The 576,716-nt window shown below is 38.4% G+C and overlaps 5 protein-coding genes across 6 annotated transcripts; 2 read left to right on the top strand and 3 right to left on the bottom strand.

Annotated features, from left to right (window-relative positions):
• Positions 1 to 12,077: 12,077 nt before the first annotated feature.
• NKX2-1 (NK2 homeobox 1) lies at positions 12,078 to 13,957 on the bottom strand. Its single transcript, XM_021542903.2, has 2 exons — positions 13,548 to 13,957; positions 12,078 to 12,777 (listed from the first exon to the last, which is right to left on the bottom strand). The coding sequence occupies exons 1-2, from the start codon at positions 13,912 to 13,914 to the stop codon at positions 12,107 to 12,109; spliced, it is 1,038 nt and encodes a 345-aa protein (XP_021398578.1). The 5' UTR covers positions 13,915 to 13,957; the 3' UTR covers positions 12,078 to 12,106.
• A 47,104-nt stretch (positions 13,958 to 61,061) lies between these two features.
• NKX2-8 (NK2 homeobox 8) lies at positions 61,062 to 62,850 on the bottom strand. The gene is made up of 2 exons (XM_021542904.2): positions 62,669 to 62,850; positions 61,062 to 61,606 (listed from the first exon to the last, which is right to left on the bottom strand). Exons 1-2 carry the CDS (start codon positions 62,832 to 62,834, stop codon positions 61,062 to 61,064), a joined length of 711 nt encoding a protein of 236 aa, XP_021398579.1. The 5' UTR covers positions 62,835 to 62,850.
• A 50,111-nt stretch (positions 62,851 to 112,961) lies between these two features.
• On the top strand, positions 112,962 to 132,041 carry PAX9 (paired box 9). Its single transcript, XM_077784410.1, has 6 exons — positions 112,962 to 113,483; positions 113,653 to 113,800; positions 114,710 to 115,336; positions 117,589 to 117,731; positions 122,557 to 122,709; positions 131,787 to 132,041. Exons 1-6 carry the CDS (start codon positions 112,962 to 112,964, stop codon positions 132,039 to 132,041), a joined length of 1,848 nt encoding a protein of 615 aa, XP_077640536.1.
• A 5,103-nt stretch (positions 132,042 to 137,144) lies between these two features.
• On the bottom strand, positions 137,145 to 368,629 carry SLC25A21 (solute carrier family 25 member 21). Its single transcript, XM_021542713.3, has 10 exons — positions 368,489 to 368,629; positions 237,007 to 237,055; positions 193,026 to 193,109; positions 158,817 to 158,883; positions 152,544 to 152,603; positions 149,982 to 150,089; positions 145,780 to 145,944; positions 140,575 to 140,756; positions 139,704 to 139,756; positions 137,145 to 137,289 (listed from the first exon to the last, which is right to left on the bottom strand). Exons 1-10 carry the CDS (start codon positions 368,553 to 368,555, stop codon positions 137,219 to 137,221), a joined length of 906 nt encoding a protein of 301 aa, XP_021398388.1. The 5' UTR covers positions 368,556 to 368,629; the 3' UTR covers positions 137,145 to 137,218.
• Positions 368,630 to 370,717: 2,088 nt separating this feature from the next.
• Positions 370,718 to 556,412, top strand: MIPOL1 (mirror-image polydactyly 1). Of its 2 annotated transcripts, XM_021542717.3 has the most exons (13): positions 370,718 to 370,755; positions 399,765 to 399,899; positions 401,156 to 401,235; positions 417,981 to 418,167; positions 420,507 to 420,642; positions 421,576 to 421,681; positions 432,826 to 432,955; positions 436,739 to 436,772; positions 437,032 to 437,202; positions 458,873 to 458,980; positions 504,549 to 504,643; positions 531,658 to 531,888; positions 550,776 to 556,412. In XM_021542717.3, exons 2-13 carry the CDS (start codon positions 399,895 to 399,897, stop codon positions 550,840 to 550,842), a joined length of 1,350 nt encoding a protein of 449 aa, XP_021398392.1. In that variant the 5' UTR covers positions 370,718 to 370,755; positions 399,765 to 399,894; the 3' UTR covers positions 550,843 to 556,412. The 2 variants fall into 2 exon arrangements, with proteins under 2 accessions (XP_021398392.1, XP_021398390.1); XM_021542715.2 differs by lacking the exons at positions 370,718 to 370,755; positions 399,765 to 399,899 and adding an exon at positions 370,967 to 371,234.
• Positions 556,413 to 576,716: the final 20,304 nt, after the last annotated feature.

Raw genomic sequence — 576,716 nt, 5'->3', positions numbered from 1 at the left:
TTCTGTAGCTATTTAATTGAAGTAAACAAAGTGCAATAAATTCTAACTCAAATATGATTGCACTGAGATTAAGCTCTAATTGCTTAAGGCTCAGGTGGAATCTGCAGGCTAAAGCCTATAAGAACAATCTGAATTTCACAATCATTCTGTCAAAAGCAAAGAGATGAGAGCCCACACGCTTCCTAACAAGTCATTTTTAACAGTTACAAGCTCCTTACAAAGACCACACAGGGAGTCTAAGAGATGCAAATCTAATCCCTGGTCATTCTGCAGGCCTTCAACAAAGATGTACTAAAGCCTAATAGAAAAGAAATCAGTTCTCTGTCACCAGCTCCTACTAAAATCTATTAGAGAAAGTACGGATCGTGTATTTACAGCAGTTCCTTTTAAAGGTTAAGGACAAGTACATATAAAAGGTATAATTTTTTAAATGTGAAATATTTAATGAAATCCATCATCTGCTCTCTTTTATTCCTGAAGATGCTTTGGTATTTAGTTCGTATTCATTGACCATAAGAATTATCCATCCCTTTGTTCTTTGAAATATTAGCAACAGATTTTTTTCTTTTAATGTTAGTCATTTGGACGAGTGCCGTTTTGCTTTCTTGCTTTTTTTTTTTTTTTTTTTTTTTTTTTTTTTTTTTTTTTCCCGGTTCCCTCATTTATAAACCCGTCCAGGGACATTAAAACAACGTTGGTAACTTTTCAAAATACCTTGGAATACCTCCATACCATCGATAGTTCGACCACTGTCCAGGAGAGAATATTTAAATCAAACGAATATGTAAATAAAGAAGAATAAAGAGTCCGTCTGTTCTTTGGCAAGTGATACACAGAAATACACAGCCTTTTCTATGACACTCTGATAAGTTTTGGGTTTAATGACCTTTTAGTCCCCTCATAGCTCTCTGTATACTGAATCCTATCTCCCGGCAAATCTCACCCTGATTTAGTGAGGCTGTCTATTGTACGTTTGAATAACTCAACACGAAAATAAACGCTTTTCTACACGAATGTACTCTCGCGAAAACGCATCTACACACACCTCAGTGTATATGCATACACCATGATTTTGCAGAAGGTCTTCATTAACACGGGACGCACACATACACTTGTAGCATGACTAATTTTTAGGTCACTTCTGTTCCTAAAACGTTCGCCTATTCCTTTTGCCGAAGCACAGTGGACATGAGGAGTAGTTCTTAAATTACAACTGGAATCAGAGACTGTGAAAACACGCGATGTTTCTGAGGGTAACATGTCTTTCTAGTTCGGGACAGTTACCGATGTGGATGAAATTTTGACCCCCAGATATATCCCTGTATCTTGGTCACATACACACACGCATACATACACGCACAAGGAACTGGAGTGATCTTTAGGAGTTATGTAAAAAAGGAAATCGAATCGGAGACGTTTCCCTGCTCTGCTGAGAGCCCTAGAATGTTTTTCCCAGGTGACGAGAAATTCGGTGCGATTCAACTGGGTGTCTTGAGGAGAGCAGAAAAACACATGGGGCCAAAATCTACTCCTGTCTCCCCCTGATTATCACATTTATTTTGGTGGGACAAGTCGCATGAATGAAACCATCGGTGTTTGTGCTGGGAAGTAACTTTTCCTAAGACGAGTTGGTCCTTTTTTTCTTTCTCACTTTTTGCACCCTATACCCACTTCCCCACATCGTGGTCTTCGTGAGTGAATCAGCTCCAGCCGCTGGGCAGGGGGAAAGCATCTGTCCCTTTGAAACAGCGGCGACCGCGAAGCCCTGCTTGGGCACAGCAAGCGGCATTCCCCGCTGAGCGGCGCGGAGCGCTGCGGCTCGGAGCCCCGCGGCGCCTCTCGCTCACCGGCTCCGAGGGCCCCTTCCTTCTAGAAACTGGCCAGCAGCTTCCCCCCACGACCAAATTTCTATCATGAATGTGAAGGCAGCCCGGAGGAGCTCCCTGTCCCCGTTGCTCGGCTGGTCATGGGAAGGGTCCCACGAGTGATCAGTGCCCAACCTTTTTTTTGGAAGAGGGACATGACAGAGGAGGTTTCTCACTGTGAAACCTCAGGCCGGGGAGGACGCTCTTCAAAGCACCGAGCTCGGCCGTTCGGGGCCTCCAGCACCCGGCCCCTCGCTGGGCTGTCTGGCCCGAGTCCTAATTAGGGCTTAGACCTAAAGAGCTGGCGCAGAGGGAGGAATGTGGGTCTTCCTTGGCGGGCTGGGGTAAGCAAAGTAAAAATCCGGTGGAGAAGAGTTTCCCGGCTCTCTATCGCACGGGAGAAGGAGGGGCTGCAGGTGGCGGGGAACGGAGTGAGAAGGGACTGGGTGAGCAGCGGGTCCCGGAGCTCTGTCCGGAGCTGCCCCTACCGCGGATCCAGCGAGCGGGAGAGAGTGCCGGGCCCGCCGCGCCCCCGAACGAGCCTCGGTGCTCTGCACAAATCCACCTGTCATCCCCCTCAGTGTGTGTGTGGCTTGCAAGTCAGTAATAACAGTTTGCGCCTCTTGTAGGGCTAATTCATATTTCTACGACATTGCCTTATTTATTCAAATATTTATTTATTTACCATATCCGCCCCCCCCCCCCCCCCCCCCCCGCCTTTCCCGGCAGCTGATTTGGTCTTTTAAAGTGGAAGAGAATAAAACACTGTGGCAGAGGGTGGGAGCCCGGAAAGCAGGACTGCTGTGACTGGGACGGGAACGCTATTTAACTATAAGAAACAAGTGCCTGCCTTCAAAATCCAAACAGGGCGAAGGGTCGGGCCGGGCCGGGCCGCTGCCTTGTAACCGCGGCGCGCTGTCTGCGATGCGCACCGCCGCAAAAACACGTAAATGAGAGAAATGGGAAATGCCAATTAATTCACTGTGCGCGGGGCTATTCCGCCTTTGGGTACCCACAGGCGAGCCTGGGCTTCCTTGCCTGTTTCTATCGGCGGGATAATTATGGTGGAGGGCGCGCAGGCCTCCTGGCTTTCTCCTGGCTGCGGGTACTTGAGGAATAAGAAAAAATGCCCTAGAGCAAGAAGAGGCGGGGAAGTGCGGTGCCTGCTTGGAGTAGGGATGGCTGCGGGAGGGGTGGGGGGGATGAGGCGAGAGAGGAGATCTGCCCTCCCTGATGCCATATCACCCCCAAAGCTTTGCGGTCTGACTTTTGCGCGTCCTTTTCCCCACTCTCTCAACAGGACGGGTCGCGGCTTTCGAGGGCCGCGGCCGCGGGGAGTCTCGGTTTGCTTCGGCACCCGCGGGTGGGTGCGTGTGCTGCCCTGGTCCTGGCCCCGGCGGGTGGGGCTCCTCCAGAGCAGAGCCGGCTTCGGTGCCAGGCTCTGGGCGCGGCGGGTAGTAACTCCCCTTAAGGCCCCTGCGCCTGTCCCTCCTTAGGGTCTTATTTAAAAAAATAAATTACCATTTCCTAGGGTTCATTTACCCGGTGAATTTTTGATTAAGTGATTGTTAACCCTAAGCTGATAGGACAATCAACAGGCTTTTCCAATCACCGTTTTTACTTGGTGGGCTTTTGTTTTGTGTGTGTGTGTATGTGTGTGTTTTCCACCGGGGCTCTCTCTTTAGGTCAAAACCTTGCTTTCTAAAGCAATTAAGAGATATATTAAAAAAAATACGTCGTGATTAATACCATAGTGTAAAAAAATGGTCTGCAGCAGGAAGAAAATATTTGGTGCTTGTCTGTAGATTCTCTCACCTACCACCTACTCTGAATGCGTCCTGTATCTTATAGCGTGTCCGGCCCTCATGATTGCAAATAGGCCTGTTTTCAAATGGAAATAGGACTTCCAAACTGATTATGTGTATTGAATCGGAATCACTCGCTAGATCCTCTTGTATAAAATGTATTGAAAAAACCATGATAGTTGCACAGCTCTGAAACTGGCTCCTTCTCATCTCAGGGAGGTCGATCTATTTTGCAACTTTTTGCCATTTGTGAATGTTTCAGCTAGATAATTACGCTACCATTGTGGAAAGGCGATGCATTGACACAAACACACAAACACACACACACACACACACACACACACACATACACTCCCATGCGCGCACACACACACAGAGCCACCACCGCGGAGCCTACTCTGCGCAGCCCACGCCGTGACCAGACTCCCACGACAAGAACACGCCCGGCCTCCCCACGGCAACGCAGCTCCAGCGCGTCGCCACTGCCACACAAGCACGACGTGTCTCAGCGCTCCGCCACCGCCACGCACAGCCTCCCCGTGACACCGAGCAGAAAATACACGATCCACCAGCACCCTCCCGAGCCCCACAGGACAGCACGGTTTCCCGGTCTGGGGTCCGCCTCGTGAGCCGTTGTTTAAAGACGAGCAGACTGTGTATGTGTGTGTGTCCATGGAAAAGTCAGAGGCAGGGCGCAACAACTATTGCTCACACACTGTAGAATGGGAACAACCTCCATGCAAAGGTTTCGCTTATTGATATGAATGAGAGCTTTAAACCCTGTCATATTTCCCAAAGAATATCCATTCGAATTCGAAAAAGTAATTGAAAAGCGATGAGAGAAAAGAGGCATCTGGACCGAGCAGAAAGCAGACAGCTTCCCTCACCCTGGGGAGAAAAATCGGTGGCAGGAAGAGGGGTTCCCCCGCCGCGCCTCCCGTGGGCGGAGGGGAACAGCCCTTTACGTCCGCGCTGCCCCGCTCCCAACCCACCATCGTCCCGCCTCTGCTCGCCCAAACTTTCTCAGGTGCTCCCTCGGGAGTTGCTTTGCCCCACCGAAACCAACCAAACGAAACCCGAGCTGGGATGGGGTGGGGGTACCCAGTCCTGCGTGCCTGGCGGAGCGCGGGGAGCCCCCGCGGCCGGGCTGGCCGGGCAGGCAGGGGTCGGGGCTGCCAATCCGTCGAGCACCGCGACGGCCCGGTACCACCCAGCAGAGTCCCTCGAAAGTGGCTGCCACAGGAAACTCTTGGCAGCGCAGAAGATGGCAGTGCTGGGACTATCCTCCGTCCTTGCCGCACTCGCACAGTACCTTTGCGAAGACGTAAATTCTTCCTCCGCATCCCGTCTTCGATCTTTTTTGGGTTAGCGTGGAGGTGCCACGCACTTCCCTGCCATTTACCCCGCTAGGCAAGTGTGGTGTGTGTTGCAGTGATGGGTCCCCGAGCCCCGTGCCACTCGCCCTAGCCACGGCAAGGCGCCATAGGCGGTCAACACCTTGTCAGGGCGTTTGGGAGCAGCGCTTGGACGGAAGTCAAAGGGGTTCCTGGCCCGACGTTTGCAGCTCTCCCGCCTGGGCATAGCCCCAGTGCCAAGGACGAGAGGGGCGGTGGGTGCGCACAGCTGGGTCTGCCCGACAGCACCTGCAGCCTGGCAGCCTGGCAGTGCAGGCAGAGCCTGCCATAGTCGGCATTAAGAGAATGCAGAGGGAGACAATCGCTGCTCTCGACTGGCTGTAGCCCCCGGGAGAGGAACCCCGCTGGGTTGCAGCCGACTCCCGAGGGCAGCAAAGCCTCGGGGCCGTGTGAGACCCTGTCCTCGGCACGCAAGGGACCCCGCGGCCGGGGTAGCAGAGCCCACCGGCAAAGGGCAGGATCGACCCCGTTCCCCTTGACGGGGAGCCGAGACCTGAGCACCGGTGGCAACTGTGACCGTGCTGGGCATTCCTGGCAGGCGGCGCGGCCGGGGAGGACCGCGGCGGGCGCCCCGCTGGGCTCCACGCGGGGTTCGGGGGAAGCCGGCCCGGCTCCGGCGCGGCGGCTCCGCTCCCACCGGCGGGGCAGCCCCGGTGGGCCGAGGCGGAAAGTTGCGGGTGGGTCTCCGCACTGTAAAATTAAGAGCGGAGGGCAGACACAGGCCGGCGGGCAGTGCTTCTTCAAAGTAAGAGTTTTCCTGTCTCTGCTCCCTAGATTCCAGTTATTGCCATGCACATCAGCTCCTAGATACGCTTATCAGACGCACACATCTACAGGTATATGCGTGTATACACGCACATCCGTAGACTAAGCTCTCCGCATCGGCCATCCATATGGTTTTTTTCCTCTCTAAAGTGAACTAATGCAGATAGACGTGCAGAGGACGAGCTCCGAGCACCCTATTTCGCAGTAACAGCAATACGTTTGTTAAGTAATGCTCAGTGTAAGAGCAAAAGCAAAGACAAGAAGGTGGTGAAGTTAAAGATAGTATTTTAGAGCTTCTCTGGGAAGCAGCAGCACCGAAAACAAAAAGTTTAACGAACAAATGCGGTGAAAGGAATTTGGAAAAAATTGTGTCCTAGATTCACATTATTAGGTCAGTAACACGCTGAAATTATTCAGCCACTTCAGTAACACCTTTGATGTGAAGCAAAAAAGTCTGCTCCCCTTATAATACCAGGTGTTTGTAAGTTGGTCTCCTTATAGCACAAATACGCTTGATCGAGAACTCCGGTGAAATCCACCAGAGCAAATGGAAGTGACGATCTCATACTTTGTTCAGTTTCCTAAGCAATGCATCCATCCTTTAATTTAAAAAGGAAAAAACAGAAAAACACCCAAAAGAAAGCCCCGAAAAAAAACCGCAATCACAAACCGAAACAAAAAAGTCCCTTTTCCTCCCCAAAACCCCGCAAACCAACCCACCTCGTGAACACGCACTTAATTCTTTTCCTTTACTCCTTACACTTTAAGGAGCCCCTGTATTGATGAAGCGCTGCTCAGAATGATATGGGGAGTTCTCATTGAATCAATTCAATAAGTCATGTACGTTCACTAAAACCTGCCATGTCAATTCACTTGCTGAAGAAGTACAACCTACAAAGTAATTTAAAATTACTCCAAAAGTCTTGCTGTGTTTAGTGAATAGGAATATTTTTGAGAAAAAGTTATAATCTTATTCAGATATAGTTGTTAGCATGAGATGTGGAGCCAGTCAGTCAAAACACACTAAAGTATCTTGGAAAATATTTTTAGAATATACGTTTTCAACCTTATTCCGTTTCTATATGCCAGCTCAGGACAATAGATATACACCGTCTTTCGAAAGTGATGCATTCGGCTATTTGCAAATGTTTTTCCTTCTCAATCTGTGTCATGGTAAAAAAAAAAAAAACCAAACAAAAAACCCAAAACAAAAACAAAAACAAAAACCATTTCCTCTTCGCCCTCCCTCTAACAAAAGCCTTTACATCGAAGATTAAATGTCATATTTTACATTTTCATTTATAGGTTTCCCAAGAATTTTTCTGTGTCATAAGTTGTTTTAAGCTTCAAAACGAATTTCAGTTCTTTTTACATCAATACATCTTATACACCATCTAATTTATAACGATGACCAGAAGCCTTTGAGAGAAAGACATAGGATATAGAAAACTTTGACCTTACCTGCTCCCTAATGTGCTTGCAGCCAGAAAAGAGTGGAGGAAAGGGGGGGGGGGGGGGGGGGGAAGAAAAGTAATTTCATATTATTCACCATTTTGCCAGGGACAGTCGTCTCTCTACCTCATAGGAGCAGCCGCACTGGGTCAGATGTCTGTACACATTTGATACATATAAACAGTATTTTCATTAACTTAGAGTTTTGAGGGGCTACCCCCCCGCGCCCCCCCCCCGATGGGGATCATGAGAGGAACAGCGGGTCAGACAGAAAAAAAAAATTCTCAGCTTTGCTCCCGACATGGCTATGAAAGGACTTAAATTCTTCAGAAGTCACTCAGTCTTTAACTCTAGATCCCCTTTGTAAAGGCTAAAGGCAGCGGTCACGAAAAGTTGAACAGGGGCTGCCTTCCCGGCGAGGACCCTTTACCTGCGCTGCGCTACAAAACTCCTAAAATACTTTTTTCCCCTCCCCTCCCAGCCGTAGCAACTTCTCTTGGTGTCATCTCAGGGCTGTCTCAGATTACATTGTTTGGGATCTGCACTTTCAACACCGTCTTAAGGCCCTGCACTGCCTTTTGAACCGAGATGCGGGCAATGTACTTTTGGATCAGCTCGTCGTCCCTTGCCGCTCCGTAGGTACAGTGACCCCGCAGCGCGCCCGTCCGCCGCTACCCGCACCACAGCAGAGCCCGGGGCAAGCCCTGCCGCCCCCGGCTCCCCTGAGCCCTTCCTCCCAAGCATCCCTTTTGCTAACAGACTGCAGTGAAACAAATAAAAAACTCAGTAACCCACAGCCCGTTTTGATATGGAGCAGCCCATATGAAAAAGACTTCTGCTATTGTTGCTGTTGCGGCCGTAGTAGCGATATGGTTTTGTTAGGGTTTGGGATTTTGTTTTGTTGTTGTTTTATTTGGGGTTTGTGTTTCGTTTGGGGTTTCGTTTGGGGTTGTTTTTGTTGTTTTTACTGCTGTTTTTTCTTTCTTTTTCTTTTTCTTTTTTTTTTTTTTTTTTCTCCCACAGCCTACTGTGCCACTTCACGCACACTTCATGGAACTTAAGAATGAATTCCTATTTACAGCAGGAAAAAATGCCCTCCGTGATTCTCCTACACTTACTAGCAGTGCCAGGCAGTGGGGGAGTGGGAGGGAATAGCCATTCTTCACTAGATCCTTTTATCTCTCAAAATACGGGGTGCCCATGGTCTAGCGTGGATAAAGCAGTTATATTGGGAAGCGTGAATCTCTTCCATCATTTCAGATTTGAATCATGTTGCCCCTCCCCTTTGCCATCCCATTATCCAAGTTCTGCATTGATTACCGGGAGACTGGAAACCAGCATATTGGAAGAAGCAGGAGTTTAGACGGAGGAACATATTTTAATTTCAATTTTAAAAAGCTATACAGTAACTGTGTTCTCACGAGTATTCTCAAGGGAGACTGGAGACTAAACCGTTTTTACACCCCTCCCTTCAAATATCTTCGTCCTAATCAAGGCATAACTAGTTTACTGAAAAAAATATATGATAAAAGGCAGTATCACAATGTCATAAAAAAACTCTATAAAATTGTTAAAGAGCAGTTTGTTTGCATTTCTCCTGATTGATATGTAAATACAGTTTGAACTGTGTTTGCTCGGTCTCTAGTGCTTAATAAAGAGATGAATTCACCTTTCTGTGGAACAAGTAAACAGACTTTAAACTAAGCCGACATCAGACAAAGTGGAAACGAGTTTATTTAATCGAAACTAAATCTAGTTTAAGAAAGATAAGTCAGTGTACATAATAATCCATTACAGTAATTACACCCACCACCAAATATGTGTTTATGAGGTTGTCGAGACACAATAAAATTACTTTATTTTCCCCGAAGTCTATAATGAAAAGTCACTGACTGGATCTCTATCAAACATGCTAACTCCAATATTCGGGGGCGGGGGCTGTAATATTTTTCGGCTGTATTAATGCCTTTCGGTGCTCCTCACTTTTGAACATTCCTAGGTTTGAAAGAACGCACATTAATTACGTATGAAGGGGAAATGTATACACTTTTCCCTCGTTCTTGCGTATAAACTCCGGGAGAAACTAACCCTAATTTTGAAAACTTCCTTAAAGTTAACCCTGCCCTCGCTTCCTCCGCGGAAGCTGGCAGTTCTGCACCACGGTCCAGGAGTCCCCAGCACTTTCTTCTTTTAGCAGAAATAACAGCACTAAGCTCCAGACACTGCCGCTCCCCCCACCCATCCCCCCGCCATGCTTAACACGATGCTATAGATCTGAAATGAATATTCTGAGCAGAAGAAGGACAAAAAAATTTTGAATAATCTTTGGGTTAGTTAAGAATATCGCTGTATAAATCAGGACATAACCTAAAGAATGAAAGGTCTCGAAATTCCTGTTGACACACGTGATGTCCTCCAGTTAGAAATAAGGGGGAGGGGGTCGGAAAGAATCCGATACATTTTTTTTTTTCTTCCGTGTACTTCCCTTTTTCTCCATCCAGACTAGCACTTGGTGTCCGACTAACATCGGCTATCTTGTATAAATAAAGAACCGGAGCTTTCAAAAGCTACTACTTAAATTGGAATTTGGGTTGTTTCCATCCCAGGCAACCTGTTTTCTTTCACTTCAAAAATATTATTATTTCGTAACCCCTCTGTAATTCAGAGTTGTTTCAATGACTGCGGTCGCTTTCTATGGAATTAGGATAAAAAACGAAACCGAGCAGCAGATGCAAAGGAAAACACGCTACGAGGTCTTTTAGAAGAAGAATACTTCTTAATTTGCTACACTCGCAAAAGGGATATTTGGGACCTGAAAATAGAGAATTACGGGGATTTCGGACTCGTCAGACACGAGCTGTTTGGCTTCATATGCTTTATATATTTACAGGAAAGTTACCGTCTAACCGCCTCGCATTGCCGATAGTTTTTACCTTCTGTGTCTAAGCCCGGCGCGCACCTATGCGGACCCACCCACGTGCGCGCACACACTTTCTCCTCATCTCCTTCTTTACAACTTGTCAAATAGCTCCGCAAAATAACCCCCCAACAAACAAACAAGCAAACTAACAATCCCCCCTTAGAAAAACAACGCGACGCGAAAAAGAGCACCCAATACCAACCAACCGCAGCCCGTCTGTGTTCCGCCGAGCCGCAGCCTGCGGCTGACCTCCGCCTGAGAAGTGGGGTGCCCGTGAGCGGCCGTGTGGGGTTGGATATGTAGAAAATTAAATATATGGAAATGTAGAAAATGAAACACAGCCTGATAAAGAAAGTTAATTCAAACTACATGTTGTACACAATAAACTATCTTTTTATTTTGATTATAAATAAGGTGACTGTACTTCCCTTAAAATACAAGTACATAGGAAAACCTGGTAGAAATTATCTTTCTTTTTTTTTTTTTTTTCTTACAAGGTATTAAAACTGGACACTTTAAATCGGACTCACGTTCTATACTGACAGCAGGTTCTTCGCTATTTTATTTTTTTTTCTAATGGCGTTAGACTTTTACCTTCTTTCTCCTCCGTGCCTTTGGCATTTGAATTTCTAGTCCCGGAATACTTTTCTTTCTCTAGCAAGAAATCGCTGAGGTGCCCCCCGCCCTCATCCCCCAAAAAATAATCGGGCTAATGAATTTGGACTTGATTCCTTCGGTTTCGAGTTCGTGAATCCCAAACGTTTGCTTGTCCTCTTTGCACGCTGAGGACTGATCCTGTAACCCGTTAACCCTTTGGCACAGCTCTCCTTTGGGAATAGGGTCTGGGCCCTGGGAGGGGCATGGGCCTTCCGGGGTCTGACAACATCCCGGGGTGTTTTTCCACCAAGAATAAAAAAAAGAGGGGGGCGGAGGGGGGAAAAGGGGGGGAAAAAAAGGAGGAAGATGTAAGGAAAGGAGCGTCGGGAGGGGAAACCAAAGGGGGAAATAAAAAAGAATATTCGTAATGTGTATAATTTATTAGAAGCTTCTTAGGAACTATATTTAAGCCAAATATCTACATAAGTTACAACAGGAAAAGGCGGCGTGCGCAAATAACAAACTGCCGGAGGATTTACGACGGGGTGATCAGTGTCCATAAAAAAGGTGGGGGGTTGTTTGGTTGATTGTATTTTTTTCCTTTTCTTTTTACAACAAAATATACAGGCTACTAAAAACTATGGGTTTAGTCCAACTTTTGACAGCATTATACAGCTACAGGTTCACATCAAACGTAAGGAGGAAAATAAAAGCCAAGCCTTTGATGACTCCACGTCTCCATCCGCTGGCCCTGGTGGCGGGCTGGGAGAGACCGGGGAGGGGGAAGCTGCTTCTTGTGTCTGGGTGACGCGAATGCGTATTTTTGGGGGGAAAACCACCCCATCCCCCAAAATCTCTGTATTTACATGCAAGTCCTAGACGCTGGCAAAGTGTACATCTGATATCCAAGTCTTCAAACCATGCCTTAAGATGGTCCCCTTTCTGCAGACTGCTCCATGGTTATTAGTCTGAATATTTTTATACACCCCACAGGACAAATCTGGGGGACAAAAAACATAAAGACCCAAAACCATCAACAGTAACAATAAAATGGAACAAAAAAAGTGTCTCTCTCTCTCTCTCTCTTAGAGGTCCGCAGAGACCACTCAGTAAAACGGGGGAAAGGGAGAACATTAAAAAAAAAAAAAAAAAAAAAAAAAAAAAAAAAAAAAAAAAGCACACAGTAGTTTGGAGAGGACAGAGATTTGTGTAACTGGGAAAATTTGTTGGTTTTCTTTTTCTTTTTTCTTTTTGCCTTTTTTTCCCCTTTTTATTTGTTTAATCCTTTTACCAGGTCCTACCGTATAGTAAGGTGGAGCAAGACATGGCAGTGCCATAGTCAGAAGTAGAAGAGTTTAGGTGAGACAAACTGGAGACTTGGCTCTGCAGAGAGGAAGGGCTGGCCGAGTGCTGTCCCATGTCTGGAGACTGCCCCGCACTGTTTGTCTGGTGGCTCTGATGCTGTCCGAGGCTGTTGCCATTGGTAGCCACTGTGATCGTTGTAGCTGCCTGCTGCTGATGGCTCTGGATAGCTGCTGTGGGTGTGTTGGAGCCTGCTTGGCAGGGCTTGCCATCCTTCACAAGCACTGGCACTGCCACCCTTCTGGGAGACTGCTGCTGCTGGCAGGAGCCGTTCTCCTGTTGCATCTGCTGCTGCGCAGCCTTGTCTTTGGCCTGGCGCTTCATCTTGTAGCGGTGATTCTGGAACCAGATTTTGACCTGAGTCGGGGTGAGATGTATCATGCTGGCTAAATGTTCCCTCTCCGGGGCGGAGAGGTATTTCTGTTGCTTGAAACGTCTCTCCAGCTCGTAAACCTGGGCCTGCGAAAAAAGGACCCTCCGTTTCCTCCGCGGCGTGCTCTGGAGCGGGGCCATGCTCTTGCTCACGTCTCCCAGGGAGCCGAGGCTGCCCATGCCTCCCATGTTCATGCCCGAGGACGGCGCCATGAAGCGGGAGACTGCAAGGGAGAAGGCGGCACGTTTTAGGCGGCTCGGCTTGGCCCGGCCCGGCCCGAGTGGGGCCCCGCGCTCCGGCAGCCCCCGCCGCCGCCTGCCCCAGCGGAGCTCCGCAGCCCCCCGGCAGCCCAGCCCCGGCCGCGGCCTCGGGGCACCCGCGCTTCCAAACAACGACTCCTCACGTCCCCGGGGCGAGCGGCGGCCCCCTTCTCGCACGGCCCAGCCCCGGTGAATAAGGGCGACCACTCACCCCTCGTCCTGCCCGGGGGCACAGCCGGGAAAGTACCTAATGTGACAGCCGCGGCGGCAGCGGCCGCGGACAGCGGCTCCGCCGGCGCCGGCCGAAGAGGACTCTGCCGCTCCCCTGCCGCTTCCCGGGACGCGGCCCCGGCGCCTCCGGCTTCCCCCCTCGCCCCCCCATGTGCCGGGCGGCGCGCAGGCGGACGGGCACCGCCGGCTCCCTTTGGGCCCCCGGGCCGCCAGGCTCCCGCCCCGCTGGACGGCGAGAGCCAGGCTCCCGCTCCCCGCCACAGCCGCCCTTCCAACCCCCTTGCCCCGTAAAAGCAGCCGCGGGAGGCTGACATGCAACCAGCCGTGGTGGAAAGACCGGGTACGATCCTAGGCAGGAGGGGGAATTTGGGGTTTGGGGGGCGCGGCTGGGTTTGAGACCGACTTTTGCCCTGTCGCGGACCCCCAGTGCCTTCTGACCGCGGCGTGTCGGGGCAGTTGCGCGGCAAGCCCCCTTCGGCCACCCAGCCCCGAGCTGACTTACTTGAGGAAAAGCGGGGATCCGGGTTGGTGCCGTACCATCCTGTCGCCGAAGCGCTGTTCCTCATGGTGTCCTGGTAAGGCGGCAGCTCGCTCATGTTGCCCAGGTTCCCATTGCAATAGCCCCCCATCGTAGCATGGGAGAGCTGGGGGACCCCTGCCGCTGTCATATGGTAGGCGGCAGTCACTGTTCCGTTGTGGCCCATGGGGTGCTGCTGCATGGCCGGCTGAGAAACCTGAGACTGTCTGTAGGCTGACAGGGGAGCCCCCAAGTTACTGGCCTCCATGCCCACTTTCTTGTAGCTTTCCTCCAAAGGACTCAAGATGTCAGACACTGAGAAAGGAGTCGTATGCTTTGGGCTCATCGACATGATTCGGCGGCTGGGGAAAAAAAAAAAAAAAAAGGAAGGGGAGGCAAATTTTTTTTTTTTTTTTTTTTTTTTTTTTTTGCCAGATATTCTGGTGTTGCCTTAACGCCGATCTTGTTGGATGTACACGTAACCGAGTGGACGAAGTCCGCCTTAATTGGATTGAGTGGAGGCTCAGGGCTGCCTTTCGTTTGTTTTAGCCAGACGCCAGGTTTTAGGCTGCCACCAGAGGCGGGGCATAGGCACTAAAGCAACAAGACAATAGAAGCCTACATCTTGCCCAAGATAATTAGCTTACATGCTGATGACAAGGTAAACACCTTTAAGTCTTACTTGTCAGAATTTTTTTATGTCTTTAGGAAAAAAAAAAAAAAAGAGACAGAGAGGACGGGAGAGAGAGGGAAAAAAAAAAAAAGACCCCGTGAGCACAACTCTTTTTTTTTTTTTTTTTTTTTTTTTTCCTCGGGGGTTACAATATCGTGGACGGGAAATGGAAGGCAAAGCAAAAAAGACCACCATTTGACTGGGTGAAAGGATTTAAAAACAGCTCCCGGGTGGCAAGGCTGTCAGACCAGCCTTTGTGAGAGCTGGGGAAACGGGGTGGAATGCCAGTAAGCCAGAGGACAGAATCTCCCTCTTCCCCCAGTAAGTTTGGTCCGGAAGGAGTCCTGCCGCCGGGAGGACAATTCTTCTGAGGGCAGATCTTTCTCTCGGGGCCACAGCTCCCCGCGCCCCGCATTCCCCGCACTGGCTTGTCAGATGTCCCGGCCGGCTGGGGCTGAACAAGCGCTTGGGGTTTCGCATCTCGGGAACACTCTCTATGTCTCCTAAGACACTCCGTGCAAGGATCGTTTGTCTCCCTAAACCCACAAATTCCTTTCAGCTAGGGATTTTTCTTTTTTTAATATCTCAGAGAGGGGTGGAAGCCACAAGTTTGCAAAATCAAGCAGTAATTTAATTGCCTGGGACGAGAGGCCGATGAAAAATAGGTTAGCGCAAAATGTCGCTTGTTATTCTCAAAGGCAAAGACTCACAGTCTTTCGTGGTCCCTCTGAAGCTGAAGCTGCTTTCTAAGGTTATTTATACAGCACGGCAGCTGGATGGAGAAGACCTCTCCGGTCATCTGCTACACGACCTTGCCAATGAATTCCCTGTAGTTTCTAATAAACTGCAATTTCTGGCACTTTCGGATCGTTCTCGGATCCGGTGTGAAAACAAAAGCGATCCATTCACAGCCACACGCACACGTACAGGCAGCCAGTAGCTAATGTCACTCGGGTCTTTGAAGAAATCTTCCAGCGTCTGGTGTCTCCAAAGCTTATATTTCGGGGTGATCCTAGCGGAGAGAGAAACCTCCCCCGAGTGTTTCACACCCCGGCCTACGGCCCTGGCAACCACAATTTAATACAGCGATTACCTGAATATTAAGAAAATTACAGCGAAGGTACAGTTAACCCTGGGACTTTGAAGTGTCAAGTAACTATTTAGTAATTGCACTTGTAAATATGTTTGTGCTCGGCTAGTTCGTGCTTAAAAATGCAAAAGTGCACTTGCTACCCGGGAATAACTAAATATCTTTGTCTAAAGTGGCAGCATAAATAGCCGGTCGCTTTGTGGCTGTGCTTGATATTAGTACATAAGGATCATTTTGCTTCAATTGGGAGGCTCTCATTCACTAGGCAAGAAACCGTTTAGGAGAAAGTAGGTTCCCGTATGAGAGTTAACATCCTTCAAGTGTAAGCCTCAGTCTTGATTACACTTTAGAGCTCTGCAAGAGGTGAGCTTTTCCACACAAATATAATCGGGGGAACTTTCCTTCAATCAGGCCTCCAGCTCTCTTACATCATCTCAGCTGCTTCTTTCGGCACTAGCTCCCTCAAGGCTGAATATCCCGAAGTGGGCTGGTTGTGAGTCTGCTGGGTCACCAAAGGCAGAGAAGGGCGATTTTGGGCTAGAAAGGCGATTGGTTTTTACCTCTTATTTTTCTTCTTTTCTTTTAAAACCTTTAAATCTTTCCTTTACAGATCTCTGGAACATTTCTTTACAACCCCCCCACCTCCCCGCACCCTCCTCCCTCGCCCCGGATTTTCCCTTTTCTGCGCATATTTTTGAGTATGGTCTTTGGTTTTGTTCCTACACAGAGAGAGAGACTCGACCTTGCCTTAGTGATTTGCTTGCTTGGGGTTTGCGGTTGTTTTTTTTCACCCCGAATTTCTCAGACACTCCATCCCCATGCCTCTTTCATGAACCTTTAAAAGAAGGGGATGGGTGGAAGCAAAAAAAACTTAAATACTGCAGGATCCACCAAAACGACGGCTTGGTCGGTTTTAATCAGAGGCGAAAGGCGGCAAGTGACCGCGCAACGTGTGGGGCAGGAGCAGACACCCCGTTCCCATCCACAAGAGAGCGAGGTGGGGCAGGCGGGCAGGCCCCAGCAGCAGCTCCGGCGGCGGCGGCGCGGAGCGGGGCTCGGGCCCCGCGGGCGGGCCAGGCTCCCCGCCGCCTGCCCCGGCCCGGAGCGCCGCCCGAGCGACCCTTTGGCCGCCGGCTGCGCCTGCCAGAGCTTATTTATCCTCTCACTCGAGTGAGCGCGGGTTAAATCGCCTCCGAAACATTGCTTGCTTAGGTTATCCCGAGCGAGTCGGGCCTTGGCTCTGCGCGCGGTCTGCTAGAGGGAAGCTAATGCGAGAGAGCTCCGTTCACCTTTGCTGGGAAGCGGGTGGAACTCTCTTGTGCACGCCTGACCGCTGAGTTAGGAGTACACCGGCGCGCGTACAGGCACAGCCACGTCCAGCTACTTTTTAGCCCGGCTAGATCGACGCGGTGTAAAGAGGTCAGCCTCTGCACCTGCTTTCCTGCCCCAAATGAGCTATAACAGGGCAAGTCAGACCATGGACAAGGGGCGAGAAAACTTCGCTGGTGTCGTCTCCCTTCAGTCTCTCTTTTCTTTCAAGGCCTCCACCGAAGTTTTGTCTACCAGAGATGGCTGCTCCCAGCTTCCAGGGAGGGTGGCCGTCCCGACGGAGTCCTGCCTAAGCTGCCTTTAAAGAAATGTTCGTTTACCTGGTGATGCTGCTTAGTAAAACACTCGAGTTAAAAAGAAATGCTAAGGAGGAGAGCAAGGAAGATGAGATGCGTTCTGCCTGGTGGAAGCATTTTCATGAGAAAGGCACGGTTTTCACCCCGTGTTTGCAGAAATGCGGCTACACGGACGTCCCTTCAATAGCTTCTGACCCCACACAATCCTTTTGATAACACTCGAGAGGTGGAAGAATGGGAGACTTTGTCAATCAAATGGTGCCAATCCCAATGGAAACGGTGCCACCAAGACCGCAGAGCGTTTCCTCATCAACTGGATTGCGGGGGCTGGGAACTCAAGAATCAGCTTTTGAAAGTGCGCACAGGGCTCTCCAAAGACAACAATGTCTTTTTTATACGAGCTGCTGTGCCTCCCCAAGGGGAATCAGATATGTTCGGCCAGGCAGAGCTCGGAGGGCTCGGAGGGCAGAGGGTAAGGGTCCCACGCAAACCGCACGCAAATTCTTTCTCAACAAGAAAGACGCTTTCTAGGTGTAACTTTTTGATACAAAGCCATGAGGTGCTCCGTGCTCCCTCTGGATCAGTTCACGGGTGCACGTCTAGCTGCACCCCCTGCCCAGCCCTGCCGCCCCAGCGCCCAGCGCCGAAAGGCGGCCCTGCCCGCGGCCGTACAGCCCGTCCTGCCGCGGGAGCAGCGCTCTGCGGCGGGGCCAGCCGCTCCTAGAGAGGTCCGAGTTGGAGGTGGCAAGAGTAGATCTGTGAGAGCTTTCTTCGCGTCTGGTCATCAGTATATATCAGTATATGTATATATTTACATCGAGAGATGTAAATGACCGCCTGGAAAAATGGCACCACCGAGGCAGCTTGCCGCAACTCGCCCCTCTCGACCCACTCTGAACGAGCTCATACACCCTCTGTTTCCCCACGCTCCCCAGAATGGAAGATGTGCCCAGCACACCTACGCCGGGAGCGGAGGTTTCCGTAGTGATAGTGTAGGGAGGACTTGTGTCTCTGCCGGCCGCGGGCAGGGCGCTGGGAGCCGCTCCCGCCTGGAAAGCACATGCTTGGGCGTGTAAGAAGGCAGGAGTCCTCCCAGAGACGCACCCTGCGAGCCCTACCTAGGCACGGAGCGCACTGGGTGTGTGTGTGGGGGGGGAAACGCCTTTTGTGGCTCATGGGGACAATTCCTCTCTGTGGGAAAGCCCCCCTGCCCTGGTTTTCTCGTTAGGGTGGGAGAAACCCCTCGGTATAGCGGGCGAAACCTCTCCCCCTGGCGTGGGAACCTAAGGCAACCAGCGAGACCACCAAAGGCTAAAACGAAAATCCTCACCCCTCCGCAGAGCACGCACAGTTGCTCCTCCAGCTACCCAGGGCGTGGAGCATCTCGCAGCTGGGGGTTCTCGGGGCCCCTTCGCCACCGGTGCCTGGCGGCCCCACTCGCAAAGCTCTGTGCGAGGGAGGGCAGCGTTGCCTCCGCTCTGCTCTTTTCCCTCTTTCCCCAGTTGCTGGAGGACGGCTGAGCCCTCCTGCCCTAGTCCTCGACACCCTCCCCGTCCTTTCCTTCGCCGGGCCGTTCCCGGCCAAGAGGGCCAGGGTGGGGCCAGGTACGGGGTGCCAGGGCAGGGCTCCCGGAGCCGCGGCGGCGGGCGGAGGGCCGCCGTGCCAGGGCGGGGGCGGCGGGGCCCCGGGGCACGCCTCGACCGGCCAGCCACACCGCGCCCCTCCGCGGCTGCACGGCGTGGGGACCCGCGGGAAAGGGCTCTTTGTAGACATGGGTGCCCCGGTAGTCTCGGGTGGATAGCAGCATCACTCGCCCCGATGTGTGAACTACTGTCTGATCGCCTCTCCCGAAATTATCAGCAGTTAATATAAGCCCTCCACATCTGGCATTCTTAGTGTCAGTAGACTGTCGCTGCCGCAACAGCGACATACAAGACTTATTGTTGCCCTGAAGCGTTTTTGATACACCCATGACAGCGGTGATTATGCAGTGGATTTCTTGAAGCTGGTTGTTGAGACAATTTGCTAAAAGTTAGCCTGTAGAGATAGTTAAAATTATAAGCACCTTTTATTTAGCTATAAAATACTTTTAATCGGTATATACCTACGAACAGAATCCCGCCGGGTTCTATCTATTTATCTGCTTTTAGGTATAACTATTAGTATATTACATTAGCTATCTTAGGAGTCATGTGCTTTTGTGTGTGTTCCCAGACATGCCTACACACACACATACAAGCGTGGGGGTGCATACCTCCGGCAGCGGGTATGCGTGAGTATATATTTACGCATACATTCACAGTCCTCAACCCTGTCGTCTCTTAAGTGTTTCAAAAAGGAACTCAGCTTTTAAGTGGGTCACCTCGCCGCCCTCCCTTCCCCTTCCCTCTCCCAGGCCTGTGGCCGCGCCGGCGCCGGGAAAGGGGCTCTCGGCTCCCGGGTGGGGTTGGACGCGGGGGAGACGGACATGGACGTGCCTGCGGGTGCAGAGTGGAGGGGCGGGCTGGGGGTCGGCCCCGGCAGTTTGATTTTCCTCAGACCTTTTTTGTTTCAGGTGGCTGGCGGCGGCGGGCGGCGCGGGGGCTCGTTGCTCACTGCCCCCCGGTTTGGTGCCGAAGCCCTCCCCGTGGCTCCGGGCCTCGGGGGGCTGCAGCCTGCCCTGTGCAGCCGCCCTCGGGGCTGCGCGGACGGCGCACGGGGCCGAGCCCGGGGCGCTCCCCGCGCCCGCCGGCAGTGTGCGCGCTGGTGGACAGGCGACCTTTCCGCCTCGACCTTACCCTGGGGGTAACCAAAGCTCTCTTTTATTTTCAATGTCACTTCGGAGTTTGCCTTTTGTTCCCCGATACCAGGGATACGGGTGGCTCCCCGCTGGCTCGGGGAAGGGCTAGCGGTTTCAAAGATACCTCATTTAAAAACGGCAATGGAGTCCTTTCGACCAGCCCGTGTGGTGCCCGAGCTTTATTTTCGTGCCGGGGAGAATGGAATTGTTTGTTTTGCTTTTGTTTTCACAGCAAAACTCGAGGGCAAGTTACAGGAGGGCTGATAGGAACCCCGGCTCTTCCTCGTTGCCCTTGGGTGCCCAGCAGAGCCACCCAGCCGAGGGCCGCCGCATCCGGTGCTCGACCACGGCAGTCCGGGATCCCGCGCAAACAGGCGCATCCGTCTGCGGATGCCCTGCTGACACTGATTTCGGAGCGACCGAGTGCTCTGATTATTGTCCCCAAATTCTTTTCTGCCTCTCCTCTACTCCCCCGTCTGCTGCTTGACCTGAGCTCCCCCGGTGCCTTTAATTCGGCAGGAAGCTGCCATCTGTCTCATTGTGCCCTTGGCTTTTTTATCTGGGCAAGGGCCACCAGGAGAAGGTGGGCGCTGCACGCGTTGCCAGCCGAGCGGCGGGACGCACCGGGGCCGGTGCGGCGGCCCGCCGGGGCGGAGGGACCTGCGGCGGCCTCCCTCCGCTGGCCGCCGGGGAAAGCGCAGCGCCGGCCCGGGCCGCCGGCGCTGGCGCTCACCTGGGCCTGTCGACTTGCTGCTATTGCTGCTGAAATTTCGCCCTAGCCAAGGCAAAATCATATCAATGAGGAAACAGAACAGGAATTTGCTCAGTTGCCCTTGGGAAGTAATTTCATGGATATTCGTCCATTTTCACTGTGCGTTTCTCCAAATCTAGGGGGAAGGATTAGCTTCTTTCCCTGTTGCTGCAGCTCCTTCTCAACAGCTTCCCACAGAGGTAGCTCTGCCTCTAAGGAAGATTCTTCCCCCTCCTGGGAAAGTGAAATTTGTCTGTTCCTGGATCAAGAGGCACTGTTTAACAGCTGTGCCTGTTCCTAAATCTTACTTTACAGCAGCACAGTCAAACAGTTTCAAATTGTGCTCTTGCTAGTTGATGGTCATATACACAAAAGATTCTCACTCAAAAACTGCCTTTTGGGAGTGACTTTGCCTCTTTCGCAGCTGCTTCCTACCTTCTGAGCTTGTAGCCCAGGAATTCATCTCATGAGGGCTGCTCTCAGTCCCTGCTCTGCAGGAGCAGCCCAATTGCTCTCCACTCTTCTCTGAGTGTGGGAACTGAAGATGCAAATGCCATCCGGGGCTGATGCCCTTGGAGGTAGAGCTGACATGAATCAATGAGCTGGCCTGATAGGGCCAGAGTGACCCAGCTGCCCACTCAGAGTGGTAGGTGGTTTGTTTATCTGTCATGTGAGCCTTAAACATCAACATTTCCCAAGTCTTAAAAAACCCAACAAGCCAACCAGACAACCAACCAACCAGACAACCAACCAACCAGACGACCAACCAAAAAAACAATCAATGCTCACTCTTCCTTGATTTTCTTCTGTTTGTTTCCTGCAAGAGAGCACACAGAAATCTCTCATAAGCAAAGAGGTCCATTTCAGAGGGACAAGGGCAAACATAGAATGTTTCAGAAGCCCGTTTTTCATTTCATGGGAACCAGTGTCTCTGGGAAGATCACGCCCTCAGTCTGGCTAGTACAACTGGTAGGTCTAGTTAAATGCTGATGTAAAAAGCTGCAGCACAAAGGATGCCATTTGTAGCTAAACTTAACAATGAACTTTATTGGTCCTGCTACCAAACCCATTAACAAAGCTCTGTACTCTGCAGCATTGTTTCTGGGGCTGGGTTTTGTTAAGCAGTTACTGATGTATATATATATGGTCCAGGGTGCTGATTTAACAGGTGCATTCCTCTTGCCAGGAAAGGATTCAGTTCAGTTACCAGTTTCAGCTAGTTCAGTTTCAAATACCAGTCTTTCAACTGTTTCTTGCTGTAAATAGGGTCTCAAAAGTTTATTGTACAGTGGGATGGATATATGCATGACATACATGTCAGGAAAGGTTCTTGGGCCATGAAACCCGGGCCAGGAATTTGACAACTCTGACAACAGCTCCCATCATCTCTAAGTCTACAGGTCAGGCATCTCAAACCAGGTCAGGTTCCATCAGCAGGACTACCCTGCAGTACTCCATCTGTCACAGAGTTTGCTCTAAAAGCAGTGTATGTGGCTTGCTCAGTCCAGCACAAGTGGCACCTGTATTGTCATACATAGCAGAGTTCCTGTATTTTATACAAGAAATAGAAATGGAGAATAGTGAGTTACAACTATTTGCAGGACCAAATTTTTTCTGGGATGAATGGGCATCTGTGTTTTTCTGTAACTACAAGCACCCCATATCTTTGCTCAAACATTGTAATTTTCACTCTGCCAAAGACGTTTGCTTATATGAGTTGCACAGTGTAAAATATAGGATGTTTTTCTTGCCAAGGAAGTTGAAGCAACATGTTCATAAAAATGTTTCACCTTTTCCTTGTCCCAAGAAGAACCAGTAATTCAGAAAAGAAACTACAAGATTGGAAAGAGATCTCTCACCCTTGCATCTATGTGAAGAACAAACTGCTCCTAAATGGCTCTCACTGTAACCAGCTGATGTCCATGTCTTCTTCTGTTGTGTCCTGGTAGCAACCTCTCTTCCCTTTGGCTATCCATTGGCAGGATTCTTTGGGTCCCATACTTCTAGGGGATGGGTAGCACAGTTCCATTGCAACTGAGGGTTTATTGAAAGGTTTCCCAGATTTAACAAAAAATGGACTCAGCCTTGCAGAACCTTTCTTCCTGGAGTTGATCATCAAGAAGGAAAGAAAGTAATTCAGCTTGAGGTTCAGTTGGGTTGAAGGACCAAGGGCTGGGAAGAAAAACCAAAGCTTTTTTGTATTGTAACCTAAAAAATACACCCAACAAATTTCTCAATGTCCAGAGGTATCTTATCTTTGAATAAGAACATCACTTTCTATCCAAATAGAAATCCTGAAACATATGCTAAAACAAGTCCTTGCTAGCAGCTCTATTTTCTGTTTTCCCAGACATTAGTAATTATTAGCATTGTAGTACAGAAGAGTCTCCATGTAGCGGGATTATCTTCTAAATTACTTTGGATGATAGACATAATGAAGTTAAAAATTTCACTCATCTTTGCCCTGTCATAAATGAAAGCACATATTATACTTACTCAAAAAATAGCTGACCATAGAATTAGGTTCAAGTTACATTTTCAGTGTAGAAATGTTTATGCTGAAAAAGCCTAGATACTTTCTTGAAAGTAGTTTAATCATGTGAAATAGTCCATTAATGGATTTTGACTACTATTCAGTTTTTAAAATAATGTCCCTTATAATTAGTTCTTCTATCATTCCTTTATGAGCCTTGCTTATTTTGAATTCCAGGGAAAGAAGACTGCTAAGCTGACATAATGAGATAATATCCTTCACTGGCATAAGTAAGGCTCCGAGATGGACTGCTACCCACACTGGTAATTATACATGCTCCATTTCCACAACTGGAACCAGAATGAATGCTCTACAGCATTTTACTCTCTCTGAATAACATTAACTGAAAAAAAACAAGTGAGTAACTTGTTTACGTATTAGTGCTGGAGGAAACAACCTGAGCTGCCTGTCCTTGAGTCTGTAGAGTCAAACTCATTCAGCAAGCACTTAGCACAGGACTAAGGCGGAAGTCATTTTACCACCTACATACAAAACTAGTGTTCCAGCTCTGCCATTCCACAGAGGTGCCAGCTTCAGGCTCTATATGGCCTGGGAAGGGACCAGACAACAGAGAGAGCATCATGGATTTGTCCAGTTGTGAGATGCAAGCTTCACAGGTGAACAAAAGTGACACTTCTGTCCCATCTTGTCTGTGTGAGCTCAAGACACTCTGTGAATATTAGAAGTTTTAGGGTGACAGCTTATTATGATTTATTAAAAGATGCAAAGACTTAGCCCATGGTCATATGGGCAATAGATGTGTCCAAATCATCTTTTAGAAAATTTTTCTGACTAATGAAGGGATGCAAATCCACACACTGCCTGTCTAGCCACACTGACCTTGCTGGCAGCACAACTAGCACAGTTTGTTGTTGAGGCAGAGAGGCAGAACTTCTGGTTAAAAGTACATGCAGTCAGAGCAGCTCAGTGCTGCAGACAAATGAAGCCCTCACTGATCCCTGTGCCTGCACTGGCTACAAAGCAGCTCAAAACATTTGGAGAGGAAAACCGCCATGGTAGCCCAGCAGTTCCACAGTCCCTCCATGTGTGACTGCAAGCAGGGCTGCCCATGGTGCCTCAGGAGCATTTACACTGCCATCATCTGCAGGCAGGCAGGGGTCCACCCTGCCATTTGGCCACCTGTGGCCTGGGACTCTGCTGGAGGGAGAAATAAGGATGCATTTAAAATCAGTGTGAAGAGTCTCTGGTACTTACAGCATTTAAAGCTTGCACTGCAAAACCTATCAAAGAGTACTTGCTTTTCATTATAGAATTTTGGTGCTTTTGTGGTGAAAATACTTGGTCCTGAATACAGCCTGCAAACATCAAATGGAAATACATATTACATGAAGCAGAGGTTTCCAAACAGATCTTTGGGTACTGCTTGCTGCAGCAGCCCTTGCTGATGGCAGGGATGGCAGCTGAGGCTCTTGGCATTAGCTGTGGCCAGGGCTCCTGACAGCAATATGTGGCTGCCAGCACTGACTCTGTACCAGACCTATGCCTCATTCCACCTCCTGCTCCTCAGCCACTCAGCAATGCTTTCCCAGCACCAAGGTGGCAATCATCAACTTCCTAATCTTTCCCCAGCCACACTGCATTTCTTCCTCTTCCTCCTATCCCCCTTCCACAGCTGACCAGCGGCAGCAGTGACCGGCAAGAGCTGGCTTTGGTGGCAGAGGCTGTGTGACAGCTTGCAAACAGGTGACAGCCTCACAGCTGAGCACCTTTCTTATGTGACAGAGCAGTGTGAGTTCCAGCAGTATTACACTGGCTGAAGACTTTTCATGCCCAGGAAAATGATGGATTAAAGCAACTAGCCACTTCAGAAAAAAATAAAATAAAGGTACCTGAAATGTTTGTACATTTGTAAAATCTTGGTTTCTGTAGAAACTTTTCAATGGATTTTGGATGCTCATCTCTCCATGGACTGTTCCTTGTAAGGCGTAATACTTTACTGAATGTGCAACCTTTTCAATTGCTGGGCTTCTCTAAATTTTCCTTTTCTGACTAAGTCATTATGTATCCTGCATTTATCAAAAATGGCTAGAAATACAGGATTTTGCCTTTCTCTCAATCTGCATTACATTCTTTTACAAAGCTTGAAAATATTTTTCCTCTGGTATTTATTCATTTTGCCATGCTGTATATCCAATTAGACTATTCTGTTGTATTCAGAAATGAGAACAGTTACACCTCCCTCACATCCAGTTCCATTTCTCTTCAGTCTCATTTCCCTCAGGGTCACTGTTAGGTGATGATATGCAGTAATGTCCCCAGTGAGGTGCTGTTTCCATTAGCTTTCCTCTTCAGAGGTGGTCAGAGGTCTGAATTCTTATATGATTTGTTTTCTTGGCTACTTAGAAGATAAGATTCAGTTCTGATACCTCTTCTAAATGGACATGCTTCATTTTCTGTATTTCTTCCTTTTCTAATAAGGCAGCATCTTTTATCTCTGATTTTAAAACAGGAAGCATGTTTTGTTCATGTTTTTTTAATCAGCATTCAATACTATTTATACAAAATGGCTATAAGAGGAAGAAGAAATCACATGTCAGAACATGACATCTGTACACACATACTAAGAAGATCACAGAAAATGCTCTCATACACATCTACATGAAATGCATTGAGAAAGCAAAAAATACCTCTTCCTGTGGAACACAAAGTGTCTTCTGTAGATGAATAAATGTGTAAGCTTCATAATAAATGATGCAGTCTGTTCGGTAGGTATAAACTTTGCTGCATTAAACATGATCCAACATCAAATGTGTTTTGGGGGAAGAAGGGGGATGGCAAGTCAAACATAGTTTTCCATTCTTCCCTCAATAAAGGGTCCTTTGAAAGCTCATATTTTCAAATGGCAATATTTTTCTCATCATGAAATTGTGACATGTGTAATGTCTTGTTGCACTTTACCTGGCAAGGGTGGCCATCTCCCTGAAGTTAGTATTAATTTTTTTTTTGTTTACACTTTACACCACTTGAGGCCCACAGTAGGGTTTTGTGAGAGAAGCTGGAGACAAATGGCTCTGTACTTCACCATTATGGACCTTGAATAAACTGTTGTGGAAGTCGTTTTGGAGACAAATTAGGACAAGCATCTCAGGGAATCTGTGGCCCAGAAATACGGAGAAGAAGGTTTGGACATGCAGTGACTGTTACTGACAAATCAGAATTATTGCCCATATAGTCAAACCTACAAATAAGCATCATATCTGGGGTAAATTTCAATTGCCAGTTGGATTTCTTTTGCCTAGTTTGATTGATCTTTCTAGGTTTTCATTGTAAATTTTATTTCTTACATTATGTGATGGGCTGACCCTGGTTGGATGTCAAGTGCCCACCAAAGCTGCTCCATCACACTCTTCCTCATTTAGACATGGATGAGAAAAAATATCACAAAAGTCTCTTGGGTCAAGATAAGAACTGCAGAACTCTTTCGAGCAGTATAGACTCTGATTGAGCCATATCGTGTCACTGCATTAGAAAGCCTTCAGATAATCATTACTCTGAGCTGACTACATGTTCATCACTGCTGAGGCAAGATTGAGGCATTGCCACAGGCAGGAATCCTGCTCCTCGTGTCTGAGCAGTAGCCCTTGATTCCCAGAAGGATGTTCCTGAGTCTTGTGAAGCCATCTCAGACACAACACCAGAGACTGTCATGGCATCCCAAAACTCAGCACAGAAAATCTAGAAGACACATGATGTGGGCCTTGGGACTTTTTAAACATATAATTCTCTCTCTTCTGATTAAAAACAAATAAAAAGTGGTATTTTTTTTCTTTTTAGCCATTGTTCCTCCACCTGTGTTTGTTTCCTTTTGTGTTTTTGACAGTATTGTTAACTTTTACTTTAAAAGATGCTCTTCTAAAATGTTTGGTCCTTAACAGGGGATCAGCATACTTTTAGCTTTTTAGTCTCTTTATTGAAAAACCAATATCCACTGTCTCCATATGAGATGCATGTTAGCCTTTTATTTGGTGAACCAGACCATTCTGTACAATCAGTTTTCAACAGAGAATTTTGTGGAGTGCTGTGGATAAAACAACACACCGGCCCAATACAAACCATCATAAAATGTCTGCAAGCTTGAATTTACTATTATAATATAGAATTAATTTGTTTCTTGTTTTCAAGTCAACAGCTCCAGAGATGCATAAGTAAATGTCTTGTCTTCTTTTTTCCACCGAAAATGTTTTCCATCAACTTTTATGATGAGCATTACTCTTTGTATTCTATAATGTCTCTCTTTGGATTAGTTATCTGAATGGATAACTAACAAGGACTTTCAAACCTTCCAGTCTTTATGTGCATACATAACTTCTACTGATCTCACAGGTTTGAGAATGGGTAGAGAACTGGAAGTGACCAGGAGATGACCTGGTAGTGACCAGTGAAATAGTCATTCTTTCAAATGCCACTTTAGGGCAAATGCCAGTTTAGGACAAATTTGGGGAAAACCCTCTGGAAGGAGCCCGCAGAAAACAAACCCCCACGGCCCCTCCCCACCCACCCGGTTTGGGAAAAAATTTTCTCTGAGAGGAGTGGAAAAGAACCTGTTTATTTAACAAACAAAGCACTCCCCAGCACCAAAAAGGAAAAAAAAAAAAAATTAACAACACCAGATGACAACAAAACTCTTTCACCACTCTGAAGAGATGAACAAATCCAGAAAGTCTTTCCTGGGAATGGTCGCCCAGGTCTGGACGCTGGGGATTGCTCTGGGCACTGGGGATGGCTGCTGCATATCACAAAATGCAGGCTCCTGGTGTTCCTTGGTGTTTCCCAGATCCCAGTCCGGAGCAGGTTGGATGGTATTCAGGAAGAGGAAAGGAAAAGAAACAGTCCAGGGAAAGAATTGGACTGCTTAGCTAAACTAACTAGGAAGCAAAGGCAGAAGCAGAAGCAAGCAAGCAAAAGCAAGCAAGCCAAGCAAGCCAGCACCAGCCTCTTCTAGACAGCAGACCATGGAGGGAGGTGAGCCGGCTGATAAGAAGGCAAAACAAACCTTCACTTTCAGAGTCAGTTCTGAAAGCACAGAACATAATATCAAACATACACAGAACACACGATTGGAGATACAAACACCATAATGACACCCTAGGACAGCCACTCAGTGAATCAAATTTCTTCCATCTCTGATTGTCCCTTCTTTTATCTGTTACTTTCTGCTCCTAAGCCTTGTCCTTCCCTTTTTCATCTCTTCTCTCTTTGTTTCTCCAGAGAGCTGAGGAGACCAAGTAATAGTCCAGGAGAAGACAATTTTATGACTATGAAAGACACATAGTTGTCAAGTATATTTTTATTCCAAATCCAGCTGCATGTCCACTTGTAACAAATGTGCAGAACTGATGAACTAGGGAGCAAAGGAATCAAGGAGAAAGTGGCATATATGAGTAGAAGCCATTTTAGAGGCACAGACTTGTTTAGGCTGCTCAATGAATGCATGAGTTGCTCAAAGGGTCTCTAAATGGTCTGGAAAGTAGCAAGCATGGAGATTTCTCTCCAGCCATTTGTGCAGGGGGAAGGGCATCTTAAGAGGTCTTTATGCCGATACATGCTGGTGAGAAAATGGAGCATTGCAGTGTGTTTCTCTGGCATCCACTCCTCCACAGGGTATTCCCCATGTATCCCCCACGTGTACATCTGATGTACAGCTTTTGGATTGACTACAGCTGAGGTAGCTGCTATTTGTGCCAGTTCACCTAAACTCCAGCTCAGCTCTCCTCAGACAGCCTGGAAAGCTGGTCATAAACAGCTCATTGCCCCTGTCACACTGGCCAGGAGGCACGGGATGAGGTCAGGAGATGGTATGGCTAACTCAGCCCGCAGGCTGATGAAATACAACTTGTAGCAAACAGAGGCTTCCAGAGAGACTTAGGGGACAATACTCCTTCTGGTTGTTGTTTGTCAAGACAAGATTTTCGCAGGGCACTAGGGGAAAATGTGCCTTTTCCATTGTCTAAGATGACTCAGTGTGGCTGAAGCTTTCCCTGAATGTTTGACTAAAAAAAAAAATCCCCTCCAGTATCCACCTACATGATGTCAAAGTGATTGTATGAGAGAGGAAGATGGAAGATTCTTATGTTTAAATAACCCATATTCATGTTTCTTTCAAGGTTAGTTCCTAAAGGGTAGGTGCCTGGAATATAACTATTGACTTCAGTAGTTACTCCAGGAATGCTTGAGAAAAAAGTAAAAAGTCAGGGACAAGCTATTTTTAACAAAGCAAAGCCTATTGTTATGATTCTGTAGAGATTTCTGACACAATATGTGATCTGTCAGGCAATGTTAATTTTTAGAGAGTAATGGTTTGTTGTTTGCAACCTTCTGCTAGCTGGGAACTGTGATATTTTGTGGGATTGCCCCTTCTCATCACCTAGTTTCGCAACTCTTTTCTTCACTAGCCCAGACTAGGAAATTTGCCTGAACAGCTGCTTCTGGTAGTTATTGTAGTCTCCTGTGGCTACCTAATTTATCTGTGTACTTATAGATGAATCATTAATAAGAGAAAACAAATCTGAACTCTAAAATTTCCACTTGCCCAAATATGTAATTTTAATGAGCAAGAAATATGCTGGAAAATACAGCATCAGTTTGCATTATATTATCCCTGTGTAAATTGCACAACATAGCAGAACTAGGTGGAAGACATAACTGGATTGTCTTCTTTTTAATTAAAATATAGGACTAAGATTCCTGTGTGAATCTAAATGAGACTACTAGTCCCAAAGGCTAGTGCCTTCACCTTGTTGTGCCTGTTAGACAGCAGCTCACTTCTTCCTTGGCCACTTCTCAAACTGAAGATGAAATCCTTGATTGAAGAGGAAATGCAGGCTGGAGCAGGGGCAATCAGAGCCCAGCACAGCAGACCCTTCATTGGACAACACAAGCATGGTCACCCAAATGTTTGGTTTGGTGGTGTGGTTTATACCCAGTAGCATAGCTTCAAGAGTGGAGGATTGATTACTCTTTCTCTTATGCTTTATCTTGTCTTGGATGGGTTTGTCATTGCTTTCCCTAAGGTTTTTCTCCCTGTTCTAATTTTGCTTTTTTTTTTTTCTTTCTATTACAAGATCCTGTTTTTATTCACACATTTTGTTATTCCGTCACTTTTAGCCATGCATGGTCTGTCGCTCACATTTATGCTACAGATGCCCTCGTTTGCCCTGTTATACAACCTACACTGTGAGGAGGTGACTCACCATAGAAAGACTTGCTTCCCTGTATAGACTGTGAAATGTGGTTTATGTAGTTGTCTCTGAGTAAAAACCTACACACAGATATTGCCCATTAGGTATGTTGAATCTAGTTCTTTTGGCCAGCACCAGCATCCTTACACAATGGCTGCCGAGGGGTGCAGCGGTGTTTTGCCATTCTCTTTCTCACAGTGGAACTGCCCAGGGACTTAAGTGCTAGCCCCTTGGTCCTTTCTTCTTGCTCATCACTACCTCTTTCCTCAAGAATGAATGTCACCATCTCTTTTCATATGCCTTTATTAAAAGTTTTTCCTTTTTTTTTTGTTTCCTCTTTTCCATCTAGTAGAAATGTAGCTTTTGAAATTACATTCATAAGCACTGTATATTGCTGTGAAAAATTCATATCCCTTCTCCCTGCCCTTTTCTTGCCCATTCTTTGAACAAAGTCACACACCTAACAAATAAGATTCCTTTCCTGAGTTTTTACTTAATTAGGATTTTTTTTCCACTTTAAATGGCTCTCCTGCTGTTCATAGAATCAGTAAGAAGACATAGTATTTCATTAGTCATAGCACAAGAAGTATTTGCTGGACAGCAAGTTTCAGTGAGTATTGTTATTTTATCATCAATATGCATCATCAATAGAGGGCAGTTGATCCTTGAGTAGCCTTGTCTGGGCTTTTTTCTGTTCCTTCCACCTTCTATTTTTTCCTAGATCAGTCTTATAGTTTTATTTTTGTCTCCCAAGACTCCTTTAAACCTTTCATATTATACCTTTTTCTAACATCATGCCTCCAGCAAGGGATGGAAATATTTCCTAGGGAAGAATCCTCTGCAAATGCCTCTAGCATGTTTCCAATATTTTTTCTCTAATCACACTACAGATATTATATAAAATCAGACCTGTCTTTGGCCTGTAGATACCTTTAGCAGCTTGTCACATTAGTGTTTATCACTACAGTCCAACAGCTAATTTATAACTCATGTGTTCGTGCTCTTGAACAAAATTAATGTACGAAGCAAAGTTCTAGGCCTTTTGAAAGCAAGGGTGATTATTTGCTTTAAAGAAAACTGACTTCTGTCCCTCATGTTCCTTCTTCTGCAGATTTCACTTGCTCATGTTCTCACACTTACATACTTAAAAAACCACAGTGCATATGTTCCCAGGCTCAATTGTGTGTGACTGGGAAGAGGGAAAAACCTCTTGAGTCCTCCCTATACATTATCTTCCCCTTTGTGGGTGAAAACAGGCAGAAATTTTAATCGATTTTTTTGCGTGTTGTAGAAGTCCAACTTATTGTGATATGATCCCTTGATGCCAAATCTTGCTTATTTAATCTTTCATGGGTCTAAAGTTGGTATCTGTTGTTTTGAGTATCTTTAAGGCTCAGGCCAGCTTCACCATGAGCTACAGGCAAAACGGAGAACCCATGTCAAGTACCATAGTTTTTTTACCCCACTGTCCTGCCAGCAGAGGTCTGTGCTGTAGCCTTACTGAAGCACAGGCATTGAAGTCTTTATGTAAAAATCCCATTCCTCAATGTTTACCAGTTTGACTGCAGCTGATAATGTCCTTGGTTATCAATACAAGGGATGCTTTCTTATTGGTCTGTAAGAGTGGCTACTCACAAGGAATTTTCTAAGTTGCCTCAAGAAGTAATTCAAAGAATTTCCATTGATTTGCCCATTGTGGACTTCTTTATAGGTTTTGGGTTATGTGTAATCCACTTCCTTTAACAGAGCTGATCAACAGACACTAAATATGATTTGCTTCTAAAAATCTCAGTCTCAATAACCAGTCATCTCAGACCCCAAGTTAATGTGTCACATTATCAAACCACTCAGACAGAAAAGGTCCTATCCTGTACAGTTTGACTTTGGTAGAGTAACTGAAGCATACTTTAAATATGGGACAAATAAGTTCTGTATCTTGATGGTTTGAGATTGCAGTCTGTTGAGCTGAATCAATTACAAATGAAGGGTCATTCAAAGACAGCAAAACATTTAAACCGTAATTTCTCATTTTGCAACAATGAGTCAAACAGCACTGCACAATCTCATCTTCTGCACGTTTTTGTTCAATGTCTATGGTTTTTAGCACTGGTGGTGTTAGCTATGAACACACAAACCCAATACCCATGTTACATATTTATTCTATTTCAAGGTCAAGATTTCCTGAGAGGATAGAGATATACAAATAACTTACATTTGATATGGCTGGGTATTCAAGCAGCAGCGCTATTGTAAGTGATAACAAAAGACAAAATGTAAGTCTGATGCTTAAGGCCAGAACATGTTGTTTTTCAAACCTTTTGTATTAATATGAAGGAAGAAAAATTTTATTTTCTTCAAAAAAAGAATCTTTATTTCTCTGTATGTTTAGTTCATGATATCAGCTTTACAAAGTGGTTCAAATAGGTTTTGCAATAAAAGAAAACACACTCTAATGTTCCTACAGTGTTAAATACTATTTCTTGATACACATTAGTATCCAGAGGTTGTCGCTTTCTTGTCAGAGAAAAATCTGAAGCACTGTTTTTTGTGTTTAATTACACAATCCTTACATTTCAGTAAATAAATCCTGACCTCACTTATGGATCTTTCTGTAAAAATGGCTGTTTGGGTTACTGTTGCCATTTTCTGTCATTCTGCGTGTGTGCATGCGTTGTCATCTCTAGTTTGGATTGTATAACTAAAAATCTGGTAATGAACATTAGTGTGCACACATATGTCTAATTTCTTTGTCTTCTACTAAGTTTAGAATATCATAGTCTAGGTAAGATAATCCATATGAGAAATACATTGTCTTATATAATTATTTTTTGGTTCTACCACATTATTATCAGCTTTATGTGAAATCATTAAATAAAATTATGAGTTTTATAGGATTTTTCCCATAATTTCCTCAGTTTAGGACTGCATTATGCCTGAACTAAAGCTCTTTGTAGGAGAGGTGATCACAATACATTCATGGGGCTGCAGTGCTCACAGAGCTGTGGTGGATGACATTATCTTGGCCTCATATTGTTCCCAAGTGTGCTGGGAAAAGCAGTCATAAGTCGAATTTTATATAGGTTCATGCTCAAAATGTAGCACAGGGCACTGGAAGCAAAGGCTCCCAAAACCTTGTAGCTCAATTCCTATCCTGTTCAGTGAGGAAGGATAGAAAAGGAGACAATTTTTCTCTTAATATTTTGTCTTTTCCTTAATCTGTGTTTCCAAGAAATGCAGTTTTTAAAAGTTCAAAGTAAAGCATTGTGCCAGATATTCTGTGCAGTATTTGGTAGCTTATATTGGTGCCTAGCTGCCTACAGGTTAAGCCATGACATAGATCACTTCAATGATTCCTAAAAAATGTGTCTAAACAAAGCTACTGCCTAAAGACAATAAATGCAAGCCTCTTACACAGCATAATGCTTAATTTAATGTCAAAGATTCAGCACTATGTCAGGGACAGGGTCTTGACTTTGGTCAGTTGGTGGTCTCATATCATATCCATTAGTCTTCAGTGGTGCATTGCTTTTCCCATTCCTACAGACAAAAAATACAGGAACGAACAAAATTACCTCCAGAGACCTCCAAAAAGGAAAAAGACCTAATCCCCTTACCTCGTTTTCCTCCAATCAGGAACTCCAGCTCCAATAGACCTATTCTCTTATTTCAACAAGCTGCCAATAAAGAGCAGATCTGCAGTGGAAGAATTAACATCTATTCCCAGAATAACTGACAAAGGAGACTTGCTGCCTTTGCAACTTTTCAATAGGTGATGTGTGTCCTTGGCATTTGCCAATCTCTGGCAAATCTTTCCCTTTGCTATTATCATGAAGCACTGTTGACGTGGCCACATCCTTTCTTCCATCCACCTTCTGACTCCAGGTCTAGGAATTTTGTATGGGGAGTAACGAAGGAAATTTGGAAGAGATGAAAGAAATACAAAATGTTACTTGGAGAATGATCCCTGGCTCATGCATGAACGAATCCCAAATCATACTTATATAATAAGTCGTAGCAGGGAATCAGAATGGGTTCAAGGTTACCATCTCTGAAAAACGGAATTGTATTTTCCAGTAGTATACCTGTATTGCAATTCTTGCTAACTTACATATTCAAAGAAAGAAACGACTACTGCCAGCTCTCTCAGACAGAGAATAGGTATTCAGGCACAGAAGTGTTCCCAGGGTGAAAATTCAGGGTCTTGAGAGATCAATATGAACAACCTATGAGTTTCAAGATCCTTTCCTTCTCCTTAAGAGAAATTCAAGAAAAACTAGTCCAAAAAATCAGAAATTTTTTCTTTACTTTTGAAAATGGTCATTCCTTAAAACCAGCACTTTTCATAAAGCTATTTTGCCTTCAGCCAGCTTTTGGCAGAAGCATTTCTCAGCCCTCTGTTCTCCCAAGAGCAGATATTATTAAAGAGACATGATGCTTGAAACCAACTACTTGGTTGTCTCTTTTTTTGCACAAAAGAGAGTCCAATTTGGAAGGGGTAATCTCCCTTTCCTCAGAGATTTCATGGGATACTCTGCCCCGGTGTCATCGTCTCCTGTGTGGAGTGTCAAGAGGCTGAGCAATTCTGCCATGTGCGGAAGAGCACGTGAGGCACTGGGCACATGCTCTTACATGCCAGGAAGGGACAGGCATCTTCTCACACTGTTTGTACCTCTGTGCTTTGTTCTCACCGTGTGGTACCTTAGCATCCCTGGAGGCAGCTGCTCCGAGACATTATCCTGGGTGTCACTGCCAGCCAACACCAACATCACCTTTTGCTGAAGTTAAACTGGGCTGCATACTGACAACCTCAATGCTCCTGGTGATTATCACATCCAGCAAACTGCTCAGCACCCCTGCTATTTGGTCCAGTTCAAGGCACAGCTAATGTAACATCTGCTCCTCAACCTGGCCTCACATTTTGAAACCCGCTTGTGTTATTCATAATAATGACAATGCAAGAAAAATCATGTTTTCCTCACTGAAAACTCAAAGTTAAAAGCCATCACAGCTGCTGCAGAGGCTTCATCAAAAGCCATATCAGCAATTTCTGTTTTAAAAACATTTTTTTTTTTACCCAGTCACAGTGATGCAGCTGCAATTTTCGGCAGAGCCTTCTCTGTGGCTGATTTGCTGTTTTCTCTCACTTTCCATTAAAGAATATTTAGGGCTTTCCACACCTCAAGACTTAGTTTTTGAAACACTGGAACTGAAGGTTAAATATATCACAGCATCTGGCAAAGCTCTGTTTGTGCCAAGGTCAAGTATGTTGCATTTTTAGATGGAGGAAAGTCTTTGTTCTCCTATTGCATTCTCAATGCCAGTTGAAATTACTGAAAGTTACCTGAAACTTGCTGTATCAGTTACACACTGTGAGTACCTCAGGGCTGATGGCTGCTCCCTGGTGTAGTTGAATTGGTCTCCAAAGCCAGTGACAGTGGTTCCAGACCTCTATGCCATGACCTCACGTTCATGAAGGCAAGCAGGACCTGGTTGGTTAAATAAAAAGGTATAAACAGTACATTTCCCAAACGCCAAACAGCATTCCATGAGAGGAAAAGTCTTGGAGTTATTGCAGCTTCCTCAAAAAACACTGCCCCAAAGTGCTTTCCCTCATGTAGAGATTCATCTCCACTACACTCAGGATCCACCTGATCCAATTCCTCTGGTCCAAGGCCCATGTTCCTTTAGAAATAGAAACAATTGTGCAATAAATGCTCAACATTTGGCGAAAGAAGAGAGCGAGCTCTCATGGGCACTGTGGTAAGAGTTTTCTGTGATGATTTGAGTCCTCCTTTGACAGCCTGGCCTGGGCCAGAGTGGGTGATCAGGCTGGCCCTGCTGGGCTTCACAAGGGGAGCCCAGAGCAGACAGGGTAGGTTGTTTCCATGCCCCAAGAATTGTGGCAGTCCCAGAGCAAGACATAGGGAAAACCTTGAAAAGGAAAGAAAATCTCCACTTAGGACTTCTAGTGATGTGACAGAAGAAAGGAAGGGACCATGTCATAAGCTTAAAAACATTGTTTTCACAATTTTATTTTTTGTGCAGTGTTCTTGGTTGTTATCTTCTGTAAGTGCTGTTCCCACATATCTCAGAAAGAAATGGATGGTTGAAAAAGATATTCTTCTCCAGCTGTGCTTAATATCAAGCCAGAGGTGAGTACTTTCTAAGGTAAAAGACAAAGGATGCAAAGACTGATTATCTAACACCTCTGCTTGACATCTAGCTTCTGTGCCCATATACATGACAATATACAGCCCCTTCCCCATTCATTTCAGTCTGTGTCTGTGCTAATGGAAGTGAAAGTAATTTTGTACTTTTTCTGAAATTCAGTGCATGAAATTTAATAACAAAAAATTGAAACAAAAATGTAATCAAAAAATCACCAATAGTGAGAACATATCAGTGACACTACTGTATGTCTTTGTCATTACAGCAGATATCTGAAGCAGTAACAAAAAATGATCTGAACAAAGAAAAACCAAAATGATTGAATGGCAGTTAGTGCAATTTCCTCTCTCTGGTGGCCCCATTTAATTTCTGTTAAGCTGGACAGATATAGTCATTTGTCTGAGGGCATGTCTGACAAAATTCTTACTTCAAGGGCTTTCCCAGAGCAGAATCTCATCTTATATAAGATTTTGAGACTATAGGAGCTTTAGTGCTAAGTCAGATCAAAGGTTCATCTAGACAATACCCTATAATGGTCACAGTAGATACATGAAGGGGAAAAAGGGGGGTAGGAAAAAAACCATGTAGTGATGCGTCTACAAAATAACTTTCTAGTCTCCAGAAACTTGTGGCTCAGAACTTTCCTGAGGTAGACACAGTATTTAATATTTTTTGAGTTTCTGATACTTGAATTTTTCCAGTCTTTTCATGAATTCATGCACAGTTTTAGCACACATTTTTATAAAAATGTTCTTTTGTTTAATGACATTCTGTGGAGAAACACCTCCTTTTTGTTTGTTTGGTTGGCTTTTTGTTTGTTTTTTCTTTTTTTTTTTTTTTTTTTTTTTTTTGTTTTGTTTTGTTTTGTTTATAATCTCATACCTGCCAAAGTCATGGGATGCTCACTTTCTTTTTTACTGGGAGTGGGATAGGCATCACTTTCTATCTGTCCTCTCCTTGGCACTCTGGACTTTATACACCTCCAGTATATTGCCCCTCGCCTTCTTCTTTTCAGGCTGAGTAGGGAACAAAAAATCATACCTATGCTGACCTTCTCTATGCCCTTTTTGAGAAGGATGACTAGAACTGTACATACTGTTCAGGGTACAGATGATTTTGTACGCTTTTGTGTTTGTTCTCTTTTCCTTTCCTTGGCATTTTTAACATTGTTTCCATTACTAAGCACTGAGATGTCATTTTCCTCTTATAACCATCTGTTTAAAACTCCCATTCCTGAGTAGTTATCTCTGAACCTGTAGTATTATATGTGAAGTTCCGAATTGTTTAATCTGCATAATTTAATGTTCATCTACACATTCCATTTATATTTAGAACCCAGCCAGGCCACCTTGCAAGATCTTCCTTAACAGTTCTGCCAACCTACTGCTTATACCTGAAGGATCCAGTAACTGTTATTTTAAAGAGTAAAACATGTATTTAATTAATATTTAGGCTTAAGAACATATTCAAATTAAATACATAAGAGAGTTATAGCTGCCTTATTTAGTTTATATATTCAGTAGTGCCAGGATATTTGTATATTGCAAATCTGTGAGAGAGGATGAGAAGAGAACCATTCCCTGGAAATGGCTGGTGATGTGATGGTGGGTGAGGGATGCATTCAGGGCATGAGCTGGAGCACTCTCATGTAAATAAATCATTCTCTCTTCCTTCACTATGAATAAGCTACTTCTTTTGGCTGTTGCTGCAGTGGCAACATATGCAACATTGCATGTGCAGCTCAGAGGTGTCTCAGCAAATGTGGCTGACATTTGAAGTCAGAAAAAATCTGGAATCAAACGCCTCATTCTTCAGCTTGAATAACAGTTCTTTTAATTTTTTTTTCTTTTGAAAAATATTGTTTGGAATTATTAACTGGTGATTAGGAGAAGGACAGAGAGCAATGATACTACTCTCAGTCTGTGGGTTTTGACACATTAATTTTTCTCCTCCACCTCTGAACTCTATATGGGTCACAAGTATGCCACAGAGGGAGTACACAAGGAATGATCTTACCCAAATTCCCTTGATCCCTATGATACTAGAGTAGCATGAGTCTGAAGAAGAAAATGAGCCCATCATTTCCCCTGTTCTGAAGTCCCATATTCACCATGAAGTGAGCTTTAATCTACAGCATTTCCAAAACAGAGTACAAGGAAATATGGAAGTTGATTTAGAATAGTAAGGATGCAACCTAAACTTCATCAAAGACACCTTGTAGAAGCATAAACTTTTCCCCTCTGGCTTCATAGAGAGGATTTAACTGCCAGGACGCTAAGGAAACAGAAGCTAATTATCAAATGAACATTGTCTTAATATGTTAATGAAGCGGTTTTGCTAATAGCGAGAGACCTGAATTTTAATACATTTTAAGAGCTCCTTGATTACGTGTTTGTTAGTTGTTATGATCATTTTAAATTATCTGTGCATGGCTTTATAATGGGTTAAAAACTGTATTAAGCACTGTATTCTAAACAGGCCTTGATGAGGCAGGTGAATAGTGCAAACATTGTCGCTAGGAAATTCACTTCAAAAGAAATGTAAACTAGTTAACCTAAAACGTGTCATCAAATCCAACAGTCACACTTAGCAATGTAAGTAATTTTTTATGTCAGCTACTTCTTCAGAAATGCTTTTTCACATGCAAAGGGTATTCCAGAAACCCTGTAGTTATTATATCAGTGTTTCTGTATGCAGTATAAGAGGACTGAAACCATGTTTTGCTGTTGGATTTTGAGGACCGAGAGAAGTAGTTCCAAATATACTGAGTTAATCTTGTCCTTGGTGGGAGGGTTTTATTCATTTGCCCACACATATTTATTTTGTTCTTCGTTATGCAAAGAATCTCTGTATTTGTCTTCAAGAATGTCTGGAACCAGTGTAAATAAAAAATACTTTCTGCAATGACACTAGCATAAAAATGTGCACACTTAGATAGCATCTTTTTGTTAGAAGGCATCTTCATCTTCTTTTCCATAAATTAAACTTCAACTCAAACCATCCTGGACCATTATCCTTCCTTCTCCAATTTGTTTTTCAGCTGCCTGGAAAAACTTCTGTGGAGCTGTTAACTGAGTGGCGTCTCCTGCTTAAAAAGTCATGACTGTTACTAGTCCTCTCGTGACACTTTCTGCAATTTTTTGAAACAGCCAAACAGAGGGGTCATCTCCAGAAGATCGCCTTCATACCTTGAAAACCCACTGTCAGCCAAAACACTGACCAAAAACATCATGGAGTCCATGTGAGCTGAGAGGCTGGTCACATACCTACTTCTGGCAGGATGATGGTGTTTTTTAAGGGCTGCTTACAACACTTATATCCTTTTGGATTTTTTCCCCTCCACTGTCCTGCTTATTGCACTTTATTTGCTTCTGTGAAAGAATAACCCACCTAGCTGATCTAGGAAAGTCAGTAGATGTATTTTTGGATTTCAGTAAAGCTGTCTACACTGTCTCTCACAAGATCCTTCAGGACAAAATGTGCAGCTCACAGCTGGATAAACACATCATGGGATGGGTGAGCAACTGGCTCATGGATCAGGCAAGAAGGGTGACAGTGAATGGAGTGACCTCACGCTGGTGACCTGTCACTAGTGGGGCTTCATAGGGCCCCATCCTCAGCCCTGTGCTGTTCAAAATGTGTTCTTCATAAATGGCTTGGACACAGGACTTGAAGGAATACTGCATTTGCCAACAACAATAAATTTGCCAACAACATGAAATTAACTTCCTCAGGGCCGAGAGACCTTGCAGAGAGACCTCAACAAATTAGAGGGCTGGGCAGTCACCAACTGGATGAAATTTAGCAAGGGTGAGTGCTGATTTCTGCACTTGGGATGGGGCAACCCTTATTTTTGTTATAGACTGGGGAAGGAGAGGCTGGAGAGCAGCACTGCAGAAAGGGACCTGGGGCTCCTGGTTGATGAAAAGGTGAATCTGAGTCAATGGCCTGGCAGCCAGAAGGGTCAAGGGTGTCCTGGGGTGCATCAGGCACAGCATCACCAGCCAGGCAAGTGAACTGTGTCCTGCTCTGCTCTGCACTGGAGCAGCCTTACCTAGAATCCTAAGTGCAGTTCAGGGTGTCACAATATAAAAAAGACATTCAGTTGTTAGAGAGCATCCAAAGAAGGGCCACAAAGATGTTGAAGGGCCTGGAGGGAGTTTGAGAAGTGGCTGAGGTCACTTGGTCTGTTCGGCCTGGAGAAGAGGAGACTGAAGGGAGATCTCGTTGCAGTCTTCAACATTCTCATGTGGGCATGAAGCTGAATCAGGGGACATTTAAGTTAGGTATCAGGAAAAGGTTTTTTTAATGTAAAAGGTCGTTGGCCACTAGAAGAGGATCCCCAGTAAAGTAGTCTCAGCACCAAGCCTGTCAGAGCTCACGAAGCTTTTGGACAACACTCTCCACCACATGCTGTGATTCTTGGAGTGTCTTTTGCAGGGTCAGGTATTAGACTCAATGATCCTGATGGGTCCCTTCTAGCTCAGTGTATTCTATGATTCTATGATTGTTGAATTAAATTATAGCTGAGCTGTGTGTACCAAAGTCATGTAATCCAAACATGCTCTGTCGGGGTGTGTGTGAATTCTCCCTGCTCAGAAAATTAAGGAAATAGAACCTTGGTGAACCAGTAAGTGGAGTTCTGGTTGGGAAGTGAATGAAACTAATGGGAGTTGTATTTATATTAGACAAACAGTCACTAAGTAACTAAACTTGCTCTTCATTATTTCCATTAATGTTGAACATGATGCTCATTCTCAGAAAACAAAGGTGTTCTGTGATTCTCATACACTGCCTAATACAAAGCAATGCTCACAGAATATAGACTTCCTCATTTTGATAAAGACACATATCCCTCCCTCATTTGGACAACAAAAGGAGCCTGGAGGACTGGGTGATTGTAGTAATGTAAAGAACATTTGGACTACCTTAGAGCACCAAATCCCAGAAATGCCTGATTAATTAGCCACTGCTCCCTACCTCCCTTGTGCTTCGGATCAAGCCTTTGGATCAATGGTAAAGACAGGTAAAATCTTAAGGCTAGTTCAGGGAAAAGAGACCTTCCAAAATCAAAGCCATAAAACCCTTCTTAGGAAACCACCTGAGAGGATGCTTAAGTACACCACACTTGACTTTGACAGCTGGCAAAATTAAATATATGCATTATGTGAGCTAAAGAAATTATGTAGGATTATATTGCCAACCTTATCATATTGGTTTTCTCATATAATTTGGAAACTCTAAGTATTTCCCTTCTATTTCTTGTACCTTTGTGGAAATTTGCCAGAAGAAAGAGGGAATGTAATCCTATTTAACATAACTAGCCTTTGGAAAATCCTAATTGCCGAGCTCAGTTTAATTTATTTTTAGGTCATACTGCCCTCTAGGGGATTAGGCAGATAGAGAGTGAGTTTTGCATAATACAAACCTTTAATTCACAGGAAAAAAAAAACATCTCTTCCTTTGTACTGCAGTAGAACATACTGATCCGTGTCTAGAGCTCGTAATTTAGCATTTTGGGTGTAATTTTCATTCCTTTTCTTGGAAGTATCTTTAAAAATTAACATTGAATTTCTGCTTTCTGGTTGTGGTGTTGACCTTCCATGCACAGGATATTCAACTTTTTACATAAGGAACTACAGCTAAATCAGGGAAACTTTCCCCTTGATTTCAGGTGGTACTACATAAAAATTATGAGAAACTTATGTACTTATATGTCCTGAACCTCTGTATTTGTACATCAAACATAAACTCTCATTCAATGTTTTTAGAAATAAATAAGCTTCACCTATTTAAAATAGAACACACAGTAGCAAACTCACCATATCAACAGTTGTGACTGCTTTTAGATGGAAAATAAAAGTAACAAGAAGGTAATTAACATTTTGGAAAAAAGAAAAAAAATTATTAACACAGTTGGCAGTTAGGTGGGCTAAGAACTGCAAAGACTTTTTCAGTAATGTCAACACTTGCTAAGCAAGGACAGTAGTCTTCTGCAAAAGGCTAAAAGGCCAGGCATTTAGATGCATAATCATCTCCATAATGCAAAATCTTGCTCCCTTCATTGTTCCTTGCTGATGTTCCTCTTTGCTTTTGACTTCTCTTCATTCCATCTTAATTCTAAAAGAGCAGCATAACCTTGGCTGGCCAGACTGAGCTAAGCAATAAGTCTCAGAACTGGGGCTGCTCCATCAGGTCATCATTGCAGTTTTTGCTTTGCTTTCTGGAGCCATATCTACTTTGCTGCTTGGATTTCTGGTTTGAAGAAGCCAGGTTATGTAGCAGCAGAGTTTTGAGGGTCTTTTGAAAGAGGATCTTGGTCTAGCAGCTCACAATTCACTGATCTGTGATGTTTTGAGAATGAGTCCTTTGTCCAGGTTTCACTTGGCTGTAGGAGGTTTGTCTGTCACTGCCCTCATCCTGCTCACCAGTATTTAAAGGCAGATATTGTGGGCAATTCTCATTTGATCCAGATTAATTTTGATTTTACTGTGAACTGAGTGGACCATCTGCTGTGATCACCTAAAATTACAAAAAAACCCTGAGTTTGTCCTGGCCTCTTCCCAGCATCACACTGGGGTTTTGTGAGATTTTAAAGCTGTCAGCTTCAAATGATTTGGCTTCTCATTTGAATGTTAGCATACTTAATCCTATTCCATGCTAATGGTTCATGAGAGATTTATCTACTCATCCTCTAGTTTCACTCAGCCATGTTCCTGCCTCCACAGACTTTAAATAAGTTTGTATCCACTTTATAAAATTTCTTCTAATACCTGAAAGGACAAATTGCTGAGACTTCCTAGGCAAAATCCCTCTTTAATGTTTCCTTGCATGGCCATAGGAATGTGGATTCATCTATGAAGCATTTTTTCAGTTGATCAGGTCAGGCCTATCATTTATGCAGACTTGTGCAACCTGTACTGTAGTCCATGGCATGCTGATGCTTTCTTTTTTCACTTCTAGTGGCCCAGCTGTGCTGGCTCCACAATAACTAGATTTTCTGAGGCTCTGCTGATTCTTACCTCATCATATCAAAATCTCAGAACAGTGTATAGCCTCATATTCAATTTTCCATTTAGGAGCAAGGATACCTCTATTAGCTTAAGTTTCTTGGTCCTCTTACAAATACTAGTAACCATGAATAGTAACTGATGGTACTTGTCCTGAGGTGGTACAGTGGCTTGATGACTTGTCTACCTGCTGATGTGCCAGAGCCTTTCTTAGGGTCACAAACTAAAGAAATGTTTGGTCTGGGTGGTTTGAGCAATAATAACCTGTATCATATGCTAGGCTGGAAATTCATTCCAATGCTCTGTTTGTTCTGGTGTAGATGTTACATCTGCTTGTTCTAGCAGGGTAGGATAAGGTCTTTCTGTGCTGACCTGACTCCAGCAAGGCAAACAGAAGTGTCCTCGCATATTAGTCATGCCCACACAAAGAGATTTCACAGAATCACACAATAGTTAGGGTTAGAAGAGACCTCTGCAGATTAGTTAGTCCAACCTCCCAACAAAAGCAGGGTCACCTATTGCATATTACACAGGGATGTGTCCAAGTGGGTTTTGAATGTCTCCAGCGAGGGAGATTCCATGACCTTCTATTGCTCTACCATCTTCAATGTAAAGTTGTTCCTTATGCTGAGGAGGAACTTCTTGTGGTTTAGTCTATGGCCATTGCTCCTCATCGTGTTTCTGGGCACAAGCAGAGGGTCTGGGACAATTCTCTTGGCACCTGCCTTTGAGGTATTTACATGCATTGGTGACATCCCTCCTCAGTCTTCTCTCCAGACTAAACAGTCTCAGTTCTGCAGTCTTTCCTCATAAGACAGAAGCTACAGACCCATTTTCATCTCTGTGGATCTCTGCTGGACCCTTTCCAATAGGTCCTTCTTTAAGGGTCTTTCTTTAACTGTGAAGACCAATGTTGAATCTAATACCCCAGAGGTGGCCTTACTAGGGCTGTGTGGATATAGGCATACAGGTAACCAGGGCAACCACCAAACCACCACTGAAATGCAAAGAGAGGATTTATTTCATTGCCTCCCTAAGTAAGCTGGGCAGCAAAGACACACAGGGACATAGGCTCTGTTAGGCTCAGCTTGTCCTAGAGAGAAGAGACACACGGGGATACAGGCTCCATTAAACTCAATTCATCCTAGTGGGCAGAGGCAGGGGAATATGTCAGAGGGCTTTACCATGTGCAGTTCATCAGAAGGCTCTGCTTTTATGATCTCTCTGTCTCCCAGTAGGAGACTCAAACCTGTCTGTGAGAGTGTGTTATCTCTATGCAGGAATTCTACTCAAAACAGGCAGAGGATGAACACAGCAGGCATAATAAATGGAGTTTTTCCACACCAACATTTTTACTATTCCCAGCGGCAAGGTCACTTTACAAAAAACTATTCCCTCCTCTCTGCCAAATCTTCTGGTTTTAACACTTTTCTCCCAACAAGGGTGGAGTAAAGAGGGAGGATCACCTCCAACAACCTGCAGGCCACACTCTTCTTTGTGCACCCCAGGATACCATTGTTCCTCCTGGCTGCAAGAGCACACAGTTGTCTGATGGTCAACTTGTCATCCACCATATTTCCCTTTCTATTATTAGTTTCTATTATTTCTCTATAGCTATAGCCATTGCTTTCACCCTCACACTTACCCCAGTGTAGAGTTTCCATACTTATGGGATATGTTCCTATATGTTCCTCTTTGCACATTACCAACAATTTGCTGTTCTCACTGGGATTATAGACTGAAAAATTCCATGATGTGGTAGGAATTGCATTGTCTGACTGCACAGTTCAACCCCTGCTAAAATGCCTGTCTTTTCCCCAGGCTGTGGGGCCATGCAGGTCTGGAGGTGCCAGCAGAAGTTGGCTCTCACAGGAAATACATGTGTTCTCCATCCTTGGCTGTGCCAGTCCCTGCATGGTGGAAAGGGCCAGGGTTTGCTCCTGCAGTTATTTGTTTAAGAGTAACATCTCTAGAGATGCTCTCAGGTTGTCTGTTTTTTCTGTCAACAAATCATGCCTTTTCATCCCTGTGGATCCCACAAGCAAACCTATTCCCACTGTGCTTTTCAGCCCGTGTGAGGTAAGAATGCAGCTGCACTGGCTTCCTAATACATTCTCAGCTAGTGTTCAAGATATGGGCAACCAGACTTGGACTACTCTTCCCTCAGACCTGTCTCTTGGTTTCCACATAGACAGCCTCTTTGCATGGAGGGATTGTGCTTGGGGATCCAAATTCTGTAAGGAAATCCAAAGCAACAACAAAATCTCTGCTCTAGTTAGGAAAGAGAGTTAAACAAGAAGAAATGTCCTGGGGATAAAAAGAAAAATAAATAAATTATGGGAATCCCACAACTGCAGTTTGAAACAAAAATGTAATTGCTTTGGCACCGGCATCTTAAAAAGAATTCAATGAGGTTGGGCAAGTGTCAGAGGAGCTTTCCACATTCTGTGCTGCTGACCACAATCTGCCGACCCCAGGCAGGAAGAAGGCATGAAGGATAAAAATGAAACTTCAGCATTCACATAACCAGTTAAGAACCTGTGTGGCTTAAAAAAAAAACTCCTTTAAATGTAATTTAAGACACATTCTACATAATATATTTTCTTATATCTTGTATGCTTGCATGAAGAACTTCTTGACTCTGTAAGTGATTCTCTGATGAAAACAAACAAGGGTTGATGGTGACTAAAGTGCTCCTCAACACAAGAGCACACTGCAGCCAGATTCTGCCACAGCCATTCTTGCATTAAGTAGTGACTTAGTCTACAAGTAGAATTTTTAGTCTCAGCCTGAGCACTGCTGGTGAAAGGTGCTACTCAGCCTGAAAAAAGAACCTGCTTTACAAGAAGACATACAAACCAAAACAACAGCTTCTCCAATCACAATGGTTGAGTGGGAAGGTTAAGATTTAAGATGCAATGCTTGAGTTAGAATTTACCTTGGAAAGTGGGGTTAGATCCTCTTTACTGCAGCTCTCCTCAAAGCCATCCTGCTTGCCTACTCTGAAGATCTAGTCTGCAAAACTGGGCTCAGAGTCCCACTGTTCAGCCCAGACCTATCAGTAGTATTGCTTGCACACTGATTTATACTGACCAGAATAAAATCAGAAAGCAATTAATTGTGTTGCCTGGCCTCCTGTATGTCACCAGTCATTCCATTCACTCACCTGGAGCCTTGAGTGTGATCTAAATGTGCATTGCACAGGGGCCTCTTCATTAAAAGAGTATTTACCTTGGTTAATAACTTGCACATTTCCAATGGCCTGAGCTGCTCCAAGATTGGGTTTGTCTGGCTTTCAGCCTCTATTTTTGTTCTGACCTTCTGCTTAGACTGAAGAGGGGTGTCCTCTAGGAAGACTAGAGTAAAACCAATCCTGTGGATCAGCCCTATTACTGCAAAGGGTTCAGGAACAGAATCCCATGTCTCTTACCATAATTATTAGCATAATAACCCTATGTGTCTCAGGGAAGAGATCTTTATGATACAATGAAATGATGTTTCAGTCTTTAGTTAAGCCAAGCAGAGATAACTTTTCAGGTATTTTAGCTTTTTATTTTGATCTTTCTTGGATTGGTTTGTGAATCTTGTTTGCATATTGTTTAGAAGATATGGATGCAGTCAGTAGTCATAGTGATCTAGTACTGATCTCATCAAAAACAAAGGTGAAGAGAAATCACTTCCTTCCTCTGACTTTCCAAATTGTCTTCAAAATCCAAGGATTACACTAACCTTTTTTACCCTCTATTTTTATGTCAGTTTCCACTGAACTGATTTACTAGATCTCTTTCAGACTCTGCTTCCCAGCTGTCTTTTCCCTGGTCCTTCTGTAGGACCAGTATTTTTCAATCTTTGATAAATTGCTTTCCTGTGGCAACATGGAAATGCATTTTTTAAAGAGTCATTTTCCAAAGGAATGTGGACTACATTTTATGGTTGCCATATGTCATGGTTTGACATGGAAAAATATTTTTTCTCAGAAGGAAGAGGTTGATTTGGATACTGACCAATTGAAGGTGGACACGCCTCTGAGAGCACAGAGGGGTTAAAAGCAGAATTCCCAGGGGAACTCGCTCTCTTTAGTTCCGGTCAGCCGCAGTGCAGCCTCTCCCCTGCCTGGCCGTGGCTGGGTGGGGAGGGGAAGGCCCGTGGCCTGACTGGGGTAGATCCAAGGGTGGAGGGGCTGGAACCGGGCTGGCCTCTGCAGATGGAAGGGTGCAGAAATCTGGGATGTCTCCATTCCCCCCCAGAGTCTCTCTCTTGAGAGAGAGACATCAGCAGTTTTTGTCAGCAGTTCACCACGGGGAAGGAGAAGAGCAGGGGGCTGCAAGGTGCCCAGCTGCCTGTGGGAGCTGGAGCCTGGGCATCGAGCCATCCCTGGGAGTCGGGACTTTTAACCCTTCCTGAGAAATGAAAGCTTTGTGAAATTTTTCTCCTCCTTGGTTTGAAAGAGAGGAAGACAGACAGCTTGGACCCTGTGATGTTAGAAGGAGGAATTCTAGGTGGGAGGAGATGATGGAGTGGCTTTGGCTGGACTTTTTCTTGGTAGCCGCAACCTGAACCAGTCTTCTTCTCCAAGAGAGACTGAATTTTAGGAGGATGCCAGTGAGCCAAGAGACCTACTTCAGCTGGGAAAAGACAGAAGTGGAGTGAACAGAGAAAAGTTAGGGGGTTTGTGGTGGTGCCTCCTGTCCTCAAAGAAGAAGAAGAAAAGAAGATCTCTGTTCTTGGACCTTCGGCCACAGGGGGAAATGGGGGGGACTGTGGTCCCAAAAATGAGAAACTGAACTGCTGGTTTTTTCCCCTCTTGGCAGGGCATCCTTGAAAGGAAAAATCCTAAAAGCAGTCTGTCCATCCATGCATTGGTGGTGAGAGCACTGTGCATGGAAAGGAGAAGGGTCACCATGGCAAACTTTTTCTCCGGGCAGTGCCATGAGTGACATGGAAGCACAGCATGTGGCATCTGTGTTTTTTGGGGGGTCTGTGGCACAGGAGAGACTCTGTCCCCTCAATGGACTGAGTATCAATTGTCTGGAGGGTGGAAACCTGATTGGGGTCCAGATTGTGTCTCGCTGTGGTTTGTTGGAGTTGGGTGGTGGGAGGAGGAATGCTTTGGAAAGTTTTCATTTCGAATTTTGTGTGGGTTTTTTCCTTCTCTTTCCTTTTATAGTAATATAGTAATATAGTAATAGTAGCTTAAAGTTTTTTTCCTTGTTATTAAGCTTGGGCCTGCTTTGCTCTGTTCTCAATCATATTTCACAGCATTCAATTGAGAGGTTACATTTTCATGGGGGCACTGGCATTGTGCCAGTATCAAACCATGACACCATATTTTACTCACATTCTCGCGTATACTTTGGGTGCCAGGGATGGGAAAGGAAATGGATGGCCCTTCTAGCTTCGACAAACTGATAGATTAGCTCAGCCATCTTGCCACTGAATCAGTGAATCATAGAATGGTTTAAGTTGGAAAGGACCTTAAAGACCCTCTGCCCATGCCATGGGCAAGAACCTCTTCCACTAGACTTGGTTGCTCAGGGCACCATCCAACCTAGTCCTGAATATTTCCAGGATTCAGGCATCCACAGCTTCTCTGGGAAACCTCTCCCAGTGTCTCACCATGTTATTGACAGGAGAGAGAAAAGATTTTCTGCCCCGTGTGTATTTCTTAACTTGGAAAAAATAATATGAAGAGCCGGAAATATACAAAACATTGTTCAATTTCTTTCTTAAGGAATTTCAGACACATTGTGTGCTGAGGCAGAGATTTCATTGGAGAAATTCAGTGTGATCAGATCCCTAAGTTTTTAACAGTGTAAATAAGCCCAGGGGCTGCCCAATTTCTAGAATGTCCTGGTGTTTGAAGAGTGAAATTTGCAAATAAAAGGACACTAAAATATATTTGTGTGTGCAACAGTTGTTATTTATTTCTCCCAGGAAATAGCATCTGGATAAGCATGAGGCAGATCATGAGGTTTTCATTGAAGTTAAGGAAGAGATTAAGTGTTTCCCTGAACAAGACAGGCCTTACCTATCACTATTACAGGTCAATGCAGGAGCTTTTAGACTGTATCCTTAGGCTTCTAAGTACACCCCTAACAGTGTTGAGTGCTAGTTCTCTGAAGTCTATAGTCTATAGTGTCCAGCAACACTGCACCCTTGATATATTTACTTGCTTACTGTAGTATTTTTCTTATCTTTTGGCCAGTGAGGGAGGTTCTGACTGTTTTTTACCATACAATGAGAAAGCTTCTACAGAAATGGGGAACCTTTCCCCTGCTGACAAGTTTAGAAGCTGTTCTGCTATAGATAAATACTGGTTCCACATCTAGACAGTAAACAAAACAAACAGACAAAACCCCCCCAAAAAGCCAAACAAATTTAAAAAATACCTCCAAAACCACAGATAAACTACAATACCAAATAATATTAAGATTTACTTATTTTTTTCATTATTTTTTCATTTGCATTTGTTTCTGATAGCAAAAGTTATTTTCATTGGAGTTAAGATCTGCTATTCTTTAATCCCCAGGAAAATGATTACTATCATTTAAGAAAATTATATTCTTCCTAATTAAGCTGTTTTCAGACAATTAAATTGCTTCCTGATTTTCATAATTGTCTCTTTGCTACGATCTACCTCTTTCCTGATTAGCAAGCCCTTTGCTTTTACTCTGTACAATATTTAGTAGTTAAGAAAGACGTTTCAGTAAATCTAATAAGTCAGACTCTTCTTCCACATGACTTACACTATATATGCTTCTGTGGCTTCACAAAGTCAAATCAGATAGCAAAGGCACCCAGAAGGGTGACCAGAAAAAATAGGAGGAAAGCTTTTTTGGATGGTCCTGTGATCAAGCAAGCATGGGAGGCACCATACCCTGACAGGCCAGGATTAATCTCTCCATCGCCCACAGCTTTCATGAGTAAAGACTGGCTTCCCAATCAGCCCTGGTTAGTCAGCTGTGGATGTGCTGTCCAGACTGCCCCTCTCTGCAGTGCAGCAGAGGAACAGGTCAACAGCATGTGTTTGAAAAATGCTAGCACCATGGCACTGCCTCACAGTTACAGAGTACACAGAAATCACACTCTCAGTGGCTGCATTCCTCATGGTGCTTCAGCCATTTCACCTGTACACTGTGTGTCCCTGTAGTGGTCACGTCTGAGACTCCAGATTTCCCAAGAGCTGCACATGGCTACTCCATGACAATGAAGTTTTGCTTCCACTCTTTCTGTATGCACGTTCTCTTCTTTCACTCTTTCATTTACTTTTTCTCTTACCTTGATTTCCTTCCTTTTTTTTACAGTAGGGCATTAGCTCTTAATGTAAAGACTCTAACACTTGTTATAATGTACAAGTGTCCTGGGGGACCAGGTGTTATGGGGCTTTGGGAATGCCATGTGGCTTCCGACCTGTGAAAGGGGCACAGTGAAATTACTGTGAATCTTTCCACGTCTGTGGCATGGCCGGGCCTGCAACTTCATGGATGCTGTTCCAATCAATCCAGAGGGTCAATACCCTTAAGCTGGGTTTTGAAGGGAAGTATGTGGATGGAGAATCACTGTTTCAAAGGATCTGATACTAATTTGGAATGCAGACAGTGGCAAATTACTGTTCTGAGAAATAAAGATAGCATATTAATCAAAGGCTGTGGACTAGAGCTGTGTACATTTGAAGGGGGGAAATGTATATTATGCATACATCAATGTCAGATGATTAAATTAATCAGGTCAAACCTTTATCTGGGGATGGATGGGTGGATGGGTGGATGGGTGGATGGATGGATGGATGGATGGATGGATGGATGGATGGATGGATGATGTTCCTGCTGCTTTGGTGATGAGCATCATCTGAATACCTGGCTTATGATGCTTTTAAAAGTAGAGATAAGGCTGAAGGGACCTTTCCCCTACAGCTAAATACATGAAGGGAAGATTATTTTATAGCAGGGCTTTGAAAATGCAAAATTCATCAACTCAGGATTTTCACAGGTCTGCCACTGTACTCTTTTCAGTGTCACAGTCCTTGAGGTCAAATGATGAAGTGACATACATGCAAACATAAACCATTTTAGTTCTCATGAGCTTGAAGAGCTCTTCTGAAAAGGCAAAATAGATCAAGCAACACTTAAAATGTAACAAAACTGTTCTTCAAACAAAAACTTTTTCTTTAAATCTCATTATTATTTACATTAGCCTCATGATTTTTGATATCTGATTCATAGATTTTTAATACTAGTGTAGAATGGTCTTGAACATGTGGTACAGGCACACAAACATAAACAAATGTAACCAGAAATATTCCTTTGTTAGTGTGGTGGGTTGACCTTGGCTGGACACCTGGTGCCCACCAAGCTGTTCTGCCAGTCCCCCTCCCAGCTGAACAGGGGAAACAAAATAAGACAGAAAACAACTCATAGGCTGAGATAAGGCAGTTTACTAAAGCAGAAGTTTGCACTGCTCTTACACAAAGAGAAAAGTTTATTCTATATTTCCCATCAGTAAGTAGTGTTCAACCAGCTGCTGAGAAAGAGGGCTTCAGCACTTGTAGTGGCTATTCCAGAAGACAACCACTCTACATAACAAATACCCTGCCCCCTCCCGCCCATTCCTCCTGATTTCCTTCACTCTTATATCTGAGCTGATGTCACATGGTATGGAATATCCTTTTGGTCAATTTGGATCACCTGGCCTGGCTGTGCCCCCTCCCACTCCCAGCCCCTTGGTGAGGGCGACAGTTGAGAGACATCATTGATGCTGTGCCAGCCCTGCCCAGCAGTAGCCAAAACACTGGTATGTTATCCACAGCCTTCTAGTTACCTGTGCAAAGCACAGCACTGTGAGGGCTGCTGTGGGAGACATTAACTCCAGCTCAGCCAGACCCAGCACAGTCAGAGATAGTCATGTGAATCTTCGATACCTCTTACAGTCTCATTCCTTTTACATTTCCAACCAAAAGAAAGAAGTCCTGGAAGCAAATTGTTTTTCCCTCCTGATGTGAGGAGCTGCTTTGTTGCTATGTAAAAGGTCATTGTTATTATTAACTGACTGTTTTGTCTTTCAAATTGTTCCATGAGTACTGATTTTATATGAGTTTAATTTCTCTGTTAATCATTGTATGAGAGGAAAAGTAACGGCAGTCAAAGGGAAGTTCTGGCACAGCCAGCAATGAAAGAAACACAGATGGCAGAGCAATAGTTATGATGCAGTAGTCCTGGGGGACTAAAGAGCAGGAAAATGAGGGAAAGACGAAGCCACTTAGTCCAGAGGTTTTTTTGGAGAGTCAAACCTCTGCTTTCAGCCTCATTTTGGTTGTTCTCAGGAATGCTGACACTCATTTTCATCAACTTTATGCCTTTTTTACCTTGTGCTTTAACAGCCAGTCTCAAAGGGTGTTAATGAAGTACAATTAAATTTGGTCTGTGGAAAAGAATCCTGCAGAAAATACCATGCGTGGGAAGCGATCCTTCCCAGCACCTGCATGTCCCCTCCAAACCAAAGGCTGAGCTAGCTGGAGTATGTTATGAGTGATACACAGATGATCAGTAAGCTCTTTGCTTGGCATCCCTTTTTCATTATGCTGCCATTTTAGAGAAATGTTTTTATAGCCTCTGCTTGATTTTTCATCAGATCCCTTCCTCCCTGTGATTCCTCCCTTCCTGCTTCCTACAGAATGTGGCCAGCTGGTTACTGCTAAATTTAAACAAAGATGAGCTACTTGTAACTCTCTTTGCTTCATGCACACAATATTACTAGCCTAACTCATCTAGAAAGAAGTACTTCTATTTTGATGTGCACAAAATCTGTAAGCCCAGATGAAGGTCAGTGAAGGCTGTTGCATAGATAGATCATGCTGACAGGGAGTGCTCTGTTTTTTTTGCAGCAAAGTGCTGATTCAGTGGAATTGGGAAATTTGAGGGGTACATATGAATAGTGTGCAATATGTAGGAGCTTGATGGGAATTCAAAATTGGGTGTCCAAGGGAAACCCACAGAGCAGCTCCAAGAGCAGCAGCAAAGCATGGCCCAGGTCTCGACCAGTGCTTTAATTCTGCCATGCTGATGCACAATGAAACACCCAGCATGACCTCTGAAATAGAAATTCTTTATTGTCAGCTCTAATTACAGCACCATACCATGTTTAAACAACCCATAAAATTGGGCATCAACAGAGAAGTGACTCCTTGTATCTCTGAGATTCATGCAGCATCCAAGAGCTCAAACATCAAGGAGAAAACAGCAGGTAGTTTAGCTCCCAAGATCTCTCCCCTGCTGTTGTTATCATTGACAATGAAGGCAGTGTTGTAAGTGCAGAGTGCAATGGACAATTCATGCACTTACCATATCTTGCGCTCTAGCTACAGGCGCGTGATTTTCTGAAGAAATGATGACAGGATCAAACATATTCTGGCAGATACTCACAAAATCAGAGCCCCTTTCACTCAGTAAATGACCGTAAAAATGCTTTGAAGATGACAATAAAAAGTTATTTAATCATGTTCAAAACAGAAGCACCTGCCAAGTCAATATGTAATTTTTTTTACATGATTGGCTGATACAGTGACAATAGTGAAAAAATGCAAAGTGAGGCTGTTAGGAGCAGCTACTGGCCTGATTCCATAGTAGGCATAGCCTGATGGTGGAGAGAGAGAGCAAGGAAAGAGGAAAAAAAAGCAAGACAGTCACACATACATTTCCTCAGCCTCCTGATTTCTCAACTCTTTTCCCAGCTGTTACAAGGTGCCCTTGGAAGTCTGAAGATGTCCTTAGCAGCCCCCATTTTCTGTGAAGTCAGTGCTAGAGGGAGAAAGGACAGTGACCAAAAGGAGACCTAAGACAGCGTGGGTGATTTTCATGCTGCCATAGCACAGGGGAAAAGGTGCTGGGGAGAAGGGTGAGGATCTGGCCTTCTGCTATCATCACTGCCTTAGGATAGCTGCACACTTGCAGGTGGGGGCTGCCAGAAATAGAGACACAGAGTGTTACGTGCAGCTGGGTACAGATTTTTCAAGCAGCCCAGGAGAGCCCCCACCTGCCATCAGCAATGTGGCTGTGGGGCCACGCCACGCAGCAAACAAGAGCCTGTCCTGTTACACAGCCTCAGCACTGCCCTTGCAGCTGCATCTACCCCAAATTCAGCAGCTCTTCTAGGCAAGTCATCTACCTGGTGGTTGGCATATGCAGCTGTAGCATTGAAGAGCTTTCTACCTATATCTGGTGCAAAATCCTCTTTTTAATACTGATTGATTGGGTTCTTTGATGATTATCTGAAACCAAAGTAGCCCAAGAGTGGTGATAATTTGCATACCTGAAGTCCACCAGGTAACAAATAGAAATGTATATACTTAAAGATCGGAAGGGTCAGTTCTGAACAAGCACTGTCATCTCCAATACACTATGAGCCATGGAGATTCATTTTCAGCACAAGACAAATATCTATGACTAAATAAGAACACTTTTGCTCAAATATCCCATGAAATTTTTTCAGAGTCAGGGATTTTGTCACCAAATCCTGGTAAAAAAAGGCCTTATTATTCTACTAGTTAGGAGATGTGACAAATTTCAGAGTAGATTTTGTCAATCTATTTGACCTCATTAAACATTGCTGCTGAACAGAAAGGTCTATGTTTGCTGTGTGAATGCTTTTACATCAGTTGCTTCACCAGCCTCTTTGGTAAGCTAGAATAGACAGGACACCTACCCCAACCTTCACTCCACAGGATGATGGCCAAGCCTTCATCTTTCCTGAAGTTCTTCCACGATGGCTCTTTAGTGCTTCAACATCTTTTTAAAAATGTAAATGCCAGAACAGTATTCCTGAAAGGTCTTGAAATTTCAGTGCACTCAAAACTCAACTCTCTGTTCCCCAAGGAGTATTTAAACTATAGTACTTAAAGCCAAAAACAATAAAGAAGTCTAGGTTTCTTTGAAGCATAAAGTTATTTTTCAGTAGTCGAATCTGAATACAAAAAATGTGGCAGTATTCACACATGTACACATTGGTACTGTGAAAACTGAGACTGAATTTTACATGGTAGTAAAATTATTTCCCCAAGATCATTATGTTAGACATGAGTGAAGAAAATAGTGTGCCAAATCACTGGTTCAAAAAGAAAATATGAGGGAGGAAAGAATATTAACACCATCTCAGCCACCACTAGAAGGCAGGTAAACCATGCACAGAGGTAATACTTGTGGTGATGAAGGCAGAACTTCAATATTGAAGATCCCAACAGTAGCATCCTGAGGCTAGCTTAGGAGAAGTAAAGGGAAAAGCTGAGTAAAAACAGTGACACCCTTTAACTGTGCATAGAAATAGCAAAGAAGGATATCTGATAACAGGAAGATCCCTGAAAACAACAGAGAAATGGAACATGAGGACTTCCCAAATGGTGCCCAGCAAGCAGCAGAAGAGGAGTTTTCTGAATTGTGATGGCAAAGCAATCCTCATGGATAACACTGAATTTTGCAGAAGGCAGATGTGTCCAATTAGGACCTCTACATGAATGCACACAAACAACAGAAAGATTTTTTTCTCTCCAGATCGATATTTTATTATATTTTTAAGTGGCTATATTTATGATTTAGTAAAATTGTGATTAGTGTTGAATATCATAAATGCATTACCTTAGTACCAAACCCCCCACAAACTCAAACAGAAAAATAAGGACATAAGGGGAAAACTGCATTCTCAGTGTAAAAAGTCAGATGTTTCCTGCCAAAAATTATTGCAAAGTCAAACACTGTGGGAATATCAAGAAATCATTTTTGTCCATACTATGAACTAATGAGCAGGGCTGTCTTGGAGACATGATCTTGGGAGATGCCCCTGAACTGTTCAAAAGCAGCAAGGACAGTCCCATGAAAACACATCCTGTGCACCAAAAGTGGTGAGGAGATTTAATCTTTTCACTGTTGTTACTGGTTTGCCTACGTCCTTTTGCTACGTCTCTCTGTCTCTCTCGTTTTTTTTCTCTTTTAAAGTATTACTCATCTGGAATCAAATTCTGTGAGATTCTGAAGAGGATATCTAACTCTGAAGTTTAAGACTTAGATTGAGCAAAGGCCTGTGAAGAAGTAAATGTTTGGCTCTCCTTTTATTTAGGAAGGTAGTCTGAAACCAGTGGATGTCAGAAATGGACTTTTCTCCATGTTGGTCCTGAATATTAAAAAAGCTGTAACTGTGTTCTGGAGAGATCTTTGCTTTTTCCAGAACACCTTATGACATCTTTTAAATAGGAAAGCAGTGGAGAAAACTGCCAACATCCTTGGTCTAGAGAGCTGATTTTCTTCATCATTTAGAAGGCAATTATGAGCCTGAATATGATAAAAAGCAACCTGATCTCATAGCTCAATAAATTTTGCTTAGTGGCAGATGGAGATCTCTTTGGGTTTGTTATACCCAGTAGCTGTGTGATTTTTTAGTCATTTTAATAGTGTTTCTGTTGATCTGAGCTCCTCTGCTCCTGAGTGTTACTTCAGCTCTATGCTTGAGGAGCATAAAGCAACTTTTCTGCTCTCATTCCATTGCCTCCTTTCCCACAGGAAGTTTGCTTTAAACTGGGAGCCATGGTTTAACTCCAGCCAGAAACTAAGCACCACACATTCTGCCACTGAGGGGATGGGGGAGAGAATTAAAAAGAAAAAGTGAGAAAATTCATGGGTTGAGATAAAGGCAGTTTAAGAGGGAAAACAAAGGTCACTCACACAAACAAAGCAAAACAATTCATTTTTCTCATGCGCAGGCAAGTGTTCATCAGACAACAGTTACTGGGGAAAACAAATTCCAGAGCTCTGAACAATCCCTCTTCCTCCTTCTTCTTCCTGTATCTTAGCTGTTCCCATTTCCCAAGAAGCAGCAGCTATCAAGGACTCAAGTCCAGTAAGACACTACCTTAAACAATGAACTGCAACTTCTGAGGGTCACTGAGGACAGGGAGAGCCAGAACTGGGCTTCTTCACAACTAGAGTTGGACACCACCAGTTGCTGAAAGTGAGCTCACTGTGCTGGGCTCTCAGCCAGGGTGGAAGGCCTATTCCCATCAAATGCTCCAAGGTACAAGGGGATGAAATTCCAAAAGTTTTGACAGACCTGACCCGCACTTAGATAACAGCACAGTTCAGATGGGTCATTAACCAAGACATACATACTGCAAGGCTGCCAGGAGCCTTTCCTAAGTCAGTGACAAGAGAATTTGGAGCATGGCAGAGCTCTGCTTCAGAGGTGATGTTTTTCATCTGTTGTAATTTTTAAAATGTATGGTGTGTGTATATACAAAGATGAATGATGGATGTGCATTGGCAGGGGTACACTCAACTTGTTCATGAAGTATAACAAAGAGGCTGGATCATATGCTCTTTCAGAACTCTTGTCCAAAAATAGAGGCAACCTGGTCGCTTGTCTTAATGTCTCAGTTCTGAGTTAACAAACATGTGCCCAGGGGCTCCCACTGAAACAGGACTGGGCCTTTGCAAAGTCAAAAGTTTATTTACTAGCTAAGAATGAAGCACACAGGAATATGTTTGTAGATGTTAGCAATGCTTTTCATTAGCTGAAGATGGCATTAGGTCTTGATCATGATATGCTTATTCATTAGTTTCAGTGAAATTCACAGGTCTGTTTGCAGGGTGAAAGTAAAAATGAGACCTGGTGGAGAAAAAGAAAGAGAAAAGGCAGAAACTGTGCATTCACCCCTTTGAGGAGGAGATGAAAAAATCTAAACCAATAACTGAGATGATTTCATGCCTTATCAAAAAACAAGTCAAATTAGCAGAAACTACACTGAAAGGTGCTAATTTTCTCTTGTCCTGAAGCTGTTATTAGTGGCACTTGTTAAGAAGTATCTCCTAGATACAGCTTAACTGTTGGTAAAGTTAACTATTTTCCTTGCTAAATGTGCTTAAAATTTGGACAGATTAATTTGTTTCTGTCAGGAAAAAAATAATATTTTCAGTCTCATCCTATCCTCTTCACAAGGCTTTTTCTTTTCTGTAAATCTCCATAGACTATTGAATTGCCTCAATATTTAATATTCTTCTTTCTACTTGAGTGAATTAAAATAGAGGGCTGATTTTTTTCATGTTTGAATATGTCTCTGCCATCTTCCCCCTACCCCTGTTGAGATGCCTTCACTTTCCCTGCCAGAGCACCTTGTTAGTCTTTGCTAGTGCCTGGGTACTGGACCTTTCTCATTCCCTGGACTTGGTAAAAGGCAACACTCACAAATTGTACATTTTTTGTGAAGAAACCCACATCAGGTGACATTGCAGCTGGTGATCAGAGAAAATCACTGCAGCGTGGGATTGGGAAGGGACATCCCCTGTCATTACCTGGATCTACAGTAGCTCATAAAAGCAGTAATTTAAGGAAGCCCTCCTATTTTGCAGAGCCTTCCTATGGCAGTGTGTGGACTCTTGGACAGGACAGCAGCTGCTGTCCTGCAGCGAGAAGCCAGGAAAGGATCCTTCCAGGTGAGATGCTGCAAACACTCTGCAAGCTGATGGAAGGTAGATTTGTGCTGAGGAGGAGCAGTCTTGTCCCGTTGTCTTTGTTTCCTTTTCTAATGACGTTATCACACTATTTTTCACAGATGATCCTGCTGCATAGCTGGGTTGCAAAGGGTTAAAATGGAGGGAAGCATCTGTACTTTTAAAACTACATGCGACAAAGTCCATTGCTTGAAGTCTGGGTCCTTTCTACCCCCGCCCCTCCCCAGCTTCCAGTAATCATTTATTATTAGAGGGGTTTTATGATACAAATTTGATAATCTCCCATACACATTGGCACTGTTCTAATTGGAGTTGTAAGCCCATAAAATTCAAGCCCTTTGTTTTCATGAAGGCCACAAGGTTTTAAAAGATGCTATTGTACCGCCTAAAACCCATAAAATTGTCACTAGGGACTGATTAAACAGTCCTGAATCGAAACAGTGCGGATTTTGTCTAGGTCCTTTTCATACACAACAATGCTCTTTTCAACCTCCAAGACAAAAGGAGGTTTAAGGAGCGATTCTCTGGGAGATTCTTCTAAGATAACCCCATCCATATGGGAGACAAGGTGGCCAGCAGCTGAGACGAAAAAAAAAAAAAAGATTTCGGATGGCAGGAGGGAAAATAAAGGGACAGGGGCGGGGGAAAGACAACAACAACAAAAAATCAAAACCCACCAATCAACCAACCAAACAATAAAACCAAACCCAGGTGACACAGAAGCTGTTTCCCCAGGTCCTTCCCGCACAGCCCAGAGGCCTGATCTGCTCTGTGCCTCCGTCTTGGCACACGGCCTCCTGTACAAGCGGGGAGGAGATGTAGGTGGGAGGACTGGCGTCCCTTCGTTCTCCCCGGCCTGTCCTGCGCTGTAGCTGGCTAGAGGCGACACCGAGCCGCTCAGGTGGAGGGTGCGAAGCCCTGGCTAAGGTAGGGGTGGGAGGAGAGCGGGGCCATTCTGCCCGAGGAGGCGGCCAAAATCACCCACGGAAACTGGTGTGCGCTTTTGGTCGCCTCCTCATCCGCGACGGCAGCACCTCCCATCTTCGCTCTCCGTGGGCTCCCCGGGATGTGTAGGCAGCACATCACATGCCAGGGACATACCGCGTTCAAAATTAACCCCTTCCAGGGAATTAAAAGCAAACAAATAAACAAAAACCCCACACACCCCATTTAAATATCTCCTACGGGTCCCTTTCCGTCGACACCTTTTCCTCGGCGGCCACGTTATCTGTACCAGTCCCCGTGGGATTTTTGCCCCAAATATTCCCTCAGCGTTCATGGTCTGCAGGTGCCGTCGGAGGGATGGAAGCAGCCCGTCTAGTCCGTGTTTCAGGGACCTGGGTTTAGCTTTGTAGGGAGTTTTAGGGTTTTTCCCCATTGGCGGTTGGCAGATAATATATAGTATTATTTTCACCCCAAGGCAATAAAATCGGTAGTTTATCAAATAGTTTCAAAACATAATTTTCTTAGCTATCCTTCCCCAGTAGAAATTTGGAACCGTTTCAGGCTAACGGAAAGATTAGCTTAATTCTGGATCCTGCCTTAGTGCCTCTGTGGAAGACATCGCCGCTTTAAACGCAAAGTCGTGGGAGAGGGGGTTGACAGAGCGAGAGACTCTGGGCTCACACTTCCTCTAGGAATTATGACCGCGTTTACAGTTATTTGCTTGCAGCAAAATTTATTTGCCATTTACCGGCTCATTTGGATAAAATAAAAGAAATTGAAAGTCAAATTCAACTGGAGATATTTAGGATTTTATAGCACAGGAGGCAATCCTACGAAACAGTCCAAATTGTCAAAACTACACTTCTCCGCCAGGAAAAATTTATTTGCCAAAAATCATTTTATTAGTCACTGGAAGAGTCAGCTATTTTAAAACACACTAGATTGCTAGGATGATCATTAATTTTTAACAAGGAATCTCTCGAACAGGAGAAGGAGGAGGAGCGGAGGTTTTACGAAATTCGCGCCTCACGCGGCACCCTCGCCCTCGGGTGAGGCCGGTGTAGGGGAGCGTGGCCCCGGCCAGCTTCGTCCCGGCCTGCCGCCGCCCCGGAGCCGCGCTCCGCCGCCCGGCCCGGCCCGCCCGAGCCCGGCCGCGCGGTGCCCCTGCCCCGCGGCGCCTTCCCCGCGCTACGGCCCGCGCCCGTGGGATGAGTCCGGCCCCGGAGGGCTGAGTGCCGCTGTCACCATCCCCAGGAGACGACGGCGGGGTGCGCTAAGTGCTGGTACGCGGGGAAGACGCCGAGGGCGGCGGCGGGCGGGCAGGCTCGGTAGCCCTGCAGGGCGAGGGCGGCCTGGGCGCTGCATCCCGCCAGGGCGCAGCCCAGCTTGGGGCGCGCTGTGGGAGCCGGTGGACTGGCGGGGCAGCCGCGGCAGGGCTCCCCGTCCCGCACCAGGACCGGCACCACCACCCGGCGCAGCAGGGCCGGCGGGCGCGGCTGGGGGCTGCCGGCGCCCTCGCTCCGCGCCCGCTTCATCTTGTAGCGGTGGTTCTGGAACCAGATCTTCACCTGTGTGGGGGTGAGGCTGAGCAGCCGGGCCAGCTGCTCCCGCTCGGGCGCCGAAAGGTATCGCTGCTGCCGGAACCTCCGCTCCAACTCCAGCGTCTGCGCCTTGGAGAAGAGCACCCGCCGCTTCTTCTTCTTCTCCTCGGCCTCCGAGCCGCGGGCGGGGAGCGACCTTTGGGTGGAGTCGGGCAAGCTCATCTCCGGGCCGCTCTCGTCGGAAGCTGGGGACAGCGAGTGAGTTAGAGAGAGGGAGCAGCCGGGGCCGGGGAGCGCGGCGGGCATCGAGGAGGCCGCCGAGAGCTGAAACGCCTCTCGCAGGGAGAGCCCCGTCTGCCTACCGGGCCGGATTAATCCCAACAGTCAACGATAAATGTGAGCAAACCCCACGAACACATTAAACCTAGCCCACGGAACCGAGCGGGCTGTCGTCCGGGCTGGGGCCCGCTTTTCCCCGCTGGTAATCCCAACAGGGGCACAGCCACTTCGCCGCGCACATCCTGGGGATTGCGGGCTGCCAGCCCTCGTGTTCCCTAAGTACTGAAACAGAATATGCGGCTCCCCGGTCCTTTCATAACTGCTTTTCACTCGCCACTCGATTACCTTAATATTTAACCTATCCCGGGGTGTTCTCGCACCCACTCAGATGACGATATCTCCCTGCGCACCCTGTGTACACAAGTATACAGTAAACGCCGTGTATCTGTGGCACAATTTATGTGCTATACAGCTGGGTTTGCGAGCTGCAGCCTGCCCGCCGCGGTGACAGGTTCTTGGATCTAGGCGGTGGCGCAGGGCGCTCCGCGGCGGCGCGGGGAGGCGAGGCACGGGAGCTTGCTCAGCTTTCCTCTGCGGAGCGTGGGCTGGCCTCAAACCCTTCAGCACAAAAAGACAGGATTTCTTGCAACAGTGAAACGGGGGTAAAAAAACTAACCCGGGAAGTAGGCTTAAATTATAAGCGCACAGAGAAAGGTGGACACAGCCTGAGATTTTGGTTTCTGCCATAGCTGGGAATATGCACTGATCTACCAAAAAAACCCCAAGAGCCTCCCAAAATAACCCACAACAAAAACCAAACCATCTTTTCTGTCTTAAGATCGTGCCCGGGATATTTCTGCTGATTCGTTGTTGAAATTTAGTAATATTTTATAAAACTCCCAGCCTGGATTCCCTCGATCCTGTAGGCTATGTACACTGTCAATTCGCTGCTTCGCATCGTCGTCAAAGAGAAACAAATAAAAGATAATTGTGCAGAGATAGCGAATTCCTGTCCGTTTTATACTCACAGGGATAGTGATTCCTGTCTGTTTCTATCCACCCTCGATACGGCGATCCGGTGTAGTTCTCCGCTGAGTGGCGATGGTCAGAAGCTTGCTTTATGCTATTAGCATCCTGCTCTGGTAAATCCAAAATGCTCCTCACTGTAAAACTGATCCTTCCAGATGTGGCCATGGTAGGTTATGCACACACACCCAAAAAATATCACCCCAAACCGAACCCCCTTCCTTAAAAGCTGCAGGGAAAGGATTGCGTCCAGTTACTGGGGAATCTCTCGGCTCAAGAGGACCTTCTTTTCCATCTCCACCTAACCCCAAATATTAGTGTCGTTTACAGAGGTGTCCTGTTTATATAAACAGTCCTCCCCACTGCAAACACTGCCTGCTTTCAAACCGTCCCTGTCTATAGGATGCTAAGTACCTGAATTAGTCAAGTGCTAAAGCCCTAATGGGAGTAGGTGTAACCCCCCCCTCCCGCCACCCCCATGAGAGAATAACCCGTTACCTCCCAAAGACAGCAGGAAACAGGCGTCATCATTACATATTCTGTCTGATTAGCCAAAAGTGGGGACAGATAATGGTAATTGTTAGCAGTGAATAACATCTTGGGTGGCATGTGGATGACCAACAACCACCCCCCTCCATCCGCCACCGAAGCCACCAGCGTCCCTTCTATCCGCAGACAAAGTGAATCCTCCCAGGACATCCGCAGAGCATGCCGAGAGCCCCCTCCCCACTTCTCCCTCTTTATTTTCCCCTCTCTCTTGCCTCTTTCTTTAAATCTGGATGGAATTTAAGTCGTTGTTTTATTTGCCGGGCTGTTTGCAGTGCTACCTCAAAATCTCTTCTTGTTGGCAGGTTTCCTACCCTCAACTGGGCATTTTTCACACCTCGACCGAGGTCTCGGCGGGGAAGGTTGGCGGCTGTGTGCGTTAAGGAATGGGATCTCTGGGATGGGGTTTTTTGCATCTCCTGGGCATGGTAGTGGAAGGTGCACCTTTTTCTCGAGAAAGATAATAGCGGGAGCTTGGCATACTCGGTCTACAAGGAAGAGTCAGAACGGGGGTAGGGGTGATTTTTTTTTTTTTTTTAACCACCAGTTTGTCTTGTAATAACCCAGGGAATATCTCTTAGGGCGGGGTGTGTGAGTGAGTGAAATGACTCCAGCTGGGGATGGGGAGAAAAGATCAAACACGGTGCGTCTATTTATCCGCGCCGTCCCTGCCGACCGCCGCTTCATCTGCCGAAAGAGGCAAGCGAGCGAAGCCGAGAACCGGCGCCCCCCGGGAGGAAGGCGCTGGCACGGTTCGGGGGCGCCCGGCGGCAGCTCCGCGGGACAAGCGCCTTCTCTCAGCCTCATCCTTTCACCGGGTGACCCTGTCCCCTCTCGAGGCTGCGGCCGGGCTTTACCCGGCCGCGGTGGCCGCCGAAGACTTAAGAAAATACGGTACAGAAACAAGCAGTCCAGCGTGCCGCTCAAATGCACACCCGCAGCGACAGGGCTCGGTGCCCAGCTGCAGGGCAGCGGAAGCAGTGACCGATGGGGGCGATGTTTCACGCGGGTCGCGCAGCGTGGCTCAAGCCGTGGGAGCACAGAGGGCGGGGGCGGGACACGCTCCCAGCCGCCCGCCGCAGCGCCCTTCCCCGTCGCTGCCCGCCGGTTTCGCGGGAGGGACGAGCGCACGCCTCGGAAAGCAGTGGGAGGCCAGTCCGGCTGGATGGAGCAAAAGCCTGGAGAGAAGGGGACACCCAGCCCCTCCCCAGCAGATCAGCTTTCCTTTGAACGCGGGCCGAGGCTCTCACAGCTCATCCCCAACGGGGGAACGTCGCGAAACCCTGCGGCGATGCGCTGCGGGCCTGCAAAGGGAAACTCAGATACACGCGGAGATACTCGTCTCTCCGGCCGCTTTGTCGGCTCTTATTTCCCTGTCCAAACAGGCATCTATAAGCTATTGTGTATAGATTATATCTATCCAGCCCCTCTCTCGTCCCCCAGACCTGCTGCCCGCTTGCCCTCGGCCGCGACCGCCCCTCCCCGCCCCGGTCTGGGTGTCGCCTCTGGGAGCAGTTACAATTCTCGGGGAAAATGTCAATTAGCAATAACGGCAAGGGAGAGGTGAGATTTATATCGGCGAGATTTGTAGGCGAGATGAACGGGGCACAAGGCTTCATTTGGCCACCTTCCCGCATATTTCTTCGGGACTGGACAGGCTCCATATAAACGATTCCCAGGCCGTGATTACTGCAGCCACCTATCAAGCGTGCCTGGTGACAGTAGTTATCTCCCAGCTCCGAGCACAGCCTCCCAGCCGTCCTGGGTGGTCGGAGCGAGGGGAGCACAAATACATGCCAACTGCTAGGCCGTGGACAAAAGGGAAATGTAGCCCTATGTCCCGGACCTGTTGGAAGCATTTGTTCCAGTCAAGATTTTGCATTTGTTCAGATCTGGAATAATAGGTGATTGACGCCTTCCCACAATGTGCTTTAACTCTCCGGGATAAATCGGAGCTTGTTCCTTGTTGTCATGGTTTTCAATAGGGTTCAATGGGATTGAACCACTATCGACTCTGCTTTACGTCTCCGGCAGCCCCGTCCATACAAATTTATTAGTTACGTCTTTTTAAATGAGATTAAATTGAAACGACGTGTCCGTCCTCGGCGGAGCGGCTACTCCCGCGGTCGCCCCTGTGTCCCCTTCGGCCCCGACTGCCCGTGTCACCGCCGGGGCAGCCCACGGCCGGCGGGGGGACTGGGGCCACGGCCCCCCGCTGCCAGGTACAGCCACGCTCACCTGCCCCGGCCCGGCCGGCAGCGCCGCCGCTGCCCCGCGCTCCCGAGCGCCCCGCGTATAAAAGGCGACCGAAAAGTGCTTATTAATATCTTGACCCCGCAGGCAAATATTTGCTGAATGCCTGCACAGAAGAGGAGCTTCGGGAGGGTCGACCAGAGGAGGGGAGGGGGCCGGGGTTCAGAGCGGCAAAAACTTATACAGTATCCGAGGTGGCTCTTAAGAGGAGTTTGCCAAGGACACTCGAAAGAAAGTGCAAAAACTTTGCAAGGAAAAAAAGTCAGGATGAGAGAAAGAGAGTCTACTTCAGTGACCTCTCTTAGCCTTTTAATCTATTTAACATCCTAAGCCCACACTGATGTGTAGAAATAAGTAAATGGTACTCTTCAAGCCTTAAGAGCTCTTCAGCGTCAAATATTTGCACTTACTCTTAGAGTTTTTTCTCAAATAGCGCAAGACACATTCCCCTTGGACGAGCCGTGCTATCTAAATATACCTACGCATTGTTATCTGCGGGAAACGGTTTGCTTCAAAGGCGGAACGTAATAACCTGAAATGTTTCATCTCTTGGTTTGCTTGAGACAGACTTGGACGCTTTTCAGCTGCCCGGCCTCATTTCGGGGTTTGCCGGTTCATATTTCACTCTCTCCCGCCAGACTCCCGCGTGTCTGCCCACGGGATCCGGACCTGCCGTTCCCGTGGGGAGGCATCCTTGGACCGAGAGGTGGGTTTGCCGCTCACCTCTCTGTACCGGCCGCTTCGGCGGGTATCCTCGGCGTCCCACCGAGAGCCGCCCTACGGTACGGACGGGAAAGAGATGCGACAATCATTTCTCTGGGGCTGTTAAAAGTACGCGGCAGGGCCCACGCGTGTGCTCCGCCCGCAGATGCGTGGGGTCTTATGGCAGGATCCGCCCCGCGATGAGCCTGTCTCTGTGGGCCCACGGGGTGAGACCTTGTTGGCCTCCGTGGGCCCGTAGGGGATGTCTGCGTGTGCCCGACCACCTGGTCCCTCCAGATAAATCCCCAGAAACCCTTCGCTCCCCCCAGGTCTTCGCCCATTTAAATGAATTTTCACCTTTTCCAGGAAGCTAAAAAAAAGAAAGAAAGAAAGAAAGAAAGAAAATAAATCTTTGCTTGTTTTCACACCGCTCGCAGCGCGCTTTCCAGCTCATTCGCCGACGGCCACCTGTGGCTGCGGCTCACTGAAACGGGGAAGGAGAGTGAGGAGCCCGGGACCCCGGCCGTGTCCCCGCAGCCGCTGCAGCAGACGAAGCGGGGGCGCGGTGGCCGTGGCACCCCGTGTGGCGGCTCCGCCACCCGCGGACACGGGTGGAGGCAACCCCGCAGCGGGGACCGGGCTGGTCCCGGCGAGCCGGACCCCAGAGGGACCGCGCGGCTTCCTGCCCGAGAGGCGGCCCGGCCTGCCGAGGGCATCCCCGGGCTGGCTCCGACTGTCCCGTCGGGGCTCTCGCCCTTGCCCGGCGCCCCTCCTTACCAGCCCCCGCTGCAAAAACACCTCCGACCACATCAGAAAACAGCGGCTTTTTCTATAATTCCTTTTTCTTTTTTTCCTTCCTACTTGAATGGGTTCATTTACTGTGCTCAGTGGAGGATTGCAAAGAAGATTGACCAAATCGATGTATGTGAGATGCAGAAATCAAGCATTTTCCTACAGCAGCTGATAGTCCCTACACTTCCACAGAGGAGAGAAAGGAGAAAAAAAAAAAAAAAAAAGGAAAATAAATATTATCAACATAGGGTATAGGGTTCGTGTAGATCTGATTGGTGTAGTCCCGGCTTTGAGGAGGAACTCTGCACAGTATTTCTAGGGGCGTTATGTGCAATACACTGAAGTGACTGAAATGAAAACCTGAGCTCACTGAATTTAATGTGAATTTTAGATTTTATTTTAAAACAGGCAAAATTCCACCTTTTATATAAAAACCAAAGAATTATTTGCTTAATTTTCCCCAGTAGTGAACTCTCCCATAACTTTACACCCTTTTCCTTCGTCATCTGAAAATAGTATTATTTATCTTTTCCTCTCAACTATAAACCAACTTTGGACTTTGAAAATTAATATAACCCCTTATTTGTGTTTTTGCTTTGCAGCTGGTACTGTTTTAATACATTTTCTAATTAGGGCAAGACTGTGGAAGACACGGAATATAGCCTGCAGGAAAACTGGTTTCTGTGTATTTCTGTATGTTAAATTTGTCTCTCTTTCCTTGTAGACTAATGAAATTTGCTGTGCATATTTCTTGATACATCTGAACAACCTGCACCATCCCCTTTATTTCTTTTTTTTTTTTTTTTAGTGACTGTTCTTAATTTTAAGTACTTAAATACATCGACTTTAACCTATTAAACACCTCGATAAACAAACTACTTTCTTTTGTAACCATTTTTGAAGATGCTTATTCTCTGGTGCACTAACTCTCATCCCATTGAAATCATGAACCCCTCTGCTATCAGTTTTATTTTGCTGGAATTTTTTGTTTTGCTTTGTTTTTTGTTTTGCTTTCTTTTTTCTTTTTTTTTTTCCCAGAGCTCATTAATTTAAACCAAATAATAATTATTAAATCTGATATGTACAAAGCACGCTATCCAAGACTTACACTTTTTATGAAGCTGTCCATTTTCCATTCTGCATTTAAACAAGAGACTTTGCCCATTGAAACAGGGATGCCCCACAGCAGTAGAGGATTCAGGACTGAGTTTTTCATTTGCTCTGTGTGATCATCCCAGAGAAAATAACTTGCAAGTTGATTGAAAACAAAGCAGCAAGAGAAAACCACCCCGTTACTCTGTAAGTTGGTTTGGGACTAGTTTGTGCTGAGCCAAACTGGAGTAGACAGCATGAGCAGGGCTAGCCAGCTGCTTGTGCTTGCTTTCCTTTGGGCTCCTTGAAGCTCAGCTCTTAGGAGAGACTGAGAGGATGGGGCTTTTGCTTCCCACTGGGGTTATTTGCCTCATGAAACTGCAGCATCTGCTCTGTTAAGAGCTGGGTGGAGTACAAGGGCTGTACCTACCACCTCTGCAATGCCATTTGTCCCTTTGCTCAGTTTTTGTCTCTCACTCTCAGCCTTCATGGGACATACAGAGAGGCAGGAGCAGGTCCCAGCAGAGGGGTAAAGCATGCCCAAGACAGGACATAATCTTGGGCCCAGATTCAGCTCATATCTGGAACATGTGGCCTCTTCTTCCTGTAACACACTTGTGCAAGATGCTCAGGTTCCCAGATGGAGATGGTTCATCTGGAGCTCCGGGGCAGCCAGTAGCTTCAATGACCTTGAAAGGGGCTGCTCTCAGGCAGAGGCAGAGACCCTGACCCAGATACACCTTGCATTTAGGCATCTAACAAATCTTTACTTCACAGGGAACAGGGTGCCTAAAGCCTCTTGAGAATCTGGCTCCAAAACTGAAGTGGGAGCTGCTAGGAAAACGGGGTGAGTGGTAAGACAGAAGGAAAGTCCATAAGCAGTTACTGAGAAGCTGCAATAGAGGACAAAAGTTTCCTTGGGAAAAGCTGTCCTGATGACCAATGCCATCACATTCAACAGACCTTCATAATGACAAAAGGCATTTTGTGTTTTGGATAGTAAAGAAGGATATATATTTGATTTCAGTGTGTAATTCCTTGTTCTGCACTATATTGTATCACTTACATTTTAAAGTAAACTTTATGTTCTGATAAATACTCTCTATTAGTTAAATTCTACTGAATTATCATAATAAAATTGGCAGCCAAAATGGCAGAATTCTAAAAAGTCCTTTTATATTTTTCACAAGGCTTTATTTTCTTCCTCTAGGACTTGTTATGTCACCAGAAGGCTGGGTACACACTGATGGACTGGCCATCACATGAGCAGGCTGCTGCAATGTCAAGGACAGGTTTCCTCTTAGTGAGCCAAAAAGATGTGATTTTTCTCAAGCCACATGCACAAACCTCCTGTGACCATAATCGGGTTTGAGGCATTTGACCATCTATCACATTTGGTTGAGGCTTTTTATTTTTTTCCCAGATTTCAGGCAGAAAATAAGATAAAATTGTGAAATTATGCTAAAAGGCACTTGTAGATCCCAACAGAAAATGTGTAAAAAGAGGTATCTCATGGCTGTTTCCAGAACTGAAAGATTTTTTTTCCTGATGCTGCAGGTAAAAAGATATGAATACAGAAAGCCAATTTTAAAATTGCAGTTTCTTATCACTCTTAGGCTGAATTTTTCCCTGTTGTTTACAGACTGTTAACTACAGCAGCCTTTAAAACACAGAGTAAAATAACTCTGCTGACTTTATATGCAGTTAGCTGAGTGAAGCTATGGTGGCTCAGGCATGCCACACAGTGAGTGACAGAGACGTTTTGGTTGTATAAATTACCATGAAGGAGTTTACAGGGGAGTCACATCCAGGGCATAGCAATAAAATCAGCTTTTATATTTGACTGTACGTGGGCCAAAGTCCAGATGTAAATGGCTTAATTTCCATGTAATTAAAAATCAGATTGTAATTTTTTTCAGGTTTTTTTATGACTTGCTATTCAACTGGGCTTTTGCTCCTGCAAATGTGTGTTGTAAAAAAAGATTGCTCCCACAGGTTTGTGCAGTGAGAAGCTACAGTTTATTTTCACTTACAACAAGCTCCACACCTATAATTTTTATATTTTATGTATGTACATGTATACATGTGGATTCTCTGCTTTTGATACTCAGTACTTAACATAATTTTGGTCTTTATATCTCACAGCTGATGATTCTTCTTCTTTTCTTCCTCAATGTTTGTCTCCAGAGCTATCTTGGTTTTCTTCTCTCAACCCATGATTTAGCTCTTTTTTCTCTTATTTTTTCCCTCTCCACAGTTTACATTCTAAAGCTTATTTGCAGTCATTTTCTGACCATAACATGAAGTACTGAACATCCTCTACCATCAGAGGTTGCATTAAGAAGCCGGGAGAACCTGTAGTAATTTGTCTATCCTGTCACACTTTTTAAAATGCCATTAATAATTCTCCTGGCTTGTACCAAAAACAGCGTGGTCAGCAGGAGTAGGGAAGCAATCCTCCCCCTATGCTTGGCACTGGTGAGGCCACACCTCAAATCCTGTGTTCAGTTTTGGGTCCCTCACTAAATAAGGACACTGAGGTGTTGGAATGCGTGCAGAGAAGGGCAACAAAGCTGGTGGAGGGTCTGGAGTGCAGATCTGATGAGGAGCAGCTGAGGGAATGCATAACCTTATCACTCTCTACAGCTACCTGAAAGGAGGTCACAGTGACCTGGGCATCTGTCTCTTCTCACAAGTAAAAGGTAACAGGACAAGAGGAAGTGGCCTCAAGTTGCACTAGAGGAGTTTTAGACTGGGTATTAGGAAAATTATTTCAATGAAAGGATTGTCAAGCAATGAAACAGTGTGCCCAGGGAAATGTTGGAGTCGCCATCCTTGGAGGTACTTAAAAGATGTGTAGATGCAGCACTTGGGGACCTGGTTTAATGGTGGACTTGGCAGTGCTGCAGTAATGGTTGGACCTGATCACCTTAGAGGTCTTTTCCAACCCAAATAATCGAAACTGAGCAGCCAAGCTTTAAAAGATCTGGTCCTCATTTTGCTGTCATGTTATATAAATGTAGCCTCAAAGGGCAATGAGGACCCCAGTGAGGCAGAAATGTAGTAATTTAATTGAAACAAGCAAATCAGTTTATGCAGCTACTTTACATGTAGTGAGATTTTGCATGTAGTATCCCCTCAAGTTCATTTGCACAGCAATTGTCAAAATCCAGCTTGAGTAATAAAGTAACATGATCTAAAGGGGATGTGCTAGATGAAGGTGGAGGAAATTCAAAGATGTAGTTTGGTTCTGCCACTTTTATCCCACATGGCTTTGTCCTTTCTCAATCTATTTCCTTGCTTTTAAAGTAGGGTCAGATTCTACTAAATCAGCTTTCTCTAACCACTGCTATAGTTGTATGTTGTGGGATGGTTGGGTATCCACATAGTGCATTAACTACATAAATTTCCTTTAAAAATTATAAATAATCACTCATATGAGTTTGTGGAAGCAGGTATTTAATAGAAGCATTTGTATTCCATTCTGGATTTGTGTGTGTCATGCTTTTGTTCTGAGAAGCAATTCAAATGGCTGCAGTTGTCAAGGCAGAGAAGTTATGATTCATATGTTGAAACAGCTGCTGCAAGAACATTTCAAAAGAAAAGTTATTTGGGTGTTTTACTCACCTGCAGAGCCAGTGACATCATTTTAAGTAACAGCTTCCAAAATATGACTGCTGGAGCTCCCATAAAACAAACCAGAAGCAATTGCTCATAAAGTTTTCAGCCAGGCACTAGTACTGTTAAAAAAGGAAAAGTTAATTTTTACTTATGGGCAGCAATTAACGATGTAGATAAATCCAATTTGCTTTCACACTACTTCACCCCCACTTGTCATCATGTTCCTCTCCCAGCACAACTTCATGGCAGTGCTCAACTTCTGAGCACACAACCTGCTGCCTTGTGAGAAATTAATCTTTATGAATACTCACAGATGTGCTTTTTGGGTTTTTTTGACCTTGAGTGGACTTGCATGATGTTTCAGAGTTATGTACTCCCCTTGAGGTTACTGTGGGCAGGGGCAGTGTGCACTGGAGAGCAATTTAATCCTTGTGGGTGTAGAGACAGGGCAGAATCTGCCTCTGCTTCATGCCCTACAAAAACAGCCAGCAAATCCTCTGGCAGGTTTGTCAAAGAAGATGCCAGCTGAGGCATCAGACAAATCCTGAACACACAGGCTCAGGAAACAGGGGGTACAAAAAGCCAAGGGGCTAAAAGAACACACAATAACTAATAGTGAATAAATGACTGCTGACCCTCCCTGTCTCTGCCCTCTTTTTCAAGCTGATCCCAGTGTAAGGTTGTACATCATTGTTGTTTTCTTTAGGAGTGTGCAGTCAGCTCCACACATACAATTTTAAACTCAGCTGAATAATCTGATAACTTCTCTGGTGACTGATTGTGTGCTTCCTAATTAATTCCTAATCCTTCCTAAATTAAGATACATGGAATTATTAATGCTGGAGCCCTTGTTTGTGGTAATATTTTTGCAGGTCAAATACTAACCAATTGAAATACCTAATGATCAATTCTATTTGAGTTAGAGCAGCTTACTTTTTGGGTACTGCAGCTAAGTGAGAGCTTTCACTGAATTTCTCAAAATTATGATATTCCCCAAATCAGGTTTGTGAATATCCCTTTCTAACTCCAAGCTTGGGCACTGGGTGAATATAAAAACATTTCCAAGATTTTCACCCTTATATTGCAGTGTTTAAGCCTAGTGACAAGAAGGAAGAACAGTGGATGATTAATTTTAAAACAAAACATTCCTGCCAGCCCTCTGCAGCTAAATGGAAGTTGTGGTGACTGTGGAATTTATGGAGAGTATTTCAAAGTGAGATATATTTATCCCATGACAACACTCTATTGCCATGACATTTTGTGGCATACCTTTAACAATGAGTAACCTTTGTATAATAGTTCACACTTTATAGAATTTCTTACATCAGTGAAAAAAAAATACAGTTTTTGGAGCAGACATATTCAATTTTTTTAAAATTTCTTTTTATTTTTCTTTTTTTCTTCCATAATGTGTTTCCTGTCCCTGTTTTTTTTTATCCAGTCAGCAAAAACATCTGTTGATTAACAATAAAACTGAAATTTCAGCTCACAAAATCATATGTATTATGGCCAACATCAAAGAGATTTACAGAACTTAAAGTAATGAGTAAAAATAATGACTTTAGAAGGATGACTTATTCTGTGAATTCAGATGTGTTGCAATGATTTAGTAGGCATTTAAGGTTAAACAGTCAACATAAGACTGCATGATCCATATTTAATCTGATAAATATTTTTTGTTTATTTACAGTAGTAGCTGGTTTATTTTATGTATTTAACCAAAGAAATAGTCTGTAAAGCTATTTTGTGCTTCGGTCCATAATAAATGTTTTCTTTAGAGTAGGGAAAAGTTCAGCTGTGCTCACATAGTTACATTATGCATGCTTTCCTGCTGTACCACAGGGGGGAATTACATTTGCAAACAGAAAATAAAAATGGAACGGCAGAGGTGGGGGTGAAAAGCAAACATTCTTTTTAGCGCCTGTCTCGCAGACACATCTCAAAACACTAAAGGGAAGAGACTGAAAAAGCAGCGTTAGCAGTGATTGCTCCGAATCACAGTGATTAGCAGCCAGCCGCGGAGGCTGAGCGCAGGGAAGGTGGCAGCGCGGTGCCGCCAGGAGCCGCGGGCACAAGGGCTCAAAGAGCGACCACCCAAAGCGGTGCGGCTCACGCTGGGCAGGCACAGAGACCTGCATCAGTTGACCTCAGCCTGTGACCAGCAGGGTAAAGAGTCACTAACTCAGAAAGGTAACTTGGGCTCTGCTCTTTGATGGCTTTGTAAATCAGGATAAGCACCTTATAATGAATGCGAAAACTTTCTTGGTAACTTTCTTTCATGGGATTGGGAGGCTGGGGCATTCCTAGGAGCAAGCATCTAGCAGCATGCGGAGCCCAGCTGCTCTTTTTGTACAGTACTGGCTGAAGGGCCATGCAGAAAACAAGCCAGGCTGCTAGGAAGTATTGCAGCACTCAGCTTAAAAGTGTACATCTGCACCCTCTCATTGCTTAGGTCACCAAAATCAGCAGGCTCAGAATATCCCATCTGGACTTTTGGAATGGAGATGGAAAACCATGTAATTCTTACAGTGGCAGCAAGATAGCAAAGAGATGTATTTTAACACCCACAAAATCAGTACTTAAGCTTTCCTGGACATAGAAGGGTATTTTGCGCCACTGGGTGCTGCCAGGACACATTTTTGCACCTTAAATAAGCATTTGGCTTGGGATGCAGATACAAGATACCGCTTCACTTAAATAATGTTACAGTTTATTGTGGTTTTCGGTCCTCAGATTTGTTTGGATGTGACAGCTGTGTTGCAGCTGCAAGCAAAATATTCTGTCTTTCTTTAGTGTCAACAGCAACATTTTTAGAAATTTCCTGTATTGCCTCGTTTGGTTCTTTTATTTTTTCAAGCTTTTATTTTATGTAATTAGTCTTTGTACACAGAGTGTTTAAGTTTGTGCTCTTCCTGCTCATTTCTGATCCTCATATGCTCTGTTTGGTGTTTCACTTGTGCAGTAACCACTACAGCAACATTTTCCCTTTTCCTCTTCCAGATCCAAAACCTCAGGCTACGAATTTGCCTATGACTAGCATGTGAAATACATGTTACATTTTGTGTATTACACTCGGTGACGGGAGGCCTGGCTCAGAACATCTTTAAATTATTCTTCTGCATCTCTCTAATCCTATAATTTGAGTTACCCTAACTATAAAACATATTACTGCAGTGCAGAATCAGAGCCTGGATTTTCAGTCCATTGTGAAGATGTAACATTCACTGACATGAGTCTTAGTCTGAGATATTATCATTTATTCAAGGCAGCTATGCCAACTCATGCACATTCAAATCAATATTGACAAATAAACTCTCAATCTTCCTTTAAACAAACACACTCAGCAAAACAATAAAAGAGAAACAAACTACAGATAGACTTATGAGAACTAGTGAGTACTGAGATTTCGTTTTACATAAAGCCAGATTTTCAGTGTATATTGCTCCTGGTTTTAGCTATTTTATTCCTTTCTTTATTGCCTTACCATTCCAGGCTTTCAGAACAGACAGGAGAAATGAAGGCTTATAACACTTGAAAATGAACTGAAATTTTACAGTGCTGGTTAAGTGTTTAACTGCTTGTCAAGGTTAACAATGTGTTTAGTGTGCACCCATGAGGGAAATCTTAAACAAGTGGATTTACAGAACTGAGTCTTTGCTAGACTGAGAGTAAAAAGGCCTATAGCTACAAGCTGGAAGATAACAGCTCGAAAATATTGCTAAAAAAATAAACCATAAATCTCCCCAGCCAGCTTCAGATAATGTCATGGGAACAGGCTGCATGCCAAGGAACAGCAGGGAAGGTAAGAGCTAATGCTTGCTCCTTTGCGTCCAGCAGCACTCCAGCACAGACTGGCCGCTCCCAGCCCAGCTGGGTGCCCAAGTCAGGCTTGTCTGGCCAGAAAATTGCACCACACAAATAGGAATAACAGAGAAGAGAATCAGGAAACACAGCTTCCAGACTCTACAGCATTTTAAGGAAAGGATTGCACTAAATAGAGATTTTATCCAGAGTGCAGAAAACTCCCTTCCTTTTTATATTTTTCTTTCCTTTCCTTTTTTTTTCCTTCTTACGTAAAGTGTCATATACCATGGAATGACAGCTGGCACAGCTTCTGTGTTATGCCATAATACAGGTCCATAAACTATTATTGAAAATGTACCTCCTTTGTCCATTTCTACACAGCTGTTTGAAAACGCACTTGTTATTAAACAGCTATGAATATACTTGGGATGGAAAAGGCAGAGTTTGTAACAACAGACTAAAGGCTGCAGACTGGCCACCACTGGTAGGAGTTTACTTCCAGGGAGTATTGGCCCTGGCCTGTGTCTCTTCAACCAGTGGAAAGAACAGCACCACAGCCTCTGGCAACAACTTTTTGGCCTTTTAAAATTACTTGCCATTCTTTTTCTGTTGGAAAGCTGTAAATAGCAAGTAAGCAGCATGGTTTCTCTGTCGCTGGGCTTGAAAATGTCTTCCTCTCCAGATTTTTTCCTGGGACATAATCTGAGATATACATTAGGCTATCAAAAAACGAATCATTATAATTAGCATTCAGCATCAATATTTTAGAGGAGTTATACAGTTCAAAATGTTATATTTGCATCAGAAAGAATGTATTAACCCCACTGTAATCTTTCTTAAGATCACTACAGAAGTAAACATTTTCAAGAATTTTCATCAGAGGGTTTTATTCAGATGTAATGTTGCCCCTAAAATGAGCTAATTATAATCATATTGTAATGGACAACCTGGTTCTAAGATCCTTTTGAAATATTATATCCTACACACACACAAGCTAGAAATTAACCTTCTTTGAAAGCTGTTTCTTTTAGGTTCATATGATGTCAGGACTTGGGGCTTTGAAGGAAAAAATCAAATTACTATAAATCTGTGAGACTCATTGGCTCTACAAAGGTCTCATCCCATTCCTCTGACAATACAAAATGCCTTTCCAGGGCATCTGCATTGTGTTTGTATCTACTTTAACATACTTTGAGAGTGAGGCCCTTTAAATAACAAGATGCATTTCTATTTTTTACAGTAATAATACTGTATCACATTGCAGTCTTGAAGAATTGACATTGTTCAGGGGACTCAAATTAAAAGGTAGTGGAGAATGAAAAATATTGATTAAGTCCTAAATGCCACGAGGGACAGTGATTTTTAGTAGGTATATATGGCTTTATGGAGGAAGAAGTTGGCAGAGGTTTTCCTGCAACATGTCTATTTGGTCCTGTTCAGAAGAATAGAAAGACAAACTGAGCTGGTGTTTTTAAGGACTTGAAAACCACGTATTGAGAAAAATAGCAACTGTTGCTAAGTCTGCAAGATTAAATGTACAGCAGCAGCATAAAATCCTTCAGGGAATGAAGCTTGCTGGCAATCTTCTGATACTCAACCCCATTGCAGGTGGGATGAAGGAGACCATGGGTTCTGACCATGATTCCAACTGAAACAGTACACTTCTTAGTTCTGCAGTAAAACGAGTGTATGGAAACAGCTTTTTTCCCCAGCAAGTGGAGTATTAATGGCCCAGTGCAAGCTGGAGCCAGTGGCTTGGATGCCACTGGCTAATATAGTAGAGGTCAGCAGAGGGCTTGGAGAACTGAAGCTTGTGGAAATGCACCAGGTTGTTGTGTACATGGTCTGTGTGTAGGTGTTATGCTGCTTTCTCTAGGGTAGGACAGCCAGCACAAACAGTAAAAAGTCACATAGATGTTAGAGGCTTGTGAGCAGGACAAGGAAGCTGCTGGGACCTGAACACGAGAAGAAAACAGTCTGTTTTTCTCCTTTATGCATTCCCCTTCTTTGTTACAACCTGAAATATTTCATGGCAGCATAAAGACAGCACAGAAAGGGAATCCTAGCATGCTTATTTTTAAAGTGTCTTTCTTTCCCAAACAAAGTCCTTTAAAACTGGTAAGTAAAAAGTTCTTGTCAACCTTCCACTCCATCTATTTCTCTGGCTCCACAATGTGATTGTTCTCTGTGCATCCTTCTGCAGCCTTCTCTTTGTTGCCTGAAGACTCACTAAGATAAACAACTTACCTAAGTTGCTCAGTGGAAAAATATCGGTATATTTCATTTTATCAGCTTGAAGTACTCTGCCTTTCTATGGCCAAAGCACTTCAATACAGCTGTAATATTTTGACTTTAGCAAAATAACAAAATAGCCTAAACTGTAAGCACTGAAGTCAATGCAAAAATATTTAAGTTTGTTGTGGGTGTCTTTTTGAAGTATTTCATGTCATGAGCAATTTTGATATTTTTATTCTGATTTTAAGCAAGAATTAATTTTTTTTGTTAGGGAAAAGAAATTTCTCCAAAAGTTTGAAACAGAAATTACAAATTTTGTTCTATTCTAATAAAAATAGGTATTGTCCAAGCATTGGTCACTCATATCAAAAATATGATTACTTCCTCTAGAATTTAGTCTTTTGATTATGACTGACCATAACATGGTACATAGATTGACAGGGTTCTGTGGAAGAGCTGTTCTTCATAGTCAATTTACCATGATTTTAAACATCATGGACTTTTCTCTCTGGAAAAAAATTAAATTGCTCAAGCAAGCAACTAGTAACTGAAGACAACCTATTTTCTGAAGCTGAGAGATTGACTGCAGCTTATTTAGGGGGTGAAAAGCCCTTTTGCAAGGGAGTGAAAAAAGGTGTATATTTTTTCTCAGCTGTTCGACCCTCTTCTAATTTCATTATGACTCAATCCAATGATCTAGATAAAGTAAAATACTTTAAAACCTTAGCTTCAGTTATAGGCTCCATGGAATCAGCAATAATTATAATAAATTGGAGTGCCTTTATTTGATTTCTGTTTACCTCAAATCACTTTTCACATCCATACAAGTGCATATTGTCAAAAAACAGCAATTTTAAAATAAACTGGGGAGTAGTTAGAAATGTTGTGATTATTTCACTTCTTTGGAAGAATTTTAGCAAGCCTAGGAATTTTTGCTGTTGAATACAATGTGTCTTCTTGGCCTTTCAAGATCACAAAAGCAAATATAAGGGGGATATTGTGAATTTTTGCAACTCAACAGCCCTCTCATCCTCAGTAACTGAGATTTTCAGCATAGCAGATCAGGATCAATGGAGTGAATGCAGCCAAAGGTCTGCTCTGTTTTCTGCAAGGTAACTCAATGGCTTTTGAAAGAGGAATCAGCTGAAGAGTCAGGTACAAAGATTAAGGAGGGAAATCTTTGTGTTGTGGATAAAAATAATTGCTTTGAAATGTTACTATGTCCAAAAGCAGCCGAAGTACTGCACAAGTCAGAGAACTGCTAAATATGAAACTCTCTCCAGAAAATAAGTGAATTCCTTGGTTCTGCTCATGTTTTAATGAAACTGGTGTGAAACTGTAAAACTGCCTCACTGATGCCATAAGATCCAGCAGAAAAAAAAACTGATTGGGAAGAGGATCAATAAAAGCACAAAGATACCCTGAAGAAGGAATTTTGAAATGTTAATTCCAAACGACATATGTATTATGTTAGCTTCACATTCTCAACAGGGGAGAAATCCCTGATTGCCAGCAAGTGGACTTTGCTCTGACCATGGAAAGGAAATAGGTTCATATTATCATTGAATAGCAATTTGGAAGGAGAACCCAAGCATCATCTGGTCCAACTTTTCTTGCCAAAAGCATGATCTAGACATGCCCAGCACCCTCTCCACACTGAGTATTAAAATTACCCAACATACAATAAGCATCAAAAATTAAAAAAAAAAAAAAAAAAAGGACTTTTTCTCACACGGATTTTGATCTTTTGAATTTAAAGTTAAGTTGATGGTATTTTGCTGCAATTCTGTTCTACAAAACAGTATTACACAACTGAATAATATTGTATTTATTTTTTAATATTGTATTTGTAAGATCACAAGGTTTAGAGATTGTGTCTATTTTGCAATGTAAGACTTTCCTTAATGTAAAAGTGTGTCAATATAAAAAAAGTGTTGTGCTTTCACATGCAGTCTTGCCATGGTACCATGATGTTTTACATTCTAAAATACTTATTTGAAAAATTTACCTTGCAGGAGTTTCTAAATTCTAATTAAATTATACCTAATCTACTTTCAGTGTTGAAGAGGCAAAAAACCTTCCAATTTAATTTTTTTGAAATGTTTTGGGGTTTTTTTTCTCAGTATTGTTAGGTTTTTTCCAGGACAGGAAAAAGGTGGAATTTTTTTTTCAGTATCTTGACTTCTGAAAATCTCTAGTTTTGGATATTGTCTTGTATGACCAGTTACCTGTGGTTCAGCTCGGATCTAAAGAAAGTACAAACAGGAAATGTTTCCAGAAGCCAAAACAGGCCTAAAAAAGATCTGCTAGTTCCACTACCTGCAAAGAAAAGACCACTTCTCCTTCTTCTGAGGAAATCCATGTTCAAAAAGTGGGTGCTCATGCTGTGCATCGGGGGCTCCTGACTCCTTCCAGGGTGGAGCAGCTCCAAGCAGAGCAGCTGGTGCATGCATGGCCAGCTACATCCAGCTGAATACATGTGCACGGAGCAAGGGCACAGCAGAGGTGCTCAGCATCTCCAGGCACCTTGTGCATGGGCTGTGCTGTGAATGTACACATCAGAGCTGTCAGGGGCTTCCAAACATCTGGAAACTCCAAGTAAGTGGTGGCATTCCTTTTCCATCTCGAGATAATTTATATACAACATCTGTGCTAGCTGTCATTCTCTTCCCTTATCTCTTAAATGACTGGCAGGAATGAGGAGGGCAAGAATGAATGAATTTATTAAAAAATATATTCATTATTTTGCTTATATTCTTCTTATGTACAGGATTTTGCATTACTGATGCTCAGGACTTTTGCAGAACAATGAGACAGACGTTTCCACAGGAGCAACATGTCCTCTGCTTACAATAAACCAAATTTCTGTCTCAAACCTTCACTCCCAGAGGGCCCATGAGGCAAGCAGGAACTTTTAGGTCTTAACTTGAGTAGGTCTTAATCTAATTAGGTCTTAACCTAAACTTTTTTGCCTCGTCCTTCAGGGTGTGACAGGAGAGAGCTAGATGTCTTCAGATCTCTGTAGTGTGGCAGGGGAGGAGGGCTCTGAAGACAGCAGAGGAGCAATTATGAGTGAGCATGGTTATGGGAGGTTGTGTGGAAAACTCCCAGCTCCTCTTTCAGCTCTGCCCAGCTCCGCAGCCTGAAGAACGCCAGGCGATGCCAGAGTCCCCACCTGGCATCAGAGCAAGGATTGCTGAAGGCTTCCCACAGGCCAGCGCCTCCAACCCCAGCAACAGGGATGCTTCCTCGGGGATTCCGCGGCGTTTAGCGGGGATCCTGGCAGGAGCACAGCGCAGGGGAGCTGCAGCCGGGCTGCGCTGCAGCATTCACGGGTATCTGCTCCCCTCTAGAGGCAGCGGCGCGGAGCATCGCTTCCGAGAGCGGAGCCGACGGCAAAGCGCTGCGGAGCGCCGGCGCTGCCGCTGCTGCAGCGGCCCGGGCTGCATCTCTCCCCGCAGAGCTTGAGTGCTCACATCTCCCGCCTTTCCATCCCAGCTCTGTCCAAAGCGGGCACAAACCCACCGCCGGTTCAGCGAGATTGTGAGTTACAGACCACTGCTCAGGTATAAAAACCATGAAAGGAAACAGAGAAATCAGTTTCCTGTCTCAGTGTTTCTGCACAGAAAAAAAAAAAAAAAAAAAAATCCAGAACATTATTGTGGTGAATTTAAATATTTCTTAATATTTTGCCTTCTTTGATTCAGTCTAATCAGCCATTGCCTGTGTCTCAAAGGAATAAATGCATTTGGGATTTTTGCATGCTAATCACAAGACTGAAAAGTTTTGTTAAGCCCTTAAGAAAGGTAGCACATGTATATATATATGTATATACATACATACACACACACACACGTGTTGTGTGTGTATATATACATATATACATATATACACATATGCATATATGCATATATACATATATACATATATACATATACACATATACACATATACACATACACATATACACATATACACATATATACATATATACATATATACATATATACATATATACATATATACACATACGTACATATATATATATAAGTCCTTTAGCTGATCATCTCTGAGCTCTACCCTTCCAAACACAACCAGCATCTCACAGAAACCTGGACTGGCACAGAAACCCACAGGTATCACAATCATTATGCACAGGCACATCAGATTTACCAGTATACATGTGGAAATATGTTGCATGACTTTTGCGAACCCATCTGGTTCACCTGAAGTTGGTGGCATGGAAAACATTACCAGGCACAAGAAACTGTAAATGTATCATCCCTTAAATTTGTGTAATTGGGCTATGCAAAAATTACACTTTTGTACCAAAACTGATATGGCAAAAAGATGCCATGGTCTTGAATTCAAGCTTTTGGGAGTATATTTTGTCTGAAGGTTCTGCTGATGCAGTCCTTAAACCCTTGAAAGTCCAGGTGAGCTTTGCTTTATGTCCAGAGCAGGAGAAGAAGTAAATAAGCACAGTTGTGATGTTGTGATGTTAAGGCATGCAATTATTTTGGTGGATACAGACAGGGATGTTCTGACTGGAAGGACAGAAAGCCTTTAAAAGAAGATATATGGGTTTGTAAATTTGATTCTTGAAGTACAAATATGCAATCACAAATGTACAAGGGCCCACTTTGTTTGAAAATACTCTAGAGCAAGTTTTCAGTTACATCATACATATTACCCTGATGATGCAGGAAATCTTTATGGATATGTAATCGAAATGTGTAGGTCTGTCAGCATGGGTCAGAGGGCTTTACCCTCCTGAGGGCCAGGAAGTTTGAAATGAACTGAGATAAGATAATAAACTTTCAATATGTGCCCCATGTTTTAGTTCTTTTGTCCTGCAAGGCCACAGAATTAGAGAGTAGTTGATGTTGGAAGGCACTTGTGGGGATCATCTAGTGCAAACCCAGGCCAACCCCACCTCTCAAAGCAGGGTCAGCTGCTGAGGGCAGTAGCTATCTGGGTTTGGATATCTCCATTATAAAGAAACAACACTCTCCACAGGCAACTTGTTCCCAATTTTCACTATACTCAGAGTAATTCCTTTTTCCTTACATTTAAATGGAATTTCCTGTTGCAGTGTAAAGATGAAGCAGAAGATGTTGATGTTGCTTTTACCTCTATAAGACATTTTTGAGACAAAATACTACAAGGAGAAAGGTATATCCAGAGAAAGAGGAGGATCGGACTTACCACATGTCAATCTCTTCTGTACTAACACTGTATATATCAGTTAGGAGTTCATTGTATATGTGAGGTGTTCATGCTGTTTCTGCACAAGTTGTCTCTAAAAATTCATGTCTGAATCTGTAAAATCCTTCTCATGTAGTAAAATATGGCCATTATAAATACAAGACATCACATTAGGCAAAAGAACTTTTCTGAGGGAGGTGCATTTTGATGCTTTGTTTCTGACTGGAATTTGATTCCTTGTTAATCTCTGGTTTAAACAGCAGGGAATTTATTATGGTTATTGATTATCATTATTATCAATGCTCTGCAGATCAGCTTCACCAGGTGAGCACTCTTGGGTTACTCCCTCCAACTTCCTGGTCTAAGATTTCCTAGCAGTCCAGGAAGAGCTGCTTTTTGGCTTTGAATCACAGTTTTTGTGGGAAAAATGTGAACACTGAGACAAACCCCAGAGAAAAGAGGAAAACATTTCATTAGACTTGGTGAGTTTTCTGAGATTACACATTCTGGCAAATGCTGTGCGTCTTCCTAGCAGATTTCTGTGCTTTGGTTTCAGAAAACCTCAGAACCCTGGGGTAACAAGAGTGACTGCTTTATCACCTATTAGAAGGAAATTCTCTGCTGCTCAAGGCTGAGACACATCTGTAACATTTATCTCATATTCACCATTCAGACAAATTTCAGCTAGACTCAGAGCCAAATAATCCAGTGACTTTATCAACATCTATTACTCTAGTTATGGAAGAGAAAACAAATTTGTTTTGGTAAGTAAATATGAAGGTATATTTCTATGCCTCATTAGTAGTGTATTTCTTCTGTAATGGAGAATAATTTGAATCTTTTCCTAGACCATTTTTTTCCAGAGAAGAGATTAAACTTGGTACAAGTTCATGGTCTGATTGTGTGTATGGAATGTCTGATTTGCCACAAAATTTGATTTTATATGCAGATGCTGGAGGGAACCTGTCTCCATAAAGAGAAGGAAAAGAAAAAAATATTTTCTGCAAATTACTTCAGAAAACATGTTACAAATACACCTGCAAGCCTTCATTAATATAAATTACATAGGAAAACATTCACACTTACACATACACCCACCATTAAGACTTTCACAAAAAAAGCTTGAGTGCTTGGTTCCAAAAGGAAAAACAAGAACTTTAATTGATTATGACTTGTGGTGCTAGTCTAGCCAAAGGCAAAATTGTTGTTGGGCAGGAAACAGATTGCACAAAACCACACTTTTTCCAAGCTGATTGCGTGTTCCAAGCAGGAAATTCACTTGGCTTTTGGTAAAACTGTTATGATTTCCAGGATCTATGAAAAGCAGTGATAGCCTGCTTGTGCAGAGTGTTCTCCATCACCAGTTTCTTCCTTGCACTCTTTTATAAACCATGTTCCACAAAAACCTAAATAAATTTATATGTGTGTCCATACTAAAAAAGAAAAATAAAACCATAACAACATAAAAAAGCCACACTTTGCAAAACAGGAATTAGAAAGGAAATTATTTTGTCTTATAATATAAAACTGGAAGTTACTTTTAAAAGGTCAGATAGTACTAAATAGGAAAATAAATATTTCTTACTAAATAATTATAATTTGAGTTTCTATCTGGATAAAAAGTGATTTGTAAAACCAAAGTTCTGTTGCTACAGGCCTGCCTTGTATTTTGGCCAGTCCTGTGCTTACAGGAAGGCAACTCTAGCTTCTTTTATTCCATTTCTCTGGAGCTCTGACCCCACTAGACTTGGGGGAATAAATAACAATTTACAGCTGTGTGAGTACAGATGACATTCACTGAAGCCAGTGGAAGCAGAGCAAGCTTAAACTTGCAGCACAGATTAGAACTTCAAAGTACAGTCCTCCTTGGTGTCCTTTTATGGTGGAATAGATCCTTGCTGTAATTCCCTTTGCTCTCTAGGACTGAGTCCATCACGGATGATCTGCCTGTAACTTCAAACCCAGTAAAATGCAGCTTAGAGCTGCCTCCAGCCATGTCTAACACATCTGCCTGGTTGAAAAGGAGAACAGAGTAGCAGGAACATAGCATTTTTATTTTACATGATGCATTCCTAGAGTGCATGGAGACTTAAGAGTTATCTGTGCAGAGACACAAGACTTTAATGAGTTTCAGAAGGAAGGTGAATTTATTTTAGGTGTATTAACACATTTTTGTGAATAAAGCAGTTAGAAAAGCCAATGCAAACATTGTGTGATGTTTCATAAATCTAGCTTGTAATTGTTAACATATGAAGCATGCTTATTTTACTGCAACTAGAATTGCACAGTAAAAACTTGATTCATGAAAGCATTATTCAATAATTAAGTGGGGTTTCTGTGAACTTAAGCAATAAAAAAGTGCAGAAAGGACATGTCTGGAAGTTTCACTGGTCACTAGAAGTTCACAAGCTGGCAACACACAGGTGTTCTTGAGGTATCAGCCTGAGTGCAGCAGGGAACTGTTTTAGTGTTAGAAGTGTTTCTGAAGAGGTGTTTTCTACATAACCTTACACACTGCTTCATGTAGTTATGGTGCTTCAGGAAAGTTAGGGCAAATATTTTGAGTATCAGGTTTGCCCTAAAATATTAATATGACAAAGGGAGTCTGTGGCATGAGCCCTTTTTGATAATTTTCTGTATATTTAAATATATTGTCTTCACCAAAAAGTTTATCTTGGTGTGTTGGACAAATACCTTACATAGGTGTAAGAAGCACGGAAATATGACAGAGTTAAGAGTGTCTGCATTGCCCCAAGCTTGGATATTTTTTTCTCAAGAAATAACAACCCAATATTACTAGTTCTGTAACTCTCTCAAGCCACTTAACCAAAGAGCCAATTACAGCTCTCTAACTAAAAAAAGCCCTTAAAATAATTTTACCTGTGGGTGAGGGGCAGGTGTGATATGTTATACCACCTTACTTTTCCCTGGCTCTGCACAGTGAAGTAAATCCCATTATAATTCAATTAGTGAATTGGTCATAATCATAATTGCAAATCTCTCTTCTCTACAGCAGGGAAGGAGGATGGAAGAATTTCTGTCTTTTGTTTGCTTCTGAAGCCCTGCTCATATCCATGAGAGTTCTTGAACACCTAATACACCAGCCCTTGCATCTGGAGTGTGCTAAGAGCACTCATGCACTCAGCTACAGCAGCTCGGGTGAGGGGATGTCACTTGTTACTCAGTACTTTAATCTGTGCAAATACCTGTATCCTAGACTGGTCATAAATCTGACTTACTGCCTATCCTGATTTGAAGAGACTGAAAAAAAAAAAAAAAAAAAGGAAGCAAAAGCCTCATTGTCCTGACAGTTACAGATGCAATCACATTCTGGATGTGAAATATGTTGGGCACAACTTGCACCAGTTCTCCACAGCCCTGCACATACCAGGCTCATCATGCCATAACATTTCCCTGGCTCTGGGCTGTACTGGATAGTGAAGGTCAGAGGGTTGGGGGCTGCAGGGCTGTGCTACCATACTGAGCCCCATGGCCAGAGAAGTGGGACCAGCTGTTGAGGAATGAAAGAAGTGTAATCCTTCTGAATGTCTCCGGAGAGGCAGCAGAAATCCAGAGCACTGATTCTCTTGGTCCTTTTGTGAAACTCTGCTGAATGCACTATAGCTGTGATGCATTCTTTTGCTAACTGGATGGCATTTATCACAACACATCACACATTGTAGGCCTGACCCTGGTCTGGTTATTCGGGGCATAACCTCAGCTATTGTCTGATTGCTGGTTAGGAAATGGATATAAGTTCCATAATTGCTGAGCAAAACCTGCTGTTGTGCCCCACACCCATTGCCCCTAGAGGAACTGATGCAGCTAGTTAAAAAAGAGTGTTTCCTGGGATATTGGAGGCATTAACACATATAAGGATGGCAGTGGCTTACGAGAAGTTGTCCCAGAACAGATTTACATTGAACATTACCAATGTGGAGCAGAACTTAGCAAAGGCTGAAATTGTGTAAGTGCATTTCAGCCTGTGTGAGTCCTGTGTCCAGCAGCCCATAGCGCTGACTTCCACAGCACCCTGCTCCATTCCTCACAGCTGGTACCTGACTTGAAGGCGCCCCTTTCCCTGCACACCCACACTTCTCTTGCTGGGCATGTGAGGAGAGCTGAAATCTTTTCTGTAAGGAAGCAGTTCCCATGTAAATCTCATGGGATTCACAGAGCAAACATCCTTTCTTCAGTGCTGGATCTCCTAAGAAAGTATTTTCTTTTGAAATATGATCTCAACTAAAGATGTATTTTTTTATTTCAGCTGAATAATTGAAAATACTTTCAGAAACTGTGAGCTTAGCATGCTATGTCTGTAACATCTTTCAAGTTTCACTTATTTTTTGTGTGTGTTTTCCCCCCAGAATAGTCTTAGAAGTTCATTCCACACAACTCCTACTGAGTACATGAGAATGGGGGTTTATAAGTCACTAAATAATAATACGGGCTATGTCACATTTAGACTATTCATGGAATAATTTATGTTGGAAAATAGCTCTAAGATCATGAGTTCCAGCCTTTGACCCAACACCACCTCTGTCGGAATCCATGGTATTGATGATTCCAAGATTGTAGAAAGTCTCTGTCTTTCTGCCCCGTTGCCAAAGAAGAAGCCATAATTGGTCTGTGCTGGTTTCAAGGTTGTTTATTCTGTTTATCTCTAACATGTTCTGCTGCCCTGCCACAGGTCTGTGCTGCAGGGCAGCGTGTGGGGCTCTGCCCTCAGTGGGATGTTACAAACATTATATACCAGAAACTATAATGTGCCAATATCTGTCACCTACGTTGAACAGTGTGTCCCCAGCCTAAACCCATAGAAAAATGCCAACACTACAGTGAAACATGGAGGGCATGAAGAAGGAGAAAAAGGACAAGACACACCCAATTTCCTCCATCTTGTCCCCTTTGGACCCCTAATCTAGAATCCTAAAATTTTACTTTTGCACCCGTGCCACACTTAATTATTACTTATATCAAACACTCAGAGCTGGTAATTCATCCTGTAAGACTGAAAACTCTTTTCCATGGACAGAGATCAGAGACAGTGTCTCTCAGGGCTCTGTACAGGGGGGTTCCTGACCCCCTGCCAGGGTCCCAAACCTTCCAGGGCAGCCAGAAGGAAGCCCTGGATTCCCACACACCTCACCAACTTAGACCATAGCACCAAGTGCCAGCTTAAGTCATTACCCAAATACCTCCAGGGATGGTGATTGTTACTCTTGAACACTACCCTTGGGTGGGAAGTCCTTGGGAATGCCCTTAACAAACCCTCCTGTGAAGAAATTCTGAAGCTTCAGGCTCTTGTCCTCTCATTCTGTCATCAGCTGCCTGGGAGAAGAGACAGACCCCCATCTGGCTACAGCCTCCTTTCAGGTACTTATAGAAAGCAACAAGGTCTCAACCCCTGAGCCTCCTTTTTGCCAGACTAAACAACCCCAAGTCCCTCAGCCACTTCTCATATGACTTGTTCTCCAGACCCTTCACCATGTCCATTGCCCTTCTCTGGACACACACTAGGACCTCAGAGTCTTTCTTGTAGTGAGAGGCTCAGAACTGGACACAGGAATTGAGGTTTGGCCTCACCAGTGCCAAGTACAGGGGGACAATCACTGCCCTGGCCCTGTTGGTCATATTATTTTTGTTACAAAAATAGTAAAAAAATCAGTTAAATTCTCCAACCTCACCTGTTTGTCACACTCACCCTACTTCATTCCCTTCTTCCTGTGAATGTAGCTGAGGTATCCCCTTTGGTCCTTTCTACGCTCTCACCTCAGCTTGTATTGTATAAAATCCCTGGAGCTCCTGCATCTGAAACTCCATTCCAGTACTCCTCTATTTCAACTTAATTCAGACTTTTCTATGAGTAAATGTCTTAGTTGTCATCACTTTCTAATTTCTGTTTTCTTCTGCATTTACTTATTGCTAAACTAACAGTGCCTGATAACTCTGCAAAAGCACTTTGGGATGCAGTACGTATGAAAGCTGTGATCCCACACACAATGATGCCTTTGGGCTGATATGTTCTTGAAATTTCTGTCCTCAGTTCATAAATATTGGAGAAGTCATGTATAACTATTCTATTTCTAATGGAGGGCCACCTGCCATGTGAACCAGTCATAAGAAATTTATCGGAAGTGATTTTCATGGTTTTTTCAGTCAGATGGAGGTAACACGAATCCATTTGGAGATTCTCTTGTGAAGTGCCCAGTATATCACATATTTTCCCTTCATTATATACAAGTAGCTCTTAGGGATGCTGATGGAAATTACAGGTGTGTGCATTTAGAGGAGGATATAGATCTATACTGTGCAAATTACTTCAGAAAACAAACTGGGATTATGGACATGGACTGTGCAGAGCTGTGCAGCAGTATATTTCAATCAATGTTCCCTGCATACCACGTAGTAAAGGGAAAAGGAGGCTGGGGAGTGAGGGAGAGCAGAGATCTGGATTTCAGAGCTACTTATAATAACAACCATGGAGGATAAAAACTACGGAGTTTTGACCAGCTTCAAAATCGCTTCTCACCTCTGGTTTTGAAATCTCCAGCCCAATTATTTGTTTACTTGATCATGCTAAAGTCTTATTCTCCATCATTATTTGCTTGCTAGTAAAGAGGCAAAAACCCCCAGCAGTCCAAAGGTAACGGCACAACTAAATCACTTCCAGATGATAAGTCACACTCTGATGGTGAAAGCAGACTTTACAGTTTCAGTGTGCCAGGTAATATATGGCAGTCACCCAGTTGCTATTAGTTTTACACACAACAGTATATACACATACTGTTAGGTTTGGGTTTGGTTTTTTTTTTTTTTTTGAGCTGGATTAGGGTTGGCTAATACTACACACATTAAATATTTAGCTTGATTTCAATCACAAAATATCCCAAAATAAAAGACAATTTTAAAGCATCCATTATCCCTAATCTCATCTACATGCAAGTCATATCAATAATTTTTTTATTGTGATATTAACTGTGCAGCAGTTTGAATGGCCATCCTTAGAAGTCTATAAATGCTCTCTCCATACGCATTTTTGTGATGTCACCTTTACATACTTTGTGCCTTTCCAACAGGATACCTAGCTCATTCACTTGTCAGGATGAGTGTCATTCATTTATGGAAAGGCCTTTAGCTATTTGCTTTCTCCATGTGTTTAATATGTGGCCTAATCCCTATTAACTACTGACCAGTTAATCTTGATCTTAAGAAAGAGTTTTAATTTAATTTGTTTCCCTTGGTTTTGATGACTGTAGTGTCTAAGCAGTTCACAAATGTGTATTTATTTTCAGATCACCCCAATTATTATCCTCATTTTACAGCTGGAAAATTGAAGAATAGAGAAGCGCAGTGATTTTGTGCTCAGTTCAAGACTCCTAACTTGCCAGGGTACTTACCATTATGTAATTTTTTTAGATATTCAAAGCAGAGCTCCCACTGAGTCCTGCTGCAGCTGTGAGTACTCAGCTCTTTTCCAAACCAGACCCTAGAGTCTCAAGTCAGGTATCCATACAACTGGGAACATGCAATTAGTGACCATAGTGCAAAATTCGGTATAAGAACTTACTGATGTTGTACAAGAGATATGTGGCACAAGCAGGCAGGGATGCACCCTGTTCTACAGACTGATATTCAATAATTTAAAGCAAGACTGTGTTCATTGCTTTCCCCAATCCTTGAACTTCATTCAAAATACACCATTCCCTCTGAAACAAATGATTAAGGGGCTGAGTGTCTCTCTTTACACATTCCTGACTTATCTTTAGCAGCCTGAATAAAGCTGATGCATCCTATGTTGGAAAAGGATATGACTTCCTCTATTGCCAGTGCATTGGTGTGAAAGGGGGGAAAAAAAGCTCAGATAACTTCAGTTCTGGCATTTGCTAACTTTGCATATTTGCTTTGGCAGCTCACAGACTTTTCTTAAGAGAGTGTTTGTAGGTAATTTCCTAGGTACTTAATGAAGCAAAGTGGAAAAACAAAACTCCTATTATGTGGCATCATATTAACACCTCAATGCCTCATACTATTGGGGTTAACTCTTACCTTCTCCATATGGACTTCTGCCCTCTGAGTTAACAGGGTAATTTGTAGTATTAATGACTTGCCAACTTCTCTGTGGAACATAGGACACCTTTCCTGTGGGCCGAGACCAGAACAGAATCATGACCCAGGGTTCTCATAACCCTTTTCTGCGCTGCACTGACCAGTGAATGGGCTATAGTGTCTAAAAAACTTTTCCTCCTTTAGCTCTGTCTTACTCCCCTCTAAGCATCTGTGTCCCATTTCTGCTCCTTCCTCATATATGGCTGCTTGGTTCCACCACTGCTGTTCTTGTCTCCTAGCCAGTCTCAATTGCTAATTCTTTCTTCCTATCAGCCTTTTACTGAAGGAGCTGGTTTCTCCCATATGGATTTTAAGTCCCAATCCCCCTGGGTTTCCACACTCATATTTCTACTTCCTGAATTCTGCTTCTTAGCTCTAGGTTTCTGACTATGTGTGAACTTTCAAAGCCTTACCCCTGTTTCCTTGTCCCTTTTGATACCTGATCTGTATTTCTCTCTCATCATCTTCTTCTACTTTAGTCCTCCTGCAGCCACAGAACCCCCCAAGAAGTGCTGAAGTAAATTACCTTCCACTGGGATAAAACCACCTGTCATCATCTAGCATGTGTCTCCTCCTTACTACAGCTTTTTTTTTTTTAATTACATCCCTTCAGGATGTCCACTTACACTTTTACTATAAATAATTGAGACATTTTTCATCCTTATAGCTATGCTGCTCTTTCTGGAAGCAGTCTGTCAGATTAATGTGACTCAGCCCCATAGAAGCTACCAATCAGTTTTTCAGGGAACATAATTTTCTCTGGCTGAATAAATGCCTATGTATGTAGTGTTGACACCGATGCTGTGATTCAGTGCTGTGTAATTTTTCACCAGGATTTCAGCAGGGGTCTGCAGTAGAGGCCTGAGAGGTGGGGTCAGTGCATGGATTTTTTTTTGTGCTCTGAGGAATGCAAGGCTCTGCTAAGCCAGGCATTGATGAAAATAAATAGAAATAAGGGTATGGAGAAATTACATGCTACTGTTCATGGGGTTCAGCTTTTAAAAGTGATGCATTAATGCTTGGGTAAAGCAAACAACTTTTATCTTCAACAGAAGAGGTAAGTAAATATGTATATATTATATATTTATGTATATATCTGTACAAAGGCACTGATCCAGAAACAGACATAGCCCATACTATGGGCCTTATGCTTCATAGTGTCCGTGCTTTATAGTTTAGATGATCAACCCTTGAAATCTGGAAGATTTGCACTTAACTGAGGAAGACCTTGGTCACACCTTCACATCAGTCTTTGGGTTTGGTCTGTACTGAGCAATGGACAGGGTGAAGTGCTGGACATGAGTAAAATTTTATCTTGTCTGTGTAGTTTTCCTATCACAAGTGCAGGGAGAGCATGCTGGTGTAATAATCCTCTGCTTTAAAATGGTATCTTGTGTGTGTGGCTCCTACCCTTCTTGTGCATGTACATTCATAAATAAAGTCAAATATTAAAAAAAAAAGCTGACTAGTAACAAGGTAATTAGTCAACCAAATGTTCCAGAACTGTCATAAGGAGAAAGAAATGGTGATCTCAAATTACTTCAGCTCACCATCAAGATCAGCTCAGAGTGTGAGTACAAAGATAAACTATTGCATATGCTGCACATATGAAAATGGAGATGGAAAGTGATGAGCTCTTTATATGCCCCTTTCCAAATAAATTTGGAGAAGAGCTTAGGTGGTTAAGCAGGTCCCAAATGGTTTCTGCTGCTGAAATAGTCTATTGATGCTTTATTTTTCCCTTTAGGTTTTCCACTACATTAAATATTTTAAACTACCAAATATTTCTTTCTAAAGGGAAATGGAATGAAAAGATGTCTTACATGATTTATTACAAATTCAGAGGGAAATACTCCCCTTGTAAATAGCTCTACAAAAAATAGCATCATCAATTTAAATGTTGACGTGCTTAACATTAAAGGGTCATACTGTACCAAAGGTCTTTAAGGAGATCTTCCCATGCAAAGGAATTGATTTCAGTGAAAATTGATTGAAGTAGGGCTTCTGCTTTCTGGTAGTTGATCTGTCTCTGAGCCTAATTTTGTGATCTCCAGTGCAACTTGCCCCTAAATCTTATCTTTTGTGGATCAAATTATTTCACTCCCTGTTTCATCCTGCAGGCTCCCATGCCACAGCCACCCTCACACTGCAGGCACCTGGACTGAAGCCTCACCAAGTGCGTGCTGATGTTGGGGACACACGGGTGCCACAGCACACAGGGGCTGACATGGGAAGTCAGAGCCCTGACAGGACTTTAGCTGGCGCTTACCTTGTCAGCACACACTACTCCTGCTCAGGTTATCTGCTCAGGGGTTGTAACAGTGATTGTAAGTGAGCTTAAAGTCAGACCAAATCATCTTATGAGTCACCTACAGCACAGATTTCCAAAGGTTCCTTCCAGAGGTTTTCCCTCACAGCTCAGTTTTCCTTTGGCAGCTCACACAGACAGTGAATGCCAGCTCTTCCAGAGGTGATTTCTGGCCACCTCCACACCCAGGCCAATCCAGTGACCTCCCCAAAGGGGCAGAGTGATATGCATTCTCCAAGTAGCAGGGTGTTCAGTATTTAACACATCAAAACCTGTAGAGCAGCTCTTATCATAAGCACAGGCTGGATTTCCACTGGAAAAAATCCTCCACACTATTTTGAGTTTTATATTCTATTTATATATTTGTGATTTTAAGGTTCATGTGCATTTAGGGATTTTTTACCATTAAACTCAGTGTTCTGGAAAAAAACCCAACTTAATTTAGGGAAAATACTCTGCCTGTTTTCTGTCTGTCTGTTATTATTCAATATGAAAAGGATATTGTAAGTGCATATTCCGCTGAATATGCGGTTTGGCAGCGAGTGGCTATTCAGCTGCCTGCTTCTGCCTCAGAGTTTATTCAGGTCATAAACGAGACATACAAGCATTTGAGTTAAGATTTATAGTTACATTAACTGTATCAGAAGCTTTTTGTACTTAATATAAAACACACTGCAGGAGCTCAACTTTCCTTTATTCCACAATACACTCAATATTAGACATGTTACCTGTTGTAATTACTGACATTAATAGCCTCAGGAATAATGGAAAGTGAGTTAAACACCGGTGTGGTAGATGTAAATGGGATTTTATAGTATGTGTAATTTGGAAATATTGTATGAGTCATTAAATTTGTACTTAACATTTCTTCATTTAGTAATTAAGCAATAACCCAGCAAAACAATGTCCTCACTTTAACACATAGGTCAGATTTTGTTATAAAATCAGAAAAGTGGTTGCCAAGGATTTAATTTAAATCCCATGAAAGATTCAACCTGGTCCTGACACAGCAAAATTGAACCTCTTGCAGACAATTTTTAGGAGAAAGTGGGGACCAGGATTTGTACAGCCCTCTCCAGCACCTCAGAGTCACCTCAGAGTGACTCATGTGAGGCTTTAACCAGAACTGCATAGGATAATTTTCTCCTGGAAAGGAGGCTGAAGCCACCAGCAGCTCAGACAGGAAATCTAATGTGTATGTCTTCAAACCACCCAATATTTGCTGATTTGGAGATGTTATTTTTACCCAAGCTTACTCAAATTTTAATTTTATAAGTAATCTATTTTAGAAACTCCCACTTCCTTCATTGCTTGTTCATTTGCAAATAGATGTCCATTCCAAGCCTTTGCACAGAAGCAGCCCACTGCTGTTTCACAAAGGTCTTGAAAGACTTGGAAAGTACAAGAGTGGGCTTTCTTAAGCAAATAATAGCTCCAGAATGAAGATGCTGCCTTAAATGTTTAAGATTATAAATATACTTTTAGTGCATACTTTTCTCTACATTCTTCTACATCTATATATTGATTAAGCTAACATCCATGTGCACACAGTAAACATATTAACATTCAGATGATCCTTTTTTAGCTTGATGCTAATAATATGTTAAGGTGAACAAAGAAGAAAAATAGAACCCATATTTACCTATAACCCTGGTCTATTTTGAGATCCCAAGGCTTTTATGTTAATAATAAAAACACCAATAAATCCTCATCTCTTTGCTTTTCAAGTATGACAGATAGTCTTTGAAGCACTATTGCATTTATTTCTTCCAACCAGATGTGCAATTTATGTTTTATTTGAAAGTAAACCTTAGCATTATAGAAGACACTTGTGCTAAATTCCATCACTGGGTAAGACCTTCTCAGGAAAGTCTCCAGTCCCCCTGTCATATTGCAGTGCCTTGCTGATATTCTTGGAACAGCTTGTACAATACTGGTAAGTCACATTATCCATTTCACAGAGATCTCAATGAAGTCTGTCTGAAAACAGAAATTATACAGTAGGTTTAAGCAGGGAACATTAACCCCCAGCCTGCATTTGCAAGCAACACACTGTAAAGAGAATGTTTAAATACTAGTTTTGAAAGAAATCTGCAATTTATTTCCTTAAAAAATACTCCAAGAATCACATGTGTGACTTTTTAAAATTTTGCAATCAACTTAATGTCTTTGTGTATATTGGAAATATCCAAATAGGATACTTATTTTTTTGTGTTCTTACATCTTTATGTACTGTGGACCCCCTCATACAGTACAGAACTGAAAAGTAAACACTTCAGGGATTTTGAACAGATCACCTGTGGTTCCTATAAAAGAAAAAAATCACAACAACACTGGTGGGTAATTCACTGGCCCTTCCAGGTCTCTTATGGCTGGTGAAGGTGACCCAGCAAGGGCTCCTGATGCTGATGTGCATTGGGACAGCTGATGTCCATAGGGTCAGCTACTCACACAGTCCCAGCTTCACTGGGAATCACTCCAACAGCAGAGTTTCCCTCCACTCCCTGAATGGTGTAGCTGATGCTTTGAGGCTCTCAGATGTTGGAAGACATGTGCCCTGCCAGGTTAGAGATACTGACAGCTGTACTTCCTGCATATGGTACTGCCACCCATCTGTCACAAGCCTTCAAGCTTTTACTGGCTGGGAAGAGTGATTAGTGTTTCCTGAGGAAAAAATTCTGATCAGAAGTGTGAAGGAGTTATAGACCTTTACCCGTGCACCTAGAAGCAGATATGTAGCATTACTTACCTCAGAGGGACACGGCAGTCCAAGAGGCAAAACAGGAGGCTGAGCTGTGGCTGTCTTCTCTGTGGATGTGCCCACGGGGACTTTTGAGCTTCCTGAAGGAACATGGTGGTAACAGTAAGGTAAATGCCCTTCCAAAGGCAATCTCCCTCATTATTCATTCTTTATTTCCCCTGTGTTTTCTAACCTGGATTAGGGTTAGTCTGTGCCATTTTGAGTACCTTAAATTTACATCTGTCCTTTCCCTAGGGATGAACTATGGAACTTGAGTGATAAGTCACCCTCCCATTCTTAACTCCCCATAATGTTATTATTGATAATTGTTTCTACTGAAGGAGAATCATTAGGTAGGATCATGCCCAGTTGTGTTCACAGTTGTACTAAACATAGAGGAAGATACAGAAATATTTCACAAAATACTACAGCCCTATATAAGGTGTGTATGTGGTGTGGTAATTAGATTTACTGTCCTCTTGGTGGCAGAATGAAGTCTGTAAAAATAGCATACTGAGAAACCAGGGGATCATAGTAATTTGTGTCAATTTTACCTTCTGATCGATTTGAAAAGCATTTATTACAAAGATAAATGGCAGAAGAAAAAATGCTGCCCCGGGAGGAGTTCGGATATATACTGATTGCAAACAGCTCTGCACATTCATTACACATCGAATGGCTCCTCCTAGTGAAACCCTGCAGAAACACTTGTGGACTGATTTTCCTCCCTTCCAGTATTTCCATCACATCCTGAACTGCAGTTACTTAAGGGATAGAGCAGCAGGGGGACGCTGGGACATTGTGGGAGAGGGTTAAGGGAGTACTATTGAATTATTTGCAGTTTTACTTCATAAAGAAAATTCTGCCTTCAGATGCCTGTGTTTGGCTGCTGCTGGTTTCTGTGGCTTCCTTGCATGTACGTGTTTGCCAGCTACCAACTGGACTTTCATAAATCAAATAACTGTCTCAAGGAAATTCAGAGAGAAAGCATAAGCTGCTAGAGTTTGAGCTTACAAGACAGTTGTCATCTGTTATACAATATAAATCCCCTTTCATACTTTTGGTAGCTCCTATGCTCTCTGGAACACACAGCAGGTGAAATTTAAGGCAAAACTTGGCCCTACAGTTTCTAAAATACTGCATTTTGCATTCATACAGAGAAAAATAAATCTTTTATCTGAGTTACTTAATTTATTTATCATTATATTTGGATATTTCATTTTGGTAGTAAATATAATTTTTGCAGTTCTACCAGTTTTACTGTAATGATAACTTCATGCTTTATTCATAAATATATGTCAACATCAAAAATAGAAAATAAGGTCATAGTGAGACAAGAATCTTCATTGTCAATAATGTTAAAATGGAAGGAAACAACAAAAGGATTTGGTAGAAATATTAAGAATTCACAACTTAAAATTTCTGCAACTTTTCATCTGGAAAAATTTGAAATCTTGAGTTAATTACATCAGAAGGAAAAAGTTTCACGTCTGAAAGGAAGTTATTAATATGAGCTTTAAAATGCTCCCCCAAAGTCTGTAGGAGGCATTTTCCTACTATGTATTTGTAGGGAAAAAATCATCCTCCAAGGCACATCCTTAATAAGCTTCCTCATGGTTTGCTCAGTCCTCTTTTATGTGCTGTGCTTCATTCCATCAGGTATTTGGGGGCAAAGGAAAAGAAGATATTTGGAATGGAAAGGTGCTGCAATTTAGAAGAAAATGGGCAGAATTCCTTACACACAAGATACTGCTTATAGCAAAATTTACTCCTGTCCTGAAGCTGGGAGAAGCCTCTGTGACTAGCTCTCGCCAGTATCCTAAATCTGATGGCATATCTTTCCACAGCTAGTAAGCTCGAAGCTGCAAAAAAGCAAAAGGGCTGCAGACACAATGCTCACACAGTAAAAACCTAAAGCTGATGTCGCTCCCACTGGGAGGGAATACTTTGCAGTGGCACAGAGATCAGGACTACACCAATTATATATTAATGTTTCAGGAACATTGATAGAAATAATTGATAAATTAAAACCTGGACTAGAGTTGACCCTGAGGACATCCCTGCATCCTTGTCTGACTTTGAGTCTCATCACTGCTATTTCACTGTATTACTTGTGATGGATGCAAAGCTCCAATTGATGAACAGTTGTTCTTCCCTTACAAATAGGCATAAATGTTATGGAAATCCTACTGGTTATTTCTCAGCCTTCTTGAAATTACTCTCTAAACACAGCTGCCTCACAGTCATGGTAAACATTCTTCACAAAGGCCAGTTTGCTCTACAGGCCCCAAGGAATGTGACAGCTTGATACCTGGATAAGCCTGGGCTCAGTTTCTGTTTCTACAGAAAAGCTGGAGTCTCCAGTGGATGTTGGTAAACAAACCCTGGAGCCATTATGTGTTAGAGATCATAAGCTGTTACTCAGCGCCTTGCAATATGGAGTTGGAAGTGACCTAAATGAACAAGAATAAAAAGTCAGAAAAGTATTTTAGAAATACCTGAGATGAGTCACTGCACACAGAGCAAGCTGGTACTGAGGTGCTGTGCTCAGTTATGCAGCTGTTAACCCATGGCTTGACTTGGTCACCATGCACCAGGCTGAAGTACTCGTACAAGTATTGTAGCTGCTGGTAGGCACAAAACCTCTTCCTCAATGCCCATAAATGTCCAGAACATATATGTTGAGCAGGAACAGAAGGAAGGGTAATAGCAGGGAGAGTGGGAGGGATTGCAATCCACTCCTGTTATCAAATATAGGGACTTGTCTAGAAGTAATTTTAATCTTTGGTCTCCGAAAGCAGAGGCTAGGTAGATTCATGTTAGAAGCAGCATGCACAAAAGTCAATACTAATATCCATTAGATAAGTGTATTTAAAAGGTTTTAGTTCTCCATTGCATTGAAGGGTTTGTCTTCCCAGAAGTTCAATACTAGAAAGGATATTTTGTAGCTCAAGGTCTTAAAGCAAACACCTGGTAAAATTCAAACTGTTGAGGAGCCAGATCTCTCTGAATTTGCTGGTGCTTTCTGGGAGCTTGTGTTTGTTATTGTGGTAGGAAGGCCATGCAGGGAGTGCTGGAAAGGACACAGGTAAAAAGCTATTGTTGCTGTTGTAGGACTAATTCCATCTTCTTGAGTAAGACTGAGTGAAAATCACTGATCAATAAGATACTACTTGCTCTGGTACATGATGGTAGAAATAAGCCCAGAAAGAACATACCTGGAAACCTGGGCTTGACTGCGCTAGTGTAATGCACCATGCATGAAATGCCAGGCCTGCCAATGCCAGACATCTGCACTCACTTGGCAGTGCAGGGAGGGCTGCCTTCTGCCAACAGCTGGGCACAGCAGATCACCTTCTTGGCTTTAACAAACTAGTTTGTCTGAGAGGACTTCTTCTTTCCACGCACTGTGATCAACTTGAAGGGACGGTTGCCCCACGGATCAGCAGAAAGGTTTTCAGGTTTGCATCTTTGCAGGGAGACAAATGTGACCTGAAGAAGGAGCAGAAAAAAAACAGAGATTTCTTAAGTGCTTCACAAGGTGATTCACTGGGTCTCAGGAAGGACTACAGGACTTCCACAGTATTGAAGTGCTGGTAAAGTAAAAATGGGCTTCAAGAAGAGAGACTAGCATTAGCAAAGGAGCCCTTGTTTTGGTTGTAAGTGATCTCATTCAAGTGCAATATTGATACCAGAGAAAGAGGGAAATCAGAAAGTTAAAACTATAATTCTGGGACTGGCAGAGGGAAGAATGAAAAAAGAGAAACCTGCTGTCAGTGAGAGCTAACCTGGTCCTTGGGAGTGTATCAGTCTTGTTTCCTTAGGTCTTGTGTTACAGCAAATAAGGGAATCATCACCACCACTATCAACACAGTATTTGCCTTCTTTCAAGCAGATGGCACCATACACCAGATGAATAAGGCTTGAATCTGTCTCTAACAACTTACTAATTATTCTCAAATGTTGTCCGATTGACTCCAGCAGTCAAGGGAGTTATAAACAATGTCCTTAGCCTAGTATTACCTCCATGGTCAGAGGGGAGATAGGACAGGAGTGAGTGAGCAAGAGCTCTCTGGTATATGAATACTCCCTGCATTACAATGCCTGCAGCCTTACCATGACCCACCAGAAAGTCACAGTGTCATTCTCTGACACTGCAATGTCCCATCCTAAATGATGCAGATGAATTTAATCACAAAAAGGCCTAAAATACTTTCCAAGGGAAAAAAACATTTTCTGTCAGTGAAATTAAAGTGGAAAATTCCCAGCACAGTTAAGCCCAGGGACTTTCCTCCATCCCAGCTATTCACCAAGCAAGAGTTATTCCAACCACAGCTCAGAGCAATCTGAGAGCAGCTAATGAGATGCTTCTCAATTTTAAATGTGAAGCCGCACTTTAAGAGAATGGCTGGCAGACAGAAGGGGGAACACGACAGCTGTGGCTGAGGGAGTTATAAGGATCCGGTGCTGCTGCAGCCACCTCGAGACAATGGGATCACCCTTCGTCCCAGCTCTGGGCGGGGCCCAGAGACTGCCTGGTGGCCAAAAGCTTCCAGCATCATGGTTTGGATGGCGCAGGCACACTGACCGTAATTCAGTGCCTGGAGAAGGAGCTTCCATTACCTGTTTCCTTCTCCCCTAGGGGTGCTTCTTTCCCAAGACATGTGAAAAAACCCCATGGCAGCTGGGGGTCACACCTCCTGTCCAGGACGGCTGAGAGGCATCGAGGTCCGACCCTGAGCTTCTTCTGACATCTTCTGTGTCAGAGGAGCACACAGGATGTTTTGAAGGTGGTGACTGCTCCCAGACAGATTGCTGATAAACAGGAAGAGACAAGTATTGCTATAAATCGCTAATCACTCCCAGTATCAGCCTTGCATGAAAATAAAACTAGCTTTCCCTAAGGAGCAAAAATGTAGTGCTTTTGCCTCCCCTTCCTGCAAATTCAGAGCCCCGAAGGGTGCGGGCAGAGCCATTTCCTCTCGCAGATCACATTTTCCTACCGTGCAATGTGTAGAAATATTCTAGAAGAAGCACAATAGCCTCTCCGGGCATGCAACACCTCGGCAAACCGGCGGAGCGGAGTTTTCCCTCCAGCCGGCGGGAGCCGCGCTGCGGAGCTGGGAGGGCGCCCCGCAGCCGGGCCCGGCAGCCACCGCCCACTCCTGCAAGGACTGCAGGCTCTTGACGGGAGAAGTGTCACTCTCCAGACTCGAGAAAATATGTTTCTCTCTCCCTCTCTGCCAGCATTATCGTACCCACACCCCTTTGCCATCCACCTCAAAAATTCAAGGCGAGGTGGAAAAAACAGGCAGAAGTGCCTGCGTTTGCTACGTTTGCTTCTGACGCCAGAAGGGATTTAGGGATATTACCGGCAGCTTATTTAGAGAGTCCAAAACCACACCAAGAGCAAAACAAACGAACAGGAAAAAGCACGTTGGGTTTAAGTGCACAGTCGGCCAGCATCAGTCCGGGAACCGGGGTAAAGGCTGCTGTGGCTATTCCAACAAATTCCCGGGAAAGGAACCACGTCCCTCTCTCAGAAAAACGTCCCGGTTCGTGTAAAACACAACTAATGCTGGAAACACACACATACAAACATACACGTGTATTTATACACACATCTCTCTCTCACTTTCTCTCTCTCTCTCTCTCTCTCTCTCTCTCTGTCTCTCTTATTTATATACGGCACTTTTTATGGACAGTGCAATGGGAAAGGGCTGTAGCACGCCGATCTCCTTACCGCCGGGAAAGAAAGCGGGGACATTTCCCGGCCCGGAGGCTCTCTCTGCTCCCCAGCAGCCGGGGCTAGGGAGTCTCTTCTCTCGCCGAGCCGAGCTACGCACAGCACTCGCACTATGGTGCGTGGTGCCAAGGCAGAACGGTCCCGATACCTCACCCCCGCTGCTCCTCTCTTTCCGAGGGGTGCTCCAGCTGGAGGTGAGGTATGGTGTGGGCAACGTGAGACTATCCAGTGTACAGCTTTCCTTTCAAAAAGCTGACTTCCCCGAAGTGATAAACCCCCCCAGCGATCGCGGATTTTACCCCGTTCACAGCCGACACTGCTTCACTGCGTCCCCTTCCTCCGGGTCCGGGTCGCAAAGAGCAGGGGCCACGTCCCGCGGGGGCCGGGTATGGCCCCGGGAATGGGAGAAGGGAAAAAGCCGCTGTGAAAGCACAGGGGCACGGGGACAGGCTCACACAGTTTTCATGTGGTCGTCTTGAGCTGGCGTTGGGAGGGCGTCACCTGGGGAGGTTGGAAAACGATGTTCTTGCGGGGGAGAGACCGTGCGGTCCTTCCGTGTCACGGCGGGCGGACACACCGCCGGGCCCTTGGGGCAAGCACTGTTCATCCCCCGCTCTCGGCCTTTCCACGCCGATCCACAAATCATCCAGATTTACGGAGCCCAGAGCCTGTAAATTCCTTTCTCCACTTCCAATGAATTTGCACGTCCTTACACATGTCCTTAACCCAACGAGTGGGAGCTTGCAAGCATAGAGCCAGGCACATACACCTAAAGAAGATGAAATTCAGTGTGCACCTGCACATTCAACGAAAATACAAACCGGGCAGTACGAGTACAAAAACTATATCTGACTTTTTAAAACAAAACATTCCTGAAAGACAAACTAAAAATAATTTTTATCATTTAAATTACATATTCCCAATGTAATTTCACCTTTTTCATGCCCTCTTTCACACTTTTTTTCTCCAGAGAATGTTCAGATTTGTTTGCAAATGAGAAACTGCATTTTATGCATGTAGGCATAGAAATGCTGAAGGTAATAGGCAGAGAAATTTTAAACTTGAACAAAACATCCACAATTTTTTGAAAGACAGTTGTGCAGTTATTAATATAGGAAGCTGGTCGTGATAGCAGTTTTTGTACTTTCTACGTTGCTGTAACAGTGCAAATACAAAATTATTGTAAGTTTGCAACACCAATACATTAATAATTCAACTGCAATGGTTTTATTATTTTAATTAATTTTTCCATTCAAACATTGCAATTATTTAGCTTTGCAACTACATTTAGCAGGAGTGGGATTTATAATGCATAAATTACTTTATTTTCATAGTCACAATTTATTAGTGGAAGGTATAGATTAAAAACTGCAAGGTAGAAAAAGTACTTTATTAAAATTTTATGGAAGCCCCCATCTTAATCCCAAATTGTGTGCATGCAAAGAACAAACTCTTCAAATGTGCAGAACAACTGGATGCTATTTGGGTTGGTTTTTTTTTTTTTTTTTTTTTTTTTTTTTTTTTTTTCCCTAAGTGACATTTTATCTTATTCTAAGCGGAGGGTGTTTGTACATATGTGAAGAGGGAGATAGAAACCATGTGGCTCATACCGTGATATCCAGAGACTAAGAGGCTGTTCACAGAACTCTGGATGAAGTAAGAGAGACATAGGACAAATATCTGCATGTTTTGACAATCAAGCTGGGATGAATTTCCCAAACTGCTGAGTGTTTTTGAGTTCATAGATATGGCAACTAATAAATGAATCTACACCCAGGCCCCACCTCGGCCACTCCATGCTGCCCCTGTGAAGTGACTGGCAGCAGGTCTTTGCAGGTAAAGGGTCACTAGCTTGAGTTAGGCCTTGGTTCCACTCTTGATCTGGGAAGCCAAGAGAAATTCGGTAGACGTTGCACGGACCTGGGGGGGAGCTTCCAGCTCGGCCTCCTGCCGAGGACACTTGTGCTTTCCCTGATATAGTGTAAGCATCGACCTTTACCACGGAGAGAAGCCCTGGTCCAGGGCGGTGGAAAGTCGCCATGCAGCATCCCCAGCAGAGCTACACGGGGTCCTTCACAGCATTTATTCTTGGACCTCTTGCCAGCAAACTGTCTCTGGAGGCGTTCGCATCACCCTTTTCTCCATCACTATGTCTCCTACAAGCATTTAGGTCACAAGTGTGTAGGTCTCCTACAAGCAGCAGGAAAAGCCCACGCTTCCCACAGCCCTTCTGTTTCCCTCCCTCGTTGCTGAACACTTTCTGCCTTATTAGGTGCTCAGAGATTAAGTAAAACGCCCGAAGACAAACGTTCCACACGGGGATATTTAAAATCTCATCCCTGGTGAGGAGGAAAATTGTCAAGAGAAACACTAGGGCACTGGTGGGGGCAAGTGGTCAGCAGCAGGGCCTGTGACATGGTCCCTGTGCCAGGGCCAAGTCGGTGACACTGGGGTCTCCCGATGGAGCCTGAGCCGCGGCTGAGAGCGAGCAGCCCCTGAGGAGTGTGGAGATGCCCACAGCTGCTGAGACTCTGCTTCGGTGCTCAGCACAGCGCTGTACGCAGCCAAACTCCCTCACCTTCCCTCCGGCTTCACGGCCGAAAGCAATCCCAGAGCAGCGCGTGTGGATTGGCTTCTTGCACACCGGGTGAAAGAACATATGGACCGTAAAAGCCGTACTCGACTCCCCAGCTTGGGAATTCCCCCCATCGGGACTCAGTTGCCAGGAGCGGGGAGCTTCTGCAGCCCAGGCTCTGGTCCTGCTGCACCTTTTTCCTAGGCAGTAGCCGGGATTTGGGTTTGGAACAGCTGCAGGAAGGGACAAGAGATCGACGCGATTTGCCGGGCTGCTGGCTGCGGGCCGCCCGTCTTCCTCATCCTCTGGGCTTCACGCGTCCCTCGGTTCTGGATGGAGGTCCTGGCAGGGAGAGACCTTGTCGGACACCTACAGCTTCAGGGACAAAGACATCAGCGTGTACAAAAAAAGGGGTATATGGGCAGAATCGGAGCACGGCGGGGGAGCAGAAATGCCCCTCACCAGCGCGACTGGCGCCGCATCGTCCCTGGGTTACTCGTTATCGCTGCATTTGGCAGAAAACTCATGGAGAAGTCGTTCTGAAATGTCATTTTCTGACTCTGCCAGAATCCCGAAGGGAAAAAATTCCTCCGCGCCGAAGGGCATCTGCCCTTTCCGGAAGGCGAGTCCCATTTAGGCAGGCAGTGGAGAGGGGCAGCATTCTTCTTGAAGCAGCGTTCTTCTCCAAAGGGAAAAAAAAAAAAAAAAAAAAAAGTATTTCCAGCACTATTCTGTATTAACTATTGCGGCGCCTCAACTTTGCAAATGAACTGGGTGGAGGGGTATTAATAGTGATTAAAATGCTGTTCATACTACACTGCAGCTGCAGAAGAGAACCGTTTTGCAAACGAAACCTAGGCAGCGAAAACCGGCCCCCTTGCCCTGCTAGCCCGGGCGCAGCGGCTGTTCGGCGGCCGCGGGCTGTTCTGGCTCGTCCCGCCGGGCTGCCGGGCCCTCCTGCCCCTGGGCGGTGCCGCCGAGGGGCTGCTGGCGGAGGAGCGGCGGCGCGGGCTGCTGGGGATAATTGCAATATGGCACTTGCGTGGTTTGCAGCAGCAGTGGTGGGATAACACTTTAATGTCCACGCGTGGTGTAAGCGAGTAGACCTCGACCCCGGATCCGCCATGTAAAAAAATTACTGAATTTCATCGCAAAAGCTTTGAGCCGTAGAGGAAGAAACTTCCGTTAACTTTATTAAACTCTGTAACAGATAGTGAACTCCGTGTCCGGTTATGTCTTTGCTATTTCATGTCTCAAATAATGTGTTTTCACGCGCATCAATAATGCGACACCTCTGGGGTCGACGGTGAGGTCCCCCGAGGACCCACGCAAGGCAGGAGGGGATGGGACAGGGAGTAAGGGCAGCTCGGCTCTCTTCTCTCGTATCATTTTGTTGTTGTTGTTTTTGTTGGAGGGTGTGTGTGTAGGGGGTTGTTCCCGTTTTATTATCTCAACGAAAGAAAATCCCCAGGGTGGTAATGACGGAGTTTTCTACAGGCAGTAAAACATTAAAATGGACACAAACCTTTCAGCATAGACAAAAAAGCTAGTTTCTCTTCTCTTCTCTTCTTTCTCTTCTCTTCTCTTCTCTTCTCTTCTCTTCTCTTCTCTTCTCTTCTCTTCTCTTCTCTTCTCTTCTCTTCTCTTCTCTTCTCTTCTCTTCTCTTCTCTTCTCTTCTCTTCTCTTCTCTTCTCTTCTCTTCTCTTCTCTTCTCTTCATCAGTGAAACCCCAAATACCTCGGTCTTTTGTGAATATGCAATGCAGGGGAAGACATGGTTTTGAAGGAAAACTCAGCCCTTCTTCACCCAGACGGACAGTTGTGTTCTGTGTTCTGCATGACACAGATGTTCCTACCTGCAGAAGAACCACAGGTCATCTTAGAGGTCCAGAACCACAGGGCATCTCAGACGTCCAGAGCAGCAGCCTAATGCATAGGATGAAGATACCCGTGTACACATTTTTGGACAAAGTGTTTTTGTACAAGCAAAGCTGTAGGAACTGGAAACCCTTAAAGATAAAGAATCGAGGAAAAGAAAAGATGCACTTCCAAGCCCAGTCAGGAAGTATCGTCACCGGTCTAAGATCCCAATAACAAATATTTACGGGATAGGGTTAACCCGAGGGAAAGGATTAGTGAACACAGATTCAAACAAGAAATCTTCCTCCCAGCGAAGCCGTCTCCTTGCCGGTGCTCGCCGTCCCTCTCCCCAGCCCCCCGGACCCCTTCGGCCTCGTTCCGTGGGACTGCACGGCCGCAGCGAAGGAAACCCTCCCTGGCAGCCAAGGCCTCCTCCACCAAAGAGACGAGGGAGGAGATCATTATAAGACATTCGTCATTATAAATCGTCAAGCGAAGTAGTGCCGTCAAGCGAAGTGTACAGGGGAGGTCCCCAGAGCCGCGCTTAGCTTACAGCTGCTTTTCGTAACAGCACGAATGCCAGGGATAAACCGGCATTGATTAAAGTCGCCGTGCAGGAGAATTCCTAAATTCCCCGTGTCCTTAGGTGTGCTGGGCTCTGTCGGCACAAGCGGGAGCTGGCAGCCGGCCGCCCACGCTGTGCCTGGCCCCCTCCCCGGCACCGAGCGGGACATCACCAGCGACACCCGAAACGCTTCTTGGTGTAAGCGACGGTGCTGCCCCTCACCTTTGCTGGCTGCGTCTCCCGGGTTCCCGCGGGAAGGGCTCCGTCACTCCCACTGCCGTGGCACAGAGAAACCTGCATCAATCAGTGCTCAAAAACGAAAGTCACGAGGAAAAACAACGCTTTCGAAGTCAGACTTGCTGCTGTGCGTCCAGGAATACGACAGAGCTACCAGGACTCTCAAACGCGGAATTCTGGTTACTTGAAAGAAGCTCGAAAATGCAATTATTCCTGTAGGTGGCACTGGTACTAGATGTTGCAGAAGCGGAGGCAGAAATGGGGAAAATTGCCTAGGAATTCCCAGTTGGTTACTATAATTTAAGGCAGAACAATAGAGTTGTTTATTTTATTTACTCTAAATTCATATAACATGTGACAAATGAAAACTCGATTTCTTTATTAGAACAAGTTATGCTTATAGAATCTAGCCCTCTGTAGCTTAATGGTCTGGTCCAAGAGAATTGTCTATTCCCCTATATGTCATTAAACAAATCCTAGTGCAAATAGAAATTAACTCAACGCTGCTCATTCAAGTCAAATACTTGCACCAGGAAAGCCCTAATGAGACACTGTCTGGTTTCCAGAAGGGTTGCTAAGTACGATTGGCGGCAAAGTTATTAAATCTGTCCAAGCAGCTAACACATCATTAAGACACCCCACCTAACTCTCCCGACCTCAACCTGAATATTCAAGAGAGGGTGAAAGGCATATGACAGTGGCACCGATGCCATAGACCAGGTGGAACTCCCCACGCCGGGGAGAGGAACTGGGCCAGCCCCAGGTCTCGGCAGCGGCGGGAGGCGTGGAAGGGTTTTGCCGGGGAAACTTGGTCCGCGGGGACTTCCTTAACCCCCGGCCTTTCTCCCGGTTTAGCACTGCTGCATTTATTTCACCTGTTCACCCGTCTCCAGCGTGTTCCAGTGAAGTACACGCACATGCCTTCACTGCAGAGAGTCTGTACGGACCCGAGACGGCGGGCTCAACCCTGACAGTTTAACAGGGTCTGTCGGTCTCCTCCTTTCTCCTGAGAATAGGTCAGATGCCCGTACTCACTCTCCACGAGTCCTCTGAGTTTCTACAGACCCTGTCCTTCTCCCACCAGGCCGGGGACGGCTCCCCGCGGTGTCGTAGGGACTGAGAGCCCCGGCCGGGCCAGGGAACCAGCCAGCCGGGGGACCAGCCGGCTCCGAGCGGCGGGAGAAGCTGCTCGAGAACGAGCGGGGGGCTCCGGCCCAAGCCCCGACACAGCCCGACACCGAGTGGGCATTTCTGACCACTGAAGCTGAGCTTCCTTGCTTCTGCACGCCAGGGAATAGAGCTTTGCAAGAGGTTGCGTCCTTATCCCAAAAGCAGGACACCTAAAAGCCCTGTGTCTCAATTTCTTGCTATGTTTCGTTTTCTTCAGATTTTGGGTCTGTGACAACTGAAGTGAGTCCAAGACCCGATTGTATTTTGCCCATTACTACTTCATAAATATGCACGAAATGTCCAGACATGGCTCGTTTGTATCTGATGAAACTTTGTTAAACAAAATTTCATCCTGTTATATATCCATTCTCCGTCTTGTCCCTGACCTTAAAAGAATTTCTTAAAATTGAAATCACACACTCTTACACAACATAGCTCCCTATCTACCTGCCAGCTTGTGAGAGTTTCAGAGTTGTTGCGTGTATTTCTGTGCATGTTTGAGTACTACGTTAATTAGTTTATGCAAACACAAATGTATAAGCCGGTGTTTTTTAGCGAGATAAAATAAGATAGCAGCCGGTAACAAGAAACGCAACATCTACCAACGACGGATCAGCAACTTGTGCCAAGATCGTTCTCCAAACGCCCTTTTCCCCCGAAGAGGGGAAAGGTGGAAAACAGGGCCAGCCCCTGCAGCAGGACGGGGACCGGGGGTCCCCAAGGGCTTAGGGAGCTGTTGGGAGGCAGCAGTCCCTATGTGCAGCGGTCCCTAGCTGCAGCCGCCCGCCGGCTGGAAAGGACGTCTCCCTGTGAACATCCCCCTTTTCTTTCGCACAAGGGTTTGCCGGTGCATGTGCTCTTGTCCCAGGCTACCGGGCGGGTCAGCACACCGGAGAGCAGGGAGTCTAGTCGGGTATTTTCAGGCTCGCAGGCTCGGAGAGGGAGCGTGAGCGGCCAGGTCAGCCAGGATCTCGAGCAGCCCCGCGCCCTCTCCCTCTGCCTGCTAAGGCACGCTGCCCTCGCTAACCTACTGCGCTCAGCTATTTTGCGGCATAAGGAAATGCACATGGCAGCCACTGATGCGTGGAGGCCTCTTCATCCTGCGTTTGGTTCATCGCAGAAAACGGGAATGATCCCTGGAGATTCAGTGGGATTTTATATGCTCACGTGTAGGAATAGCTCTGTGCAAAATGAAAGCCCCCTTTCAAAGCTCCGTGGGTCTCATCCCTCTCAATTTCATACAGCACCTTCCCTCCGGGATGGGTCACCTCCGGACATAACTCGAGGCTCTAGCTGGGCTGTCGCTAACCTTCCACCTGCCTCTGCCCGCTTTTCCCTGCCGGACCTTCAGAGGTGCCCAAAATCTCCTCCGACACCCACACCGCGTTATCCCTTCACCTCGACTCTGGCTCCAAGACGTTCTTTGCCCACCAACTGTCTGCATCGCTTCCGGGGGAGGATTCCGTGGCTTTGAGCCGCATGGCAGGAGCTGGGGGCGGGGAAGACAGGGCAGCTGCGACAGTCGCTCCGGCCGCCGCACCACGTCTGCCCCTCAGACTTCCCCACGCCACCTGGGAAAATACGGCCACCTACATACACGGCCTGGAAACTGTCCTTTGGGAAGGATCGGGGGACTTCTGCTAACAAAATACGTTACCATGTCGGCATCCTTCTGCCTAACACCACCACAGTAGCTCACTCCCCTCGAGGAAGGTGAGGAGGTAATCTCCCTTCCTCCCTTAAAAAAAAAATTCAGTAAAAATCTGCAGCTTCAAAGAGGCGCTGGAAGGGGGGGGTGGGGGGGGGGGGGAAGTGTGCTGCGTTGGATTTGTCTGGTTTATTCCTACAAGGGGAGAGCGGAGGCATCTGGGGGGCAGAACGAGGCACAGAAAGGCCTCATGAAGGCGGCTCTGAGAAGGAGCAGGACACGCCGAGGTGAGCACGGCGGCACAACGGAGCCTTGCCGGAGAGATGGAATACCGCAGGGTCCGGACTCTGCTCTCAGCTGCGGGAGGTTGAGCACGGTCTGGAGGCCTGCCCGGTCCCGGAAAGCGCCGGAGAAGGCCTTCATGGGCGGGGGCAGCCGGGGACGGCCAGCCGCCGCCTCGCCGGTACCGGCCGCGCACAGAGGCTGCTGCAGCCGTACACGCGATTTGCAGCGGGCAGCTCACGCCGAGTGTGTTTTGTGGAGGAGAGGAGACGAGGGAACAGTTTGAGGGAGGGAGAGGAAGGGGAGCGCCTCTGGGTCCCCTCTGCGACGCAGCTGTGTCGGGAGACGGCAGACATGGGCAGCGACTCCCGGGAGACACCAGCTGCCGGTACCCGCGGCTTCGGCCGCTGTGCGTGACGGCACCGCTCAGTCACTCTCTCGGCACGGAGGGAAAGGAATGGAAGGGGAAGCCCGGCTCCTGTCTGGCACTGACTCGAGTCTCTGAGAGCTTCCCCCGTTGTACTTTGTCAGGCCGGGGATCCCGCGGTGAGGGCGCGGGTGCGTGCCGGGGCAGCTGCCGGCTGCTCAGGGCGAGCCCCCTGCCCGGGCACGCGTGCCCTTCCCAGGTTGGAAAAGCCTCGACCCCGCGCCCCCCGCCCTCCCCTCCCTGCTGCCTTTCCTTTCCGATTCTACAATGATTTCCTACCTGAAAAAAATAATCTTTTTGCCAGGCAGGTCAGAAGCGATCAACAGTCTGTTGTATATTATGTTTTCATATTCCTCTCGTCTCCCCCTGCCCTCTACCGACTCACTGTAGATCTGACCTTTGGTATTTCAGCCCACACTCAGCAGTTGAATGGAAACAAGTTGAGCACGTTCACTTCTGATAAACATTATCCTTAAACCACTGGAGACTCGAGCAGAGTAAACGAGCTTTTCCGACAGGACCACATCAGGAACACACATTGAGAAAGGGAAAGAAACAAAATATCCAGGAGATCAGAGGCGGGCTCGAGGGTGCAGGGGTGGGAGAGAGAAGGAGGGAGAACAGACAGGTTGGAAGACACGGTGTAGGGGGAAGAGAAGGACCCAACTGTGAACACAATAGACACAGATGGGAAGAAAAACTGCCCGGGCAGCGTGAGAGCAGCGCAGGGTCACGCCTGAGCATCCCAGCAAGCTTGAGGGAGCTTTAGAGGTGCCGAGCAGCTCCAGGAGCGGCGGCGTCGGGCCGTGTGCTGGCAGATGGTCCCCGGCCACACGCCACCGGACCGGACTAAAGCAATGGGAGTCCCGCGTGTTCGGGGTGGCCGGGGCGGCGAGCAGCCCAGGCCCCGTCGGGCTCGGAAGACACACTGTAGGGCGAGCAGCCTTGTCGGGGATTCCGACAAGAAACTCCACTGCCACAAGAAATACCCTGTTAAAGCGGATCTTAAGTTTTACGGATTCCGACCCCCTTTCACTCTTTAATTACATAATTAACTTAATTATGGCTATATCCAGGTCCCACTAGTTCAATGCTTTCTGCCTTAAAAATAGTCAGAGGAGGTAAGTTCACAACACAGAAAGGGGTTCTGGCTTCAGCAAACGCCTGCTAGTACTACTGCCTGTTCAAAATGCCAGCGCTTTCGCACAGTGGCAGTTGCACGGCTGTGAGGAGCGCTCTCCGTACCAGGGATAATTCTATCTAGATTGAGGAAGCGCCACAATTTACAGGTGCGATATTCTGAAAGGGCAACTCGTATTTTTGAAGTAACGACAAAACTGCCATAGAATATTTCCCGTTGTGGTGGTTTGGTTTGTTGGTTTTTTTTTTTTTAGTTTGGTTTTGTTTATAGTTTTTTGGTTGTGTATTTTTTGTTGTAGTTGTTTTTGTTTTCTTTTTTTAATCCCTATGGAGAAAACAAGTATCCGCCGATATTTCGATCAAATGGAAGTACCTGTAAAAGAGCCATGATTACCTTCTTTTCACCACGAAACGTTTACAAAATGCCTCTAATTTCTGCAACACCTTATTTCTTCACAGTTAGAAATGTTCATTGAGATATGTGCAGGCTCTGAAATCTCACTCAATCTTTTTTCTAAAAATATCTTACATTTAAATTAAAGTAACATCGAGACAATGTTTATACACACCAGCGACATAAATTTTGTGATTTACTTGGTGATATTTCGTGGACTAGGATCACCGCCTTATTTCTTTTCACGTTTTATTTAATTTACAGAGTCTGTACCTTTGAGGGGGAAAAGCGAAAACAACAACAAAAGCAATAAACGACAAATAAGAACTTCAGGAGAATAATACAGGAAAAAAACAAAAAACAACAACAACAACAAAAAAAAAACCCAAGACAAATCCTCAGCTGGAGCTGAGAGCCCATGATCTCTGTGTGCAACATGATGTAACGTCGGGCATAAGACGCGCACACACAAAATCAGCTCGGGATCCGTACACCGCCAAACCAAACATTTCTTCCACGTACACGCCGTGACCCACACATCCTTTAATTCCTACCAGCTTTGTCTGTTTTTCTTTTGATTTCTAATATGTATCAGTGCCTTTTATAAAGCTGCGAGGCATTGACATTTTACGATTAAGCGCGGCGCAACATTAGCGTGGGGTTGAAAACAAAACCGGGGCCGGTCTGCATTGGGCAGCGAGCGCCAGCATCCCGGTGCCGGTCTGCAGCGGCCGGAGAACACAGCATCCCAGCGCCAGGCGCTACATGCCCCGTCCCGTCTCCTCCCAAGGCAAGGGAAATTGCAGCTCGTTTCCTGACCGGTTGGTGATTTTCACCAAAAATGACGCAACTCTCATCGCTCACGATCTTCTCGTACACCGCCCGCGAAAAGGTGATTAGCGAAAAGGTGATTTATGTTAACGAAGCGATCAAACCCACGAAATTTCTCTCGCGATCTGCAAACTCAAAGCGGGCAAACCGCGTGTGTGTCAAGACATGGCTCTGTTTCATTCGGGGAAAGGGGGAACCTCTCTGCCAGGCTCGAAGCCCCCTCTCCGGCTGCTTATCCGGGAAAAGGGCCAGAAAGGGCGGTGCTGCCTTGCCCGCCGACCGTGCCCCGGCCCCGCGGAGCTGCCTGCCGAGGCGCCGGCCCCCGCCGGCCGAGCAGCGCCCGGCCACGGCGCCGGCCCCGCTCGGCGCGGCCCCGAGCCGGCGGCGCTTCCGCGCAACTCACCGCCGCAGGTGCGGAGCCGCCGTCCCGGCGCGGCGGGCCCAGGTGCCGAGCGCGCTGCGCGGGAGCGGAAGGGCCGCCGCCGCCGCGCTGTCCGTCATCTCCCCTGGCCACTGGGAGGGCGGCTGGGCGGTGGGGCCGCCCCAGGGGCGGGCTCGGGGGGGCGGTGGGCCACGGGCCCGGCCCAGCCCGGCCCTGCCCACGCTGCCCTGAGGTTGAAATGCAGAAGTCAAGGCTCTCTTGTCGGGATGTAGATTTCCTTGTAGTTCTTTTCTTCCTCACGCTACTGTTCCCTCCTCAGCGGAGATCAGAAAGGCTCGGGGCCAGTGCGGCCAGGAGCGCAGAAGGCCGGGAGTCGATTCCCGGGCATAGGGATCCGTTGGGATTTAGGGCCGGCCTCGAGGTGTCCCGCTCAGAGGAATGGGTAAGTGGCCGGGAGCCGCAGGAGGGTTCAAGTGCTGTCAAGAGAGGGGGAGCACCCGTGCTCAGTCATCTGCCACCGTCGCGGCTCCCTTATTGACTTTGCTCGTGTTCCTACAAGTTGTAAGAACATGTTGAGGGTCAGGAACAGGGGAGAGAGAGAGCTAATGACTAGTCGACTTGTTATTAGTGTTATTAGGCGAGTTTGAGGCAGGATCGAAGCCGAGCGGATGGCTGGAGCCCGTGACACGTTGTATATTATTCCTGACACCGATCGTAGCAGTTAACATTTTAACACGCTTGTTTTACAGCCCAGTGTAATCGTGCTGTTAAGCGAAAGGCGCTAACAGCACCAGGATCGGTCTTTAAAAAGTTAGTCCCGACTCAGAAGCACCGCGCTCCCCTCGTCTCTCCCAAGATGTAAAAGAATTTCCTCAACTACTTTTCCTTCCTCCCCCTCCCCCACGCCTTAGAAGATGTTTTTATTTTCTTTTTGTTTTCTTCGCGTTCCTTTTTCCTGTGGCAATAAAGCTGAATTGTCTGTTGGGGCGATCTCATTTTTCATCTCTGGAATGTGCTTATTTTTGGGAATATGCTTGATGCACAGTCCGGAGAGAGCTCCGACATTTGTAGCGATTTTCTTTCTTTCTGTCTTTTAATTTTTCTATTTTTATTTCTTTCTCTCTCTCTGTTTTTTTTTTTTTTTTTTTTTTTTTTTTTATTATTTTGTTTGTTTTTAACCTCTTACTTATCTTCCCTTCCTCCCTCCCCTTCAGTCTCGGGGGCATCCCGCTAATATAAAGAAGCGTGCGTGGAGTGACCCGGGGGGGGGGGGGGGGCAGTCTGTGACATCTGTCTGTGGTGAGGAGAGCAGCTCAGACGCCCCCTTCTGTGGCGTCCGCCGTGTCCGACGGCTGTGTTTGTGCATTTGCTTGCAGAACCTGCCTTCGGGGAAGTGAACCAGCTCGGGGGGGTGTTTGTCAACGGGAGACCCCTGCCCAATGCCATCAGGCTGCGGATTGTGGAACTGGCGCAACTGGGTATCAGGCCGTGTGACATCAGCCGGCAGCTCCGCGTTTCCCACGGCTGTGTCAGCAAAATCCTGGCTCGCTACAACGAGACCGGCTCCATCCTACCGGGGGCTATCGGCGGCAGCAAGCCTCGGGTCACCACTCCCACGGTGGTAAAACATATCCGGACCTACAAACAAAGGGATCCGGGCATCTTCGCCTGGGAGATCCGGGATCGCCTGCTGGCCGATGGCGTGTGTGACAAGTACAACGTGCCGTCGGTTAGCTCCATCAGCCGCATCCTCCGGAACAAAATCGGGAACCTGTCTCAGCAGAGTCACTACGAGTCTTACAAGCAGCACCAGCCGCCCCCACAGCCTGCTCTGTCCTACAACCACATCTACCCCTACCCCAGCCCCATCGCTGCTGCAGGAGCCAAGGTGTCCACACCTCCCGGAGTGCCGGCGATCCCCAGCACCATGGCCATGCCCAGGACGTGGCCGTCCTCTCACTCGGTGACGGACATCCTGGGGATCCGGTCCATCACAGACCAAGGTGAGAGATGGGGGGAACCGGGGCCACAAAGGCAGCCAAACAGGGCCGGAAGGGTTCGGTCCCCTATTTCTGGGTTCTTGCCTTTCCGAGAGTTGGAAGGTGGTTTAGTTGTTTGATTCGGGAAGCCCCTGGCATTTCCCGGGCACGGGCCGGGCACTGAGCTTACTGGAGGACGCGTCTCGGAACGTGCGCAGAACGAAGGGCCTGGGTGGGCTGCAGGAGAACCAGCAAACAGGACACATGGGCCGTCACCTCCGCCTCTCTGACCCGGGAAGTGGGGATCTTCGCCGGGGGGAACGGCCCGGGGTGCGGCGGCACCAGGGCGCGCTTGGTCCTGGTCCCGGTCCCGGTCCCGGTCCTGGTCCCGGCCGAGGCTCGCTGCCGCACTCCGGTCACGGGCGCTGCCTCAGCGTTTCTGAGAAGTCAATTTTCTGTAGTTTTCGTAATCAGGCCAAATTTGCTTCGGCAGGAAGTTCAAATGTCATCTAATTGGTTTCATTCTGATGGTGTATTTTCCTCCGAAGCGGTGGTCTACGAAAACCAAAGGCCCAAGATTTGCCTCTTTTATCCCTTTCACATTCTTTCGGCTCCTCCGCCTGGAAACTGTGTCGCGTCTCCCAGCCGCTCGCTTGCAAGGGACATTTTTTCCATTTCTGTCTCTGCCAGTGAACAGTGAAAGCGTTACTCAAAGTGTCACTGAAAACAAGTGTCCAAAATAACCTTTGCCTACAGCGATCTCTGTGTCCAGTTCTTCTCTAAGTATTAGTGGAGAGGTGGGAGCTGTGATCTCTGTTTTCACTGCCTTTTTAACAGCAACAATGTAATTCTACCAGCATTTCAAATGCAAAATGATCCTTTAGGCATTGCAGAATAATTTTCTTCTTATTTAATCAGAAAAGTGATATTTTTCTCAAGCAACACATGCGTAACCACAAGCACGGTTTTTTAAAATTTGTGTGCATGCAAAAAAGTAAGTTTGTTCTTCTTTGCTCTTCACGATACAAACTTTATTCTAGTCCTCACTAGCACAAACAAATGTGCTTGTTTCTGAGTCGACTTCAACAAATACACGCCTGGCAATCTAGAGGTAGTGTTGGCAATGAACATTAAACAGAATGAGAGCATTACAATCACATAAGAAATTCAGTTTAGTTTTTTTTTTTTTTTTTTTTAAAGTAAGTTTCTCCTTTATTAACACCACATTGTCAGGCAGGCCTCTAACGGTGCTGCCGGGTGCCTGGGTATCTGTCCCGTCTCTCTCAGCCCCCGCAGCGACACACATCTTTCTGCAGTGTGAAATCTCCCCCCTCCCCTTCCCGTCAGAGGGTCAGGGCTGCGGAGTGGCCGATGCCGCAGATGGGGGCTGCTCGCCCTTGATTTATAGGGCAAACTGACCTTGCTGACACGGAAAGGAAGCCCCTATTCATGGGAAAGTGTGAGATCAGCAGAAAAGGGCGCTCGCCAAGGGAGCTCAATTTCTTAAGACAACTTCAGATTTGTGCCTTTCCCCAGCACGGCGAGGGGCCGAGCGAGGCAGTGTCTCAGGAAAGCCCCCTCCCACAGCAGGGATCTCCGATGCGGCTGGGCGCGGGGCTCCGGGCACGGCTCCCCCTACTCCTCCCCTGGCTCCCCGGTGCGGGAATTTGGCCATTCGAGGAATCCCGGTATGCCCATAGCGCAGCTGATAGGCATGTAAATAATAGGACTGTTACTTCTTTTCCTCACCGCTTTCTTATCTTCCTCCTTTTATTTCCCTAATTAAAAAAAAATAAAATATTGATTTATTTAATTTTATGTTGTATTTTCTTTTTCTCCCAAAAAGTGTTTGGATCCCAGTTCATCCGCAGGCTTGTCAGATCTGTTTGTAATCTCCTCTGATTCACAAACACACACACGGCGGTTGCCATAAATACCCCTTCAGGAGATCCTGGGGGATAAACGCCGGTCGGCAGCTCCATCCGCCAGTGCGGGGACGTGGGGCAAGAGACCCAGCCAGCTCTGGGCTGTGTTGCTGATCTCTGTCACAGGTTTCACGGAGGGAGCTGACTCCCTTCTGCCCACGAATCACCCTCTCAGGGAGCTTCCAGGAGTTTCAGCAAGGTGTGGCGGGCGAGGGACCGGTTTCCCCTCAGCTCTGCCCCACAGACTGCCTTCCATGTGGAGAGGGAGCCGTCTCCGAAGCAAAGCCATTTCCATCTCTGAATCCTAGCCTATGCCTCTAACTCCCTCTCTCCCGCTCCTTTGTTTTCCAGCAGTGAATGACACTTCGCCTTACCCCAGCCCCAAGGTGGAGGAATGGAGCAGCTTGGGCCGAAACAGCTTCCACCCGCCGACCCAGCATGCCGTGAACGGGTTGGAGAAGAGCTCCCTCGAGCAGGAGGCCAAGTACAGCCAGGTAAAGAGAGAGTGGGGGGCGGGCAGTGATGCTCAGGGCTCCTGAGCTCGGCCTCGGGCTACCGTCCTCGGTTTGGAGCCGGTGCCGGACTTCTGTTTTGGTTTGCAAAGACGGGCGGAATAAAGGCCGGCTCTCTTCGCTCCTCTCTCGCTTCCTCCCCCGGCCCGGCGGCCGCGGCGCCCAGCACCCCCACCCCGCCCTGCTGCCGGGGGCCGGCAGCGATCGCATCCCGGCCCGGGCTGCCCCCGCCCCGCCCGCCCAGCGGGCGCTCCAGACCCGCCGCCAGCGACCCCCGCCCCGGCCGGGCCAGCGGGCGCGTCCCGCCGCCGCCTCCGCCCATAACGCCGCGTTTTACTCTGTCCGCAGCGTGCTCTGTAGTCAGGGGAATAATTTGAAAATGAGATGTAATTGCTTCCTACATTAAGCATTTTTAAACGCTTAAGTAGACGGCGAATTTCCTACGTTTTAATTACAACACAATATAACTGTTACTTAATAAATCTCTGTCTAAATCTTTGTACTTGCTAATCAAGTGCCATGCCAGGAGAAAAGCTATAAAAGGCTCAACTGTTACTCGTTGGGAAAGAACAGGTTTTGAAAACATTTTTTTCCATGTGATGGAAACATTTCAAAATGCATCAGAGGTCTCTCAGACACACTGACTTCCCGGCCACGCATTTGTTGTACTTAGAAGCAAGTCAAAGAAAACCCACAATCGCTGTTTAGCATTTTTCCCATTCAAAGACAGAGGTTTTGGATGTATTTTTTGAGTTCTGTGTCTGGTTTTAGATCCATGTAGAGGAGACTTTTGTAGCTTGTGTTCGGTGGTGAGAGTAGCTGAATCAGACTCTCAAGATGCGGAGCACAAACTGCGGGAACACTTGCAAAGAATGGGCAGAGTGGGAAATACTGTGGAACCTGATAGTGAACAGCTTCTTCATTGCATATATTGCCTTTTAAACACTACACCACCCTCAGTGCTATCCTATTTGTTTTGTTTTTCTATTATCCCATTATTATTATATTCATTTCATAACACAAGCAATGTGTGCTATAGTGTAGCTATTATTGTATGATTAAAGATAGAATTAGATGTAGATTTAGTGTTACTATTCCTTCTACAATTTTCTTTAAAGACTAAAATAAGCATTAACAGTCTTGCTAAAAAACAGTAGATACAGATTGTCACTACTCTGTAAGAGCAGCTGTACTGTGGCTTCATTGTCTTAGGTTCCAGGCTGGGCCTTCTGCACACAGTCCTGCTGAAATATTCACAGGATCTTGTTCATTGGCTATAAACCATGGCCTCTGATGGATCTCATTTACTTTACAGATGTGATGAAGAACAGTGTTTGAGTTATCGAGTTATTTTAAATGTTGCTTTGAAAACTATTTTTTACCTTTTTTCTTTTTTACTTTCAATATTTATGATTTCATATGCATAATATATAACTGTTCTGTTGTCAATATCAGTTTTACTTTAAAGTTTTGTTCAACCTGAAAGATCACCTGATAAATGTTATTTAAACACACACTATTTAAAATCTGAGAAAATTGCTATTAATAAAATGGATTTCATTTATCCAAGTAAATTGTCCAGAGAGGTTCAAAGGGCAGAAAAGCCATATTCAGATCCCTGCTCTCTAAAGGAAGATATAGAAGAGGTTCTTCCCAGCTTCTTCCCCGTAATGATAATATAGGTAAACAGAATTTGGCTTTGGAAAGTTTTAACACATAGACCAGTCTATTCATATAGTATTCAGAATTGTTATCCAGAAAATTAATTTGAATGTGCATTAATTGCTTTGTCTGTCATGAGTCCACTACCTTGCTAATTAGGAATATGTTAAAAAAAATCATGCTAAATAAGGATGGGAAAATGTGATAATTTGCAGTTTTTGCCACATTCCTTTTGCCAAAATATTTATTCCAGACAGTGTGAAGTTGATGAACCAAATTCCTGCTGCACATAGTGCTGATTTACTGTCTTTTTGCTGAAGTGTAGTGAGTCTGGAGTGGCAGCTGGTGAGAGTAAAGACTTACAAAATTTTCTGACATCATTGGATGCATGGTCTCTTGCAATGTATATGGTTTTTGGTGTAAAGAGATGAGCAGAGGAAATGAGAGAATGTTGGTTCATTTGTGGATCTAGCAGGGAGGTATCTGGAGTGGTGGGAAAATGGGGAAGTCTCAGATATATTTAATATGCCAGAAGGACTATGGTGAAATAGCATGTGTTGTTGTACTTCGGGGTAATTGTTATTTCATTTCCTTATCTCTTTTGGGCAAAGCTTGTTACAAAACTCTTAAGGGTCTTAAGGAGGTAGACATCAGATTTCCCACAGAGAAGAGAAGTGATTTTTCTGTTTATATGTCTGTATTATCAAAATCAGAGGTGCCTACAAGAGGAGGGAATCAAGTGTGGATGTTTAACTTAGGCTTCCCAATTGCACCACAGGAGGAGAGGAAATGTGTTTCGAAGCACATTAACAATGGATTTTGTGTGAGTGATAGGTAATTCTGCATTTTCCAACAAATATCAACTATGTATTTAAGCATCACCAACATCCAAAGTTCACCTGTCCATAGGTTGCAAATAGCATAATCTTTCATAGCAAGTGAAAGTCTTGTTCCTCAGCTTTAGTCATGGAAGATAATATTTTGCTTCTCAAGAAGTTCCCTGGAAAATCCCTCTGTGTGAGAAAGGTTAGAAAAACTGAGACCAAAGAACAAGGTCTTGTATACTTTTACAATAAATTTATTTGAACACTTCTTTTGGATTACATACATTTGTTTTAAGACACAGGATACTGTAGTCTTTCTCTAGGAAAAACTCTTACTGCCATCCCAGACTTGTCAGGCAGCAGCCAAGGCTGACCTCTCCTTGGTTCTAATGGCTACATTTCAGCCCTTGTCCCACGCATCAGTGGGAATTCACCCACCAAAAAGGCAGGAAGACTTCACATTTTTGCCTTGACAATATGCAGTCATACTAGTTAAACATGAAACTGAACCTCTGGATGTAGAAGATTTTTCATTTTATGTATTATGGATTTCCTGGGGCTTTTGTTTGCAATGTTGTTCCTATTTGGGTTTCGGGAGTTGAAAGCTCAGCCTGGTAGACTGTGATTCTGTACAAAACATTCCACAGAAAACCAAAAGATGCTTTGTCAAGTTTCTATTCAGGTTTAATTACCTGATGTCCCAGGTTGTCATTTATACATAAGCAATTGCATAATTTCCCTGGTGTATCACACTCGCAGATTTGTCATATGGCTTTCAAGCAGGGTGACTGTGAATCAGAGAAACTGCAAAGAAAAATAGATTTTCCCAGGAGTTTGACAGTTTTGTGTCGTATGCATTTCATACAGAGCTCAGTTTTATATTGCATTATTTATGGAGGGAGGCACATTCAGTGTGGTGTTCAGGAGCTTCTAAAGGTAATTATGCTATTGTTGCAAAGGATGAATATTCTAAGTATTTTCTTTTGCATTGCACGGCTTATTCTGACTACTGCATTAAAAAAAATAGCTGAAATGACTGCAATATGAACACAATTTGTAACCTGCATTTGAAATCAAAACATTTAATAAACATGTATCGTGTCTAAAATGCAGATCTTAGACATCTGATGTTTGTGACTTGCTGGACTAATATCATAGATGTTCAAAGTGAAAAAAAATTGTGATCTGTATTTACACATTTATGAGAATGAAGAAGACCTGACATACAGAGGCAAATAGCTTGGAAATAATTTTTCAGAATGACTTTCTGTGCGCATTGCAGGAAGCAGAAGTGCATATTGCCAATGGGAGCTGATACTCATTAATGGGAAAAAGCTTGTAACTGGGGGGGTCTAAGAGCAAGCTCGCTCCTGGAAATGGTATGCTCTTTGGAGGTCTCATCCCAAACCTACTGGAGCTGCAGAAAACATTCCTAATTCAGAGGGGTTTGTGAACATAGTTTGAGTGAAACCTTCCTCTGACTTGCTGGCCAAACCCCTAAGCAGCAACTACCTCAGGTCTGCCTCAGCTGAACTTCATCAGCTGTTAGGGGATTGAGTTTTCGGCATTGTTGGGATATCACTCCCTGTCCCTTGGCTGCATTCTGACTGGGGGCCGTGAGTTCTGTGTGCTGCAAGCACATAGAGGGAAGGCTCCATTTTAGGGCAAGTGATTGCAAATGTAGGTGCAACTCTGGACAATTACTTACACAGAAAATGTAGGTAATGTAGACATTTAGTTCCTGATCTTTCATTTATAGATGAACAGTGAACAATGTATATTTGGTGGCCATGCATCTGTAACTCTATCTGCAGTGCTTAGAACCCACAATGCAGGGTAACTTCTTTGGGGACAACATTAAAATGTAGCCTTAAATATTATGGCAAATTGCATGGCCCTCCTACAGACAAGATTTACTGAAAAATTAATTAGCAAATTACTTATTTGTCATCTTACAACCCAGGATCCAGGCAGTTGGATTCCTGCTATGGGTCTGTGCAAGATCCATCAATAACAAAGGTTTGGACCTACTGCTTTTCAGTGATACCCAGGCAGCACGGGGATGAAGCTGTGAAGGAGAGGTGTTTATTTGCTTTCTTGCTCTAGTACCCAGCAGCATTGTTAGCAGAGTCTGGTGCAGGGGTTCAGACCTTGGCTTGGAGACTGGTTCTGTGTCACTTTCACTAGGATCTCCAGACCAGGCCTGGTATCAAAACATTGCCACTAAGACAGCTTGCTCAAGGTCTAGGCATCCTTGTCGTTGCATGTTGTGGGTGAGGGGGATGAGCTGATCCCACTACATGCACCCGATTCCTCCCCAGGTGATCTGGATGGCACCCAATTCGAACCCCATTTGTGAGACCTGCCTCTTACTGGCCACCTGCTTCCACGGCCAAAACACAGTGCCCTGTCCACCAACCCACATGGCTTCAGGGCACTCCACCCGGATGAAACTAATAAAGAAAGTCAGAGAGGTGAGTGAATGGTATAATGACACTCAAACTGCACTCTAAGCACCTTCTGCTCAAAGGACCCCAGCCCACCAGAAGGTCTGTCATGACAAACATGATCAGGGGCCGTAAAGCGGGAGTGATGGGAGATACCCATCACGGCCAGGGAGCAGAGTGCCAGGAGCAGAGGTATTAGATGTGATTTGACCTGTTCAGTCTTGGTTCTTGCAGTAGTTTGGCAAGTATATAGAGACTGTATAGTGTGTTTGAATTAGTCTGTTGTGGCAATTTATTAGCTTTTAGGAATTGCCTACACACCCAGTCGTAACAACTGGAGGCATTTAAAAATTGGTGGGTTGTGGCTTCACCCCCCCTTGGTGTACCAGCTTCCCAGTAGCTGCCTTTGCACCATCAGAGATTTGCTAGACATAGGAGACTTCTGTTTTGGCTGTCCCTGAAAAGAACAAGGTGACGACTTTACCAGTTTGACCCATATTTGCCTAGCTTCTAGACATCAAGAATCCCTTTGAAGTGTCTGTGTCCATAAATGTTCTACCTCAGTTTCATTTAAATAACAGCATATTGAAATTACAATATATTGATAAATATATAATATTAAGAAGGCATTTTTCTATAACCTTTCAGTAATACATTATGGTGTTAACCAACAGCATAGAAAAGAACTAATGTTTATTTCTTCCGTTTTATTTGCTTGTTTAGTGTCCATGTGTGCCCTGCCCAATTCCAGATTTTGTCAAAATACCAAGGGGGAAGTATTGTGCAAATCTTTTCTAAAACTATGGGAATCTGTTGTTAATTCCAACTCAAAGGAGTTTGCTTATATGACATGATTTTTTTTCCCCTGTACTTTCCTATTGTCCTCATAAGCCCAGAATATCTGTCTAAGGAAAACTAAGTTGTGTTTTTGTCATCAGAACCAAGATTTGTGCTTAAAGCAAGCAGAATTTGTTTTCACTACACTTTGAAATAGCCTGGTTGTGAAGTTTGTTGAATAGAACATACCCCAAGATCCAGCATCTTCACTGGAAAGGCAGTGACTTTTATTTATATCGTCCTTCTCAACCTGGTGTATGAAAGGGAAGCAACCATTCAATGACAGTGTAGATAGACCTTGAACTATAATCTACATTTGGAGACGTTTAGGGGGACATGTTAGTGTGTGCTTGGTGTCCTGTGATCTCACTTCATTGTGAAAGCCGTCTAAACCCACTGTACTTCTGAAGAAGCACTAGAAGATCTTGCTCCCTGCTTTTCCCTCAGAATGTGCTTAGGTTTTACAGCAACCTCTGTCTGCCTTTTATCTACCATGCCTTTTCCGCCTCCCTCTCTTTTCCTCTGTTGTTTTTGTAGTAGATTGCTCAGTGTCAGAGAATAAGTGGTGTTTTTCTTCCTTTTCTCCTTACCCCCTTTCCCTATTCCCCCTATCCTCCCCCCCCCCCCCATTTTTTTTTTTTCTTTTGTTCTGCTGTAGTTTGCTTTGGAAAAGATATAAAATGCCCCTGGCTCCTTCAGGAAAGCATTGGTGATGGTGTGTAAATTCAAGTTACTATTACTATTTCCAAAACTGAGATTTTAGTTCCCTGAAGAGGCTGAGATTTAAAACTGGATAAGAAAATATAATTTAGAGTGATCTTGATGCATGTCCCAACTATAATTAAAACACTCAGTTGATATTATCTGGTTTCTGTGTTATTCACTGCAGCTGGGGATGGCTATAGGTAAAGGAAACAACTTCAAGTTAATAAAAAAGCACATTAAACACGGGGAATGGGATCTGCTTGTTATGAAAGGACTGAATTTTATTTTAGAAGAAAGGAGGGGTGACTTTCTTACGCAGTGCATTGCTGTGCATTGAATTTAATAATGGGATGAATAGCTGCAAAGGAAATGGCATATTTTTAAGAGATAATGTGGCTAACTATATTTGAAATCTTAGAGCATCTCAGCTCTAAGAATAAGTCTGTTTTAATTTTGACTTCAACTAGAATACCAGCATTACTTTGCACAACTTACAGTGAAAAAGAAGTAGTGTAATTCTCCATTCTTGAAAGGTCTCTTTTCCTTTTTCAAATCACAGTCTTCTGGAAGTCAGCTCAGTTCAGCTGAGCAACAGAGCAGCTTTGTAAGCTCCTCGCCCATGTGTTATTTTTAAAAGCTTCTCAATTCCAATATATTATCACTGTTCACTCTTTCTTGAAAAAAAGGCAAATATTATATTTTATAATATTATATAAAATTGATATCTTACATAGAAAATATTTACTCTTTTTGTATGTCAAAATTGATTTTGTATGACAAAAAATTGATTTTTTTCTATGTCAAATTTTTTTAATATCAGTGTCCTAATTTTTTTCAGAGCCTTATTTTCTGCTGATTGCAGTGAAATTAATAGAAAATCAAATCAGGAACATGTTCAATAAAATAAGCTAATTCATCTAAGAATATGGATATTTAGTCTAATGAAAATATTTTTGCAAGAATATTTTCCAGCTCTATAAAAAGCAAATCATGATTTGCAGGATTAATTGGCTAGGTTATTCAGATACACCTTAGCATTTTAATCTCATTTTTTCTTAAAACTATTTTTAAATAAAAATCATTACCATAAACAGGGGAAATTTACTCAGTGTTCATTTTTGTAACCCTTCCTTTAGGTAATTGTGACTTACCTGTGTAGGCACATTAATTTTAGTGGAACACTGTTCTGAAATGATTTGTGGTATCATAATTTTTCCTGTTGATGCTGTAGCACTGAATTGCAGCTTCAGAATTTAGCTCTAATTTAGTAACTACAATTTCTACAAAAATATTACTTATCAATTTTAAAACCTAAAAAACCCTCAATTTTTATTACTTAGATCATTTAGTAATGCCATTTTCCTAAATAATACTTCCATTACATGCTTGCTGCTGCTGTTTTATTTGGAAAATTTGTTTGCTCTTCCCTAGAGATCCCATATGTTGGCTTGATTTATAAATCATATTTAATCTCCAATTATAAAGGGAGATTTAGCATATTTGTTTCCTTGATGTTTGCATTTTGTGTTTGATTGCTCCTCATCTTGTTGTCATAATCGTTTTAACTGATTATGAGTATGTCCCTAAAAATGAGATATCCTCTGGATTTTTACGCTAATTTGCTCTTCTGAGTGAAGGACTAGATATTTTGCTCCCTGCTATGATTTTTCTTGCTGTGAAGAGAATAACTGCTGCAATAGCTTCTTCATGACTGTGCTTTCAGGCCATTTGGAAAAGATTCATCATTTCCAGAAAACGTTTGAAGGTTTTCATTTTGAAAACCTGCAGCGAGAGGGTGTCTGTGTGCGTGGAGCTGCGGCAGTGTCCCTGCAGAGGAAGCTGCTGCCAGCTCTCCACTGTGCCCCCGGGACCTGCTCCTGGTACCTGCTCCTGGTACTTGCTCCTGGTACTTGCTCCTGGTACCTGCTCCCTGGTACCTGCTCCCGGGATCTGCTCCCGGGACCTGCTCCCGGTACCTGCTCCCGGTACCTGCTCCCGGGACCTGCTCCCTGGTACCTGCTCCCGGTACCTGCTCCCTGGTACCTGCTCCCTGGTACCTGCTCCCGGGACCTGCTCCCAGGACCTGCTCCCGGGACCTGCTCCCGGGACCTGCCCCCTGTACCTGCTCCCGGTACCTGCTCCTGGTACCTGCTCCCGGGACCTGCTCCCTGGTACCTCTGCTGGCTGGTTGCAGTTGCTCTCGGGGAAGGGCTGTGCTGCAGGATCAAGGCAATGTGCTGAGCTTGCTGATCCCAGGACAGGAAGGATTCATTCCATCCAAGTCAGTGTTAGAATTGCGAGATACAAACGAAAACAGCAACCTTATTCACCAGAGGTGTGTCCCTTAAGCCGTGACAGACTGAACTTCTGATGACTGTAGCAGGGGATTTTGGGCTGAGTCACTGTCCAAACTCATTCAGGCTGCTGAATTAGGTAACTTGAACTTGAAGGTTATGCTGTTTCTCCAGAAACATTTTCTACAAAGCCTGCATTTATAGTCTATGCAATACATGAACTATTTAATTAAATATTGTAACAATTATATTACAATGGTGGTAATTTAAATAATGATTTTATTATTATTATAATGATTTTATTATTATTTACAATTATTTAGATAATTGTAAATAATAATGATAAGAAAAAATAATTTACATTCTTTTTTATACCCACTTTAGAGTAAGACTATGAAATTGAGGGGGCATCCACCTGTGGCATCAAATGTGCTCTTGTTTGTATTCAATAAAACTGAAATGAGATCCTTTGCATTATTGCCATTAATGATAGCTAAAATAAATACTAGTCTGTGATTTTGAATGTTACAATCTGGGTCATTTTCTGAAACATTGAGAAGCAACATGGGAAGAGAACATAGGAGATGAACTAGTTTTGACACTGAGAGAACACATACCTAGCAAGCAAAAGTCAGAGAAGGAAAAGTAGGAAAGGGAATGAAACAAAACAATATAAATTCACTACAATATATAATTAGTTTTATACCATGAGGACTGAAAGTGAAATTTAGCTTGCATATTTCTCTAGTTCTTCTGTGACCAAGCCAGAAAAAAACAAAAATCAGGTAGTTTGTCTGACATGGATTGACTGGGAAGTTTATCCAGAAAGCTTGTACTCTTGTGTCTTCTTACCATGAAGGAGAGAGGAGGCTGAAGGTCCGCAACACACTATACAAGCATAAACTTCAAAACAGATATCAAGGTGTATGTGGTGGTTACCTCTGGTTGTGAAAAAATTGTTCTGACTTTTAGGAGTCCAAGCAACTAATGGAAATTACTCCAAAGATATTCTCACATTAGCTTGGTTCTAGACTTGCTTTTCATCCTCTCTCTGTGTTGCAAATCACAGACAGACTGAAAACAATTAAAAAAAAAAGTTGTCTCTAGTTAGTATTGTATCTAAAGTGTCCAAAACTAAAGATTCCATCTGTTAAAACTACTTAAGCAACTCCTTTACTGGTGAAAATACGTGCAGTCTGCCTGTTTCAGCAGTACCATTTTGTGTGGCCCAAAGCAAGGCTTCATGTCCACACTGGTTTTTATTTCTCATCTCAATATTCCTTTTACTGTCACTGGCAGGTATCAGCAGCAACTTGGCAGAAAGGCACCAGATCCAGCTTGTGATCCTGACTCAATTACTCTTGTTTTTCTGGTAGCTTTGCAAGAACAGGTTTAAATGAATTTGTGAGTTGGTGGGAGGTCATGTGTTCTAGGTTTCAAATGCAGCTTAAGGTTTAGAAATACTTATTCCATCAGTTGTCTGAAAACATTGATAGAAGCATCAATTGAGAGCAAAAGTTCCTCTCTGATCTTTGTAGAAGCCAGAAAGTAGGTACTTTCAAATGGGAACCCTTATCTCTTACAAAGCAGAGGTTCTTGTTCAGCTACAACTAAATGTTTGTTTGTTTGCTTTAAAAAATTAGATTTCCCTTGAAAAACTATGGTTCAAATTAAGAAAAAAAATATTTATAAAACTTAAAAGCCAGTTTCAAGAACCTCTGCACTTAAAACAAATTCTTAGGGTTTTAAAAATCTATAAACACCATGGGGTTCTTGCACTCCTAATTACAAATGTTTAGATTTTGGTGTTCATTTCCTCTGATTGAAATACTGCAGGATGAATTATTCATCCAGTATATACAGGGTCATGGAACTTAATCCCCTCCATTTATTTTAAGTGAATGTCATGTTTGTAAAATGTGCCAGATTGACAGACAAGAATCAACCATTCTGATAACCTACACTTTGTATCTAAGGCTGTTTGGAAATAAAAACACTTGTGTCAGGACTATTAGGCCAAGTCTTTCACAGATGAAAGTCAGAGATGAAAATTTGGGTGTTGGGATTTTTTTTTTTTTTTTTTTTTTTTTTTTTTTTTTTTTTTGAGTAGCATGCTTTAAAATTGTATAGAGTGAGATTTTCTCTGTCCCCTCATCTTTTAATTTGGGTCAGATGAAGCCTCTGACTGCTTTGTGAGTATGGCTCAAATCTCCCCTGAGGCAGAATTGCACTCTGTGCTGGGCCAGTTCCTACCCATCCCAGTGCAGCCTGCTTGGCTGAGGGCATCTGTGACATCCACAGAATCATGGTTTTGAGTGGTAAAGCTTTGTAGCAGTGCAATAAAAATAAGAATGATTCACCAATTCAGTGAGGCAGTGATGACAGCATTGGTGGCCTCTGACAGGTTGCAGCTGGTGGTCCTTACACAACTGTCTCTATGTCCTGCCCTCAGTAGTTGGGGCAAGATCTTTCTGACATTCAGAATAGACTATAAAAATGACAGTTTTCACAACTTTATTTTGAGTAAGATAGTGTGTGTGTGTAAAAGGATTGTTCTGGCTGCTATAAATCTGTATATGTATTTTTTTAAATTAAACTTTTACAAAAACTAGTGAATCTTTAATCAATTTCCATCTGTTTTATCAACAACAACCCAAGTGGCACCTACAGTATGATTCAACAGGAAACCTGGGCTTCTTCATGAATTATAGTTTGAAGACTTTGTGCCATAAGGCCACAGAACATATGTGTGATTGGATCAAATATTTATCAATAAGCCTGTTGATAAAATATTTTTCAATAATGTCTGCATTAATGTGAGGTGCTCAGGAGCTCAGATTTGCCTCAGATCATGAAAAGTCATCTTGTGGTTGCTGAGTAGCCCCTCGTGGCCTTGTCTGCAGGAGATGCAGTAGGCTAGGACATTGCCTGGCACAGATCTGCCCTGTACCTACTAACACATCCTTCCCAAAGCACAGCTAATGGTTCACAGAACATGAGCATTTCTAATGAGGAATCCTACTTAAAATGAGGCTTCCAGGCACAGCCTTGAGCCCCCTGCTTGGGAGTGGGAAAGTCCAAAAAACCTCTTTTGAGGTCTAGAAGCTGAAGGTTTGTGCTGTCTCAGTGGCTATGAGACTTCAGGGATTTGTCCCATAGATTTTCTCCTTCCAGCACCCACCCCTTCATGGTTTCTCTACTTCTCTGTGCAGAATATGTTTGGGTTGTGGCTCTTGATATGCCAGCGTTACAACCTGGCTTCAATGGCTCTACTGCCTCTGTGCAAAGCTTTTGGTTGATGCTTGTTACAAAAAACAGAGGTGCTAATTTTTATTTCATGTTTGCACATTGGAAAAGCAGCTTTTTAGGGCCACACTTTTTATTTCCAATGAATTCAATGGCATAATTTTCCATGTGATTCAATAATTTTACTGATTTGCAGTGCAATTATTTACAGGTTTGTATTAATTAGTATTGTTGCAAGCACGGATATTTAAAGCTGAGGCTAAAGTGTAATTGAGTCACAGTAGGGGGCACGTAATACAAGTTGCTGGTCAGATCACATATTTGCATTTTCAAAAGAATAAGGCAAATACTTCAACAAAGCATTTACTTATTTTGAATGACAATTATGTTGCTGCTGCAGCTGTATGTTTTGTCTTAATTAATATTCCTATTGGAAACTTGTGACCAGCATCCCATTGCTGTCTCCTGCTGCTTTAGATTGCTGTACAGGTTTATATTGATAGAGTCCAGCAGAATTACTGCTCTCTTTCCAAAATGACAATGAGAGGATAGTCTAGGCAGTGGAACTGTGAGCTACATGGGTAGGAACCTCATGAGCCTGAAAATAGGCCAGTGCCCTTTATAAAGGTAAATACTAGAAATCAGGCAGGTGCAATCCAGGCAGAATTTGAACAAGTGAAATGTTAATACCATGTGAAATTTTATCAGAAACAAAAGTCTCTTTATTTTTTTAATTTTGCACTATTCAGTTTGTGCCCAGTTGTACCTTATGATGATGCTACAGGATTTGCTGAATCAGTGCTCTTCTTTCATATCCAGATAGGAAAGATTTTTGAGAAAAAATGCCACCCCAAATCCTAAAACAAACACTACACACATTGAAACTTAAGCAAGATAAATGATCTTGGTTTGTACCTGTTGTGCCGAAGAAACATTTATGGGTGTGAAACAAACCACCAAACACTTTTTTAGTTAAATGAGGAGTCATTAATTGTGAAATCATAGCATAGCTGACTGAAGGACTCTCCCTTCTCTATTTAAATAGAAACCCTTCTCTCCAGCCTACAGAAGGACCTAGGAAAATAGCTTGCAGGAAAGGACCCAGCCCTGCAATTGTTTTGTGCAAGGAAGCCCTGTTGAAACCAGGAGAAGCTATGAGCAAAGAACATTTGCAAGTTTTTTGTCCCAAGCATCTAGAAAACAGATTTTTAAAAGTCACCATCAATAATACTACTACTATAGTTCTGACTAATGCCCTGAACAAACAGTTAGCAAAGAGTTTCAGATGTTCCACCTCCCCCAGCCGCCGTCACCTCTTCACTCAGGGAGTGCCTGCACCTGCCCATGGCAGCTCAGCTGAGCCCACCCTCCTTGGGGGCCAGGAGAGGTGAGGCACAGGGATGGGTCTGTCTCTCCTGCTGCTGGGATGGCTGTAGTCACTGCACACCCAGCTTAAACTGCCACAGCACTCCCCAGCAGGGCTTGCAACAGTGACCGACACTGAAATTTGGGAAAAGTAGGTAAATGTCACAGTGCATCTACTCCAACCTGTGCAAATCATTGCCAAGTGCATGAAGGTGCTCAGTGAGAGAGGAGAGACTCATTACAGATCCCTCCAGTAGCTCTCAAGTGTAATGATTACATGCAACCATGGATTCCCTGAACAGCAGGAGTCCCTGAACAGCAGCTTGCAGGAAGGTAGGCAGGTGTATGGAGACCTTAGCAGCTCCTGCCCTGCTCTTGGTGTGTGTTTCCTTATCATCTGCTGGTTGTCCCTGTCTGGGACAGGTTGCTGGGAGAGGTGTGAAGCACTGATCACAGTGGGGTAACTGGTCCTAAAAGCAAAGCAGAAGGGGCCGCTAAGACCCTGAAATTCTGGGGAATGGTTTTGGTTTTCTCTCCTAGTGTCCCCGCTGGTCCTAGTTTTGGTACAAAGCCCAAGCAGGATCCGAGGGCTGATTTTCATGCCAGATCCAGTGTGTCTTACTCTCAGAAATTCTCTTCCTTTCCCTCTCCTTTCAGGCACCCAATGGCCTCCCAGCCGTCAGCAGTTTTGTGTCCGCACCGGCCATGCCTCCCTACGCCACCCCGGCCCAAGTGTCACCTTACATGCCGTACAGCGCCGCTCCATCCAGCTACATGGCGAGCCATGGCTGGCAGCACGCTGGGGGCACCCCGCTGTCCCCCCACAGCTGCGACATCCCCGCCTCGCTGGCCTTCAAGGGCATGCAGACTGCCAGGGAGGGCAGCCACTCTGTCACAGCCTCTGCCCTCTGATGCAGGAGCTGGTCCAGGAGCACCATGAGCTCGCTGGCTCCTCAGCCCAGCTCACGGAGTGCTCTCTTCGTGCTGGCCACACCTGGCATTTCTCCTCGTGACTTGTCTCCCCTAAGGCTTTTGGGATTAAAGAGCTGAAGACAACATCAGAAACTGAGAGAAGCATGGTGTTGTACTCTTAAAGACTTTGTGTCCCTCAAAGGGCTCGTGGAGCCTTGTTCCACTCTCTCCTGGTCAAACCACACATATTTATTCTTAATCATCGAAAACTTTCTAAATGTGCAATTGTTATTAAGATTTGTGCAAAAATCAATAAAGAAAAATCACCACAGAAAATTCTGCTATGCCTTGAATCAACAAAGGTGGCTGAATGGGAAGTGTTTGCCAAATGCCTAGAGAACAACCATTTAATTGATGAGATTATACAATCCACTGTTATTATGAGGTCCTTTATTGTTGTTTTATTGGGTTTTGGTAATCAAATATAGAATGAAGGCAAAAGGTGGCTTTCAGATTCTTCTGGCATGTTGCCATCGTCAGGCAGTAGTAAGATCTTTGTGATTTTATCATTTTGTAAATAGAGGCTTTTGACAGCATTTGTTTTCACCTTCCAGTACATTTTTTACCTTTTTCTTTTTTTCTTTTTCTTTCTTTTCTTTTTTTTTTTTTTAAAGTTAAGATAATTTCTAGTTATTTTCTATGTCTTTGCATGGTGGGGTGATAGGTGATGAGGTTTAGGTGGGGTTTTTGGTCATGTTTTTGTGCCTACAGTGGAGGCTTCAACATCTTATGAGAGTCATTTCTTTGGCAGAAGAGTCAAAGGCAGAAATCCAGCTAAGTAACTCTCCAGTTCTACCCAGCCTCCCAGATTCATGAAACACCACATTCATATGAAGTGTACAAATAGAAATGGGTGGAAAATACCTGAATAAAACAGAAAACTGTAGAGGAAAATGCTGTTAGTATGCAACCTGTGCAGAGATGCTTAAAAAGCCCTATCAGTCAAAAACTCCACTGAGAAACAGAATTGTACCATCATTCTGAGCTCACTTGTGTCCAGATTACGTTGTAATTTTTATAGAGGACCTTGTCTTTAATTTCTGCTTTAATGAATGTAAAGTATAGCTCTTGGTAAAGTTTACATTATTGTTCTGAAGCATTTTTTTCCCCCTTATAGGTATCTGGTGGTGGTGCTACAAACAGAGATATTATTTAATATTAGCAAATTTTCTTTCTACATTTCTGTATGCAGTGGCAAGTACTCCATGCCAGTTATTTTGCTTTAAACTTTAATCCCAAGAGAGCTAACATTCTGATTTTGAAAATTTACCTGTTTTCCTTGGGCAACAATAAAGTTCTGACTATTATTATGCTTTTCCCATGCTGTAGGTATGTTCAGAATATGAATGTGGAAAAAAAAGCCTGGTGTGACATTTCATATCCATCATAGACTATTAATATATTATGTATTTTTAAAAGTGTTTTGCAATAATTTAAATTACTGTAGACATAGTTAAAGCAAAGGAGAAAATACTATTCTTCATATGTTGTTCTATCTGCAACCCATATTAAACACTAATTCAGTGGGAAAGTAAAATACATTTCCCTCATAAAATATAGTTATCTTCTTGTGGATTTCCAGCTTTCATCACCAAGACACCCGTGGGTAAATTTTCATAACAATTTAAGTAATCAATATTTATGTCATGTACAGTGTGTCCATTGAAATATGGATGGACTTCTCTGGCTGCCGCCACCTTTGCTTCTTGCACTAAAAAATTGTTAACAGATTTGCATTTCTGTAAAGAACACAGATATTGTATTTTGGCCTCAAGGAAACAAAGATCTGATCTTGGATGTGATTAATTTTCTTCAGCCTCAAAGGCATCCAACAGCTGTTCAGTTTTAATGAGATGATGAAACCCTCGTTATTCAGTGGAACACTTTTTCAAGAATGTTTCTTTGAAACCACTAAAGTGCAAACAAGTGCATTTCCACTCTGCCACACTGTTAGTGACATGATGAATGTTATTCTGCCTTTATGCTGTTATAGCTGAAATAAGATGAGCCTTAACACCATGAAAAAGAAATCACTTTAATACTAGACAAGCTCTTCACTAAAGACAAAATGGGGGAAAAAAAATAAGAAAAGGATCATAAGTAGATAAGTGATTAAGCTGGCAAGAGGATTTTAGCTTTCAACTTAATTGTTCTACTGGATTACAGAATTATTGAATGCGTCTACCTATTGTTTTCCATAGAACTCAAACAAGGGGTACCAAAGGGAAAAGTAAACAAAAAACTAAGGAAGAGAAACTTTTCAAAGCACAGCTTTTTTGAGCTTCAAGACTTTGCAAGCCTGTAACAAATTGTGCCTGTGTTAAAAGTTTTCCTGAGTAACATGAGGTCATTTCTGGAAAAAAGTTGTCTTTCCTGACATTCCAATCAGGAATTAGTGTGTTTTGGGAGACAGAGAGATAGATCCTTAGCTTGTATGAGTTGTTTTCATTATCTTCAGCAAAACCAAGATAAATTATAAAACAAGGACAGGACATTATGTTAATTATTCCTCCCATGGGATACACCATCATAAATAATTTTATTTTGTGTTTGTTTAGGTACAGCTGTCCGTGCATCTGCCTGCTGTACATGATACCTTACCCCTGAATGGGAAGTCAGCAGGGCTGCATGTGTTGCTCAGAATGAGCAAAATTGCCTGACCTTGGCTCTTGCTGAACTGCCTGTGATGGATTTTTTTGGTGTGAAGTTTCACATTATTTTTTTAAATGTAAACCTATGATGTAGAATACTCCTTTGCCCAAGGACTATTTCACTGCTTATACTCATGGGTAAACTGAAAACTGCAAAATGTTCACTTATCACACAACTCAAAACCATTTTACATTAAGTAAAAAAGAAAAAGGGAATTATTTCCTAAAAAAAAAATAAATAAGGGTTAACTGCTGCTGTCAAGTACCAGGGTATAAATCTGGAGTGAGCCCACTGACGTGAATGGATACTTTTGGGAAATAATCTGTATATGTGGGTACAGAACTAAATTTTTTGATACTTCATTACCAGAATGTTAAATATTTCCAAAGAAATCAGTGAAGCCTAATAATACTCCCTTCAAACAAACTGTGTTTGCATGGTCCCAGTTCAGAAGATCTTTCAGAAGGTGTAAAACTGAATTTCAGCCCACATTACACATTAGGAGTAATGGGGCATTGGGCTGGCATGATCATAGGCTTGTTTTCCCACACCATGCTGTTTTCTGTTTTTGAATGTTTCTGCTTTTACCCAGGATCAGGCTGAGCTATTAACTGAAAAAAAATCACGTTGGAAAGGATGTAAACCAAAGGCTATATATGTATATACAGTATGTTTAAAACATTTTATTTTTATATTTTGAATGCTCTAAATTAATAAAAGACAAATTATAAAGCATTTTGCTTTAGTTTCTGAAATTATCTTAGTAGTGTCTTCTCTTTGGCCAAGTACTGATAATAAAATGCAACAACGAGGAACACTTGCCTTAAAACCATAAACTTTAAGAGAGCTAATTGTATTGATTTTTAGCTATGAAATAGCATAGGTACAAAAAGCCATCATTGCCAAATTCAGACAAAAGAGAGGCTTACTAAGCATGTTAATACAGGCATCCTTGAAAGCGCTGAAAACACATTTCTATCTTTAGCCTTTTGTTGCTTTTTCAATGCATTAAAAAGACTTCTCAGATGAGACTTCACATGTGAACTGCCATTTTCAAGTAACAATGCAGAAAGGTACTTCTTTGGGATTGCCAAGGGAAAAGTTTGTACCTCCTTCAGAGGAAGAACATTATTGTTAACAGAGTGAATGTAGTATGGAAGAAATACTGAAACTTTGCAAGATATATGCCCATTTGACAACAAACCAAGTTAGATAATTAAGGCAGTTTCATATTTTATATATATATATATATAATATTTTATATTTTTAAACAGAATAATGAATAATTTAAAATTATTTAAGGAGTTTTTAAAGAGAAAATGTAGAATGGCACATCTGCATGTACAAAAACTATGTCTTCAGCCAGCATAGCAGAATTTACTGTTTCACAGAGTTGGAATGGCTAGTAAGAACACAAGTACATCCCTGGAATGTTTACATTTACAGTAACTGGGAAAAGCAAAAAATTTTAGCTTCAGAGCAATGTTTTTTTTATATACAGAAATGTACATTTCTCTGAGGTGTATGGCCAGCTACGTACAACTGCAGATGTGCTACCTTGTTTCACCATTCCATGGTGGAAATGAAAGGTTAAAGGGGCAGCCAGGGTGCACTGAGCATTTTTATCACAGTACAGTCCTTTTGGGATAGTATATCAAAGTGGATAAAAAAATTGCAGTAACAACTCATATGCCTAAAATTACTTTTTTTCTGTTAATTCATTTACTCATTTCTTCTATGAATCCCATGTTGGTTTGCTTTTTTTATGCAACTTGATAGATATTAATTACCTTCTGTATCTTCTTTGATCTGAATGAGATTTATATAATATATATGGCTAAGAACAAGTAGGATATTTAGCAGTATGCATGTTTTTAAGGTTGTGGCTACTCGCGCTGTGCTTTTATAGCCGAACTCCCAAAAACTTGAAAATGCTGAAATCATACTGGGCTGAATTGAAACTGGACCCAAGACTGACTGAAGAGTTGTAGAATATGAATATTTTCTTAATGTGGAGTCAATGGAGCTGTCAGTTTACATTAGCTTAGTATCTTTCCCCCCCAGGGTTATTCCTTTTTTTCTTTAAAATACCCTGGAAGTTTTTATCTTGCCATTTCAGCAGAAACTGAAAACTTTAAAAAGTATATGATTACATAGGATGATTCTGTGTTAAGAAATTTCAGTTTGTCCTTTAAAAACTCACAGTCTAAAGTCTGATTTATATTTTCTCTTGGTCCAGCAAAACAATTACAAATGTCAAGTGCTATTTAATTATGCACTTACAGAAAAGCATGTACTTAAATGTTTTCTTGGATCAGGACCTAGAGACCACATTTATTTGGAACTGTATGAACATCAGTGCAATCTGAGGGTATTCAACACTATAAAGGATAAGAATCACTTTTCCTTTATTATAGTGTATTTTAGAATGCATATAATTTTAAAGAGTACATTTTTCAAAAGTGCTACTTGTGATTAACTGTGTCCTGAAGCCATGCATAAACGTATTCATAAACCAAAAGCATCACTGCGCCACCTGGAAGAAAAGATATTATTTTATTACATAGAAAATCCAGTGTTTTCAAGATTTTATAGAGCATTCCTAGTGTAACATAAACAAGACTATGGCAAAGCCTTTTTTACAAAATGGATAAGTCTACTATTTCCTGAGTTCACTAAAATTTCAGAAATTCATAAACCATACCAGTTTTACTTAATATTAGATCATAAAGTTGATGTAAATAGCTTGTATAGTCAATCAAATTCACCCTCAGTGTGCTTTTTCCTAATACTTTTTCAAGATTAATGTTTTCCTTTGTTCTTCTAAAAATGAAACTTTTAGTCTGAATATACATGTATTTAGTGGCTGTTTAACAAGATTTGGCCATGAAAGAGCAACTTGACTGGTGGAATGGCAAAAATTCATCTTCAGGATGATAAAAACACTTCCAGGTAAGAGTCAAGAGAAGTTTTTACCATGTCTAAAGCAGAAAATCAAGGTGGGGAAGTAAGTATAATCTTTCCTGGCTACAAATCCACAGCTAAAGTTTTGATCTAATGAAATAGCATTATTTGCTAGAATTTGTAACAGTATAAAATCCCAGCTTGAAAGCCATAAAATATCTTTACTGTTAGTGAAGCCAGACCATAACTAGGCTGTATTACTGTGTGAGATAAAAAAAGGGGAACATTTCAGAAGGAATATAAATAACTAAAACACATAGAGAAGCTTCTAGTTGGAGAACATGGATATAGAGAACCAGGCTGCATGAGTAAAAATATATTATTTGTGAATGCCAGCACTGTGGCATAAAAATATCTTCTTGCCTTTGCCTGTTGGTGCAGTTGGCAGCTTGGAGTGGCACCTCTAACAAATGAGGCTTCTCCTGATCTGGGCTCACTTTTCTAGGGATGGGCTAAGACAACCAGGCACACAGAATTACTACATGAGTTTCTCCATATAATTTATCCTAAGGAACTGTTACCAGACTTGAAATTCTCTATGAGAAGGAACTCACAGAAAGCTAGACAGACCAGATGTTTGCAAAAGGCTTTGACCAACAAACAAATCATAGACACAATGTCTAAGATGTAATTTGAACTCAAATCAAGTCTGATTCCAAATCTCATACTGTGTGACCTGTTTGTGTATCTCTTTTCCTGTAAACACTCACATGTTGGAAGAAGAAATTACCTTCTCAGTCACAATAAAGACTGTATTATTGTTTCATCAGAAAGTTAAACCTATATGTTAGTTAGCCAATAGAACTACAAAAGTATTTAGAATGAAGTTCACATGTAACTGACTTGCTGGGTGTGGGCCAGAGTGCATAGTCATTTGTAAGATGGAAAATTTTATTCCAAAATCTGCTGTGCTAAGAGGTACTGGGAAAGCTAAACACTGCCTTCTCTTTGTCTTGTATGCAATCTAGTACCTTTGGAGTGTGAGGGAAAAGGCTTTTAGCTACAGAGCTCCTTGTTTCCCCTCCCCACCTTCTTCCTCACCCTGCACAATAACCAGGCATGGTCTAGTACTTAGCCAGATGGAATGGATGTGCAAACATTTACAGACAAACCTAATGCCTCCTTTATACTGCAGAACAGACTCTGTACCTACTTGCTTTACCTATGTGTGTTCTTGCATATTAAACAACCAGCTTGAACAACTGGAAATACAATTTCATGGGACTTCTGCTCTTTTTTGATGCAGACTGCCTTTGTGGGCTGACAAAGTCTGAGGGCCCAGTGCTTTGCTTTCATGATTAATCAAAACCAGTCAGGAAAAAAAAACAAACTCTAAAAGCCAAAGAAGATACAGCTTTCAACCACTATGCTCCCACATTTGGAGTAACAATTAGTAAGAAAGGGTCAAGCAACAACCCCAGTTTTAAGATATCCTTGTCCTCTTAGTTTTCCAGGGCCATACAAGTCTCTTCCCAGATCTGCTATCAGCTTTTTAGTGTCTGCCCCCATAGAAAATAGGAGAAGAAACTAACTGGAATTTGATATGCTTGAGCTGTGCCTTGACTAGTTGAGTGCATTTTATGGAGAGACTCTAACCTGCATTTTAGGCTGACTTCACATAGGTATGGAATAGTGCTAAGGAACTCAAAAGATCACATTAGAAGGAATAGGAAACTTAAAGAAACTTCCAAAAGTTTTACACTTCTGTCATTTGCATGTACTTCGGTTTGTTTATAAACAAAAGAGTTGCACAAACCAGCACTTGGATCTGCAATTCTCTGGTGTATATGTGTAAATTATTTTTTTAGACACATATTTAGCCAAATCCATCTGTTGTACTACTAGGTAATGCTATTTTAAAAATAAACCATTCAAAGTGAAAGATATTTTGATTAATTTATTTGATATTTACTACATTTTCTCAAGAAACTGAAAAAATGTGAAAACAAGAAAAAAGCAAAATAGAAATAACAGAAGGAAAATTACCTGGACCGAGCCTCATGATCTTGGGAAGCAAGCCTTTGTACAGAGCCAGAAATCTGTAGCAGAAGAATAACAAACAAAACATTTCAAACAATATTCTTGCTCTAAAAGAAGAACGGAATTGTAGCATATGTTTGTTAAAATGCTGGCAGAGCACTTAGAGGCAATTATTTGAAATTACACATGTTCAATAGCAGGCTGTATCTGGATTTTAACATTTTACAGAGGCAGATCAGATGAAGAGAAAAAGTTAATCAATGTTCAGTCACAAAAGCAATGTTGTGAGCCTATCCAATCAGAAATATGACTTTAATCAGTGAGATGGGTTTACTTTCAAGACAAGTCTGTTAACAACAGCTTCATATAGGGACAAAATGACTGATATAATTGCATATCAAAGCCACAGCTCAGTCACCACTTGAGAAATATTTTTAAAAGTTGGAAAATGTTATTACCACAAAGATCTGTCCTCAGTTTAATTATTTCAGCAATAATTTTAGAGGTACCGAGGCCTGCATAATTAAAATTAGATTAAATTGAGAAATAGTCCTTTTTATGTTCACATTTTCCTTTTACAAAATGAAAAGTTGAAAAATTTACACATGAGATATATGAAGTATTTACTGGGGGAACATAAATTTTGACAATGTGATAATCAGTTTGTAAATCTTTTGGAGAAGTACATATGTACTAGGAAGGTATGTCCTTGTAATTCTAAAATAAATTTTTAAAATGCTAGATTGGGCTCTTTTGATATGTGAGTTCAGGGTGGCTTAATGGTCCTCATCAAATCTGAAATACAACAACATGGTTTTATGGACCCATATGAACTAAAACAGATATCTGAACATTTTTTAAAATAAGAATGTTTTACCCTTCCTCTTTATAGACTGTTGCCATAGTTTTAAAACAGGTTCTGTACTTGATCTCTCCAGGAACTGGCTGTGGTCCTTGAATCCTACTTTTTGCAACATCAAAAGGAATGTTAATAATTGAGGCTATTGTTCCTGAGACTAGCCCAATTCCAAATTTCCTCAAAAACTCCAAATTTGGATCCTACAAAAAAAAAAAAAAAAAAAAAGGAAACAAAGAATAAAAAGGGAAATGGAAAGACCTGTGCAGGTTAAGCACTATAAAGTAATAAGCATTTAATCAGAAAAATCACACAACACACTCGTGTTATTTTAGCGGAACACATTAGGATTTCCTATGCTGGAACTTGTTTTCTTGACAATCCTATTGGCTATGTTTTTACACATGGTCTAAATTGCTGAAGTACACATTTCCTCACACAGGATTTATAAACACAGTTCATAAAGAAAGACTGGTATGGCATATGGGGATGATTTGTATAATTGGGCTTCACAATGTACTTAGTATTACTGTATCAAAACAGGAGAAATCCAAGCACACTATTAGCTAATTGGCCAGAATATTTTACAAATGACAGCAACTTCCACCATGAAGCCTACTAAAACACTCATTTGTGTGTTGGACCCCCAAATGCTAAATTAAATAAAGACTAATCTCAGTCTGCTGCCATTCCCCTCCAGGTTTTTTACATTTATTTTCACATGTAGCTGATCCACTGTACTGAGAAGTGCTAGCTTCCTGTTATTAACAATCCAACTCGGCACAACGGCAAGAGAGCCTCCACGTTCTGCGCATTATAAACGGTGGTAATTCACTCAGCTAATTGGCTGAAGAATTTACAACAGATTGTTTCTGAACCCTACTATATGCACACGGTTAAAGTTAGAAGTAGATTAGAAATGCATCTAAAAACTTCTTTGCTCACTCACAGTTCACAGTTCAACTGGGTTTTATTTGATCTTTTAGAAAGACCTCCTACTTTGGCATTTCAATGACATCAAAGAACCCAGGGTTTATCTGGGACTCAAAGTCCCTTGAAGCAGGTTTAATCCTATTTCTCTAAGTAGTGGAAGTCACAGGCAAGTGTGTTTCAGAACATTTCCTATTCATATAATTTAGTTTTGCTATTGGTTTTTAACAGGACACTTTTTTGCTACATCAGATTCTTTATATGCAGCTTACTTTTGTCATGAAAGTGCTTTAGTTATAGAAAATCATCATTAAAATAACAAAGGATCTTGTCATGTTATAACATCAGCATAATGTTAAAATAAGACAGTTTTTTGTTTTCTAAACCTGTATGTTCTTAAATGAAAAAGAAACCAAGAAAGAAGTTTTTGTTTCTAGATTAGCAACAAGAAAAATAAATTAAAACTTCTATAATATACATTGGATGAAGCCCATACAGGTGTTAAGAAAGAAATGTCAAAATCAACAGAGCTCTTTATTACTTGCAGAAAATCTCATGCCTTGATTTCACAAAACATGAAACATACTGATTAATAACTTAAAAAAATAGAATCGCTTGTCATCCAAGAATTGTAGCTCTTTTTTAAGCAAAGATCTTAGAAAAAAAACCCCAAAACCATTGATTCTGTACATATGGTGATTTAAATGCAAATGGAATAAAGCCAATGTTTCTAGTATCTAGATAAGAAGACCCCTTTTGCCCAAAAGGGGCAAAACTAGACTCACAAAACTAGACTCTAACCAAATGTACAGTTGTCAACGCCAGTTTTCTGTAACTTGATTTTTTTATCATAAACCTCATGGGAAAGATTTTTCTATGAAAGCCATCAATGTAATATCTGGATAATGTCATTAGTATAAAAATTCAATATGAATTTAGGTGTCAAAAATTAAAAGTAATCTTTTTCTAAAAGCTGAGCTTAGCGACTCTGAGGTTATTCCACTACTCCTTCTGATTCTGTCTTCTTCTAAATCACCTTGGCTTACTAGTTCTTCCAGTCCATTGCACCACATCCACTTTCCACTCTCTCTTCCTACATAAAACTTCTATGTTGGCATGGATCTGAAAGCTACTAAAATAAAACTATTGTCTGCTATTTTACTCACCAAGCTGAACAGACCATTTGGGTTTCCCATCTCTTCTTTGCCTGTGGATGTTCAGAGCCCCTTTCAAGACAATGCACTGCTCAGTGCCCTGGTCTGATGCAGCAGCCCTTGTAACAGGAGGCACCACTGCAGGCTGGGGCTGGCAGTGCCCAACTTGAAATGAGTCCTGCAGTTGGCCACATTTCAAAGAGGGCTTTTAACTGGTGTGAGGAAATTTCATACTGCTGAGAAATGTGGCAGCCACTTGGAAGTGGTAGTTAGCAAAGATTTAAATGAAACTAATGTTTAAAAGCAAATCTAATCATGATAAAAATTGCAAAGTGAAGGCTGCTGGACACCTATCAAATGCATTATAAAAGTAGATGCCATTTGAAAAATAATTTCATTGATGGGGTAGAGGCATAGGTACTAATTCTCTATGGATGGTACATTAATGGCCACTGAAAGAAATCTGGCTTATTCAATTTTCAGTAAACAAAGCACAAGGTTGGCTGTAAATGATCTGTTTAGCAGAATAGACTGAAAGTATGAAAAATTATTCATTATGGATATTTACAACCCACACATGTCATTGATACCATTTGACCACTTAACCTACAATATTTATTGTTTTTGGCAAAATAGGCAGCAAACATCCCTAACTGGGATGCAAATGTAATGCATGATTTAGCTGACAGCTAAAAGGCTCATTCAAAGATTTTAATACATTTTCCACTTATGTTACAGATGATGGACAGCAAATACATAGTCAATAGTCAAAATTATTTCCCAAGTGTAGTATTCTAATTTTTATAATTTATAATTTTTATATATTATAATTTTAATGTAATTGTCAATATTACAAGACTGGCTTTAAGACTTTTTTTCTGGCAAAATATACAAAGTTAACAAACTAGATTTTGTAATGAAATCAAGTATGTGAGAAATCTAGACAAATTAAGAACGGTTTAATATTTTTCAGACTAACTACAAACCAACTTCTACCAAATTCCTTCTATAGGTTTGATAACTGTAAGACTCTAGTACCTGCCCACTGACAGGAGAGATTTGTTACAAGTCATAAATTATTGTCAAATACTTCCATTTAGCAGTCACTGAAGTGAAATTCAATGCACATAAGTACCTGAGACATAATGTTGGCTAGCACCAGCCAGATGAGGCCTGATCTATGTCTTAAATTCAGAGTGAATTTTGCATTGATGTTAATGGGAGTTTGATCAGAATTATTGGCTATATCTCTCTGTACAGACTGTCTATGCCACTGATGCTGGCTGGCCTAGAGAGTCCTCTTAGCTTTATTAGCACTACAGAATGCTATCACCATTCAAAACTGGCTGCATGAAGCCAGCCCATTAGCAAGGGCTCCTTGCCTTCGCTGGTTCCTAAGCCACACCCGGGAACTGTGCTGGCTGGCCAGGGCCAAAGCTGTGCCAGGGAATGTTTAACAGCACAGGCGGCTGAGTTTCAGCATTGCCACTCCATTTACTAGCACAGATTAGCCACTGTGCAAGCCACCATGTAAGGCACTGTGCACTGGTTAAGCACCAGGCAAACCTCACCAATTATTTGCAGTTAATCCCACACTGATTAAATTGCTTTTTGATTTTGCTAATATTTGAAGACAGCTGGGACACCGGCTGACACTGAAGTGTTTTCCCTTTTGTTTTCTACATATATTTAAACCCCTGTTGTAATGTTAAAATGTTTATGCATTATACAAAATCTGTATAAAGTACTAATTTCCTTTAGATCATAAAGCTATGAATCTTTCTAATAATGTAATACTTGTTTCCTATTTTTTGAAATCTGAAAGGCTAGGAAAGCATACTTATGCCAAACACTATTACTATTCAATTCCTATGAAAGAACATTTCCCGTGATTCCCATAAAAGCTACACACTAGTCTCTGTCCTTACCTGCATATTTTCCTGAATATTCTGTATAGTGATTATAAATTTTTAATCTTTTGATCAACACAAAAGTGTTTGCTCCCATCTTAGTAACAAGCTGTGCCTGTGCCTTGAATTTTTAGAATGTGTGACTAAAGTACACTGTAAAATATGCTTAGATACACTGTAAGAAACTTGTAGAAACTTGTGGGTCAGCTGCTCCTGAACAATTCAATTTACTGTAATAATCTCCAAATAAGAAGTGGAGGTTTTCTCCATTTACACAACGTTGCCAACAAAAATACCAGGCTACTCAGAAGTGCAGAAAAAAAAGGTGTTACTTCATATGGGAATAGAAACCTATCCCTTTTGATGTGAATGGCACCTTCTTACATGTATATCACTACATATTACACCTGTGACTGTTTAACTGTCATCATGTAAAAATCACATTAGTGAAAACAGACTTCAGTAAGTAGCATACTGGAATCATTAATAAACCATTAGTTGTTTCTCACACAGTCATTTAGAAAGTTGCTGATATGACCACATTTTCATTTGTAAAATTTCCTTTTGTTGTAAAGGGAATGTTTGCTTCCTTTGTTATTTAAAGTAATATAGGACTATCAAAATTCTTTAAGTGAAATTACAGCTATAATGATTTTTTAATTTAATTATAAATTATATAAAGTCCCTGTGCATGACTCTTTACATCCTGTTTTGGACTATCTCTCTCCCATAAGGATGAAACTTCCCTGTCATCCTTCAATACTAGGTTGAACTCTCTTTTGAATAAATAGGTCCAGTGCCTGCCCAGAATAACCTACATCCTTCAGCTCAGCCACCTCTGCAAGCTTAGCCCCTATGTGAATACTGACAGAAGTTCTAGAAACTGATATTTCTCTTCTAAGCCAGTTTGCCACAAAAAAATTTGCATACATACCCAACATAAGCACAACATGTCTGTATCTCATTTGCTGCCTTTTTGCACTGCTACCCTGCTATAAAGGGACATTCATAAAAACAATAATTCAAATATGACTACACTCAACTTTACTTAAAAAGTGAGACGATCGAGTCCTTAATTTGCTTCCATTAAAATGCTATGGATTTCTGCAAGACAGAACTAGGTTAGTCACTGTTTATCACTAAATACCACAGCTTTGCACATATAAATAGGGTGTGAATGAAAATGTCAAACTTCTTATCTGATTGTCTATTGCATTGTATGAAGAACTTACGTTATTGACTGGAAGAATGTTTTTCACATTGAAGTAGAATCCAAAGTAAACCATGTTAAAAACTCCGTGACGGCCCAGTGTTGCAGTAAGGCCTTTGTTGAGTCCTTGGAAGCCCAGACCACCGCTTTTAATGATCTGCTGAGCTTGAACAAAGCTAGATGGTTGCTACACAAGTTAAGCAAAAGAAGGAAGAGATCATCTTTGCAAAAAGAAAACAATAAACAAAGCATCATTTCCATGCTGTTGACAAACACAGTGTTCCCAATTCTTGTAATTTTATAATAAGGATCACCATATTTGTTATTTTCTCCTTCCTGTGACCAATAAAAACCACAACTTTAATTAGAAAAAGATTCCTCATTTTTCTGATTGCAGAATAAGATGAAAGCAGGACTTCAGCACTGTAAAAGAGTAGTACTGTAAAAGAGTAGTACTGTAACAGATTTTCATTTCATAAAAGGCAAAAAGGAAGAAACTCCCTCATATCAGACAGAATCTGCCTGACTACATGCATCTTTGATCTTTTTTTGAATATACTGTGATATTCAGGATTACCTATTCCCCTTCTGAATATTTTACATTTTTGGTAGCCTTATAGAAATATTACTTTCAAAAAGTTGTTGAATAGAGTTTGGCTTTCTCCAAAGCATAAAGCCAAAAAAAGCCATAAAGCCATAAAGCTCTGGGTAATCAAATCTATAATTAGAAAGGCAAAACATGACTTCCACTAGGAGGTTCAAACATGAAAATATAGACAAATTTTGACTACACCAGTATGAATACCACTAATTTCAATACACTTATTTGTTTAATAGCTTTCCATTTCAAAATATCACTGTGGTAGATCAACAGCATCAGACAAATGATGCTACTATATCTGACCCAGCATATGACTGCTTTTTTAGGTGACCAACGAGCTTAATCTTTAATACAAAGTTTCATTTTGTTTTTTCATATTTTGCAACTAATATTACCCTGTTAATGCTCGGCATATATTTTACTAGAGTTTACTTTTCTATCTACTCCCAAGAATTCAAGTCAGAATCTATTCTAAAATGGAGATACTAAACATGGGTACTAACAATAACATCCTTTTTTGTGCTCCAAAATGGACATTAGATCTTTAAGAAATAATACAGCAACCTTCAATATTAAGGTATCCCTTAGTATCCCTTGTCTTGAGTGTGGATTTACTCATGCCTCAGAGGGGAAGCCTATCACTTGCTGAACATCTGAGGTGGGATTAATAAATCCAAATATAGACACATGCAATGTCTACACCTGACTTCCCTTTTCAGTCCTTTAGTAACAAAGAGGACTCTGGCAGCACTTCCCTTTTACCAAAGGAGGTGTCATCATGTCAACTGACCAAGCCATAGAAGGTCTGCGGTTCATCATTGATGATGGAAGGACCTTAGACAGAGGAATTTATTGTACAAACATCTGTAGTTAATGCATTTACACAGCTGTTGACTCTAATTTAATATAGACCTGTTCAGTGGAATCTGGAGTCAGATTCTTCTCATCATACGGCAGAAATTGTATTTGTTTAATTAATCATAACTCTTATGTCAGGTGAGAAGATTTTCATCATCACACCAACTTCTATAGCCAGTGAGTTATCCAGTGCCACAGGGAAAGGGAAAAAAAAAAAAAGAAAAAGAAAATGAAGCAACATAGTGTTGGACTTCTTGCAGTCTACTTTAACAAAAAGCCACCACTATTTTTACCCACAGCAATCCACATTACAAAAGGGCTGATACGTGATTTATAGTGGCCTTCCTCTTTAAATCTATCAACCCTGGAAAGATGATCTGCTACCACAGAACAATTCAGCTGTCACCGCAGGGTGTGAATATTTGCTTTGGGGGTGTGCTGGAGTCTGGGTGTGAGTGTATGTGCTCATGCTCTTCCTTGTTCCTTTTAAACAAGATATATTTATTATTTCTATACAATAGTCAAAGAACTATGTGAACTGCTTTAGGTTTCATCATGTAGTATGAAAGCTCCACAATGGGATAGGTACACACTTTACTTAAACCTTTTAGAAAAACAGTGCATGGTAATGCCTTATGCTGTATAATATAACCTCTGGACATGCTTCTTCCAATGGGCTTGAGTTTACATGCTTTATTGTGGAATGTTCTTTAACATTTTCTTAAAGAGAACTTGATGTCAAAGTATTAAGTCACTGGAGTTTTTTTTCTAATTTACAGCAAATTTTGAAGTTTTAACACTTTAGAAAGATATATTAAAAATTAACATCTGTGATATAACAATCATTGTGATTAAAGAACTTAATTTATCTTGGATTTTTCTCCCTAGAGCAAGTAGGTAATATTTTCAATGTAAACTAGGTTTCTAGTAGAGTCCAAATACCATTCTGTCACCATTTTATTTGTTTAATAATATATTATTATTTGAATTTTGTGAAATTTTGCATTTAAATTAAATTAGAGAATATTCACCTGAACAAAAAAACCTCAGAATTATTTTGGACAGCTACAGTTTGATTATTGTATTATTCTGAAGGTGATCAAGTAAGGGATTCTGTAACTAAAGGAAATAATTTGCTAAAATTTACAAACTAAACCACCCCAGACTTTGTTATAAATTTTGCAGTAGAGAAAAAATTAAAACATATGAAGTGAAAGGATACATTGGTCTTTTGCAACTTTACAAGGAATAGTTTGTTCAAAATATAATGGTGGTTTGTTTATACTTAAAAGCAGAGGGTTTTTAAAGCTAGGATAATTACATATTCACAACTGTGAAGCAGAAAGATCCAGAATATCTGCTTAGTTCACTACTGCTGGAGCAGTGATAGTTCATAATTTTTATCACATCATCTTCTTGAGAGACAGATCCTCTCGCATATTGCTTTTTCCTACTTTCAGTCTCTCTCCTTCCAGGATCCTAAACATTTTACTCCTGCTCTGCAGTATTTGTCTGTTTAGTGGCTTTGCTGCCCAAGTTTAAAAATTGTCTAGACTGGGGACTTGCAGCAAATAAATATGTCTTTCATATGCATTAAGAACCAAACAGGAGTTTACCAAACATTTTAAAATTTATTCTGGAAGAAAATGCTTTTCTGGGTTACTTATGGAGTAGGAACCAGTTACTTTATGATATTTGGAATTCAGTAGCTGTATTTTTCCAGAGTGTACCTGAGGAACTTGGCCCCAACAGATTATGTAAATGGTCAGGCCATAAATCTCTTTACTGTACACCCCCCAAAACTGTTCAATTTATGCAGACTAGCTCTACAAGGCATGCAAGTACTAACTCAGTCAAAACATTATAGTAGAATATGCAAAAATCATGTCCCACCAGGGATTCAGCCAACCTTTTCATGTGAACGCTTATATGACTTGTCACTTCTACCATGGTACAGCTGATTTCTCAAAAGATTTCTCAAAAGATGATATGACAATTTTTGTTTTTATTAAATGAGAAAAGGAAAAAAGAACTTCATTACTGCCTTCCTTCCCTTTATCCTGGAACATGTTCTGCATTAAAATTAGTAGAAGCTAGTGTATTCCTGAGAACACTTGATTTTCATGAATCACTGTTTTCCAGTTTAATATTTTTGCCCTTTCAGTAGTACCCAGAGTCATGGACAATGTTTTGTACAATGACTTCTTTGGATGAAACAATATTTGAATAACAAAAGTCTGAAGTTAAGCAAGAATTTAAATTATCAATGTACTTGTTATATAACAATTTTCCAGTTTGTGCTAATAAAAGTGAAGTCTTGTAAGTAATTTCATCCAAGAAACATTGCATAAAATACAGCAGCTGGACTCTGTCTAGGGCACAGGGCCATGGTGTTTTATGCTAACCTTCAGTGCTCACTTGAAATCTGGAGCCTGCTGGGGTAATTGTGCTGTGTCCAAGGGGCTCAGATTTGTACTCCTGGGTTACAATTCCTCACAGTGCTGGGTTGCTGGCTGATTGGGAGAGATGAGGGTGCATTTCAGGCACAGAATATTTACAGGGGAGATGCTGATGCCTCTGACAGTACTGCATGCATCTCTGCATACTTGAAGACATTGTCTATTGGGTCTCTTCCATTTCTGTTGAGCTTGTGGGGAAATCATTTGCATCCACCAATATATTATAGACATTCTGCTCTAAATATGAGCCCCAAAGTGCATTTTGTCCAAAAAAATGGAAAAAGGAGAAGGAAGCAGTTTTCCTACCTCTGTGAAGGAGTTCTGATTGGTCTGTAAGGTAACTTTCACTACTTCAAATGGGTTAACCACAACTGCCTCTGTCAACCCAGATCCCAAGCCAGCAACTGCAAATGCCTAGGAAAGTTTAAATGAAAATTGAGTATTAAGGAGTAATACTTTCTCTACATCAGATGGTGAAACCAAGGGACACAATGCAAACTGCAAAATTACAGTAATGCAGCAGTATTCTATTGCTAAACAACTTGAGCCCTTGATAGATGCTGACAGTTCATGAAGACAATACGACAATAGCCATAAACCATATTCCAAAACAATCAAACCAAAATATCATAGCATTCCATGTCCATGTATTCTCTTTTCAGCTGGAAGGGAAAATACAGTACCAAATGATTATGCAAACATGGAAAAAGTGGCAAAAGAATGTCCTCATGTTATCTTTGGGTAAACTCTGAATAATAACACAAATGTAAGTGCAGTTATGAAGCACTAGAAAAAAAAATCTCTAAACTGAGCATTAAGCACATAACACTAACATATTACCTTAAAATACATGTAAACAACTAAAATAGTTCAGTACTTAAGCAAATGGCACAAGTAGAAGTTCACCTAGTAGTTAAAAATCCTAGAAACATTTATACGGGCATGAGTGGCACATGGGGAAATGTTCATTGCAAGGATGAATTAATTCCATTTACTCAGAAGCTAGTGGCATTTCACTTATAGATATGGAGATATTCACTGCTTTGCTTTCCATCATGGCACAGCATTTTAAAATACCTTCATTTTTTTAAAAGAAAAAATAGTATTAAAATATTTAGATTAATTGAGAAAGTTCAGAGGGGTTAAATTTAATGATCACTTTACACATTTGCTGCCTTCACTTAACATCCCCAAACTCTCTAGGTACTGAAAAAAGTCCCAGGACCAAAATACATTATAATGAATCCATTTGCTAAAATTCAAAGAAACCAATAGTAAGGGAAAAAAACAAGAGTGAGAAAAAACTTACTTAACGCAGAGGGATTTGAGCAAGGACTCCTGAGAGCTCAAGAAAGAGAGGAAGGAAAAGTTAGAAGGGCAGGGACAAGAACCAGTCTTGCTGTCTTTGGAGTGTGTTATTAAAAATTTGATATTTCCAGTAAGATGGGAACATTTCATCATCAACCAGACTGAAGCCAGTAGGAAGATGGTGCTGTATGTATGCATCTGTCTTTTAATAATAAATTGATATGAGGTCTGTTGAGGTACCTAGAAACATTCTGCCTGGCTTAGATCAGGATCCCCCTCAGTCTTTTTTCCCTTCACTACTTTAGGTCCAAAAATGCTTCTATAGTAACAGTAGTGCACCAAAAATGTGAGGGGTTTCTGATTGTTCTAAGCTTTGCTGTATCTGTTCTATGAATCACAGCAGCTCTTGGGCAGCTTGCAAACATGCAATAGTATGTTTACAAGTTTTCAGCCTATTTTTCTTCCTCCCAAAAAAGTGCTGGGGTACCATAGAACCTTCAGCTCTGTTCTTTCCACTTGCTAGAGAACAAGTATCAGTCTTCCTATATACACCTAAGAATGAGAACTGCTGAAAAATACCAGATAAAACAGGAGAGATTGCAAACAGCTATAGGGCCAGTGGAATAATTAAGAGGAAGAGGAAACTTGCTTTAACCTAGTTAATAGAATTCTATGACCATTCACTCACTGCAATTAAAGGGAGATGTAACTGGAAGCAATACTCTTTAAAAAGACTTTAAATTACCAAAACCTTTATAGCACAGCCTTAAAAAGATCAATTGTTTCTTAAAGTTGTGATGTCATCATAATGAAAAATAGATATTTACGATGATTTACATTCTTACACCACAGGAAGCAGTAGCTCTTATAAAAAGTATTTTACTCCTAATGCACAATAGCAGAATTAAGTTCTAAACATGAGAATGCAGTTACACATGCAAGCTGTATCTTTGCATGAAAATATTTCTGTGTATCTGTATGCCCTGCATTTTTTTAAAACCAGTTATTTCTCAAGATTAATTCCTAACTCCACTAATGGACAAGAGAGTTTTGCCATTTACTTCAAAGGAAGTAGCAATTTCTTACCAATAACTTATGTTTCTTTTATAAAATTTTTAAAATAAGACTGAGATCTATGTGGATTTTTTGCTACAGTTGTATGGTGCCTTGGAGAATATCACTGTGAGGTTGAAGTGTTAAACTAGACATGATGACATGAATAAATAAATATTGATAATGTCTGACTTTTTTCATAATTTTGTAAGAATGAAGAATGACAAGATGTATACTGACTTTTCCATGGTAGCTGTTGTTATCCATGTTCATGAATGTTATGATGTTGTAGGGAATTATTTCGAGGACATTTGATATAAAACATTACTTATCAATTTTGATATATTCTTATCAATATTTTCTTATCAAAGGACAAGTTTGTTTTGAAAAACTGGATTGAGATGGACCCTTTAATTTTGGGCTTCTTCTATGGGAGGAAGCAGATGAGACAGACTGTTCAGCAGACACATACTACATCAAAACACAAAGTTCTGTATCCATACATACCAGTCCTGGTGGCAATGACGCATATCCCAGTAGCTTCTTGTATTGTTCAAAGGTAAAAAACTGTGAATAGAAGGTAGATTGAAATTGAACTGAAAGAAATTATTAGTTACTTTTACAAATTAGTAAAAAGCAGACTACAATGGAGTTTCACTTCCTCATATCCTGAGCAGCTACATGCAGTTCTGCAAAATAAACTTAGCCACTTTTATTTCACACTCTCTGTAGCAGAGTTAGATGTGCAAGAGTAAAAAGTCAGGTTTTGGAACTGATTTAATTAGTGTGTCATGCATAATAGCAGGATAAGTGCAATTCAAGTAATGCTTTATCAAAGAGTTCACTTATATAATATAGGACCTATTTTAAATACATTTTTATAAACATTTTCTCTAGCATTAACTTTCATAAACTAGTTTAAATGTAGTAGTGGATATTACATTTTTCTCAAGAAATTACCCCCATGTCCTTAATGTAATGTGATGAAATTGCTTTTGCATTTCTCAAACACTAGTCTGCTTCTCATCAGAAAGATATAATTGTGGATTTTGAAGATGGAAATTCTGCCATTTTTATAATCTTCTACTGTCAACAGGCACATTTCTTTTCCTGTTCTTTTTTTACAAATGAATCTTTCATTCAATTGTCTGCTTTCAGTGGTGCTTCATATTTCTGAGCATCTGCAATCCCTTAGAGGAGGTCTTGAAGGCCTGTACTCATGGGTTTGAATCTAAAGAAAAAATTAAAATCAGATTCACCTGCACCAACATGGTGAAAGGCAAACATTTGCAAATAGCTCACTTTGCAACTGACCATATCTTGACACTCAAACCCATTAGTTTTAAGAATACCTTCTGTGAATTCTTATAAAAATCAACACATAATAAATGAACGGATTTGTTCTTCCAAGAAGAAAGTTTAGAATAACTCTGATTGCACTGAAGACAGGAGGAAGCTTCTTGTTGGCACAGGCAAACACTTTCACTGCCTAGCTCCTTGTAAGTCTAAGATGCATGGGTCAAGATATACTCTAGAGAAAGAGTATGTGTGACATTTTCAAATTATTGGGAAGATGCCCTCTGAAATACAGTACACAATCGAGGCTACTATTTAAAAAACTTGGAATACATCATATTCAAAACACGGTTATCCAGACCATTAAGGAGAACTTAGAGATTATTTTAAGAATGGAGACTGAAGGAGAGTAACTGCTTTCCTTGTTTAGTTTGCAAAAGAGACATTGCAAGAGAATGAAAAACAAGGAAGATATGTAACATAAAGAAGTTAGGTGTAAAAGCAAAATATACTCATAAGCAGAATGTGGCTGGAGATCTGATGCAGCTTTCTTGCAACTAAAAGAGTCCTGAAACAGTCTTCCAATAAGAACAATAGGGGAAAAATTCTTTATGTTTGAAGGTAAGAGTTTAATAACTTTATGAAGGAGATTATAGAACAAACCCCATAGTGTCTTAAATTCATATTCTGCAAACATGTTACTGAAGCCACTGAACAAGCAATCCAGTTGCTATCACATAAGACAGATCTGAGTCCAGTGAAAATGATCTAGCATGAGGATGGCAGAAATTATGGACTAAAAAGAGTAGGTATCTGAATTCTAGGTAACACCAAAAATATTGGAGGTGTTATTCCACATAATTTTCACACATGGACCAACAGAAGGGCCCTAACCACAGCTTGCTATTTGTGAGTCCTGTAATCTGTCTAAGAAATATTCACATCTTTGCATGCAAAATAAAGAGGCCTTTACACAGCATATCAGGTATGATGGGAATGAAGAACAAAAATCTGTCACAGTTCCACCAAGACTGCATCAGTACAGGTTCATATCTTCTAGTACAAGAGCTTTCACATCCCAGTCTAGCAAAAGTAAATAGCCAGGACTTTTAACTTTCCTGTTTGTTTTCCAATGTTGACCTATAACATCTGATTAGTTCCGAGCAAGCTGGTTCAAATGCAGGTGGGATCCTTGGAAAGTTGGGGAATTCTGTGACCATTGTGTCCACACAACATCCACTGATGCACGAGACAAACCAAACTGTTTCACCACAAGAGGAAGGCAATGAGCCATGAGGCCAATGGAGATGTGGGAATCATAAGAAACATAAGGGAATAGAGTTTTTAAGACGAGAAAGATTGTGTGGCCTGTGCTGAATCTCAGCCAAAGAAGACAAGCTCTGTCCCTCACGGTTCAGTACTACAGACCTATCAGAACAAAACAGCTATTCCATAAACTACATGTACAGGAACAAAAGTAATAAGCAGCACATTTTCATTTGAACTTGTTTAGAACCTTGTCCTATGGCAAAGTCAATAAAATTTTTCAATCAAGACCTGCTTCAAATAAAAAGTCACTGGAATCATACCAAAACCATTGGAGAATTGGGTGTTAATGTGTTAATAATGCCTCTGACTTAAAGCAAGAAGGAATATGTATACATAAGCAAAATTGGGTTGTTAAATTCTGGAAACTGATGGGCTGATACTCTAGTCACTGGATGGATTTTTTTTTTTTATATCCTCAGTTGGGATTACTGTATCACTTTACAGAAAAGGTCCTAGAATTGGGACCCAGATTTTGACTGCCCTCCAAAGAGTGTAAAGATTGAACATTAATCTTGCAAGCATCTTGCAAATATGTTTAAAATTTTTGCATTGGCCTTGACAATAACAAAAAAAGATTGAAGTGTTACTTTAGCTCTATCTTTTTGAAGGTATAATAAAGGTCTAACAAGGTGGGAGGGTAATCTGCTTCATTGAACTAAATTAATTTCTTATTGTGATAAAATTTGCTTTATTCTCTCTCCAGCATCTTTCTAGACATTGTTACCCTCTTAACCTTTAATGGAATTTCTGGTATTCCTTAATGTTTTCCATAGTGTTACAGATCTGTAAAATAGTTGTAATAAAGGCAGAATTACATTACCCAGCAATTTTTTTGGTCTTTAAAATGTTACCTTAAAAATCAATAGCTTCCTAGAGTCATAAATAAAATAACTACTTAATAGTAACTATGCTTTAAATAATTTTTAAAAGAAAAAAATCAATAGCAATAAAATTTAATAGAAATGTTGCTGGGTGTACTAGAGTGGCTAGTATTCATACAATTTTTCAAGAAACAAAGATTTCATACTGTATCATATGACTTTATATATGTCCACCAAAAATGTTTTTAAAAACACAGCATAATATGTCTTTTCCTCTACAGTTGTATTAAGTTAATAGCTTTGTACAAAGAAAAAATTTCTCAGAATAAACGTATTTAAAACATGCTTTTGTGTATATAGTAACCAATATTGTCCATCTGGCAAAGATACACTTTAATTGAAGTTACACAGAAAATAGCCACAGTACTTACCAGATGTCTCAATAACTCTAAGATAAAAATATATGCTTAAAACAAGATGTCTGGGAACACATGAGCAATATAAATTTGCCCCAAAAGTTCATCTGTTAACCATTGTATTGGCATCATCATTTCTTTCCTCCAAGTTCAATCTAACAGAAAGTTATAAACTTTGACTTTTCATCTTCCAGAAATACCAGCTTTCTTTTTAGAAGGGAAATAAAAAGAGAGAAAAAAAAGAAATAGCAAGACAGACATGAGAACGTAGTTGACTAAAAACGAAGCTGTATCTTCAACACTTAACTGCAAAACTGGGGCTAAATAACTTCATTTTAATAGCTTTATTTTTACTTGCAAAAATACACACCAGATAAATACAATGTTTCAGGAACACAAGTACATTTCTTAGTACAAAATCTCCCTTTTCTATTCTCTACATACTTTTATGACATTATAACTAGAAGCTTTCAAAAAACTTCATTACAAACATAAAAAGAAGCTACTGGAACCTAGAAAATGCCTCTTTTCCTTTTGTACTTTCTCAAATCTCAGAATCATTGGCCTGAATTTCACTAGTCATTTAGGCAGTGGAGAAGGGACAGCTTGAGTCTTGTTTAGCTGAGGAAAACCATTAGAAGAATAAATGTTGGAGGGTGGGCTAAAGGAAGCAATGACTTCAAATAGCCAAATAAGGTTAGTGGAAATCTGAGATAGGCTGGATTCTCTTCAGGTCATAGCATGGGTATGTACAAATTCCACTTTGAATGCTAAAAATTGTACTGGCATATGACATCTTATATTGAATTGTTTAATTATACAGGTTCTTACAAGGGCCTTATTGTTCAGCCCTGTGCTGTCACTGAATTCTTCTAATGTAGAATACAGCTGATGTCTTAAAAAAGTTATCCTGATGTCCTTGGAACAGCAGTAAATTTAAAGGAATAGTAAAATATAATATAGTAAATAATAAAATAATTCAACTATTTAATTAAAATCCTCACATGTTTAGCATTTAAGGTTGATTCTCATGTTTGCAGAAAACTCAGCTCTCACATAAATGTCCAAGAACTTCGTAGAAAGAATCCTACAAAGAGAGGACAAGTAAGACATTAAAGGGGCCTGAGCTTTTTATGTACAAGAGTTTGAGAGAATTGAGTCTGTTTAGCCTGGAGACAAGAAAGCTAAGGTGATTTAATTCGATCTTCCACCATCCAAATTTTATACGGGAGTCAGATTTTCTCAGAGGCTGACAACAGAAGCATGAGAGGCAGCACACAAAGGTTGCAACAGGAGGATTTGGGCTGGGTATAAGGCAAAATTCTTCACAGAGGAGGAGCACAGAGAGGCTGCAGTCTTCATCCTTTAAGATTTCAAAATTCAACTAGACAAGGCATCTGAACATCCTGATCTAACCATGAAGTCAGGTCCGCTTTGAACAGAGATCCTTCCCAACTTAAAATCTTTTCATGATTTTATATTATACTGAATATCATGGGGTTTAAGCCAATTTAATCAATTTGAATAAAGGAAAGTGATTTGAAGTTTATGAATGACTCAAATTGGTAGGAGAAATCAAATGGGTTAGTATTTTAACTAAATATATGCTGGAATCTAAAAAGCACAGTCAGATTTCCTTTATCCTGTTTCAAATGAAATTCAATGGAGAGACAAAGGAAACATCACAATACAAAGAAAGCAAGTTATTAGGAATCTTCTAAATATTACCCATCTATTCCTCACTGCCACTTTGCCATTAAACAGGACTTTAGTTTTCCTTGTTTTATTAAATAGTTTTGAGATAAGTGACATATGTCACTTGCATCTAAAATGCCAGTGCAAACATGAAGATGACATTACCAGAACTCCTTTAGGATTCTGTTACAAGGTCACATCCTGTCACTTTATACAAATATTATTCTTCTGTAAAGGAATTGGAATGTGAATGATTAATTGCAGACTAAGGACCAGAATCATATGCAGCCTTTTTAGAAAGAAGAAAACAAAAATAAAGAAAGGAAAATCAAGACATTCTGTATAATAATTGCTTTTAGACATATTTGGTGCAACTATGGAAACTTCAAAGTTCTGAAGTAAAAGACTAAGAAATATTTGCTCATAACACAATGGCTACTTTGATAGATTTAGAACTTTAGAATGATGTGCTTAATAATTAGGTTTTAATTAAAAAGGTTGAATGGCTCAACTGAAAAAAATTATGTATTGACGTATCTTACTTAGGAATGCTACTAAAATCCTGTTCTACAAATCAAAATAAAGGATAATAAAAGAAAATCAGATCAGCATTTGGCAGAAAATACACTTCAATAGGCAAGTATCTATAACTGTAAGAGAGCTGGAGTAAAATGTTTTGCACAATAAGGAGTTGTATCCATTATAATTTTCAATCTCTTAAAAAGATAGACTACAGAGCAGAGTGCCCTTTGGTGCACAAAAAAACTCTGGGCAGCACTTCAAACCTACTAAATAAGTACTTATTAGTGGCTTCTTTAATGGCTTCTTGTGTTAATTTATTAAGCCATTAGTTGTTTTGCAAGTTGTTAGGCATTTTCAGTAAAACAAAATATGCAAACCAGAGGCAATTATGAGGCAAAAATATAACTTAAAAGATTTTATTAATTCTGTCAAAATAAAATAATGACAATTGTTTTTTCAGTAACATTTGATACACAGGTCAAAATTAGCTTAACATTTATGAGACTTAGCCTACACTTCTTAATCAAGGACGGTTTTTATTGTGCTATCAACAGGAAACTTTCCTCCTAGTAAAAATCAGAGGATTAATATGCCAAATAAGTTTAAGATTCTAATCTCAGCCAGTGGGGGAGAAATAAAATGTTTTACAGCTGCCACTGTCCCCAGTTATACTTTTAAGGGAGGAAGCATGGGGTTTTTACCTTCACTGCCCTTTTGGGTGTCTCAGCCAAGACAGGAGGAAGTATTCCTTTGTAGAAGCCAAATAATCTATCGAAGAAAAAAAAGAAATTATTTTTGTATGGATAAACAATTTATCAATAACATGCTACCAACTCTATTTTTGCTTTTGAGTAAAGCAGCTAATCTTTCAGCATTTCCAGGCATACAGACAAATAATGATACTCTCTGTTTACTTGTTAAACAACTACTGTGCTACCAATTATATGCTGGTGAGACGATATAAAGAAATCAGCAATGAATATGTAAAAATTCAATCAATTTTTTCTGAAATACAAGAAATTGTATTTTAAAAGTGGGGAACATTTTTGACAATGAAAAAGAAGTATTATTCCATTGTTTTAATTTGCTTAGCACAGCAATGTTTGTATTAAAAACTGAATAGAGATTTGGAAAAACCTGTGACTTCAGCAAGCTGCATACAAAACCACTGCTTTCTCATTTTCAGATGCTAGCTCAGACATATTTTGAAGTTTAATTTTAAACATGACTCAAAATATAAGAAGCTTTTTTCTTTTAGCAACTTAGATTTAACTCAAGTTACCTATTCAGAGATCCATGACAGAACGCATGTATTTCATCTTGGAAAAAAACATTTGGGTGTTATCTTGTCACTGTATGTGTGTATATATCTCTCTATCTATCTATCTATCTATCTATCTATCTATCTATCTATCTACAACCTGCTACATGCCAGCAGACATGGCATTTGCAGGCTGCCTGAGCTCTGCTTACAAGGTCAGTGTAGATACATAATGCTGGGTCTTGGGAATGCTTTAAATGACAAGCAGTTTTAAAAATCCCCACGTTGGGTCGAAAAAGAGACAGTCCTTGTCTGCTAGGCCTGCACACTAACTTGGATAGTGCATGGTGAGAGTTCAGAAAGGCATTTAATGGAATCACCAAGAAGAACCATAGAATTATTAAGGTTGGAAGAGACCTTAAAGATCACCCAGTCCAGCCATCAACCCAGCACTGTCACTGGTACCCCATAACCACTAAACAACATCACCCAGACACCTCTTGACTAACAGCTTAATAAATTAACACATGCATTAACTCTTTGTGTTCTAACAAAGTTAGAACTGTGGTCTAACCAGTGCTGAGTAGGGGAGAATGAAGTAAACACCGTCCTTGACCTGATGTTAGCTAAAGCAGCCTGCTGAAGGAGCCCAGGATATCAGCAGTCCCTTTGCTTGCAGGCCATATTGCTAGCTCGTGCCTAGCTTAGTGTCCATGAGGACCTACAGGTCCTATGCTGTAAATCTGCTTTCCAGCTGATTGGCCCTGAATATAACAGTGGTGTGTGGTTTATTTTCCCTCACACACAGGACTTCATACTTTCCCTTGCCAAACTCCATGAGGCTCCTGTCAGACCATTTCTCCAGCATGTCAAAGTCCACCTGCCTGGCAGTACAACCCTTTGGTATTACAGCCACTGTCCCACATTTGAATCATCAGCGAACTTGCTGAGGGTACACCCTGTCCCATCTTTCAGAATATTAATGAAGATGTTGAACAGAGCTGGATCTAGTACTAACCACTGGAGTACACTGTTAGTTACTGGCCTCTAGTTAGACTTTGTACCACTGACCACCACCCTCTGGGTCATTCAGCCAGTTTTCAATCCACCTCAGTAAGCACTAACAGAAGCTTTTGGCATCTTGTACCAAGCTCAGCTCCAGGTAGGCTTTGATTTCCCTAACCAAGTCTCTGCATGTTCAGCCTGTCTCATACTCCTCTCTTGTTACCTGTCCCTGTTTCCACCTTCTGTATGCTTTGATTTATGTTTGAGTTTTGCCAGGAGCTCCTTGTTCAACAACACAGGCCTCTTGAGATCTTTGCCTGACTTTCTGCATTCTGGCATGAACGTGAGTGGAGGTGATCCTTGAATATTTTGTAGGTTTCCTGGACCCCTCTTCCCTCCAGAGCCCTTTATCATGGGACTTTTCCAAGCAGACCTCTGAATAAGTGACAGTCTGCTGGAGTCTAGGCCTGTGAACTTGCTTTTTACCCTGCTCCCTCTTCTCAGGATCTGAACTCCACCACCTCATGGTCACATGTCAAAAGAAAACAATGAAATTCATATTCCCCATGTGAATTTAAAATACTATAAATGCTGCAAATACTACCAAGGCTCGCTTTGACCATCACCCCAGTGAGTCCTTCTTCATTTATGTGTTAGAGCTCCAATGAAACACTTCTCATTGACTCTCACTTGTATCAAGAAGTTATCATTAATGCTGCTGGATTGCTTATGCCCTGCAATGTTGTCTCTCCAGAAAATATCAAGGTAGTTGAATTCCCCTTTAAGGATCAGGGTCTGTAAACATCAGGCTGCTTCTGGCTGTCTCTACAGGGCCCCATCTTCTTGTTGTTCCAGGTCAGGCAGCCCATAGTAGATGCCTACCAACAAATCACCACTGTCGATCTGCTTTTTAATCCTTACCCATAAACTCTCATCATTCAACCTCAGGCACTCCAAGCTCCATGCACTCCAGTTGCTCCCTCCTTGTCTTCCTGGCCAGCCATTCCTAAATGGTCTGTATCCCTCCACAGCAGCACTCAGTCCATCCATGGCATCCCTGGGATCCTGACAAGATCCTGCCCCTGCAGCTGCACACGGATCTCCAGTTCCTCATGTTTATGTCCCATGCTGTGTGCCCTGGTGTGCAGGCTCTTCAGAGAGACTTCCTCACTCACATTCAGTGCTCGAGGTGACCCCAGCTGAGCCCTGTTCATTCACGGTGTGTTCCTCATGGTTCACTTCACCCCAGCTGCTTTGCTTGGCAGCCTCTGCATCGCTCCCTCAGAGCTGCGCTAACTCCCCCCTCCCCCAGGACTCCTGGTTTAAAGTCCTCTTTACCAGGTCAGCCACACTGCAGCAGATATGTGTGCAAAGATACCACTCCGCACCTGATATCAGGCTGATCTGCCTATTGTAAGACTGACACTGAAGACTTTCAGCTGGAGGAACCTCTGCTGTGAACCAGGAGAATCTGCAGAGCTGAGTAACCATATTCATGGTTCTATGAATCCCTAAAAAGTGAAGCGATCTGTAAGTGGCTTTTGCTGCTTTATTCCCCGTTCCTATTTGGAAGCAAATCTCTTTATGGAAAACAGACAAGAAGGAGTTAAGGTCTATTCCTATGGAACACATTAAGTTTAGAAATCTAAAAACACATGAAACGTTGAGGATATACATCCATATATGCAATATGTAATTCAGTAAACATGGTAAGAGCTAGCTCAGTATTTAATTATGAGCTGTGGTTAAGGTTTTTTTTCCCTTCCTGATTTGAAATAGAAACAGAAAAAAGGTTAGTAAGCACAGTCAGTGAGATGAAAGGAATAAATAAAAGGAGGAAGTAGAAGACAATGCCATTCCATCACTGCCTATTGTCAACTGACTAATTTTTTGCATAAAGTGTAGTTGCTTTTAGAACCTCCTGTGCCTGAGGTAGAGGACAAGCAGCTGCCCACAACTTTTACAAATAACATTTTACAAATTGTACCCATTAAAGATAGTTATTTCAATCTTTGCAGAGTGAACCATTTATATAATTAAAAAAACTATCATGATAGTAACAAAAACTTGACTGGCTTTGCCAGTCAAAAAGTACATAAACAATGATCTTATACTTCTGCTTTGCTTGGCCAATTGAGTTAGCCTATTTACTCATAGAGTATGAATTTTTTTCAAAGTCATCTAATGAACAGTGATGACATTTCATATTTGAGAGCTATTATCACCTGGACTCAAGCCTTCCTTCAAAAAACTGATCGGAAAAATTATGACAGCAGCAACAGCAATCACTGCAGGGTCTGATAGAAGAAAGAGGAGATGACATCATATCCCTCGCTAGAGACACTGGAAAGAACAAATAAATTTCTAACAGAAACACAGCTACATCTTATTTTGTTTCAGCATTAAGGGTCTAAATGAACATCACCATTCAATTGTATTCTGGGCAAGAGCCCAAACTCATCTTTGCAGCAGTTGATTTTGAAACATTACAGTCAATCACATCTTCTCAATTTGTTCTTGCAGGCTTTCCCTATCCTTCTGGTTTCCATTTCTTGTTTGGAAGCCTTGAGTCATTCACCCTGGCAAGAGGACCAACCTAAATCAGTTATTTTCTCCGAATTATACTGAAATTGGGATCTTGCTTAGCTTGTTGTTTTCTTCCTCTGCCTTTCACATAATTTTCCCTTTAAGGATCTAATAAAGCTGATTGAAGGCATAAGCACAATATTCCCTTTCTTTTGTTGCTGTCAAACCCAAGGCATTTACCCACATTGTTTTATAATTGAAACAAAAAAACCTCTTAGGTCCAATTCTGCTTTCATTACCTCTGCATTATCCCAAGCATAAAAAAAAGACCTGGCTTTCATGACCACGTCAATTACATGAAACAAATGCACAATTTTCAGATTTTATGAAATGTTTTATTTAAACAAAGAGATTTGTAAAAAGGTGGGTGTTGTTCAAAAAGAGGAAGCAAATATTTCTAAATATAGTTAACTTTGCTTAAAATTTCATTTATGTCAGGAAAAAGGTACCTTTCATTTTCATGCTATGTAGCATGTTGTGAATTTATTACTAATAGAAAATAAATAACTGGGCACAGGGCAATACTACTTTAACATAACTGTAATATAACTTTGTGTTGACTTAGCTGGATTTTTAAAAGATTTTAAATTCCCAGAAGTCGTAGAAAAACAAGCAAGTGCTTAGTGAAGGCCAGCACAAATTAGTACCTACCACTGAGAATAAGGGACTTATATTTAGCCATTTATTTTGAGAGCTGCAAGCCACTAACCAGTTCACACATCTAGTCCACCCTCAATCCCAGCATTTACAACAATTTCCCCAGCTGAGGAGGTATGCTATAGGGAAGGCTGAGTGTCATTCTGGGACAACTGGCACAGACTTCAGCATCTTGAAAAGATATTAAAGGTTGGACACATTCACAGAAAATCAGGCTTGGACACTCTTGCTCTCTAAAAAGATTTTTTTTCTTGTGAGGTATGTATATTATCCTACTGAAAATGTTAAATAGACATCTCTACAGGAACCCCATATAAACCTACCAATGACACAGTTAGAGAAGCTGGCTTCTGAATTTCTATTATGCAACTATATTTCTTTATTTATTCTGTGTCTGCTATACAGGTATCTGCCATTTTAGATATTGGCACTAAATACTAGGTCCTCACTTTCATAGCATATTTCATTTTTTTTTTAATGAAGCTTTCATTGCAACACCTGAATTAAGGAAAAGCATAAATATTTTTTGCAGCAAGTAAAACAGAATTATATGTGACCCTGTGCCTGTAGTAATACTGTTACACTATATGCTAAAAGAAGACCAAACCCCCAGCTATAGGAATATTAGAAGCAGACCAATTAATGAAAGAAATCTGTCAAATAAGTTAGGACAACACACAGTATGAAAAGTGACTGGTTGAAAAGGAAGAGGCTGTCGGTGAAAGCTATTAAGATACTTCAGGAAAGGACTAACAGTGGAGAAGTGGGCTCAGAAGCAATCAGACTGGCCAAGAAATGGATTAATAATCAGCATCAATTCCCTTCACTTATTCAAAATGACAGTCATCACTGTATTTACTGCATGTGGGTCAGATTATGAAGTTATTATGATCCATCATCCATGTGACTGTTATTCTTACTGAGAAATGAGTATTTCTTCCATGAGTTTTAATCACCTCTCAATCTCTTGGTCAAAACCCTTGCTAATTTTTTGGCTTTCTAAGCTGCACTCTGAATTTATATGAGTTACAGGACACACCTAAATATAAATCCCTCAAGAAACTGAAAGAGGAAACTTTTTCCTTCCTTGCTTGTGTCTGTGGCACTAAAAAAGTAAGAATAAAAAAAATAATGAATATTTGTTAAAATTTCTTTCTATTCAAATAATGGTCTTTTATATTTTTTTACTTTTATATATTATTTACATATTTCTTGCATGCTTTCTGTGTTTTGCTATACCCAAGCAACTAAGAAAAAATAATCTAGGAAGGTGAAGGTATAGCCTCTCATTGTAACATGCAACGTAGCTTCAACAGTTTCCTATGGGTGGAAAAAGGACTTGTTCAGGATTTTTGTCCCCAAGGATGATTATAAATTAGTTATTTATGTGGTACATTGTTACTGTGTACTGTGCCTGTCTAATAGATTAATGTGAACTAAATTGGATTTTAAAAAATGTAGATAGGCGTACACCTCCGTTCCTTACTCTGTAACTGCTAAGGGCCTGTGCAGCTGGGCTGGCACTGCTTCCAGGGAGGAATGGGGCTGCTTGGGAGCATGGTGGGAGCTGGCGGGCAGCGAGGAAGGACCTTTCCAGCTGCAGCACCTCTGCAGCAGCACTGTGCTGCTCCCCTGCTGCAGCACCTCTGCTGCAGCACGTGCTGCTCCCCTGCTGCCAGCCCAGCCAAGCGCTCGGTCTGGGCTCCTGCCACCGCTGCCTTCCTTCCGAGCACTTTCCTCTGCTCTGGCCCCAACACCAATGAACGAAACACCAGTTTGGCCCATGCTTCTGAGGAGCCTTAAGCTGGTCTGTTTGATGTATTTCCTGTTGAAATCAGTGCAAATGGCAGCGTTATTATCACTGGCAGCTGGTTTAGGCTCTTAAAAAAATTACCTGCATGTAATCACTAGCCAGGCTGTAGAATGGGTCTGCATGTCTCATTTCTTACAATTGACAGCATTTCTTCCCCCAAAGACTTTCCCTCTAGCTGCCCCTTTGTTTGCAAGAGGAACGAGCTACAGACATGCCAAAACAGCTTTGCCTAGAGCTTCTGAAACAGAAAAATTCTTCATTGCATTTTGGATTGTCAGGATTGGCAGAATGTTTCATTTGTTCAGAAGCAGTTTTAGTTGTTCAAACACTAGAAGAGAATTTACAGGTTTTTTCCCCTTTTGCCAACAGTACTGCCGCAACTGGTACAACAGGAAGCAATCACTGTTTAAAAGTAGCTCCACACCTGTGTCTATTGAGGCTAAAGAATGCAAGAAAATGATTTTTAATTTTGATACCAGGGTGAAAAAATAGATGTTTTAGGAGATATGCTTAGAAACTGCATCTGACCAAAAAAAAAAAAAAAAAAAAAAAAAAAAAAAAAAATATATATATATATATATATATATATATATATATATATATATATACATATATATCACAGAGAGGATAATTAGATGTTTTTTTTTGGAAAAGACTGACAGCATTTCTCTGTGTTAAAATGATGCTGTGATTTATTAAATGAAAAGTCATGTGATGAGCAAATTTTCTGTGCTTGCCCTGGAAATGTGTTCTACTTAAATTGGTTGTGACTTCATAAAATACAACATTAAGTTGTTTTAATTCAATCAGAAAAAATTTAGCTCAGGAAGGAAATTTTTGATTGCAAGTTAATGTTAGCCTTCATTGGAATAAGTTATACTCTTCAATATCCACATGCATAATCCCTTGGGAGTTATATGACGCCATGTATTCTTTCCCATCTGCTAGCTGAATATGAGATTCAAGAGGCTTTCAGTGTCATTATACAGATTAGTGACTCTCCCAGAGGAATCTAGGTTCATGATACAGTGAATAACTCACAATGAGATTCTGAAGACCAACATTTAGAGATCATTTTGTGTTTGTATGAGTTTTGCACCTGCAATTATTTGTGCTTATAATTTAGGTTACTTAGATGTTTTTAACTTACAGATGCAATCAGTGATGTAGATACTTAAACTCCACTGAACTGCAGGCAACCATAACTGCAGGTGCAAAATTTTGTCTGCAATTATTTGAACTCATAAACACATCCATTTCCTGAAGTCTAAAGTAAAACTAGGCCAGCAGTGGTTTTATGTAGTACATTTAACAAACTAAAAAATCATGCATAATTTTCCCGACTTTCAAAAAAGCACACAACTATTCATTTTAGCATTAAAATGAATACAGTATTATTAAAAATATACAAACATTAACTAAACAATTTGGTTTCATCTTCTAACATCTTGACCTTTGGGGTGGTTTTCTTGCTCCCTTTACAGTACCTGTAGCAGGAAAATAAGGAAAGATCCCTGATTTTGCAACAGCAATAATGTTGATAGTTGCACCAGTAGAGAGCAAAAGTGCTATGTACACTGAGATCAAAGTGTGCAGATTTTGTAGCACTATTCAAGGCAGTGAACAGCACCATGAACATACTGGCACTTGAATTTCCACCTGGCACGCAGTTGTGGCATCTAGACATACTAGGGAGTGAAAGGCACACAGATGTGTGAGGAAGCTTATAATGAATGGCAACTGCCTGCCTAAAGACAAATACCTGTGTTTGTCATCTTATATGAAAGTTATCAGAAAAGTTTTAAGTACTTGGGAGCAAAAAAATTCGTTTAAGAGCACAAATTTCTTACAGATACAGCTAGTGTCCCTAGATACAGAGGCAGTGTCACAGATCTTTTCCTTCACCCTTCCAGGGCCATTGTATAGTGTGATACAGTGTGGGCACAGGTGTGAAACCCAGCTCCAGCCCCTTGTTCCAGACAGCTCATCCCAGCCAGGTTACACTGCTTAAGAAAACTCTATCATATGAAGGTCTACATTATATATTGACAGTCACAGATGCAGGAGCAATGATCAAATGTATACCTCCTTCTCCTCATACACCATCCAAACAATACCATAGGGGTTAATACATTTTCCTCAGTGTTACTCTCATCTAAGAACAAAAGGAGTTAACAGCTAATACAAACTTAATTTCTTTTTTCTTTAATCACAATACATTTTTAACATGGAAGGTCCCTTTTCAATCAAGATGCAGCAATATTTTATTTTCAAACAGGTTCTACATTCAATACTATGGTAGTCCCACAATATGATGACATTTTGCTTGTCCTTCTTGCACATACTACAACAGAAAGCACTATGATGTCATGTGATTACTTTGTAAGGTGACTAACCTTGAGTTTCCCTAAGAGAAATGGATCAGGAAGGTAAGGTTAAATAACTGAGAAATTAAGAAGATTTACCAAAAGATTCTAAACAAATTTTGTCTGTTAAACTATTAGAAACAGATTTTTCAAGAGTTTGCACCAGGGATATACCTTTAAGATGAAAATCCTGCTACAAGAGTGTGATGCAGAGTTATGTAAATAATTTTTGATACTAAATCAACAGGCAAGGCAGATGTATGAAGAGTAGTGTAGAAGTGGCTGTCCTAAATATTGTTAATTGCTAATTGTCCTAATTGTTATTGCATTTTATTATTCAGTGATCTACTCTTGTTTTATGTAGCCTTATCTTACCTGCCAACAGTGTCCTCATCTGTATAGGCATCTGTAAAGAAACCTGACAGGTTTTTTCTTAAAAAGTGGTGGAGTCTGTTTCGTGGTGATGTGGCAGTTTGTACTGAATTATTAATTTTTTAAAAAAGCTTGCAATGTATTCTTTAAGCAGCAGACCTGCCTCAGCAGGTTTAACCTGAACATCTCTTTTGAAATGTTTTCTTTTTCTCAATATACTCTTCTGATCCAGCACTCTTCACAATTTGAATTCTTCTGCAGAAAAGAAATTTTGCCACTTGGGCATTGAATAAACAAAACAAAGGAACCCTCCCTCCTAAGTTACTTTTAAAAGCATAAAAGGTATTTTAGTTTGAAAAAATGAACAAATAGTTTGATATAGCAATTCAAGTAAATACAATATGTGCTATTTTACATTCTACAGTGTTTTTTTTTTTTTTTGTTTCAAGACTTTCTGCATTTTATGACTTAAAATAAAAGCACCTTTATAACCACCATGTCAAAAAGAAAGTAATTTTTGATCAAATTTGCTTTTCTGCTAGATCTTGATTTTCTCTGAATTTCCAAAAGAGAATCTTTTTCCCTTTGTAACTCACAAACATGCCATGAGGCTTGCTTAGTAACCACTCTGTGCTGGATATAGAATTCAGACAGATAAGCCAGAGGTTACCATTACACCTCTACAGGGGCATTGCTTGCCATGATCTCACATCTGAGTGTAACTGCAATTTGCAACCACACTACTTCCTTCTTCACCATCATCAGAGAGCATTACAGAGTCGATATAAACAGCACTAGACACAACTCAGTGATTGCCTGGTGTTCTACAGAGTTGATGTAGACATGTGAAAACCTTACCTATGGACAGTACACCCAGCAAGGACATAGGAGCACAGCTGTTTTCTTAACTGGGGTAACAGGCTGCTTCCTTGCAGTGGAAGACAAGAACCTGTCTCTGCTGCAAGCAGTTTTGCAAGATGAGTGTAGGCAGAGATCTCCAAGTGCAATGATTTGGGCTGTAATTGTAGCAGGTCTTGAAGGAACATGGTAAAGTTGTTTGGAGTGCCAGGCATCCACAGGCAATGCTCCAAAAAAAAAAAAGCATCCAACTTGATAAGCATTGATTGATACACAACACAGTAGGTTCTTTTATGAGTTTTGTTTTGCTATAAGGTAAAAATTTTGAAAAGTCCATGAATGTCACTGAGCTTTTAATAAAATGTTTGTCTATAGTTCAAGAAAAACTACAAGTCTATTATGTTGTACTGAAAATATTCATTCTCACAGGCCTTTCACTGTAACAAATAACATTTTTATTCTATTTTTTTAAAGAATAACTGAAACAGATTATACTATTACTAAATGTTAAAATATTTTTAACATGAAAGCTGATTGTGAAAAATTTGCAGATGTATGATACTGCTCCACTTTTTTAGTCTATATGTTTACCTTAAAATATAGGAATTAATGCTATACTGTGCCTGATACTTTATTGCAAGTTATACTGCAAAACTCAGCAGTGTTGTCAACAGCCTTGAGTTCTCCTTTTGGGTTACAAAAATTCAGACAAGGGTATCACCTGAGGCCAGCTGAAGATAATCTTAAAAGCTGCATAAACAAAAAATTGGAGAACTCTTAAATTGCTAAGCACTAGTATTTCTGAAAGCTGTAGTTTATCTTAACTTCTGTTCTGTCACGATGCACTGGTTGGTTTATGATGAGTTTTTCCTCCTTTTTAGAATTTTTACCCTTTCTTATGTGATGGAGAGTAACAGAGTTATGGACAGTTCTCCAGTGAATCACCTCTTACTGAAGTCAGAGTAGCCCTCTTTATTTTAATAGCATTTATACCACATCTTTTGCAAAGATGTTTCAAGAGAGACTTTGGAGTACATAATTACCCCTTTTCTTTCATAGACTATACGTTCATTAATTTTTTCTCTAAGCACCCAAGACCTTTTTGTACTTGTGGCTGTCCCTTTATATTTTTCTGGTTTTTTTACCTATGAAGGCTATAACCCCAAGTTTGTTTTCCAGAGACAGAACAGAGCAGAGTACTGCTATATTCAGGCTTTAAGGAAAACCAGTAATCTAACTTATGAATACTGATATATGTCTATTTTTCTGTACAGATCTACTAACAAACACAACCAGCCTTTCATGAATTCTACCTTTTGATTCAGGGTTTTTAACAGAAATTATTTTTTGGTTTAGAGACACTTAAAAATGGCTTAAGTATGTTCTGATAATGAATGCCTAAAACTTACACTTGGGGATATGAAAAAATCATAATCAATAGAATGACAAGAGAAATGCAATGCTTTCCTTTGCCTCCAGTGTCTGCCCTACATGGACCCCTTAGAAACCACAAAGCAGTGCCTCATAATGTAATGAATACTTGTACTTTGTAGAAGAAGTACATTTACCACGTATACAGAGCGAGAATGAGGCGGTGCAGTGAGCCCTGGTACTGCAGCTCGAGCCTGCTACCATTTGAGCTAAAGCAGAACTACATTAGCTGGCACTAACAGCAGTCCATTTATCCTGCTGCAGGCAAGCTGTCCTGAGGCAGCAGCACAGTACACACACAGCCACAACCACTTTTCAACCAAAATGAGCAGAGAAAGGAGCTAAGGAGAAAAGTACAACCTTGTATTAAGTTTAATGTATATACCTGCCTAATTAATTCATTTTTCAAAGTTATTTAAGCTGCTGGGAATGCAGCTTTCCTACAAGACATTATATTCAAGTGGCACTATATCACAGCAAGTCAAGCACATAGAATCATCTCAGAGATGACAAATAATAAAGTAGTACTTTAGATTTTCAGCTTATTCACTCTGTATTTGTTTGTGATGATGTGGTAAAAAATGCTTTGGATCTCATTTTTAACCATTTTACTGGACATCTGGTGTTTGCTTCTTAAAGTTTCACTATTACCAGGGTCACTGTAATCCTATAGCACATCTGGGCCAAATTCCCTGGCAGTTTTTAGTGAATTCTGTGGCAGTGGAAACATCTGTTACTGCGCACAGTTCCACACACAGACAATTGTGAGGAGCTGCAAAATTTTCTTGGACGTTTTGCATTTTGGTGTCCAGGAAATTACCCACTGGTAATGGATGATCTTTTAGTTGGCTGTTTTTTTTTTTTTAATCTTCTGTGGGATATGTCCAAATCAAGTAAAACCACATAGATTCTAATCACTAACATTTTATTTTCATCAGTTATTAAAGAAAACAGCGGTGCCTCAGTCTTCATGTTTTCAGAAGTACACACAGCCTTTGGAAATGTTTTCTTGGAAATGGGTGAACTGATGCAATGTGAACTGGCCTAGTCACTGAAAATGTTGAGAACTACAAACAAAGACTAGGCCTGAATATTTGAAGAGAAGTTTAACACAACTCTGTCTTGCAACAAAGTATCAGGCACAGTATAGCATTAATTCCTATATTTTAAGGTAAAAATATAGATAAAAAAGTGGAGCAGTATCATACATCTGCAAATTTTTCACAATCAGCTTTCATGTTAAAAATCTTTTAACATTTAGTTATAGTATAATCTAAATGTCAGTTATTATTTTAAAAAAATAGAATAAAAATGTTGCTTGTTACATTGAAAGGCCTGTGAGAATGAATGTTCTGGAAGACATAGTTTCGTAGTCCCCAGATCCTGAAGTATTTGTGCCAACTGGTTAGGATAAAATCAGTATGTTGCAATTACCTGGAATTGACCCAAAAATTTGCTTGCAAAACAAAAAACATTAAAGAAAACAAAACAAAACAAAAAACCCAAACCCCACTCTCCACCAAAAAAAAAAAAAAACAAAAAACAAAAAAAACAACCTGAAAAAAACCCCCAACCAACCAACCAAGAAAATACTGGCACCAGGTTTCTTTCCAGTAGTATAACACATCACTGATTAAATCACCAGAGGAGTAAACTCTATTTGTTCTGTTACTCGTTGAGTGACTGAGTAAAATATCATCTAAATCTCAACCTTATTCCTAATCAGAATTAAACAATAAATTCTTAAGAATTATAGTAAAGAGGAAGGAGGGAAGGAAGGAAGGAAGGAAGGGGTGGGGAGATGACAGGACAAGAGCAGAAGGGAAACTGTTATACCTCTGATGGATGTGTAAGAAGACTTTTTGGTTTGAAGTTCTTTTCAGGGTGACTGAAGGTATGCTCAATAGGGATAAAATCCCCTTTCACTTTGCTGTATTTGTTCTTATACAAATTAAACACAAATTGGTCTTGAAGACAGGGAATATGAGCAATAGTCTAGGTGGAATGCAGAGAAGAGCCAGAGACGATGCCTGGAACAGGAAACCTCTGATATACCCTACCAGACCAAGGCAGAAATACCCTCCTTACCCCCAAACTGTAAATAGGTAAGACTGAGCCTCCAACAGTAAACCAATCCCCCTCTCCCCAAATGGATTTCCTTTTTATGTCAAAAGACTAATCCTTGCTATCACATCTTCATCTGTATCCAATCATGCTTATAAGGAGGGAAAAAACCCCTCTCTATCATGCTTCTTGTCAATTGTGCATTAAGAAAAAATAATCCCTCTTGATCACTGACAGTGACTTGCTGAAGCTCTGAAGCATGATGTAAGCACAGTCATTACTCTAATGCAAACGTCCAAGTGTTATGGTAGGTTCAGGGCAGTGCAAGATTTCCTGTTCTCAAAGCTTAATACACAACGGGATGAGCTATGAGACTACACTGCAAACCCAGGAGGGACCCCTTAGGATACATCATTTACTCACACAAGTTTTCACCTAGAAGCTATATTAAATAATATTTGTATAGACTTAAGTAATGGCCTTCCAGCAGAAGTCTTCCAGATGATTGGTGCAGTGTTTTTCTGCATTCAGAAAAAGATGTGTTTGAAGGCTGCACTTGCTTAACATCAGACTCCAGATACTGGCTGTGGTGAGCAAAGCTGAAAATCCATGAACTTCTAGGTGCCAGAAAACCTCTTCAATAGGTGAAAAATATATCTATCCATAGCAATCAAGTAACCCTTTTCAATATTCTCTTTTACAACCAGATGAATTTAGCCCCTCAATTTTTATGACACAAGATTTATCTTCCTGCCAGTACAGTTTTGTGGTCCTCGCAGACTTCTTCATATATTTTCTTTAGCATGTTGATTTAATTCAGTATTTTATCAGTTGTGTTACCAAAGTAATATAGAGAGGCAAAATTCCTTACTATGCCTTTGTTGTGTGTGCTTTAGGATTGCATGATCCTTTTTTGCCATGGTGCAGTTCTATGAGTTCATGTTATGTAACTCAATTTAACAGTTAATTTTTTCACCTAAGACAATGTTGTCTGCGTTGTTGATATAGTATGTATAATCTCAATTTTGATATCCCCTCCATTTACTTTGTATTTGGCCATATGAAAATGCCTTTAGTTGCACAGTGACCATGAAATTGGGTGTAATTCTAAAACAATAATCTGTTCTCACTTACTGCCTCATCAGCTTTTGTGCCTATTGAAACAATTACCAACTTCATTAAGTGTTTTCAGGGAATAAAACACAATACTGATTCTAGAGGGATAGGCCTGGGATGAATTATACATTTAATTCTAGAGATTATGATGGCTTTGAAGTATTCCCAAACCAAGCTTGAGAAAACCAGAGACTTTAACGGATAATATTTCAGTATGCATATTTAAAGTGTGTGAAGGTATTGGTTTCACTTCAGGGATATTCTGAATTCTTTAATTTGCCTGGCAGACAGAAAATTCACCCTACTGGCAGAAAGGTCACCTGAAAAGATAACTGGGCCATGATTCCACAAATCCAATTTAGCTCATTTGAAGGTCCATTTGGTATACTCGTTTGCTGAGTGAGGACAACTTCTTCAAGAAATTTTTTATATAATCAGTATTGAATATTACAGCATTAAAATCATAGAAGGTGAAGCACTTTTATCTGATTTGTGTTATCTAGGTAAATTATTTTCTAAGTGTTTTAAATGAATAATGCTAACAATGAGGGGAGAATGTTTGTACTTATAAAGGATAATTATAATGTATTGCATATCTCAAGAGATTATATGATAACTATTTTCTTTCCATTCAATAGTAACATGTACCACCTTCTTTCCTTATGTGAAAAAGAACTTCCTAGTTGTGATGACAGAAAATGGCTTATGAAAATATTAAAGAGCTAATATCGCATGGCCAGCTAGTTTTCAATTTAACAATCATGCAGGTAGTGAAAATAGCTTCATTGTCTGAATGTGGAATTAAAGTCAAAGTTGTAAACTACAGTCTTACTGATAAAAGACTTAGCAATTCTCTGTCATCTTTAAATAAATAATTTAATCTAGTTCATGTTGTTTTTCTTCGTTTTGCTTTAATCACTTTATGCTATAATCACAGCCACAGTGAGACATTTTGGTATCCAAGGGAGTATCTCCAAACCTTAGGCACTGCCCCCACCAGTGCTCTAGCCAGCTGCCCTTGCCATTTGTGTTCTCTGCTCTGTCTTCCCAGGTGGCAGCTACAGCAACTGAAATTTGCCAGATTTACCTCCAACAGTTTTGGCTATTCTTGAATTCTGGTTTCACACCCATTTGAGACAAATCAGCACTCAGCAGTACTGTGAAAGAAGAAATAATTATATTTCCCCATTTTCCTTTCCCAGTTGCTCTGTCCTGCCTCCACAACAGCCTGTCCATTCTGCTGGCAAAAGGTCTGTGTGTGACATGATGACCTAGCCACGGTGAATCTTTCTGGATTAGCAACACATTTCTTTTTAAGTGGCCAGGTTAATATTAATCCAATAATTTCCCCAACATCCAAGACTCCTGACCAGAAGCAGAAGGGCATGTGCTGGCACAAAGGAGAGTGCGGCACAAAAATAGGAAAGCATGACTCTAGGCACAGAGCACACACCACTTCTGGTGGCAGAGCTGGCTTAATGCATCCATGAACCATGGCTTTGGTTAGACAGAAATCAGATGTAGTCTGTTATGTTTTCCTCTTTAACCTGAGTTTGGATGTATGGTTCACATCTTGCTGTGTATTATACTCCTCCAGCTGTGCTACAATAATGGCATCTCTCCCCTCTCATCAGGCAGTAATTTTGAATTAAAATGCCTCTTCTAGGGATGGCTTCTAAAGTACAACACATACCACCTCGTGAATGTGGTAACCGATATGTCGACATTCCAGAGTGCTAAATAGGTGAGGATGTTGGCTTTCAGGAACAATCCCTTGCCAGATAATCCTTCATTATCTGACAGACCATCTGGTTTCCAGTCCATCAATGCTATATTACTACAGTCAGCTCGCTATGCTTGATTATTGCCCAACATTTGTATTACTTTGTAAATAATAGAACTCAGAAAAAGAATCTTCCACAGACTGAGCAAGACAAATCACCACTTGCTTATGTACTTGTCATTGTCATTTTTGGATAATGGCCAAACAGTGGATTTTTGTCCATGTGACTCGTGAATTCAGAGTACAGCATACCCCATTGTTATCAGGAGAAAAATCACCAACTTTTAATTGCACAATATATATAAACACAGCTGGCCTCGTGACTCATTCTGTAATGCAATATGTTACTCCCTAAAATTCTGTTTCAGGTGTGACCTCAGGACTCTTTCTATTCCAGTTGTTGAAGTCTCTGAGATTTACAGTGATATACTCCTCAGGAATATTTAAAGAATTTTTTTTTTCTTGGATTTTAGAAGGAATGTGAATGAAAAGCTGTATCTATTGTATATCCCTTTGGTGTCTGTTCTGTCTGGTGTCTAAAGAATGAGTAATCAGAAGAATGTGCAGTTTATAATTCCATAAGCAATTATAACTGATCTCTTTACAGTAAAATGGGCATTTCTTCAGTGGGAGGAATGTGACCATGGCAACATAATGACATTACAGAACAAGATCAGGAAGAACAATATTAGCTGCATTTATTAAAACAGTATATATTTACTTATGAATAAAACTAGTGCTTTAGTGTAGTTAATAATATAATGAAAGTTTTATAAATAATTTATCGGCTTTTAAGTGAAGCTGGTCCTCAATCCTTATTTGCTACCAGAATTTCACTTTTGTGCATAACTCCCTTTTCCACAGGAATCAGTAATCTCTTTACTTTCTTTCAATAGTCTTAGGGTAAAATTCCAGTTATTCCTCTGTAACTGATATTGTCATCCCTGCCAATACACAGTCCTAATACTAATGTGTGGGTCAAAATCTAGATGCCTAATGAAAATCTATGGCCAAATAAATAAATCTCTGAACAAAATATTTTTGGAAAAAATTATGATTAGCTTCCAGTGAAAAATGCATAAATAAACAATGAAAGAAATGTGTAATATTTTTTGTATTTTTTTTCCCCATAAATGGAATACTTTTACAGTGAGCACTCCAGCCACTCATGATCACACTCTTGCTGGACATGTCTGAAATTCTTTTTTCCACTAATGAAACACAAATATAAATATAATGAGTTAGGGTGTTTAGGCCAGGCTTCCTCCCAGGGAGGTTGGTGGCAGAGAGAAGTGAGGACTAAGTCTCATTCAGGAGAGTAACCTGTGCAACCCCGGGTGCTGGATGTGTTGCTGTGGTGGGTGAGACAGGTTGATGAAACTCCACAGGCTCTAGTCAATGGAGCCAATTCCTACGAGCAGGGGAGAACTGGGTTTCATGAGCAGAGATGGTGCTGCAAAGAATACACTTCCAGCATGGGGTACCCCACAACTCAGACACAGTGTGCAGAGCAGCCATGTGACTGCAGCTACAGAAGCTTTAACATCTCACCTCTGACTGGCTTTAAAATGGTGCTTACACCATACTCCAGCAAGTGGGACCTCCTGGTCTGGATTCCTCTGTTTTCAGGAGTAAGAATCTTTAGCTCCTGGTCAGGCCCTTTAAGCCATTGTATAAAGGAGAATATATTTCAGAGGCTGTTATTTCTAAAAAAACAAGGTAGCAGATACAACCTTACATTATAAGGAGCCCAACCATATGGGTGTGTTTTAGGCATGATCTGGAAATGCTTAAAAGTTGATGGATGGAGCCTACCAGTTGTCTCCACCTGGCAACTGCATGACCTTTCTTAACAGTAAGAGCTTTAGGCTTAGGTGATGATATCATTATCTGGATATGACTTTTTTTTTTTTTTTGGTCTCATCAGTAGAAAATCCAAGTTTTCTGGTATGGTCCAAAAAGAGCAGTTTAATTTGTGTTAATTTTGTTTTTCTCAGCTGAAAGAATAATTACAATTTAGAAAAATAGTAGCTTATAATTTGTTCATGGAACCATGCATTAGATCTTAGAGCACTAGAACTATTGGTACGGATGTTCTGGTTTAAGTAAAATGTGTTTGTGCAAACTGACTGGTTTTATAATCAGTTTTATTCATAAGCAAATGGCTTTACAATATCTGCTCTTTCAGTTTCCCAGTCATGGTGCTTTGCCTACACTCAGAGTTGCAACATGCTGCCCTTTGTCCCAGGGTCTGTCCTGGCAGGGCTTTCTGGAGATCTGTGGACACACATGGTGGTGCTCTGACCACATCTTCCTCCCTGCAGCACTCTGACCAGCTTTATTGTTTAAGTGTCCTCTGGGTAGGATGATGATCTCTCTAGGCTGCTAAGCAAGCTTTGTGGTTGTCTCTAAGGACAAAGCAGATTTTGTCCTACACTTTTAAGGGTTATACAAAGTTCTGCTAAACACAAATAGGTTCTTAGTTTAGTTTCTTTTCTGATGAAATACTGTCTAGCAAACATATGAAGTCAATAGCAAACCCTGAGGGCTAACAGAATTCAGTTCAGTTGTTTTTCTGTGATGGGCAAGAAGTGTCATTTAGATTTTTCTGTTATAGTTACACACCTATAAGCACTTTTTAATTAACTTCTTCCTGTGAGAGAATTTCTATTCACAGGTGTTTATAAAGTGGTCTCATATGAATCACAGAAGCAAAACCTTTGGTCATGCATCAGTTAAGGTAGGAAATGTAGACATCCAAGGTTAGCTGGAATGCTATCAGGCATCCTCACATTTCCCCATTGCTATCTGGAACATTTTCTAGGCCAATGAAAACTCTATCTAAATTTCACAAATGAAAAGAACTGCAATTAAAAAAAAATAAGAAAAATAGAATAATAGATAGTGAGTGACCTGTATAATATAGGTACTTTCTACAGTCTTCTCTAAATTCAAATTTTATACAATTTCCATGTAGACTTGTAGAAATGCCAGTTAGACATCTGTTGCCACAATCCACGCATATGATTTACATGACAGAATTACAGGTGTCTAAATTCTGCTTCTCTTGCCTAATATGTTAAAACTTAGGGCAACTGTAAAATTAAGAAGTGTGTAATTTAATATATTTTCTTAATCTCTGACAGAAAAACATTAGAAAGGTAGTGCAAAAGAACTTGGTTAGCAATCTGTAAATTTGCAGGTCACTAATGAATGTGGAAAAGGTGAAATGTTTATATAGAGCCTGTGGCACTGCAGACTATATATAATGATCACCCAGCAGGACAGAAGCACATTTACAGGTTCTGCTCTGGAAGGCAATGTGAGCGTCATTTTGAATTAAGTTGCTTACCTGGCACAAAAGGAATCAAAGAAGGTTCTGAGGAGCAGGCAAGCAGCAGCAGATTATACTGCTCAAAAATCTTGGATTGACTTTTTTTTTGTTTCTTTTTAAGTAGAGTGTTTGAGAATTTGTATAGTCTAAACAATAAGAACCAGGATCTGCACAATTTAGTTTGTATTCAAATTTGTTCTCTTGAAATTGAAAACCAAATACTATTGCTTACATACTGCAACAAGAATACATTTATGTCATCTTTCAGTACAGAATTCTTTCCTTCTCTTCTTTATCCTCTTACTACCACAGTTCCCCAGACCCCTTCTCTATCTAATAGCCCCTAAGAATGCATTTCATTTAGGAAGTCTCTCAGCATTAACACACCAAGCTATACAAGTTTTAGTGTATTTCTACTACTGACCCTTCTCTTTCTACATTTTTTTCCTATGTGTATATTTGTTTTCCTTTTTATATCTGATTTAGGTCATCTCACTGTAAGCACAAAGGAAGGCACTAACATTTACAAAACAATGGGAAAGAATAAATCTTTATATAATACTGCCACCAGCTAGAGTATGAAAATGAGGTCTGTATAGCAATTACAGGTTGAACTTGAGGGGATCAATTTTAAGGTAAAAAAAACATTGAAGCACTTAACATACTGCCATGTACCTTATAGTAAAATGATAGTTCCTCTCCCAGGAGCAGGATATATTGCAGGTCATTTGACATTGGAGTTGCTATAGCAAACATTCTAGCCAGTAACTAAACAGTAATGCAGAACTTTCATGGATGTGGGTAGAAGCAGTATTTTAGCAGCCCCTATACAGCTTAGACTTTGTCCACACAAGGTTGGTAACAAACAAAGGGTAGTGCTTGTATGGCTTACACCTTAAAACTGTGCCTTACTTTTCATATGTATACCTATATTCCTATACTCTGGAATATAAAAAGAAAATTCATCATCTTTATGTCACTAGAAATTATTTTAATGAATTAGAAATTGTTTGGGTACTATCTGAACTTCCCTAATGATTTGCAAAAAGCATGAAACACAATTCAGACTTTGGCCACAGACAGATTCTATTGCCCTTGATATTTTTTTAACTCCATCTTCATTCAGAGAAGCTTCCAGAATAATGCCAAAGTAAAGAAAGCTATAGCTTTCAGAGCACAAGCTTCAAAATGTGCTGTAGGAATTACTGGGATCCTGAAAAAATAATCTGTAAGAAATAGTATATGAGTTTTTGAACCCTTCAATCTCATTTCTGATTAGCTAAAGAGTGATCTGTCAAGTTCTGTGGTCAATTCTCTTTATGGCTCCACATTTAATACAAACATTTACACAGAAAATCAGCATTAATCACAGCTAAAGTAAGAGTTCCCCAAAAATTACTGTTTAGGTGTAAACTTATGTGTAGTAATGAAAGAGGAGCTGTATCTTAATGGCAGCCCTGGGTTGTGTTCCTCAAAAGACAATGAAAATTGAAGGCCTGATATAAAGGCTTTAGCCAACAGAATAGTTCCACTGACTTCAGAAGGATGCGAATCAGGCCCCTAAAGTATCAACTCACTTAGTACTGACTGCTAAATTTATAGCACTTATTTTCTTTGAGCATAACAGCATCCATTCATCACACTGCAGTAACAAAGCTGTAACCTGATCTATGACAAATATTACCAGCCTAATGGCTGATGTCCATTACTGACGGGACCTGCTCACCATTTAGAAAAGATTGGCACTGAAGGATTACTGAGCAAACATAGCACCTGAAAAAACTTGCATGCAGGAGTCTGTCATCAGGTTTGTGATCGAGGGCATTATCTGAGAACGCTGGCTCTTATCTTCGGTTGGAAACTGCTGAAATTGCCAACAATTCTCAACAAAGGGCTTCCGTCATGGAAGGCTGATACACCGAGCCAGTCTGGTGGTGGTTTACCTTCCCAAGGCTTCATTCCTTTTTATGGATCACCTGAGCCCAAGCAGCACACCAGTCTTTAATAGCTTAAATGGCAGGACAACCTAGCAAACTGATGACAATCAAGGGAAAACCAATCCTTTTCGGTAGAAAGACAAAATTCCAAGCATTCCCTCACAGTAACTTAGAAAGGCCTACTTTAAAAACTGCATTTTCCCAAATAGGATGCTGTGAAAACTCTCTTGCCACTGATTCCCAGCGTTTTGCAACTTTCCTTATATTAAACTGCTCACTAGCCAGTTTTCACCTTTTAAACCAAGAAATTTTTTTTCACGAACATGTTAAATTGACATTCATTCATCCTTTTTCTTTATGTAACCCTAGATAAAATTATAAAATTTTGAAGAAAGTTGGAGAAAATTGCTATTTGTACAAAAATACACTGTTATTTTTCTTGTTGTTATGTTACAGCTTTGAAAGTTATTAATTACTTGCAAGTATTAACATGAGTGGCCACAGATATTTTATTTTTCCCATTTAATATCCCATATTTAATTTGCACAGGAGTTTTTAAAATGTAACTGAAAGTTTTGGTTTACCCTTTTACATACTTCTTAAAGAAAACCTAAGTTAATTTGATGCTTAAATTAAATTACCCATTTATTAAGGAAGTATGAAAAAAAAGAGATTAAATACTTTAATATGCTGTGACCCAATAGGTATAAGAAAATCCAAATATTATGCAATTATACAATTTTGCATTTTCAAACATGGAGACGTATACGTGAAAATATTTTAAAACAAAAGCTGAAATGCTAACTAGCTAGTAATTCAGTTTTATCCACAAAAATTAAGTGAAATTCAATTGTCTAAATCACAGTAGCAATCAAAAGAATAAATACTGTCTATATACTAAATGGTAAATCAGACAGAAGATAGACCATATTTCCAATAAAAGTGGTACAGAAAATCAGTTCTTAAAATACCTAAGACATTTTTGATGAAATATTTTATACAGAAAAATAATTGAATTAAGACATAAATGGAATATATAATTTGTTGCAAGAAGGGTTTTACAAATTAAAGAAGGTACACTTATCAAAATTAATTTCTTAAGTCAGGATATAAAGTTAGTTTGTGTGGGATTAAAATTAGGAAAATATTACTTTCATTAAGAAATGTTTTAATTGTAAGTGATCTGAGCCCCTATCTAGATTGGGAGGCAGGAGGATTGTAGAAGCATTTATCCCAGCCCCAGAGTTTAACTCTACAGAGAACAGCGGAGAGATGTATTGGGTTTGGCTACCTAATTCCTACGCTTCAGAGGTGTTTATTTATTATGGAAAAATTCCATTTGTCAGAATGAAATAAACCCTAAAAAATCATTCTGTTTTTTGAGACACCCAGTGTATGATAGTCAGCTACAAAACAGCGTATATGCAAGTTCAGGCAGAGCTAAAATACACAAAAATAGACAAACACTGAAGGCAAGCTATATAAAAAAAGCAGCAGAATTGATCTTGTATTCATAGCTGGAGCCAATGCTTCAGTCAGAATTACTGCTCCATATGCTACTTGAAAACTTCAGAAACTGCCTACGAAGTGCCTGCTGGCTCACAGTGAAAGCTGCTCTCCAGGCTGGGTAGACAGAACGCAGTGGTGCAGTTTATCTGAGCTTATATGCACGCATTCCTGTAAGGAGATGCAGTGTGTTAGACACACATTACACTTGATGTAGGCAGTTTTGGAATTAAATAAAACTATTCTTATTGCATTAAAGCTAGTATTGATAATTATAGGGTAAAAAACCACAGCATGCCATAAGTTGCATAGGCAAACATGAAAATTAAAAAAAATCCCAACCTCATACGTATTTAGAATTTTATTTTCTTTGAAGAGGCCAAAAACATAATAAGCAAAATAAAATATTTATTTTTCACAGTTCGATTCTCTGAGTCATATGGAATTCAATGTGCCCTGAACTATGAGTTAGCATTATACAGAAACACATTCTTCTAAAATCTTCTAAAATATTTCCATACTTCATGCTAATTCCATAAATTAATTTTATCTTGTTTTATTTAAGATTCCTTCCATGGAAAATCTATGTAACTGTCAAATATTCATAGCCATTTACATTGCCTTTTTATTTTGATTTGGCACACTGTTATGGAGGAATATTTTCTCCTCCATGGTCAAGCATGGATATTCTCAACATCTGGATCACTAAATTTCCTTCAGAATGTGAAGTATGATATACAGGAAGACTTCAGTTTGGGTGAAGAACATTGCAAAGAGAAGAGGGGCTGGTGTTGGTGTCAGGGATGAATGATCAGCCTACCCGGCTGTTACTGCTGCCATGGCAGCTCTGTGGCTCAACAAAAAGACTGCCTTCCTAACAAAGATGTATTTTAGAAGTTTCTCATATAATGCTATTTAACTTCCAACATTAAAAAAGAAAAAAAATTAATTTATTAGGAAAAGAATTGTAGAGACTTCCACTTTTAATAATACAAAATTGTTACTAAAACTATTGTAATATACATTATAAATCTACCCTGAAAATAAGAAAACTATGATTACTGAAAAATTCTACCGAATCTAATAGCTTGTCATAGCCTTACTACAACTTTGTAATTTACAGTTCAAATAGTGAGCAAATGTATATAATGTAAAGCTCAGTTATTTCTGAAGTGAAGATGTTTTATCACTGAATAAAGTACTTGATTTGGCACAGAATCTTGATCCGCATTTTTACAGATGTAAAAATTTTAGTTCAAATCAATGTAAGTTACATACAAATAAAAAATTGTGGACTATAGTAATTAAAAGGATTTGCATGAAAGAGACAAAATTGTGTTTTCAGACATAACCAGTAAAGAAATGAATTTAAATGAGGTAAAGACACGTAGATTAGACAGAGCTATAATAGCGCCATTATAAATAAGTATGAGATATAGTCTAAGAAATATGCTAAGTGTACATTTTTTGATTACTTAGGTCAGGACACAAAAAAATTAATGAGAACTTTTTCTCTCACCCACTTTAAACTACAGCTTAGAAACTTTCATTTGAAAAACAAAGTTTTTGACCTAAAACACTGTTGCTCCTTTCCACAAGCATGCTTTCTACAACTAAAATAAAAATGCTTTACTTTGCATTTTACGCCGTCTGCCAGGTATTTCCTGTGAACATCCCATCTAAAATCTCTTGGTTCTAGTAACTAAAGTCTGTAAAGAAAATCCTGGCAAAAGTGTAGTTCTAAGCTTCAAAAGCAGCCATTTTAAACAGAAAGCTGGTTTTGTTGTGTTGACAATCACATTTTAAACTGATTCCTTCCAGATGAAAAGATGCTATTTCAAACAATGTAATAAAAGTGTGAAGTCAGCTGTTCTAAGGACATAAAAATGATTTATCTGTTCTCTGGTCACTGTTTTTTTTTCCTTGATACAGTGGAAATTTTATTTTAAAGAAGAGGTTATCAAATAATAGCTAACAGAAGCCCAAATTACAGAGAAGTAAATAACTACTTGTCTTTTAAAGAAGCACATCATGTACCTGCAATTAATTTTGCACCTCACGATGCCTCCTCTACCGTGTTTATGAAATGTTAAATGCAATGGCTAAATTTACATAACTTATAAATAGCTAATTCTTGGAGTTGACTACTGACAATAATCAAATTTCAGAGCTTTTTCCTTTCGTAAGAAAGAGGTTTCAGATAGTTTTCAGATCTTTTAATCTGCCTGTAACTGGGCATGACAACCTTTCTCCAGCTCAGATTTGAGACACAGCCCCCCCATCTCTCCATTACGGTTTGAATCAGTTTCTCATGTTTTAAATACAGGTTTCAGTTCTGGAGACTTAATGGCACTAAAGAGATATCATTTCAGAACAAGCAAAGATTTCTAGGGACAGACCCCCAAAAAGCAGCATGATCCAAAAGTACGGCTTAAGCTTAATTTGCCATTTAACAGTAATTCCTGAAATCTTAAGGGGATATGCAGCCCTGGCTTGTGATTAAACTCTGAGGGGACTTGGTTCCTATCCCGAATGGCTCTCACTAGCTGAAATTTTTGTACAGCCCTAGGGGAGCCAAGGAAGCTGTGGAGAAGGACAAGGCGCGTGGCGCAGCCTGTGCGAGCTGTTCCCAGTTTTCTCACTCTAGGTGGCTCCCAGCTCAGCAGCTCCGAGGCACGGAGCTTCCAGGGCTCAGAGGCAGCACCTGGTCCCTGCCCAAGTGAGGAGAATGGTGCCAGGCAGAAATGTCTCCATCAGGGTGCCTGGAGCAAACCCCTGCTTGGAGCACCAGGGATGTCATAGCAGTTCACCACTGTGAAACACTGCAGACTCTCACGCTGAGCCAGTTACTGAAGCAGGAGAAATGCATGGCCGTTTTCCTGGGCTACCAAATTTGTGAGACAAATTCTCCCCTTTCAGAGAACATAAACTCATTCAGTGATTTTGATGATAAAGCATGCTATGGTGTTTTCTACACATTAGACCTAAAAGAAGGTTTATTATAAGTACAATTATCACATTAATCTAATTAAACATGATATTTGAAACCATCAGGAACCTAATGTGGCAAAATAACAAATATCCTTGAATGTTAAAATAATAAGGATTATACAATTTAGCTCCATTGACCTTCTGAGTAGATACATTAAAATGGATTGCAAACAATTCTTACAGGTATTTTTTTACTTCTTTAGTATAAGAATCTTATGATGCAGTCATCTGATTCCAGGGAGCTACTGCTATAAACACTAATGTTATAATGATTTCTATTTATTTTATAGTATTAGAAAACAGAGACATGTAAGAAATCATGTTTTTAAGGTTAAAATGATATGATTATGAAAATACTTGAAAAAAAATACAACTTGAATCCTTAAAAAATGTAGATGCTACATCCAATGTGAATGTACTTCCAGTGGCCTTAGCAAATGATAACAACTAATGCCAGTTAACGTCTGGCCTGTTTACTTCTAAGATGCTTTTAAGATTTACATTATTTTATTGTGTTCTTTTTTCCTATGGGAAATAAATAGACATGTGTTTCATCTTTAAAGCTCATGATTCTCAGAAGTGATTCTCTTTAAAAGTGTTCTTGTTTACTGTGTTGCCATATATACCAGATGAATGAATTTTTGCAAGTAAAATGTGTGTCCGTCAGTAATAAAAATGTGGTTAGTCAAATGCTGCCCTTAGTTACTCCACCATAATGTCATTTATTTCAGACAGCTACACACATAAAGTTTTTCACATTCCAAAGCCATTTTTTTATGTTTTCAAGTGTTAACATATGAAGATGGGGGTAGGGAACCTCCAGTCAGGAGCAAGAATTCTTGCCTGAATGGGATGATGAAAACCTCATGACAGTAACATCAGTAAACACTCCTGACTCTGGAGACAGGCTGGGCTCTGGAACAGGGAGCTTGCCTTGCACTCAGGATATCCAGCTTCAGGCCTGAACCTGCCACTACATCCATTTCTGCTCTTAGGCAACTACTTCACAAAATGAGCTGATGATTAAGTCTTCAAAAAACTGAATTAGAAACCTGTATCAAATAATGCAATTTTGTGTCCAACACATGTGTTCCTCAGAGCTTTGATATTAAGGTGCTACCAGGGGCCAAATAAGCAACCTGGTATCAGGCTGCTCTGTGAGACCCACCTGTGCGCCTGCTCCAATCCAGGTCTACTTGACTCTACGTGACTCACTTTATACATCATTATCCTCATCTGTACATTTGAGATAATGGTGTTTCCTTCTTCTGTTAAGTGTTTTGAGACCCATTGGTTAAAAGAACAAGTGTCATCTTTATTCTGTGACTCACTAGTGTCGCAAAACCATCCAGCCACTTAGAATTGTTGGCACTGGATAAAGAACTGGTTATATACAAAAGAAAGCTTAAAGCACGTCACCTTCATATAAATACACAAAAGATGTCTCCTTTGTGGTCGTATTTGATCTAAAGCCTTTTGAGTATAATATAAATCAATATGTTAAAGTAAATTATCATGGAAATTCTGTCAATCAAATTTTATGCATTCTTGTAATCTTGGAAGTAGTCTTTATGATTACTTTATTCAAGGCTATATCACCATTTATATTTTATGGCTCAGCACCCATTCAGAGTAAGAATAAAAATGATGGTTTTAAGACACAAATCCAGATAAAATAGAGACAAGGAAATGAAACTGAAAACAGTAAGACCAGATATTGCACATAGGTCCATGTAGACCAAGGGGTAAATTGAGAGTAATTGGCATAAGAACAGTTTCAGGGAAAGAAGATCTATCACTGTATATATATGTCATGGACTATGAAGAAGCAACTCTTGCTAATTAGTCAGAAGAAATCCTGAAATTCTCTGATTGTGTGACACCTAGTCTATGCTAAGGCATTGTTTTTCCTTTCACTGCAGATATATGAGACCAGTTTCCCACAGGGCCATGTGGATCCTGTCATCCAAACTGCACAGGCATGAGGGCACTTGCTGAGGAGTGTTGTGTTCAAAAATAAATGTACTGATTAAAGAGTTGATAAATTTAATAATGTACTATGAGAATTTCCTATGTCCCTATTTAAATTTTGCAAGCTCATGCTCCCTGAAAATATGCGAATACTAGCTTTTGTAAAACTGAGTATTTCTTTTTAAAGATGTGCAAAGCAAGAAAAAGGGTTTAAAAATTCAGCCCTAAGACATTAACTTTATTCATGAAAGCCATCAGATTCAACACAGGTTCCCAGTTTAAGCCACTACGTTGTCCTTTATAATTTCAATTAGAGTTTTCAATTCAACAATTTTTAAAATAAAACTGAATTGAGACGTTGGATAATATAATTTCACACAGGAATGTTAGTGAAATAACATGGCAAGAAGATGCCAGCATAGAATAATGTGATCCACAGAATAACTCTGCAACATGACAGATGAAAAGACCAAAAATTAGCAACATACTATAAAATATGTGGATGCATCAGGACATATACAAATAGCCATTTTTGTGGTCCAGTACTTTTATTTTAGCATCTTCAGGCTCACTTTAGCAAGGCTGGTGCAAGTATTATGAGTTTGTAAGAGTGAGACAGGCCAGTAGGACTAGAAGAGAGATGGATCTATACATAGATTTTTTTCCCTAGAAGTACAAATGCTAGCAGACTTTCCTCAGTGCTCAGATGGAAGTTACTGCTCCTGAAGTGGAGGCAAAAAATGTACCTGTACTTCAGTTTGCAAGATCACAGTTTCTGAAACTGTCAGTGTAGAAATAAGTGTAAGAAACAAGATTTTTGAATGTAGCAAGCAGTCATGGGTCCAAGTTCACTTCTGCTCCTCCTGGTCTGAAGTGCTAACAGTAAATTAAGGAGTGGGGTAAATAGCTGTGTGTTTGTGGGAAATAACATCTTAATCTACAACTTCTGCTTCCTTCAGAGCATTGAAAGCAGAGCCTAAAGTCTGGTCTTTCAATATCACAAGAATTTATGCCTCTAGTAAGTTGAAATCAATCTCTCCTTTATAAATGCACACTGGGAAAAGGGATTTTTGGCATGATGTCTACCTGGCTGGAAATATTCTTGAAGGCTTCAGGTGAAGAATAGGATTTGTATCTTGTGCAACCCTTTTTTGGGAGCAGGAATAGTCACTGATGATATTGGTGAGTGCCAGAGACTGGTGCTTGCCTGCATGGCTGCCAGCTCTGCCAGTCTCCGTCCCTGATCTAGTGGCATTTAGCAGCAGCAGAGTGACTTCTGAGTCAGGTGGGAGAGCCAGGCCTCAAGAGCACTGCTGCAGCCTCTCAAACACTTGTTACCATGACATACCAGGCAAGACAAAAGAGAGTGCTAGCAAATTCCTTAATTGATGCATGATTGCTGATATCACATGAGCCAAGAGCCCTCCAGCTTCTGCATGTTTGCTGATGACTTTGCACTCATCCAGCTCCTTCTTAGTCTTGGCTGTTCTCCCATATACTCCACCCATAGCTGACAAGTTTTGTGCAGCTTTATAACCCCATTAATGTATGAGTCAGGGTGCTGATTATTAAACAAAAAGGTGTGTGGTCATACAGACAATTATAGGTACAAGAGAGTGGTAAGGTGGTGCTGAGAACAAGTCAGGAATAATTATGAAGTTATCGGACTGTGTAAATGTGGTGGCAATTGCTCCTTCTCAAAGCAAATTAAACATAAATAATCAAATAACTCAGCAGAACTAATGAAGTCTCAAATTAATGACAATTGTGTTTTGCACTTTCCCAGGTCCATCTAGCTCTAAGAAAGGCTAATAAGCACTTTAAACTCTAACTTATTGAAGTGTTGAATTATAAAAGTGGAATCCAGGACACTACTGCCCTTCCTGTTAATTAAAGTTAACAAATGAATGAGAAGGTAACAGGTTTCTTGACTGAGTGTCTCCCAGGAAACCCACTATAACCCAGAACATTTACTGCTAAAATTATGAGTCCATGACAATCCAAGTTTATAAGAACAAAGTTGTTTACAGACTTGAAATAAAAGCATCCATCATTTTAATGCTGTAACTGCAGATTAAGACAATGCAGATGGGCATAATTTTCCATTCTTAATATGAGACACAACACCATGTGTCTTTAATATAGATACAACATATACATTCAGCTAGAACATTGGTTTATTCTTACATTTCAAATTCCAACTTAAGTCACTATCCAAAAAAAGCAAGTGAGTACAAACACAGTAAAGATTGATTATGCTGGTATAAAGATCAGTCATTTAACACAATCTAACATCTAACGTTATTTGTAGGATCTACAGACAATGAGAAGTCTTCTCTATTAATGCTTTGAATTAATCCTATATCCAAATATTTTCCCCAATAAGCATCAAATTATTTTTATGTTGGCTATAAAGCTATCACTCCTCAATAAACAGACATGCTCCTGGTGGGTTTACCTCACTGTCAAAGACCTGTCAATTCATGCATCATCTAATAAGTGAAACCAGAGAACCTTTACTGCACAACTCCTAGCAAATCCAACTGAGCAGAGGTTGCTTATGCAGGTCCTGTGCAATTGGTAGTGATTGGATGCTCTCAAAACAATTTCACAAAATCCCTGAAATTAATAGCTCTGACTCCCTTTAAAAGAAAGTTACGTGACCTTCAATACTCTGCTCAACTGAGACTTCATTTAGTGAGTCTTAATTAAATTTTATGTTTTGTGGCTCCCATTTTCAAGACAAGAAAAGAATTAAAGGGATAAATCTTTCTTTGAAGAACTTAATTCCTCATGAAGAAATTTTATTTCCAGCTAAAGAGATACTCAAAGTTTACTCAAAGTTTGGGGGAAGGGAGTTTTTGTAGAACTTCCTGTTGCGTTTTTGTTTGGTTGTTTGGTTTGGTTTTTGTTTTGTTTTTGGGTTTTTGTTTGTTTGGATTTTTGTTTGGTTTGTTTTGTTCAAAGATTTCTAGCATTTTGTAAAGGAGTTTTCTGATTCTTTGGAATGGACAGTGTTCTGTTAGTGATTAGACAATTATTTCCTCTGTCCTTTTCATTGTAATGAGGACAAAATCAGAGGGATGGTTAAAGAATTCTGGCAGCTATTTGTGATGAAGCTTTCCATGAAATCAGCAGATTGCTCCAGTGATACTGCAGTAACATAGTACTGGTCGATTTTCAGTAATAGCCACTGTGAAACATTTGCATGTATGTTCATAAAAAGAAATAATTCCTAGGTTGATTCTGCATAGTTAACCTCAATACAAAAAGGTCAAAAGATTAAGGCACAATGAAGTGTCTCACCTGAACTGGTCTTTGACATTCTGGCTTACCTTAGCTGCTACTATTCAAAAGTGTAAGGATGAATCAGCATAAGCAATATTCCCAAATGTAAACATTTTCAGGGACAGGCCATTAGTAACACTTGTTTTCCTACTGTATTTCTATATTTTGTTAGGGTTTTTTTTTTTTTTTAGTAAATTTAACATAAAATCACAGATGCCAAAAGGGAATTCACTGGAGATAGATGCCTAAACCCTTTTTCGTTTAGTTTAGTTCTTTCTGCTTTAGTTTATGCCTAAACTCTTTATAGATTTAGATATTTATATATTTTCAGAAAATGCCACACACCATCATGGGGGGGTTTCATGGTGCCAATATGAAATAAGCATGGGGCATAAATGAATTTCTTATGCCCTCCTCACAGATTTACTTGAGTCTGAACACCTCATAAACTGATTTAGTTTTCTTAGTATCTAAATGTAAAGCCCTTTTCTGGAGCTCTCTTCTGCATATTTTTGTGGTCACACAAGGAATGGGTTATCAGGATTAGAGATTTTCACAAATTAAATAATTCGCATTCCACCCTCACTTCCTTCACAGTTGTCGTAATCACCATGCCCCAGAAAACCAGACAACTTGTGCAGACAGGAATGAAAGACTCATGGAGTCATACAGATTTTTCAGGATTAACAGACTTATTTTCTAATTGCTATCCAAAATTTAATCTTATAGTTCATCTGAGATATTTTATCTCATTTTTTCCCCCTATCCTTACTACTGATCGTCTGTTTAAATGTAAATTTCTGCCTCTGTCTAACTTCCTGGAGAAAAAACAGGTAGTCATGAGATTTCCTTTTTGGTTAGATCAGTATTGACTGCTTTTGATAGAGGCAAGTAAAACTCTATATTAACTCTTGCCCAACAGAAATTCGGTGCAATCTACTGCTAAAACGTGATTTAAATATATAATATTTTCATGTAACCATCTTCTTTTTCCTGCTCAATAGTTCATGACTTGTTACAAACATTAAAAATATTCTGGTTTATTTCCACTGTCGGGGGACAAGAATTCCATAGGAAAAAAACAATGAATAATCAATTACCTTGGAAGACGTCTCTTGATTTAAACTCTCTCTCCAGATTTGAAAAATACTAGTGAATTGGGATGAGATAAATATTGTTTTCATACTCACTGACTTAAATATTGAAACTAGTTTTCTATTTAAAAATAGTTTAAATTAACATAAATATTAATACGGCAATAGTTTTCTTTCAAGAAGCAATACAAATTAACATAAACTCAGCCTAGAAAACCTTAGAAACCACAGATTATTATTTGCGTGGAATGTTTTTAGCTTTTAAGCTTTTTAATGTCTATTGTAGTGAAAAACCAAAACTTTAGTCTCTCAACAAAAATGAATTTACAACTAATAAGGACAGCTGTGATAACTTTGTCTTTCAACACCTTAATAAAACTTCTTTGTATGTCCCTACTTCCTCATTTCAAACCATCTGGTTCTATATGGATGTACTAAGGTAGTTTAGCTTAGCTAAATCTCACTGCAAGAAACAAAGCTGGTCTAGTTATTAATTTTCACTGCTCATCTCACCTCTGTTTTTCCAGTGCAGCTTGTGGATGCAAGAAATCTATGTCTCACTGCACCTATGCTGCCTCCATACCCAGCATCTGTGCCACTATATACAGGATCAGTTCCATTTTGGTGAATATTTAGGTTGTAGTCATGATCTATGGGTTGGACTCAATGATCTCAGTGGTCTTTTCCAACCAAATTGTTGCTGTGATATGTGGATTAAAAAAAAAAAAAGGGTTGCTATGGTATTAAAAAGGTCTATAGAAAGCCTGGCAGTTACTCAAAGCTAGGTTTTACCAATTAGACTTACCTTGATTAAAGGCTAGCTTCCAAAGAGCTCCTGTGGATAACAGACTTAACTTTAAGCATATGATTGATCCCATTACATTCACTGGCTTTAACTGGACTGCTCATAAAATTAAGCCTATATTTAAATGCCTTTCTGGATCAGAATCCAACTCCCTTCAAAGAGCTTGAGCTTAGAGCAGTGGTACCTTGGCAGTGGCAGTGATGCCAATATGATTCAAGTAATTCTTTTTTCCATATTCTGTCAAACTGAAAAGCTGTGAAATTTTGCTTACACAGGTCTGCCACAGGTAACTGGGAATGCCACCTCATCAGAGCATGTAAACAAGTGATACACTCAACCTGAGCTAGTTACTAAACCAGGACAAGACACAAGAGTGAAGATACAGCCATACACTGATGCAGCCGTCCTGCTCCAGTGCTGAAGCAGGCTTTGCACCAGCGTCTCTATGCAGCTGTGCATTCTTTGACATATTCTAATAACCCAAAATGGCATTGTGAGTCTAATTTAGACTAATCAAGACTTTTCAAATTGTGCTCGTTATGTACGAATATGTTTGCCAAATTCTTGCAATTGCAAAAAGAAGAGTGGAATATAAAGAGGATCTAATGTCTGGAAAATGGATGATTAAGAAAGGTTGCATAAAATTGACAATTTTAAAACATATACTCTTACCCTTCTCGTTGGAAAATAGTCCTAAAACAGTCCCCCAGGCTCTTGTAACTGGTTGGATCAGCTTTCCCTCTTTGAATTTGGAACCTAAAAAAAATACAATTTACATCACAGCATGAGAAGTCAGGGATTTTAAGTCACTTTTAACTTTCCAATTATTATATAAAAGGAATTTTAAAGGTTTTTTTTATGTCTCTGATTCATTATTATATACTGTTCCTGATATACTTATTAACACTGTTTTCATAGAAGCTGTTAAACCAAGGAAAAATAGAGCTTTAGTAGTAACTTTTTTTGTAGTTTATGGAACTCACAGTATAGCTATCACCTTTGACATTTACACCTCTTTCTAGCTGTTTGAAAAATAAGCTGTTAACCCTGTGCCTGATCCAAGGCCCACTGAAACTAATGTGAATATTTGAGTCAAACCTTGCTTTTGAAAATCTGGAATGTAATACTATCATGTGTTGCTCATTTTTATATCTGACACAACTACAACAAAAATCAAGCAGAGACATGATCAGATATTAGATTCGTAATTCAATAATAAGATGAACAATAAAAGCAAGTAATTAATTATTCTAATTGAAACCTTATTTTCTCTATTCAAATTCTGACAACAATAAAAATTTCAACATGTTGTGGCCTTGAAAGGAAAATCAAGATTATGATTTAAGATTGTAAACTTCTTATTGTTATGATTTATGGATAGCAACAGTGAGTTTAACAAACTATATTATTTTACTAAGTATCTCAGAGGATCCTATTTCTTTCAGTTTCAAAACTGCAGCTGGCACATTCAAGTAGATTTAGATTAATTTTTAGCATCATAACTTCTTTTTAAACTGCTGATTATCAAATAGAACTAAAAAATAAAAAGAATAGTGCTGTTGGCAATTCCAGTTCAAAATAGCCTTACAACAGGCAATCACTATACTGTTTTTTTCCCTGGGTACAATAATCATCCTGGTTTCAAGGAATAATTAATATTGTTCCTTATTAATATTAATTAATAATTAATGCTGTTCTGAGAAAGGTCAATTGTTACTTATTCTGATCACTATGTTGGATCTCATTTATGTGAGATAATGATTCAAGGGACTTTTAACTCAAGGTTAAACAGCAATTTTCTCCTCTCCCACAGAATTCAGTAAGGTCAAGTGAACATTTGTATTGTGGCAAAAGGCATTCCTCGTTTTCAACATCAGTATTTCTGTGCTAACACATCTATAATTTTGTTCAATTTGAGGAAAAAATGTCTAGTGATGCAATTCTTTGGGCAATTATGAAGGCAAGCCCACACCTTTTTTAAAACAGTCAGAAGGAAGCACTGAGTCCCTCCATAGTCCTAATAAAGTTGTTCAGGCACATCTGGGATCTCTATCTGGGGTAACCTCTTTTATTAGCACAAGAACTTGCTGCCAAGTTGGCAGAAAGAAGAATGCTATTCAATAGACTTACACTCAAATAAGAGCTGGTGCATAACATTTTGTCTGAAAAGATCCCTTGGGAAGGCTAATAGTTGAAAAAAATGCCTCAATGCCATCAGCATAGTCCAACAGCAATACCAGCTACAGAAGCTTTTACATTGTGGCAGTTGAGCAATCCAAATTATAACAGAACCTAGTTTCTATGCTGATTTTAATATATTTAAGACTTGATTTCTTATGCACCTCAGCTCAAAATTAAAAATGTCATTGTTTTTCTTAAAGAAAACTTGCAAAAACTCACCTCATACTTTCTCCAAGTATTTAAAAACAAAGTTTTCTTAACCCAAACTAATTTCCTTGAGTTTCAAGATTTGGCCTCCTTGTAAACTCAAAAAAGTATCACTGTTTCTAAAACATCTTTTGAATAATGCAGTTTGCTCTCTTTCACCCTGTAAATGCTCAGCAATGTCCTACTTGCACATGTGTAAGGTTCCCCACTAAATTGTGCATGCAAAACTGTTTGTTGAACTGGGGCTTTAATTCCAGAGTCACAGTGGATCTCAACAACATAGTGAACATATTTATATAATTCTGTTTAACAGCTTACACATTGGCAACTTCTCAACTAAATTTAAATGATTCAATAAAAATACGTCTTTTATAGCAATAATGTAAGTAATGGCATAAGAAATGCAATAATCCTGTAGGTAATTTACGTTTTATCAGATGAAGGCTAACTTCTTGCTAAAGAAGTCAAAGAAGCTTTATATTTATTTCACATATTTGTTTTAATATAGATAAGACTTTAGTGTTAAATGAGTCCATTTGTTACACTGAATCACACAAATAACATATTCCTTCCTTTAGGGTTTTTGGATCCATTCCTTCCCTAGTAAATCTATTTTACAGCTTTAACAGCAATTCTAAAATACATGCCAATTATGTGCTTCAACCTAGATCTGTGAATTGGCTTCTTTGATTCAGAATTGCTTGCCTCAATAAAATCATGTGTAACTTTTTAATGAACTAACTAATTGATCACCAGCACTTGTTATAAGAAGCTCAGGGAAGAGCTGAAAAAAATTGTTTTTTTGTTTTCCTAGAGACAGCAGCGTCAGCCTCTATTAGTAGTCTTAATAACACAGAAGAGGTAAAGCATTCCCTTAAAGAAAACCCCAACCTGGCCTGGTTTTAATGATTGTTTAGAGGAATGAATACAACTGGGGGATATGTAATGGCTTTCTCTGCTTCAAATCCGTTCCTTTCTAAAAGCACTATAAAACCACTGAATTTCATGCATTTTTGAAACTTGGATGGCTGCCTTGTATCCTTTTAGCTTTTGCTAGACCAAAAAAGATAAATTCCCCTCTAAATACCATCAGAGCACTAACTTCTGGTCTAATAATTCTGAAGTGTGATGGCAGGCAGCCCTCAGTGACATGCTGAACAGCCATATGTGCAGGAATGCTTTTCAAGGGCTGGGATGGAGGACCTCCTACTCACTACCAGCATCCAAGTAGTGTCAGAAGTCACTGGACACTCCAACACATTGTGTGCCTACTGCAAGCTTTATCTCTTTAAAAGTTAGCATCAGGCTAACTTTCCCCCCCTGTCATTTTCCTGCTTCTTGGCTTTCTGGGCAGAATTCTGTGGTGTTGAGCACTCCCACTCCCACAGAGCTGGGGCAAGGACTTTGCACCCCGGGTTACCTGGGACCAGCCAAGGCATTTGCTGCCTGCCCTCTTGGCTCCTTGCAGTTCCTACATCCATCTCCCATGCTATGAGGGACTTCCCATTTTCTTTTCTGGCTTGTAGCAGCAGTCCAAAGGGCTTGGTCTTCCATGTCCCCTTTGAATGAACAGTACCTTTGCAGTAGCTTCACTAGATACCAAAGTGCCCTGACAACGTTTAAGAAGAAAACATTGGTGTCCTTCCCTGTTCACTGCAGAAGACACTTGGTTGGGATCTCTGTAAAAAGTGGGAACACTGTAAAACTATTTGAGGTTTCGGGGTCTGTTCAAAAGGCATTGAAAACTGATGATCTAAAACCACGAAACTATTTTAACTTACCCACTAATCAGCACTAAAACTTCTACTTGTGAAATGAATAAACCTAAATTATTGTTATTTTACTAACATGAGAGAGAACATTATTTAATGGTTATAACAGTCCTTGATCAATAAGTCTCAATGGGCTGTGCCTGAAATTCCATAATGTAGAAGACTCTTGAGTTCTTTCACCAGTTCTCTGAACCACTTATCGTTTAACAAGTGATCCATCACGCTGTAGAGCAATGACTCTACACAAACACATGCATCTGTTTCCAATGCCTAACTCACAGTCCTCGTTGGTTTTTTAATAGCCAGCATTTCCTTCTGAGTTCAATAAACTCCACAGTCCAGATCATGCTTTCTGATCCTATTCCTGTTCCTCTAGGTAATCTTTTATAATAGAATCAATACCTATAGAAGAACAAATAGATGCATGTGCTTTATGAAAAAAAAAGATTCTTTCACATCCCTCTATAATTTGCTAAATTTTTTGTTCATGTTTGCTGAATATCCCATCAAAGTTTTCTTATGCATGTCTGCTACTACATTATCCAGCTATTTAGTGTTTAAAGCCTGTTTACTACAATGTTGCCTAAAAATCCTCCCCGTTTCATTTACTGATCTGGGCTGGAGAAAGATTTCTGATTCGTATTGACATTGTTTTAGTCATCTTGAAATCTGAAAGGAAGAAATCAGTATTTTCATATCTAGATTGAAGCACATAGTGAGCATTTAAGTCCCAGTTATGTAGGACAACCACAGTGTGATATGGAGCAGTCTAGACTTGTCAGATTCTTGCCACTGGCTTTGCAAAGACCCTCATGCATAAATTCCAGAATTTCTGGCTGTTTTTATCCAGCACTGCTGACTGGTTTCTCCACCACAGAGTTCAGAGGGAAAGAAAAACACTGACTCAGAGAACCAAGGTTTATATACCAGGCTGCAGTGCTTGCCAAGGAGTGGCAGCCTTAGCTGTATTTTCCTTCTCTGCACATCTCAGTAGGATTTTATCATAGGTTCTACTTGGTTTTGAACACAGATTCCAACATTTTGATTCATGGTTGGGGTTTGTACCAGAGCAAATAAACTTGGGAACTGATTGTATATAGATGCTATAAAGAAGATAATGACATGGTATAAAAATAAAACAAATTAAAATATCTGTGCAGCTTTAATTTTAAAACAACTTTTAAATAAATGTATGGTCTTTGGAAAACTGAAAACATGTACAGCTTTTTTGCACTTTCAGTAATTCCCATGATTCCAGACTCCTAACTGTATTTACCACACCCTTATATGTTGATAAAAAAATGTAGTCTGAAGTTTTATACAAATATACATTATTTAACAGTTAACATGCTTATAAGAAAATAAAATAACTTATATTTTTAAATTATAATTTAAAAAGATTTTGATTTGTTAAGTTAAACATTTATTCAGGTGTTACTGAGTGATATCTACTAATGCTTAAATTTCATGCAAAACTTTGGAGTGGAAAATAGACGTCAAATATATAATTTATTTCACTTTTTGGCTCAAGTTCTTTGAGTTGCTTATGTTACTTACAGGATAATAACTAAGTTGAGAGTATAATTCTGCCACTTATTTTAACAGTAAATTATAGGAGCTGTTAGAGAGCTGAATATTACTTTTCAAACAAAAAAACCTAATTGCTTTAAGCAAATATACAAGTTTTGCTACTGCAGAGGTTCATATTTTGAGTGTTCTAGTATTGCTATGATGATTATTTACCTGTAAAAAGCATATAACAATATAATAAAGTAGTAACATAAAAAACAGGTAAAGAACAGAATTAATTCCAGTTATTCTCCATACTAGCCATAGATCTGTCTCAAATCTATGGTAGTTAGATTTTTTTGTAGCTGAATTTTCTTACAGTTCATATTTACCTTACAGAAATAAACCAGAATTGATGTAGCAAAGCATTATGAAAAAATATTATTATAATACTATTTTAATAATAATAATATTATTATTATAAACCAGTAGTGAAGCATTATGAGAAATTATTTTAAAACTAATCACAATTAATTTCATTTCGTTGGAATTAATGATACTTTTAAAGTTTATTCACACCTTTGAATTTTGGAGGAATTTTTTGGCTTTTTAACCAAAAAAAAAAAAAAAAAAAAAAATGATAGTATTAATGGAAATAATTTAAATATACCTGATAGCTTTCTTTGCAGAGTTGATTTTTATATCAATTAGAACATCAACTACCAGCTATGATGGTAAAATAGAAAACTTCCAAACAGAAATGGATGATTTCTCACATTTACAAATATGTTTATCAAACATTGCATCTCATAAATGTGTCCATTCCACACCTTATCCCTGCCTTATTGCAATCCAGATTTGTTCTGTCCTCTTGCTGTCAAATTTGTACCTTGTCTCCAAGAAAAATATTTCAGAAATTGCCATGAAAAATAAATAGGGCAAAAGGAGGAACCACCACCAGCAGATGAGAAAGAACTACCCACATCTGAATAAGGGTATATGCATGGCAAAAGTTACAGCTAGATGAACAACAGACTTAGCAATTTCCAGCAGAATTTACATGGAACATGTTGGCTGTTCTGATCAAACTGGACCCAGTAAGATCATCACCACCTGCTGCCTCCTTTTAGATTGGCTAAAAGCACTTAGTTTAAACTCCCATAAAACATTTGGTCTAAACTCTTTCAGCCTCGATGATGAGAACTTACCATCCATAGCTTACTCTGAACTTACAATTTTTAACAAGTATTGTCCCTGAATGAAGTGCATCATTAAATACAAAAACCGTGAAGTCTTAAACAAGACAAAACAGCTTCTCTCAGCCAGTTCTCTGAATGTGACTCTTACCCTTAGCCCAGAGAAAAGTATACTAATCAGATGAACAACTTAATATTTCCTGTACTTCCTATTACTTTTATAGATGACTTTCCCCTCTCTCTTGCTTTAATATTCAGGCTAAGCAGCACATCATTCCATCAAAAGTATCAGTGGGAAAAAGAACACAGTACAGTAAGCATATTATTATGTATTTAATTTTTTTGACACTAAAGCTGAATTTTCTCAGCTATTAATAAAGAACTCTTCTGATTTTTTTTTCTTCTATATTAATTCTTCCATTGTGTGCATGGGATAAACATACAGTAGCTATAACATCAAAAGGAAATTTTTCTTTGCATATAGTTTTAAAAAATATTAATGAAAAAAAATAACTTGACCAGAAGCAGGTCACATTAATCCATTTAATTGTTTCATGCAGATCTACCCTAGTAATATCGCAAAAGAATAACAAAAATAACTAGTCATAGCACTTACATATGAATAATTTCATGTTTTCCCAAGGAAGAAATTCAGCAGAAGCTAAGTTCAAACAGTAAATATTTTAATAATCTAATTTCATCAATGACTGTGTGTGTGGAGGGGGAGTTCTAAACAACAAAAACAAAAGTATTGAAAAGGAAAACTTTTTCATTCCACGCTAAAAACCATTCAGAGAAACCTCATGAATGTGCAAGTTCCATTTTATTTCACAGATGAAATTACTGAGGACACTTGAATTGGTGTTTTGCACCAATGGATTGAGGCTCCAGGCTGGAGTCCTCCCCACCTACTGCCTGTGCACAGCAAGAGCTGCCTGACTCCCACCCCAGCCTCCAGGGCCTGGAATGCTCTTGTGTTTCCCAGGTCCCAGATACCACTGGCAGCTGTGGGATTCTATGAACTCCTTGAAAGCACCAGCCTTTCTTCATGCTTAAGGACTTGTAAACAATACATATTTTTATTATCCTTTAGAACTATCTCCAGTGTTCATCTGCGTCTATCCACAAATCCTGGCAGCGCAGGAGCAGCTCTGCTGGCTGCTCTGCCAGAGCTGTGGCTATGGACAAGGTACAGTTCTGTCACTGAAGCTTTGCTTTGGCTGCCTAGACACAAATTCTGAGCACAACATACGATGACAGCAATGATCATAAAAGGCACAGCTATTTGAAAGATCACACAGTATTTGGTGTGAAAGATTGTGCAATACACCTTAACACAGTGAGATCAGACAGGATGTGTTCACTCTAAAAGCAACAGGCAAATTTAAGCATTAGTATTTTCTGTCTACATCTTCCTGTGTATAAGGCACTTAGTTACACTGGTGAAAGAATCTGCAGAAATCAATAACAGTAAAAAGAACATTTTGTTTTTTACAGCAATGGTTTATTTCTGAAACCTTTGTAATCTCTATTGCGTAATACTTCCTAAGTGAAAATAACACCCAAATCTATGGACTTTTTGGAGCATTATCTAAACTGGACAAATCATTCAAAATAGCACCAAAAGGAGTAATTTTATATTGTCAGAGATGATGGAGCTATTTGTATGATTTTAAGTCACTCATAGCCTAAGACATCAACAGAAGAAATCTGGTTTTCATTAGTTTTGAATAAAAGTCTTATATGTTTTCCTTCAAAACAGCTTACAGAGTAACAACAGACAATCTGATGAGGAATATAAACTAATGACTAGAAGACATTTCATAAGAAATCATATATTATATGATAATTATATTAAGACATGCAGTCTCCTGTATATATGCAGTCTCAGTTCAGGGAAAAATGAAAATGTGGTTTGGCTGATTTCAGTGTGAAACATGTGCCTGCTTAAAAAGTGTTCCATTTTTTTAATCTCAGTTTAACTCTTATTACAAAAATGTATATCCTCTCTTGACCTCTTGATGGAAAGCAATTCTAGTGTCCTGTAATACTACTGTGATGTATGGCTGAGCTTCTGCAAATTAGAGTTGTTAAAAAATGCAAATGTAGGTATGAACATTTCACTCATCAGTTAAGCAATACCAGGTTAGAGGAGTAATTTTGCTGCCTTTAAATGGTAAAGGGTTCTCCGTTACTCCAAAGAGATGCAACGGCAAATCTCAACACAGCTTTGTAAACTCAACCACATCTGATTAGCCATAGCAAGGCTTCAAATGACCACTTACTGGTCACTACTGGACAATATCTGAAATATAAACAGTAAACCCTGCTCTAAAACTCTTCCAACTTCAGAAAATGTAGCAAATATCGACATGCTACTGGAAGAAGTAATATTCTTCCTCTACAATGATTATAGAAAGGGCCGAGTACTTCTACACAGTTTTCTCAACAAAGCTTTGATCTCAGTATCTGTTATGGAAATCTCACAGCACCTCTCCTCAGAAGGCAGAAGAATTTTTGTGGCATTCTGGCATGAAGATGTAGCGGGAGGATTTTTAGGTGGGTAGTTCAACACTTTTCAGTCTTCATTAACATTTTAAGTTCTTTGATGAGACCAATCCCATCACAGCTGAATGTATTCTTAACTTTTTTTTGGTGTTAAAATGATTTAGCACCAAAAGTTTTCAAACCACAACAAAATCTACATTACACTTGTAGACATCCCTAGACATTACATAGACATCCCTATCAAAGAAAGATAACAAAAAAAAAAATCTTTTCTCCCAAAAGAAAAATGGCCAAACACAGAAATCCAAATTCATTTTTAGAGGAGAATAGCCAAAATCAAATTGTGAGCTGCTGAAAGAAATGTTAGTTTTGTGCTGGAAAATATTTGAAAGGAAAACAATTTCATTAATATATTGTGGCTGAGATTTTTTAAATACTGGAAAGGATGCAACCAGATTTACTCTACTGAAAAATACAGCTAAATACCTTGGATTTGAAAGCATTAACACACATGGCCTTTCTCATTAACAGACAAACACTTTAAATGACTAATAGCCAATTCACATAATAAGAACATTACCTACTCCATGAAAAGATAATTTTTCCTATTAAATTGTATGGCTAAGTGACAGAAAACATAGAGACTCAAATGAGCAAAACAAGGAAATTCTGAGTTAAAGACTGAAACTCAACTCTTACCCACTTAACTGTGCCCCAATATTACAGCTTATGTGGAATTCATTATCGAGCAGTGCTGAGTTGATAATGACAATAATTGCTGAGATCACAGCAATTCTTAACATACAGTAGGACACAACAAGGCAAGTTAAGGATGAAATTTCCTCTGAAGCACTATGACTTTCACTGCTGTGGTGACTTATAATAAAAATAGTGAAATATTGCCTTATGCAATTCAATTAATCAGAAATAGTGCACTTATGTATAAATCAAAATAAAAATGTTTTTGCCTAACTCTGAGGAAAGCTTTCTGTGTGTTCAAATTGCAGCTTGCCATTTCTTTTAGAGTCCACAGATACATAAGGAAACATTCAAGAAATTTTGTTGTAGCACTAAAATTTATCCTAGTAAGCAAGGAGAAACCTTTGACACCTATGAGTATACCCTATTAATTCACTGTATGAAGATAAGAAAAAAAATAAAGGAAATGAGTTCTCATAAATTCAATGTAGTGGAAAAACAGACGTTATTTTCAGATTTCAGTAGACTAATTTTTACTTTCCTAATTCACACTATAAACAGATAACAACATAAACTAATGCTAAAGAAAACTCAGGAGAATCTAGAATACAGGTTGTACACTGAGGGTGAGAAGAATAAGTTTGAATATTCAAAGCTGTTGTTGAATCACAGTTGTTGCTACAAAACTGCCAGGATACTTTTTTTTTTTTTTGCAGAACCAAATGGCCCCACACAATGAGATTATTTTTCTTATTTTTAAATACTTTTTTCAAAACTACCAAAGTTCAACTTCAAGTAATTGACATCCCAGTCTTAAACAATACAAAATAATGCTGTAATGGAAACATTAACAGGGTCTTGACAACAGCCGTGTAAGGCTGCACCTTTATATCACAACAAACTCTTCCAGCTGAAAAAACTCACTTATTACCCAGAATGGTGTGGAAAAAAAGATTGTTGTTGCTTCAAGAAAGACAGTTGCTTGAAAATTGGCATAAAGTGGTGAAAATTATAAAGGAACATTACTTTTTTTCCCTGAACTCAACCTAACTACTCCAGAAAGTAATGCATAAATCATTCATTATAATGAGTCATAACAATGATTTGTGATCTTCCAAGTTTTCATTTTACGCCCCTCTGTTTTTCCTTAAAGACAGGAGGATAGACAAAGACTGGAAACTTTGGGTCATATGGATCACGGCACCACTGCTATGTCTGGAATTTTCTTATAAATATCCTATTGCTCTGAGGTTCATAGGCCTGACTGAAACAGCAGGGACGATCTCATTTGTACTTTTATAGTTGTAGAGGGATTTGCAAGAGTTAACACAATTTTCCATAATATTTCTTACTGACTTCAGGAATAAAGGGAGAACTCCCTTTTTAATCAGTATCTGAAACATTGTTAAGTCTAAGGGGAAACAGGAATTCTTTCAGATTTAACAAGGCTTTTCCAAGTGCTGATAATTTTAAAGGTACAAAACAAGGCAACTTTTGAAAAAGAGAGTATTTCAGCGAAGTGTTTGTGGGCAACAATCAGTGCAGTAGTCTGGAGGATACACTTTTCAGCAGATTTTACTGCTTTCTTTCAGCCTTGTGCCTTTTAAAGACTAAAAGATTATTTTTCCAAAAAGAAATGGTAAATTATTTCTTTTGAGTTCAGGAAAATATTCAAATCAAGGAAGTATTGTCAGGTTCTGTTACAGTGTTTTCTATCTCAGAAAACAAACTGTTTCACTAACCACCATTGGGAAGCTAGAAATATGCCTTCATTTTGTATAGTCACGGAAGCCTTTAAAGGCATTTTGCTCACATTCTTCTCCAGGCAGGCAGGCAAGCAGGCAAACTATGCTAACATGGCTGATCTGACTCAGATATTGAGCTTGAGGACAGAAAAACAGAAAAAAGAAAAGGCAGTTCTGAGGTTATCCATGCAGTATTTCTCAGGGACTACTGTTCTGTTTCCTTACCACATTCAGTACCTCTTCCATGTACACATTTAGTCAAGTCTTCATAATGCTACATGGATTCAGAGATAAAACTAACTCAGTTATTGAATTTTGGAATGCCTAATGATAAATAAAATAGGATTGTTGAAAAATGACTGCTGGAAAAAAGCGGTTCTGCATGCTTATACAGAATTAATAGGTAATTACTTTATATATATTTTACATATAAAATGAGTAGGATCATGACCTTGCTGGCAAATTTCTGTGTCTAGTCTAATGCCAAACTGAGTAAGAGTGTAATAAGTAAATGCTTAAGTGTTCAACATGTAGGCATACCCCTTCCTATCCTCTTTTTCTCAGCACATATGCTGGTTAATGGAAAAGTCAACCCTTTGAAAGAACAGCATAATTTATCCTTTTCCTATGTTGTGCTATGATTCTTTCAAAGAACTAGATGCATAGAGGTTTACTATGTGTTATGATACTAGCAATAGATTTAGCTGCTTCATTTTGGGTATAATCTTTGTGCAATATAGTCTGTGCACATAAATAGGGATCCAAGTATTTGCAGGAACCAAATTTCCCTGCTATAGAGTCTGAAAGGGGCCCAGTCTGAAGTATGAGAAGGGCCTAACACACCTAAATTTTGCAGCGTACATTGGAATTATACTTGTTAAAAATCTAAAGTTTGTCCAATTTGCGGCCTGCACCGCTTCCAAGAATAAAGCTGACCTTAAAGGTCTGCAGAAAGGTATCTCCAGTTTTATTACGTGCAGGGGACAGATTTTAGCCTTCTTTTTCAAGACTCTCTTGAAAATGCAGACAGCCATCCTGCCTAACAGCTAAGAGATGTATCACCCACCAATTTATTAGAGGTCGTTTATTAGAGGTCACAAGATGCCAGCTTGTCATTGGAACTGGCAGCAGAAACCACAGACTCTGAATCTACACACACTGCTGCTTTTGTTGCAAGTTTTCCCCTATGAGCCTGTGGTCTGGGAAAAGGGCAAATAGTGAAAGTCAATCATAGGAGAATGAGTGATGGATATATAGGGAGTGAGCAAAATTATGAAAATAGGCAGGATACAAAACAGTGTGGTCCTGAAGAAACATGATATATTGAACAAAAGGAAAACCTTGAAGCAGATACTGGTCAAAATATGATCAATGTATCACTGCATCTGTTCCTTCCATCTCTAAAGCCAGTCAACAAGCACTGCAATTCTGCAAATTTCCCTTCTCTCTCTACTACTGCATTCAGTGGATAGTATTAATGTGACATAAATGATATCTGAATTAATATATGGTGTTCATTTACTGTACCATACTGTATCAAATTATAATTATTAAATTCATCACCTGCCATTAACAATAAAAGCCACTTAAAATATATATAAGAGAAAGATATTTTAACTTTATATGTGAGTTACTGCTATAGGACTTTCTACCAAAAAGATATATAGTTTTGAGAGGTTTCCTAGATTTACACATAATATCAAATGGCATCTCTAACGTGATTAAAGTCCTTTCTTGGCTCAATGATATTCCTCTGCTCACTGTTATGTTTACTCCAGTAATTGCTGTTTTCCTTCTCACCACTAGAGTATATGTATGCACATAAATAGCTTTTGTAAAATACACAGAGAAAATACAGTGTGACTTAAGGAACTAAGGAACTAATTTTCTTTTAAGGAATATGTACAGAGAGAATGGTTCCATGTTTACACCACTGCTATAATTTATGTCAGAAGAATAATGTATTTCCAGATCTGTTCATATAATACCTTCTAAGTAACCTGCAAAATTCCTGCCCAGGGTCAGGACTGTGTACTATGAAACACTTGACTTGTTTTATTTTTTGTCACTTGGTTTCTGTCCCAAGGGCAGTATGAATATGTGAAATTTCAATTAATATATTGAAGGAGCTCTTTAACATAGATGATTTGGCCAATTGCAAACATTTATTAAATATGACTTCCTGCTGTCAGAAGTGAAAGAATTCTCAAAATGAGCACCAAACCTCAGCCTTCTGGAGTGAAGAGCAGCAATGAGTAGCTCAGGAGTAGATGAATAGTTTTGAGCAGCCATAGGAGTAGATAAGTGCTATGAGTGAGGAATGATATTCTTCTTGCTGAAGAGAGTCTGAATCAATCAGTAATAAATCACTTTCAACTTTTGTCTCTTCAGAAAGAGCTTTGCATACAAAGAAAAAGAATTATCTTTTTGAAAAAATCCAGCTGATTTATATGGCATTTACACAGTTGATTCAAGATGTACTTTGTAAAATGACTAAAAATTCATTTGTTTAGTCAAAAGAAGCCCTCATTAGATTTTTAACAAGCTTTACAACAGAACCCAAGGTACAAAAACTCCCACCATGTTACTTCATATATAAGCCTGTACACTTTAGGAAATACAGATATGATAATCTGAATAGTTTTATCCATGTATGCATACATATACCCTTGTCTTCCCTGTAATTACAAGGAATAGAAATTTCTGTATTTTAAAACAAAAGTTTTCAGGAAGAAAAAAATAGACATACCACTAATTCTTCAAATTCCTTATTATGCTTGATATATGCTTTCATGTTAGTTAACCTAAATGTAAATCAATAGACTGACATATGCCACGGAGTTTAGATACTAATTTAACACCTCTGCATAAAGTTAGAGAGGAGAGTTATAAAATCACTCTGTATTTATTATTTCTAGAAAGAGTAGACAAAACTCTTTGAGGATTAATTTCATGCTGTGGGTTAAATTTCACTCTCACGATAGGCCAACTATTGCCTGGGGCACTACAGATAATGAACCTGACAAGGGATTAGCGAGGAAATACTTGTGTTATTATAAATCGTGTACACTTCCCTTTCTAACCAACTTCATCCTTCATGACATTAACAAATTACACTCTTTGTCCATGTTTCAGTATAGCACAAAGCTATGAATGATCCTGAACCAAAAGTACATTAGATAAGGTCTTCTCAAGGCATAAATAATGACTAAACTTGGTTGAAGGATCCAGACCTCCTGAAGTGAGAACCTAAGACATTTTATGTCAGATATCTCCAAGACCCATAGAAACATTTGTACAAAAAATCTGATTTAAGAGTAGCAGCTAATGCAGTCTAAAATAGTTTATAAGCAAATGTGCAAATGGAATTAAATGTAACACAGAATCAGAGAAAATTTAGGGAATGTTAATCTACCAGAGAGTCTAAAACAAGCAAAATTGTTAATCAATTGGCTTCACCATAAACACTGGATTTACTAAAGACCTCAAACACAATTTATCATGTATAAATTAGACTAGAAGTTCCAGTAATGATTTTGTGTCCAAAGCCAGTAAAGAATATCTATATAAATATATATATATAGATATAAATATATATTTTTTTTTTGGTATTTGATCCTTTCATCCTTTCTTTTCTTGAAAAGCTTCAAACTTTAACATGTGAAAACCAGCTTTGTTTCTAGACAATCCATGCTGAGCTTTGCTGCCATGCAATGGTAGTGAAATTGCATGAAGTGGAAAATTGACATCACAAACTGGACTATTTATACACTACCATACAAACAGAATGGCAAGAAAGGACTCCAAGCTCTGAACCTTCTTCTGCTGACCTAACTCAGCTTAGGATGGCATCCTTGAACTTCAGAGATGGTAGTATTGCTGCTAATGCCTCCTGAAGGGAAAAAGAATCCTAGAGATGGTTCTTGTAACATATGCCTCTGCATGTTTCAAAGCAATCAAGTGCAACCAAAAAAGCAACTTTTTGTACCCTATCTCCTTTGAAGCCAAAGCCTTTTCAAGACAAACCATCTCCAGGCTACAGTGCCACAAAATTTCTAATCACCACATGGTAATCATCCGTGCTAAAATACTCAGAGATTTATTAGTGCTGGATTGCAAAGGGCATGGACAATTTTTTCTGTTATTTCTTTTAAAACAGCCTGTGTACGAGCCTTCACTAATGCCCCCTTCAGTCTCTGAGAGAACACGACCTGGACAGGTTGCTTCTGGACCCCAAAGGTATGAACTAATGATGCTGGAAAAGTATCCAGTTTTGTCTCTTTGCTCCTATATCTGCAAGCCACTGAGCTCTGCTGTCCCTTGCTGTAGTTACAGAATGTCACCACGAGTCTGTATTTACCGAATGTCACACTGAGCTGTGCCAGAGTCAGACCTACTGCTCCAACAGGAGCCTGTTGTTCTTGTAGGACTGAAATAGAGAAAGAGGAATTTCACCATTGTGATCTTGCAATATATCAGTAAGAAACTGCATACAGCAGGCAAGAATAGTATTTCTGCACTTCCCTCTTAGCTTTCTAAATGGAGAGGAAAAAATACAACTGCATTAGGATGCAGATAATATAGGCTAATAATATTTAATATTTGAGAATTTGCCATTCTGACTCCTCAGCATCATATAACTAACTCTCTCTCTTAACTTACCCATACAGCTGAACCAGCTTTGCATCCAACCATCTCCATCCCCTGAGACCAGACTTTTGGCTAAAGTTACTATAAATGAAGGACAAATCCTATTAAAATGACAGCTGAGCATCCCCTTATACTAAATGAATACTTGGACAGTGTAATGAGTCCTATGGGTCCTCCACACTTTTCCAGAACTGAAGGTGCTGAAGACAAGACTACTCAGATTCAGATGGGTTTCACACTGGGAAAACAGTCAAGCACTGCTAACATCTTACATTTTCCACTTGGAATGTAATTTGGTGAGTGGCTGCTCTGATGAGAGAGCCAACTTTAGATCACTGCTTGTTGCCAGACTCTGTTTTGCTGATGCAACTATTCACAAGGCTGTGGAGTAGAGCAAAAATGAACAGTCCCCACCCCATACCGAATTTTTACTATTAACTGAGATTACTTTATTTTTCAGTAATTCAGCACTGCTCTTGAGTGGATGCACCAAAATCACCTCAGGTTTGATGTAAACAATTACCTTCATCTTCCTGATGCAGTTTGTTCTGTCTTCTACCATAGGATCTCCTAAATACCATATTCAGCATGATATCTATGAGACATATCATGGCATGGTATGTGTCCCTGTCTCAGCAAGAATTAACCTTACAGCAGGCAGTGATGCCTTCATCTAAAGGAATTAAAAGGAAACAGAGCAAGTAAAGAACAGCTGGCAAGTGAAGTGGAAATGAATTAGAGAGGAAGAATCTGGGACAGGTTGTTAAAAAGGATAAAGAAGAGTCACAGAAGGAACAGATTTCATGGAAAAGGGCAGCCACTAGTGTAAGGTGAACAGAAAAAAAGAGATTTTCAGACCTAGAAAGTTAAAAGAAAATTAAGAAGAAACCACAGGTTGGAAACAGACATAAATGAAATGTGGGCCACAGAATCTGCAATGATTTATGCTCATACTTCATGACTCATACTTTAACAAAATCCTTTTAACCATTTTCAGTGAGTAACTGCTTCATGATAATCATATTCTCTGCCTCTCCATCATTTGTTTTTGGAAATGGCAGGTTCATTCTGTGAAACTTAGAGAAAACCTTCAACTTGAGACATTCCCAAAAGACAACTCTTAAGGTAGATACATAGAAACAAAAATGTGCAACAAGAAGTTTATTTTTTAAGATTCCTTCCTCATTAAGTCCAAGGAAACATGATAGTATGCAAATGAATCAGGCTGCATCAGGAAGAGGGATGCTAAAGATGGTGTCTAACATGCAGAAGAAGTTAAATGTGGCCCATGTTAATGAAGAGACATTATTAGGGACTGTGCAACTTACAGTTTCCTGAGAGCTAATGGCTTTAAATTCAGACATATTAAATTCATATAGGAGGCAATAATAGTGTATATTGCTCAGTTGGCCATTACTTGAATAAAAAATCTTAGGTCAGCTTAAAACAATTTTATGCTATACTTCTAACCATAGAATTGTGCACACTCTACTTCGCATTAAACAATTTATGTTCACATCTGTCACATATTACTTGCTGCCTCTTTTTCCATTTCCCTGAGGGGAGCTTCTTGTTCTGACAGCATCTTGTTATTTGTAATTCTGTCTACCTCTTGATTTATAAAGAAATAATCACAAAAAATACAGTAAATTTACTTCTAATTTTGATATTTCTCTTTTATTGACTGTGCCTATGGAGGAAGAAGTTAAAGAAAATCCTACTAACAAATGGAGTAAGACAAAGAAGAAATATTAGGTGATAACTAACCATCATCTGCTTTTAACACCCTGTTTTTCCTAAAGAAACGCATAATTGGATGTGATGGATAAGAACTCTCATTATCTTCTCATAAGAGATCTGCCACTAGTTATCATCTGGCCAAACTGATAAGGTGAACCAATTTCTGACTTTTTAAGGCTCAGAAGATTCTATTAATTTATGGCATGTACAGAGGAGTTCAGCAGGAAAATGCTTTTTAATGGACAATCAGGTGACAGACTCACATTAGGAGATAAATCTTTTATGATTGATATTTATCTCCACTCTAACAGGCACTAAAATGCAACAGACACACTTAAAGTCTAAACAGTGTTACAATCTTATGTAAACACCAAAACCAGTGACTAAATTAAACCTGACTAGATTGAGCATTTAATTGTAAATAGTGAAAATTACACACTCAATCCTATGTGCCAGGTGGTAATAAAAATTTACCTCGTGAACTTTTTTTGTGTCAGATTTTTTAAAATTCACAGCTAACTTGAACTTTGAAAAAAGAAGACAAGCTTGCTTGACAAGCTGAATTAATGTGTCTATCAGCATTAAGCCCTTGCTACACTGTGACATCTCTCCAGTAAGTAAACTACCTCTGAGACTAATGTGTCTTCACTTATTACTTCACTCCTCTATGGCTAAGCTCTGAAGTGCCAGGGGATACAAATGATCTTGTCTCCGAAATAATTTAAGGCCTGCTGTAATGCAGAATGGAAAACACAGAGAGCAAGGTCTTGTCAAAATGCAAAATCAATAGAGAGTGTCAGAAGGCAGAGTTTGCTGTCCGTAATGTGATCCTTCCACACACCATAATCTCCATTTTATTTTGCCTAATGAGGCAGGAGTAAAGCAGTTGACCTGATCAAACTCAGATGGCAGCCCTAAAGGATGAGCCCCCTGCTGCACTTGTGTCCCGACACCCTTTGTTACCTCCAAGTGAGCTGAGACCAGGCTGTGAACCATGTAAATAGGAGGCTTCCAGGTTAATGAAAAGCTGCAACACCCTTCTAAATCAGGACAGAAGGTTATGCATTTCTAATCCAAAGAAAGTTTTGTGAACCTCAGTAATAAAGTTTAATGAATGTTGGTCATTCTAAAACTTGCAAATAGAGACTGGACAAAAGCTAATATTTTCCTTAAAAAAATTCTTTATTCTATAAGCACAGGTCAGCACATATTATTAGAATAACATGAATTTGTTTTCTTATGACAAATTCAAATACATCAATTAAAAAGGGATGTCTTGGGAAAAGGTAGTTAATAGTTTTTATGAACTGATGTTTTTATTAGGTGATGGCATGTTTGCTGTTTCATTTCATTACTTATCTGCCAAGGAGTTTCTTTCAACACCAAATCAGAATCTACATGCTACAATCATGTAACACATTCAACTTCAGTCCATTTGCTCCAGCTGCTGACACAGATAAATCTTTAGCAGTGAGCAAAACATGAAAAATTTCTACATTATATTTCAGCATGTAACATAATTTGCAGTCTTCTACATAAAGGAAATAAAAATTGGAATCACCAAGTATACTCCTACATGTCACTTGAAACATGAGACTCTGTTGGACACTCTGTGGTGTCTGCAGAGAGGTACAGAGAGCCAAGGAATGTTAACTTGGATTTACTAAGTGTATAGGTTTTGTTCAATTTTGAGTGTGATGGATGGGGGGTTATATCTGCTCTGAAAAATTCACATAGATAAAGAAAGTGGATAGGATATACATAAAAGTATCTCAATGTGACTCAGGTGTTCCCTTAATAAGTTTGAATACATTCGGGATGCCTGATTTTTTTCTAACATGAAGTATTCCATATGATAAAAAATTTCAAACTAACACAAGCAGGACATTGATACCTGCATAGTCAAAAAAATACCAGTATGGTTTATGCTTGGCTTGTGCATTTATATTGCGTTAATTCTACTGAAAATTCATATTAATTTATCTGCTTTAAAGAAAAGTATGAGTGATTTCACATTTGTTGTTTTGGGTTTATCTCCTGTGTGCTCATTAATTTGTTACTTAGTCCATATTAAAATTTTGTGTTCAGATTTCACTGGGCTATTTTTTGGCCCCTTGTTCCTTTCCTCAATGAGGCACTTGTGACACCACTTTTCATACATTCCAGTAATCAATTTCAAAGCCATTCATCAGGATTTCAGAAGCCATTCGAAAAATTAGATACATATGCTCAGTCTAAATGGGAACACAGTGATTTATGACACAGATCATTTGGAATACCCATGAGTTCTTCTCCAGTGACATGCCAGAAATCACAACTATTACTAGAGGGCTGTGATCTGTTTATAAACAGCTTATGGGAGGTGTGCCATGTCTAATTCATTTTTAATGTGTCACATTTTTTCTGGTTGGTTTCTGAAAACAAGACTTACAGTTGTTTAGAGTTTGACAATAGTAAACTGCTGGTTTAGTACATTTTAAAAATACATTTTAAAATAGATTGATTAATCTATCAGCCTGTTTGCACTCAGTGTTCAAGCTATGAACACAGCACTGTTTTAATTGCAACTACAGCAGTCAGCAGTTCTGTAAATCATGTGTTATACATCCCAAAACATGGGATGAAAAAACCCATGGATGCTTAATCTAACTGGCAGGAAAGAAATTAAATTCCTGGTTTCTTTTCAGCTTACAAAAGGTGGCAATCACAATGTAAAGAAAAAAAAAAAAAGAACAACAACAACAAAAAAAAGGGTATTTCCAGAATCCCATTATCTCATTTACCTGCCCAAGGGAGGGATGAGTATGTTCCTGAATCATCCAGCTCACAAATCTTTGTCATTGCATCTGCTGATAAGGTACTTAAAAAGAGGGTGACAAAGCAGCTCTGTCACACACAGCACAAATCAAATTAGGTTTTTCATGGTACTCACCATCACAAAAAAGCCAGTGAAGTTTTTTACTGCTTTGGTATTGGCACAATTTATAACCTCTAATTAAGGGTAAACTTATAGGTAGTATAAACGAAGAACTTTCTAGTATAGATGCAGACATGGCTTTATCAATAACATAAGAGGGCTGTAGTCCTGAATGCTACTTCCCAGAGCATACAACTCTGCATGACACAGCAGTACTTCTGCAGAGGTGCACCCCAAACATTCAGGCAGAGGGCATCAGAGGCCATCGCCCCCTCAATGTGTGGATTAAGTCGTGCCTAGCTAGACTTTCTGAGAGAGACACCTCAGTGCTACTGGAGGGCTCCGCTTTTTGGCTGAGTCAGGATCTCTCCTAAACCTAGTAGTCATGCACAGTCTGCTGGAATTAGATATGCACTAAAGCACAACCCTTGCATACATTTTAAGTACTTAAGTATTGTTCATCTTATTTACCTTCAGTTATCTTTTATTCAAGTACTGAATTTAAGTCAGAACCAGTGCAGAGACATGCCTTGCCAAAGTCCAACTCATTCCACATCCCCAAGATGGGTATCAAGGACTGATGGAATTACCTGTCCTGCATAGCTGCTCCACTCTTTCCCTAAAATACAGATGAAGCTGTCTATCTTTCATACACTGCCAAGGCTCTAGCAAGTGCCCTAAAAGAAGGGGTGAACATTTGTCTGTGGTCCGTTTTCTTGGCTGTTAGCATTTTCAACAGTAGCAGAGGTATTTCACATGAAAATACAACCAGCCTTTCAGAGTTGAGAGTAGGTCATTTAAATTTGACAACAAGCTACCATATCCTCAGGGTACAGCATAGCTGGAGGTGTCCCAGTATTTTGTGGATGTCACCACATAAGCAGCAATGGTGAAATTTGGATAAGTAGTCCCCTTTACTCTGCTCTCTTTGTCCACAAGACTGCAATGCCTGGGATGGGTTGTGCTCTTTGGAATTGGGAAGTAATCCAGACTGGAGCATGATAAGGAAAGGAGAAGCAGGTCTAGGATAAGGGCAAGATGGCAGACACAGCATCTCAATGTCTTGAGCAAACATGTACATGAACAAGCAGTTACAGTGAAATCATAGGCTTGCACAATTTATGATTGTGGAAAAAAAACCCACAAGGTTTTTTTAGGTTTGTTAAGAAAATCTAAGATTGTGGAAAAGAGAGACTACATTAAAAAATGTTGATGAAAAAATGCAGCAGAATTAGATGTCAATGTGTACTTTGCTTATTCTCAGACAAGCACCCATGGAACATGAAATTACTGAAATTAAGTTCATTAAAAACTAAAAACAGGATAGCTAATTTGATTAAAAAGTAATGTCAGAAGCACCCAGCTGCTACCAGGGGAAAATACTTTTTCTTAATTTTATGGGTCCACTCTGCATATGGCTTGGCCCATTTGTGTTTCGTTTCTGACCATCCCAACTTTTTTTTCCCTGTTGTTCTCCCTTTCAGAGCTGAGCTGACTACACATGGTGGAAGCTACTCCTGGTGGCTCTTCTCCCTCCTGAAAAATATCAGGGAAGAGCAGCTGTGTACAGGCTCAGGAAGGTCTACAGGTCCTGAGAAAGGAATTTGCAGTGAGATTCTGCTAAAATGAAGGGAAAATCTAAGCATGTAAAGAAGAGGCAGGAGTCCGAGGGCAGTAGGGAAGAAGGGGATGAGCTGTGGAAGGAGATCTGTACTCGGGAAAAGAAGAGGATCTGCACCCAGCACCACACTCTGCTGTGGTCTCCACCATGGTCTCCACCAATTTTAGCCTTTGTAAATTTAGGAGCCTAGTGGAAGGAGAGTGAATGAGAAGGTGAGAGAGAGGAGGAGAAAGAAAGAAGAATCTTACCTATGACCCACAAAATATGTTGAAGCCCACAACCAAAACATTCCACAGTAATATGTGGTACAATTTTACACCAGTACAGTGAAACACTGAAATGGGTTCACCTATACCTTGACCATTTCTGGAATGCCATTCTACTTGTCCCTTCTCTGCCATTCTTTCAAAAGACCCCAAAGTGCAGCAGAATATGATACACAATAGTAAAGTAATATTTAAAATTCATATTAAAATGCTCAGGCACTGTACACAATGTACACAACGTCTAGAGACTTATTTAAATGCAAGGAAAAAACATTTCAAAGTAACTTCATGAGAAAGTGCAAGCCACTACTTAGTGTACAAAAATTACTTATTTGCTCTCGATCCAAAGAGACCACAACTTTTCAATGCATTTTGGAATGAAGCTCAGAAAATTTAGTTCTGTATGCAAAACACAATTTTTAAAAAAGAGTATTTTTTACTTCAGGCTCTTTGTTTAATTTCTTGGTAGTTATTTTGGTTAGGGTTTTGTGGTTTTTTTGGGTCAGATTTTTGGTTTTTTGTTGATTTTTCTTAAATTTTAGTTTGAGACAATAGCATTTATCACCTGGAAAGAGAAAGACAAACCTGCCATTTTACACAAATGGCAAGACTTTATTTGCTGGCACATCAGACCACTTTACCTTTGGAGGAAGGTAAAGTTAAGGGACTGTGAAACATGAGCCAGAATTTAAACTGCTACATTTTCCAAAGATAATTACTTTAATTGCTATTTTATCATGAAGTACAGTCAGTGCTAATATCTTTGAGCAGAAGACTTTATTAGATTGGTTTAACTCCAGGCAGTGACCAAACCCCACACAGCCACTTGCTCAGTGAGTCTCACCAGTGGGATGAGGGAGAGAATCAGAAGGATAAAAGCTTGACACAGACAGTTTAACAGGGGAAGCAAAAGCCACACACACAAGCAAAGCAAAACAAGGAATAGATTCACTGCTTCCCATGGCAGGCAGGTGTTCAGCATCTCCAGGAGAGCAGGGCACCATCACACGTAACAGTATTTTGGGAAGACAAACATCACCATTCCAAACAACTCCCCTCCCTCCTTTTCCCCATCATTTTAGATACTGAACATGGTCTGGAATATCCCTTTGGTCAGTTGGTGTCACCTTCCCTGGCTGTGTCTCCTCCCAGCCTCCCATGTATCTCAAGCATCCTTGTCAGCATGGCAGTAAAAGCAGAAAAGGCCTGGATTCTGCATAAGAACTGCCCAGCAATAACAAAAACATGTCTGTATTATCACCTCTGCGTTCAGCACAAATGCAGAACACAGACTCATACCAGCCACTGTGAAGAAAATTACCCCAGTCAAAACCAGCACAATTGGTTACAAGCCTATTCTCAAACCTTGTGTCCCACAACCAAAAAGTTTGAATCATGTAAGCACAATTATGCTGAGACTTAAAGCTACTGTTTTAAAATATTAACTTCTGCCAAGGCCCTTAAGAAGGCTTGGATGTGAATATAAGAAACAGCAGAAGTCATTAGATCCCTAGAGACAGAACCATTTCTAAACTAGAAAAGAGAAGATTTAGAGCACATAAGCTCCTGCAACAATGCAACCACAACCACAGCATGCACCATATGATGTGCCATGTACACTGCACAGATCTACCATCTCTGTTTCAGTTATATCCCTCTAATCTGGGGGGATTGAATTTTTTTTTGGCAATATTTCTGGCTACATCACCCACTATATGATTCTGATAGTATGGTCTAAAGATGGACTTTCAAAAGAAAAGCTTCTAAAATTAGCTCAGGAACCTTGTGGGAGTATTGCCCATAATTGGATTTGATTTTAAGATGCTTCCTCTTCTGGTTTTGCTTAAACTTAGCTAGTTACACTAGAAAGAGTGATTCAAAAAACAGGTACTTGCATCTTAGTCACAAAATAAAAATTCATTCCAGAAAGGGCATTTACCCACAACTGCCATGCACGCACCTTTTTAGCACAGCTGATTTTAGTGCTTTCAGTGGTTTCCTTGTAGATTTAAACTCTTTCAATGTTTCCTCCATAAAGTTAACCAGCAATTTTTCACAAAAAGTAGGGAAGGAAGAATAGAACAATCCTATTGTTGTACATATATCTAGCAATTTATGACAGAATAAAACCTTAATAACAACAACTGAAATCATAGTAAAGATATGTCTACATATCAAAAACAATGTCTGGGATAAACATCAGAAGTAGCAGACCTTTGTTTAAAATATACCACAGGAAATATATTCAGCAGATAGAATTTATGAACATTGAGTATTTAAAACATTGACCTGTCTAAGGCTATTGTGAAGTGACAAAAAGCACATATAGCTTTCTGCATTTGCAGAAAGATTACAGGAGAAAGGTGTAAAATTAATTACCCATTTTCAAATTTTCCCCAAACTCTATGATTAACATATTTCAAAGTTGTGAATTGACACAATAATTTTGTCTTTTCATTACTTTTTCTTTTTCTTATCTAAAATATATTCCACACATTCTCTGAGTACACAATTTTCTGCATGTCTACCAAAAGGACATGCTTTATAGTGGGAAGGAAAATCCAAAATAACCAGTCCTGCACATGAATGAAAAGAAGATGCAGTATCTACACAAGTTGAACACTATATGCAAGTCTAACATGTAAGATGGGTGGAATGCTTGTTTTTCACCATGATCTGAGAAAAAGGCTGTTGTTAGCATAAACACTGATCATCACTGATGATCATGGAGTACCCCAAATTAAAGCCACATGGACTTGCTGACCCAAGAACTATGAAGACATGTCAGACTTTGTCTTGAGAATCTACCACAGGCAATGAAAGAACTCTAGTGCAGTAACTATAGCTTCAGAGATTCAGGCAAAAGCTCTTGGTCCTTGGATAGGACATTGAAGATTTGAAGAGAAATATGGGAGGAGATGCTTCTTTTGACAATTGTAAAGCAATGAAGAGGGATATGAAATGGTGTGAAAAGCAGGACTCTACTGTTTGAAGGGAGTAGAGGTGATCCTGAAACACACAATGACTATACTCAGTGTCTGCAGTTACCAGGCAAAATTCAGCACCTCAAAGGGCAATAGTAACTTTTGAAGGAGTAAAGGCAATTCAGATTTCTTTTTCTGTACAGTTCAACAAAAAGAGATCCAGCTAAAAGACTCAAGGATACTAGTTTGGAATTACTCTTGAAGGCTATAGTTGAAGTGTCAGCTCAAGTCTGGCAGGAGGTTCAGGAATACAACATGGACAGTGCTAAAAAATAAAGTAATTCTATATCTTGAGTATACATGATTCTGCACCTGCAGCATAGGATGATGGATGATCCATTTTAAGAATGGATCTATTCTTAAAATGATTGCACATACAGCAATCATTTTAAGAATGGATCCATTAGACACCTAATTTTCTTTATTCCTGTGAGGAGTAAAAATGTGCTTCTATGTAGTTATTTTGATTAAAAGGAGTTGCAGTTATTGAAGAAATGAGAGGCAGGGTATTAATGGCTACAGTACTCACAATAGAGTCTGGCAGAGACACAATCAGTTCTTGCTTTTTTACAATGCAGTTTGTAGCTGAACCATATACACAAGTGAACATGCTGGAGGAATGAGCTTTTTGGAGCTCATATTTTAATCTTGCCTAGAAAGGTTTCTGAGCTTTGAATAAAGGACTATGCCATAGAGACTCAGAGGTCAAGGAATATGTGAAGGTTTTGGGAAAGTCAAATCCAAGTCTGATATCTGATTCAGGAAGCAGGAATTGGAACTCGCTCTTTCACTTCATAGCTATATGCCACGATGATGAGGTTATTATCTATTCCAGATCAAAGTTCCCTCTCTCAGCTTTACTTTGTTTTTACATGATTTCTTCATAGATATTTAAATATGTAGTTAACACACATAGTAAGTTATATTAAATTCAGAGAAATATTTCCCTAATGACTTTGAAGCTTTTAATAAAGTCTCTGGATTAGCACCTGAATACTCAAGGAACACATGACTGCTGCTGAGTCCATCATACTTGTACTTCAGTGACCATGAAAATGAGGACAAGTAGATCAAACTCTGGAGAGCTTCTGTTTAACTACATGACGGAAACCAGCACAGCTGGAGTCAATTCTTAGCAAATTGATCAGAATTCCTTTACTTTAACAACAGCTTAGCTAATAAATAGACTTTCATAATTTTCTGCAACCGATCTGGAGGTATCTTAAGAATTAGTGGAATATTTGATATTGAAATGTTCACTAAATCTTAAGTATATAACTTTGAAGAACTTATGTAGCTTATCTTTTGGCCAATTCAGAAAAGAATAACTATTTATAATAAAAATATGTTAACTAAGTAAACTCTGAAGAAGATGAATGATGTAACAAAACTGGTGCTTTTTTCTTTTTCAAAATTCAAAATTTGAAAAAACTGCATGCATGTTGATGCTCTTCTTTTGCCATTTTTTAAAGTAAGCACACTTCATACAACAATCCAGACATTTTCCTGGATAGAACTATTTCTTTTAAGGGGTTTTCCAAGTGTTTTGTGAACAAGACAATCCTGAGCTCCCTTTGAACATAACAGGCACTTGGAAGATCTAATGAAAATACACTCTTTAAAAATGTAATTGATCTGGCTTTCACCCCTTTTTCATGATTATTTCTGCAGTTACAGACTGGCAAAATCTGAAAGCAATAGAAACGTCCTATTTGCTAAAATAAATGAATACACTGACCTTTTTTTTTTTTTCCCTAAAAGCGCATGTTGCAATCTCTCCTAAGGGAAAAAAGAATAATAAGAAAAAGATGGAGTTTGAACTCAAAGCAAACATAAAAGCTTTATTCACAAAAAAGTCAATTACACAACCCAATTTGTTTTCACCAGCAACGAAAGGAAAGCCTGGTTAGGATGTTGCAAGATCCAAACACCTTGGATCTACATGTTCCACCAAAATTTATATTATAGCTATTTCTAAGAAACAAACTAACAATTAGAGACACCTGTTAAAAGTGCCTGTGCTCTGTTCACACTTCATGTAGTATCTTAAAGTGACAGCATATTAAAATGTCAGTGCAATTCTTTTCCATTACAGAAGTATTTTTCACAACAGAAAATGCAATTAAATTGTCTGCTCCTAAGTACTTGTATATAACTTGCTTAGCATAAAGTTCTAAGTACACTGGTATAGAAGGGAAAACTACCAAATGTATAAATTTTAATACTAGAAAACACACAATGACAAAAGACATGGACAGACCAAAAAATAGTAGTTATATTAAGCTCCCCTCCACATTATTAAGAACATAATATGTTTCTACTAGGATAGTTTTTCAGTTTTAGATATATAAGCCCATATTTTAAGATAAATATTGCAGACAAAATAAATACAATCATGATGAAATTATTCAAAATTTTGCATTGATTATGTACCCACTGTGCAAGTTGCAATGAAACATTCCTTGATTTTGAGCCCTCTAACAGATAAATGTGTCTAACTCATGTCAGAAGCCCCTGAATGGGAACCCCCTGAGTAAGTCCATTATGGACATCCCTGAGAGATAGAGCAAGATAAGCACTTTCAGACAAACCCTACAGATCCTTTCTATGGGTATCAGCCATACAGTGAAGATGCATTTACAGCAACTTCACTGTCAAATAAAGTTAAAAAAAAATTACAGCTTGATGAAGTGGATTGTCATGGGGAAAATTCACTTTAAAAAACAGTTGTTAATTCAGAAGGAAACACCAACAAATATGAAACTTTAAAATTATCAAAATTGAAGTTCTAACAAAACCTGGTTTAAATATTCTGTCATGAACTCAAGCCCATGCATACGTTCAGAACAGAGCATCTAAAATCTTGCAGCCCCATTCTGAGGTGCTACACAGTCTTGTGGCAGTGCCTGAGGGAAAGGGGAAAAATTTGACTCCCTCTTAGAAATGTTGCATATTTTATAATTTATTTAAAGTCACAGACAGCTATGACTCTGACCTTCCAAAATGTTCATGTCATGTGAAATTATGCACCAATATTGGCTTTACTTAACTGATTATAAAGCTACAGGACTTTGTGGAAAAGATTCAACAATACTGTAATCAAGGGTACATTACTTTTATCCACCTGTCCAATGTGTTGCCCCAGTTTATCACTTCATATCAGCAGGAACAAAATGAACTGTCCCTAGGTATTTTTGCTCACAACCTTAATTTTAATGGAAATAATATAAAATACAAATCTTTAATCGGGATTTCATTAAAAGTCACAGCATTTTCATCTGTATCACTTCTGCAGTTTCTTATTAGCTTCCAAAGTAGAAGCTTCATAATTTTGAAATCTGAAATTTACTGAAAATTATGATTGATGTATCTTAAAAAGACATCTTCTTCTAATATATTTTTCTTAATTTGCTGGAATATGTCTAATCAAAACTTCAGCTGACAAAATTTCTAAGTTTTATTATGCTCTGGGTAAAAATCCTGGTTTACTTTTCAAACATGGAAGCATTCAAATACCAGCATTCAAGATATCGGTGTGTTGAGAAGCTAACTTGTCTTAAGATAGAAAAAATAACCTCTTTCAAAAGGCTTCTGAATCACATTGTTCACATAAATTGAAATTTGACACAACTGCATAAATTATGTCTTCCAAGAATACCTGTGAATTGGCCTTGTGCTGTAATATTTAGGATTATAACTTTATGATTTGTCACCCAAGACTCAAGTTTACGTTATTCTTAAGCTATGTGATTAAATGGGAGGAAGAAATGTGGGTCAAGCTTTTCAAAGCTGCTGTATGTATTTCCACTGCACTCAGGCTAGCCAAGAATGCTGGAACTCTTTTAGCCCCAGCACACATAACACAACTCTGCTCTAATTGGTGCAGAATTCCTATTAGTCACCAGGGTCTGTACTGGCAGCCACAAAAAGCTGGATTGTAAAAGACATTCTGACCACTGATTTCTTTCCACAATTACCTACTGCCATATAAGAGTTTTGAGGAAGAGGTGAAGCAGAGTCATTAATACAAATCTACACCATATACCACCTAAGGACTTCTGATTCATTAAGAAAATTTTCCAGTGCCAAAATCTCCCTCAATGTCCTCTGAGCTGTCAGAGTAGCACAAAAAGAGTACAATAAGATCTTGCTCTTATTCAACTGCTCTAAATGCTTCTGCTGTATAAATTTATTAAAAGACTGAAAAGTGAGTAAGTGTAAATGGCATCATTAGTGCATCTAATTGATCTCAAAATTTGGTTTAGCTAATCAGATAAAGGTTTAATGTAGTAGAATCAGCTGATTCTATGTGAACTATTAACCTTGTTCCACAGATGTGATGTTTTCTGGGATTTCATTTTGTTTCTAATGGCTGAGATGTTTTTCATGGTACTCAGAATGCATGTGAGCATGAACACTCATCATCATTCTTTTAGTACTTTTTTGATGATTCATCAAAATAATGTATGGAAAATGTCTGAGTCAGTGACTTCAGCTCTTATTATCACGGGCAACTCTGTCATATATGTCTTTGTAGGTCACTTGTCCTAAGAAAGTGACTACTATAAAGGTAGGAGGCTTTATGCCTCCATAGTACCTATTATGTATCAGAAGACAAAGATCAGAAGGCCATCTGTCCTAATATTTAGTCTTTGCCAACAGTCTATAGAGGATAATCAGGCCAGTATACATCAAGATGACAAATGTATACCCTCTGTATTTCCAGATGTCATGATTCTGGGGCTTCTTGTTAATTATGTCTTGCTCTCTCCACCTAACTATGGGAGCAAATTTCACATATAGCACTGTACTTATTTCTTTACACAGGTTTACTTCCTACCTAGGGCACAATGCTTCATGTTCCATTTTTTTCATGCTGTTCATCAGAACTGACTGGAAAAAATGCACATCTTGGAGAGAGACTTAATTTACTTCCTTCCATATTCCTCCCTCTCTAACTACATTTTTTGCTAGGCAGTTTTGTTTGTTTGTTTGCTTGTTTGTTTTTCAAGTTTTATTCTTTTTCTTGTTGAATTAGTTTTTGGCCAAGTTAGAGAGCTGAATCTGGTGAGTGCAGGGCTGACATGAGGGAATATTAGGCTCTTTTAAGTAGCCATGAATTACTATGTCTGCTAAAGTTGTAATACAAAAGTTCAAAATACTAATAACATATTTCACAGAAAAGTCAACAGCTCTTTGTAATGTGCAATCATTTTTTGTAGTAATAACAGCAAGCAACTTCTGCAATATTGTGCAATTTTATTAACAGTGAACTCAAGAATCCTTTATTCATTCAAACTTGACAAAGTATTTAGACATTGGAATTAAGTGCTGCAGAGCCAATAAATGAGTACTTTGAAGGACAGGAACCCGTGAATTAAATGGTTTGATGCTTCTGACTTAAGATCTTCCACGATCAGTTGATCTGATGTAAGAGTTCACTCAAAACAGAACATGGATGTTTACCCCTCAATTGCTTCTCCCCTGTTCCTACTTGGTTTTCACTGAGTGGTCCTGCTGCTTTCTCCATGATAATTCTGATGCCCACTGAACCCTTCTAGTAAGCTGATGCAACACACAAATTCATGAGAAACTGTACTAATTAGTCTTGCCCTAGGATGATATGGCTTTGGTAAATGACAAGGTTCTGTAAGGAACTGTTGACTTGAAGGAGACAAGCATCTAGTCTTTTTAGCAACAATGAACAACAAAATTGGAATTTCCTGTCTTGTAAAGCTGAAAACTAAATTTGACTATATTCCTAAATTTCCTAAGACATATGCCATATACTGTTACAATGCATTATCTGTATAATAATGGAATTGTTAGCTATTTTATTTCTTAGATATGTCAAGTGGATAATATAACAATTTGGCAAGAAAAAGAATGTATCTGAAAAGGAAAAGGATATATTGCTATTCATTTAAAAATTCACCTTTCAATGATCAAATTAGAAAAGATTTTTCCTTACATAAGATTGTTGCCTTATTCTATTCCCCTGTGAAGATAACATAAGTTTCTTTCATTATTTTTATTTCTCCTCTAATGGAACTCACACCTTCAAAAGAACATATTTGTCTATAACTAACTGAAATTCATACCATGCCAGCATGACTGCAACAATTCATTTTCTAAGAGAAGATATGAAGCATGTTCTGCCAGAAAGATAGAAAAAAATGGCAATCATAGAAATAAAAGTTCATATATAATTTAGAGACATAGTAAATAAATATCTATACATCTTTGATTAGGATGCAGTTTTGCAATACAAGATAGCTGGTCCAATAGTCTGCAGCCACTAGAAAACAAATACTTCTCAATAACTTAATTTTCTGACAGACCATCAAGATAAATCTATTTTCCCTGCAGTTTTGCAACTGCTAGATCTGGCATATGGGAAATGGTGGGACCAAACTACAAAGAATAGAAGGGTGTTGGGTGTCAAGGGACCAGAAGCAGGCCTAACTCTCCTAGTGTAAAACCACCCTTTCACCAGATTAGGTGCAACAGCGTACTCTAATGAGTATACATGCACACACATGCTTGTGTATACCTTTAGCATGCAGTTTGGGGGTTGCCACTGTTGATCTGGGTCTAGGTTGTCCCCTTCTTTGTCCTCATATTTGCTGATACATCACTGTGTGGGGAATTAATTCAGAAAACCAAGCTGGTAAAAAAGAAACCCAGCCAGACTTAATTGGTAACTCTTCTACTATGCTAGCTCCCTGAAATGCAGTTTGTGTCAAGGGGGCAAAGAATGGGAGTTTATGTATCAAGGGAACACAATTCCAAAATAATTGAGTGGAAAATGCTGTGGAAACATGTTTTAAAATGCAATATGCCTCCCTTCACTTCTTTTGAAGATACAAAATAAGTTTAAAAAAGCGGGCTTTTTGAATTGTTTGTTTGTTTGCTTTTCCTTTCCTGATTTGTATTCCAGTTTAGCAATTTCAAAACTGTTTAATTTTACTCATCCAGTCTGTAGATTTCTCAGGAAAAAGTGCCATAAGTGATTCTTGTGTTGAACTGATTCAGCTCAGTAATGTGCTAAAGAAAGAAGTGTCCAACCAAGTTCCTCCTGGGGAAAACCATCTTGATCTAAGTTGCCACACCTGGGCAGATGCTGGATGGACAGTAGCACATGTAACACTTGGAAATGCAGACCCTCTGTAGCAGACCCTGAACTCCACCATGCACATGTGGGCACCCACAGCACCTCCCCACTGGTCTGCTGCAGGCCCATAATGGCAGCCAGTGCACAGGGGACACACAGGTACTGTTTAGCCTCTGCTCCAGATTTAAAGAAATGGATAAAAAGGTACAAGAAGTGACCATACTTTTGTAGTTACAAAAAATTAGTACTGCTATGGATCAATCATCTATTATGGAGATATGAGAAAACTGGGAAGGTCACAGCACTTCTGAGGTACAGCCCCGTCTGTGTGCTACTCTTCAGCTGGTGCCATTGAGCTCTGCCCTTGGCTCAACTCGGGTTGTAAAAGCACAATCTAACCCACTGCCTGCTCACCAGGGAGTCATCAGCTTACTACAGCATTGCAGCAGCTAAAAGCTTGCAAATATTTCCTTAGCTTTTTGTTGTTTCTTTTTACTCTCTTGAGAAATAAGTTCAAAAGACATCTCTATTGTGCCAAGATTATTTTGGAGATGGTATTTTGCTTGCATCCCACTCAACATGAATACTCTTGTTTCTCAAAACCCCCTCTAGACCTAGAATACACACTGATGCATCTGTTCGTAAAAACATACAGAAAGCACAGTTCATAAAGATATTATCTCTCTTTTTATTTATTTATAGATTTACTTGGCACTTACTGGTCTAATGCAATTATTTTTGGGACATACTTAAATACAGCATTAAGGGCCAACTACTCTGAGAGAATTATTGGCATTGCTACAGTTACATTGTGCTTCCAACACATACAGCTTTTTTCTCTTGTATCCATAGCTTTAAAAAGCTAGCTCAAGTACAAATAAGAAAAAAGAAATGTAAAGAGGAGAAGATTTACTTTCTGTTTATTGCAAATGAAGTCATTAAACACCGATTTTCCATACTTGAATTATCTCTCTCATTGCAGTAGATGAACAAATACTAGTAGAATAAACAAAGGCAGTTGTCTCCCTCCCTCCTTTCCTTCCTTCCTTCCTTCCTTCCTTCCTTCCTTCCTTCCTTCCTTCCTTCCTTCCTGCCTTCCTGCCTTCCTGCCTTCCTTCCTGCCTTCCTGCCTTCCTGCCTTCCTCCCTCCCTCCCTCCCTATTTCCCCCCCTTTTTTCCCCCCCTTCCCCCCCCCTTTTTTTTTTTTCCCTTTTTTCCCTTAATTTTTCTCCTTGCTTGAATTATGTTCCATCCATGGTTAGAAATCAGGCATGACAATGGTCTAATGCAAAAGTTTTGTCCATGGAGAAATCAGACATGACTATGGTCTACTCCTGAATGTGATCTTAATATTTTATACCACTGACAAATCATTAACATCTGTTAATAACTTCCTCAGCTGCTTTTTTAGATGGTTTTAAAAAATCTTATATACACCATAGATGTCTCCAACTCATAGTCTAAGTAACCTTTCCCAGCTGCTTAATCCTTATTTAAAATCTTACTTTAAAATACACACATTTTTAAACTATCCCATTTCTTTGTCTCCAGACAAAGTAACTTTGCTAACATCTGTTCATTCTCACTCCCCAATTCCCATCTTAAATACTTATTTTCAGCATGTATTTTTCTTGTAAATAGAATCCCATGTACTTTCTCACCTCCTAGTCCTTAATTTTCTGCTTTTTGCTCTTGCTCTCATTCCACTCTATCCCTCATGATTTCTTTTGACTGATTATATTTTAAATGCAGAATTAATAGAGAGAAAAAGATTATTTAAAGAGCTTCTCTGATTATCTCACACTAATTTAGGCTTGGGAAAAAAGAAAGTGGGGGCATGCCATGAATCTACCATGTCTAAAGGGAATAATAAAAGGGAAAGGGGAACAATATACAGTAAAGGGTGTGTAGGTAATTGTTAGGGATAAAACTATGTAATGGAAATACTGGAGCATTAGAAAATACCTACTGGCTGTGAGAAGCAGTAGGCTATGCAGGAGCATTCAAGGGAAGTAGAGGGGACTTGTCACTGGACAAAAGCTATGGTTTGGGACCAAGCAAGAGGCAGAGGCAAGGAGAGAGGAGAGGGTGAGGGTGAGGGAAAGTGAGAAGGAGAGGAAGCTGAACTCAGCACCAGGATGGAGATTTCTGAGTGCTGGTACAGCAGTGGCAGAATATAACAGACACAGGCAGTAACACCTCATTTGGGAGCGGGCTGTGATTTTGAGTGTTGGTGCTACTGCAGTGGTCTAAACAGTGCAGCTCTGGATAAAATGCTAGCAGTCCTGATACCATTCCCCAGTGCCAAGAAATAGCAGATGAATAGTTGAATAGACGTCTCATGTCCAAAAGAAATAAATCAGATTTAGAAGTGATGTACAAGACGGTTCACATTGCACTGAGTACCAAGACTTCTAGTATTTATTTCTCCCTGTTAGGACAGTAAGGAGCACTCAGGCAATTTCCATAACTCAAAAAATTACATTACTGTAAGTTACAGTAACTCCTTTTTTTGACAGCAATACAATAGCATGAGGCAATCTAAACAAATAAAATAATTCAACACATCTATTATATTTAATAGAACACACTATAATACTACAGGGTCTTTTCTGTACAAACATAGCTGTATTTTTCCATATCTGTCAGCTGACCCACAGCTCCAAAATGTTTCAAACTGAATTTGAATTTTTTCGTCATGAAAATTTAGTCATGGTTTCTGATTAATGTAAATATCCTGTTTATCTGTCAATATCTTGAAATAGTACAGAAAAAATCCAAGTGTTTCTAAACTATCTTTAACTTCTTCAGTAGTTTCTAACTAAAGAAACAGACAACAGTACAATGAGTATATTTTAGAGGGTACTTAGTCCTAGGTTCTCTTCCTTTTTTTCCTTTTCCCATTGGGCAGTGTAATGACAAAATAATTATTTTCTCATAACTGTAAGGCATGGCATGATTCTTCACCATAACAGTGTTAGAACTTTCACCACATTTTCCTGCTCTGTCTAGAAGACGGCTATTTGTAGCCTCATATTATATAAAAGAAAGCATTTTCAAAAAATTAATAGTAAATGGAAGAAAAAAATCCAGAGCTTTCTTGGGTTTAAACTGTGAGATGAAGGTACATCTTGTGAAATCACAAAACACAGTCCACACCACTTTTTTGCAACTGCATCATGCAGACACAGCTAATCAACTGCAGGTTTTTTCAGTGCTAGAGAATTTAAATATAAATAAAATTAACTTCCTCTACCAAGGAAGATGCTGTACCAGTACAGTCAAATATGTCTGTGTATATTTATTTTTTTAAAGCATGTAAATATATAGATGCAGATTATAGGAGAGAAACCCTCAGGCTCTTGTCGTTTTACAAGTTCTGCCAATGTAGTTGCCCGTAATATTTATATGAACTTCGTAAGCACTGGAAATCCAAACATAGAAAGAACATTGTGCTATGTCATTAGCATGAAAACAAAATATACATAAAATATACATACATACTAACTCAATGAAAATACCTATAATATACATAAAATATACATACATACTAGCTCAATGAACTATTCTAGCTCATTGTCCAAACAGGAGGGAAAATAAAAATGGCAAAAAATTGTTAAGAGAACAAATGACTGAATATATCTTGCAAGTATCTATAGTCAAAAGGATTGTCACTAGCAGGATGGATAATATATTCAGTGTGTCTTCTAGCATGATTACCATTTACTCCCCAAATCAGCTGCTCAAGGAACCATCTCTAAGGGTTCACGGTTCACCTAGACAAAGCTGTGCTTGAGGAATGTAAAAGACCTCATAGAATCATAGAGTTGTATGACTAGGAAGGCATCCAGGGGTCATCAAGTCCTACTCTTAAGTGAATGGCCCATACGGGGATTGAGTCTGGGACGTTGGCATCACTGGAGCCACACTCTAATGGGAAGATGCACCAAGCCAAAAATCTAAAACAAAATTAAATATTTTATATTTTATAATATTCAGGATGAAAAATTGCATCTTGAAGAGAACCAAGGCCACTCCAAGTCAGCTTTTGTCTACCAGCCTTCTAGAAACCCAAAACATCCCTTCTGTATCTATCTGACAAGAAATTATGTAAGAACAACCTTCTTGCCCTGGCCTTCTTTTTCTTTTGCTCTCTCTGGTAGACTGCCTCCTTGCTTCCTTGTCTGAAAAGCTTATCTTATCGACTACTGCCTCTCTCAATTCCCCTATGATGGTCTCACCGCTTGCTCCCTGCACATAGAGGCATTTTACTTCCTTCTGGTTCACTCTTGAAGTACCTTAGTAACTATTTAGGCAACTAGAGTTGTCTTTGTTTCATATTATTCCCCTAGAAACATAAAAGACAAGAAAATAATTCTTTAATAGCTAAGTAGAGATTACTGTTCTATCTTGAGCTGAAGGCAGACATGATTTATTTTGTGTTAGAAATTCTAGGTTGTTACAGCTCACAAGTGACTCAAGAAACTGAGGAAAGTTTTAGTAAAACCAGTGAATTGGCACAGGTAACACATAACTCAAAGCATGCCATGCTGTCAAATGGAAATTATGATTTTAGGGTATTTCAGTCTAAAAAAAGCACTGCCTATTAATTTTAAAAAAGTTAAGAGTAGATGGCAGAATGTGTAATCAAAATTAAAGAAAAGCTTTAGAGACCTGTAGCAGTCTGATTTGATGATGCAGAAATTTTGTTTCTATCAAAGAAGGTATAAAATTATTTTAAAATTAAGAAAAGAATATAGATTATAGATCTTCCAAAAATCTACACTGATTTAAAATAGGGGTATCATCAAGGTGTTCTGGTGTTTGACCCCATATAACACAGTATCATATGAGGAGATGATGAAGCTACACTTACACAGTTCCTTTTATCCCAAAGGATCTTGACACTCTTTACAAAATATACACATGGTACACCTACAAATAACAACAAAAAAAGAAACACATAGGAACAGAAATAACTTTGACCAGCATTGCAAATCAGAGCATCTGTTTAACAGTGTACATCAATACTGTTCTTTAATTCAGGGAAGGATTTAAATTGCAATAGTATATCTAGCAGGAATTATTAGCCCATGTGCCCTTATTAATTCCTAACAGATTGTACATAGAAGGAAAAAGAAGGGCAAATTACAGAGCACTGTATCACATCCACATCCAAATTACGATGAACTGTAAAGTCCTCATTATAAGAATATTTGGATCTGTACATAAATATCTGAAGTATTTAAATGCAGAAATTCAAATGATAAAAGCAGAGTATAAGCTGCAATATACACGCAAGCCCTGTGAAAAATTGTGGCAAAGGCCACTGATAATTGAAGGAAATCCAATCCTAGAGAAAAGCCTTGACATTTGGATGAAATAAAGACATTAAGCTGAGTTGGTCAGGGATTACTTTTACTTGGTTCTTTTTCTTCAAAATGAAATAAAAAAAACATTTCTCAAGAAACTATCAGTTTCAATATATTTTTATACACTTCTTTTAGATGACAATGGATGTTGTTCTCTACATTTTCAAACAAAACCTTCTGTTTTTCTAGTTCAAAATTACTTAAAAGGCATTGAAAAAAAAGGGAAAAAAGGAAGTGAAAACTTCCAAAATCCAAAATTAATTGCACAAAGTTTCATTGGCCATAACTCATTGTTTTTCTAAGTCTTCTGAGACTTCAACTGTTCATTCCAATACAGAATATTTTGGTATCCTGATAATTTTCCCAGGACAGGAAGACTATTTTCTGCTTAAAACTGTTACAAATCTAACTAGAGCAGTTTGCATCAAGTACAATGAACTTAACATGGCCTGATGCAAACCAAGTGAACTATGGTCACTTGGAAATATAAGGACAATGAACTCTTCCTTAACCAAAGTTTTTCAGAAACAAGCTCCACCTCTGCCCATTCAAACAAAAAAGACCAAAAATCAAAGAAGAATTAATGATATAAAGGAAGTAGCTCTTGCAAAATAACAGATGGAATGAGATCGGAAACACATGTAGTAAGTTGAACTTTTTTAATAAGACCAAAATGACAGAATTGGAACAAAGGAAGAGAATGGATAAACATGCACACAAATCAGGAGAACAGTTGCTAACTAGAAATGGGTCTGTAATGCAGATTCCAAATCTCGATTTAGATCTCAATTATTTTTTAGATTTGGGGCTTCAGATTAATGATGATGGTTTAGAATTTTTCAGAAAGAGTAGCAAAATTTAAAATCTTCATCCTAACTACACAAAAATTTCCTCCACAGTTTTTAAGGTGAATTATTCATCTCACATTTTAAATGTTGATGTTCGGAATCACACATGAGACCAAAAGTCAGTCCATATGAAGACTCTGATCTGAAGCTGAGCTATGTGACGTGGCATTACAGTAGAGTAATATGGACTGCAGCCTCCCTGCCAAAGGTGAGAAACAGCTTTAAAAAAAAAAACAGGGACATTGGATAGGTTGATCATGAAAAGCAGCTATTCCTAATAACCTATTCTCCTGATAAATTGAAGTAAAATCTTTTGAAAGAATGTCTCCTGGGTCTCCTTTATGCATTGATTTTGAAATTGCACGCTCATCCCAATGTGACACTGCATTGTGAAGGCACAACTATATTGAAAAATAGCAAAGATTGTTTCAATAGAGAAAAAAAATCAAATGGAACTCTGATTATTTGAGTTAACTAGAGAAGTATTAAAAAACTTCCCACTGAATATATGTTTAAAATGTTAGGACAAAGGTTACCCTGATGATTCTACAAATACAAAAACACCCTAGATTTTCTCCAGTTCTTTTATATGGTATTTGGCATAACATTCACCTCTCTTTGAATACATTGTCCAGAAGTAAAAAAACTCTAAATACTGCAGTAGTATGGACTATCATCTATCTGCACTGAAGTCAATACAGATCTGGAGGACAATTTGGTATTATTGTGATGTGAGAGAAACCATCTCTCTTACAAATATTTGTCTCAAAATATATAGTGATGTCAAATTATGCCTAAACAGAAAAGAGAAGTAAATGATTCATCTAATTCCCATAACATTTTACCTATTCACAGGAATTTCAGACACATTTTCTTTTCAGATGTTATGCATTTGAAAGCTTTTGATGATGTGTTGTTATTTTTTAATCTATTATTTGGAAACACTTAGTCATACATTTCTTCATTTGTGTTTTCTATTAAATTCTGTAGATAACTATTAAAAAAAAATTACTCAGTAGGTTTCCATTTCCTAAGTACATAATGCCAAGTCACATCCAAAATGACTATTTCCACACAAATATATGTTTTACAGTCTGTATGAATACTTGCAAAGGCAATTTTGAAATTGTTTTCAAGAACAGTGGAGTCACTAAAATTCAGCTGTATAAATAGTGGTAATAACCAAAGTAAAAGAAAAAGCACATATAAAGGGAATCAACTCATAAATCTAGGGAAATATTAGCTAAATTTTTATTTCTACTTGTAGTTCTAATTTTCCAATATGACCATTGGTTGCACTCATTTCTTGAGGTGTTAAAATGTAATGTAAAGCAAGGAAAATTCTATGTTAGTGCATTTAGTTCAAAGTTATGGAGCCTCTCAAAACGTCATTTTTATGCCAGCAATCCAGTATTAGGGAAATGAAAAAAAAAAAAAACAGTTTGTTTTTTTTCTATGAGAATTCAGATTACCTCAGAACATAAGCTGGAACTCTCAGACAGATCACAGCAAGATCCTCCAGTTACCAGCTAGGCTTACTTGACTGATTCCACAAATACAATTAGCATTCCCTTAGCTTTATACAACTCCATGTAACTCTCCCTTTCTCTCACCAACTATGCACCTGTGAGCTTCTGCATGAATACTAATTACCCAACAATAAAACATAATTAAGTTCTGAATTTGTATAATTAATTATATAAACTCTACCTGGAAAAGCACTTTACTATTTTTAAATTTAAAGTAATACATATGGTAATGTCTTGTCCTATGTATCATGACCTAGTACATAATTTTGGCATCCTTTGATAGTCTTGTGGCTGAAAACATTACAGCCTGAATTATGCTTAAGACACAAAAAAGGTACAAAGTAAGCAGACCAATTCTTTATCCTAAAATAAGACACTTTTCTCCTTCCTTACTTTCTATAAAAGAAAGATCATTTAGAGCTCTTAATTAAAAAATAGACCTTCTAAGTATTGACTGTATCTGTACCAAAAAATTCTTCCCACTGTTTTCACTTCTCATACGTGGACATACACAAAATCTTACCGGACTCTATATTTACGAGGACAAGAACAGAGGTTCAGTATTTTTTAATGGCTAACGTAATCATAAGGATAACTGATATATAAAATAGTTATTAAGAGACTGTTCTACAAAAAAAGAAAAAAAAAAAAATCAGCACGTCTTTTTTAAATAATATCTCATCAGAAACTATTCCAATATATCTTGCAAATGAGAAAAGAGCTTTATTTCAAAGAATACGTGGGATTCATAAAGCTAAAACAATGGATCATAATTATCTTAATCTACCCAGCTATCAGGAATTTCTTAAAGTAGTGATCTTTGGTGTTCTAGCAGAGAAAAAAAAATTATTTTCAGATGTACACTTAGGAAAAAACCACTTCATTAAGCATTTGGATTCTCTATGGTTTATAAGCATGTACTTATATACTGTTCCTCCCTTGATGTGAGCAGATAAACAAATCTAGCATTGTTACTGTAGAATAATAGAAAATTGCTAAACACAGAAAAGATATTGCAAAATGTCATAAAAGAGCCAAACAATTTTCCAGGGTTTCAAAATAATCTTTGACAGAAACTTTATTTTCTCCAATTTTTTATTAAAAACATGCACATACACAAAATATCAATGAAACACTAAGCCACCAGTCCATTAGATGTGAGCCTCTGACATCTTTCCTAAACTCCTTCAGAACAGTAATTTAGATCAATGAGATTACAATAATTTGAAATGGCCACAGGACTCATAATCGAACACATTTCTAGGAAAAAAAGTAGGAAACTCAAAACACCATAAAAATTAAGAAACAAATGGTGCTTTCATATATCTTTTCATCTAACCAATAGGAAGAAAATCCTAAATCAATCACGAAAGCTGTAATAGCTGTAAGTGATTAGGAAATGGTGGATTATCAATATCATGTTGGGAAAGATTAAGCACACAACAGTACTAAGAAGCACTGCAAGAAAGGAATAAAGTCAATGAAAAATTATTAGAGAACATTCTATGTCCAAAGTTCAGAATTAAAACCAATGTTTCATTTGAACTTTCAAGGCCATCAAAGAATTGATCTGCTAATTGTAAATTGGGAATGGGAACCATTACAAAATGAAAGGAAGAAGCATGGTGTTAGGAATGTAGAACAAAATTATGGATGAGATCAAAGGATATTCTATTCTTGGTTTTGTCATTTGCTTTCAAAATGTGAGTATTTTGAACTACTACCATCTGCTGAGATCTGCAGAAAAGTTACTGCAAAATCTGTGTAATATCTCTGAATACATCTGCATCAACAAACTTGGGCACTGCCCACTTCTGGAAAGAATTGCAGCTAACTCAGTGGAAGAGTTAACTCAATGGATGTTTCTTCAAATGAAAAAAAATATTTAATGGATTTTTTGTTTGATTCAGCCCCTCAGTTTCACTTTGATCGATAATCTGATTTCTTCTGCACAGCTTCTGTTCTTTCCTTTCTTCCTATTTCTTTCTTCTAAAAATTCCACTGTTTATGGGCTCACATTTCACATTTAAATGTTTCGTAATTTTTACTTTTTATTGTGTTTTAAAGGATTGTTACAGCTTGACAAACATCCCCATACTCTATTTAATTCTTTACATTCCAGGATCTCAGAAAAGCCTTTTCACTACTAAAAGTGTGTAACACTCAGTAAAAATCTCAAAGAGATGGGGGAAATCTTTCCTTTTGCTCTGAGAGTCCACTGTGTGGTTTCTATCAGAAAACTGAAAGTACGTCTCTTGACTGCAAGTACAGCTGTGCAATTAATGCATTTTCTGACACATGATATGTGGCTTACACTAAATTATGATCTACATTCTTACTACAAAAGAATATGACTTCTAGTTCAGTACAAAGAGAAAAAGAAGTAAAAGCAAAGCTTGAAAGCTAGAGGTGAGTTAAAGCACAAACTACCAAAATGAAGTCACTAAAGCACATCCTTTGGGGATCACATGACAGTTGAGCAAGACAGGTTTTTTTTTTAAATTTGTTCTTGCATTTGTTTTGCTTGTACCCTCTTGCTTCTGAGCCTTTAATTTCAATCTCATGAAAGTCTAGTTTTAATAGCATTGTTTCAGTGGGCAGAGAGGACCCTCAGAACCACCAGGTGCATTGTCTCTATACGAATCAACACATCCACATTATGAAGGGATATGAAAGGACTACCTGAGCAACCTCCAAGCCCCAAGGAGGACCTGCAGGACCTCAGCAGCATTTAATGCAGCTGGAGTCTGAATAACTGTCTCCTGGTGTTGGGCAACGACCACAGACAGATTACTTCCTTCTGCAAAATGTAACCTGCAAAAAATGTGCATCTCAAGGTCTTAGGCAAATCACAAAATGTGACTTAAATAGAAGCCAAAAATGCATCCAAAAAAAGCTCACATGTTGGCTAACTAAAGCTAGAATATGAAGTCATAATTGACAAATTCAAGCATATTCCAGAGACCACAGCTGTCCTCATCATTTGTTTGGGGCTGATTTGTCTCCTAGTGAAGTTTTTCTACCTACATGTCCGTGACCTAGACAGAGCTCCAGGAGCAGTATATATGGTAATTATTGGCACTGCGTAACACACATGGCATGAATAGTTTTCTCCTTCTACTAGTATGCTTCTCCATTCTGGTTTGCATTTCATGTACAGTAACACAAACTTGTGAATTTATATAAAAACTAAAATGCATAGAAAATAAAAGGATGTTCCAGAAACTAGAAACACAGCTATTCTTTTTTCTTCATTTCAGTAACCAACATTAAGAAAAACCAAACTAACTTGTGCAAATATTTGAGGTAATTTAAGAACAAATACTCAGAAAAAAAAGAAAAGCTGATAAAAAGATTTAAAAAATATAAAATCATGACATTATTTAGCTTACAAAGAGAATATGGAACATCTGCTCTTATTATTTTTATTAAAAATCTGTGAAAATTATTTTGGAGGTAATATGGTATTTCCCAATTACATATAAAAGCATTACTGCAGCTATTACATATACTAAGTGAATTCAATTTTAGCCATCTTCATGTCATAGCATTGTGTTACAAGAGTAAAAATACATGTCATATGCAGATTTAACACCTTTAGATGACCTCTAATCAGAAATGTGCCATGCTACTCAAATTCCATCTGTCAAATGCTGTAAATACAGGTAAGTAAATATAAATGTCATTAGAGGCACAAGTTATCTTACTGGGAGAAGTTCTACGATTTTATTTTTTGACAGCTTGTAATTTGGATATCTTCCAGTGTCAACAAAACCTGTCCAAGCATGATCTTACCTTGTTTTCACTACATCAAGGGGATGCATCAGGCAAATTTCTACAAGACCTATAAAAGAATAACAAAGAAAGGCCTAATAAACATTTGTACAAATAGTAATTTAATTTTCATTGACTCCAACAGTTTTTGAAATTTGAAAAGCAAAGTAAAAACCTAAACATATCATTGATGACACGGTTCTCGTACACCTCATATATTATACATGCACTTCTGCAGAGTGTATAAACCACTGTGCTTTTCAGTAGTGACCAGAGCTAGTTGTTCATTGGAGTGAGCTAAGTGAGGACTTCAGCTACACAATCAATTTAATCTTAGTTTTTGCTCAATTTTCTGACTTAAGAACAGTGGGAACATTTGACTGGCATCATAAATAAATACATTAAGTCTTGTTGAGAGTAGCAAAGGAAGGGAATTCAGGTTGCCACTTGCTTCTTTGTCATGCAAAAATAATTCCTTAGGACACTGCAGGACTGCATTGGTGGCTCAGATGCACCTGATGTTAAGATGACAACTGATTCCTGAGTATTTGAACTGCAGAACCACTGGTTTTTTGTCCTACCCTGCCCTGTGCTGGTGCTGAAGTGTGGTCCTGGCTTTTCCCCTTTGAGTGTGAATCTCAAGGGGCCAATGCCAGGGTAAGAGAGATCTGGAAGGTCCCAAATGCACCTGTCAACACCACTTTCAAAGTTGACTCTTAGTATTTTTTCCACCCACCTGACACTTGATGAACAGTCCATACATAACCCAGGGAGAACTCTCTAGTTAAATTTCTAGGTTTGCCTACCCTACTTTCCATTTGGCATATCAGCCTCATTCCAAAAAGCAAGCAAGCAGTAAAAAGATGCATTTATCAGGACCACTGTTAAAGCGTATTTTAGACATCTGCCAATCTGCAGACACAATAAAATCTACTACACAAATCTTACAGGACTTTGAAATGCCAAGAAGATACATGCATATACGTCCTAGATAATAATTACCATGTCTTTGAAATTTCTGTGCCCTGGTTATTAGGATGCTTAAATACCCATTCATGCTTTTTACCTAGTGTAATAAATTTAATGCTACATCATGAAAAAACAGGTTGTGAAGACTATACTTATTACAGTGTTTGAATGCATTTATTTACTTTATTTATGATTATTGTAAAAGTAATTTCAAAGCTTTTGTAATAAAGAATGTGTCTTTTGATGAGTCTGAGATAAATTTCTAAAAATCTTGATTCAGGAAAGCATTCTTCTTCAAGTTAAAATATCTGCAAATTCCTTTCTTTATGTATAACATACAATCCCACGGAAACAAAGCACATGCTTATGTTCCACTAGATGCTCTCCTATTTCAGATGTCACTAGCTTAATTTCCACACCCCATCCCCTTCCTTTAATGGTACACATCATATCTGAGCTTGGGTGTTACTGAAGTTAACAGTCTCCAATACTACTTTCTTTTTCTAACTAAAGTATTGAAATTAATTCTAAGAGAAAAGTCACATTTTGAAATATTGCACACAAAGACTATTGAACTAATGGAATTTGCATTTTGGCCCTATTTTTTGACAGACCTGATGGAGGAAAGCTCTTGGTGAGCTTCATGCAGGAGCCAGGCTCTGCCTGAGTGGCACACACTGCAGTATGCAAACAGTATCAGAAACCTGAGCTTCTTTTCATTATTGAATATAGTTAAGGGAGGCTTAAAGTTTCATATTTTGATTATTTTAAAACTAATAAGTTAAGTGTTTCAGGGAGAACAGGAAAATTTGGGATTTTGCTTAAAGTTTATATCAGAGAGCATTAAATTTCAAAAAATTACCTACTTTCTATTTCAACACTATGCAAACCTTTGAGTAACACAGATACTAACTAGGTAAGTCTTTTAAACTGAACCAGAGGGAAGATTCTCATTATAGTCAGAGGAGATGTAGCCAATAAATACAAAAGAGTTTTTAGCTCAGCCTATATTAAGTATCTATATTTAAAAATGATAATTTATTTCCTGCTTGATACACTTTACATATTGAATACATATATTATTGATAACTGTTACATATTTATCCTAAGGAATAATAAGCTATTTATACAACAAGAAAGAACAGCAAAATTTTTTACACATGAATACAAGTAACTTTTGGAGATAGTAACTGAAGGAGGGTGTAAATTGTAATGCTAAAATTCTTCATTAAATGTATTTAACAGGAATTTACATTAAAATTTGTGAAGACATTAAAATGTTTAAACTGAGTTCCTAACATAAAATAGGTGCTGTCAGTTCTAATTTAACAGAAACAATTTTCATTATTTTATATCATTACATTCTAATGCATAAAGATTGAAAAACATAACATTTTCCAGACAGCTCCTGAGCCCTAGTTTCCTGCCACTGAGCTTGAAGGAGGGTATCAGATTAATATTTATGATCATTGTTTTGCTGTATTTTCTTTTCACTCCATGTAACATTACTTTTTTTTCAATTTTAGATAAAAGGAAGACAACATAGGTGGTATCAGCCAAAGGATCTTAATATTAGTAGTAATGAGACAAATTTTAAAAAATGCAATTTTATTCAATGAAAGCAAAAGCTGTCATCATTATTTTTGTGCAGGTATATTTATTGCCATAATTATCGTCCACGAATTGCTTCTATTTTACTAAAATAAGATCATATCACATTTCACATAAGGGAACCATCTCAAAATCTATAAACTGCTCCAACAGCTGCCAACAGGTGCTTTGTGAGTGAAGTTGCAACTGAGTATTTCAGTGCTGGCAGGGGGCATAGCCTATGAGTGTTTCCCTTTCTAACCACCCTCCTTTTCTAAGCTCTCTTTTTCCAATCTTCTCCCCCTCTCCCCATTTTTGATCTTCTATGCCATCTAATTTTGGCAGATAGAGCCTACAGTAGGGGGCCAAGCATGGGGCCAAGGGTTGTTCACCCTATTCTGTTTTTGCAGCATTAATGACCATTTTGGGAGAAAACTGTAGAGTGCCAGAATTTGGCTCTATTTTCTTGGTCCTTGTAGGATAATTTTTAATTCCGGCATTTTTCCAGCAACTGAATCAGATGAATTCCAAGGTCCTTGGCAAGAGCTCTGTTTTGATAAGTTCAGGATTCTATTGGTTATCTGCCTTTCTCAGTCTTTCCTTTGTCTGATCATATAATTACACACCAGGTTTTAAACTATGTATTTAAACTTGATTTCACCAGACCGAATTCTTCAAAAGATGCAGGGATTATGACACAGCTCTCTGAAGAGCACCAAAGGACTGCACACTGTGCAAGACATTAATGGAACAGCTACAAACACAAGCTACATTTTTCCATCTACTATAGTAGTCATGCAAATCATTACAACATCCTATTGATAGCCTGCCCAGAAAGTGTGGTGGCCCTACTAAATTACAAGCACTCTGAGATGTGCTCAATAAAACAAAATATATTTCCCTTTCTTTAGCTAATGTTCATCAGCTTTGTGACAAATTCAATTAGCACTATGAAAATGTAATTTACTGAACAGCTCTGTTAGGATGCAATATATCTTAACTTGTCAGTCTGTAAAGACTACTGTTTATAAACTTTATTTTCATGATAAAGTAGTTAAAATAGTTACAGATACATTGTCCAAAAAAATACTCTTATTTCCCCATTGGGTCTCCTTGGTGATGTCACATGAAAACTAACCCAGAGTAGTATGTGATGGCCTAATTATGTTTAAAACAACTCTGATCCAACTAGCTGAACAAGAGCCCAAAGGAAATATAGGAAAGAACAATTACTGGGTCAGTCCAACATATGTTGTCTTCTGGGTGGGAAAACATTCCCTGTGAAAACCAAATACTAACCATAAAACAAGACATAATCAAAATCTGTGTGTTGAAGAAATAACCATCTGTCATCATTGACATGCTCTGAGCATACACAAGTGGAATATCAACAACCAAGAAGGGAGTCCAGAATTCTATTATGTAAAACATTCTGCTCAGTAACTGAGCCTATGGAGGGAATAAAATGACAGAAAATGCTGACCCCCAAACTGACCCTCCTCAGTAAAGCATTTCTACTTTCCCAACTAATATCTTCCCATTATGGATTACATTGCATTTCCCTCTACAAGATTCACACTTAAAATTTACATACATTTTCATTTACATTACATTTACATTTACATACAAGTTCACATACATCTCTTCAGTGCAAACATTTTGGTGACTAGTGGATATTTTGAGCTCCTTTGTTCTTTGTTGCTCTATTCCATCATTCACACAAGTCTTATATCAATAATCATATATGGCTTGAGAATACTATGACGCTGTTAAAATGTGTTGTAAATGTAACAATCCATCTGGCAAAATGTGAAAGCTTGAGATTTCAGCAGCACAAGCTTAGAGCTCTCCTTGTATTTGCAAGGGTTTCCATACTTCATCTATTCACTGTATAGGGAGAAAAAGAATGAAATCTAGCCAACAGTTCTTGCAAAATAACACAGATAAAACCAGAACCATTTGGGCTTTGGAACGCCTTAGCGTTCCAAAGCTATTTAGCCTTTGGACTTATCTTTTTATCTTCAACATTTCATTGATCCTTAAAGCTATGAACTGAAAAGTGTGAAATGCTTGTGATAGACAACGATTTGTTACAAAAAAACCTGAGCAGCTCACCCTCTATGCGTCTGCTGCATCATACACATACACAGATTCAACACAGATTCGAGAGATGCAGAGCATGATCCATGTGTTAGTTCAGACAACCCCCTACAGTGTAGAAGTCATTATGCACCCTCCTCCCCTTGTGTTACTCATTTCCCTGGAATAACACAGTCACTGGAGAAACACAACAGACAGGAGACTGGTCAGAGAAAATGTGGCAATAAACACATCAGGCACTGTATATTGTATAGCTGGAACAGTTGATATTTATTTTGGCTTTTACATAGATATAGTTACAATGTACGAAATGATCATAAATATTTTATGTGTACTACATATTTTCTTCTGAGAATATAAGTCTGACAGAAAGAATCTCATGTTGATCTTTGTATCCTAATCAAAACAATGACAAATTCCTCTTAAATATGCTTTTCTGTTGGCTAAAACACTCCATTTGACAAGATGGAGCACGGACTCTCTTCCTGATTGTAACAGCACTATTTCATAAACAATCAGTACCTGGAAAAAAGCATCCCTGCAGTAAATTCTGCACAGGTTAATTAATTTCTATCAGCTGGCTATCTGACTTAATCTTCACAGACACATAAAAGTTTTTTCTGTTCTGTAGGGGTACACCTTCCTCAGAAAAGCCCACAAAATGTTAGGTTCACTGGGCAGCCAACGCTCACTCCTTTCCTAGGGATGCAGTAATGTACTGTTCCCTTCTCAATTGAAGTACATGTCAACTAGGCTCCAAAGAGATGTATACAAGAGCATGCACAAGAGCATGCTGAGAAAGATCTACCTGTTAGCCTTCACTTAAGAAAGTGACACTTATTTTAACTCTTGCCCAGGATTATATTTAGTGATGTGCTATGGAATTAACTAATGGTACCCTGGAGCTCATCACAAACATTGGTAAGGAGCCAAATCAATGCTTTCCTTAGAAAATGTGGAGAAATGGAAAGTTACTCCAAGAAGTACTCCATAATGGCAGTCCTGTATTCATGAGTCATTCTTCCTCAGAGACCTAGTTTACACCAAGAAAATACACTAGAAAACATGTTAATTAAACAAGTTGTTGAATATGATTTTCCCCTTGGTGTAGACAAGGATGTCTGTGTTTAAAAATGTGTTGGCTGATCACAGGAGGATCCCAGGAGGAGCTGTTGATTTACTGCCACATTTTAGAAGAAGTCCTTTGCATGTCTACAGGAGGAGGTAGGTAGTGCTTAACTTAACAGTGCTCCTTAACAGATGTAAACTGTCAGTGCAGGACTGCTATCTGGAATTGCCATCCCCAAAAGCAGGGTTGGGAACAGTGACTACCTGGTTTTCAAAAAAAGAAAACCAAACCACCCTGGACTTCAGCAGCAGATGGAAATGTTTGTTGTATGGTCTATACTATTTGTAATCAAAGAGGTCAGTGTTCTTGCAGCTCTCTCCATGAAAGCAATTCAGCTTGTGTTCAAATAATGGGTCCTTGGTTATATGGTATAGCAAATAAACATTTTAATATTCAAGGTTCCAAGTAAAGATTTCTCAAGGGCAAGAGAATCACATACTAGATGTGTGAAAAACAGGAGCTGGAAATGAGTGTTTCAGGCAGTATTTTGTCTGGACAAGCTGTTGCTCAGACATAACCTCCTTCAGCCTCCAAGTCCCAGTACAGACATAGCTAGCAACATGCTGCTGCTCAGTGCTCACATCAGAAAGTTCAAACTGCTCATCTTTGGTGCTCACAATTCTTAGCTAGTATCTACTGATTTCACTGCTGCCTGCCCAGCCGAAGAGAACATTATTACCAGATGGGAAACTGTTCAGTTTTATTGCAAATATAAAACAAATATAATTGTAGTCTCTTATTTTTGCTGAGCTTGAAAATTGAGTTTCAGCAATTAAGTGAATAAAGACAGAAAATGGTACACATCTTCTTGCTCTGAATAAAAGATACTCAAACCTAAATTGTGATCTATACCTGGGCACACATGCACAAAGCTTTGTATCTTTGGAAGGGCAAATTCCACCTTGAGATAATACATGTGTATACAAGTACTGAGAGGTTATTATAGTAATGATAAAACAATATTTGAACTTCAACATTCGTCAATAAGGAACATATTGAGAAAGTATTTGTCTTGCCTCGGGGACTTGGTTGGCAAAATGAAAAAAAATAAAGCCCCCTGAAATTATTCTTATATTTTAGTTCCTTTTTTCTGTCTTATTTTTACTGGATGTTTTGACTGCTGACAAATGGTCCTATCAAGCAATTGTAATTCCCTTTCACAGTAGTTCTACCCTAGTATAGACATTTTTTCAGTCTAACACACAGCCAAGCTGATACATGTTGATTCAATGTGAATGGGATAGTCATAAATATGCTCATCAAAACCATGATGAGAAAATGTCTACCTAACTTACATTTATCAGAATTCTGCAATATTTTATTTTATTTCTTGACTCTGGGGTAAAAAATATTTAGCTTTGATGTTCAAAGCATGTATGCAAACTGCCCTAAATTTAGCAGAAATTTATTCATTGTTTGATTTCTACAACATTCAAGGCACAATCAGTCAAATCAGGAAATTATAGTCATGCTGCCAGCAATAACCACATCTTTATACCTACTTCTGCCTAGAACACAGCTCTATGAATCTCTTAACATGCTTCACTTAAACCGCTCAATGCTCATTTATGTTCTCTAAGTACTGAGTATAAACAAAGGCCATCTTCCAGTTTAATTTTATTATTTGCTGCATACTTTAACATGAAAAAATTAAGTCCCTGTTTCACAGACCTACCAACTTGATTAACCTCATGCCTATGGCTTGACTGATACTTATATATTTGCCACTAGAGAAATCTATAATGATTTGGAGGACTGGGTTAATTTTAAATTATGCATAGTTAAATATATTTATAGTAAGTCTAGAAGGAATTGTCAAATCAGCCAGCAAAAATCAGTGGCTCATAACAAAGTATCTTCTACTAGAGCTACATCTCTTTGAAAGAAAGGTTCTTCCAGACTCCAGTAGCATATAGTACTTTCACAGGGTTGCAGTTCCAGTTGCACTACTCACACAGAGCTTTTCTGAGGCAAAATGCTACGTAGAAATGCTCTTTTTATGGTAACACCCACAAAATTTGCATTTCTGACATAGTCAATAATACAGTTTATGAATTCTAGACTTTTCACACATTTAACTGATTTTAAATACCAAAGCTGTTCCAGTAAGGCTAAATAGCATGGAGAGTTTGATCATGTAGTAAAAAAGGTGACATTTAGGTGCTGACACAAAATATAATGGAGCAAAACACAGCACACAACATTAAAAACAGCAAATATTTTCTTCAAGTTCTTAAATTTTATTGAGGCAATATAGCATGGGTCACCAGAATTTACCATTTAGAATGTCACAGAAATTTGATTCATTTTAAATATCATTTAAATTTTTATTTTAAAATAGTAATAGCAACATTAAGATATCAAACAATTTTCTAAAAATACACTGAGTTGGATTCACAAATATTTCTGTGCAAAGTTGTTTTTCCAAAATGACTAGCACTTAAGAGTTGTTTATATACATAACTGATCTTTTTCTTTAGTTAGTCTTTCTGATGCTATATTAGCATTAAAACTCTGTGTTATAAAATAAACACTTGGAGTTTACAAACTTCAGTATCTGAGTCTCTAGACACAAGTGAAAGGCATATATTGCGCAAATTCTCCATAATTTTTTCAGCAAGTATTACAGGCTAATATGTCACTCAGATATGACATATTCTTTCCTTCATGTGTGCCTGAAATGGAAGTTTTTTTAAACCATGACTGAAGGGACCATTGAGGTCAGCCCTGGGTTACATGATGTTTGTATCACTACAGCTTCAGATATTTCAATGCATATTGAATCAATATTCCTGCAACAAAAATGTGTAACTGATATTTTCATTACTGCTATAGTAAAATGCTTCTCAGTAAACTTGTTTTCATAAGAAGTTTGCCCATTCATATGTCCCAGAGCTGTTGTAATCTTCATTGCTAATACTGATCTAAGAGCATGGACATAATTTTATTTCTTGACACATTTAAAGTTCTCTAATGAATAAAGCAAACATCTTATGGCTGCTTGGACTGTCACTCGATTGCCCTGGAGGGTTTTAATGTCTTTAAAATAGGCCTCCTAGTTTGTATTTAACTGCCTTGCCCACAGAGGTCTGAGGGGTAGAGCAGATCAAAGATGTGCTGGCAACATAAAAAGCAGCTGTCCTTCATTTACCTTTAATTAGCTACATCTGACCAGATTCTTTATGGCCTCTTTGTCACACATTCAACAGTCTATAAGCCTTCTGACCTGTCCTTAAGGACTCAACCATTACAAGAATTTCAACAAATTAAAAATATGAGATACAGATATTTGAAAAAATATTTGGTCTCACTATAGAAATACTACCTGAGGCTTTAGTATTTTGGATTTATCTGCAAAAGCTACAAATTTCTCAGTATTTGGAGTGTCAAAATGGAATTTATCCTGAGCTTAGATTAGCTATTTATGGTTCTCTGTGTACTATTCAACATTGCAGTGAATAAATTGCACACAGCAATGGATCCTATAAAGAATGGAAAGCCAAGCACGTGCCTCTTTGGCTGGGACACAAAGTTGCTCTTGCAGGAGCTGTGGCACTCACTGTAAAGAAATCACATACCTGTCCCCCTACCCTTTTCCTTTTTTACCTCTACTTTGCACAGAATGCACACCAATATCCAGTAGGACTTTGAAAGTTCTGCTGCTGGTGCAGGATCAATAAGCAGTTATATACATCACAGACTTGTAGTCAGGGTGCATTGAAAGCTTGTATCATCAAATTAAGGCCCTTATGGAATAAAAAAAAGCTGTTTAACACAGCAGCTGGAGTGTATGCTAAATGACTCAAGCTTTTGGTACTTGATCACGCAGATCACTATATTAACCCACTGAGATGGACATCTTAAGATTACTTGGGTTTTGGGTTAGGTCCTTTCACAAAGGATTAGCTAACAAAAGAAAAATATATAAAAGATATATACAGAGTAGAAGGGTTTCAAAAATTGATTCTGTTGTTTAAACTATCCCTTTTTATCTTTTTCTGTATGTAAAAACAATTTATAACCTTAATATTTTTTTTCAAAATTCCAATCTTCAGGCTTCCCTAGGAAAGTTTTAATTAATCAGATCTCCAAAGAAGTTAGCACACCTTTCAAGGAATTTGTGGTGAGGTATATAAACAACCAAATAACCTGCCTCAATGAACATACATTAGCTAGCAGGTGTTGCTGGAAGCCTTATTCTTCAAGAAAAGACTCTACTATGAGCAGTGTACAGAAGTAAATTTCTCCCCAAGACCACAAAGCTTGAGGGATTACTGCTGCACCTCAACCTTACTCTCACAGAGTTCTTTTCTAGTACACAGGGTACATTTACTGTATATGGTGCTTGACCCAGTGCATAGCTGGCAGATGTATTCATCATTTATTACAAAGGCATCTTCCCTCTCTCATTTAAAGGATTTCATTTAAACCAGGAGTCAAATCTATTTGCATATATAACTAAAGGAGAAACATGCATGAATAAATAAAATTAGAGGACTTAAAAACCAATTAAACTTGCTTACTTTTGTCCCATAATTCCTGAAGTTGCGAATAATTGAATAGTTATTAACAAGATGTGGATTTTTTTCATGCTTTTTACCACCAATATAAAGACATATTGTAGTGCACAGATGTAAGAATAACGAATGAGAGTACCAGTTGCAGTTCAGGCGAAGAAAGCAAATAAGATACACATAGTAATAATGCTGAATGTGTAACATACATGGCAATTTTCCATGTACTAGTCCATGTTACACTGCAAATACATCACCCTTGACTGGGACACTCCTGGAATTACAAAAACTGTCAAAGAAACAGATTGCCCAAAGAAAACCTAACTGCAGGAATAGGAATGGTCCTAAAATATTGCCATTACAAAGTACTTACATAATGTAGAATAAAAGCTTTTTAAATTTTTTTTCTGAATCAACAAAAATAAATAATTCTTCTGGGTAAAATATCTAAACATTTAAAGAACCCATAAAAATATCTAAACAGTTAAAAAACCCATAAAATTTTTTGTTTAAAATATACATGCAAGACATAGAACAACTACTGCTTGAGACCCTTAGAGAAGTCAGCTTTAGAACAGCTGCTGAAATGAACAATAGTACAAATAAGCAGAAGTGCAAAAAGTGTATTGTGAAGTGTCTTACTCTGGGGAAAACCATGCAGTCACAATGTGCCCAGCTATCCTAGGGTGAGGTCTCATTCGTTTTCTTCACTAAATTTCAATGGCTTCCATTTCCTGCTTTTATGAGCAGAAATGTTTCAGAAATATCAAGGAGGAGTAATTCCTGTTTGAAAACTTCTTTTCGTTCAGGATCTATGAACAACATTTCAGACAAAATGTACTCCAAAATGAAGTATATATGCTGTAAAATACCACTTATGACTATAAACATATGTTTCAAATCAGCGATTTTGCATGAAAATGCAAGAAATTTGGCAAAAATTATAGCTAAAGTTTCATCAGCAGTAAGCTAAGTACTGAATGGCCATTGCCTGGAAAATGAGACAACTGACCACAAAAAAATTGGAAAAATTCCAAAATTAGTTTATAATGACATGTAGGTTTGAAGAATTGCTGCACCTTAACACATCAAACTGTGTTAATTTTAGTTTTGTAAAGTGGCTTTCTAGAACTCTTTGCTAATCTGTATTTGAATGACTTATGAAAAAGTTCCCATCAAGATAGTTGAAGAGTTTTTTTCAAAGTCTCCACTAGTTGCTGCTGGAAATATATATATTTAGAAATATATATATTTCTAAATTATATATAATATATAAACTAAACAGCCCATGATTTTTTCCATTTGCTGTGAACTGACAACTCTGTGGCTGATAAGGCTTTATAAAATTTTTATGAAAACCTCAACTACTTTTAGTTCCCTACATACTGGAAAGACTTATAAACCAAAAGTATAGGTAAACTAATGTTGTATAAATGTTCTAGGTCCATTCCAGATAGCCACAGAAAAAATTTCTTAGACTCTTTTTACATTTTAACAATGAATACCACTTAAAAGCAAATTTAAGACAATGTTTTCTCCCATTTCAACTGCTATAATTTAGACTACTAAAAGCATTTCCACAACAGAGCTTCTAAATCTTTAAAACACCTAAAATAATATTTAATCCTTTTTAGAAAAGCAAAAATTAAGGCTCCAAAAGTTTAGATTTTCACCCAGTGTTCAAATATTCCTGAGTAAAATACATTTTTGTTGGGGTTTTGTCTGTTTCAGTAGTTGTAACATTACACATTGACAAATGAACACACTATTGTCAAAGATAATGATATGTCATCAGCTTAAGATTTTAGTTTTCATTAAGGAATTTGCACTTATTTGCAGGCAGTGGTCAGCAATTTCCTCATATTTTACTCAGGTAACTAGGAATATTTTTGCAATGCAAAAAAAAACCTCAAAACTGATCTTTGATTTACTGCTGTCCAAAATTTCCACTGAAGCTATAACTTTATTTTTTTTTTTCTATAATGGAGACAGAATCAAATTCCAAAAGATGTCTTAAGAAGAATATACTCAAACTTTAAGTATCCAAGCAAAGTAGTATTGCAATATACATAGTTCTGCAAAGAGATCAAAAACTAGATGCTTCTTTCTTTTTCTTCTCCAACATCCCACCAATGTTAAGAACATTGACTATAGGATTAAAATACAAAATTCAACCCAAATACAAGATGAAGCCTAAAACAACTGCTTTAAATATTAAGATATTTAGGACTGAACTCCCTGCTTATAAAAACTGAAGCATTTTCTTAGTATTTCAGATAAGTTTTACATATATACCAGAAGGAACCAGTTTTTTGGTGTCATGTCAACTAAAACACGATGATCAATTATCAAGTATCTGTGCATAGAATAAAAAAATAGAAATTATTTTCTTGAGTTTTACCTGCATACACAATGATGTAAAATATTCTAAGGTCTTCTATTGCATGCATTTTTTGTTGAATTCTATGTTGTGGCAACAGGTGATGACAGCACCACTATTATGTGTTATTTTAGCAGTCACTGGTCTTCCCAGTATTTTTCACCACTCCCATCTGCTGGCAGTATATCATGGCAAAGATTCAAGAGAAATCCACTATGAAGCTAATTGTTAACTGGGAAATGTCAACATGCAAAGCCATGTTTAGAATTAACCTGTCTTTAACATTTTCAGGCACCCACACCCTCTCTTCTTTCCAAACCTTAATTACATTAGCAGCCTGACAGCATTAAAAATAAGCCACACCAAAACAAAAATGCAAAGAAGTAGAAGGGGAAAAAGGTGTAGCTCTATTTAACACAAATATAGAGCAGTAATCCTCCAACAGAGGCACAGAGGCTGGTAACATTGAACTTGCCAAGAGACAAATGTCTTAAAAATACAAAGACCACCGGTTAAGGAGGAATAATTTTCCACTAAAAGTATGAGGACTTACCACCATTGACTGTAATGATAGAAATTTTTGACTTCTTCCTTTGGGAAAATACCTAATTTTTATTGGTCAGTAACTACATAGGTAACTGAATTAAGGGTCGTTTCTCACAGAAGATGCATTTTCTCCACTATTTGTTTTAAAATGAGATCCTTTTTCAGAGCAAAACGAACTCTCCAAACAAGTAAGGATGCTATAATCCCCTTGATTTCTTTAATACATGCTCTAATCACTGACAGTTGTCTGTTAAAAAAGTATAACTCTAAGTCTCAACATAGCTGTAATATCTTATCTCAGGTTTTGCCACCTGAAGAAAACTTTGCCTCTGTCATGGTGTAGCAGGCCACACTACTTTTGATACTAATAAAAAAACTCTATATCCCTTAATGTCCATACTTCCCCTGCAAAAATATGTTTGTCAGAGTCAAGTAGTGTAATGCAATCAGCATCTGAAAAGTGTTCTACACATCCAAGTTTCTGGTATCTAAACAGTGGATGCCCTGAAATGTGCACTTCAAAGTCAATTCATTGTTCAAACCTCTCATCTCCACACCATCAATCCATCCTCCTCTCATAAACAAACAAACAAACAGGAAAATCAGAGTTCCTGTATACTGGCAAGTTCAAGTGTTGTCCTCTTCACAAACTGTGAAACTTAGGAATAAACAGAGCCTGCAAGATCCACCCTGTAAGAATCAAAACCAGTTTGAGTGCTTGCAGAAGGCAAATGTTGACATATGCTTCTATACTATGACATCAAAGAAGCAAAATTCCTTGCAAAGTTCCTAAAGATACAGCATTTGCCTTTTACATTATTATTAGACGACTGCGACTAATAGACCCAATTAATTAATTTAATTCTTTTTGCTACCCTTCTATATATTTGGAAATTATTTAACGCAACCTAAAAGAATGACAAGATTAAGCAATTAGTGTTGAGGTCCCAAAATACCTAAATTACATATGTTTTTAGTTAAAAACAGATTTTGTCTTACTCTTTCATTTGGACTCTTATTGCTTGTTAGGGTTTGGAGAATGCTTGGTGAACTGAGAGCAGAGCAGACAGCTGTCACTGAAAAGGCAGGGAATAGAGATTTTTGTGAAGAGAGAAAAATAAGTTTCTTTGTTTATTTTCCTGAACTGCCAGAGAACATAGCCTACTCTACTCTGGAGATAATTTTCTGAACAGTTTTGATAAGCTACCAAAGAAAAAGAAGACACAATATAGCTTTTGAGGTACTGTGCAGCTCATCTAAAGCTGTTGCATCACACCACTGGCAAGTAGCACAGCACCATGGATTCAACATGGGCTGCTGGGTGAGGCATATATCCATAATGTACTGGAGTTTTGCAGTGTCAGGAAGCCACTGTTATCATCTATAGCTGATATTTGTCTCAGAGTTGCCTGCTTTCACAGTTCATTGCAACTTCTGGCACATAGTGCTGGCATTATGTAGACGTAGAAGTCCAAAGACTGGGCACCCTTTACAGGAAATTGGGGAAAGAAAAGTTAATTTATGACAGCAAGAGGGTGTAATAGGAGGAAGGCATGGGAAAATTCTGGGACTTGAAGAAAGAAAGAAAATGGAATTGGGCAATGTCATTGTTTGCATATGAAATCTCACAGAAGAAACCAGTGGTGCAGTTTTGGTCAAAAGCCACATGTAAAACTGCATGTAGTGGTCTGGGCAAACACCATCACAGGCTGAAGCCAGACTCCCAATGTCCACACTCAGCTATGTAGAAACCAAAACTTTCTACTGATGAAGACAGTGTCAGGGCAGCAGTTTCAGAAACTGCTTTAAACAGACACTTGCTCATTGGCTGTCCTAAAGCACAAGTGTGAAACTGCCACACTGAAAATTCAGTCTGTAACACAGAGAATTCTTGCTGCAGCTACTGATGATAGTTATTAGTTAAATAAATTTTGTTATGTGCTTTTCTTGAACATGTGCTTTTGTGCACCACTACACTGGTTATGTTTGTTTTGCATGAAATCATCATCTTAGGAGGGACCTAAAAGACAGTTAAACATCTTAGTGATGTTTGTCTGAGTATGCAACAGCCACCAAACTTCCCTTGTACACAAAGCCAGGCATGTCATTAATGTACAATTAGATAATGTAAAAATTGAGAGACCAAAGACTTAGTTTGCAGAATGCTTTGAGAAGAGATGCAATCACTAATGGGGATAGTCTTTCACTTGCTTAAATAAAATCAGGCCTTTAACATATTTGCTCTTATTCTTATTTTATCTGCAATTTGGTTCTAACAGGTATTACTTAACTAATTCTTTAAAACAAATTAGGACTAATTTAGTGAAAGGTAATTAATGTAATTGTGGGATACATGGGCTATTTGACTTTTATCAATCTTCGTGTCATAAATCACTGAAAAAAATGTTCACTATAACAGAGCAAATCCTACATTTTCATTAGGCATACACATAACTTAATTCTTGGACTTGTGTTTGGTTTTAATTTCCAAATCCCTCCTTTCTTTGTATGCAATATATATTCAGCATTTTTCATCCTCCATTTCTGTCTGTATCTGGCATGATAGATAAAGAGAAACCTCAAGTTAGAAAATATGAAAATTCTGTAAGACTTGAAAAAGCATGAAATGACAGTTTGAAAACTTTGAAATTAGCAGGCACAGAGAGCAGTCAGTTTTCAATATCTAATTGTATTGATATTCCTTATATTCCACACTCACAGCTTAATGCTGCAGATACTTTAAGTAAGCTACCTGATCTGGTGGAAGGTGCCCCTGCCCATGGCAGAGGGGTTAGAACTGATGATCTTTAAGGTCCCTTCCAACCAAAGCCATTCCACAATTCTATGACATCTAACTTATAGGTTGTATGTTCCTGTCTTGGATAGCCCATGAGTATGAAATTAGTCTGTTCATTCAGAGCTAATTTCAATTCATTCTTGCAGGAACCATAGAAGTCCTTTAGAAGACCATCTCCAGGAGCCCAGCACTCTGGAACTATTCCGCTAGGAAAGTCTGTGAGACAGCAGCCCTGAACTACTGAGCTGCAGGAGAAATTGAAACTTGATACTTAAAATGGAGAGGGTATAATCTGTGTAGCTAATTACCACGGGTTTCATGGTATACATATAAGCACATGAATAAACTTTTTATATATTGCAGGGTCCTTAATTTATAAATGGTCTAGATTGCAACTTTTATTTGGTTTTCTACCATGAGACCCAATAAAGAAAATGTCATTGTTTTCCTCCAAAATAATGGCTGCTGCCCCTGCACCTGACTGCAATCATTGTAGAAGCTGTACTGAAAAGCAACCCAGTTCTGACTACAAATGTATGGAAAAGAGCAGTTTTTCTTTTTAAATGGAAACTGTTCTGAGGAAAGTAAGGCAACTTTCTGAACTATTACAGTCTGATTTAAACAACAGCATTCATCCACCTAATTTGGTACCAAAGCACTCCTCCTCAGATAAACAAACAAGCATCTGCTATCACTTTAAAAATAGTAGGAATTTTGAAGAAGACGCTCAAAATACAGCAAACAGCAACCCTTCTTTTAACTTAAATACAGCGTGTTTTTCAAAGCTCAACATTATCAAGTACTATTGCAACTACAAAGATTTTTTTTCCATCACTCTTGTAAACTAACCATTAGGACATTTTTTCTATTAAATAGTCTTTGAATAGTGATTTGCCATGGATATCATCATGTTTCAAAGTTCAGATGTTAAGTTTTGCATTTCTGTAGAGCAATGTTGAATATGTACTATACAGCAGACGTGCATAGAACATAAACACTAATCAGAACAATATTCCTGCATGAATCATACAATCATAGAATGGTTTGTGTTGGAAGGGACCTTAAAGGCCACTTAGTTCCAATCCCCTAGCCATGGGCAAGGACACCACTCCCTAGATCAGTTTGCTCAGGACCATCCAGCCTGGCTTTGAACACTTCCAGGAATGGGGTAACCACAACCTCTCTGGGAAACCTGTTCCAGTGCCTCTGAGCAAAGAATTTCTCCCTAACATCTATCTGTACCTTGCCCTCTTACACTTTAAAGCCATTGCCCCTTGTCTTGTCATTATCTGTCCATATAAAAAGCTCCTTACTCCCCTTTTTATAAACCCCCTTATGGCACTAGAAGGCCACAATGAAATTTACCCAGACCCTTCTCCATGCTGAACAATTCCAGTTCTCTCCACCTATCTTCAGTAGGGTGGAGTAGGAAAGGCACTCCAGCCCCAGATCATTCTCATACCCCTCCTCTGGGGCTGCTCTTTCTTGTGCTGAAGACTCCAGACCTGGACACAGCACTGCAGGTCTCATGAGGGCAGGATCACCTCAGAACCATGCAAGCGCACGCTGTTGGTTCACATCCAGCTTTTCACCCATGGGAATTCCCATGTCCTTCTCCACAGGACTGTTCTCAGTGACTTGTCCCAGTCTGCTCTTTTAGCTGATATTGCACAGTAGCCGACATCCAAGGAATCTGGCAATGCATACATTATACAATGGCAACAAAAAGGGTAAAACTTCAGTAATGACAGTTTCACCCAGGTCAGCTACAGAATTTACATGGCTGCAACTGTACTCAAACTTTGCACACTTGGCACCTGATAACTGCCTAGTCTTTTTCCCTTTCTCAAATTTAAATTTATCACTGCCTTCCACCTGTTGTATCTTGCCATTTTTTGTGAACAATGAATCAGACTGTAGCTGTGTATGCGCACCATAGCAGTAGGAACCATAATAACTCACAACCTTGATTTACTAATGCTGCTACTTCTAAATAAACAGTATTTTCCAATTTGGCATCTTATGCCTTACTGCTTTCTTTTCATTAAATAATATTTATTTCCAATAAATATTGAAAACCCTTTTTTTTTCCTGAAAGGCATTAGAAAACATATTACATATTCTCCAAAAACACAAATAAATATTTAAGACCTGCATATTCTTGTTGCTCCCTGAAGATCTTGTGGGACATTGTCATTCATTGTCTTGCTCTGGGCCATTACATTTCTACACATTTTACTTATACTGGCATACAGCCAGCACTGACTGCTCAGCTCTAGAAAGCCCACATGTTTTTGTACTTTTTGAAACTAGCATGACAACCATTCTGAAGAGTAGCTCTCACCTGCTACATTAAACTGTAACATTGATGCTCTTCTCTCTCTGTTTAGTGCTGAAAGTGAAACTATTTTTTCAGGTGCAACAAGAGCCATATGAAATCTCCCTAATGTGTACACATTCTGTAGCCGTGTTTTTAATGGAACAGATCCATTAAACCTATCTAGAAAAGTAAAAAATAAATTCAGGTTTTAAAATAGAATCTTGTGTATTTTGCTGGACAAAAATCATAGCTCTGACAAATGCTGGGTAGCACTTGTCTCTTTCTCAACTTAGGAAGAGACTGAGAAATAATGCAGCAAGAAAGATCCTTTGTGCAGAGAGAACCACAAGAGTTTTCCTTCAATATATGAATGAATCTTAACTGACTGATGAAAACTGAGGAAATACTGAACTTCAAACAGTATCAAAGATCTGTAAAACTAGCAAAGTATGCATAGTTACCTTAGTTTGCACATAGACATGTAAAAACCATTAACTTCAATGTATATCACCTGAATAAATTCTTAGACTGTATGTGGTAACTAAACATGAGAATTACCTGGATTCAAATAATTAGTTGAAGCCCTTCAGCAATACAATGTGAAGACATTTATTTAGTTAAACCTTTTTTTTTTCTACCTCTCATGAACCCCCTGAAAAGGGAAGGATGAAAACTGAGGCTTTAATATAATCTCACTGGGATTTTCAAAGTAAAGCACATAGTGTAAAATGCTTTTCTACTGAAAATTTTCTATCGGTTCTCCACTAACTACTCCCCTAAGTTTGTCTTGTTTGGATGTTTCCTTTCTTACTGCTTCTGAGCCATTTAATGGCAGTAATTCTCTTTAAACTGTACTACTCAGAATTATCACTGAAATAGAGTTTTAAAGTCTATTTCCTGTGTATTAATTGCTCACATTACTTGAGAAGCCAGTAAAATAGGGGATTAGAAGAAAGCAACCCTCATTTGTGCATACTTATAGGCACTAATCTCATGAAAATCTGACCCAACAAAATATTTGGATCTTTAAATTTATGTGCTTATCCAGAAAAAAAAATTAATACAAAGTTTTCTGGATAAGGAACTAATTTGATACACACACAAAAAAAATAATATGTACAGATACAGATTGTTTAAAAACAATTTATTTTCTTTTTCCACATTTATATTAGAGAATCAGTAATTAATTGAAAAATTAGTATTTGTCTTTTCTGCAATTAAACTAGCTAAATATTAATTAGAGCTCATAAATATGCTTTTCAATTTAGGTCACTAACTGCAGCTTCCCAAGAAACATTTCTGACTGATGAGAACTCCTCCATTATTACTTGTAATTCAAAGTATATTGATCAGCAAGAATCCTGACAGACAAGTATTTACAGAAGATAACTTTTTTTTTTTTTTAATTTCAGAGGGGAACTTTTAATGAAGTGCCATTTAGGGCACAGTGCATTATGATTGTTGTAGTTGGAAAAAACACTATTCCATAGACAAACTGCATTATATGAAATAAAAAATAACGACAGCAAATGTAGATTCAGAGGCTGTGTTGTAACACTGGCTGGTGATCCCTGTAAAATTTCACAATTTAAGTATTTCTCTACAAATGGAGAAATCCTCAGAGGTAATTTTCTTGGTAGGTCAGCATTGTCCTCTTTCTCCCCAATCTGCCTGACTTTGGTAAGACTCTGCTAAGACTCTTCCTTATGCTTTTCCCATGTTTGACACTTTTGTATTTGAATGCACCATGTTTCTTTAATCAAGAGACAGGTAACCCAAAGGTGGAATACAAATACTGATTTTAAAAAATCAAATTTGGTAAGGGGCAAATGCATGTCACACTTACTGGAATGTATGCAACATAAGAATCTATAAATGAGCACCATTCATAGTTATTACACTTGTCCTTTACTCTTCCAATCTAAACTATTCAGATCAGTAAAAGGAATCATGTGTTACAGAACATTTTGTAGAATGACACAGCTGAGGAACAATATGGCATCTTTGAAAATCAGTTATGTCTGAGAGCCCAATGGAATCAAAAGGGGGGGATTAAAACATTTTTACAAGTCAGTTTTATATTTTTATATTCTTTTATAGATTTATGTATTTTGTCTATTGTATATGTATTTAGGTTCATACATAAATGCAGTTAAGGTTATAAATGTATTTTATATAGTCAAATATACTACTTATATGGTTCTGTTTTTGCACTCACAGCACAGTGAAATAAAGCAGTCAGAAAGTTTGAAATGTCACATAGTGGCATCACTTTGGTGTGAAAGGGAAGTCAGTAGTCTGAAGAAATCTCATTAAAATTTCAGGTATAATCAGAAGACTAGATTCCAACATTATTTTTCTTCAACACAGCAAATTCCTTGATCCAAATTCACATATCCAGAACAATAAATAGTGCTATTAGTGCTAGGAAAGTTCTGTTCCTTTGCATGACCAGAAAAGTATTCTCCTTACAGTATGGGCTAGTATTCCATCCTTAGCTTCTAGAACTTTTAGTATTTTACAAACAGGTAAAAATCAAATCAAGTATACTTTAAAAGTTTTTTGGGTTGATGTACAAAGAAAATAATTACTTCTACTGCTATAAGTAAAGCTTAAATGCATTCAACAGTACTGAACTGCAAGAACAGGTACAGAAAACTTGTACAGTCTTGTACTTAAGAGTACAGGACAGAAAGAAAAACTGGAGGGAATAAAACAAAGAGCCCAGAAGGTTATTAAGGGACTGGAGCTTCTCATGTATCTACCTGAAGAGGCTGGCACTGTTCAGCCTTGTGAAGAGAAGACTCAGAGGCATCTCCTCCATGTGTATAAATATCTCATGGGGCAAGAGGTTGCCCTTTTTCAGTGGTGCCCAGCTGACAGGACAAGAGGCAAGGAGGGAAAACTGAAGTGCAGGAATTTCTGTTTCATCTAAGAGCATTCTCTAATGGTGAGACTGAACAGGCTGCCCACAGATGTCATGGAGACATTGTCCTCAGGGATAATCAAAACCTAATTGGGCACAACCCTGGGCAATCTATCCTAGCTGGCCCTGACTTAAACAGGAGGTTGGACTTGACCATCTCCAGAGACACCTTCCAACCTCAGCTATTCTGAACACCTTGAATTCACCGGCCATTTTCAGTTATATTTTCCAGAGGAATAGCTATCTTATACAGACAGGATTCTTCTTGCAGGTGTTGTTATTTACTAGTCTGATTATATAGTCAATGCACCAAACTACCCAGTCTCATACTACCTTTGCCTAAATGTAGAAGCACATGGGAAAAGCTAGCAAGGTTACAGGATGGCATTAGGAAGGAACTCAGGAACCACAGAGCACTTCAAGGTATAAAGAAGAAAGGATTGAGGAATTCATTGCTTAGCTAACTAATGCCTTTTCATAAGTTACTTTGAGTGAGACTAATAAATAAAAATGTCACTTTGATGTTAATTTTTGTTACTTAAAATGGGAGGAAAAAGCCCTGCCTTCTTGCCTGTGCTGCAAGACAGATGGCAGAATCATAACATTATGTGCTAGTGGCAAGAAACCAAGATGCTATTCAGCTAGAGGATGGCAGATGATGCAATGGCTGACATACAGAGCAAAGGCTCATGCAGTCCTGGAGAAGTCTGAAACAATGCTGCTAAGTTGTAGAGTCTGTGCCCCAGCCTTCTGCTGCAGAATGGGCCTAGTTTTCCCAGTGATGTTAGAAGGATAAATAACTCCACTATTGTGAGCTTCTCAACTATTCCAACAGCAGAGGTAATTGTTGCTGCTAAAAACATTTGTTTTTACAATTGTTGCTGCTAAAAGTTATCTGCATTTTCCACCTACTACGGTTTTTTAAATCTTAGTATTTAATTTTTTATATATTCTATGAGCAATGATGTTTTGCTCCTCAGCCTCCATCTACTTGTTACTTTCCTTATGCTTCAGAATTTTTTTGCATGTTTTTAAATGCATCCATTGTTTTTGCTCTAAGAATTGCAAAGAATGAAGAGTAGGTTTTAAGCTTTGATTGTAAATGACAGAATCACAACTTATAACGGAAACATAATTTTTGCAAGTAAAAATACAAATACTGTTAAAACTCAGGCACCTCAAATCAGCAATGAATTTGGTTATGTGAAATTAATGGATATACAGCAGTGTGCACATAAATCCTTGCAGGATCAGAACAAAGGGCTTGACTCAACACCTGCTGAAGCTGACAAAAAAGCCTTGCTTTTAAAGATTTCAGCAAGTTCAGAATCAAGCCATCAATTTTTCCTGTGAAACATGGAACAGAGATGACCAGACTTTAGTAGTGAAGGTACTGTTTCACATCCCATTTTGCAGAAAGAGCTGCTAAAAGCATGACCAACCTGATGTTTCTCTAGTGTTGCTATAAATCACAAGCAACTTACCTGAAGTCAGTAGTGTAATATGAGGAAGGTAAGAAACAGGAGCAGGGTGCTGGTGCATGAAGCTGTACTGTACCAGCCTCCCTTAAGAAGAAATTTTTAGGTAATTTCTGCTTAGAACTGATGATATGACAGAGCTCAGGAAAGTTTTCTTTTGGGAAAGCATTCTCAGAGAGCAACTATTTCCAAAAGTAAAGATGCTACTTTGCTAGCACTGATAATTTTAAGAACTATGGGATTTGAAAATTATACCTTGAAAAATAAAATATCCTTTGGTTTACAAGTTAACAAAAATATGTCTGAAAGCCATTAATTTCTACGTATGGACACCCCAAGAAAGCAGAACTATTTTATCGAATACATAGTTTAAAAAGTCACTGCCACAAAAAGTCTTCATAGCTTCTCTAGTTTATTTTTAAATGTCTGAGTACAGTCATAAACACTCCAAAATATCCATATTCCAAAATATGGAAGTTACACATTTTAAACTATAAAGTTATGAATAGAATTGCTACTTTAATTCTTGAATTATTTGTAGAAAAATGCAACAGTTTTGGAAATGCATTTTGTTTGCAATCTCTTCTATCTCAGTTAAGAACTTAGCAACTTACTTATTTGTTTAGTGTCTGTTATCCCCATAATTGCTTAAAATCAGGTATGAGAGCTTTCTCATTTAACTGTTTTACATTTAAACTGAAAGGTACAGAAGTGCATGTTATGCAGTGCAGCCAGAGGATGTATACTTTCAATTTTTGTCGTGTGCCTAAAAGAAAATATTATAATGGGAATGCAGTTGACTAGGTAGCAGAATTGGGTTCTTGACTTTTACCCTCTGAGAAAAGAACAGGAAAATGATGGAACTCAGGGAGGAACTATTTTAAATGAAATATTTAAATGAAATATTCATAATCCATGCTGTACAAGACAAAAAAAAAAAAGTTATATGCATGTATATAAAATGATGTCTCAAAGGTGAACCTACAGAATTTTAGTAGAAGCCCTGAAATAAACCAGCCTTTAATGTTGCTAGAAATCCTAGGTCAATGTACAAAGCAATCCTTTGTATTGCTCTATCATAAATTTTAAATCTGTAAGCCTTACATGGTCCTCAGCCATTAAACATAAATGGGCCAAATTCTATCCAAACTTGCACTGTTTTGGGGAAGAAGGTTAGTAACCAGAGCATAAATCTTGTCAAAATTTCAGCTTGCAATCAGCTCTGTAAATCATACTGAAATTTGTTTATAGGAATGACACTTTATAAATTATTACAAGTCTGTTTTTCCTAAATATTTAAAATCCAGATTTCTAGGTTTATATTGAAGATGCTTGGTAAGATAACCCATCAAATCAGTAAAGTTATTTCATTTTAATATTGATCAGTGTGTTTTATTATTGTGCAATATGCATTTTGCTTATTTAATTTGCCTACTGTACATACTTAGGTATTCATTTTACAGACTTATTCATAGAATGCAGTGGAAGAACGATAGAAGGAAACAGTTCTGCTGTGTAACAAATTTTCATTCTTAAGAGTCAAGACAATTTAGTATGAACACGCAATTATTCCACCATTGAACAATAAGCAACTTGAGAGTGTAACATAAAATAATCTCATCCAAATCAAATATTATCATCAAATATATTTTTTAAAAAATTTATTATAAGCACAAAATGTGGCACTCGTGGCCTTTTTAATATATGCTTGGCTTTCAGAAACATGTAGTCTGTAAGCCTGACAAATTTTTTATATACATATAAAAGTTAGTATTTACAGTATATTTAATTTTGCACAAGGCATTGCCTGACTTATCTATGGACACTTGAAAACATAACTTGACACAAGCACAGAACAGTTGTGAAAAGAATTTTAGCCAGGATCAGTTTTCAAAATCCATGCAATTTTGTATGGAAATACAATTCTGTAACCTTTATTTTCTGTTTTCTTCCCAATGTTTGGGCTTCTCAAGAATTTTCAGAAAATTGGAAGTAACTACTAGAGTAGAAGACAAATGAACTATAAAATACAGTACCAAAAGTAGTGCATCTCTAATTAAATCACTGTAAACAAGGTTTACTGCACTGCAAAATACAGTTATTAAGGAGAAAGCTTTATTATGTTCTTTTTAAAGACCAATAGTATAAAAAGTATATACCAATAGTATAGTCAAAAGTATAATTGTTCTGCATATCTTACCTTGGGGTTGAAAACTGCTTTTCTTCCCCAGTTATTTCCAGGACTTGCTTTTCCATAGCTATTTATCAGACTACAATTAAGCTACTCTGCACCATCTTTCACAGTTAAACAACTTTGCTCAATGATAAAGAATTTTATTTGCATTAACTGAAATAACTATACTATGAAAAATTTCCTTACCATTTAAAAATGTAACTCATTAAAAGAAACATGCACAGCACATACTTTTCACTTGGAAAGAACACATTCTTAAAAGTTCGTGCTGAACTACTTTTTAAAAGAGCACCTAGGGATAATAATAAAAAAAGGTTAAAGAGCTGTGCTGTCACCTAGCGGATAAAGGTAGTAGAATAGGATTACTTTTTAAGTTACTTACAGTTTCAACAATATTCAAATATACTTGAGATATAATATTGATTGCCTGAAAGAGACATGTAAACATGAGAATTGGCTCTACTGCTGACATAGGTCGTCTGAATATTTTAAAGACAGACCTACAGAGCCTTTGGATATGAACATATATATCCACTGTTTCATTGTAATGTTGGCAATTACATTTTAAATCTGAATGCAAAAATTGCATATTTATGAGCCTGGGATGTAGGAGAAAAGCCTCAGGTGGAGGGGCTGAATGGTAGTGTGGACAACACACAGAAGAAAGACAAAAAACTTCTGTGCAACTAACCTTTCTTTTGACCTCTGCTGTGAACACAACATCTTGTTTTTGTACTGACAAAGTAAGGCTGCACATATGGTGCTTCTGAGACACGAAAATGCATCTACACTATAAAGTTTAAGTTACTGAGTTAATAGTTCAGCCTAAATATATGCATGGATTAGACCCCTCAGTTGTACAATTGAGGGGTCTAATCCTTTTCAAGTAAAACTGTATTTTTTCAGATGAATACTTGACATAGGAGCAGGTAAATATTTTTTTTTAATTGAAGTTTTGTCAAACTTTTTCACTATATTAGTGCCTGTGATTTAGGACCAAGGGAAAAGCTTTGCTTCAGGATTTTAGTGTCAAAACTCAAGCCAAGCCAATGCTGACTTTTTCCCACCCCTTCTTGTGCAGCAGAAACAGAATGAAGACTTGTAGACATATGATGGGACTCCATTCTACTTAGTCTAATATAGGAAGAGAGGAAAAAGTTTTTGGGAATAGGCATTTGGTTACTGACTATTAAAATAGACTTTCAAAGAAGAAAAACTAATACACCTTACTGAAACACTTAAAGGTATTATCTTCTACTTGCAATCATTCAGTAGTCATATTCTTAAGAACATTTTCTATTCTATTCCAGCATCTGAAGCTCTGTATAACCACCTCATCCTTGTTCACAGATTGAGGAATTTTAGAAAAATGTAGGAAGATTTTAAGGAGGTTTCTTTCCACATACACTAAAACAGTGTATACCATATCTACAGAGGAAATTAATAAACTTGGTAGGTGTCATAGTCACATAAGCTGTAGTATACATTTTTTCTTAGTGAAAAGCATGTATTTTTTTATTGCATATCCCTTACATAATTTGCTTCCTAGTTAAATATTGAAAATACTCTGCTTAAAACAGAACTGAGCAAACTCCTTGCACTGAAAAATTTTTAATGAGCTAAGTACTGAGTATAGGTACACAACCATGAGTTTCATGTGAATTTCTGCAGTTTAAATGTAGCTAATAATATGATGTACTATTTTATCCTTGGTGTGTGACAGTTTTTGCTCAGAGTCTTCACTTTCATACTAAACTCAGTGATTAGAACTGCTTGCAGCAAATATTTATAATTCAAATTCTGTGAGCAGTCAGCAGTATGTGCTTACAGCTTGTACTTTCAGACAGTGTCCTTATAAAATGTTTGCTGGAGTATTCAAAGCTGGAAAGCAAACATGAGAGGGCATGATCAAACAAAGACATTTTTTAAAAAGATTTAGCAAAACGTTAATGAATTCCATCCTAGAATGCAGCTCTTTATATAATATGGACTTTAAACAATATTAAAATATCTGCAATATTGACTGATATATATAATGGACTATATCAAATTTTAAATGAAAACATGAAGGGGCATCTCCAATGATAGATAAATAATACGCATTTTAAATTAAAGAGTTGCTTTTGGTATAACAATTTGTTTCATCAAGGGAAGTAAGACAGTTAAGAGTTTCACAACTCTGGGTGTAAGGAATCTATTTTAATCCACTATGCCCTCTTTACAAGACATTAATTATTAAAACAAAACCAGGACACTCCAGAAGTTACTCTAATTGTTTCCTTAACCGGAGACTGAAGAGTTCAGCACCGAGTTATTCTTTATCATCACTGCATTTTGTGAAATACTTCTGAAAACACAGATGAATTAGGAACTTTTAAAGACTAGAAAGAGTACAATACCTACTAATAAGCAGAAGAAAGAAAAAATATTTCCCTCTGACAGCAGAATTAGATTCTTTTGGTGTCAAAAGAAAAGGAATTATCTGCAACCTGTATTTCTTTGCAGACCTTAAAAGTCCTCTGAGATGCACACTGTGAGGACATAACATATTGAAGAAAGTTTGGGTTTTTCCCTGAACATGTCATGGCAATTCAACCATGTCCAAAACGTGTCCAAATCATCCATGTTAAGGGTGAGGACAGTAAAAACCATAGAACTGCTTTAGAAAGTGCCTAAAGCGATGGAACTGGTTGCATGCAAATGGTTGGGGGCAGAGAAATGTGGTTAAGGGGTTTTTGCACAGCTGGTCACCTGCTTCTCTCACTTTCCCATTCCCATAGGGTGGTTGTGGCAGGGCTGGTCATGTCACTGTCATCCAAAACCTATCGAGTTTCTTTGAGCTAAAAATGGACAGTCCCATCCCCCAAACATCTGAGGCACATAGTATCACATCTTGTGCTTCTCTTGCTTCTCAGACCTGACTAAAAGACTCATAGTTGAAAATATTGTGAAGCAAGAATTTTTTTCCTGCTGGTCCTGTGGTCCTGCAGTTCCTTCTTTTACCTCCTGTCTCTCCCAAAGTGAGAAGCTCATAAACAAAAAGAAAAAAAAAAAAAAAATTAAATATGAAAAAAAAGTTTTACATTTATTAAAAGAATTTTAGAAAAAATGCTAACAGAAAAAGAAACTCTTGGTCTGGATTTAATTTTAAAAATTAGGGGCTACTCTAGCTTTATTAGAAGTTTTATTAACTTTATAAGAAACCCAAACTACCACAATCATGAAATGAAAATTAAAATAGCAAATGGTTTCATGTGTCACTGTAAACAAAAAATGCAATAAGACAGGGTCAATCCTTAGCCCAACCACAGGCTTCCTGTGTGACCTATGTATGCTACTAAGTCCTGATGCTGTAGTTCCTTGGCTGTGTAACTGAGCTAGAACTTCCCTGCCTCAGAAGCATACTATGAAGATAAAATTAATAATTATTTGCTTTTTCGTTAGCATGGTGAAAAAATTTAAGTAGACTCCAAAACCAGGAATAATTGTTTCAGAATTCAATACAATTTAAAACAGAAAATAAGATGTTGAAAACGGAAGGATTTATGATACCAGTAATTTCAAAGTTTTCCTTTTTCTTCTAAAAAAAAAAAAAAAAAAAAAAAGGAAAGAAAAACCCAACAACCTGTTAACAAGCTGATAATTATATATACCACTAACCTAAGAGACCAGGAAAGTTGTAAATGCAAAACTACTTTTTTTAGCTAGGTTAATTCTAACTAACTAACTGTACTAACTTCAAGAATGAACAGTGATACTTAATCATATACAATTGCCTATTTTAAGTTGTTTTCCTAACATAAAAGTGTTGAGACCTTTGGTCAGAATCAGCAACCTAGTAAATAGCAGATGTCTGCAAGGCTTTATAATCTTTCCTAAAAGCAGTTGCAAGTTGGGAAAAGGGAGTATCCTCCCTTTAAGAGATGTCAGGCATGAATATCAGGGAAATACAATTCAAATGAAAGAGCTTTTCTATGGTCTGTTTCAGTATGGACATAGCTTCCCATGAATTAAAAGACTATTAAAAATTTATTTAACTTCAGTTGTGACTTATTTCACACCATCGTTAATGTCAAACTTTTAATGTTATCATTGCAACAACAAAAGAGCACAATTCAAAGGTATATAGTTAACACAAGTATTCATAAAAATCACTAAAAATACTTTGGGAAAGCAAAGGTAGGAATCAATTAATAACAGCTTGCTGTCTAGAGATAGCAAACAAGATGGCTTATCTAAAAATACATTTAACACTTCATATCATTGTAACAGGTCAGTGAAAAAGGGCTTCACTTCAGCAATCTGACTACATACCTAGCTTGCAGTAGGGTATCACAGACTGGGCACAGCTTCTGCAATGATAGATGTTCTTAGCATTACTGCTGACACAGGCTGACTTGCCCAGTCAAGCTTTTAGTATTTCATGTGTGTCTCTTCATGTTTCATTACATAACAGCTTCTTTTAAGCATCTCACCTCTCATAGCACTGTCATTTTGGAAATATTTCTTGAGTAATAGAAAACCATAAAGTCCTCCTGAGTCAAAGGTCAAATGCAGTCAATTTATTGCAAAAAAAACTCCAACAACACACAAAAAATCTCAGCTGCAAGTTACTCCTTCACTCCAAGGAGTTTTATATTTTCCTTGTCTTTCGAAAAAACCCCACAAGTGATAATGAAATGCTTAAAGCAATAAGAGAGAGACTCAGGTTTCATCTACCTGGACCGTCTGGCAGCATACTGTGTAACAATAAATGAGTGTTCTTAAGTCACAGCATTTCACTGGAAATGAGGCAGAACTTGTGTATTTTAACAGCTTTTTACAACTAGTAACCACTAGCAAATTTATTTTACTTTCTCAGGGAAGACCAGTGAACGTCCCTAATTTAAACTAAAGGGCCATTCAGTCTCAAAGACAAAAAGCACTTCTGCTTAGCACCTGAGTAATACATGGAATATGTACAGGTGAATCAAGAGGACTGGAATCAAAGATAGTTTGTCTTTGGCTGGTCTGAAAGGTCTGACTCATTTCCAGTTCTGTGATCATTTATTATCCAGAAAAGAAAGGCCAGCTTTCTGCAGTGCAAACACAGTGGTGGTCTGCAGCTCATGATGAATAGATTTACCAGGTCTGCTCTGAATTGCATGACATAGAGTTTTCCAACAGGCTCTGACACCTGATGTATGTTTAAACTTCCTCACCAGAAAGCCCTGAATATCTACCTGCATGCACTTTTTCTTGAAGTTATTATGCACAAAATACATTCTTAGATGGCATATTATTTAAAGTGATGTTACAGTACAGAAATATTTTAATCAGTAATTTAATGTCTGATAAAGACTTATTTCCCTGCCAGTATTCTGACTTCAGTATAGCACTGGAGTTTGTTTTGGTCTTAAAATATCAGTTTCCATATTTTCAGGTTCCATGCTATATAAAGTTTATACAAGAGTTGATTTACATTTGTAGAATAACAGAAAAGTAAAAGACATTGATGACTTTTTTTATACTCAAATCAGTGCAACTGTTGGAGCATTTATCTGCACTGCTTCATGATAAATAGCAGAAACACCGGCCAATTATTCCTGAACTTGGGAGTTATATGCCAAACTAAGCATTGCAAAAGTCACAAAGTCCCAATTAAAATCAAAGTATTCACTGGAGGAATATCACAAACCCAAGAAAATTCCCTGGCAACAGTTAACAGCTGTCAAATTATTAGTCACACTGTTCATTACAGTTTACTTGTTTTTTTGAAGATAAAAAGTAATTTAACTGGACTGGAAGCCCACAGCTTCTTTTAGTTTTAAAGAGCAGTTTGATTAGTTTTAAGAGTGGACAAAAAAAATAAAGCAATATTAAAATGTTAATTAAATAATTAATCAAATATTTAGAATTTCCAATTCAAAAAAGCCAAACCAACATTGATAAACAGTCTTTGGTCTGGAAGGAAAAAGATCAAAATACTATGCAACTGTATTAAACTACATAAACCCACAATTACACAAAAGAGAGCACAATTTAAAGTGCTTCTTTTAACTGTGCTCCCTCTGACATTAATTTTAAATATCTAGGATAGCCCAACTTTTTAAATAGTGTGGCTTAGTTGATTAGTCTGATAACTACACTGAGTCTTGTACACACAACAAATTGAATCTATTAAAAAGACAAAAGAAAGAACAACAAAATGTCTTTTCATTCAGCTTCTAATAAATCAATGCCAGTAAACACTATGCAGAAATAAGCATGTTTATTGCTTTCTGAGGTACTCAAGAAAAGTTCAATATGCAGAAGGATGAATACACTGAACACATCCATCATATTTTGAGACAAGGAACATGAAAGCAGACCAACAAACTGCATAATATTTCCAATATTCTAATATACCTTTTATTTCCTGAATAAGCACAAAAAAAAAAATTGCAGTCAAAAGGAAGACAAAATCATAGCTAAAACTTTAAGGACAAAGTTGGTATTAGGATCCTTTAATTGTGTTTCAACTTTTAAACACCCAACTCTCATAGTCAATGTCAGTTTTGACTGAAAGGTATCTAGAGATTCAAGTTTTAGCAAAGAAAACTGATTGAAGAACTGAAAAGGTTTTAATTTCACACTTATTAAGAGTAAGACCAACATACATTTGTAGTTAAGATGAAAGTTTAAGTTTTGCACAAATATAAAGAATGGCTTTGAGTGTACAACACTTCATAATTTCAAAACCAATTCAGTATTTAGATAAAAATTCATTTTAATGTTCAGATTTTGAATAGGAAGTGAGGTCAAAGACAACCCTTCTTCCACTGATTTGATCATATAGAACAAACAAATCAACTTTTAAATAAAATACTGGTGCTATCTTTTCAGTTCTTCCATTTACAACCATTGGGGATAGACATCTTTGGGTATTTTTTTTTTTCAGATTTCTTTCTTTAAGTGATTTAAAAAAGAAATAGTCAAACAAAAGACAGAGCTATTCAAATTAGATGCCAACTGTTATTGTCATTTTCAGAAAAATACTAATTTCTATAACATTTGCACAGAAAGTTGATTCCAGAATCCTTTTCCTAAATATTACTTAAAATTCTGGTTTGTTCATCAAAATTTTCAGTTGAAGTGAATAACATTTAAATGAACATCTATTTCAAGAAAGTAATATTTATAAAATAATCTAAGGACATCCATATCCTCATAATCATATGAGAAGACAAATACAGAAATCTCTTCCAGGGATAAGAAAAAAAGAAGAAGAAAAAGAGACACTGTATGAAGTCCCAAATTGGTCATAGATTTTGGTACTGGTCAATAAACTAGACCACCATATATAAACAAAACATTCCATTCAGCATTATGTCAACCTTTAACAAAAAGATCATCAATCAACTGCAAATACATGTTCTATGCACCTGTAAAATCTGATGGACATTCTTTCAAGTTTTTATTTCAACACTGTGTCTGTCAGAATTACCCCCCACTATAAACTTATTATTAATGTTGGGAGAAGTTTTCCAAATGTCACCAAAATGAATTAGTATCACACTGAGCCCAAGACTTAAGAGAGTCACCATGTGCATTTATGTATTTTCCCTCCCGTATTACTGACACATTTATATCTTTTCCACGTCTGCTCCGGGTCTGGTGAAACTGCACAGTATGAGTCTCATTTATTTTGCTAGAACTGTGACACATACACAGATTTAGTTGCATGAAGTTTGTTGAAAAATTGTTAGCAACAATGTCCACCTATGAGATGCTCTAAATTAAAGTAAGCAAAAAGGTTTTTACTAATAGTGTGAAGTTTCTAATGTGATGTTGGAACTTTGCTCTGTTTCACATGTATGCATGGGATGATGTGTTAGACAATAGAGGACTCATTTTCATAGTGGATAAAGCTGTAAGAAGACAAAAAAAAAAAAAATTAAGGAAACAAACCCAGATAAATTAAGACTGGAAATAAAATACTTCTTAACACAACGATTGTTAGCCCTTAGAACAATTTTCTAGGTGCTTGCGGATTCTGTGTCACTAGGATACATGCTTTAAAAAAGGAAACAGAGCTAAGCAAGGGAAGACATGCAGGAATTGTTCCATCAGAGAACACTATGTCAAAATAGTGCTTTCCTAATTTGTACTCCTTTAACTGATATTTGGTTTACTACTTATGATCTCCAAGAGTGCTATAACAGACTACAGCAGCAACACACTATTGCTTATTTAGTTACTAGTAAGGCTAACAAATTTCAAGGTGAAACAGACAATGGTGTTTCAAAGCAAAAAAAGGCTGTTTTCCATTTACACCTCCACTTCAAACAGCATATATATGCATATGAACGATTTTCAAAATTATCCTCTTGAATTCTATCTGTCTGCTCCATAAATACAGGGAAGCACAAGAATTAAGATTAAAGACTTTACAATATTCCTGAGAAACTATATATTTCAGTATATACATCTGTCTTCCAGAAGTAAAAACTGTACTTCTCAACTTCCTCATTGCATATACAACATAAAAAAATACATTCTCCGAGTGCATCAATTAAGTATGCCTGATTTCCTGTAATCTAGCTAGATTTCTATTTATGTTTTCCCCTACATCACTAATTCAATAATCTACTCTGGCACACTTTAGCCATCTACAATTTCTTTAGTCCTTACTTTGCAACCTGCAAGTCCTTTATTACGAAGTAAGCAGAATTCTAAAAAAAATGAATGGTGACTTAGCTCAGAGCTCTATTGATTTCATTTAAGTGCTTTATTAAAAAGTCAAAAGAAGTCATTCAAGGTCATAACATAAGACACTCAGTCAGATTTTACTGGAGCAAAGTTCTGCCTTCTAGAGACTTCAACAAGAGTTTACCTGAAGAAAACCTCACTGTAGGTTTTATAAGTTGTCCTGAAGTAAAGATTATTTACTGTTAGTAAGGACACAGGCAATAAATGGACATAGACAATAAACAGATAAATTGCATAAAGATTAAAAAGTGAAAACAAGACTTTCACAAAGCAAGTTTTATGTCTTATGTGGTTTAGTAATTCTTTACTGGATCCTGGAATTGTCTCACTTGGACCAGGTGTTAGATTTCCCTTTACAGCTGTGTGAATCCTGCAGGGTTCAGTTCACAAAATGAACCCCTGCAGCTTGATTCAAAAGGTTTGGAAAGGAGCCAATATTTCTTTGTTCTTGAATCTTACAGATTCAAGCATTTGGTCATCTCTTGAATTCTTAGCACCTTTATGTTAAAACATTTATACCTTTAATCACGAATGAATGAATGAATGAATGAATGACTGAAGGCAGCCTAAGGACTCCTTCCATATGTGTACAAGGATGTAATTCACAGAGCTCCAGTCTTTGAGTCTCCTGAGGATCTCACTATAAGCAGGAGGGATAGTAGCTTTCCTGCTCTCATTTTACTCCAGGGAACTCAAAAAACCCAAAGAGCTTCCAGATCTAGAAAGCAAGGTGGCAAATGCTAAACGGACACTAAATCCAGCCACTCAAAAAAGACCAGTAACAGGGAAATCACCAGCTGGTAACTTGGATAATTTCACTCAAGGAGCAAGAATGAATTATGTTCTGAGAATGCCAAGAATTAACAATTAAAGTCAAGTCCTGTAGATTCACAGAGTTACTCTTAAAAGAAAAAAAAAAAAAGTGTTTTTTAAATGAATGGAGATGTTTGGCTATAAAAAGAATATTGTAGGGAAGTCAGAGTATAAAAGGTGACAACCTTCATTTGAACAGACTCAGACTCCTTAAAGCATCAGATCTGAAATCAGCTGAATTTTGTATTTGATTCAAATAATTTTTGCATCTCTTCCATGTTTCCCACTTTATTTTTTGCTCTAACGTACATCATAAATTTTTTTCCAAGCAGTAAAAATCTTGCAAAACATCTCCAGTTCAGAAAGTTATCTTTTTTTTTCTTTTTTTACTCATCTTGGCCTGAAAGTGTAGCCCTCTGTGGCTATCAAACACTGCATTAAACAGAAATTTACATCTTGCATTTGTGTCTCCTTTCAGACTCTAGCAACATCAAATTAGAATGGAGTATTAGGTTACTAGCAAATAATTTGTTCACCAACTCTACAGCTAAGCTATCATTTATATTAGTAGAGTTATGTATCATGTTACTCACATGCTGTGCTAGCTTCTAGCATTTCTACAAAAGTGGCTGAGAAATTAATATAAGTGACTGAAACTCATCACCTTGCATTGAAGGGGCTGGTGCTAATCCAAGGGTGAATCATCTTAAATCCTCTCCCTGGTGTGGCTGAAATGTCTGTATATTTGGTGGTGATTAGGCATTATATTGCAGAAGCAATTTCTGAGAAATCTACGTGTGAAAATCTTAGTGAGTCTGAGAAGAAAGTTGTGAACAGCTATGAATAGGAAAATTGAAGAAGAACCTGACTAGTAAAACCCCAGAATGTCTGTGTAAAGATTCTCCCCCCTCTCCTTTGCCAGGGAAGAAGAAATACGGGTTCTATAACTAAAAATATTTAAATTCTATCAAAGGTTTTAATTTCATGGATGGGTCTCATATTAAATTTCAGAAGTCCTTTTCTTTTCATTTTTCACTTCAGTAGCTCCTTCAATCAGTAATCTTCACACCAAATTATCATATTGTGATCTCTGGGAGCCTGTATTTGAAAACTACTCTGAATGTTTTGTGGAACATGGTAATAAAAACAAATCAAGACCTTTGACTGTAAAGCTAATTTTACACCTAATATTTGCTGTAAATCAAGGGAGAAAAAGGTCTGGATTTTACACTGTTGAAGATCTGCTTCTCTGGATAGAAAATGGGAAGAGAATAAGGAGAAAAACCTCACCACTGAAAGCCCAGAACCCTGGGATCATCACTGAAAAAAATCACCATCTGCACTGTCAAACTGAAGTTCATTGAATCAATTCTTTTGTCTTATGTTTCTGTCTTCATTATCTCACACTTCTGTTTCATGTGTTGGAACCATAATATCTTCTGTGTAGTCACACTGTAAAATACTGATCATCAGATATCCTTTATGTCTGTGTGCCTGACTGACAATTATTATGGTTAATGTGCATCAAGGCAGCTCAAATGCTTTGAGGCACTGAGAACACTGATAACAGTACAGAGTAAGTGTTAATTTATGAGCTGTTCTCTCTGCTTAATATAAAAGGGGGAATGCTCTTAAACCAGTGTTCTACAAGCTGAAAATTAATCTCCTTGTATAAGATGTCAGAATGAGGTAATATACAGCCAAGGAAAGCATCTTTTAGAAGCAGAATCAGTAGTTTAAATGTCTGATAAAAATCTTTAAGCAGATAGTTCATTGGAGGCAGTTTTCCTAATCACAAAGGAATGTTGTATTAAATCATCATATTTTGAGACAGTTTCTGGAAGCATATGTGTTGCAGATTTTCTACTAATTAGGGAGGCAGCAAGCCTCTATGAATAGGAAGGCACAAAAACCACATCTGGGAATGCATAAGTAGTCCTGTAGATGCTTCCATGAACCATGAATGCTGGCATGAAGCCAGCATTAGGATGGAGTTTAGGTGTTAGATCTAAAAATGATTCAGCACATGTGGCTACACAAGCAGTATTTTTTAAAGATTGCATTTTATCAACTACAGTGTTGCAAATCTATAAATTTGGCCAGAATTATGGTTCTTTTGTCTCCTGAGCATGGAAGATGAATACAAAAACATAATGAACAATTGCTATTCCTGCTCTTATATAATAGCAGGAAAAGAAATAAAGGTTATGGGTGAAAAAGAGGAAATACTTCTCTTAAAAGCACTTTTATATAGGAAATACATCTATGATTTTGCAGAAATGATATGTAGATGGCTGTATTATCATGTCACCAGAAAAAGAAACATTATTTGGGACCATAACTGAGCTTTCCATGTCATAAATTATCTGGATTTCCATCCAATTTGACCCTCTGTTAGACCCTGCTGAGTTTCACTGTATGTTTTAAAGAATGACTGCAAAAGTTTCGAACCACTGACACACTGTACTTTGCATTCAGTAATATACAGGCTTAGTCTACAATTTCACATATTACAACAAAAGCAGTGAACTCGCTGAGAATCTGTGCATGAAATAAGGCTGAGGACAGCACTTGCCACTCTTTTCTACTGGCATAAGCTGACCACAGTGTAGGTTAATTCAGACTGTTAACCCATATGATCATAAGAATGGTTGTAGTGGGCCAGATTAAAACTCCATCTAGTCCAGTACCTGACAGCAGACAGGTTAAAAATACAGTGAGCAGAGTGCTACCCTTCCCCTCCACAGCAGACTTCACTAATTTACAGCTGAGGAATTCCCCACACCAGAGGTGGTTCATTCTGCATTTCATATTTCTAAGGATTTCTTTACAAAACTGAAAGTCTGACTCCTTTATATGTCCCCTGTATGAATACTGCTTCATGGTGAGCCTTGCCACCATGCCCAGAACCATGCCAAATTCTAACATGTCTTTCTAGGGGCAGAAGGGGACTGTAACGTCATATGGTCTTCAAAATACAGTAATACAACAGCTGTACAAAGAAACATAAATTTTGTTGTTTTGTTCTATGTTCCCCTGCAAGTAATTATTACAATTGAATTGGTTTTCTTTTGACTGATACTAAACTAATGTTTTTGCAGAACTACTATTTCTATTAGTATCTTTTGCTAGAAGAATATAGTACAAATATTTTTACTTCTCTTTAGAAGTATTATAAGCCCAATATCTTACTACTGAGTGATGAGATGTCTCAAACTCTGTCTTTTCACATGTAAGGAATACCTCACCTTCTCTGCCTAATAATTGACAGTAACCTACACTGATTTTATCTAACATTGTTTCACAAAGCCATGAAATGGACTTTGTAATCTTCTTTTCCAGCTCTCTATATTTGGTCCTTGTTTTAATTTTTTCTAGAATTTTCTAGAATTAATTTTTCTAGAACAGTATCACTGACAGATGGTTGCCTCATTATTCCTCCCTTCATTTGAGAAGACTAACTGGTGATCTGCATTTACTGTGAAAACTGACCATGTGCTCTTATTTTATGTTTCATTTTCTTCAGTTACTTATCCAATACAAATATTTTTTCCTTATTTTCTGCCAGTTTATTCAGCAACTTTTGATGAGGACCTTCCTTAAAAGTCTCCTAAAAATCCAACTGTATTACATTATTTGTACACACGTTTGACTCCTAAAATCCCATCCATTACTTGTTGGTCAGCTGAGGCACACTCTATAAATTGTTTAAGCAACTTGGCTAATTTTCAAGAAAGAGCATTGGAGGATCCACAGGTGCACTGCCATGTAGGTCTTCCATTCTGTAAAGTGGAGAACCACAAGTAAACACAAGTAAAAGTATCTCAGAGCAGAATAACTGACCACAAAATACATTTTGGCCTAAACCTCAGTTCTGCTTACTTTTATGGTTGGCGTAGATGCTACTGCAGGGGATCTTATAACAGTCACTATTTACTCACAGTAAATGTAAATGGAGTCATTAAATTCTTTTAAGTAATGAGGCAGGTAAATAAAATCATTCCTCACCCTAGAGATCGGCACATAAAAATAAATGTGGGCAGAGATGTTTGGTTGTGTGCATTTGCCCACCAATTAAAGAAAGAGCAAGAAACCCAAGAAAAACTTATGAAGAAAACAACAAAATAGTGCTGAACACAAAATGATGTTTTGTGATTCTGGGATTTCAGATTTAGCAGTTTCTGCTTTCACCAGTGTGGCTCTCCAAAGAGATCTGCTAACACGAGGAGGAAAGGAGGACACAAAAGGCAATTTTTTCTCCTGCCAATTTTGCATTGGAAAAACGCCTGGAGAAGCTGAAGGAATGATACTGAGAAATAACAAACAAGATACTATACAGGGACTAGAAGGTGGACATGAAGAATAAGAGGGAAAAAAAACCCCAAAATATCCAACCTCTGTACCTGGCACAACCCTAGAAAGGAATAGTAAAACATATTATATTTGTCCATATGCCACTAATTCTATAAAATAAGGAGTCAATGTGGATTTCAGAGAGGGAAGTTGCATCTCACAAGACTATATTAACTCAAACATCACTAGTCAGCAAGTAAATAAGAGTAAATTGATTGACAAAGATGGGGTGCAGGAAGTAAATTTTTTGATTACCAGAAGCAAGGAAAAGATACTAGAAATATTCCTAACCATTTACTCACAGTTGTTGTCAGAGGGAGCTCACTGGACATTTGCTCTGAGCCAGTGGATGCATTCCTATTTAATCCTTTTCTCACATAATTTATTGAAGCTGAACAGTTCTGTGACTCCCAACCCTCTACCAGATCTGGTTATTATTGGCAAATATTGAAACAGTTATAAAGGGGAGTGAACAAAAGGCAACAGGAGATGCACACAGCAGGAATACACGAGCCTTCTTTCTTCACATTCCTAAATGATTCCAGCAAAAGCTTCTGCTGATGACTTGGCCATGGTTTGTATCTTGAACTATTTAGAACATAAAAGGACATTTTCCATTGTCTTCAAACATATTTGGATTTAATTATGAAGTCCCATTGAGACCACTTTTGTCTTTTAGCTATATGTTCTGGTTCCTGTGATACAGTGAAAATTAAAGATCCCAAACCTATGCAATTACAATGTTTCTATTGATACATCAATATTTATACTTCCCATTTAATTATGGAAAGGAAGATAATAATCTTAATTAGGGTCATCAAGTAGTTTGGCTCATACAACGTATTATCTTAGCTGATTTAATATAGATATTTGCTGGTTTCACATGCTTTTTAGAAGTGCTTATCTTACAAGAATCTGCAGTTATTAAAAAGCAAGGAATTGACCCTACCCTACATTCAAATGCACTCTGATTTAATAGGGCAGGATTACATACTAGGATGTGTGCAAACACAGACTTTACACATGCATACTGTGAAATTCAAAACTGTTGCCTCATTACATTAAGAAGTTAAGTTCCAAGATGAATTGCACAAAAACTTTGAGAAAATAATTTCCCATACTGAACTCTGCAGCTTGAATATATTTCCTAGCAAAAATGTGTAGTTGTTTTGAGTTGTAAAGGATGGTGTAGAAAATAAATAGGACCATGGCATTAAGTACCTGTTACAGATGAAAACAAACTCCTTCTAGCATCCTGTGCACTTCAGTTACAGAGATCCATAACAACATTTAGATGGAAGTACAGTCAGTATCTTGAAAGCAACTGGGTCTGAGTAAGAAGTCACAGGGAAAACCTCTGTGGCACAGGAAGTGTCCTTTCACTTTTCAGAATGTCATTCATCATGCTGGGGAAACAGCAGGAAAGTAACCTACTACTACTTAATAGGCTTCTGCATAGCAAGTTGCTTTGAAGCAGCAGCTGCCCACAGTAAATTTCGCTGACCCTTAGAGCCTTTCTCCAAGTTTTCCAACTGTTTTGTCTCCTGAGTTACAACTCAGTGTTAGGTCCAAGCCACCAGCACCTGACAAAACTTAGAAGCTCCAACAATGTGAGAATGTAAAGCTTTCAGGGATGTTGTCTTTTCCATACAACACCAGCAGAGAGACCTGATGCCATTCCATTTACTAACAGAGAAACTTTTCTCCCTCTGAAACAGAGACTATTTTAGAGGATGGGATCACACAACATGCATGTGCACTATTATGGATTGCAAGACAAATATAATGTAAGATTGCTGGCACCGTTGTTAGCACTCTGTCGTGATATCATGCTCTACATCTTTTTCATTAAACCTTAAACATGTAACAGTTGAAATCTGCTGTTTTCACCAAAACAGTGTAAAAAAAATATTAACATGCAATTATAGAGAATGGCAGCACAGAAAACCCTAACACAACAATTAATTAAGCCTTATATTAGTTATTTACTCAAGACCTGCTAATCAAATGAACTGCTGCATTTTTTGACCCAATTCCTGTGAACTCAGTGCCAGCAAATTACTTGTTCTGCTTCACTTCCTCCTTAAACCTTTCCTTCTCACCAGAGTTTGTGAAACTGAAGACATTACACCCCTCTCCTTCAAACAAATCCTGTCATTGTCCCCTCCTGTCCTTGTTGCCATCAGGTGTCACCTTTCTTCTTGCCTCTCCTTATCTGATTTCTTTGGAGCCCTCCTCCTTTCATTTTTCCCAGTGCTGCTCCTATGTTCCCTTCCTGTCTTCCCCTCCCAATATCCATCTGCTATGGGTTCCACACATGCCATAATACTCCTATATTTAAGAACATACCTTTCACAGTGCCACAGTCCATCCTTCTAGAATAAATAAACCACAACAAAATGAGAGATTAAAGATTTTTAAGAAGGTTCACTTATTTTCTATAATTTTACAAATCAGGATATTAGTCACTTTTCCCATTTTCTTGAATGTCTGAATTCTCATTAGCTTTTCTAATGGACTAGTTAGAGAATAAAAGTTTCATTTAGCTTCAACAGTGGTGAGTAATCTAGCCTGATATAAATTCTTGGCATGCTTATGTTAGTGTTGGAGCTACAGCTACACTGTTAATGTTCAAGGTTAGGTTGTGTTACACACCAAAAATAGAAACATGAAATACTATGGCAAGATTACCACTTGTCCTTTACACTTTCACATATTAAATGGAATGTAAATGCTCTCTTGGTTCCTCAGATGAATAAAATATGGTAGGGATCACATAATGGTAGAAATAATATTCATTCCAAGTTCGTTTGTCCTCAAATGACAAGTTGGTGGGTCAGCAGAAGAATATTTACCTTTCTTGGAAATTTTCCTGAATTTTTAGAAAATTAATATAAAATTAGATTAAATTGCCACCAGTGTAGAGTAGACACAAACCTGACCAAAAAAGTCACAGTCAAGCTTTGAGCTATGGATACTTGAATTTCCTTTCTCTTCAAAGAATCATAAAGAGAATAAAGAAGGAAAATAATTGAAGAATTGTCTCCACCTTCAATGGAGAATTGAATGAGAAAAGAGAGAATGTATGAACTCAGATTAGATGGTTTACTGGAATGAAATAATCCTAGTTTGGAAAAGAGATTACCTTTAAAAATCAATTTTGAAATCACATTCAAGGGGTGAAGTGCTATTGAGTAGTTAATGCTGTTGTTGGCAAGAACAATTTGAGTAAAAAAATCAAGTTCAATTTTAAATGACAATACTAAGAGACAGAATACCACTCAATCAAATCTCTGGCTCCTTCAGTTAAGACGCTTCAAGAGAAATCATAAGCAGAAACTAGACAGACACTGGCAAGTAGAAACACGTGTATTATTCTCTGTTTTGTAACTTGGATTCCAATTTTAAAGTTGAAAATATTACCACCCATCTCTGTTATGTTTTTTTCTTTATCTTTTTAAAGAAGTCTAGCATTCAGAGTGAAATGAGGTGAATCTGACATATGGAGATTCTAGGGACAGAGCTAATCCAAGCCCTCCAGTATTACTAAAATTCAGTGCAATATGGGAAGTTCAGGAATTACAATTGCTGTTAATCAAGCTGCAAACAGCATTTGAGGACTGGTCTGAGAAGCAGATCTTGCTTTTAGCTGGCAGAAATTCCCTTTTGGTGAGGATCAACTAGTAGCATAAGAGCCTACAATGCTTGGCTAACACAAATTTGTCACAGCAGCTCTAAAAGCTATCACAATATAAATAATAAACTATGTGATTATAAATCTTTGAGCCTCTGTGATATCTTTAGTTCCATGCACTACTTTAGTTCTGGTTTTCTGGCCAGAGTAATTTTAATTGACTCCTCTGATATAAGTCTGGAGTGAATTCACACAAATCCTCCTTCTTGTTTCCTGGCATGACAGTGCAAACAAGGGAGGAATGCAAAGTTGTGAGTGAAATAATTTCTTCAGCAGCAAACACCAGATAAATATTTAAAAGTAAACAAACAAAACTCCAGTGTAAGTGCAATTCCTCCTCTCACATCAGCCATGCCATTAAGTGGATACAGTAACTACAATTTTTTTCTATGGTACCAATAAAAAAAAAGCCATAGAAAGGCTCTCTGCAAAGGCTATTTCAGTAATGACAGATAGTAGCCAAATATTCCACAACCAGTTGCGAGACCTTTTTGTCCAATAAAAATGAAAAGTCCTGAGATATAAAAACTGTAAAGTGAAGGTTGCAAACAGATTTGAAATTGGTTTTTTAACTGATGGAGCCAACTAATTTTGCTAGCATGAGCGTATATTTGATGGCATCAAATAAAAATACATGTAGCTAAATTAGCATATTCCTGAAGTGTTCTTCTGGAGCAATTTTTACATGGATAATGTAAAAATTTTTTGATACCTGCTGATTTCCCAACAGCTTTATGATGTGGACAAAATGGCACAATTTTTTGATACCCAGACTTATTTTTTAATTTCGTTCATTACTCAGTTACACAAGGCAATTTCATGCCCATCTGTAAATTTTTTTCAATTAGGGAAATCAACCTAGTATAAAATAAGGAAGTTAATGGCTTCGGCATTTACAACTGTGTGCAGAAAGTGTTTTTATTTTCTCATTTCTTGTTTTCAGTTATAATTTCAAGCTATATGTGATATTTAATATAGAAAGTTCCACTAAAGAAGACAGAACATTCAAGGCCAATTTGTGCATTTTATATCACTTACATAAATCAATTCTTTCTTTTTCAGAAGGCTTAAAATTAATATTTGAAAACACACAACCTCTCCCTCACCTCCTTCACCCAATGATTAGCCTCAACATTCAAAGGATACACAGCAATCAACAATCAATTAAATATATGGAACAAAAATGAACATTATTGACATATGATATTTTATAAAGCTATATATTAGAGAAGATTTTAAAACATGGACATGAAGTCTTTGTAAGATAATAATTTGCATGTACTGCTTCAGAAAATTAATGTTTAAACAGAAATAAAATGAAATTATGGCAGTATAGTATAAATAAGGAGTTTGAAGGATCAGATACAATGAAAGAGTGAATTTAGGAGAGCTGAAAATAGGAGTCTGTGCAAATGCCCCACAGTTTTTGATACAGGAGTCACACTGGCCTCCATCTTACGTGACCAAATGCAATTTAGCAATATAGAAACAAGATAAAATTATGCATACTCTCTTTTCCATTAACAGCCTTACAACTCTGAAGTGAGAGAGTACTCAAGGGCTCCACCTTAACCTTCCAGGCTTTTTAAGGGAAGTGACATTCCTGAATTCCACATCAGGGTGACAGTAAACTCCTAATTGTCCCCAGAGACTCTTCCTGTATCTGTTACTATGCTCTTCTGGTTACAGTCCTAGCCTTATCACACAGAGTTTACTGCAGGTCCCCTTCACTTCTATGTCATAATTTCACCTCTTGCATGCAAATTTAATTTCTCATATTATTACCTATTTAAAAGAACAACCTGGTCACTCAGTACAGTAAGATTTGACCACAAAGTACATAAAGAAGCCATATAAATGTATCAGGATGATAAAACATGAAACTATACGTTGGAAAGGGAGTTCATATAAAAACTCAAATAATAAAATGACCAAAAAAGTGTCTAAAAATTTCCTTAAACATTTCAAATTTCATGCATACTTAAGTGCATTGAATTGTCAGAATGTCAAAATTTACATAAAAAGGAAGAGTTCTATTTAGAAACTAGGAAACTGCCTTAAGAAATAATGCTTTCTTATAAAAAAAGAGCAAAGATGTATAGAGCTCCCAACTCACTATATGCAGAGATTGAACCATAAAAAAATAGAAGTTGAAGAACATGATGAATCTTTTATTTCCCCACCATTAGCATATGAATAAAGAGAATTGATAACAGTGATATGTCACTAATTATAAAATTCTACAAGGAGAGGAGAGAAAAAACAACAAACATGACACTTAGTAGGAGTTGGAGTCACAAAAATAAAAAAAAAAACTAAATACGAAGTTGCAGAGTAAACATCTGCAAGTAGTGCTACTGTTGAAAGAAAAGGGAGAAGTTAATGCTCACGTAGGCCATTACCAAGTAGCCCGAAACTTAACACAATTGGCACAGGATTTTTCTTGCAAGATCAAAAGGAAGCAGCAATGCCATCTGCTGTTTGCTTTGAAAAATTGTTAGAGCAGATGTTCCCATGTGTAGACCCTCCATCCCTTCTCCTAAGAAACCACTTGAAAAATAACCATGAAATAACATGGGGAAAACATCTGCATGGAATACAGAAGACCACCAGTAGTGAAGCACAGGAAAGCCAAGAGAGGAGGGGAGAAAGCACTGGAGCAATTCAAGCACGTCTAAGACTAGGTCAGAGACAGGCACCCTGTTGTGTGGCATAACCTCCATATGTATACATATGTATAACCACTCACTGGTTGTCTTTTCCTTTCGTTACTCAGCAGGAGGAAGCCAGATTTCTCATCCATTGGACCTATGTCAGGCAAGGCACTCTGTGTGTATAATAAAGCCAAACAGCACAAAGAATGTGCTAAAGAGCCTGTATGGAGAGGCACAGGAATTATTTAGTCTTTCCTCTCCCTTTCCACAGGCTTATATCCCACCTAGCACAATAAAAACACAATAGTGTATTTCTCATTATGGGTGGAGAAATTACATGCTTTTCACATTTCCAAAACTGCTTTTATTTCTCAATGGTGACATCTTCATCTATTTATACTAAATCTTCTATGTATTCTGAGAAATCTTTCAGCAAGTACAGTACAATCACCAAGACATTATGGTACCATCCAGGAGATAAACAGACAGAAGACACAAGGTGCACTGAATGTCTTATGTGTATCCTAGGAGTCTTAAGAGGAGCACATTTATCAGACCTATAGCATTGTTAGAGATGAATGCAAAATATATTACCAGCAATGAGACTAGCTTAATAATATATATAATATCAAAAGACATTCTAAATAGTTGTGAAACTGGACAGATAGTTTGCCTGAATTTTAAAAAATGTTAATGTCAGAACATTTACATAGGACTGATTGATTTGCACAGCACATGATTTTAGTGAAGAAATTATACACTATGACGAAGTTCTGCAAAAGTCAAGAGAGTGGATGACAAGCATCATTTCAAAAAGTCTGATGAAACAAACTATATTAAAAAATGAAATTTGATTTTAGTGGAGCCACCAAGGAAATAATGCATTTCTCTTGACCTTACGACCTCACATTTTAGAAGCTAAGAAAGTTAAGTATATATAGCACTGCATAGATATTATATATACAAGCATAAAACTTGGCATTTCAAGTTGCCCTTGAAATTGTGCTGTGTACTTTCTTTGCAGACAGAAGCCTGTAAAGGAAAGTGGGTTTTGTTAGAACAGCAGATTCTTCAACCTTCTTCTTGGTCTCATCTCATAACGTGCTTGCCAACGCATATATGAATAGACCTATTTCTTTCCAGGAACTGTGGAGGATTGGAGTGGACATGAACATTTTTGACCTACCACCTGTTCACTATCATTTTAGGGAAAAGATAACAATTTATTATCTTTGTTATTAGTAGATTGCTGAGTCATGATGTGTACACTATAATAATTTATTCCTGACTAACCTAGAATGAGAGAAGACTTTCTAAGACTGATGAACTGGTAGGTTTCAACTTTTGGAGTAGATAAATGTTAGGGCATGGATGGAAATGCAGCTTGCACAGAGATATTACCAGAAAGAATCCATAGAAGTTTACTGAAGATTTTCAGAGATAAGAACTCTTCCTGCTGCTGCACTTACTCTGCACCACTGATGGATCCCTTAAGGTATTGCAATGACACTGTAGATAAATACTTGGATAACAAGTAAACAAGAATTCCTATATTTTTTATTTTGAAATTCAGCCACCATGATAGTTTAATTTGACAATCCAGAGAGTCAGTCATTTAGCTATTCTTCTGCTTGAACAGGGGTAGGAAACTCTGGTCATCTCAGACTGCAGATCTATAAGCCTGTTTCATGGCATGGTTATTGACATGCCACAGAGGACTGGGTTGGTTCTTTCTCTTCTTTCTCCATGACTCCCCCCTTCCCTCCCCCCCACCCCAACCAGAATGAACACTTTCTAACATGTTCTGAGAGCCTCATAGTGCAAATTGGCAAAATTCTTCCCTTTCACTGACACACTGTATAAAATACTAAATATCAAAGGTATCACATATTACTCCAGGAACGAGATAGATCCCAAAAAGACTGAAGGATCTGTATGATGAATGCTTCCATTCCCAACAGACTAAACTGAGAAAAAAACCAGCTATATGAGAGATGTTGGCACTTTACTACATGTTTACCTATGTTTCAGATGGCTGCTTTCTGTGAGTTTGTCAAACACCAGAAAGATATGTGAGCCAGTCCTTCCAATAACAATAGAAGACAGAACAACGCAGGCACACATGTATCTGACCTACACTATAAAACAAAGGTGTATATATATAGTGAGTTATCATGCACACATTTCTTCTTTCTGCCAAAGACTTTTGCTTTGTTTTACACTTCTTTTCTAGCTTGATCTTTCTCTCTTTTCTTTCTATTTCTTCCCCCTTCTAGTGACTCAAAAGAAAAATGAATCAGAATTACAGTAGGCCATGATAAACATTTGTGAGAAAGCAAGAATTTCCTATTCATATATTCAGAGCCTGGTCCTCTGATAACTCAAAATAGAAGCTTCTTTCCTAATCCTATTTGAAGGTTGTGTTATCACTCATAGATCAGAAATCAGTGGATTGATTACAGGCAGCAAGACCCAGCAGTATACTTAGAAGGTAAGAATACTCAACAACAGCTTCTACTAATATCCTCTGAGACACCAAACACATGCAAAAGTACTATATCTGCCATCTAAATGAATTCATTTCAGTGATTAAAAAGTATTGTGTCAAATTTTGCCAATCTATGTTTTCTGAAACTAGAAATTTTACATGGGTAAAACCAAATCTTCAAATTATTTGCAAGTTTAATGCTTAAATGTTATATTTTTTTAGGAAATTATAGGTAAGACAGAACCTAACGAATGCATACAATAATTTTTGTTTTCTGGAATTTTATTTAGACTTTCAGACAAGAAAAATGTGCAGCATTACTTCTGTGAATAACCACAACTGAACAGTATTTTGTCTTGTATTACCAACTGGTTACATATACCTGTGCATTATACAATCTCTAAACAAAACTTTATGAAGATCATAACTGTTGTTCTGACACACTCATACAGCTGTGTCTTTTACTGTAATTTAAACATATAATGACTTTCCTAGATTTATATAATACTTTCACTTGTGAGGTTGAAGTTGTACCTGTAGTATGTATTAGGTTTGCTTCAGGTGGGTATAAGAGATAAGGAAAATGATGCTTTGTTCCATAAGATATTCTTACTGAGAAAATATCTCAAAATTACTTTTTTCTTCCCCTCCACAGGATTAGAGCTGCATAAAACTTCTGCCATTATCTTATCAATGACTGCCTCTATCCTGTAGGATATCCTGCAGGAAAACTATCCCTCTCTGCAAAGGATTCTAGAAGTGACACATGTGTCTTATCAGGAGGAGCAGAAAAATTGATTTCCAAATGTTTGCTGTCTGTGTGATAGCCCCTAAATACAAGCAAAAATGTTGCTGTTTCAAACTGCAGAGAAAGAAAGCAATAAATCAGTGTAACGCTGCAAATTTCAATACTACTGATTTATGAAGTGAGATATTCATACTAAAAACTATCATTTGGCATGCACCTAATGTTTTTATAGCTTCAACTTTATACTTTCCATTTTTGATTCAAAACTTCAAGCAGGCCCAGGAATGACCATTTTCCAGGAAGGATCATCTTTTTCTTCCATTCACCTAGGGATCTACTGACACATAATGATAACTTCCATGTTTTACAAGCTGAAAGCATCACTGAAAATGGAACACAAGTTGATTCTGATTCAGAAAAATTTTGTTGATATGCATGTTTTTTGTAAAATATTCTGTCTCCACACCCCTATTTTCTGCAAGAAATACTGTTATATAGGCTCAGTTCTTCCCCTGAGTCATTAATCTTAGAGGCCTCAGCTGGGAATCTCAAACTGTGAAGCAGCTGTCTATACTTAGAAGGAAATGTGAGCAGCCAGAATGAGCACTAGAGCTGTTGCCTCCTTGATGCTGCCATCATGCAACAACACTAGTCAGATCTACAACACCAGAAATGCATATTTAGAGCCCCCTAAAGTGATTTAAACAGCTGCTAGATTTAGAGACTTTTAGACTTGTAAATGTTCAATATGTTCAGTTTAAAGGCTGCTTCAAATGAAAATGTCCCAAATAGTAGAAATTCAAAAGAAAAAAAATAGTGCTAATTCTATTCTTTCTTGTAATACTTTGCTATCTCAATCAGAAATCAGGATTTCTTTAACTTCTTTGAAAATACAGAAAAAACCAATAACAAATAAAAAAATGTTCTCCAGTTGTTTTTAGGAAGAAATCCTATTTTTTGGCATTTCTTTTTACCTTCACTAACTTATAAATCAAAAGAAAGAAAAGCAGCTGTTTTGAAGCTCTGTTTTGTATCTTTAAGGTAGCCCAACCTGCATGTACAATAAGAAGATATGTGAGGGTGTTGACTGTTCTTATGATCTCAGACCCAGGCTGCACATTTCTATGCAATATTTTACCAGGAAATTCACCATACATTAGGCACTGAAATGCAGTATCATAAATTCACTTCCAATTAAATTGGCTACATATTGCCTGTTTTGTTCCTTATCCTTGGAGGCTGCCAAAGGAGGTAGAGAATACTGGACTATACCCAGGGCTTTAAATTCATGAGAATTTATGTTTGTGAAACAGCATGCTCCTTGGGCATATAAGCAAGAGATAGACAAGGAAGCAGAATTAGAAGCCAACACACTGAGCAGTTGATGAATGTGTCTAGCTTTGTAAAGAGTCACATCTGGTATTATAACGCTTTGCCTCTCCAAGTTTGGAAACCGAAAACATACAGCCTTAAGAATTTTGATTGCAAAAAACTTGAAAACTCTGACGCACAAAACTTTTGCAAACACACTTCATACAGGAAGCATTGCTAACTTAGCAGCTGAGCCAGAGATTTAATGATAAATATGATGAAGTTTGGTAAGCAAGATACTTCCTTCTCTTGACACTTTCTAATATAAAGACTGTCCTGGAAATTACTAAGGTGTTAGTTAGCTTTTCCCTATTTTCCTCTTGCTGTCTACTTCTGAAGATGCTTTGCAGTTGCCGCTGGTAGTAAGAAGCTTAGCAAAACAAGGATGGAAATGAGGATTTAAAAGAAGGAATCAGATGCCACTGGCTAATATTGACATAGAAGTTAAGAATCTAAAAAAAGAATGGTTTGAAAATAACTGTTTACTGATGTAGCAAAGCCAATTATCTTCAAATTATTATCTTCAAGTCAATCAGCTACAAATTCACAGAGGCATTATTTCCTAAGTTTACAATAAAATGATGTAATGATTAGTTTTGTTATTTTAGGGACTGAGAGGACTCAAATCTAAGAGGTACTGCCCTGTTTACACAAAAAAGCTTTTGCGTTTTCTGAAATAAGTGACTCACCCACAGATATAGCTTTACCATATGAAGTAGTATGAGAAGACACTGAAAGCTGTCTTGTTTGTAGAAGACAGGAAAAGATAGTCTTCTAATGACCTCAGAACAGGAAATGTAACCTTGCCTTGGAACAATGGCTGTATTCTTCCCTTTATTCTCTTCATACCTGTTTTATAAGTTTTATTCCTACCTTAAACTGTCAGTCAAAGGAGATGAAAAAAAAAGAGAGGGATTTTGAAATGGTATGCATTTTCATGAAACAAAGCATTTCCTTTCTAGTTCTCAAAAAAGGTGACAACAACTTTGGTCTAACATGCAATTTATATAGCAAAGTTTGAAGCAAAAACATCTGCATAGAAAATTCCTGCCCAACTAAGAATTATTGCAAAGTAGAAAAAATGTATTCACTTGTCCAAATCTCTGAACATGAGCTTTATTTCTATGCACCAAAAAATGCCATTAACAAAATATTTGGAATGCTATGAGAGTTTAGCTTTCAATTAAAGTAGTTTCTAACAGTCCTAAATATAAGTGGGGATAACATCCATAATGTTGAAAGTTTCACTTAGAAAAAGCTTTTACAGATGTATGCCTTCAGAATAGATTTTATGTAGGGAATGTACTTGGGGCGTCTTTCCATGTGAACAACAGTGTCCCTACTGAACACATTCAGAATACAGAAGCCAGAACCACCAAACTCAAGACTCCTGCAAACAAGTCTGGTCCATGTAATAATTTTGTCTTCCTTTATGAGTGTTAGCAAAGTTGAATATCTCTACTACCATTGTACGGTTCTGCAGAATGCATAAAAGCCAGTGTTGAGGATGAACTCTGAATCAAGGATTACAAATGATGATGAATCTTTGAGAATAAGAGCAGTTAAGTAGGAAAATAACTAATAAAGTGTACCTCATGAGGAGGAAACTTCTATGTATGTATATATATGACTTTTAGGTATTTTTTGATATTTACTGAATCAGCATAGTCTAATCAAAAGCTACTGAGAATTCCCCAACTATTCATCCCCTTTATTCACAGGGAATACTGGATGCATATCATCTGTCATAATGGACTCTGCATGTCCTTGCAGCATATCCAGCTTCAACTTCTGGCAATTTTCTCCATCTTGTTTGTCACATAAATGGCCTCCTGAGTCACAAAAAACATTCTGTATTAGGAGTCTTACACTGGTCTTGTCCATGGCAGGGGGTTTGGAACAAGATCCTTTTCAACCCAAACCATTCTATGACTATGATTTTGTTGCCCCTTGCAAAACACTGAACCTTATGAAATGGATATAGACAAAATATGTGGTTTGAACCTACCAAATTCACACCAACCATATCCAAAATTTTTCATCCAAGGCTAGACTACCACTGCAATTTTAACCTTCTTTAGAACACTAAACTTCAATGTTACTGTCCTGCACTATCTCCAAGATTGCATTCTTCAAAAAAAGTGGTGGCTGTAGCTGTCTGATGTCTTTAACATTTTGGAAATCAGCAGCTTGCTGTTCTGCAAAAGTGAGTTGATTAACAGTGTGGGTCCCTTGATAAATGCTAGTTTTTCATGGTCAAACTAAAACACAATAATGTGCTTTTACAGCTGTTTTATTTACAGTTTAGTATGTTTTTGTCAGATTTGTACAGTACCGAAATAAAATGTAAGGGACATTGAGTCTCTGGGTCTCAGGTTCACTGTAAGCAGTTTATTGAGATGTAAACATCAATATTATTTGTTTTCAAATATTTACAGATTGCATTTCAATCATTTTGACGGTCAGAATTGTTTCACAAAGTAGCTCAGACAAACACCAAAATGCATTAAATCAATTTGATTGCAATATCACCCGTTTGTCAGTGGATGTATCACTTATCTCTTTACTTTATTTACCAGAGGCTTCTCCTTTTCACTAAGCACTATATGCCTAAACAATGCCTAAACAAAAAAAATCCTCAAAGAAAGCAGCATTCTGTTTACTGGACTATCTGCATATCTTTAATTTTAATTAAGTCTACTTAGGCCCTACTATGATAATTTTCAGTATTTTTATTTTTTCCTAATAATAATTTCCTTAATAGATAAGAACTTTCATTCAACATTTAACCAACAGGGAAAAGGATATGTCCTCAAACACAGCTTTTTAACAACCTGCATCAGAATGCCTTATAAAAAATAAATGAAGGGATTATTAGAAAAGATCCTGAGAGAATGAAAAATTATTCCTTTTGCTTCTGAAAAATATATTGCCCAAGGTTAGATAGAAGGATTTTGAAAGTATGAGAAACGAAAGACAGGTTTCCTGAATCTCTGTCTTAGGACTTTAACTACAATGGGTACTGACTACAAAGTATCAGCATGACTGACAATAAGCCTCAGTACTTGATCCATCTAAATTTCTTTTTTAAAGTAAATAACTTTTTAAAATACATAAATCAAAATAATATTTTTAGAAGTAAATAACACCTACCTGTATGACAAGAGAATGTAAATTGGCAATTTTTATATGAAAACCTGATGCAATGAGCCATTAAAAAAAAGGAAAACTAGTTAGTCACAGTTCTAGACTCTAATGGATACAGTAAGTATCATCAGAAACAACTTATTAGCAACTTAAAGGACTAGGAAAATTTCCTGCAGTGTTTGACAGTAGGGTTAATCTAACCAGAATTTTCATTATATTGAAAGCTTGTGAGAGGGGGAAAAAATTAAAACAAGAGAACAAACATTTTAACTACTTCCACAGAATTACAATTCAAGAGAAAAAATATCAGGACTAATAAACTAATATTGCTTTCTATAATGTCAAATTTTCCTTCTGGCAGTATTGATATATGCAGCTTTCCAAGATTAAAAAAAATAATTTCCTAGCATGCCAGTTATAATATTTTTAAAACGTAAAACATATTGTGGTATCAAATGTAATGTTACAAGCTGAAATAAATATGCTATACATAAATATTGAAAACACACACAAGTCCAGACAAAATCATTTAAATAAAATATTTTATTATATCAAATGCCCACATTTTTAAAATTAATTCAGAAAAAGTGTTGGAATAATTTCTGGTTTTATTATTGAGAAGTTATCAAAATTAGCTGCTCCCACAAAACTTTTTTATGGCACCAAAACTGCATTTTTATCTTTTATAAAGAATCTGTTCCAGTAAAATATTTTAACCAGTCTGGAAACAGATGAGTTCATGTAATCTGCTGGACTGTGTTACAGAGCCTATAGAGGGTTAGAACAATTAGTTCCTGTGGCTGGGAAGCCTTAGCTCTTCAATTAGTGCCTAAGAGTTGTGCAGTTTTGTTTACACTCCTTGAATAACAACAGAATGATCAAGATGTTGGTCTATCACATACATCCAAGAACCCAAGAATGACTGAGTTATATACTGAAAGCACACTGGCATAAACCATAGAAAGGAAATGCATGAAAAGGCTGCCCCAAAAAGTCTCCTGTATAGCGATTAGGTGGAACAGGGCCATTTCAAATCTGTGTGATTGCTTTCTCTAAAGGAGAAATATTAGATTTCTAAATCTAATCAACATGCAGCATGAGTAGTGTTAGCAGCCACATATTCCCTCTTCATTCTGTAAATACTGAAGCATAGAAGAGAAGCCAGTTTAATGAAATGCTTCCAACGAGTTACATTTACTGCTCCTCCTGCAGCTTGTGTGTGGAATAAATTAAATACCTTTAAGTCTGAAGTTTGTTCTTTAAACATACTTGCCCAAAGATACTGCTAAAAACTATCATAAGTCTTGGTCTCAACACCTGCCATCTGTGTAGCAGTCAAAGCTCCTGTATCAGACTGATAGAGCTCAGGCATTAATGCTCTGCTGCCTTTACACTTCAGTTGATTTGGAAGTAACTTATTCCACCAGAGGCTAATTCCATTAGTGTAAGTTGGTCCTAAGACACAGTGTGTGCGAGGATGTGAGGACTGACATCAGCAGAGCAGACCACCTGTGTATTTTTTCCTTTGCCTGTCATTATTATGCATACATGCTTGTTTTTTCATTTAGCTCTATAGTTTAATGTTTACTTGACCCTACAAGAACAAGTTATAGAATATATGCCTATATGTGAACATTTGGCAAGCCATATGTTTCTAAATAAGACATTGTTCTATTCTCACGATTCATATAAAAGATCTCATACTATTGTGGACATTTAAGAGTTATCCAGGAAAATACCTAACTACCCAAAAATGTCTGCTTTAATTTATTGATTCATTTTGGACCATCATGGGAAACTTAGGGCCTAAAAATATCTTACCCATAGGCTTTATGTTCTCATTTCATATATACTGGAATGACTGACTGTACTAGAGGCCCTTGGTACCTGTTGCTGAAGTTTCTGTACTCAGTATTTTTCTTGGATTGGACTTGCAGCCAACTGGTTGTAATTGACCCTCTACTGGGACAAGTTAGGATAAGAACATATGCCTTTCCTTAAAAAGAGAGAGAGAGAGAGAGAGAAAGAGAAGGAGAAAGGGAGAGAGAAAGAGAAATATCACCAGTATTTATTTTAAGTTGCCTTCATTTCCAACTTTTCTGGCAGAATTTCAAGCTTCTGTCATAATGTAGAACTCCAGCTAAAGCAGCTCATGGAAAAAAAAAGACTACACGATCTACCTAACTAATACATAAAGTTTAAGAATGGAGAAGAGTTATTTCTGCCCTGTAGAGTAGACAGTCCACTTGGTATTGCCATAAGACTTCTGCATATGAAATACCAGGCTGGCATCTCTCTTTAGGGTAGTCATTAGTCAGTTTTTCATACTTCATGCAAACATAAATTATTAAATTATAACTACAAATGTGACAACCTCCAATAGTCCTTTACCTCAAGCCAACTATTTCTAGGCTAAACAAACTTGACACCAGGCTTCAGCAGCAATTGTAACAATTCCATGAGGAACTCAAGGGAATTACTGGCTGCACTATATGAAAATATGCAAATTCTATCTAATTTTTAGTCTATGAAAAAGTAACTTTATTTTTAGTAAACTTTTGCATGCAGAAAAATGCATTAAAAAAACAAGCTAGTGTCTTTGCATAAATCTTTCATGGAACACATTAAGCTTTAGTGCATGTAAATGGAAACTATTACCATCTTATCTCCATTGATGAACTCACACTCACACTATCTTCATTCTCATTTTTGGCATATAAAGCACCTCTGAAATTAACACTCCATTCCTAATGGAACTCAGCATCCCCTTGTTCCTGTCCCAGTGCCCAAATACAAGTAAACCTACTGGAAATCATCCTTTTCTTCTTTAGACATATGTAAAATTTTTCTGTTTTGAAAACTGCTATGCATAAATCTCTTCCTAGTAAAGAAATATCAATATTTAATTTTTTCATACCCAAAGTTAAACACTAAATTGCAAAACACTTAACTGATGAAGTCTAGTCCATTCTAAGACAGGTGAAATTCCTTAATTAGGCATTGAAATACTCCAACCTTTATCAAAAAATACCTCAATGGGGAACGCCCTACACAGCCATGGACTCCTGTAGTATCTTTAATAAATAAAAATATTTGGTGGCACTATTAGGCTTTGTCTTCAAAAGGCAAATCAACAGTATCTCAGCGTCTGCTAGTGCTACATTAGGACACTGACGCAATATTTAACAGTTAATTTAACCTCTCCCAGTCCTATCCACAATTCCCAAAATAAAAACCATGCATTCCTGACTGACTGTTCAACCTGAATAGCAGCTTCGTCTGCAACAGAGATGTGTCCTTCTCCAAGTCATGATTAGAGCATTAAAACTAGCACAGTTCTTAGCATAGACAGCATTCATCACAGTTAAATATAAACTACTGAAACTATAGCAATGTCATGTAGAGATTCAGTGAATTATAGTGGATTTATGAACAAAGAGCAGGCTAGCTGGATGGAAATAGATGCTCCTTCTTAGGTGGTAAATGGCTGTTGAGCAGTCACATGTCCCAAGAGGCAAAACAAGGAAAGACCTTTTCCACAGGGAAAAAGCAGTAGTTGTGTTGCATGAACACACTTTTCACCCTCCTGCAAACTGCTCACCTCATGTCTCTCAGTCCTCCCACTCCTCTCCAGCCCTGGCTGCATTTCTGGGCCCATAGGAGCAGTAATGGACTTACAAGCTATGTAATTGCTGTGGGTGATTTCATCAGCAGCAGCCGCACAGCCTCAGGCCAGGGGGAGGTAACATTAGACAACAACAGAGCATCTGTTCAGTTTTATTTTAACATACCAGCCAGTCATGGAAAAAACATTTTTCCTGATTGTTGGGATGAACACCAGGATGGCATTAACTTAGACAAAATGCCCATGAGCAACACTGCCACCCGTGACAGCAGGTATGGCTGGAGACTGTGGAAGCAAAACTAGCCGCAGCTGTCTTGCAGTTCCAGTTCAGGTATTCACCCATTCACCATCAAAGGCAAATTGGCTCCTGACACACAAGTAGTTCTGCAGAGAAATTCCTGAATAGTTCATGGGCACTCTTCCTTTACAGATGGAAAAAAATACATCTAATACTACTTTTTCCGCTGTTGGCAGGTGAAGATAATCTCAAAAAATATTAAATTATGCAGAATGAGAAAAGTTTTTTTATCTCTCTATGTTTCTTTCTCTAAAGCAGAAACTTAACCTCTCTTATGGATAAGTTGTTGCAGCCAAGATGTTTATAAAAGACATGTTATCAAAACTGGAATCATCAAGAAATTGTATCAGAAGACACTGTTTATGTACAAGTATAATTATGCCAGTCTTTTATTCCCCCCCCCTCCTTTTTATTTCCCTCTTTTTATTTCCTTTGCATATATCCACTTAATTCCATCTCTTCGTGTGGGCAAAAGCTGACAGTTGCATGACAAGGAATGTTTCCCTTTATAAAAGCCTACTTCCTCTCTGTGTAGTTTTAGCCTCATTGAAATGTTTCCTATTAAGCTCAATCAAGGCAGCAATTATCTAATTACTCACTTATGCTTTTCCAGTCAAAAATTGTACAACCAAGCATATTAGAGGACTGCATACATGTTTATTATTATTTTTATATGTCCCTGTTTAGATTTAAGAAGCAATAAAATATTTTTACAGTACTTTTGTACTGCCCCTAAGTATGTTTGCTGCAATTTTATACTACAGCAGGTCACAAAACCACTTCCATGCCTCCTACCAATTCCACAGTAGGTAGATGGTAATTTCAGAATCAACTTACAAATTCATTTCATACCAATGGGCTTTGCATAAATAAGTTTGTAAAGAAATAATGATCCAAGAGAGCTTTTAGGTCTTCTAAAATGCACCACACTTATGACAAAACTCAAGTGAAAATGGATTTTACAAGGCCTCCAAAAACACCACATCTTCTATACCTAGATGTTTTCTTTAGAAAGACCCTTGAAATAAAGAGTAACAACTATGAAGGTGGTTTATATTCTTCAGATGAGATATGCCATAAAGAACCATGGTAGCCAACCATCAACAAGGTTTGTTTACTAAAGTACAGCAAAAATTACACTAGATAAATGTATACCATGCCATTCTCAGTTGGCTACCAAGTTCCTGCTCTATATGTAGACTGCTATAATTTTGTTAATTCTCTGAAAAATACTTATCGAGAAATTATTTTTTAAAACTATGAATTTTTTAATGCATGATGCTTTTTTTTAGCATGCCTAAAGACCTTCTTCATCTTAAAGGCATGAACAGAATTGCATTTAAATGTCTTCACACAATTTTAGATCATGCAATACTTAATGATTTGAATTCATTTTAGGGATTATCTTTTTGAAACTGACTTGTGACTTTAGACACCACAGTTTCTAGGCTCATAACCTAACACACCATATAATAGCTACATTTTCAAAATGGTGCTGAGCAACCATCCATTGAAACCTAGACCTTTTTTCCTATCCCACTTTAAGAACTCAAAATCTATGACTCTTTTTCAGTGGCACTCGAGTTGCATTGTTTGGATCATGAAAGCTCCATTTGAAGCCTAGAAAGTTCTTCCCAGATCCAAAGTAATCTTGTTTTCTAATTAAGCCTTCTCAGAGTGGTTCTTCCACCATGGTTTTAGCTATAAAACACTATGCTTCTTCATGCTGGTTGGTTTTCATACAGAAATCTCTATTCTGTGAGACAGATTATAGCAGAAATACAGCCACAGAAAACTTCTTACCTATGTTACAGAAATACCACAGCTTTAACTCTTCACATAAGCTTTTCTGCAATGCATGACAAGGATGACTGAAAGAGTCCCTTTGATTTCATGTGATCCATAAACAAAAGGCTAAGTCATTTTATAACATTTACCAGTGTAAGAATAAAAGGACAGGGCATACCAGCTAAACACTTCCTGCTTCTGCTGAACAGTGCCTAGAAGGGCACAAGACCCTCTCATAATCTCACCTTCACATCAGTGCTCAAGAGACACTGTTTTCATGTGTAAGAGAATAGCAATGTTCTCTGTGGCAGGGAAACCTCAGCCTTCCTGCAGGAATTGTGTCTGGGGCTGCAGAACACAAGCCAGCTCAAGCCCATTCACGTTTTCCTCTTTTTCAAGCCACAGACAGATTGTAGCTATCAAAGACAACTTGTTGCTTTTTTAAAGTTACTTTATCAATAAAGACTGCTTGAAATTCATGGGAGTATTTAACCATTTTAAATAGGAAGAAGCAAAAAGTACCAACTATTTCATGAAGACAAAATTACTTATCAGTCAGGGTTAATGAAGAACTAATGTTGCAGAACATGATTCTAGAATTACAATTGCATTATCCCGTGTGCATGAGACATGCTACATGTACATGGTTTTAAAGCACACACAGAGTAAGTCTGGAAGCACTTAGAAGTGACAGCCTGCACTGCTGTGTAGGAAACATCTTTAATTTCTAGACCCAAGACATCTGTGACAAAAGTGGAACTAAATTGTGTTCATCACATGGCTGCCCTTTATTAACTTGAAATTCTAATACTTTTTTTGTCATCAAGTTTTGAACGTATCCTGTTGTCTAGTTTTTAAAGTGAAGATTTCATTCTTAGGAGAAAGGATAACTTTACAGAAAAAAAAAAAAAAAAAGAAATTTCAGGCTTATGTTGTCATAGCTAGAATGTAAATGGATACTTACACAGTATTTCATAAATTCATTAAATGCACTGTTTTCCCACCACCTGACTGTGATGTTGTTTCATATACATTATCAACAAAAATACAGCTGCCTGGAGTCTCTGTAAGATATATGTACAGAGCACACATTCGCAGCCCATACACATGAATGTAATATTCATGTGAAAAATTGGAAAGATATGTAATACTCATAACTTCATCACCTGCCCACTAATCCAGCTCCCTGGGAGTTACTCTAACATTCCAAACTGCTGAGCAGCTTCAAACAGTTGCCACTGAAAGGAAAAATAACAAAAAAGAAAAAAACAAGGAAAATAGCCCTAAACTGCCAAACATGACAGTGAAATCCTACTTTTCATTTTCTCTTACATCTCTACAAAGTATTTCCCTAAATTAAACCATGAGCCACCTCCATCCGAACAAGATAAACAAAGCCAATTTTAACTGAATTTTGAACTTCTCTATTTAGAATGATACACCAAAATCTAGTCCTTTTCCTGATTGATTTTAACATTAGAATGGTATTGACTAAAAAGATTTATTCTAATAACTACAGCTATGATGAACAGTTCCAATTTTAAAAAGCATTGAAAGAGTCAGAATTCCCAACATCCCAATGCAATGATTGCTATAGCCTTAAGAATAAGCATAAATAAATAATCAAACTACACAGAGATTTTAATTCTAATTTAAAACCCTCCAACCCTATTATGACATTACACTATAATTTTCAGGGCAAAACTGCTGTAGTTACAGCAAAAGTATGTTCCATGCAGTTCTTTATATTACAATAGAATGACATTATTAATATCTGTATCTTTATTAGGATTTTTCAATTATAGAAAACTTCTTGTTGCCACCAATAATAATGCAGATGGCATAGAACATGGTAAAATACACAAAACTTCCTAGAGGATTTAGAATAATGATGCATAAAAATGTTTAATCTCATAGAAGACTCTATGGCATTACTTTAGTTCCCTGTGTAAATAAGTAAGTCTGTAGAGCATGTAGACCTCAGCCTTAATAAGCTGTAGTCCCTATATTAGATGTTCTCCATAAAAAAGTTTTACAGTGGTGTTCACTATCTCATGTCTACACAGTAATATTAAGTCCTCTAAACAGCTCATAGATGTAACACAGTGACAAGAAGAGCATGCTGAATTCAAGTTTTAACTGTAAATAAGGTACCTGTTACAGCAGAGTTGTCAGCCAAGGATTCTGGTACGGAAGACTGTTTTCTGAATTTTTCATTATTCTGTCAATAAGCCATCTGGATGACTTAAAACATGTGCTATGTTTTTGAAGTATAAATTAACCCAAATATTCTTGACTCTTGATTTGAGCCCAATACAGCTTCCACAATGCTAGGAATATTTTTTTCACTTCTAGGGTTGCCAAATACTGGAATAGGCTACCCAGATCAGCTGTCGAATCTTGGACTTTAGAGATATGGCAACTCAATTGGATATGGCCTGAGCAGTCTTACCTGACTTGACCTGCTTTAAGCTGGACCAGATCACCTCCTTACTACTTGAATAATACAGTCATGTAAGTGATAATTGTAATAGCAATATTATTAACAACAAACTGAGTCTGCAAGACAAAAAGTTCCACATGATATGTACACTAAACAAAAAAAAAAAAATCTCAAAATTTCCTATGAGTATGTACACAAAGTAGAATGTTAAATTTTTTGATTACACCTCTGTTTAGATTTCCCTGCTCTTATACATAGAGATCTGCCATGACCATTAGCCAGATAATATTGAGATGGAAATTAATTCCATCTCATCAAATAGTTAAAGTGATACATTTGAATTAGGATAAATTTTTAAGTCAAAAAGTTTAATTCAATTGTAGTGATTACTTGGATATGCAGAACAAATCTGACTCCTTTTACAAAGATATAGCTTTGAAAAATATAGAGGATTTAAAAATTGTATGGACTAGGTTTTAAAACAAGTTAAGGTGTATACAAGCAATACAAATACAGAAAGAAAATGCAAATAAATGGAAATTACAGCTCTGTGTTCTATTAGGATTCAAATTACATAAATGCTAAATAATTAAAATAATTTAGTAAGATTTCTATTTTCATTACATAAGTTAGTACATAGAGAATTTTGACAGTTAATACCAAGAGCAGTAGGAGAACGAAGTATAAACCTTTCTATTTAACCTAAAAAAGTTCTTCATACTGCTGAGGATAGATGAAATGGAAATAAATGAAAGATTTATTAAAAATAGCTACTACTTATTAATTTTTCCTGAGGCCAATAAAATTGAAACAGAAACATTAATAGCAGAAAGGGAAAGGACTAGGAGAAATAAAATCCTTAAAATTGTTAAATCATTGCAAAGTCAATAAGGCCAATGGGGATTGAAAACATGATGAAAGCCCCAAATATACACATAAAATAAAAGAATGGATAAAACATATGTAAAACATGAACATTTTTATATTAAAAAGATCAGTGCTTCAACTGTTACAGCTCTGTCTGATTAGCAAACTGATATAAGAATAGTGAAGGCTGGAAAGTATGATCTGTACCATTTACCTCACTGATTCCCAATAAAAACATGATGTCAGGATCCTGATGGTAGGTGGTCTTTGAAGAGAATATGTTGATTTCACATAACACAGGCTCAATTTAAAGTGTATGTGGAAATAGACAATGCACATCCAGAGCACAAACCACATGATATTACCTTTGTACACAGATATGTAACAGTGCAAATTCCTCCAAATTAAAGGTTAAACTGCTCCCAGAGGATGAGCAGTCTAGCCAGCCCCACAGCAATGTAATCATGTTACAGAGCCCAGAGCAAGTTAGAAGCCACTGGGACATTTGCCTTTGGATTTCACTGTAGAACAAGACAGTGCTGCCAGTAGCTGATTTTCCACAAGTGAGAATCTGTGTTTAAAAACAGTTCTAATCCATTTTGCAGCAAGCACCACAGCCTAAACACTAAGATGAAGCTGGAAACAGTCAAAGTCTAGCTGCCTTATTCACATGGAACTGTTTCCCATACTCTCACTAATAAAAATTCTGTTAGTGTAGTATTCCTTTTGTCATTTCACAGAGGATATACTGTGTTATACCTCCTATTGTATTACTTATGAGACTGTAGCATTTGGAAACTTATATTTCTGATTGTTATTGCTTTTCTTCTTTTTTATTCTTTATCTCCCTTTGGAATTTTCCATTAAATGATCATTAAATAGAGAAATTACTTGGCTCCCCCTCTTCTATTAGCTTCATAACTCCAGCTTGCTCTTGTTTGTTTGCCTTCTTGAATTCCTGGCAACATCACATCCCACTCCAAGCAGCACAGGTGAAGGATAAACATCTACTGGTACAATTACTCTCTTGGACACAGCAGCAGGGGACTCATCTAGCATCGTGAAAGCAGGAGATTAATATCTTCAGGCTGGAGGGAATTCAAACTACACTGACTTTTTGTGCTTGTCAATAGCAAATACACAACAAAGACTGCTGCTGTATCCCACTCTCAGAGACACATTCTCAATTTGGATCCTAATTGGATGAAGCACTCACTCTGCAACTTTAGGACATGCATCTCAACTGAAAAGTGGATCAAGAATCTCCCCCATTGTCCCAAAGTACTGACTTTCCCTTCAGATACACTTAATTTTTTCCATTGGCTGCTCCAGTTTTTATACTTGTAAAATTGTAATTTTTAGCTACTGTCCTTAAATTGAGGGCAGCAGGTTGGTGTCCTAGACATCCTTCTGTTCAGCTCTTTTTCTATCACCCCCTAATTTGAAGCTGCAGACACCTAGAGCTGCCAGTCCCTGGTTCCAGCCACATGTGAGCCTAATGGCATGATTTGCTCACAGCTGTGCCTGAAGTCAGCAGGAGAGAAACAGTATTTTGTGGTAACTGTGCCATACAAAACAACCATAAGCAGCACATGGCTACTTTATTCTGTCTATTCCTGAATCTCACTCTGTTCCTGATGTAAGTGTATGTTGTACAACTATGTGTAAATTCAACTTCTGGCAATCAAATAACTACAGAGGACTTCCAGTCTAGCCCTGGCTAGATCCTTCCAAAGAATCTAGAAATTCACTTCAAAAGAAACTGCCACAGAGAATTTTCTCTAGTGGCTTTTCATTCAGTTTGGCATAGCACTCATCTTTTCTATCCAATTGTTTCTCAGCTAAAAGCACATCCTTTTCTCAACAGCCAGCTAATTCATTTAGTTGAGACATGCAGCCAATGTCACTCTTTCCAACTTGCTCAAAACTCAGTCTTATAACACCTTCTCTTCATGAGGAATCATTACTGGGGTTCACTATAAAGTCATATTTCCTTTAGATTTAGACTCAGCAAAAATATTTGTCTCCTAATGTAATAATTGCCAAAGCATATTAAAAAGGGATGTGAGAAAGTAAACATACATATGAAGTAATTGATGATGTGAAGCCTAATAATTAATTCATTTTTCAGTCCCTAAATACAGCATATCCTTGATATTAGACACTTCTATATAACTTAATCTAAATCTTCATCCAATAAAAATAAAAATTTTTATTTATAATGCCCTTTCACAAAGGTACTAAGGATGGACCAAATGATGCCAGATGTTAAGAACTCTCAATCCCAGTTAATTTTAATGAGAACTGAAAGTATCCTGAATGTCCACCCTAGTTGCTAGTTATGACCTCACAGACACATTGGAATGCCTGAATCCTAGTAAAACTATGCAAAAAGACACACACAGCAGTAAATTAAAGCAAATAGGTCCACCCTGTTTTCAATTCACTGTTAACAATGTCTGTGTTCCTGCTATCTCCATGAGTATGATCCTTTTCTACCTGTTTTCCCTCTGCTTTATTCTGCTGCAGTGACCAAGGGAAAAAAAAACAGAAGCACAAGCTCACGCTAAAAAACCGAAATGCCTTCCCATGCCGTTCAAGCTTCACATTATTCCAGGTGCCTGTCACTCTGCACAATGCTGTTAACTGTGATCTAAGTTTTGAGAATCTTCTGGTACTACACAGTTACAGGTTTTTAGAGGATAAGGAAATAACATTTCCTGCTGATCCAATTTATCTGAAATGTAATCATTTTCTCACCCTCCCAGCAGGATTACAAAGAGAGGCAGATTTGAATTCATACCAACATGAATTAGAAATCTAATATTAAAAGTAAAATAACAGGATTTATAGTTTCTCACAAGCTGCACTTAATACATAGCAAATACAGGCTAAATACACAGTTTCCCAGAGATAAGTGAGGTTTTCACCTACATTTCTATGAAAAGGGCGAATACTGAAGCTTTCAGACTTTTTGCCTCTTCTACAGCTGGAAATAGTGATAGGAACTGTAAACTCAGTTTGGAGAAGGACAGACTGAGGGCATCTGCCTCAAATTATGCTGGGAGCAACTGTGACATAGTATGCTTGTGCTTAAATAAATGAATTTCAGTGCACTGCCAAGATTATGATTTCTAGTCTGTTTCAGTCTCTACCTCTATTTCTTTTGGCTCTAAGCAAGGCAGAACTAGAGACACTGTATGACTTCTCTAGAGAAATAAAAAGGGCACAGCCACCGAATCCAGTTATCTCAGTTCTAGTTAACATGCATCAGCTGAGCCATGGTAACTGCCTTTGTACCCATGCTTAGCCCTAGGAAGACATTCTTGTTTGATTTGCAGGCCAAACTATTGGCAGAAGACTGTAAAGCAGTAATAAAATGTTCTTAACATTGAGCTTTTGGAATCTGAGCTAGAATTAAAATTGAGGATTACTAAACTCCTCATTCTGTACAGTGGTTTTAAGAAACCCATGAAGCAATACCAAGGAATACACCACACTTAAATTTGCTTCTCCCAAGAGTCTGATAGGATACATCAAGAACTGAATGTGTACACAGCAAAGTGCTTCAAAACTACTCTGTAGTAAACATAAGTCGATTTATTAGTTTGGGTCCATCTTGCATGGATTAATTACTGTGTTTATCTTTAAAAGAAAGAGAAGTTTACTGGGACCAATGGGGCTACTTAACTGTGTAAGACAGTCACTGAGGAAGCCTTAAAACTATGTTCTTTATCACATGGGGTGGCATTTATCTCATCTACCACCTTAGGCAAAAAATCAAACAACTAGTCTAAGGAAACAATTCCCACTAAGCCAGGACAGATAAAAAAGTTTCATAGGAGAACATTTGCCCCCACTTTAGATACCAATCTTAGGACAGTTTTGGACAAGATGCCTCTCACTGTGCACTTTAATACAGGAAGCTTAGATAACTAGCTTAGACTAGACACTGAATTTATGCATGGATAAAATTAAGGAAACCTCTAGAAACTCAAACCATGTGTGAAAACTTCAAAATGTAGAATTGGCCACTGAATGTAAAATTATATTAACCTCATCAAGAGAGCCGGATAAAGAGCAATAGAATTAAAGCAAACAGAACCACCAAAACCACTCATTGTTGATGTTTTGGTTTTATTTTCTATTTTTTAAAACTGAGTGCATTTGAAATCAGTACTTCATTAGCAAGAATCATACAAACATATATACAAATCTACTGCATGTATATACTTTTTAAAAGATGTACTTTAAGTTCTTGTGATAACTACAAATGAATGCAGTTCTGTTGCTCTAGAAACATTCTTCCCCAAAGAAATCAAAAGCAAAATAATTTTACACATAGAATTTCTCAGGACTCTGCTCTCCCTGTGAGAAACTTGGAAGGCAAGGAGAACCAATTGTTGTTTTTCCACCATTTTTTTTTCTCATTCAACAAAACCAAACTGTTAATTCTGTAGCAACAATTCAAATACTGTATACTAACTAGAAATATGACCTCCAAAATAAAAATCTAGAAAAGAGAAGAACTCTCTTTTAATCTGATATTTTTAAAGTAAACATTTATATGAGAAACTTCCTAAGAATTGAAGGATATTGAAGAACCAATGTACAACAGCAAGAAAACTTTTATGCAGAACATCTTCTAAATTAGAATATTTTCTTCCAGATTTGGAAGAAAAATTTTGACAGTAATGAGTTTTTAGTTTTTCTCCTTACCTTTTCTCAATTACAACATCTGAAGCAAAGAAGCAATAGAGAAACACAAGGAATCCCCACAGGATTCTATAGGTCTATATGCACTCTACCATTCTCAGTTCTATTAAAAAATTCCCTAGCAAATTTTAATGACAGCATAGCAGATAGGGCTTTCTCAAGCACACCTCACACACACACCTCTCCATTTATTATTATCCTATGTGTATAGAATAGAAAAGTGCATAAGGCAATCAAATATTTATTTGCTTGTGATGCTTTAAGAACATTTAGATGATAAAATATATCAAAAGACATAGCTTATTATCCAAAACTCACTGCATCAAGATAAAACAGAAATATCATTTAAAAGGTGTTGCTAGGATTTTAACTTAATTCTTCTACAAAGAGGTAGATCATTAGAATGAAGATAATTTTTCAAGTCTTTGAATACTAAGTGACTGTTATGCTCATCAGTTAAGAGCATCAGACAATGCCCCAGTTTCACAGCCCAATCACCTTGTCAAGCTCCTGACACGCTGAAGAGCTGGACTTCTCCACAGTTCTCAGGTATTTGCATTTTGAAAGAGATGTAAGTAATGACTCCTTTCTCAGAGTTACCACCTTTAGGTGTGAGTCGTAACACACTTCACAAATTAAGATTCCTGCTGTACAATAAAATAGGATAAATTAAAAACAAATACAAGAACACTGTATTTTAATAAGTTAATGTTGACTAACTTTTCAAGTCAAGATTGAAGTGCATTCTAAAAGGAAAATATTTTAAATATCGAAGAGAAACAATTTAATTTAGTTATACTGATAAAGACATTTTTACTCAAGCTTCCAGCCTTTCAGTGATTTGCAGTAAGGAGAATATCCAAAAAATGAGAATTGCAGGAGCTCCTTCCTTAGACTCACACCCAAGGAACCTCAGCAGTGAAGACAAAATCATCTGCCTTTTCTCAATAATTTGTATAATTCTGCTGTGTTTGTAGCTGAGTACTTACTACATACTAAGAATCCTTCTTGCTAAGGAGCAGGTGGATGCAGATTTGCTGGCTACTTGTTGGGTCAGAATTTGTGCTGTTTTATACTGTAGCCTTATTCCATTTCTCTGGATACCTTGATCCTACAGTAATAGTATTTGAAATTACCATGAAAACAACACCTTAAGCATTTTATTTCATGATGTGTATGTATAGGTGAAGTACTGTTACACAGTTAAAATTAAAACCATACTGAGCATGTGAACATTAGCAAAAGACTTGAGCCTGCTGGGATGTGATGGGATAAATGAAGGAGCTGTAAATCTCTGCCTGTCTTTGGTTGGCATCCAACTGGAAATTAATCTCCCATAATTTTTCTTTAAAGCTTGGGTGTAACTCCAGAATCCTGGCCAACACTTCCTTTCTCAATAAAATAGGATCAACACACCTGTAGACGTAAGAGAGCTACAGCTGAACTTATGGCAGACGCCACATTTGCCTACTCACAGCACCACCAATAATGCTGCTGATGAATGCTACTTTGTAAAAGACTCCTCAGTATTGAAAAATAGTATATAAAACCATTTTTAATATGCATGTATGTAAAAAATGGATTTTGAACCTATGTAGTTTTGTTTTGGTGGGTCCCTTAGCATACAAGCAGTAAAAATTACAGGGATGTTTTATTTTCCCAGTTCCTCATAGAAATGGATTGGAAAAGCTGTTTCCAATACTTGCCAGTCTACATTTTAATAGGGAAAAATAACTGCTGATTATTATGAAACAATGAGCCACATTTCAAGTAATCCAGCCAATCAGTAGAAAGGATTTGAGGCCTTCTGGTTTATATTTGTGTGCAAACAGCTGTATTTCATTTTTTAGCCTCTTTGTTTTCCAAAGCTTTTTAACTTTTTGTCAGATAAAAATCCCTGTTGTCATGGTGGCCAAGACACCAGCAAAATTAGGGTGGAGGAAGGGTGAGAGTTATAGTGGAATGAAAAGCCCCCTGGCATGAAGTCTGTAAAAAAAACACCTCCCAAAAATAAAATGAATGTGTAGAATAAGAGCAGTTCATCTCTAGGTAAAATATTGACTCCAAAACACATCACTTGGAATTGTAAATACTGGTTATTGTTGTGATCTCAAATCACATTGATAGCTGCCTGCTAAAAAGTAGTATGAAAAAATACTGCTACACAAACTCGACATCATAAAATTCCTAACTTCCTAATTTTGCTAACAACTTATAAATTCCATGAGAAAGTGTTTGGATTTATTTTAATAAAGCATTTGAGGAAGAAAGAACACTGGAAGAATTCCAGCTGCAGTACGTGCAGTTCTTAAAAATTAAAAATAAAAAAATAATTTCATGACTTTGTAGCAGTTTATTACCTCTTTTGAGATTTACTTTAAAATTTAATACATTTTTTGCACTATAAAAACCTGAATAGAATTTCAGTAGGGTCAAAAAGTCCAAATCTAGCTGGCACTGCAAATTAAAATGAGCTTGGTATTCCCAGTTCAGACCTCCTGGGACAGAAGTTAATGTCACAGAACTACTGTATTAGGAGTAAAAATCTGTGCTCCATATTCCAAGTACACCATGCATTGGGCTTCCATGCTGTCTTGATCAAGCCTATATTTTAGTGTTATGGAAAGCTTTGATTAGAAAAGTCCCAACAATAATTAAAAGACTCAGCAGACAGCCTAAAAATAGAATACATCATGTCAGGCAATGGCCAGAAGTCTGAGCAGAGAGGGGCAGAAGTCAGAGGGCATGAATTCATCTGTGCTTTCAATCTGTTCAAAAAACAGCCACTTCAGAGACTGTGGACAAAATCCAAAAGAAAACCCTGGTATTTAAATTCAGTAGACCAAATGCAAAGACTTGCTCAGAACTCTCTGACCTCCAGATAAAGCCTTCTCATGGCAAACACAGAAAACAGTTAAAGCAACCTTTTAAATCTTTTCTCCCTGATATGGCCCAAGTTGACCCTCAAATTCCATGGGATGTTTTGCTAGAAACTAATCAGAAATGCAAAACGTACTTAAATATTGTTTATATTCTATGTAAAATTGATTTTTTTTTTCCTTTTAATAGTAAAATTTGGTCCATCTGTTGAGAAAACAAAATATTCTAAATATATACAGAAAGTAGAACTGCTTCATTCCACTAGCTATATCCTGTGGTAGATGCATTTTCATCAGTATGTTTGTCTTGCAGACAAAATGAATATCAGATGGTGGTTCTGAAAAAGGGCAGACCTAACATGAGGTGATTAGTTTCAAAAACAGATTTTTATTCTTGATAAATTATTACCAAATACAATCATCTGTTGATTGAGGATATAAAACAGATTGGTCATACCATAACCCACGGGTTAAATGAAAAACGGAAATAATAAGTTTATTTAACATAGTCTTGCATTAAGTTCCTGAGCAGTGCAAATCTAAGGCAAATAATTTGATTTCCAATTTAAAGATATACATTTGTTAAATCAGACATTTCTTGAGGTCATCGATGCCGTTATTCACTATTCTATCTACACTGTGTTCTATATATGCACACAGGCTTTTACAAATGTGCATAAATATATCATTTCAACTTGTAACCAATGATTCTGATTGTACTAACTTTGTACAAGACTTATGAAATGGAAATGCCAATAACATTTTATTTAATTAAATATGATAATCTATTACATTTGTAGATTATTTATGAAAAAAAAATAAGAAAACTGCTCATCTACAAAAATAAATTCTATTTGAGTACTACAGAGAAAATGAAAGCATTTCTTACACCAGTAGAAGTCCTAGAAGCAAAGAATTTTGATTTGCTAATAGCAACTCATAACAATACTTACCTAGTAGATATTATTGAAATCATGGCATAATTAAATATGAGCATTTGAGGATGAAATTATGCTCCTCCCAAACTATCTTCTTTTACTTAAAATCAATTATAGCTGCACTGTGTTTAACACGAAGATAAAAAAAGAGTGACCCTATGTTTTCCCAACATTCGCTTACAGATAAGTAAAAATTCTGACATATTATCATATTTTCATTGGATTATGTGTCAGGTAGTTATCTAGGAAACATTCCCTACATAAAAGTTCTCATGACAATGATAAAGTTACAGCCATGAATATAAGCATTCCAAGTTTATTAGTACAAACGTACAAAATGAATTCACAGAAATTTCCCATTCTTAGAAACAATACTGTGACAAGATTTTAAAAACAAAGCTACCTGCTGACTAGAATTGTTTGCCTTCTTTATGTTCCATTACCTGGAATTCTCCCATCAACCATAAAACTTATCTGTTCTTCTGTTAAAACTCCTAAAATATATGCTAAGTTAATAAAAAGCTATTAGTTTGCTTGTTTTAGTTATTGTGTAAAATTTTCACATATAAGGAAATCTTCAGCCTCACTTTTGCTCCAGCTCTCAGTAGCAGGTTTATTCTTACAACATTCAACATTCATACATATTTTTACCATACTGGAGGAAAAAACAGAGAATTTTGCATTCTTGATTAGACAGAACTATTTAAAGTGAAGAAACCTCAACATCACTAACTTTATTTTAAAATAATACTGAGATTTTTAAAGCTTTCATAAACAGGTATATGGTTTTGGAGATTGCTTCTGAATAGGGTCAATTGAATTTTACACTTCCTGTAAAGCACTCAAAAGTACCCAAGCACATAAAGTTCCACTGATGTTTAAATTACAATTTTGGGTTTGTTTGGGTCTTTTTTCCCCCAGTAGCCTGTAATTCTGCAATAAGTATCAGAATTTTCCAAAATATAATTATATATTTTAATTAGGCAATTATTGTATTTCAATTAACTAATGAAACTCTTACCATTTATGAAACAATTTTGTTGCCCTTTTTTTTTTTAAATTTGTCTATTCAAATTATGCTAATGGTAACTTATTTTATTTTATTCAATGGTTTTGCATCTTCATTGCAGCCTTTTTCCAGTTGGGACTTAATGGGGATCCCTAAGAAGTTTATCGTGGTTTGTAGCCAGTGGAATCTAAATATTTCTTGCACTGCCTTTTGAGTATCCTTGTTCATTCCAAGTGCTATTACTCTGGATTTAATATAATTGACTCTTAAGCTGGAGACTCCTCTGAATACTATCATTTAGTGCATAAGGCATGAGGCACACTGAAGTAAAGGGATCAGCAATCATCATTAGAACATCATTCATGTGAAGTTTAATTCTTCCCTCCATATCAGACATCTGTATTTATTCTCCTGTTGTAACCTTCTCCACACCCCACTCCCAATTTTTTGCATGGAAGAGGCTCCATGGCTCCTGTCAAATGCACAGGGGATTGACTGGCTTGAAGTCTCTTTGGTGAAGTGTACTTTTTTGTATTCTGCTGGAAGTGACATGCAGGAGAGCATCTACTTTTGATTATTATTGCATTTGCCATTTTTGTACTACGAAGCAAATACAAAGATGGCAAGTAAAAGTATACAAAGAAATTTATATCAGACAGGAAAGGTGGAATATGCAGCATGAATGGGAAAATTAAAAAGAAAAAAAGCATCCAAAGTCTTTTTCTCTCCCCATAATCATTACAGCAAATAAACCAAGCTTCTATAATATCAGTGACTGAAAATTCATACAAGTCAAGTAGAAGCTCAGGGTGTATTTCTCAGCATTTACTATACAAAAGAACAGAATTCCTCCACTGAAGTGGAGTCATCATCTTAGTTCAGTACCTTTTCAGGGGACCTGCAAATTTATACATGGACTAATTTTGTCATTTTCCTGTATATTCTCTAATTATTTAATTATTTAGTGTATATTCTCTAACTGGTTAACTATTTAATGTTCCAAGGAATTACCATGTTCACAGGAGCATCATTAAGAAGTTTAAATAACGATACTCTGGTGTTTTCTATTCTTCCTCTCCAATCCCCCTCAAAAGCTTCCTAAGTTTAGTTTTGAATATTGCCTTATCTTAGATGATAATTTTCACAAAATGTAAGTATCATTGCTGCAGAGACAAATTTAACCATGCTTAAGTTAGCAAATAAATTACTTGAACGCAACATTACATAGCTCCAGAGGATCATAAAGCAGGTCTAGCATGCAGTTGCCACTAAGAAACAAAGACAAATTACATTTCCACTAACCAAATAACTTCCTATCAGTGGGCTCAGCTGTGACAACAGAAATGTTTGTCTTCTCTTTTTCTGCTCTAGGACTAAGAGCCAAAAGAATGCTCACTCACCACTGTGGATGGTCCCACAAAGAAGCTCACTCTCTCAGTTTTCCACATTGAATTTTTTGTTTTGTTTTTATTTAGTATGCTCCAGACAGCATTTGTTGTATCTTTCACCTTAAGTAAGGTGAACAACTGGCACCTGCCTCACATCTCATAAAGTGAGACTATGCAGTGTGTTGGCTAAGTATGTATAGGTTTTTCTGCCAGGGATGAAAGTATGCAAGAATATCACTCTATGATTCAAAAATTACAAAAATAATGTGCAACTCTTTCTTCCTGTAGGTAATGTCAGTGAAACTCTGAAGAATTTCTTACTCTCTAGCATCAGCAGAGTTTGCTCACATCTATATGAAAAGGAGATTTCTGTGAGTATTTTAAGTATCTAACAAAAGGTTTTACAACTTTTAACGAAAAAACAATTACCAAAACCACAGTCCATTTTCATGAAAACTTCCTGTTTAGCTCTCTAGGTTACAAAGTGTACTGGCTTTTTGCCTTCCTGGCTCTAGGCAAAGACAAAAACTCTAAAACACAGGTATCAACTAAGTAAAAACTGGACAAGATTTACTTGTTTGTTTGTTTTGGAGGTTGGTTGCAAAATGAAAGACCCCATATGGGAAACTAAGAAAGAACCCTAAGACCCTGACTGAGACAACTGCAGAGTGATAAACTGCAGGCAGAAAGAGTGGAAAGGGATTTCAGAGCACGAGATTTAAAAACCTACCAAGTTTAGGCTTCCTCTTGGAATGCAGAAGTTAGCTGAAGGATATGAAATAGTCTAGGGCTTCAGGGGAGCCTAAGCATAACCACCAGAGGAAGATCACACTCTCTTTTCACCTAAGGTCCTTTTACAGATGTAAGGAAACAGTTAGGGACCTAGATCAAAATCAGAGCTATTTTCTGCAGTTCATCATGTAATTGAAAAAAGCAAAAACACTAAAAAAATCTCCTAACCTTGCTGGATATACAACTGTAAAAAAGTAGTAGAAAGAATGGTGTCCCCACATCACACTATTCTGTTTGTGTGCAAAAAATTTTCCAGAGCGTTCTCTGGAAAAAAGTTCTTAGAATTCTTCTCTTCCAGACAAGAGCAACTGCTCTTTTCACAAACCAGCTCAAGAATTCTTCTATTGAAAGCTATTTTATATTCAGAAGGATGATGGGTTTTTGGAGCCAATGGATTAATAGTCTATTTCCTTTGACTGTAATGAAAAGGCCCATTTTATCAGCTTTAAATTCATAAATAAAGATAAGAAATATCCATTTACAGTAGCTTATCTTTAGTCCTCTTTTGCTTGAACATCAATATGTAATTTTTACTTTAGTTATGTGTGAGTGAACTGGTCTTCATAACAAATTAACATGAAGATGTCTTGGACAGCATTGTCAGGATATCCATAAATACAGAGCAACTTCAGTCAATATATCTTGTTTCTATCATTTGATATATACATATATATTTGATATATACATAGATTTATCTGGTGATATTGGGTGCCATAGAGTTTTAACTACACACTTAATTTCTCTTTTGAGTATTCATTTGTAACTCATGAGTAACAGCATCAACAACATACAACAGGATGAAGACTTTGCACAAAAGCCTTTCTAAAGAATGAGCACTCTACAGAGATACTTTTTGAGAAACTTAATCCCTCAGAAAGAATAATTTCCAGGCTCTAGAGATCATTTACCTTCCTCAAAAGTAAAAAAGATAGCCCAGCAAATCCATTTATAATAGCAAGCCTTTCAGCCTTTTGCTTTCAGCCTGTCAATAGCTGTACAGGAAAAGCAGGGCACAACATGTGCAATGGTAACGAGAAGCGAAACAGGATCACTCAGAGCTCGAGCCAGTCAGTGTAATGGAAGTGAGCACATGCTTGGTGAAAGCCTGGCTCCAAGAGAGTCACTCTGTAGATCTCTCTCCACTGAGATAGCTACCTGCCTGCCTTTACCCATTCTGGACTTTTTAGTTCTGCTCTAAACTGTTTCTCCTCTTGCTGGGATAACAGGGCAGTGCTTTTTCTATCAAGTGAAAACTCAGAGACACTCGCTGACACTGAAGATGAAATGAAGTGGCTGTTGTACAATCAGAACACATTCATGCTTCCTATAGGCCTAACTTAGATTGATTGAAGTTATGATACAGCTACCTTGATAACCTTGAGCACCCAAATTAATATTTTCATGTGATGTGTAGGAGGTGAGATTAAAATTCTGCTTGCTAAGAGCAGGATAATATGTAATAATTTATTGCAAGCTGATCTAACAACAAAAAAGGCAATGCAAAAAACCATAGTATTTCTTTTTTTGTTCCACAGCTGATAAGCATTCACCACAAAAAGTGAAGCTTTTGTAGTCCCCTTTTTTTAGAAGTGGTGACTTGCAGAACACAAAGGGACAGATAAAAAATTGCTGAGTATGCTCAATGAGGAACCTGAGTAATGAGGTATAGGGCTATCTTTTCTAAGTGAAAAACCATAAACAGAAAGGGCAAGAAATGTTATTAGTGAAGTTTAAAAAGAAATAAACAATTTAATACAAAGAAAAGTTTTAAACTACTTCTAAAGATATGAGATACATTTAACAATTTCCATTTCCCATGCCTGTTTTTTTGACTACCCTGAACAAAAATATACTGCAGTAACAGAACTGATGTGCCAAATAAATACATCAGAAATTTCTTTATTTTACTAGCCCTTTCACCTTCATGTACAAATTCAGTCATTTTTCAAAATTTGCAAACATGTTCATCACATGTAACAGAAAAAAAAAAAAAATCCAGAGAGCCAGCAATACTAGAATAACTATAAGAAAACTTCTGCAATACAGGAAAAAAACCCCAACATTCTCCTTTAATTAACCTCTAATACCATTAAGATAGCTTTTGACAATCAACATATTATCACTGATGTTGCTGTTATAGTAGCCCTGTAAAAAACAATGACAGTTGTTGAAATATGGTTAAGCCCAGTTGAATTCACTGCTAGATAGGGGCCAGCATTAGGTTTCAAACTTCACAACAACAAAACCTTGGAAATACATGAAACTTCAGGGTGACATAGCAGAGATGTGATGACCTTGTAAAATATACAAAACCAGTGATAATTTTTGTAACAAACAATTTGCCTGCCAAATATTCACAATTATGTGATACACCATATTAGCTGACAAACCACCAAAGTGCAGGACAGTGACCTTACACAATACTTTTCCCCCTCTTTCCCTACAGAACAGAAAGGTCATCTGGAAATATGTCTGCGACTGAATTCTACCTGCACCCTTAAGTATTTGAAACCACTTGTCAAGAAAACTGGGATCTATGTAAAACACAACAGTAGCTCCCCCACATGTTGAGTGGCCATGACATTTAAACCATGCAATTTTACAGCAGGCAACAAACAAGACTGGGAATTTAGGGTTAAAATCTCTAGTGAAATTTTGTCTTATAAACTAATGAACGTTGACCAAGAGAGTAAATCAAATGGATCTCCTAACAAACTGAAAACAGCTGTTTGGCTGAGTGTGTCTCTGATTTAAGTTTGGTAATTATTGCCCTACTGTGGCTCAAGGTTATTCTGTATTAGTGAAATAGGATATCATAGGAAAAGCATCCAACTTCTTAATTTACTGTAGCATCAAAAATTCCACTGTATAAAAATAAGCCGGAAATGTAACTTTCTAAAACCTTACCTATAAACCTTCTAAATGCCCATTTATTCATTCTTCACATGCACAATTACACAATATTTTATCACAATAAACTAGAATATCTAATGCCAAACAAATAATATGTCACCTTTAGTCACTCCAAATATGTTTTCACATAAATCCACTGAAAAATAACTTTATAAACTTGTAGTCAGTGATAAAGCAACGTGGCTTAATAGCCCACTCCCTGGACTTCTATGGTCTACATTAGCAGATAGAAAAATTGTTTACATTCTTGAAAGAAGAAACTTTCTTTTAAGGTTTCCTCATACCAATAGCAGCACAAGATACAAAGCCACTAAATTTAATTTTTCAAAGGTTAAAAACTTGTTTAAGAAAGCATAGTAGACATTTGATTAATGAAAAAGAAGTTCACTCAATTAGTGCTTGATCCCCTCTTAAATCCAGACTACACTATGGTTTTATTAGTTGCTTTTATCTAGGTTATTAGATGCCTTTATTGCCTAAAAAACATTAATCAATTATCTATGTTGATAATGTCATTACTATGGTATTATTGATCTGCCTGTTGGACATCAAATAATGTACAAGTCCATGGAAGTATAAAAGTGAATCTCAAGCCAATTTAAATGTCTAAAAAATGAAGGAAAACCTGTGTATTCTGTGAACTGCTTCATAGAATTTCTGCTTTGGAAATTCTATTTGCTGTCCCTTAGACACAGACTGCAATTTCTCAGTCAGTAGCAATTACTGTACATTGCTAGACTGAATCTTCAACTCCAAGAAAAAAATATTTTAATAAACAATAACACTTTGAAAATTATTATAAATCCAAGTACTCATTCTTTCTGAATAGTTCTTTCAAGACAATTAGGAGTCTTAAAAGAAGATGATTCAGGTAATTTTAAGGTCAGCTCTAAGTAAACAATGAACTCAGTTCAGCGTATTATTAGAGAAATAATTTTATTTAGAGAGTGAATTATCATAGATTAATTGCAAACAAGTACTTCAAGAACAACCTTACGTTACCCAGGACACCATACTCTTCTTTGGGTTTCCTATTTTCTCAGTTGAGATACACACAAGTTAAACTTTTGCCAAAAGAAAGCATGCATATACATACTCTAAAATTGCGAAAATTACTGAGCATATGCCACAGAAACAACCTTTTGAAAACACCACTGTGCTAATTCTTTTTTGTCAAAAAGATTGGAAAAACTCAAGAAGGAATAGTAGTAAAGTGAGTGTTCCTTCATTTTAAAAAAGACTGGGCTCTATGCAACTCTTTCTGCATACATAACACAAAACAGGCAGACTTGAATCTGAAATCCCTTCTGCATATTCTTTGCCAAGGAGCAATTTCCATACTGACATTGTTTAAATAATCATACAATAGAAGCCAAAAAAGGCACTTTGGCTATGGGAAGGATCAAGACTTACACCCAGTCAAAGACCCCCCAGCAGCATTGCTGAAGAAACCAACTGGAAGCAAGTGAAGTCTCCATTGTTTTGAATTAAGGGTCCCATAAGAGAAGAATTGAAAGAGAAAGAAATGTAAGGACGCAACAATTCCAATGTATCTGCTGATCTCAAGATCCTTTATACTTATGGTAATGTCAGAGATAACTTCACATGCTAACTACCAGCTGAAATACATCGAGCTCCAACCTTGCCCCTTAGAGAAGGATGGGAAGAAAATCACCTAAAAACAAGGTCTATTAACTTAGGCAGCTAGAGAGGTTTTCCCTACACACTTTCAGGCACCCCTCAGAAGAATTTTTCTAGCTCTTTCTCAGTCCAAACCCATAAAACTTTGTCAGTTTGACTTTACTAGGAAATAAAGGGTAGGCCCAAAGAAATCTCTGGGCACCTACAAGTCTTTCTTCAGCACCAGCATTTGATGTAAACTTTCACATTACCTACCATTTTATGTATCATCTTATGCTTAAACACACTCTGGATGCTTGAATGAGAGTAAGTGCTGTCATAACTAAAGACAATTATCAATTACATGTTAATACATTTTCCCTCTGGCACTTCACTTTATATAAATTTATCACAAATATTACATTAAAATGAAGATGCAGATAGAAGATGATCAAAATAGGCCACCTTGTCATTAAACAGACTGAATCTGAATATAAGTGACAGAAATCTTTCACTGGCATTTAAATTCAATAATGTTGATTTAATTTAACATATTTATTTCCATGAAAATTATAAAACAATTAGCAGAGGCTTACAAACTTCTAAAATAAGACATGAGATAACTTGATGCACACATTTCCAAGGAGCTCTGTTCAGGAGACAGCTAGCCCTGAAGGCAAATCTTTAAGCTTAATAGCTTAATGTTCCAAAAGCTCTTTCTGTGCCCATCAGCATCTGCCTTTCACAGCTAAATTAATTCCTGTTTCAGCCTTTCCAGGTTTCAAAACTTAAGCAGAGCAACAACACACAAGCCACACGAAGGGTTCAATCCGATTTACAAATCTTCAATACACTTGATGCACACAGACAAGTATCTTGTGATCTACATGACAAGGATCTTGTGAAAACTTACCTGCAGGTGTCTATTAGATGCCAGTAAAAAAGTAGGTATTTGTAGTGCTCAACAACCTCAGTCACTTATTTTTAATGGAAAGCCTGAGAAAGCTGGTTATCTTTTTTTTTTTTTTTTTTTTTTTTTTTAATGGGAGACTTCAGAAATCTGGTTCATATCATAGGATTTAAATCTTTCCTCAATCCAGAACCGGTTCAATATCTTCTGCCTGACAGAAGCAGGTACAAGCTAGCTTCAGTTTGAGGTTGCCTTGAAGCATCGCTGTGCAGAAAGAAAAAAATGCACAGCATCAGAAATAGTCTATAAAGACAAAGAATGGCTTTATTGTTTAAAATTTCAGACTGACCTAAAAGCACAGTGTGCTGTGTTCTGGTAAGGAGGGCATGGATCCAGAGTGTTTCACTTCCTAAGTAATCTAGCCAGTTTTGGATCTGATCTCCACATAGGAATACAGAGAAGTCTTCAGCATGATCATTCTACATTATAAGTAATATACAATACAAAATTCCACTATGTTAATTCAGTATCTTCCAAGGGAATATAGAGTCTTAAATATTCACTGAGACAGTTCTATAATGTAACCATAAGGACTGGTGTAATATCAAACAAACTACTGCTTCTGAAACATGACATAATCGACAATTTCTCTGCAATGGCTATCATAGGGTAGAGAATCCCATGCAGATTCCTCATTTACAGACAATGGCTAGATCCTTTATCTTTTAACTGTGGCTTACATGATTTATGTAACAAGAACATCCTTAACAAACCCCAAAACATTTAAAAACGCTTAAGCTATTGCTTCTCCTCAAAAACATCTAATAAAGAAAAATGCTAGTTCTTTAAAACCTGCATTACATATTTTTCCTTGAGAAAACTAATTCCTATTTCCCTATTTCATGTAGGAGTCATTACTTAGTTCCACAGAATGCTTCTGTTTCCTCTGTCTCTAAAATACCCAAATGCCTAACAGAGAAAACAAGTCAGAGATACAAGAACCATTATTCTAATCCCCAGCAACATTCAGTTGACATTTTATTTTGTTCTGTTTGCATGGTGTTTTTCATTTCAAGATCAATGATGTTTTCCTCTTAATTAAATTATGCTTTCACATACTAACACACAAAATTAAAGATGAGCTCATCCACCAGCAAAATGCCCCTGCAGTCAGAATACAATGTTTTACAATATGTACTCTGAAATTTCAAATGACAAATTCTTAAACAGTGATTACAAAATATTCAGCAATATATGAGTTCTATTGGTTAATATTTTGTATGCATTGCAAACTTCTTGCTTGTGCTATACTAAAGACAGACATGAAAAAATAGAGGACAATCTATACCAAAGAACAGAATCAAATATTTGACTTCTCTGTCATTTTGTTATTCACACTGTGGAGTCCCCCTCTCTTCACAACGTATCTGGAACAGTGTCCAGCACTACAATGTTTCCACAGTTTATTTGTGTAATACGATCCAGAGAAGAGGTAAGCTCTTTAAAACCCCTCAGCACTCAGAAAGACCTGTTCTGAATCTCTAACATCTACAGAAAACAATTCAAAAAAGGTTATAATCTTGGGCTAACTTACTAAAAATTCTAACACTGCAGGCAGTATCTCAGTATGGTATCAGCAGTGACAGAATGCAAGTGTCCTTGCACACACTGCAAGTCACTGCTCAGCTGTACAGCAGCTGGCTCCAACTAAGCCCAGAACAGGTCAAGGGTGATGTGAGTCCTCAAAGTACTGCCAGCTTGTTGTGTTTTTCTTTGATGGCAAAGGAGTGCAAATGCCAAAAAAAGAAAACAAATGCTTTCCTTAAACTTGGATTTCCTAAATGATTTAATGTCTTTGTATCCTATGAGAAGCAGTTCAAAATGTGACACTTGTATCTGTAGACTGGCCATTGGATATTACAATGCATGTAATGGAGAGAGCAGAAGCCATTAACCAGGCTGATGTCATTAGCCTACCTTGACAAGGACTTGCTTGGAACTACCCTCAAAGACATCTGCTGACCCAGCAGTCTCAATGGCTTTTCAAATAACATTCTACTGATAGCTATGTGACTTCTAATTTACAAAGCCTAAGGCTTGGGATTTAACCAATTTCCAGTCTTCTACAGGGCAAAGAAATCGTTCTCTTCTAAAAGTGTCTAGCAACATAATGCTAGAGCAGAAGTGACCAAAGGAACCATTGCAGTGATTCAGCTGTGGAATGAGCTAGACTGCATCACAGCTCACAGTATTACATAAGAAGAGAATTTCTTTAGGTAGATTTCCATATTGATTACAATTTTATTCTTAGTATCTTTCAAGCTGATAAAAGTAAAAACATATACTTTACAAAAGCACACTATATACTTGACTACAGGAATCTGATGGTACAACTAAAGAGCTACACATGCCCACAAATGTTGTTACCATTACATATATCAAAGTAGGTACTTCTCACTGTTCTTTGAATTCTCTGTGCTCCTAAGTGACGTCATAAACTTCTGATAGTCTTGCCATTTGAAAGTTAACCCTCTTTTGACATAGTACTTGGAATATAAACATGGTATATGGGTACAGAATTAAACAACCTCATAATAATTAAAATATATAGAGTATATATATATATATATATATATATATATATATATAGTATAGGGAAGAAAATAGAGATTCTGGTGAGCTATAAAAGCAGGAACTTCAGCCAGTTCTGCTCAAAAGAACTTAACACTTGGTTACTGCTCTTGATTGGTAGTATGGCTATGCCACAAGATGAGGCTAGTCTCATCCTCTTGGGCTCTCCACTTCACTGCTCTTTCTCTACACCCTCTTTTCCCTCCACCCATGTTCCCTCCAGCCCATTTATTTTCAGTTAAATTTTCATTTTTAAGTACTAATTCACATATTTTTTTAATAGTCTGTAAGGCTACTTTCTGGTCTGAGAATAACTTTGGAGTTAGAGAAGAAAAAAACACCAAAAAATTACATTTCCTATTGCATGTGATGGTCCTTAAAACTCACCAGCAACCACCTTCTTTCTGTGACCTCAGAAATTCTGCAGTCTTTGCTGCATAAGAAGCTTTAGCAGGGGACAGGTGGGTTCTCATCCCACCTAGCCCACAGCCTCATATTTAGAGAATAAGCTGTGGCTAATCTGGATCTGAACCCTCTCAAACTGATGTCCAAAAGGCATTAGGCACACAACCAGTCCTCATGACTTCATCTGGACTACTCATACCAGTTTCTCACCAGAAGCACAAGATTTCCACTGTTTGTCTTTAAAAATAACATAAGCAGGAAATAAATAGGTTGCCACCAGCAGTTCCTCAGACACATGGATCCAACTGATCTCTGGTAATGATTTTGTGCTTTGTATCCTGAATAATGAATCCTGGTTTTGTGTTACTCTACTTAGTAGTGGGGCTAGACACCTACATTTATTATGGATGTAGGTGGTTTGATTTAATTGCAATGGAACATTTAAGCCTAGCTTACATATAAAACTGTTCACATTTCAGAAATTCCCCCATGGGCATTTAAAATCCTTGGATTTAAAGCTCAGAAAATCAAAATATTCTTAATGCCAGGTAAGCACAGTTATTACAGCTGATACAAAGTACCTTAGGGTTCTATGATGTTCTTCAACCTCAAAAAAAAATCAGATCAATTTGTTTTATACTGGTGGATGACTGTAAAAATACATACACCTATGAAAACAAGAATATGGCACACATATATTCACAAACAGTTCAGGAAGTTCATGCTGTCCTGTTTTGGACTCAGTTCTGTTCAAAAACACACATATATAATAAAGCACTCAGACATTTTTTTTATATAAACATTTTTCACAATATAAGGTTTTACAAGGCCACTAAACTATTTCAACAGAGTCATTGACATTACTATAGGCTGTAATGACACTGAATAATGCTCATTCAAGTAGTCTCATTGAAATCAGATAAGGGCAAGACTGACAAACAATTGTTTCTAGATGAGAGCTACTCATATACATAGTCCCAGAAAACTCAGCTGGACTAAGCAAGTCAACAATTTTGACAGTCTGGATCTATACAAGCAACTACCAACACACTAATTTAAGAGCAGCTCTACTCTTAGCATGCCTTTTCCTATTTTAAGTTTGATGTGGTAATTGTTTATTCTTAAATCAAAATCACAAGACTATCTGTAGCTGAAGACAGATGTGAATCCTAGTTTATTAAATAAAAAAAAAGTGAATGTGTTATTTTACTTTTAGGCAAAAAGAGCTTATAACTGCTACTTCCTCTAGTGATTTTTTCCTGTTTCAGTATTTCATTTAAAGTCCTTTAAGTAATTGACTGCAAAAGAAATTAGAAAATATTTTCCACATATTAATACTAGAATGTAATCCAATATAACCTTAATAGATATGGATTGTAACATATTGCTGTATTCTAAATAATGTTTTAAAACCTCTTTCTCTTTATATTTTAACATCTAGATTTGGAGGTCCAGTTACAAGTGTTTACCATAGAAAACTCGGTCAAGCTGGTGTTTGACCTTTGACAGGAAGCTGCCCTCACTCCAGCTAGTCCCAACAAACTAGGCCCAAGACAATAAGCTGCTTTATAGCTATTAGGTAGGCCAGTGTGTTTCTCCAGGAAGACCTCAAGCTGAAAAGCCAACACGCTTGACAACCACAGCCAAGGTACCAAGGGCCCAAGCACTAGACATTGGAAAACAAATGGAAAAGTACACATGGCTACATCTGGAATCCTAATGGGCCACCAATGGTTCCCAGCTAAAGGAAGAATTACCAATGTTATTTTATCATCCCTTGTGCTAACTTAGCTGTTTATGTACAGCAATAAATGATTTTTTAAAAACATATTTGGGTCATTATGTCATATACCACCAGCAAGTACGATTGTTTTATTGTGCTTGGAGTCAAAATACACTGCTATACCCAGATGTGAGGGAAGTTCAAAACCTCTAGCCCTTCTGTATTCATTCCTGTTGGACAAATGGATTAAATTTTTAAAAGGGAAACTGAGAATTTTTATGGCCTGTACTCCCATCTCACTAGTAAAATTTGCACTCATATTTTCCTATAGAAGTTTGCCTGGCCAATGATAACATTAAATATTACCCTAGTAAGTAACCCAAAATTTCAACCAACAGGAAATGCCACACATTTTATAGTCAAAACATCCCCATTCCCTTCTTATAAAGCCACAAGATGTTATATAAAAGAAATAATTTCTATTTTTTTTACCTGAGCCCCTATTGAAATTCAAGGCATAGTAATCACTGTGCTGTGGAATGAAGCTAAAATGCATAAGTATTTATTAACAGACTTAATAAAGGAGGACTCCGGAGTTATGGTCCTGAATTTATATGTGTAAAGCCAAGCTTTTCCAAAATCTACAATCAGAATATTGTGTTTCCATGTAATGAAACATGGGATTTGTGTAAAGACTCCTGCACAGTATTTCTAACCCTAGCACTATGGCATTTAAACTTTGAGATCAAAGCAGAAAAAAAAAAGTCAGATCCTCCAGCATGTACAGCTTGAGAAAGATAGCAACAACTTAGTAAGCATGGAGAAAAAAGTATATTATTTTTACAAGACATTAGAACAATTTAATTGAAGGATTACACATGTTTTGGCAATACTATTCTAAAACTGACTGTATCCCAACAGTTTAAATCAAAATTTATCAGCAAAATATTTCTCAACTCTCTGCCACAAGACATGGACAGAATTTGCAAAGTGCAATTTAGGAAGTGACAATTGAATGCATTTTTGGTAATGCAACTCTAATTTCAGTCGAAATTAATAAAAAATTCAAAGAAATCAGGTTTTCTTCCCCTTCCATTCACATTCCCTTTCTTTCTACTTCATCCTTGCATTTTCACGCCATTATTTTCCTTTTACTTTTTTGGGGTGAGTGGGTGGGGAGCAGGGGTGATGTCCAGGCTGAGGAGTTGGGGGAGTGGTAGCTCTCTGTTCAGAAAGCCATTTCTCACAGAAGAAGCAGAAAGCTAAATAGAAATACACCAAAAATCTACAACTAAATACACAACAGAATACAGTTTCCCATGAGCTACATTTTTTGGTACCATTTAACACCAAGGTGCAGCTGAACAGAGCTGTAGTTTCTTAAATCTCTGTAGGAAGGTTGCTAAGAGTGTGCACACACTTATCACACAGGTTAAGCTACAGCTGTGCCAAGTCTCTCACAGAGAGCACAGGGCAAACCCTGTGGGGAAGACTGCTGACAGTGGGGAAGATTGCTGACAGGCAAATGACCCAAATTAGACAGATCACACTGTGATAAACACGTGCATGTCCCAGACATGCAATGTTGCTGCTGCTGCTGATGCACTGAGTAACATTCTTAAATATGTTACTTTGAATCAAGATGGATGAACTGCTCAATAACCTATGGATGACTTCCATTAAATTAGCTGGGGAAAGATAGCTCAGATGATTTTGGGGATTCTTTATCAAATGACTGCAATTACTTCCACACACAATTACTAAAGTAGCAAATAGGAAATCTATTTGCAGCAACATCAATACTAAAAGTTGCTTCTTTTCAAAATAGTTTTGATGGCACTGTTTTTCTTTTAATATTACACTACTGGTAGCCCTTATTTGCCATGGAAACACAGATGTGAATTTGATACCCTATAATAGTGTTTTTAAAGCTGACAGCAGAGTGTAGAATGTGAAATTTCCTTGCTTCTGCTGGTTAAAAGCACAATTAAGTAAACAGCTAAGTGTTTCCCCTGATTTCCAGGAACAGCAGAAATACATTAAGTCTAAAGAAAAAAAATACATCCCAGCAACTGATCTTTAGAAAGTTGCTTCAGAAGTTTCTGTTCTGCTTCCAAAAGCTACACTAAATAGAAAAACAAAACACTTAAAAATTCCATTCTTGCACTGCTATAAAGTTCCACATCTCTATATGATGTAGTGTGCTGTTTTTATGTTTAACTTTGGGATGAGAGTATACATGTTTATATGTCTATATTTTATATATATATAACATACCTAACAATTTAAAATTATTCAGAACACCTTTTTCTTGCTGCCTTTCCAGATGTTTTTTTACTTAATGAAAGAAACAGAGCAAGGATTAGAGAACAGTTTCAGAGAAACACAGAACACATTGATAAATAATGAGAAGATAAATACATGTTTTCATAATCACAGAATGAAATATAAGATACCTTACATATGCCAATTATTCCCTCATGTTACCATTAGGAAAACTTGATCCTTGGCAAAAATAGATTTAAAATATATTTAAAATCCCACGTGACCTTATATCAACAGAAGTGAAAGGAAAGCAAAACAAAAAGAGATCCTCATTTTGTGCTTCCTCTGCATTTTAGTTAATATTATTTTTTCTCCTTTATTTTTCTCCAATCCCTCCCTCCATAGTCTCCTCCTCTTCTTTCTAAGGGAAGAGATATTAAATGATTTATTAATCACAGTGTTTGTCACATTCACCTGTGCAAGGCTATTCATCTTAACCACAATTTTTTACATTGAAACAAGTTTTAAATAAAACAGAAGGTTCTTACAACTATATCACAGACAATGAAAAAATTCTTTACAAAATTCTTACTGATGAGTTTTGTTCTTGTCACAACAGTGTTTATATTTTCATATATGGAAACAAATTCTAAAATCATAATTTGAATACCCCTTTCAAAAACTGGTATTTATTTCAAAAACTTTGCTGGTATTTATTGGTAGTCTCCATTATGGATTTTAGATGTATTTAGCAGCAATGGTGAATAATTTCTACAGTTTCTCACTGTACTCTCATAAATCAATTAGAACACATCAGCTTTTAATTTTATAGGTCTGGAATTTTTTCACAATTAACTGTATTTTATTGTGGAAAAAATGTGTTTTCCCTCTAGTGACTGTTCAGCAAATAGGTGTTGAGCATTTCTACCATTAATTAAAGTGGCTAATATTTGTTTACTTCTCTATGTCCCAGTATCTGCATCAATTTTAAAAAGAATATACTCAGATGGCAAGGGGCCTGTTTAACAGCTTTATACAGGACACCAAGGTATTTTGCTCATTTTGGGTGCATCACAAAAAGGGTGACCTCTTCAAAGGGTCTCTTTGAAAAGGTGGGGTCAATAGTTTTGAGAATGTAATTGTGTAAAATACACTTCCTATTAGACAATAATAAATACTGTTAACTAGTGCAGAAGTACACTTCTAAAAGCAAAGAGATGTTTGCAAATGGTTATGAAATACTTCCACATATTTTCACAATAATGGTGACTATCAAATGTTATATTGGACATTAATTTTTATTGTTGAATAAGATAATGGAGCCAAGAATACAGCAGACTGTAAAGCACAGCCTGTTGCAGCTTATTTTCTGGCCAACTCTTCATACCACAGATGTCGGGCAGCTATCCCAAACCATTCCACATATTTACTGGTGCTCTAATTTTTCCATATTAGAAGACTTGTGTTTAGCTGTTCTCCTCAGTAGCATTAACCAAGCAGTTCATAAAATCTGTTTTTAAATGCAGCTTCAAATATCAAACTGCTTTGTGAAGCCACTTGTTTCATGTTGCCCTTAAGACCACAATCTGCCATTAACAGAGACTAAATGGCCTGTGACTTAGGCAGAGAAACTTGTTCAAAGCCAACTAACATCTTGTTTCAGAGGGTACTTTTGAAACAAAGGTCTAATGTCAAGTTTAAATACAGGTTTATAATTAACAATATAGAGCCATTGGAACTTAAATACAAGCACTGCCAATACAGTGTCCTACTAAAATTAAATTTTAGTCTTTTACAGGCTAAATAGTCATAAACCGTTTGGGCAAAATTAAAAATGGAGACCAATATAATTTCAACACAAAGTAACCATAGGCCAGACCATCCAGCAAAGGCATATGCAACTATAGACTTTTCAATTCCATAGCAGACCAACACTATTCCTACTAATATCAGCGGGCACACGGGCTAAATTTGCACATGTGAAATGAAATTCACTGCCTTCCAACAGAATTTTATAAATAAAACTATCCAGGTCTACAGTTAAATATCTTACTGAAGGCAAAAGTGTCCAAAATATGAAGGTTAGTAGAGTATTAAATTTTGCCAGGGGTACAGCTGACTGTTGTCCAGGGGTTTTTTAACATAGACCATTGTATTTTTCAAAGGCAGAGAGTAATTCATTGGCTAGGAGAAAGGCAGGAAATTTTTCTTTGGCAGGTTGATTTCTTTTTTGGTTTTGTTTTGCTTCTTCTTTTTTTTTTTTTTTTTTTTTTTTCAGTTTTAAATTAGCAGATGTTTGAAGCTGCTCCAAGGTTTGGAATGTGGAAGAAATCCCAATGGAGATAGATTAGTGGCCGAAAGCAGGTGAGGTGGTCAAAGGTGGAAGTAAATACAATTTATCAGATGAATCTGTAGTTTGTCATATTGGTATCACCATTGCACATGTGGCATATATAAAAGCTTTGGCAACTAAGAATGAACATTGTTCCCCTAGCCAGTGTAGTTAGAGAGAAAATGCATAGCAACGCAGAGATGTGGTACAAATAAACAGTCCAAGAAATCCTAGATTTTACAAAAAATCTACAGCATGTGTGGAAAGGATATGGCAGGAATGCTACTAAATAAAACCCCTAAAACCACAAACAAACCCCCAAATGAACAGACATACTCCCTTTCCCCCCTTTATCCCCACACCAAAAAAAAAAAGTGTCCTCAATAACTGGCAAGCCAAGCTAGGCAAATGTTAGCTCTCAGACTAAGCATGAGTCATAATATGACCCATTTGGCTGGTCAAATAGTTCAGATACGAATATATTACGCCTTCTAGGTTCTCAGTTCTTACATCACAGTTTTTTTAGGTAAAACTTTCTACCTCTTCTGATTGGAAGACACCATCCTACTCTGCTGAATGATTTGTCATTATCTCAGTTATATTCTTTGCGATTCCCAATACTACAGCAAAGAAATATCTTCATGGAAAAAGTAATCTAATATCTTTAGTACAAAATACTGCATAAATAGTCAACAAACAATCAGAAATGTATCCTTTTTCTTGTCTCACAAGATAACCAGAACAACTTCAATGGAATTACCTGTACCTTTAATATGCTGGATATCCCCAGAAAAAAACTGGAAAACTGAATAAAATCAGGGGACTTGATTCTTGGTCATTAAATTAGCTGCCTGAGGACACTGGGTTTATTTGTGCATCAGTGTCATTTCACTGCAGCAACAAAACAAAACATACCTAACATCGCTATCTTCTATATGACAGGTATTGCTCTTTGGTCCTTTTTCTATATAATATATACTTAGCAAAACATACATACATGCATACATACATACATATATGTATATGTGTATGTATGTATGTCCATGTGTGTATATATATGGATTACAGTAACAGTTCCCTCACACAACTCATAGCCAAAATATGGGCCCCCATATAAAATGGCTTGCTGGGAAATGGAACAAATTAAATTAAATTGATTAGAACTGTCCAAGAAGTGCTGAAGTCTGTCTCTTTCTCAAAAACCCTAATTAGTCTACAATTTTACAGCCTTAACACCATTTGACGCCCACATAGAAATAAACCCATATGGTGTTCTTTTAGTTGTGATGAAATGCTATGGCATCTATATGCCAAAGTAGTCAGGACTGGAAGTATCCATTCCATGGATGAAGAGCCTGTCAACACCATGCAGCACACACATACAAAACTCTCCTCCCTCTCTTTCTAGCCCAATTCAGTAGAAGACACTGGTTGAAATCCAAAAAAGACACTGGTTGAAATCCAGCTAATATGAACAGCTGGGAAGTACCAGAAGTGCATCCTCAACCAAGGGTTCTTTGGATTTAGAATCAGTTATCCCCAGCTGCAGAAATGTCTCACATTTAATGACTGACTTCACCTGCTTTTAGAGATTATTTTTTTGTCACTTCAAATTTTAAGGGAAGAAAGCTGGAATTTAAACTTTTCTACTATAGTAAAACTAGGTTTTCTTCAGGAGCATTATAAATTGATCATGTTAATTGCAAGATGTTCATAATAGTTTTTCTAGGCTGCATATAATATTTAGTAAACAAGCAGGTGAAGAAAACAAATAAACAGACAAAAATATTGAAGGCAAGAGTTTTTTTCACACCACAAGCAGTGGTGGTAGCAGCTATTACCACCAGGGCCAGGATTTAAAGTAGATACCATCATTGACAGGGTGCTCCTGGCTCCATTTTAGGATGCTGTACATTTATCAATTTGAAAAAAAACTAATTTAAAGAATAGTGATAAATTTAACTGTTGTGAGGAAACTGAAGTCTGGAGTTAAGTATGCAAAACCACCAAGATGCAGGTGGAAAGAAAAATGTATATATACAGGAAGCATTGAAATTGTTATTGTGTTGAAGAGTTTAATATTTTGGGGACTGTGTGAGACTGAAATATTACCAGTTAATGCCTCAAACAATTTGCCATTTGCTAAAGCAGTGGGTGCTTTGCTGATAATGGGCAGGGTAACAGCCCAGGTGCAGAGGGGGTGAGCACCAGAGGATGGTAACAACAAATCAACATTTGTTTAGCAAAAAGTTGAGACTTGAGCCATATAAGGGAAGAGGCCAATAAGAAGCAGATCCTGTGAGGTAGGATAGTGCATTTTTGATAATATCAATGTCCTCCCTGACACAAGTGGCTCAGGTGTAAGCCTCCCTCCAGAGAAGTACTGCACATTCAGTAGGCCTGAAGGTGTTCATACCTTCTGAAGGGGCGTAACTGGCTCCACTGCTCAAGGCAGTCATGGCTTAAAAGGTGTCATAAACCACCAAAGACCCCTGAAACACTCTCAGACTCATTTCTGGGGCCTTCCACTAGAGGACTGCACACAATCCACTGTGTCACAACAATTCCACAGTGTGTTGCTTCAGACAAGGTGAAACACTCCCATGGGAGCTACTGAGCTGTTTGCACCTATCCAAAGCATACATTAATCCATTAAACTTTGTGTTTTGTGGCCTTCACTCACCTCTGATTGATCCAATCTGTGACCATCAACCAATGGGCATCAAAATTGCACCAATTCAGTCTTGTTGCTGAATCCACGAGTGGAAATATCTTTCTACTCTTATCCATTTCCTTTCTCTTTTTCCCTTTCTTCTCCTAATTTCTTCTCAAAATATATTGCAAACCAGACTGAAAAATTTCAGTCAATGCTTCTTTAGTAAGTGCCTTGTTATATCTGGATAGGTCAAAGTTGGCTAAGGTCAAGTTTTTTAAGTGCCTTACTTTGTCTGGATGGGTTAAAACTTGTCAAGTTAAAGTTTGTGAAGTGACTTATTTTGTCTGGATGTTGTTTCAAAATTTACTACGTACCTTATTATACCTTGATGTTCTAGAGTTTGCAAGTAAAAGTTTGTTATTGAACTTCCCAGGAATTTTGTTGTTTTTTCCATACACCACTCAGAGTGAAAAAAACAACCTTCCCCTTAACCTGCCAAGCAGATTGGGGCAAACCCAGGGACCATTCTATTGTGTAATAGTTTCAGGTGATTATTTTTAACACAGATAACATATCTAGATGACAGTGTGAACTCCTGGGTTCTCTGTAATTTTTCATTCATGGCTCAAGATTATGAATTTACCCTTTCTTCTCAACAGTGGTGAGATCTCACATCAAATCCTGTGTTCAGTTTTGGGCTCCTCACTGCAAGAAGGACATCTGGAGCATGTCCAGAGAAGGGCAATGAAGCTGGTGAAGGGTCTGGAGCACAATTCTAATGAGGAATGGCTGAGGGAGCTGGGGTTGTTCACCTTGGAGAAAAGGAGGCTCAGAGGAGACCTTATCACTCCCTACAGCTACATGAAAAGAGAGTGTAGCTGGGGGTAGGAGGAGGGAAGATGGTCTCTTCTCCCAGGTAACAAGCATTAGGACAAGAAGAAATATCCTCAAGTTGCACCAAGGGAGGTTTAGATTAAATACTAGGAATTTTTTTTCACTGAAAGGGTGGAGCAGGTTGCCCAGGAAAGTAGTTGTCACCACCCATGCAAGTGTTCAAAAAACATGCTCTCTTCAATAAACAAACAAAAAGCCCTGTTAACAGTCCAGCTGTGAATAATGTCAATTTCCTTCACTGATCACTGGAATATACCCAAATTTAATTACATTTGCCCTTTTTAAGGAAAAAAAAAAAAGCCCCAAACTTCAAAACAAACTCTTATTTTTGACACATTTTCCTCTTCACACATCCATGATTTGCTTGTCCTGTTGTCCATTAAGACTTGCATGTCTTAAAAATTTCCACTTTCCATCTTCCTTAAATAATACTCTTTTAGCAGCCTAAACAGAGTGTGTCAAAACAGCATACTGCCACTACAAAAAAACAAGACCCCTTTCTATCACATCAAGAAACAGTTTGTAAACTTATGGCAAGACAAGACACATCAATATCAAAGCTTAAAATATGTCCTGAAGAAATACAGCAAACATTAGATGAAAAAATACAGAAAGCAGTGATGTTCTAAGCCAGGAGCAGTAATTCATCTTTGCCTGTTAAGAGTCAAAGAAAGAACATGGATAGCTACTATATATTCTTAATCAATTTACCCTACCATTTAGTGAGGACCTGATTTTTGGCATGAAAAATGCATCACAGTGTCTACATGCAGTTCATAGTTCTAGCAGAACCCTTTGCATTTCAAAAGTCATGGCAGAGCCTACTGTAAGAGAACCTTTCCAGAGATGTGCTTCAAGGCAAGGGCTGAAAGTAATGCCAGAACAGTCCAGAATGACAGGTAAATGCTTTCAGGGAAAGAGGTGAGCAGCAGATCTAGTTGCAGAGAAAAATGAATGCATCCCATTGTTTTATGCTGTGCTCTGCTGAAGGATGCAGTGCAGTGTGAAGAAACATTGTGTCAAAAAGAAATTCTGTCCTCTATGAGCCTGTATGAGTTATATGTGACATCTTTGCTTATTACATCTTCTGTGCAAACATTAGTATATCTGATATAGACATGATACTGTAGACATCTACTATAGTGTAGCTGTAACATTTTCTACTATGCCCTGCTTCTACAAGCAAAGAGTACAGAATCTGGGCTGATTACAGTGACCCCTCCACTTAAAGAAGCCTGTCTCCTGAATACAGCAACAATGCTCATAGCCCCAAATGCTTTAGCAACTTTATTAAAATGAACTATTGTGCAATAACTATATAACTATACTATATACCGTAAAACCATTGATAACGATGGATTCACATTTCTTTTAGAGTAATAAAGGTGAGAAAGGGATTCTTTAACAAATTAGAAAAATATGTGGTCCACAAGAAAATTATTTCTGAGCTTCTTTTCTGAAAACAAGGGTAAATAATGCAATGAACTAATTCATGCAAGAAGAGGCAAAGAATGCTAATAGAATTTATTCATTAAAAAATTACAAAACACTTCTAGAACTTTTCCACTTTCAAAAAATAATTTTAAATACAATGATGGAGATTTTCCTAGTAGTATGTGGTTTCCATAAATATTTTGAACACTCTTCTTTTCCTCTCAAACTTTTTTAATCATTGTGGTTATAAAGCCAAAATTTAGTTTCTCGGAAGGCTAAATTAAAACCTTTTGATGGCTGAAAGTTGGCATATGTGATACTAGCTGTGCTTCGTTCAAGTCCTCAGCCAGTTTGGGAACTTGTACTATTGTCATAATTCATCTACAGGCTACATTAAAAAATACAAACAACCCAAAAGTCATAATCCCACCTACCCTGCTGCCCCCCCAAATCCCCAATCAAACCATTGCCACCAACAACCAAAAAAAAAAATCCCAGAAAAACCCAACAAAACAAATTCAGGGTTCCTAGCGCCAAATAGGCTACAGACATAAGGAAAAGACAGAGTAAAGGAATTTACAATTCTACTAAATGAAAATGACTTCCCATGGTTTGCCCTACCTCAAATGTCAGTAAGGTTGTTTTACCACAGAGGTCAACAGAAATAGAAATAGGTCAGTAATGGAGTGCAGGAGATGCTTTGATTGAAAGGTCCTGCTGCTGCATGCAGGCTGGTGAATAGATGACTTCAGAGTATATAATTGAATCAACAAAAAATTCAAGGAAGTAAAATGCAATTTCCACACAGAACACAATTGCCCTGAGATGCAGATTTCAGACATATACAAGTTCTAAGAATACTGATGGGACAATTACATGAATGGAAAGAAAAGAAAGCATAAATCTTCCCATTCTTGGTGTTCCCTGCACCGCATTCTCACTAATGCAGCAATACACAGCAAATACAAAAATTGCTCATGCATGGAGCAATATTGATAGCAGTCAATAGTCACTGATCTCTGAGCTGTTTAATAGAACCAGGACTACATAAACTCCAAACTGTATAAGGTCTGAGACAGCTTTGGTCCAGACAGAGCCTTAATCCAGACAAGATGCACCACTTCAGATCTCTGTCTCAACTTTAGGCCAAGCTTTGCTTCCACTGTTGTAGTCAACAAAATTTTCTTCCATTACTCCATTGAGCCATTACTGTACATTGTTATGGCTTCATTTACCTGTTTTCTGTGATAAAAATCTATTATTGCCCTCAAAACACAGAGGAATTTTAAGAAGCAGGCAATACATAGAGGAAACATTATTCAAAGTGTGGGTTCATGTAAGGAAGTTCCTCTGAACTAACACAGATGTCTGTGAACCACCTGAGTGGACTCACTTTGCAGTCAGAGAAACAAGTACTGTTTTGCACAACTTGATTTGCCCTAAGAAAGGCTGCTAAAGCAGGTCAAATGACAGGTATCATACTGAGCCATGATTACACCTAAGGACTCCTGAGGCTGTTGAGAGAGTCCAGAAAATGAACACAAATATGGCCATCTAAAATAACCTGAGAGGTATTTGTTTGTGTGATTGCATATGCTATTTGAATCTATGATCTTGGAGTTACATATGGATGCTTCCTCCTCTGTCATCTAGGAATGCAAAGGAATCAACATGCATGAAAATTTTGTAAAGGATAAAACTGTTTCATTTCACTCAGTATATTCAAATTTCAGATCCAAAAATCTGTAAGGGAATATGATTACAGTTTCTGACACTGTAGTCTAATCGAGCAGATTAATAAAGATGTTGAAGTCAATGTATTTCTCACATAATCAAAACCAGTACTTGTTGCAATTTGTGTACCTGCCTGTTCACCACAAAACTTGCACTGGAATTGTGAAAATGATCTAAAATTTCTTCTTCTTCCCCTTTCAGGCTCATGAACTTAGAGCTGTAAATGGAAATTCACTTGGTGTGAAGTATAATAATATAGGGTGACATATATCAAGACTGCTAAATTCTTTTGTCATTCTCAACATCCAGTTTTCTCAGGACTCACTAACTGAGTGATAATATTATCATGTAAGACTGTTTTTAAAATTAAGGCTGGCTACTAATTGCATGTAATTCAATTAAGTCTCCCTTTAATCCCCATGTTGTTTTGATAGACATATCCCCCAAACACAAGATTGCTACTTGGAAACACTTTGTTTTATCTATGTGGCAAATCTTCCACAAGTCCATTCTTCAGTGGTCTCCTCTTAATAGAATCTCATAAAAGATTTAATGCACAATATCTTCAATGAGTGCCTTTACAATCACAAATATAGATTGATTTATTTGCTTATTAAAGCTATGAACATTTACTGTAAGTAAACAAGCCACACACCCAAAACGAGTTTTACTGACTTAGTTAAGTGTTTTAGAACCATTTCTTGATTTAAAACTACTTCTTACATCAACAAAAGAAAATCATATTCTTTTGATGAACTTGCAAAAGATTACTCTAATTTTTGCATTCTGTAAACAGGCAATATTTAATCTGTTTAAAATTAAACTCTGAAGATCAGTCAGATAGGCTTTTGAAGGGTTCTGACACAGCAAGTAGTTTAGTATTGTATTTGTAAGACAAACAGATAGTTGTTTAGCCACACAGATATCACTTAGCCCGTAACTTAAACAAGCACTGATAAAATTTTTTTATGAAAAGATGCTATCAGCAAAACAAACACAGTATTTTGTATTACTTCAAAGCTTATTTATAATGTGTTTAGAAATATTCAGTGGAAACAGGAAAATAATGTCTTGATTTTCTAAACTTTACAACATCTGCTTTTACTTACTTGAAGCATTGTAAAGTTCTCCAGATTTCAAATGGGTAGCTTTTCTTTTGTCTGGTCTCAAATTTGAAAATGTTCACATTATTTTTTTACCCCACACAATTTTCTATTTTTCACTTAAGAAAATTCAGTCATATGAACATCTCTGCAGCCTTTTAACAGTGGCAAATAATAATTAGAATAATTTAACATTTTAAATAAGCACATTAGAAACCTGTTAGAAATTACCCTTCCTCAGAAGACTTGAATTCCTACATCTTTATAATTTCCCAATATACATATGTAACAAACTCTTTTTAACCAGATAGCATGTTGTTTATTTATATTACTGTCTCCCAGCCAGGAATAAACTGCAGAAAGCACTATTTGAAATACATGCAGTTCTTTTCAATGGCTTGGGTTATGGAAGTGACTAGAACCTGCAACAAGCAAAGGGCTTCTCCCCTGTGAATCCTTTCTCATAGACAGGAAAAAGGTTAATCTAGACAATAAGATGTAACAATGCATCTTAATCACTTTTGATGGCTTACCATGACCTGTTTGAAGATGCACTGATATATATAGCTTTATTTATTCTCCTTTACTATGTAAAATTAAATCTGTTTGGGATTTATAATGAAGTGATAGCTAAAGCCTTTAAACATGTTATCATATACTATTTTCTTAATATACAGCAACATCACAAATAACTTCCTCTACCTGCTGAGAGGTAGACAACCTGCTCATGGGTTACTTTTTGGCTGCACCTAGCTTAATAAGCTGGGTGCCTAATGCAGAGCATTTTATGTGACTGTGTACCTTGGCCTCCTGATCACCAGGATCAGGCTGATCAACTATTGTATGGTCTGGCTCTCATCTGGCTTCATAATCAGGTTTCCCTCCCATCAATCAATAGCACCTGGGGGATAGGAGAAAAGAACTGGTGGAAATCTGGGTCTCAGTCCGCTGTTGCCTCAGCCCATGTGGGCACAGGGTGAGGCAGAAGGCTTAGTTTGTTGCTTGAGTTTTGCTGCAACATGAGATGAGGTCAGCCTTGGACATGCCCAGACCCTTGGTCTACTAGCCTAAACATAGCTTCTGTGTGCCTGATATGCAAAGCTAGTTAAGACAGAAAGATTTTCTGCAGAGTCCTTGAAAAAAAAAACAAAAACAGCAAAAGGATGTTTATTCTGACTATAAACAGCTAAACACTACTGATGCTTCTTTTCTCATTCCATAATGATAGAGGGTCAGTTTTAATTATAATTTTCCTCTTAAAACCATTATTTTTCATACCTACATATGGAACAGCCATGGGTTTGCCTATGGCAGAATGGTACATGCAGAAATGTAGACTGTATCATATTTCCTTTCACTCGAGGAGGAATTAGACATCTCAAATCTGGCCAGCTCAGGCTAAATTAATGTATACTAAGTGATTTCGTGTCAAATTCAAATCTGCACCCCAAATTCTCTTTTTCATACAGTATTTAAAGATTTACTTATACTGGATTCATTTAATCTCAACCAAATCTATGACATATTTAAACACGCTTTGGCAGAAAACGTTTTCCAGTTTTGCTTTACAAGTATTTACTCAATTATTGCCAAACACTAGTGATTTAGCAACACTTGTGCAAAGTTTTAAGCAGAATTGTCACATATTTATGTACCAATGGGTAAGTTTAATATTTTTGGTGCATGGGTTACCAGATTACCATGGTAGCAATTTACCTGAAGACGAAAAATTTTAAAGGGAAAGTCCCTGACATGGGATCACAATGATTTGAGACCTAGACTCTCACAGCAATTTACAGTCAGATCCTCAAGAAGCATTTTAGAGGATTGTTGCCATTTGAGTACTGTTACCTTAAGTAACTGTCAGGGGAATCTCTGGCCTCTGTAAAGGAAGATATGGAAAAGAAAATTAAAAACTTAGATTCTGAGAAATGTTTTATACTTTCTGTCCAAGATATCTGAACAACACACACAAGAATCTAGAGTTTGGTGTGTTACAGGCTACATGAGAAGATGAAGTCTGTTTTTCTGCATCCTCTACGTATGATGTTTTAAGTCTTGTCCACCTATCCATGGACTTTGGTTCTCCAAGATGTGGTGCCACAGGGGATATTTATCTTCACATAACTAAAAAAATGTCCTTTGCTATCTTTTTCAGGGTGTCAAAATACTCAAAAAACTTCTCAAAGCAGAGAAAACAGCTCATCAACTGAAATAGGCATTTTAGGCATATCTTCCACTTTCTATGCCATAGGTGTTGCCTGGAACAGCAGTGATTCTCCAGGTTTAAGTGACAACACATGGCATACTACTTAGCCAAGTCAGTACTGACCCTTAAAAACTCACTCCCCTTTGATAGTATTAACCAGCCTTCTTGTTCCTTAAGTAAACTAAGGTGTGGACTTTCAAAGACAGGAATATAACTCCAAAGGCTTGGAATAAGGAATGGAGATAACTTGGGGTTTCATGAACATAAATTATTGAGTTCTAAGCTTAAGTGAGACTAATGGGCACAGCTCAAAACTGTTAATACACACTTCAGTGTATGATGAGGCCTCCTTGTGCCATGCATTTCTGGAGTGGCATGGCACCTGGAGCTGCCATTAAAGATTCCTGGATCACAACCTCAGCTGCTCTCTGCCAAAAGCACAACTCCGTTTTTCATCATCTGTCCACATGAATCACTCTCTGCACTGGTCCATGCAGAAAAGAGTGAGAAATGTGGGAGCTTAAGAAAATGTTGCATCCAGCAGAACAGTGTAGACAGAAGTAGAAGCTAAGACATGGTGGGTAAAGAGTAAGATGTAGAGCACAGTTTAACTCAGGTTTGAAAAAATGTTGACTTCATTTAAGGGTGGAATGATCAGACAATTTGTGGAATATACCTTTTAAAAACCCCATTAGCTTTGTCATGGACCTTGAAAAATGCTTTACAGTATAAACAAACCAGTGTTTCTATGGTATTGCCATCCTAATACTTTCTTTCTCTCCCACCTGTATCCAATGTCCCATTCTGGCTGTACATATGCTAAAAGATATAGAGCAGAAGAGCAGCTTAACTAGCAAGAGAAAACAAAGTCCAACTTGCAGTTTTCTGCATTTCTTATTAAACAAGCCTCTGTAGTCAAATAAGCCATGTAAATGTATGTGAACAAACTATGTGTTCTCCATCATTTGTTTTTTCATTGTGTGTAAGAAAGAGGATGCCTAATCACTACTGTCAGCAACTACTTGTGGCTGGTTGAATTCAAGAATTAATCACCTGATCATCCCTTCAGTGAAAACAAACTTCTCTAGATAGCAACAACTTTTTGATTTTATGTTAATCAAGGACTTTGTTGGTAAAAATCAAAGCTTGGTTTTTACTCAGAACAAGCATGGAATAAGCAACTGATTATTTTCCATGCTTGCATTTGATGTTTCTATAAACCTTGCTTCTCTTATATGGATATGATAACAACAGAAACATTAATAATTCACACTCAGGTCTGTATTTGGGGATTCTCTCAGGCTGACCTCAAAAGCTTAAATAACTAGTAAATGTTCTTCTGCCAAATCTGTTGCTCCCTATTCCCTACCTCCTGCTACACAAGGTTAAAAGACAGAATTAATTTTTAAAATTAAATAAACAAAATATTTGGTCACTTAGTTTCATTTTTGTCTGGCATTGATATCTTGTGGGTACTACATCAAGCCATGAAAAATAAATAAGAGAGCTGAACTTTTCAAACACTGCCAATGAACTTTTTTCCAGTTCAATGAGGTTAATAGGCCCTTTAATTTACAAATTCATAAGAATAGGATTATATTTGGTTAATAGATTCTTTATTATACTCAAAGTCTTACTGCCAGAAATAGAAATTAGTCCCTCATGACATAAAAGGTCAAGATTAGTTGTAATTAACAGAAAAGTCCCAGACTTCAGACAGCTACAGCTAACTACAGCAACTGAATGTGCAAGCCAAAGAGCTGTGAGTTTGCAAACCCCTGAACAAATGTTTGGACTTCAGCATGTCAGATGATCCAGAGAATCCATTCATGCAAGTTAAAGACATGCCCAAGTAACATACAGGACTGGGAATAAGTAAATACATCAATTCATTTTGGGATAAATGCAAATAAAGTTCAGATCCTTCACAAATATCTCGCACTGCAGAAAAGTTACTCTGTTGATTGCCTGCTTCAAACCATCAGATCCAAACTATATAAAATTGCACTCAGTATTAGTTTTAGTCTACATTTACTATGCCTTGTGAGAAATGTGTTACACATGCATCAACTGAAAACAGGAAAATAAGTCAAGAATTTCCAAAAAAATTTGCCTTTTTCTTCTTGGGTGGCAAGCACAAAATCTGCAATGCCTTATTGAAACATCAAGGCAGTAAACAATGATAATGCAAAAAAGTAGGAAGTTTTCCATCAAATTTTCTTGTTGGGATACGAACCCAGAAGAAGAATTTAACCTGCTGAACATTCCAATTATTTCCTCATGCTCAGAGAAGCATTGCTTAGTGCAGCAAGATGCAGTTCTCCTTTGCACAGCTACCTGAAGAGAAAATGTTTTATTAAAGGAATATTCAAAGTGACGGGGTCAGTATGCACAACTTCCACTTCTTTTGTATGCTTTTCTAAATATCAAATCAAAACACGGCAATGTGATTAAATACACTGGTAACCATAGTTTTATTAGAACTGCCTTATAAATCACACTATAGCTAATTAATCTAATTAACAGTCCTATGTCCCAGATACATTACAGGAACAGACCAAATCAATCCAGCCTTGAAGAAACCACTAATATGTCTCAGACACCAATCTTGGATTTGTTGAACATTCATTGAATATCGACCTGCTGTGAAAATATTACTATACCTGCTGCTTTTATGGGACTGGATTTTGCTTGCCTTTTTCCCCCTTAAAAAAAAATTAGGAACACAGAAGTCAATGCTATAAACCAAAGATATTTTGCTAGCAGCTTAGCATTTCAAAGATAAGCAATTAAGCTGAAATGCTTATAAGTTTTAAGATTCACAGGTTGAAAATTTAGTATTTTTCTGCTATGTATCTTTTTCATCTGTCCTAATTAAAACACTGGTACACAAAAAAAATCACACTAAGTCCCTTGAAACTCGGGCTGAAAAGTATCACATTTTCAGAAGGTAAATAAAGAGAATGTTGAAGCAGAGCAGGGTTTCTAATGAGTTAATGTAAAAAAACCTCATGCAAAAGCAATCCGCATCAAAGCTAGCAGGCAATACCCTGACAGTCATCCATCAAACCAAAAGTCCCCTTAATAAATGCCAATTATAGGGCAAATATGCACAAACGCGGATAGCATAAGCCATGGGATCATTTCCTTCCAAGAAAATTAGTGACCAACAAAACACCCATGCAGCCTGCCCTACAGCAACACTCACTCCTGACCGGAATACTAACTACTATTATTATTTCACTCCTTTTTACTTTATTTTGTACTTTTGCTTGAATTCAGAGCCACACAGAATTTTGTTTGGGGTTATACAAATTCCTTAGCAATTTGAATAGAAGTCTAACATAACTTTTTAAAAGCCATGACATGCCTATAATGTATACAGAGTCTCTGACTTCCGCCGTAAGCGAGCCTTTTTCCTAACTTAATCATACTCAAATTTCACCCCTTTTAAAGATCCTGATTCAAAAATGCTCACTCATTCTCCACAGTCCACAAATTTATACCATCTCTTCCTGTGGTATTATATGTGCATAAATTAAAAAAGAATGGTCTTGTATAAGGACTGAAAACAGAACATTCCAAGTCCCCATCCCCCAAATCTAACTTCATCTTATCAGGAAAATGTTTGATACAAATACACATTCTTATAAAATTATTGTTTTGTGTATGAATAGGATGTTTCAAATTTGAGCAGAATTACGTCACCCAGACCTAAAAACAATGAGTTGAACAGCATTCTGAAGTCAAACAATAATAAAAGCATCTCTGCTGTTACATTTGTACAGCCTCTGATTAATTTTATCCCCTTTTGCTAACACCTTCTGCATATCACACCTGACCAATATTTTTGGTCTCCCAAAAGCAGATTTTTTGGACTTATTGCATCTGATATACAGTAAACAGAAAAGTAGCATGTTTTGTCATATGAGTGTCAGAGGTAATAACTGAGAGTTAAGATAAAAACATAATGCTGATGAGACAAGCTTTGAAAGAAATATTTAATACTAGTTTGATGTCAGAGAGAATTATTTTTTCATCTAAAATTATTCACGTTGCTATATTCATAGAAAGAGACTAGAAAATGCAACATTAGTCCTAGTCTGATGTCTTATCTAATTGACTGCTAAAGTAACATCTTCCATCACACAGACTAACCTGTGCTATATTCATTTATTTCCATCTTACCTAAAATTATGATGAATGGTTTGAACTCTATTCAATTATTGAAAATGTGCAATGAAACAGAAACAATGAAACTGGCAAAGTGCTCTGCATTCTTAGGAACAATTTAGGCTAATTAGCATCAACTTCTCCCCCATTCATCATACCCCTTTAGAAATATAAACAAACTGTCAGCTCTAACCTAACAAACAGATCACTGAGCTACTTAACACAAATTATTCTTACATGAAAAGCTCCTTCTCAGGCAATATTCTCCTCTAGGGCATCTGGGAAGTTGAGCTATTAAAATTGAAGACATATGTTTCAGTCAAATTTAAGTCCCAGATTGTACTGATCGCTGTTGTGACAGTTTTCCATCAGCATGCTGCTGCTGGCAAAGTACTACGTATTTTAAACAAAGCAATGCAACAATAGACTTCAATGATGCATGTTCATTTAGTATAATATCAATACCACCCAATTAGCACTCTACACCTAGAAATGGAGCTACTTAAAATTATTGCTAAGGTAGAACTTGAATCTCAGATTTCATTTGGGGTTTCTTTTGGAATTACATGTTCTGTATGTTCCTGTGAGCTTGCAGAAGGCAGCAGCTATGCCGCTGTCAGCTATGACAATAGTTTAAATCAAGCTGCAAAGGTGATGCTCTGAAAAGGCCATAGAGAGGAGTGCTGCTGTCACTCCTGGGTTTTAACTCAAAACTTCTCCACAGATGCCACAAACAAAGGGACAGCTCTAAGGTAAAGGAAAACAGGAAGGTTTCCAGAGCTGAATACTTCCTGAACATGTGCTACTTTGGAAGTCAAAATGATAATGAAATATACTTCCTTTCCTTTCTCCAAAATGCTAAAGGAACTAATTTTGTCTGCAACTCCATACCTGACTAAAAGGCTTTTGTGCTAAAGCTAAGACTTTTTAATCAGTTTGTTAATACACTCATTATCTGGTGAAAGGAAAAGTAAACACTGGCCGGGACTTTCTTGTCTCACATGCATTTGAGATTTTGCACATATATAAGGATATGCCTTTTCCAGTAAGAAGTTCAAAACTGGGGAATATTCTCCACTATTTTTTTAGAACAAATGTAATTTGGAAATCCCAGAGATATCAGAAATAATCAGAGTTGAGAAATTATTTCTTGAAGTGTTCTTCTTTTCAATCTATAAGAAAATATCTACCTATTGTATTGGTTCCCTTTAAACAGCAAAATATATAATAAGAATTTCATGGATTAAAGATTAAGAATTTCCCATCCTTTCTCCTTTGATTTTCTCTCATTTCTCTGCTTTGCTATTTCATTCTGGCTCTAAGTTTCTCTTGCAAGAAACACGTGTGCATGTCATAGCTTGCCTTTTTTTTCACCCCTCTTTCTTCTGAGGAAGGTAAAGAAACCAAGCAGTATCAGCATGGTTGCCTATTCACACAAAAAGGTGTTGTCTGAATTTAATTGTTTCATCCTTAGGTGAGAGGAGAAAGGAGGATCATCTAACTTCCTGGTTTCCTCACTGCTGGTTGCACATATATTTTCCCCTTGGATACAGAACTTCCAAGGCCTGGAGTATATAACATGGTTGGAGCAAAAAGGTCCCCAAATAACTCTGTGGTGATGCATTTCTTACCAGCAACAAAGATAAGCTTTCTGAGTGAAAACAGTGCATATGTGTCTTCTTGCTTCTGAAGAAAAGGATCTTGCATTATAACACGACAGCCACCTCAAAAAGCATTTTAAACGTTAGTGCTGACCAGAAAGTCTGATCCTAGAAGTGTTATGCAAACAGATTGGTGAGACTTGAAAGTGAGCACCTAATCTTCTCTGAAATGATCTCACAGTTATGGGCTTTATTGATGCAGAGAAGTGGTGATGTAGTTCATGTTTATTAAGAGAGAAGGAAGAGAAGTTTTACAGAAGAAAGACTAAAAATCTGTTTCAGTCATCATGAACATGAATTGATATTTCACAGTAAAAAGTAAGATTTTAAGCAAGACAGAAACACTTGAAGTCTGAAGTAAAGAGATACAAGTCACACAGCACAGAAACAATACTTAAACCCACGTTTGTAGATTAGGCTGCTTGAAAGCTAGCTTCAGATATAAGAAGAAACCTTTTCTTCACACTGGAAGACAAAAAATGCCAGAGAAAAATCTGAAAGGTGACCTCACACAAACCAGGGGAAATTAAGGATTCCGGACAAGGGAAAATTCTGACAAGTCAAGAGAGATGTGGTACTGCTTCAGCAACTTCATTAGGAACAGGATATTAAAAGGCTGGTTAAGGTGGATCATTCTTATTCATTTTTCAGCTAACCAACAAAAGAAGCAACTCAATCTCATCAAATATATCAACCCAAAGAAAATCTATATTAATGAAAACTGACCTCTAACTTACAACACTGAAGTACAGTGTTTTAGGATTGTATTCAGTTCCTATACCTTTCTAGTGTTGTTTGCAAAATCCACTTCAAGAAAACATGAATGACTCTACTCTAGAAACAATATCATGAAATTATATTCAAAAAGACAGAGCAGCACTGAACTCTTGTTGAGTATTAGAGCAGGAATTGGAGGTACATTACAGACACAGCAAGGAGAATGTCCCTACAAAAGTCAGTAGTTTTCCCAGTAGATTTTCGTAGGTGGTATTGTTTTTGGTTTGCCTTTTTTTTTTTTTTTTTTTTTTTTTTTTTTTTTTTTTTTTCTTTACAGGACAGTCTCAGAGGATATAAACCACCAGCTCTTTTTGCTACACTGTTGAAAGAACACATGGGATATGGGTATGCTACCTAAATATGGAGCTGCATATTTCAGTTGGCTTATTTTTTCTCTTGGTTCAGCCATTAAAAAAGATATTTTTCATATATGCATCTAAAGAGCATCTAACAAACACACAGATTTCACCTCATTTTCAACTGTTCTCTCAACAGCAACAAATCTGTCCGAATTTTTAAGAAGATGTATTCTGTGAACATGATTATCTTAGAAACAAATAAAATAAATACTAATCCTCATCTATGGAAATAACTTCCAAGCTGGCATCAGACTTTCATTGAGCTATGCTAAAGGCCAGAGAAAGCTGCCCACTGTATTTTTACCATTATGTTATATAGATCAAATGTGCAACATTCAAGAGTTAGTTTATTATTTACACTGAACTGCTCTCACATAGCTGTTATTTAATTTTTTTTTCATTTTCAACTGTTTTCAGTTGCTTCAGAAATGTTTTCTTCCTGGTTGCAGTCTCTTTTTAAAGCATAGCGACAAGTAATAGAAGCAGACAGGAAGTAGGGGTTGTTGCTCTCCAGAGGCTGATTAAGCAAGTCAGCACAAATTCCCTGAAGTTCCCACAAACAGGCTCTTATGTAACAACATATGTTTTCAAATATATTTTCTCTGAGCAGTGGAGTGTCTTCATGGGAAAAATATAAGCTAGCTTTATAATAAACACTGTGGAGTATGAAATAACTATAAAGAGCACTATAAATGAAGTAAATTATTAGATACTGACAATCCCACAGCAACTGATTCTCATTTACATTTCTCAAAATTAACCTTGGTCAGTAAAGTATCCTGGTCCTTGAGTCCCCTGCTTACACAAACAAAACATATTTTGTGTTTCTTGGAACATCACCTGTAATGCTCTGGGATGAGCCCAGATACTGGTTTTAATGCAAGTAGTCTGGACAACTTCAGTAGGTTTTTTTTTCTGTGAAGAAAGCAGGATCCATCCTTTTCCTCGCACTAACGCACAGAGCAGAAATTCTTTAACTAGATAAAACTTAAAAAAAAAAAAATCCTTAACATCTAGCATGCATTAGACCATCCCAGTATATGTCTTTAGATTATTCAGTACAACTGTGGACTGGTTAAAGGCATTCAGCATTGCATACTTTTTATGCTTTTAAAAATGCACACAGATTGAGGTTTTTTTGTCCTCTTTAATTTTAAAGAAAATTGACACATTTTTTACATTAATTTTATAGGACTGGCTTATAGGACTGGCTACCTACCTTCATGTGAGAAAAATATTTGACTACCTAGAATTAGATATGAGGACAGACTACTATGCAGTCTGATTTTTCTACCAATACATAAAAATTTTTGGGACACAAATATCAAAAATGTTAACAAACAATACAGTAAAACAAATTAAGTTTTCAAGTTACTTAGGCTTTCACTGCCCATTTACAAAGATTTGATGTTGCAAAGGTAGAAAAGCCAGGTCAACCAAAAATAGCAAAGTTAACTATGGTCTCTCAAAGCAGAACCTCAAGTGTGCTACAGCAGAACATCTTCTATGCTCTGAAATCTGCTACCAGTAAGTCTTATTCCTATGAACCATATCGTGCATTTTATTTTCACACTATGTGGAAAAAAGCGTAACATTCTCTGTACTAAGCACATTGCTCAGATACACAAAATTACAAACATCTTATCCTGCAATTCCTAAAATACATAAGTTAAATTTTGACATGAAAAGAACATCTAGTCACAAGAGGACTGAATGCTCCTAACATTTTATCTGACACTCTAGTCATATGTGGATTTTAAAGGTTTTTTTCACCTGCTGACCCAAGACATGGCAGAGCCAGATAACACAGGGGCATGCCCAAACAAAGCAGCTGTTTTCACCTTTGCAAAAGCTATATGGCTCCAATGAAGAAGTTCACCTTATCTCACCTTTCTCACAATGGCACTGAAGTGAAAAAAATAGAGTTAAAACCCAATGATCTTCCCACACACATGTGCTCAGTATGTGCTCAACATCTTCTCAATAGTCAAATATTTTGAAGAAATATATTTAAATATTTTACTACTGCTGTTTAGCTGGGGTTTCATTGTGTTGGTGCACACCTATAATAGCTGGAATTCATTTTTTGTGGTACCTAGAAACTGAACTAGAAGTCATGTAACTGATCATTTTCCTGGTCAAACAGGATCATTCCATTCCATTCCATTCCATTCCATTCCATTCCATTCCATTCCATTCCATACCAAAGGACCCAGGTGCTAAAGACTTTTTGCCACTTCCTTCTTTCACAGCTTGTTGATCTCACTGTTTGAAAGTGATACCAAAAGTAGTTCTTCAAGTACCGTATTTAATTTTCAGCTCTTCTTCCTACACATAAATGTTATTTTTACTCCATAACCAATTATTAGTCTGTACCAAAAAAATGCCTAAAACAGGCCTGATGAGGATTATCACAATAGATACTAAAAGGTACTAAAATTTATCAATCTCACTCTAACAATAAAATAAAAAACAGCAAATGTTTGAGTCACTAGAGCAGGAGCCAACTATTGCTGTATCCCACTGTTCTGGGTATGATTTTGATCCCAGTTAAGTGACTTCAAGAAAGTTATACAGTGCAACTTTTAAGTGAGAAATTGAGTGAACAACATGAAATTTTGTTCATTTGAACTACTCCTAATAATAAGAAGAGTCCACAAAGGCAAGAATTCTATCTCCAAAGCATGTATAAAAAGTAATTGCATCCTAACAGCCTTAAAAGAAGAAAAAGCAAAAGAAAACTTTGAATTGGCCTAGGGAGAAAAACTGAGAAGACAACTGCTACTGATTTAAAAACAAAGCTTCAGTGATAAAAAAGACAAAAAGGCAAAAGACAAAAAAAAATTCCCAGCCTTGGATGATAACTCTAAAAGTATGGTAAAAGAGACTACTTGTTTCGTTCAGTTGTGCACAATTTTGTTCTGCTTCCTTAATATAAATCTTTTCCAAGGGTAATTACAAAGGGATTATAAAATAGATAATCCAAGATATTTTCGCATCATGTCCTAGACTGGCTTCAGTACAGCCCCTAATTCAGAATTCAGAATTAAAATTAAAATTAAAAATAAACCAAATTTTTTTCCCCTCTTAATCCTAATGAGGAAATCCAGAGCTGAAAATCTATGCCTTTCAGGTCTCATGAGCTTCTGAGGACAACAGATGGAAACACTGTAGTTAACAAAAGCATCAGGAGAATCCTAAAAGCTGCCAGAGCATTCCTGCTCTTTGATCAGGAACTGCCAAAAACAGGGGTCAGGAATAGAGAACTGACAACTTGTGCAAATGCTTTCCAGGCTATGGGAATCCTGATTCTCAGGGCACTTGAGCTCCCTAGTTGGACCTTCATAACTTAGAAAAGTGTTCTTTTCCCCCCACTAAATTTTGGAAAAGACATGCATGCCAAAACAGGCCTTAGGCCAGCTTCTGGACTAAAATCACTTCTTTTTGCATTTTTAAAAGAAAACCTGCAGCTCAATGGGAGCAGGGAGGATGGGTTCAGCCAGAGCCTATTTACAAATCCACCCTGGCTGATAAATGTTCTTTGGACAAAATAAATTTCTGCTTTTGTGTTAAAGGGCTATCTAATTGACATGGAAGTAAAGGGGAGCCTTCCTGCCAACTTCACCTAAGTGCTGCATCAAACCAAACTGTCAAATGATTCAATGGTTGTTCCTAAAATTTCAGACCTTATATTGGCACCAAAGGACTCTTGCAGATTTGTGTATCCAAAGGGAGACTCTGAGTACATCCACAGCTTTTGCTTCTAAGTCTGTAAGACCTTGGCATGCATGTGGTGGTTCATTTAAGGGGTAATTAAAGCAGTTTAGGTGGTGAATGCTGGCTTAAAAATTGGTTAATCCAACACTCTTAGTAATCACATAGCTACCTAGGAATCTTAGGTGCTTTTGGCACTGGGCATCAGTAAAAGCAAAATGCTGAAATTCGTGCTTTCAGGTTAGGTTGACTGATGGATGAAGCAGTAGAGGAACTATAAGTAAATGTATCTTATTTTGTCTCAGACATCGTTCTCATTTAAATCCTGCCATATAGGCAGTGGACTTAAAGCTTAAAATTCTCTGCTTCATTTGTGCAATCCACACAGGGTTAGGTAGGATTTAAATCCTAGAGGTCTGTGGCCCTTAGACTCCATTTATTTCAAGACAGTTTATATTCAGCCAAACAGTTCTGGGTTTTTTTGTTTTGTTTTGTTTTGTTTTTTTGGTTTTTTTTTAATGAATTTAAGACTATCACATCCAGGCAGGTAAGTGTTAAAAGCAAGGAGAAAACAATAGGAGGTTAAAGTATGCAATGCAATAAGAATGTTTAGCATGTCCTGACACTCCAACTCCCCCACTCCACCGTTCAGGCATCTAATTGTTTGCTTTTCCTCCTACATACAATAACGAAGTGAACTACAATCAAAGTGTGATGACAAATGGTCCCAGGGTTTGCATTCTTTGGAATATATTGGCATTTGTAAACCAAAGAAGAAAGATAGATGTAATCAACCACCCTCTTATAAGAGAAGGATCTGGAAGAGTATGTTGGCAAAATCTTCAAACCACATTAAGCCCTAATTTGAAAGCATGTTTGAAAGGAAGAAAGCAATGCCTCTAATACCAGTTTATTTGTATAACAACAACTAGAAACCGAACTTGCTAGACATATTTTGAAAGATGGAAACAATTAAAATGCATTAGTGATCTAAACAGGCACTGTATTTTAAAAGAAAAGAACTTTAAACAATCAAGGTTACACATATCCACATTTTGTTGACTAATCCTCACCTTTCCTTAATCTCCTAATATTTAGTACTTGTATTACAAGGAAACATTACATCTCTGCTTACAGAAATTCACAAGAGTTGTCTGTACATACTTTTGCTTGTGAAAAAAGAATGATACAGTAACATGAGAAAAAGCCCATCAGCTGCAGGATTGCAATTTTTATGCCTCCAGCATTAAAAAGGGTCCAGCATTGAACCCTTCTATTAAAGAAACCACATAGTGGCCAGGTCACACCAAAACATCAATGTAGTCACTAAATAGTCAGCTTAAAGCACCAGTAAATAGAAATGGACGACGTACACTGGCAGGAGACATTATTCATGTCTTCCTCTTTTCCCTTCTAGACAAGACACTACTAAGGGACTTAGTATGGGAGAAGGCTTAGCAATTAAATGAATAATCAAATATTATTTTAAATAGTTGAAAATATTTCATATTTAAGCTACAATAAGACTTAAATTAGGGATCAACATAACCTGCATTTTTTTGCAGTCGCATTTGAAATGCAGTACTTAAAATTTCTGGACACTGACAACCCCTCCTTAAAAACAAGATAAAGTAATTCCAAAATCCAAACATGAACTCCTAAAAACAGAGACATCTTCATATACTCACTTTTGACATGCTTCAGTCTTACCAGGCCATCACAGATACACTGAAACTTCAGAAAATATTGTCATAACTTCATAACATGAATCTCCTTCTCCTTCTTTTGCATGCTTTGATGAGCATCAAAATTGTTGTCATTTATAAGCATCATCATTAGCACATTAGCACACAATGAAAGATACACTTCATGCCCACAAGATACTATTCTATCTTTCAGCATTCTTGCTGTTGCGCTTGGTCTTGATGATTTTATGTGCAGCAGAAATGTAAGTATAGAGAAGATAAAGAGTTGGAGATTTCCTGATTGATTTTTGATCTCTGTTTTATGAGGCATGGTTCCAATTATTACCTTTGATTGGAAATTACTTTTAATTGCATATATAAATGTTTTAAGAGGTTGATTAATACTTTAAAAACCTAAACAAACAAAACAAACAGTGCAATCAGTGCATACCAATCACTGCTTAAAGACTCTAGAAAAAAAAGGAATCTATGTACCAGAATTTTCAAACAAGGCACAATAGAGGTAGTGCTTTCCTAGTAGCAGAGTACTTGCATTTTAGGGAAAAAATGGTGGTAATTACCCCATGAAACAGTTTAATCATTCACCAAAGGTTAATGGTAAAACACTGAAGAAAAAAATATAATAATCTTGCTAACTCTAAAAATCACCATTGATACAGCGAGTGTCAAAGTGAAAGAGGGAATGTTAATGTCAGATACTAGGAAGAAATTCCTTACTGTGGAAGTGGTGAGGCACTGGAACAGGTTGTCCACAGAAGTTGTGGCTGTCCCAGCATGGGAAGCATTCAAGACCCATTTGAATGGGGGTCTCAGCAACCCAGTCTAGTGGAAGGGACTAACCCTAACTGAAACCCTTCCAACCAAAACTTTTCTGTGATTCTTCACCTTCAAACACACACAAGTAGTACCATCATACTGTATCCTATAATAATTATATTGTAGTACTGATCTGGAGTCATTTTCAGGAAATCCCTGCTTCAGAGGAAGGAAAATGAATTAATGAAATAGAATTTCAATAGGCAACAGGGAATATGGGCTACAAAATGTGACTGTCCGCTTTTAAATATCCATTTAAGGAAAAAATGTCAGACAGTTTTGCAGTTGTAAATACAATCTCAGCCATTATAGAAAAAATAAGACAGTATATGCAGAACGCAAACGTATCATACATTGGCCCCTCTTCCAACCCCGTTTCACATATTTTTGTGACAGCCATTCAAACATCTTAAGTATCAAAGATGTGACTCATAGGATAAAATATGTAAGTTCTGGCAGTAACATATTTGTATCTACTCCGGATTTAATAGGTGCTCAAATTTACTCATTTGCTACTGAATTCCACTAATAACTGTGTGAGCCACTAGGTCATATATTAACAGATGCACATTCTTGTTCAGTGTTAAGAATAGAAGCGTAGAGGGAAACCATCCAAGTGTAAAAGTATTACTGGAGAGGGAAGGAAAACTTAAGGAGGAAAACTACAGGATTAAAAGCAAAAACATGTCAGAATAACAGAGGTATATCACCTGTTAGTAAAACATTTAAGAAGCATTTGTTTATATAGCTAACATTTTAATACAAAACCAAAAAGCCAAGCCGCAAGCTGTCAGTGGCAGTCAGACTTCAAACTGCAGCATGCAAGCAGATGCTGTGCAAGGTGATGGCATTGAGTGGGCATTCTGTCTGCAGCTGCAGGACCACCAAGGCCAGCATCTGGCTGCTTTCCAAGGCTAAAGTTCCAGGTTTTCACAGGTAATGTTCTCATTCCATCAAGAACACATTTACACTGTTCACAGAACTGGGGTTTTTTGAAGCCAGAAAATTTGTGCTGACACCCATAACATTAGTGACAATGTTTGAAAGTAATAGTTTCTATGAGTGTTTATAATATATTCATAATTACTATGAATGCCTGTGAACTCCAGACTATGAATGGCTCAAAAGCCAGTTTTCTTCCATTTTATTCTAGAGCTAACACAGGCAATATTCCGTGCAAAAAAATTACCTTTAGTTTAAATATTTTCTTAATCAAGTGTTATATAACAGAACTTTTCAACTAATACCATACATTCCTGCAACAGTTAGAGACTCATCTTTAATTACTTCCAGTAGCTTCTTAATTTCAGTATTTTTTATCATAACACATAATTATCTTCCTATTGAAAAGACTGCACATTGCACACCCACCCCCCCCCCATGGTTAGGCTTCTGTTTGAATACATGATATCAGCAAAAATATAACAGCCTGAGCATCCCAGCAAGAAATTTGCTTTTGTCTCCAAAAAAGACAGCAGGGAAGCACAACACTGCCATCTCCACCTTAAATGCTGAAGTACAAGTATCACACATATAACCTAGCAAAAAGATTATAAAATATAACAAACGAGCACATGGTTGCTAAAACTTTTGAGAGCAAATTAAGAAAACTACTATCAGGCAGAAAAAATAATTTTAATCAACCAATGTAGTATACCCAAAACCCATCAGACTCAACAGTGCCAAATCCAAGAGGTGGCAGAGTAAGCAAGCTCTCAGCCTGTCCAGTCTCGCCCATGACATCAAGTGACTGGCATCAGAGAGAAGGCATATCTGAAAGTGTCTTATGCCTTGTTTTATCTGTCACTGTTCTGGATGTGCTGGCTCTTCTAGTGATGGACTTACAGACTGGCAAGTAGATGACAACTGACTCAACTGCCATGGATGCAACTTGTTGGGCTTCTCCACCTCATATACATCAAAGAGGGTTATAATCAGAGCAAAGTACAATATGAAGCCTGATATACATTCCTCAGACCTTAACTCAGTTTAGTATATGTTCAGTGGCAAACCAGTATTACAAAGAGTTTATTAAGGTTTCTGACAAAAAAAATAAAAAACCAAAGAAACAAACAAACAGAAACAAACAAACAAACAAACAAAACCAAGCAAAAGAGCCCACCCCTACCAAACCAAACAAAAAAAAATTAAAAAGAAAGAAAAAAAAAAAAAGAGTAAAGCCTTCCTTCCCTCTTAATCCTCACACAAAGCTGAGCAAAGTCCTTTTTCCTGCTGTGGATTATTTAAATACACGTCTTCCTTTAATGGTATTTGTTAAAGCTTCAGGTTACCTGAGAAGCAGGTCCTACAAGGGAGACTATGGAAGGTGACAAACAGTTTCATTAGCTACCACAACAGAGCAAGCAAATTAAATTGCTGATGTGTGTTAAGCTGTGGGTGAAGTTCAGAAGTGGAAGTGCTCCTGGCACCCACTGCAGCCTGATCAAACAGGTGAGCAATCACACGAGCCTGCTGCTATCAGAACCATTACCTACTCTGCTGTCACTGACTGGGAATCCCTGCCAGCTCCTGCAGTTCAGGCAAATAAACTGACAGAAAATCATCCTATCAAAAGCAATTCCGTTTCTGCCACTTAAGCTCTTTGGATCAGTTCCCTAAAAGGTCAACATAATTTCAAAGAGTTTGCTGACACAATATGAACAAGCATAGATAAAATAGCACCACCTCTCTTCTTCATAGGTCAATGAGGAACATTACAACAGAAGAATATACTGTCAATTTAAGTGCACCCAGAATCTGGGCACCAGATAGTGACACAAAAGCTACTGAGATGACAAGTATGAGATGAGAAAGCAACTAAGATGACAAGACAAGAAAAGTGTTCTTGTAGGCTTTTGGCTAAGGAAGAAAATGGGACTTGTGAACTTTATCCCCACCAATAATGCAAGTTAATTTTAAAACCAAACAATAAATGGAAAATCTACAAAATATCAGACTGACAAGCACCCTATTTGGTATTTTAGTTTTGCAAAGTGCTGGTATACAAACAGATAACACACAAGTCTAATCTAGCCAAGGCATGGTTTGGACAGGAAATTTCCAGAAAACAAGAAGTTCAACATACAGAAAGTTCATGTTTAGTACATAGGGAACTTTCTTCAAGAAACAGTCTAAAAACCTTGGGACTTTATTGCTTTAGGCAACAGAATGAGAAGAAGGGACTACAAAAGGCATAGGAAAAACTCAGGGCCTTCAACTATTTACCTAGTTTGTAGATGTGAAAAAAAAGGAATACTGTATTACATACACAAGGAGGTAATTTGGAGAAGATCACAGATGACAAATATTCTCCCAATCATCAGGTTCAATACCATCAAGGTTCTGGCAGGGACACAGAGGAAAACAAAGCACACAATTGTATGGTCAGTGCATCCTGCCACTTAGATCCTGCTTGGCACAAATGTTTTAGAAAAATATCTTAATCACCTGATGTTCTACGTACAAAGCATGACCATCAAAGTTCTAGAAAAAGCCAGATTTGCTGAACAGAAGCAAAGCAAAATAAACTTTACTTCCATTAAATAGAAACAGAACTGGAATGATGTTAGGACTGTCAGACCACTGCAAGACTATAGCCTTCAAAAAAGAGAGCAAAACACCAAACATTTGCTGGACACTAAACAATGGAAGGAAAATTATGCTCAATCCAAGTCCCAGAAGACAGACTTCAGCCTCTAACTGGAAGCCAGCTGGAGATGACCAACATATAGGGGATGCAAATCTCAATAGAAAACAAGAGAAATTGAACAAGTCACAGGCATTATTGAAAGAATAACTTCTAAGGCAACCACTGACAATTCCCTTACATCACAGTTTTAAAGTCTGAACTAGAAAGTGAAGACAAAACCAGCAAGCAACACTGTTAGTTAAGCATAAATAGGCTCAGACAGAAGACTGCTTTGGTTTCAGCTCACTTTCTACAATAAAATCAGGAGAGGTGGAGTCCATGAACTTGATGTCAGTGGAGATTACCATTTGTGCACCAATCAGAAATACACTATTTCCAGATCCTTTCATAAAAGGCCAGTGAAATCTGGTCCAAAACACAATGGTGTCAATGTGACTTTACACACCTAACTTGGATAAAAGAAATGAAATGCTAAGAAGAATTTTGTTTAGGTTTGAGGTTTTGTTTTAGGTTCTAGATATTCTGGAACATGACAGGAAACATACACTGAGAACACTGCAGTCATGAAAGAGGTGATAGGAAAAGATGCCAGTGGTACATCAGAACAGCTTTCCTCCTTCCCTGCAGAAGTTTTGTATACAAGACTCGAGAGTTATGAGTTTTCCACATTTATGGAGGTCTTCTGTGCACCATACAGCAGTTATTACCAAACACATTACATCTGATCCACCAGTAATTAACAACAGGTTGCACATTTTAGAAGTACAAATTCAGTTTGCTAGATTTTTCAGCTATAATCTCTACAGCCTGCTACATAAATACTTTCCCCCCCACAGATATAAACAGAGAATGTAAACTATAAGAGAAATGTAATTAATTAGCTATCACAAAAGCCATTTTCTCCAGAGATATTTATTTTAAATTACTTCTTTAAAAGTTTTCCAACATTTATCCAAATGTCCAAACACAGGTGAGGATATCAGTACAAGTCTTGAGCAGGATTTCATAGAAACAGAACCTAACAGTTTGTCTCAGATTTACAAGTAACTTTAAAAAATAGCATTTTTAGTAGTGTTCGAGTCAACAGCTTGGGTGAGATGGGATCTTCGGTAGCCAGCTGGACATCAGCTTAGGCACTGTAATGCTTAGAAAGCTGCTGCTTGATTTCAACTGGACACTTCAGTAAGTTCAAACCCACAGCCAGGAAAACAATTTGGCAACAAGTCCATTCCTTTATACATACAGGGAGTAGCCACCTGGTGTTAGGAGTGAGCATGTTCACATGCTGGACTTCACAGGATGTCTGATGCAGATCTAGGACAGTTCAGAAGAGATTCAGGGAGTGAAAAACTTCCATTGATTTCAGTGGAATTAGGATACTGATCAATCTCATAGTTCAGGTACCTACAGTTCCCCTAGAAATGAGGTATAGAGTATAAATTCCTCTGAAAGTACACATGAAAAGTTAACGTATTAGAGTCCAAAAAGCAAAACAGTTAAACCCATTATTTCACTTTTCAGAAGATTTAACTGACCACTAGAAACACTTCACATACCATTACACTTTCTCATGTTTGATCTGTACTATTTTACCATTTTGCAAAAAAAAAAAAAAAAATTTAAGATTCAAAGACCTAGGAAGAGAGCAAGAATAACAAAGCAATACCAAAAACAAACAAGAAAACCACCTCCCCCAATAAGAAACCAACAAAAAAACCACAAAATCCACCACCACCAACAAAAACTCAAACAAACAAAATACCACAAAAGCACCAAATGAAAAAAACCCAAACTCTTGGAAGAGACAACTCTTGGTTCCTTGGCTTCCTGAGCTAAGCCAAGGAAGCTCCACATTTTTCCCTGGACTCAAATCACCTCGGTCTGTTTTGAATTGTTCAGTGAGCAAAAGACACCCAGGTTTTGCTTATACAGAATGCAAGCAGTCCAAATCTTGCCCATAGTCAAAACTATTTATACGACAAACTTGAATATTGAAATGTTTGCAAAACAATTAGCAAACATATAAAGTATGTTTGATTTTTACAAACAGTTCAATCATCATACAAAATGTAATGCAGTAATTTATTTCTCTCTCTGAATTTAATCTCTTAACCAGAATAGAGTTTGTAGTCAAAACAAAGACAAAGCAAGCTATCCCTAATTCCAGTTGCAGTAGATAAGGTTTCAGCTCTATTGTTGAAAAGGAATTTGTAGAACATTGTCTCTCTCTAAGTTTTTTAATTCTTCACAGATTTTTCAATTAAGGTTCTAGGTGCAATTATAGATTAATTAAAACATAGGAAACAAAGATTTATATGTTAACAAGATTTAGACTGAATAGAAAAAGCCCAGTTTAGGACTGAGCTAATGATTGTGATACCATCTCTACTTGACAGCAGTGGTTTTCTATCAAGGATGTTATCTTTATTCAGTACACAGAATGCAAACTACTAAGTTGGAGTAACAGCAGCGTTTATTCTTTAGGGTCCTTGCTACTTCTACAAAGGACTACAGGAAAGGAAAAAAATAATAATAAAAAAAGCACATTAAGGAAGTTTAAACAATCTCATCCTCCTTGCTCCCAGGGCTTTTTTCCCTGTTTCTCTACAAGTTACAAGCATAAAACTTTCATAGCATCCCAATAAAACTGTCTAACTCTCCTTGCAGGTGTCTGTCTTGAGGCACCAGAGAGGACTAATCATTCCTGCAAACCTCAGCACACCAGCTGAAGTCTTCAGGGAAAATACTCAAGTAGCATAAGGTAATTCATGCATAATCAAGGAAAAAATATCAAATTTTGTATGTGTAAGTGATAATATATTACACAAGAAGATCGTGAGTATTTAAACAGAAAGCCATTATTTTTTCCACTCACTGAAAAACATACATTAAAAAAGGGAAAAGCCGTTATGTAACAAAAGGTAAGATTACACTACACAAGTATAAAAGTTATTGCCCAAGTTACTTCAGCCCAGTTCCAAGTATTCACTCTGCAAGACTAAGTAAGTGACAAGTCCAATTAACAATGTTATGCATCAACTGATCAATATTCTTTCAATACTTTTAAAGAACATTTCTGAGCTTAGAAAATCTGTGTAGACAAATCTAACCACAACACTGCAAAACTGCTTTATCTGCAAAATTTTTATAATTTCATTCTATACTGCTCCTTATAGTCAGGCCAACAACTGACAAGTGACATTTTCAGAAGATGCTTAAGGGCTATCTCTTCCAATTTTATGACCACTCTGCTTCTTGGGACTCTTAAGAAGATAAGTTTCCATTTATTTTCCAGATTTATAATCTATATTCCAAATCTTAATCCAGGAAGAACAAAAAAATAATTTCTGCTTACAGTAAATTCCATCACATAGGTACTACACATTCATTCATTAGGTTTTGATTAGACCCGTGCTGTACAAAACAGTTACTGCCCATGATTAAAATACATTCATCTAGTAGCAAAAAGACAGAATGAAAGTTCCTTTTTCAGGAACAGGATGAGATCTCCTTTCATTCCCCTTGTGAAACATGATTTTTACACCACTCTTGACCCAACATCCACTCCTACATGAAAGAGGCTCCAAATACTGCAATTTCAGTTTTTCCCAGAAGAGGGCTACTCCAGTTCTAATGCAGCAGACCTCAATGAGATTACAGAAAAACGCTGCATGTGCTGCCTAAATTGAGCAAGGTCCACTCTGCATAAAATACTTTTCCTTTCTGCTGCCCACATCAGCCTTCCTAATCACAAATTACAGAGAATCATAAAAAATTCTGTCCCACAGAAACTTTCTCAAGATGTTTATTTTGCAGGCTGAGTGCTAAGCATCTGAATAGTGTTTTTGTGCAACACTTGCATCAGTCCACAAAGTATCCTACCAGTGACAAGAATGCATCTCTTAGTACAATATTTCAGTTATAGCTAAAATTTATAATTATGATTATGAAATATTGAGACTTCTCAAAATGTTGTTTGCTATCACACATATAGTCGTATATAGTCATCCACATTATTGGGTGCATCTTGAGAAGCTTTTACTTGTTCAAAACCAGAAAGTAGTAAAAACATTTGCAGCTGTTATGGCCTATAATGCAGTCTTCAACTCATGCTACATTTTAAGGCCCACCATAATCTTTACCAAGTTTTGAGGCTGCTATAAATGGCTTGGTAAATTTGGTTTTGAAATCAATGAAGTTTTAAAGAAATCTGTTTCCCATTTAGCTCTGCAACAAGACACAATATTTTCATTTGTAAACATGCTGTTTTATAATCAAACATTTTCTGCTTTTGACAGTTGCCTGAAATAAAATCTACTGAATCTAATAACTTACTTTAAAAATAAAGCAGTACCTTTTCAACATAAATCTTTCAATACTTTCTGCACTGCTCCACAATCCAACATATATGGAAAGATTTTAAGGAAAATTTAATCGAGTGTCCAAATATAACTTTACTTTAAACATTAGGTCATCTAAACATCTGTCTCCAATATATCCCTAGGGATTTAAATCAAATGTCTGCTAAACATGTACAATCATTTTGAAAATAAATAACAGAACAAATTTAGTCTTGATTATGATTATCATGCTTTTTAAAAGGAAACATTTATTCTAATAAGAAAAGTCTGAACTAATTTAAACTTTATAGACATTAACTTAGAAGAGATTCATACTCTAAATAAGACATTTCTTTCAATTTAGTCTAGTGTCTAATAACATTCATGGGTTTGTATCTGCAGAAAGCCTATGTGTTTTCTTCCTCCATTTTGGAAATGCCTAATCAATAAGCTTTATTTCTCATCATATTAAAAGTGAAAATTTTCAGAAAGGAGAAAAGTTGGTTAAAAATCAACAGAAAAGATTAATTTGTTTTCTTTTTGTCAACTGGGATGGCCATCATCATATTTGACAATAAGGAACAATATGCCAGTCAAAGCATATAGCATACTGATACTTATTTTCACTGCTTAGAAAAAAACACAATAAAGACTGTTTTAAGCAAGGACTGTCTCATTACCCAGTCAGCATTACAATTTTGCCTTGTAAAATTTTTACTAAGCAGTATAATTAATAAGTGGTAGCCATGCTCCCCCTGCTTAATGCAACAGCCTCAGTCCCCTTCAGGATCCTAGTCCTATTTAGGAGAGGAGAATTAAGCACTTGTCTGCAAACACAATACTTTCTTAAAAGTCACATTGCTTTGGCTCTGCAATAACCAGAGACTTGGAGATGAAATAACTCCTCTTTTTGATGATGAACTGATCCCAGGATGAATTAGTATAGCAACCCAGAAATAACAGAGGCTACCAAGAATATGATGACAAAAGCACCTAAAACAGGCACTGGATGCAATAGTTTGAATGTGCTGCACGAACAAAGCAAGCACTCTTGCTTTACACACTATTATGCAATTCTGACAGAATTAAGGTGTACACACAAGATTGTGCTGCCACTGGTCAGCACCAATAGCAAGACAATGTCTTGGAAAATAAGGTCTTCTAAAAACCTATAAGCATCCTGACACTTTGTTTTCTACTTCTTGCCACGGGATTATGTTACGCACATGTGTACACCACCAACATTGCAAACCTGCCTGTAGAGAACATGAATGTAACCAACCTAAAAACCCCCAGTGTATCATCACAAATCTCAAGCATTCATAACTTCATGGCTCAGATCCAAAAATTTTATCTAAAAATCAGGAGCACTATCTTTATGTTATTGTTTAGTTCTTAAAACGTCTACAGTTCACAATTTCAAGATTTAATGCCAAAATACTGAGGATAACATTCTGTTTTAAACTGAAATGATAATCAAACTTTCAAATTCAGAAATTAATCACATAGCTCCACAAGCTGGAAGAGACATCAAATACCACAGAATCCGTAATGAAGAATTAAATTTTGTTTCTGTGCCTCTGATTATGGCAGTTAGAACCATTGTTTTCTTCACCACGCCCTTTATGTTTTACTGAGTTAAGTATATTATCGGGAGCCAGATGACAAAACAAAGTTGAGGGATATTTACTACACATGCAAAATATATACTAATTTTGAAAATCAACCCTCTAACTAAATATTAAGAAACAAGTGTTAGTAATAACTCTGTTGCAAAGCCACTCAGAATGGGGTCTAAGATGAAGTGAAATAAATAGTGCAAAGAATTTTGCACTGAAAGGGCTGAAAGGGCTACTAAGACTTGCATTTGCTTTTGGGAGTGTTGCTCTTTGGGGGCACCAGCCACACATCTGCATACTTCAGTATAATAAAAACAGTAAAAAGTCTAGGAAACTAGGATAACACACTGAACTGGGAAATGATTCATTGACTAAAAACTAAAAGATGACCCATAAACTGTGTTTACTGACAAAAATTGATGGATTGAAAATGATCCAGAGGGAAAACAAAAGCAGCTGTTAACAGTCTAGTTCAGTGATTGAAAAGCAGACCTAAAGGCCAATTACTCCTGCATTTCCTTCCCCACTGTATGGGTGGGACTTCTCAACAACATTCAGACTCTCGCAGTTATTTTCTCATCAGAAAACCACCACTGTAGGCAACTGAAACATTAATTACGTGTTTCAGATGTTGATGCAATGGTATCTAATTATAATCATTCACCAGGATAAGACATGCTGCAGAAAAAAATGCCAGGCATTTATCCTGTAACTGGTCTAATTTCAACACATCCGAAACAGTTGATCTTAGTACATATTTTCAGTAGAGAAAATGCTATCTTAAGGTGGCTGATATTTAAAACTTTCCTGCACAAATAATAATAAGACATCAGCGAGTGAGAGTTTCATATTATAAAAACCAATATTAATTTACTTCACCCAACAACAGGACCAGTGTTGGTTTCCACAGGCAGCAAATATAAATTAATCTCCTCCAAGGGGAAAAAAAATTGTATGTTTTCAAGTCCAGTTGAAGATGAGCCCCTTTAAGGCCTTTATGATCAAGACTGAGATGCTTGAAAATCCTTAGAGACATCCCTATTATCGATTCATTGCAATACTGATTTTCAAATCTTTCAGGTTCTAGGAGTCACATCACTATCTGAAAAGGGCTTTTTCCCCCTTGTCTTTAGCCTTTTTACCTCTTTTCATTCCTACCAACCTTAATCATAATACTTCAACCAGTCTGAAAAGGTCAACACAATCATTTTTCAGAGAGAATTTCAGTATCGTAACAGACGAGTTCCTCCATTCTCAGGGGTATGATTTTGAGTGTCTCCCACCCTGCTAGCTTGAAATGGAAAAGCAGCAAGTATAAAAAAAAGAATGTTTACATGTGTAAGGACATCCAAGGTAATATCATAGAAACTAAGCAACAGTTAAAGGAAAATTTGTAATATCATCACTTAACAGGCAAAATGGCCAGATTTTATGCACAGAAATAACCAGAATCAGTTTTCATCTTCTCTTCTAGAACACTGCCACAGAAAATACATCTACTGTTATGAAAAGTCATGCTTTGTTGCTATATGTCAGAATTATATTCTTACGGCATAATAAACTTTGGTGTTACAACAATTTAACATGGATTTGAAGATGTACATCAGTCACTAAGCACAACTGATGAAACAATAAATAGTAATGAAAAATTGTTCTTTGTGTCAATATAATCTTGGTTCACAGAAGCTGTAACAGCTTCAGAATTGCCTCTGCAGACAAAGCATTTTTTGCCTACAAATTTTAAAACAGGCATGTTCCAGTATTAATTATTTTGACTACCTACATGCTTTTACATGTATAACACACTGTTACACAGTATTATTTAACTTTAAAATCTGACAAGGAAATATTATAGATTATTTTGAAGAAATGTGTATGTTTAAGCTTTTATGCTTTGCTGTAGGTCTCTTGAAGGAAGTTAACAGAGGCTTACAGCAGTGTGCATGTAACACAGCAGTCTTTGGTTATAGATTGGCATTGAGAGCTTGATGACATTTCTGCAATATTGCATAAATTGTATACTAAAATTAAAATAATCAAGAGTGAAATTTCTCACTGTGGAAATCAGTAGTTATTTGCATATTGATTATACTGGGACATGAATATAGCCCAAGTTTTTTATTTATATATAGTATCTTAGCATTACAAACATCTATTGACCTTTACCAGTGATACATCACCACTTAACAATTCTTGTGCTTAATTCAATGACAGTCTAATTCAGTGCCATTGATTGTGAGGTACAGATATGGCATTTAGTGGTCATTACTTATCAGCATTTATTGATCATTATTTATTTGACATCCTTAAGCTTTTATTTCGCATATTATCATTCAAAATTACATATGTTTATCTTCTTATCTGCAACAGCTTCAACATACATTTTTATCACTCTGCCGCAGGTAGGGAAAAAAAAAACCCAAAAAACCAAAACACATTAGCATCTTATTGTAGTATTGCACTGCCATCTTGTGGACAGTAGATCGAATGAGAGCAAATGACTTCATTACTCTTTTCTGCAGGTGATGTTCATTTTGACAGGTTCATATTTTTGTGGAGGGTACAAGACGATAAGGGGTGAGTTTTTTCTCAAAAAAACTTGTTACTCTAAAAACAGTAGGAAATTGATAACCTTTCTGAACACCCTCAGGCTTACCATACACACACGTGAAGGATAAGTGCCTTATTACACTCATAGAGGATTCTGTGCACAAAATGTTTTGCCCCATTAGCTAACACGCCAGACTATATAAAACTCAGCCAACTTCTCATTTTTCCCAGTGTATCCTATTTGGAACAAAGACACACTTGGAATTATGAGGTGGCTGCAGGGTTCTCAAACCAAGTGAGTACCAGAGCAAGTCTGAAATTTAAGCCCCAGGTTCAACAAGCAGTTTAGTATGAGCTGCATCTGAGTCCACCGACCAAAAAATTCTTCTTCTCAGAGTCCCAGATTCTACAGAAAGCACTGAGGGTACTACAGGTGTCATGTTAGAAATTATGAAAATTCTTAGTTTGTTTCTGTCACTGTCACATAAACATGTAAAATTTGCTTCACAGCTTAACCCCCATATAAAAGCTATTACATTAAAATAAAATCATCAAACATAGCTTGAAACACTTTTAAGAGCTCCAAATGGCTGTTCATGAGTTTCTGGTACACTGCAATGACTCAATCAAACGAGATCAGTTCACCCTGAACACTCTCTGGACAGAGACAGAGTTGAGGTCAATGACCATGTGTCTAAGTGGAGGCCAGTGATGTGTGGCATCCCTCAGGGCTCTTGCCTGGGACCAGTGCTCTTCAGGTCTTCATCACTGGCAGAGACAGTGAGACCTCTGCGCATATGCAGATGAACTGAAGCTTGGTGCAGTTGACACAACGGAGGGACAGGATTCATGGACAAATTTGATAAGGGGGCCTACAAATACCTTATGAAGTTCAAGAAATCCAAGTTCAAGGTGCTGCACCTGGGTCAGGCAAGGAAAGACAAGAGTAGATGCTGAGACAAAAAGTAATTGAGAACAGCCTTGGAGAGAAGGACTGTGATTCTTGTGGATGAAAAGCTGGAGGTGAACCAGCAATGTGCACTCACAATCCAGAAGGCCAACCTTATACTGGGCTGCATCAAGAGCAGTGGGGGCTGATTCTGCACCTCTGCTCTTGTGAGACCTCACCTGCAGTGCTGCATCCAGATCTGGAGTCTTCAGCACACGAATGACATGGACCTGTGGGGAAGGCACAGAGGAGGCCACAAAGATGATAGTGAGTGAAATATCTCTCCTACAAAGACAAGTTGAGAGAGCCAGAGGTGTTCAGCATGAAGAAGAGAAGGCTCCAGGGAGATCTTGCTGTGGCCTGCCAGTACCATAATGGGACTTATTAACAGGAGGGAGAGGATCTTTTTATATGGACAGATAGTGACAAGATGAGGCAATGGCTTTAAACTGAAAGAGGGAGGTTTTTGATTAAATATTATGAAGAAATTCTTTACTCAGAGGGTACTGAAGTGTTAGAACAAGTTACTCAGAGAGGTTGTGAATGCCTCACTCCTGGAACTCCATCAAGGCCAGGTGGAACAGGGCCCTGAGCAACCTCATCTGGTGAGTGGCATCTCTCTCCATGGCAGGAAGATTGTAACTAAATGATCTATAAGGTCATTTCCAATCCAAACTACTGTACAATTCCATGATTCTGCATTGCAATTTTCATTTGCTCCTTTTAAACTAAAGCTATATTGCAAAGTTACTGCTTCTTCAAATTACTTAACTGTCTGAAAATTTAGAGGAATTTTGCTAGCTTCCAGCTTTGGATATTCAGCAAAATGTATGAAAGCTCATGAGGATTTCATTAGTTTCCACTAAAACTAAACAATGTTTTCTGTGGCAACCCAATAACATTTAATTCAGTTAGAAGTATACAAAGCAAACAGTCCTGAATCTCTTTTAGATTCAGATATTCTTAGAATGATCTGCTGGTAGAACAGGGGAGACACAGAGACTGAAAAATGTTACAGAACTAAAGTCTGAAATGCTATAGTAGGTGGGAAAATACACTGAAAAATTTCTACTGGGAATAGCTAACAAGGTAACTTCAGCTGGTCCATTCCACGGCATTCTGCATACTCTGAACTGCTGGTCACTGCTCTGGTCTGCAGCATGCAGCTATATTCTATCATGTTGAAAAATATCACATTGCATGGCTTTGAATTGCCTAGGAGACCAAAGCCAACAATTCAACTATACTGGCTTCAAAATTAACATCAGTTTCTCAGAACTTCCCTGGGGGCTCTTCCTTATTTCCACTGAAGTCAAACTGTCCCAAATACTGTACTCCATCATTTCCAACTCTTAACGTCCCAACAGTTTCTATGTCCTCCCAATTTCTACAAACATACTGGAGGAGGTTCAGGATATCTGATATCTCAGCTTACACACAACCTTATTTTGGTCTTCTCTTACCCAAAGTTCTCCTCACATTGCCAACCAGGAAACTCCTGTACAAATCTCCTAGTCCAACGCTGGCATGCTATTAATTTCTCAGACGAGCAGAGAAAATGGCTTTATTGGTTGCTTCTAGTGCATTCCTTTGTAGTACTTTAACTTGTAGAATGTTTCCTTGAAATGATTTCTTTTTGACTGCTTCCCATCCTTAGCTTTTTAATTTAAAGACTTTGCTAACATCTGAAATACCAAATTAAGGCAGTCAAGGACGCCAAACATGTACTGTGACCTCCGATAATATTTCAGCCTTAAGTGACTTCAGATAAAGGGAGAAAAGAAGGTTTAAGCCCTTTAAAATTTTATGCTTTCAAGTCAAGAAAGTTACAATGTGTAGCTAAGTACTTAGCTAGTTGAAATGACCTCTGAGCATTAACTGATTATTTTAATAACATGTGAATGCCCATTGCACGGTTTAAAAGGAAGAAAAAAGCATCCAAGGAAACACGGAATACTCTTCCCAACTTCAACTCCTGGAAAACTGTCATAAAAATAAAAACAAGTGAGAGGGAGGGGAATAATTAGACTATTTTCCTGCTGTTTCAAGTGCTTCCTGTACATCTATCATGCTCCCTCTCCCACTCATAGGGACAAAGTAACCCAAGGTGTTTCACAGAGTATGCTGGCTAGTGTACCTTGTAATGATTTTTGTCTGTCTAATGCCTCTTGCAACAGGAAGAGCAAGCACTGGTTTTAATACTGTATCTGCATTTGACAGTCTTAGCTTGACAAGTGGCTTTCCTGCTTATAGATCTGGTTCAAAGAAGTTGCTGCTATCCAGGTTAATCAACTTTTCTACTCCTGAAATAAAACATCTCTCAAGAGAAAAGGTTTGGACTTTCAAAGGAGCTTAAGAGAATTAGACTCCCAAATCCTATTAGGTTTCAGTGCAGCTGAAAACCTAACTCTTAAAAAAAATTTTTAAAAAAAATTAAAAATTGGAGCTGAGAAGTACAGACAGGAAGAAACCCTGCTGTTTCATGAAAATATGAAGAACAGGGGGAAAAAATTATCAGCTGAATTATCCTTATAAAGTAACTGGTTTATTTTATTTTGTTCTGACTTTTCCATATTCATTTTACAGTAATTAATTTTGCACTTCATGTTCATTTATTAAATGGAATTAGGCAAAGAGACACACTGAATTTTTAGCAGAAAAGTACTTAAAGATTGGTTAAACATTACAGATCTGAAAAAGCAATCTATTTATCACTTAATAAATATATGAAATAAATTATTCAAAATTTTTACTTCAGAGTTTAAAATGTTTATAGGTTATTTGTACATGTATGGAAGAAAGAGAGGTTATCATACAACTACATATAAATTACAATTTATTTACGTTACATGTGGTTTTAGCTAATTGTTTCCCTCTGTAGTTTTTTGTTATTAAAAAACAAGAACACACCTATGTCAAACAGAAGCATCCTAAAATCTTCAGGATAACTATATGCAGCCATCTGCCTTTACTGTGCCATAGGTATCTGTGCAATTGTTTATGACATTTGCACTTCATCATTCAAACTGACTCAACAGCCTGTTACAAGTATGTCTTGACAAACTAATCTGAGTGTCACATAACATACTTTGCACTACTGAGCTCCAATCTATGAGGAAAGAAATATCCATTGACTTTGTATTCAACACTATTGTTTTAATTTCTGCCTTTTCCATACAGGCAGGCAAAAAAAGGACTTTTTTGATCTTTGTGTTTTAGAGAAACAATTCTTGTGACTTGAACCCTGCATTGACTGAGCTTCTCAAATAACATTTTGAAGAATTGCTATAAATCCAAGGAAATCAGAGGCTCCCAAGTTGTTCTTTTCACAATGATTCTTAAGTTTAGAGTTGATTTTCCATTTTATTTTTTTTGCTATAAATTCCAGACATGCCTTAGCTTACTAATTAACCACTAGAGAAAAGGAGCATGCCTGCAGTTCCCTGTACTAGAAGGTTCTGAACTCACTAAGTGTCCCAATTACATTTTAATCAAAGTCCTTTTTCTCACTATTGTCATACACCCAGGCAAGCAAATAAAACCAAGTATTTTGAATTATGCTATTAACCTTCATTGAGGAATCTGAAAGATGGGACAAACAATGCCAGCAGAAGTAACATAAACCAAGACTGAGCAAGACTTTGTTCATATTCAAAATTTCATTCATTCTGAGGAAGCAGAGCTTTCTATTTCACATGAAGTCAGATTTCAAGCCACATGAAAGCAGATGCACCCCTTGTCACAGACAAAGGATGCATGAGATTGGTCATGCTTGACTCTTACAGTTCAGTTACAGCAGAGAGCTGGTCAAGTTTAACTTAGCAATGCCTCTGACAGCCAATGGTATGCTTATATATTTTCTCTTAAAACACTGAATACTTTCCTTTCTCCTTCTTCCAGAATACCAGTATCTTCCATTTTATCAGTCCTGTAGATTAGCGGTCATGCTTGATTTCTTTTTTTCTTTCTCTTCCCCTATCTTTATTAAATCCATGAACAAGTCCTGTCATCTTTCACAAAGCATCAAAAAATCCTTTTATACTTGTTCTGCCAGCTTAGGTTTATCTCTAATAATTTTCCACTCAATCTAGCAGAATTACTTCCTTTTGCATGAGACATGCAGACACTAAATAACTTCTCATTTTACTTATGCAGGCAATATTTCTGACCCTTCAATTACACCTATTGGGCTGTGCCATTCATTCCCAACCACCTCAGTACTTTCCTACAATTGCTTTGACAGAGTCCAACTCATAGTATCTTTCTTAGAAACCAGTAACTAAGATTAATTTGTGTCTGTTTGGGGGTTGAAGGTTTTTTGGGGTGGTTTTTTGGAGGGGTTTTGTTTTGTTGGGTTTTTTTTGTTTGTTTGGGTTTTTTGTGGTTTTTGGGTTTTTGTTTGTTTGTTTGTTTGTTTTTGTTGGTTGGTTTTCTTTCTTTCTTAATACCAGGCTGTGGTCACTCTAGGATGTCTGTGGCATTCACTTGAGGCCATGAAACAGAACAGAACACCTACAAAAGTCCTATGTCCTCCTGCAGAGACAGTCAAAAGCAATATAGGGTGGACAAAGCAATATTGGGAAACTAAGGTCAGGAAATAAACTCAATCCTTTTGTCCTTGCTTCCACCTTTTCTATGTTGTAGCTACACTTGCCAAAGAAATTTAACCATTAGACTGAAGACCTCAAAACTCCAGCCTTTACCTTCTACTTTCTATATAAATTAGCAGCAAAATACACCACTGATTTTTAAGCATCTGTTAAGCAAGTTTTCAAGTTTCAGCCATTTCCCTCTAATACACTTAAGAGCTCCCATTTGAAGCACACATATAAAAATCCCCTGGTACAATTTTAGTGTTGTTCAGACTCAGATAATAAATCATTACTGGTTTATTTCAAAAGAAATTAATAGAAATTTCTGCACAAATTTAAGGCTAGTGACACAGCTAAGGAACTTGCCTGCCTGACAGGAGTTTAAGCAAAAGGTTGCCAGCATCTTTAACATTATGTCTCTGGACTAGATCCAACAGGCCTCTCACATTATACTTTTTCTAGAAAGTGTTGCATGCGGATCAATAGTCTCCTTGAAAATTCTCTCACCCTAATACAGATGCCTACCAGATTACCAAATATTTTTCATTTATCTAAATCACAACTTTTTTACTGTTGTGTTAGGCAATCTCTTCTTCTACAAAGAGAACCTATAGCAAAAACAGGCTCCTGCCAGAGGATGGTAACATAGTGCATTAGATCAATCTGAATCACTAAGGCACAGGCCAACTGCTAAGGGCAGACAAATCTGTCATCTTGCAAAACATCTGGTGGCAAAACACCTCACTATCCCTTCAGGTATGACGGGTTTTCAAGAGTCTAGGACAGAGTAAACCTGTCCATTCTCTCCTATAGAAAGATGGGGGTGGTACCAAGCAGAATCAAAAAAAAAAAAAAACTTTAGAATTTCAAAGGCTGCAGAAAAGCTACATAAACAGTCATACAATACATTGGAAGGTCAGGGACAGCAGTCATACAATACACTGGGACACCAGACTTCTCCACTTCTGCTATGACATCTCTCACTGTCAAGGGGGAAGGCTGAAAACAAAGGGCATAGAGAGTCACTAGCATGAAAATAAACTGCTCAAATGTGTGTTGGTGGCAGGAATGCATAGGAGTGGATTTAGAGGTACAATGGGAATTAGAAGGAATGGAAGACCAGGTCACATGTCATGTCACGGCCACAAAGGTCTCAATCACAGGAGAATTCTTCTTGTGCACATTACACTGAAGCATTACATAAGACACAGCAACATTACCATGTAGCTCTTCTCTTTCATGTAAAACATATTATGACAGACAGCACTTAGACCTCAGAAGAGACATTAAGGAACACTTAAACACACACTACATAATTGAAATATTAACAAGATTTACATATGCAGACTGAAACAGCAGGATACTGTGTTAAAATCTCCTACACTGCAAGCTGACTTAAGTATTTGTTCCACTGGGATTCAGGTAAGAAACCGGAAGAAATTGACTAGCAATGCTTTCCTTGCTAAACAGACGTGTACGATTTTGACATTTGTAGCTTGCAGTACAATCAGACTACAAATGAATGAGTAATGTCGACATTCCTAAAAGTATTTAAAAAACCCCACAGGAATGCATTTCCACTGTATCCCTGCATTGGTTTCTCTGTAACTCAGCGACGAAGAGCGTCACGGGGAAGGTGTCTGAGCAGGGCAGCTACGTTTTCAGTCCCGTATCCAGGCGCTGGAGGCGGATCCCCGCCGCGGACTCCCCCGAGCGCGGTTCCAGCCCTTGGGGCCGGCTGTGCTGCTGCCGTTGAAGGGGCCCGCCCGCCGCTCTTATCGCCCGAGGGGCTGCAGGCGTGCGTGGCGCAGATACACCGCGGAGCCAGGGAGCGCCCCTTCACCCCCGTGCCCCACCGGCGGGCCGAGCACCGTTACAGAATTTGCCCCGGGACCCCCGGGCTTTGGTCGCCTCCGGGCCCGCCCGCGCCGCCCGGCGGGGGAGGAGCCGCCGGTGAGCCGGTGCGTTCCCCGCCGCCCGAGCAGCGCGGAGCGGGGGAGGCGCGGCCGCCGGCGCCTCAAGTTGGCGGAGCGCCGGCGGGGGACGGGCAGACCCTTCCCGCCCACGAGGAACGCGCACACTCACCCGCCGAGCCTCCGGCGACGACTTGGTGAGAGGCCTCCTGCAGAAAGCCCCGGGGCTGCCGAGCCATCCTCACCCGCGCCGCGGCGGCGACGAGAGGGAGCAGGCGCCGGGAGAGCGGCCGCGAGCCGGGCCGAGTGCGCGCTGGGCGGCTGGGGAAGAGCCTGAGGGGCCGCGGTTATCTGCGGGCGGGAGGGGGAGCCGGGGGCGGGGGCGCCGGGCTGCGGCCCCGCGGCGGCCTTTGGCAGCCGGCCCCGGGCAGAGGGCGGCCCCGGGCGCTGCGCGGGCTCGCAGCTACGGGCCACCGCTTCCAGCCGGAAAGCGGCAGCCTCTCTCTCTCTCTCGGGGCACAGCCGGGACGGCCGGCGCTGCGACCGTCCAGGCTGGGGCGGGGAGCGAGGCTGTGGCACTGTCAGCTGCCGTCCCCTGCTCAGGCTGGGGCCGTACACTCCCGCTTCGGGGCTGGTGCTATACAGCGCGCATCCTGCTCCCCATCGCTGCTGGGACCCAGCTAACACCCCAAATCCTCTGCTCCTCAGCTTCTAGGAAGGGTCGCTGGTGCCGCTGGGATCACAGGCTGTCTTTTTGAAGACTGCTGTCCTTCTAAAACCTTTAGTCTAAAGGACGCGGGTATTTTGTCGCTTGGAGAGTAACTATTACATGTATTACAGGGACCTGTGGACCCATCTTAGTAAAAAAAACGGTGACAGGGCATGGGCTGGAAGTGGTGGGACATAGCGCCATTGCCGACAGCCTCCAGCAGTGCTTTCGGCAAGGCCAATTTCTGCTTTTCCAGAAGATGCCCGAGTACAACGTGGGGGACAGCATGGGCTCATCCCAGAGGTAGCACCATTTAAGGGCAAGACAGTTAATAGGGCTGTTCTGATACATTAGTTTGCTGGGTGCCTGTTTGTGATAGTTTAGCCACAAATGTTGCTAACTGACTAGAGGTTCCAGCTTTGAAAGGAAATGTAGCTTTTTGTAACGTAGAACAAAGATTAGAAGAAAACAACGGGTTTATTGCTACTGAAAAGGACGGGAACGTAGGAAATGTACAGAGAAGTGTTAATAAAATGCTGAAAGACTGAGACCCTAATTGTAAAAAGGAATAATAGTCAGGTATAGCATTCAGTTATATCACTTGAATGCATCAGCAAATAAACAATAACATGGAGTTTTGATCTATATAGGAGCTGAGTGTGGATTGCTGTGAGAATACAGAATAACTCCCTTAAATTAATAAAACTTGAATGTGCCGACCTTTAAGTAATTAAAATCTCAACTTCAAAGTTTCATTAGCATTTGCCTTAGTTCCCTTGGTTTGGCTCCTTGATAATGCTGCTCAATAAATACTTCTGGATGATCAAGTCTCCAGTGTTCCCTATCATCAAGAAGCAGATGCTGAAGCATTACCACTTTTTTGTTCCAGAGATGTAACTCTCCTTGTGCAATGCTCTCTTGGGTACAAATAGCAATTCTAGTATTAAGGTGGACTTTGCTACAGTATTTCGACAGCAGAGAGAATTTGGAGTTCATCAGAGTGCAGAAACTGGTCAGATAGATTTGTTTTCTGCATGTGTGTTTTCTGCATCAAAGAGAACAGCAGTCAGAATGCATGTAAGTTACATGGATGTTCACACAGTAGCATAACACCTGCTCCTTTAAAGAAAACAAACAACCTCTGCTATTGTTAGAAAACCATTAAGGTCGTTTCACGGTATTCAAACTCCAAATCTATGCCCCCTAATTCAATTCCCCAACTGAAAGTCTCTTTGGCATATCTCCCTTATTTTCCATCCACCCCTCCCTCCTCCCCCACAAAGGGCAACCTCCCCACTATGCAGGTTTCCTAAAGCACTTCTAGGCTCAGTCCTATTTCCATATGGCCTCATCCGAAACCAGTACATGAGCGCCACTCCATTCTTGTCCTCGATATCCCTGGCAAGGTCTGTCTCTCCATTTGTCCTTACTGCGTCCCTTGGTAGGGAATTCCGTCCATCCCGGGCAGCACCCCTGCGCTAACACCCGAGAAGGAAACCGCAGCTGCCCGAGCGGGGGCAGGACGAGGAGAAGAGACCCAAGAGCAGCGCCGCGCCCGCCGGCCCCGCCGCGCCGCCTCTCCCTCCCGCAGGGCGGCGCCCCCGCGCCCCGGCCCCGCCCCCGGCCGCGGCCCCGCCGCTGCGCGCTCCCGAGGGCGGCGGGCGCGCGCGCCCCGGCCCCGCCCGCCCGCGGCTTTGTTGCGGAGGCGGCGGCGGGGCCGGAGCGCGCAGGTAACGGGGCGGCGGGGCCGGGTCGGGGCCGCCCCGCGGCGCTCGGGCTGGGACTCGCCCCATCCTCTGCCACGGGCTCGGCGGCGCGTCCCGGCGAGACGGCGTTAGGTCGGGCCGCTCTGCCCCCAGCGCCTCCCCGCGGGCGAGCGGCCCTGTCCGGCCTCCTCCGGCCCCGGGAGCGAGCCGCCGGGCCCTTGCGCCGCTGACCGGCTGCATGTGCCGTGGCAGCCCCTTGGCTAGGTTAATGTTACCTCCCGCGGCCGCCGGGCGACCCGGCTGGCCCGACTTTCCGCCCGCTCCGCAGCTGAAGACAGGGGGAAGCAAGTTTGCCGTGCGGGGATGCGGGGCTTGGAGTCCCAGAGGCGGCGGCTTTGCGGGAAGGGAGGGGGCGGACTGGCTGCCGCCTCTGGGAGGGGGACAGCGCTGAGAAACGGACCGGGACAGTCCGAGATGAAACCTGCCCCGAGCAAATTCAGGAGGTCGGTTCTGGATCTTTAGTGTCAGATGAGAACAAAGTGTGCAAGATGCTCTTCATTGTACTAATGCTTTATAAAAAAAAAAAAAAAAAAAGAGGAAAAAACTGCACCAAAAGACCTTGCCAAAATAAAGTTTGTGCTTTTTTTGAATATTTATAACTTAAAGCTTCTTAGGAAATCCCAATGAACTGTATACCTCAGCTCCTCTTGTAATTCCTGCTAATCAGAATTCTTGATGATGATGTGAGGATCTGTTTCTTCTGAGGAAAAAGGCTATGGTTTCTCAGTGTGAAGAATTTGGGAGAAAAATATTCAATAAATGTACCCAAAGGACTGTTCTACCTGAGACAGCACACCTTCTGATGTTTGATGTTTGTCCGTGGAAAAACTACAGCTGGGTCTAAGTACAACTTCAGGGGCTTGAGGTGATTGGAGCTGGGTTGCTGTAAGAGTTTATTTGGGAATTCAGAGTGTAGTATTAGGACAAAAGCACTGTAGTTGCTTTTGAATATTCTAGAAAGTTCTAACTCCACTTAGAACAGTCTTAAATTGCAGTGTTTTAGCAGTGGAAGAAAAATCAGTTAACCACAGCAATGTGCTTTCTGGCTCAGAAGATCTCGGAGGTTCTAGGATCTGTGGATTTTAGGGAAGTGCAATGATGCTCTTGCCTTGTTCTTGTACCTGTCCTTGAGCATCTGTACTTGGCCAGTTCTGCTTTGGGAATGTACAACTCTGGTTTAACTCGAAACCACTTGTTTTAGATTTTGTTTATTTAAATATGTTATGGGGACTAGCTTATAAATCTCATAAGGTTTAACGAGAGTTAAAACTGTCATGCCAGTTAAACATGCTGCTTATGTGGTAGTTCTGTTTTATTTTGGTGTTTAGTACCCAGAATGTTGTAATTCGTGACAAGGTTCTTCAGCTGTGTGAGATAGAGCTATGTACACCAGTGAGGTGCCATCAATTTGATGGCTGTGAGCTCTTCTGTTCTGTCACTGGTAAAGGGATTAGCACTGCTTTCAGGATTTTGAAAGTGATAAACTTGTCTTGCCTGTCCAGCTAAGTTACTGCACTTCTGGTTGCAGTATGAAAAGTGAAGAGATGGACTGGGACATGAAATACATATGGGATTTAAGAAGACAGGAGCAGTTGCTGCTACTTTCTCTAGGTATTTTAGGTTTTCTTGCAATGGTACTGCAAGTTCCTTACAGTTTGCAATGGTGACTACTGCCCAATAGTAGTGGGTAACAAATTAAATTTCAAAAATCTCTTCCCTAGTTTTCACATGATAAATAATTATATTTCTTGCCTTTTTGATTGTTTGCTTGCTTTGTTTCTGGATTTACTTAATTTCTCTTTTAGTCATTAGTTTACCTGTTTGGGATAAGGAAATGTTACTTTTCTTCACATCCTGTTAATCTATCTCCCTGCTTGTTAGAAGTCATTCTAGATGCTGCTAAATTAGAAATGCATTATAATGGTATTAAACTTTTTCCCTGACCAGTAAGAAGCAAAACAATGTTTTATTTCATGCTTAGTATTTCTCTTGTAGCAAGACAAATCCAACACATTGTATTACTGGCAGAAATAGTATGATGCTGATGCCACATGACCCACGTTTGCTTTTTGAAGTTTGTGGGGGTTTTAGTTTCGGAGAGCACCTAGGTTAGTAAAAAAGTAAGGGAGTTTTCAGATCTTGCTAGAAGCGGTTAGGGGAGAAGGGAAAATACATGTTCAATAGTTCTCTAGGGAAATAATCAACAAATTATTCATTAGAATTTAAAGCAAGAAGATACACATGATCCGAGGATGAAGGGAAAGAGCATCCTGCCTATACATCACAGATTTGTGTAAATTTAGTTGCGAACCTGAGAGATATCCTAATGGATCTTTATGCTACCTACTTTTTAGTCTGCCAAACATAGGGCAGAACAGATGCTGTGTGTTCATAGCAGTGAAATGCCATAGTGCACTTTTAAGCTATGAATTAGTGATCTGATGCTTACTTTAGTGCAGATCACCAAAATAAATGCAGAAGCTTCTTGTCACTTTTACTCTGTTACCCTATGTGGGCAATTGATGTTTTGAAACTTACCTTTGAAACAAACAAGCAACCCTTCTGGGCTGACGACTATTGACAGATTTAACTACAAGCTAATGTTGCAACTGACAGGTATTCCTGTATGACTGCTGCCTTTTTCCTTTTCCTTTGAAAGAAAGATGGTTTTGAAGAAGTAAGAAAACTGGAGTATTGAACCTTTTTTTGCAGAACAGCTACAGCTATGGAAAGAAACAGTGTGACTGCTCAGTTGTTAAGATGATTCTCTGCTGCTTTCAGCCACCAGTTTTTTAAGTGACAGGATGCTTGGCATGCTCCCCGCTAGTTTTGCGAGGAAGCTCCCCGCTTGCTTCTTAACAGCAGGCTACTGCTTTTCATGATGATTCTTGATGTGAACCTTTGTCCTTTAGGGACAGGTTAAAATGCAAACTGACAGTTTCTGTGGAGTGGTGGCCTTTGGTATAGTAAAGAATATTATATATTAGAATTTTGAAAATAGTTTATACGTATATTGGCTTTATGTGGCAAGGTTCTTTAGCAGGGGATCTACAGAGGATCTTCTGTGAGAAGCTGCTAGAAGCTTCCCTCATGTCTGACAGAGCCAATGCCAGCCAGCTTCAAGATAGATCCACTGCTGGCCAAGGCCAGCCCTGTGAGCAGCAGTGGCAGCACCTCTGGGATAACAGAGTGAAGAAAGGGGTAAGGACTGGGAATTCACTTGCGGCTGGAGAGGGGAGTTAGAATGCGTGAGAGAAAAAACTCTGCATACCCCAAGGTCAGTGACGAAGGACAGGGAGGAGGTGCTCCAGCCACCACAGAAGAGATTCCCCTGCAGCCTGTTGTGCACGCCATGGTGAGGCAGCTGTGCCCCTGCAGCCCAGAGAAGATGCCACACTGGAGCAGGTGTCTGTGCCCAAAGGAGGCTGTGACCGCATGGGAAACCTGTGCTGTACCAGGCTCCTGGCACGCTGATGATAGAGTGGTTTGCTGGCAGCAGGGAGCCACGAGAGACCCACACTGGAGCAGCTTGTTCATTAAAGATTGAACCACGTGGAAGGGACTCATGCTGGAGCAGTTTGTGAATAATTAGTCTGTGGGGAGCAATCATGTTGAAGTTTATGGAGGATTTTCTTCTGTGGGAGGAACCCCATGCTGAAGCAGGGGAAGTGTGTGAGGAGTTCTCTCCCCACGGAGGAAGGAGACAATGTGTGATGAACTGACTGTAAACCCTGTTTCTGTCCCTCTGCTCTGCAATGGGGAGGAGGTAGAAAAAGCTGGGCGTAAAGTTAAGCCCAAGAAGAAGCAGGAGGAAGGTGTTTTAAAGTTTAGTTTTTCCCTGAGTCAAGTCTGTTTTGCCCATGATGCTAATTGGTGAGTGAGCCTTTTGTTGTGTTTTTCTTTTCCCTGTACAGCTGAGGAGAAAGTGATAGAGCAGCTTTGGTGGGCACATGGATTCCAGTCAGACTCGGCCCGCTACAACATGAGATATTGCTGGGATCGATCTTTGGTTTTCACAGTATTAATAAATCAAATAATATTTTTTTAAATGTTCACGTGTAAGTTACAATTGTCTAAAATAAATTAAATTTATTGAAACTTTTTGTATGACATGTGAAACAGGCACTAAGTACAAGTAACAGACATGATCATGTAAATTGAATGCCAGTGGATTCCTATCATAATGCATGTGTTGCTTAAGGGTTTACTCTATTTCATTGAACATCTAAACATGAAAACAGGTTATTGTAATTACTGTGTACCTTTACACCTGGCTGAGTCTTGCCAAAGGCATTTTAATATTTATTTCCTACTTTTCAAAGAAAGTAAAACTCAGTGGTTCAGTTAATTATTCTGAAAGTACTTTTTATTTTGAAACATATATTTGTGGTATCTGTGGCTTTAGATCAACTTCATTTTGGCCACCAGAGTATTCTTCCCTTTTGTTTGTTTTTGTTTTGTTTACCTGTGCTTTTCTCTAATAGGTGTGTAGAAGGAATTTATTGTGTCAGTGGGTGATGAGAGGCTGTTTGTACCTGTGTTGTGACTTGAGTGTGCTACATGAGCACCAGATGACTTGCAGGAATGCTCCTATGAGCTCTAGAGTAGGGAAGCCCTTGTTGAAGGGCTGACTAGGGTCCATGAGTGACTTTACAGGCTGGTTGCCATTATAGTTGCTGAAATATATTCTGGAAATTCACATTGAAAAAAGGCCTCTAATCCTGTTGTTGACTTCATGTGTAGTTAAAATTATCATCAGTATGTTTGTTTTATTTTTAGCAGGGACTAAAATACATGAGACCAGTTCATAGCATCTGTTATGTAATAGAAAAAAAGTCAAGACAGTGGCTGTGGTATCATTTTGTTCAGTATCTCTTGCTAGAGTAGCAAACCCAGGAACAGATCCAACTTCCCTTTAAGTGAATCACAAAACTCCCATTGATCACAAAAACACAGGATTACACTGTGGGTTTGGAAGAAATAATTGGTAATTATTCAGCTCCTGGAGGGCATTAATTTTTGCACCATGAAATCCATAATAAATTGAGTTAAGGAGTTCCACATAACATACTGGTAGATAAATGTTATCCTTTCTGTTCCTTTATGTAAATCTGTTGAAGACAGAATTTGATCTTTAAGTTATATGTTCATTTAAATAGTCATATTCTGACTAGCTATACACTAGTTTAAATGTTAAGTGTGAAATAAATTAGAAAAATCTAATCTGGTGCAGCAATGTAGTATTAGGACAAAGAAGGATTAAAATGCTTGGTTGTTGATTAGGTCTTTGTAGGGAGAGGGTTGCAGCTACCATCAGAATTTGTGGAATGAGAGCAGAGTTGTATCTGAATCAAAACTGTTCTGAAAATGCTGTGTGATGCTCCAGTGTGAGAGAATATAACATGGGATCAAAAACTGCTTCACTTGAAGCAAACAGACTGCATTTTTAATTTACAATAGTAATTTATTTAAGCCAATTTACAAGTTCACTTATACTTTAGCCTATAAATAAAAATGTCCAATTGCAAACAGAGTATTTAGTGCTGAAGAATTACTTCCTGGGTGGGCATGTGTATGAATTGCCCTTGGTGGGACCAGAATTTGAAAATGTTCTTGGTTGCTAATTTAACAAAAGAATGCTCCTATGTTTAGATTGGATTGGTGAAAAGGGCATAGGGCTTTCCAAGGCAAGGCAGTTGAGGTGTATGGAAATGAAAATATTAAAATACTTCTTTTTTATAGAATTCTTTCACAATTTAAAAAACAAATTTTTGTTGTTTCAGTATTTACTGCATAAAACTAAATATGTTCAAAACTTTATATTACATCTTTTCTTTTTTAAGATGTTCTTGACTTGTTTCCTTTGGGGTTAATCAATTCTGCTTTAGCTTTCTTTCATTGCATTGTTTCTAAATGTATGTTTGACCCACTTCCCTTGTTAATTCTGATGTTTTAACAGGTGAGAAACTGGAACCATTCTTCTTGCTTGCCTATTGTATTTGATAGGAAAGAAAATACCAGTTTGTATTATGTTTACTATTTTTCTGTTGGTTTTTCCCTATGTATTACACATTTAACTTAATTTTAGGAATTGACTACCAAAAAGGTAAACCTAGTTGCCAAGAAAAATACTATCTCAGCTTGCAGCTGAGTGCAGTTAAAAGAGCTGAGAGCACTGACTGAGCATAATTAGACAAGCTAAGACATTCCAGTGGTATCTTCAAAGCTACTGACAGAAGTTATACAAAAAATTAGTGTATTATTTTTTAAGCATTTATTTCTCTCAGTAATGTTATGCTATATAGTTATATACTTCTTTTTGAAAGTTAGTGCTGTTTGAGAGTGATTAAATGGCAAAATGTGAAGATACTTATCTAATGCCGTGTTGTGTCAGATATTAAAGTTTATGCTTGTTGTAGTTGCTGAAATTATCCCATTCCATCATTAGTGGTATTGATATAATAAAATCATTATTATCCACAGAATAGTTTAATAAAGTTATTGGTATTACTTTTAGAAAGTCACAACTTCGTTTCCTTGAATAGTGTTCTTAAAATTTCTGTGATCTGCAGTTGGACTTGCTTTAAGATGCTGCTTCTCAATGTGTTCTTGTGATTCACATTCAAGTAAATAAAATTTCAGGTTCAGTAGGAATTTTAGGCATTAAGTGATTAGGGGGTGGGAATGTGTTAAATTTGCTATGTAAATTTTTACACACAAGCATGAGAAACAAAGCAGTGTTGTTCATCATGTACTTCTGTAGTGTGCCTTTTGTGTGTGCACAGGTGGTTTTTCTATTTGCTCTTATGGTAGAGTATTAGGATGTGGTTGTCCTTTTCTGAGATTTGACATAAGTGCTGTGTGATCAGTTTGCTGCTTGATGCCTTCCTTGTAATGAGGAAATTGGCACTGTGGAACACCCACCAAAATTTTAAGATTTATTAAAATTTATGTAGCTTTTCTTGTAGAACTACAGAAATGTGTTCTTATTTTTATTTTCTTTCTTACAAATATTACTAGATGAGTGATACAGGAACTATGATAAACATTCAGTTGCTTAGTGTAACGAAAGCAGGCCAATCAAATACTTTTAGAAGTGTTTTCATAGGCGCTTGTTCACTTTTTTCACTTTTTTCCACTTTTTTATCTTTTTTTTTTTTTTTGCTTTTGCTAGTTGTCATGATACTAGGACATTGCTGACTTTAACCAGATTATAATGAAATAAAAATTAGTCTTGAAGTAGTTAAATATCTCCATTCCCATGATCTGTATCTGAAGAAAAACAAACAGTATTTAATGCGTCTGTGTTCTTGGATCTGTTTGTAATGGTATTTATTTTCATTAAGCCACAGGAATCTTGAAGTTTAACTTTTCCCTTTGCACCTGACTGTATGATGAAAAAGGATGTAGTTCCACACCTATATCCTTCTCAAGTGTAGCCTGCATTGATGTCATTTTCCTTAAAGAGACATCAGCAAACCCATAGGTCTGCTCAGTTTTATTTTAAAGTGCAATTTCATTGAAATTTAAATTTAGCAAGTGGAAAAGCCACTTTCCAGCTTTAAAATTTGCTTTTCCTTCATGTTAAAATTTAAAACAAAGAAAAAAGACAGTATTCTGTTCTCATTTTGTGGTGCTGTGTAAAGTTCATTGTAGGAGATTGTCTTTTCCATTAGTCTCTTCAATTGTCATTTATGGGGGACAAACTATGTTGAAAAAATTGAGCCACAGGAGGAGCTATGTGAATTTTCTGATAGCCTTGTTCACCAGTTCTCCTTGCCTTACAGGATAAGAGTCTTGGTTTTACTGCTCTGTGCTCAATTCCTGCCTTCTTTCTGTGACTGCCTGTTGGTTGTTTTCAGGTGTTCCTGACTAAATTAGTCATATCTTTTCCTGTGTTCAGGTATTGTCTGAAGGATGTGGATATTTCAAGGATCCCCTTACCCTCCTCAGCTGCCTTCAGCATGTTGAGAGTGAGGCAGGATGTTTTAAAGAAAAGAAATGGGGTGGAGTGGTGGAACTCACTGTACATTTCCTGCACTGTCTCTTTGCTTGCACCAGGTTCTAAGTGCTGATCTTGCTAGACATGCCTTGGAGAACAGAATTGGGCTGACTGCTCAGCCAGCTGTTGGCCCTTGGCAAGCTCAGGCACCTACTGAGTGCTGCACAGAAGACATAGCCCTGCTTCTTCTTTCTCTTTGTCCTGCACTTTTGCAGTTAGAGCTCAGCAACCTTGGCTGATGGGTACAAAGGGCCCTGGGGAGGAAGAGATACCACTCTTTTTCACTCCCAGACATGAATTGAAGGCACGATAGGGTTATTAAGGCAAGGTTTGAATGAGAAATACTGTGTGACAGCAGTAGTAAAATTAATCTTTAAAGTTAGACATAGTATAGCTGCAGCACCCACTGTGCAGAAATACCTTTGAATACAGACAGCAGTCGCCTTCTGAAATTTTGTTTTTGCATGTTTGGGGAGTTTCCTTTTTTAGTGAAAAAGACCACCTCTAATGCCTTAAATTGCAATCTAGTTTTCAATAGCTTTGGAGAGTTATCTGTGTTTGCTTATTTGCTTGCATTAAGAAGGAACAATAAAGCTTCACATCTGAATTGGGAGCGTGTAGTCATATGCTGCATCTTTATAACAGTTTTTGAGACATATTTTACAAATATTAAAGGATAACAAAAGATTTCATACATGTACAACAGTTTCAAACAAACATGGGAGTGAATGTAGTTTGTTGATTGTTTTCTTCTGAAATTGCAGTGTTTTCTGAATAATCTCACATTATGTCTTCTGCATAATCTCATTAGCAAACAGAGGTGTGAAATAGCTGTTGGTATTTTGATTTATTTTCCCCCGCCGGCTCCTCCCAGAGGTGTGTGGGATCGCACACCGGCAGATGGAGCCCTGTGCCAGCAGCCAGCTTTGAGCGGGCTGGCGGGCGAACCTGCAGCCTCTGACCTGAGCGCCAGGCGGGAGCGGCTTCTTGAGCATGCATCTGCGAGATGTTTTATTCATAGAAATTAATAGGGGGTTAAAATTAAATGCCTACTGTTAGCTGTGCAAGTCAAGGCGGTGACTGTGTGCCGAGATGCTCAGGGACAGCTTTGTGGTGTTCATGACGGGCAGGCGATCGGGTGAAATACCCTGGTCTGTTCCAGAGTGCTGCAAGGACGGGAGCCTGTGCGGCTTGCCACGTTTTTTCTGTTAACTTCTGAGCCTTCTGCATGTCCTTAGGCAAATCTTACTTGAAACCATCGAAAACGGGACCTATGGAAAGCTCTTAAGAAATTTACAAAGCAGATTAAAATCCAGGTTTTGGGATTTAGTTTTGTATTTTTGTTTTTCATATATGCTAACTGCTGATCTTTTTTAAAAACGTATCTTTGAGTATAGAAAATTATTGAATAGAGCAGTTCAGAAATTCAAAATCAGCAGTAGCTAATCTTGCATATTGCCTCCTTTGCACTCTGTGTGTCCACACCCCGAACCTAGAGCTGTGTTACGTGGCTCAGCTTAATGATACAGTGGAGTGGGTTTGTTGACATTTGTCGGCCACTTGTAGAACTGCAAAAAATGCCCAAGTTTTTGCAACTTTATTTAGAAATCGATTTACCTGATGTAGTTTTGTATATAGCCAAGTTACTCTAGTGTGAGAACCATTCCTAAACAGCAAGATGTTAATTTTATTTCAAAATCTGAAATTCAGTTCTTAATTTTATAGGGAGAAAGGAGGAAAATTTTTGAGGGATAATAATATCACAAATTGTTCTTGGGGGGGGGAGGGGGGGGTTACTGAGTTTGTTCCAATAAGTCTGAAATATCTGAGAGTTTAGGAGTATTCAGTGATTGTAACAGGTACACCATTTCTATAACATATGCCCTGCATTTTTTATTTGAAATTCCAAGTGTCTTAATGTTTACATTTCAAAACAATGGGAAGGGTGTGGGTCCCTGGTGTTTTTGCTCTGACTAATATTTCTGCACAGTAATACTGCTGTACTGTACCTTAAATCTCAAAAGAAAAAATAAGTCATTCTTAAAGCCTGACAATTTGTCTGATGACTGTATGAATACTGGACTAAATTGCAATCTGAAATAATCTTTGGAAATGTGTTTCTACCTGCTGTTCATTATGTGTGTTAAACTGGCATTCGAATGTTAGGGAATGGACATAGAAGTGAGATTATGAAAGCATTTTTCAAAAATAAATTATTCAGTTAGAATTCTGCTGGGATTGTATAATTTTGTTTGCTTTATTTGTTTTAATGGTTAATAGTCACTTTTGTTTATGATTTGCAAAACTGAAATTAAGGATTTTCTTTCTCATAGTACACAGTTGGATGGGGCTTTGAGCAACCTGATTTAGTGGTAGGTTTCCCTAGCCATGGCAGGGGTTTGGAATAGGTGATCTTCAAGATCCCTTCCAACCCAAACTATGCCGTGGTAGCAAAGTATTACAGCACTCCAGTCATTCAAACCCCATTATTTGTTGCACTCCAGAGAAGAAGCTCTAGATGGTATTCCAATTTGTTATTGTTTCAGTGCATTTTTTAAAAATCAGACACAAATCACAGCTATAAACATCCCTGTGCTTTAAAAGGAAAATAAAACCAGTCATGTGTGGGGTTAACCCCAGCCAGCAGCTAAACACCAGCACAGCTGCTCACTTGCAGCTCTCCCCAGCAGGCTGAGGAGGAGTGTAAGGGGAACAGAAGCAAACTCATGTTCCAATACAGTGAAAGTTTAATAAGCAAAGGAAAAAGAAGAACAAACCAACCAAACAAAACTAAAACCAACAAAAATTTATGCAAAAGGAGTCACTTACCACCTCTCACCTGCAGAGTACCATGGTCCAGCCAGTCTTAGAGAGCTGCTGCTTTGGAAGAAAAACTACATACCCCCTTTTTTTGCTTTATCCAGTTCCAATTGCTGAGCATGACATTTTATGCTGTGGAATATCATTTTGGCTGGTTTGTCCCCTCACAACATCTTGCCCATGCCCAAGCTGCTCTCTGGAGGGACAGTTGGTGGGAAACAAAAGCCTTGATGCTGTGGAAGCAGTGTATGTAATATTTAGAGTACTCGTATGTTATCAACACTGTTTTAGCTATAACCCCAAAACACCAAAGTACCATGTGTGCTGTTACAAAAGAAGTTAATGGCATCCAAATCAGAGTCAGTACAAGTAGTAACATCTTTTCAATAGTAAAAATACTCTTCTAGAATGTGTTATGAAAAGCATTTTTAAAATTTGTTAGCAGCATTGATGATAGCTTAAATTTCTAAGGGAGGAATTTCTAAATTTATATAAATACAATTTACTTAAGCAAGTCTCAATTTAAATTCTAGTAATAGTTTAGAGGAAATTTTACTCCTATACAGCAGTGAGTTCTCACATATGAAGTTGCAACATATATATTAGCCATAGTTATGTCTTAAGCCACCATTGTTTAGTTCAAGAATGATCATGCCGTTTTGTTCTGAGCCATCATGTTTTTGTGTTGTTTGACTTTTGATTTAGTTGGTACCAGAGGCAGTGATATTAGCACAAATAGGAAGCTGTAGCAGACTGTAAGTATTTGACTTGAGTGTTTATGAAAATGAGCTTTCCCTGCCTCTCAAGGGCATGGTTATGAAGTTTAGCTCATGTTCTTGTTAAAAGGATGTTTTCTTTGTAAAGGAGTGAGGTTTTTTTCAGAAGAATTTGACAGTAAAGCTTTCAGTGAAATACAGAGTAGAGCTGAAAAGACAAAATGTTCAGAAAATTACATTCCAATGAATGTTTGCCCTTAGAAGCAAAAGAATGGCTTAATAATATTGTATGATGCATAAAATGAGTAGTAAAGTCAACAGAGTGGATATACTGGTCATTCAAAGGTGAGGGAAATAAGACAAGCCTTCACTAAACTTGGCCTTTAAATGTTTTTAAAAAACAAAATACAGAAACACTGAGTCTTGCACCTGCCAGTGCATGGAGAACATCATGAAAAGATGACTGATAACCAATGTTTTTCTGTGCTTGATGCATCAGTTGAATTTGGCAGTTGCTCTGAAGAAAGTGGAGACCACCTCTGTGCATTCAGCATTCCTTATGTATCAGCACCTGAGTCCTTTGAGAGATTTTGTATACTGCCTGAAGCATTCGGCAGGGAAGTACAGCACATGTTGAATAGCAAGGCTTGTAGTGAGGACTGATGTTTTGACCCAGGGAAGATGATGGAAATGTAGAGCTAGCAATTGTGAAAAGCTTTGGAAAGTATCAGAGCTTCTAGGCTCTGGTTCTCTCTCAATCCAAAAGATCACAGGTGGTAACTGAAACAGATTAATTTGTAATTCGGATGTAAGCATAGGTAATTCATTTTTCTGCTGACTGTATAGAGTACCTCAAAGACCTACTGATAGTTGCCTCTAGCATGACATTTTATCCCTGTCACTGTGGTTTTTGTTAACAGGTTACATTATGTGGGGAAGGAGATTATGGTAACTGAGGCATGTAAAGGACTCCTGCCAAACACAGAACAAAACATTAGCTTGTGCAGAGGCTTGTGATCTTCTGTATTGATGAGCTGTAAAACTGTTTGGAAAACGTCTCTTGGTCTTCTGAGGTCTGAGTGGTTTCTGTGTGCAAATGGGGGATAAAGGGAGACATAGCTGCAGTCTTATAAGCAAAATTATTTTGACTGAGGTCTTTGAACTTTTCTTATGACATAAATTAGTGTCTTGGCAGCAGGAGTGGCCAAAGCTTTAATATTCTGAGTTTAGCAATTTATTTATTTATAAGCTCACAAGCTGTAACGGCAAAGCATCTTTCAAAATCTTAACTCTATTCTGTCAGTGAAATACATGTGATATTACACTTAATCTGGCTCATGCCTAGGAACAGTTTTTCTGCTGGGCCAATTAGTAATTGTGGTGCTCTGGTACAGCAGTAAAGAGAACTAGCAAGGTAAATCAGTCTAATACTGACATTTATGAGCTAAACAAGCTATTCATTCTTAGAAATGTGTTACATGAAATTATAGTTGAAAACAAATTAATCAGCTAATAGGGAAATTCACCTGATAACTAATGTATTTTAAATTATATGCACTTCTGACACTTAGCCTTTTCTGAAGGTTGAATGACACTGGGGGTGGTTTCATTCTTATTCCCATTTGGAGACTGTATTTCTCTTTGGAGCTGAGGAGTTTTTCTGGCTTCCCTGCTCAGCTTTCCAAATACAGTGTAGTTCAAACTGATGTTACCTCACTTTATCCTCCAATGAGCAGTTTTGCCTATTCCCTGTATCTAAGGTACAGATTCCAGGTGGATGTCACAAAATCCTTTTTTTCCATATTTTGTGTTTGTAGGACAGATTTGAGTCATTATGTCTAGGATAAGGAGATGGTAAAACACCTTAGTAATTCCTACAGGGACTATTTATGTAGAAGGAGATTCTTGTTTCAGCCTAGATCTTGCCAAAGTTTTTTTTGCTTATATGGTTTTTAAAATAGCATAAATTACATTCAAGGATTTTAATCTTATTTTACATTGTTTATATGTGTGTCTATGTATATAATGAAAGTAATGTTTTAATTTTTTTTAATTAAAAAAAATTTAAAATTAAAATTAAAGGTTTATATATATATATATTCCTAGCTATGTCTTGCAATACCATTTGACTGTAGGTTTTCTGATAATTTTTTCTTGATTTTCAAAAGCTGTGAAGGAATGCCTGTATCTATTTTTGTATTAAATCCGCTTTGATAACAAATAAACAATTTGATATTTCTACATGTGAAAGTCTGTGTACAAATAGTGTTTAGATAAGCTGCTTTAATCTCTTATTGTGCATGTTTTATAATTTTATACTTAATTCAGGAATTTAGAGTATTTTTTTTATTGTATACGTTTGTGACTGGTTGTAAATTAATCACAGAAGTACAGTATCAGCATGAATTAATTATGCAAGTAAACCAAATGGCTATTTCGTTATTTTATTGAAATGCCAAGAGTTTGAGGAGCTCTTTTGTCTTAATAGATTAGCCAGAATTCATTGGGAAAAGTCTTAGTATGTTTAAGGTAATGGGAAAATCTTGCTTTCAGTACATCCTACAGAGATCCTGTTTAAAACAGATGACAGTCTGTCACGTTCAGTAGCACATCAGTCATCAGATTTATTCTAATTCCTTAAGCTGAACATTTCATTCAAGCTTGTAAATTGTCTTGTCAAGCTACCAAAAGCCTCATAGCTTTTCTGTCAAGCATAGAGTTGCACCAGCAGTTCACAAATAAATGCTAAGCTGCAAAAATATTGTTTATTTTCTTTAACCTTTTATTCAGTTAACTACACTGTTCTTTCGTGTTATTTTCTCCACATGTGTTTATCACAAGGTATTCGAGGGACTGCCTCCTAAACATGCCTCATCCTGACCACAGCCACTTCAGACCAAGGACCACTCTTTTTGGGGCATGTTGTTTTTACTTGTAGCAGTCTAGACCACCGTGGTTATCACATTCCTCTTGTAATCACAAAGACCCAGTGAGCAGCTTCATTGCTGCAGACGTGAAGGAATCCTGCTGCTGCTGCACTAACAGCTGTGCTGTGGCCAGCCTGGCTTTGTGCAGTGGCTGTGGACTTCTTGCCCTGTATGGAAAATGACACTTCTGGCTGTCAGCTCATATAGTCATTACATTCTTTGTATTTATTCATTACAGCCCTTCTAGGATATTCTCTCATGCTGTATTGTGTATGTCTGTGTCTCTTTTTTTTTTTTTCATTTCCTATCTGATCTCTAATTTTTAAATGATGTCTTCTGTGTAAACTGTACCATTTGCTTATGAAGTCTACTTAAGCATTACATGGTGGTGAGAGCTTGACTTGAGACATACTTTCTTTGAAGTCAACATATGTATGTCTGAGGTAGTAAAACATTGAGGATGGTTAGTTGAACTTAATTAATTGAATTAAGAAAAGAAAGTAAAGTATTAGATGGGTGCATTTGTATAAATCACTTTTAAGGCCAAAAAATTACTTGTAAAGTACTGAAAGCCTCATGTCCAGATAAGACTAATCTCCATATTAAATTGTTAATGCTATAGCATTCAATGTAAAGTTGTTACTGCTCTTTAATAGGAAGAAGACTTCCTTGGTTGTCTCTCTTAGCTATTAAAAATTACATCTAAGCTGTCTATTAATAATTTTCCAGAATCACTCATTTCAGAACTCTACTTTTTACTTCTAATTCTTCATTGTAACTTGTGATTTCTTCTAATATGTCTTTTTTCCTGTCATTTACATGCAGTGCTAAATTTTCTCTCTTAATCTGGTGTTTTTCTTTGTTATAAAGCTCTGCTCTTTTTAATAATTTTTCTTGGTCTGTTAAATGGCCGGTGTGTTCTTTTAGCAGGCAATGGATATTCTGAAAGACACATTGTACATGTCTAAAAAGGAACTGTGGGGTTGAAGCCCTAGATAAAACTAAAGCCTGAGTATATAAAAAAAAAAGATTGTTAAAATGTCAAGATAATGAAAAGTCAGAAAATAAATTATACCTATTATTAATTTTGAATTGTATTCAAACATAGAAATATGTATCATAGACAAAAGCTGATTACAGTGAGATAAAATTCAATTTTACACTGGAATAATTGTTTTATGTATTTTACATTTATTTATAAGATCAGATAAAGGCCTGGAATCCTTGATATAAATCACTATGGTCCTGATGAATGCCAAGGTCAGTAAAAGGAAACTCCTTCACTTGCAAAACATATTGGTACTGCAGAAAATACAAAATGAATTAAATGAAACTGATAAGCATCATCTTTCCTACGACACATTCTTTACTTGCATTATTGTGTTAGATCTTAGAGTAGTTTTGGTTTTTCAAAGGAGTGAATAGGTACCAATGCTCTCAGCATCCTCCCATATATTTTCTGTAGCCAAATTCACATACCTTTGCTAAGTAGAGATTAATGCAAAACTTACTTGAGGTTTGTGAGTGAGAATGGCTCTGTTCTCACAGTAACACTGTGAAATTAGATTGGCCCTCTTCAAAGGGTCTTGCATGTACTGGGGATGTTGATGGATCCAAATGCCACATAGATGATGGAGCCCATGATTTAATAGTACATTTCTGTAGTAAGTTACTTCCTATCAGGAAGACTTTTTCTATCCAGAATCAAATCTCCGGTATTTCTTCAAGAGAAGGAAATTTAACTATTTTTCAGACTGGAAAGGACAATAAAATGGATTCTAGGTTCTCATAGAAGTGACTCTGTGTTGGGTACCTCAGCTGAGCATCTGGGTCAGCTTGAACTAAAGAAGACACCCTCTCAGTAACTCAATTTCAAGTCAGAATTTGAAACATGTAGATAGTGAACTGCTATTCACCTTACCACACTCATTTAATAAATAAGCTGTAGTGTTCAGTAGTGAGGTTTTTTTATGTGTAGTGTATTGGAGCTTTTGAGTCCTAGGACAATAAAAAACAGAGTCCTTGACATGGCATCCACTTCACAAAAAAAGTGTTATTAGACCTGACAAGTATTTCATCAAGCTGGACATTTTTCACAAGTGGTGACTTCCAAAACATGTCTTCATCAGCTGACTTTATTTGGCAGCAAGGAGTTCTACACTTGTTGCTTTTTACAGAGTTCAGCTTTTTTGGGCTTCTGTCAAAGTACCCGTGTCACTGAGGTCAGGAATTTGCACTGTTACTGAGTTAGATATGTCAGAGAGTTGTGACAGTGAGTAGTGACTCTGTATCTATAGGGTGAGGATCTGGTGTCACTAAGCAGCTCTTCTAGGTAAATGCTGACATCACAAATGGTCTTTTGTTTTCTTCCAGAATTGTAAGTTTTTTTTATAATCTTCCAACTTATTCTGCTTCAGCAAAGGAAAGGCCAGTGCTGCAGGGTCAGAATCTGATCTTTGATTTCTCAGGTAGGATTCAGGGTGAAGGGTTTTGCATGACAAGTGGTTTAACAACCATGGAATTCTAGTATAGTGCTTGATAAGCTATTGCACAGGCAGTAGCTCAGCACCTTTCATCTGCTGGGCTGATGATGAGATTGCTGAGGTCTGCTTCCATGTAATCAGGCTTTCTTTCCAAGTGCTGAAAATTGATTAGACTGCAGAAGTCCAGATACAGCTACCTGTGAGAACAGATTCACCTTCCTTTTTTGATACAATTGGATTTCTTTCAGGATCATAGTGAGGCTATTCCTGATTCAATGCAATTGTGAAAGGGCAGTAATGGACCCTGTCCTCCTGTTTGTTCATGTATCCTGAAATATAAAAGAATGAAGCATCCACAAAGGATTCCTTTGTCATAAAGGTTATGGATTAGGGTGCCAAGGGTGTTTCCAGAGACTATTATTGTGGCATGTACAGTCAACCAGTTAAGGGTGTTTAAGTTAGTTTTCTGCACTACAGCAGCATAAATGGAGGGTGATCTAAATATGCCTGGAAGCAATCTTAAGCTTCTTGCTTTATGGATTCAGAATTTGATGGTAGCAAGAATAAACAGTTGTGGGGTGTAACACTTCGCACAACGTACTGAAGGTGACTGCTGTGCAGGTGTACAAGGTAACTCTAATTAAAACAGTTTCCCCTTGAAATGTAATTTTGTTCCTCCTCTTCACTATCCAGTGGTAGACTAATATTTGTCTCCGGAATGTTTTTCCAGGATCTGAAGTGGAATTACAGTATCTGAAGGTTACTAAATATTAGGCAAAAATTATAATTCTCTTCATAGTTTAAAAGTATCTTTCATATTTCAAAAACCCTCCTGGATGTACAATTCTTTTGGCAAACATTCACTGTCTTGCACTAGAGAAAACTTACTATAAATAACATAGGTTGCTTTCATAGTGAGGTTCCTCTCCAGTTGTATCCAAATTTACCTTAAAAGTTAACAACCAAAAAAAAAAAAAAATCAAACTAGGTGATTTATTGAGAACACCTTTAGTGTAACATATGACACTTTCTTTCCAATAATACAGCCATTCAGGTCATTAGAGAGGTTGGGGAAGTTAAAAATTATCTGTACATCTTCAGCTCATAAAAGTCCCACATGTAATAAAAACCAGTGATGGATTTTTTTAAACTGTAATACTGTAGAAAATGTATGAAAGTGTCACTGTTTAGTAATACAGGAATTATACTGTAAATAAAAATTTTGTTCCACATTCTATAGAAATTAATTCAAATTAATGTTAAACTCCAGTTATAAAGAAGTTAATTAAAAGTATCAGATGTTATCAAAAATGTTTTGAAAAAAACCTTTAGCTCATCTGATTAAAGAAAGATGGGATCAGAGCATGAGTTTGGTCATTATGAGGTCTCTGGACTTCTCAAAGGTCTTGAGAAACAGCTTTTTAGGGAGGTGTCTATTAATGGATGTCTGAATGTAGGTGGGTTTTTTCAATCTGTCTTGAAAGCACTGTGGAAAATCTTATAAATACTGAACTACCTTTTCCTTAGGTTTAGTTTATATACAGTATCTTTGATAAAAAACAAAAATAATCTTACACCTCAGTAAAGTTCAGTGTGGTGAGTAAATTAAATTGAATTCACTTAACTCTTTTCAGGCAGACAGCAAGTTATTGCAAAAAGAGCTCCACAACACCTACTTTCTCAAACCAGACTGCTCAGCAGATGCACAGTCCAGCTGAAGAACTGAAACAGTGGAATACGTTCTTTGGATAAGCAGAAATATGAATAGAATAACTGATTAGAATTGTGGCTTTGAAGTCTGGGAGAAATTAAAAGAAGTTGAAGACCACTGAAAGCAGTGTCAAAGGGTCATAACTTATACCAGAAAAATTATGCCTTTCCTTTCTTTCTTTACATTTAAGTCTGGACATGTTAAGATTTGCCTTTGACAGTAAGGAGTTACGAAAGCACAACACTAAAAAAAGTTGCTTTCATTTATAATGAGTTTCAAAAAATATATCAGAAGACTTTCTTCTTTCCTCTCAGTTGGACTGTGAAATAGAAAGTTATAGAGGAATGTTATTAATTAATGTTATGATTAGGCACAGATGCCCTAGTAATACACATTCCTAACTTTGTCAGGTGTTCCTTCAGCAGGGAGATAAAACTGTGTAGCCTGCAAGTCTTGCAACTTCACAGTGTCCAGGAATATCTTCAGAATTATTCTGAGTATTTGAACTGTTGGTCAGATGTTCCCCTTTTTAAAATCTTGTATTTTATCTACACTTCTATAGCTATGAAGTCTTGATTTCTTTTTATCTTTTAGTGATGCCAAGCAGTGAAATACATAATAACTACAACATCTGACAAAGAAGCCTCAAAATAGTCAGCACAATTATGTGCAAGAGAAAGTAGCCATCAAAATGAGCCTGGCTTTCAGAAGTACTAAGGAAGGCTTTTTCTTCCTTCCTCTAGTAAGTGGATTTAGAACTCCTTTGCTCCACCCAGGAATAACTGGTCTGGGGCCAATATTCAGCTGCTGTCTCAGCTCTAGTGTTTTGGCAATGAAAACATGAATGTATCTTGATAAATCAAGGAATAATTAATGCAAGGTATTGGAATATAAGATGAACTTGCAAGAAAGAATAAAATATCCATCTGTTTTCTTTTACCAAAATAAACAAACAAACAAAAAAACAAACAGCCCAAAGAGAATAATTTTGCTGAAAATTGCAAGATTATCCTAGGTCATGAATTTTTCTAGGATTATTTTTATCCCTTTGTCTGTGTGGAGAGAATCTGATGTTAAGAATCAGGACCTCTAAGAAGTTTTTCTCTCAGTTGTGTAACCCACAACTTATAGGAAACTTTTTGTAGTTTATATTCTCAGAGAAATTCTTTCAGGCTTCTCCACTGTAAATTACTTTCATGATTTTGGCTGAATAATGTGCTTACTAAGGGTTTAAAAGGAACTTTCTTCAAAACCCAGTGAACAAATTCGGGTCTTTTAAAAAACTTATTTGTCCAGCTTCTTCATTCTGTGTGCTGCATATCATTATAAATAATCAAAAGATTGAAGAATGAGAATGATCCATATATTCAAATACTAAACTAAAAAAAAATGGACTATTTCATTGGCTGAAAAGGAGCAGAAATTACAGTTTTCATTATGTGTATCCTGACATTTCTGCTTGTGTTTAAAAATGAAAATCTGCACCTTGCTTTGGAAGACCTTTCATAACTAAGTTTTCTATTGTTTGTAACTTTTAACATTTAAGGCAGATTTTTTTTTTCACAGCAGGAATTGCCTGCCTGCTGGGTGAAGTTCACTTATTTTTTGTATGTTTCAGCTGAAAGAAGGTTTTGGATATTTTCTGAACAAGAGGTAAAGGATAAATATGATGTTTTCCCTGACATTAAAAAAAAAATGCAGCAGTTTGATTGGTAGCCTCATATGTGATTATGTTTTGCATTCTTTTCTTAAAGTCTGGCAGAGAAACTGATCCACTGTCAGAAATATCTGTTTTGTGACTGATGATCTAACTTAAGCTAATGCCTCTTTTTTTCCTTTTATTTTTTGTCTTTTTGTTGTTTGCTTGTTTTTTCTGTTGTTTTCAACTGCCTGGCACTGATTTGCAGTCTGTGGTGACTCCTTTTAATCTTGTATCTTTCATTGTTGGCCCAACATCAGGAGCCAGTGGAGCAATTGCAATGGTGCTGAATGTTTGCAGGTTTAACCTCTTCAGTCTTTAGCTTACATTTAAATTCTGGACATTCTCAACAGATTTATTTCACTGACACGTCTCTGGTTCTCACTGAGTTTTGGCCCACCTCAAAATATCTTATTCTTCTCTGGGAGTCCAAGATAATTTCTGAATGTGTAGCTTGTTATTTTGAATTGTGCTGGTTTTCAAATTTCTTTGATATTGCAATAAATTTCAGAGAAGCATCTGGATTAATTTTCAAAAATCACTAACTTAGTAATCATACCTAAATAAGCAACTGCACATAAGGCATGCTATATATAATGCATGTTAAGCATGTTGTAAAGCACACAGTCAATGCCTAAGTGTAGCAAATGTAAAAATGTAGGATAATTTAGGTTGGAAAAGACATTTAAGATCATCAAGTCCAACCATTAATGCAGAACTGCCAAGACCACCACTAGACCATATTCCCTAGTACCACATCTACACATCTTTTAAATACATCCAGGGATGGTGACTCCGCCATTTCCCTGAGCAACCTGTTCCAAATCTTGCCAAACCCTTTTGTGAGGAAATTTTCCCTAATATCCCATCTACACCTCATCTCATGTAACCTGAGACCATTTCCTCTTGACCTATTGCTTGTTACTTGGAAGAAGAGACAGACCCCTGCGTTACTGCAGCCTCCTTTCAGGTTGGAGAGAGCAGTAAGGTCTTCTCTCAGCCTCCTTTTCTCCAGGCTAAGCATCATAGCTCCCTCAGCAGTTCCTCATAAGACTTGTGCTCTAGACCCTTCCCCTGCTCCAATGCTCTTCTTTGGACACATCCTGAAGTGTGCCATTTCTCTGTAACTTCCACTTCTTGGGTGAAGTTGCTATTCATAGCCAATGAAGGCACTATGTACTGGATCTAGTTGCTGAATCTTAAAAAAAAAAAGAAAATCTGAAGTTCAGGCAAGACTGTATGTTATTGAGTCAAAATGTATGTGTTCACATGTGAGCAACACTCTATGTTTCCATGCTTTTAGTGCTGAGCAAGCATGGTTAAGGGAGCAATTACACTTGTAGTTTAAGGATAACTTTCTTTTCAGGTAGTTATCTAAGAAAAGGCTAGTTAACTTGCTTGTAAAGAACAAATAGGGCTAATGTGGAGTCAGTGTTATTTTATTTCTCTGAGCTTTTTAGCTTGTGAAATTTCAGGTGATGTGATTCCTTTCCGCAGCTGAGGCATACACTATAGAATTGGGGCAGTTGCATAATTTGGGCAGAACCAGTGCACTGCATATGGTGCTTTATGACAGTGGTGGACGCGTATCTGTGTTTTTGTGCTGTTTAAAACAGCCTGACAGATGCATAACTGGTGGTCTGTATTTCCCTGCAGGAAACCTACAGGCCTCTCTCAGTCCCCCATGTACAGGACTGAATCTTGAAAGGTTGGCACATTTCTGACAGGCCTCTGCATGTTCAGTGTTCATGATAGTTTTTGGTCAGGCTCCAATATCCACACTGTTTGTTGCCTTTATGCTTTTTATTTTTACTGTCAGAAAAATGGTGCTATTTGAAGGTACCTTGAGAAATGTGAGTTGGCTGGATGAATCAAGTTTCTCTGCTTCTCTGCTGCTTTTCTTCATTGAGTCCCTGTTCAGTCTTACTTCTTTCTGTGAAGGCAGCCAAACAATTGGAATGTTTTTGGCAGAAGACATAATTTCTTCTTAATGCCATTACTTGTACTAGTGGTTTTTGAATTTGGCACTGAGTTACTACCTCACGTTTTCATGTGCATATAATGTTTTGTGATTTTATTTTCACTTTTGTGGTAAAATCTGGGCTAGCAACTTAGTTCTGTGATAAAAGAAATTATGATTTGGGGATTTGGAAATTTCAGTATACCGTACGATTAATTTTGCAAACATAAGCACTGTAGACTCATGTTTCTTGAATAATTTCCATAGTTAACTTTGGAGCTCGTTAGTCACAGTGACATTTTTACAAGTCGGGAAAGGATGGATTTTGTGGGGCTTGAGGCCAGAGCTTTCAGAAAAGACAGGTAAAATAGCTGTATCAGTGGTCCATTTTTGGCTTAGTGAAGGAAGATGTGCAAACCAATATTTGACATTTAGCCTAATGCCAAATCATCCAGTCATGTAGTAAACTGAAGAGAATTGTTGCTCAAGACCAGTAAGACTCAAAATGCTGTGCACATGCTGCTGTTGCGCTGTTTCCTCCCTGTTGGCATTTAGCCTGTCTGTCACATGGGTGGTCTTCGGTTGTGTCTCACTGCTGTTTGGCCAGGGGCTCTACTGACCTAGTCTGTAAAGCAGAAAGCAACCTAGTATTTTTTCTCTTAAAGGAAGTCTAGTTCTGGTGGGTTTATTTTGTCGCAGTCTTTAGAATAACAAAATAGGTAGGCAGGAATTGCATATCATCCAGTTCAGAATGGGGCAATCTCCAAAGTTAGATTTGGTTGATATATCCAGATGAGTTTTGCCCATATCCAGCTACAGAGATTCTGTAACCTTTCTAAGCAACTAGTTCCAGTGACCTTACTCACTGTGAAAAATTTGCTCTTACCCATAATGCTGAGTTTTCTGTGTTACAGCTTGTCTCTCTCAGAAGGATCTGTGTCTTTTCTATATTTGCTCACAAGGCAGCTAAAACCCAATAAAATCCCTATTTAGCCTTTTCTTCTTAAAACCAACTAATCAAACTCTTGCAAACTCCTCATAACTCATGTCCTGCAGACCCTAATCATCTTGAATCACCTACTGGACTTAGCTCAGGATATGCATGAGCAGGTCAAACCGGATACAGCACTTCAGATGAGCCAAATAGGGGGGTTTAATGACTTCCCCTTGTCTGCTGACTATGATCCTGTCAACAGAGTGTACTACACAGGTAGCCCTTACTGCTATGTAGTGCTGATTCTACTAAAATATTATTTTGGCTCCAGATAAGACAACAGGTAGTTTAAAATGCAAATATTTGTTCCTATCTCTAAAGGCTATGGAAATTACAGTCTGGTTGTAAAATGTTTAGAAATGGAGATCTGGCTATGATAATATATATGAAAATATATATATTATATATACTGAGTTTTAAGGCCAGTGAAGAGTTTACAACAAAACTGAAGGATGGGTAAATAAATGGCTGTTCACACCTGATGAAAGTATGTCATAGTTTCATTATGAGAATGAAAAGAATGTTAGTTAGAATGTCACAGAATAAAGCTGCTTCACAGAATGCACAGCAAGACGAGAAAAGCTGTGAAAAAAGGGAAGGCAGTCTTTGACAAGATTCTCTACAGTTTTCTTTGCATTTCAAAGAGGTGGTGAGCAGAGGGGAAAGTAAAAGGCATGTATTGTCAAAGAGAAGACAAAACTAAGGAAAAAGAAAAGAGTTGGAGGACAAAAGACAGCTAAAACTGGGGAACAAGACAACAGAATAGGCTGAAGATTGTTTAGTAAATAAAATGCAAATGAAGATTTTTAATGTAAAAATGAGAATATATGAGAGGGCAGAAGAGATAGGGGGCTGTTGGTGAACTAATATGCACATAAACATTTCCTGATGCACAGAGAGAGAATTGACCCTTGAAGACGCTTAGTTCAAGTTAGGGAGAAAAAATAAAGAGGAAAGTACCTGTCCTTTATCCAACTAAGTTTAATTTAGGAATAGGTGAAACCTATTATAAACCAGTTGGTTTCATGCATTTTTATGTCTCCTCTTGTGCCTTTGTCAAAAGCATGACAAAGACAATAAGTGCTCTTTGGCTTACACTATGCCATCATTAAAAGCACCAGATGCCATTTTTGTAGTGACAATATGAAGAAATTGCTGCAGCAACAGAGGAAAATTATCTGCCCCCTGTTTCTTCATGTCTTTTTTCATTTATAAAGGTTAGTTGAAACCAACTGCATATGTCTTATCTCCTTTTGGATCAAGAATCAGTAGGGAAGAAAAGTCAGGGATAACAGCTTCACTCTGCTCTCTGGGAAGATGTTTTTATCAAGTTTCCAGATAATGAAGTTAATTCTATTAACCAAAATCTTGAAGTCTTTTTAGCAATGTGAGATTCTATAAATTTGAAATAATACTCATGCTACATTCATCCATTTTTAAGGTTAATCCACGTGTCTATATTTTATATTCTTTTTAAAAGAAATAGAATATTTTGCATGTACTACTTGTATTTAAAAGCATATGTAAGTAATACAATACAATAAGTATCTCCTCTGTAATCAAAGTATGTTTTATTTCACAACTTTTAAGTATCTAACAGATGAGTATTATTACACTTGTAAAAAATACTTGAATTAGCTATCTCTATTATCCTTTGACTAGTGTTTTTATAACTGTCCAAAACTAGTTAACTTACTTTGAGTTGCCTTAGATTTCTGATACGCCATAAAGTTTCCTAAGATAGGGAGCAAATGTGACTCTTTTTAGAGGAGTGTGTCATTTAGTCAAGACTTGACATCCACCTGGGCTAAGAAAACTGACTGTTTGTTCCCTGGGGAAAATGCTTTGAGAAGGTAACTGGTTTTTATGTAGAGTACCCTCCTAAGTTAGTTTTTTAGTTTAGTGTGCCCCGAGGCAAAACGTTTCAGGATATTTTAGAAGATTCTGACAATCTAATTAATCTTATGGGAATAATGCTAAAATTCATTCTCTTCATAAACGTTATGGTATTTCATCCCTGTACTGTCAATGGCAACTGTTAACTGAATCTCTAAGGGAGACAAAAACAGACGTAGTGCTGTTTCAAGGAGTAGTGGAACTTGGTCTATTGTCCCACCAGAGGTGAGGCAGCTGGGATAGCCCTCTGTGTGGAAAAACTCTTCCAGGACTGGAGGATTTTTTGTGAAGAATGGGTGAATTTGGTCACGAGCAGCAAACATTTGCACCCTGTCACAGCAGCTAAGGCCATGATTCAGTGGTTGACTTCAAATTCTCCCAAGGCAAGACCAAGGAATGGGGGTTTGCAGTCACTGGGTCTCCATACAGAGTGGTCCCAGCAATCTTTCTGTTCCTGAGGAGGGGACTCGGTAGCTGAACTCCAGCGCAGAAGATGGACTTCTCAGTCCTGCCCAGGGAGAGAATGCACTGGCACTGGTGCTGCTCTGGTGCTTTTGTGGGGTGGGAGTTACCTTGGGGAGCTCCTTTGTATGGTGTCTGTTATTCTGCAGACACTCAAGACGTTGGGGTTTTTGCCTCAGAGAGAGGAAATACTGCTACAGCTATAATAAAAGACATTTGGAACTGCACTGTATGCTTTCTATCTTGCAGATATATGTTACTTTTGTATACCTCTTGTTTTTATTCTTCTGAAGTGCTTGTGTTGATGAATAATTAGAACCAGGATTGGTATGCTATCCTTTTAAATAAGCTGTTATTTTGTTTAGATTTTTTTTTTTCTCCGAAAATCCATTCATATTCTACGGTACTGAAAGGCAAAGTATTTTAATGGTGTTTTTCCAGAATATTTTCCAGAAAGGGTTAGCACTATATTAAAAAGTGAAGGCAGTGCAGTGAGCTTAATTTTCCATTTTTGTCATGGATGTAAATAATTCAAATATATAAGCATGGAAAGAAGTTGACAGTTTGAAACTGGGACTGCATGAGTCTTCTAGGATAATATTAGCATCTCCTGTGTGTTTCAATTTGATATTCTTAAGAAAGAGGTTGGTTTTCCAAAAGTATGAACCATTTAATAGTTATGCTGTTTTTCACCGGGCTCCTGTGGTAAACTAGAATGTTCATGTATTTCATGTGTATGCTTATGTAATTAAGCATCCACTAATTTCTTTATCTTTGGAAAATACTTCTCCAAATCAGCACTCCATGTATGAAGATTTAAGATTATATCATCTGTTTGTTTAAGGTAAGCATTAGGACAGGTATTATTATTTTATAATAGATTCTTAATCCTTTGTCTGTGAAGTGTTGATGTTTTCATTAGAGTTAAAATATGTTGCATGTGTACAGAAAGCCTGAAATCTCAATATGTGGTTCTATCAATTTTAATTATTTGAATCATTAGAACAGCTAATTTTTTGCTTAAAGGTACACCAATGTACCATTGAATCTGTTTTTTAAGGTTTTTTCCAGTTTAATGTCTGAATCCAAATTCATAAAGAGTTGGAAAAATGAGATGTCTGAGCTATAGGATTCACAGGGATTTTATATGAAGCCTATTTAATCAGGATAACACTGTTATTAATATTCATAAAGTCAGCTGGAACACAAATGACAGACTATGGAGCCTAAAATTTTTTACTTGTGAATTTATTAAAAGCAGCTTAAAAAATTAATGGAATTTAAGTAAAGTTGACGAAAATTAAAATCTTATGTTAGCAGAAAAAATCTATATTAGAACTTTGTCTAAGACCATCTTGCATTGATATCTTTGACAGATTTCATTGGTACTTAAAGAAGAAAGATGCATGAATGGTCATTTAAAAGGATTTAAACACATTGGCACATTAATTTTTACATGAATAATAAGTAGTTTCCAAAAGCAATTAACTTACAATGTACAAGATTTGAATAGAAAAATAGGACTGTGACATCAAAGGGCAAAGCAAATGTGCAGTACATTTTAAACTTTTAATAATATGACTTCTTAAAATAAATTTTTTCTTTTCCACAGTAGGTAAAGTAACACCAAAGGTATTTGTGTAAAGCTTGGGTTTGTTTTGAAATATACCAAGATCTAGAAAAAATAAATATTTTTATGCTGAAGTGCTGTTGGTAAAGAACAGTTTTAAGGCTTTTACATTGATCAAGTGCTTCTGAATCAGCTTTTCTACAGTTTCTCTGTGTGGAAAACAGATACATAGTGTGTGATTTTTCTCCCATGCTGCTATATGCAGCATTTGAAAGGATTTCTTATTTCTGTAGATGACAAAACAGTTAGGTCTTAGTGTTCTTTCATTACTGTACTTAACTATTAATTTCATGTGACTGTTGCATTTTATATTCAACTGATAGGGACATTTTCTTTTTTATTTTCACTTTCTTTCATGTCCTAGTAGTTTTGCACTAGCACAAGGTGGATAAATAAATAGTGAATAAGGAAATTAGATTTAAAATTACCTCTAGCATTTGTGTTATGGTTTCATTTTGTATTTCCATTTTTTTCTTGGTCTGCCAGTACACTTTATTTTAATCCCCAGCTTTAATTTCCTCTCATTATTACACAAATTGATTATTAGCAGATTGTCTTCAAATGAAAGTAAGCATTTATAATAATTGTATTCAATTTTTCTCATGATTCCTTGTGTGAAAACCTTAATGGCCACTTCTTATTATTTTTGAAATGCTGACTTTTAACACTCACTGAATAATGATGGTTCAATAAGTTTTGGTTCTAAAAATACCTTATATTCAAGGTACCTTCTGTAAAGGTAAATCTTGAAGGACAAGGAAGTGTTGTGCACAAGTCAGCTACCTATTGCAGTGTTTGTGTTCAGAGCAACCAGTTTAAATACTCAGTGCCTGGAATATTTTGTTGTTCTGTATCCTGACATTTTTTTTTTTTAATTAGTTAATCGGCACACCCTAGGGAGCCCCAAAAATCTTCGCGTTTTACTTTGATTGGTAGATGACCTTAATCTGATATCAACTATTTTTTTTTATTTTCTCTATGTTTAAACCAGAAAATTCCTTTTAGTCGACAGAACCTGTTTCACCTTTGAAGGCAAAGTCTGTAAAATGAGCCTCTTGACTTCAGTCATAAATTTTTCCTGTGCCATAGTCTATTATTTCCGGGAGAGGGCAGCATTTTCCTATATCAGGTACAGGAAGGCACATGCCCTGCTTAGACTGTCAATGTTTCTTGTAATTACTCCCAGTATATTTGTTGCTTGCTTATGAATTAACTTGCATTTATGGAACTAAATCATTCCAATCATTTAATTACACCTGAGGAGCTGAACTATAATTGCTTGCTTCCAGCTAGGATCTGATATGGCTTGAGCAGTATTAATTTGGTGTTTACTTTTCTGAGTGCTAAAAGCATTAAAATGATTGTGCAATGGGATTACATTTTACTAATTGCTGGCATTCATTAGCTGGGTAAATGGCGAGGAAGAATGACTGTATATTGTGGAGGGATAAAATTATGGTTTTAAATAGTATATTACTAGACACATTAAGGCCCTAAGACATGTTTTAAAATACTCCAGAGGTTATTAAATACCATATTTTCTTCATGTCTTGCTATATGAATATCTTATTAAAATACTGCAATTATTATGAACCTTTTTGTGCAATATGTAGGGAAATGGCTTCATTGACAGAAATCTATTTCTTGATATTAATAACCCTCTATATTTTCAGCTAATCCAAAAGTAAATGAGGAACTTAGGAAAAGATTGCCAACTTCAAATCAACACAGTTACATAGAATTGAAGAAGAAGCTTACAGCTTAATTTGAGGGATTCTTTTAAGGGACTCAGTGTTCTGTGATATGAGGTGAACTTTTTATTTTTCGTTAAGACCTAAGCACATCAAGTCCTATGCATTTTTTTATCATGCAGATTTATAGTCAACAACAAATATGAGATAAATATGTATTTCTTGAGTGTTTGTTGTACATGTTAGTGTTGAATCTTAAGTGTTTGTACAATTAAATTTTTTTGCAATTTTAAATATAAAAATTAAATAATTGCTTTTTTAGTGTTGTATGCCAAAATAATTTCTCCTGCTGCTTTATTATTTAGCATATGTGTCTTGGTATAATTTGGTTGAATTGTAAAATATGTACTTAATTTTTTATTTTAATCTCTTACATTTTTCAGCACAATGACAACTGTCTGAATGTTTTCATAATCTAGTCACTGTATCTTCAAAACACATGTATCTTTTTAATAAATGTAAAAAATGTAAAACAAAATGTTGGGAGGGAAAACATACCAAATAAGCACAATGCATAGTTAAGGATAAAAATTGTCCTATGTACAATATTTTCTTAAAAGGTGCTTGAGTAAGTAATATAATTTGTGGTAAGCTTACTATGTTACCAAGATTACAAACTTATTTAGCTGTCCTTGCGATACAGAGTATAACTGAATTTTTAACACATAAGAGAGTATATATTTTAACACCCAAAATGATGCCTGATAGACATAACATTTTACTGTAAGTCCTATTGAGGGTTACTTCTTGAAGATCTTATATGAAATATTGCAACTATGTAATTAACTGAAGCAATATGCATGCAAATTTTGGAATTTATTAATAATTTAACTGTTCAGAAAGAACTTCAAATTCAGAGTTGGAGTGGACATAGATCACTTTGCCTGTGTTTTATCTAGGAAATTAAAGGAAGAGAAAGAATGCTGTGAAGTGAAGCCACTATCTGTAATAACTGCCAAAGTGAGCAGTCTTGTTGTCTGTAGCAGGACTGCTCAGTGTGATTTGGGCTGTGCTCAGTAATGTGTACTTCCAAGACCAGACTCTAGAAGAAAAAAACAAACTAATAAGTATTTCAACAAAGACATCACATGCAACAGAAAGCTGAACAAAACAATTATAAAAATTAGATGAGTGAAGAAAAATATTTTGCTGAGAAATATACATTTTCACTGGCTTTTAAAGTATGCAGACTTCATTGTGATGCTATAAATATTTAAAATACTTTGTTTTGTAAATTTTCTGTCAAATGATGGCAAAGTATAGGTGTATTATATTATTTCAAGTTTATTTATCTAGAGTTTATTTTGTTTTAGCTCTGAAACCTTCAAGCAAAAACTGGACTCGGTGCCAGATCAAACAAGTTCAGAGGAACAAATGGAGAACTGGTCAAAAGGTAGGGACTTTAAAGATATTAATAAGAAACCTTAGGTGTTATACCAGTGCTAGGCAGTGACTGGAGTGTGTTTGTTCTTGCTGATATATGACTGGCTGTGGAAGAAAAGAAAAAAAAAAAAAAACCACAACCACATACTGCCCCTTAAAAGTACTTGGAGTAACAAGAGAGCAGCTATGTGAATATAAAGCTTCATCTTTATTTTCTGGATTATTGAAAATGTTTTTGTATAACTTTCAGAAGACTTGTTTAAATTCCTAGTCTGTACATTGCACTTTACTTTCCAACCTTTTTTTTTAGTTGTTAGCAATAAATCTGAAAATCTGTCCTAAAGTAATTTTCATGGCTATTCACATCTGGCTTGGGTATGATTAAGCCATCTACTAATACTAATGAGTTTCTCATTAGTAGTTCAAGTGAATTTAGACAGTAAAGAAAGGCTTGGAGATATAGTGGGCTTGGTTAACTTAGAGCTTCCCCAGCTGATGGAGTTTTCATCTTCATCAGGATGCAAGTATCTTTTTGTATTTTTAGTTGGTTGACCAGACATAATTGTTCTCAGATACATTCTTCCATGTTTCATGACAGAAACCTAAGAGGTAAAAGAGCCCCACTAAATTTGAGAGTACATTACATGACTGGCTGACTGACTTTGTAGAAGAGAATTTTCAGAAGTAGTTTGTGATTAGATTGTGACATGTAGAAGAAAAAAAGGGAAAGACATAAAAAAGACACCCTGACTTTAGGGTGGATTTTCGCTAGTAAGTGAATATATGTAGGTTAAAAAACACAAAATTGAATAGTTGTGTCCACATCAAAATTTCTCTCTATATCAGAGCCTCATAGCTTCTTGCACACTTCCTTTTTTTTTTTTTTGAGTTTTATACTATATATTCTCTTTCAAACAATAATAAATGTCAAGTTTCTCCTGGAGAGTTTGCTTAGAAGAGAGAAAAACATGCTTCATTTTGTAGATGATGCTTTTCATATGTAAAGGAATTTCTGCCTATATAATTCTGTAAAATAAACTACTTAAAAACACATTTTAATTTATGGAATTTTGAGCTGTTATTGGGTGAAGTTCAAAAGTTTTTTAATCATATATTCTGTAAACAAAAATAATCGTGATGGTTTAAGTTAGTGGAGAATTGTATTCTGATAATACAAACATGTAATGGCTTAATCAGGTTTAGTATTTTCAAACCTTTAGGGGTCAGCATACCCTAAGAATGGTTCAAAAGGTTAAGTTTTCCAAAGTAGGCAAATGAAACTCATTCTCTGTGAAATATTTTCTCTCTAATTGCAAGAAACTATGCTCTGCTATTGCTCAGAGATATTTTAAAAACTGAGTAGGTACTGAGTTTCAGTTACTCAGTGGTTTACTGAGTTAATGTATTATTTTTCTGATGCATTAAGTCAATATTTTGTGCTGTTTTTCTTTCAAGCTAACACTTTATGTATCCAATAGAAATTTTTATATAAACAAAAGTAAAATTTATACACCTTTCTTTAGCAGAATCGTTAATAAGTCATGTAATTCTTTGTGGCTTTGCTCCTGGGAAAGTTAGAAAATGGGACTATGGGTAAATCTGTCATACTGGTGTGGATGAGAATTTTTTTTCTCAGAATGTAACTTGGGTATTAACAGCTAAATTACATTCACTTATAAAGATAATAGGTCAGTTTCAGCAACATAATGTTCAATATGTGTGATTAGTAGATATTTTAGTGCATTTTCTCATTGTATTACTTAAGCACAGCAACCTCTCATTTTCTGTGTAAATGTATGTGTTGAGGAGTGTACTATTTTGTGTCCTGCTTGCTCTGTCATCTTCGTATATTTGCTTTGTACAGTTGGTACTGCACTCTATTTAGATTTTCCTTTATTATAACTTTGAAGTTTAAAAGCTGGGTTTAGAATAACATTGTAATGATTTATTCACATTTTTAATAGCATACTGAAATATTGGAGATTACATTATTTGTCAACAAATAAGGATGGTAAAGCAAATATAAGATTAAATTTATCTGACTAGATGAAAATTCAGTCAAGCAATGAGAATTTAAAAAAATAGAAAAAACAGATACAGAGAAGTGTTAGGTTTATGGCAGTTATGTGGGATAATGTGTAACCTGTTAATCAATGTTATAAAATAAAATACTTGAAAGGAAGGTAGTGTTTAAGAGGAGTGTATCTGAAGTGTTTGATAGGTGAGATTTTCTTTTTAACTTTCCGAGTTGTTTAGAGTATAGTATGCCTGTGTGGGTTGAAGAATTTGTCATTGTTTCTTTCTATTAGGAAGAATATTTTGTGTTTGTATCTAGTTTAAATGTACTCTTTCTCTTGTTTTTAAGAGAAGGTTAATGCCTTTTTTCATTTCCTTCTAAGGATACTTGAGAGAATGTATCAGGAACATTGGCAGCAGACCAGTGAGGCCTGTGCCACTTAGAAATGAAAAATATTCAGGATCCAAGCTAGACAGCCTAGAATAGTATTAAATTATGAAAATAAACTTGTATTGGCAAATAGGTGCATATCTTTACATTGCAGTGATGGTGGGTGTGGGAAGCACATTGCATTGGGGTAGAGTTGTCACTTCAGTAGGGTTTCCATGCATGATGTGAACTATGAAAACATTAATACTGTGAAAACACAAGAGGGAACCTGAAACTGGGTGGTTTTTCTTCTTATATATATGTTTAGGGCTCAATATGGCAGTTCTCCAGAAGCGTTACCAGGATTGGAAAGTGGCGAGTGTGCAAATGCTGGAGTTAAATTTGTCTTATTTGACTCATGTACCATATTTAATTAGGTGCAGCTATACTTCTGTATTATATAGTCTTTAACTATTGTAATGTTTTGGCTTATGTCATATTTATAAGCATCCATGCTTTAAAGACATGACAGAAATTAGGAGAAGTTTTAGAATTTTAAGTACTGTTTGGGCTGTTTTGACAACAAAATTAGAGTTTTACTGACTCCAGAAGTAAAATCATTGTATAATTTTTATTTGTAAATTCCTAAGACAAGTTAATAGATTGATTTTTTTAATGGCAAAGTTGTTTGTTTTTTTAAAAGGTGGTTATTATGTTTTTCAAGCATAGAAATAAATATTTATATATTGCTAAGCCATTGCTTGAAGCATATATTAAAATGTAACTCAGTGAACCAATTTCACTTCTCAGAATTTGATGGCAACTTTAGTTATGATCTATATAGGCACTTTCCATATATCTTCAAAAGAATGCTTGCAGCTTGTAAATATACTTCAAAATTGCATGTCTGGAAGCTAGTTCAGAGGAGACTAGCTTTAAAGAGCTGTGATAATTTGGATTGGAACAGAACTGCAGAATCAGCTTGTGCAGGAAAATTGGAGGTGTTTTATCTGGGGTGTTTTACATTCATGGTAATGGAGAAAATGTAGTCACATGCAATGTTTAGGTAAAACTAATCATCTTTTTGTGTAACTTTGATTATCTTATTAGAAGTAGAAAACTCTTCTAGTTGTGTAATGGTTTTAATGTACTTTTTTGTAGATTTGTTTTTGCAATATTAATTACAAGGACTTTTTTGTCTGGAATTTCTATTGTGTGAGTTTGACACACACAAAGATGAATGGGTAAAGAAAGCCTTGAGAGTAATATGGTGTTGTAAATGCTCTAGTTGGGTAAAAAGGCAGCTAATTGTAAAGGTGCTGCTGCCCATTTCACCAGAAAGTACCCAATGCAGCTGTAAACACTCTAAAGCAAATCAAAAGTCCCTCTTTCAAGGCTGTAACAGAAGCAAAAGTAAGCATACTTGTCATAGTGAAGTCTCTTTCTTCTTTTACATGCCTCAACAGGAGATACTGTGAGCCTGTTCTCCCTCTCCTACCATTTTTTAACAACAAAGTGCTGTTTTTTGGAAAAGAAAGAAGGCCTGAATATTACAAGGGTGGTTTGTATGCAGAAAAATCTATGTGATATCCAGAGGCAGTGTCCTCTACACCCATGTGGCTCAGCTGATCAGTGTCTTCCACATATGCTGTGCTTTCAGCATCAAACTTACTGTGTGCTGTCAGATCCCCTTGCAAAGTGCCAAGTGTAGTTGCAGGTTTCTCTGAATGATGTAAAAGGCTGAAAAGAGGCTGAGAGGATGAACTTCCATGAGTAAAACCTAGGAAAGTCCCTAGTAACTGTAGAGCAGCATTAAGTGTAGAAGATGAAGATAACCTTTTCCATGGTAGAAGAAGGAATAGTGTGGTGTAACTTAGGAGATAAGAATGCGCTAATGATAACTGAAAAGTCATCCAATACTGCTTGGTCTTTCTTGTAAATATAATCATCTCTTCATGCATATAAATTCTCATCTATTCTTTTTGCATTCTATTTCTTTCCTTGTCCATTTTGAGTGGTAGAATACAGCACATTTTTGGCCAGACTGCATGCAGAACAACTCCTCATCAGAAGTACAACTAGATATCCAGTACTTGCCTTACTTACTGCAGGGTAGTGAATATGATTTTGTTGAACCCTTTATGGTACACTCAAAATGTGTAGGGCCTTATCTACACTGAGGGCTGCAAGCACTAAGGATGGGGGGAATGCACACCTTGATGTATTGCACTTTTGAATCTTAAGTGTATAAAGTATGAGTGCAGCTAACTTCAGAATGTCTTGAAATGTACTTCAGAGAGAACAGCACTTACTACCACAGTAATTTTTAAGTAGTGCTTCAGAAGGAGCTTTAGAAGACCTTGCACAAGTGCAAGAGGAATTTGGTTATTTTCTTCTTCAGAAACCTTCACTACTTCTATTTTTATAACAGGTAGAATGATACTTAAGTTCAGAGCAAAAATATTTTAAAATTATTATGAAAAGGTTCTTTACTTCTAAAGCTGTAGTTCCCTGGGATTTTGTTTAGAACTCTTAATTCAGCAAAGCTTTAATTGTTTGTGTGTGGTAGGGGAGGTTGAGTACATTTGGATAAGAGAATTTTCACTATAATTAATGGGCATGGGAAAACATGACCCTGCCTAGATAAAAGGGAGTTCTGGATCATTAAGATTTAGATAATGGAAAGGGGTTATATGTGAAAAGCAATTGTCTGATATGACAATAGCAAAAGACAAATGGGGTGGGAGGGTTTACTTTGTTTTTAGTTGGTTTAGAAAACATAAACACAGCATGCTTAGTAAAACTCCAGCAGACACTATGTTTGGAAATTATGTAATGACTCCATATAGTCTGTAATGATATCCTGAAACCCTGTATTTAAACTAACCTGAATTACAATGAGAGATAAACAGAATATTTACCCATCCCTTATGAGCTGCTGCTGATATGTAAATTTATTCTTCTACTTTGCACAAATATACTTTTGAGCTACTGCTTAAACACTTCAAGGTCCTTAGCCAAACAGTTTTAATGATGCCTCCAGTATTATGAAAGTGTGACATTTGATGAATGCCGTGTATAGTTGTGATATCAGGGAAAGTGTAAACAAAAAACGCACATCAAGTCATCGTGCAACACCTAGATAATTTATAATTTTACTGTTTATATCCATCTTGACATTTTTTATCTGCCAAAGGCAGGTTTCATTTGGAATCTTAATCTGAGATTTATTTGGTGGATCTGGAAATCATAGCTAGAGTTCCCACAGGAAATGGTCCATCTACCAACAGATTAAATGGCAGTCCTGCAGTTGTTAAGGGAGCTCTGCATTTAACACACATGCATACTCATTCAGTCAGCACTGTGGAGAAAAATTAAAGTAGTAACCCAGGTTTAGGAACAATGTAGCTAAAAAGTCCCATATTTGCTGAATGACAAAGGGTTATATAGCAGCATTTCATTTTATTATTCGTGCTTGAATTTCTTGTTTGCTTTGTTGAGTCTGCTGACGAATACTAATAAATGCCTGCAACAATCCAGACGAGAGATGCCTGGCAACAAAGCTATGCGGTGGACCTCCCTGATCTTCTCCAGTTCACAACCTGACCTTTTGAAAAATTGGCTGGGCTAAGCTGCAGAATTTGGGTGTAATGGTTATTGTTAACTCCAGCTTTAGGCTTTATTAATTTGTGTGATCAAGACTTACCTATACTTCAAAGTTTCTTAAGACCAAACACAATCATCCATCCATTAGAACTAACATTGTGTTTCAGTGAATCCCACTTACTATCTGCCTAGAGATTCTGCTGTTTTGATGCATTCGGAATATAAAAATGCTTTTTCAACTGTGAGACCAGTCCAATGAAAATCTGGTGTCTTCTCAGAGACTAATATTTTAAAATAACAATATGTTAATGAATTGCAAACGGAGAGTGGAATGCCAAAGGAAATGTCTGGTATTTACACATTAATAAATGCATCACGATTAACTGCAGTGAATACCAATATAATGATTTGCCACATATTTTAAAGACTGAGTAGCATTTTTCTATTTTAAATATTCAACAGTTTGTACACAATTGCTGTTTAGCTGCAGAAGAGGAGGACAAAAGACTTAGTGAGAGAGTCAGGCAAAAGAACATCATTACTAAAATAATCAGAATCCTTGGAGAATTGTAAAAAATTGTCTTTGTCAGAATAACTCCCAACTGTTCTTAATCTTTTTCTCAATTTATTTCTTTATGAAGGCTGTTGCCAGGGTTCCACACAAGTACAGGTGAATACAGAAGCATTCAAAATAACACAGATGTCCCTCAACTTATGTTGCTATAACAGAATTCACTGTTCTCTTTAAGGAATAAAAAAACCCCTGGACCATTAAACTTCTGATTTTTGTCCATATTTTAGCAGACAAAATATTTTCAAGTCTCTTCTTTTTTTTGTGTATTTATGTGTTATGAGATACAGAGCAAGCAAAAGCATTAATGCATAACATAGTTTTGGTTATTCTTGTTGCATTTTCAGATAACTTTCTCAACAAAGTTGCGATAAGATTATGTTGTTCTCATTGTTCAGCTTTTTGAACAACTTAAATGCTTAGCTGCAGTCAGAGATCAAGTATTTGAATTGCATTATTGTGTTCACCTGACTGACTTCTAAAGCAGTTTTAATTGTTTGGAATTTCTTTGCATTAGAATGATACTTAATATAATTTTAAAAAGGTAATTTCCTTTATTCTGCCTAATATTGAAATTACAGGAAGTTTATTTATATTGTACATAGAACATCTGTCTTCCAGTATACAAATACTGTAACCTAATCTGTCATGTGAATTACAATTATCAAAATTAAAAGGTGTGAAAAGATACTATTTTAGTTACTTACAATTAATAATAATTTTTAGCGTGTAAATGTTAATTAGCCATTCATAAGTGAAAGTTATATTTTTTTCTTTAAGTACAGTAGATGTTAGTTTCTAAAACATCTCTGACAGAAAAGAGTAGAATTTGACACCTCAGCAGGAGAAAAAAGCAGGGAGGGCCATTAGGGAGGTAGCACAGGCTCTAAGATGTAGTGTGGATCCAGAGCCTTCGACTTCTGCTGTTTTTCCTTCTGTTATGGTGTCATGGTATATGAATGATATTCTCCAGTTCAGCACTTCCACTAAAATCTCATGCAGCTCCTCCCACACCCCTTCAACTGGAGCCGCAAAAGGTAAAGATCACAGGTTCAGAGAAAGCAAATCACTGGGAACAGCAATGAGATGAGAAAATGAACAGTAACAGCAAAATACTAATGACAGGGGGTATAGGAAAAGAAACAATTCAGGAGAAAAATAGACAACACAGCACACTCAATAATAGACCACCTTTTCCCCCCCAATAATGGTCAGTACTGGATGGCTCCCTCCAACACATTTTTTGGAACAGAAGGCACCTTGTCTTCCCAGAAAAGAGTCCTCATGAGGTGAGGTGGTATAGAATAATGTCTGTGTCCTAGCCATGTTCCTTCCTGGCTACTACAAGAATTAACACTGTCATTGCTGGAACCTGGACATTTTCCACCTGATAATCCAAAATTTTTGCCTTCAGGTCTGTTAGTGATGGTTCCCAAAATCCCTGGGCAATTGAGGTTTCCTATTCAAGCCCACTCAGGACTGTTGACACACAAAGAAGAGAGTGTGCTGAGACATCAGGAAAGGTATTAATCTGTCTAATTTCTTCTGTCTCTAGCGGTTATCCCAAAAGCCCAGTGATGCTCTTTTGGGTCTTTGAAATACCCTCTCCTGATGTAATAGGGATCAGGTAGTTATCTCTGGCCCTGCCTATTCCTTCTGTTCTGTGGGCCTTGTTTCCTCTCTATTCCTCGCTAAGCAAATTGATTTGGTCTTGGATTTCTTCTTCTATACAGGGGCAACTGCTATTGGCATTGGCTGTTTCCCTGGTTCACCTGCAATTTGAGAGGCCATGCTGCCTGTAGGTTTGCTTTCCTACTCCTCCCCTGGAGGGTGTTCTCTAGTATTGAACTGTGTCCAGTAAAGAGCAGCCAGGGCTCAGCACACTACAATAAATCGCTCCTCTCTGGGGTTGCCACAGCATTTTCCTTGCAGTGCAGCATTCTGTCAGGGGTGAAACCATTGGAGAAGAGAATTTTCCCAGAAACTGGCCCATTCTGTCCCATATTCTATGCCACTCATGACCATCCACCCTCAGGGTAGGTCTCTGAATGACCTCCTTAGAAATCTCTGTCCTGACTCTAAATACGGTGTAGATTGCACTGAGGAGAAGTAGCAAATTTAGCAACAAGAATATGCTTTCCTTAACATCCAGCAGGAATTAAACATTCTCAAAAGCTGTTTTAACAGGACTGAAGGAGGAAAAGGGGATGAAATGCTGGGGAAAGTCAACCCCCATGTTCTTCCCACAGACTGGGTATAATTGTCAATGGACCCCCCAGAGGAGCACTGAATACACATCCCAAATTACCTTCATTGTCCTTGATGTTATCATCTCATAAACTGATAACCCACAGTACAGCAACAAAGCAATCCTGAACCTTCTCCCTGCTCTGAAAAAGATCATCATGAGGAGCATATATGGGAATATATACATGGTTTTATACGTATATACACACCCATTTGAACAGCCCAAGCAACATTGTGACCACTGGCTCTGGACCTCATACAACAAATACTTAGATCAAATTTGTTCCTAACCCGCTCTGGGCAGATCTGTTGAATCTCAATCCTTCATGCCTCACACTGGGCTCCAATTATGGCTGTCTTGGTTTAGGAATGGTATTCTCCAATTAATTCTTCCATTAAAACCATGTGCCACTCCCTCTCCGCCCTCCAATTTGAGGCAGGAAAAACAAAGATCATGGGTTGAGATAAGAGCAATTTACTGGGTACAGCAATGAGATAAGAAACTGAACAGTAACAGGAACAATACTAATGATAAAGGGAATAAGAAAAGAAACGATTCATATAGAAACCACGCCCCCATTCCCCCATAACAGGCAATACCAGACAGCTCCCTCTGCCACGTTTTCATACCCAAAAGTAACTCCTTCTCCCTAGAAGAGTCCCTTTCCCCTGCCCCTGGCAATGACGTGAGTTGGTATAGAGTAACTTCTGTGTGCTGGCCATGTGCCCTCCTGTCTACTGCAAAAATAAAGCCTGTCCTGGCAGGAACCAGGACACATAGCTTGCTCAGTGACCTTAATGCAGTTACTTCATCACTCTGTGCCTTAGTCTCAATGGCTTTAAAATGACTATCACAGCACTTAGGCATCTCCTAAAAAATATCTGTGAGAGTTTCCATAAAAATGTTCTTTCCAAGACTTATTTCAATGCACATCTGTCTTGTGTATCTTAAAGTGAGAGGAGATACCCTATCTCAGAGATAAATCTAGAATCTTTATGAGTAAGAGTTACTTAAATGTAATTTGACAGTTGCCATTCTTTTGAGCTGAGCCATGATGCTCTCCACAGAGCCCATAGTCATGTATTGTTGGGGCACTGAATGTACAATGCATCTGTATTGTGATTTCCTCTTTGCTACTGCCAAAGGTTTGGCAGGTAATACATGGTAATTTGGCTGGGCAAAGCACATAAAAATGAAAGGAATTAACTTTCTATTACAAATCAACTCTGAGCTCAGTCTTTGCTTGTTATCAGGTTCCTATGACTGCCATTCTTCCATGCTACAGAAGTGATTTTGTGAGATCTTAGAGTCCTACTGAATAATCTTGAATACTAAATAACTTGAAGCTTACTCAGTTTTCTTTAAACATTAGAAAAAGTGCATCATGAAGGGACAGCCATTTGCTCTTTGTTGCAGATTACTTGGTCTCAGTATACTACACTGCACTGAAGGGGCCTAAATAATTGCTAACATAAGTAAATTTGTAGTAAATCCAAAGACAATAAAGCTTCACTTTTTCATGTTGTTTGTTTTGGAGAAAGTGTATATTACAGACCTTTTATTTTTGTACTGACCTTTTATAATTGTTTTCCTGAAACAGGAATTACTTTCTTGAAAATTAGGTACAGCACCTTTTCTTGGGATTAACTGCAAAAAAATTTTTGTAGGTCATGGGAAAGATAAAACAGTGAGGAAATGAGTCAAAAGTAATGAACACCTTTGACATATGCATGTAAATCATGTATATGGCATCTATGTTAGCTCAAATATGAATGAAAAAGGAAAATACAGGTATTCTGAAAATGCATAAGACCTAAACCAACTCTTATCATTACTGCCAGACAATAGGATCAGATTTCTTCCACCAGACTCATTTTCTTTCTTTGCATATCTGTGCCTATAAAAACTTTGAATTTCAGTTCCTAGTCATTTTCAGGATTTATGCCTTTTAATCATTCAGTAAAGGGCAAACTGTTGAACAGTCAGAGTCTTTCACAGTTATTCTGTTTGGTAAAAGTTCCAGTAGTTAAGTAGCTGAGTGTATGAATGTTTGTCTTTTGACAAAATGGTTGACTCATCATTTTTCAGCTCAAAAAAGACTATTCAGCCATAGTACTAATTTCATTTGCATAGCTTGAAAAGTTAGTGGCCATCAGGCTAAGTTTTTGGTCTTATTCTTTTAGGAAAAACATTAGATAATTTGAAAGTGAATATTAAAGAATAGCAGTTAGTCAAGTGGAAATGAAGGTGAAGTTCTAAAGGAATGCTTTAACATACATAGCTATCCCAGCAAGTGTTGTAGATGTGTGATCTGTAGTGGGGCAAGATCAAGTTCTTTAAAACCATAGGAAGTGTGTCCCATTATTCCAGTGGAAACAAGATTGTTTTGTATAGAGCCAGGGCTTGTTTGAAATTCAAAATGTTTGATATTATACAAAAAAAGCCCCCAGAGACATTGAAGTTTTGTTTTTATTTAGACTGAAAAGAAAAAATACGTGATTTCAGCCCAGACAGCCAACAGCATCCTGACTGCATCAAAATAAGTCTGGTCAGAAACTTGAGGAAAACTATTGCACCTTTTGACTCTGCCTCTGTGAGAGCCCATGTGAAGTAGCGCCTCCAGTCTGGGAGCCCAGCCCAAAAGAAGCGTGGGCCTGTTGCAAGAAATCGAGACTTGGCCAGGAGGATGATCAGAAGGCTGGACAACAAGTCCTGTGAGGACAAGGCTTGCAAGACTGAGAGAGCTGAGGTTTTTCAGCCTTGAGAAGAGAAGGCTCTGGGAAGACCTCACTGAGACCTTCCAGTATTTGAAGGAGACTCATAAAAAAAGAGGGAGAGCAACTTTTTACACAGGCAGAGAGTGATAGGACAAGGGGGAGCAGTGTCAAATTAAAAGCGGAGAGATTTAGGTAAGATATTTGGAGACATTCTTTACTCACAGAGTGGCGAGACATTGAAACAGGTTGTCTAGAGAATTTGTGAATGCTCTGTCCTAGGAAGTTTTCAAGGCCAGGCTGCATGGGGTCCTGGGCAACATGATCTCATGGGTGGCCTCCCTGCTTACAGCAGTTGAAGTTGCAACTAGATGATCTTTAGGGTTTTTTCCAACCCAAAACATTCTATGATTCCGTGATTAACAGGAGGAATTCTGGAGGATTTTATTAATTGAGGCTGAGTACAACAAATGCAACACTATGTTTTGTTCTACATTTTTTCAAATGTATTTAATCTGACAGTGTCACAGTGTCATAGCTACTGAATTTCCAGTCATTTTTTCTCCTGCTTCCAGGGTATATATGGCTCATTCTCTTCCTTTCTGCTTTTGCTTTTTCCTATCATAATAGGGTCCTTACTGCCATCCCGCTAGGGGTTCATTCATGCAGACTCATGCAGTCTTTTGCAGACAGATGAGAACATACTATGTCTGTGCCACAGACCAGCTTAAAACAAATACTAGTAAGCTATAGATAGCAAGCTGTAAGTACTATTACACTTCAAGCTTATTTGGTGCACCTGGAGCTTCTAGTGTCCCCATATTTATCTGCAACCAGATCTGTAGACTGTGTGCGTGTTCCATTGGTTTTTGTTTGTTTTCCCTTACTCTTATTCTGGGGAGATTCCCTGCAAACCTCTGAGGTGATCAGTGCATTTTTGTAGGATGCTGAAAGACTATAGACAGGGGGAAGGGGGTGTCCACCCAGCTTCTGCTGGATGATGGGACTGCTGAATATTCTGAGTGTATAACAAGGGATGCTATTGATTGCCTCTTTAGTCAGTTGAATCTGTACCTTCTGTACACTTATCACTGTTGGTGTGGGATTGTCTAATGCTGTGCTTTCCCTCATTTCAGTGCTTATACCCACTTCTCAGAAGAAGCTGTGAGGAATAGTGGGTGCTTCTACAGTATGATGTTTAAAAGTTTTACTTGACTTTTTAACCACTCCCAGCATAACAACACTGGATTCTATTCTGCCTTTACTGTTTCAAGCCATGACAGCATTATCTTCCCCTTACATCCCTCACAATCAATTCCCAGATTTAATTCTAGTGTCTTCATATGCCTTCTTCTTAACATTTGCTTTTCTTTCCCGCAATGTGAACAAGCTATTCATTCAAGATAAATACATACAGAAGATCAGCTGTTCAGCTTCTCCCTATAGTGAAATATTAATCTGGGCTACTGAACTTGTACTGTTTTATATAGAAAAAAATGTTGTTTAGTATATTCAAGAACCAGAATCAGCAGTGGTGGTACCAGTTAATGAAATCTACATCATTTTTTCCAAAGCTTGCAAGGCTATTTTACCCTTTCTCTGATGTTCCCTGTGCAGCCTGATTATTGCAAATGCTACTTACTCCCCAGTGTGTGTCTGCAGCATTGGTAATTAGTGCACAATACGATTTGCAGGAGGCATGAGGAAAAAAGCACTAAAGTGCATTGATTAAAATTGCCACTTGGTTTAGCAACAAGACAAACTACCATGTACCAAAGCGTAAATTATTTGAAGTGGGGGTCATGGGCTATATAAAGAATAAAGTGGTTTAAAAATGAAATTAATCCTATGTCCATTGATCTGACAGTGTTCAAAATATCTTCCCTAAAGCATTCTACTGACAAATTTCATATGTTGATTAAAAAAAACCATTACACATTTATTAAATGAGTAAAATCCTCTCACCTTAATGCCCTTGGACAGAGTGCTTTCAGTTTTAGGTAGAAGAGGCTAACATCATCTTCTCTCTTACAAAGCCAGTGGAGAAAAAACAGATATCCTCTGTGTTTCACCTAGTATTTCCAAGAATGCCACTTAACAGTCTTCCTGTGATACTACTTAGTCTTATCCATATGCTTGAGGGAATTGACTCTAGATGAAAAGGTATCGTGCAAATGTATGTTGTCTAAAGAAGCGGCATTAGCATTAATAAATGCCAATACAGTTCAAGTACTATTCTAAATTCTCTTTTTTTCTTTAGCTGCAGTAATTTACAGTTAAAAACACATATCTTGACATGGCACAAGAATTTAGCAGAAGTGCAACTGTTAATGCAGATATTTACCTCATCATGAAGTCATGTTCACTTCTGGTTTTAAAAATAAAAATCTGCCTGCTGAACTGACCTGTCATCTAGAGACCTTTGCTTTTGTTTACAGCTCATATTCAGAATGTTATAGAAAGCCCGCTGATGGTCATCTGAGCCTCTTACTCCTTGCTGCTCTTCCGTGTAGGCATTAGTGATACTGTTGGGGTGGCCTGGGAAGTGTTGTATGTGATGGTATGGCTCTGGGTATGATGATCAAGAGTGTGGGAACCCAGGTGGTGTTTGCCTTGGCCCTTCTCCTAAGAGGGAGGGTCACAGAGGAGGGCTGAGTGAAGTAGATTATGCCTTCTTCGGAGAATTGGGAGAATCCTCATGTTCAAAGATCCAGTTCTCATGGGGTACTACAGTGATGTCAATGATCTTCTGGAAGGACAACAGAGGGCTCAGGTGATCTGGAAGTTGCTACGGACAACCTCTTGTTACAAATGATTGAGGTGCCAGCAAGGTGATTTCCAGTGGTCTCTGCCAACTTCAGTGACCCTTCTGTGGTCTCTTTTAAGTCCTGGAATGAAAGGAGCAAATTAACAAAACAGGAACTATGAAGAAGAAAAACTTGCTTTCATGCTGAGGGAATAGAAGCAGCCTAAAACATCATCTAAACTTTTTGGCCCTCTGAAGTGAGATTTTTCTTCTCCAACTTTCATAGGGCTAAAGTAGAGTACCATGGTGCTAAACAAGGAGCAAAGATTCCTGGCAATACCATCACTGGTTATTTCAACATTGTGCTTGAATTCTTCCACAGAATGTGACACACTTCACTTGAGGCACTTCACACACACATATATATATATATATATATATATATATATATATATAGCTTATAAAATAAGTGGATGCCCTAAAGAGGAGGAGGAGGAAAAGTTGTCATGGCAAGTGAAGCATTGCACCTCCTCTGCAGCATAATTTGCAACTGCATTTACACAGTAACTACATCTGAAACAGGAGAAGTGAACATGATATTTCATAGGAAGTTCTTTATAATATAAATAAAATGAGAAACAACTCCCTATAAAATGCTTTGCAAGTGTGGAAATTCAGACTAGATTAGTTCAGATAGTGCTTACTGGAAATGATTCAAAATTTTGCCCTTATGTATTGTCACTCCCAAATTGAGTCAGGTTCTTAGAGTATATTTGGTGGTTTTTTTAACATATGTTTATTTAGAGATCCCTGCTCCTTACTGTAAAGAGGAGTAAGAGATCAAATCCAGTTTTCAGATGTAGCAGCACTTCAGAGGAAATCTGCTCAAAAACCTTCAGGATTTCAAGCCAGTGGAAAAACGTGCACTTGTTCCAAGAATCAAGGTGGCTGTGGCCTTGTGTTCAATTTCTGCACTAGCTGTGAAATGACATGAGGAACATATTTCAATCACAGTACTGAAAGTAATATTATATTTATCAAAAATATTTTATGGTAATGGTCCCCACATGCTACGAAACAAAGATGCTGATGCTCTGTTGACTGTTGTTTTTCTAGCGTAAAGATCAGTGGTTGCACTTTACAGAAATGGTGGGAGTGGGTTCAAGTAAGTTTATGCTGAAGTGGATGCAGAGAATACAGATGAGCAGTGGGTCCCGTAACTTTTTCCTGGAGGTGGTAATGCATAGCTTCATATAGGAAGTTGTTGAACTGACTCCAGCCAATTCCCAAGTCATCTCTTGGGGACCTTGGGCTGTTTCCTGCGCTCTTGGCTGTGGCTTTCCTTGTTTAAGGAAACATACATACATACATACATACATGCAACATACTTGAGAGGCGTTTTCAGTATTTTTTACGTGGAAACTGCACTTATAACTGTGTTTACCTGCAGGATGGCAACTTGATACTGATTGATTCATATTTTTGATCTATTTCTACTTGATTTCAATTGTATAGACAGTTTCTTATTATTTTTGAGGAGGATGTTTGTTATAAGGTGGATCAAATAATGTATGCCCTATATTTTATCCAAAATGTTTGGAAACACTAACTTTATTAAATAAGCAAAAGCTCCAGTGTTTGTTCTCTACTAATCTAAATGAAAGAATAAAAAATATATGCACCTTTTTTCCATTTCCAGTGGTTTTAGGCTGCTTCCTTCTCATTTTTTAATATAATTCTATAATTAAAACATACTTGTTCTTACTTTATGAAAGAATATTCTTGGTATGTGGATCTTTCTTCCGTTTAAATGCCTTGATATCAGAAATATGTCCTAAAAATATCTATAGCCAAGCTAAGAGAACTAGCTATCACACTCAGCACTTTAATCAGATTTTTCCCTTTGGCACAATTTCTGGTTTGCATTCTTCAAGTTCTTTAGTTGCATGAGCCTGTACCTCACACTCTCCAGGAATGAATAATGGGGCTTTAAATTTGTTGTTGCTAATTACATCTTGATGATACTCCTTTTGTAGCCAAAATGGATTTGAAAGAAACCTTACTATAAGTAAGAGTCTAATTATAACCCGAAAATTTCCCTTTCTATATAGCAGAAATTCATCATATCTCACCATAGTAGAGCTAAATTTTGTAAGAGATAGGTAAATAATTTTCTACAGTAAGCATTATTTTAAGAAGTCATTTAAGGGGGATGAGGGATTAGGAAAAATGATGATTAATTTTTTATGTTTCCATGAGAAAAATCCAGTAACTGGGTTGTAGTTCCTATGTCCATCCATGCTGTATGTAACAGGTCTCATTCCTTAGTGAAGAGACAAAGAAATTGTGAATCTGAAACTAAATCACTTGTTCCTTTCTAGTACTGTATTCTATTCTTATAACAAGCCATTTTCAAATGAAAGATCTCAAGTTTGTGCTTCATTCTGCAAATGAGAAAATGTGTTTGTTTCTCTTCCTAATTAGAAACACACATCTTGAATCAGAAAAAAGAAGACTTCTGTGTTGAACTTCAGTTTTATAAGAATTCTCAAAAACCCAAAGAATTTTTTATCCAGGCAGAAACTGAAGCACCAAAACGTTCAGATTTGCGAGTAACCAGTCAAAGAGGAGGAGTCCTAACTGACTGTAATTCTGATTCTGAAGAATCAAGGTAAACCCAAGAAATATTCCTCTGTATATTTTTTCTAGATTCAAATTATTGACAATATACATGTGGTTTTTGGAGTAAATGCAGGGAAATTTGCTTTGCACGTGACAATCAGTAAGTCAGCTTTTTACTTAGACTCACCTTATCTGCTCTTTTTCCCTTGTGGAATGTAGGATTTCACCTCTGTATTCTCTAGCACTCATAGAAAATATGATCATTGCAATGATTTATATCACACATTGTGGGTATTTCAATGATTGTGGTCTTTACAGAGAATTTTGAAAATGCATGCTGACCAGAGTAAAAACAGATTTGAAAACCTAGTAGTATCTGTGGCTTTACACAACAAGCACCTGAAATTAGATGAGTGAGTAGGAAGCAGGAATAAAGCAGGATGAAGTCCAGATGAAGTTGGACGAGTGAAGAAGATGAGAAGCTGTAATATCTTGTAGCAGTCTGTGACAGGAATCTGAGGACTAGCTAATATGGTTGAAAAGTTTAATATAGACTCTGAATACTTTATTGTGTCATTAACTTTGGTCATTTCTTGTCACTAGTGTTTTTACTGAGCAGTGGCCCTCTATAGCAGTCTTAAGAAATATAAACACTCATTCTATATGTGACACAATGTACAAAGGTTTAAGTAGCTGGCTAGTTATACCTTTGAGTAGCCAACTGGATAGGGAACATGCTACCAGTTTTGAGTGACTTAGGCAGTCTGAATACCAATTTTTAACTGAGAGTGTCAGAGTTGTTTTTGAAAATGGGTCCAAGGGTGCAAAACCCTATTACATACTTTTGAAAAATACACTAATTCCTCACCTGTTTAGCAGAATTGACACCCAGTTTTGCTATCTTCATTATGATCTAACAGTGACTGTTTGGGCCAATCCCAATCCTTAACACTTTTTCATTTTCCTTTTTGCTTTTTTGCATTAGCCACTGAGATTTGCTGTAAGGGCAATGCATCCTGCACTAAATGCCAAGTATAATCCAGAGTGCTTAGGTACAGCCCAGCAGAGTCACCCAAATATTGTTCATTTTACCTTTCACCAGCACCACTCCTAGTGACAATCAGGCTTGTCTGGAATACTAAGATTAACCTCCCACAGCAGTGATCATGTTGAACCATCTCAGCTCCAAGTATGTTATATGTAGGATCCTAAAGCTATATGCCAAAACCCATCTCTGCCCAGATTGATTGCAATTAGAATATATGTTAACATTTCTTGATCTAGAAAAACCCAGGAAATGTTAAGTCAGTGTTGATTTGTGTTTTAGATGGTGGTCCTGGTTACTGTCAATGTGATTTGTCATTTTAGTTTTAAGGAGAAGGGAAAAAAACATAAATACAGTGAAAGCAGGTGAAAAATGGGTGGCTGAGTACAGACAGCTGTCTGCCTAAGAGAGTGATTCTTTGGAGCAATAGATCTTTAGCTATTGCTTTATCTTTCTAGGATGATCTTTATCTTTATAGGATGTGAATTACATGTAATGTCTAGACTGGAAGAAAGAGTTGAGAAGGTATAGCTTTTCTGTGGCTACTTCTTATTGGTTATTAGCTAGGAAGTGTATAACCAGAAAATGCTTAAGGAAAGCAAGTGTTAAAAATATCTGCTAGCTCACTTTCTAATCATTCATTTACTGATTTTACTGCAATGTTACAAGTGAGATCTGAGTGATCTGTGAGTAAAAATGGATACCCAAGAAGTTTTGCAAAGTCTTACTTCGAGACAGAATTTTTCTGGCCATTGAATCTTGTCTTATTTTAAGTTGTCTATGGCTAGTAAGTTATTTAAAAACTCCAGGTGACATGCAGTATGGAATTCCTGTTGTCAGTTATAATATGAATCATACCATAATTTTACAGATTTCTTCAAGATTAATTCTTAGATCTTTTCTTACAGATATTCTCATATCACTTCCTGTGGAATTATCCTATAAAAAATTTTGGTTTGCTTAAACCTGAGCATCAGTTTGATCCCCAAATGTTTTATTAATTTTTTTCTCTCTGTCAAGCAATGGTTTTTAGTATTTGCTTTCCTTAAGCATTTGCTGTTTATAAGCTTCATAGCCCATTCATATTCATCTGGGTTTTTTTTTGCCTTAGTACTGTCAGATATTGATTTACTATTCCAGATTTACAGATTCTTTTCAGAATTACAGCTTTAAGAAACGGTAGAAGATCATCCATTTTTTCTGACTGTTTCATACATTTGCAGTGGCTAACAAGTTTATTAACAGGTTTTGATAATTTATTTCTGTGCATTTTGTTTCAGAGGAGTGGAACAACAACTGGTTTTAAAATTATTTTTCTTTTTTTTTTTCCTTCCAAAATACAGCAGTGTGGAAAGAAAGGATAACAGGACACTACCTGAATTTATATCCTCATGGAATGATGCTGAAGATTTAAGTGGAAGAACAGAAACTGCATTCCTTTTAAAAGAATTGGACACTCTGAGGGCCAAAAATAAAAAGGTACAATTGAGATATTCAAGATACCAATATTTGCTTTTTTATAATTGCCTTGCAAAACATACATCTTGAACTGTGCCTGATTTTATTTTTTATTTTAGTGCACCAATCACTACCTTCCTGTCATTTTGGATTCTTAGTATCTGCTTAACAACTATTTCTTTGGAATTAAAAAACCGCTCCAACCTACTCTCTGACTTTTTTGATTAATGATGTAGATGCTTGTACCCTGGATGAAAACCAATGAAGACCAAAGACTAGACCAGGATGTCATGAGTCAAATCCAATTAATGTGCCCTGATAATTTGGCTTTATTGAAGGGGAGAAAATTCCATCTTCCTTGAACACAGCATTGCTTCTAGTGTTAGCTGTGGTTGTATGTGCCTAAACAACCTAAAAGTCTCTAGTCTTTCCATGAAGTGTCATTGAATAGTCAAGCTCAGATATCTGTTGAATTACAGATTTAGTGAATACTCTTTAAAAGAATGGCCTTGATATGTGAAAGAATACCAATCTTCCATCTGATGAAGAACATGAAAAATACGCATTTACACCAGTCTTTTCAGACTGTGATGTCTGTATCTTGGCAGGAAACTGGCTATTCATGCAACCACCTACATTATATTCCATGCAATTCTGAACTTCCTTAGCAAGAAGGACTAAAGCTGGTGATACCTGAAGAAGAGAATTCCAAAAAAACAATGGCATATTCATTGCTACTTGTCTTACAGAGCAAGATAGTCCAGATGTTAAAAAATATATTCTTAACATTTATTCTTTAAACAAATAAATATAATAAATTAAACTTCTGTTTTAATGCTTAGTGTCTGTATTTTGGGGGTGAGAGAAATCGTTGTTTACAATTTTACTGTGATTGAATTACTTATTGACAGTTTCAGCCAGATAAGAATCTTACTGTACATTTGTTCAATTCAGCTTCAAGATAAGCTGGCTGAAAAGGACAAGGAGCTGAAGACAATGAAACTGGACTTAGAATTGCAAGACAGAGCTACAGAAGCTAAGATTGCAGAAAGGATTGCAGGTACAGTAGGCAAGCATTTAACAGATGGCTGTATGGCTCATACAGTACCCGTGGTTGCTATATGACGTGGCCTAGTGAATGTTAGCTTTATTTGCTAAAGGAGGGAAGATTTGACTTTTTTTTATGTGTGGCTGTTTAGAGTTGCTTAGAAAATAGATGGCTTTAACATCCTGGTACTGGTATTAGTAGGAGCTTTACCTGTATTCATACTGATTTGGGCATTAAATGCATTGTTAACACCATGTCAATCCAATCACAAAAAGGTTGTTTGTTTTGTTGGAAGGTCCTGAACAAACAAGGGGAAATAATGATTACCAGTGCCTCTACCTTTCAACCAGCAGTTCAAATACCACTTATTGTTTTAGCTGGTTCAGAGCAATACTACCCCCTCTCCGTGTTTGGAGATAGTCTCACATTCACCTCAACCAGGGACTTGCGCTGTTCTTGAAAAATCTGCTCTTTTGAAATGAATTTTTGTCAGATGATGGCATATATCCAGTGAATGAAGTTTATATGAATTCTCAGAAGGAAAGGTTTTTAAGTTTATAGCTGAAAGTGAACGTGTGCTTATATTTATTGTTAATTGTTCTTTGGATACACATACAAGCATGGAGACAGTTTGTATTCTATGCTTGTGGAAGCTGCTAATGTAATGAAGCTGGGCATTCTTATTATTGAAAGATGACTGTGTATACAATGTACCCAGAAGATGAAAAATACTCTCAGGATTTCATGAAGATGTTTAAAAAACATTAATAGGAATTCTTTTATAAATTCATTGTATCATTTGTTAAGAAAGGAAGTGTAAGCTTGGTAAAACTGTTTCCTCATAGATTGCACACACTTCATAGAGTATTAATAGTACTAATAGTTGTCCCCAAAATATTTGTATTAAAGGGAGGAGTAACTGTCTTCAGGGACAGATGATAAACTCTCTAACTGAAAAGCAGATGGCTGACATTACATTTAATAACAAACTCCTGAGAATATGGTATAGTGTGAATATTATAGATGGAAAAGAGAGTTCCTAGATTTTCTGTTGTAGGGGAAGAGAAAGTCAAATCTAATCAACATCCTAGGAAAAAAATGAAATACAGGTAGAATTTTTATTCTTATTTAATTTCACATAACTGCTTGCGTTATTTTCAGAAGAAAGAAAAATCTGCACTATGTGTCATTGTTATATCCACCAGCCAAAAGCTAATGCAGGTTGTTTGGCTTGAACATGAAGTTTTGTGCTTGTTCCTGGATATTTGCCCAGTGGTTTACCTCTGTACTTGATTCTCTTTGATATAGGTGTTCATTGCTCATTAAAACCTGGAAAGAAAGGTGTGTCAAAACACGGAGAGTTTAGTTTTTATGGATACAGTTGAAATACTTGTTAGGAAATTGCTGTTTTCCTACACAACTACTTAAACTTTCTATTGATGTCCTAAGTATATTTTTCTCTTCAAAACAGAATGGCATGAATATGGATATGATAATTTAACATGCTTACTCTGTTTTAAAAGGAAGAACCTAAAATTTTAAAGAGAGCTTCATAATGTAACAATGACCTTTAAAAAAATAACCTTTTTTTCTCCTTTTATGAGCGCAGGAAGTATAAAATCCTTTAAATGCTGAAGAGAGAGGGCAAGAGGCTCCCTACTACTTAAACTGTTTGCCAAAAGGAAGCATTGTTAATATTTCACAGGTTTTTTTTTTTTTTTGCTTCCTGTCTTACAGTTCTAAGAATGTTACCAAATTTGGATAAATGGTTTAAAATCTGGAATTATGTGAGCCAAACTGGATTTGTGGAAGCCTGTGTGTGTCTCTCTCATAAAAGCCTTGGGGAGAGTTCTAATGGACAAGCAGAACCTAATAAAGAACAGACGGTGTGTTCAAGGAAAAACTTATCCCCCTGCATTAAGTTCTTTGAGGAAGAGTGTACACATGCTGCTGTGATTTCAGGTTACTAGTTAATGTTTAATTACTGCAGTGTGTAACACATGGTATAGTGAAGCTTGTAAATATGGGTGTTTGCATTTTTATTATTACTTAGTACTGACTTTATGATAAGTAAGTGACTCCACAAAATTATATTGTAAAGAACATAAGAAAGGTACACCATAAAAGTGTTATCTACTTTGAGGAATATTAGAACTCTGTTTTAAAAGGTAACTTTCTAATTGATAGGTTTTACCTAAACCTATGGAAATAATTGAAAAGTGAAGACAAAGGGCATAAACTACAACAGTCTACAGAAACAAATAATCCAAAGATTGTCAGTTTATGATTTTTACATTGTTCAAAGGAAAATTTGAAGAATAAAAGGGTGAACTTGTGAAATGCTTCATGAGAAAAGAAGAAAAAGTAGAATTAAAACAGAAGATATACATGATGGAGGAAAAGTATAATACAGTGTGAAGTAAATAACTTATTTTCAGAATGTTTTTATTTTGAAATTTTGCTAGCTAGCCTTGAAAATTTATTTTAAAATTTCCTTGAATCCCTATCTCTATGTCAGCTAGTTATGGCAAAAGAAAATTAGAGAATTTAAGATTTTGATTTCAGACTTTTAGGCATTAGAGATTATTGTTTCTTATGGACATAGTTACCAGAAATTCCTGCAGATTATTCATTATTCTTCTGCTGGATTTTGTGTCATTCTGACCCAATGTCAGAAGGCACTGTTACTTTCACTCCCTGTCATGAAGAAGAACAGAGATGGAGACAAGATCAGGAAAACCCAGGGAAGTGCACATGGTAAAAGAACAGATACCAAGATAGTGTAAGCAAAAAAGGGAGCAGTATGTAGGAAGTGGGTATGCAGAATAGCCAGATCTGAAATTTGGGTGTGCAGAACTTTCATATGTTGAACAGAAAGGGAATGGGTGCCACCTGAGGGAGTGGAAAGGGGAAGGAGCATGCATCTTCCCAGGACAGACAGGAAAATCAAGATGGAGGCATTGCAAAGGAGTAAGTCTTCAAAACAACTAGCTGAGAGAACAGATCTCAGTTTGGATGGATGTAGTAAGTTACTTCATTTTTTCCTAAAAGAAGAATTAAGCAGGGGTTATATATATGAACTTCTAGAGAAAGGAGGTGGTTGAGTGTAAGGGAGAGTTACAGAGCATAGTGGTAACTTCTCTAGACTGGAAAAAATATCTAAGCCCTGTTCTCACAGTGCCATTACTGCAGCAAGATAACCCATAGCTGGCATTAGAACTGGAGCTCCTGGAATATTTTTGTTGCTATCAGAGTATATATTGAGCCTAAGAATAATTCTGAACAAAAATATAATAAAAATATTTGTCCTTCTATCTTTCTGTAGCAACAGCTATTCCATGAGTTGGGTTTTTTTTATACCAGTATCTTAATAATAATGTTTCCAAAATATTTCTTAAATCAACATCAGCTCAGCAGGCTTGAGTGCAGCCCTGTTAGGGGTTTCACACCATTTTTAATGCCTGAAAACTGTATTAGCATTCTGTAGATGATCTCTGAAAGACCAAGGTAATGATAGGAAATAAAGTGTGGAAAAAGAGGAAAGCAGTACTTCTAACATGGTGGTGTATATCATACAACTTTCAGTCTCTTGGAAACTAAAGCAATATACCTACAATGAGGTCCCTATTTTGCGTCTTTTTTTATGAAAATGTTGTGAATATACACTTGTGGTATTTTGGAATTCTTGAATATGGTGTGGAAATATTAATGAACATTATTTGAAGTTTTCTAAATTAAAATTAGAAAAATAATTACTGAATATGCATGCATATGCAATAGATTTAATAGCAAAAGTAAAAACAAATATCCAGGTGGCTGTTAGTTTAGAGTTAATTTGCTTTAATATCCATTAGGTGAGAGGAAATAAGTAATCTTGTCAGTAATAAACTTTGGGTGGCAATAACTTTCAGCACAGAAGTAAAGTATTTTCCATTTCTTCAAAGCTCACTTTAGAGTCCCTTTTTAGATGTTATTTTTCTTTCCTGCATGTCATCCATTAAAGATTAGCTGTGGAAGGTTGGAGCATGGAGAGATTATGAATGACAGAACAACTCCTGCAGAATAATAATCAGTTTTTGGTATTTAATGCTGTTTGACTTTTGCAGACACATTTCTTATTAACCTTTGGTACAAACAGAAATCCAGGTTCCTGATATCTCATGGAGAAGATGAATTCAAGATCCTCTTCCAATTAAACTGAAATAAGGCCAATATTGGGCTTTAGCCAAAAGAACTCAGTAGTTCCCAACTCTCATGTTTATAAACCTAAATATGAATTATATTTTTCAGTTTAAGAATGTAATGCATATACTTCCCTAAACCAATTTTCTGTGCATAATTTATTTATATATTTAATCTATATAACTCTTAGGAGGTTTGTCCTATTAAATGCTTTATTATGAATACTATTTCCTCAGTATCTTTCCAAAATATTTCCTGATAAATAACAGAATTTTGAAAATAGATGCAGGATTTGAATCTTCTGTATGTGAAGGTAGACAATCCATTTAAAGAACAGAAAATAACCCCAAGGTGGGGTCATTGTGGCTGAGAAATTCTTGGTTTAATTTTTAACAGCTTAATTTGAAACAATGTGATTTTACTTTCAGATTGTCAGAATTGTTGATTTTCAAAAAGTTGCATACAGCTCTTTGAAGTAGAATATGTGATGAGTTGGCATAGATTAAAATGCCAATTGCTAAGCTATTTATCGGTGGATTTTGTATGTAAAAAGCAAGCTAGTTTCTTCTGCATTTTTTTATGAGTAGTCTGTCCTTTCTTCCACAAAATTACTAGATGAGCATAAAGAATTGGGTTTTATTCGGGAATAAAACGGTCTGCCAGTGATCTACTTCTTGGGACATTACAAAACTTTCCTTTTACATGACAAATTATAACTTGCAAACTTTAATGCAATGTTTATATTTCCCCCCTAAAAGTAAATATTCAGGTATCAGCAATTATCCACTGAAGAAGAAAGTATAACAGCATTATGGTTTGAATTTTGAAGTCAGCTGTGTTTAGCGTGTTATAGGCAGAGGCTTAAGTATTGTACAGGGATTGGCTTTCACAAGAACTGCCTTGGGGTCTGTGTATAATACTCTCTCCTATTCTTTTCCACTTTATTTTTTTTAATTGAATTATGATCTGAGTACATAAAGAAAACACTATGCAGAGCTGCCACTAAGCAACTTTAGCCTTTTATTAAGAGCTCTCTTTTTATAGCATTGAAAATGTAGGAGCGGATGAATGCTATGCACTAAATACATACAACAAACACAAAGCAATAAAGAAGTCAGTGTTCTATCAGTGTTTGTTCAGATTGCTTTATCTATAAAGTCACATTTAGGTGTAAATTACTTTTAGTCTATAACTCCTGGTACAGAGTGGTGAAAACTCTTAAGTATTTTTCCTATGATCTTCTTATCGCTATTTTACTTTTATTTTTTCAGTTGTACGTCATAACTGAAAGTAAATGAATGGTAGCTTTCAAAAAAGAGCTGGGAACTTAAGTTGTCTGTTTCATAATAGAACATGTCAGCACTATTTTTAAGTTGACAGTGAGCCCTGGAGCTCCTGATAGTTTGCCATTAACCTGAATAAGAACTCTGTAAGTGCTTTAGAATTAGAACATTTCTAGGGATTATCTGCATTTTGTAACATGTATAAGCAGAGACCAATTAATAACACATTTTAAAGGTTTTCATGGCAATGCAGGGTTTTTTTCTTAATTTGGTTATGATAAGATCGACTTGTTTAGGAGTTGTGAGCACAGTCATTAAATTTAGTAGAAGGAAATTTCAGAGGATTTTGATTTCTAATTTGAGTAGATGATAAATACATACATGTTTGAATTCCTGTAAGGAGAACAAACACACATCCATAGGGTTAAATAAAATGTATTATATCTGTAAAACTTACTTATATTGAAAACCAGTTATGGTAGTGTTATAGTATTTACTGTATCTTCTGAAATACAGTAGTGCTGTGTATAGTGATCTCATATCACTATGAGAAGATTTGGCCTGTATTTAATTTTAATGAGTAATGTGAAGTGATTTCTGCTGCCATAAATGTTTTTAGTTCCAACATTTTTGTCTTTTGCCTCTCTTACTCAGTTTATTTTATTTACACAGATGACCTCTAGGAAATAAGCAAACAGACTTTTATCCAGGGAGTTGTGCTTTCCTTGCTTCCCCCAAAGTTCCATGTTTGGAAAATCATGAAACACTGTTTAAACTAGAATGATTTCCAGCACACCTTCTCAGTACTGCTGTTTTAAAGGTGGTTTAAAAAGTATAGGAGATAAGTTTGCCAAAAGAATCAGGTTCAACTAAGAAAATATGTACACTGCTTTGACTCAGTAAACTCATACTTGGTATGGTTCATCTTCTTCATATTTACTTTTGCCCATATTAGAAAACAATTAGCTTACTAAACAAATTTGAGTATTTGGGATAAAAAAATCTACTTTGAGTCTCTCTCATTTGACTAAGAATTACATGATATTTGATAAGCTTGTTTAAAAATGGACATATCCAAATATTATTGTAAACACCCATTGATTTGTTTTACCTGCAATATAAGTATTTTACTTAGTTGGCTTACATAGTAGCTAATAATATTTGTTAATGTAATTTAACTGCTGTGAACCTTTACTGAACAAATATTGAAATTTATACAAGTCAAAGAAAGAGAATCTCTAATGACTTTTGTAAAAGCTTCTATTTAATAGTTAAGGAGAAAAGTTTAGATGACATACCAGATGCAATTAACAGTAGATTTTACATTTAATAAAAAGAAAGAAGCATATGTATTTGCTTTATTCATTCCATCATAATTTGCATTAGAGCTGTGGGTGTTTAATGAGCAAATTCCAGCTAAAATGCTATATTGATTTTCTAAGTGAACTTTGTAATAGCTATCTACCTTACAAAAGCTCTCTGTTTACAATTGTTTTCTTTACTAAAAACTAAAAATGTTTTAGAATTGATGAGTTTAGCATAATGATTCTTTTAAAATAAAGAGCTCTTTTAGAGTATACAAGGGTTTTAGTTACGAGGAGAAAGATGTTATTAAATTATTTAAAAAATAAAGTTTATACAACTAAACAGTGGTTCTGTACTTTTATATACTACAATATTTGCAAGCATGGGAAAATAATCCTTTTTTTTAAATTCAGTTCTCTGGTATTTAAATATTTTAACTCTTAAATGCCATTATATATATATATATATATATATATATATATATATATATATGTATATATATGAAATAGTAAATTACACGATTCATTTTAGCTTAATACTAGACTTCTCATACTTCATTTCTGTATGTCATTTTCTTACTTGAAATATGAATTCTGTACAAATTAGTGTTTCTTCTTGGTCAGGCTTCAGGACGGAAGGGGTAGGGGTGGTTGGTATGCCACTAGAAGGTCTCCAAGGAAAACTTTGTAATATCGACCAGACCAATTGGTGAAAAGTGCTGGATCTGTTTTTAATTTGGATCAGGCACCAAGTCAGTGTGGCAGTATGGAATTAGTGTTTTGCTGGATATGTTATATCTTGAATGGAATTTAGAAGCATGACTTGGTGTTCCTCTCGATCAGTTTTCACCTCACATTTTGAAGAAGCACAGAGATGATCTGGATAATGTTTACTCCTTCAAATATGAAGGAATTTCATGTCACTCTTTCATAGATTCTAGCTGGACAGCTTATACAATACTCATTTTCCTAGATGTTTTTCTTTGCAAAATGTTTTTCTTTGCTGCTGCATTGAGACCTAAATGTGTATGCATTTCACTTATTTCAAGCATGCTGTGGTCCTTACAGTCCTGAACTTCTGCTTGTGACTCATCCATAGCTCATTGTGAGTGGAGAATGTTCAGACTACCTGCAATCAAGTGATTGTCATAACATTCCCTATAGGAGGAAAAAAGGAATTTATAAAATGCTAAATAGGGGTCAGAAATGTATACCCATTGGGTAACAAAAACATCAAACCTAAATTCAGCTTCAGCTGATGAAGCAATCAGGTGACTTAGTCTTCTGTAGACCATTAAAATGAGCCAGATGAGGTCTTTAAGTATTTTTTAAATAAGTAGTTTCTTTTGGCAGTGTCAGTATTGCTATGTTGTATTCAAATGCCATACCTAAGTATCTTCTTTTTTTTTTTAACTTAGATTACTATGCAAGCATCTCACATGGTTTTCTACAGTTTTCCTACCCTATTCTATTTTAGTATTAAACAATTGACTTGCAATATTACTTTTAAGAAATAGAACCAAAAGCCAGATACTTGTAACTGATATAGAATGACCAAATATTTTTTTAATGCAGTTTGTGGATCTGGTCAGTGGGATATTTACACTAGTGCTTTACTTTAGTGGAAGGATAAGAAAACAACAAGAAAAGGTTGCTCAGTTAAAGCTACTTTTGATAGCTGATAGTTAAAAGACAGTGTTTTGTAATAGACTTTTGGAAGGGGGAAGGGTTCACTGTTCAAAGGCAATTAGCATCTGAGCTGCCTTCAGGGGTGGTAAGATTTCAGATAAGCAGGATACTTAAATAACTTGAAAATATCTTTTTTCTGAATGCTTTCATACATGTATATTACTTTGGTTTAATGACAAAAAAGAAAAAATCTGGTTTTTAAAAGCCTTTATATTCATTATTACCACTGGCCATATTTATGCAGAGAGGGACTTAGATATGCCAAAAGATAGTTGCTCTGCCTGTACATGTATGTTCAAGATCCATTGCAAGAGTCAACAAATTGTGGGATTTCATGATGAGGTGAGGATGTTCTAAGGTCTGACACAAGTGGTGCACTTGAACAGGCCAGAAAGAAGTTAGCTAGACTGGAAAATAATTAACCTCAGAATAGTAATAAGTGCCAAATCTTCAGTCATTTAGACAACTTTCAATTCATTGCAGCAGTTGTTTTCAAGGTGAAAATTGCATAGTGTTTCCACTTGCAGCTTTATGCAAAGGGCTCCCTGTGAAGTGTCTCTGTTATGATGCTAGATAAACTGACATCATTTACTGGAGAAACCATAGCAAAAAATATATTTAGGTACTGATAGGTAATAATTACCATTACAGAATCAAATTGCATGTGTATTCCAGATCCAGTCAGGACATAGCAGTTGCACTATAATTTACTCAGGCAGTCATTGCCCTGACACTAGTTTCCCTGCCATCACACATCTCAGCAATTGAAGTGGAAGTCTGGTGAGCTGAAATGCACAGCCTAAGTTACCTCTTATGTTTTTATCTTTCCTTTGCTGAGCCACCTACCTTTGCAGATATCAGATGCCTTCCCTGCAAGTGCTGCAAACCTATTGCTGGATACCAGCCAGTGCAAATGCAGTGTTACAGCTGCCTTACTCCTGTCTTAGTTTTTCCATTCCACATCAAGCAAAGTTTTCTTGTTGCAAACAGGGGAAATAGATCTTCAAATAGATCTTCACTATTCTTCTGGATTAAAGAGAATTTAATCAGTGTTTGTTAATTTTTGCATACATTTCAAAATCTGTGCTTCTGATGCGGAATTTCTTTTGATGTTGTTGGGGCACAACTTCTTACACCTCTGACCTGGTGACTAGGCTTATAGCTCCTCTGCAGAATTTTTCTGAGGGGAGGGAGTGCACTTTCACAAGTAACATTTAGCCTTTCTCTTTATGATTTTGTGTAATGTGCTGTTAGCCTGTAACCTTTTGCTAGGCCTGCAAAAAATGCTTCCTTACTCCTCAGTGACAGTCTTCTCCCCAGCTTGAGGACAAGAAGATTCATTTTTTTCTTGGCACTGATAAAATGTATTTTGTGCCAGCAATATAGCTGCTACAAGAATGTGCTGCTGTGTTTCTGCTTCATTCTGTGAAGAACAATATAATGTTTCATTATATGTTCACTATGAAATTTTTTGTGCAATAATGTACAGAGGTGAAGTAAAAGTAAAATAACAAAGGCAAAAAAGTTAATGTCAATTTAGGTAAGAATGGACGGACAAAAGCTCTAGGCTTTTAGTAAAAGGGAGGAAGTAAAGAGGGAGGAAGCCTTTCTTTGAGATCGTAATGACTTAAGCAGTGGTTGAGAGAGGAGCAGATAGTTCTGAAGGGAGTAAGGAAGGCCAGCAGCAATGCCTTAATAGAAAAAGTTCTTGAGAAATAAATATAAAAATTTGAAAAACACTATAGTGTGGCGTTAGTTTGACAGACTAGAAGGGACAAGGAGGATGGAGAATTCAGGAACCTTCAGATCTCAATTAAGTTTTTTGAGGTTCCAGTGAGAGAGAATATAGTCTTGGAGTGATGGCAGTCTTACAGCATCCAGAAAGTCCCTAGACATTTTGAATGCATGGTTTTATGATGACTTTGAGGAGAGATTTGCAGTATTGCAGAGGGAAATGATGAAAGTATGAATAAAGATTTTAGTGGAGGCAGGGTCGAGGTAAGGATTCTGGCAGTGTGCCAGAAATGGTGTTAGACATATTGACAGGGGAGAGACAGGGAAAAATGTAAGCAGAGGATGAGGAATGACTTGAAGGTGTTAGTTTGCTCCTAAGGATAGACAGTAAATCTTAGTTTATTGGTACCTAATGCTCCAAGGTCCATGTATGCTGTAACAGATAATATAACAGTATATTACACAATAAAGTAAAGGCTTGGCAGAGAAGGCGAGATGCCAGCTGTGCCACTCTTGTGATACCAGACTATAAAAATATTAGAATTTTTAATATCACTGTGCCACCCTGATAGGAAGCAGTCTGATGGTAGTAGTTTTAATGTATGATGACTTTTAACTCTGTGTCCTAGAAGAAACTTGCTAGTGTCTTATATGAATCTGAGCTTTAAGAATTACTTTTCCATTAAGCAAGTATTCAGAATGCCCAGCAAATCACTTTCTTTCCCTGTTAAATTTTATAGGGGTGAATTTGAAAACATGTCACTTTATTTAATACCTTAAAGTATTGACTGTAACAATTAACAGCAATTTAGTGTTGTGTCTAATAGGCAATATAGACCTTATGCAGAATAATCCAAGGTCGTTAGAGAAGTGTTGATTTTAGGAAGGAGTGGCAAAGGCCAACATAAGTGCATCTAATAGTGCTTTTCCTTGTCAGACTTGTTTGTTGAACACACTTTTGCAGCTCTGGTGGAAGAAGTTTATTCTGCTCAACGGGAACGTGATGAGGCTGTCATGGCAAGGCTTAGGTTGGCCAATGAAGAGAGAGATGAAGCATTTCTGCGAGTCCAGCGTTTAGAAGAGTCTCTCAAAGAGTAAGTATGCATGTCCTGCACCATGTAAAAAGGCTGTTGTGGCAGTCTGTGACAGTCATAAGCTGCTTAACAGTGGTTATAGGAAAACTTAGCACATTATTATCTGTGCAATAAAATAGACTAGGGCCAGTCTTACTGTGTTATTGGTTAATTTGTTAGCTGTTTTATAAAACTGTATTTTTCTCTGGAGACTGAGAGGCGGTGAATAATTTTGATCACAAAAATTAAAAATATAATCAAAATCTTCAGTATTGATTTATTGAGGGAGAATAAGATGAATGTGACATTTTATAGGGATCTTTTGACACAGAATACCAGAATGCCAATCAAAAGTTGCAACATATAGGAAATCAATCAAGCCTTTAAGCCCACTAGACATTTTCTTCAGCAAAATTTCTACTAATTATATGGGTGACACAGCAAAAATATATGGTTTTTTTCCCCTATCTTAAGTGTAGGAGCCGTTTGTAAGGTAATAACGGTACAATTAATAGTTCATAGATTTTTATGCATGACATCTTAACACAACAGAAATAGGCAATCTTATATTAAACAGAACTAGATCAGGAGAAAATTATCAAGAGTGGTTTCTTTCTTCCTGGGATATAGGCAACTTTGAAGCTACAGTTTGCTTCTCCATGGACAAGGCAATCTTTGTCCATCTGATTTGGGATGATCTTGGTGATCATTTTTGTTAGTCCCCAAAAGGGTAGTCCCACAAAGACTAGAGTGGCTGAGAAATTTCTCTTACTTGTCTATCAGGAGAAATGAAAAGAAACAAGCTTTCAATGACAGGAGACTGAATAGGTGCAGTTGTTAGTTAACTAAATGAGAGGCAATTATGTTTTAATTAATTGATTCTACTAAGAACAGTCTTCTTTTGAACAGAAAACCAGTCATCTTCTTTTGGGTATTTTTATAGTTCAGACCAGAGAATATTATATAAATTAATTTCAATAATCTGCACATAGTTTGTTTATCATTACTCTGTAGAATTTACAAGTTAATAGCATAATCCTGTATGTTCCAAGAGTAAAGTTTTGTATGGCTTCAAACATCATATGATCCTGTATATAAATAGTTAGCATAAACTCAAGATCTTTGATCTTAATGCACTCAAGTAATGCAGAAGATTAATTATTCTGGTCAACAAATTTGGTCAATGACTTGGGTTTCTGGAATATTACTGCTTTTTCTGCAGTGGAATCCACAGACACATGGGTGGCAGTTCTTGACACACATGAATTCACTCAGAACACCTTCAGTTGTTTTCCCTTCAAGCTCTTCTGTCTGCTTCACTAATGTGCTTGAAAACTGACTTGGTTCTAAGCAAAAGTATGAGAAAAGAGAAGAAACTCCATTTTTCAAAGAACATGCATAGGATCTTCCTCAAAAGCATGTCATTGCAGAAGGCGCTGGAAACACTGGTAATGCCAGGGTAGTACTTGTTCCCAGGAGAGCCAGTAACTCCCTTGACTGATAGTTTGAAGCCAAGCTATTATATTTTATTGCTATCATTTAGAGAACAGCAATTGTACTAGCTGTCATCCACTTGGGTGTTCTTTCCCATGCTTTGCAGAGAGGTCTGATACCCTGATGCCATTCACAGTCTCAGTTTAGGAGATTTCCCTGTGGAGAACATCAGCTTTCTTTTCTAGCTACCACCCTTGATAGTTTCTTCCTTTCTTATGGTGGTTGTTCAAAAGGTCAAGTTCTCTGTCTCAGACGCGGAGCACATAGCGGTTTTTATAAAGAACTTTGGCTACTTGTGCCTCACTTATCAAGTTTTAGAGCACAGGTCACTCTTTCCATCTGCTTTGGACTTACTCCAATCAGAAAACTTTACAAGAGTGCAATATTGAACAGCCTGCAACCTTTATTAAATGCTTTAATGCTTTCTTTAAATTAGCAACTGGAGCAGTTCTAATTTCATTATTTAACTGTAACAACCAAAATTCTTTCGGCCCTATAGGTAATTTTATCAGAATGTGTTTAGAACTGGGGGAGGAGGAATCCTTGGTTACTGTTGTTTAAAATCATGAGGTTTTTATTCATTGTCTGTGCACAGCACAGGAGACTTAACAGGGCAAATACACAACTCTGGATGCTACTTTTTATAAAATATTGTCAGCTAAGGAGGTGTTTGTATACCTACAAACAGATCCCTTGTAGCAGTAATATGCTGATGCTATGCTTATGGCAGAAGTTAATGTTCTTTTTTCCACTCCCATTTCTCCCTAAGGTATCTTGCTTACCCAGCCTCTTGGTTGGCTGGGTGATTTTGTTGACCCCACACTTTTAGCAGTGTAGAAGTTCTCTGGAGAAGCTGGGTCAGTCCTGCCAATTTACTTTGACAAATACTGTTCTTTTCATTGTGAATACAAACGAGCTGGAGATCCATTTTTAAGTCCCACATGAAGTGGTACTTAGAACAATGTGAAAACATAAAGCCGGATCTTAAACAGGATCTTAAAGCAGGACCTAAAACAAGGACCCAGATCTGAGAATTCATTATAATAATATAATAATTGATTCTGTTATGTTTGTTATTTTATTATTTGTGTTACTTTAGGAACACAAGTCCAATCCAACAAAGGTTAACTTTTATTTTGTTTAGTTCTGGTGCTGATTGAATATGTTGAAGTAGTTACTGCTTCTGAATGCCATATAACAGCTGTTATACACTGATAGTATATTCTGAAATATTTCTTTTTAATTTAAAAATTTCTATACTGGCTGATTTACTGTTCCTTATGTACTGTTATCTGCAAAAACTAATGGAAATTGTGGTAGTGTGCTGTCAAGTGTTCAATAATGTGTTTTAGCTAAAATCATGTCTTTGGAGCAGTACCTGTCACAGCACTGCTGAAGTGTTGCTGTGTAGAAGATGTTTAATAGTACTGTATCTGTCTTAAAATATCGTAGGCTACTTTTAGTAGAAGTCACCATTAAGTAAGTAGCAGTGGAGTGGTAAGGTAACTTTAATATGCTCATTTTTCCAGAAGAGAGATCTCTGTCCATTTAAGTAACCTTAGGTAAAATAAAATGTGTACTATCCCATTTATTAGATTTTTGTGCTATCACTTACTACTTTTACACAGCCAGTATTCTATGCTGTATGACTAAATTCCTCGTATCATCTTTGTATTTGACAGGTCAATATATGTTCTGTTGAAATAGAAAGGGAGGAAAGTGCAGGCAGGTTTGTTCCAGAATTAAATAAGGGCCTTGCGGAGAATTGACTTAGCTTCCTATTTTATGCAAGATATAAAATCAAAATATTTTTAAAGTTACTTAAACTGGTTTGGGATTTTTCCCTCATTTTGGAAGAAAGAGGTGGAAAAAGAATTACTTAAAAATGAAAAAAACCCTATGAACAAAAGTCATGCTCTGTTTCATTTGGGGTGCAGTAAAAACAAAACAAAACAAAAAAAAGCCCAGCATGTAAAACTTGTAAGCCCAGAAATAAATAAAATAAAAGCATCAGTCATTTCTATCACTGGGGAACTTTTTTCATCTAAGCACATATGAACAATTGATCCTTGTAGTCATATATAGCAGTAAACATTAATAACTTAACAGTCTGAAGTCAGTGCTGAAGATATGGAGCATTATTGAAAGATGGAGTCGAGCAGGTGGCACTTTAATATGTTCAGTGTCATGGTTGACTCTAAAGACTAGTAGAATGAAATTACTTGAGGTTCTAAAGATTTAAAAAGCGAACTCATTTTGCTGCACTAAGGAAATGCTACTGATCAGGCTTTCTGTGTCCCTTTTTTCTAGGCTAGAAAATATTAACCCTGAAGAAAATGACATGGTAAGCCATTCTCTGAGGAGATTTCTTGATGTCAGTCTTATATCTTAGAGGCTTAAGTTCAATTGAGTGGGTTTCAAGAACTAAGATGTGGGAAAAAGAAGAATTGACACACTAATAATGTACATCTTTGCTGCAATATGAAAATTCAATAACTTCACTCAGTCAATTTACAATTCACATGTGCCTATTAATTAAAACCCTATATTAAATAAAATATATTAAAACTTCATGTCTGACTAACATATAATGCTGTTGGTAGACATTACAGGAATTACTGAACAGAATAAACAATGCAGACTCAGGGATAGATATACTGAAGAATGGAGCTATAATTCTGAACCGAATACACAGGACCAAAGAACGTAAAAAGAAAATAATAGCTGAGGAAATGAATGCAGTAATAGAACAACGGGATGCTGCTTTATCTCAAGTAAGTCTCTACAAATAGATAAGCACTCAGTAAAAAATTTATTTTTTTCTTTCTTTTTTTCTCGGAGGGGGGCAGGGACTGGTTTACTTTCAGGGAAGAAAATTATTTTGTTTACTTTTCTCTCTTGAAAATTTCAAAGGAGAGCCCTTGTAGTAAATATCTGATTACTAATCAAGTTTTTCTTCATGGTAGTAATGCCCATTAAAATGGCATCACTGTGTTTTCTGAGAAAAGTTATGTTTGTATTTTTTGCACTTCATTACTATCTGTCTTCTTTTTAAAACACAATTGTTTTCAGTGAGTTGACCAATCTAAAAAGCTATTAAGGGCTTAGTTTTGCAGTATGCTGTATTGGTGAAATGCTTTGGATGACAGGTAACTGGGACAGAAGGATTTATAAAGGGTTATGAGTAACAAAAATATACATTAAAGGAAGGTAACAGTACCACATGCAACAATGCAAGCAGTTCCTCCCTTTGTTGCTTTACATTCAAGAGATAAAAATCAGCATGTGGTCCTTGACTCTCAAAGTCTTACCCATCTACTACGTGACTTGAAAGAATCTGGGTTCTTTTTTCTGCCCAGATCACTCATTGCCTGCAATTTCCTATTTTGAGAGAACAGTAATTGTCTTCATTCTCTTCACCATAAAGAGAGTTTCCTTGCTCGTCTCATCTCATGGAAGAGTTTTTCTGTTGTTTCTTTGGTTTGAGTTTACGTTTTTTACCCACCATTTTTAAACAGAATTTTAACTCAATAGGAATAAGCTGTAGGGAGGAACAGTCCAAGTAGGGAATAAATCTCCTGAGAAAAGATCTTAGACTGGATGAAGCTCCTTAGGCCAGGCAACAAATTTCATCTGACTCTTCCAATATTGAAAATTTTGATTTTTAATGTAAGTAACCAAAGTTGGCCCACTAATTGTAACTAATTTCTACTAGTTTTAAAGTCAGGTTTGTGATCTTTAATGATATCAATAATGCTAATTGAATTTATATTCTATTGAGAAATCCTCTAATAAAACTGCCCCCTCTACAAACCCTGTGATTTTCACACTTTTTTCAGTAATTTTTTGCATTCTTTCCTACTTTAACCTTGAAACTCCCATCTGCCTGTTGCTTAAAATACTTTGTGTGTCTGTCAAGTATGTATTGCAAAAAAATACGAATGTATTATCTTAATGTATTATTATTACTTTCTCAGTCTATTTTTTGCTTTTATAAAAATATTGCTGGGATGTTTCCCAGCACAGCTACTGGGAAGCATCCAACAGCCCTTCCAAAAGTTTATGTTCTTTCTTCTTGCACAGGGCATTCGAAAAGTGAGCATCTTGTAACAAAAAAACTTTCAGCAAAAGGGAAAGATCTCTTCATATTTTTGTTTTCATTATTTCAGTTTTTGGTTCTTTGTTGGAATGCATACTTGGACCATAAAACTTCTATGAATGTCAGAAGACTTTCATTGTTGGGCATTTTAATTCACATTTTAATTCAGTTGATTTTAAGCTGCCTGTTTAAGGACTGATATTTTCCACATAAACAGCTTGAAAATAAAGATAATAATTTTGGATAGTAATGGCCCAAGTGTCACCACTGGCAAAGCCATCTTTAGGTATATCAGCAAAAAGCACAGGTAATGTTAACTAGATACTGCAGCTGAAAAAATAAATTAGTAGAGTAATAAATCCTCACAAAATGAAGATATAAATATTTGATATTAAGCTGTAGTACTATGGTATCACTAGCCATTTATACCACCATTGTTTTAAATTAATTGTTATTAATAAAACTATCTATCATGTGTTTTCAAATTTTTGATGTTTTTACAGCTGTTACTGTTGAATCTAGAAAATAGGTCCTTGGAATTGAAGCTACCTTTTCAACCTGTGTTTCTCACTTGATGATTCCTTGGGAATTCGTACCATACTTGAATTATTAGTAGTCTTTTGTTAACATTGCAATAGCAGTAGTTATTACAGTGCTAACATCAAGAACAATAGGAGAGGGATTCTACATTAGACCACAAAGGGACTAGATATAATTCAGGGGATGTATATGCTTAGCATAACAAATGCAAATTATTGGAAGTTAGATCTGGGGTTGCCGCAGGCATTCATAAGAATGCAAGTTAAAATCTTTTTCTTTTTGTAGAAGTGACATCAAATATGAAGGGAGGAATTGAGCGCAGTTTGAGAAGAAGCAAAAGTAGAGTAAACCATTAGCATGCTGTGACTGTCCTCTGGAAAATGCATTAGTAAAGTTCAGGGGTCACTGGGCAATGTAGGTTGAATGTTTCATGACACATGGTGTTGCTTTGTTCCTGGTTGCTGTTGTGTAGTGCTGGAGACTGCACTCAATATCATTTGAGTGACCACTATATCTGGTTCCATATGATAGAGAACTACCTACAAAATAACAAGAGTTTGGACCGACTGTGTTTAGTGAAGCTGCATTTATTACTTTTCACTGTGATTTTCGTCACAATAGCCTGGCATTTGGCAATTGGGCACAGTGAACGTAAGCAGTCTCTAGCTTTTGGGGATTAACTCACAGGATTTCTGATTTTTCTGAGTAAGAATCAATAATGTGAAAACCTTCACAGCTCAAACACATTGCTTTGATTTCAAGTGAGGAATAGAGTACATTTCTAAAGTTTGAACATTCTATAAGCTATGCATTTACTATTACCAGTAAATACAAATTACTTCCAGCTAGTCTTTTAAATTCAGTTTCATCATGGTTTTTTTTTTTGGTAGCTATACTACTGAGCTGCATTTAATTGGACTGCAGTTGCAGCATACTCAATGATTATCTAGTTGTCATTCTTCTGTTTGGATTTTATTTGAACAATTCTTTTATTCTTCAAAAAATGAAGAACACTCTCTGTCTTGGAAAGGCCATAAAAATGTTTTTTCTAGCTGTAACATCCAAGAACTTCTGTGTATTTTTTGAGATTTCCAGCATGAGCAGTGCTTCTTACTAGGAAGCAGATTGAGGCACTTCTATCTGTATTGAGCTGTGTGAGTATATGTAATCTCAGATCTTTCACTAGATTGCTGAGCAAATATGCAAACTACTTTTTGTATGTGTGAAAACAAATGACATGGTATAAACTCAAATATTTGATACTACTTTTAGTATGTATTTTCAAGTGAATAATAAACAAACAACTAAAGCATGGCTAAACATTGACATCCACCTTCTCCTGTATCAACCCCCTTAAAAAAACAAACTCAACAGTTTGGTTGTATTTGCTAAGATATTTTTGTTAGTGAACAGATATTGTGTGATACTGAAGATTTTCAGTGTGTTTTAAGACTGATCTTCTGAAAGAAATTAAACATCATTTTCATGTCTGTAACATTCAGTTTTGTCTTAACCTATTCAAGGAAAAAAATTATTTGTCCAGTTGATCATAATACAGTTTTTAACTTTCTTGAGAAATCTCTCTTGCTTGAGTAATCCAGTTTATGACAGACACTTAGTAGAGATTCCATATGGCATAGTCACATTGTGTGATCCTCATAAAATATCCTAAAGAAGGGTTTTCCAGCAGGAGGCAATGCAGTACAATGTCTCAGCCACCTATTAGCCACATCACACCTTGTGGACAGGAATGTTAATATCATTACAGGGTTGGCAGCTGAAGACTTGAGTAAGTCATTACAATTACTTTTCTTCTGGTTTAGACAAGAAAGGGGACCTTTTAATTGGTACAGCTTGAAGGAAGTGATTTTTTAAAGCTCATTAAGAGATTAGGAGATTGTGTGTTTGATATGTTTCCAGTTCTAATTAATTCTGTAAATGTGGGAGTTTTTTAATTGGTAACAGTCAGTTCTGTACAGAATTTTAAATATTAAAGATACATATAATTTGCTGTTAAGGAATAGCAGTGGTTTCATGGCTGGCAAAATATCATCTCTAGTACACTGATCTTGAAGCAATAGCATAACTGGCAAACAAACCTGGTTTTACAGCTTTGAGTAGTTTGACCACATCCTGCTGTGCAGGAACATGCTTATGACTGTTCATGTAAAAAATTGGCAGTCACCCAGTTGCTCATCTGAAGCAAGTTAAAGAATTCTTCTCCATTTTGAGGCACTGTTTGGCAGCAGGCAGCACTTTATCATCATTGAAAACAATGACGAGATGCACTATGCTTGACTTCCCATCATTATCAGTTTCGACTAATGACTAATCACTGATAAATGTCTGTACTTACAGGGAGTCAGCTTCTTGCTAGCTTTTATTTTTTTGGTTTTGTTCTGCTAAAGCAATTTTCCTCCTTTTACACCAAGTAGTATAAAGGAAAGTAGTGTTGCCCGTGATTTACAGAGCATTAGGGCATTCTCAGCACAGAAGTGAACAAGTCTTACTGAGGTAGTAAACCCAAGACCTATATGAAATGTAAAAACAAGAAATATAAATGAAAAAAAAAAAAATACAGATCTTGGACCCTTAATTTGAAAATACTCAGGTGGCAAATTACAATGCCTCATGACTCTTGGGACAGAGGTGATCCCTTTGCAAACTAAACCACAGTGTGGGATGTTATTTTTTGTACTTTTAATTAGAAGTCTATTTTTATATTCTGTGTTTTGGTACCCTTTGGCACTTCTTGATTAAGAATGCTAATCAAGTTCTTGGCTGGCAGGAGTATATCTGACAGTATCCTCCTACCTACTCTCTCAAGGTACTTACCCTACTTTTCCCTTTGCCACTGATATTTGGGAACAGGAAAAGAAGAGATAGGATGCTGTATTAAAGTTGTTTATGAACCAGGCTGCTGCTGTTGGGTACTGATGATTTTGGTCATGAACTTATTTCAGGAGGAAAGTGAAAGTAAAGGGAATATTTATTGTACTTTGAGGATCCAAGAACCATGCTTGTTAACTAAAGACTGGTTTCCTTTGGGAAGGCAACCGCAAGTTGATGTTGTTCTCATTTGCATCCCTTTCTCTGAGAGGCACCTGATAAACGGGCATGGAGAAATTCCTTGCCAGCAGGATGGTTGAGCAGAGAGATGACACCTGTCTGCAAGATACCCCTTTTTGTCCTGTGAATTTAGTCCAAGTCCTGAGACAAAGCAAAGAGGATATGGCGTAAGGTATAGAGTAGATTAAAAAAGAAAAATTATTTGAGATTTAACATTAGCAATTGCAGGGAGTAAAGAAAGAGAGGTTGATTAAATAATTGTCAGTTTGATTTGGATTCACATCAGTAGCCTCAGGAAAAGCTCACAGATGTCTCTTCTGTGGAGGTAATGCTAAGTAAAAGGGATCCTGAAGGGAGATCACAAAAAGCCAAATTATATCAGCAGTGGTTGTGATTAGCAATATTAGTCTGATTGCATTTCACTGCAACAGTGCTTTAAAATGTCACATTTCATTTCCTCTGTACCTAAATAAAGATAATCCACTGAAAGTTTGACTAAATTCATGTTTTAGGAAGTCCATAGTTAAATCCATGTTTTCTTTGCTTCTTCTCAGAATAAACCAAGTGAATCTCCACAAGTGCCAAACCAATCCAGTGATTGCTGTATTTGGAACATATTGTGAATGCTGAAGAGCATCAGGAATCTTTTGCATCTCAGAAAAGGGCAGTTTCTTCACTACTTCACTACTTAGTTTTCTAAAAACAAACCCAGTTTGAAAATATATAATAATTCTTTACTTTCCAAGATGATTAGGTGTGCTCTGACTCTCTACCTTGGATATATTTTTGCTGGCTTTAGCATGAATATTTTCCAGGAGAAAATGCCGTTAAATATTTGGCTACATTTAGGAGATCATTAAGTATGTTTTGCCTCTGAAGTAGGAAATTTAGTCCACTGGAGACTTAACTAGAGAAGAAACTGGACAAACTTGGTTTCTTACATGGGTTTTCTGATTTGTGTAGAATATCACCCCCAAAAATAACACCTGTTTAATCTTTTGCCATAGTGCTTTGTTTAATTTGATCAGGGTATGTAATTCACAGTGTTCAAAGCATTAAGAAATCTGAGTGGTGAGATGTTCAAACAGGATGGTAGGAGAAGTTTTAGGGACACTACAAATCTGTGTTTGTAGTGTCAGTTTGTCTCGCATGCTGACATAGCAGAAGTTGTGATTTCTCTGTAGGCATGTATCTGTTAATAGAGCATGAAACTCTGGCTTCACTGGAGTTAAAATTTCATTAGTGAAAGCAAGATTTTGCAGTTTATTCATTAGTTTAGACTTCAGTGAATCTTTGGTTGCATGAGGTCTTGCATTTTTTGAGTTAATACTTGCAGCTTGAAGTGCAGGTCAGATGGTAAGTCATTAGTGGAGGGAAAGGAGAATCTGAAGGAAATTACCCTGAGGAGCTGTTATACTGAACTTTTGTATTTAGTCCATGAATGCTAAGTGTGAGTAAATATGTAAATGTTAATGAAGTGTTTCCTTGAAGAGAGGGATTATGGTTTTTCTTTTTGAGCTTTAGAAGCAAAATTTTAATTGATGCTGCATTTCTTCTTTTTGCTGCCATAAGGTTTTGACTGAATGATGCCTGGAGACACATCATTGTTTGCATTGTTAAATCACCTGTTGTTCCTCTGCAAACAGTGTGTTGTGCAGAACTCAGAAAATACATGTCTGCATAGTATTTGAGGGCATGATCAAGCTTGGTATCTTTAATTGTAAACTTTAATGAATTTCCAGTTGAACATTCATCCCCTCTTCAGTACCTAGAAACTCCTCACCTCTTTGAAAATGGCAGTAAATTTGCACGCAAGCTTGTTCCATTAATTGCTATTTGACTCATCTATAATGGGCTAAGCTTTATATTCACACAGCTTAGACTTTCAAGCCAATTTCTGGAATTAATTTAAATATTTAATGTCAAAACCCTAGGATGAAAGAGAGGAAAAATGTTTTGTATGCTTATTGATCACCTGTTTCAGTAACAGCGACATAGAGAGGAAAATTCCATTGTGATAAAAGCAGAATTCAAATGGTTTTCCCTCTGAAGAGTATCACTGGGCATGCAAGAAGGTTTAGAGCTACCAAAACTCTGCATGCAATAAGGTCTGTAGGTACCAAAACTCTTGTAGAGGTACCTTAAGTAAGTTTTCCATGATACTTAATACTTCACTGTTTCAAGTTAGGTACTGAGTGTTGAATCTGATTTGGCTTTGGTTACTTGTTGGAGAAGAGGTTGGATTTTATTAAAAATTGAAAAAACCACCCAAAACTGCGTGCTTTGTATGAAAAGCTGGTTTCCTTAGCCAGCTTTCTAAGGAAACTTTATGCAAATTTACGTTGTTATTTTGGATACGCAAATGAGTTTACATGAGAATTCTTCTGATAATCAAAAAATATTTTTGTGTTTCATTCTTATAATTAATCTGGAGTCTAAAAAGGCTGATATGCCTGGCCTACAAGTTCACTTGCTTCTCCTACCGTGACCCTTCTTTAGTGTTCATAAGCTGCAATTTTGTGTTTTATTATGCCTGTATTAACAAGTAGTGTGAATTAGCAAGTGGTGGATCTGGATTATGAAGTAGTTCTCAGCATTTTACATCTACATTAACCCCTTTCCAGAATGGGGAGGGGGACATTTCTTTTGGCTTGGTTTGATTTAGTTTGGTTTGGTTTGGTTTGGTTTGGCTTGGTTTGGTTTGGTTTCGTTTGGTTTGGTTTGGTTTGGTTTGGTTTGGGGTGTTTTGTTCATCTGGGGTTTTTTGTCAGATTAGCTGTTATCAAGTCCTATTGACTGAATACCATTTGTGTCAGAATGCACTAGGTGAATTCCTGGTTTGAGACATCTTTGTGTTTGCTTAAATCAAAAAAAGAATTCAGTTTGTTTTCTCCAATAGCACTCCATGGTGCAGAACAAAGCATAAGTAGAGAAAATGCTAAGTAGAGTGTAAATTGTGTATTATATGAAATTAAGAATAAAAGTCAGATAATTTTAAGAAAGAAAATGAGATTTATTAAAATATATAGGGAAGTAAAAGCTATCAATGTTCTTGGAGAAAGTATTCTAATATGTTTGTATTCAGACTTTTTCCTTTGAAAATTATTAGACTACTTTATATGTAGACTTTGCTGGTCTACAAATTTTTATCCTGTCATCAAGATGTATATGAACTTGGTTCTGTCAAGGAGAAATAGGTTTCAATCTAGAAGCATTAATTGAAAATAAAATGATACACAGAAAGAAAGATTTGGATTTAATTGTGCAGTGAAGATATATTCAAAGAATAGCAGGAAAACTATATTGCTGATTGTGGCACTTATACAACATCAGTAATTGACTGAGAGTGTTGTAGGACATGGAGCTAAGAAGAATGAATAGAGCTACTTTTTGTTGACTTAATTTATTTTTATTTCCAGAGTCTCTGAGGTGAAATGTTGACCTCTCTTCCAGCATTGCAATACCCTCCACAGTTGTCCTTATGATTCAGCATATGTGCTAAGCTGTAAAGAGAGGAGATGAATAAAGCAGCTGAGGTCTAGCAGTAACAGAGGATATAAGGAAAAATTAATATGATGATGACAAGCTGATTATTAATTTTCAACAGAATTGTAAATTATTGTGACTGAAATCTGAGACTTAAAATTTTATTTGTTAGTTACATTTCTTTCTTTTCTTTTGTCCTTTATCAGGACAAACAGACAGAATGTACTACAAAGTACACCTGCAATGCCATGATACAATATCAGAATAAAAAGAAATTTGGAACTTAAAAATGTTTTTGCTAGTTCCATTTTTTCTAGGTTTCTAACTATTTTTAAATGATCAGGTAACAATTACCAAAATGGCAGTTTTCTCTCTTGGTTTGGTCTGAATATCATGACCTTTTGTTCATGAAGCATTGTGAATTTTTCCAAGACCTTCAGCTTGATGAAATTATTTTACATATTCTGGTTGAAAGTGTGTAGTGATTCTTACAAAAAAAAAAAAAAAAAAAAAAAGGAACAAGAAAATCTATCAATATTCTCTTTATGAAAGAGAGGTTTTACAGTAGCATTAACTTATCTTTGTCTGGTTCACCAAGTATGCCTACATTTGTTTGTTGTATGGCTTTACTATTTCGTGCTTCAGATTGTGAGTATCTAGGATTTAGCCTCTTTTCCATGTTCTGTTTATTCACTGTTAATTATTTTTCAAGCTGAGTTGCTTGAGAACAAGAAAAATTTAGCTTCCATTACCCTCTATTGCAAATGAAGGACAGGCTTTCCTATTGCATGTAGTCTGCATGTGATTCTGTGATGCTCTTCTAAGGGGACTTTTTAATGCTTTGTTAATGCTTTGTTGTAATGTTTTTGATTTATAGTTAAATATGAAGCACAAAATATCATTTTGGTTTATAGTTTACTTTTGTATTGAAAATGCTTCTTTAAATTACACAATTCAAATACATAAAAATACTTAGAGACCCTTAAGAAGCTGTGACTATGTAAAACATATATTTGTAGCTATAAGAAAAGCAAAATTATTGCAAATGAAGAACAGTATTAAATCATACAAGTATGACAACTTTTTGCAGTTCTAGAGTTGTTATCAGAAATACAGAATGCAAGTGTTTAACTACAGAGTATTTAATTGGTCTAAAATACTGATGCAGTAATGCTTATGAGTGTACATGTTATATTGTTAATAACAGAATTTATAACTATCTTTTGAGAGAGAGCAATTTTAACAGTACTTATTATTTATTAATTACTAGCTATAAATATGTAAATATAAGTATGTATATATATAACCAAACTTGTGCATCAGTTATTGGTCATCTTTTAGTTAGGCTTTTGCTTATTTCTTAAATAGCTATAACATCTTTCTCTGCCAGCTGCAGAAGTATTATCAAAGATTAGAGAAACCCCAAAAAACAGTGTAAAGCACTCTGTCAAAAGAATGGCAATGCTCCTCATTGTCTCTTGAGATGACTTTTCACTAATAGTTAAGATTTCTTTCAAGTCTTGTTATAATCATAATGAAGAATTTCTTATTTCAGAGATGGTATTACAGATCCCAGCAATCTTAGAAATTGTTTTCGATTGTTATTGAAAAGAATAGTTTTCAATAGTTTTAATTTTTTCCTGACAGTGATCTGCTGTCTTGCATTCAGTATGGGAGTGACCACTAAGCCTCTCTGTGAGTTTAATTCTTTCATCTTTAAGACAAATTTCTTAATCTTTTCTTTCTTAGTCTACAAGCATTCTTTCAGCCTCATTGCTTGGGCTTCTGTTCACAATCAAATTGTTGGGACTTCAAATGAACCTTAGTCTGAAAAACAAGTCTTGAAACACTCACTGTGAATAGGGGAGCATCCAGTGCCAGCCTTCAAGAAGAAACACCAAAATTATTCTTAATACCTTATGCTAAATTGTTCCATCAGCTGGCCTTCTACTGTAGGGTCAGCCAACAGCTGAGTCTCTCCTTACATGTTCTCCTTATGTCTCCTTAGGTATGGTGTCTCCTATGGTAGCTAGACTCTTCTCAGCAGTACTCATGCATTTTACCTGATTGGTTCATTTTGGCAGGCAGGCCTATCACTTTGCTTTCAAATATTCTTATAACATTCTTCTGTCTTGGTGTTTTTCTTAATTTTTTCTCCTCTCAAGGTGTCCTATCCCCTATACATAAAGAATGGAATTGCCAAAATGAGAGAGTGAAATTGCACAGGTCAAAGGCAGCTGATTTTAGGTTAAAGCATTTCTGCTCTTCAGTAACATATCTGAAAGCTTCTAGGTGACTGTTATTCAAACCTGCAGGATCAGCCCACTTGAGAAGGTGCATCTATTTGGATATCTAGTTACATCAATCTCTGTAAAACACCTTAATGAAACTAAAGCCAAATTTTGTTACAAAGGTAGACTCTTCCGATTTAACTGCTATTTAATATATTCAAAGTCTTATTCATGTACCAAATTCATACAGGCATTTCTCTGTGTTACCAAAGCTGAGAAATACATAATTTCTAAATGTGTGCTTTTGTTTTAGTTTTGCAGAACTTTGGTTTACTTTCTTGAATCTTTCTTTGTGGGATGCCTTTGTATTCTATGTATGATTAATTAAAGTTCATGCAAAGCTGATTTATTTCTTGATTTTTTAAAAATTAGTTTCATTCCACTTGTTAGTGCATATAAACAAACTGTAAAAGCTATTTAGAATGCAATTTATGTACTTTCTGTTACTTTCTCCATATTGATTAGACAGAAAGTGTTTTCACAATAACATTTGAAGATTTGTAATTAGTTGCTTCATACCCTTATACTTATTTAAAACACTGCCATTAATATTGCTTTCATATAGTTATGTCCTTCAGGATTCAAGTTTACTAAAAAATCTATGGAAAAAGAGCAAATACTACAGATTGGATGATTTGTTTGAAAAGTGCCTGTTGTCCCTGACTTACCTGCAGAAGTTTGTGTTTTCACCTACCTAGTTGTTGTTTTAGTTTGTAATAATCTCTAGTTTAAAGTAGATTTTGTTAGATGTTAAACAAGTTTTGTGTAGACATATTATACACCAGAAATTATAACTGCTACCTAAGCAACTGATGGCTCAATTGAGAAATTTATCAGGACAGACAATATGTGCTACAAGATACACCTGTGATACCATGCTTACAATATCAGACTAAAAGGATTTTAAAACTCTGCCATCTATACAGTGATCCATGATACTGTTTTCTTGAAAAATGTGATGATATTTAAAGATGGACCAGAAGTATTCTTGTCCTTTTGTGCAGTAAATGCCAACTTAATGTTTCAGCAATAGCCTTGTTTGCATATGGATTTTACAAAAATCCATTGAAGATTATTTGAAAACCAGCTCATTAGAATGACAGATTGCTTACCAAATTTTGTTTTCTTGTCAACTGATATTGGTTACATTCAATTAAACAAGGTTGTACTTTCTAAAAACATAATCTCAGTGTGCAGCTGAGTGACTTGCCTATATCTGAAAATCAGATTCCTAATTTCTAGATCTAGTTGGAAGATTAGGCTGTGAATGTTTCTAAAGTTCCTCCTTGTCATACAGCTTTCACATTTTCACTACCTCTGTTCTACTATATACATTGTTTAAGTACCAACACTGCAGATAATTAAGTGAGGGTGAAGGAAAGGCTTTAAACAAAAGCAATTGTCAGCTTTCTGTCATGGTGTGTTGTCAGATGTTTGACAAGCTGTCTCTTGGCCACAGGCCATTTGGTTGTAATGGGGCTGACTCCTCTTCTGAGGAACCAGCAAAACATGTGGCCACATGAAGCAATAGCTCCGTGTCATTCAGTCACATCAATAAAGGTTTGGGGTGTAGTAATCCCAGTTCTGACATGATCCTGTTGGTTGATTAAGATTGTTAAACTTTCTATGCTAATTTGTCATCCCACAAAACAAGAAACTACAATTTACTGATTTGATTTGAGTGTTGGAAAACGTGATTAGTCAGTGTTTACAAAAAGTTACAAGATAATTATTTATGAGTATAATTAAAGAAGAATCATATAATAAAGAGTACATGTATGGTAAAAAACGTGAAGTAAAAATGTAAACAAAAAATGAAGTGGTGTAGTGATGTGAACCTTATTCAGGCCAAGACAAGAACTGAGAATTAGAGTGCACATTTTGTGTACATTCTGCCATGCAAAAGAAGGGAAGAAAGATGCTGCATTTGAAGGAGGGAGAAGCTGAAGAACATGGAGAGGGAAAACTTAAACTTCCTACTTTCAGCAATTAAGGAGGAAAAGTAAGTTGCTTTTATAAAGCTATTTTAAAATATAGTTTATGGCTTTCTGAAATTTGTGTTCCATCCATTAGTAACACATAATCTTTGACCAAAACTCCTTGCAAATGAGTATGTGGGAGAACATTGATTTGGAAAATGCAAGCTAAGATCATAAATAAAATAAGAATAATATTTTAATATTCAGATGCATTGACTTGGTTCTTGGTGACCTTTCTTGCCGTACTACTTAGTACTTAACCATGGTAGAAATTATTTCAGGTAATCAGCAGGGTATTTAGGTCCTGTTTTTTGTGTAAGTGGTATATATATATTATGCATGTTCTGCTTAAATGGCAGATTTATTCCAAAACCTCTTGGGTGTTGTGCAAATTTATTCTTTAAATGTTTTTAAAGATTTTTACTTAATTACTCTGAATTATTTTCTATGCAGAAGTTTCTGCTCTGAAATCTTCTCTTGTATCAGTATGCTCGGCTTGCTAATGTCCATTGAAAGCCCAGCATACTGATAAAAGTATTTACATTGAAAGTAAAACTGATCCTAGTCTAACTGTACTTGCAGACCTTTATTCAGTGATATAGAATTTAGCTAATCGAGACTTACTTTTTTATTTTTTGACATTACTTTTAAAAGATAATCTTGACCCTTGAGTGCTCTTTTGCTCTTGTGATAAAATTTTAATTATTGTTTTCCATTTGCTGAATTATTTGGGAGTATTGGTAGTTTCCTTTCCTTTTAAATATAACAGTGAGATATGAATTATAATGTCATTGTACTGTGACAATGTCTAGTATTTCCAAAACTCTGCAGTGGGGCATGAGCAGGTGTACTACTTGTGTACTACTCATCTGCTTACATGCTTAGCTTATACATTATTTATTAGACTTATAGGCATGAAATTAAAAAATTGAATTAATAATGTGGCTTTGATGTAAAGCAGAAGTTGCTTATTTATATATGACAGGCAATTAGGAAAAAAACACTCTTAGTTGAATGCATTTTTGCTTGCTTTCAGACCCAGTACAGCCTCATGAATAAATGTTTGACTCCAGGTTACTAGGTCTGTGTTTTAATTAGAAACACAGAGGTGGAGCAAGTTTGTTAACCTATATGCCATCGGTGGACACAGGAAAATATGAAGGTGACCCAGTTATGTGGCTTCAGCAGCTCCTGCTGCTGTTTCCTCCTGCAGATCAGGTGTTTGTCGGCAGCCCCTGTTAGCACAGGTGTGGTCATCCAGTGCACAGCCAGCGCAGGAACTGTGCTTGAATGCCCCATGAGTCACATCCAGCTCAAGAATGTCACCTCTTCCTTTCTCTATGTCTTGCACATTTCTAGAATGAGTTTCATTGATTAGGAAAGTCTTTGTGTGCTGAACTCACTGAAAAGTAGATCAGGGTTGTTTTGATCTTTGAAATATCATCATTGCAATGATAATAAGAAGTAAGAATGTGTAGAGAATGCAGTTGGGTGGGTATCAGTGCTACTCAGTGCTGTGGAATCGGTGCACGTGGAAGGATGGTTCACATGAAGGGTGTAAACAGTTAAACTTCATGGTCTAAATTTTCTGAATTTCTTACTGTACACTTACAGTTCCTTTAGCTATTGAAATGAAATAAATGAAAACTTGTTTTGCTGCATTTGAAGTGTTCAGAAATAGACAGGGAGAGGAATGGTAGGAGGAAACCTAGTCATGCCTACAGCATATTATCTGCCTTAATGCTGCAGGTTGCAGCTGGCTCATAGTGACAAAGAAAACAAAAATGTTTTATTTGTATTTTGATGCATTTCTTTTTGTAGCTTTTTGAAGCAAGACACTATTGCACTGCTATGAAAAAAAGACAGCTTTTACATTCAAGTGTTTCTCTTACTAATAGCATATAACTTTTTAAAGACGCGTGTGTTTCTGAGGCCTAAACTCTACAAAAACACTTTTCTTTATTGAAATTCCAGTAGTTCTAAGCTGCTGGGCATTGTATAAATAATCATTCAAACGCATTTGTTGATGATTTGCTAAAACTTTGAAGTGAAGTAATTTTTCTCAGAAGTTAGAAAACCTTAATACAAAATTATAATTTAATGGAAATTTTTTCTAGGGATTATTATGTAGAAACGAATTTCTTTCTTTCTTTCTTTCTTTTTAAATTATTACTTTAAAAAAAAAAGGATAAATTCTATTTATATAAGTGCTTCCAAACATCTGCAGTTCAAAGTACATAATTCACAGTGACACCAAAGGTTGGTTTGTGTTTTGACTGGATGACTTTGGTATTATTTTTGTCTGCAAAGGAAAGAGTGTAAAGCATCCAAGTGGTGCAAGATGTTTGCCTCTCCAGAAATTGTGATGAATTTGGGACAAGGGGCAGACTGTTAAAAAAAAAAAAATATTGAGGGGAGGGGGAAGAAGGGTAGTCGGAGTGAGAACACTTACGTTCTATTTGGCATATTTGAGCTGGGAGCCAGTCTGAAGTACAGATCATTATAAATAAAGTAAGAAAAGGTGAACAAAACAACCAAGGAAGAGAAGAATCAGTTGAATTGTTTTTGTTTGTTTCGCATGCTTATTTATTGTATTTAGGTTTCCACAAGTGAAGACTTAAAAATATAACAGGCAAAAAAGGTAGCTTTGTTTCTTCATCTTTTTCATGTTTGGTGTCTGGAATAATTATTTGTACTTCAGTTGTTCACTGCAATGAATATGTGTTAACTAATTTCAAAGCACAGATGCACTTTATCACTTCAGGAAGTATTGTGCTGTGTAGTAGTAGGATCTCAGTGCCTCATAAACTTATCTTTATACATTTTCCATCAATGATGGAAATGATGGAATTCCATCAATGTATGGTGTGTCACTTACCTTGCTCATGAACGTTTTACTTAAAATGCGTAAAGGAAAAAATGCATGTGGGGAAATAGTTCTGCCATTCAGATGGACTCTGACTTTCCCAGAGTTTGGAGAACATAAGCCATTTTCCCAAGTTATTGAGTATGAACTAGGTTATTTTTATTTCACACTACTTCAGTAGTTGAGAATTGCAGTTCAGCAAGGTCTCCATGCATAAAAGTCCACAGAATGTGGCAGAGTACTCAGTGTTTGAAATTAAGGCACTGATATGCAATCAAGTCCTTATGCACTGGCTGACCCAGATGAGTCATTCAGCACTCACTTTTGATTTTTGTGTGACTTGAATAAAATTATGTTACCTTAAGTTTAATGAAAGAATTAAACTATTTTTGGGAGACTGTGCTTATGTTTTTTTTAAACTAGGGAGGCCTCATGTGACTGAATAGGGTGATCAGATTGCACCAAAGATCCACCTGCCTCACCTGCCTGACCTCACTCAGGTCAGCACAGGAGCAAGCACGTTACAGTATCTCCATCTAAGCACTGTTTCAGCAAGCTCCTCAAGTGTACTCTTGTGTGTTTATGCCAGTGCTGATTTTCAAGTTTGTAAACACCTCAAGTTTTGATAAGGACTTTAGATGAACAAATGTATTCTAATGAAATACTATCTTTTCTATGTCCTAATTGAATAAGACAGTCAAATAATATTCAGAATTGAGGAAAGAACTTAGTGCAGAATTTTGCCTCATATTAGCACATTTGTTTCATTAGACTTTGACCCCCATACCTTTAATAACAGAGATAAATCAATTACTTTCTTTTTTCCCTAGCATATAAATGGCATAATGTGTTGACTTTTTTTTCCCCTAGCATATTGCCATAAGTTCAGGAGAGGTTAGTTTGGATTCCTTTTAATGAAAGGCAATGAAAAATATTATATGCCATACAGTAATATTAAAAGCAAATATAGATGTAATGGGATTAAACAGCCACCAGGACTGCATTTGCAGTAAGGAACTGTTATGGTTTTCTGTTATATTCCATTTTATCTGTTGCTTCCTGAGCCAGGTAGTGTCACAGTACCCTTACCTTGGTCAAAACTATGCTGAAAATGAGAAATTCATCTGACATTACCATCCTAGTTCAATGAGATGAGAGTGAGGGACCCTGGTGTAGCAAAATTTGAAAACTTTGAAAGCACATGAACAGACTGATTGACGTAAGATGTGCAGAGTTAAACATGATTCTGCATGAAACCTCTGGGGATAGGTATCTTCATACACACCACACAGGGACCAAATAGGTGGGGACAGGAGGTTGCTCTGCTCAGTGTTAATGCTTTGTTGTATTTCATCTTTGTCCCTACTAACATTATTTCTCCAATGGCTTGCAAGTTTTTCTTTACTTTTGTGTAATGTCTGAACCTTTTACTTTGAGAACATCTCACTGAAGGATCATGTTAAATAATGATCAAAAAATAACTCATCAATCTGTGTAGATGTGGCAGGCACTGTAACACTATGATAATGTGTTACAGGTACAAGTTGAAGAAGAAAATGCTGAAAAGCTGACAGCATGTTAAAGATGATTTGTTTATACAAGTGCTAAAGTTATGTTTGATATGTTAATGCAACCTCATTTTCTAGTAAAGGCCAAACACTATTAAGTGGTTATTTGCATTGATTTTTCTATCTTCTGATATACTTGATTCAAAGTAAACCATCTTTATTCCTTTTGTATAACTGGAGCTGGGGCTATCTTTTAATGGTCACACTCTGGGTGGGCCTCATGAACTTTACTCAGTGATATTCTCCTGGTCCATCTCTTGACCTCTCTATCAGTGTCCCTTTTAGCAGATGCTCCTTTTTCAATTTGTCTGGATTTTCCCTTTGGTGTTCCAACATTCCCACCTGGGGAGTCATTGAAAGGGGTCAGCGCCCAGTGCAGCTTGAACTGGTGCCTCTCACAAACATCCTCATTCTGCTGAATCATGTTACCTGATGCTCATTTAAAAAGACTCAACAGTAGCCTAATAATTTACATTTTAAGATGGGAGGGAAGGATATGTTTACTTGCTATCTCTCCTTGCTTTCCTGGCTGAATCTTTTTGTTATCCTTTGGGTATGTTACGTGCTTTGCTTTTCATTTTGTGTCTTAACTGCTTGTGATATATCCTATGCTGAGTGTAGAGGTATTTGTTTCAAAAGACTGCAGGTATTTAGAAGACTTGCTTGGTGGAAATACAGTTAAAGAGAAGATTGAGTCCCTGTTGCTGGGAAAGGATGATGTACTGACAACTGTACAGCTGGGTTATGGTTGCTCAAGGAACACTCAGAGTAGGTTTAATGAAGTTCATTGTCTGTCAAGTACATTATCACCTGATTCAGGCTAGCTGAGGTAGGAGATTTTTTGGGGGAAATACCTTCAGAGAGAACAGATGTGTGGATTTGAAACAAGAGAGGAAACCTGTGTCAGGATTGATTTTGGGGTGGGGTTTTTTGTACCTTCAGTTGTCTATATTGCCTCTCTGGCTACAGAGCTGTGAGTGCACACAGTAGACCATACAGTAAATTAATTCGTAGTAAGTTGTTTGTGTGATACCTTTATAAAATTGTATTACCAATTCTGAGGCTTTAGTAGCCTTTACTTGACAAGGTCATCAGTGTTCTGATCAAGACATTTTCTCATTGACATGTGTCCACACTGCTCTCATATTCCTTGATGCACTCAGAGTATCTGAGGTAGAGAAGCAGTTTTCTCAATTAACAGCCCGTGTTTTGTAACATGTTGAACTGATCAGAATTTGCATTTAGGGGCACAATTAAACCTCAATCCAATGCTTAGGTAATTAGGTAATGATTGTGTGTTGCACAAAATATATTGTCTATTTGAAGTTTTGCCAAGAGTGAATTTTCACAAGTTTGAGATAACAGAATTTAGACATAGTATCTCAAATTAAACACTTCCTTTAGCTTTCAGCTTTCTTAAAAGGATACATCCAATATTTCCTTTTTGTCAGTACTAAGTTGGATGATGTCTTCTCTTCTCTGTGCTCCAAAAAGTATTTTTATATATGTTTTTAGAAGGAAATTCAGTTCTTACTTGCAGCTGTTGGCATTTTAGAGGACTGGAGTGAACCAATAAAAACACATGTTCTTTTAAAGAACATCTATTTTTACTGGACCTTGCTAACAACTAGTGACACAGAATTCAAAAATGTTGGCTCAAATGAATAGAAGGGCTGCATTGTTTTAAATTCTATTTATAAAACTTTTCTTTACAGCAAAGTTACACTAAAATTTCACATGCTTCTGCTCTTGTGAAAAGGAGTGCTTACCTTTAGAATTCTGGTTTAATATTTTCAGAGTAGCTCAGGTATCAAAGATGTAAAGTATAAAATTTTTTAAGACATACACAGTGTTGCTGTTTAAGACTATTATTATAATGCTTTCACAAAGAGGGTAATGGAAGATTTTACTTTCTAGACAGCCAAGAATAAATCTGAATATCTTCTGTAAATGTATTGTTTCCAATATAGTAAAACACTCAGGTGCAAAGGTCAAATTAGATCACCATTTCTTTCAATGATGTCCCAAATTGAATTCAAGCAGTATACTAGTTAAAAATGCCCCAGGGTTTTTTTCAGATATCAACACTCTCAGTAGAAATGAAATGAAAGTACAAAATGTTCCCAAGTTTGATGTAAATGTAATCATATCAAGGTTGACTTGATAGGGAGGTTTATCCATTTTATGTTACCTGTGTTGCATCTTTACTGTACTTTATTTGTTCTGTATTTTGCAAGATCCTTGAGTCATACTGCTGCTCTTTATTTCAGTGTCCTGTCTTCACAGGAGTGGAGACCAGAATTAAGATGTACCCATGCTGTCAGTGGTACAGTCTGCTCTATACACCAAGATCTTTTCTCATGTATTCTTGTAGCTAGGTTTTGCTCATAGCATGTTTTCACATGCCTTTTGGAATCAAGAGAATAACATGATTATAAATTCAGGTTTTAAAGGTAAATTGAGATTTTAGTCTTTTAAATATTTATTCTGTAAATTTGTGTTGTTGTCAAATTGTGTATTCCAAAACACTGTTTTGAAGAAGAATGTTGGCAAAGCAGAAAACTGAATGTCCTGGTGATCACACATGATGTAATGTATAGTGCCTGCAGTGGTAGATTGATTTTTTTAAATGGTGTTTAGATCACATAAGCCAAGGAAAAAAATGTTGCTAGAGTAAAAAGAAACATAATCTGTGTTTAGTTCTTTACTAGTTCTAGTAGCACCTTCATGTCTGCAAACAAATAGTTTTCATGCTGCACATGGAAAAATATTTACATCTGGGGTTCTGTGATTTGTGATTTTGGGGGGTGGGGGGTGTATGATAAACACAGATGTTAAGTATCTGAAGTATATGAAAATGCTTACAATCAAATGTATCTTAATTTTTTTTTTTGTATTTCCCTATCTCTGGGAAAATGTATTTTTTTCTTGCAATAAAAATTAAACTGTACATTAAGAAAGTTTACAACACACATTGAGAGAATGTACTAGGCCAGAAAAATTCACTGCCTTTAAAATAGGTAATCCTATTAGAAATAAGCACAGATTTCTAACAGAAGTAAGGAAATACAACAGATATGTGAATGGAATTTTTAATAGTACTTTTGGGCTTCTACAAATCTTTAAAATTTATTCAAATAGAGGATTGGATCATTCTGGTTTATATACTATACTGGATACCTGATGAGCAGTATATTTTTAGGTCTTATTTTCTGTTTAAGAATTGTATGTCTTGGCATGTCTTTAAGTTTCTGTCTCAAGATCATGTAGCATTTGTTGTTTTATTTAGACCTCATTTGTAATTTTTTCAGTTCTGAAGCTTTCTGTTTCACAGTTTTTCTTTTTTTTTTTTTAGAGTTTGCATGAGGCAGAATTCATTGTCCCATATACTTATGGGACAATATAAGATATTAACATAATAACATATACATATATAAGAATTTCTCAGGAATAGGGTGCATATATATGATAGGAAGTTCAGTTCTGTGTTGTCCATAGTCACTAAGACACCACAAGAGACTGACATTTCCAGGTCTTTTGAGACAGCAATGCTTACATGCTTACATGGGCATTACATCACAATTCTTGTTATTTTTACTTGCTAATGTTTTCAAAAAGTGTGTATTAAAATATTTTTATCAATTAATTGTCTTTCGTTCATACAGTCTATTAGCTGTGGGCTTTGGTGATCATATCCAAACTACTGGCTTGTAATATGTTGTAAAATGCTTCTCCTGGTACTCTGCTTTTCCTTAGTTCTAACAGTCGAGTCGTTCCCATATGTCTTCTTGTACTTTGTCTGCTTTGTTTTCTTTTTGTTTTCTTTTCTTTTTCTTTTTTTTTTTTTGGTAAGGCAAAGAACTGTCTGCAGACAACTAATTGCTCTTTCAAAGCACAGAACTGGGCAAGACCTTTTAGAGTTAATGTAAAAAAGAGCAAAATATAATTTGCTTTTAACTTGCAGATTTTTAATCATTAAAATAAATGCTCAGCAGACAGCAGTAAGTCTACATGTATAGGTACACAGTAGCAAGTGCTAATTTTCTCATTTTTTGTTATTAAGTTAAATATTTAAAGAAAACAATCTTAGAGAATTAGAGTAACCTCTTAGTATGAAAAATACAAGTCTAAAAATTTCATCTATATTTTCTAATAAAAGGCTGGATCCTTGATTTGGGAGGAGGGTCTTTCATTTGCTTGCATTTCAAAATGCATGAATTCTTTCCTTTTTATCTAGTTACTTAATACATTAAAGCCAAAATCTAGCTGTATATTGGCATAACTATGAGCCAACATTCAACGCAAGATTCTGATAAATATCTGATATATAGTGGTTTTGGCATACTTTTGGACCAGGAAGAAACTGAATAATGATGCACATTTTAAAAACATAGCTTTAGTACTGTCTGGGATTGTAACTTGCTTTTGTCTGATGCATTCACTGCTGCAGAAATGGTGATGGGCTTATTTACGGTAAGTCTTTTGGCTTGTTGAAAAAAAATATGCCCACACTCCTCTACTTAATGGGATTCTTTCCTCGTTGCAGTGCAAACGGCTGGAGCAGGAGCTTCATCATCTGAAAGAGCAGAACCAGACTTCAGCAAACAACATGAGACATATGACTGCTGAAAACAATCAAGAACGTGCTCTGAAGGTAAATCTCCATTTCTTCTTGCAGGCAAATTAAGGTTGTAAGCCCCTGGTGCCAGCTTTCTGGGCTGCATATATCAGTTGTGTACATTTCAGCAGAAGTGAGCTATGGTGTTTGCCAACAACTGCTTCTTTAAACACAGATACAGCACCCTTCTGCTATGGTTTTATTTTATTTTGTGTTTGAAAGCAACAAGAAAAAAAAATAACATATCCTCCAAATTATTGGGCTGGTAATTAACACTAAATTCTTGAGATCTGTCCTTGCAATATTACATTGTATAAGGTGAAGAAAACTGGAATTATTTGCCTCGTGGTACCTTTGCAAAACTAATATTTTAAAGCACGGCTGTTTGATCTGCTCCCAGCAGTGTGTGCTATATTAATAACATTGTTGACCGATACTACTAGTGACCACATAGTTGATACTACTATTTGCAAAAGAGTAGCTACTTGGAATTGGGAGGAGGAATAATAAGTCTTGTCAATAAGAATAAAAATGAGCCGTGAGGCGGGAGAGGGTCAGAGAAAGGACAGTGTAAAGTGACAGGTTATTGCCGCTTTGAGAAAGGGAAATTGTAATGTCAGTGGAATTGATAGCTACATACCCTGCAATCTCATTGCTAGCCAGGATAAGAGACTGTGCCAGGTAAGATGTGCAAGCATTGTGCACACCTCTTCAGCCACTTTATTCTTAAAAATCTCTTTTATCGGTAGTGGAGATACAATACATATACAGAAATTATTCTGTTTATACTGTGTTGTCATTTCAAAATTGTTTGATTTAGATGGTAAGATCCAAAGGTATCTCACTTAAAGATAGATTTTTCATCTGCCTCCTTTTTTCTATTTTTTTTTTTAATTTGGGGAACATCATTATACATACAAAAACTTGTCTGAAGCTAGGTATAAGAATAGAAGTAAATCCTTGTGCAGTTTGACATTTCTCAATAAGAAAAACAATAAATATAATAATAATAAATTGAGAGGCTGTGTGCTGCACATATGCTGTATATTCCATGGATTTATAATTACCTTCAAAATCTGCAGTGAATATTGCAAAATCAGATCTGTAATACTGAAAACAGATGACTAGAAATGGAGATCATAAACATTTAGGGGCTGTTTCTGACTGCAATAACAGCATTATTTTAAATCTGGTGTCACTAAAAGTTAGTGCTTGTCAAGCATGCTTCTTACTGAACATAGTATTGTTTTTCATTAATTGCATGCTGACTTGTTTTTTCTGTGTCATTGAAAATATTGTGCAGAGAGCATTTATGCTAGAAAAAAGTTTTATTTAAGCTATGCTTTTTGCATTTAATATTGTCTGTCATAACACTTACGGAATAATTATATTTTCAGAGCAAGAAGTGATTTGATAGTTCAGAGCATTACTAGGATTTCATTCTAAGCCTGATATTGCTCTCTCAGCACCTAATCTTTAAAGAATTTCATTTCTGACTGTCACAGGAATTTTTTTATTTTTCAAAGTTAAAGGTTAATTGATCATAGTCTCTTAGAGATGAGAGTCTGGGGAAGAAAAAAGACTGCTTTTCAATTTTTTGTAAGTTGAACTTTTTTAATATTGTAGCTCCATAGAGTTTGTCTCAATTCATATTACTGTTATCGACAGTGAGTACAGGTCCTCTGGAATGTTTTTGAAAAGGCTAGGTTGTATTTTTGGCCTCAAAAACTTTTAAATGCCCCATGGAAATATTGCCAATGGTAGTTAGCTTTGATATACAGCACATGAGCATGCATCCTGACCTCATGTGAATGAAAAGCTTATCACCCGCTTCAGTGTGGTGAAAACAGCCTCGAAAACTGATGCCCAGTAAGGATGAAAGTCATGTCAGAGACTCACTTGGCAGTGGGTTTGGTCAGGGCTCTGGGGCTGGCTGCAGGTGGCTGGGGCGCTCCTGCTGCTGTCAGCAGCACAGCTCCCACAGAAGGAAATAACCAGCCAGAGCCCTGTGACAGGTCACACACCTTCCCTGTGAAACCCGCGTGTTCTTGGCTGTCACCTCCTGCCTCTTGTATGCACTCAGGAGCTCTTGCAAGGCTGCACACAGAGCACAGATACAGACCCAAGCATCACATCCTGCCCCCTCTCCACTGCAGAGCACCTCCTGGACATTTGTCCATTTTCAGAGAAATAGGACACATCATTTGTCTCTGTGGTCCAGGGTAAATATCAACTCAGCTTTTGTTGCCACCATAATCCAAGGAATTACTTTTATTTTAACCACCTTCACATGCAAACTGAGGAATTGTGCTATGTATTATTAACCAGTCCAGCAGAAGGAATCCAGATATTTCTTCTGAGTCTGTCCAGGACAGTTTGTATCAAAGAAGTTTCTTTTTAAAAAGCCCGTAATTTTTCCTATTCTCTTACACTTAATTAGCATTGAGGCAATCTGTTGATTCAGTTTGGCAAAAGATGTATCCTCTGAATGAGGAGTTTGATCTGCTTTAGATTTTCTTAAGGGAGTAACAGAAGTGTAAACGTCAGTTGTGGTGAAGGAATATTTGCAATCTTAACTGGATAAAAATAAAGTAATAAGGATCAACTGGATTAGGGGTGGTGTGAAAGTTTGTGATAAAAGATGAAATCATTACCTCTATGGGACTCTGAAATACAGGTAAGAACAAAACCCAATGGCTATTGTTTTTTTTTTTACTTTTTAAAATCATTTCACAGTAGGGAGTTGCTTGGAAGGAAAAAAGTGTAAGACTAGTCCACAAGAAACCAATTTCAGTCCACTCTATTAGGCTCTATTAGGCCAAATAATTTGCAAGCTTTCAGATTTATTTTTCAATATATCAGCTCACAGGGCTATGCCACCCTTCAAGACAGTAGCCATCCATAGTCAGGAGTGAGCCACAGAGGCAGGGAGACACATTATGACTGTGGGAGATGTGTGGTGGCAGTAATTTGGCTAGGTTCAGGATCTGGAAATCACAAGGATGATATAAGCACTCTTTTGCTGATTTTTGTTTTACACATTTAGATTCCATGTCACACCGGAGGATAATGTGACAAATAAAACTTATATCACAGAAGGCATGCAATGCACATTGTAACATGCTATTTCATCTTACTGTGCCATGTAACATCTGCACATCTTGGCAAGATAGCTCTTCTTAACTAACCTCTGCATACATACTAGTAGTATGTGATTTAAAATTTCCATATTTAATGTATGTATTGCATAGAAAATTCGTTACAGTATTGAGGGCCACTCAGCCCCACAATGCCAAACTGGCACCCCTAATTTTTAGTAATATCCTTATTGGTAATAGGGGATTGTATTAATTGACTGAAAAGGCCAATTTCAAATCTTCCCTCCAGGCAATGCCCATAGCTGCACAGAGGTCATGCGGAGAAGCATGTGGGCCTTTATTTCCATAGTTAAAGTAAAATAATCCTCTTCTTTATGAAACCATTTTTTAAAATCTCTTATTATATTTCACATTGAATTATAGCTAAATCTTTTAGGGATAATTGCTTCCTAAGGGTCTATACATTTGCGCTCTTAGTACATTTTCATAAAATAAGATCTCAGAGTGCTTTGCAGTTCTAATGTGTCAAGGTCTATATGTGAGATTATTCATTTTTTTCTTGGCCTTCATAATTAACATTTGGTCTCTACTGATTCTGATAAATGTATTCCCATAATACACAGAAACAACTGATTCAATTAAACATAGAAAAGTGGAAGAATTGCTGCTTTTTTATTATTTTTCAAATATTCAATCATTTTACTGTTTTTAGCTTTGTAGTGTGTAATTTTCAAGTTCAGAGTTTTCATTAATACACTTTTTCTAAAGAAAAATAAAAATTTTGCCAGTGCACATGTCCTTTTTACTGAGTTGAAGAAGAACAGGAAGTAATTATTGTGAAACCAATAATTTAATGTGAAATTTCATGAAAAATATTTAACTGGACTTGACTGAAATAGAAAGAGGAAGTTTTTTTTTTTTATTCCCACAGGCCTTCTCTATTTTGTAATTTCTAATTAGGTAGCATATTCTTTTCAAAGCAGCTATTAATCTACTTTAAAGATCAGAGACATACTAGTTTTATTTTCAAGGCAAACGTTTGAAAAGAAGTGGACTATTTCATGGCAATATACAAATCAGATGACCTTTACTGACTAACTGACGTTACTCCATCCAATTATAGTGTCATTAGAACTTGCAAGGGTTATTAATCTCTTTAGAGCTGTTGAGATGTTTGTTACATCTTTTGTTATGATTGGCTTTTTTTTTTTAAAGTCTACCTTTCCTTTTAGTTGTGATTTTTTGTAGATTTATCCTACATGCTTTTGTAGTTTTATTAAGAATATAATAGAGTTAGAGGCAAGAAAGTGACCTGAAGGGGCCATCAGAAGTTTGTCTACAGTAGTGTCATAAAGCAACTGTGCATGATGTCATTTGCTTTCTGCTGCCATGTAAGAATCAGGCCAAGGGCAGGAAATCTCAATGCATAGCAGTTTGGTAGTTGTTCCAGTGATGATGCCTGCGAAGAAGCCACTTTAGAATACTTAATTTAAGTATTCCTTGATGCATTTTATAAATCTTACTAACTTCTTTTTGATTCCCAGAATCAAAAGAGCTGAAGTTTCATAAGTTTAATAAGTTTAGAGCTGGTTTATGGCTATAAAGACCTTGATTTCAACAGAGACACATGCTTTTGAAACATAATCCAGGGAAACTTGTCTGAATCAGTGATGGGTATTCAAATTCCAGTGTAGCATATAATTTTTACATTTTGATAGTTATTCATTTCATCCTTTCATAATAATTTTACATGGGCAGCAGAGATGACATTAATTCATTGGACAGCTGGAATGTGAGTTTGGAATGTGTCAAGGCTCAGCCACATCCAGGGCACCTCTCTGCCACCTTCAGCTATTGCCACTGTTGTGCTGTAGTTACTGCAGTGCTGTGCAGTGATGATGGAAAACAGCTGCTGCTTTGCCTGCATGTTGCAGCTAACAGATGAATGCTGTGTTGTTCACGGGTGAGATGTGTGTTACACCTTTCTTCAGCTCCTAGCTACAAAGTAACTAGACACTGCAAAGAGTTTAAAACTTGCTATTGATCCAGTTGTTATGGTGTTATTGTTTGGTACATATTGCTTTTTATTTACAGTGGTTGTTTTTCGGTTTGTTTGTTTTTTTTTTTTCAATGAAGCACCTCAGCAATATTCATATGTTGGGCAGTTCCCCTTTTCTCACACATTTTGTTATGAATTCCTCTGGCCAATGTTCACTGTTCCCTCTGTATCTAACAAAATAGCAACCTGTGAAAGCTCAGCTCAAGAGCTCACTCTGTGGAGTTAACCCAAAAGCAATCATGCTTTTCATCCTGGATGTCATGTGCTGCTATCTAGAAAAAAGGACTGCTGTCACATTTGCAAATGATTTTATAGGTGTGTTTGAAGATAGAATGCCAGCTTCATATTGGAAAAGGAAGGGGTAAAGTAGATAGCAGATCTGTCTCTCAGTAAGAGGAGATACACTGTGTTCTTGGATTTACTTATGGTCTGTATCTGTTTTTCTGAAACTAAAGGAACATTTCAGGACCAATGGGAATAATTAATAGGCTTCTTGGAGGTTATCTCCAGCAAATAATATGTTGTTACAATTAATCCTGAAAGGTCCTTCATGCTATTCTTCCCATAACTTACATGGGGATAAAATACTACAGGATTTGTCAAAGTAAGCAGCAATTTCTAACTTTCTGCAAGAGCTGTTTCAGTAGTTTGGTTTCTTCTCCTAAGAATGATTCCTCTTACTCAGCTTTCAGAAGAGTTGTTCAGGTTGTAGAAAGGGTTAATAAATTCCTTTCTCTCATCAGTACCTACCCTAACACAGGATGTGCCCTCAGTTTAATGCCTGGGCAACATGAGAGAAAATTTTGCTACCCTGTCAATAAAACTTGTTATAAAGCACATGAGATTGCTACAAGTGGATGTTTAATGAGGTTTTAATGCTTGAATTGCTTTTAATTGCATAGCAGAGGTGAAAATAAAAGACTAGTAGAACTTGGAGCATGCTGCTGACAACCTGGATGTGAATGAGAATGCACAAACATTTTTCTTCCATTGCTGCCTTCTAGACACTTTATCAGACAGGGTAGACAGTTGCAATCTTAATTGCACTGAAGAGAGCCTTTGCTTTTGCTGCACCCAGAAACACTTAATCACAAGGTCTTAAAGTATGTCACTGAGGTTAGACACAAGTCTGTTCCAGTCTTATCCATGCTAGAAGAATGATTAGTCACTTTATGACTTGGTGTTACTAAATAACACCACACATCTCAGAGGATATCAGTGTGAACTGTTGCATTGTGCCATAAATGAATGCTAAAATGAGGCCACAGAAACTTCTGCAGAAGTCATCCTGTCCATGGTCCACTTCCATAATAATTTTCTGTGCTCATTTCTCTTTAAGTTACAGTGTCTCCAAAAGCTATTGCTATAGACTCTGACAGTTAGCCCACCAAGTTAACTGTATTTCTGGAGAGGCAGAAAATAACTCATATAATCCTACAGTGACCAACGTTCCCTCTCAAGCCCAGTGGAAAAAATGTGAGCACTTGTTGACTGATCTTTAAAGTAGTCATTTGAAGTTTCCTTGGACCCAATTTTCTATTGAGCCAAATTTCATCATTCAGGTCTGGAGATCCTCAAGGGATGCCTCAAAGGGTTTCTCCCTCATCTGCTGTCATATATTTTAGGAGTGCAACAGTTTGCTTAAGTGTATCCCTTATAGGCAGGAAGTGATTAATTTAGTGTATGCATTTGACCATGAATCAGAAATCTGATCTGCTAGTATCACAATCAGTGACCAGTTTTATTAATCGGGTTTTTTTTTTTAATACATCAAGCCTAGCTGGTAGGCTTTATTTAGTTATGTAGGTTTTGACTGAAAATTGTTCACAAATGCAGTAACATTCTTAGTCTCCTCACATCTGGTAGATAATTTTTTAGCACTGATAGACATTTGTATTCATTGACCAAAAATATCTTGTGTAGGAAGTTTAAAGTTAGAATAATTACTTAAATGTGCCATGAGCAAATAATACAATATTTTCCTCTGATGGAAAACATGAGAATAAAATTATGAGATGTTTCCTCTTCACTAGGAGTGAAGCTGCCCAGAAACACAGGCTTCCAGAGTTCAATAAATCTGGTTTATATGAAATGACTACCTGGGAGTAGAAAAGAAATTATGTTTGGTAACATTAGTACTTGCATTATTTTTGGCTTATCAGAAGAGCAGATTTTCAGATTTTCAGCATCATTTTCTTATGACATCAAGTGGTTGTGTGGATAGATGTCAGGGACATTTGTACAGCTCTTTGTTCACTAAATCATTGCTGCAAGCCAGAATTTTGAAAGCATTCAAACCTTGGGTTGTTTTCAAATAGAAGGAAACAAATAGATATACCCAAGTTCATGTCATGCTTCCTTGGCTGCACTGGCCGTGCCACCTTCCTGTAGCTTTAAGGCTGTCCTTCCACTGACTGCACCATCTGGCGTGCCCACAGCCCTGTGTGTGCAGCGCTCTCTCACAGCAGCTACTCAGGGTTTCTTGGACTCCGCTCAAATAAAAGAAGACCGAACACTGGTGCTTCTTATCTACTGTGATCTCAAGTCTTTCTGAATTGTTTCAAACCAAAACAATATATGGATACAAGTGAACAATAGTTGTCCATCCTAAGAGTTGAATCTGTATAATTGATAATGCTTGTCTAGAGCACTGTATCTCTTTAGCATGCTTCATATTGCTGTAAAAAGTTGCCCAGGAATGGCACTGAATGCATCTTGGTAGAATGAACAAGCAATGTCTCAGCTCAAAGGGGTTGTTCACCTTGCCCAAGGAGTGTAAGTCTTTTTTTCTCTCCTTTAATAGATGCTGAACATCTTTTAACCACAGCAGGTATGTTTGCTGAACTTTGATTCAGTTCTAAGCATTAAGAAATTCATCATCACTCATTCACACTTGGTGTTTGATGCCAGCTTTCGTGTTAGCTTTCTATTAACAATCCATGCAGGTCTCTTGCTTTTTATTTGACAGCTTTCAAATCTCTCTTGGAACCAGATTACTCATGACAATCTCAAACATCAACTGTTTGTATATATCATATACAGCCCTCTTTCTCATTGTTGATGATGTGGTCATTCAAACCTTTTGGTCAAGTCTTCTATTTTTTGGCTTCCATTTCACAGGTGGAAGTTGTTTTCCTGTAAGGTCAGTCAGTGGCACTGCTTTTGATTACCAGAAGTAATCAATGCAGCAGGTTCTTGGAATGCAATATTGTGGTGTCAGGTGACCAAATCTGGACTATCATTCTCACAATAATTTAGGCTGCTTTCACTTCATCATTTCTGGTATGCAAAGAATCATCTCTTTCATGGTAATAGGTTTCTATGACCATGTCAATAAGAACCTCTCATCCATGTTTTTATTTAACAATTGTGCATATTAACTTAGCATTTTAGAAATACTTAGTGTTTTCACACACCTCTTTTTCCTTATACTAGAACTGATCCCATTTTGCATGATTGATACATTTGACTTTCTTGTAGCTTTTTCCTTACTGAGTTACACTGCCACGTGGTCTTACAGTTTGAAGGGTGCTACATTTCTATGTTCTGCAGCATTTTTAGGGTTTTGTCTAAACTCTGTTAAAGGACTTCAAAACTGGAGCAGTTTATGGGCCTGGGTCAGACCTCAGATATATGTATTCAAGAAATACATATTCCAAAGATATATATATATATATATATATATAAAGAGTAGATATATAAAGGAGTATATTCTGAAGTTGTTGAAGATGAAATGAAACAGATACAGACATCCTGTAGCAAATTATGAAGCTGTTTGCTACCTGCTCTTTTACTCCTTATCTCCATAGCAGTGACAGCCATGCCTTAAACCTGTGATAAAATAATTGTGTGTTCTAAAATACATTGAAATGCATCACTGTCTTGTAAATTAGAATCACAGAGTCTGATACATAAGCAAAACATACTTTAGAAGCCACAGTCATGTTAGGAAAGCTGCTTATATGTGTTCAAAAATGTGTAGATGTGGTCCTTAGAGTCACGGTTTAGTGACGGACTTAGCAGTGCTGAGTTAATTGCTGCACTTGACCATACATACCTCTTCCAACCTTTACAATTCTATGATGCTTCTCTGATTATAGGGAAAGGTGAGTTTTGATAAAATCAGTAACTCTTACTGTAGTTAAAATCTTCATCACCATCTCCCGTCGTATAATTTGTCACACCAATCCTGGGTTCATTTTTCCCTTCTTTCTGCCCAATAGAATGTCAAAGTAGTGCCACTATGAACTTTTCTAAGTTCTGAAAAGGTGTTATATTGCTGCACTTCAAACAGTTGTAAAAAAAAATTACTTTCCTACTAGTATGGGCCTTCATTTCAGGATTATATGGCTCAGGAATTAAGGCCATATGTTCATCTAATTCTAAAGCAATCATGAAGCCTAATGTATCAGACTTACTATAAGTAGGATTCCTTCTTCATTTGCCACTTTCAGGTACTATAAAACACATTTCCAAACTAAATTCAGAGATCCTGAATCTGAACTTACTTTTTACGTGAAAAGGTAACTGCTTTCTGCTATGTTTAAAGGTGGCCTTAGCATCACTTTCTGTTAACATTATGCCTAATCTGTACTGGCACAGTTTTCAAAATACCTATCAGCATTGTACGATAATAAAATTTTAAAAGTGCCAAAAATAATTAGCTAAGTTAAGTATTTTTCATTATTTAAGGTATCAAATTATATTAAATGTATTAAATTATGCTGGAGATGAGATATCAAATTTCATTAATGAAGAGGAGGAGTATCATGGTTATGTATTATATTTTATTTCATTAATGTTTTTATTTCTCCATATGAGTTCTGTCATCCATGTATGCAGAAAGAATTGTGGTAAATCTTAATTTTCAATCTTTTTTCCTGTGTCATACCATACACTTCATTTTTTATGCTGCACAGGAAAATGATCCTGTTTTGTTTGAACAGCAACTGTAAACAAAATCTTGAGCCTGGATGCATGATGACATGTGAGTTATTTGTCCTTCAATAAAACATATAAAAGGTAGTAACCTAAGCTCTTGTGCAAAAGACAAGCTACAGGGTCATTAAATACCAAAGGTATTGCTCTGACCCATCGATGACCTCCTTATCTGAAACACCTCTTAGAATTGATAGAATCTACTTTAGATCTTGGGTACAGGAAACCAAGAATAGGATAAAGGATCAATATAAGCATTTCAGTATTTTTTGTATTTTTTAGTATTTACTAAAAAGGAATATTTGGCCTTTGTACATTTAAGTGTATGCAAATATGTGTTCAGAATCGGAGGACCTTTTCCTAGCATTTTGTATACAAGAAATTATATGAAGTGTGCTTCAGAGTAGAAGGGGGACAGATGCTGAAGGAAGACACTGAAACATTAGATCTTGGTATGGCCTTAAAGCTTCAGACTGCCCTTGATTCAGAAGCCTCAAGGTCTAACATGTTGGCTGTTATTTATAGTTTTACTGCAATCTGGATATATCCCCTATTCCCAGGCAAGGAACTTCAGATTTTAAAGTGAGATTAATTCAAAAGTGTTTATGTCTGAAAAGTGCAGCTTGGTGCTTAGCCATCACTTACTCAGAGGAGTTAGGAATCATTTTGTCTATCTTGTTTAATTCCCATGTATTAATTTGGTCTGGTGCAAAGGCACATTTTTGATGTTAGTGCACTTGTGCTCCTAGATTATTGAGAGGCCTTTAAAATTCCCTTTTGCCCATAAATAAGAGGAAAGTTCTGATTTGACTTCCATGCACATGGCCACACAGAGGTGTAATGGAAAAGTGAGCATTGCTGTTCACACGTTCAGGTTGCTGAGAGGAAGAGACGTACTCCTGTGCAGCAGGTGTGCAGTTCTACCCGAGCAAAATGCAGCTCATCAGGAAAATGCTTGAGGACCAGAAGTAAAGGATCGATGAGGATTTATTTTGATTTTTTTTTTTTCCTTCTGTGAAAGTGGGCTTGATGAAGTAAAATCTTTCTCATCTGTCTTCCAGTAGATCTCCACAGCTTTCCTCATGAGATTTTGGAATGGTATCTGGACTTGGGCTTTTCTCAGCTTTAGCAGAGTGAGCTGTATGTTAGGGGTCAAGTAGTAAATCTGATGATTAGCTAATTCTGGGTTTCCAGACATTAACCTTAAAAAGTCCTGTGACTTTTTAAGACACCCTGATGTACTACCTATTCAGGATTAACACAAGCATAGATAGAACTGGACATATGATTTGACATGTTTTTTTATTACTTGAAGTCTTGCAATGTGTAAAGTAAAGTTCATATCAGCAGAAGTATATCAATGTATTAGGATTTCAACTCAGCATATATTAGGTTTATCTTAATATTTAGAAACACTGCATGACTAGCTCTGTCATGTAGCTGAATCAAAATGGTTTATTACCATTGCAAAAAAAAGGAAATTTTCACTGCAAAAGCTCAAAGAAGATCTGATTTCTCCTTCAAAATTAAAGTGTTTGCAATTAAAACTTTGATTTTTTTCTGTGCCTCCAAAATTTAGTCATCTGTGTTGTTACTTCCAAAATGCAGCCTCTCTTAATGGTAAGGTAAATCTATCTTACAAAAGGAAAGGAGGGGTAAAATGAGAAAAGAGCTGTCGTTAAACTTTGGGTAGGAAACTGACTAACCAATGCAATTATGTAACAGTAAGTAAGTGTATATCACGTTGCTTGAACATGGTATTAATGTGTATTAGTGATTGTATTAAGCTGCTGAGCAGCCAAATTTGCAATTTAAAATTAAACACTAAGACCAAAATGTCATTTTTAGTTAGATTCAATATGTAAAGAAATCTTCAGGGGCTTCATTTTCTGAACTGTGTTGATTGATACTGGATTTTTCATCTCCAGAATTGATTCTCAACTGAAGAACAGATGTCATCTTTCACAGTTTTACTGGATTTATTTAGATTCCATACAGTTTCACAAATTCCCAATTTCCTTGTGGATCACAGTCAAGATGATTATTTCAATGCTAATTTGTGTATTAAAGAAATATCTGCCTTACTGGAGGGGCTATTAAGCTGGTCGTCATGGTATGACTAGCATATAGAGTTCATTGTTTACAAATACTTTGACCACACATTCTGAAAATTGGGAGGTATTGTTTTTAAAAAATGAATACAATTTCCACTATTCTTTTATATTAGAAGCAGCGTTTGGACCAGGTTTCTAAACACTGAAGCTGATCTTGTATGTATCTGAATATAAGCCAGATTCTGTGCACACACACTTGTCACACTGACTGCTGGAGTGTAGTTCTGCTGACAGGAATAGTTATTGTTATAGCATCTAAATTTTGAGGAGAAAATTAAGCCCTTCATGCTTCTTTCCCAAGCTTGCAGCTTGTGAATTCCTCGTGTACTTCATGGGACTATGTCCCAAATCTCTGAAGCCCCAGGCTGTTATACACTCATATGGACTAGTAAGAAATAGAGATCAGAGGAAATTCTGTTAAAATTTCTTTTTGTAAACTAGCTGTCTTACATGATACAACAAGACCTGGTGAGAGTACCTTGATGCTTTGCTAGTTCTTTCACAGGAGCTGAGGCCAGAAGACATTTTAACAGGACAAAATCCTAGATGTAAACATTAAAAGAATCTATTATCCTTTATCAGGATAATAGATAAACATATCCCTTCAAAACCTTTCCCCACAAAAGCTCATTAAGATCATCTCTACCTTAACTATGTTTCTTACTTAATTCTTCGGATCTATAATCCTTCATCCCATCGTCTGAACAGATAAAACTATTTAGCACAGGTTTCTAGTTTTAAAATGGAACTCTGTTTGCTCCACTTTTCAGTGGTGCTTACTCTCAGTAAATTATTTGAATACATTATTTGTTGTCAGCTAGATGCATTTCAAAGACCTGAAGATTTTAAACCTTTTCGTTGCATGTAGTCTGGAGGAGAGGCTTAGTATAACAAGAATCTTTTTTTAATTCTTTTTTTTTTAAGATTTTAACCATTTAAGAGTATTACATAAAATTAACTGGTTTTAGTTGGTTATCTGTTCCTGTTTTTTTACAATTGAGCACCAATTGTTGGAGGACAGTGGCAGAATGACTGAGAAGCAAGTGACTGAAACCTGGGAAGTGCTGTTGATAACTCCTTCCCTTTGGAATTGCTATGTAACAGTAACAACAAAAACACTTGTTTTCCAAACTAGATAAAATAAAATCTGTTTATCTAGCCTGTTAAATCTGGGTGCCAGCTTTCAAGCAGATGACGTTTAAGCTCTGTAGATGCTAAATCCTGAAACATTTGGTCTATAAACAAAAAGCTGACTTCAAATACAGCATCACTGCTACACATAGTAATGGTGTATGTATGCTGCATTCACACAAAGTAGGGAGATTATTGCTTTTTTGTATGTTGCTTAGGGTTTTTTTCTTATGTTAGAGTATTAAAACAGATATTAAATTTTATCATTAATGCAGTGCGTGGTCTCTCTTCAAATCCCCTTAATTACAGATTGACTCCAAGGATTACACAGCATGGATTTTAATTTTAACTGAAACAAAAAGAAAAGCTGCTTAAAAATTATTCTTGCTTAGTGACTTGTTGGACCACAAAACAATTTTAACATCTTTTGACAAGTGTTGTCAAATTTTAAATATTAGAGCTGAGTTCACCTTCAAACTCCAATTGTATCATGTCTATTTCCCAAATAAAATGTTTTATTAACTTTGTCCTCACAAAGGAATGTCTGCTTCTCATATTTTTGTTTTTTCAGTTATTTTTTAGGAGAAAAAGACTCACAGTCTTGCTGAGATATGTTTATGTTTAAAGAAAGTGACATCAGACACCATATTTCTTTTCTTTAGTAATTAGAGAAAAATTACCAGGCAGAGTTGATGTAGCAGCAACAAATTTATTTCACGCTCTTACATTGTTTCCTTTCTGACCCTTATCTTTAGAACTTAAAGCTCTGAAAGCTTCATTATGTCCTGAAGCATAGCATAGCAGGTCTGAGTCCAGAAACAACATTTTGTTAAGTTGGGGCCTAATCCAGTAAGCCTCACACAGGAAGGTACCTATTATTCCACTGAGTAAAATCAGATCATCAGGAATCAGTTTTTTATCAGTTTCTCGTGAGGTTTCTTTCCCCCATTTCTTAAAGGACAAAATCAGCTTCCCAGTTTGTTTCATTAAGTAGAACTCACTTGTCACAATTACAGCTTACTAGTATTTTTGTAGTTTTACAGTATATTTCCTCCTTGTTCTTTAAGACACACACACAAAAAAAGAAGTTGCTTTCCAGAGCTGCATCAAATAACTGCCCAAAGCTAAGTGTACACAACATCTTGTGATGTAGATATAGATGAAAACACTATCCTGTCTCAAAATGGGGCTACAAGTTTCTTGCTTTAAAAATCAGCTTGTTTTGTGACAGAGTAATAACTGAATACAAAAGACTGGAGGAATGAGAAATTAGCTTTTGGCCAGGGGGTCACCATAGTGCTGAGGGATAAATCTGTCATTGTTGTTTCATGGTAGTTAGTGGTTTGATAAAGATCCCCCAACTCAGTTCGTTTGCTTAAAACATATTTCTGAGACTTCACAGATCTGCAGGTAAACAACACCATTATTGCTGCATCTTTTTACAGGGTGAAATTTTTGCACTTAAAAAGGGTTATTTCAACAAGCTTTTTTCTCCCTTTTTGGCTGTCTCCGTATTGTTGCTACGAGAATGCTCAATGGTTTTCTCCATTATTGTACTAGTGCACTTTTTTTTTAATGGATCACATTAAACTATGTTGCTTTGCCAAGCATAAATCCCTCCTGTTTTAGGAGGAAGGTATTTCTAAAGCAAGCCAATGAACAAGATAATTTATACACAATGTTGTTTGGTTTAATTTATCTATTATGTATAATAGTCTCAATGGTATATTACTTTCATGTCATGTTTGCTTAATGAAGATATAGCAAAAAATGAAGCTAAATAGAGTAGTTTAATAAGTGTGTTTTTGTGTGTGATTTCTTCTAAGTATTTGTTAGATAATGCACAGCACTGTGAGTGATACTGGCAGCTGGCAGATGTTTGATGCTTTATATTTGCTATGGTTCAGTTTTCTTGACCAAGCTTTAAATGTGTTATTGCTTAGATTTAATAAAAAAATACACAAAGTAGTTCATAATGTTGCTCAAAAATTAGATAAAATGGTTTAAAGGAAATAATCATAACTGAGTTTTAGTACAAAGTTCAATTTTGCATGTCACCTTTTGAGGCCTGTGTAATAAGATTGTGAACTCTTTTGAATGCCTGGTGAAGTTAAGAGGGGATGAGACAAGCTGTTCAGACAGATCCTTTAATAAATAACACCATCTTTACCACAGTGGACAAAATCTGGAAAAAAGAAAAATCTCACTTGTGTCCTAACATAAATAAATGTATGCGTGAGCGCTGTCTGTCTTATGAAGTCGTTGGTGTTTGTTTAAGTTGGAGCGCAGAACACACAGTAAGTCTGGTGTCTGGTTTTTGAAACCGGGGTGTGTGTAAGCGTCTACGTCAAAAAGAAAATCATTCTGGAATCTGAAGGCTGAGGCTGGAAAGAAAAATCATCCTTTACAATAAGTAAGACCTGATTTTGGCGTATGTTAACTTTTCAGCAGTGTTATTCGTTTGCAATACATTTGCTGATGGTATAGTTCTGAGGGTTGTGCTGCTTTAAGTATAAGATTTCAGGATTTTTGCTGAAGCTGGATTTTGATATTTAGATTATGAACCAGTTCTGCATTTTGAGGCAAGGAGTATTGCTAAGATTGTTAGTTTCATCCCAAGTGTAACCATCTCTGTGTTGTTTAACAGCTTTTCAGAATTAAATTGCAACTGTCAGGATTTGCTTCATTTTTGTTGATATATTACTTTTTCTCCTCCACACTCCCCAGCTACATAAGTGAGTAGGGGCTGCATAATTTCTGGGGACTTGTTCTGTTTTTACTTTCCATACTTTTTCTCTAGCTAGTCAGTATTTCATGGCAGTTAACAGCATATGCTTTTTTCTAGAACAGCTAATTTAAAAGCAAGTACTTTTTCAGTTTTGTATGTATTCTTGCACAATAATCAAAAAACCCAAGGTTTATTCTTTTGGTTTGGGGGATTTATGGCACTCTTTTGTTGTTAAGTTTTTTATTTATTCTTTTACCCACGGAATTAAATCTTGTTTCGTTATTGCAAAATCCCCTCACTGTCTTTTTAGTTGAACCTCAATCATGAAAACAAGGAACCTGACCTGCATTTGAGGAAGGAAATGTTCAACTTAAAACATAGTGCTTGCAGGTAAATCAGTGGACACTGAAAATAAACTAATTAGAAATAGAATGCCTCTTTATTTTATGTGACTGATTTGGAGTTGGCTATATCTGAAAAGGAATGAAAAAATGATCTCTTTGCTTGACACTTGCCAAACAACGCTATAAGCTCCAAGTTATTTTGAGGTGGTGAAAGGTGAAACATTTGACATGTTCTTTTTGGATAATGCTTTAAAAAAGAGAGGGCGGGAAAGAGGCGTTGCCACATCAGAGTTAAGGGTGTTTGTGGTTGTCCATGACAGCGCTCCAGTTTTAAAACACCTGTGTTTACTTTCCAGCTTTTCTCAATCGGCCTGAAAGTGGCCTAGGAATGGCACAGACAGACCTGCAGTGTGTCTGTGTTGCCTTTGCAACACACACACACACAAAAGAAAGGAAAAAAAGACAGAGATAAATCTCTTGTTATGCAGCTAATCATTAACAGCATTTTTGTGCCTAACTGAAAGCATTTTGAACTTTTCTAGATTTTTGTGGTCTATCAGATAGTGCCTGTATTTTTTTCTTAATCTATTAAGCTACATTTTTATCTTTGCTATCTTATTTTCTAGCAAGAATAAAATAAGCTTAATGTTGGTTTGTGGTAAACAATAATACTGGTAAATAATAATAAAAATCAGTATTTTTCTTGCAAAGTGATATTTCATTCCAATATTTGGAAATATGTTTACCAGTACTCTACTTTAAAAGCAAACGAAAAAAAAATAACAAACTATGCACAGCCCTCCCTTTGCTACCCTCCCTGAAAAAACAAAAGGTTGTCTTACAATTTTTTCCTATATAGAGCTTCATAAAATCCTACTGTTTGATGTGTATTAACCTTCTGCAATGTTAATTTAAGACATAAAGACAAACTAAGATATCACATTATTTCAGTGATTATTTGAAATTTGAAAATCATTTGTGGGTCAATATTTAAGATATTCATCTGATGAGAAGCATATTTTATATTACTGCTCCAAATTTATTAATTATTACCTTTTAAAATTGTTCGTTTTTTACAAACTTTCTTTTTTTTTTTAAGAAACCCTCATTCACTTTTTCTAGCATTTTTTAAATCGATGCAATCTATCTTCTGCCTTCTACTTCAGACAATATATATTCCATTCTTGTTTATAAAAATACATCTGCTTCATAATTACATTTGTTTTTCTTTGTGGATCACTCCATATAGGTCAGGTTTTGTTTCCTGAAAGTGGGCAAAAAGGCAAAAGAAAATCAAAGAAAATATAGTGCTGCTACAGGAGCACAGGTGATTACTCCCTTAGACTGATTTCTTTTTCGAATTGTGAGTTTAATAGATCCAAAGTCAGTGTGTGAGGATCAGCAATATGAAGCCCCTTGACCAAGATGTATAGCCTAACTAGAACACAGTTCATTTAATACTGGTTGGTCTAACACAATGACTCGACAAAACAAACTGGGAATGTGCCAAATCCTCTTCAGATCAGGAACCTCTAATAATCTGAGAAATTATACCAGACTGAACTCTCTTGGCAATACACAGCAGGGCACCCACCTTGCCGTGGCTTTCCCAAGGGGCAGGAACAGCAGTATGGGTGCCTGCTCTGACAAACCTGGCTGCTGCAAAACACACAGCACACTCCCAACTGACGGCAAGGGAAGGTGTTCAAAAACTCAAGGTGTTAACATTCCCTTTTTTCAGTGATCCTACAAGCAGATCTGGAGGATATTCACCTGAATCTGCTCTGAACACAGAGAAGAGCTTGTGAGGTAAATCCTCACCTCAGTATCTGCACAGTTGTATCACCAACACCCTCACAGGAGTAGCATTCTTTCATATCAGTAAAGGACGTAGGCCAATACCTTGGCTAAGAAATGGGGGGCATAGGAGATATACAGACGTCACAGAATTTAATCCAAACTGCCTCAAAGGTAATTCAATTATATTTCTAAAAGATAAGAAAGTTGTCACATTTACTAAATTACCAAGTGTAGCTGTGTGTGGATGTGTTTTAAAATCAAGCTGGATAATGTCAATATGTGAAAGGAGAAGAAAAAGCTTTCTGCATATAACTTTTCCTGAAGGCAATACTGCAATATTGATAAGAAGGAAACAAATATGGAAATAGTGTTCAAAATATGTCTAAGTCATTCAGATACCTACCTCTCAAGACTTCCAATGATTTTTAGGTATCTAACTTATTTAGGGTTGTTGAAATCCCATTAAGTACCTATCTTAATCTGCTTCAGGACTTCTATAAATCTAATGGTCTCTTAGCTTTTTTACATGTCTTAAAATTACTCCCTACTCCTTCTAGAGGCTGATGGTTAAATAAAAGCAAAATTAAAGATAGCCATTTTCTGGCAGCTAAAATGTGAATGTTCTTTAAAAATGGAATTGCCGTTATGAAATATATTTATTCAGTATATCCTTGTGACCATCTAGTGTTAGTATTACAGTACCAGTGAAATGCCACATTCATTACAAGTGTAAGACAAAATCAGGCAACTATCCAAGAAAAGTCATAATTATGAGCTGTAGACCAATTGTACTGCAAGGAATTTGTACACTTGTTTATGTGGTTGATCAGACCAGCCATAGATGACCTGTCTCTAGCATGTCTCCTGGGAATACTTTCATACAGATGGTTGAAAAGGGCTTGTGTGGTCATTTGTAGTGAGTCTGCAAACAGTTTTGCGATCCCTCCTAAATTTGCCAGACTGCACATGTTCTGTTCCTCTACTGTAATAGCATCAATATTGAGAGAAGTCTTCTATCTTAAGACAAAAAGGGGGAAATGCAGAAGTTACAGTCTCTTCATCCTCGTGTTCTTTCATCCTACTCAAGAGTGTTTTTGATACCACAGATCTTGTATATCTTGCTACCATTAAAATATCATTGATCGCCCACTTCTATTTTGTCAAGGCCTGTGTGCTGGCAAGGTTGCTTGTACCATCTTGCTTTTAGTCACTTTACACCTTCTGATCCAGGGATAAGGAAACATCTTAAATGTGGGATGAACTTTCATCAGCTTCAGCATCACATCGTACCATATTTTCCAGGTACATCGCATCCTCAGAGGAGTAATGTCTGTTCCTGGTGTTGTCTCACCTAGTCTTAATCAATGTGCAGTTGGAGGGAAGCCAGACAGTTTATTTGGCTTGTTTTTAAAATATGCCAATATGTGAGATTTGCAACTCAGTTCTTATTTATAAACATCATCTAGTAGATTTGGTTTCTTTGTTCAGCGTTTGATTTTGGGTAGTTGCTTTCTTAACCACCTGACACATCACCTGCTACCTCTGATACAGTCCTGGAAGCTGCCACCTGCAAAGTCTTTACATATATGTATACTAAATTTATAGAAACTATGAGTCTTCCACTCACTGTAAAAACTCAAAAATTGATCTTCCTTTTTCACTTTTCAATCAGAGAATGAACATGAATGAATGAGACTAATTAACATGAATGAGAAGAGATGGAGATGTTCATGTATGCTCATTAGGCCTGTGTTTGCAGTAATTGTATATCTAATCCATGGGAAACAACTGTTTAAAAATGTCCTGGTTTGTAAATATGAGGCTCATCTTCATCTTCTTGATGACCTTTCACTGTTCTTTTCTTTTTCTGTGTACCAATGTGACTGGAAGCCTTTTGTGGTCTTTAGATCTCAGTCTTCTGGAGAGAAATGATTTCTCGAGAGAACAGTGCATGAGACGTGCTTTAATTTTAATGTATTTTTAATGTGGAAATATAAAGAGAATTTTTTTTTTTTTAAATTTTGAGGAAACAGGGGGTTTAACCAGATTTCCCTAAGAAAATTAGGGATATATGATTATGCAGTCCTTTTATTTTCACCTTCTGATTTTTAGCTACTTTCAACAAAATCTGATGAAAGAATAATGATTGGACCCAGAAGGGAGTTTCTCTTTTCTACTCAGTTTCCAGTTTTTGTGGAGCTCCTAATGTCCCACTCAAGGGGAAGTTACTGTCCAAATGATGGACAAAATATTTACATAGAGTGAGCTGGAGGTATTGCAGTAAAAAGCTGTAAAGTGTACAGGTAGTATCCATTAATTTTATGTAAACATTGGAAGGGATATGAGGTTGGGAGAGAGAGAGGCTGGTACAGAATAACGTACTTGATTTTTACTGTGTTTTTAGAGAGATCCTTTTGCCCATGGAATTAGAAACATTTTAATGTCATTATAAGCTTGTTGGTTGGCTGGTTTTGGTTTTCTGCTTCCAGTAGCAGAACTGGAAATTCCAAATCTATCAAGGCTAGTACAGCCACAAGCTTCAATCATTCCTTTCCATAACTCTTTTTATGCCACATTTAAAGTGATGACATTAGACCTTGAAGGAGTTTTAACTTATCAAATTAAAGTCTGTACCTTTCATTAGTTTCTAATGACATGAACACTAACCCTGGCAGTTTTGGGGGAGTAGTGAAGATTATAAGAGGTGGCACTTGAATTAAGTTGATGTTGAAAAGATACTGGCACCAAAGCCACCTTTAAAAGTTTTAGGCTCATTCATTTTTGTGGTCAAACATTCATTCACTGGCATTTCTGACTTTGAAAGAAACATTTTAAAAATTATTTAGAAGATGTTAACAAAGTCAGAGAAGTAAGTATTCAAATCTTAGAATAATATCACTTATTTGTCTTTAGAAGAATATATCATTTAATATGGGGATACATGTTGTTTAAGATACACATTGTTTAAGTAAATAGTTTTAAACAGAAAGGTTCATAAAAGCGAAATATAAAAATTAATCACAGAAATTCTGTCACACAAAAGAAAATGAGATATGAATAAATATTTATCTTTATTTTTATTCTTGCATTATGTTCTGCACTTTCCATCTTTTGACCTACCTCTGAGAAGTACATTGAACTGCATTCTTCTCTTCCATGTTTCCATACAAATTATTACTTCTGTCTTCTCACTTTTTATACCATGCCTTCAACATCTTGTAGGTTTCTTCTATTCCCCATTCTCAAAATTGTTTTCTTTTGTCTTTCTTCATTGTTTTCCTAACTTTCCTTTTTTTATTCTCGGTGTTTGTTTCTTCCTCATCTGTCTCAGCCACTTCACTAAGATACCAACACCCTGACCATCCCCAAAGACCTTTGTCCCCAAGAACTGTACCTAGATACTGCTATTTTCCTGTGTGTTGGCTTTAGTTCTGTGAAGCAGAAAGATTACTTCAGGTCTCCACTAATCAAATGGAAAATGGATGACATGAGCAAAATGTGAAGAACTCATTGGTAGCCTCTGGAGAAATATTGTATTCAAAGTTGACAAATTGCAGGGGATTTAAGGAGTGCATGATAGGGCAAGCAAATGGCCTTGCTTTCAGCAAAGTTAGTCATCAGAACATTTTCCTTCCTTTCAGGAAGGTAAGTTATTTAGACAATAATTATGAGTATTGTGTATTTGTGCAACTGTACAGTGTTATTTGGTATATGTGCAAAATGCTACACTGAGGTAGCCAGTTAATCAAGAGTTAACCTCAGTTCTGGCATTTCTGAAGCAAGCATCTTCATTTACTCCCCTTTCCCCTGAAACAGTATGTTAACATTTTTCATTACAGGATCATGTGTGCTTTATTTCACAGCATTCCTGCTCCACACAGTATCCAGAGAACAGCCAATCAATATATTTTTTTATCTTCTTTGTTCATTATGTGTGCCAATCCCTTGTTTACTGGATACTGTTCAAACCTTTCCCTGAAAACAGAATTTTGACCTACCATCATGGGGATTTTCTCTAGTATTCAATGTTACAGAAACCAAAAGCTTAATAAAGAATGATTTAATGTATTATTACAGAAGTGTTTTCTTCATGCTGTGTGAGGAAATCAAGGCATGAAAAATCCAGAGTCAAAAGTACCCACAAATTTTGCATGCCTGTTTAAGATGTATAAGATTTACATTTTAAAATATTTATAATGTGTAAATTCCTAACACTTAAGGCCAAGACCAAAAGATATTTTATGTCATTTAGTTGGCCTTCTGAATATCATAGGCCATTGATTTCACCAGTTGTCACTGTATTGAGCCTAGGAATTTATGGGGGTTTAAAACCTGCTTTCCAGAGAGATATCTAGGTCTGGTGTAAAAATTTAAAGAGGTTGAGAGACCACCATTTCCCGCTGATCATTTGTTCCACTTATTCAAGTTGCTCTTACTCAATTTGATTAAAAATTCCTTTACATACTGTATTTTTTGTCCATTTATCAAGGGACAATGAGAATCAGTAGCAACATAAAACTATTCCATTCCTGCTACTAGTTCAAAATTAGCACATGTCCTCTGGGGTTTTTATAATCTGAACAGAATAAGTTCCTTCACTGCATGCCTTTTTCTCTAATGCTTGCATTACTGGTGTGGCTCTTTTTTCACATCTCTAGGTTTTTGTCATCCTTTTGTTTTCAAATTTGGACACAAATGCATTTTTATGTCTTTGTTTATCAGTGTCATACGTAAAGTCAAGTCCCCTTAATTGCTTCATTGTGATACAATTTTATTGTGTTTACACCAAAAAAACATGCTTTTTCCCAGTTTTTCCACAGCATTATACTGTAATCTTGTATTGAAGTCTCATATCTTTATCAGTCAGCATTTTCAGAATATAGTTGCTCTTACTTTTAAGTGTAGCTTGTGTTCACTGTTCTCAGACTGAGTTTTGCATTTGATTTTATTAAAATGCCCTTGATTTGAATACCCCACCAAGTGACCCAAAACACTGTTTCATCATCATTATTTACTTATTGTATGTTCAGGAACATTTCTAGCTGTGTCTAGCTGTTTCCAGATTATTGCAGGATATGTTGAATAAGAGAATGCTAGTACTGACACCTGTGCAGCCTTGCTAGTATTCTAGAAGTATTCAATGACAGTTGCCTCTTGGAACGTGGGGGCTTTGTGGGGTTTTTAACTTTTAGTCCACTCAGAACCCACTTAAGAAATTTTTCTTGGTAGTTGTTTTTTGGGATTTTTTAATCAGTTTATTACATCTGACAAGTGAAAGCCTAAAACATCACTATATAACATCCTCTTCTAATCTCATCCAAGAAGGAGATCAGATTTGTGTGGCAATACCTATTCTACCAAAAATATGTTGACTGGGAGTAATTATAGTCGTTCATTAAAATATGTATTAATTGAATCCAGTGTTTTCACACATATGGCCCAGCTTTAATCCTGCTAGTCTTTTTTTTTTTTCCTATTGACACACTATTAGTGCTCTTCCAGTGTGGGAATGTCCTAGTTGTTTAACACTGCAACACCTAAAGTGAAAATTGTCTGTATCTGTAAATGTAAAACTTATCCATCCTTAGATTCTAATAAACTGTAAGTTCTTATTCATTCTACATCATCTGTAACTATACCATCCTGATTTTTCCGAAGACAGGCAACATATATACTGAACATGTCTGGGGTTTTTTTGGGTTTTTTATCATAACTTTATTTACTTTCTACATGAAAAAGGAGCTGTACTTTTACTTGGTTGTGAGATCACATTTTTTATAGCCACTCTTAAAGGATTCCCCAGTTTTCTATGGTATTCTGCTATCCTTTTTCCTCTCAAGTACTTTGAATACTTGTTTAAGTATTTTTGTGCATGTAAAAATTATGGTTGCTTTTTCCCATGTGAAATTCAATCAGTTTATTATCACTTATCTCCAAGTAGATATCAATATCCCTTTCAGTGATTGAGATTTCTAGTTTTATAAGAGTGTTTACCTCATGCTCATAAATAAAAAATGGTTTTTGAAATGAATAATATTAGTTTATAGTTGTCCACTAAGGACTCACAGAATATGTATCCTAAACTGGCCCTATAGCATAATTCTTTTCCTTTCCAAAGATTATAAAAATGTGCTGAAGAAAAGCTTGTTCTGTGGCCTAGTTAGCTGACCAGTAAGTCTTTTCTTAAGTTATTTTAGTTAGCATATTGACCTCTACGTGTTCAAGAGCTGTAGTCCTGTGTGATCATTCTAAAAGGAATAATGGCATGGTGGGGGAGGGCTGTGTTAAGGCATCCTGCTTCCATTCTGCCTCTCTTATTCTTCCAGTTAATCAGGGACTTCAAAATGCCAGTTGCCCACCAGATTTTAGTAATACTGGTTATATAAAATTTATTCCCATCGATTAGAGTTTCCTATTGCTGCTTACCCAGATTCCTGGGATCAAAGCCTAAAGAATTGAAGAGATTCTTTTCATTATATTCTTTGCCACATTGGTTCAACTTACTCGTTAGGTGCTGAATTTGAGCATGTACCTCATTTGCCTTCCAAATAATCTCCCCTTGTGTTGCTGATTTAATATCCTGGCTGCTCCAGCTAGTTTCCAACTGAGAAGATTAGCCTCCTACTTGTGTGGTGTAGTCTGTCCTGTTCATACAGTCCCTTCTTTCACTGATGTGCTGTTTCACGGATTGAAATCTGCCTGGTTTTTCAGTTATGGATGACAGACAGAAAATGCTGGAAATAAACTTCCTCACTTGTGATAACTGGATACCAATTACATTTGAATTTTCCTCTAAATTGTTTTCAGTGCAGTTGAAGCTTTCAGAAATTTCATCTAAGTTCTGCAATGAAGGCCTTATATAACATTTATGACCTATCTCCCATTCACTCCAGTTGCAGCTGTGAGTGCTGGGTATTTTGGCAGATTAGACACAAGGGATTTATCTTGCACAGTCAGAAAACGGGTAACATACTATCAATCCCTCTGAAAACTTTCATACTAAGGTGCTGTCACCAAAGGTCATTCCACAACTGCTGAGCAACATTCAACTACATTAAATATGAAGCGTGTTTGTTCTCTTACTGCAGTCCCATCCCATTGGCTGCAACAAAGGAAACAGGAATAAAAAGGTTACAGGCTCTTTCACTGGACAGTGGTGATTCATGCCAAGGTATAAGTCCATTCTGTGCAACAATTAGACAGATGTCTACAAAAAAATGACCATGTATTTAAAAGTAGCATCATGATGTGTATGTTCTCTGGTATTTTCTAATATGTCTGTACTTGACTTCATGAGCTTATTAATGTTCTGCAAGTAAGGAGTTAGCTCACCCATCTTTAGCTCTCACTTGTCAGGGATCCATTTGTAGTCAATATAAAAGGGGGATATATCAGCACCAGGCTGTCTATCCTTTTTTAAGACAAAGGCAGATGATACATTAAATGATCTTTGATCAGGTGGCTGAAGGAAGGGGTGATAAATGGCATAATTTCTGTATGTGTAGTATTTGTGTATAAATTATATACATAGGTCTCTGTTGAATTTAGATGTGTGTGGCCACATATACCCCAGCATTAAGATGTAGCTCTACATAATGCTTTGTGTCTCTTCTACGTATAACTTTTAAATAAATCTTAAATCAGTCCTCAAGTGTGTTAACATTGCATTTGAATTGAGCTACTGAATTTGGATCATGTCTTAATTTCCTCTGTCACCGAAGAGAGGTTGTGTGTTGATATGGAGGTGACTCTGGTTGGTGAACAATAGCTCCTTCCACTTCAAACGCGATGAGAACTGCGCAAGGTGTGGGTGTTGAATGGGCTCCTGTTAGAAGCTTGGTAAGGCATTGTCAGTGAGACATTTCATGGCTTCATCCTTTATTCTTTATAATGAAACAAAATAAAGATGTATTCCCTGGAAATGGAGGGATATGTTTCTTGTCCTTCTTTTTGTTCCATCAGTTGCTAATGATACCTGCTTTTTTAGATTCATGCTTAGGAGATGAGGCTACCCTTGAGACAGATTCCCTGATGCTGTCTTTCCATTTCTGGTTTGTAAAAACATTAGGTCATTACTTACCTCCTTTAAAAAGTGTTCATAAAATTGAATTCCCAAAATTCATGTCAGTGTAGGAAAACTTTCTGATCAATAGTCTTGATTTAATCTTTGTTCCTTAGAAGTGTTTCTTCCTGTGGTCTAACAACTGCAACATGTGTAGGTTACAAATATACAGAAGAAAAAATTAAGAATGGTTAGTTTAAATTATTGTATTTTTTACAAACTTTTGGAAAGTTCCATTCTGTTACAATAATGTTTTAGTTCCATGAAGTAATAGTGATATAGCAAGATATATGTGTCATCAAATATACTTCGATTTTGTCAATCAATATTTACTTACTGTGGGCTTTTTACTGAGTTGTGAAGTTTATTGTGGATACCAGCAGTTAGCTTCAATGTTTGTAGCACAAATATTTCAACCTAAATGCTATAATTACAATAACAATTATATTTATAGCTGCTAGGAAGAAAATATTCCTGATGATAATTCTCCAAAACATAATATAAGGAGGGTTACAAAAGATTCTTAAAAATAATATACCTATAAAACAAAAATTTTCTAAGAGAGTAGTACAAGCCAAGACTAGCTAGTAACTCTGTCAATGTAGTAGTTGCCTAGGATTGAAAAGCCTTGTTGATTGAAATGATTGAAAGCATTGTTGATTGCAGACTCTGACCTAGCAGTTTATCTAAGAAACAAATTTTGTTTTATATCAAAGAGCTTGTTTCCAGAGCAAGTGGCAATCAAATTGCTGTTTGGTTGATGTTAAAGTAAGACTTCTCGTGGAAGGTTATATACCACCTAGATGCTGGATAAAGTTCTCAGAATTTTTCAGAATACCACAGTGCAGTAAATTAAAATGAAAGCTAAGTTTTATAATATGTTGTATTTTAAATTTGTGTCACACTGTGAGGCCTCAGCAGACAGCCCAAGTATTAAATAATGCTTTTTTGACTGTAGAAGTATCATTTTCTTGAAGCCTGAAAAATTAATTAATCTTCATAGGAAAGACAAAGTTTATTAATTCTTGCCAACAGTAACAACTTATTAGTGACTAGACCAGAAAGAAACCCCTTGCCCCTACTCTGACAACTTGTGTTGACGTCAATGGAAGCAGCTTTGGACTCCAAATAATTAAGTCCAGTGAACTGCAAAGACTCCTGCGACATAATTTTGACTGTTGCAGTTCATCTTTAATTGTTTCCATTTCATAAGGTATCACTAACACTTTGCTGGCAGATTTTATTTGAATTTTTTTTAATTAAAAAAAAAACAACCCCAAAAAATAAAAAAGTCATACTGATGACATCTTCATTGAGCTGCTACTGATAAAAGCTGGTATGCATTAGTGCTCTCTTTCCCCTCAAGAGGTGGAACACAGCTGGATTTCCATCTTTGAGTAATGGTAGGACTTCAGTGTATCTTCACAGATCATGAACTGAGACTTCACTATAAAACAGTAGCTTCTGGGCCTGAACTTACAAACTTCTTAATTTTGTAAGTCCACTCATTTCAGCTATTTCATTTTATTGAAAGAGTTTTTCATTTTGTTGACTCTCATACTTCAATAAAATTTAGGATATATCTTTTGTAGAAAACAGCTAAATATTACCAGCTGCCAGGACTCTGGACCAAAGGGCAAAGTACTAAATGAAACAATGATGATTTACAGGTTTTAATATAAAAATCCAGATTTGGTCATTATGGACTTCATTATGAAATACAGAAAAAAATGTGATTTGAGAAAACAAATTTTAATTTCTTTAACTTGTAGTCTCAACACTTTTTCTTGCTACTTTAACCTCTGGCAATAGTAGCGGTGGATATTAAGACAGCAGTCGGTTTCACCCAAGGCCATTGATAATTTAGTCATTAGAATTAGTTTCTTCTAAACAGTGTCTCTAGGATGTAGTTCCTCCCTCCAAGGGGAGTGGTCTTTTGTTAGATTATGTAAATGAAGAAACTCATTCATTACCACTGTGTTGCTAATTCGTGCCTTAACCTGCAGAACCAGGCATTGCATTACTCTTTTCCTGCATACAGCAAACATGAGAAGCCACTGTTCCTACGTTTGCTTTAGTTTCTGGGGAGAATTGAATGAAAATAGATTCAAATCAGCAGGGGATTTGTTTGTCAAATTTTGCAAATCAAGCTGCAGAAAATGGAATTTTACAAGTCCCATTCAGAAGTCCAAGATATCAAGCTCGCTTCAGTTTTCAATATAACATTCATACCACTCTTTCAATCTTAATTTTGATTGATTGCTTACCAGCAGAAGTTTATACTGAAATATCTCCTTTGTCCTCTTTATCCCTTCCTCACCTTTTCATTCTTTCCATGTCAATTATTAACACTGTGACGTTACTTGTTGCTGCAGTAACTTTGTTTCAATGCAGCTGTTGCCAGGTGAATTTTCTTGAGGGCTTGATTGTCACATCTACAAAGATTTTATGAGAGATCAGAAAAGTTTTTATTTGGCCAGCAGTCTTCAACTTTACATTCTCCAGGAACTGGCCTGTGCTGTCTCTAGATGTTTTATTTGAAAACAAAATACAAAGGGAAACACTTTGTGTGTTGGCTCGTGGTTATGTAGGGTAGATTTTGTTATCAAGGTAGATACCAAGAAATTGAAATATGTTGGATTAAGTTCACTGGGACAATTTGCTGTGGCCCTGGTGCAGGGGAGGTTCTCAACAGCTCAGCAGACAGAATGTGTTCGATTCATGTGTTAATTCAGATCTTAGGTCTGTTTTTCAGCTGGGAAGTGTTGCTGTAATTAGGTGGTGAGTCAAAACTGTGTGTTACCAGGCTGCGACTGTTGCAAGACACGGGACCAAAGTCCAGGTGCTTTCAGCTCCCTGTCAGCATGCCAGTGGCCACACAGTACACACCCTCAGGTGCTTTTCTGCACTCAGAGTAGGGGCTGGTGCTTAATTCTGCAGAGATACACTTCTGTGACCAGTTCAGAGGCCTGAATTGGCCATCTCGACTGGAGGATTTAGGCAGCATGTACCTTGATGAGCACATGCAGTTTGAAAATTCCCTACAGTATGTCTTGGCTGAGGTGAATGAAACAATGTTCACCACCATTTTCATCTGTAAGGCTTCAATTTCCTGCTTGCTTTGTGGTAGTTTCTGCTGTGGAAATCCATGCAGAACACCAGCTCTGAAGAATTTCCCAATTCTATCCTGAATTTTCTGTCCACATTGAGTAGAAACCTTTCTTCAGATCTCTCCCTAAGGCAGAGGAGCTCTGTCATTGCTCAAATTATCCTCATTGGCACAGTCTAAAACTGCATTGGTAGACCAAAGCAGAGTGAGACCAAAACTTTCCTCTGTCCCCAATCCCCCACGCCAACTCATTCATGGATGACAAACAAAAGGCAAAGAGCCAAATTTTGCCTTCTGGGGGAAAACCCACTACAACGGCTTCAAAGCACTGCAAAAGTAGAGAGAAGCAGCTGGAGAACTAAGGAAAGAATGGAAAGCAAATGAAAAGCCATTGATTAAAACCATTCCTTCTCCTTTTCTCATTATTTACATCATTCTTCTGAAAGTAGAAAACTAACAACTTGACTCAGATTTCATAGTGCGTTGTGGATTCCTGATAATAGATGGGAGTATGTGTGTTGAAGGAGTCATGTAGGTTTTCTTGCTGTAATGACATGTTTTTTTTCTTTTGAATCTGAAGTGGGAACAGAGAAGTACATTGCTTTGTTTTACCACAAAATAAGAGTGTACACTGCAGTGTAAGTTTCTTAAAATATAGCTACCATGAGAGTATGATATGTTTTTACTCATCCCTGTTACTGAAAAATCTGGCTAGTTAATTTTTTCATGTGTCCCTTAAAATGTAGATAGTTCCTGCTAATTTCCTCAGTGCCTTCTGATGAGCCCAGAACTGATTTTCAAGCTTCCTTACTTAAAGCTCAGACAGCAAGCTGCTTATGATGACCCAACAGAGATATAAGGGAGGTCTATGAAAAGCAGAGTATTCAATCAGCCTTAATCCCTGCTTTCAGTAAGGCAGTGTCTTTAAGTACAGACTAATTAGTGAATAGACATGGTTGTAGGTTCTTGTAGACATATCTTTTGTTGGCTTGAGATGAACTGAGCAGCTAATAGAAATGGTTTAAAATCTCTGCTTTGCTTTTCTTTGAATGCATTTAATAGGGTATTGAGATGAGAAAATATAAATCAAAGCAGGAGCAAAAGTAAGTATAAACTATCTGACTACCTATATTAGTATATTCCATTTAGATATTATATCAATTTAGCTACTGGGACTTACACTTGTGGCTCCCAGTCCTGGCCTTCTTAAAGAACTATTCATTTTATAATCTTTGACATATAGCGCTACGAGAAAAGCATGTGGGTTTTTTTAGAGTAATGTATTATGCAGGCATTACTTTACACTTAAATAATATGTTAAAGTCATCAATCATAAAGTGATCGATCAAGATAAACATACTTCCCCCATTTTAGTGCTAGGGAAACTTAATTCCAAGAAGTGAAGTGAATATCCTTAGGATTTGATTACATGCCTGAGACTAGAATCTAACTCTCTAGAGGGATGGCCCCCCCTCTTTAATCATTTCTTTATTACATATTGTATAATAAAATTTCCCAACAGGTAGGAATAGCCATCTGCACATTCTGAAGTCATTTATGGTAAAATTGAATGCAAAGAGAGGCATATGGGAAAGTGAGTGAATGATGACTGACATCTAGTCATAGTCACCTGAAAGAGAAAGCATTTCTTAATCGGTAAGACATTAAAAATAAGTATGAGGCTTTAAAAATTAGAAAAATTGCAGTGTTTTTGGTTTTTTTTCTGGTTATATTTCCCTTACTGTTTGCATATTACATGACCTTGACACAATGCAGAAGCAGACATAGCAACTTACTGTTTTACTCATTTTGTAAAACTAACCATATATTCCAGTAATATTCAATAACAGTACATTGGTTATTGAAACTCATAACCTTTTTGCTGCTTTTATCACCTGTATTATCCATGGGAGATAATTACTGCAAAGCAGCTGGCTGTTGATTTTAGAGAGCATCAATTGTTCTCCTATCCCAGCTGTTGGCTAATAAGGACAGTCAACACATCTGTTTCAACAGCTGGTAATTAACAAAAGCCTAATTGCTGAAACTCTTTTAACAACAGATCTATGAAAGAGTAGGGATGTAGAGGAATATTATTTACTCTGTTCTCGGAATTTTCTGTGACCAGTTTCTTTTTCCTTTTTCTACTTTGAACACCACTGCCTTTGTCTGACACATTGAATGGCAGGACAACACAATATGGTAATCCACAGCTTAAGTTTTTCAGATCTCTGGTGCTGTTTCTTATGCAACATTTCTTTGCTAAGTTGCAAGATGAAATGGATCAAAAGCATTTTGTGGAGTCTCATACAACAGAGATAATCTACTACAGTATGCTTATGCAATAGGGCTGCCAATCCAGCAGCTTCCAAAAGAAAGTAATGGGTTTCTCTGTTTGTGGATGAGGTTAATAGCTCTGCACCCCTTCCCCAAAAAAGTGTCATAATTCTGAAAGTGATGATTATCTAAGAATTCTTTTACTGCTCTTCAGATGCTTTGCAAAAATTAATTATACAGTCCTTTTTCTTTCCTCTAATGACACCCACATATGTTTTCTAGTTTAAAAGGAAATGGCAGGTGGCACTGCAGAGATATCTCACCATTTTATTGCTACAGAATTGGAGAGTGTTCTGCACAATGATTGTCTAAATATCTACATTTATAGTATCAGTCATCAAACACTAATTCAAAGATGTTTCTCTTAATTAGACTTATCCTTCTGTACAGCACACATGTAATTGGAATACTTGTCACTAAATAGAGAGAATGCATGTATACAAATACAGGGAAATGTTAATCCCATTGAAGTCAACAGTGAACTTCTGTTGGCTTCAATGGGTCAGGATTTCCCCTGCAAAACCAAATTTTCTTAAAAGCTGGAGACAAATTTGGCATTCATTGTGCTACCCATGAAAAGAAAGTATTCAAGCACTAATGGATCTATGGCTGAAGTATTGTGCAAGTCAGGCATGTATTACAGATTGTGTGAAAGACTTGAGTAAATAAAAATCTCTAAGAAATAGCATTTAAAGTGCTATTTTGAAGTGATAAACTGATGATGAAGATTATGATTCTTTGGTAAAAGTTAGTCGAGATCACTTGATTAAACTTGCCTTACTAACATTTCAGTTGGCAAATATTTCTGTACATTGAGTTCTTAATTGTCTGCTGGGTATGTTGAAAGGTATAAAAGAAATTCTGCTGAAGTGCTTTCCATTGACAGAATACAGATTGCATAATTAAAAATATTCTGGCAAGACGAGTTTAGTTCAACAGGTGTTCAAGTTGAGAAATGTCTAATAGATGCAGTGAAAAAGTAGAATATATACTTTGAATGAATAAAAACAAAAGCATTGGCTAAAATTTTAAGATAGTAATACAGATAAGTGTTTACTGTCTGGGTTTATCATGAATATTTTTTGTACACAATCTTTGTGGATCAAAATTATTTTTCAGTGTTGCACAAATCAGAAGAAAGAAATAAACATCCTGTATTAGATTATACTGTGGAAAATTGCTGGAAGATTTGATAGTCGAAAAAAATGTTTATCTTTTCAGTGTATTATATTATTTTATTTCACAAGTTAACAGTTTTAAAGAAAATTATAATTTGTAGTGTGTCCCTTTTCCCATTCACTTCCCTTACTCCAAAGATTACAATATTACTTCTTTTACCAGTTGAAATGTAGTTGAGTCTGAGTTGCAACAGAAATTTAGGCAACTAAACCCAAACATACATAGGAACTGAAAAAAATGTTTTCACTCAATGCAAAGGTCTACTAGAATCTAACTGAATAGATCTGCAGTAAAAGGTAATATGATATTAAAAATTTCATAAATAGATTTTTAACAGAAAGGAGCAGAAATCTGTAGTATCAGAACATACTTTTGAGTCCTGAGTGAAGGTAACTCACCTGTATCAACAGATCTCCAATAGTATAGCATCCATAACAAGCCATGGACGGATCCATTCTCTATTGATTTCATAGGAAAGTGCCCACCATTGAATTTTCTCCTGTACTACTTTCAAACAAATGTTTCCTATAAAGACTTAAATGCATGTTCTCACAAACACCTCTATTTGCTTTTCTTACTTTAAATTCTTACTCTGAGCTCTACTTAGGTAGAAAACATTGCTGTAAGATTGTGGAGAAAGCAAGATTCAGGGAGTTCTGTTCGGAATCAGCTGCTCAGACTCAAGATGACTGATCCCTTTTACACAGCTAGCATTGCAACAATAGAGACTGAAATTGTTCTAAACTATCTATTGAGGATGCTTGTGCCACAGGAGACATGATGGTGGCTTGTTCACAGTGTCTCAGAAATTCACGGTCACTCCAGTGCACAACTAGCTCGAGGTCATGAAGCCTACAGCCAGCCTTAAGTGCAGGCATGGAGTTCCTGTCTTTTTCCCAACACTGCTAGGCATGACATAATCCAGCTGGAGAAATAACTCAAATTGTCTTGATAAACTGTTTGGTAAGTACTTCAGATATCAAATGAGAAGTACTAACAGACTTGCATTTGAGAATGTCTTAGTATTTATGCTCTGGATATGTCAGTGTGAGGCATACTCATGGATTCTTATAGTTTTATTCAATAATTGGGTTTTTTCTTTTCTTAGATGTAACAATTACTTTTGAACTCAGCACTTTTATTCTGTGTTCCTTTGTATACAAAAATATGAGATAAGTTTGAGTATGTATACCTGCTAGTCATAAGGTGAAGACCACAAGGGGAAGTAATAAACATGAACTCTCAATCTCTTGCCTGCCTTTCCTTCCAAATCCTGGAAGTATAATATCATGTAACTGGGCCAATTCATATTTATAGTCCTCTACAGACTCATGGCTTTTATGAAAGAATTTTAGTTAAATTCTGATAATATGATTAGACACTGCTGCCTTCTGCAGTAGTACTGTCTGTCAGGAGGTAACAGTCATTCTGTCTCTTCATGTGAAAGGTTTTATTTTGGAGAGTATTGTCATTTAGCATCTGTTTTAAGCTTTGAAGCTTAAATTGTTAACTCCTTTTTCCATAAAGTTACTGCCTTGAATGCTGGTTTTTCCCCAGAATTATGAAACAAAATGAATTATTTCAATTACGTATTTTCTTATGGAAAGAGTTTTGTGAAATGTTTCAGGGTGTCTCAGTTGGTCTGTTTCAGTTGGACTGGTGTCACACTGAACAGAGGTAATAAGGGCAACTAAGTTCAAGCTGCAATGAAATGACAGCTTCAATGGCTGGTCAAAGCCAAGGACTTCACTATAAGGAAGAGTCTGCAATAGAGGTTGAGTGGTGAAGAAAGGTTAGAAATATTTGCCTTTGATTTGAGAAAGAATTACTCCTGCATCCTTGAAAAGGAGATGTGTGTGACACCTGTTTAACAGCTGAGTGCCTCACCAGCTTACTGGGAATGAGAGAAAGTCAGATTTATCAACCTTAATCAAGATTATTAAGCTCTTATTAGTTGACAAAACCAGTTATCTGAACCTAGACTGGTAACAAAAATAGGATCAGGGCATGGACTTCCACAATGACATGCAACCATTCAAGCATTCTTTTAGAGAACTCCCTGACATGGTTTTAACCCGGTCTCCCAGATGATGCTTTTGAACCATACTGTGTGCTAGGGCCTATGGCCTTTTGACAGTCTGGTATTACCAACCCTTCCTTTGAGGAAGGTGAATCGAAGAGAACTTTTGACCATTTTTTAAGATGAGTAGTCAGCCACTAGATCTCAAGGTCAGAACACAGGTTCTGGTCTGTTCTTTTTAGCAATAGAGTGCTGTGGTTAGTTTGGGGTCTGTTAGTGGAGCCTCAAAAATGTGCCAGATGGAGAGCCCTGAGAGCACACAGTTTCTGGCCGCTGCACAGACAAAACATGTCTGGCTGTAATATGAACTTTTTTCTGTTATTCTGCCAGTTCAGTTCCTCTCCAAACTGGATAAGACACTTTGGGGGCTGAGGGTAAAGTTTTTATTGAATAGGGTCTTTGTTACCACAAAGCTTCTGAGACAACATGACATTACCTTTTGGATCATGTGCTGACAATTTGCTGTTTGTGACTTCAAATCATAGGTGGCCAAAATAAGTTTTGTGGACAATGGGTTTATCATGGGTGCTGACATTTGAAGTTTTCCCAGAGTAACCTGCCAGTAGGATTCAGACACCACCTGGAAGGTTTCTTCAGCTCACTTCAGCTTACATTGTTGTTTCCGTCTTGATTTTCCCTAAGAAGATTGCCAGTAAAGTTTCATGTATAGTGCAATCGTCTTTATATATGAAGTCAGGCCTCTCAGACTTGAGGGAAACATGCCTATTATTAAAGTAAATCAAAGATGGCTTTTATCTTTTTTTTAAGCTTATATTTGGTAACCTGGTATGTCTTAAAGAGATGTATCTGTTATCCAGTCCAGTTACCTATGGAGCCATGAAGAGATATGTGGTTACACCATGCCCAAAACAATATTCTTTATTTTACCTTCCAATAAGACAAATTTCTCTGTATTGCTGATGTTTTTCCATTGTTTATTTGAATTTGCATTTTCCAAATGGATTTTTAGATGAGAAAAAAGTTTGTAGTGTCACCAAGGCCAAACCTGAATTACAGAACATGAATTCATGTTTCCTTTCCACAGGTCCACAGCTGTAAATGGTATTTAATCTGAAAAGTAAAGAAATTAATTTACGTGTGTTATTTTCATATAGATTGTAAAGCCATGGCTACTTTGCAGAAACCACAGTTGTGAATGGGTATTTCTTTCTCTATTAAAGTATTCTTGATTGTTTCCTTTTCATGTTCTTTTCACAGTGTACATTGTGATTTAGTAGTGAGTCAAGTATCTACCTACCTGTATATAGAGTCCTATCTATTTGCTCTTTAAAGCACTCCCAGCTTGTGTTCTTAATAAAATCCCTCCTACCAAAAGGTCAATGTCTCTGCACATGGCGTTACTTATGTGCAAAGCCCAGTCCAGCTATGAGTGTGTATTTTGAAGCTGTCATCCTTGGAAGATTTCAGGGGCCTTTTTGTCCTGCACTGTGGTTATAGCTTACCTAAAATAAGACTTTTAGTATCATTAGGTAGTAATCCACATGCACATTTGGCATGTATGATGGTATCTCTGGGGTTTTTAACCTATGTATGCAAAAGAATGGAAACCATAAATGAAATCTTGACCCCAGGAAGTCAATTGCAGTTTTGTGTCAACCTCACAAGGGCAGAATTCCAAATGAATCATCCTCACTCCCTAAATAGTTCTTTAAAATAAAATGCTTCTAAGTATTAGTCTCACACACATGCCATGGATTGTCCTTTTAATAGGTAATTTTTCCTGCAATTTTCAGTATATCAGTATACTGCTTGGAAAAAGTACAGCATATTACAGAATAATACTGCAGATGATGAAGAAAATTTGTCTCATCATATCCAAGGTTAGATGAGCAAATCTTTAATTATCATTAAAACTTATCCTAAGCATTTCATATAGATACTTTCTTACATAATGTGGTAATTGATGAATTATGGAATCATAGGTTGGAAGGGACTTTGAAGATCATCTAAGTCCAATCCATTTGCCATGAGCAGAGACACCTTTCACTAGGCCAGGTTGCTCAGAGCTCCATCCAGCCTTGCCTTGAACACTCCAGGGATGGGCCCACTTCTGTTGGCAAATCTGCCTGTAATAAGTGTTTGTAAAAGAGCAAACTGCTTGTTAAACACTGCTGGTACAGTGAGCTTCTTCCCAATGTGGGGTGACCACATAGTATAAGAATAAGGCATCACATGTCAGGCATAATTATATTGTTTGCTTTTCTTGTAATAAAATTAACCAGATACATATCTAGTCTCTGCAAAATTGCTATTGTATTCTTAATTTTCTTTCTCAGAGCAGTAAGAAGCTATTTGGTGATTTTTCTCCTTCTAATTGCACAATCTCTGTAAAATTTGTTGTGACCTGTTGCTAATGTCCCAGTCACAACAGGATCTCTTAGAAATGAACAAGCATGCAAGCAATGTCCATCTGGTATGATAATGTATTCTCACTGGGGAATTTGTTGTGATGGAGACAAGAGTCTGAATGCCAGATAGTGAGACCTCTTACAAGTCTTCCAAAAAACTCCTTAAAAATATTAAATTAGGGATAGCATAAAGGCTGAGTTGAGGAAGGTGACATAAGATAGATATGAAGCACAACACTTCTTGAAAATGATAATTCCATTTTTTCTCTTAAAAAGAAGATTTCAGTGTTAATTTTTTTATTCCAATAAGAGAAAACATTAATATATTCTTTGTAAGGTAAATGAAAATCATACAGGTTAAAAAGCCACTGTTGATGCTCTCATATCATGTATATGAAAGCCCTTATTTCAGCTCCCTGATCCAAGTTTGGCACCCTCAAACATTTTGATGGCTGAATTCTGGAGTTCATCTTCTTTTCCATGATGAATCTCTGTTTGGATCTACTCTTCACATATTTAGCCAATTAATAAAAAACAATTTTTGTCAGTCATGGAGAGAGAAGAGAGACAATGATAGTCACCAGAAACATGGAGCAGGGAAGCAGTCTCACTGGGAGGAGTCCACCAGGCTGCCCAGAGTGGGTTAATGCAAGAAGCTGGGAGTCAGCATTAGGTTTCTCCATTCAAAACAAATAACTTAATCAAAAGGTTGGGGAGGACTTCTCTCTTCTGTCAGAAATCCTGTCTGACATTCCTCAGAAATGCTTCCATCTAAACCAGTTTATCTCACAATGCAGTGAGATAATGTTTTTTATTAAAAAAAAAGTTTCATTACAGCTATTTATTTGGAGCAACAGTAGTATTAGATTGTAGAATAAAATATTATGATTAATTGTTTCATCCTGCTGCAAACTCATAAAGGTCATGTTTGCTGTTGAGATACCTTTCCTTTGCTGTTGAGATACCTTTCCTATGTGCCCAAAGGGTATGTCAACCCGGGTGTGGTTGTGGCAGAGGGTTGGTGAGGGCTGCAACTTAAAGGCTGTTAATAGGTCCCACAATTGCCACCCTTACCCTGACACTCACACACAAGATAACCCTCAGCTGGTTCTATATTGTATTTTCTCTAGCTGTACTGATCCTCCACAGCAGTGCAGATCCATCAGGGATCAACAATACAGTTGCTTCATTTACTCCAAGTTAAGATAGGTTTAGAAAAACCATTTCTGTTAGAAAATTGTGTGTTGAGAGACAACTTCGCATGAATTTCTAATAATTTCAGTTACTATTCCAAACTTTTCCAGTTCAGATTTTTGCCCAGAAGTTTTATTTTATGAATATTGAAACCTACATTTCAAACTTCAGAAGTAAAACATTTACTTTTTGCATTTTAAATTTGGACTTATTATTGTTAATTATGTATTTCACAATGTGTCAGTATTTTCTAATACTATAGTAAGTTCTAATTTTACCTTTTAATTTTTAAAATTGTGGAAGCCAGCTGATACTCAAATGCAAGTTGAAACATTTTATGTAATCTTCTAGGTCAGTGTGTCCGCTTTCTATATTATAATGAAACAATTTGACACTTTAGCACAGTGATTTAAAAAAAAAAAAAAAAAAAAAAAAAAAAAAAGAGATTGCTTAGTGTGTTATTAGAGTGCTAAACATTTTCAGTCCTTTCGTTCGCTGGAGTCTTTATCTTGACCCTGAAAACCTCTGATCCCCTAATTAATGAGACAAGTGCTTACATTATTTTCTAGATCAAAGCATTACCTACTTGTATTGTTGGTGAAATAGTTTGATCTGTTGACACTTTGATATAGAAAATAAGATGAGCTGTTGTAATCTGCACTAAGTAGCAGCTGCTAATGTAAAAATAACAGAACGGTTAGAAGTTAGATCTCGTATGTGTCACAACATGACCTGCTCTATCAGGCAGTATGTATTTCTCTTGACATGATGTGTTAAATGTAAAAGCATTAAAAATAGTGTAAGATTAAAATATTTCTTCAGTTTAATTTTTTTTATAGAGTTGGGGGCTTTTTTTGCATGTTCATTCTAATTCAGAATGAAAGAAACCTTTATTTGCCTTCTCAATCTCCTGCTGCCCTGAGGAGACACCTGAGCTCTTCCTATCCAGCTAGCCTGCTAATATCAGCAGAAACATACTTCTTCCTCACAAGCAATGGGAGCAATTCTATGTTGTCTGTTTGAAGCTAGATTCCATTTCAGACTCCAGATAACGTAGTACCTAGAGTGGAAATATTGCCTTTTTTCCCCTTTACTGTCATTTTTCCCTTTTTCCCCTTTGCAGCTCTACCAAATGTAAATGACTGAGACCATAAATTGTAGAAATTAACTCAGAACTCCTCAGATTTCTCACTTCTAATCCACAGGAATATCCTGTGTCAGTAGAAAGCAAAGATATTGTAGTGACTACTACTGAGTGAAGGAATACTTGTGCTTTAACATGTATCTCAGTCAAGCCAGGGCAAATGGTACTGGGTAGAAAGGGTGCCCATCCTAATTGCGTCAGTTATAATTTCCATGCAAATAAAGTACAAATAATTGTACACAAGAAGGGTACTTATTAAGCAAGGAAGTTAGGTCTTAGAAAACAGGAGTTATAGAGACAAATGAAAATTGCCTGAGGTTAAGTTAAATTTGCCCTTGGAAAGGAAATTGAAACAAACAATAGCGTAACAACTGAAATGAGAACAAGGAAAGAGGAACTATGCCACTGGTCTGAGAATGGCACGGAGATTAAGGGTAATTCTGGATTAGGTCTGAAAGCGTGTGATTTTAATTTTTGTTTCTCTCAGCACTGGGCAATGAAGATGCCAGCTGTGAGGACAAGGGTTAAGAAAAGTGAATGTATGCAAATGGAGTACATGGCAGCTGTTCAATAGATTTTTGTGCTTGCATTGGGTTAATGAATGGATTCCATCCCCAGTTCTGAAAGAGCTGGTACCTGAAATTCCAGGAATGATAGTAAAGTTCTTTAATAAATCTTATGAGGCTGTGTGCAGTGTAATATGACAGGGAATTAGCAGAGAGAGCATCTATATTTAGAAGATTAAAAAAAGTCATTTTGACAACTGTAGACCAGTTAGTCTTTATGGTGAGACTTCAGAGTAAGTTTGGAAGGAAAATATTTTTAAAGCATGGATCCATCAAGAATGAATTGAAGTACAGTTTTCATACAAGAATAATCATGCAAGAATTCTTCTTTGATTTGATAACTGGTTATTTAGACAAGAAAACTTTTTTAATATAACCTGACACATAAGCTTATAGGTTGTGCCATAATGAAAAATTATTAATTACAGTGGGGAATGCGTATATTGTTATTTTACAAGCAGGCACAAGCTTAATGTGGGAAATGCTGCTTGCTGCTTGCTGGGTTCACCCAGCGACTCTTGTCTGGAAGAATGGGCACGTTTAGCTCATGTCTGTCTGCAAAATGTCATGTACCCATGAAGGAGATGAGGGATTAGTCAAAGGCAATAAGGAACTAGTTAACAGGAAGGCAGCAGCAAACAGCTTTGAAGGAAGAAATGTTAAGGTCCAAGGATTTCACTAGTGGAATTTCTCTCCAATTTCTTACCAGCTGGTGCTGAACCAGTTTTCTTTAATGCTGTCATTGAGAACCTTTGGCATGAAGAGCAGCAGTGTGCTAACAAAATTGCTTGATGATACAGAGCTGGGAGTTGTTTTTAATAAGGCATGGAGTTATTATTAATACAAAGCAGGTTCAGGCTGTCTTGCAGAAAGACTGGGATGGCCTCAAGTAATGAAAAAACAAAAGCAGTGGGGTGGAATTTTGGTGCCAAGTGTAAGGTATTATCTTTTCAGGATGAATAAGAGTTTCCACTGTCAACTGGGTAATACCAATATGCAGGAGAACAGGCTGGAGGGTGACTGAGAGCAAAAAGAGTACAAGAATGTGTCAAGTAAGAGGTTTCCACTGGCAGGAGTACAGAGTACTGAGGAGAGATGCATTTAAATTTGTTGGGGTAATGAAGAGCCTGCTTAGTGAGCGGTAACAGAAAAGGTTGTTTAGCCTATCTCAGAAATGAAAAAATAAATGTTTATTGTAAATATATATATTTATATATGAATATATACAATGAATATATATGTGAATGTATATATGAATATATACAACATATATATGAATATATACGTTGTCTATAAAGGTATAAGAAAATAAATCAATTAAAAATAAAGCTATGAAACTTTATTAGTCAAGTTAATTGGATTTTTTTTTTCCTTTCTACTGGATATTGAAAAGTCTTACAAAAGCCATCTCTCACACAAAGGTGAGGTTCCAGAGAGAACGTGACAGAGTAGGAGGCTGTGTGTTCTTACCTCTTTTAATTTAGATTAGAGTTGAGGGTGCTCATGGAATTAGAAAAAGATAAAAACTAGTTTTACCCTCTGTTTTCCTTTGCTTATGTCTTGTATTTTTCCAAATTTTGTGGTAAGAAAACATATTGTGACATTGTTCCTTTAAATGTTTTGAAGCAAAAGCAACAGCAAAGAAATCAATACTGAGATTCTGTCTAGTTGAGATCAGCTATTTTAAGTTTGATAGGTAGCAATTAGATTTTATATTTATTTGGAAAGTTTAAATTTTCACCAAATAACTGCTAAAATGGAAAATAAAGAAACAACAATTTCCCTTTGCAGGAAGGTGGATAGGGGGAAAGAGAATGGGAAAGGATCTATCCACATTAAACCAAATATGAAAGTGCAGGAACTTCTGGACAAAACAAAATGTTCAGAAATATTTTTCACAAGTGATCAGAATATCCTTTCAGTGTTGAAAAGGAGCTTTGCTGAGAGTGATACCTATATCAAAAGGTGACCAAGCTCACCTGTAAAGTGACCTTTTTATGAGATACCACCACTAGAGGAACCTGCATGTAATTCTTCTTCTTGCTTCTTCTTTACCCTACCTTCCAAAACAATTTAATCAAAACAAAACAATTTCTGTGAAAAGTTCTGATTTCCACAGCTTGACATTTTCCAAAAGAACAGTATTTTGTTAAAAAGTTCTCAAGCAGCTATTGTTATTACTAGAGGTGAGCTCATGCAGGATTTCTGCCATATGCACTATGGATGGATTTCAATATACATTTAGGAGTCTTCCAAATTCTTTATAGTAGAGTAGATGCCATTATTTTAGTTAGCAATTTAAATTTGTGATGAGCACTGTTTTGCTTTCCTTCTAGGGAAGGAAGACATCTCTGCCTTGGGAGGATATTTGACTCCTTTATTTGTGTTTACCACCCTTCAGGCCTGTGAACAATGGGTCATTTTGTTGAATGGCTGCATGCTGTGCACAGAGACTCTTGTGCTTGGATTTTTGTTGGTCTCATGAAGCTTCCCAGTATCAACTCCACTGGAAGTTACTGAGGAGGCTAACAAATTACTATTTTTCTTCCCTTCACTTTTTTGTAGCTCTTGAGTTTGTTGTCTTGTTTTTTTGTTTTTGTTTTTTTTTAATCCAAAGAACCTGATTCTGCTGATATTTTTATTGGTACAAACCCAGATGCAAACCCAGTCAAATCAGTTCAGTTTTGCCTGATGAAAAACTGGCATAAATAATAGTCTTAAGACTCTAGTGCCTCTGACTCTTGTCCTGAACTGCAAGTGGAACATTAGGTGTATTTTTTATGATAGTTCTCCAAAGAGACTAGCCGTTAATCTCTCTGAGTAGGTGTGTCAGCTGCAAACATTTCCTTCCAGTCTACCATTTCAATCACACTTCACAGTACACTGAAAATTGGCAAGGATGTTAATTACTGGCCTCTAGAACAAACCACCTACTTTGATTCAACTCTGTTTTCCAATTTTTAAGAATGTTGTTTCACCTACAGAACAGTATAATTACAGAAAATAGCTTGGTTTGGCTAACATCTTGTGTTCTGTGGGTTCTGCTTGCAAGGCAGCAAGCTACACCAGGCAAGAGGCTCACCTGCAGAGGGTTTTAACCTCTTTCTGACAGAAGTTAGGGCTTGCCAGCATGCAGTGCATTGTTTTCAGTATCAGAAGCTCAAAACCACTGTCACTCAGATGTTAAACATTAACGCTTTCTGCTTTTAAAGCTGAAGGAACGCCCCCCATATAGTAAGAAAGTTTTTATTCACCAGGGAACTTCCTGTTAAAATTTTATGGATGTCTCTCACAGCAGTAATTACAGCAGTGGGTCCTGTACCTGGGCAGTGCAAAACCCTGGGTGCAACATGACCCACCGAGCAGCACGGTTCAGAGACTGCTTGTGTAGCTGCATTTGTGCAATGCAGTATTCAATAAAATTTGCCAGGAATCAGCCAAGTATCCAGGACATGATTAATTAACCAGCAGAATGAATTGCCCATAGATGACTGGGAGTTGACAGTAAACAGTAAAACACCTGCCTTGAAAACTTACAGTCTTAAGAGACAAACAGGAAACAGAAGCAAGTGGGAGCCCTGTTTTAGGAGAGAGATTTTGAGACATACAGGCAGAGTTGTTCATGATTATACAGGGAGTTTGGCAGACTTAGAGGCTGAACTATGTGCATTTCCCTTCATGGGTTTGTAGCTCATATAACAGGTCTTTAATTTGCCAAGAAACTTTTCCGCAACACTGTCCTGAAGAGTTGGCAGAATCTACAGTTGGCATTTCTCACATATGTGCCTCTTGGTTAAGGGCCCTACAATTTGTACAATTAATAACTTACACCATGAATTAAAAACATTGGAAAACAGCCCAATGCTCAGGCTCATGTGTCAAGGAATTGCTGTGGAAGCCCGATCTTATTTGTTGTTGCAACAATAAATCACCCACTGATATATTTATATGGTACCTGGGCCCTCCAGCCAGTCCTACGGTGCTATTGAAACTGGACTTTTAAAATTAATGGTGATTAAGCTATAGACCCATATTAAATGTGCAAGAATACTTATTTCTCCCTGCCTCCTCTTTAACTGTAAGGCCTGTTAGGGCTGGCTACCTTCCTGACTTACAAGCCACATGCTGCAATTTCCATTATGATCATGAGTCACACTCCCTTCAGTGTGAATCAAGGATGGGAGGGGGAGTGTCCCGTGGGGTTCACAGATGGGAGACGATGGTGATTGCTCAAGGATTCCTCACCCCTCTATAAACCAGATCTCAGCATGTGCTGTTGGTGCCAGTCTCTGCAGTCCCTGCTGGCTCATTGCCTGCCACTGCTCAGGGTCCTGGTTTTCCAGCAGCTCTTCTGCTCCTAACATCAGCCAGGGACTGCTACCATGGGAGCGGCCTTTAACAGCCAGGGAGCCATGTGCAGAACAGAGTCATGCATCAGTAGTTCATGGCCAAGGGCCTTGCTTCACTTTCTATATGTCGATCAACAATTTATCATATAAAATACATTTGCTGATAGCCACTTGGCTGAAGTGAAGAGTTCTAACCTTAGGTATTCAAGAACTTACATGGGAGAAGCCATTCAAAACATGATTCTGCTAGGGAAAAGAAAAATCAATTCTAGAAAAAAGAAAGAATATTTCATCATTAAATAGGCTGGTGTAATGCTCATTTGCTTCCTGGTAGCTGGTACAGTGCTGTGTTTTAGAGTCAGTATGCAAATAATGTTGCTAATTGATGTTTCAGATGTTGCTAAGTGGTGCTTGTCCCAAATCAAGGACTTTCAATGTGTCCTGCACTGGCAGTGAGGAGGTACACAAGAAGCTGGGACGAAGCATGGTCAGGAAAACTGACCAAAGTGGCCAAAGGGACATTCTGTGTGATAAAACATCACGCCCACTATATAAAATGGGGGGAGTTACCAGGAAAGGGTGTGATCACTGCTTGGGGATAGGCTTGGCATTAGTCAGCAGGTGGTGAACAGTTGTATTGTGCATCACTTGCCTGTTTTGGGATTTATCTCACTCTGTCCCTCTCCTTTTTATTACAATTACTCGTATTAATATCATCATTATTATTATCTTTTACTTTGTTTCAATTATTTAACTGTTCTTATCTCAATCAACAAGTTTCATTTTCTTTTCTTTCCTTTCTTGATTCTCCTCACCATGCCATCAGTGGGAGGAAGGAGAAGTAACCAAACATCTGCATGGTACTTAAAGCCACACCACTATGTTACAAAGTATAACTCTATGTGTGCATGTAATAGTTGAAATGATTGCACAGATTGAGATGTTTTCAAAAAAGGATGGATATTCTGAACAAATTGGTTATTGGTTGTTTATCATTTCACAGGCAGAATTGATAGCTTTGCAACAAGAAAAGGAAGGTGCTCTTCAACAGTGCAAAAAACTAGAAGAAGAAATCCAAACATTGCGTGTTTATTACAGGTAAAATGATTGATTCTAATACAAATGAGTGACTCATAGGGGAAATTTTCTGTACAATGTCTGTCTGAGTGAGGAAGTGGCCTTATCAAATAGGTATTTGTTGGAAAAATGTGAATACATCAATGAATCAATTCTGCTTTACTGCTCACCAACCATCTCTTTGAAATAGGAGTCCCTTTCTTATAGCCTGAATTTTGTATTAGTTTCTTCTAAAGGAAGTGAAAAGTTGGTGGTTGATATTTGCACCAAAAAGCTGTGCTATGGCAATGTGATCACTTAAAAACACATGGACAAAATAACCAGATTATATAAATGCTTGTTTCTTGCCTGATTGTTTGCACATACCTAATTTAGTCAATATAGATTTTAAAATAATAAATCTGTAATTCTGAAATACTGGTGTCTTCTTCAACCCTAATATATGTGCCTTTTAATTCCTTATGTTCTGTAGCAGTATGGAGAATGAGAGAAATACCCATTCTCATTAATTTAGGTGAGCTGCACTGAACATTTGCATGGATCAGTGGGTTTTAGTCCCTAAGGAAAAGCTCTGTGTGGTCTAGTGAAGGAGTTAGGTTGTTTTATGGAGTGATGTTGGGTTACAGCTCTCATTTCATCCTGACCTCCTGTGTGAGAGGGGATACAGAGCTGCCAGCAGGTTAAAGGCAGGAGAATTGGCATCAACACAGCTGAAAATTGTGAATCTGAAGGCTGAATGTCTGTGATGAGGGATGTGGGCTACAGAGGTAAATAATAAATATAGTGTGAATACTATACTCATTGGAAATAAAGAGGACTAGTTATTTATGTCTAAAAAGCATTTGCAATAGCAGAACTCTGTATGTTTTCAGTGTTTCAGCATTCAAAAGTAAAAAATACTCAGGTTTCTAGAGGTTTTTCAAGCTTCCCCTTCTCATTAAGTTTATTAAAACCTTGGAGGGAAGTTTCAAAAACAACTTTTGTTTCTAAATCTCATAGGCATTTATTTAAAGCCTGTTAATAGTGAATAGAAACCCCAAGCAATTTGTGATTATTGCATTTGATTAATTTGGTCAGCATTTAGTGTGTGCACAAATTATGGTATGATTTACCAAGCTAGAAATAATTTATTATGGTGCCCTTATTACTCGGGGTTTGGTGGTTTTTTAAATAATTTAAAAACTGAAATGCATTTTTTAAATTGATATTTTAGAAATTAAGAATTTGCTTGTGTTGGTCTATGCACATTGTAGGAGACTTTTCACTGATTTTTGAGTTACATTTTTGGTATAGCCTATCAAGTTTGCACTAACATACAATGTTTAACAAGTATAGTAGGCAGCAACAGCCATTTACTTGTGTAAATGCTTTAGATCCCAGGAAAATTAACAATAATGACTTGCAGGAATTGGCATTAGAATGTACTGTGTTATTAACTTACAGTTCTTAATTTGAACAGTCAAAATTTCACTGTAAGTTGGCTGACAGCATTTGCAAAATCTATCCCAAAGGTGTGGGAATGCTCACCTGATTATCCCCTGAGGCAAGAACTATTGTATCACTACTGATTTGTATAAGTTATAATATCTAAAATAGAAGATTTTATCTCCTACCTACCTCACTGTTCTAGAGGCTAATATGTTCCAAAGTGCACCCACAGAGTGACTGATTGAGGTTGGCAGGGACCTCTGGAGGTCTTCTTGTCCAACTCTGCTCACGCAGGGCCACTGAGACCTGGTTGCCCAGGTCCATGTCCAGAGAGGTTTTGAATGTCTTTAAGGATGGAGATTCCACAACCTCTCTTAAACACTGTCTTAAGCATACAAAGACATGAATTGAAAAGCCAGAGGCCACCTGAACTTGCAAGCATTGTGAAAGGCAACAAGGACTCCTATAAGTGCATATGCAGCAGCCTCTCAGGCCTGTCTTTTGACTTGATTAGAAATTAATTGCACCATTATGAGGATTCTTATTAGCTTCTTGACATTTAGGTTACAGTTACCTTTAAGTTACATGAAGGTTTGCTGCCCTTGCATCCAGCAGTGTGACAGTATTTTAAACACATGCCAAATGAGACAGAAAAGAATATATGTCCCATGTTCATAAAGCTTTGGGAACTGTACCAGGCCAAGGGTGGGATGGCCACAGTAATTATGAATGACAAGGTAGACAGTGCATTTCCCAAGCCATCCCAAATGAATGAAAATTTGCACTCTGTTTTGTATGTGGAAGGGACACATGTATGGATGTCTGCTGGGTCTTTTTATTTCCTCATAGTGCTTGCCATAGTATGGCAGTCCAGAATAAGCATTGGGAGTGGTTTCAGACAGTCTGTTTTGAACTGAGGTGGAAGTTTGCAGCTTTGAATCAAGCGAGTTAGCTGTATGATTTGCTGTTCAAGACTGCATTCCCTGGAGTTACTTCTCTTTTTGGATTGCATAATTCCTCAGTGAGCAAAATATAGGCTTCCACACATGCTCCAATCTTCATGAGAACTGTAAAACTGCAATGTGACAATGCCAGGTGCACATTCCCTTCACCTACTGTTCTCTCGTGTCTTCGACAGATTCTTACACTTTCTGTCTTAAGCCCCAGCATGGCAGGGGCTTAAGAATTTTGGCTCATTTGGTGACTTCTCCTTTTGCTCTTAGATCTTCCCTGGTCTTACAAAAAAACATTTTTCCTGCTTCATGTTTTTTCTCCTTTTTTTAACTGAGATTTCTGAGTCATGCTTCAGGAATGGTACTCCCCAATTGAGTGGTCCTACTGAGACTCTCCAAACCATTCGCTCATTCCCCCTTCTCCCTCCTGCTTCCTCTGCAACAGGAAAAGAGAATTGGAGACACAAAAGGTGAAGATCAGGAGTTGAGATAAGAATAATTTACTAGAAACAGCAATGAGACAAGAAAGTAACAGCTATAATATTAATAAAAAGACATACAAAAGAGAGCGAGTGATTTACATGCACAATTCTCACCCCAACCCAACCACTGCCACACTATCCCAATAGGAAGGAGCCCCTTCCCCCCAGAAAATACTCCCTTCTCCCCCACACTGGAAAATGTCATAAGGTGGTATAGAATATCCTCTGGGTTGTAGCCATGCTCCCTCCTGGCTACTGCAGAAACTTACCCTGTGCTGGCCAGACCTACAACACTACATCATTCTTTGATTTAGAAGAGGCAAATTTAAGGAAAGAAAAAACAAATAAGCAAAGAAAAAACAAAAACAAAAACCAAACAACAAAAAAAGAAAACAAAAAAACCTAGAGGTTCACATTAAAGTGTACAAGTGATACCTACCTCACTTGTACTTGTGACTTAACACACAATAAGATTTCAAGGATTTGGTCACAAAAATAATGTCTGTATGTGTATATTAACTATTTTGGATGCATACAAAACATGCATCCAGTGTAAGCAGTGACATTAAAATGTGCATTTTTATACCAATCTAGCTTTCACTAACATTAGTATAATCCAGGAAAAGCAAGGTATCATATTATCATACAAAATCAGTGGAGAGATACTTAGGTCCAGAATATCTGTATCTGTGTAGTAAGTACACACAGGCATTCCTAAAGGAGGGAAACAAGTGGCGACCTTCAGGGAAAAAGTAAAATCCCCTTCTATTTTCTCCAGAGGAAAGATTCTTGGTATCTAGAATACTGCATCCTGTTTTAGGTCCCCATTAAAAATAAGACATCTATAAATTGGAGAAAGTTTGACAGAGGGCAACTGGTACAGTCAGGAAGCCATAGCATTTGCAATGTAAAGAGAGACCAAGGGAACTGCTCTTGTACAGCCTGGGAAAGAAAAAGTATTCCTTTCTTTGTTGGCTCCAGGGAGACCTAATGGCAGCCTAACAGAGTCTGTGCAGAGCTTGTCAGGAAAGGCGACCTCTTCACAGTGCTCCATGACAACAGGGTGAGAAACAACTGACTTGAATTGAAACAAGAGCATTTCAGACAGGTTACAAGGGAAAACTTCTTCCACAGGGGCTGTCCATGGCTGAAACAGGTTGCCAGAGAGGTTTTACCATCTCCATCCTTGGAGATTTCCAGTGTCTAACATGATAAAGTCATGAGCAACTTGGTGTGATCTCATATTGATATCACTTTGAGAAGAGGTTAGGTTGGACTGGCAACTGCCAGTGGTCACTTCCAACCTCATTATTCTACAATTCTCTGGTCTGGTAGTTGCTGCTGCTGTTTGAAGATGTTATTTTTTTTCTCCAACTGTGAAAGAAGGCTGTTTTGTAAACCACACTTCTTTTCAGGTGAAGTGAAAAACAAATCCTAACTGAAACTGGAGCTTCATGGAAAGCTGTAATGGTCTAACCCAAAATTAAAATCAGCTTTTGCAGATGTAATGAGGAAACATTTATTTTCCTCTTTATCTTGAATTTCTGAAAAGAAAGCATATCCCAGAACAATTTTAGTCTTCTTTAGAAGGGACAGAGAAGTGAAATGGAATTAAAAAGGAGAAAGAAGCTAATTCAGATACATAAGGAACAAGAAGCTGGCTACAAATAAAGTTTGGCAAGTACTGTGCTTCTGTTTGTTCTTCTTTTGTTGTCTCTGTGTCAAGTTTCAAAAAGAAAATTGGGTTTTCTGGATGCTAACTCAAATATACATACCAGAATTTAAAATTTGCATAGCAGTTAGGAATAGCATAGTGTTTCTAACTAATATAATTGTTTGCACACAGTGCTCTTTAAGCTAGAGATTAATGCAAATCATATCATCTTCAGTGACCAAAGTTTTAAAGTGCACGGGAATGTTAATCCCATTACCTCTTTCTCACATACCTCTGTTGTTTGAACATCATCACAAGATTTTTATTTGCATATTTTTCAGTTATGTGATCTGTCCAATTTTATAATCAGGTTCCTTCTTCCCCTAGATTTAAATGCTGAGTGTGACACCATTTGGTATGGGATATGCCTTTGGTCAGTTGGAGTCAGCTGTTCCAGCTGTGTCTCTCTCCAGCTTCTTGGGCAGCCTCCACCTGCTCACTGCTGGAGCGGTGTGAAAAGCAAAAAGTGCTTGACTTTGTGTGAGCACAACTCAAGAATAACGGAAACATCCATGTGTTAGCAACATTTTTTTCAATACAGATCCAAAATATACTCCAGCTACTATGAGGAAAATTAACTGTATCCCAGTCAAAAGCAGTATAATGTTGCAAAGTAATTGAAATATGTAAGTTATGGTGAGCTTGGGAGAAAAATATGCCTTATTTTACAGTTATGTGATGGTTCTCAACAATGAAATAGAATATTAACTTCAGTAAGCCTCCTTTTACTAATAGGTACAGTTACCTGAAATAAGTATTTTTAGATTAAAACTTCCAGTTTCTCTGCATACAATGCCAGCAGTTTTCTTGCTCCCTAACCAGTTGTAGCATTTTATAAGTTCAAAACTATTGAAGAGATTTAACAGAATTTAAATCTACAAGTTTCAATGCTTACAGTACTTCAGTTGGAATACTTGGAATTCATGTTTAAGTGGCACAAGCAAATGGTCTAAATAGTAGTTGGTTTTATAGAAGTCCATATATTTTTTCCCACAAAGTCTCTTGTAAAATCACATGGAAGTTCATTTTTTTTAAAGACAGAGATCAATAAATGTGAAAGTAAGAAATCAAGAAGGTTTTTTATTATTTCCCCAAATACAGAACTTGTAGACTCAGGGGCAAACTCAAATTTCATCTTAATTAGAGAACTGAATCATTCTGTAACAGGAGAAATAGATGAAGAAAGATATTTTGTAAGCCATTACTTCTAGTCCTGGATAAAAAGACTTTTCTATTCAAGCTTTGGATACAGTTGTTTGTATTAATTTCCTTCTATTCTATAGTTTCATGACTGATGTTATGGAATATAATATTCAGTGCCATTTCACCCATGCTCCATGGACTCTGTGTATGCATATAGAATGGTGTAATTCTTGCTGGATTGTTGGAATGTTGCTTTCATTCCAGTTTTAAGGGGAATTAAAAACTATAAATTATTTCTACCTAAAAAGTCAGTATTCATCTTCACAGCCATTGCAGCAGCAAGTCAGAATACAATAAATAGCCTAAATAGTCAGATTCTTGTACTCTGACTAACCCATGCTCAAACATATCAGCCTGTTTGTTCTGCCATCTCTCAGTCTTCTTCAGAGTTCTCTCAGTCTACATTTCCCTTACAATATGTAGCAGAAGATTGGGCTGTTCTAACATCCAGTTTCCCAGCCCAAATGAACTGAAACCCATTTATAGTGGGATTAGTGAAGCTGCAACCACTAATGCAGAGTGATGATCTCAGTCCTTCCTCTATAGCAATAGCAGGCTACCCTGAGCACCTGTCCCAGCAGTTTACCTCAGAGACCTGGTCTTTTCATACCTGTTTTTTTTTTTTTATCTCACTTTTTCAGTTATGGCCGTTGACTCATTTTCCTGCTCTTTTCATCCTGTCTGCTTGCTTCTCTTCTGGCAATTGCTGTCATTGTTTCAATACCAGTTGCTTGAGACATAACATGGTGTAATTACAGTCATTAAGAAGAATGACCAAGTAATGGTATCACTGTAAACCACACGGTTCTGTTTGAAGAGCAGTTTTGGGGAGATCATGGAGAAGACAGCAGTTGTGTTGTAAATATTCTCTGTTCTTGCAGCAGTGACTTCTGTTTTATTGAAGAATTTCAGACACCTGACATTAAACATAAACCTTCAGCTAATTAAATTTCCCACTTACAAGCTTGGAAGAGGTTCTTTTTTTATACCAAATAGATGAGGAGCTTGGATATGCAGTGGGAGACCGTGTAGTACATGTTTTGGAGGAACCTAACCTGCTCCAGTTTGATTCAGCCAAACATACAGAAAGCAATGAATCTGTAAGGGAACACAAGGTTTTTATTTGTCTTCTATTATAACAAAAAAAAAAAAAATAGAAGGCAAGGGCTGTCTTTCTGTTTATTGAACTGAGTGTTAAAATTAGTAGAAATTTGGGGTGGAAAAACACTGCTGTCTTTAAATCAGATTGGTTAAAACCACATCTTTTCTCAGCAGTCCATGGAAGTTTCAGTAAATTTTTACTCAAATTGTGGGGGTGAAGGGAGCCAACACCCTGATTATTTGGACCTGGGATTTGGAATCTATGTGTTCAGTCTTCTCATCCTCTGTTTTGTGCCACTTTGCAGTGAGGTGCTGCAGCCCCAAAAGAATTGGGATTTTAGGTGAGTCTTTCTCATTCTCTAGTCTCATAAGCATTTTCCCACTAGTAAGCCCCTGTGTCCCCTGTGACTTCTTTCCTTTGTCACTTTATTGCTTGTGCAATCACAGCTCTTGCTAGTGTTACAGGAGATAAAAGTCCAAGGTTTGGGGGCTGTTTCATGAACTGGATCAGACAGCCGAAGGGGGGAAGATTAATCAGTGAGCTGCTCTGCCTTGGAAAGCAGCTGCATGAGGTTTTACTGGTGCTGCTGAGATGACTGTATTTCTCAGTGGCTTGGTGCAGCTGAGCAGTAAAGGCAAAGCCCTCACTTGTTATCTTTGTGTATTTCACACTTTATTGAATTTATTATCCTCCTGTCCCTGCCCCATTCCCAGACTTCTTGTTCTCCAGCTTGGAATTTATTATTGTCTCACTTTCTGCATTTGTTCAATTTACTAACAATAATATAGTCAGAGACTGACTCTAGAAATAAATCTGTGGATAGAAAAATTTCTTGGGAGCATGGCAGACCAGACTCACATCCATTCTGCAGTTAGTATTTGACCATTTGTAAGGAAAAGGGACAGTTGGGAGAAACTCCAGTGTGTACCATAGGCTTGGTGTTTACAGTAGGAGTTTGGCAGGCAATGAAAATGTGAAGCAGTATCTGAACCTGTTGGGGGAGGATGGTGTCCTTTTAATTGCCCTCCAATTAAATATTTTAGCCACCAGCGTGCTCTTTAACCTTTCTGTGTCTCTCATTCATTTAGAAACACACAAAAGAATTTTTAATGTTTTGCTTCTTGCCCTCACATGACTTTGAAAGCTTTTGTATCTCACTGGGGGAAAAAATTATAATGGAAAAACAATTTCTAACTCAGCTTTAGTGATTTATGAAAACTTTGAGAGGAAGCATTGAACTGTCAAAGATCCAAGGCACCTGATGGAATAACAAGCTACCTCACACCATCCCTGCAACCAGAATGTAGTACACTCAAATTGCCTTGTGCTGCTGTTGGATTGGTCTGACCAACACTTTATGAAATCTTTGTGCCTAATGTTTCCAGGGCTGGCTCTTGGCCTTCAGAGGTGCCTTGCCAATAGAAGCACTGAGCAGCAGGACTGAGGAAGCAGCATGAATACGGACTAGAGCACCTAACGCGCTGCGTGATACAGTTTTAATTTGCACCTTGCACTATGCTCATTCCACTACTGCTTCTGCTACTGGGTGTTACAGTGGCAAAGTTCTTAAATTTTTCAAATTAGTTGAGGACCCACCAGTCACTTTTTGTGCCAAGTACTTTAAGCCTAGAGGTACTCCACAGGTCCTTATACTGTATTGCAACAGTCTTGAGCTGATTTCTCTACTCATTTGCTGTCATGGGGTAATGTGAGCTAAAACAACATTTACTTTGTCGTTTTTGCTGGGATGGGCCTTTTCACATGAGTTTCTGTTCTTCTCTAAGAGCAACGATTTGCTTGACAGAAAGGAATTCCTTGCCATTGGATGCAGATATGGTCTCACGACTCTGTATACAGAGCCCTGCTGGCATTATGTTCACAGCTGTCCTTTGCCTGGCTGATTCCTTCACCTTCTTTTTTACCACGGCCCTATGCAATTTTCTGTTACGACTTCCTTGGTTTCTCAGTGAGCTGAAATGTCTGGGAGTGTAACTTTTTTCTGTTTTTGAAATAAGCACATAGAGATGTCTAGGAACCGTTTTTCAAAGTCGTTAAAGCATAATAAAATTGAGTTCTTGGAAGGTTTAAAGTCCCTGGAAGAACTACCTGCAATCAACCTACTGACTGCTGCTGGTCGTTTGGAGTAGATAGCAATAAAAAGTATGAAACTCCTGTAGAAATACTTGTAAAAATTGGGATTATGAGATCACTAAAGTTAATATCTATTCTATACAATGTAAGAATATACAAAATCAAAATTGGAGAATCTATAAAGAGTACATGCAGGATTATGAAATCTGTTATTTATGTGTGGCTAAATGCTACATATTCTAATTCTACCATTGAAATGTTGAAATGATGGATGAATATAGATGAATCACATCACTAAACTCTGCTTCAGCTTCTTTATTTGTATAAACTGAATAAGAAGTTTTACCCTTTTCCATACACCTTTAGAGACTATGAAAATGCAGGTACTCTTGCTTTAAAATGAGAGAAGAAAAACAGATACAGAATAAGAAGCAGCCCTCTCTAGAGCAAGTTAAAGAAACATAGGAAAAATGTGTGTGTAATAAGAGCTATTTGGAAGACAGATTTTCCCATGAGAATTTAGGAAGAAAATCTTAAAGTGTAAACGAAGAATTTGGCTTTCCCTGTAAATATTGTATGGAAGGGAATTCTTTTGTTATTAATATGATATTTAGAAATATAGTAATAACATTGTCAGGAGGACTTAAAATGCCATTTCATTTTATGTTTGTTTTTCCCGTGACATGTTTTTATGTTAAAATGTCAATCCAATAATTTCAAAAAATCATGACTTTGATGTGTTCAGTTCTCTTCAGCTAAAGAACTGAAGTAAAAATGGCATTACCATTTGAAGGTAAAAGAAAACTTTTCACTTAGAAATGTGCCACAGGAAAACAACATATTTATTGTGTTGGAATTTACGTTTCCCAATTTAAAAAAAAATATCTTTGGACAGAAGACTTTCCACATGAGCAATTTTCAGTCAGTACTAGACATAACATTGCTTTTCTTACTCTGAGTTTAGCACTGCTCACAGTGGAAAAATGTTAGGGTGTATCTAAGAATGCAGGTAGCAGAAGTCCTCTGACTGTCACAGAACACAAAACAGAAGGCTGCCCACCTGTTTGGTTTACAAAGAGAGAAGTCAAGTGTAAAGTATTTTCTTTATTCAATTCCCATCTAAACTTAGAGCTTTTGTTAAATTGATACATGCATGTCGTGCTCATGCCTTTTACTGGAAAAATTTCCATTTTAACTTCACACTCACTAACTGCTTTTCTAACGAATGTGATAGAGGTCTTGTGTTTTGGAAGGTTTTTAACCTGTGTCCAGCATTCCATAATGATGTGTTACTCATCTGGTATGGGTCGTTCTTCCAGCATAGGTGTGAAAGCTGTCATTTTTAGGAGAGTAGAGACCAACTTGGAAGCTTCTGCCACAGTTTTCCAGTGAATAAGTGGGCCTGTTGGAATTTGCTCAGTTCTGAGTCTCCCAGATATTTGAGTAAAGTGCAACATACTAGTAATACTTTGCTTTTATAAGCAGCCGTTTACATGGTCATGACAGGAAGGAGAAGTAGCACAGAGCCACTTGTCTTTTTTCCTGATGCCACAAGGCAGGCATGTGGTATGGAGCTGCTGTCTCACTAGCAGAGGAGCTTTTATGCCTCTGAGTTTGGAAGGAAAAGCCACAGAAGGAGAGGGAGGGAGTTATGCTGAGTGAATCATCAGTGTTGTAATTTCTTTGACAGCAAAGAGTTTAGAGAAGCTATTTCACTAACTGAGCCATTTCATGGTATGGCTTCATCTTTTTTTCTTTTAATCTGTGCTGTATCAGCATTACAGAATGGCCACCCGAAAACGTTTTCATGAGTGACAAACAAGTGCGAGCTTTATTTCTTATTTATTTATTTCACACTGCTAGCTAGTCACACTTGATATGATAGTTGAATTGAAAAGTATATTATTATACTGTGCAACACGAAAAGTTTCTCCTGGTTACTGGTGGCTAATGTCCTGAGGAGGAGATCCAAGAATGAGATCTCAGAATGAAGAGAAACCTGCAAGCACTGTAATCTCAGAGTTGAACTCACTGAGGTTGCTGACATTTGGAGCAAATAGTCATGCTCTGTCACACAGGTTCCACCACTGTGTCTCTCCAGTCATCAAGAGAGATATTTTTATGCAGTTTTTACCACTCTCTTAGGGCTTCTGCTTTGATTTTTGAGAGCAATTTCATTACTCTGGTACTGAAAATAGATTGTCTTCATGCCTGACACTGTGATTGCTTCCAAGCTTTCATAGTTAATAGCATGTGTCTGTGCCATTCATAAGTCACCACAATATAAAATACTGATCACCATAAAATAATCTTTTAGATGGCCAATTTTTTTCAAAAGTAGGGAATAATAATGGTAATTGTGTAAAATTTGTTAATAAATGTTATAATGTTAAGATCTGTAACTGTAATGGATCTTTCTCTTTTCAGTGTAAATTTGTATTCAGTCCTGGTCAAAGTAGGCTTGTATGTGCAAGCAGTATTTCCGCCCAACAGTCAATAGTCTAAACTGAAAATACAGTAGATTATTTGGGATTTCTCTACTTGTCTTTTGTGTCTTTTTTTTTTTTTTTTTTTTAACTAAGCAGGAATGTATTAAAAAAACAAAGTCCTTTTTTTAGGTTTTTTTTTTTTTTACTATTTCTGATGTTTGCATCAGGAAAATAAATCCTTTTGTTTCATTTAACTATTCTTTTAAAATAGCATAGTAAGTAACAAGTGTTGGGTAGAAACAAAGCAAAGTCACGGTTGGATGTTGCTGTTATAAGATAGGCGATGACAATGGTATCTTTTCAGTGTATCTCTTATCTGTGGTGTCATTAAATCTAATGATGTGCTAAATAATAAAAGCAGCCTTATCACATTGCAAAGCTTTGAATTGTCTCAAAGTTGCCATGCCTGCAGGTTTCCTTTGGCTTTTGGACAGGGTTTGGATCGGAAGGAGCTGCAGTTCAGAGTGCATTTATGTGATCAAAGCTCTTTAGACAGATGGCTGCTAGCACTCCAAAATGATTAAAATATGTTCCAAGCAACATCAGTCTGCGGGCTTGGGGACCCAACCTTTCATTAGTCAATAAAGGGTCTTGAGTTCTTGAAAATGAAATCTTTAAAGGCTAATAAGGCTGCTGGTTTGCACTGAGCTGATTCTTTGGATTTGCAGTTGTGGATTGGAATTGGGCCAGTATCTATCCAATAAATATGAGGCTTTAAAAAAATCTGGTTACAAGAGACCTCCCAGCATATCTGCCTGTTAAACAGTGTGGCCAAAATTTTAAGTCTCATATATGTAAATTTAGACACCTGAGTTTGCATGTAGGGAGCTGGGAAAGAACCCACAAGTGCCCCTTTGAAAAACCAGTAATTTCCTGGAGCAATAGTTTAACTATTAATAGACACCAAAGCTGGATCATTTGGACCCGTACAATTTTATTTTTAAATCCTTATGTATTGACTAGGGATAATTCTAGAATACTTTCAGGATACCATAATCAAAGCATCAAGCAAGTTTCAGAGCTTTTGGAAATCAATAGTATTACTTACAGCATTCCCAAGTGTTGTCAATATTTGCCAAATCTAAATGTGTGATAGTATAGCTGGGTGCTACAGTGTGGCTGCATTTATTCTCTCATCTACACCTGGCTTGTGAAAGAGAGCAACTGGAGGCTTGTGCTAGTGTGAGGTGTCTGTAACCTCTGCAGATTTATGTGAGGACAGTAGCATTAAATGCCTGTTTAATAAGATACATGTTTGAGCCTTTGGGGGTTTTTTTTGGGGTTTTTGGGGGGTTTTTTTGGTTTGTTTGTTTGTTTGTTTGTTTGTTTTTTGTTTTTTTTTTTTGTCTGATAGAAGAGAAGCTGCTCTTACAATTTAGAAATTTCTGAACTTGAAGTGTTCTTACCCAGTAGACACTTTCTACACAAGGCTCAAAACTTGAAGACATGTAAATTCTCTCCAAAATGCCTCAAGATTTAGCCTACTGCTGTAGAATGTATTTTAAAACACATCAAAGTTTTGACATGCACCAACAGAAGTAAAACAAGTCGTGGTGATCCCATTAGCTCAATGTGATCCCATTAGCCACATTGTTCAGCCTGTCTTCTTTCACCTTGGGAACAGCTCTTGCATTCCTTTTGTCAGGACTTGATGGGGCCAGCAACTGAAGTTCTTCCCCACACACACCATATTTACTCTGGGAATGTCATACTCCATTTCTTTTTCTTGGAGTCTCTCTCTGAAGCCTTGACTGCGCTTGAACTGCCAGTGAATTTTATTCATCATAAACATAAGCGAGATGTTTTTGATAAAGGTACATTAGACTCTGGGTTCTGATTCTTTCGGTGAGCTGATTTTGGTTTTCATTTGTTGTAAAATACCTGGTTTTTGTGTCCCAAAGCTTTTTATCCACCATCTAAAAAATCCTGTCGTACTCTGCTCTTACAAATAGCTTCTGAACTGTGTCACATTTTCTTTAGCTCTAGACATTAAGTATATTGTTTCTGGTTTTCAGGACTATTTTTTTCCTCAGACAAAACTAAGAGATCATTTGCTACAAAGTAGGCAAAACAAGAAAAAAGTCTACAGTAAAAAAAGCCCAGGATGTTGTGCACACGCCTGTTTCTCTTAGTGTCTCCATTTCTGGAGTTTCTTATGAACAGATATATTTATCTTGGACTTGAGAGTTCTCACAGTAACTTAAGAGTGCTCTGAAGTAGTCCTGTTATTTTATCTCTGTTACCATTCTGCCTCCCAATCACCTAAATGAGTCACAACTTCAGAGTAAGGAAATGCACAAAGTGATATGATTTCATCAAAGTGATAGGATTTTAGGGCCGAATAGATTATGAGCAAGTAAGACTGGTAAAAAAAAAAAAGAAAAGACTGATTCACAATGACTTGAGAGCAAAGAGAATTTCCATCTTTAGGAATTATCTCTTTCTTTGTATCTCCTAATGTGTCAGATTTTACATTAATCACTTTTCCCTCCACTCCAGGGCATCATATGAAACTTTTTACTAATTAAGCCAGCATCCTGTATAGTCTAAGGGTTTTTGGGGGTTTTGCGATCATTTTTCTGAGCTCTGCAGAAGCTCCATTTCCAACAATGCATCATGTAACAAGCAACTGCTACAAGTGCTTCACCCATATTCCCAGGTCTGAGATTTCCAGAGAACTGAGCAGGACTTCAAGAGCAACATGAGTCTGAAGAAGTGGATGATTTTATACATTCTGCTGAAGTGCTTGAGGGATTCCTGCTATGAAAGTTCTGCTTTGTGATTGTTTTCATCTGGAGTTGCAAGTCCCTGTAATTTGTAAACTCCAAGTCCTAAAGGTCTCCATTTGGGAGTGGAAATTAAGGGCCTCCTTTGGAATGTTTTTTCTTTCCCTCTCAGTTCCCCTGACTGTAAGATGTAAATAGTCCTTCTCATGCATTTTTTGGAGAGTGCATTGATTTAAGTTTTCTGTATTAGATTCTGCTAAATATTAAGTGAGATAAACCTTAATTTATCACAGTAGCTATTGTATTGCAGCAGTCCTGAAATGCAAGTACAGAACTGCCTTTTCCAGATGAGTCATACACTGTGAGTGCCCCATTAATACATTTAATGTTTAATGACCAACTGTTTCTCCTGCTTCCTCCAAATTTACTGTAAAGTTTCTATTCCAAGGAGAGAAAGTAGCTTTTTATTCTGGAGAAGACTGTGGCATTCATTGCTTTCAGTGAGAATGTAATCTTAAACAGTTCCTGGGATTTCCTCTGCTAAAAGGCAAGCATGAATTTGGAAATCTTTGAAATAGGAATAAGGCTGCAAGAGAGAAAAAAATAGGTATCTGCTGTTGCATTAGTTCAGTTTGGGGCATGTATGTGTGTGTGATCAAATTAATGTGTGTATATATATATATATATATATATATATATGTATATAACTTTGTTGTAGAAATGTGGCAGAATTCCTTTTTTATGTTCAAAACAGTGCAGCTCTTTATGGCTGGGGGCAAGGGGGGAACCTGGTTTTCTGAAGGAGGTGTTGAGCCTGCCAAAGTTGATGGAGGTGAATTTGGACAGCCAATTAGTGTGGGACAGCTAGATGGGCACAGACAAGAATGTAAAATGACTAGATTGCTACAGATTTCTGCTTGCCAGAACAAAACAGGCAAATTGTTTGTGATTTTAAAGACCCTGAGTTTGCAGACTTAAATAAAGACATGCCTTAAAAAAATTCCAAGAATATGTTGGTATAATGATACTTCTTTTGAACATTATGCTAGAGAAAGAGTACAAGAATGTCAAACATTTAAAATTTATTTTTACTCAGCTAATTCTTCCATAATGGACGTTAATACTGTTGACATTACTCATGGATTGAATGCAAGCAATTTAGACAATAGATAGTATCAGGTGCTAATAGATCAAATGTAATTATTCTTTGTGAAATAATTTTGCACAGTTTAGCAAAATGGTTTCAATTATTCACTGTAAAGGAAAACATTGAGTAAAAGTGCAAATACTAAGCTTTCTCCTCTAGGGGCATTATATGCATTTCTAAGTCATATTTTTCTTCATAGCAACCTTTCCTCTATAGCAGCTTCCAGTGCAAGTTATTACAATTCTTTTTGCATAAGATAGGTCATGTGAAGTTCAGCTGTAGGTGGGGCCACTCTGGTTGATTGGGGGACAGTCTTAATAGATCCATTTCATTAATTAAGTCATGCATTTTTTTATTAACAAAACCTGTATGTCAGGTTTAGCCAGCTGGGAGCCATTCTTATGGTTGTTATCTTTGTCAGAAGGAATATTGTGAAAATAAGGAATTACTGTACACGCTTTAACTCCTGATTAAACAGAGGAATGACATCCGCTCACCTGCTGTCCATGAAAAAATAACTTTGGGGCATATCATGGTGTTGATTCATTGATTCTGATCTTACATATCTCATTAAGGTAACAACTGTGTACATTGTATTGGAAATATACTGTGAAGGACTTGTGCCATACCCAGTCTGTGGTCATTGAAACAAGCAAGGTTGAGGCCAAAATTTCAAACATCTAGGTTATTTATTGTTTATTTTTATTCTTGAAGGAACTTCTTCTTCTTGCCCCTATTTTTGGCTGTATTATTTTCTTGCACTTTTTCTCTTCTGGTCTTCCATTCCCAGAGATAAGGAGGAAGCAGCAAGGTTTCCAGGAAGCATTTAGCTGTACTAGGCAGCCAGAAGAGCACCTGCTTAGGGCCACAGCCTTTAGTTTCTTGATACAAATAAATTCAAAGCAGTCTTCACTAGGTTTTCTTTGGTTCTCAATGGGAAATGTACTGATGGCTTCCACTATCATTAAAGAAGATTGCACTGGGAGAACTTTCACCAAAGAGGAAGAAGTTCTGTGAATTTGTCCCTTACCAAAAAGACTGTGAAGAAGGATGGATAACAAGGTTCATATTATCTGATTTATCTTTCTTTTGCTTCTGAGGTAAGCAGGATCTTAATATTATCCAGGCCCATATAAGATAATGTTATGGTTTTTTCAATCATACTCTGCAAAAGGGACTTCCATCCTCAGTTTTTTGGTGGAGATAGAGAAATATATATTCTTCAATTTAGCTCTTCTTCTCTACTGTCTGTACCAAAGAAGTCATTTTACTATACTTTTACAGTTGTGACAGTAGAATGAGGAATGTCATGATGTAGGAATTTAGTTTTTTCCCTCTTGAGCAATGTTACTGCTCATAGAGGAGGATATAATATCTGTTGGATGTCTATAAGCGTAGTAGGCCATATTCATACCAATAATTATCTTGTCCTGTTCAAAAAATAAATAAGGAATTGAAGAGTGTTGAATTCCGTGTTGGCTGGATTTCACAAGAGCTTTCATACTCATTCAGTTTCCTTGTCAGGTCCTGAGAAAATAATTAATTCTTTGGTTCAGTGCAACCAATATATTTCCTGCTACAGTTTTTCAATTTAAGTGCTGTTCATGGAGAAATGAAAGAAAAAACTGCAGTTTTTCTTGTGAAATCTTGTGTCATAAAGTGAAAAATGTTTTCCTCTTCAACCTAGCTAATTAAAGTGCACAACTATATCAATTATTACACATTTTATTGAAATAGCTCAGTGGTCAAAACTCATGAAGGCAAAGGAAGAGAGATGTAGGGGAAGCTGATTTAAAATCTTTAGGATACAGAAATCCATTCAGCACTGTTTATAGCCTCTTTCCAATCCCTACGCTTGAGAGCTTCTCTTCACTGATTTTTCTCTCGCTTTTCAAGAGGTATGAAAGTTGTGTGTTTTGGCTTCCAGGCATGTGCCATATCCAGCTGATGGCTGGGAGGAAAGAAGAACATCTCAGAAAACAAGGATGTTTGTGCTCAGGGCAGATCAACAAAGCACAGGAGGTTGCTGTCACTGCCTATGCCCCGTGGTGACAGTGGTGGCTGAACCTGCAATGGGGAGACAAAAACTTGTGAAAACCTGTTTTTTCCATTAAGTTCCCAAACCTGGATCTGTCTGCTGAGGTTAACCAGGTTGGTGTGCGTTTTTAATGTGTGCATACTGTTAATTAGCTCTTTAGTGTCTCTCCCTGAACATTAATTGGCACTGAGACCTGAACCAAATCTGGGCCTCGGGTTTCTAAGATGCGGCACATGTAGATAGTAAGAAGAAATCCAGGACCCCAAAAGCTTAGATTTTAAAGAAAATTAGCTAGGGAAAGACACTTTATTCCAAGTTTCAGCATGGCAGGCTGAGTTCTGCATGTTGTGACCTGCTCAGTACCACACAGAAGACGTGAAATAAAAGAGGGAATTCAAGACAGGGCTCTTATCCCCAATCCACTAAATCATTCCCTTAACATGTGCCCTTGTCTCATGTTAAGGAGAATGGCCCAGACAAGTCTGCCCAGTTGCTTCAGTAAGCTTTGGTACAATAGGGAAGCAGACTTCCCTTATATTAAATTTCCCAGGCGCTCCCTTTATCATTTAAGCCATCATTTTAACTGCCTTGTTTCATAGTGCTTAACTGTCCATGGAGCTGTATGATTTATATGAGCAAGGGTTTGGCAGCAGCAACTAGGTAAGACATGAATTACTGAGTAGTGATATGTTGCCATTGTGTCATTTACATGGTGTTCAGGAGGTGAGTTGCTAAGTGTGTATCCACACATCAATCCCCAAGCCAACTGCATTTTTGTATAGGAGAAGCCATGATGGCATTAAAGTCGACATTTTGGGTGTCTTTATCCATGTGGAGGGAAGATTTCAGACTGCAGCACATGCAGTCAGTCCTCCTAGTGAGTCACCAGCCATTGCAGGGTGGTTCATGTTGCTGTGTACAGTACCAAGAAAGTGAGGAAAATGTACTGGGCACACTCACCTAGAGTTCATCAGTACCTCACTTACTGGCACTCTGGTGACCAAAGCTGGGCATGGGCTGGAGCACAGTACACTGTATTTGCTTTTCATCAGAGTTGCACAATATTTTTCAGTAACACCTTTGAAAGTAAGATCGGACAAAACTGTTCAAATACTCTGTTTTATTTTCTTGCGACAGGAAAGGAAGTATCCTCAAATTTTAAAAGTTTTTTTTTTTTAATTAATTCAAAGACATTTTTTAAACCCACTGATTCATTCAGTAAAAAAGTAGAGACAAGGAGCAGAGCCCCATGTGATTACCCTTCTCAGGTTATTCACACTGAGGACTAGCTTTAGGGCTACTTTTTCTAGCTTTAGGGCTACTCAGCTCATCCATGAGATCATCCCTCTCTGAAATACCATATGTATTCAATTATTCCATCTCTGAAACACGATCTTCTGGTTGCCTTCTCCTGGAAAGACTCTTCCTCAGCTGGATTCTTCTGGCCATGTTGGAAGGCAGGGCTGGCTTCCAGCTTCGGGTCCAAGACAGTTTTGTCTCTTGCTTTTCTGATTCAGTGGAGGAGTTAAGCCAAGCAATCACAATAGCAAATCAGGACAGCCATAAAATTCACAATGATGTCTGATTTATAAAGATAACATTGTATTACGTACAAGATATTTTCTAAGGTTTTTAGTAACAGGCTTTCTTCAGCTGATCATTCCTAAATGATGCCATGTGCTTCACTGCTTGATTAATTTATATGCCTTTATGATTTTAATTAATTGTGTTTTCACCAGAGGCAATTACTAGTGATTAAAAAACTTCAGGCTGTTCACTTTATCTATGCCAGTGTTTGGGAATTATTCCTGTGATCCTTATTTTTGAAGACTCTTGAATGGCATCAAGAGCACAAAGGAGGCCATGTAAACACTGAGAAAAAAGTAAATCTTATACTTCTGGGAAAACACTTATGGTGATTCACATTTTGGAAACTGAAACACTATCAGTGTTTTATTCCCAGATTATTTTCCAAGAAAAAGCTTGGATCCATTGTTGAATTGGTTTCTTCAAAATACTTAGGCTCATATTGAAGTTGGATCATACAGAAGAGGCTGGAAGACGGTGCTGAGGGAGAGAGTCAGAGGATTCCTCTATTCTCTGACGTTAGCACAGAGGCATGGAATAAGCCCATCTAAGTATAGGCTGTGGTGTTTTGATCCTACCTGGCTGTAGCTGAGGGATACCTGCATGATGTGAAAGGATCAGGACAAAAGCTTCTTTGTTAGGGATCTAGACAGGCAGCTTTGTACAGAAAAAATAGAAAATGGAAACATGCTTAAAAAAAACTCACCACATGAATATACTCACTTGAAGATGGGAATATTCAATGTATGGGTACAAAAGGTCTCTGGATCCCAGTATAACTCTTTTAGAGTTGGGGTTCTTTTTCCCCGGTGAAAAGAAGCTAAAAATCCTACGTCATCTTGATGTGAATAAGAGCTAAGAATCTTTCAGAAACTGAAGCCTTGTAAGAAAATCTCAAATGTGCACTTGTATAACAGGTTTTGTGCAAGTTTGGCACAGTATTTACTACTATAATATAAAGGGTTAGGTTCCTTGATGTATATTTCTATTTGGCATTTTATCAAGGAAATAAACTTTGGGTTTTCTTTATATTGTGACATGTGGATTGAAACTGCATTTTCTCTGTCCAAAGCCTTAATTTAAAAGCATTAGATCATTAAATTTGGTGCTTTTGCATAAGACTAAAATTGTAACCTAACAAATTATTTATGCAGATAGAAGCAAGATAAAGTTTCTTTCAAGAGTTCTTTAACATATCAGATTGATAAGAGTCAAAACACCTTTACTGCCATTAAATATTTACCAAGACTTGGCTTTTGGAAGAGGGGCAGTTCAGTGCAGTGTGTTTGGCTCCATGCAATGCTATTGATTAGCTATCAGAAGGACATAGTTAATGGGTAACTGGAGGTATTACAGAGCTCTCCACATTCTTGTCAAGTCTTTTCTCTGAAGATGACCTAAAATAAAGTCAGTTACAACTGGCGTTCACCTGAGACAGATTGCACAAGTTCGCCTACGGTATGAACAAAAGGTTCACAAGGATCAGTTGACCAGGTCTTAGGCAATCCTTTCTAGTAGTTGTCATCACTGCTGGACTTTAGAACTGCACGTGTTTACATTTAATTAGAAAGAACACACAGTTTACATCGCACAGTAGCTATCGGCATCGAATCAGAATTGATTTCCGCTCTCTTTCTCAAATGGCTATTTCTTTCCAACTAATTAAAAAAAGGCACACAACAAAATGACTCATATAAATTTTAAAGCAAAGTAAACACTATTCCCTGGAGACAAAAATAAAAGTCAACAGCACATAGTCATTACATTGAGCTTGTTTTCAGGTGATTCTGATGCCTGCATTATGATATGTATCAGTGCCATCAGATTTCTTTTATATAGATTTATAAATGGTATGCCCCTTTGCACTGAGTGGACACTTCATTGACTGCTTCAATTTTCAGGGTCAAAATTCTTATTTATTTCATCTGGATTGTTGCAATTTATCTAATATGACTTGATTCACTAATACTCCTACTTTTTGCCAAACTATTTTATTCATTTGAAATAAAATTGTCTGTGTGTAAGTCACTCATGAAAAATGGAAGTCAGATGCCATTATCTTTACAAGTGAGAAGCTGCAAAGGAAACTAAAGGCCCAAGCCATATTAGCCTTAATTTCATGCATTATTTCTAACAAATAAATCTCTATTAGATTTTTTTAGCTCTGCAGGCAAATCTAAATTCAAACTATGGTGACAGGCATCATCAATTAAGGCTTCTGGCAGAAATGTCTGGCTCTTGAGTGCCCCCATTCTTTGTCAGGGAAGATTTCTGTAGCTGGCGTTTTAGAGAGTAAATGTTCACACTAGCAGTACTGTCAAGCCTGTGGGAACTGAAAGGATTGGTGAAGGTCTAGACTGAGCTGGTGGGTATGTGGGGACTGTAGGAGCTGATCCTGAAATGCCTGGTCAGAAGGCTTGATGTTCCTTTATGACCTGGTTTTCTTGTGAGTGACAGTGTTCAGGATGAAGGTCTTGGCAAGGATCATCAAAAAAAGACAAAAAGTAATACATAGTGTTTTAAATTACAAATAGTACATTGTTTTCTACCAGTTTTTGTTGGTATGCCAGTGGTTGTTATTTTAGTGCACCTCCAAGAATTTCTGCTTTCTTAATTCTGTTTAGATTTGAGAAAATGGTGCACTGTTCTTTAAATGGTTGTCAGAAATGTTGTTGAAAACATAGTCTCAGTATAAAAAATAAATCGCTATGACCTTTAGGACAAGATCCTCTGTGTCTCTTCCACCAAGCTTGTGTTTCTGCAAATCCCTGACATCGGCAGTTTCCCTGCTGGCCCCAGGCCAGAGCTGCTGGCTCCACACCACCCACGTACACACCCCTTCAGTGATCCATGTCAACCCAGCAGCCTCCAGCAACCAGCAGAGAGGCGCAGGTGCTGCCAGTTCAGCCTGGGCACAGGGAAGGTGGCCATGCCTCTTGTCTGTGAGCTGGCTGTGCCCCTCCTCTTTGCCTGCTGCCCACAGCTGAGCCAGGGGCTGCTGTGCTCTGCCTCCTGCTAAATGCTCGCATTTCCCAGGGAGAGCAGACAGGAGGTTGTGATACACAGGAAAACATGGAGTCGCTGGCATCATCTTAGGTGTCCATTATATTCACATACTGAGGTCACTCTTGGTGCCAGCTCTGTCTTCGATTAATAGATAAGGTTCCCTCTCTATTTGCAGTGCTACCTAAATAATCTATTACTGTAGGGAATAACTACAGTATTACAAATACTGAGTTAAAGTTATTTTGTTAACTAAAGCCATTGGCAAATATTTAAGAATGGCCAAAGCATATGAATTGACAATAAAGAACAGATACAAGATAGCAAAATTCTTACTTGTAGCTAAAGGGATAAAGGAAACACCTTACAATTTTTTTTTTTTTAATTTGGGTTAATTTTACTTAGTTAGAAGCAAGTCTTCATGGTGCACCTGGTGAATGCTTAGGCTAGAATATGCTAATACAGCCAATTCCCTATCAAAACATGATAGGAACATTTTATGGAAAGCTTGGTTCTAGGAAAAACATAATTTGGGAAAACTACAAAGAGTATTTGCAATAGTTTGCTGTACTGCAGTCCTCTAATTCATGGAAGAAATTTGAGAGCCTGTGAATCTGTGTTTTGCAATTAGCACAGATACATTGTGGAACCCTGAAGATATGTAATTAATGTTAACATGTAGCAAGCAATATTTAGGATTAAAGCATAAAATTTATAATAGTCTCTTCTGTGAACTCAGGTGCATTATATCTCTGTGTGAGAAAATAGCTAAGTTGCAAGTTTCCAGTCTCTAATCAACTAGAAATAGCAGAGACCCCAGCCCCAGGTGCATCAGGTACCCAGGGAATTCAGGTGGATTTCTTATCTACAAGCTAGCTCCTTAGCTATGGGTCTGTGTCACAGCATGTTCCACAGGTGAGACAGCTGCAGTACACTGAGCATCAGCATACAATTTCAGAAGGCTTTAAGCATTCATTCATACAGAGTAACACCTTATCACATCAGAAAGCTTCAAGCATCTGCCCTTCTTGTTCTTCAGCCCAGCCTTTTATACCCCTCATGTCCATGCACTGCCCCTGTGTGCCCTCTGTTCCCTTTGTGACTGGGCAGTGCCTGGGCACTCCACAGCTCATTGCTGTCAGTGCTGCCCACCTGCTGCTCACAGCTGTGCCCACTGGGATGAGGTTCAGCTGCAGCCCCACTCCCAGTTACCACAGGTCTATGCTCTAGCTGAAGGGAATAGCACTATACTGCAAGCACCTCAAAATCAAAAACACTTCCTTCTACCAATCAGTCCCATGTATGTTTTGTCCTGTTTCAACCAAACACTGTTAATCCAGAAACTATTTTTGTGAAGGTCCTAGACTGATGGTATGGTGAATGTGAGGAATGATAGGTGGTGCTGAATGTTGTGTGCATATCACTCACATGAGGCTGTGCTGAGCAATTTGCCTAGGACCTGCATAAAGTGAACAGAAGACATTTGATTACTGTGCAACTCCCTAAATGAAGAGTTTGTAATGGAGGCATGGTTTCCAATTATGTCTTGTTTGAGAGCTTGGTAGTCCTTCACCTTCAAGAAAGGCTCAGATGATTTAACTCCATATCCTGACTCCCTCTCCCAGGGTAATCACAGGGAAAAGGTAGGGGTACTTCAGTGGTCCTGCACAGTAAAAATGAAGCTGAAAAGAATATGTTTGCTGTTTTGCATCACCAGAAGACCACCTGGATTTAGTTTTATCCTAAATTCTGATAGTGCTGCATCTAACTTAGTTATTTCAACAGTGATGAGTCTCTTGACATTAGTGAAGCTCAAAGCACTTTGCACACATAGCATTGTGATTGCTCTTATTTAAAGAAGACTGCAGCCCAAGGAGGAAAAATGTGTTTGCTAGTGGCCTTTAATTGATATTTGTTGAAGCATAGAAACTCTTAGATGGATAGTAGTCAAGTCAAGCTTTCACTGTAGCTAATGAATCTACGTTTGAATCATCCAGTGTCCAGGCTCTTAGGACCCTGGAACAGGCTGCAGATTTCTCTAGATCATTTCAGGAGAGAAGGCTAATCTCAAGGTGCTGCTTTCTGTTATTCCATACTCACATGTAATTGAGTCTGAACGTATGGACATGCATGATCAGCACCAATCTGTCAACACAGAAACACAGGATTTGCTGTGAAATCCTGAAGTTGTATGCCCAACCACCGCAGAGAAGAAAATCAGGGGTGCCTTCTGTTCAACAAGTGGTTGAGGTTGCCTGAGCTCTAGGCAATGCGTGGGTACATCACACAAGAGAGCAACTCTCTGTGATGGGCTGTGACAAAGAGCATATCTGCGTTATGTGCAGTGAGCGTTCCTTTTGTAACATGGTCCATGGCCCGCATGCCAGAGTCTGCCTTCAGCTGCTGCCTTCAGATAAATTAGTGAGAGATGGCTTGTTGTACTGAGAAGAAAATACAGTCCTCTTACCTTGTATAAATACAGTCAAAGGAAGACTAGTAAAATATTTGTCTATGGTAGGGCAATGTCATCTAGCTACCAGTCTACCAGCTGTCAGGCTCCTGACTCACATGTAATGCAAACTTGACTATTTAATATTCTCCACTTCACAGTAAAATTTCAAAGTCCTTTTAGGGCTTATGGACTTTTTTTTATACCATCTTATTGCAGTATTTCCTAAGAGTACCTTTGAGATAGTATTTTCAAGGATTCGATGCTGCCTGGCCCTTGAGTGCACTCTGCTACATGAGGGGACACCCTTCAAAGCCATCCTGAGCACAGGCTGAGGTCTGAGAGGTCTCCAGGACCTGTGAGAAGCATTTGTGGTGAAAACCAAGGTCAGACCTACATGCCTTTGGGAACATTGGATATGTTTATCACTGGGGTGTAGCCAGAGGGAGGGAACGGGTAGGGAATGTTTGGTTTTTTGCTGGGTTTTTTTTGTTCCTCTAGGTGGAAGGTTTTGGTATGTTGTTCAGATCATTTCCCACCTAGCAGCAAGGTGAGAAGTGTTTTAGGAGCAGCACTTCATAGAGTTGATTTTTAGCCAAAGTCAAGTCCCTCTGGGAGCAGTTTCAACTGGTGATATTTCTTTGCAGGGTTGAAGCTACTCTGACTTTGCAGCTCTCTACAGGAGCTGCACAAGTGATATCAACTCATGTCACTTTTTCTTCTGCCTAGACACAATTAAGAGAGCTCTTGAAGCTCTCAGACCCAAGCTGGAGTAGGAAAGAGGCTGTGTTGCCATAATAAAGCAAAAGGGTTACAAACAAGAATATGTGAATTACTGAAATCCAGGAGCTATTTGAATACTTCTGTAACCCATTCTTCAGGCCTAGAACTCCTTTTTTTATTATAGCATGAAAAAATAATCTTCAGCTGAATGAAGGAATTTCAAATTAGTTAATTTTCAGAATTTTACCAAAACACATATTGATGGAAGTCTGGAAATTGCATGCTTTTGAAAAAAAAATTGTTAAAATATCTATCAATCACAATGCCTTTTTCTGGAGGAATCATACTGGTTATAAAGTGTATACATGAGAGTTTATTGGTAACTCAGATGCAATCATTATGAGTTAAGACATGTTGTAGTATATTGCAATTGTAATAGTATGTTTGTGTTTTTCATAGCCAGTCTTTGAAAAGGAGCCCAGTTGTAGCCACAGAGAGCCAGTATTTTAGGATCTAAATAAATTCTTTTATTTTTCCTGTATTTTGGGAAAAAACTGAGCTGGTGTGAACAAGGTGGAATATTTAGTCTATCGTCTAGTTTTTGTTGCTTTTTTTAAAATCAGGGACCCATATATTCACTCACTGAACAGTTTAGCTTCTCATCTGTCCTTTTTTTTCTTTTAATCTTGTGCCAGGTGTTTAAGAAGTGGGCAGCAGTGGTATTTCAGTAACCTGCTTTCGACATTATTTGCATACTTTGTGTTTTTCCATGGTGATCAATGCTCAACTGTAGTGGAACTTCAGTTAGTAAATTTTATGTGCAACTGCTAGGGTAATTTTTTTAATTAGTCCATCCTAGGAATTTTAATGTCTCTTTATAAATATTTATATTTTCAATATATCTTCATTGAATTGAGAAGATTTTTCACATTGTTTTCAGATAATCACAGGTAGTATGCATGATCATATGCCAAGACTGACCTTTTAGCCTCTCTATTTCTCTTAGTTCAGCCACATTTTGTTTGTCCATGTGTATTATATTTTAGTTTATTTATGGTTTTCCTTCATGGAATGTTGGAACAGACAGTGTTTTCCATGCAAACACCTTAATAAACTGCAAAGAAAGAGAATATGCTATTGTATACTAGCAGGTGTCATGTGAATACTTTAATTGGTGTGTACAGCTACTAGAAATCCACACTGAAATAATGTTTGATTTGTCCAGAACTTTCTGGCATACAAATACAAAGCATTTAGTACTATATTCTGGTTTGTGCATTGAAAGAGTGTTGGGTGTATGCTCTTTGATTTGGAATCTCTATGAACTTACCTCAAAATCCTGGATAAAACTGAATGGAGACCTTTAGAATTGATTAGTATGTGCAAATAATATTTCTAAGTAATCCTGATGATTTACTTATTTTAATTTTTGAATTGTAGTGGTTTTATTCCTTTCATTTTATTGAAAAGTCTTCTTTTGCAAATAAATCCCCTGTAGCTGGTGGTTCTGCTTGCTAAAAAAGAATCCCAAGTACCACAAGTTATTAACATATCAGTAACTTATACTAATTAATTCAACTGCATGTAAATCACAATAAAAACTTTTTGTTGCAACTCAGAGGTGATCAACAAGATACTACAGCTGAAAAATACTTCCTCTTGACTTTTTGCTGATTTTTTTTTTTTTTACTTTTTCAAATTTTGATGGTTGTTACATACTTCTAGAAGAGCATTGCAGAAAAATTTTGTTCTTTTAGTTCTCTGTAACTTCTGAAGTATAACTTATTTTGCTAGTAGTGTATTTGAGTCCATATATATGACAATATTGAAAGTATTAATTAATTCTTGCAGGTCAGCCTTAGATGAAAATTTCATAACATGTATGATTTGGTTTCCACAGATTATACAAGTCTTTGTGTGAAGGGACGAGTCTGAAGAACCAGCCTAATTGTGCTTTCAGTACTTCTGAAGGTGGACTGCAGGGAAGGGAGGATGTTGTGACCCTAACCCATGGCCAGGTTGAAGAGCTGGCAGCCCAGCTGCAGCAAACTCGATTGGAGCAAAAGGACACTGAGCTGAAGCTCCAGAAAGCCCTGGAAGCTTCACAGGAGGCCAATGAAAAAGTTCAAAAGTAAGTCACTTGCCTTCCAACAAAAATTGCAGTTGTAATCCACAGGAAGCGGTTTTTTTTTTCTGGTATTTTTCTATAAATGAAAATGTGGCAGTACTCAGAAAAAGTCCTTTAAAATTATTCCTCCTTTGTCAGCTCATTTCCTACTCAGAGTGAAGCTGATCATTTTAACAGTTTTGTGCTATTAGGCAAGACAGGGTACCTCTCATTACTGTTAAGGAAATTGCTTCCTACATGTGCAAGGCACAGAGAAAGTCTTTCCATCTCCTATGAATGGTTTTCACTGTTCTTTTACCCTGTGGCAATCCTATGGTAACAGAGTATTTGCCTTTATAATTGCATGGTAGAATATTACGGTTCATTTTTGGTCTGTTACACATCTGGCAGGTTTCATACCACAGTAAATGGTTATGGGGTTGTTTAGGAGTGGCTTCAAAATCTCACTGTGAGCCACAGGAAGTCTTTGACTAAGTGAAGAGAGATTATATTCTCTTTCCCGTCATAAGTTTCCCTGTTAAAAGGTTACTGAACTCAAAAACCTGAAGTTCATCTCTAGTGAAGTACTTATTGTCATGTTTGTTATTAGTAGTGCCTCTTGACAGACCGGCACGTCTCATCTCTGCGTTACATTCATCAACTGCAAAATTCTCCTCTCCCACCCCTCCAAGGTGGTCAATGCTGAACTGATATATATTTTCCTGTCTATCCATATATGTTTTCAACTTTAATGTCCACAGCATATTTACAGCATAGCCAGAAACTGGCTTATAATATATTGCAAGGACCTAACAAAAGTTTTTCTTGTTTAAAAATCACATGCTGAGTTCTTCTATTTAAAAATAATTATATTCCTATATTTTTAATTTATTTGTAACTACGTAAATTATAATTCATGTATCCATATAGAAAAGTGCTTCTTTTTAGTCATCACTTTAAACCCTCCAGTGGTTGTTTGATAATCATTCAAGTCTTTATTCTGAGTGCTTAGACATATTTGAAACTTTGAGAGGTGTGCATTTGATAAAAATAAACCTATAAAAAAATAAGTTATGGTAAAGAGAATATTGATAAAACCTTTCAATGCACTGTTTTAAGTTATTACATATAATTTTATTTATAAGTGCTTAATAATATAGCTATTTAAGCAGGGGTTGAGATTTTGCTGTTTTGTTTTTTTTTTTCTGAAGTGAAACAGTCTTGTTTAATCCCATGTGCTCAGGGTGGCTAAAGTAGAAGTGCAGCCACAAACTGAATTAAAGTAGTAGTAATGCACCACTATAGCGAAAAGAATTTACGTAATTTAACATGCTCAACTACTTGGGAAAATTTTGGTCAGGTTAGTTTTCATTATTGTTAAGATCAGACGACTGAGCCTATAGCAAAATTAAACAATTGGTTGAAGTCTTTCGATGACAATAGCATGCCCTTTTTACCACGAAACTGTGGAAATGCTCTGCGCGTCTTCCCAGCACCCGGAGTCATCCACCCCCATCTTATAATTCAACCTGCAAACAGATTAAGCAGCTGAGTTTGTGGAAAGTGTGTTTACTTTGAGCTAAGAACCCTTGTGTGACACTATAGAGATTCCTCTGACACCTCTGGGAGAGCTACACAGACAGTTCGTACTCATCAGCAGGGAAACCGGGCTGAGAATTCCCAATTTCTTTGTAACCTCAACTGCTTCATACAAATCAGTGTTTGGCAATTAGGCAGGAACTCATTTGTTAGCTTAGCATTTTATTTAGAAGATGTAGGATGTTCTACATTTCAAAAAAGAACTGACAATTTATAAACCTGTCAACAGAAAGGCTTTTTGATATTAATTAGAGTAGTATTAATTGTTAGCACTGCCCTAAGAGGATGCTTAATGTAGTTTAAAATGTGTAACTAAAATTCATAGACTAATGACTTATAAAATAATCTATTTTCTTAGCTTTTTTAAATGCTTAACTAAAATTGAATTCTGACATATGAAGGCAGTAGTTTTGTCAGCTGTATGAAGTAGTTTCTCAATACTATTTGGTAAATAGCAATGGTTAAAAATCAGAAGAGTGAAATAATTATGACCTTCATTAAGAAAGAACATTATTGTAATTAAGAATGTTGAGAAAAGATGTACTTTGTATCTTCATAAAATGCAGTTTACTAGTTTTACACTGCCTTTGCTAATCTGTTCTCTGGCAACACTAAAGAATTTTTTAATATTCTTAAAAACTTCAGTGTTTGCATTCAGCATGATATGCAGAGCTTTAAAGAGAGTTGTAATTCTCCACAGCATTTCCATCATGTCAGCCATTTGTGTACCCACTGGTAGCTGTTGCTTTCTAGACATGAGACCCAAGTCAGAATAGTGGTCCTGTGCTCTCCATTAGAACAAAAAGCATCTAAAAATTTCTTGATCCTATCTCACATGAAACAGCAGCTGTGAAGCAGGAGAGGATGTTTTGGTATCTACTTATAGTGAATTTGGACGTAGTAAACATCTGTTTATACTGAAGTAGGGTGAACAGCTCATGTTGGCTAGCTGCAGTGTGAGATATAAATTGAGATTGTCTGCTCTTGCCTGTGAAGATGATTCACCATCCTAACAGGGGTGCTGGTGTAAAACAAGAAACATTGATGCTCAGAGGGTAGCCACACAGATTTAGCTGCATTTCCTTGAATCTCATTTGATTTTGAGACACTATCAAGATACACTTAGACTTTTAAGAGAGTGATATTCTTTATAAAACAAGTACACATTTTGACTGTGGTCTATGTAAAAAATACATGTATGTACACGCATAACAATACATATTTATTCAATAGACTATTATGATCTGTGCAGTAATATTTTTAATCAATGTTCTGGAATGGCTATGACTATAATTTTTTAGATTTAATTGATGTTTCTATTTTGTGGTTACAAAGAATTAGAACAGGAGCACAGAATTCACCAGGAGTGTTGGTATACTACCACAGGCCCTCTGCGAGTTTGTCCTGCCTGAGAAGACAGGAGCCAGCTGGTGCAGTCCCAGCTGGGAAATGGGGCTGACCTGGAGAAGGTGGCTGGGAGAGCTTGTGAATTAATTAATACTTCTGCCAACAGAGGAAGGGAGGCATTTTAAAAATGTCCTTCCGGCTGGAACCTCTGGGATTGTGGAATGGTTGCTGATGTCAGTGAGATCAGAGTAGGTTATAATGTAATACCAAATCAATATTAGCCAATTATCAGTGAAGGCTGAGGCCACTTTTGATGTTTTTCAAGGAAATGTTCTATTTTTCTGCATCAGCTTTGCAGCTGGAGTGAATTTTAATGCAATTTGTCTATTGAGGATTTCTATTTTTTTCTCATGATTTAATGATTCTAGCTCAGTAAAGCACAACTCTGCATGTGAGCACAGCTACACTTGCCTAGTCGTGTAGCTATGTGAAGTGGCAGAGGAGGGTGAGCGGGTAGAATTTCTATGTAATCCTCTAAAAATAAACACAAATCCACAAAATAACAGTGCAGTACTAAAATATACAGGTATGAAAATAAGAGTAAATCATGAGAAGGATCTTGCTTGTGTACTTTGTCAAGGTAGTTCTGACTATGAATGAAGCTAATATAAAAGTGATGCAAACTCGAAGTCATTGCTTCATTAGTCCTTAACTGTTTATTAGAGACCTTTACAATTTTCTTTTTCTTTCTTTTAAAAATGAAGTCGGGAAAATTACAGCTTTGGATAAAAATTTTCAGTTGATTGAATGCATAAGAAAACTAAGCGATCTTCTGAATTAAATTCTATCCTTAATAACATTTGCTTTACCCCTTAAGGTCTGATTTTTTTTTTTTTTTTTGACCACCTAAATTTCATTGTAATTGGAACACACCCTTTATTTGTTTAGTCCTGAATTTCCCTCCAGCCTTTTTGAAAATGCTTTCTCTGCTTTTGTACTTGTTCATTTATTTTCTTAGCTGATGCTGATATATAAGTTGATCTATGAAACAACAAAAACAAACAGTTATTTCCAACAGTTGACATGGATGAAAAGAATACAAAAAAATATAAAGAAATAAGAAGTAATCATTTATTAAGTGGTTAGCGTCCCTCTCTTCTGCAAGTAAAACTAATCTGCCTTCTGAGTGCGGGAGCTGTGTGTATTTCACATCAATGTCCAACCCATTCTTCAGTGCTGGCTGGAGGGTCTAATCTTTCCCAGAATGATCAGAGCAGTGCAGTTGAAGAACAAGGATGAATATTTGAATAATCACACCACAATGTGAGGTGACCCTCCGACAGGGGACTGACCAGATACACATATGGATTTTGGGAAGAAGCTCTGATGCTCTTTTTTAACACAGCTGTGAGAAGAATGTGGCTAAGACCCAGTAGTCTTTCTGGAGTATAGCTGGCAAAGGAAACCATGAGGAGAAGAGAATTTAACACATGGGTGTAAGGGAGTTCACTTCATTGATGCGATCTGAGGGGAATGTCTAATGACTGGAAGAATCAAACTTGGCAATGAAAACACAAAGCTCTTTTCATCAATTCAAACACTGACTCTAAAGCTGCAGATGGTTACCTCCAGCCTTGCCTATTCAGTGTGGGGTTGTATAAAATGGAACTTTGGTGAATACTAATAGATCAAAACAAAGATTTAATAACATAAAGATGTGGTGTTCATTTTTAAATGAGGATACAGGTCAGTGTCTCAGAAAAGAATTAAAAAGTATCTTTATGTATGGGTCTAAAGTCTCTGGAGATTTTTAACTGCAAACATATCTTTAGTGTGCAGATTGTATTCAGTAGGGACAGCTATGCAGGGAACAGGCTAAAAGCAAGATTTCAGAATTATTATACTAATTGAGCCTCTTTGCAACATGCAAATGTTGTTAACTAGTTATCTCCTTTTAAAATCATACCTACATATGTTTAGCTGAAGCATACATTGTAGCTTGTATGCGTTGAGCTACTTGTTGTAGGAAATAATGGAGCTAGTTAATTAGAAATTGCAGGCAGAAGCACTTCACAAAAGAAACAAGTTGTACATTCACTGGGACTTAAAGCTGTTTGTTTTGGAGGAACCACCAAGTCTTAGGGTTGACTCCGTTGGCTTTATTTTAAATTTGAGAGAGATATTTATTTTGTTTTCTTCTTTCAAAACAATAAATATTATTTGATTTCTTACTTTATTAAGATGTTATATTTAGATGTTGAGACTTTTCTATTCAAGCTTAAACTGCTATTTTTGTTTGGTTTTTTACTTACAAAATTGTACTCTGGTGCATGTGAGATCAAAACATTAAATACTGGAGGCTAGGAGTCCAATTTCTTAGATACTGGTAGTTTCGCTGATTTGTGTCAGCAAATATTTTAGCACATTTCAAAAGTGATTTTTCTTTTAATGATAACTACTGAGCTGCCTGCTGCTGTGAAATTCTACTGAGTTGGAATAGTTGGTAATCTTTTAATATCATATGGGGAATAACTGGTGCTGGCATTTTGAAATGTAAAGTAAGTCCTGGCATCTTGTTGAAGAATGTAGATACAGAGCTAGTTTCTTAGTTACAGCAAATTGACTTTGCTCTGTCACACTAAGTTGCATTCAAGGGCATGACCTGCAGAGACCTGTAGATTGCTGAGAAACAGATGCTGGTGGGTACATTCAAAAGACAATTGAGTGAAAGAAAGGTGCTAAGAACCTTCTACTTGCTGTAGCAATCCACAGAAGTCAATGGATATCAGAGTTTGTATGGAAGGAAATGGGAAGCAAAGGAAGACAATTTTTGTAGCAGTTTAAAATAACAAATAACAAATTAACAACATAACAACATAAAATAACAAATTAACAACAGTTCTGGTTTTCAGAATTGGATCAAAACTTATTAAAAAGGATTCAAAATGGAAAAAACTCCTTGATGAGGACTGATGTGTTGGCTGCCTCATACAATGATTAAAAGCAGATTATAAGCTCCATGGGGCCCATAAGAGATACACAATCATCCACAGGCAGGGTTTTATGGTGTTTAGGAAACCCACACTAGCCAGATGGAAGATTCCCAGACACGCAAAACTACCACATACTCTGAAGAATTCTGCAGAGCTGATGCAAATTTTTTTGGCATACCAGACATGAATAGGAACATGAGAAAGTCCAAAACACAAAATCTAGTAATTGTCACTCATATCACATGCGAAATTATTACCATAGAGCAGCGATTAGAGGCTGAGTGAAATTACCAGATTTAGGAGGAGTAGGCTGGAGTAGTCTGCTTTAGTCAGTGAAATGTGTGAAAAAGTCATGCTTGATCTAGCTGAAAGCAGTACATAGAAGGGTCAGAATTTTTTTAAATACTTGGAATTCTGCACTAACACCAGTGATTCCTCTCAGAAAAACTCCCCTCAGACTGCACTAATATGCATGGCGAAATGATGAATTAAACAGTCTTGTAGCAATACCTCTTTGTTACTATAAAAAAAAAATTGAGTAAGCCAATGAGGTTATGTGCAGCCTCAGAGAAATTTAACATATAGACAGAAATCAATTTTCTAGGTCTGAAGGAAATAAAATATACAACTAATATTCAAATCTAAGGTGAGCTGAACAAGTTCAGTCATCATTGGCATATTCTCTGGGCTGCTGTTGTTACATATTTCTGTATCACTAGGCAGATCGTTTTTCCCTCAGTAAGGCTGACATATTATTCATACCGTACGAAAGGATATATGTAACTTTTGGAAAGCTGGAATGAAATGTATTTTCCTTATTGGATTATATTATCTTTATTGAATTACACCAGTTTTTTAATTGGGCACTTCATGTTGCAGTCCAGCTAAAAATTTGCAGGCTGTGATGGAGGGAGTGCCTAATAACTCAGTACCACTAAGACTATTGATTTCTCTGCCCAAAGCACTTTGAATAAGCACTTGGGACAAAAGGATTTGGATAAGGATAAGCAGAAAACTTCTAACTGAAAAAAATTATAAAACAATTGACTTTTTATCTGTTCTGCCTGGTTTCCCTGGAGACCCAAATGGAGAAGCACATGCTGAGACAGAGTGAGGCACACTGGTTTCAGACACTCATGCAGAGCAGTGTGACCTCAGACATTTATTTCAAAAGTGTCCTTGGCATCTGCCCCCATCCCACACTTAGTTTTCAAAGTAGTTGTTTGGGAGCAGGGATTCTCCTCCAGGGTGTGACATAATGGATCTCAGTTTTCTCCTCCATCTGTGGAGATTCAGATATCCTGCACCTCTGAGAGGCATTTTAGCCACACAGGTCTGGTCTGGATGCTCCCTGTTCCTTGCTTTGAAACAGTACCATGTAGCAGAAAATAGTGCAAGCTGCTTGGATCAGAGAGAAGCAAATAGTCTACTCACCTCTGAGAAACAAGACCTGTTTCTGAGACTTACCTTTAGGGCTTTTTCTCAGTTTTATCCAATAAATAAATAATGTGCTTATTGAACATAAATACAAAACCAGTATCAGAACTTCCATTTTCCAGGTGGGCACCCTTGGTTGCCACCCACAGAATCACACCTTCAGGTCTTCTGTAGAAATTCACAGCTTCAGAAAGAAAAGCTTAGAAGTCTTCAACCCTGGTGTGTACTGCTCCCCTGAGAAGTGGCAGATGTGGGTTAAAACCAGGTTTTCCTTAGCTTGGCTGAATGCTTTAACTGGAATCATTATTTTTTATGCTTGTCCTGAAAAGGAGAACTGGTAGAACTGCTGTTGTCTTTATCACCTTAAAAGAAACTTGTGGCCTTAGTTTTAGAGAAGGTAGCTTGAGAACTTCTGGACAGCCTGGAACAAGACACTAAAAGTAAGGGACTACCCTTAATAGAGCAGATTGTGGTATCACTACTGAAAGTCTCATACAATTATAATGTGTGATTGATTTTGCCAGAGCAGATTATGGGATATCCTTCTCCCACATATTTTGGGTGTCATAAATTGTAGGGAGACCTGTAGCATCTGGCAGTTTATGATCAGTGCCAGTATTATGCTCAGTGGTGCACTTAATAGGATGAAGACAAAAAAATCCCAATCAAAGGGAATGACAGGTATGCTTTTTGTGCATTCCTTGAACAGCCAAGATGTCCATTGGCTGCAGGGATTTTCACATCGATGAAGAATGCAAAACTGCACATACAGTCAAAGTCAAGTATTTATTTTCTTTTTGTAGCTATGGTTTACTTTTACTTAACCTCTGTACATTGTGGATTGCAGCGCAGACATTGTTTTGTTAAAGTATGGGTAGTTACAATATAAACACAAATATTTATTGTCATTTGAATATTTATCATCTCAGCCTTTCACGAAAATAAAAGCAGTGCTGAAACTTCATTCTCTCAAACACTAAAATGTATTCTATGAAAGTCAAATGTTTTCAGAGTCAACATAATCAAAGCATCCCAGTTTTTGACCTGTGTGTTCATTTACAGTTTACTTATAGCTGCTTCAGAGAGATGGAAGTTTGTAGATTACAACATGGTTTTATTGATTTATCAGTAGCAAAATACACTAAGTATACACTCAGTAAACTGGATCAGCTAGCTCTTGGGCTTGTATTGTATAATATCAGCTTGTTGTGGAATACTTCAGAACAAAATCAGAATGTTGGCGTAGTTAACTTCAGTGGTGTAAACCAGACTTGCAAAGACTAATATTTAGTAAGACCAATAACACAAACAAATTAGATTTTGAAGTTGTTTGCCCAATAGGAAGAAGCACGCTGACACAGTATTTGTAAGCTTATAGTTAACTATTGTATGAGAAATTATTAAATAACTTTGAACAGCAGATTGAGTGCTCCTTGAAGAATAGCAAGAAAACTTTTTTCAGACTTGCTTTTTTTTCCAAGATGATAAAAAGAGAGTCACAGCAAATACTCATTTACTTTAATATTTTATATCCAAATAAAATAAGTCCATGGCATTTACATTGCCGTTACTAAATAGTATTTGGTTTGTTTGCAAGAGTCATTTATTTGTGGCTTGGCTGAAGGAATAAAAATAAATTTGCGGTTCTTTCTGTTAATACTCATACTGTTTCTTAGCATATGCAAAAGATTGAATACTGTAAAATGTATATGCAGAAGCTCAAAAAGAAAACCCAGACTTTCTGAAGCTCCTGAATTACATATAACCTTTTAGAGAATTGCTGAGACAGTTCTTTACAACAACGTAAAGAAATACCTGACTAAGCCAACTAAGTATTTTATTTTAAGCAAACTTGAAATCATTTGAATTTTTCCAATGCTTAAAATTAAGTATACCTTTTCTAAACCAGGGGCTAGTTATCTGAGAAAAAAATTACAGTTTGTGTTTCTGAACTACTACTGAGCCATTAATTAATAGTCCTATTTTTTCATAAGGCTTTTTTTTTAACAAGGTTTTGTAGAAGGGCAGTATCAACTGTATTTATGAGAGCTAACAGCTTTAACCCCATAATCACCACTGTTGTTTTATTGACAAGTTGCTCAGTTTTCGTGTTCTAGATTTATGCTGTGATGTGGGTATAAGGATACAGATCCAAACACTGACCTGTTGGAAGGCATAAATCTTTAGGACCAAATTTTATCATTTTAACTTCAGATAATGGAATTTTTGCCCATAGAAAGTATCAGAATTCAGCCTTTGAATGAAAGACACTGCAGGTATTGTGTATTGTGCAGGTTTTGAAATGTGTACAATAAGATTATTTTATTTAGCAATTTACTTTGTGCCTTATAATATATGTATTTCTATCATTTCTATTTCAATCCTTGATAAGATAATCATAAATTATTTAAGGGACATAACATATGCGCATCAGATAAAAGGGATATCTAAGTGATGCACTCAACACAAAACACATTTTGTAGATTTTACTCTATACTTTTGAAGAATTTTGTGATTTTATGTAAAGCCAATTTTTTATTCTTTCATCAACAGAAATTAAAAGGCTTTTCTCCTACAATCAGTCCCACTCATGTCATCACCAGGCAGAATTGCCACCAAGGGAAACATTAGGAGGAAGAGAGGATGTTTTGTCCATGGATTCTTTTGTTAGTTTCTGAGAGAAGACTGCCCTTTTTTCTAGAAATAATTTACAGAAATATGACCAAATGTGAGTGGTCCTGAAAGCACCAGAGGGGTTGAGAGTTCACCTACCAGTCTGAGCCCATTATGAAGGACTTATCACTAGTAAGAGCTTAGTAGAATGCTTTCCTTTTACATCCATACCTGTTTCCATTGCTACTTGATCTCTAGGTGCTGTGAACATCATTCCAGCTTGGGCAATATCACATCAGTGATAAAATACATCAAACCTATGTAAAACCTATTTTTAATGTGGAGGGATTTAATGATGGTTTCTTGGAAGGGATTTTCTGTCCATGAGCTCCAGATTAATTTTGGTCACAAGGTGGAACCACCTCAGGGAGGTGGAACAGGATTAAGAGCTGCTTAGAGCCATCAAGTCTGCATTGGGTTTTTTCAAATACTTGTGGAATCAAGAAAAAAAGTTCACACTTTCTTGTTAATGATATAAAGAGGAGTTTGCCAGATCTGTGCTTTGATGGGATGTACTTGGGAAACAGCCTGAATAGTTGTTATGGTTTAACCCCAACCAGCAGCCAAGTTCGACACAGTGCTCACTCACTCCCTCACCAGTGGGACTGGAAGGGTAAAGGCTGGAAAACTCATGGGTTGAGACAAAGGCAGGTTCATAGGAAAAGCAAAAGCTGTACATGCAAGCAAAAAACCCCAAGGAATTAATTCACTTCTTCCCATGGCAGGCAGGTGTTCAGCTATCTCCAGGAGAGCAAGGCCCCATCACACAGAACTGATACTTGGGAAGACCAACTCCATCACTCTGAATATCCCCACTTCTGCCTCCTTCCTATTCCCTTTTATACTGATCACAATGTCATGTGGTCTGGAACATGCCTTTGGTCAATTTGGATCACCTGTCCCAGCTGTGTCTTCTCCCAACCTTCCACACACCTTGAACCTCTTTGCCAGTGTGGCAGTACAAAAAGCAGAAAAGACCTTGGCTCTGTGTAAACCCTGCACAGCAGTAGCAAAACCATCTCTCTGTTATCAACCTGTGTTCAGCATAAATCCAGAACACAGCCCTATACCAGCCAGAGAAAATTATCTCTACCCCAGACAAAACCAGGACATCAGTACATCAGTATTTGAAATTGTACAAACTCATTGTAAACAGGACTTGACCAGAAGGTGCCTGAAGGAGGTGATACTTGCTTGGAATAGGCAACTGAGAGGTTCAGACTTGAATTTACAAGAAGTCTAACATGCAGAAAGATGTAATGTGGTGATTTCAGACTGATACTTTCAACTTCTAGTGTCTCTTAATAAGGCTGTTCTCTGCAGATCTGTAAACAAACCCTAACTGTTCATTTTGAGCAAATTTGAAATTGTTTGTTTGAGATAATAAATTTTTGACATTGCTTTTAAATTTCCCTGAAGATGGATTTCAAACAAACCAAAATCCTCTATAAAGGAGGTCCTTTTTATCATGTCCTGAAATACATTTCTGTTGAATATAGTATAAGGAATCTGGAAAGCTGTTGCCAGACACAGTTCAGAGCCCAAATTGAGAAGCTGAGAGGAAAAAGACTCTGTATGCAGTAATTTTATTCTCTAATTCAGTGGGATACTTTTTTATTATTATTATGTTTGTAGATGTGAAGAATAGAAATCTGAGACTATATTGCCCTCAAGAATGTGTGGAAAAGTTCAGAGACACAATAAGATTGCCTGTGATTCATGGCACTCTAATGAAACCAAACATCATTACCAAGGGGCATGACTAGTGTTCATCAGGAGTTTTCAGGAATTAATACTTCATTCATTATTCATTATTCATTATTTGAATAAATAAATACTATGGAAGAATACTTTCTGAGGGGAAGACATATTACCATAAGGTAAAACTGCTGGTTTTCCATAAGCAGCTGCATGCTCAGATGTGAATGGTCCATCCAATAATAGGAGACTAGTCTTTATGACATGTCGTAGATTTCGATGTACTGAAATACACTATAGTTGTTTCAGGGTTTATTTTTCTTTCTCAGAAGCTCATTTATTTTTGTCAATCAGTGTATGCTGTCCTGAGCAAGTATTTGAAAGTGAAGGAGTGATACCTTTCACAAGGTGGCATTAAAAGCAAAGTCCTGATTTTGTATTATCCTGTAATATGTAACAATCTACATCAATGACAGGGTGAAATGCTGTCAAAATGGACCAACTGTGTTTACTGCTCACTTTTCCTGCTGCTAGTGATGGCATAAGGTGAATAGTAATGGTGAGCTAGCTCATAATCTTCCAAACAGAAGGTAGAGGGCAAACAGTTTGACAAGATTAGTTATTGTGGACCACAGATAAAGGCTTAATATTTTAGCCAAGGCCTGTGTAAGCCAGGTTTATTTTGAACTATGTCTGCTGTCAAAAGCCCAACTGGCTGCATTTGCTTCTAAATTTAATCATATACAGTATTGCACTTTTTGGTTGAGAAGATGCTGAAAGGGATTTAATAGGAATGCTTGTTTGGTGACAGTGCTTTTCAGAGGCAGAATGGTTTGCCCTGCCAAATTTAAAGCTTGTACATTTAATGGAACATACTTTTTGGAGTGACATTACAAACAGTGCTGGGCAGGCAGGAATTGGCAGCGGTGCCTGTAGTGATTAGATTCAACACTGTGGTCTACCATGGTTTAGAGCTCACTGATGCTGCAAAATCAGTCTCTGAGATGTGTGGTTTAAGACCAGGAAGGACCATTAATACCAGTTAGTCCAGCCACTTGTCTGACAGAGAGCACTGAATCATACCCAGCATCAGGTTCAAAATGATGCCTGAACTCCAGCCTGCCATTTAGAAAGACACCCAGACTCTGGTCCAAAAAATGCAGAGGGAACTTGGTTAAGAAGAAAGAGGCATCCTTTGCACTGAAAGCACATGTGGTCTTTATCACTGTGATGGTTTATGAAAGAATTGTTACAGACCATTAAATTCAATGACAGTGATTTTTACTGAGAAGATTAAAAATTATTGTTAAAAAGGCAGGCTTTTGAGGTGGCAAAAATAATACCTGAATTGAGGAAAAAGGAGAATTAAAAATTAGCTGAATCAGCCAGGAGTAAGAGGGTGATGTCTGTGAAGCAAGGCAGATAGGTCATGCACTGCAAGGTCATATCCTTGATACCAGGCTTCAAAACAGTGAATATTTAAGTATTTTATTCAAACAAAACAGCCTCAAATTTTGAAACTGAGAACAAGCCTCCCCAACACCCAGTGTTAGCACAGTGCCATTCCCTTGAGAGGGAAGCAGCAGGGTCCAGTTCCCTTGTGCAGATATTAGAGCTGAATCAGTTTGCTCCAGCCTCCTGAGTAAATGATCCTGTCCAAGTGACTGGTTTCTGGGCAAGACCAGTATCACAGCAGCCTCTCTTCTCTATGTCATTTGTTTCCTTGAATTGACAGAAAATACCTGAAAACAAGTATGCCATTTAGAATTTTATTATGTTTATCCAAGAGGAAAAGGGAAGGGAAGGGAAGGGAAGGGAAGGGAAGGGAAGGGAAGGGAAGGGAAGGGAAGGGAAGGGAAGGGAAGGGAAGGGAAGGGAAGGGAAGGGAAGGGAAGGGAAGGGAAGGGAAGGGAAGGGAAGGGAAGGGAAGGGAAGGGAAGGGAAGGGAAGGGAAGGGAAGGGAAGGGAAGGGAAGGGAAGGGAAGGGAAGGGAAGGGAAGGGAAGGGAAGGGAAGGGAAGGGAAGGGAAGGGAAGGGAAGGGAAGTATTTTATTCTAAATGAAATTAAGTGAATTTGTTCTTATGACCACTCACCAAACAACCATTCACTGAACTCTACTGCTAAACTGCTTGCAGTGCTTTTGTCCAATGCATTTTATTTATCTAACATATTTTCAAAAGCTTGGTTTCTAAAGGGAATTAGTGTCAGCAAAACACATTCCACAAGAAGCCAGAAATCAGGCAAGTAAGGCCATCTTCATAGCCTGAGCCTAATCTTATCTACTGGAAAGATAACCAAGGGCTATAGCTTAGGTTTATAAGCCTTTATATAGCGTTTCAAAATCCAGGATGATTTTGTTTTTATGACTTAACTCCTCCATTTGCAGGTAGAAACTATTGTTTTTGGCTAGTCTGTATATTGCTTTGCAGATTAGGACAGGCTACTTGAAGGGTGCCCTTTTCTGTCAGTTGGGTGTCCATTTTTTGTATTTCTGGGGCATGATTCCCAGGGAGTTCACTCTGTGACTGTATAACTGTCATATTCAGAACTTGGGAGTAACGGCCACTGTTGTCTTTGGGGTGAGTTCCTTTGGCCAGAGTTGGAGCAGTGTGAAGGGGTGTGCGGATTTACGCAGTTGCAGAGTTTTTACTGATCCCAAGCTACAGGTGAAATCTAGACTTCTTTAGTAGAATATGTGAAAGAGGGAAGCAAGCCACAAACATGCATAGGAGTGAGCAGTAGAGAGCAGTAGGTACTATACTTGCACTGGTCTGATCAGCTTTGGGACTCCCTGAGCAAACTTCTCTGTCAGTTAGGATTTTAAGTCTGCCTTATGGAGACCAGGTCTAAAACCAAAATTGTTTTTACTCACAGGAGTAAAGCTCTGCTAAAACTCAGAGCAGATTGTCAAGCAATTCAGGATCTGTGTAAGAACACTCCACATAACAACATACCAGGCATTGATAGCTGTGTGCACAGGTGACAAGGGAACACAGTTTGAAATAACTGGAAGAAAATTTGAGAATGGTTGAGAATTTGTCTTGGGGAAGGCTCCCCTAGTAATTATCCTGTTCAGGTAGCTTTCCTCTAAAAATGAGGATATTCTTAAAGCTTAGCAACATATTTAAAAGGACATAATTAGACCTGTAACATCATAGCAGCAAGCCCCTTATGGAATTCTTTTTATTGCTATATAGAACACAGATTCAACTGCTTAATTCCCAATTTGTATGGAGAAAGAATTAAGCCACTGCAATTCAAGACTCTTAACATTGTGTCTTTTGTTAACTTAAAAATAATGATGGACTGGGTATCCCTTTCCTAAATGGTGTGTTTTATTTATTTTTTCCATTTCATGGGACCATTACAGAAGTATGTAGTGTAGATAAAGAATATTTCTAGCCGTCATCTTTGTGTTTTTCATCAATGCAAATTCAATCTATCTTGAAAAGCACTGGATATTTTTACTTTTTACTTTTGGGTATATGTAAATCAGTAGAAATAAAACCAAAGTTGTACCTATACATCTGAATCCATAGTTTTTTCCTGTATTTTATATGTCCTTTTGTACTCAATTTGCATGCATGCATATAATAATTGTATAAAAAATGCTGATGTGGCATTTGTTGAGAGAATTTATTTGCTAAGGGACAGACTTTCTAGAAGTATTTGAAGAAAGAAAGAATAATGAAGGTCATCTACTGCAGTTCTAAAAAATTTCTAAGGAAGAAACTGAAATCTGTGAGAGTGGGGAGTGAGCCCTTAAGAGGCTTTGTAAAGCATTCCAAAAGGTGTGTTTCTGTCCTTACACATTTGGACCTTCAACACTACCACAGAATGGCCCAGCCACCATATCTTTCTTCTGTCTGATCTAAAATATGAACTCAAATACTTTCTTCTTAAATTATTTATTTAGTTGCTTCATGAGATGCAAATTCAGTGAGTGTCCTTGCTTACATCTCAGGAGAAAGTGTCATGTTGCACATTTAACTTATACTATGAGGACTGTTCACAAGCAAAAAGACAAATGTCATTTGTTAGAATTGGTTAGAATTTGTCTTGGAATACAATCAAATGTAGTGGGTGCTGCTTTCAGTTAAGTAAAATTTGGTGAAATTGCACAAAGTAACAGAAGTTGCTTTCTTCATGTCTTCCATATTTTGAATAAAATCCTGCAAACATTGAGACTAATACCCAGTACCTTTCATTCTTCTGTTTAAGTTACGTTTGATCTTGATGTATAAAACTCTTGCTGCAGTTTTCCACATTAAAATGCTCAGTCTCCAGATGGAGCTGCCTGCAGTGCCCCACTGGGCTGGGCAGAAAGCTTTGTCAACAGGGTCTGGCTCTGCCACCCTCACCCCTCACAGGCAGCACCTCACTGGCACAAACAGCCTTTTTAGCTACCTTTTATTACTCACAAAGAAAACGTTGCTTAGTGTGACTTGGGATGACAGAGTTGGGCCCTTGGTGAACAAAGAGTTCAGGATTATCATTCCAAAAAGCCCCCTGAGGCCTGTATCAAGAGTTATTAACCACTGATTCAGCACATAGCATTATTTTGTAGGCTTAAGTGGGATTTCAGTGGTATATTGGGTCTTGTGTCTGTGTAGGGGTAAATTTTGCCCTATGATATTTTATTGTATAAATAGCTCCTACCATTTCTCTTTTGCATTGTTGCTTAAATCTCTTTCAAAGATACAATATCTTAATCCACTGCTACCTTTCTTTTCCTTCTGATAAAGTATAAATAAATTTGCAAATACACATATGACTGAAACAAAAGGCAAATAAGCTCTGCATGGTGTGTATTTGTATTTGGTGAGGAATACCTCATTTTGATGATTTCAGTCATCATTCATTTGAAAAGCAGAAACTATGATTGTTAAGCCTCATTATTTTCAATGAAGCCTGACAGTTTCAAGGTTAAACAGAAGACAGCTACTTTCATCCCAGTGGTATTTCTCTTCAAACATGGGCAGCTCTTCACTGACTTGTTCTGCTCTGGTGTGCAGTGCCATTGCTTGGTCACAGAGCGGTGCACATCTAAACCCAGTTGTAGGACAGTGTGTAAGCTATGACATTCTACTTGTGTTTCCCCAAAAGGAGCCTCAATTACTGAAGTCATTCCTCCCCCTCCACCCCCCGCCTTGTATAAGCCACACAATATTTCTTTTTAACTGAACAGTGATTTAAATAAGCCATGATCTCAGATTTTACAGGTTTTATGCTGTCTCCCAGAAAAACAATTTTCAACCCAAACCTTCTGTTTGTCCAAACAGTTTGATATGTTTCTTCAGTGCTTTTATGTCTCTGAAGTACATTAGAGAGGGTGCTAGTGTGAAAGAGACCTCCAGCAAGAGTTAAAATGGCTGAGAATGCTGCTGTGCTTCTGAATACACATGCTAGTGAAAGAGGACTAATTGCCATGGACTGACAGCAGATGTAAAAGGGAAACCTCCCAATAAGAGAGGCTGACAAAACTGACTGATCAGTAACTGAGTTAAAATCCTTAGAACTCAGAAGACATTGATATATTCATCTGAGAAAACTTAAAGGAGCAAATAACTTGTGAAATCCCTGACTTTATACCTGCATGAAGTGACAGCACTGAGTTATGGCTCTTTGGGTGCTGCCTCTATAAAGACAAAGTGCATTAGATGTTATTTTACAAAACCAGGGGTAAATGCTCCAGTTGGTTAAGAAGGAAAAGTAACTATTGGAAAACTGAAGGGAGAGGAGCAGTGTTTTAGCAATTTTTTACCTGTACATTCATTCCCCCAGAGTCCCTGTGGAACAGCAAGAATGAGCTGAACCTTCCACATACTTTTCCTGCTGTCTGATGATTACATTTGGGTGGTGAATTCTTAATCTCATTTCAGGAATTAAGTCACCTAGTGAGTACAATGAAAGGTGTAGCTTCATCGTGCTTGGTGGTTCCTGGAAAACAAGAATGTTTCAATACGTACCAAGCACATTAGTCATGACTTGTGGCAATAAATCCGTGTTGACTAGTTTACGTGCACTGAAGTTACTAATGCATTCATTAGATAAAATGCATTTTGCAATTTTGATAAAGCTGTGTTATTTTTATTTCCTATCTGCATTTCTCATGTCGTATAATATTTTTTTTATTGTCTTTCAAGATAAGAAAAAAATGGTCAACTTTGTAACAATGAATACAGCTATTTGAACCTGCAGCTCTGTTTATCCATTGTGGAAGCTGTGTGTATAATATTCTGGACATGGCTGTGAAAGTGTTCTGCTACACACAGTGTCTGCTTTTATACAGATGGTTTATTTGTGGAAGAGTTTTCATTGAAGGATACCATAAAACACAGACAAATTGAAGAAATAGCTTGAATACATGATTTCTGGAATACTGAAGATAAATGTGTATAGGCACAAAATGATGAACAAATTTAGTCCTTTGCATTCTTCTACATAATTTAAGAAAAGAAAAATCTAATTAAGACAGTGAGATTGAACATCTTTAAAGTGCCTGTGCCTTAAAGCTAAGAGGATTGGGCAGCTTTCTGTCCTACTTACTTATATTGTTAATTTTTCTGTAGTAGTATTGACACATTAATCATGCAGGCCACCTTCAAAATATCATCATCCATGTCCTCAGAAACTTGGCTTGTTGGGTATTTTGAGGACGTTTTTAAATAAAACACATCAGCTTTTAGACATAAATTTATAAAATGGACAGTTAAAGTATCTGTTGGATAATGGGAAAGATATTATTTAAAGGGAAACAATAGTTAAGTGCTACATTTGATAAGAGTCCTGGACAGTTCATATTTTTAAAAGTGTAAAAATTAATTGTCCTTCTTACACCAAAGTGTATATTGTACCACAGGGCTGCTGCACAGAGTTTTGTGTTAATGCCCTACAAGCACCTCGGATACACCATGCAAAGGAGAAGTGAGTTGATATATATCACTAACTGCAGATGGGTTGGGTTGTAGGTTAAAAAGTTTTTCGCAAGTTGTCTGCATTTCCCCTTAATGTCTCTCTTTTACAGTAGTGCTTTGTTTCTGAGCGTGACCACCACCAGGACAGCTTGGTTCAGTGCAAACACTGTCTCTTTCAGCCAGAACATTCCTAACATTAGCTTCCTTTTTTTTTCTCTCCTCTCCCTCTCCCCTGCCCCCTCTCAGGTTGGAAAGGCTGGTGGACGTCCTGAGGAAGAAGGTTGGAGCAGGGACCATTAGGACCGTGATCTGATTGAAAGCTCCAGTCTAAGGAAGCTTTCACATCTGGTGACCAGGCTGCTTCATTCAGCACTGTGTAAACACTGAAGCCTTAACTTAGCAAACAGTTGTTAGAAGTGGGACACTCCAGCGACATTCCAAGCTGAGATAAAATCAAATCATAAATGTTTAACTACTTTGCTGCCGAGTTCTGTGATTTGTTAAAATGTTTCACTGCAAACATATGTTTGTTTTTAACCAAATGCATTGTGGCACAGTGTATTGTGAAAAATTATGTAGATGCTCATTTCAACAGTCTGTCCTCTCAGTGTTAAGACTATAGTCTGCTGCAAGGCACAGCATGGTCGTTTTTTAAATACTGCAGGCTTCAGGTTCAAAATGCTGCAAAGCAGTTTCAAAATTTAAATCCCTTATTTTATTTGTTAGGCTCCAAATAGTCCATTATTTGCATGTTAAATATATTAATTGATAAAGTAGATTGGCATTCAAGGAATATCTCTGGCTGCTATATTGGACATTTTTTCCTCCTTATTCATAGCCCATTGAATTGCAGGTAGTTACTGTGGCTACATCAAAGGGCAGGATAAATGTATAGCTTTATACAGCAGTTGAATAGCTTCTGCTAGTACATGGCATTTTCAGTATACATTAAAAAGACATTTACATTTAGGTTTGACTGGAAGTACAGCTTAAAGAATAGCAACATGAAAGTCTTGTGACATTGTACAGTGTCTCAGACAGTAGAGAAAATTTCCTGTATTATTTTTAATCACTCTTCTGTCTTTTTAAATGAGGAAAAAGCTTTCAGATTTCAGAAAGAACCTTATAATTTTAAATTTCACGTTTTCAGTGTTTGCCTCTTCTCATCCCTGTCCTACAAGACTCTGATTGCTCTGCAGTGTGGGAGTACCATCCAGGTTGGGTTTGAGGCCAAACTGTCAATCCTCAGCTTTCTGTATTCATGAAGTGCCCAGGACTTAAAGTCTGAAGCATAGAATCTGACAGGGAGGGGAGAAACTGAGGACTGAGGAGGAAAATTTGGGGTACACAGACATTACAGGCTCTACATACATTAGAGTTGAAACTTAGAGGTATATTTGTGACCCAACAATTTCCTTGTATGAACAGTCAGGCCAGTACTCACATAATCCTGTTCAAGAAAGCAGCTGTAATCTCTGAGCATCCCAAATTCAATAAAGGATCTCAGCAACCAGCTGGGCTTTAGTGTCTCCTCAGGACAAGCCTACTCAGGCAAGGTGGATGTAGCTCCTAAGGCTTCCACTTGTCTACTTTGCTTTGTGTTTAATGTTGTCACATGGTCTTATGTCTTAATGCTTGCTTGTTCAGATGTTGTGATAGTGCAGTCTATCTGGAAAAAATGAAATTTTAGTTTTAGGTGTAGAGAGAGACATTTTAATGTCTGTTTTTTTCTTTCAAACACTTAAATGTTAAAGCTTCTTCATCTGTAGACCCAAGCCCCTCCTAGTTTCAGCTGACTAAATCTAACCTCTTACAGGGAGATAAGTAGCATCCCTCCAAGCCACATTTACCCAAGTCACTTCTAGAAACTTCTGAAGTGCTCCTTTTTGACCTTTGGTCAATCCTAAGATAGCCAGTGAGTCTGGAGCCTCTCCCCCACACCTATTCAGTGGGAAGAAATTTTAATGCTTCCAAACCAGAGGATTGCCACCCTCCAGATTCCAGTCCCTTCACCATGTGCTGCTGTGTGCTGCTGGTCAGCTCGTTGGGTGACTCAACAGCTCTTTGTCCTATGGTCCTCACTGAGCTTTGTGCACAAAGTGGATGACAAGATCTCCTGAGCTGTCAGTGTTAGTGAACTATTTCTGCTGTAAGGAGGTAGTAAGGAAGGAATAAAGGCAAAAATGTAAGGACTACCATGCTGTGCTAGACCAAAGCCCAAAGACTGCCTTTGGCAATAACAAATTGCCAAAGGCAATGCCTAGGAATGTAAAAAGTCAGGCTAGATCTAGTGACCACTCTCCCAGTTGGTGTCCCAGCAATTTGTTAGTTACAGGCTTTCTAAGCCAGAGGTGGTGTCTTTGTATTTAGCAGCACTTTTTTATGGCTTGTTTTTTAATCCATTAAAATTGCTTGCATCTACTTGTTCCTTTCACAAGGTCTTATGAAGTTAATTATGCTTTGAATGAAAAAATACTTCCTTTTCTCTTATGAACCAGCTCTATTCATTTGCTATTATCTAGTTTTTGTATGAGAGAAGTGGTGAGGAACTATACCCTGTTCATATTTCCATGTCCCATGTGATTTTACATATTTGGCATCATTTCCCCTGCTTTTCTTTTCCATAGAGAGCCCTTAGTCTCATTTAAAGGATTTGTCCCATGTTTTTAATTGGCTTTGTCATACTAAGCTTTTTTTTTTCCAGCTCTGCAGTGTTTTTACCTAGATGCAACACAGTTGTGCCTACTGTTCAAGATATAGACAAAATGTGACTTTAATGGTTGTCATAATTATGTTTTCCGATTCTCTGTGCTATTTGTAACCATGTTTAGCATTGGACTTGCTTTCTGACAGATTATTTATTTGTATTAATATTTCTGTAATAAAATGGCAACTCCTCTAGATCTCCTTCCTCAGTTGTAATGTCCAGCTCAGAGTTCATTGTAGCCTGTATGAAGACAGAACTGTTTTCTGAACAACACAGCATTTATGGGTACTGAATGTCACCTGTTGTTTAAGCATTCCCTGGTGACCATGAGTTCTTAGTCCATCTCTTCTCACAGCTCCTCTTTAATACTGACAGTAATGAAGTATCATCAGCATCTCCATGCTGAATATGGTGATATGAAATACTGCCATCTCCAAATTAACCCTCTCTTCAAGATGATTTCTTAGTTAAGTTAAACGCGGCCTCTGGGACAAAGATCCCTGTAGGACAATAATGTAGCTTTTCCTTCATTGTGAGAATGAAACATTTATTCTTACACATTGTTTTAATCTAACTTTGAAGTACTTATTTTTCACTGTAAAATTATTAATTATTGCTTGGAAGTTGTTTGCTACTTTGAAAATGCAAGTTTACTAAATCAGAGCTTATGTTCCATACATGAATGTGCTGAGTTCCTCCTTCCCCTTGGAGTGTCTAGAACTCCTCACCTTTTCCCAAGTATTTCTGCGTCCAAGTGAATGATCTTGTGAATGCAGACTTCCTACAGCCAGACTGTTTAACCTCCACCCTCTTGTGTCCATTGGCTTTTTTTGGAAAATTAAATGGGCCATGCAAAAGCCATCTAGCAGGCTTAATGTCAGATACATTTGATTGCAGGTAATACTTGATTCAGTAAAATTAAGTGACAGTTTTGCTCCATAATTTTTCTTTTGACACATTATACCCAAAGTGAAAAAATACTTCCTGACTTTGTCTTTTGTCTTGCACCAAGCAGCCTAGAATCCAGTGATAATTTACGTTAGGGTGTTTCGTCATAAATGACAAATGAGGATAAATGTATTTTATTTGTAATTAAATCAAATGTGTTGATTTTTAGAATTCAGCTGGAAATGTTTTTATTCTTTGGAAAGAACCATGGGAAATTTACTATGTTGAAATAGAAAGATTCAAAAACACTTGGGTTCTCCCTCTTCCTTACTAACAACCTGGTGTGTGGTCTTTGGCAAATTCCTTAGTGACTGTTGATAAAGGTATGCAGTCCCTGAAGAGGTTCCTGGGCTCCTCCAGGGTGTTTGCAAAGGTATCTATGTGGTTAATGTCAAAACACTTTCACTTCTTCACCTGCTGAAGTGAGCAGCATAAATCAGGTCTGGTAGTGTAGGCCCACCCTTTAGTGCCCTCAGCAGAACTTCTGGTCCTGTTGATCCCAGCCTAATTTCAGCCTTTCAATGTAATGAGGGCAGGAAATCTGCTCTGGTCAGTAGAGAGAGGCGATAAGGACAACATGGGTCAATGGGCTTATCATATGGCTTATTCATTGAGAACTGATTGATGCCTGTGCAGAGCTCTGAAAGTGAAAAGAAACCTGCTCCCATACAGCAGACAAATTCAATTGTCACTTCTGTCCTACTATATGTGAGAAAGATGAGATTGCATCTGATTATGTACCAGGAGTAGCAATTCATTTCCCTCCTGATGGAAAAACAGTTCATGATGAAAGGTGGCTCACCACAGGTGAATCTTATGGTGACAACTGTAATTACTGGTCAAATTAGGGTCCCTGCTGTCTGGAATAAAACAGAGATACTCAGAAATGTTCTTCCCCTGTGAGATTTTGGTTCTTTTTCCTGATGATCCTGCAGCACATTATGCATTAGGAGCCATTTCTGGTCTATGCCAGGGTAAAATATGTAAATAGCATCATGTTGGCTCGGGATAAGAGCATTATTAATGCTTTTCAGCACTATAATTATATTCCTAGTAAGCCTTCTCTAAGCCCTCACTAATTAACAATATTGTGACAAATCAACTTTAACAGAAAAGAACTGTGGACCTTTAGTCTTTTAGTACTATTTTTCACGCAGCACACAGCTGAAAACTGGTGGCATGGCTTTCTGTACTAGTGTAGGGAAAACTGCTGATATTGAAAAGTTTATGGCCAGCTCAGTCTTGTTAGTGGAGTCGTGTAGCTGAATTCTGTTTGGTTCCTCTTTAAATACATTCATGGTAAAGTAAAATTCATTAGTTAATCATTAATGTTAAGGAATATTAAAACAGTTTTTATAAATAAGCTATCATTGAAATGGTTTGGTGATGTCAGTATGTTGTCATATACACATTTATTTGTTTATTCCAAATCAGGAACATTTTACAAGATTGACTTTATATATATTCTTACCAGGTGATCAAGAGTTGTAACATCTTTAATCCATGTACACAAATGAACTTACTGTCTAAATGTCAGGATTTCTCTGTGCCTTTATTTCTGTCAATTAGAAAAGGGCTGTTGGTTTTGTTGGGTTTTCTTCTTCTTAACTTCTACTGCAGAAGTTTTGCCTCCCATGCAAAAATCAGCTGTGAGGCACATGAAATCACTGCTGGGCAGTTTCTCCGGCTGCGATCGCAGCAGTACATGGGCTGACTCTTATCGCTGTAACATTTCACATCGGGTCTGCAGAACTGGACTTTCTCTGTTTGTTCTTCTCATGCATTGGTAAATAAAATGTATTCACAAGTTCAAAAAGATAAAGTAGTGTTCTCTTATTAGGTCGATTATAAGTCAGCTGTTGAGCTTCAGTGTTCTGAAAATTTCATTCTTCAGTTTTGTTGGGAGCCCACGTGTTCTGGGAGGCTTTTAAACAAATACTTGAAATGGTTGAAAGATTTACATTGCCAGAGCCTAGCTAAATATGTAGTCTTTAGAAAAGACATGGTTTATTTTGGCACCATTTGAAAAACTCAAATATTTTAAACATTTGTTAAGTTTGAGCTTGTACATTTGAACTAAAAGTTTGCATTCCAAAATTGCATCTCAGGTTACCTGTCTCTCTCTCTTTTGTATTTTATAATCCCTTTATTAAAATAGTCTGCAAAAGAAGTTGGGTTCGGAGTGTGATTTTTTTATTGTTAATTGTAAAATATTGTCATTAAAAATCAATTTTAAGGTAACGTGTACCTGGTAACTTTGTTCTTCTAGATGTCAGCAATACAAAGCCAGAAGTGTTTTCAGAATTTAGGATTTTATGTTGGTAGCTAATACTTGGTTGTAAAATTAATGGAACACAGTAATAGCAGGACCAAATCCTGCGGTGCTTTTCTCTTAGTCCTATTATGTACTGTAATGAGTAAATACTAACTTTGCTGGTCAGTGCAAAGCCAGGCAATAAAGAAAATAGACTGAAAATCTATGAAATAGAACAGCTTGAGGAAAAGGAAGAGCAGTCTTTGACTTGGAATTGGTTTTCTTTTCCTTCCTTTGTCAGAAAGGAGGAGCAAGGCCAATGTTTAGTCCAGTTGAAAACAAAAATTAAAAAAAAAAAAAAAAAAAGGCAAAAAAACCAGCATCCAAAAGAACACCACTTTTATTTTCTTTGAAGTTTTAACCTGAAACTTGTACTTAAAAGTTGAGAATTTATTAATTGAAATCACCATATTTTGTTCAAAACCTGCCAGTCACCTGTTCACAAGTCCTGAGCACACTGTTGCAGTGGTGTTCTTGCTCTGGCGTGTTGCCCAGGCAGTTGCCAGCTGCAGAGGGTCACGCTCCTTTCTGAGAAGCTCTCATCAGGGGGAGTCAGGCATGTTCCCTCATGGTGACCTTGGGCCAAAGGTCCATGCAGTGCCACGTTGACAAAAGTTCATCATGGTTTGAACAGCTTCTGAATGTGATTAATGCAGATCCATTTTCATATGGTAAAACAGCAATATAACCAATAGAGTTGGTCACAACTGCTTCCCAGTGGCCATGAAAATAAAAGGTTAGGATTTCCCTTGCAGAATACATGACATAAATTTGTGATGATTGATGATCTCATATGAATATGCACACTACATTTCACACACTGTTCAAAAAGATAGTGGTTTCCCAAAGAATTCAAAGAATGGAAATGGTTTTATTTGTTCATGAATAAGTGTTAACAGAACTGATTGCAGTGACAAACTTAGAAGAAAAATCAAAATATTAAGATGCAAAAATGAAAAACTACTTTGGTAGTACTCTAATTTATTGTCTGAAGCCACAGGACATTGTTCATGATTATTTGGCTCACTGATATGGTGCCTCTATTTCACAGGTTTTATGATCAAGGAGATAAACATCTCAAAAATCAGTCTATGAGAAATGAGGCTACTGAAGTGGATGTATGTCTAAGTGGATGTAGCTATCAATTTAGATGTACTCTTTAGAATCAAGATTTCACATATGTCTAAGTAAAATCAAAAAGTTAATTCATTTATTCATAGAAATAAAATAACAAGTAGTATGGTCTTCATCAATACATGCTTACAGCACTAAAGTCATACCATCTGGTACTTCAGTAGGGTATATAAAATTAAAAGAGCTTTGTGTCTTCCACTTTAGACAAGGAACATTTTCCCTCACCCTTAACAATCTACCAGTGTTTGGAGTACAAGATAATAATTAAATTTTGAGCAGACCACCAAAAAGTATTGGGTGAAATACAAATATGCATGTGTGGAAGCTTTGCCTGCTTCAGACAGAAGAGGAGAAAAAATTGTTAAAATGAGCAACAGAAATACTTTGCTATGCTTACATATGGAGTTTTAAAAACTTCACAGAAGTCAAAGCAAGACGCAGCTGTTGTAATATTTGAAAGTAGGTGTCTCAATAAGGTTAAAGATGGTATGTCAGCATAAGGCTAGGAAGTTATTTGAAATTTGGTTGTTTCATTTTTTACTAAATTTGTGTTTGATAGAACAAGCTACCTTGGTTCTAAATTTCAAATAAAATATTTCTAATTAACACATACCGTTTTTGTCAGTAGATAATCAGTATGAAAATTGCCAGTCTCCTCTACTTCTGTTGTCTTATTGCTAAGGTTTTCTCAATATAGACAGGAAACAAAAAAGTTGTATTAAAATACTAAATATTGAGTTGTATTTAGTAGGATCTGAACCCTTCTACAATTTTCATCAATAGATGTCAGAACACGTTTGAAAGAAAATTTAATAGTGTTTTTTCCCTAAGTTGGCAGAAGTGCCTAAATGAGCATTTGACTACATGACTGGCCAGATGTGGGGCAGATGTGTAGGAAGGCAGTGGCAAACAGCTTGGGAGGCTGCAGCCTTTTCAGTGGACCAGACTGATGACCATTAGGAAGTCTGGAAGATCTAATTTACAGCTCTCAGGGATTTATTCACAACTATCCAAGATAATCTGTTGCCACTCTATGAATAAAGGCAAGGGCCATGTCTATAGCAAAGTTGTCATTTGGTGTCAATTATTTGTTCAGTAGTTGCTTTAAGACAAGCTATAAAGTCACATCGACGACAAATTTTATATATACAAAAGGAATAGTATCCCTGTTGGACTGCTTTGGGAACTATTATTTGGCTGCTGTACCAAAAATCTGGAAAAATCTCTGGAGCTATGTACCTCTTCCATGGACTATACTGGAGAGTCAATGAAACTGAATTTTACCATCCTAATTTACTTTGGGTTTCTGCTCCTGTGAATTGCAGCAATGTTTAGCTGTGCAGAAGGGAGCTGCTCCTTTGGAGACGAAGAGGATCCTGTGGAGTTTCAGAGCATCTGAAGACACATGTGGAAATGAACGGATTTCATGGGGAATGGAGCTCAGAAAGGTTAGTGTGATCTTAGGGCCAGACTGCTCCCACAAGGGATATCATCCTGTGGGGACAGCTGTGTTGTGTGCATTAACTGAGTTGCAGCAGCAGCACGGTGAAGGTGGTGATGTCTCTTCTGCTAACTAGACAACCCACATTCCCCCTTCCCCACGGGTGCAGGATTCCTTGCCTGGTGCACATGCATGCATTGCCAAGACAGAGATCCTCACTTGGGCCTTTAGACCACCTCACTGCTTGGGCCCAGACATCTCCTATACTAATGTTTTTCCGTAATTCACCAGGTCTGCATGAAAGGCAGCCAGATAAGTATTGATCAGCCCAGCTGTGGCCAAGATGGGTGGGGCTGTACGTGCCAGTCGAGTGGGCAAAGGGAAAGAGAGGTCAGGACAGAAAGGAGAGGAGAAATGGTAGAGGTGACCACGCTTTGCAAATCCTCGTAGGGTCTTGAGATTCTGTCTGGCTGTGTAGTCCCAGCAGACAGGGAACCACAGACCTGCATTTCCACAGAGAACTGGAAGCCAGTCTTTAATATCACACCCAGGCTTGCCAACAACCAAGGCCTGACTGCCCGATGTCATCTCTGATTTACACAGGCAATCAAATCTCAGCCTAAGCCATTCACAGAATCTGCTTGTTGGACTACTTTTAGTGTTTCTGGACATCCTTGCTAGCGTGAAGAACCTATCACAGATGCATGAGCCAGGGCTGTGCTCAGCTGGCAGATGCACCTCTGCTGGAAGAGCTGAGACCAAGTCTGGATTACCAGGTCAGGCAGTGCAGGAGAAGCAGACCCCTAGAGCTAAAAGATGGCATCTAGCCCCCACAGCCAACTGCTGTACCTTTGGAGCTGACTCCACAGAGATCCCTGGGATGGGCTGCCTGGTGGCAGGCAGTAGAATCACATCTCTTAGTTTTGTGTAATTTCTGTGGGATCCTGAGTGCATTGAGACTGCTCTGGGACATGAACCAAAGCACAGAAAGTGAAGCCAGATGGGTGAGTGGCTTTTAAAATGCACCCTCAACATAAAGAAAACATGACTATAGCATCGAGTGAAATTTGCCTCAGAAATTTGCTCTTCAGAGATATCTGCCTGCCTGGATTTTGCACAGAACAGGGCTTCCTCCCTCATTCTGTCCCAAAAGCACTGCATATGGGACTAACTGCACTTGTTTGTAGTATTTTGGGACTGCAGTTTACTCCCCACATGAGAGCCTGAAGTGCAGGAGAAGCAAGGACAAAGATGGACAAACTCACCCTGCAATGTGCTGAGCAAAGGCTTGACTAAGGGCTGTGTTGTCAGTGCACAGGGATAGGTTTGAACAGTGAGAGGAACTGTTCATATCTGCACAGCTACAGCACCAAACCTTTGAGTGCAGTAACAACCACCATGGCACGAGATGGAATGAAGGTCAGCAAAGTTTGCAATTTTGCTCTTTTTTGATCGCATAATGGAGAAACTCAGCTGAATTGGTTTTCAAGCAGTTAAATGCCAGGCTTGCTCCATATTTTTCCTGTTTGCTGAGGATAATTTTATTTCCCCAAAGCTCTAATATCCACTAGAGTAAGACTTATAAATCTGAACAACTTGTGCCTAAAGAAAATGCACTTGATCAGTGGGTGTTTTTTTTTAAATCCCACAGGACTTTTCTCAATAGTCCTACATAGCAAATCCACAACTGCCTGTTCTAACAATCCACCCTGTTTTCCAGTAATGGCATTATCCTTGTAATTTTCCATTCATTGAAATCTGGTCTGCAAGTGACCAGCTTTGCATGATATGAGGTGCTTTCTCCAGAACTTTACCCTCACACAGCCTCATTTCCTGCAGAGCCAACTTGAGTGACCTGCTACCTACTATCTCATTAAAAGTCTGGGTTTTTTTCAGAGCTATTGACATTTTATCCACTCAGAGCTTTTCCAAAACCACCTGCTGCAGGTGTCTGACTAGGTGCTATGACTATTGCTTTCCACTAGTAGTAAAGCAAGCTGAGGTCTGGCAGGCTGAACCACATATTACCCTCTTGACCCAGGATGTGTAGGAGATATACCACCACCTGTCATAGGCATGTCCTGTTCCCTCCTTCTGCCCCACCCCCCGCTTGCAAAACCTGTAAGTTATGTCTTTAGTTCCTATTCAGTTACTCTTTTACCTAAATGATGGATATACAGCACAGGTATATAGTTAGCTGCCATGTCAATTTATGGTGATTATAATATGTGCATGTAGCATATTTCACCCAAAGAAAAAGCTTTAAAAAGCTTGAAAAGTAATTGCACATCATAAATGTGAGAAGCCCTATAGAATCAAGATACAGAAAAGCAAGTGGCAGGCTCCTCATTTTTGACTTACTCTTGCTTTCCTGCTGCACTTGCCCTAGGGCAGCTGGATATCAACCACAGCTACATCAATTCCAGCACTCCTTGGTTTGGACACATAAAGTCCCAGGCCTTCAGGTGGAACTACAAATGTGTGGGGAATTACAGATCCATGATGAAGGACTCCAGAGATGATCTGTTGAACTTGTTTTCTAGTTGGTCATCTTTCAGCTTCAGACCTATGGGTCTTATTATGCTTCCTTTTCCTGAGAACTCAAAGAGAAATTTATTGCCCAAAATCCTTCCCCATTTTGGTATCTGGGGACCGTGAATAGTAATCTTACCATTATCTTCTTTTGTATAAACTGAACAGGGTGAGTTTCTGATATCAGGTATAGCTCAGAGAGTAAGGCATTTCTAATTCTTGGACATGCAGATGCTTCACATGTACACAATGTGATTCCTTTTCCTGCATTCAGATATGGCCAGTACAGAGCTGATTTTATGCACATTCCTGATTTCAAGGAGCATGCTCACTCTCTAAGGCACAGCATCACCTCAGGACTTTGAGTTCAATATCCTAGATAGCCCTTCAGAATATGTTTATTTCCATTCCTCTCTAAGAATTTCTGGATGTAGAAGAGACTAGAGAGAAAATTATCTGAGGAAAAAAAAAAAAAAAAAAAAGGTAATAAAAGAACAATGAAAAAAAAAGGTAGTAAAATAGATTTAGGAAGCTCATTTCAGTGAACTCTGCTTCATTAATACTGATGCCTACATCCTGGATTTTTGTTGGTAGACCATAAATCTTGCCCAATAGGGAAAGAAATATATCCCTGTCACAACTATCTGAAAGTCAGAATTGCTGAAGCCAGGTAGATGTCTTGTAAGGCTGCTGAAAAAAAATAACAAAAAACAAACAAACAAAAAAAAACTAAAGTGATTGTGTAGTTAATCTTGTTGGTTTAGTTGTGTTCCATGGTGAATTTAATTATACTGTAATTTGAGCTATGTCAAAGGATAGTAAGAATAGTGGCTGGGTAGAGGTTAGTGGAATGTCAATGAAAAGAAGTGATTTGGGGGGCAGATGTGATGGGCTGGAATATTGCTGTGCTCCCAGAGTGGGGGTGAGGCTGTTCTTGGCATGAGTATGACAGGGAGGGAGCAATGCCAAGAGGCAGTTAGGGCTGGCAGGAAGGGATGACAGTTGCTGAGTAGGAAAAGTTATACTGCACTGTTCATGAAAAGGGGGTGAGAAACACTGCATTTAAGAAGGAGGAGGTCAAAAATAGGACTCAAAGATGTGAGGAAGGATATCACAGGAACAAAACTGCAGAGCTGAATACCAACACTGAGTATCCCCTAGCAGGCACTTCTCATCTGTGAGGCTGAACCCTGAATTCACTTGACTTTTGTTCTACCTGACAAGTCTCTGCCCTCATGGCTAGAGAAGTATCCAGCTGGTAATTTAGCTTTCGAGTCCAGCAATAATTTGATCATCAGATGCATTTGATGATCAGCTATAGCACTGATGGACTGTAAGCTACTGCCATTTAATTAAGCAATGTTTTGTGCTCTGCAACACTTAAATGTTGATTGGGTGAACTGGCATGAAATAGCATTGGTTTTTGACTAAAATATTCCTAAGAATGTTAACACACTGCTTAAAATACACCCAGAACAGCTGCCTTGGACTGCACAGCCACAGGACATGTGAAGCAATCATTCTCAAGTCCCTGCTGCAGCCTTCCAATGGTAATGAGGAGCTACTGAAGGTCAATATTAAGCACTCATTGTACTGGTAGGCCAAAATATTTTATTTTGGTGGGGGAAAAGAGACAAAGTTAATAAAACAAAGGCTGTCTTTTGTGGTTTTGTGTTGTGTACTGTATATGGGGCACATAGGTCTTACAATTTGTGCTGGCATATAACATATTTTGATGTCTCACGTACCTTTAAAGATAAAACCAGCCACAGGGATGACAAATGCCCCTGAGTATGGCAGAACTGACTTCTTCTCTCTACTTAGAGAGCATGCTGTGGGAGGAGGTTCTCTGTACTCCTTTGAGAGTCAGGAACTCCCCTATAGCAAACTTGTAATATCTCACAGGATCAAGACCACAGATTTCCCCACTGATTTTCAAGAGCTTCTGTCATATCAAAGAAAAGTCAGCATTAAATGTGTGCCACCTTTGCCCCTGTACTTTGCGGAGCTATTATCGGAGGAGAGACCACATTTCTGCTTTCAAATTTTGGGAGGACACAGAATGTGTTACACTTTCTTATAGTGTCATGAAACACCAGCTCTAAAGCAGAAAAGTAATGATGGACAGATTGCGAAATAAATTCTATGAAGATTTCTTTGTGAAGAAGTTGATCCAACTTTTTTTTTTTCCTTTTTACTTTTCTTCCCTGACTCCAACAAAGCAGATCTAAGAGTAGCTACATGGAAGCCTTGTTGCATATTCCTTTAATTACAGCACCAGGCTTCATAGATTTAGTAGAAAAATTCATATTCTAGTTCCTTCTGTTACATACTTGCATAGATTAGATGTTAATATACCTTTTTTACAAGGGTAAAGGTAATGATTTCTGAGCCACACAAATTAAGCATGTCGTTTTAGTAAAAATTATTTGAATTCTGTGTATTATTTCCCTAATCCCTTTTAACACTCCTGTAGATCAGCATTTTTTCTGTATAGACTCTGTGGCATGTAAGTGGTCTTGCTTTTGCTATAGCCATTTCTTGACAGCAGGATCAATCCTGCTCCTGCCAGGTGCTGAAACTGCTGAACTTGCTCTGGCTGAATAAAAGCTGTGGGTGCGACAGCCGCAGCTCTTGGCTCCCCTCTGTGGAATGCTACATTTGTATTAACATGTATCTTTCTTTGTGATTTTTTTTTTTTTTTAACTGAAAACGATGGCCTTTAAAACCTCTTCCTGGAGAGAGAGAGAGAGAGAGAGAGATTGAGAGAAGGGAAAAAAATACACTCCCCTTGGAATTTAACCTTAATTTGAACCAAGATCAGTGAAAGAAAAGCACTTTCGTGCATTGTTCACCAGCTCCACCCAGCCAGCCCCTTATCTAACCTGAGTCTCTATTGCCTATAGCTTTGTAACTTTTGCAGTAGTGCTCTCCACATGCTCTTACATGCTTTGAAACCAACCTGGAGACACTATGACATTATAATACCAAAAAAGACTATTGATTCCATTTTGCAAATCCTTAGACTGCACAGTGCAGCAGCACTGTCCTTCCACAGGTTTATAAATGGCCTAGTGTGTATTGCAAATAAACAGCAGTGGCTATTTCTGACCCCTGGCAAAGGTGACAGCAGCTTCTGAAGCCCCTGACTCAGCCTCTCTTCACTCCCCAAACCAGGAGATGTTTAAATATAAGTAGCTCTTCATATCAAGCTGATTCCTTGGACTTCTTTTGCCTTTTAGAGGGAAGCAGACAGCCCTTGATTTGCATGACATCAGCTCGAGGTCAAATTCAGCCTTAAACACACACATAAAAAAGTCAAGCTTCCTTGTTTGCTGTTCAGAGGCGGACTTCCACTGTGTGTCTCCTGTTGTCTGCATCAGGGGCAACAGCCTGTAGATTGCTTTACTATTACTTTTTACTTCCTAGAAAAGGCAGACAGCTGCTCCAGGTGTGGTTCACCTTCATGTTGTCCCCTAACTCCTATCAGCCATCTGCTCCCTGCAGTCATCTCCCCTTCCTGGCACCCCTCAGTTCTCCTGACTTGTCCACACATGGTCCACTCCCCTTTATATCCCTTCCTTCCACGTCCTCAAACTTTCTTCCAAACCCTCATTGCTTACTACTCTCATCCCTGCTTCTGTCATTCTCTCCAGTCACAGGCTACCTCCCTGAAAATCCAGGATCTTGTGTGAGCCTGAATTCACCATGCTCACAGCCCTGAATTCCCCACATTTACAACCCTTTTGCTAAGTGCTGCCTCCCTTCACCTGCCTGCAGATGTGGCAGACATCTGGCTGAGGACATTTGTGCTAGCAAAATAGTGTTCATCATCCAGGGAGCAAACTCTTTAAAACTGAAGGCAGAAATCAGGCATTCACAATGGCTTCTTGAAATAAAGACCAAATACTGTGCAGCTCAGAAGGAGAGGATACTGTTAGATGCACCAGTGGCTTGCCATGTAAGCTCCCTTATTTTAGTAACTGCTGTCTGCTTTTTTTTAAGGAACTGTTTTGGAAAATGCCTTTTGTTTTTGTTCTAGATAGGCTAGTAATAAAACCCTTCAAGGAAATACTTGACTATAGCACTGTTACTTCTATAATCCTCGAGTGTTTGAAGGACCCCTTGGGAAAAGTGTCAACCAGAAGACAGGACAGAGGAAGCAGGAAAAGTCGAAATAAGAAATATCAAGGAGACACGGTCAAGCATGAATCATTTCTTTCTGTTGAGACTGAAGCAATATCAGATTTCACATCCACCCTCGACAGGACTGGCATTTTCACACACACGACAAACCCGTTGGCATGGAGGTGACTTGATTTCATGATTATTACAGGGGCCGTTGGCATATATTTAAGACTGACTTAGATAAGGGGTACTGGGGTAAGGGGCAGTCTTCCATTTATTTTAAGAAAACCACAGATCAGAAGAACAGTTAAAAAATAAATAAATAACCTTCCAGGTAAGCAGGCAGTTTGAGTGGATACGCACCCGCCAGGGAACTGCATCCCCGGCGCCTCAGCGGTGGCTGGGAGCGCAAGCGGCCCCACGGGGGAGCGACGGCTGCTGCAGCCCCGCGGGGGGAGCGGGGGGAGGCGGCTCCGCGCCCCGGGGCCGCCGCCGGGCGCCTCCAGCCCGCTGCGGGGTTCGGCTGGCAGAGGGAACGGGAGAAGGAAGAGGAAGAGTAAATCCCCCGGCGTGCGGACGCGCTCCAGCCGCTGCCCGCCGTGAGGGGAGTGCCTGCGGGCGCTGCCTGCAGCTCGGGGCCGGAGCTGGCTCAGCAGCCGGATCCGGCGGGGCGGGGGCACTGGACCCGTGCTTGTAGGAGCTGTGCCCGTGTGGCTTCCAACACAGTCACGGGCTGACACCAACGCCGAACCCCCCGCACTCTGCAGCGGGAGGGCTGCAGGGAGCAGCTCCGCCGTGCCGGGGATCGCTCCTCGGCCCGCCGCTCGCCCTGCCCGCAGTCCCGGCCGCAGCCCCCACCCCGTCCCGCGGCCGAGCATCCCCCGCCGTCGTGGGAAGCCCCGCACACCCGGGGCCGTGAGTGCCCGGGGCGGGACGGGCGGGGAGGGGGAAATCCCCCTTGGGCGGTGTGCGGGCCCCCGCCCAGCGCGCTCCGCCCGGGGCGCCGGAGCCGCGGCGAGGCCGCGGCAGCGCCCGGGAGCCGCCCCGGCTCGGGAGGGGCCGCGGCCGCCGCTCGGACACCGGCGGGGCGGAGAGGGGAGGGCAGCGCAGCCCGCTCCCGCCGCGATGGCAAGCGTCTGGTCCGCCTCGGCTTTAATTCCTCCTCTGAGCATTTCGAGGCGCCCCTGTGTTTTGTAAGCCGAGCAATAAATTTGTAATTAAAGCGGTGTTATACTGGAAAAACTTTTTTCCCCCCCTACGTAGATCTTTAATTTTCTAAGTGTCCTGCTCCCTCATTCTGGCTCAGGCTGAACCTGTGCCAAACCGCAAAGCCTATAGAGAACAGGTCCTCGCAGCTGAGGAGAGCTCTAGCCTGTGTCTTCAGGAAATTAAAGAGCTCTGTGTCCTCGTGTGTTTGTGTATTGACTATTTTCATAGGGGTTTAGCTGTGGTTTGCAGCTCAATATTGAAAGGCGTTATTGATACTTCTAGGGAAAATTTGAGAAAAATAATTTTTTTTTCCTTTTTTTTTTTTAATGTTTTCACTGTGGTTTTCCCTCTTTTTAGTTTTTTTCCTTATTAATGTTATTGGTATGGAAACAGCACTGTCATACTTCACCTCATCAACTTGTGCTGTGTATTCGTTGCAGTCTGGACGATCTGACTGCTAAGAATTATTTAATCCAAAATACATTTATTTTGATTACTTGTTATATTTTCCAATATATTGTTATATTTCCCAGTCACAAACGAATCACCTGGTTAAGTACAGGGACCTCCCTCCTTCTGAAATTACAAATTTAAAAAGGTATTACTGCTTTCCATGAATATCTGATTAATATATACCAATAGCTTTTTTTCTATTCCAGCCTTACTAGTATGAAGGCGATATATACAATGAGAACATATTTATACTTAGAAAGTATATTAATATGTATTAAAGCCTTTCATGTTACCAGAAACTTAATACTTTAAGTTGGCAAACCTTTAAGCCAGCACAGTGGACTGAAATGTTCCAGCTTCTTGGTTGAATATACATCTGCCAAAAACCTGGGAGCTACTGTGCAGATAACCCTATTATCTGACAATACCTGAAAGTTCCAACCTTTAAAGTGCTCTGTATCTCTTTGAGGCACTTAGAACACTTATTATTTAATTAGGTCTTATTGCATTCTAGTAACCCATAGGTTGTAAGTTCTCTCTAATAGAGTGAAGCAACAGTCCCTGTTACAGAGCTGATGACCAAAGGCTGCAAGTAGCTCTGAAGACCTCTTGCTCCTGGCATAAAGGTATTTCCAGACTTCATCTGGCTTGAGCATGGCAGAGACCCACACACTTGTCTCGTCAGGAGCCTGCCTGAAGCAGGTGACCTCTCAGTGCAGCCCTCCCCTGGGGAAGCTTTGAGCCCAGTTCTCTGTGCGTGTGTGTTTGTGCTTGTTTGTGTATGTGTGCTGGTGTGTGAAACTGTCCCAGTGGGGAAGAAACTCATCAGAAGGTTGGTCTCCCCCTGGTTCCTAAAAGCAACAGAAGGAAATCCACAGAACTATGCTGCTAGTAATGGAAGAGAAGAAACCATCTGCATCCCCGAGGCCTCTTCAGCCATCCTTCAGCAACCTTAAACACCTCTTTCCCTTGGTTATTGGTACTGAGAGGGGGATCTCAAATGGCCTTGTTCTAAGGACTGTGTCGAGGAAAGAAGAAGCATTTTGAGATTACAGTCATCCAGTAGAGCATTGCTATGTACATCTTGGTTGTCTCACCTATCCATTCTTGATCTTGAGTGGGTTTGACCTAGTGGTTTACACTCATATGGGCACACAAAAGATGTTTACTGCATCAACTTGTATGTTCCTCATTTGTATTTATTTAATTTTTGAGGAGATCATGGTCTGAGCAAGTCATTTCCACCTTCACTGTTGTCAAAGGGCACCAGCACCCTGGAAAGGTGAAGGGATGAGCATGGACATCTGAGGGTGAAGGAGCCAGGCTAAGACTGCCCATGTCTCTCTCATGATGCCCCACACCTGAGGGGATGGTGGGATCTCACAGGACACACACACCTCAGCCCCCCAGACCCATTTCACCTGTCACTGATAATGCTCAGGCAAGTTTTGTGACAGGCTAAAGCTGTCACACAAGTGTTGAAACTCAGGATCCATTTGTTGTTGGGCTCATTTTCAAAGATGGAAATGTTCTTAGTGGCTTTGCCTGCCATGTGTACACAGGTTGTTCATTCTGCTAAAACACCCAAGGAAACTCAGGTGTCTGTGTCCCCCATCCACCCACTGCTTGGCAGAGGTGACGGGCGAGGGTTGGGCCACCACGATGTTCTGCCAGTGCCCAGACACTGGGAAATAAAGGGGGTCTTTTTCCTAAATCTGTTAGGTTTTTACAATTTCTATTTGAAACTGGGATATGCTGGTAATTGCAGGGAGGGGGGGAAATCAGCTGTGATTCCAAATGAAAGTGATAGTTTAAAATATAGTACCTTTTGTACGAATCTCACCGAAAAAACAGAATACTAAAAATTAGATCTACAGGGCTGCCTTTGACCTCTACCTGTTAAATCACGGGGTTTTTTAAAATTGAATTCTGTTTAATTTGGCGAATCTTTTGTGTTTATTTTTACTTAGCACTGCATAGCATTTTATGCAACTTTTTCTCTGGAAGAGATGAAGGGCATGAAACTCCGGAAAGATTTAAGTAGAAAGAAATGCAAGCTAACTAATGGCTGAGTGGTCCAGGGGGCTGGAGATGGTGCCATGTCCTGCTTTTTCTAGAAAGAAATCTGGCGTGAAAGCAGGATCTTTGTTGCCTAGGAATTAAGTTGTTGCTGCTGCTTGTTCCTTACCTGAACTCCTAATCCCCTGTTTGTGCTATGGCACAAAACAAATTATTTCACATAGACCAAAGGACAGCCTTGTAACAATTAAAGTCTATTGTGTAAAAGTATAAATGGCACATTGATCGTTAAGGTAAGCAGACTTGTAAAGTCTTGTAAATTCCTGGACATGAACTATACGGTCATTTAATGTACACTTTGGAGAAGTCATTATGCGTGGGGAGGTAAATTACAAACTGTAAAATGCTTAGTTAGCCAGTTAACATATATGCTAAACATATATGTATGTCTAAACAGACCCTAGCAGAAACGATGTGAAGTCTACTCCTACTTTTGCAGAAAAGCATAAGTATTTTAATATTGCTTTCCCTAGGATCAAATACCTTATTCTAAATCTCTTTAAATTTTTTAAAGACATAAGGAACCCCTTCCTCTTAAATTAAAAAAAAAAATCCCACAAAAAAAAAAAAAAAACAGACCAAAAAAAAAAAAAAAAAAACCAAAAAAACCCACCAGAAAACAAAACCAACTACCCACCTCTATGACACTTTACAAAGTGAGAAATATTCTAAATCCTTGAACCTCGGACTTTGCTGAGGTCCATGTAATCTCGGTCACACTCATTAGGAAAAGAAAAAAGAAAAAATCTACCCCCTGCCCAGGGAGTGTTTAAAAGGATGAGTGTGGATCCACTGAAATCAGTCCTGTGAAGGTCAGCTTTGTCTTGTAAGAGGAAAGGTGACAGGGTCAGCATTATTGCACATGATGAAACCCCCACGGGGACTGGAAGAGGTCATCTCTCTCCTCCTGTCCCCTCGTTTGGCCACTGTGTCCCTTCTGGGGGCAAACCCGCTAACGAAGGTGATGAAATTCTTTTTTGCCAGAGAGAAACACTCGGCTGTCCAGCTTAAGGTTCCAGGCTCCCCTTTTAGGGTCGGGTGTAAGAACTCCTGTTCCCCAGGGTGCAAATTGACTTTTGGGAAGTGTGGCGTCCCTCCGAGCCTGCAGAGAAGGCAGCAAGTTTCTGGGTGACCAGTGCGACTTTCTGGGCCCTTTCCGTGTGACTGCCAACGCCTAGAGGGCATTGTCTCGGAAAAGTGTCTCCGGGGGTTCTGGCGGCTCCCACTTCTGCACTTGCATAAGCTCTTACGGGGGTCCTGCAGTTGGCGCTGGGAAGTTTGGAAACACAAGCTGGTTCGGTGGTAGGATGGATGCGTGTTTGTCGGTCTGACGCAGAAACGCGTCAGACACGGGGGTCTGCATCTCCAGCCCATCTCGCCGCCGCTCCTAGTGCCCACTAACACGCGTGCAATGCACCCGCCCAGGGCCCCATCACCACCCGTCGTACGTGCAATGACTTTAGCCTCTCGTTGCTCTATTTTACTTGGCCTTGAAAATTAGCCTGTTTGGATAACACCCGATAGAAAACATTTACGCTGGAAGCCAAACAGGCAAATATTTTAATCTCTCATATTAACACAGCGGTTTTCCAATCGGCTGATTTTTGTGCTCTATTATTTATTTATTTGTGTATGCGTTATTCATTCATTCGCTCCATTCGTTCATTCATTCATTCATTCATTCGTCTGCTCTGTCATTCATTCATTCATTCTTCCATCACTTTCCCTCCTCCGCTGGAGCAGCGGTAACCCGGGCTGCGCCCGCCGCCCTCGCAAGAAGTGGCCCTCGGCTGGTTGCATTCCCGTAGCCCTGGAACGGTGTCGGGGTGTGATGGTGCTGAAACACCTCACCCCGACCCCTAGGACAGGCTCCTGGGCATCCCTGCGGTCCCTGGAAGAGGCGGGGGACGCCGGAGCAGAGGTCTGTTTGCCTGCTTGGCTACTCTTTGCCTGCGGCGGCTCCCACCGCCGCCGGGTCTCCGCAAGCCAGGGCGAGCAGCGAGGGACGGCGGGCACTGCGCTGCACCCGGGCGAAGTCCGAGCCGGCGACCCCCGCCCGCGGCCCGGCTGACACGGGGCCGGGCGTCGGGGAGCGCCGCGGAGGGAGAGGAGCGGCGGAACCCTCCGGGGCCGGGGGCGTCCCTGGAGAGAAATGTCAAGAACCTCCAAGCCTGCTGCTGCCGGCTCGGTCGGCGGAGAGGGAATACGCAGTCAGACCACCAACATGCCTGGAGCCGTACAATCCACCACTTAATACACTTCTGCAATTTAAACTTCTGGGGACCCTCTCCTTTCAAGCCGATTTGTGATATAGGTGTTTTCTCATTACACTCCTCCCCCCCCCCCCCCCCCCCTTTCCTTTGAAATGCACCCCCTCACCACCCTCCCGCTCCCTTTCTTCTGAGCCCTGCTCTCTAATTCTAGATGAGTATTACTTTGCTCTTTTCGTTGGCCAAGCACAATTGTGTTATTGGAGATAATGAATTCAATCCCCATCAAAGAGTATTAGGAGCGCCTTGGCCCTGTAGTGCCTTTTTTCAAACCGGGAATGAAAGGCAGAGAGAAAATTCTCTGGGTAGCCTCTGCGCTGGCAGCTTTTGAAGTGAAGGGAGGCGGGCATTGTTGTTCACATTTTTGTCCATACGGCAGAAGAAAGACCGGCGGCTTTTGATGAGAAGATGAGAACCGCCTCGTCAGTTGAGCAACAAGTTAGATGGCGAAGTCTTCCCGCTGCCTACTGCCTGTGGATAACATATGTCCCGCATTAATAGGGGCTCAAGGGAACAATTGCCCGGGGGGTGGGGTGGGGAGAGCTCTGCTCGGCACCGTCCAGCAGCTCCTTTTTTTTCCCCGTCCTCTGGACACCGATGCCCCGATGGGAGTGTTTTTAAGGGGGACCTGAAGGTATTCTCCCTGGTTCTTGGTTTGCTTGTGTGTCCGCGGGCAAACGGTGGGCACCGACCACGGGCTCTGCTGAACGAGAAAAGGGGGACCGCTGTGAGATGTGCTGGGTCACCTCTGCTCGCCGTTTCGTTCTGCCAAGGCTCCTGGTGGCCGTGATGTTAGGTCTGCTGCCATGTGTTTGGAGGGCACCCCCCCCTTTCCAAACAAGAATCTGTATTTTTAGTTTGCGGGGGGGTTGAAGAGGGGAGTGGTTTTGGTTTTTTCCGGACTAAATCTAGGGTCGGGACTTGGTTTTGTCACTTGTTATTTCCTTTCCATTTCATGTAAGTTAATGACATACCTGAAGTTTGTGAAGTACTTCCTTAGATAAAGCAATCAGGCAAGGAAAAACAAGAAGAGGTAAAACGTCTGTTGTTCACATCCGATAACCTTAGAACTAGAAAACTTGTTGCATACATTTGAATAAGTTCAGACATGCTCTTATTCCAATCTCCTGCCCCGCAGTTCAAAGATTCCCCGCCCCCCGGGCTTTATTATGCTAAAGAGGTCATTACTGAGAGTCACTATGGAGAGATCCCGGTTTGCAGAATGAGGCCCACCTCCTAGTTACCAACATGTTTACATTTTCTGTCGGTCATAAGCGGAGGAAATGTGTGTTAGCAACCCGCCGGGCAGGCTCGGGAAATACAAGGAATCAAGGGGGAAATATATTTCAGCTATTGCGCAGTAGACGGCAAATGTAGATGATTAGAGAGCTCTTAGAGGCAGCGGGCACAAAGGCGGTATTTGCCGTGGACATGGTTGCTGGAGAGGGCCAGATCCCACTCCCGGGGCAGGCAGCCCTGCGCCTCGGTGCCCAGGCAGGCTCGGAGCGAAGTGAGAGCTCCGGGGAGCACGCCTGCACCTCCGTGCTCTGATAGCCTGGCGGGGAGTGGAATCATGCGGGTCCCTCTCTCAGCGGCATGGGGCAGCTCCCGGAGCCCTCCCTTCACCGAAGAGGGTGCCAGCCCCGGGGGCACCGGGCACCTCCCCCTGGCCGCTCGTGGCCAAGGGGCGACCCGACCGTGAAGGGGATGCCCCCGCTCCAGTTCCTGGATGAGTTTTTCTACCGGACGGCGGCGGACTCGACGCTCTTTCACTGCCAAGTGGTGTGTGAACGGGCCCGATTTCGGGAGCAGAAATGCGGTCCCCAGAAACGTGTTCACCTGGGGACCCTCGCTCCCCTCTTTTCCCTCGGGCGACTCAGTGAAGGCAGGCGGGGGTCCCAAATCCCGAGCTAGGCTGAGCCAAAAGAGGGCAACGCCGTGCGCTGGGGAAGGCTTGGGCTACCGAGACCGGGCAGGAGACCCGGACGGGCAGGGAGGTCAGTGGCATCCGCACCCCGCGCACACCGGCCCCGTCCCGCCCGCTCCCGTATCGCCTCCGCGCCGCTGCAGAGCTTCCCCTGCTGCGGGGGACAGCCCGGGCGAGCGCAGGGCAGAGGGGAACACGGCAACGCTCCGGTTCAGCGCGTGTTCCGCCTGCTGGCTAGAATAATAATAATAATAATAATAATAATAATAATAATAATAATAGTAGTAGTAGTAGTAGTAGTAGTAGTAGTAGTAGTAATACCCTGTCTGCTGGTAAGTCACCCTTGGAATAACGAGCAGGTGTAGGAATATTTAATGAGAAAAATTAGATTACCAGTTGTACAATAATAATATCAAAACAACGACTAACTTCCCCTAAAGTAACTCGCCTGAGCAAAGCCCATTCGAGAAATGCTACTGCAGCAGAGGCGCCATTCCGGAAAAGGATCCTTTCTAGGAATTCAACTAAATTCAGCAGTTTTAGGGTGCGGGGAAAGAGAGGACATCGCATATTTTTTCCCTTGTAGAGACAAATGGATTCTGCCATGAGGCTACATATGCCTTAAATCCTAATGACTGGAGACAAAGGTGAGCGCTGGCAGTTTGATCTGTCCAAAGTTCAAAGATCTGAAATCTCAATGAGTTTCTGTTTGAGGTGAAGGAGAGAAACAAACACCATGGCAAGGCTTGGGCCAGAAAGTTGCAAGGTTTGCAAGTGAAATGCGACGCTATTTACACTAATCTATCCTTAACTGCTACTTTGTCACAATGGTCAGAATAATTATTAGAAAATAACCAGGGGGAACAAAGGCAGGTTTTCTTCTTATCGCCTCCCATTTTCCACTCTTCTCTTCCCCCAGTTATTTTCTCCCGGTGAAACAGACCTTTCGAAACTACAAATTGCAGAATGTACCAACTATTTTAAAAATATTGTTAGTCTGCCTTTGCTAGGAGCTCAGAAGGCTGGCTTCGCATTAAGAAGAAAAAAAGAGTAATTTTGCTGCACGACCCTTGACATGTAAATAATCAAACTAATTGCATTTTTATTTTAGCTATTAACCATTATCCTATATTTCCCAAACCATATTGCAGCGTGGGAGTTTTGCGGAGACTTACATTGTTTACTTCGGTCACACTCTGTGCCCTATTGTGGTGTGATTTTTGCCTGGTCATTGTGTGTTATGTATATTTCCACTTGCCTCCCCTGGAAACAAATACATATTAATTATATGCATGTTAATATACACAATATATGCATCTATATTCCTCTCGAGAGAACTTCATACCCCATGTTTATATGAGGATAATTTGCTTCTTCATGAATTAAATTTATCACGAAAATGCACACGAAATCTATTTCTTTATTAAGTCTCTGATTTTAAAATGTTATTTTTCAGTGTGATTAATCACATATGCTCACACATATATGCCTAGATTCCGTTTCATCAAAACAGGAAAGAAACCATGCGAAGTGCATTGTTATTGTAATCAGGCGTTTTATCTATAATATTTCTGTAAAAAGCCGAGACAATTGCTCTTCTAAAGACTAGTTGGCGTTATAGCAAGGGAATTAATTTATTTAGTGTTTATGCTGATGGACCAATTTCAATACCTACTCAACCCATTTCAAAACAATTTTTGAAGCTATGCCAATGGCTGAAGTGTTTTTTCGCACCGTTCTCTCGCGCTTTACTTATGGTTTATTGACACTAATACGAATCAAATGAAAAACTGTCCGGCATTTTTTTTTTTTCTTTCTCGTTTTTCCGTAGTCCCGGACATTTGGAATTATTTCTTCCAAATAATGTATATCCTCCGATTGTTTGCCTATATAGATGTCAGTGTTGTCCATTCGGACTCAGGAAACAACCCAGCAGTTACTTATGATTTTATTTCTCCCACTTGACTTGGGCGGCTGAAATAGCTTTTATTCCACCGACTCTTCTGCGAAGGGCAGGTGCTGCTCGCAGGTGCTCCGAGGAGGTGCCACGGGTGGGGGGCTCAGGGACATCGTGCCCGCTTGCCGGGGAGCAGGGGACTGCCGGACGCCGCGGCAGAGGGCTCGGCTGCACCAGGGGACCCTTCCGCGTCCCCGAGCCCCGGCTGCAGGGTCCCCGCCGCGTCGCCTCGAGAGCCTCTGCCCCGCCGGCGCACCCAACATCTCCCCCCCGTCCCGGGCCAGGGGCCTCCTCACCGCCCAAACTCCGCGTAAATCTTTACAGAGATCCCCCGCCGCCCCGATTTACTCCCCTCTTGTATTTAATGACGCTAAATGAGCCGGTTTTGCTCCCCCGCGCGTGGCCGGCCGGAGGTAATTTGCCGAGCAGGAAAAGACGAGGTTCCCCTATAAATTGAGGCGTCGGTCGGAGCCTGGAACCTGAAGCCTGGCGGGCTTCATCTTTGCCTCTGTCCCGGACGCGGGGCTAAGACACCATCTCTGACAGGAGCAAAAGCCCCGCACCCGCCAGAGCGACCGGTCCGGCTGGAAGGAGACGCTCGTAAACTCCTCTATACACATTGCGGGGCGGGGGGATGCACCCTCTTCTTGTGGATCCCATTTTTAGCTTATATTTGCCCTGTGGCTCGGGGTTCCCTGAGCACAGGGTTAAAGCAGCAGCAGCAGCAGGGCAGCTAGGAGTGGAATGTAAAACGGGACTCTTCGCCCTGCTGTCGATTGCCAGGTCTTAAACTGATCACAGAATGCTGCGTGCTTTGCGCCGGGGACCCGCGTTTTTAACATGAGCTGCATCCCTGTCTTGTCAGTGGCTCGTTCTCCATCGCAGACAGCATTTGCCTACGAGAAGAAAGGGGAGGAATATAATCTTGATGGCGAGTGGCGAAAGGGCACACGCTGCATCCGTGACAGGCTCCGCTCCTTATCTCTGAGAGGTTTGGAGCCGCGTCGGTCCGCTTAAACCCTTTTATTACCCACGCCCCAAATATTTCCATTACACACGGTCTGTGCTCCTCAGCTGATATGTGAAAC

This window comes from Lonchura striata, chromosome 6 (assembly GCF_046129695.1).
Source record: "Lonchura striata isolate bLonStr1 chromosome 6, bLonStr1.mat, whole genome shotgun sequence".
In the NCBI taxonomy this organism is placed as follows: domain Eukaryota; kingdom Metazoa; phylum Chordata; class Aves; order Passeriformes; family Estrildidae; genus Lonchura; species Lonchura striata.
The sequence above is the reverse complement of the archived record's forward strand: the minus strand, read 5'-3'. Positions and strand labels throughout refer to the sequence as shown.

What these genes read in the sequence shown, in the direction of transcription:
- NKX2-1 (XM_021542903.2), bottom strand. Translation starts at nt 13,914, where the DNA reads ATGTCGATGAGCCCAAAGCATACGACTCCTTTCTCAGTGTCTGACATC. An exon ending in GGATCCCCGCTTTTCCTCAA is followed by an intron (nt 12,778 to 13,547) that starts GTAAGTCAGCTC and finishes TCTCCCTTGCAG; the next exon opens with TCTCCCGCTTCATGGCGCCG.
- SLC25A21 (XM_021542713.3), bottom strand. Translation starts at nt 368,555, where the DNA reads ATGGCTCGGCAGCCCCGGGGCTTTCTGCAGGAGGCCTCTCACCAAGTC. An exon ending in ACTATTTTCCAACGAGAAGG is followed by an intron (nt 158,884 to 193,025) that starts GTAAGAGTATAT and finishes TTTCTTCGATAG; the next exon opens with ATTATTTGGCTTCTACAAAG. An exon ending in CGTCATTGCCACCAGGACTG is followed by an intron (nt 150,090 to 152,543) that starts GTATGTATGGAT and finishes AAACTTTCCTAG; the next exon opens with GCATTTGCAGTTGCTGGCTT.
- MIPOL1 (XM_021542715.2), top strand. Translation starts at nt 371,095, where the DNA reads ATGCGGGGCTTGGAGTCCCAGAGGCGGCGGCTTTGCGGGAAGGGAGGG. An exon ending in GCCCCGAGCAAATTCAGGAG is followed by an intron (nt 371,235 to 401,155) that starts GTCGGTTCTGGA and finishes ATTTTGTTTTAG; the next exon opens with CTCTGAAACCTTCAAGCAAA. An exon ending in ATCAAGAACGTGCTCTGAAG is followed by an intron (nt 458,981 to 504,548) that starts GTAAATCTCCAT and finishes ATCATTTCACAG; the next exon opens with GCAGAATTGATAGCTTTGCA.
- NKX2-8 (XM_021542904.2), bottom strand. Translation starts at nt 62,834, where the DNA reads ATGGCCACATCTGGAAGGATCAGTTTTACAGTGAGGAGCATTTTGGAT. An exon ending in AGACAGGAATCACTATCCCT is followed by an intron (nt 61,607 to 62,668) that starts GTGAGTATAAAA and finishes CGCTGTCCCCAG; the next exon opens with CTTCCGACGAGAGCGGCCCG.
- PAX9 (XM_077784410.1), top strand. Translation starts at nt 112,962, where the DNA reads ATGACGCAACTCTCATCGCTCACGATCTTCTCGTACACCGCCCGCGAA. An exon ending in ACTGGGAGGGCGGCTGGGCG is followed by an intron (nt 113,484 to 113,652) that starts GTGGGGCCGCCC and finishes TTCCCTCCTCAG; the next exon opens with CGGAGATCAGAAAGGCTCGG. An exon ending in TAATAAAGAAAGTCAGAGAG is followed by an intron (nt 122,710 to 131,786) that starts GTGAGTGAATGG and finishes CTCTCCTTTCAG; the next exon opens with GCACCCAATGGCCTCCCAGC.